The sequence below is a fragment of the Seriola aureovittata genome, chromosome 3 (genome assembly GCF_021018895.1).
Source record: "Seriola aureovittata isolate HTS-2021-v1 ecotype China chromosome 3, ASM2101889v1, whole genome shotgun sequence".
NCBI lineage: Eukaryota > Metazoa > Chordata > Actinopteri > Carangiformes > Carangidae > Seriola > Seriola aureovittata.
In genome coordinates, this window is record NC_079366.1 from 15782811 (window position 1) to 16293127 (window position 510317).

A 510317-nucleotide genomic window follows, 5' to 3' on the forward strand; every position below is an offset into this window, starting at 1 on the left:
TAACGGCTATATTCAGTTTTTAATTGTCTGTCAATCAAGACAAACAGGGAAGAACAGTGCCCACTCCTTCAGACCAGAGCAACAACCAATTGGGCAATTCATTTCATTAACACTGAACACTTGCTCCATTGTTATTTATGTGCCAATAAATGAGAAGGAAAAACAGAAAGACTAACATCACATAATAGCAACTAAAGCAGAGGTAAGTAACTCCATCTGCTGAAGAGGGCCATGGGATGTGGTTGAAAGTTTAAGAAACAAACAAGTAAGAATGTTTTTGTCAGCCGGTATTTTGCAAGAACAAGGATGAAACATCAAGCTAAAAAAAAAAAGCAAACACATTTTTAAGGATGTTGGTCCCCAGGACTGAATGTTGAAAAGAGCACAGGAGCTGTTTAAAAAAAGTTAAATAATAAAGGAGATTCATATTGGTAAAGAGGGAGGAATGAGATGTGTGTTCCTGTATGTTTCATGACTTCAAACTCAATCTGACATGAATAGTTCGACAGGGAAACACTGATAATCACTGATAAGTTTATTAAAGAAGATATGAGTTATATCTTTGACTAATACAAACCATAATGGTTCATTCCTGATCTCACAGGACAAGCCATGTCTAAGTCATGTTATTTCACAAAAATGAAATCTATACAGTTCATAGATGGGTATCATACATTATATAATATTGGCAGAGCACCTTTATATCACAGAAACTTTCTAAAGCTTCACGCCCCCCACCCCCCCACTCTGTCGCTCTCTATCTGTCACTCTGAACCAGCTTCACTCCCCCCTTCTTCAGGACTCTCACCCGTCTCCTCCTCACCACCCGGCTCCCCTGAGGGGGGCTGGCCCTCACCGCGGTCCTCGGGGTGTATCGGGCCAGTCTCGCCACCTCTCCTTTCAGGCTCTGAGGTGCCAGAGCCGCCGCCTCCTCCCCCTCCCACCGGTAGCCGTGGTGACGGAGGAACGGTTCCAGCGTTGCTAGGCGATGAGAGAGCTCGGTGATGCGCCGGCGCAGCAGGGAGACTTCTCTGAACAGGTCGTTGACGGACTCGGACAGAGGGCGCACCCTGCAGGACCAACACAGGAGGCTCAGGCTCAGAGAACAACTCCGTCATTTTGAGGCGTGGGCGTGGACGGATTATGAGACACCGGGCCCCATGTAGCTAAAGGGACCCAAACCCCCTCCTACATAGGAACAACACACACAGACTAGCCAGAAGTCACACTCAGACACACAAAAACGACGCCATGAATTTATTTGTTGCCGTTTTGTGTCTCTTTGTTGCTTTTTTTTTTTTATCTCTTTGTGGTTAATTTGTGCCTCAGTCTTTAAAAAAAATAGTAATACACTGTAATTCTAAAATACAGTAAGAAACTGAAAAATACAGTAGGCTACTTAGCATGCGAAGCTGCTGCCAGTTAATCACTGTAAATTTAAAAGTGAAAAGTCTTACAGTGATAGAGGCTCTTTGCCAATATGTCCATTCTGTAATTCAGCCGTGTGTGTGGGATACAAAAAATATATCAGCTGAAAAAAAAATGTTTTAACAGCTGGGAACAAATGGGAAACATAACGTTTTCATTCAGTTGCTGGATAATAATGTCATCAGGGCTGTAGCCCAGATTTCAGAAATACTGATGTCACAACCACATGTTTTGCTCACATTCATTAATCAAAATGAGACACACTGAGTTGATTTGTGAGCTTTAGAGGTGCCAGGAGGTCTAATTATTTCTCTGCTGTTTCACCTTGTTCGCAGTCTTTGTGCTAAGTTCGGTTAACCCTCTGCCTGCTGTCACTTCATATTCAGTGGACAGAATGAACAGTGGTATCAATCTTCTTAGTCTCAGCAAGAAAGTGAGTAGGTGTACGGCTATTTCCCAAAATGTTGATCTATTGCTTAAAATTTGCATGTCTACAATTCCATGACAACTGGTGATGAAGATCATGATGTGTGATATGATTGAAAAGCTCCAAGACTAAATGAACCTTGTGGTGAGATTGTTGTCTCAAGAATGAGCCTCTGCTTTTCTGTGAACTTAACTTTTCTTTCAGACTCAGCCTTAAATAACCCATCATGTGCAATTTGTGTGTGATTATAAATTGTAAACACCTCTTTGGGTTCATTGAAACTGGTGCTGCACCAATCCAAACACGGTTTCTTTGTTAATGTCTGCTATCAGTTACATCCATGCGGTCACAGCCGGTTGCAGGCTCAGTTTTTATCTCAGCACAGCATCCCTGGCCTCATGTTACCTCGCACAGAAATTATTCCAATGAACTGGCACAGGTTTTGGCTCGGCGTTTGGTTTCTGCAGATTCTCACTGGTATCAGAAGAAAGAAAAAAAAAAAGCTGAATTGGTGCATCCCAAATTAAAATCCCCCAACTCCCACAAACAACATTGAGGACGTGACCTCTGTATCCTCAGTGGTAGCTACAGCTGTGGAAGAAAGTATACAGTAAATCATACCACTGACCTGCAGTAACATTGCTTAAATTTGACAGACTGCTGGGTAAGTTTGAGCCTGTAAAGTGTTTTTTTATTTAAAAAAAAAAAAGAATAAAAAAAAGCCCTAGATAAGAGAAGAAGACAGTTAACATATATAGTAGGATGGATGTAAGGAAAAAAAAAAAGTCATATAAAAGTAGAGGAGATGACACAAGCTTCATTAACAGGTCGGCTCAGTATCAGTGAAGTGTTTGAAAAAGGTCAGACTGGGTCATGAGGGTGTAAAAAGACCTGTGATACCTAATTGCCGTAGAAGAAGTAGTAATGATAAAAGTATGAACAGGAACCATTAAATAATGTAAAAGTCAAAGACGTGTCTTTGAAGAGGTGGTGTAGCACAGTGAGTCAAACGAAGGCTGCTCAGACAGCGTGCGAGATGTTAGAGAGGGAGGTATAGGTGTTTAAAGTTACCTGGAGTAGTCAGGCAGCAGTGTGCTGGGCTGTGAGTGCAGCAAAGTCTTGATCTCATTAAAGATGCGTTTTCCCCAGGCATCTAAAACTCTGGTCACACTGCGCACTGAGGCCACATTCACACTGTCAGCTGAAACCAAAACACACAGCACACTAACACCATCAAGCTTTGATTTACAGAGGAAAAAGAGAACAGCCTGAATGAATCATGTAAATCAGAGAGGCACGTGTGTTATAATTATCTAAAGTTCAAAGCACATCTGATCTCCGCAGAGTTTCTTAAATTGTTTTTATTTAATTAATTTCACCAATGAATTATTCTTAAAATTCACAACTTCAGTCACTCAACGATTTACAAGCCCCTTATCTTTAAAACATCAGGGATCAAACAGAGTATCATGATTTACCTCCCTCTCTGTAGTTCCAGTATCCGTAATCCAGTTCATTCTCCTCGCTGGCTGCACGGGCCCCAGTTACCATGGCAACCACCATCAGCAACACCAACAGAGAAGGAGGGGCCATGACGAGTTGACACACACCCCACTTTTAAAAAAAAAAGAAGAAGAAAAGCGGAAAAAACAAACCTTCATTTGTGTTAATGGAGAGATTAATAAAAATCAGACAGAGCATCAGATGGAAATAAAAGTAATGAAACACAGGCTTCATGTGCACTCATGTGACTCAGCAGCATACACATGTGCACACACATCTGTATCCAGTGGTGGAAACTAACTCAGTGTATTTACTCAAGTACTTGAGTAAGTAGGAACTAATTGAGTATTTAAATTTTCTGCCACTTTGGACTTTGTACAACTCTAATAGTTGTTGCACGTCACTTCAGATGCATCATTATAAATTAAACTAACCTGCTGTTTATAATACTTTTAAAATGAGATCAAACTGTAAAGTGCTGCTTTTTGGGTCATCCATTAATAACAATGATGAATATAATAATATAACAGTTATATATAATATGTATACAAAGATAACATACAGACACACTTATATCTACAAATACTCATATATATGTGGATTAAAAGTAAATATAAGCCTTTGCAGGAGAGTCAGACCTAAAATGATAAAGGAAGGAAAGGCAATTGCAAAACAAAGAAAAAAGAAACAATTTGGAAATATTATACTTTTGACTCCACTACACTCAGGCTATTTGACAGTTTCACTAACTTTATAGATTTAGATTTTACACAAAACGTGTGAATTGAATATGGTCAGTTTAAGAGATGTAAGTTTATAAATTACTGCAGATGATCTCAACTTTTACTTAAAACTAAGCGAAAATGCTGTTTACAAATTGATGCATATTTGATAGTAATACAATTACACAATAACACAATAACATAACGCTCCGGAAGGGGCCATCCTTAATATTCAGAACTTTAGTTTTAGTTTTTACTTGTTGCTTCTTCTCCAGTACGTGTACTGAGGTTGGATTTTAAATAGAGGACTTTTAGTTATGATGGAGTATATTTCACATCTTTTGCTTGAGTAAAGTATTGAAAACTTCCTCCACCACTGTGTGATTGTCTTTGTACAGGTGGTAGAGGAGCCTTCATGACTTTAAAGCCATCAGTAGATCAATAAATAAACACTTTGATTACAACTACACTTGATCAAGGGACTGGTTGTGAGACAAAAAAGTCTTGTGACCTGTTTAAAAAAATCCAGTAGATCTGAAGGAAACAGCCAGTATGACTACAGTCATACTGGCAAAATAAAGCAAGTTTTTCAATCTTTCTTTTTTTTCTTTTTTAACACTAATCCCATGACTCCAGGTTTGAGTGGAAAAATCATATAAAATAAATAAATAAAAGAGAGGATGTGAAGAGAGGAGACCAAGAAAAGAGGACAACTAAAAAAAAAAAAAAGCAGGATTACATCCATATGACAAAGTCTGTGAATCATACTGGACAATACTAAGCCAATGACTCATTGTTGAGGTATTAAACATGTTTTCAGGGGCTAAAAATTTGGAGGCTGATCAAAGGCACAGTGAAAATTAGCTGAACAATAATCTGAAACAGCTTGTTCCACATCTGGTAAAACACATCAACAACACTGAAGAATCAAATGACAAACCAGTGTCCCTCTGCTGTGATGATGCAATGACTATATTTGTAACTTTGCAGAAACCACACTGCATTGGTAGAAGTACCACGAGCTGGAAACATGAAGAATGAGCAAATGAGTCGATACTCACGAGTTGAAATGATGTTGATGATGATGCTTCAAAGTCTCAGCAGGAAATCCTTCGCAGAGGCAGTTTGAATAGCAGATGCCTCTGCTTCCCTCGCCTCTCCACTCTGTCACTGCCCTGATCTTTTCCTCTTATTTCCTCCCCTTTCTCTCTTATTTTCTCTGATGCTCTCTCCACCCTTGGCTCACAGCTGTAATCTAATTATGAAGAGAGTGTAGCACGTCCAGAGCAGAGAGGCTTAAAAAAATTCTTCATTTGTGGAGAGCTGATGTTGTACCTTTACACCCCCAACACACACACACACACACACACACACACACTATGACATCCAGCTGCTTCCAGATGTGTGGAACATCCTCTTATTTCATATTATTTACCTTTTGTTTTTGGTCTCTCCTCCTCTTCACCCCTCCTCTTCATGGAACAAACAGGTATATGTATGTCAGGGGCTGCACTCTGGCTGTGCTACAGGATCAAGTTTCGAAAGTAATGTACTATCTTCTCCTCAAAACTTGAGTTATGGACCTTTTTCATCTGTGTCTGCTTCCCACCATCTGCCCTTTAACCTCACAAAAGCATTGCAGCTCAGAGCCTCTACGCACCTTCCACAACACTTAATTTCCTTTCGAATTCTGCAGGTGAGATAGAGCAAATATGCTTCTTTAAAATAATGTTACTACTTCAGTATTGCAGAGGTAATATATTATAATATTGTATTTCACTATTTTCTTTTGAAAGCTGTAGTCACACTGCAGATCAGGATTTATATACGACAAGTTACTTCAGTTCTTCTTCAATTCAGTTTCTTGGGGAATGAGAATAATAGAATAATAAATAAAAAAACATACTTAGCTCCTCCCACAGTTACATTAAATGGTGTCAGTCATAACAATTCCAAAATATTTACACTTAGATATACAGTTTAATCTACATTTTAAGTACTTTTACTTTTAATACTTTATTTAAGTAAAAATAGCGTGACTGTAACACATTACAAAAATACTCAATAACCACTAAAAGTCCTGGGTTGACATTTTTACATTAGTAAAATTACAGAAATATTGGAAAAGATAGCAGGTAATGGTGATGCTACTAATGACTTTGTATACTTTGTAGTATATAATATATATGTGGTATATAAGTGTGCTGGAAAACAAGTAAAAAATTACATTTACTCAAGTGTTGCATTTAAGTACAATTTTGATATTCTTGTACTTTACTCTCCATTTTCATTTTATGCTACTTTATACTCCTCTACATTTCAGAGAGAGGTGTTGTATTTATTTCGCCACTATATTTATTTTAAGGCTTTAGTTATTTTGCAGTTTAAATTATCAATGAAAAATTTAATCAACATATAAATGATGATGTATTATTCTAGATTAAGGTTCCCAGCAGCTACAATCAGCCCCATGTAGGCTACATGAATGTATCACTAATTATGAAATGGGCCATTTTGCACCACTGCTACTTTCACTTAAGCAAAAGTATTTCTTCCACCACTGCTTGACAGCCAGTTTAATGTCTAACAGTTCTCATCTGTATATAAATTCTGTAACATAAGTGTAGTGGAATAAAAAGTACCATATTTTCCATATGAATAATAGTGGAGCAGAACTATAATGTAGGATACAATTGAAATACTTGAGCAAAGTTAATCAAAATTGTAGTAGGCTGCACTGTTGAAAGATTAGTTGCCTTCCACTACAGTTCACCACTGGAGACTTTCATTTTGTAGAAAACAACCTGTTTTCTATTTTACTCCATCTTAAAAATATCACTCAGGCCCTTTTCACTTGTATTTAGAATGATTAGATTTGTAGGTGCATTTAGGAGGATCTGAATGTGTGCTGTGATTCTTTCAATCTGAGTGCTCATCTATCTGTGTTTTTATATTAAGTAAGGATTTGGATACTTTACTCCCCAGGAAAGAGTGGAGATAAGGAGTGTAGGAGATGGGATGAAAAAAAATGGAATGAATTATTCTTTATTGACTGGCATCCAGATGTTATTCCAGCTCTCGCTCTCTGCGTCTGTTTTCATGCTGTGGCTGAGGTGAGGTCAGAGTTGGCCATCAATACAGCCAGAAAGAAAATGGTGAAAAAGTCAAGTGAGGAGGCAGAGAGCAGGGAGGAGACGTAAAGGCAGAACGAAAAACAGACAGACAAATGGGGTTAAATAATGATAACCGCTGCGCTTCAACATCTGTGCGCTTCTCCTGGCAGAGTTACTGCGGTGAAGAAGTCACACCACCAGCCACAGCTGCTTCACATTAACAACAGGCAATCTGTCACCTTCAGCTGAATTCCAACTGCGCACACACACACATGCACACACACACTCACACACACACACACACACACACACACATGCACGCAGGCACACACACACACACGCACGCACACACACACGCACGCACGCACGCACACACACACAAACGCACAATACTTTCTCCCTCCCTGCTTGAATCTTTCCCTTCTTCTGCCTTTAAAAAACCACATGACGAGGAGTGCACTTGGGGCTCACACTTTTATTTCTCCAACACTGTCTCTCTGTGGAGGAAAGCCAACATTGCACTTCACTTCACATCTCCAGCCTGACGTCGCAAAAATAATGCAACCAGAAATACTCCCTCTTAACACACACACACACACACACACACACACACACACACACACACACACACACACACACACACACACACACACACACTCTTTGCACATTTCTCTTTGCTACTTCTGGCTTTACCCCTCTGGTGCGCATGTGTGTGTATGTTTTCAGGTTTTAATCTTAAATTTCATGACTCAAACATTTGTAAATGTGTTTTTTTATTTGTGCTCTGGCCTCTTTAGTGTCCACAACATGTGAATGTCCAGAAAAACAGCCAACTTACGATTTGAGGAAGTGGCTTTAGCTAGAAAGAGGAAACCCAACACTATAGTTTATGCACCAGGACAAACTGAGAAACACTGAGTTGATACACGGAACAAACTTGTAGAAGAAGACGATAAACACCCCTCAGTAAACCCCCAAACAACAACATGGAATCTTTTGGAAGACTTTTCTTCATGCTGACTTGGATATTCTTCTTCCCTTCTGTTTGCTCGGGAATGGATGCACCAAGTAAGCCATCCAAACTAGGTTCAGATTGACATACTGTATATTTGACTGACATGTATTAAGTTGTACGAGTGCTCATTAACTGTTACAAAGTATAATTCTTGAACTGTTTGCAGCCAGAGATCTATTTGTTTCTTTACATTCATATTAACCGCAACTTATGTTTTCATTTTCATTATCAATTATTTATGGTTTAGTTTTGTGTCTAGAAAAGTTTAAAAAAAAAAAAGTGAAAAGTAGTTTCCCAAAATCCAAGGTAAAGTGTTTAAATTGCTTGTTTTCAAACAGATACTGAGTGTAAATACTGGGTGTATAATGACAGAGACAAATACAGAAAATCCACACAGTTGTGTTTTTGCTTAATCATCTGTTTATCAAAATTGTTGCAGATCCAACTTCATCTGATCGACAAATTGATAAATCGACTAATCGTACCAGCTCTGATACTGACCCGTAGGTTATGTCCCCTCACAGAGTTATCCCTGGAAACCAGAGTCTTTGTGGCCCTTGCAGATGAAAAGCTCACAATTAAATGTAGCGTGACAAAACCAGCAAACCAAACTGAAGACACGATGGCCTGCTACGATCTTCACCACAACATGATATATAACTGTGTCATTGAAGCGACGGCTGGCAAGACTACTATTTTTCCACTGACATTGAATGTGGGACCCCTGAACGTTTCAGGAGAATACTATTGCCAGTATCAAAGATTAAAGGCGTACTGGTTTCTTCGAGTGAGAGGTGAGTAACAAAAGAGGACAGTGTGAATGGAAGATGAAACTGAAAAGGATTTTTAGGGCAGTGAAGTAACAGTACAGAATTACAACTAAAAAGACATTGTGATATAGATAAAACATATTCAATTCTTCAGCTCTTTTTTTGTTTCAGATTTTCAAATTAAAGGTGATAACATGGTGTGATCTTCCAGTAAAAGACTTTATCTCAAGTAAAAAATACACTGGCTATGGCCTCACTAATGACTGTGTAATCATATAGCTTAAACAAGTAGAGTCTTTACGTAACTGTACAGAGAAGTGGTTCCCAGCCTTTGGAGCAAATGGAAAAGTCTAATTTGGTGCAATTTGCCAAACAATTAAATAAAAGTGGCGGGACAGGCAGATTAAGGTGTAGTACGTTTTGTACATTGAGTCGTCCGACCACGTGTGAAGGCAAAAGTGTTTATGGCTGCGATCAGTGGCAACACTTGAAGGTGGGTGAAATTAGGGTCACAACACTTTTTGACCATTTTTCCGGGAGTGACAGAAGTTGAGTTAAAAAAAAAGGAGAGCCTAAAAGATTAGCTCAAAACCTGCTTATACCTTCTTACCTCCGCATAGCTGCGAAATTGCAGCATGAAGTGGGCATGAATGTCGAATTGTCTGTTTTGGAAAGTAAAAGGTCAAAAGAGGAGAGCAGGAGGAGAAGAAGATTATCATTGTAGTTTTTTTTGGATTCCTCTTTTGTATGTCCCTTGCAACCCTGTGTTCTAGAAATGATGTTTCTATACAGCTAAACTGCAACAGCAAATACTTTTTTGGTAGGAAACATAATCGCTGGCTGGATTATGATCACAGGCAACGCATTTCTGAATGAATGAAGTGTTTCATTTAGTAATAGCAGAGGCACCAGGAGGTGGTTGGGGTGGGTATCACATCGTACAAACCGAATGACTGTCAAGATTGTGGTTGTGGTTAGATTTAAATAAACATTCAGTCTGAAGTCACTGTGAACTTTTTCTGTATTAAATCAAACCACAATCTTTCACTGATCTTAACCGAGTGCTGTGAGTGCCCTGACATAACCGTACCATAGTTTAATAATGCTGTAGTCGCTACAAATGGAAAATAGGATATTTTGTGAGAAAACATATATGTTGTCTCTGAACATTTTACTGATAGGCTACATTCGGTATCAACGTATTTGTGACTTGCTAAACCTGTAAATTAACATAATTTCCTCATGACGTTGATAAGAAACGTAAATAGGTCGCAATTATGTTTCGTACAGAACGTATTTGCTGTTGCAAATTAGTATATAAACATGAATTCCAGGAGACAGTGTTGGTCCCAAGATTATTGACACAAACAAAAAACAAAAGTGCTGCTTGGCACAAAGTCTATTAAATTGTTAGATAAAGTTGTAGGCTGATTATTTACACAATGTTTACTCATGAGCAAACTATTGGTGGTTTTGTGAGCATCAGCAAGCCCACGGAGGGCAGGCCGTGAAACTTGTTTGTCTCCATGGGTCCTCCTTGTTAGTACGGACATGAGTAGTGAACCCAAGCGTCCAGTATTTCCCAAGAAAAACCCCTGGAGAAAAATCCGAACAAATAAACATAATTTTGTGTCACAGAGACGTATGTTTTTCTTTCTCATCCCTTTAATCATTTTGTGACCATGTAAATTTATCTTGGCACTCAATGGAGTGTCCCAACCCCCATGTTGGGAAACACTGTCAGATGCCAGAAGAAATTATCAGATTTGCTAATTTCTGACAAAATATCCATTTGATTGAAATACATGAAATAAAAGTACAAAAAGTTGATTGATCTTAAATATCTTTAGCCAGTGGATTAGTTGCTTCACAGATGAGAGATTTCTCAGTCTACCTCTGCTGTCCAGTTATGGTGCATTCCTGGCACAGACACTGAACAGTGTGTGTTTTCCAGATTCCGGCTACACAGAACCTGTGATGTTGGATTACACAGAATTCATCGTACTGGCCTTCTTGACCGGTGTGCTGCTGGTTTTCAGCGTGATCGGATCAGTGTATGTCTTCAGAGGACATCCGGTAAGACGTGAGCTGCTCATGACCTGGAAGTTGAGAAACAGCATGTCTTACATTACTAAGGATATTGCTAAATCACAGACTCAGACTGTGGTGTTATGAGGGACATGAGTTTCTGAAGCTTACAGCAAAGATTAGTTGATCTATCAATTCGTCAATTCACACAAAATTAATTAGCATCTATTTGTAGTCCCAGCTGCTGAGGATTTACTGCATTGTTTTATGTGATAGCAAATGTAATATCTGGTTGGACAAGATGTCACCCCAACATTTAGGAAAATTTCACTATTTTCTGACATTTCATAAACCAAAAAATTAATCAACCGAGAAAAGAATTAGTAGAATTAGTAGAATATTCAATTATGAAAATAATCATCAAGTGAAGTCTAAAATCATTCCTGGTTCAAGCATCAGATCGCCTCAGAGCTCAGGTTACTTAAGATAACATACTCCATGCTAAACTGAACTGAAGGAATTTTCAGGTTGAGCCCTGCACATATTTCAGTTGAAGTTGTCAGTGTTTTCTAGTGTGGACAGCTGATGCTCACCCTCCAGTCTTCTTTAAAGGTGTTCTTAACTGGAGACACATTTATTGCAGCCAATAGCTCTCTCACATCAGGTAGTTCTCCTATTCCTCAGCTGTCATCAGGCCTTGTCTAAAAAAGAGCAAATTAGCAAACCACAAACTCAAATCAAACGTTTGTAAGTAAGATAATTGAAAAAGTTTTGACATGGAGTAACTGAAGCCTCACTGCAGTTCTGTGACTGCATGCTTCCTTAATGGTATTTATCTACACACTGATTCAGGAGAAAGTTCAGCCCTGGTCCTTTTGTCACAGTTGACCGTACAATACAACTAGATCGACTGGAAAACTGGCCTGGACTCTTAAATAGAGTCCTATCTTCAGGACAGGGACTACTTTGTCTCTCTCAGTAACCATGGACTCTACAAGGTAGCACACACTCACTGTTACCTCATCCTCTCAATTTGTGTTGTTTTAATGGATGAGGTCTAGAGACAGGCCTGCACTGACATCCAGCCGGATTATTTGGTACAAGTAGTGAAATCCATACATTTAATAAACTCTATATAACTCATAAAACTAAAGAGGAAGCAATACTGTGAGGTAAATACAGCCGCTGTTCTGTCAGGGTTGGGTTAGTTAGTTGCGTCCTGTCTGATGTATTGACTTGTTTTTAGAAAGAGCAGATTACTCAGTGTGGCGAAACGGGTGGAAAACGAAAGCAGAACAAAGAAGAAAGGAAGGCGAAAGAGACAAAGGAAGACAAAGTGGATGTAACAACAGCTCCGTCTCTCTATGCGGTAAGCACTATACTACTCATCAGTGTATATACACAGGCACATTTCACTTGAATGAAATTCCATCATGTCATTTTTGTCCTCCATCACCCCTGCATTCATCTGTTCATATTCATATTCATATTTTCTCAGAGTCTAGAGCCTCGGCCCAGGTCCATTTATGATGTGCTGGACCCCTCAGCTGCCAATGGAAAGTCAGATCAAGGGAAAGCTAAAGCCAAGAAGAACAAACCTCATAAAACAGTCAGTGCGAACTTTAGACGCTTTGTCACATTTTCTGTTATCAGTGGGAAACAATGACATGCATTTTGACACATGCACCTGTGTTCTACTTCCTCCACAGATGGGGCAAACCACAGAACACCAAGATGAAGGCGTGTTTGAGTCTGTCTATGAGAACTTTTGAATCATAAATACATTTACGTATCCAGACTGTGATATTTATATCAGATGCTAAGATCATGTCCATTTGCTTTGCTGTTTCATTGTCACCAGTTGCTAGAATATTTAGATTCTTTAGAAAGTATAAGTAAAAACCACAATGTAAAAATACTTCCGTTACATGTAATTTTAAAATAAAGATACAAAAGGTGTTATTAGCAAAAGTTCCCACTATACAGGCCAAATAGCCTCTATCCGTGTTACATTATTGTGTGCCATACTGTTGGATTATTATTGCATTATCATGTAACCAGCATTATAGTGTTGTGGCTTGTTGCAGTGGAGCTAATTCTACCGACTGTATTTACTGTTGTAAGGTTTAATTTACTGTATATTTTGTACTGGCTGTTTATGACTCCAGTAAGTGAAAAAAATTAATCTTTCCTTGTCACCTGTCTCAGTTTGATTTCTGGCTAGAAAACGTGATTTCTCTATTTTCTGTGACTCCTTATGTGGGCACACCCTCCCGAATAAGCGTCATATCTGCGTACGATGACCAATGAAATTGCGAGGTCTGGATTCCACGAGCCAATGCCAACGCTGATGTCAGTTCGACTTCCTGGTTTGTTTTGGTTTGTTTTGCTACATTGACAATGGCTGCAGAAGGCGATTTCCTGGCGAGATACCGTGCTGTGTCAAATAAACTGAAAAAGTAAGGCTATTAATCACAGTTATTCATTTTGAAAGAGGCGACAAGATCAGGGATTAGCCTTACATTACTCGTATTTGATGTTACAGATGAGTTATACAGCCAGCGCTAATAAGCTAAGCTAACTGTTAGCCTATCTTTGAAGTCAGCGTTGTGTATTAACGCATTTAGTGTAATTGTTAACGCAGATATCATGTTCATAGTTTTTAATTGTTTAGTCGAGGCTCATGAGACGCAGTAAAGAAGATGCTACGACGCTATTTGACAGTTAATGGTGGTAATGTAGCTAAACATGGTCAGTGCTAGTTAGCTAAGCATATAGCCCAACGGTGCCTCGTTCTCTTCAGCTCGATTTGACTAAACTCGATTTATGTTAAGATGGTAACAGGTTAATTGTAAAACATTTAGAGGGCTGACAGTGTTGCATTTCTTTGTCGCAGACGTTTTCTGCGGAAGCCCAATGTTGCGGAGGCAAGTGAGCAGTTTGGTAAGTGCCAGTCTCATAACCTGCTGCTAAGCGTCAAAATTAAAGTGCCTGTTCAGGCTTTCTCTTATTGCTCCGCCGTGGTAATGGGGAAAGTGTGTCATTAAGCTGTGTCTTGGCAGTTTGTTCTCATGTGCTTTTCATTGTGTTCTTTCAGGTCAGTTAGCCAAGGAGCTAAAGCAGCAGGACTGTTTGCAGTATGCTGCCTTCTGTAACCTGGCCATGGCTCGGTGAGAGGACTCGGTCCATTTCATGCAAACGCTATACTCATGTACTGTATGTAAAAGCTTGGCCACCCCAGGGCAAATTACATATTATGTAGATTTTTATTTTAGATAAAAATAAGTAAAAAAAAAACAAACAAACAAAAATCTGCAGTAAACAGGCATTAAAAATTTGTCAGTGTTAATGTATTGTTACACTTTATTTTGTGAAAAAAATATAAAAAATAAAAAAAATAGTAGGCATGTGCAAAAGTTTGGGCACCCTACTTGTCAATATGGTAAATCCCACTCCCCCTCTGCAGATATCGCAGTTTCCAAACACTTTTTGTAGCAGCTAAGAGACTTTCTCTGCTTGTTTTAGGACTTTTCACCCACTACTCCTTGCGGTTCTGACATAGCTTTAGGCTATTTTCGAGGCCCTGACCTCAACCCCATAGAACATCTTTGAGACAATATCAAACGATACCATACATATCAGCCATCATCAATGGCCAACCTCATATGGGACCAGATCCCTGCTGCCAGATTCCAAGATCTTGTGGAAAACTTTCCCACAGAAGTGGAGGCAGTTACAGCAACTCATTAATGCCACTGGTTCTGGGTTAAGATATGCAGCACACCACATATGGGTTTATTGTTCAGGTTTCCACTTACTTTTGGCCATATAGTTTGCTCAAAGTCAAAGGGGTTGAGAGTGTTTCACAACAACCTCATCATGAACTCAACAAATAAAATAAAAAAAGTTGAACACAAGGTTAAACAAGGGTTGGTCTCATCAGACTGTTACATTGTCATGTTAAATATTTAATAACCATTCATTTAGATAATCTCATAAAAGGTCCAGTCCAGTGAGTGATTATTCCTCTCTAGTAATTCTTGTCCCTCACCATAAACCACCACAGGGTGACAGAGGTGTTGCTAATTGGTCCAGAGGGAGCTTGTATCATTCATAGTAATGACATGTTTACTGTTGACATGTTCACTGGTGCATCTGTTGTTGTTACACAACCTGAATGTCTTGACTGCAGGTGTGAGCAGACTCTCTTTAACGCTCCTGGTGAGGCCTTGGCATTAACCGATGCTGCCCGCCTCTTTCTCTCATCTGAGAAGGAGAACAGAGCCCTGCAGGCCCCTGGCTTCGATGAGCACCTACAGGCTGCACTCAACTGCTACAGCTTTGCAATCAAGGTAAACTATGGTTCCTAGTTTCTGACGATATTTTCAGTGTGTAAAGCATCAGTTGTGCTCTGAATATATCTGGAAAATGAAAGTAGTACTACATTAAATGTGAATTCTGGTAGTATTTGTATCCTGTAGGAAATCTTTTGTGGAATATATGAACAGATTAAGGGTGTGCAGAATAGATGTTGGTGTACATTCCTGTGTTGTGACCACATTGCTATAGAGACAGTACTTTAATGCTGCTGTACAAATGGCTTACAGGTGTACATTGAGATGAACCAGCCTGTGATGGCAGCCAGCCTGTGTCTAGAACTTGGCAACGCACTCAAGGTAAAACTCTGGATCAGAGCTTTAGGGTCTGAAGTCCCATAAATGACCTTGATTTTTGCTTCAAGTGTATGTATTTCATATGACATATTAATCTCAGCTCCTCTTCTGTCTTCAATAGGAGATGAACAGACCAGGAGAGGCTATTGTTCATTATCAGAGGGCTGTAGAGTTGCAGACGCAGACACCAATTGAAGCGCTGCTGTCAATGGGAGAAATAGCCACGTGTAAAATTCTCACCCGTGAGTTCAGTCTATCCATTCACATGTGATTATGAAGGAGATTTCAGTGTTGTTTTTTTTTGGTTTTTATTTCTTAACCTGCATGCGCATATACAGCTGGTATGACTTGATTTTCTGTAGTTTAAGCTCGTCACTTTTGTTTCTGCAGGTGACTATGACGGTGCTTTGTCAGTGTTCACAGAGATGCAGCTGATGTGTCAGGAGAGAGGACTGCAGCTACCAGGCACTAGCACCCCTGTTGGTGAGGCTGCGCATTTATCTACAGACTCTACCTGTTCAAAATCATCTCATGTTTGAACAATATGTTAAATGGATCCTCAGTGATACAATTTCACAAAAAGGAGCTGCATGCAATATCTCAAAAAACAAAATAAACAAAAAATAAAATTGAAATTAAAAAAACTAGGATGGTTAAACAAACTTAAGACACAGATTCCGGGATCACTGTGTCATTGTCTATTTTAGTATTATTGTTGCATTTTATTGGATTACACTGACTGGAAAACTATTGAATAATGTCCCCCGTCATTCATCTTCTGTGTCTTCATTTCCCTAAAATTCTCCCAAGGTGCGTTTCTGGACATTGTGGCAACATGTGAGATCTCCCGAGTACTGCTGCTGATGCTGCTTGAGGTAAGTATGTGTAACTGAAGCTTAAAATACACACTCAACGAGGGAAAATCATATTTTAAAAAGTATGAACCAAACCATTCAGCAATTATTCACTTCACTTATTAAAATCTTTATTTTTTGACAATGTTTTATAGGCAGTCTTGATGAAACGCTGTGAACCCTGTGCAAAGTACTTTTACAACAGATACACAGCAACATGAATGTCTGCCAATTTTTTTGTGTCAAACATTCATCAGTTGGTCAAAAGGTGAACTGGCAGAAAGGAGAGCAATTACATTTTAAGCATGCCAAGAGTATTATCATTGTTTGACTGTTTTGATTATTTATCCAACATCTGGACATTACTTAACATAAGTCTTGGAAAAAAAATTTGGATAGTTTGTAGAGTAAGACATACATGACCATGCTGTTTTCCTGTGCAGCCTCCACCTCAGAAGTTGTTACCAGAACATGCACAGACCCTGGAGAGATATGCATGGGAGTCCTTTGACCCTCACAGCCAAGGTAAATACACCTCGATATTTAATGATTTTAGAGCAAAAAAAAAAAAGTTAAGATTCTTTTGACTGGCAATTCACAAAACTGTATTATAAACACTGTGAGTGAGATTTGTTTGAAGTAATGTTAACATGGTACTTGTCCTCTCCTTCAGTGACTTTCCTGCCTGAGAATGTTTTCCTCCTCCTGCAGTCTGTAGTGGTGAGTTTCGTCATCCACATACTTGTACAGTTCACAGGATTTCCTGATCCTTCCTGACTCATACAGGAAAAATCATGGTCTTCGTGGCCTTCACATGACAGTGATAAATGTGCTGGAGTTTGTCTTCATTTGCCAATTTTTTCTATTTGTAGCATTTGCATTTGTGTGTGTGTTTGCATTTGAGTGTGTGTGTGTGTGTGTGATGAGACTTTTCCCTGTTTCCCTCAGTGTGAGGCAGGCGATATTAATAGACGCTGATTGATGTTTATTCATGACTTAATCCCCTTAATAAAAAAAAAAAAGATTCTGTAAAGCAACTTGTTCTGGATGAGCATGCTCTATCCATGTTATTGGAGTAGTTAAAAGAGAGCATAAACATCGACAAGACTCTGAGAACTTGTCAAGGTTATGGTTTTATTTGTGCAGTGTTTTAACAGCAAATCTGTTTCGCAGATGGCGTGTCAGGAGAAAGACACAGAGTCCCTCAAGTCTCTTCAGACTGAGCTGTGGTGAGCATTTGAAAATGTTAATTTCCATCATATGATGAGACTTGCGCAGCATTTTCATTGCTTCTGGGGCTTAATTTTCCATATTTTTCATGTGTTTGCGGGTTTCTTCCCCTCAGGCCGCTTCTGACGGCTGAGCAGAATCACCTTCTCCACCTGGTGGTTCAGGAGCGCATCACGCCGTCTGGCCAAGGCATTTAGTACAGTCCAGTTTTTACTCACTTCCTCTGGGAACGATACTTTATATAATGGAACATTCCTGTTTCTGACTGGGTCTGTTGTAAGGCCTGAAGAAGTGTTTTCAAAACTCTGGTGTTGAAACTTGCACTCAGACAAATGCACGCAACACATACAAAACTTTGCCCTTATTAAGCAAAGCCATGCAGATTTAGAAATCAGTCAATCTATTAGCATTGTCTAGTTTTGTGGGTTGTCCTTCATCACCCTGATGTGAAGATTTCTATCAGGATGCTAACTTAAGACTAAATTTAAATTATTTTCAACAATGTTTCCTCTTACTCAAGTGAAGGCTACAAAACTGGAACGATTCATACATATTTACTATGTAATAGTGACTGTTTTGGGTCTTGTTGTATTCACAGCAGTTTAACAGATGAAACATGAATGCCTTGTGTTATAATTTGATTTATTAATAAATGATATGGCTTTTATTCCAATGTAATTACAAACAAAACTTTCTATTGTATAGCTCTGTGATATGGTGAAATGAAACACCATTGTCCTCCATCCCTGGTTAACTTTATGTTCACTTGTACAAATTGCATGTACTTTTCTTAGGATAGCAGCCAACTACAGACTTAAATTCAAACATGATTAAAAAAAAAAACACTCCATACAAAATGTTACAAAAATATAATGGTTACAATGTACATAGAATAAAAAAGGATACACTATACTTCAGTTGTAAAATAATGATACATGATTAAAACTACTTGTACTGTAAATTAAGGCTTGTCTTTCCTGATTGTTCAAGTTCCGCAACAGGAATGTTGTAGTTTTAACAACATGCCGTACCTTCTCAGATACAGTATTTTTTTTATTTTTCTCTCCTTGACTCTGGAAACCTGCAGTAGTAGCTGTCAGCCTCACAATACGATTATACAGGATGATAAGTACTTTAGTCTTACAAAATATATTCAACTACTACATCTCAAAAGGGCTTTTAACAAGGGCATTACCCTTCTCACACTAACTATGTTAAGATTCCCAAAGCAGTACTGTGACATTTTGGGATATATGCTTATTTGCTATTTTGTTGAGCCTTAGATGAGAGAATCAATACCACTCTCATGTCTGTATGGTAAATATGAAGCCTGGCATAGAAACTGAAAAAAGGGGGGAACAGCTAGCCTGGCTCTCTCCAAAGCCAACTAAACTACCCATCACGACCAGTTCTAAAATTGCACTAATACTTCTGCTCATAGCCACCCAGTAAAACCACAATATGTACACTTCAAACAAATAAGATGGCGTCTTCATTAAAAGCTCAAAAAATAATGGATCTTAAAGGTGTCAGTTGGCAGTGTTGCCCTTAGACAGAGCACAGCTACTCATTTTCTCCTGTTTCCAGTCTTTGTGCTAAGCTAAGCTAACGTGCTGGCTCAGTGTTCAGTGTGGTATTGATCCTCTCATCCTCTCCATTATTCTTGCCAAGAAAGCAAGGAAGAGTATTTATCAAAATGTCAAACTACTGGCCGTGGACTGAGTTCTTCAAACTTGTATGAAATTAGCTTTAAAAGACATTGGAAATAATTTTTTATGGTCATAATGATATGAAATGGGTTTTTAGGGGTTCCATCCTCATAATGACAATCATCATTTTGTACCTCATGCTGCCCTACCCCTTTATAAAATATTGCTCTGCCCTCTTCTCACTTTAATCAAACGGAAATGTTAAGACTAAAAATTGTTCACATAAAGTTCAGCCCTTCATGTAATGTTAGCATGAGATCTATTCCCATTCATAACATTCAAAATAGAAAAAACAAATGGCTCTTGTTAGTGATTGAATACGACTCCCCATTTTCCTAGCTACAGATGTTGATCAACCGTCTTCAGGTTTTTACAAATTTTGAGGCAAATCCCATTCTTTAATTTCCCATATCCAAAGAAAAATGATCCCAGCCCTGCCCTCATTCCTCTTATCCTCTCACTCGCTCTTCTTCCGCAGGATGAGGTAGGTAACTGCTAAGAGTAAGGTGAAGACAAAAGAGATCCAGGCCAGGACATAGGAATGTCCGTACCCTCCTTGTTCTTTGATTTGAAGCTCAGCCGTGTAAATCGAGGCTGCTATCATTATACACAGGCCTGCAGGAGAGAAGAGGGGAATATTGTCACGTGCGTCAAGACAAGGCAATTACGAAGTAATTACTTTTCCTATTATGAGATAAAGCTCATGAACAAGGATTGTGTAGCAAACGGTTCCACTATGATCACAGTGAAATGAGAAACATGACAGTTTCACCTTACTAATTTTCCGATGATATAAACTCATGACAATACATGTCGAAATCCCATTACTTCTGCTCTGTGTACATTTCTCATGTACCAGTAGCAGTGCCACTGATAAACCATAATTAATCCACTTAATTTAACTGTAATGTGACGAAAGTCTCGCATGACGATATTATTCAGTTTTACCTAAATCTGTCACAGCATATCTAAAACACTCAACATTTTTTAAATACAAGATGATGTGCTAATAACACACATCAATGTGACATAACTAGTGAATATTGTAAGTTAATGACAATGTCAAGCACTGATAATCATCATAATATTCTGCCCATGTTACCGATCACAAATTGGCACTAGAGCTCAAAACACTTGTGTTTTTAAAAAGACATTTCGAGGCCTCGCTCCAGCCTCTGAAGATTAATTGCGGCCCCTTATTTGCACATTTACTAAAAAAAAACTCCAGACAGTATCTGCAAAGATTTTTCAACCTGCAAATGTTACTGAAACATACATGACATTTACAGGAGCAACATATTCTGAAAATGCCATCGTGGTGTGACATTTTAACACAAATAAAGATTCATAGTCACCTAAGACACTGACGGTTACTGTTTGGTTTACTGCAGAGATTTTCAATTGTGCCATTGAAGCCTGAGATCTGACCTGACCAGTTGAACCAGTTTTTTCTTAAACTGAAAACCTGCAGACTGTTGAAATATGATGTGAGAAGGTTAAATTGAAAATGGATTCTTTTCTCTCTGTTTCAAACCTCTGTCTGGACTAAAATGCCATTTTTCTCGCCAAAAAACTGAGCTTTCCTAAAACTGTCTCCAGAGTGTGTCTGCATCCATCTTAAACACAATGTGCTGGGGGCTGAGCTTTAATAGATTTCATGTCAAATGTAATATTCAGAAAAAAAAAATGGCCCACGTCCTCAATAGAAACTTAAAAAATCTTAGCTCCGAGAAACAAGCAAATAAATCAATATTTCTTCCGGCTGCAGGTCAGACATTTGAGTCCAGGTTACTTACAGGCAATTAGTTGTAAAACGCCAGTGAAGGTGAACCTCTGGCCTTTGGGCAGGGTGAACAGCTGAGCCACAAACACAAACAAGGCCAGGATGGCAAAAATACAGGCCAGCACCGAGGTGGCCTGCACCGTCTGGAGATATTCTGCAGCAGCGGAACAACAAAACACACAGACAGTCAGTGAAGGGTCAACATTAACACAGATATAATACAATGTTCACCATGAAGCGATGCTAAAGTTTAATATCTACATTATAACTGCTCTATTAATACCATTAACGTTCATAAAATTATCAATAATAACTTGTGAACAAATTGTAGAATCATACCAGTTACAGTCTCAGTCACACCCCTGATCAAAATCCTTACGGTTTCTACATCATTAACATCTGGACTCCCTTGTCAGATCAAGTAAACATATGAGTTCTATTGTGACAAAAGTAAGAGTTTACCCTGTGGGTAGTCTTTCAGGTTGGTGTAATGCCAGACTGAGCTGGTTTTCAACTCCCACTTGCCCCACAATCCAGCTGACATTGAGTCATTGATCACCCAGGCCTGAAGACAAAGAGAAAGAATAAACACAGATGCTGAGGATATCAACGCACATACAAGAAGCTGAGTCACATTTACTAAAAAAATATATTTAGTGATAAGGTTTTGTAGATTTAGTGTGTCATCAAGCCTTTAAAGTTTTTGTCACGCCCCCCATGTATGCATGTTGACAAACCGATTTAGTTTCCCCTGGTAATGTAACAGTTTTTAAACTATATATACTGTAAGGGTTGGTGAACATGTGGGTGTAGAGATATGTACATTTTCAGCACTGTGGGTGGCAAAATACCCACCCCCTAAATTATAGTCTGACATTTGACTCCTTGGTATTTCCAAGTGATGTAATAACGCGTGCTGGGCCGAGCTTCCATACATAAATATATATTGCTTGATGTGTTTGCATTTACTCTGAAAACAAGAGTGTGGGAACCTATAATTGGCGTTTATAAACTCATTGGAAACCGGCTGCTCTTCCTCTCAGCCCGGCCGTTTGGTAAATGAGAAAAGAAGAGAAAAGTAATGTGTACTTACATTATCAATGGTGGCCACCAGAAGCAGGATGATGGTGGTAATGTGCAGAACAACGATTCCAGCCAGCATCAACATTGTGGCCTTCTGAAAACTGATAACGGGGGAAAGGCGGAAGGATGCGCACTATTATTTATTTTCCATGCACGAGCTTATGTAACAAAGGCTTGTACACGAGGAAGCATTAATTCTCTCTCTCTCTCTCTCACAAACACACACACACATCTGTCCCAGATAAACATTGTCTCAAAAAGAAAGAAAAAAGACTGAGAAAGGAAAGCAGTTGCATTCAAGTCCAAACTCGCCCCAGAAACACTCGCGGACACGTTTCTGAATAACACACATCTGATGACAAACACAACACAAGTTCCTGCTCAGACATTCATGCTTTCACCCTTAAAACCTTTACTCTTTAAAACGGATTTTTCTATAATCAGGCAGCTCCAATGCATTGTCACCCATTAGCAGCGCCCACAAATCCTTCTCCCTTTGCTTAACGACTCGATTTTCACGCCTTTAGACTGTTTCCGTCGACATAGAAAGGCGCGTTTGTTTAGACGGTGTTAGGGTGCCGCTCCGTCACACAGGCCCTGTACTATAGTCAACAACTTTGAAAAGAGCGCGAGAATACGACGACAGAAAATCACAGTAAACACACCTCCAACTTATATACTGATATAATATAAACGCTGGTGACTATTCGCCTCTGTGTGAATCTACAGTTTGGAGTCATGCGTCCTTTAAACACTCAGTCATATCCGTACAACCCTTCAAAGCGCTGCTGAAAGTCTAAACTACGCATAAGTTCACTTTTCTAGACTCTACAGAACAAAAATAAAACACATAAGTCATGCGCAATAGCTTTTTTTTTATATAGTGCATTGTCCATAAGGCATAACTTTACAAAATGTAAACAACGTGAATAAACGTTACCTGAAAGCGCTTTAACGCACGGCCCGGGAGTTATTTGGGAATGTTAAACACTGTAGACCCACCCAGCTTTGAATTCACAGCACACACATCACCCTGTTTTCCCTCTCCGTTCCCTCTCTTTCCCCTTACAAAGCCCCACCCATAAAGTTTCAATTTTTTTTTTCCTCAGTGAAACGTCCAGACGAACCAAACCGCCCCCCCCCCGCCCCCCCGCAACTCCAAACTGTGCGTAAAGGGTAAAGTCTCCAAAACCATACATTGTCTCATGGATTATTAATATCTTTAGCTGCTTCACTGTTTCTACTTTCTTTCTATTCCTAAAATACTTTCCCCCTGCAGGCTGTTTCACTGATGTATTTTACGTAGGTGTCTCATCTTCATAATAAACCGGCCACAGCAGCTGTAACCGTGCAGCTTTTTCCTATGAAAATGAAATATCATGCGTAAATATGTCTCGCAGAGCGGTGAAAGCGTAACTTCTTATTTGGTGCTTTCAAGCCATCTTCACACACTTGCCGGTTCATTATGCACGTAAAATGACTTTTCCAAAGGTGGGACATTAACAAAGTGATCTAGAGAGCGGCACTGTTCGTTCTGAGCACCAGGCACCGGGGACATCTTCATCTCCGCGGCAGCAGTTACACCCTGATGGTGGCGTGTTTGCAAGGAGGTGGGAAATGAAATAAAATACTGGCTCATGTAGCTTTGAAAGCTTTCAATAGATTATTAAGTCGTTCAGTCTCCTCTCATTAGACGGCATGAAGTTTTGCCATCATGGGAACAGATAGAGTGTAAACAGCTGAAGGATTTGTGCGCAATCATGATGGGATCCTCAGTGAGATTCCCACTGTCAAACACCATTATGGTCAAATTTTTGCATCAGGACGTGGAAAAATGCAACACTGGCATTCACAAAAACAGACCCATGTGGAAATGATTTACTGTGTCTCCAAAATAAACCTCATCACCGTGTCCAGCCCTGTTTATTCTTTATTTCTTTAAAATGTGACTGTAGATATGTGTACATATTTGCAACACTTTGGATGGCAAAATACTACTAATAAAAAAAAAAGAGATATACAGTATATACACTGACATTTATTTTTCAAGTGGTTTAATAACACTTACATCGGCCTGAGCTTCCACTGGAAATGTCATTTGTATAATACATGTAGGAACCTTTTTCTGACATTTACAAACTAATAAGTTGAGAATAAGACATTTAGTGTTTTCCTCTGTGCGCCGGCCTCTTTTAAATGGGAATATAAAAGGGTAGGAGTGAGCAGATATATAAAAACTTACATTATAGTGGCAGCCACCAGAAGCAGGGTGGAGTTTATTAACACACTAGACTCTTCAGATAAAGACAAACTGTCATATCTGAAATAGATAGGTGTTATTATTGGCTGTAGTCAAATACTACCATGCTATTAGGGGATTACTTGGCAGACAGTGCACATCTTGTAAAGCCTTTTATCACCTACCTCGGATGAGAGGAAGCTCAAGTGATTATGGGTCTTCTCATTACTACAAAGGAGTTTCATAGAAGGACATTAAAAGAGCATTTTTATATTGACAAAGTCTTTTCTTTCCTGCCAGGCCTCAGCTCATCTCTGCCTCTGTCTTATCTCCCCTCAGGCTCTGCAGTCTCTCAGTGAACACCATGTGGATTGAGGAAGTCTTGATCCAAGTATTACAATGGCTGCCTTATACTGCTGGAGGTGGGATGAAGATAGATACCATAATTGCTTCCTTTGCTCTTTCACTGACCACTCCCTCATTTGTTGACAGTGCAGATTCACTCGGTGTGAGCGGCCCAACCTGGAAATATATCAGGATCTGGAATTACACTGACAGATTCCCACTCGGGTCATCTGTGTGAGGTACAGTAGCTTAATATGAGGCCAGAGTCAAATTACCCTGTTCATACGGCTCACTGCTGATAGCAGGGAAGGTACAGTATGTGCAGCTCCTGTGATTAAGTAAAACAGGAAGAGGGGTGTATTTTCCTGTGGTTTGGAGCTGCATTGAAGGCTCCCCTCTCCTACAGTCGTTCAGAGTATCATCAATGGATCCAACAATCTGTAGACACGATGCTGTTAGACTCAAGGTCCTCTCTAAAAAAAAACCTGAAGGTTGTTTAAAAACACTTACCGCTGTTCTGAAGCTATTTCCATAATTCTCAAAGATGAAAAAATATCATTAGGTTCTGACTGCATTTCCTAATCCAAGTACCCCAAGAACATCCTGTATCTCTTTGGTCTTTTTGTAAAACCCATCAAATTATTAACAAGTAATTTTGTTTAAAAATATAAAATACTAGAACGAAACTTCATAATGTAGGCTATTAATACTCAGTTCATGTTATACAAATTGAGTAAGAGAGAGTAACAGTGATGGTTGAAGAAGTCAGATCCTTTACTTAAGTAGGAAGTACCACCCTACTCACACAGTACTCTGTTACAGGTAAAAATCCTGCATTCAAGATCTTATTTAAGTACAAGTACATAAGAAATCAGCAAAATGTACTTCAAAACGTTATTAAACACAGTAAACGTCCCCTGTATCTGAGATATGATATGTGATATTATCAGATTCTTAATATTGACACATCAATGTGTAAGCAGCATTTTACCTCATTTTTAAAATCAAAATTCATCTGCTGATTATTTTCTCAATTAAATGATTCATTGTTTGATTTGTAAAACTTCTGACACTACTGAGAAATGCCATCACAATTACCCAGAGCCTTAAGTGACACCTTCACATTGTTTACTTTGTCCTACCAACAACTGGACAAAAAATAAAATTAAATAAAAAAATAAAAAAATAAATGACAATCCCCATCTTTAAAAAGTTGAACAGCGAAATTGTAATTAGTATTTTTCATGAAAAATCACTTAGATGATTTACAAATTAATTTTTTTTTTTAACTTTGTCCTTGAGTAAAATGTACAGAACTGGGGCATCGTGTAGTGTAGTGGTTTAAGCAGGCGCCCCATGTGTAGAGGCTACAGTCCTCGCTGCAGTCCGCCCCGGTTCAAATCCCGCATCGGATGGCCTTTCACTGCATGTCATTCCCCGTTTCCTGTCACTCTCCACTGTGCTGTCCATTAATGGCATAAAAGCCCAAAAATATATAAAAAAAAAAAAAAAAAATGTACAGAACTGATACTAGTAGCAAGCTACTTGAGTACATGTACTTACTTTCTGGGTAAAAGTGGCACAACAATGGGAAACAGTTAAAAAAAATGTTTTATCATGCAGTATAGACTATATTATATATATTTTTTATTTGCATTATTTTGTATCTTTTTTCATCCTGATTGTTAAAACAGCCTTCGAGGGTTCTTTACTATGTTTTCGGAGGATTGGATGCTTCGCACTGAGACTTGAAAGTAATGGTACGACATGAGAGGCAGAGACCGGGGTTAAGTTTTATCTGTGGATCAGGCCCATTGAAAGCACATATCTCCTTTAGAGTGAATATGTTTCTCACAAGTTCTGCGTTACATAACTTTGTGCTATGCTGACCGGGCCATTAGTGTAAGTCTCTGTTTTTATTATAGTACCGCTGAGATGAAAATCATTCAAGAGCTACATTATTGTCAGAGGGTGTGGGAATAGACCAGGGGAAGTATTTTCTCCGGGCAGTAAGTCTGAATAGAAGTCAAGATTGAAACCATTATATCTGACCCCTGATGGTTTGTCATATCCTAACAGTGAACAGTGAGTGGGTGCTGAGCAGTGCTAGTTTCCCTTGTACACCACTTCTGAGTCAGTGGGGTTTTCTATTCCCATCACAACATGTGGGCCTCTGCAGAGAGAACAGTCTAACATCCATTGTGCTGTCCATTGGAAAGATATTACACAGAAGTAGCTGCTGCTGAAATCTTTCAGGAATAGACACTGACAATGATCTCATTTCTAACTTTGAATGTTGTGGTTGATATATTTTTAAAGTTATACTCTGTCCTGGGAGGTTCTTTATCTACACAGATATCATCTTAAACCAAACCAACAAACTCAAGCTTTCTTTCTCTTTAAAGTTCCCCCAAAGAACAAAACAGAGGCCATATGCAGCAATGCTGTGCTGATGTTGTAACACAGACAGCACACATCTCCCCTTTTTCAGATTAAATCGAGCTCTTGTTGCATCTGGACACTCGGGCTTAATTCTTGAAGCAGCTGACTGCAAACCTGCAGCGACACATTAATCGAGAATCTCCACCAAAGTCACACAGACTCTCCTCCTCTCCAATACATCGTGACTCAGACCTGCAAGACTGTCCCTTCACCTTTCATTCCTCCACCTCATATATGCAATGTTAGTCTGATAACAGCCACTTTTAGCCAATTTCTTTCTCTCAACCTGCAGTTCAGGAGCCCCACAAGGGGTCATAAGATAAATTTGAGGTGTTGCAAGACATTTAACAAGAGAGCAGGACATTTTTTTTTCTACGCAAATGTTTTCTTTTTCACTTGCCTTTTTTTTTTTTTTTTTTTTTTTTATCTTGTAAATTGCTCAATATTTTTACTTCTTCAGCACCCTAAACTTATCCAATCTCTGGCTTGTAAGTGACAACTGGAGACTGTCTACTACATCGGCTGATTCTTTCATTAAAATACAGTACTGTAAGTGTGTTTGTTTCTAGAGATTTATAGCTGTCAGATGTTGGAATACTGGTACAGATCCTAGACAAGACTTGGTAGCTTGTGAAACTACTATAATGTTTTTGATTTAAAAAACTATCTGACTTAACTTCAGACAACTGTCAAACCTGCAAGAGAGTAAACAAATCATGGTCTTTCAAATACAAAGACACGATTACTTTGATTTAGTTTTTGGAAAGTGTCAGTGTGCTATCAGCTTTAAACATTGTGAAGCATCCAAAACCTCATGTCAAGTCATGATATAAATTAGTCATGTTATAAATCAGTAGGATCTTAAAATGATTTCGCCATGACCTCGACTGCTGCGAAGGCTGCAACTAACAATTCATGTTATAATCTGTCAGTTATTCTTTCCATTAATCATATAGTCTATAAAATGTGAAGTGAAAAATATTCATCCCAGTTTCTCTAAGTCCAACGTGACAGCTTCTTTTGCTTGAAAGATGACTTAAAAGATTAAACGATTTTTCTATTATCAAAATAGCTGAATGTGATGATGGACTAATCAATTAATTGCTTCAGCTCTACATGTGGCTGTGCTTGTGTAGAGGTAAACTTACCAGGCTCTAAAACAGATGACTGCAAATGATAAAACATGCTTGAAACTGAAAGAATTACTCATGAAAAGTGAATTGAGTGTCATTATGATAATCAGAAGATTAACCAGAAGATTTACCCAAGTATTAGCGCTCTGATCATAACATCTCGTGTTGTTCAGCCTCACCATCTGCGCACTTGCAGCGTTTTAATTGGTCCCTGCTTGATGACTCTTAATTGATCGCCCTCATGTTCAGGTGACGCCTCTGTGCGCACGTGAGCAAAAAAGCATCAACAATCCGGCGATGTCGTGCAAACAGAAAAGTGAAACAACTTTGTTTTTATTAGTGGCAGTTTATCTTTACACATTTCGAGTTTGTCATTCGGTGAGTTTAGGACGGTGGGGGGATGGTTTCAGTGCTTCTCAAGGTGAAGCGTCAACAGCTACGAGGGAAAAGATTAAACAAGACGACGGCGTCCGGCAGGGAAACTGGCATTTGGTTGAAAAGGTTATCCTGAGCACAAATCTGCGCAAAGCCACCCAGGAGCTTCGGCCTGAATCTGCTGTCTTTCCCGGGGAGCCACTTCCGTATCTCATTGTGCCTAAACTTGATGAAACTGGCAGCAACTTTGCGGCCAACAGGTCGTCTTGGTCTGTTGGTAAAATCAGCACGGAACCAGGGTTCTCTGCTCCAGACTCAGGAGACGGATATCAAGCAGATTTTACAGGTTAGAGCTTCTTAAAGGGGAACTCCGCCTAGTTTAACCTCTTAGTCCTTTGACAGGTGTTGGGGAGCAGCTGCAATTTAATATTCTCAGGTGTTGCAGGAGTGGATTGCTCTTTTCAGAGATGCAGGAGGAGATGCTTTCACGTGGGGCAGTAGAGGGTAAAACAACGTAATCATCCTTCTTTCTTTGTTTATATGCTATTTTATATCCTTTAGGTTTCCATGGAGTCCAGGGGAAGGTTTTGGGTCCCTCATTTGACTCCAGTCCACATTTCTCTGAGTGGCTGGCAATGAGACCTTTGGTGCAGTGTGATGAGAATGTCATGACCTTCACTGCCTCGGGACAAGGACTGTCGCACCTGTTAGTGGACAGAGGTGAGATTATTTAATACACTATTTACTTATGTGGCAGAGGTGTTTGGACGGCTGCTCTCTCAGTGTAGGCTAAAAACAGCTCTGGATGGAGTATGCAAAGGAAAGTACATTTTATTGCAGGGGAACCACTGCCAACAGCAAAACTTTTATACAAGTAATTAAAAGTTTATATGAAATCCTCATCCCTATAGTGCACTATTGACCTACTTTAAAAATCAAAGCTATGTTACGTTGATCAATTAATTGATTAATCATTTATGCTGTAAAATGTCAGAAAATGGTGAAAATCCATCACAGTTCCCCAGAGCACAAGATAAATTCGATGTTGTTAATTTTGTGTAACCAACTGTTCAAAACTCAGATATTGAAATGCAGTGATCTGAAACACAGACGATAAGCAAATTCTCACTCTTTTGAAGCAAGAACCAGTGAATATTTGGTATTTAAGCTTAATTAAGAAGGATTAAACCATGAATCTCTGTATTAAAATTGTTAGTTTATTTTCTGTAGATCGATTAATCGATTTATCATTCTTTTGTCTGAGCAGTAAAATCAGCTGTTCAACGTTTTCTCTTTCCAGAGGGAGCGTCTCCCATCTCTCTGTTCCAGTTGCCTCCGTACTGCGGGTATTCGGTGAGGACATCATGGAGTGACCTTGAGATGATAGTGCCTTATGATGCATGTTACATTACACAGGAGGTACCAGCAGCACCTGCGTTACATTTCCACCATTAGCAGTTCCCGTGTGCTGTGTTCATCACCACCCCGTTGTTTTTCTTTCTTTCAGAATGGCAGTTATGTGTTGCCCATGTTGTGGGGGGGCAGTCCACTGAAGCTCTCCTGCCCAGTGCAGATGTCCACACCTGCCCCTTCTTCCTCCTTATCTGCCCCTTCAGTCTTCTGTTCCCCCTACGGCATGGCAGTGCAGATGCATGGGCAGGAGCAAGACATAGCACTGCTGGGAGTCGTTGGTAAACTGGGCTTGGCTGTTGATAATTTGATGGCTGTTTTTGATCGTAACAATTTTAAATTTTTTGCTTTTAAATACTATTGAGTGCTAATGCTTTTGACTGTATACACAGTTCTATAAAGCCTAGAATAAGACAAACCACATGGATTACAATGTGAATATTTGGATTAGTTTTTATCAAAATGCAGTTTATATTTAGAAATCTGTGTTTATGTCTTTTTAAAAGTGAATTTAAAGTCTAGATTTAAATATGACCATGCCTGTAGCCCATAAATAGAGGACATAGAGATCATGTCCTTTTTTTCCCCCCTTTTTTTTTTCTGCAATCATTGTTGTTTAGCAATCCTGCCCTCTACGGTTGACAATTTAGACATTTTTTTTTTAGGCTTATTGCGATGTCTTTAGAACCAGTATATTTAGATCAGTGTATTTAAATGTGGCCACTTTTAGACCAACAACACATAAAAATAAATATTCTGTATGTCATTCCTGACAGCATGGAGAGAGCTTTGAAACTGGGTTCATACTTTTCTAATACATTTTTCGGACATTTACTGGGAAGAAATACAGTACGTAATCTGATACTCAGCGTAGGCAAAACAAAGACTTTTGGCGAGAGATTAGTTGGTTGTCTTGAGTTTAATTAAACTTATTCAAATAACTTGATATAGAAAGAAATATTTAAATAGTTATATTTGATTTTATTTGGTTAGTAGTTGTATAAGTTTTACAGAAAGATTTAACTGAACTTTGAACTCTTTCCCTGTAATTACAGCCATTATACATCTCTTTCCACATAATGCAGTGTAAAAATCCCAACATAAAAAAGGGTGTAATCTGCTTTACAGTGAACGGAGGCTGGGGTCCATTTGTATCTGAAGAGTGCGCCCACCGTGTCCACTCCCGACCCAGTGAGCTTACCTTCTTCATCTCCTACAAAGCTGCTTGTATCACTAGTGGAGTAAGTTGTCTAACTTCATTGTGTTATTATTGCAGGTTGCTGGCTTGTACCAATAATATTTTTTATTCATTTTTTTTTTTTTCTCAGGAGGGATTACATCTCCAACTTCTATTAGATGATCACGAATACATCCTCTCCTGTCCAGTCAATCCTCAGTTTCCGTCCCTCCCAGATCCTGTTAGCCCTGCACCCACCGCTCCTCCCCCTCCCCCTCCTCAGCCTCCAACCAAGGAGCCGACTGCTCAACTTCTAGACTACCCCTACTACCCATACCCTGGGCTCCAGTATCCCCAGCTTCCCCAGCTCTACCCCCCTGGCCCACAACCTGTCCATCCGCCGAAGCCCACTAAAGGCAGTCCTCCTGGGCCCCAGCCCCAGCAGCAGCAGCAGCAGCAGTCCCTCTACCCCATGGGACCTGGCAAGTTGCCCTACTCTCTTGGAGAGCACCCAAAATACCTTTCCCCTCCCTACCAGTCTCCTGTTGTGGTACAAGCTACATCTGCCCCAAATCTTAGCCCTCTCAGCCTTTCTCAATATCAGTCTGGTCTGTATTACCCCCACATGCCGCTCTACTACCCTGCAGTGACACCACCTCCGACCCCTGCAGCTAAAAAAACTAATACTACTACTGTTCCTCCAGCCACTGACCCACCTAGACCTCCAGCAAATCCGTATGACCTTCAGTATTACTTTCAGATGCCGTACTATCCTGCACCCTCTGCAGCACCAATGACCCAAGCATCTGCTCCTCTCCCTCCCAGCCCGCCTCATCCTCTTCCTCCCCCCGCTCCACCAAAACAACCTGAGGATCCACAGTACAAAGTTGGTCCATTTTATCCACACAGTCTTTACAGCTCTTACTATCCTTATGGACCAATTAATTACCCAAAACTTGGTCTTGAGTTTCCTTTTTACCCCCAAATACCCGCTTACTTCCATCATCCCACACCTCTGCCGCCTGGCAAAGAGATGTCTCAAGCCATTCCTCAGGAACCTCAGAAACCAGCTGCTCCACAAGCCAACTGCCCGCCTTACACTAACACCCTTTGTAGCTACTACTCTTACCCCTATTATCCATATTATCATCCTTTTTACCAACCACACTACCATCCACATTACCCTCCTGTGCCACAGTATCCAGAGATTCAACCACCAATGGCCACAAAAAAGCCTGTCACCACCACCACTACTACTCTGACTCCCACAACCGCAAGTACGACTGTGTCCGCACCAACTGAACCCACTCCACAGATGCTGCATCTCAAGTGTCTGATGGGGAGGATGGTTGTCTTCCTGCCTTTTGCTCACCCAGACTCCATCCAGGTCAGAGGTCAGTGTTTGTGTAAACATAAGAGCTCCTTTTTCCAAAAAAGAGCCAGATGTGGGAGATTTTATCTGTTGTTGCCCGTGATTTATCTTCAACAGAACATCTCTTCGAGATCCCATGTCAACAGTTTTTATTCTTCAACAGTCTCTTAGATGCTACATAGGAACAAATGGCAAGAATGAATGTAGCATCCATACACATAATTAATACATTTGTATTTTATTTCATACATTTAAATATGTAGGGCTGCAATGAATGACTAATTTCAATAATGATTTGTCTGCAGATTAGTTTCTTTATGAATAGTTTTGTGTATAAGATTGAAAAGAAATAGTGAATTCTTTATTTTATTATCATTCATGACAAAGAAAAGCAGTAAATCCTGACATTTGAGCAGCTAGAACCAGTGAACATTTTGCACATTTACTTGAAAAATTGACAAACAATAATTCAATATTTAATTTAATTTATTTTACCAAACTCAATAGTCTAACCTAAAAGCTAATGAACTATAGGATAACTATATTGATTTGAGTTTGAATCAAGCACCTCATCAAGTAAAAGTGCATAATATACTCGGCGTTCCTAGATCGAGTGAGTATATAAACTTTAGCACGAATATCGAAGATCTGACAATCATTGTTTCTCACATCAGACCAAATGAAGGCATGGCTGTTCCTCTCCAGTGTGTCCCCACTGTGCGGGTACATGCTGCAGATGGCTGAGGGCTCTGGGGTAATCCTTCACTCTCCTCTGCCTGCCTGCCACAGCCAGTCACGGGTAAGATCCTCCATAATGCTTCGTCACTGCCTCTGAATGCATCACCCTTATGTAACTGCTTGACTTTCACCCATGTCCGTTTTTTTCAAAGAAATGATGTTTAGTGATGTCATGACAGGATGAACTTGTTGGAAAAATCATTTCATTTATATTGTAGACACATTAGATAAGTTTCTATGCTTTATTTTATTTTATTTTTTTAATTTTGGATTCCTGGTAGTTGTATCTTGTCCTGGGGTCTGTATGAAATATACACAATACAAATCAACTCTTACTACACAATAATGGTGACAGTGCAACAGCTACATACATTTAGACATGAACTGAGCTGTCTCAGTGTCTTTTGTCTCTTCATGTCATCCCAGACTGACTCCCTCTTGTCACTGGAGATGGGTCTTTATGACTCTGGCTGTGTGTTTGGGTTCGTTGTCATGCTGCTGAATGAATTCAGGAACGCTCAGACGCCTCCCTGATGGTATTACATGAAGAATCTAAACATCTGTCGTGTCTGAAACCTTTGCACAGTACTGTATATAAATGGATGGAGAAAACATTAAAGAAATGTCATCAAACACAAAGACACCACAAAGTACAAAATTATCTTGGATTGCTGACACTGGTGGGTTTTGTACCACTTAGGTTGTCACTGCAGCGATTTATCACACCAGTCCTGTATATATATGTGGAACACAGATGTATCGTTTTTCCCAGTCAGCAGTTCATATTTACGATTAATCCCATATGGACTTGTATGCAGCATTTGCTCTGCATGCATCTGTACAGGGTGGAGTTTTTTTATGTACCATGCAGTCCAACTGGTAAGTTTTTTTTATTTTTTTTCACGAATTGAGCTCAACTTGCAGACTCTATTTTTAAATACAGGAGCTGGAAACCATGCGTGGTTGTTCATACTGACTTTATTGATCTCTCTCTCTCTTTAGACTCCCACAACCATTTCCTTACCTCTCAGGTTTTGGGATCTGTCCATGGCACGGTATAGGACTCTGGAACTGCAATGCCCTTATGAAAGTATCCCTGTAACCCCTCCACCAGTTACCCCACCTGTCTCCCCTACCCCGCCCAGCACCACCCTCTCTCCTGTGCTGAAGCCGAGAGTCATCTGCTCCTCCCATCAGATGACTGTGGAGCTCCCCTCTGGTTCCACCTCTGGAATTCTTCTTAAAGGTGTGTGTGTGTGTGTGTGTGTGTGTGTGTGTGTGTGTGTGTGTGTGTGTGTGTGTGTGTGTGTGTGTGTGTGTGTGTGTGTGTGTGTGTGTGTGTGTGTGTGTGTGTGTGTGTGTGTGTGTGTGTGTGTGTGTGTGTGTGTGTGTGTGTGTGTGTGTGTGTGTGTGTGTGTGTGTGTGTGTGTGTGTGTGTGTGTGTGTGTGTGTGTGTGTGTGTGTGTGTGTGTGTGTGTGTGTGTGTGTGTGTGTGTGTGTGTGTGTGTGTGTGTGTGTGGGGTATATGTTCCAGGTGCATATGGTTGCCATCAGTGCTGCATGAGTTGAATTTTAACTGACTTCAGGGAAGCTGCTCTGGTGTACAGTCGAATGGGGGTGGGGGTTGGTTTTTGTTTTTTTGTGTTTTGTTTTGACTGGGCAGCACTTAAACTCTTTTCCTCACCATGCTGAGAGCTGTAATTGTGCCATTTAAAGTCCCCACAAAAATTGTATGTTTCCACATGTACTTTTTCAGACATCAAAGGGAACTGGATGAACCTCCAGGATGCCCCAAAGCACTGTGGGTATTCTGCAAGCAAAGGCAAAAATGGCAAAATCCATTTGAGTCTCCAGTTACACTCACGCTGCCACATGAGCGTGCAGGCAAGTATTGACTCTGATTTCACACTGAGCACAAGACCTTTTGTATAATTGACCATTTGCTTTACCTATTAACTCTCGTATAAACATTTTTCTCTAAAAGGGTAAAATGTACATCATCACTGTTGTCTACATGACAGTAGATGGGAGAAGGGAGGCTCAGTTTTCTTGTCCGATTGGCATCCCAGGGCCCGGAAAAGGTAGATAGATTTTATGTTTACACCTCTGAAAGGCTATTCAATTTGCCAAAGGGTGTTTTCCCCAGGCCATTCAGAGTTATTTTAACTTTGCGGCTGACATTTGTCGTGCTGTCCCACAGAGTGCAACCTTCCCAGCGAACAGCGTCTCCCCTGCGGACCCGCGTCTGTATCCCAGCCACAGTGCCTCTCCATGGGCTGCTGCTTCAGCAAGCACCCCCCTGCCTGCTACTACCCCATGGATGGTGAGCTGCAGTTTGTGTCCCCACTGGCATTTTCACGCCACTTAGCTAAGTACAGTTGAGCTGTTTTGGATACGGAAATGTAAGCACTACAGCTGCTAGATGCGTGAAGAGGCATATTCAGGGCCAACACAGCATGATTCAAGCTGGCAGTGACACAGAATGAGAAAAGGGTATAAGATACCTTGGGTCTCATTATCAATTGCCTCCTGAGATTTCTGACCTTTTGTTCATCTGACCTTTACATAACTGTGCATGTGTATCTATATATTTGTGTGTATGTGTTTCCTCCTCCAGAGTGCACTATTGACCGCCACTTTGTCTTCTCCGTGCCTGCCTCCCTCACCGAGCCCCCTCTTTCCCCTGCCCTGCTCGTCGCTGCCAGCAACTCCACCTGCAGACCTCAGAGAGTGACTTCTGACTATGCTTTGTTCAAGATCCCAATGGATGGCTGCGGGGCACGCAGAGTGGTGAGCTTTAACGATTAAACACTTTTCCCAGAATATTGCCAAGTTGAGGAAGACGTGCCTAAATAGGAAATGTGTGCCCAAAAGGGCTTGGGGTCAGGGCAGAGGCAGGGAAGTCAGAAAATATTGAGAGACGGAGTAACACAGTGTTCGTTTTGGTCTTTTCATGAGATTTATTAATCATTGTAAAAATAAAGAATAACTCCAAGTGTTATCCTTTTAAATGGCCTGTATTTAATTAGTCCGTATACTAACTTGTGTGTCTGATTCTGTCCTGACAGAGGGTGGGGAAAGTGGTGATCTACATGGTGGAGATCATTAACAAGGTTCAGGCAATCAGCCTCAACTATGGCACCATCACAAGAGATTCTCCAGTCAGGTCAGAGCTTGTTGCTTTTGATCATCACAGCATCCATGTTTTTCCCCTGAAGTGCAGAGAGGATACAGGTTTCATTTTGACCAAAAACTAAACCAGTTAATGTCAGTTACACTCATTTCATGTAAATATTTTAAGGAAGGTTAGTGAGATAAACTTGCAATGATGCAACTGATTTTTCTTTTTTTTTTTATTTCTTTTTTTGGCTTGACGTTTTTGTTGTAATCAATTACACATTTGGTATTTTTTTTTCTTATTTTACTTGCCTACATGACATTGACTATTTTTGGGGAAAAATATACTTTATACAGTAGATGTCCAGTGGTCTAAGAATCTAAGTGATGCCAATTTTCATGGTTCGATTCCAGCGTGGGATCGTTGTCGCCATTCCCCTTCTCTCTCCCTGCATTTCCTGTCAGTTTTTATGTTCAGCCATAATTTACGCTTTAGATTTCCATTACCATGTTTCCTGTCTCATTCTCAGGTTGTTGGTGGAGTGCCGGTTTCAGCCGGGCACTGTCCTGACTGTGAGCTACCTGGTGAAAACGCCCACCCTTGGCCCTGAGGTTCATACCCAGGGAATGTTTGGAGTCCAGCTCAGAATTGCCAAAGGTGAATGGTCTTCATTTCAGCACTGACAGCTGCTTTGCGTAACTTAAGAAATATAATTTTGTCCGAGAACACAAGGTTAGTCCAGTCGAGATGATTGAATAACAAATCGTAAATTTCAGCACCATATGAAAGCTTCAAAACCTATCCTGATCATCTGTAGAGAACGTCCACCTCGTTTTGAGTGGGTGAAAGTTACTATTATGATCTCCGGTTATTCCAACACACCTCCTTTTGTCCCAGATTCTCAGTACAACAGCTATCACCCTCAGTATCACCAGCCCCTGCAGATGCTGCTGGGGAAACCCCTCTACCTGGAAGTGCGGTTGCTTAACGCCCCAGATCCCAGTTTGGTGCTGCTGGTGCACTTCTGTGTGGCCTACCCCCGCTCAGGAAAATCTGTGTGGGTGCTGCTTTACAACGGGTATGTTGAAACATCTCCTGTGTGAAGAGAACATCAACGAAAAAATATTGAGCTCAACATAGTTACTGCAGAAACACCAGAAATTAAGATTCACTGCACACAAATATCACATTTTAAGAGAGTTTTTCCCTGAATGGAGACAAAAGGTAAAGTGAACAGATGTATGTTTTTGAAACTATTGTCCTCTTATCTGATTGGTTCGTTACTCCAATCCTGCTCCCTAGATGTCCCAACCCCTTGGACCCAGCCCCGCAGCAGGCTGTGGTGTCTGATCCACGACCACCCTTTCCTCAGGGTCAGACCCGCCGCTTCACCATCAGCACCTTCCAGTTCCTTCCTGATGGTGAGTTCAAGGACCCAGAAGAAGAGGTAAGGATGAGCAGAGACCCTTGGGTTCTATAAATAACAGTGGTCGGGATATTCTTGACATCTAACTGTGTTTTGACGGGACATGGCGTGTAAAATCATTACATGACAATATTTGAAGGAATAGTTTGTTAGTTTGAGAACTGCACATATTTGCTTTCTTGCCAAATGTTAGATGAGAAGATTGGTACCACTCTTGTGTTCGTAGGATAAATATGACGCTATAGCCAGGAGATTGTTAGCTTAGCTTAGCATAAACCCTGGAAACTGGGGGAAACAGCTAGCCTGGCTCTGTCCATATGTAACACATCTGCCAACCAGCTCCTCTAAAGATCAATGATTAATTGTATCTTCATTCAATCTATGGAAACCCAAAGTGTGAAGTTGTGTTTATAAAGTGCTGGTAGGGGGGTGTTTGTTTCTTTTCGACAAAGCTGGGTAAACTGTTTTCCTCTCTTTCTTCTTTATTCTAAGTTAAGCTTTTTGGCTACTGGGTGTTCCTCCATATTTTACAGATGGAGAAGAGAGAGGTATCAATCTTCTTCTCTGACTCTCTGCAAGAAATTAAATTCTGTTATTTCTCCAAGTGTCAAACAGTAAAACATGCAGCTGTCTGCCCAGGGTGCTTATGAATTTGCCCTTGTGATAATTAATAAATTCTTATCTGAGGGTGGCAGTTAGACCCCCAGTTTATTTTAGCCAAAAGTAAATATAAATTTGTTAAAGTATAAGGCTTTCCCTTAGTGCAGATTCATTTTATTGCTTTAGTCATCAAAAGCATGTAGTGGAAAATGAAACCATTTACAACTGTATCTCTAAATCTCAAGTCAGCATTCATTACAAGGAGATGTGGAGAGGCCATTTTGTAAACTGCACATTCTGGCCAAATCTCAATTACCAGCAGCTGTTTGTCACAGTACATTGTGCACACTCTGGAAACTGGACGCTACATCTAATCCTCTGCTCTCGGCTCTCAGATCTACTTCATGTGCTCAACTGAAATCTGCTCACCACGTGACGGACCTTGTGTCGAAGGATGCTTTGGCCAATGACGGTGAGGAAAATTAGCTCTCTGTCCTCGAGTCACCCACCACACCCCTCATGAACTCTGGAAGATCACATGAAAATACTCATGAATGAGCCCCATTACACTGAAAACGGCCTGAGAGCGAGTACTGGCTGCTGGGTCCATATGACAGCAGGACAATGATTTAGTAATGAGGAGGGATTTGAATTATTTATTAAGACCGATCCATTTCCTGTTTTTCCAGTTATGACTCGGATAATGCTTGAAGTTGGTTGACACGAAGGTGATGGTTATGATGATGATCTGGTAAGCAATGCTAGAATTGTGTTGAGCTCCTGTTTAAAATACACCAGTGTTATATTTCCGTACTGACCATATCTTGACTGGCCTCCTCTTTTTCAGACCTCAGACATCACTCATTTAAACTGGGAATAAAAGCTCTTAAAGGACACTGAGGGTGTGTGTATATTTTTGTTTCTAAGCTCTCAGCCACTTGGTTTTACAGCAGGAAGTGGCACTCCATCAACAAAAGGGAGGCAGCTTTGTTTACGTGAACAGTTGGCCCTTGTGTACTGAGTCTGACTGAGACTCAGACTGGCCTTCTTTGTTGCTCTTCATGTGGAACATACAGTAGGTTTACAGCAGTAGAAGCAGACGATTGAGGAAGGGAAACAAGATCTAACGCATCAGTAATAGTGACTGCGTCTGAAAGGGAACTTCAGAATATTTCCACTGAAGCTTCATCGTACAAATGTGGCCAGATTAACCTGCTTGGGGGCATTAGGCCAAAAATTAACCCAATCAACCCCCCACTGTGCACAATGTGTACTATACTGCTTTGCTGGGATATTACATAGCCCAAGGTTTATTGTGTTATAATTGGATTAAACAAATTAAAATTCTGCACCATGTCAGCACAATACCATTTAATGGCTTGTATTACATCAGCTAATATTTTTGTGATGCATATTATGATTTTACACAGATAACATTACAATTAATGGAAAAAAAAGAATTAGCAAACCACTCCGCCAAAGTGCCTCACAGACTTTACAGATTAAAAGTAAACGTCTCAAACACAACTATAGGAACTCGCCTGTATGTATGTATGTATGATGTCTTGTTGTCATAATGTCAGGCAACCCAGTGCAGATTAGGAAACTGCTGCTTCAAGTCAAAACAATTGTCTGGCACTTAATCCTCCATAAGATGGCAAATTGTTGTTTATATAATTGTGTGTTATTTGTAGGAACTAAACCAAAGAATACAATGTTAATCAGTCAGCTGTAGAGGTAGGAATATATTGTTGCCTTTTAGAAAGAGCCAAGGCTAACTGTTTCCCCCTTTTCCAGTCTTTATGCTAAGCTAAGCTAACTGTCCTGGCTTCTTTGTTTTTAACAGTTAAGAGTGGTATTGATCATCTTAATTTTACTATTGTCAGGGAAACCATATCTCTCAAAATGGTGACCTAGGTAACTATGAAAGTAATTATGAAAGTAGAAATGTATACACTGCCATTGTAGAGTTGGAGGGATAACACACAACAGATTTTTAAATTGAGGAAAAGTGAAATAACCTGCATCAAAAGTAAGAGACATTGTGTCATACATTGTAAGATTAAAGATGGGGGGGGGGGCTTAAAAATCAAGATTAGGATTTTCAAATCATCTTTTGCTTGTATTGTAATTTGCTACAGCAAATTGCCTTTGAAGTATGTGCACCTCCTGGTAGCCTTTGACCACTGGGTGTCATCCAAGCAATAAAAATGCCAGAGGAACATAAGGTACTCCATGCTGCATGACTCACAGCTGGGCTTGTGTGAAGACCTTGGCCTGCGTGTTGGTTGTGTAATGAGTTGGGAATGAAATCTTCCACAGCTAAACTTGATGATAAGCCCACCCCTTTGAATACTTAAACAGCGCAGAAATAAGGTAAAACTCAAGAGTCGTGCACCAGTACAAATGTAAAGAACAGAAGAAACACTTGATTTAGAGGTTTCGGGATGAACAGTATCAGCATGTTAGTTTCTCTGGGCAATAAGACCCCCCCCCTTCACCTCAATACACATACATACACACACACTCTCACACACCTCCCCTAAGTGAAATGTATGGAAGCACTGCGGCACACTGCGTGTATTTGCAGGCTGCATGGCTGCCTGGCTCTGCGTTCAAAGGGAGAGCGGAAGATAGGAGGAGGGGAATGACTACACCGAGAGAGTAGGAGGAGGGAGGGAGGACAATTTCCTTTCTGTAACACACACGCTACAAGAACACACCGGGAAAACGGAGCGAGGAAAGAAAATAATAGGCGAGAAAGAGAGAGAGAGAGGGTGAAGGAAACACCGCAACCCCTCCGTCCGTCCGTCCATCCGTCCGTCCGTTGGTTGTTTTTTTTTTTTTTTTTTTTTTTTTGGGGAGGGGGGGAGAGAGAAACCGTCTTTTCTTTTAACGCAGACTTGCGGACTAACATGGGGGGAAGAGAGCGCTCCTGACGAGGATTGACTTTCAGTGAACCTCTGCTCTGTGGCACAAGTCTGAGGCTAATAAGACAAGAGAGGAAAAAAGGGCGACAGGGAAGACATGTTGAGGGGTTTTTCGTCTTGAGGTTGCGGTAGGATGTTCATGTTATGCTCTTACAAACAGGCGGCTCGTAGAGAAATAGAAAGAGGGCAAATGGAAATTGGGCGGTAGGCTATGCTCAGGAGCCATTGTTTTGATCGGTGTTTATTTAATTGGTTTGTTATGATCTGAAATAGCGAAGGCCTCTCAGGCAGCCCCGCAGTAAATAAATACACGGTCAGCAAACGGGGGCTACATCGCAGGAAATTAACCCGACAAGCCTGCTTATATTTTAGGGGGCATTTAAAAAAAAAAAATTGGACCGCTGTGTTTTGCAGTAAGTTAAACGCGTTGTTTATGGGCTATTTGTCTTTGAAACCAAACGCGGTGTTGCTCAGCAAGAGCCAAAACATTTCCAGATACATCAACTCTTAAGGGGGTCATACAAAGGCCCAGCAGAAAACACAGTGGAGGCTACTTGGCAGCTTTAAAAGGCTGCTTTAAGTGCACAGTACAGAGGCTGGGTTTAAGCACAAAGGTGCACAAGATTAGTCGGGTTTATCCCCAGTTTAGCTCGAGCGAGGGGACAAAAGAAGATTTTTAAATGTTAATGTCGACCGACGTTGCATCAATCATGCTGCCAGTGTCCCGGGGTCTCATGGACCGGGATAGAGAGCTGGACACCATGGCCGGGGTGCACACCAACCCGGGCGGCGCTCCTGCAGCTGTCCGGGGCATGAAGCGAGGAGACCCGGAGCCTGACGGACAGACGGCGGCGGCTCTGGTGGACTCGGCCGGGGCGGAGTGCAAGCGTCCCCGGATCGACGGCTCAGGAGGAATCGGCGAGGTTGGTCAGGTGAGGAGAGGAGTCTTTATGTACAAATCCAGCAATGCAGGCGCGACAAGCAAAAAATGTGGTGCTAGGATCTCTTAATGCACGATAGGGTTACCTTTTTATCCCATAAACAGATGTAAAGAAACCCTCTTTTAGTTACTACAGTGTGCTTGCATATGTAACCTGTTTACTCGTGGTGGTTGCAGTTAGTTGTATGCAGATAGTTGCAGCTACAGCTGCAGCAAAGGGGCCACCAATGGGCCCAGTCCATTCCCAACACTGCAGGAAATACCACCACATTTCACAGCTGGAGATGACTCTACATGCTCTTAATTCAGTTGTAAGAGGGCATTGCAATAGTCCACATTGAATGCAGTTCATACTGTTCATTGGGCAGTTACACTGCAGCTGCCATACTGCACCCCAGATATTTACTAAGGGTTTAAGAAGCAATTGCAACGCAGTATAATTTGTATAAACTCAATCCACAGTTGTTTACTGGCTTGTAATGTCTGGGCTCAGACGTCCTGTTGCTTCAAAACTCTTCAGTGAGCATCATCTGTTTTATGAATATCAGTAAAGCCCAGGCAAAGTCCCAGCTGAGGGTGGGGAATGTAAACAAACCTGACCTTTTATTATGCAAAAAAAAAAAAACATCTGCCATGTGGCATAATGGTGTGGACAACATTTGGTTTAGAATGGAAATTGATGTCAGTGTTTGCTTGTGTGATCTTTTGTTTGTGAGGGGGGTAAACAAATACATCCAGTTTTAGTGGGGTGCAATCAGCCCAGGCCTTATCAATCTAACTACCTTGATTCTCAGGCCCCTGCTTTTATCAACATTTGTACTACAGTGTTTGGAATAGCCTCTCATTCTGCATTTAACCTCTCTTAACCTATTTCGCAATGTTCTGTTTTTGCCACCCCTTGTGATCCAAACATGGTCAAATATTTCTTAATAAAGCATCATGGGAGGACAGGAGGATGCTCAGGACATCATTATGGTATATTATGGCGGGTGAAGCACTCCTTTCTAGAATAGAAAGCTCTTTCTCCGCCATGAAAGCACCAGTAATGGAGGTGAAGTGGTCTGTTTGCTCCTGTTTGGAAAACTAAATGGCTGGCTTTACATCGTCATGCTGTCTGTGAGTGCTGACAGACAGGCTTAGGAACGTAATGCACTTAAACACAGATGTGAGTGGAAGAGTGTGTGTTTGTGTGGGAGAGAGAGGCGCAGATCAATACTTCAGCACCTAAAATGTATTGAATGTGAGCTGGCTGGACAGTCCGGAAATGAGAATGGGAGAGATACCCCCTCCCTCCCTCCCTCCCCCTCCCCCTTCCTCTCTCCCAGTTGGTGCAGGAACAGATTTGCCCTATCACTGGCAGTAAAGAGGCTTTGTTTCCAGCTAATGGGATCACATCTCATACTGGAGGGGGCATTATAACCACACTGATCTCTGAGATCATTATCTAAGGTAGAGGATTTATACAACACACATGCACATACATACACATACAGCACTATGAATATTAATGTTGTAATTGGTGTAGAGCTGCAACAATTACTCAATTAACCGATTAGTCGATTGACAGAAAAATAACTAATTGATTAAGTAATCCTTTAAGCAAAATTGCCAAAAAAATCCAATCCCTCAAATGTATTGATTATTGATATGTTGTTTTTCTGCTTTTTTATATCATTGTAAAAAAATGTTATGTTTTGAACTGTTGGTTGAACAAAATGAGACATTTGAAGACGTCACTGTGGACTCTTAGAAACTGAGATGGAGAATTCTTCATTGTTTTCTGTCATTTTATAAACCAAATGATTAATTGATTGAGAAAATAATTGGCAGATTAATCAAAGGTGAAAATAATCGCTAGTTGCAGCCGTAAATTTGTGTTTCGCTTCCCAAAAGCCATACTGGGTGTCAATGATTAAGGTTGACCTTTTTAGTAAGTTTCACCATGTAGAGGATTTTTTTTACTGTGGTTTGTGACTCACACACTGTAACAGTCGTACTCCAATCCCAGAGCGTGTGTATGTAAAACACTGTGACGTATTTTTATCCCCCTAACCTGGTGACACCATTAATATTCTAGAAACAAATTGGGTTGAGTGACGTTCAGTTTGCCTGCTTTTTAAAGCACTTGGCTTTCCATGAAATGTCTATAAAAATGCACACAAGCACTTCTGTAAAGCTAATCTTCAGAGGAGGGTAAAGGATGGAAAGTATTACAGCAAACCATTCCCCAGCTCTCATAAAGCAGTGTCTCCCATCCTCCACCCTTTCCATCCCCCGATTAAAAAAAGAAAAAAAAAAATTATAAAATGTATTTATTGCCAACATCATGGCAAAAGTTGACCTCTGACCTGTAACTGAAGCCAACACAATGAGGTGTGGTTGTGGTAAAGAGCAATCCTTTTGAGCCTAATAATGAGATCTTTCCCATTTGGCCATTGACCCTGCTGTTTTTCTCATTAGCTGGTAGGGTATGATGTCATCACAATGTGGGGGTGGAATGCGCTGTCAAGTCAGATATATAAAGTTTTGGCAGAGCAGCAATGCATGTATAAGTCAGTGCAGCATGCAGTACATGACTGAATGCTCAGTTAACTCGGGCAAATAAAGCTAGTGGAAGAAAAAAGCTGGGTGCATTCAACAGAATGAGTTCAAATGTTCACCACTGCTCATAGAAATTAGATGCTGACCTCCTGGCACTGACACTGTGCTCATCTAGTGTAGATTTTAGATGAATAATAAGCTGAACAGGCCAACAATTACACTTCTCCCAATAAAAAAAAAAAAAGGAAAAAACACATTATGAGTCTGTTTTGCATTCCACTGCTGCACTGCTAAAGTCCTGCATTTTTTAGGACGACGGGAGATTCATAACAGCACCCTGCTTCTCCAGCTCGAGTCAGATTTTGGCAAATGTTGAGAGGAGCTTGTCGGCTTCAATATCCATCCGGCGTGCTGCTGAGCAGCCCATGTTTTGTTGTCACTCTGCGGAGGAACCGGGGCTCTCTCTAACCTAATAAGGTCTTGCCTGGGGTGACAGCACTGAGGACAAATGACTTGACTAGGACATTAATGTAGGTGGATCACCCCTCTGTACTTTCATCTCAGGCCCGGCACTGAAATAGAATGAAAACGTCAGCAAGAAAAATGTACTCTTGCTGCGAGTTCAGAATATTTATTTAGTTTTTGGGCTCCTGTTTTTCTGTGATAAATCGCCAGCAGAGGTCTGTTGACTGAATTATGTTGGAGAGACCAATAGACAGAGGAGTGTATGTTTTGGTGCTCTGCTCTGAGGCAGATCTGATGGGCTTTAAGTGTAGTAATCTTCACACATCAGCTGCACTTAAGTGATTTGTTGCTCTTATAGTATTTCTGATTTTGATGATGCATATTGATATATTAATTAATTAATATTAATTCCTATTTAGCAACTGGGCAGCATTTGTTTGTGTATTCACTGCTGAATACATCGATATATATCAGCACACTGCGTCAGTATACAGCCTATATATGTTGCTTGGTGTTCTGAAAAATAATGATAAATATTTGAAATTAATAGCAGAGCATAATTACAGCTGAAATGTTAAGGCGGTTAGCTAGTCAGCAGAAAGTACAATAAGCTGCGATTATTTTTCAAACAAAAATGCTAAAACATTTGCTGTTTCTCATCAAACGTGAGGATTTGCGTCCTTGTCTTCATGATTACATTATGCGCTGAGGAAACTTGGACCAAAAAAGCAATAAAGAATGTAATCTGTATATTACCAGATAATAATCAACAACAATCTTTAATTTCAGCCCTAGATATGCACTAAATATAATGTAGAAAACTGATCATTATTATATTGTTTTTCCAGTAGACTCGTTTGTTTTCAGTGTCCTGTACTCCGAAAGTTTATGGTTCAATTGTATAATTTAATAAATCTCTGGTAAAATGTCAAAAATGAATAGCAGCCAAATTTATTTTACCAAATACGGGCATCAACACTGGTCCCGAAAGTCCAGTGTTAAGCTCTAGTTTCCCTAGTGGAATGATGTTGCAATGATATAATGATGTGGGGTAATCATGACGGGCAATTATGCTGTGCGGTAAATAATTACTAGCAAATACTAATTCTCTCTAATCAGATCTGAAATAAATAGGGGGATAAAAATGACAGTTTTATCTTATGCAGATCAGAGTAGTGGACATCAGTTTGCATGTGATTTGCCAGCCGATACTGCTGCATGATTATATTACACCATAACAGACAAGCCAGCTTCCAAAATCCACTTTGACACCAGCCAACATCCCCCTGAAAACGCACGTGTAGGTTTACTGTGGAAAGTTGAAGGGATGTGAGGTATATTGAGGGAAAATAAACTTCAGATCGTCCTGCCGCATGTTTTGAGGCTTAGCACATAAGTGCTCTGTGGATGAAATGGATTCACATCCTCTTGAGCGTAAGGAGTGCCCTGCTTTGCCGTTTAGGTAGGATGAGCAGTGAAATGTAGTTCCTATTCTCCCCCTCCTCAGAAGAGCAGCAGTCCCAAGGCATGATAGGAATAGACGCAAGTCTTGTGACCAAATTAGACATCACACACACACACACACACACACACACACACACACACACCCAACACTACCTGTAGTTTTGGAAGAGGAGTAGCATGGTTCATGTGTATATGGGATCACTGTGTGAAAAGATGGTGTGAAGGAGAAACTCAGGTGACTGAGCTTCTCATCCTTTCCTTCTCTTCAGATTTTATTACTGCAGGGCCCCCCCCCCCCCCCCCCTCACCCCCATCCACACCCTCCGAGCTGGTGTGTCCTCCCCTTCCTCCTCTCCTTGCCATCTGTTGACTTCAAATCATTTTGTTACTTTCTTCTGATTGCTCACACGGGTTTTCCTCAGCAGATTCTTCTCCTGTTCTTAGTCCCCCTCCCCCAACTGCTTCATTTGTCACAGACCAAAAAAAACTAAAAAGAAGAAAAGGTTGAAACATGTTTAACTATAAATATATATGCAATAAAATCTCTTTTGTTTTTCATGTACTGTGCAAGTGACTGTGGTGCAGAGAGAGAGACTGATGCACACTCATCTTGAGCAGCCTCTGTGCAGCTCTCCCTCTCTCATTCCTCCCAGTTCCTTAAGGAAATTAAGCACATGACTCCGCTCATGTATGAGTCATTGTCTTTGCTCCGTCCATCTCATTTTGTGTTTTTTTTTTTTTATTGCTGTCCATTTCCCGTTGTATTTCCAGCTCTGGTTCCTCCCTCAATCTCTCACTCATATAAATTCCAGATGTTCCTAGATGTGTGTGTCTATTTTAACAACACCCCCCCACCCCCCACCCCCACCCCATCACTTTGACACAGTGTACTGCCCCAATAAATCTCTATTTGTTGCTTCTTGTTTTGATTCCCTGTCTGCTCCATACCTTCAGTGCGTTGCGTCTAGAGTTTGGCCTCACTGTAAAATAAGGTTTATACTTTATTCATGTTATTCAAGCCTCTAAGAGGTGATTCATTATTTAGAGCTTCTACCTCCCAAAGCCAGTTCACTAAGTACATTTTTGGCTCTGAGATAGACTCACAAAAAAATGCATTTTTCAATCACAAAGACACTTCCTTACCCCCCCCCCCCCCCCCCCCCCCCCCCCCCCCTTCCTACCAGGCCTCTTGTATTTGGAAACATTGTGCTTAGTTTTAGTGAAATGCCCCCATGGGGTCCAGAGTTAGATGGCGACAGTATTAATCAGGCGAATTCAAGCTGTGAAGCGCACAGAGCAAAGTGTTCCCCCTAGGGACAGAGCAGGCAAGGGACATTGGTTCCAGATGAAAGGAAGATCAGGGGGGAAGGACAGAGAGAGGAGGGAGGAGCTGAGTTGTTTTCTAATCTAGTGATATGAAGCCAGAGACAGGCAAATCTGTTTTCCCCTTCAAAGTGTGCTGTAATTGCTGTGAAAAGCTCCTTTTTAATGGAATACATTAGCATAAAAGCCGGAACACAGCATAATGAGTACAAATAGTGAGTTACAAACTATTTTAGGGACTAGGGGACATGATTTCTGTTTAATATTTGGCTCCCAACAAAATGAGTTATTTTTTTTCCTGCGTCTTGTTTAACTGTAATTACCCACCAGATGTTTGGTGTATCCATCTCTGCTTTACACAGCCAGAACATTGAGAGGAATGCGTCGGGAGATTGCATCAGGGCTCATGATAACATTTCACACCAATGGGCTTCATGCTCGCTGACACTCCTGACCTATTTATGATTTAAGAGTGGCGGTGACACTCGTTCTTTCTAACCGTCTTTCATCTCATGCTCGCATGATCTCTCTCGCCCCCGTTATCGCGTCTTTACAAGCGGACAAAAGATCCACTGGGTGGAAAACTCCGGAGGAGGAGCAGGAGTGTGTCGGTGGTGAAGTTAATTTGATTGGGAGTCGGTAACACCACAGAAGTGTAAAGCCACTTAAAAGGAATAAAGACTGAGTGAATAAAGGAACCCGCAATCCTTAGTAATGAAAATAACATTTTGTAACTTTTTTTTTTTTTTTAAGTGAACAAGATACTAACCATATATCCAAAAACTGCTCTTCTCTCTTTCAGAATAATGACCCTTTGACCCTTGGTTACCACGGCTACCCGTCTCACAGTCAGGTAAGGACAGTATTACATCTCAATACGCATGTAAAAATCCATGTTTTATAACATCCCCCCAGACAATCCTCTAAAGTTTCTTTCCTATATAGATACAGTGTTTATATAGCATTAATATGGCTCAGTGAAACTCTGTAAACCACAAGGTGGGAGTGTAGATTATAATTTGTCAGTCGTGTAGAAGAAGACATGCCTCCACACCCTTCACTCTTCCAGTCAAACCCTCCCACTACTTTTCTTTCTCTGCTCAACAATCAGCAATGTTATTAATCATCTCCCAACTTGTAAATCTAACTGATTTTTTTCTTTTAGCGCCTATAAACCTGCTAATATTCTTGCTTTTCTGACTGCAAACAAACACAAACAAGAACCAACTGTATTACATGTTGCTCATGTTATTGTGTTTGTGTGTGTCTCAGGCTACAATCTGTTTAGTCTTGTTTGTATTAGCCTGCTGATTGTGTTATTAGACTGTTCAGTTTATGTGGTTAATCCTTAGATCATCCTCCGTTCATCCACTCATCCTCTCATGCTCTGCCCATAATCCCCTCATCCCTCCCTCCCTATGACGCCCAGCAACCTCTGGCTTCTTATCTGCACTTTATCGGTCATAAGCCTTCTCTTGTACGCTCTTATTTGCTTCTGTATGAGAGTTTTTTTTTTTTTTTTTTTTTTCCTGGCTGGCTGTTGTGCTGCTTAGAGGATATTACGGAAGCCTGGAAGCCAATTAGCCAGTTTTCATTTCGCTGTAAGTTGATACAGCTTTGAACCGTTTCCTTCCCGAATGAAAATGTTCAAAGAATAATCACAAAGCGTTACCTTGTGTGAACAGCTCTCGTGTTGGGATGGAAAGAAGTCAGTCAAGGACTACTTCAGGGACACAGAAGTGTGAACTGGCTTCTGACCAGGAATAAAAGGCAGAGAGGAAGAAAACAATGCTGGGCAGCGGAGACTCCCACAACACTGAGGTGCTAAACTGTCAACAACAGTGTGAGAATGATGTGATCAAAGACTCCTGAAAGGAAAAGCCTGGAGAGCAGCAGAAGACTGATGTGTGAGGAGAGAGCTGAGCTGTTTGCAGTCATCCAATATCAAACCTTGCTGGCTTTATCTGTCTGTTGAAGTAATGTTTTTTTTTTTTTTTTTTTTTTTTTTTGGGGGGGGGGGTCTATATATAAGTAAATCATCTGGTGATGGCTTTATTCTAACATGACACTGTATATGGAAAAGCCACAAGGCAGTGGTGGCACTGCTGAGAAACTGCAGCGAGTTGTGTGATAGATGTTAAAACTTTGTTTTACCATTGACATCCTAATAAATGCTTTTTATCTATTTTTGCATTTAATAGTTGGAATATAGAATTCTGCAGCATATTTTCTAATGTCCAGCAGCACCTGAACATAATTAAAAATGATGATCGGCTGCAACTGTTATTTAGTTAACTGAAAAGCTTTTATTTAAAAAAAATATTTTTCCTTGAACACCACAAGGAAAAATACACAAAGACACATTTTAATAGACTGATACGACGCAAAAACTCTCATTTACAGTGGGATATTTTGTGGTTTATCAAACTGATTTTAGTTTTTTCAGTGCATCAGAAATGATAATTAATCCTTGCGGTTGTCATTATATCAAAGCATAAGCATACGTTATTTACATTCTGTGATCTGCTCTTGTCATAGATTTTATTGCATGCTCGACATCTATCAGATGTCGTACCATTTTGGAAGATGTTGTTGACTGTCGTTTTTAGTCTTTATCTTTTTTTCTTCTTTTTTTTTATATAATGTGACATGATAAATCTTCTCGGCTCACAGTTGTTTGGCTTTGCTGTCAAGAGATACACAACTCGTTCTTCTTGTGTCGGGTAGCTTCTCAAGGCATGTTTCCCCGCCCCCAGTGGCCATTACACATGCTATTTCATGTGTCTGAGAAAAATATCTGGCTCTTGAGCTGTTAAGTGCTATGCTATATTCCCCAACTAGGTTTGGTGTAGTGCACAGTGGGCTTAGCGGTGCTTTATTTTGCCGACTGCGGCTGGACATGAGGTTGAAAAAAGTGGTGAAACTGAATCAAAACAGTAAAGTTGGAGGCGCAAAGGGAAACTATAGAGATTACCTGTGGGTTTGTCACTATGTCACTAATGGCCCCTTTTACAGTACATGTGGTTAATTCAACCATTGTTAATAGTTGTTAAATGTTGTGATTAGCGCAGCTTTAAGTGTTATAACTTTAATTTGGCAGTATTCAGACTTGAGCTGTGTTGGAAGTGTTATGAAAATTTTACTAGGTCCAACCTAGTTTGATTGCAGTCGTGACTTACAGAAAAGTGACTTGGATGCCCATTCAAACATGAGACAAAGATGTAAAATTGCCAGCACATTTACGTAACAAGGTGCATGTCTGAAAGGGGCTACAGAGAAAGAAGCAAAGTCTTCACTTCCTCTCCCAGTGGTGCCAGCAGCCCCAGTTAACTCACCTACATGGAGAAAGAGAACAGAAGAAGAGAGAGAGAGAGAGGAGGGAGAGAGAGAGAGGAGGGAGGGACTGCGACATGAGAGAGAAGCAGAGGGGAGGGGAAAGTTTGCAGGTGTGACAGAGGCAGAGCGGTAGGAGGGGGGGGTTGTTGGGCTATCTGGGTGAGAGGAGGAGGAGGAGGACTGGAGAAGAGACAGAAGAGATGAGCAGGCAAGGGCACAGCAGCAAAACAGAAGGCTGGGGGTAGAGGGAAAGCAAGGAGCGAGTGGGAGAGGGAAAGAAAAGAGTGAGTGGGAGACAGAAGAGACAGAAAGACGGAGAGACTGAGAGAGAGAGAGAGAGCGAGAGGGGGGAAGAAAAGAAAGCAAGCGAGGGAGAGTGACAGGGACAGAGGCCAGCAGAGGAGGAGGAGGAGGAGGAAGAGGGGGGCTGGGGGGGGGTGGTTGGCAGGGCAGACAGAGCGAGCGGGGGCAGAGAGAGGGAGATTTTGAATCTGTGAGACAGACAAGACTGAGCTGGTGAGGTGACACAGACTCGGAGAGGGAGAGAAAGCGAGGCAGCGTGAGAAGAGGAAAGGAGAGAGAGAGAGGAGAGAGGAGCGACGACAGTTTGAGTTGTTGCACAGAATACGATGATGGGACTGTACTATCCTTCCGTGTTGTCGGTGAGTGTTTATCTTGATATCTTTTCATATCCTCCGCTTGTGTAAGCGTCCGCTGTATCTCTTCGACCAAAGCTCGAGCTCCACTGTACATGAAACGGCATCAGAGCGGGCAGCACTGTCATTGAGCATGAAATGTTAATTAACCACTAACAGATGAGGACTCTACTTGACCCCTTTACTAGAGTGGTCCAGTCAGGGCATTTCAGACTCCTGTTAAGACTTGGCCGCCAGTTGCTACGAGGTATATAAACACTTGAAACTAGTGTGGTAGGCGTAGATGACAGCAAGATACAGGCATATCGCTTGTATCGCTGCAATCATGATTCGCTGTGGTGAAACGCACAAGCGGCGATGTATTATTGTACGCCGTTGTTGTGGCATCTGTTCTCCTGCCCAGAGCTAGAAGCGCACGCAATCTGAACATCAAGAGCTGTTACTGCCAGAAACTGTGCTCTGCCATGTATTATGTATGCTCTGAAGAATCTAAGTGAACATATAGTGCAGCATGTTAGTCTGTGCAGCTGGATGAAGCGGCGTAGTCTGTTGCCTCTGCGATAAACTCTTTTTAGATATTTCTGAGGCAAACAGTGAAGGGAAAGTGAAATGGGGGGAGGAGAGGTAAGTAAAAGAAAAGTCTTTCTTCTTTATTGCCCCTGCAGCTGTCTCTGTATATCGCTCAAGCCTGTGAAGGAAAGGGACAGGTGTCCACAGAACAGTTGTTTCTGTCCTTTTCTTTCCCCTCCCTCTTCTTCTTCTTCTTCTTCTTTTTGCTCTCTCTTTCTTTCTCCTCCTCCCTTCTCGCTTCTGCATCTCCTCTATTCAGCTAACAACACCTCCTCACTGTAATTTCTGTGTCACACATTTCACAAACACACAGAAGCTCAAGCACACAGTGGGCTGCAAAGTTGGTGCATGAAGTGTCTCGTTCATATCATTACATTTCATTTGGTGTGAGTCAGGATGAGTGTGCGTGTGTGTTTCTTCCTGTCTTTGCTTGCGCTCCTGTGTTTGTGTGTGTGTGTGTGTCTGTGTGTGTCTGTGTGTGTGCGCGCGCTTCTCTTTCAGCTGTACCTTGGATTCCTGCTCTCTTTACTGTTTGACCTCTTTTCTCCCTCCTCTTGCTCTCCCTGAGGCCCTGGCAGCTGTTATCTCAATGTTTTCCTTTAAGAGTGTATGGAAGAGAGGGGGATGGGTTGGGAGAGGGAGAGAATGGGAGCGGGAGAATAGAAAATTGATTTTTAAGGTGACGGGATACCCTCGGTCAGTTACCAGGGAAAGCCCGTAGATGAGGAAGCTTGAATCATGCAGAGACGGACGCTTGCGCTGAAAGAGATGGAGAGCAACGCAGAGATGTGACAATACTGTAGGTCAGCTGCGGGGAGACGGTTTGCTCTGACGCAATTTCAGACTGTAAAGCTGACTTTGCATTTCTGTGCGTCTGTGTAAGTGTCCAGAGTTGCCTCATGCCTGGGGTAATTTATTAGCTCTTTCACAGTGTTACTTTCTGCTAATATTTTTGGCCTGCGCAGAGGGAGGGAGAGTTGGAGTAACAGATCTGGTGCAAAAGACTGAAATGTTTTCTCAGGCCCCACCTAAGCGTGTGCCCTAAGGCAAGGGAGAGACGCCTACCTGCTGCAAAACTTTACACACACACACACACACACACACACACACACACACACACACACTGCCACGCTTGCACAAATTGTAAAGGGATTGTGAGGATTCACCCATTCCCACACACACACACACACACATACATACATACATACATACACTCCACCCACCCAACCTCCTCCTCCACCTCCCAAATCTTGTTATTGATTCTTTGCAGGGTTAACAATAATGGCCGTTAAATGATCCCAATGAGCCATGTTGCCGTGGCAACTCGAATGAGTCATTCATTTTGTACAGATTGTTAGATGGTTCGAGGCGTGAGGGAAACGTCGATGGGAGAGCCGCGTGAGGTAAACACCTTTTGCACTATGCTTCTAAAATAAAAAAAAAAGAGGTTGTTATGAAATTGCTCAAACCTCGAGCTGCCATAACCGTTATGCCTTTTTAGCAGCTATTTGCATTTCTAATGGCTCTAAAAGCACTCGCTGTGAGGCATCTGCGTGGCTTTCAACAGAACCTGCCTTTGAAATAGATAGGGATTGCCCCCGCTGACTCTGGTGGTGCAGTTGACAGTGACAACACCGTCCTACGGCTGGCTTGTGCATATATTTAAAATACACTGGACACTCGGGTGAGTGTTGTATTATTACAAAGCATTACCTGAGTGCTAAACAAGACTAACTCGTTTCATGGTCATAGCTAATGTATTGGAAGAGGCGTGTCCACGTTGGGTAAATACGTGCCAGTCAGCGAGTTTGTGTGCTCACCTGCACATGTGTTTGACTGGGGTTGCCTGTGGGTTTTAATGAGGAATAAATGTTAACAAATAATGTCATCATCTTTTTGTTGTTTGTGTTTATTTTTCGCAAAATGCTGCAGTGGGGCTGAACAAACCATTGACACAGCCAGTGAGGAGATGACAGGGGAAGCCGGTGCTCGCGTGTTAGTGCGTGTTAGTGTGTGTGTGTGTGTGTGTGTGTGTGTGTGTGTGTGTGTGTGTGTGTGTGTGTGTACGTACACGACAGGCCTGTGCATGTGTGTATTCCTGCACACATGTATGTCGAAGGGGAGTCTCCCACAAATGGCTTGTAAGGAAGGGGAATCATACGTGACACCCTACAAGGAAAAGGACGGGGGTGTATTGGGAGGGGTTTGTTTGACAAGCAGACATGTTACCCTATAAGGAGATGGAGAAGAGTGTGGGAGGAGGAGCCCGGGCGCCACTGATATCCTGTTGCTATGAGGCAAATCGTCTTGATTGACATGCGTGGGGGCGGGACATATGCAAGGGTCCCGTCTGGATTTTATGAAGCGTAAAGAAGTGAAGCACACAGCAGAGAGAGTGGGAGGAAAAGGAGAACAGTAGCAAGAGGAGCGGAGAGGAAGAGCAAGAGGGGGAGGAGGACGAGTGATGGAGGAGAAGGAGGGGTTGACGTGGGTTGGAATAATTTAACAAGAGGGTGTCTCCTGGCTCATCGGTATGCCGCAGACACGTCGTAAACGTTTCTCCAGCTGTTTTGCAGCTTGGGCGACAACAACACAGAGCCAAAAGCCAAGATCGGAGCTGAGCACAACTTCCCCAGTTTAAACGATTATTGAGCCAAAATGTGAGCTGCTGCTAACAGATTGAATCACATATTCCGTCGTCAAGTTTGTTGAATTAGGCTATAGACTAATGGCTCGAGGCCCAAGAAAGTAAGATCCTGAAATGTCATTATTCATGTGAAATGACCCAGTGCTGCCCTAGTTAGCTCTTAGCCATCCTCTCCTCTCCTCTCCTCCTGTAGCGTACCGAGACTGCTGCAGACGAGCACATTTTATAACATGCCTCCTCAGACACACTTGCTGCTGCTAACTGACCCGAAAGTAAGCCAGCTACAGCTACCGCTCTGAGTCACTGGCTTTGCCTGGCCAACGCATACACTTACACAACCCTTAACGCCTTAACGCCAGGGGAGTGAATGCGCAAAAACACGCGCGCGCTGACATGCACACGACATGTACACAAACAAAACGTACACAAACCTGAGTGCTGACACAAATGCGCAGCATACAGTTGGCTTGTCTACAGGGCAGCACTTCTCCTCAAATTGTCCATGAATGCCCTCCCTCTCTGTCTTTGTGTTCCTCCTTTTTATCCGGCTATCTATGTGCATTTATTCAGTAGATGCTTTTATCCTGATGTGAATCACAAAGGCCACTGGCAGTCAGCAAAAGGCCCATAACTTGATGGTTTGAGAGAGCAGAGAAAAAGCAGCAGGCAGGCAAACTCTATTTTTTGTGTAGATTCTGAGCTGTTGACATAGTGTATCAGGTAGAGAGAGGGCTGTTGAGATGTGGCCAAAATGGATCTCCTCTGAAAAGGCCAATCGTCGAACACAAATACAAGGTTGTTTTTGGCTTGTCTTCTCGCTTCTATTTTGGTCTGGCAAAAGGAGCAGCAACAGCCGGCGTTGTCCATTCTCCTGCGAGGCTGTAGTCTGTTTCTGTGTATGAGCAACAACAATGAGGGGGATGTTATGATTGACAGAAATATGATTTGATCTGTGGTATAGACTGAGAAAATGATATATATCGTGTTGCAGACAAAACATTAAAAAAAGAAAAACACTCCAGTTCCCAAGTGTGCAGCATTAAAATCCAAGTCACTATCATTCTGTCTGAGTTGCATCACAACTTGTCAAGTCCAAGGCTGACTCATCTGTAGTCGAGTGAGTTGTGTCATGAGTCATGAATGTTGGGACTCAAGTACGACAACAGTGGAGCCATGTTGAACATCTTAATGCAGAGTAGGAGGGTAGTTTTCCCAACAAATTTGATAAAAGGTAGAATTTCAGTGCACTTACTCTGCCTTATCGTCAACAATGTTCTCTGTACCAACCACTGTGGCAGGGGGATCCCTGAATACAGTTTCCCAGGATTTCCTCAACTGCTTTCCTTCCTTCATTTTTGCTTGTTGTTCCAGTGCCAGGCTTATTGTCCCTTCGAAGGCAATTAACTTCACAGCAAGTAGTACACATAATACTCATGATAGCTTCAGATTTATATGATAACATGTCTCCCCTTCTCTATTACCCCTTTTCCACCAAGGCAGTTCCAGGGCTGGTTCGGTTCTTTCGCATTTCCACAGAAAAATGGTTCGAAAGCAGCAGCAACACTTTTCTGATCTAGACCCGAGAACTGCTTGCATTAGGGGCAGGGACGGGATTATGAGGACCAAGAAAACCAACTAAAATTTTGCAACGGAGCTATAGTGTAGCATCCAGACTGCCTAATCCGAAGAAGAAGAAAAACCTGAGCTTCAGTATGGATGCCAAATCAAAGCAAAACATTTAAAGAGACAGTGTAGTCTGCCATTGTTGTTGTTGTGCTTGGTTCTAGCACTGCCTGTACGAGAGTGACGTAATGACGTGGCTCTGTGATGGTTCTTCCCGTGGTTAAGCGAACCAGCTTCTCAGGTTGAACCAATTTTGAAGTGCCACTAGCATCAGATTCACATCGTATGAACTACTTCTTTTCGAGAGTAACCCAACCATGGCACAGCAGTGCTTTGAGATTAAAGCTAATGACAGCATGGAGGCAACATAAATGTGTGTACTAACTTTCAAGGCGATCGATCTAAATAATATTCTAAGAAATATGGCCATTCATAGAGCCGCACTACTAGCAAGGCTTAAACCTTTTATTTCTGTAAGTACTGTGTTTTGATGCTGTTTGATCCTGTACCCACACATATACAGAAAGGTTTTGCTCATTGCTGTAAAATGTTGCCGGTGTGTCTTCTTCTTCTACTTCTCCCATTTCACCATTTGACCAAAGCTGGGCGATCAACTTTCCCTTTCTAGTAAGACCCAGGAGCGGGTCTAGTTTCTCTATTTCTATTTGTCATCCAGTTGAGCTCCTACCTGGTGACCTAGAACGACTTGCTCCACCCCCTATCATTTTCACCTCTGCAAACATAGTTAATCTGGGATGATGTGACGATACTAAAGCGACGTCATCCAGTGTATCACTTAGCATGTTAAGTATTTTGTCTCCTGCAGTGAAAAGCCTGATCTAGACTGACGGATTTCTCAGCTTCCGCTCTTTTTTTCTGTCTGTCTGAATTGTGAAAATATAATGAATTCAGGATGTCTCATCAGAGGATTGCAGCACATGCTCACATTATTACCATCAGTGATGTAACAGACTGGATCTGGAAGAGACACATTCACATATTAACATTTTTCTGGTCTATTTTTGAGCTTTTGTTAATTAACTAGAGCATAAAATTATATTTACTATTTACAGAAAGAAAATTAAAGGGAGGGAGAAGTAATGTATCGAAAGACATGCAGCTGAGAAAAACATTGAAATCATTATTTATCCAATACACTCTATACAGCTATTAGATTACAGTTGTTGGTGCTGAACACTCAGGAGTGACTGCGATTTTGCGGGTCTGGATGTATATTTACATACATATTGGTATTACATAAGCAAAACCCTCACATGTCATAATAATGGCTATGCAACAGTCTGTGCAAATAATGCGTAAACCAAGGTACAAGATGGATGTGCTGTGACATGAAACTAAGGCAGCACAGGAAGGCAAGGATGTGAGAGATGTTATCATTTAGCAAAATCTTAATTTGGATGCTTGTGGACGATATTGGAAGAGGTTCATACAGCTGCAGGGTTTAGATGAGCGGACACAGCTGCTATCTGAAAATTTGAATGAAGTTAAACTTGGACACTGTGGTCAGTAATCTGGCAGCTTTATTGTTTGAGTGCCAGGCACTGAAGATGGAGAACACGGTTTCTGTACTGGCAGAGGTAGTGACTCTTCACCTGGCAGGAGAGCAGCGGCAGCAGCAGGAGCAGTATCAGGGATTTAGGTACGAGTGTGGCAGCACGGTTTGGTACCAGATTTACAGTGTTGAGATTAATGATAAATCATGTATTTACTGTCTGTTATCGGGGAGAGGACGGAGAGAGATAACGGGATTGCTGGTTGTGATTACCCTGCTGAAATCACGACAGGCAGACCAGGACTGCGAGCCATAAAAGGTTGAGTTCAAAGCATTAAACACCTGGTTCTGTTTCCTTTGCTCATGCATCAGCAAGAAAAGGAGTAATAGCCACCAGTTGAAGTAGTTTCTGATGGCACAGGGAAGAATGATGCTTGAAGATGTTGCTGATGTGCCACAGACTTGCCCTGTGGTAGAACTGCTGAGAGCCATTTATTTAAATATAATAAATCATAAAGTCACAACTTTTTTTCTTTAAATGAAATCAAACAAACAATATCTTAATAATAATAATAATAATAATAATAATAATATAATAACCCTTTTTCCTACAATTAAGTGGATGTCTGATATATAACGCAGTTATAAATAGTTTATTATTCAAATTGGAAACTTAATTTGTAGAACTGGATTTAGATAGTGGGTGAGGAAGCTAGGAGTGGTGAATAAATCAAGGTTTTATTTATGTTAAATACACATGACAGTTTTTTTCCTTTGGTATGCTGATTCCTTCACTCCTACTATTAATTGTTTAGACTCATTAAATTTTAGATAAGAGTCTGCACTTTCTTAAGACTTTTCATATAATAACAAAACTATTTAGCATATGTGAAAAATAAATGTTTTGTTTTTAAAGGAAGTTTATTAGTAAATAATTTCTACCTGATAACTGATTTAAAGAAAACGTTTAAATCCAGGATAAATAGATGCACTTTCAAAGAAAATAAGTAATTAATTTGTTGTTCATGGCACATCTACTCGTCAACATGACAAGATATTAAATAGAAAAGATGAAAAAGTATGTCTGACCTCTCTACCTGTTCAAAGCTTATCGCTATAAGGATTTGTTCTTTTTAATCTTGTAGATATTCAATATAACACAGGAGGCTTGGTTGTGTTTACTTTTGTTTACCTGTGTTGGTTACAGAACAAAGTTTCTCCTCACTGTTTACTCGGTGCAGCTCGGCTGTAGCTGCTCTCATGTCACACTATCGATGTGATCCGTGTCGACTGCGTGCATCCCCTGGTTTGTCACTGAGTCGAGGGGCCCGGCTGCCATGTCACAGGTGTGACGCTGAGAAAGGTCAAAAGCTGGGAGACAGATGGCATGCACACGTAGACCCACACACACACACACACACACACACACACACACACACACACACACACACACACCAGACACACATATCCTCCCACACACTTTTAACACTCCCAAAGGGACAGAGATCTATTGTGCAACTCAGATGGGCATCACTGCAGCCTGTCAGTCACTCACAAACACACACACACACACACACACACACACACACACACACACACACACAGACAGACAGTCAGCGTAGCCAAGCAGATGTCTAGTAGGGCATGAAGTCTTTTAGAGGCGTTCATCATTTTGGTTGTGGGGGAAAAAAAAGTCACCAAATACTACTTTTACTACTGAATTAATTATTATTAAAGTATGCTTTTAATTGTACTACTGTTACTGATGATGATGATAATAATAATAATAATAATAGCAATAATAATAAAAGTGGAAATGATAATGATAATAATGATTAAAAGTAGAAGGAGAACGAGACGAACAAGAATATTAATAAGACAAGAAAAAAGAATAAGAGGCTAAACACTGGCTGCCAAACGTTAGTAGTGTATGATTTTAGTATTCTACCCTCTACCTCATTGATATTTGCAACATAAACCTGTTTTACAACTGTTGTCTTTATGATTTGAATTTCATATGATTTACGGGTGTGTTCTGGCTTTTGTTGTATTTCAATATATCTTGATGTCAGACAGTGAATGCCTGTCTCTGTCCTGATAAAGGTTGCTGGCCTGTGTTAACACCAGGGGCAACGATGAAAATAAGTCCTGGACTTTATTGTTCTGTCCCGACAAAGCCTGATATGTTGTATTTTTATTAGCAATGCTAGCAGCATGGCGCTAGGGATTGCAGTGTGCAATGTTGCTGATCAACCACTTTGGTCCAGATTCAAATATTTCAACAACTACAGGATGAATTGCTGTAAAACTGTCGCACTCTTTGGTGATATCCTGACTTTTCCTCTCGTGCTGCTAGCAGTGCTAATCAGCACATGTCATTTTGTCATGCTAACACACCAAAGTAAGATGGCTAAGATAGCATGTTAGCAAGCACCACTTAGCTCAAGGACAGCCTCATAGAGCCATGGCTGCAGACTCTTAGTCTTGTTATAAATATATTAGTATTGTCAATAACCATTTTGTCAGTAAGAGTTGTACTTTTTAATTGATTGTTTATCTGGTGCAGTTATAAGCAAGTTATAATAAGATCTGAAAGACAGTGCTGGTTGGTTTATCTTGTGCAGCTATAACCAGAGACAGGTCATGCCTCTATTATCAGTCACCACCTTTTATCATCCATCCCCCTTTTCTCTCCCGTCCCCGCTGTCTCCCTCCACTCTCTAACACTGTTACCATTTAGGGTATCCATGCCCCACTGCCAACAGCAAGGAATGTGTTGTGTGTGTGTGTTTGTGTGTGTGTGTGTGTGTTGTGTTATAGCCTGTGTCATTTTGTGTGTGTCCGCCATGTGTTTGTGGGTGCCTGTATTGTTCTCCTACGTGCTCGAATGCTGGTAACTTACACAAGTATTTTCTTGGGGGTGGTGGGGTAATAAAGTCCATAAAATACTTGGGCAGGCTTCCTCACTACAGTGCGAGTATTTAGGCGTGTGGGTGTTTGTGTGTCAAAGGTGGTTTGTGTGCAGAGGCGTTTGTGAGTGTGTGTGCAGGCGTTAGACACTCACCATTGTACAACACTCTGAGCATGGAGGCATCTGACCCTCAATAATAGATGTGGCTGCAGTGAATATTTAATGAGTGGGGGGTGGTGTAGATACATGCACACATTTCCACACACACAAACACAGGAGGAAATGGAAATATAATATCCATGCTTGTATGACTTTTAGACTGAAGCTCTTAGAAAAGTGGTCTCTATGTGTTCGGTTGATGCTCTCAGTAAAAGATACTATGGAATTTCGCCAGCCAGCTACTTAAGCTTTAACCTCCCCCTCCTCTTTTTTTACTCTTCTCTCTCTTTCTTCCAACAGGGCTCTCAGGATAGTGCTGGCGGTCAGGAGGGACTCGTACCCCCACCTTTCTCCGCGTTCCCTCCACCTCCACCGCCGCCTCCCCAAAACGGCCTGGCCCTGGATTACGGGGGCAGTCTGTACGCAGCGGGGGCCGTCCAGGGCCCCGTGGAAGCTGGCGGAGCAGCGAACAGCGCCGCCAACGCCGCCAACAGCCTCAGTGTCCAAGTGAGTGCCAGCCTCTTCCTGAGTGCAATCCACATGAGGTGTTTGCCTTGAGAGGCCACAGAGATTGAGAGCATGTCGGAATATGTTATAAATAAATAAATAATCATGACTTAGACTTTTCCCCATGATTCAATACCACTGTTGTTGAGTGAGTAAGTGACAGGAAGGGTGTAAATTTGCCCCAAACATTATAGCACTCCTACTCTCAGATGAATTTTCTCAATCTTTCTACACTTATACTGTCCACATCGATGGTTGATTGCTCACAGGTTTTTTACAATACAAATGGACAGAATTGTGAAATTAATACTATTACGACTACTAAAATTATAACACGGGACCAGGATCAGTTGATAGCATAATAAAGTGACTTTACAAGGTCCTATACGAACATCTTTTTAGGCTTGTGAAAATTTTAAACTGTAATTTAAGACTAAATCCACTGAATTTTACAGTAGCAATGGTCACATTTTATTATCTGCATTTATTGTGGCTGGTGATGTCTGACAGATACTCAATCCACCTCAAGTTTGACATTTTTATAACATGAGACCAGGAAGTCACTGAGCCCAGACAAGACACTGTGTGTAAAACACACCTTGTTGATTTTACACTTGAACAGACAGATATGAGTGAGAGTTGTTGCCAACTCACTCTCCGCCAAAAAGCAAGTCATAGTTCATGAGTAAGTCATAGGATGGAGGATATGGATGAATCCTCACTGTGTTTCACAATATCAATATACTGTATATCATGGTATTTTAAAATTTCCTGAAAATCCATTCAGAAACACTTTTCTGTTTTTTGTTTTGTCCAACCAACAGGATAAAACCGTAGAATATTAAATTTTAAATGGGATAAAACTGAAAAAAAATAACAAATCCTCACATTGGAGATGCTCATTGTTTGGAATATTTCTTCATAAATAACCTATTAGGTGTTATTGATATTCTGTTCTTCATCTGATGAATTAATCCAATAAATGCTTCATTATTGCAGTTTATAGATTAAAAAAGCTTAATGGACTGATTAATTGATAAGCCTGTCGATATAAATGTAAAAGAAAAACAGGCAATTCCATTATGTTGTATGAAAAAAGATTAATCAGTTCGGGAAAAAAAATAACGGCAGTATGATGGCTGATTATGAAAACCGTTGTGTAAAGCATCCCCATAGCTACCACAGCATAAAGAGTAAAAATCAGAGAAAATTACAGATTTTTTTTTTCATCGTCATATCTCACAGCCCTATTAAGACATTCTTCTTTGTTTTTCCCCTCATGATCTTCACTGTGTCTCTGTCATGTGCTTCTGTCCCTGCAGTCCGATGGGTCCTCCCAGATTGACGGACAGTCAGGGGTTGGCTCGGGAGGAGGAGGTGGTGGGGGGAGTGTCGGGGATGACTCAGACGCCAAGGGGACCCCCAAACGCCTCCACGTGTCCAACATCCCCTTCCGTTTCCGAGACCCCGACCTACGGCAGATGTTTGGGGTATGTAGACCAGAATATTCTCCCTTTTTCCACAATGCGTCATCATATAACAATAGCTGAGAAAAGGAGCTTTGGAGTCAAAACATGCAGTTAGTAAAAATACTGACTCTAAGGAGCCATCCAGTGACGTCAACACTCCTCACCTCAAATTACCTTTTACTCTTTATTTCCTGTGATCCTTGAGAGACATTTTTAAAATAGATATAAGATTCTGTCATGTTTGTTTCAGCTAAAAGAAATCATGTTTTGTCACATTTGACAGAATATCCAAAACTATTACTTGGAATATCAACTTCGACAGGTTATTTAAAGTCAGGTGTAACACTGCTCGTCTGTTTTGTACAACAAATGTTGGTAAAATGTGGTGCATAGAAAAGAGCAGAGGCAAGGAAGATATGTCGGAGAAAAAAAAAAGGACTACTAGAGCTGGCTCAGTGCCACCTCATCATGGTTGAACAGTGCTGACACCCTGTGGCAAGATACAGTACATGACTTACATGTTTGCGTCTTCATTGTCCTCCTCTTCTTCTTTTCTGTTTCAGCAATTTGGCAAAATCCTCGATGTCGAGATCATTTTTAATGAGAGGGGATCCAAGGTGAGTGCACCGGAACAACACCTAATTTTTAAAGTTTGTCAACCATAAATGATGTTAATAAAAAGCTTAACCACTATCTCCAACGTTCTCTCATTCTCCCCCTCCTTTTCTTTTTTCTTCTGTCTTTGTGTCTCTTCTGCTCGCAGGGCTTCGGTTTTGTAACATTCGAGTCGAGTGCAGATGCAGAGAGGGCCAGAGAGAAGCTTCACGGTACACTGGTGGAAGGACGTAAAATCGAGGTAACTCACCCCCCCCACCCCCCACCCCCTTTTTTTTTGGAAACAGTGACCATTTTCTCCTCTGTTTTCCCTTCCATGTCCGACAATGAGAATGAGTTTGTTCTGGTCGTTTCTGCCCCAGAGAAGGTTTTTTCCGGATGGCTGTATGTGTTCAATTCTAACCCCTCTGGCTTCACTATAGCATGGTGCAGTGGTGCCGCGCACACAGACGTCTCTTTTTGACGGCACTTCCTGTCGATGTTTATGCTGTTGTTTGTTCTTGTTGTTGATGTCATGGGCTGTCCATTGCACCTTGATCTTAAACGCTGTGTGGTTTGCAAAAAAGCATGCTGGGTGGAGTGGCTACACAACAGGCATGGCCGGTGAGACGTCGCTATGACACGTTTGCTGACGATATCCGCTTCTGTCACAGCATGTAGGATCTTATTCGTTTTTGTTTTCCTGCACCTTCTCCATCACCATCATCACTTCTTCCATGATCATGACGAGTGGCCATCTTTGGTTTATGGTTGCGTTTATGACCGGAAGGGCTGTTAGTGGCCTCTCAGTTATTTTCCTCTTAAAAAAAATAAAAAAATAAATAAAATAAAGTGCTTGCTGGTGTCTGTAAGAGGCTACTGTATGTTGCATGGATGGATCATGAGGTCAGAAGTCATCGTAGGCGTTTTTCACTCTTTCACTTAATATTACACAGTTGCCTCTGGGTTGCTGGGGGTTTTTTTTATGTTTGATGTGTGATGTGTTAAGAGGACTGATGCATGATGGGGGCATTTTCAATGGGCAGTTTTTGGGTATGAGACTGCCGTGAGAAGTGTGGTGTCATTTCTTATGCTTCAAAAAGCTGTTTTCAGACGTGCGAGATGGATGGTTTAAAAAAAAAAAAGAAAAAAAAACAGTATTGTTTACACACACACTTGCATCCACCACTCCTGAAAAAGAACACCAGATCTCATGGAAGTGCATTTTGTTGTGACATCTTTTTTAATTTGTCAGCATGAGCTCGGATTTCAGTTGCAAATGGCCTCAGAGATCAAATACACCATGCTTTTGCCATTCGCTCTGGCTCTTGATGTTAAATCACGCTTTAATTTTTTTTTTTTGTACTTGCTACTAAAGCTGTTCTGCATGGTCTTGAATGTCCTGCACTCTTCTCCGTCTCTGTGTGTGGGTGTGCAGAATTAGAAATGTGGAGGGTGGAGAGAGAATGAACAAGTGAAGAGAATGCAATAGATAGCTGTCGTTCCCTCTCCTTTCCTTTTTTTTTCTTTTTTTATTTTAATATATATATATATATATATATACATATTGGTTCTCCTCCATCTCTCTCCGCTCTTTTTCACCAGGCCAGTCTGTCTGTCTGTCTCTCCCAGTTTGTGTGTCCCCATATGCACCTGCATTTCTGCTGTCCATCCTTCCCTCCATATCTCTGTCCATTTCCCTGTCCTGTGATGTAGTCAGGTAGCATAAACATTGGAGAACGGGATTAAGTTTGATCTTTTTTTCTTTTCTTTTTTTAATTTTTTTTTTTTTTGAGTGATTATTTTGTCAGTTATTTGAATATAATCTGGGCAATAATAACGGGTAGTTTCCCTCCCAACTTAGATATGAATTTCTGACATTTTCTGTTTCCATTTGTTTCCTCCTTTCTAAACTTTTATGATCTGTGTTTTTAGCGGGTTTTAAACAGTAGAGGTTAGATTGTTGTCATATGGCTGATGCTTGTAGGTGACTGTTGACACGTGACCTGTTACATCACTTCCTCTCTACCACAGGGTGGGGGTTGCTTTTCATTACCTCGTTTTTGTTTGTTTTGTTTTTTTGTTTTTTTTTTGTTTTTTTTTTTGTTTTTTTTTTTTTGGTTCATCATTTCTTTCTTACATATATTTTCTCTATTTCCCTGATGATTTTTGTATGTTGTTGTTGTTGTCAGTCTCCACGGTAACTGCTCGCGTGTCCTCACGCCGTTTCCCTGGCAACGGTAAGTTGTGTACACATGGCATCATCTTTGAATGACCCCTCCCCCCACCCCATCCGTCCAAATGAAATAAAATGCACCCAACACCCAAATGAAAGACTCCTTTACTGAAGGGAGCTTGATTGATTGATTGACAGAACCTGATTGGCTAATCCTGTGATTGATTGGGGAGGTGGTGAATGAAACGATTACGAGATTAGCCATTGACCGCATGGCATTATAAAGGCCACTTGTATAACTGAATGTACTGCATCTATCTGCAAGTGCAACAACTATGACTACCACTTCTTATGCATTCATTCCAATCACCTCTCTAACTGCATTCAGCATTTAATTCCAGAGCTGTATCCTGCATGGTTTACTCTCTTTCTCGTCATCTGTATGACGCCATATAGTACTATGTCATCTCTCTGTGTCATGTGTCAGCCAGTAGCTGCATTTTTGCACCTTAGTGGGACAGCATGCTGAAGCATGAGTGCTATGTTAGCTTTACTGGAGAGAGAGGATAATAGTTGTCTGTATCTCATGGTGTACGTTAGTACTTTCTGTATTACTTGGTAGACAGCAGACAGTTGTAGATGTACCGCTGTTAAGATTTAACATTTAAAGTAAAGAAATATATTTGGATGAATAGTGTGTGCCCCGTATAGGATGCAACCACTTTGGAGCAAATCTGCTCTTTATATGTAATATGAACACCTTTAGCACCTTTAGCATTTGAGACTTTTAAGAAGGAATAAAAAGCTGCCATCAAAGTAACCTGTTAGACCCCAGCAAAGCAAACTGAGCCATTAAGTAACAGCAGCTTTTCTTTATGATCTCTGTAAAGAGGTGTCCTTCTTTTACTTTTTGATCAGTTTGGTTCTGGATGGTGTGTGTTGGTGATTGTGTGCTTCGAGGTTTTTCTGGTGTGGGACACTGATCTGGAATGCCTGGCAGTGTTTCACAACCATGGTTTGATTTGATTTTTGTTTTGTTTTTTTGTTTTTTTGTTTTTGAGGAATGATATCTGCATCCCCCATCCTCTCTGTCTTTTATCTAGACTGTTCTCTCTCTGTATTCGTTCTTGCTCCATTTATCATTTCTCCATCGTTGCTCATGTACAGTTAGATCCAATGTAGGCAAACGGTCAGATGTATTTTGTATGTGTGTACGGCATCTTGTTGTTTCTGTTTGTTCATTAGAGGAATTGCACATTTGGATGGATTATTCACTCTCTCTGTCTCTCTCTTCTCCACATCATGTACATGTTTTTTCTGTGTCTTTTCATGTGGACTGGCTCCTCCTCCTGCATCCCTCTATATTTCTGTCTCTTCTCTGTCCTTCTCTCTCCCTCCCCTTCCTCCTCTTTCTGTATGATGTGTATTTGATTGGGAGGGCTGCCAGCCTTTTTTGATTGGTCTCTTGCTGCATCTGATGCTTGCTGATTGGCTAGTTTTGCTCACCTCTGGTGATGTGATGCGCTCTTGATTGGCTGCGTGTAATTTTGTATGAATTCTTCGATTGATGTTTTTTGCATTGTGTTCAACTGATGAATCTGCCGCTTAATTCACCTTCTTTTTCCCTCCTTTTTTTTAAAGGTAGCAATATAATGGTCTTGGATTTCTTTTTGAATGCCTTTGTTCTGAAATATTTTGTTGTTTTCTTTGTTCTGTGTGCCAATGGTTGCATTGTTTGTGTGCAAAACTGCCTGACTACTCACCAGGATCCTTGTTTTCAATGTCTTTCTCTTTCAAAAGAAGCGCATGCATCAAATACCATCGCTGCTCATCAACAGAATTAACCTCTGTCATAAGTAAAAAACTATTTAAAGTGTAATGACACCTCACACTTCAAGTACAAGATTAATGTGAAAACTCCAATCATATATCCATTATGTGTTAGGGAATAGGTTCAGCTTCAGACAGCATACAACACAAACTTGAATGTAATTGCACTGTGCATCATTTTTTGATCATTCCTCAATACTGCATGTGATACAGTGGGTTAAATTAGCCTCTGACCACTTTTTCTGATGTCCAGGTCAATAATGCCACAGCCAGAGTGATGACGAACAAGAAGATGACTACACCGTACTCTAACGGAGAGGGCCTCGCTGCTCTTCCATATGGTAGTGCCTTTTGTACAGTTCTAGCTGTGTTCAGGTAGCAATATGGCTGAAATCGATATCACAATATCGGTTATATTTCCAAATTTAAATATCACAGTACGGCCAATTTACGCAGAAATGCTCCATTTTATGTTGATGCTATGAATTCTTTTATGCGTCATGTCAGTTGTTGATTTAGTTGATTTTTCATCACGATTTGCTTGTAATCATTATTTGAATAGTAGACTTTTGTATATCAGTAACATGATATCATAATCATAAGGATTTAACTTAAAACCAGTTAATATACAGTATGTTAACAATGAATTGTCTTTCTTTTGACTCCAGCTGGATGGAAATTGAGTCCCATGGTTGGCGCAATGTACAGTCCTGAGCTCTATACAGGTAGGACAACACTTATTATCGTTATACATAAAAAGACGAATGGAGACCAGACGTACGGGGGGGATAGTAAAAGCTGATCTTTCTATCTTCATTAATTTTCTCTCCCTCTCTCACTCAGTACCAGGGTTTCCATACCCAGCAGCAGCAGCAGCAGCTGCTTCTACCGCTGCAACGTTTCGGGGCGCTCATCTCCGGGGTCGTGCACGGCCCGTCTACAGTGCAGTCAGGGCAGCTGTGCCACAACCTGCCATCCCTACATACCCGGGGTAAACACACATTAACATCAATATAAACCGATAACTACACTAGCAAAGTGCTATTGATAATGAAGAGTCGACGTACTGTAGTGTTCTTTTTAAATGCATGTCTTCACGTAGTTAAAATTAGTACTTGATAATTGTGCATGTTGTGTGTTTGAATATGTTTTTTTATTGAGATAATGACATTGATTGCTTGCTGAGCTGAAATACCATTTCCTTGTACCTCAAAAGTGGCAATGATATGACCCTTTAGTGCATTAAAATCAAATTGAATAGTGTTTCCTTCAATGGACCTTTGTCTCAGCAGCTGAAGTATCAGTAGTATCACTCTGAAGTCAGTGCATTTCTATGCAAAGAGGTGGTATTTTGTCTTGCATGTTGCACGGTGTGTAATAATCTCACCCTTCTTTCTCTTCTCTCTTTCACAATCTGTTTGGCACCATTTTCTCACCTCTCTCTCCCTCACCCGTCACTCTTGTTTGTTGTTTTCTGCAATGCCCACATGGTGGCGCATCACACCATTTTTCTTTTGTTTGTTTGTTTGTTTGTTTGTTTGTTTCGACATTCCACCACCGCTCCTCTGTACTCTCTCCTTTTCCTTCTTTCTTTCCTTTCTCGTCTCTCTCAGTGTGATGGCCTATCAGGATGGTTTTTACGGTGCAGCCGATCTCTATGTAAGTATACCTCTCTCTCCTCTACTGCCTCACTGCTCACCTACGTTTCCCTCCTCTTGCCTGTGGGTTTTCAAGTGTGAAATGGCACAGACCAAACCCATAGAGACGTGTACTTTTGGGTGTTTTTGGTTCATCAAAGAGAGACATTTTATATTCTCTACACCCAATTTTAAGCTGTCAAATTATGTTCAATTTCACACAGTGTGCTCCATCCATCCAATACATACATATATATAGAAACATGAACAGTCTGGCACACACATTTTAATCATGTGTTCATTCATGAGTAGACTCCTCTAGGGTTTGTCTCAGTGCATTTGTGAGTTAGTTTGTTCCAATGTGATTATGAACGTGTGTCTGTGTGAGTGTGTGAGTGTTTGTGTGTGTGTGTGTGTGTGTGTGTGACCAGGTTGACAATAGCTGTTTCTGTTCTCTCTGTAGACTAGTGTTTCAGGACATTAGTGGCAGATTGCCCCAGGTAGGGTTTACACACTCTGTGTGAGAGCCAGTGTGCATCCTCCTCGTCTCCAATGACTGCGTGCTGCTAGACATTATTGACCATCTGAGACTGAAATGCCTTCTCTGTCTTCTTCTACTAACTCACTGGATTCTGACATGGGTGGAGTTGCGGAAGGGGGAGAAAAGAAATAAGTTTAAATCTGAATTCATAAAGATCGTACAGTATAAAAATTTTCACTCACAAAATCTGTTGAGGAGAAATGGATTATCTGCATTTTAGGCTAAATGAGATGCAGGGAAGGTCAGTACTTGAACAGTGGGTCACTTTCTTCAACCAAATTTTTGCACTGGTGGTTTTCAAGTGTTAAAGTCTATGCCATGACAATACATTCAGCTAGCTATGCACATTTTCTCCTCAGTGTGAAAACAAAGGCATTTTGTCTTATTCTGGCATCGTCCATATGTTAATGTCATTTCATTATGTTTTTGAGGCATTTAAAAGAAATTCACATTTTATTATATTATTTGACAAATTCATTACAGACTTCTATTCCAAAACATGTAAAAACAAGCATTCAAAACTGGGATAATTGAGTTAAAAAAAAAAAAAACACAACAAAAAAACAAAAAACAAATAGACAATGCAAATTGTCATGCCAGGACATGTTGTCATTTTGTTACACTGTTATACTTTTTCATCAGTTCCCCTTTAAGATGCTTAAGCTTGCACATTGTACACAAACATTTCATATCATGCACACGAGTAACAACGATAATGTATTAGCAGGCTGCATTTTGTCATGCTTGAAACACAAACAGGACATGAAAGAAATAAGACACGAATAATGACACTGAAACCTGAGGCTTTCCAGTAGTCAGAGGGATGTAGGACGAGAAAATTTGTTCTATCAGCAGTTCATTCAGACCCCTTCCAGGAATCTCCCTATCTGTTTCACCTGTGGCATGCTAACTGAATCAGTGTCGGCATGCAGACATACTTACAAGGCTGACTCCTCCCCCCCAATCCTCCCTATTTCCTCCCACCCTTTTCTTCTCTTCCTCTAGACCCCCCCCCTCTTTTTTTTCACCCTTTCTCACTCTGTTCATTCTGTCATCTGTCCCTCTTCAGTCACCAGCTGAAATCTTCTCTGTAGTCTTTACGGCGCCTCTTGCTTTGATCTATAACTTCTCCTTCTATCCTATGCTCTCTGTCACATCATATCTCCACCTCTGTCTTTGTCATCACATCATCTTCTTCTCATCTCAGTCACAACGTTCCTCCTCTTCCTCCTTTCCTCTCCCGCCCTTTCCGCCCCCCCCCCCCCCCCCCCCCCCCCCCCCCCCCCCCAACCTCCCCAGTCCAGCCTTCTTCCCATAGCAGCAACTGTGTGGTCCTGAATGCGGGGACATGGTCGTGACTGATTCTCTAGGGTAGAATGCAGCGGTGTGTGTTTGTTTTGTTTGTTTGTTTGTTTGTTTTTTCGGGTTTTTTTGCATTTTTTATAGGGATGTTTGGCCTAATACACTGTGCGTTCTGACTTTGGGAAAGCATGCTGTGTCTGTCAGTGATTGGTCGCTGGCCGTGTGAGCGTGTGTGTGTGTGTGTGCGTGCGTTTGTGTGTGTGCGTGTGTGTTCTCTTTTTTAATCCGATTGGCTGACTGTCTTCTTACACCTGTAGTTTTTTTGTGTCTGTTCATCAGCTGTCCATCCAAACATAAATAATGACACAATCATCCTGCCGCCCCTTCCCCTTTCTTTAACTGTGTGTTTTTGGTAGGGGAAGTGGGGGTGGGGCACAGTTATGGGTATGAAATCTCTCTCCCTCCATGTCCAACACACAGTGGGAAATATAATGAACATGAATGACAATAAAAACAGTAAAATACATAAACCACTATAAAGATTTTTTCCCCCCCAGTTAGCCATGGAGGGGGAGACGCACACAGAGCCTGAGCTACATCCTTGTGAATGCTGTACTGCACCAGATTAGCCAGTTTTGCTGACTGTCTGCTTGTTAATCTTCCGCTCTCTTCTCAGCAGTCTTTCTCACAATGTAACCCTTTAGATTCACTACTAGTCTGTTAGTCTGCAGAGGAAATACAGCAAACTTTTTAACAAGAATTTACTCTTCTTTCTGTCCCTTCCCACCTCTCTTTTCATTGTATCTCTCTCTCTCTCCTCTGTTGCACATGACGCCCTCTCCCCTCTATCTGTCCTCCACCTCTCTCCTCTTCATCGGTCCCTCACAGGGTGGCTATGCAGCGTATCGTTACGCCCAGCCGGCTGCGGTAGCGACCCCCGCAGCAGCAGCGGCTGCAGCAGCAGCTTACAGTGACAGGTGAGTGGGCTGTTCAGTGCATCTTAGAGCCTGATCTGACAGGCCAACACCTGCACCCCGAGAGGCGATTCGGTGCCTTTAACAAAGCATTGGCCAGGAAGGGAGTTTTTAAGATGACCTTAATCCTTCCTGGGGTTCTAGCACATTAGTTATTTTGTACTTTGGACAGAAATGCATCACTTATTTTTCCTTTTAAATTACACGTGATAAATAATGCTTGATACATTGACTGTTTTCTGACAGCTACGGACGAGTTTACACGGCAGACCCCTACCATGCTGCACTCGCCCCAGCTGCCTATGGTGTTGGAGCCATGGTAAGTCCATATGTTTTCTAATATTTAAAGCACAAGTCTAGCTTTATTCTATATTTTTCTTATTGTCAACAAATTCAGTAAAAATGCCAAACTTGACAATGCGTTTGGCCACCTCAGTACTTCCCTACCGCGTCTGTGGCGCTGAGCCACAAGCCCATTAGTTCCGACTGACCACTGGTACAACTCTTTAAAAACTGGGTTTAATTTCAGTTTAATTAAAATAAATCTATATATTAATAAACATAATTAAAAAATCATAAAAATAAAATAATAATAAAAAAACAGCTGGCTACTGTAATGTGTATCCTCAAAAAGGAGTAAATAGTACAATTTGTTGGAAAATATTTTTGCCACAAATTATTATGAATTCAGTGCTTTTTGTGTTTACACCACAAAGACCAAGGCTGGATTACAAACAGAGCACTGGGACGGCTCTTCACAGCACCTGGCTTTTTTGCAAGTCAAATGATTTGTTATAACTTTACTGAAATTTGGTTTGGGAATATGCACTATAAAAACAAAATATCACCTGACACGACCGGGGCCTGAAGGTGGGTCTCAAAGAGTGTCCTTGTGTCAAAATCTATGTGTAAAACTAAATTAATCTCTGCTAAATTATCACACCGTAGTGTCCCCACATAGGAAAAAAACAACATTGCACAATTAGTGGGAGGAACTCTGGGTTGATTTTTGTCCCAGGGCCATTAGCAGCTCGATGTGGCTATGACCAGGAGGGTTTGTGTGAAAGTGACTCAAAATAAACTCCTGTGTCCATGTTCGTAATGAATTAACATAATACATAATGGTTTTTGGACAGCAGTGGATGTCTATGGCATGAAAGAATGAGACATTTCAGGCTTTGGTTACACAAGCAGCACTTAGTGGTTGTGAGATCAGTTCATTGTTGGTTTTGGTCTTTTCCTGGGATTTATTAACAATAAGGAAATTGTAGAATACGACCAGCCTCCTCCTATAATGAATAGTGTAATTTTGAATGTATGAATGAAAGATTTAATACACTAAATGTTTGTTGTTTTACAGGCCACGCTGTACAGGGGAGGCTACAGTAGATTTGCCCCTTACTAAAGACACTACATTTCCCAGGAGCTCCTCTCTTCCATTGAATTACTCTAAAAGAGCTCCCTCTTTTGTCGTGGAGGTGGACTGCACCCAGTTTAAAAGTGTGGAGTCAACCACAACAAAGAAATTTCTGATCCCACCCCAGAGCAGTCCCACGTTTTCTTATATACGCTACTACAGAAATAGAGGAATGCTGTATTAAAGACTGACTGAAGGCCTTTACATTAAAAAAGAAGAAAAAAATAAAGACTTAAAATGGCCACCTTCCCTATTGCACGGCTGTATTATAGTCCCCCCCCCCCCCCCCCCCCTTCTTATTCCCTCGGCACTCAGCAGCACAAGACTCGGGATGGAGCCCAGATGTTCTTCCAAAGGCTGTGTGTGGATAACTGACATTTAAACAGCTGTCAACCATGTATGAAAAAGAGCTGAGTGCTGTGTGGCCTGCACACACATTTTAAGGAAAAAAGAGAGGGAAGCAAGAAATTGAGGTGTCCACAAAACATCGGAGCAGTAGCAAGCAGGAAGGTGCGTCGAAAAGAGCATCTAAAAACATTTTGAACCAGAATGACGAGTCACTAAAAATGATAAAACATCCACTGGAGGATTTTGTAACTCCTCTTCAACGTGGGTGGATCGTAATGAGAGATGATTTCCATTCTTGTTGTGTTCTGGTAGAGGGAGATTGAACCTGGCGGCTTGTAACGCTACAGAAATCACGTCCGAAACCTGAAGGAGGGAGGGTTATTAGAGCTGTTCCTTACCTCAAGTTTTCTTAGTATGTGGAAATGGTGAACCTTTAAACTTAAAATTGTTATGATATGCAAAGAAATTAGTTTAGAGAAAAAAAGTTACCAAATTATTATTATTATTATTATTATTATTGTTATTATTGTAATTATTCTCATTATGATTCTTATTAAACCATTATTTTTGTTTGACTCAGCTACACAGCAGCCACTGCTGTTAATGGGACATTTAGATTAAACCGTGAAATCAGAAAATGAGCATCTATGAAACTAATACTCCACCTTTTGACTATATGACACAACTAGGCCTATAGTCTCACTTCATCCTTCTCATGCACAGGATTTCACTACACTCTGTGTGCAGCCACCACTAAACACTACAGAAAGTGTAACACTACAACGAAAAACATTTCTCATTTACTTGATTTTTAGATTTAGATCCAACCTCCACAGACCCTGGGGGTCGAGTATTTGTTGATCCTTTAATGTCGGGACTTATTATTTGGATTTTCCCCTCATGCTCCATCTTTTCTAGAGCAAAGTCCAACATTGACTGAGTCTTCCTGAAACATACTTTAGTTGGTAATTGTGTTGTCGACGCTGCCAGCAGCAATTACTGAGCAAGAGAGAGATTCTGTCGGTGAGTTAATAGAAAATATTTAAATGCAAAACACCATACTATTGTGCATATTTCTATACTGTTGTATTTCCAAAACGTGGCTTTTTTTTGGCTTTTTGTTTTTGTTCCAAAGATTTGTAGAAAGCACATTTTTTTCTGCCGTATGTATAAATATATAATCTTTGTTATTGTTATCATAATCCTTGATAATCATATTGCTGTCTTTATTTACCTTCTTTCATCTTCAGTTTTTTTTTTTTTGTTTGTTTTGTTTTTTTATATCTGTGTTATTCCTTCTTCACTAAGGTGCAAGGTCTTGAGCCCAGAGCGTATCCGAGTAGTGACAAACTAGAGGTATGCATGTAACACTACCAAACTTTTGTCCTCTCAGTTAAATATTCAGTCAGTTTTATGTGTTTTTGTTTTGTTTTTTGGTTGATTATAGGATCTGTCAGCATGACATTTAATTGTATTTCAAAATATGCAGGAACGGCTGGATTTGTTTTTTCTTTTTACGTCCATATTTTGCAAGTGACTGAGACATTTGGATAGAATGAACATAGGCCTGTAGCACTTTGCTTAAAACCAACTGCGTTCTTTTCTTTTTCTGTTTTTCTTATATATTTTAATAGTTTTTTTTAATGCAGACTCCTTACATTTCAGTGGTGAAATCTGTCAGCTTGGCCACTGTGGTCGCTCCAGGTTTATTTGAAGATATCCAGTAAAACGTTTGAAAGTGTTATATCTCATACATACGCAGGTTAATATTCCAAAATGGTAAAAAAAAAAAAACAATGTCACTGTGGGATATGCTAAGTTTTAGTTTGTTTTTTACCCAACAATCAATTTCAAAGCTACTGTTGTGTAGTCCACTTCTCACACTTGGAAAAACACACAGGTCAATACAATGCTTTTTTTCTATTAAATGTGCTGCTGCTGTTGGATTTGCTCATGACATTTAAACATTTCTTTTTCGATATCTCCATATTAATATAGAATGTGCTCTGGACAAAATGGAAAAAAAAAAAAGAAAAAAAAAGAAAACCTAGCCAAAGATGCTAACTAACAGCCCCAAGCACGTTCTGTTTCCCAACTTGAGAAGTGCTACACAAAATACACAAAGATGGACTTTTGGAGCCATTGAAGGCATGGACAAACCAGCATGAGCGAGTCTTGTCAAGTTTAAAAAAAAAAAAGAGAAAAAAAAAAACGTTTTGCATGAATCTTGTGTCTTTCATATTTGACTCCTGAGCAGCCGAGTCCACTTGTGTTCTTCTTTACCACTAAACTCCATGGAGAATGACAGGCAGCTAGCAGTTTGACGCTAGTTAACTCAACAAAGAGCACAGTGCTGTTTGGCAAAAAAGCCTGCTGACAAACAAAATGGCTGCCGCACAAAGATCATTTTCCTGTCGTGGTTTTCTTGCCACTGTATTATAGTAAACTATGTGGCCATTCTTCATAGTTGCTATGGTTTCTCAATGACCAGTCCTATCCCTCTGTCATGTCTATATCCCCCTTGACTGCCATTATGTTTTTTTGTTATTGAATGTCCATATAAAATGTTTTATATAAAAATGTTTTGTTGTGATCAAGCTTTCAGGTTGTTTTATTTTGTTATTGTATTTATTTAGTAAAATTGGTGAGCATATTTTGGAGTTTCTCACATTATTTTACACAGTGCCAGAATGTGAGATCTCATTACATTGCAAATTATTTTGTCTCCTAATTGTCGGCAGTTCAAAAGTTCAGTATTATCTCTCCTTTTGATATGTTTTAGTCTCTTCCAACTCCAGAAATATCTGGCTCCATAGAAGCTATATGTTATTTAATGCAGCCTGCGGCTCATGAAGCGTTTAGTATACAGCATGTTAAACCCAAGCTTTTTGTTGAAAACAGCTGCCTGCTACAGTAAAGTTACATGCTGGAAAAAACAATGAGCTGAAAGAAGCTAAACCCGTTCATATTGCACCTTTAAGATTACCCATAGTCCTGACTAATCTACAGTCATGTGAGCAGCTATGTGAGTATTTTGAGCTGCATGCTAAGATGCTGACATTGACAATGTTAAAGACCCATATTGTATAAAGTGGGATTTCCATGTCTTTTTTGATTATAAAGCACGTCTAGCTTCTATATTAATACTGTGAATCATTAATTATCAGAGCGCTGAGTCCACAGACAAATATGCACAGCCTGTTTTCACAAACTGTATAAAAGGAGCCGTTACAGGACTTCAGTAACTTTAACATTACGACAAAGCAGTCAACGCCCCCAACCCCAACCACCCAGACCCACCATCTAACCTTGCAGGATTTGGTTTCTTTTAGTGTTTTCCTGAAATCTGCTATATTTTTACTTGATCACTCAGAAAATAGTCAGCTGATCAGAAGAGCCTCCTCTTTTCTGATTGGCTAAACAACCTTTTGTTGCTAGAGCTCCAGAGAGAAGTCTGAGAGAGGAGATGTAAAACTGCATTGAGATTGTTTTTGCTACTGAATACCACAAATATATCTTCTTATGGATATCAAAACTTCAAAATAAAAATAATTTATTTGGCAAAAGTAATGTTTACCATGCTCAGCAGCACATGGAACAAGTTTGCCTCGAAGGCTTTCTGGCAGAAAGGCAATATAACCAAGTACTTCTGGTGCCTAAAACTAACCAAACTCCATATGAAAACTGAAGAAAAAACTGAAAAAATAAGTTAAAGCACGGCTCAAACTCTATTCTCCTGTGTGAAAGTCCAATATTTGACCCATTCATCCACCACAAGAATCTGCAGACTTTGTAGATCTTAATACTATCTTTTGCCAAAAAGCTTTTCTGGCAGAAAATACTGTAGACAGAAAGCACTTCAAGACAAACTTCTCCCATGTGCTGTTCAGCACCAAATAACATTTGATAATTAGCCCTAAACAAAAAGTACCGCTACAGCTGAATCCAAACTGCAAGTATTTGATCCTTAACTTAAGTGGTTGGACGACTAAATAATTCAACCTGGTGATGATGCTATATGGAAAGTGAAGGGGTCATCAAAGTCAGTATAATTCATCTTGAGGGGTGGCAATAATGTGACGAACTTCATGGAAATCCATCCAGTAGTTGTCAAAACATTTCAATCAATTTAAAACCACAAATTCCAACCTCACGGTGGCGTTAGAGGAAAACCCAAGGGATCACCAAATGCAGTAGCACCATGAATGTGTGTACAAAATGTCATGGCAATCCATCAACTAACTGTTGAGATATGGAGCCTGGACCAAAGCTGTAGACTCACTATCTGATGTTGCCGTCCTTAGAGCCACGCTGCTAACATTGCTTTAATATTGGTAATGATGTAGGAGGCGTGGCTATTAAGTAACGAGACTGGGTTTATGTAAATTGAACCAGCATTAATCTCATTACTTAATAGCCACACTTTGTGTTCTGGTATCAAATTCCCGTAAATCTATACGGCGTGCTTAAAGAAGACAAAATTTCTTTATGGGGAAAAGATTTATTGACAGTTCTATTCAACTGTTCTATCCAATTCCTATTGACCGCACGCAAATTTACATTCAAAGTTCATAAAAATAAAAATATATATTTCAGAATATATATCTTTCATAAACAGCTGTACATTAAGCAGGAATAGCTCCAAAGAGAGTGGGTGGGGGTGGTGGAGTGGAAAAGGCAAGAGAGAGGAGCGAGGGTTTAGTAGTGCACCGACATCGTCACAACAGCCTTCAAAACCCGCTTTCAACAGCTTTAGTCCATTGTCTCTCAGAGACACACAAGCCAAGTGCAAATTATGGGGGAGGAAGTTTGGGGCTTGAAGCATGCACAACTCAGTGAAGCATACAGTATATAAATAAATAAATAAATATGATATTTCACATTCAAATCAGTTTAGCCAATTTTGCTATTTATTTGAATCAGCTGTGTTTCCCAAAACCCGTATGGGCCTAACACAACGACAGACATCAGGTCAGGTATTTTGGGAGGGGAAGGAAAACAGGGCGAACAGGAGCAGGAGGTAGATCGGGCGAAAGAGAGGTAATACAGTTTTGGGAAAGACACAGGAGGGTTTCTAGACGATTCCGTATTTCGCCAGGTCGCTGAGCTCCATGTCACCAAAGGCTTCCCATGGGCAAACCACTGTGATGTCTGTGCCAAGACCCTCCATGCCGGGGATGTCGTCTCCGAACCTGAGAAAGAAACAGAAACGTGTCAGTCAAACATCTCCGTTTCCCGTGAGTGTTGCACCTGAGTTCTTTATTTGATATGTGACTTTCAGTGGTGGAAGAAGTACTCGTATCCTTTACTTAACTAAAGGTACCAATTCAAGAACAGAAAAACGCTTGAGTAGATGTACTTGAAGGCTGCCTTACCCCTTCTGGCCTGGTTTAGGGGCCTTGCTCTTGAAGGTGCGAGCGGCCCTCTGCTTGAACTTGGGAGGTGCCTTCTTGTCGGCGGGAGCTGCAACAGCTGTGTCTGCCATCTTTTATGTACTGAGAGCAAAAGAGTTGAAAGTCAAAGAGTTAGTCTTGATGTATAAGACCCTTGGATGATATAACACCCCCAGGTTAAGTCAAGTTATGCTCTAAAGCTGTCACGCAGGTTCTTAAGACGCTGTTACACAAACAGCTCTGTCTATTTTTACACCTTGGCTTTAAAGATTACTTTTGGCCAAGTTACAGATTGTACATCTTGAGACAAGAATAGAAATAAGTTCACCTAATTCCTCAGTTAGTCTGAAGCCAACACACATACTGTATGCTGTAAATAATAAACTCTGAGTGTAAGGAGATTTTGCCCTGAACAACTTATTTCTGATTTGCTTTAATCTGAACTATTTCTGACCTCTGTTGATTATGTTATCTCACAGGAAAGCTCAGCAGTGCTCTAGAGGTTACCAGAAATGTACTCTGACCACACTGATGGTTACTCTGAACATGCTAACAAGTCATGTCATTTTGTGGCATATATTACAAAGTTTTAATCAAGCCGTTAGCTCTTAAATTTCACATCCAGATGGATTTTTTTTCTATATTTCCTAATTTAGTTACTGTATGTTTGTATTCTTTTGATTAGCCACAGCTAATAATGTTAGCATTTCTTGTGTGCAGATACACAGTGTGTGTAATATGTGTCTTTGTCTGTGTTATTTTTTAACATACACTGATGACAATATAGAGACACTTCTTTCTTATTTAATTTGAATCCTTTTTATATCTTAATTTAACCAGGATGGCTCAGGAGACTCTTGGTCATATATTTTTTTATATATAATTGACCAAGTATATATAATTGGTCTATAATTGGTCAATTATATTGTGTGAATCAAAACAATTTCAACATTCAGAGATGGAAAATAAAATGTGAATAGCTAGTATAATTTAACTCAATGCTTTTGAATATGATACACATTAGAGTTCAAGCTCTAGGTATAATTAGAGATGTGCCAAATACCTGTTTACACATCGCTGTAGCACTTGTGCCTTTTCTGCTATTGCATGTATTTACAATTTAATTCTGTCTGATATATCTTTTTGTTGTACTCCATGTAAATTTTCCTACGCTGAGCTAGACTAAACTGAAAATTTAAATGTAAAAATATCAGAAAAAATACACGTATACTCTTAACACATGCATATTCAATTTACCCCCTAAAACAAATGAGTTACACATTTGTAAAATACATCATTGCTTGGTCTTATTCACATGCTGAGCTGAAAATGAATACCATAGTGTTGAAAATAACTACATTTAAAGGTAATTTCTTCTCTTAAAACTTTGCATTAAATCAAATGAAATAATGTATCATCAAATCAGCCTTTTCAAGTTGCTGATGTATAAGTTACTGTAAATGTCATATGTTATAATACTGAATGGATAAACCTCCCTGTTGTGTCCCACACAATGTAGAATAATAGGAGTGAGCACTGTGGACCTCAGGCCCTCCATAAAGTAAAAAGTAAATAATTATTTATAATAAGACTTAGAAAAAAAAACCAAAGATGCAAAGTGCAAAAGCACAAATTTATACATTTATAGAGAGTAGAGGAAAAGCCACAGGAAACAATGCCAGTGATTTGGCTTCTTAAAGATCTTGGACTGCACGTCCAAGTACAAATACATTTGTCCACAAAACATTTTTAAAGATCTACCATGATATCTGCACCCTACAGTATCCATCTGAAGTCGGGTTTTCTCAGCACTCTCCTGCACTCTCTTTTATGTTCTACCCTTAATCCAGAATTGAAAGTTTGCCAAAGCTCGCAGCTGAGTGAAAAGTCAGAATTTGATCTTACCTGTTTTTGCAGTAGTACAGTTGGTTTCTGTCTGCTGGGTCTCTGGTCAGTTTGTGGCTTTCTGGTCTGTGTCCTGCTTTCTTCTTATATACACCCCCTGTTAATCCCTCCGACATGCTCATCCATAATTTTCTGTCCTCTTTTTTTTTTTAAACCCTCTGCTCCAATTGGCCCCTGTGCTCTATGAGATTAAGGAGGGGGCTCATAATGTGTCATGCCATGTGAAGACGTTGAAGACCTTACATAATGAAGCATCTCTGAGAAAAACTCAATGGGATTTACTGAACAATATGAGTTACTTTTTTCTGATTCTTTTCTGAATATATCGCTCTTCTTGTTTGAAGGAGTGCATTTTTAAAGATATAATATGACGATATATTATTTTGAAATAACAATAAATTTAGTTCATAGTTTCGAAAGACAAACACTGGGTCGTTCATCCTTTACTCTGAAACCAGTAATTTCGCAATAAATAAATAAATAATAAATATAAACAGCAGAGATTCAGGGTGAACATTGGTTGTAATCACAAAATCATGGTGTGGATTCTCACTGCGTTATCACCCTTAGACTCTTCTTTTCACTGACGTTAATAATTGCTGAGTTAAACTGTCAGTTTCTGTCTCAGTCTCTTTAACCTCAGTACAGGCCATGAGACAAGGGATTAACTGCTGAATGGTTAAGTGCTCTTTACTTGGCACTAAGTGACTGATCATCTAAATGGAGCTCAGCGCCCCTCTGCTCTTATATCACATGCTCAAGATCCTCGTGCAGCCTACATCAGGTCACGTTTGTTTACAAAGCAGGCTAAAGTATATCCAAGTCTTCAGTATCTTAAAGCTTCTGCCACTCACATGCCATCAGTCCTCTGATCTCCCAAACATTTGAACACACAGGCCATCAAAGCCAAGTGAACGTCTTAAAACTCACGTGTGTGTAAAAAAATAAAAAAAACGATAAGGGCTGCGTCATGGTGACTAGAAGTGCTGTGAGGCTTATGTGCTGTTTTCAACTCTCTCATGGCAGTAAATAAACTGTATATATAAAACAGTGACCTAAGAACTACGTATTCCATACACCATCAAATGTGGACTCTTATTAAATGTAGTACTAGTGTTGGGACGCTACAGGCTACAAGAAAACTGCGAACATTCATCATGTACTTATCAGTTATAAAAGGTGTTTTCATGCCACATATTTAGCTTCAAAATTCTTCTCTCATTTACCTTCTTCTTCTTTGAGGCCTACTGTTACCAACTTGTGTTCGAGGCCTTTTTACCACTATTTTTGTAGATTCACAGATTTGTTAAAGCAAAAGAGACCTAATTACCCAAGACTTTTGTTTTACATCTGCAGTTATTTGTAACATATACAGTAAACCAATTATTCCTGTGATTAAACATAAATGAACACTGCAATAAAAATGTCAGATTCACTACAGTTATAGAAGTTTTCATGTTGCAGAGGGCTACAGTATGTGTGGGTAACATGCCGATGTGATGGGCTGTGACATACAGGCAGACACACAATAAAAAATCTGTCAGCAGATTTTTTTAAGGCTTTAACTTGATAGTCATGCTAATTAATGTCACTCACTGCTGCCAAGACATGACACCTCTATAATTCACTTCAATTCACACGCTGACAGGCATATCTAAGTTGAAATAGACCTCGTATTTATATCTCGTTATCCTTTATCTTGCCTATTTGTGGCTAAGCTGGTACAGAAGAGGACAGAGCAGAGTTGGCACATAAAAGAATGACAGACTGAGGGGATTAGCAGCAGCTCGGAGGACTTTAAAAAGGGACGGTCCGGCAGTGAGAGGAAAGCCACAAGCGAGGAACTGACGAGCTCATCAGACAGCATCAGAGAAACCGTTTGAGACTCCAACAAAAGGTAAGATGAAACTGCAATTTTCTCAGCTCTGGTACAGGGAGTTAATGCTCTTACTGCTTTGATAACATGTATTGCCTCAGATTCTTCGCTGCTTTTGCAACAATTTCCTTACAGAAGAGAAAGAGAGACAGGGGAATGGCTTAAGAGGGTTTTTTTTTTTTCTTCTTGAGTATCATGACTGAAATGGAGCTGAAATGAGATGTGTGATTTGCACTGAGTAGTCCTTTGTGCTGCAGCTCTTCTTGGTACTGTTCAAGGCCCAGCCGCTATTGCTTTACAATGATCACAGGTCTTTTTCCCTGATGGATTCAGATGTACCCTGAGCAGTTTTGAACACTGGCTCTTTTCCTTTGTTTTCTTTTTTTCAATTCTTAGTGCATTTGTACTTTGGTGACTGGTCTGGTTGTTGATCAGCTTGCTGAAGAGGATGATAAATACAAGTTAGAGAGTAATATGTTCACAGTGGGGAGGGATTGTACAGCTTATGAACGGGAGAGCATTGGTTGATGGTACCAGAGGAATCTGCAAAGGCAAGGCGGGTTTATCTGAACAGCACCTTGCAACAACAAGGAAATTCAAAATGCTAAAAAAAAAAAAAAAAGCTAACGCTTAAGACATAAAAAGATAGAAGACGGTGAATATGGATCAAGACAATATGGAAATAAGATGAAATAACAGAAAGGTTTTAAAGATCTGAGAGCTGCAGGGAACTCACACACTTTGTTCCTTTTTTTAGTAACCAATCCAAATGGCAGACGTGGCCGTTGCAGTTCCCGCCGACAAGAAGGCACCTCCCAAATTCAAGCAGAGGGCCATGCGCACCTTCAAGAGCAAGGCACCCAAACCAGGCCAGAAGGGGTGAGATGAATTTAAGATCACACACACACACACACACACACACACACACACACACAGACACACACAGTCTTTTCTTCCCTGCTGTCAGTTTGGCTATTAAAACACTATCCCGTCACTCTCATTGCAGCAAAGAACTCTTCTTTGTATCTGTCACTCTGTACTCATCAGATCTTTTTTGTCTCTTCCATTCAGATTCGGAGACGACATCCCCGGGATGGAAGGTCTTGGCACAGACATCACAGTGATTTGCCCATGGGAAGCCTTTGGCGACATGGAGCTCAGCGACCTGGCGAAATATGGAATTGTCTAGCCCTCTTTCCTCTGCCTTTACCCCTATTGCCACTATTGTCCCTCATGTATTCCAACTATTTATCAAGCAGCTGAGAATCTGCTCCCTGTGTGCTGTGGAGTGGAGGCAGCCCTTGATGATTTAGAGGTTTGACCTGGGATAAAACTAATCCAGCACCTTTTCTTGTCTATTGCACTTTATCTGCCCCTGCCTCCCCAACAACTCTCCTTCATCCTTTTCTATTTCTCTTCACCCCTGCCTTCTCTTTTTCCCCTGGATCTATCTTTTCCAGTTCTTCCTCTCATAACGTATCAGCTTGTACTTTCCACACAGAGAGAGAGAGAGAGAGAAAAAAAATCTAAAGGAATATATTATACATTTTGTAAACATGAAAGAGGGTTTGATATCTGTTATTGTGATATCTCAGGGCTGTGCTGCTCCTCTTGCATGTCTCACCTCTTCTCCTCAAAGCTGCTGATTCGACATGCATAGATTTCTATTTTGTCTAACAGCTAAATCAAATTTTATTTTTATGAGAAAGTCTATAATTCACTTTGCTCTTCAGTGGAAAACGATCAACCCTGTCTCTTTCTTCAGTAGAGATGAACAATTCCATAAACACAATAAATGTTCATATTTTCCATGGAACATAATGTCTCTGTGTCCTCTCTATTATTAACACAGAAAACACAATTACCAGAAAATATCTACACACATGTCGTTGGTCTTTCACTGTTTTCTGGCTTCATCCAATGCCAATGAATATAATATGTGCATAGTAATGCCCTTAATCTATTATTGACAAGTGTGGCCACCATTCTTTTAGTTTCCACACTTGCATATTATAACGTCAAAATGTAATATTATTCACTAAAACTGTAAAAGTATATCTGTCTTCAAGGACAGAGGGTGATGGAAAATAGAAAGCAGGGAAGATAACTAAAGCTGTTGTTGCCACGGCAACCAAAAACCTGCTTTTTTTTTCACGGGAACACTTTTTATTCTCCACAAGTAAAGACGAAGGTTCAACAGAGAAGATGAACAATCTTAATGTCAAACATGAAGTTAATTTCAATTAATATATTTATTATCCAGTGCTTACAACAATCCATTGTGTTCTAAAAACTCATAGTTGGTTTTGTATGTGAAATCTTAATCTGCAGTGCAACTCGTAACCATAACTGTGGAATAATTGTAGTGGAGTAAAAAATACAATATTTGCTTAAGTCTAAAGTAGCATCATTTGGAAATACTCAAGCCAAAATTAAGTATAGTACTTTGTTGAATAAACCCCACCACTGATAAAGTAATGATATGTAATCTACTCTACTAATGCAATCCTTAAATGAAATATTTAGCAGCTCCTCTGGTCACAGTTTTGTTGGTGTTATTTGCTGGTGCCAGTGTGTGTGTGTGTGGCCTCTAGATATCAATGTGCATTCGTGTCACTGCACCAATTAGCTGCACAAGCCTTTAAACAGCGAGCTGACAAAAGGGCGCAGTGCCTCGTGCAATGTGGCATAAACACAACAAACATCCTCTCCGAAACCTTCGGCCTCTTCATTAGCGGGGACGTGAAAGGGGGAGAAGTGGGGCAGTGGATGAACACAGAGGAGACAAAGTCATGGGGAAATGATGACAAAGGGTGTGTTTGAACTGCTGAACCTCAGGTATCATCTCCGACTGGCCACTACAAAATCGATCCCATCACTAGCAGAGTATTAGTTAGCGTGAATACGAATGGATGAATGAATGAATGAATGAATGAATGAATACCTGTATGTGATTCGTTTGCAGAAATCTCATGGACAAGACCTTCGCAGATGAAACCGAGTGTAATCTGCTTGGGATGGACCAGTATCAGTGAGAACCCAAAACAAACTGTTTCTGCCACTTGACTAATAATAATTCTTTTTACTAATTGCAACGACTTGTGGGTAAAAAAACAACACTTTTACATGTGCAAGACGCTTGTAAGCTGCTTACAGACTGCCTGTAAGATGATTAATTTGTTCTTGTGTTAATTGTGTTACAGTTTGTCAGTGTGCCTGCCGAGTCGTCTGTCAGACAGACCAACCGGTCGCAGGTGGTTCTCTGGTTGTGATGCGGTTGTTAGTTGTCGGCAGAGCTGCAACAGCTGCATCTGCTGGTTACTGAGAGGAAAAGAGGGAGTTAGCTCACTGTGGTGGATGTGAGATGGCATCAACATAAAGTCTCTCCTGCAGACGTGGTTGGGTATGATAAAACAACAGGAAGCCAGCAGATTATATTTTAGTGAACTATGTTATGGTTATTTGTTCTTTGTTCTATTTGTGTCTTTACAGGTACCTGGAATAAAATGATCCTCCACTGTCTATGTTCACCTGGGTAGCAGTAGGATTAGAGTTTGCAAAGTCACAGACAGCACATGTACAGTAATCATCTTGACTAAATCGCACTGTGCACCTTACTTTGTGTCCTAATTCTCTTCATCACCTCTACATTTAGTTTCTTCGGGTTTATATTCTGCCGCTCTGGTGTTTTAATTTGCACCAGAACGCTTCAGAACTTCAGAGCCTAAGAATCATCAGGTTTTTAGGATTTCTTCAGAATAAATTTTTTTCAGTGATTGTTTTTTAGTACATCCAATGTTACAGAGTAAAAGGCAGCTGTTAATAGCTAATTTGGCATACTTAATTTTCCAAAATGCAAATAAATTAAAGATGAATTACCATTGATAACCTGATAACTACCGTAACCTTTTAGTAAGTCTTTTTTTCTCTTTTGTGAATGCAATGTGCTTCTGTAATAAAGCAGAAAGGGTAAATAAGCACAACTAACTATGTCTGCTGGATTATTCCGGTCAGAAATGCTGCACAAGCATATTAACTATTCTGACTGGTGTAATGGGTTTATTGAAATCAAATTTTAATAATTCAAATAACCCAAGTTTGAGTCACTCAACCTGCTACTATTTCTGCCAAATACTTTTTTTTCTTGCCCTCATTTTCAACATAATTAAAGATGACTCACTTCAAGCAATGGTCTGGCTTAAGGCATTCTGCATGTAAATATGTTAGAAATCATGGACAAATAAATCCTTGCATACTCATTTTATACTGCAGCAGGGTGTAATGCATTAAACTGTCTGGTCTTTTTTCCGTCTTCAAGTGTCCTATCCAAGATAAGATATCTCTCTGCAGGAAGCCAAAACTGAATTGGCAAGTTTAAAAGCGCTTACTGTTTTGAGTACAGTCTGAAATCCAAGCTGTAAGAATAATTAAGATGCTTTTAGGACAATGCAGCACAAGTATTACTGTCAAACCATAGTGCCAAGAAAACTGGATGTCTCCAAGAGGCTCCAGCAAAATCAAGCTGACATTTTATTATTAAACATATCACTATAGAGCTCATCTAATACACAGATTTGCAGTATCAGGGATTGGCAAAAATTTGCTGCATTGACCGGCAACAGCTCAGGCCAGCGATTGTTGGCATTTCAGTTTGAAGTGCAAAGATACAGTTCTGAGAAGTATTTTGTTGTCTCTTATTATTGCTGACAATGAAGCATACCAAATCGTTCCCCAAATAGCAACCCATACATCCAGGAATCAACCACAAGCATGTGCATATGTTTAAAAATACAACTCCTAGAAGGAGAGAGTTGATCAGCAAGGCCATGTGTCTGTTGTTGAAGCATGTTGACTGTGTTTATGTCTCCAGTTATCTGACTTGAATTATGAATGTTCTAACATCAGAAATATATATATTCTCTCTCATACTCCAGCAGCTGGTCTGCAACACCGCCACAAAAAGAAGAACAACTGGAGACAGAGTACTCAGAAACCTCGGTGCAGAGCCTGGAATATCTCAGGTGATACCTGTCAGGTACTGACCAAAGGATCCTGTTTGCCTCTTTGTTCTTTGCTCTGACATGAAGCTGCAGCTCTTCACTCTGAGGCTACATGAGCTGGCAGCTTACAGTCTGCAATAGGATTGGGACTAATCCATATGGGCCACTGCAGACAGATCCAGTACGTGAGTGTTGTGTTGAGTTTTAAAACGTCAGAGCTTTTCTTCACCTCGAGTTGGCCACAGTTGCTATTTACAGAAAATGCATGCACATATTCATGGTAGGCAAAAAGTGTCGTTTGAAATTTGATCTTGCTGTGATCACAGTTTTTTAACATTGCATTGCAACACATGTTTATGTGCACAGTGAGATTATGTCTGTATGTGAAAATTATTGTTTATATTATTAATATAACTTGTTTGAACTTAGTGAAACCCAAAATGCAAACATTCATTATAAAGGATTTAGTGTACCAACAATGTACATGCAATTCATGCACACCATGCAGGAGCTACTTTATCTGTGTTGACTTGGCAGTTTTTTGTTTGTCAGGGAAAATGTCTGACTTTATTCAGTCTAGTTATTTTCGATTATGTTTAATATGTGGAACAATTACTGACTGGATAATCATCCATTCATGCAATTATTTTCAAGGAAAAGTTCCAACACCTTTTCCAAACTATTGTTTGCAATTTAATTTCATTAGTGGCCAAATTCCATGTTAATTATTACCTAATTTTCGGTCTGTAATTTCAGTGTCACACCATAATTTTAGTCCCTGTATTAGCACTGGTTTGGATTCTGCGTCTCAGATGAAGGATTACGTGCTGTCATACTGTTAATTAAATTGTCAGAGGGCTTCCCCATCCTCCATGGACCCCTGACATAACTGTCAGACAGTCTGTAAGCTCTTTTCAACCCACCCATGAAATCCATACTGCAAACACTCCCACAGAGTTGACACAGAAGCCGTGACCCACATCATATTAATCCTCAGCCACCAGCAGTTTGACACTCCAGACCAAACATCCTGCTCAGAAAAGAATCACAGACATTTTAAATGTTGTTTTAAATGATCTTATTTAGATCATTTTAGATGATACAGATACTTGACATTACTTCTCATTGTATACAGTGTTTTGAAGTGGTTTTCTTATATGCTTGTTTTTGTCTTCAGTCTTTAGTGTATGTGTGAACCATCTCCTCTCAAAGCCATAACAATGCGTCTAAAGTCATTATTTGAACAATCTTGCTGTTTCATAAGATGCCTCTTGTTTCTTGTTTCTCCAGCTCCGTGACATGTACAAGTTTGCTTGGGCACATTGCGTAAGTGACCCATCAGCAGTGTCAGAAGCAGCTGGCAGGGACCGCAGGGTCTGAGGATTAATACCACATGATGTGAGACCTTCACACACAGGCTGTGTCAAAGCTAAACAGGGTTAAAGGTTGTGTAACTGATGACTGAATCCAAATACCAGTAATCCATCAGTCCCAGGTTTACCTGCATTACATCACTGATCTCACCACTAAACTCTCCATGTAAACTTCTTAAACTCTGTGGGTATGTCATGTAAGTATTAGCTTAAGTATTAACTTATTAACTTAGGTATTAACTTAAGTCAATAATAGAAAACAAACATCAAACATCAGAGCAAACTGAAATAGTTTTGTTTACTTTTGTCTTTTTGTATGTAATAATTTGATGAAATTATGACATAATTAAATAGCACCATAGTTTTTGACCTCATTAGACCATAAAAATAAACAAATTTATGAGCCCAGGATTAGTGTGAGATATGTATCTTTTTTTAAATATCATGTTTTTGATTTTATATTCAGATTTTTTTAATCATCATCGTCATCATCATCATCATCATCATCATCATCATCATCATCATCATCATCATCATCATCATCATCATCATCATCACATCTGTCATGGCTGCAGTGTCATGAGAGTGAAGCGCTTTAATCTTTATCTTCAATCATTATCTAAAATAACATTTTCCTCCTGTTAGATTTAAAAATAGTGCAAGTGGGATTGTTTCATTTGCAAACTTGAGAGGTTTTTACATAATTTAAGTTTTCCTGAAATAGGTCGAGTGTCCCCACAATCACAAACCACTAAGCCTGTGTAACGATTCTGATGTTTTAATTTCTGCCACTGTGTGTATTGTAATCATTACTTTTGCTTTGTTTATTTGTAGCAGCAGCTATATGAGCAACTGGGCCTGTAATTTCAACCTAAACTGCATCCTCACTGAACCTTTAACACTTGTCCACAAGGAGTCAGAAATTGCAGAAGAGAACATTTTTTATTTATTTCTGTCCTTGCTACTTTTTCCCCCTCTATCCTTTTCATTTTTCTGCCATTCCCCAGCATTTTTTTGCGTCAGGAATGCTGTACACAACAAATTTACTGCAAACCATATATGTGTCAGCAGTGTCATAAGTTAAAGACGATAAAAGGCTGTAGAAGGATGTAGCCAGAGAGAGTCTTAAGGCAGCACTCTGACATATAAAATCCTAAGGTAGACATTTATGCAGAGCTATAGAAAATATGAAACTGTTTTGACTGGATTAAACTGTGAAGTAGTTAACAGACAGAGAAACAGAGGAAAAAGTTTAGTGGCTTCAGTGCTGTACAACATTCCAGTTTACGGTTACTTAAAGTTATGGAAGAAGATTTCTACATTGTATCCCCAAAGTCAGAGTGAGCCTATATCCTTACTTAACCTCACTGGGTAACGCTTTAGCGTAAAGGAAATACTTTCTTTGGTACCTATAGGTAAGGGGTGAAAAATTACAGGAATAACCTAGAACTAAATTACACACTAAATTACATACTTTTTAAATTACCCAAAATATATTGAATAATTATAAGGTGCAAACAGGATACCAGCAGACTTGGTCTATGTGTCCTTTCACAACTGCTATGTCATGAAAAGGAGGCAAACTACATGTGTTAAATAAAAAAATTAATTAAAAAACCCCCAAAACATTATAATAAATATTAAACAAACCTGTAAACACAACTGTAATTACATTGAAAAAAAAGTGGGTGTTTCTATAGCCTCATATTTAAAAACATAAACATAACCTATAAAAATATAAACTATTTTATAGTTATAGCTACAACACTCTGCTTCCCAGGCTAAGAACAATGTTTTGTTCCACAGCAACAATGTTTACAAGAACTTTTACATTGCAATGAGTTGAAATTAAGTTAAGTTAAAAATCAAAATTATGTAAATAATTTCATTTAAACATCAACACCATCACCCCACTGCTCCTGCCATGTTACCCAGTAGTAGCATTACTGTTCTGTGTAAATATGTATATATTTAAGTGTTTGTAAGTAGATTTTCTCACAGTAGTCCTCACCTCAGAGGAGCTGTGACGTCCGTCTGTGTGCGTTTCATAGAAGTCATAAGTCTGTGACGTTAGTGTTGCTCTAATTCACCCCTAAGCCCCCTGTGAACGTACATCATATACACACCAGCCGGGTAAATAAGGTCAGACATGTCACTGCTTGAAGCTACACACCCTTTAATTTTCAGTACGTCAATCAAATGTGTTGAATCCGAAATGAATCGATTTCGTTTCCATTCTTGTTTGATTTCTAGTGGCGTGGGTCTGGGGATGGCAGTTAGACAGGTGCCACTTTGGTGTATTGGATGGATTGCCACAAAATTTGAACCACACATTCATTTAAGACCAAATACCAGTAACATTAAGAACATTCCCATCATCCATTATTTTGCTTGTGATTATTCCCCTTTTCCTGATGGGTCAGATTATTATTATTCTCTTTATGTCTATATTCCCCAGAAACAAGTCATTGGCACTCCATAGTAATAAATAGCAAAAATATTCATATCACGTAATGATCTTTTATGTGATCTTATGTTCTTTAGGTCTGTCATTAACATATAGCAGGAATATTATATTATATATATTATTATAATAATTTTTTTTATTGATGCAAAAGAGACAGTTTACAGGGTTCAGACCAAAACTGTCTTGTCCTTAAGAGTTTGTTGTATTTTTGTTCATCTGTTTTTTTCTTCTCTGTGGTCGACCGAAGTGTAACTTCCCTTCAGTTTTCAGCGGATTCCTTTTCTGTGCAAACAATGTTCAGAATCAATGCGTAAAATGTCAAACTTGATGTAAATCTTTTTATTTTTTCCGTTTAGTTTAACAAATGTTTTGGTGCTGTTATGAATAAATGTGCTTTTCAGAGGCACTTTGTATTTGTTTTAACATCAAGACAAAAGACAACATTTCTGTGGTGGTTGTGGGAGCTTTTTCTGTCTCTCTGAGAAAATGTTTTATGTCCTTTTTTCCTCCTCGACTCACAGTTTTAGCTTTAGAACTATAATTCTTGTGATGCCATCAATCAATGCTGTCAATTTAATCAACACCTTTTTTAAATTAATTTGCTATCACGGTGTTCACTTGCAGAGGTATTGTGCATTTATTCTTTAAAAACTCCTGGCAAACAAACAAGCTGTCTTAAAATCTGTATTAACTAACTGATAGCTTCACAATGGCAAAAAAAATATGTTCTCCTTCACATCAATTTTCTGCCATGAGTTTATGGTGTCATGTGACTTTAAGTTATTCAGATGATCTGATCTTATAGGTTCCTTCATTATGAGGATGTTTACAGAGAAAGCTTCAGATATTTAGCTTTACACTCACTGCATGGAGGAAATACATACCTCTGATTTTAATACTTATTATTTATAATAATAATAATAAATCTGTGTACTATAGTGGTTTTCAATGTACTCAAAGATAATTACAAGATTAAAGGATGAAAAAAAAAAGTAAAATATGTTTAAAAAAAGATAGTAAAAAAGAAGAAAAGCACGGTCATAAAATATTGATTTTTTCTTACCATACATAAAAAAAATACTGTCCTCAAATACAAAACTAAACGGTAAAGTTTTACTGCTTGTCGGCATCATGACAACTGGATTAGGCAGGAGCTGTGTCCCTCATGTGGTCAATGTAGCAAAATGCAACTCAGTTGATCTCAGGTCCTGCACCGGTCACACAGGCTTCCTCCCGCCATTGCAACCTGCCTGAGGATGAAGCATGAGTCTTAACCAAGCTGCTACTTCAGCAGAGACTCTCACCCACAACACATTTATGTAACACACTGTAGCGCAAATAATTTTGATCGCAAAGTTGTTAAGAAGTTGCTGCTAATGACACACACCAAGACACAAGAACTGGTGTATGATGTTTCAAAAAAGCAAAGGTCGGCCAGACTGAATGTGTCCTTATTGTTCATAGTGCAGACATATACACACACCTGTCCCCTGTCCCACAGTGACACGTAGTCCAACGTCCTGGCATCCCATCTTATCAAGAACACCTTGCTGGTTCCCACGAAAGCCTCCAATCACATCCCAGGAAAGTTGCAGCAGCTGCGGCCGGCTGCCATGTGGCGACTGACGGAGACAGAGCATAGGTGACACGACTCTTTGAACAGAGTCAAACAGCTACAAAGTCCTCTGAGCGCTCCTTGGCTTTCCTTTTGTTTCGCCTGCATGCCTGTCAGTCGAATCCGTCGAAACATGCTGACCACTCTGTTTCTTGCCTTCCTGGTGTCTTCTGTCACTGCCACAGAGAAAGGTAAATTGATTTATATTTTGTTGTTTTTTTGTTTTCTCTCTGCTTTCAATGTGAAAGATCGAGCAGCATTTCTCCAGAGATGAAAATGTGTGCTGTTTGGTGGGTCGGTCCACTCTGAAATATCTGAACAACTACTGAAGGAACTGCACATTTGTATAGACACATTCATACTTCCCAGAGGATGAATCATAATGAGTTTGGTGATCCCTGGTTTTATGTCTAGCCCTACCAAGACATTCATATTTGTAATTCCTAATGAAAGACCTCATCACTTATTGGTCATCGGGTACACTAATTCACATCCCTCTCAAAATTTTGGTGACTCCTTTTTCAACTTTTCATCTACTACCATTATCAGGTCAAAATTCAAATATTTCCAGTATTTTGATTTGTCAGATTGCCTACTCTGTGTGTTGTGCTAATTAGTAAATGTTAGCATGCTAAAACACTGAACTAATGCGGTGAATATACAAAACATCATAGAATACGTGTTTTGGTCATTGAGAGCACGTAAACAAGCTAACATTAGCATTTAGCTCAAATCACTGTGTCTGAGAGGTGCAGCCTCACAGAGCTGCTAGCATGGCTGTAGACTTTTAATCTTGTTGAGACAATACCTGGGACTGTCAGGTACAAACTATGTTGAATTGTGTGTCTAGTACATGACGTGTCATTCTTTTTCAGACAGTGCTCCTCCCAGGCTGAATGACATCAAAGCTGTTGAGGCCTTCATCGACTCTGCTGAAGTGGTGGTCATCGGATTTCTGGAGGTCAGACAAGAAAATTATATACAGAGGAAAAAACAAGTCTCAACCATGGACTCAAATATGCTTCCAGACATCTCTTAAACAAGCCCACAGGCACTGTTTTACGGCTTAGTTTACTTTGCTAACATGCATGTGGCAAACCAGACATGATCAAACAAATTAGCTGAGACTGGGGCTGTGAGAGCTCCAGAAATACAGCATTTGTTTGCACCCTGGTCTCGGTGATGCTGTTGTCACGAATAGATTTCTAAGAAGGATATATTTCCCGTGGCCACACCTTTGGCAGCGCTGGTGCTGTGAGGACAGAGGGTGGCCAGCTGTCCCACAGAGGCGAGCCCTTTGGCCAGACTATGGTGTGCGTGGGAAGATGCCGGGCCACTTGACAGGAAGTACATACGTATCTGAAGTCTTGTGGCATTGGCTCGAGTGACCCTCTCATAAACAAGTGAAGAGGCAGGGAAAAGGTTCATGAGAGGAGAATGGAAGAGAGAGAGGGAGAGCACAAGTGGATAACATAGTTGGACCATGATGCTGAAGGCAAAAAGAGACCAAAATATTGGTGCTATGACTCACTGGGAATGAACAAATATTACAGGCTGCAAAATGATAAAAGAGACTGCCAGAGCTCATGCAACACTGTCTCAGAAATAGACATGATTCACCTTCCTTTGAGTCAGCCTCATCTCTCCTCCCAGTTTAAAGTATTTCTTTGTTTCTCCATCTCTCTCTCTCTCTGTCACCTGGACTTGTTTTCAAATTTAGATTTTCTTTGAAAGAATATGAAAATAAAACCAGTTAACTGAAAAGTTTGTGGTGTCCCCCACAACACCTGGTGTTCTTTGATGGTAAAGTAATTGTAAAATAAAGATAGAATGGCCTAACTCTAAAATATGCCCTTTTATGCCTTCATAGTACTAACCTAACCCGAAGGTAGGCTGTGATATAATAATCCAAATTCCAGGCTTTCAAATGGATGGTGGTTAAGAAGGAAAGTATTTGATATATCTGGGCAAATACATTATAAAAATAATATTATATAGAGTATTATATATAGCAGAATGTACTTAAAGTATCAAAAGTACTAATCATGCAGCAGAATGGTTCCTTTTTTCAAGTTTTCTCCAGCTTTGATATAATGTAATATAAAAAAAACAAAACATTGTACTAATAAGATCATCTTATTTTGTAGGCTATATAAAATTTAATAATATCCCAGAGTTGTACAATAAATATAGTGGTGTAAAAATTACAGTATTTCCCTCTGAAATGCTAAGAAGTATCACAACATGGAAAAACTCAGTACAGGCACCTTGAGTAAATGAACATAGTTACTTTCCTCCTCGGAGTGCCTAGAATTAGAGTTGTTTTTTCTATATCACACCCTGTCAGTGGGCGGATGCATATTTTTCTCTCTTTCATGATGTAACTACAGTTGAGTACAATATTGCCAAAGCAGATTATACAAGATTTAACAATATAAATGTAATTATTCACAAATTTTAAGGGGATAAATGATACTTACATTACTATAGACTCTAAGTTGTTTAAGACTCTATAGTATAGAGTCTTAAACAACTTAAACAAATTTGAAAGCAGTAAAAGACTGTACCTGATAAAATGATTTAAACAATCTCACTCTGTAACTCTGTCTTTTGACTTTGGTATTTCAGGGAGAGGAGAGTCGTGGCTATAAGGAGCTTGTTGCAGCTGCAAAGCGCGTTGACTCGGTCCCTGTAGCCATTTGCACAGTGAAAGAGGTGTGGGCTGATTACAGCGTCTCCTCAGACACCATCAGCCTCTTCAGGAAGGTATCGTACACCATCGTTTCTATACATGACGTATTATTTCAATGATAAATGTGATGGTGCTGTCAGTTTTATGATGATAATGATGTTGATGTGTGTCACGTGATCCAGGCTGATAACCATCAGGAGAATCTTGCTCTCGCAGAGGCCAAGAAGTTAGAAACGGACGGTCTTGTAAACTTCATCACTATCAACGAGGTCCGATACATCACAGAATACAACCAAGTGGTAAGCCCACTTCTTCATCGCCATCATATATGTATTTTTATCGAGTCTGCCTCTGTCATTTAATCCTGAAAGCCTTTCTTCCCTAATCAAAATATAGTTTATTGACAAATAAGAGACAAATGCAAAATAGACAAATAAAATTATATTTTAACATTCTCCATTAAATATTCCAAGAATATAAATATCCTACACACATGACGGGTTGAGCAGAGTTAATGCGAGAACAATAAGCAGGCAAAAAAGAGTCAGTAAACAGAGAGAGAGAAAAAAACACAACTACTTTATTATTTGTAAAAAAAAATGTTTAAAAATAACCTGCCTCTCACTGTTAGAGCCTTTCAGGCCTCGGAGAAAGCAGATCATGCATGGCCAGTGGGAATGGAATTCTTCTATTCATCTTAACCGTCACTCTTTTTATATGCTGTTTTATTTTCCCTCAGACAGCAGTGGGCCTGTTCAATTCAGAGGTGAAGTCACACCTCCTGCTCTTTGCCAACAGGGGGAGTAAAGAATATACTGAGCTCAAGAAGCAACTGGGAGCTCTGGCCCCGGAGTTCACAGGCAAGGTGAGAACGTGCATGGACTTAATTCACCTGCAAAATAAATCCATTGAAAGGTTGGGCAAGTTCACATGTGTGTATCTAGCTAACTGGAGCTAACTAAAAGCGGGTTCATGATGTGCTTTATCAGATTATCTGCAGGTCTGCAAATGTGTAAAGCACTGGATTTAGCTCCCTCCCTCTTATTTTTTTTCTTGCCTACTGTAGACATCAACATTTGGCAAAAAAAACTGACTTATTTATCTTTTAACTGGTTAATCTATCCATTGCTTTTTTTTGTTGCCTATGAGTCCAGACATGGATGGATAATGAAACTATACTCCCCTTGGCACAGACAAGTAAAAAGTCTCCCACTTCTCCTTTATATAGCACCTCCAGACTGAAACTTTGACTAACTTTGACTTGGACTGTCAAACAAAAAGTATTAACAGTCACTTTATACAGAGGCTCTCGTCTAGGGGCTGCCTGACCTCTCTGGGCCCTGGACCTGTGCACCGTAAATCTTTTCAACAATTCATACATGGGTCCAGGTCACATTAATGAATTAATGTGACAGAAATGTCAATGAATTCACGTACTAATTAATAAGTAATTCTGGGACCATCATTCTTTGCCTGGTATGACCATGAAAAAGGTACTGAATTACATTCTCTGTGGTATTACAAAGGTCTTAAAAAGTGTTAAATTTAACTTGGTGAACACTGCAGACAACCTGTGTATATTCAGAAGAGGTAACGTATCTATGGTAACTTGATTTAATCCATAATAATTTCAATTAGGTAATTAAATCAAACTGAGTCTGTGTTCCAGTTCTTGTTCGTGCTGATTAATGGAGCAGTGAAGTCCAACTCTCGGTCACTCGGCTACTTTGGCATCAAGTCTCAGGACCTCCCACGGGTTGGCATCTATGCTGGTGACTCTGACATGAAGTGGCTCCTTCCTGCGGGAGAGATTTCTACTGAACGAGTACGGGAGTTTTGCCAGTCCTTCCTACGAGGAGAACTGAAGGTGATTTATGATTATGATTTGCCAGATTAGATGTATTTAACCTGGTATAGGTACAACAGCAGGTTAAGATGTGGACTCAGGAGCTATTTTCTTGTAACATGTAGACTGACTTTTAAACAATTTAAAACAAAAACTGTGGCCAAGGATTAAAGGAAGCAGCATAATTTATAGCACAAATGAAACAGGAAAACTCTGACAGAAAGGAAAATCACAACACCAGTAATGGATGACAAGAAGAAAAGTACTTGTCACTGTAAACTAAATGTGCCACACGAAAGACAGAAAACCTCACTGTGTGTACTAATTTGCTCTGTTGCACCACACAGAGCTCCAGCTGGGTGTGACGCATCGTCTGAATGACTTTAGCCACACAGAAACATCAGAGTTAGTGCCAGAACATCACAGGCTCTAAAAAGACTGAATTCATAATACATGATATTAGGTGAATAACTGATGTTTGATCTCCAGTGGTTGGTTTTAGAATTTAGATCTTAAGTAAAACTGTAAAAAATACTCTGTTACAAGTAAAAGTCTGATTAATGTTGTACCTGGTTGCAGTGAAGCTTTGCTTTAACCTGTCTGCGTTATACATGTACTGTTGGGTAAAATCCTCAACACCATTACAGATTTCCTGTATAGCCTAATCTGTAATCTGAAAACTAACAAGTGATTGCAGTGGTCACATAAATGTAGTGGAGTCAAAGTATAAAGCAGCATAAAATAGGACGTATTTTAAAATTATACTCATGTATAGAAACCTGCTTGATGTACTTAAAAGCTCAAATTGAAAGAGTTGTTCGGATGCTCATCGGCACATCTTTGACCTATTTTCAATATTGTTTTCAAGAAAATTACGAAATTGACTAAAGTAAATGGCATAATCATTGGACTGCTGTACTTCTTTAGAATACCACCCTCAGACTTTTCCTTTTCCATTCTCCTTGTGTTTTCATCGCTGCTTCCACACACTTACTGGCTGTCAAAATTAACATCACCAGCCACACAAACAATTCTACACGTTTGATGCTGCAGTTTGTTTAGTTTATTTGTCTCCGGCATCATTTTCTACAGCTTTTTTGCAAGTTTTCAATTTTGGTTAAAAAATTTGGGTTTGTTTTTTCTTTCTCTTCTGCATTAACTTCTAAAATAAATGAATGAATGATTAAAACTATATTTTTCTGAACTTGAATAACCTGAAAGTCTGGACAGAGAGGAATGAAATAGAATAGATTTGAATAGATCCAATTCGAAGGCACAAGTTTAGTTGCTGTGGATTTGGTGAATTCCTAAACATTTCTTTGAGCTTTCCTCTGAGGGAGATTCAGTCCAGTAGTAGCAGCAGCAGTTTCTGTGTCTGTGCAATGCTAAATAGATAAACTTGATGTTTACAAGTCTGCACTGCTTCATATATTCCCTGTGCTATATTCTCTGTTGTGTTTGACTTACAACACCTTTATTTCTCAGGAAGTGAAGCAGGCCGGAGCAGAAGCCAAGACAGAGCTCTAGGACTCATTGAACAAATGTAAATTAATTATTATACATGAAATAAATAACTAAATGGAAAAGGGGTGTCTGATGTAAATTCTTCCTGCTGTGAAAACAGTGACTCAGTATTACACCGTCCTGCATATGTTCACTTTACCATGCAAAGTGAGCACATGCATGTGTGCATGTGTATATCATGTGCACTCACTTATTTACCCGTGTATGTTATGTTTTGTCTGTTTACGCGAGTGTGTGCCCGTCTGTGGTCTGGTTCGCTGACCACAGAACACTGGCCACAAGTCATAGTGATCTGGCGGAGTTTGTTAGTCTGTCCACTAATGTTATTGTCAGAACCACAACACACGGACCTCAGAGAGACTGACAGAGAGCAGACTGGGAAGATCCGAATTGAAGCAGTTCAGACACAGTGGTTAGTGGGACTTTCTCATATGATTCATTCTAGATAGAAAAGCATGTAAATAAAGTGAAATTCTTCATCTGTGCAGCATAAACTAACATAAAAATTCCCAGTGGAGAATGTTGGGGGATCACAGAGGCACCAATAACACACAGTTAAAAAGTAGAGCATCTAATTCAAACTCAAATTAAAGATGTCTGACTTGAGGACATATCAGGCTCTATAAATATGGGATAAAAGAGAGAGTATTCAGTTATAAAAGCTATAAAAGCTCTATAAAACAACAACAGATGGGCTGTAGACATCAAGAGTGCAAAAGTTTGGGGCTGTCCCAAAAATATTCTCCCAAGCAAGATGGGAATTTCAAGGCCCGGACTGGGATTGGTATAATTAGTGGTGTTGTACTGCCAACCGGATGCATCCGGCGGAATTGGGAAAGCCTGGCAGGTGGACCAGATGGAAATATATACTATGTGTTGACTGCCATCTGAATTTGTTTACAGCCACAACTGGGACAGTTGACATATGAGCCAGTGTTACATAAAGGTCTAATGGGGGTCACAGGGTGACGGACATGACAGTGTGTTCTAGTTTTACACTATCAAAGGGCAAATTATAAGTTATGTTATCAATAGTTAGCCCCAGCTTTTGTGTTCGATTTGAAATATTAATGCACCCCGATACCAGTAATTTAATTATAATAAACCACACAAATACACATGAAATCATAATTTAATGACAAATTAAGATTTCATGTGTATTTGTGTGGTTTATTATTATATTTGTATGTTTTGATCATTTTCAATAAACACAGGCTCCTTTGGATTTCACATACTTAAAAACACCTGCTGTAAAATAAAAAATTGCCTGACCTCCTCTGTCTTAAAGCTTAAGTTAAATTATAAAATTTATTCGGTCAGCACTCTATAATCCAAATCTATTTTTTCTAGGTTTGAATGAGTAAACATCAGATAAAACACTGCAGAAAAGAAACTATATGTGATAAAAGATTTACAAATATTGATTAATGTCTGATTTTGGGGTTAAACTGTCCTTTTTTTTTTTTAAAGAAATTAAAAATTAAAGTTAAAGTTAAGAAAAAAAAAATTTAATACTTAAAACAACTAAAAGTTTATAAAAAACTTTATTTTTATTGTTTATAGGAAGACTTTTTAACTTTCCAGATAAGAAAAAAACCCTTAGTATTTCATCTCTGGATGCAGGTATTGAAGCTGATTGTCTATAATGGCAGAAGCATCAACATAACACTGAAACATTCCCTTCAAAAACTGTGACTTACTGTGCCAGTTTAAACAAGTTAAGGACCGGTTATAAAGCGTAAAAGTCTGTTCAAGTTAATTTTCTGATGCTCTTTTTTTCCAGACACTGGTACACAGACACAGTACTGCAGCAGGATGACAACACACTGTCACAGGTTGTCCTGGAAATAATGTGACCACACTGGTTTACAGGACTTCTTTGTGGGTTTGTATTTATTTGCACAAAAAAAACATCACAATATACGACACTGATCTGAAAAAGTCATCTTGTTATAGAAACTACAAAAATACTCATGATAGGTAATATTTTTAGCTACATTGGCACCATATCTTTGTTGTTTCTGCTTGTGACTGTGGTAACACTAATGAAGAAGGTCACAAGCTCAGGAACTTCTGAAACTAAACATAAAACCCTGTGTTCTCCAGATCACAGTCAATCCACTGGAGATGTCACCGTCCTGTTGGGCTAAAATGAACAGCAACTTGGCTCTTACAGTTCCACAGGGGAAATGTCATAAATCTTCATCTATAGCTGGTCTCTATAAGAGTATTCTCTAATAAGTAGGCAAAAGTATACTGTTGGTAATAAGCCAAGTTTATAACTGGTGTTATTCCCAGGTTTTCAAAATACATCAAATTTGTTTTGAATTTCCCATGATGCTGGGTGTTTTGTCTGTTTAAGGTCATCCTGATGCATTTGACAGAAACATTAAATATAGTACATTATGTAGCCCATTAGATTGTATTAAATTGTATTAACGATATTAAAGATTGTACTAAATGGCTCCTTCTTCTACTGTAAGTGAGTGAGTCCTTCATGAGATCTGAATCTGTTAAAACAGTAAATTTTCTTCTCCCTGGTATCGGTCTGCGTGACATACAGTACATTACATGCAGTATTTGCACAGCAGAAATATTATTATTATTATTATTTTCACATCTCATGCAAAGTCACATTTACGTCCCACCTTCAGCACCTTTACACCGCTCCATATGTCCAAATATGAAGTATCATGTTTCTAAGTTTGAATTGTACTTTTATGTAAGCACAACATGAAAGACCGGAAATGCTGTGTCACGCACAGTTAGGTAATGGCTTAAAAAAAATGTTCAATGCATGTCTGCAACTGGTCATTTAAAGGTTGTTTATTGCAATTATATATTGCATGTGTATCATGCAAGAGAAGAAAAGCTGGCGGGTCAAAAGAAGGACATTCACAGTGAATTTCTAACAACATTACAATAAAAATGGCTCAAGTTATCCACCATATAGGCTCTGTGTTGTTATTTGTATTACACCTGATATTGCCCGTTGAATATTATACCCACTGTTATCAATGTTTAATGTACCAGATCTGTTATTTATGTTGGAGTTCACTGCTTGATGGTAGGTTTTGCTATATTCAAGGTTTGAGTCCAGATGTGTTTGAGTCCTTTTCCATCAGTTCTGTTAAGGCCCAGAGTTGTCTCATGATGTGTCAACAACTCAACTCAAGGTCATTTAACATGTCTGTGTCTGTGAGAGTTCCCTGTGTGGATTCCTGTAGATGTTCCCAAAATGATGAGAAGGAAGAGAAAAAAATCTGTGATTAAAAATGTTTTTGTTGACTTGCAGCATTCGTAAATTGGAGAAGCTCCTGAGCCAGAATTCATAAAATGACAAAATGTGCTTCCACATTATTACAGAAAAAAACTTCCATCCCCCAATACACACAAGTGAACGCAATTAATAAAAAAAATCACTCAACTGATTTATAAATTAACAAGTCATGTTAAAATTTGAGTTCAATGTTTTCCAGACAAAAGAATGTTTAAACCCAAACATCCATAAAAATGTGAGCACTACTTTGGTCTAGATGAAGTGATTTCAATGCCAAGACGAAACAACAAAAAACCAAATGATCCAAAGCAGAAATGCCCTAGATTCTGTGTTTCCTGCCTACCCATAGACCTTGTGGCAATTGTTTTCTCCAACTGTGTCCCCCATGCACTACAATGCCTCCACAAAAATGGACACTAGACCAGACATTGAAATTACACGGCACTCAGTCCAAGACAAATCCCTGACACTAGGAATAACACTAGACCTTAAGAAACACGAAGGACACCAAGGTCACTCTGAAGCGGCACTGCATTTCTCACTACATGATAAATAGAGCTGTTTGGGGGCCCTCTGAGACATATATATACATGAAGTGATATGTGTGCATAAATGGTTAGTATTTAAGTTGCAATATGGTTGAGATCTCAAGTACAAATAACATTTTTTATCAAAAAACCGCAGCTGAAGCCACATTTGAATCATATCACTCAAAAAGACAGCTGCATCCAAACCCGCATGCATAATGCTGTGCATCCAACCCATGGGGGTTTCCTATACTTAGCTTTATATATGCTGAAATACATCAAGCAAGGCTGTGTGTTGGGCCACTGGTTGTTGTTGGTAAACCGTGGCCGTGCCTAGATCTGGCCGGGACCTGGACCGAGATGGATCTGTAAATAGTGACTGACTGTGGTTCTGGTGGGACTCTGCAACACTCTAATTAAGCTCTGTCGCATAATGAGGCTCACTGCTGTTCCGTGTCACTCGATTAGTAGCTTGTGGTTGGCTCAGGCTATAGTTTGGGGTTTGTGGGGGTGGGAGATCGCATCTGGGGCAAGGAGCACAGGAACATAACAGCGATGGCAGAACTAGCAACCTTGATGTTAAAGAGGTAACCCTGCAATGGGTCTCCCTGATTAAAAACCAATCACATTTTGAGGGTATTTTATAGAAATCAGTAACACCACTGGTTTAGACTTTCAGGGGTTTGTTGTATTATTTATACTCCAGTGATGAGGGGTGAGGATTCAAAGGAATTTGAAAGGCGCATGTACAGGATTGGTATACAAGAAAAGAAAAAGATTGGTTTGACCGCTGTTTGATTGACAGAAATATTGTTCAGTTGACCCAACAGCCAGAGAGAGAAACTATTTTAAAGTGTCAGTGCAATAATTTAATTTGACATTTAGCTAAAGGTCATATAAGTTCTCCAATATTTAATGTAAATTATTCCTGATGAGTCTTTTCTGTGTATATGAGAGTGCATTTTACTCTCCTCATGTTACCCTGTTTGCCCTTTGACTAGCTTTAATGTCAAATGAAGGTTTACATACATACAGGCTTACATACAGTATCATGCACTGTAAATAAAGATGAATGCCAAGAATATTTGCGGCTGTGCAAGTTTCTGTGCGGGTGAATGAGTTTTTGGACTCAGTGCCAGGGGCTGCGTGGGTGTTTATAGGAGCTTTCATGACAAGTGGAAGCGGAAACGTTGACATCTGACTCCCCAGCCAATCAGAAAGTTATCCCATGGTGTGGGTCTGGCCTGACACAGGAGGTGGACTACAGTATATATTGACCTCGAATTTGGGGAAGAAACAGAGCAAACCATCGAAGGAAAGCAAAGAAGAGCAAGCAATCAAGAAAACAACTTGTATACAGCAAGAAACTAACTACAAAGCATCATGAAGACTCTGACTCTCCTCTCCATCTGCGCCCTTCTGTCAGTGTGCTGGTCAATGGGAGGTAAGGACAAACTCATCTCAACATTGCTGGGCTTACCAAGAGTATGTTTTTTTTAATAAATGTTATTTTCTGTGATCATCAGCTGTGGAACCAGAGGTTGTTGTGGACCCTGCTGTTGACACATCTGCTGAAGCCGCACCTGATGACCCTGAAGCCGCAGACCCCGCAGCCGCAGACCCCGCAGCTGCAGACTCTGATTCATCCTCTTCCTCCTCTTCTGAGTCCGATTCAGCCTCATCCTCCGCATCAGACTCCAACTCTTCCTCAGACTCTTCAGCATCTGATTCTAACTCAAGCTCCGACTCATCAGCCTCCGATTCGTCCTCCTCCTCCTCATCTGAGTCCTCTGAATCCTCTTCCTCCGAGTCCTCCTCCTCTGAGTCCAATTCTTCTGCCTCCGACTCCTCAGCATCCGACTCCACTGCCTCTGATTCTTCCTCCTCTTCTTCTTCTTCATCCTCCTCTTCTTCATCAGAGTCAGCCAGCACTGAGGGTATGTAAATGTTTTAAAGAGAAAATCTTCACATGGTTTTAAAATTAATTAAAGTTTCCATATGACTGTAAAACAACAAAACTCAAGAAAGTCTGAGTTTTATGATTTGTGATTTGTCCTTTCAGCTGCTCCAGTGGTTATGAAGAGAGACCTGGCTGCTGTTCTCCTGAGGAGAAGAAGAGCTGCCCCAGCAGGAGACCTCACCCCTCTGCAGCTGGAGAGGTACAGTTATTAACTTTAACTGGACAAACACTAGGAAAAAGTGTGCAGTGCAATAAACTGTTTACAAATGGTTAGCTTGACTTTTGCTGCAATTCTTGTAAAAAATAAACACAAAACTCAGAACTGAAATATTGAATCTAGTGTAAAGCAACTTGTCTGAGCTGAATTTTTTCTCTCCTCTGCCATCCAGCCTGAAAGAGGTGTGTGAAGTGAACGTCGCCTGTGACGAGATGGCGGACACTGCAGGCATTGTTGCTGCATATACCGCCTACTATGGTCCTGTGCCCTTCTAAGTTAAAGACTTTTCTTCCATCCACATGTGAACTCTTTTCTTTTGTCCTTTTTTGTAATAGAACAGTGCAATAACTCCCCTAAATCTATACAAGGAGCAGGCAATCACAAAAAAAGAAAAAGGGGTTTGGCCTATGTTATGATGCTAGATGAAGATTTTTATTTTAGGCACAAATCCTTGCACAAGTGACCAGCTTTAGTGGTCCTGTATGAAGTGGTCCTCTTCCACAGAGAGGCACATGGAAACACAAGCCTGTGAAGAATGCAGTAGCCCAGACAAATTTAAATTATTCTTCTTGTCTATGGTATAATACAATGAATGGTGCTACAAGTGCAAATGTATTTTTTGTTAATGTATTAATGTTTTTATTTTGTGCTTTAGTCTTAGCCGTAGTAGTTCTAGTGAGTAGTAGATGTAGTAATGAGATCTTAGAGGTACTTTAGTTTTAGGAGTAATGTATTGATAGTGGTAGTGGTAGTGGTAGTGTACAGTGTGTGTAAAATGCACATCAGTTATCTGTAATGACTGTAACCACAAATTGCCTCTGGGTTTGAAAAATAATAAATTATTTTGTTTTGTCCAATTGTTGTATTGTCTCCAATATGTTCTGGTGGTAGCCCTTTGTACTTTTTAGCAAATATCCAGCACATGTAGAGAAACATTATCATTCATTTGGTTGTATTGGTTGGTTTGCTACTGCTCACTCTCTTTTAGGCTCTTTAGCTGCTTAATGCCTCACTGCAGTTACAGAGTTCACAATGTAGCAGCAGTTGGTTAATCAAAGCTTTTCCATATTAAACAGCTCCTGCTGCCAGTGGACGTGGTCATGTGATCTATTGATATTATAAAAGTATAGGTTATTGCTGCTCTAATGGCGGCTGAGACATATTCTAAATTGTAGTACATTATCCTCAATATAGGCAACAGGCACTATACAAATGGCACCATCATCAGTCTCTTCCTGTCTTTCATGCAGTGATATGTTGTGCTCAAATGGCTCTGACTCTTTGCTGTTCTCATATTTGCCACTAGAAGACAGCATTCAGTCAAACCAGAAGTCAGCACTTAAATCTGTACTCAAGGGTGTAGGTTTGGTCTCAAAATTGATAGGGATGCAATAACCCTGCCACCCCTCCAAAACAAAGAGATTGACTTTTTAATGCTGTCAACCAAATGGTTTATTAACATATAAGATCTGAATTTACATTCTGAAATACCAATATGCAAATGTAATATGTGTACATGTGTTGAATTTCCATATATGAAATGTATGTAGGCCTACATATGAAGTAAAATCATATACACTGTTGATCATAAAGTTGGAATAAAATATTTTTTACCTCTTTCCATGAAATGATTGTGACAATGTGATTTATTTCATTTCACCTGGGTAATTGGGACACATAATGTAATCATTGCACCTGGTCAAAAGTGATTACTGATGCATTTAAATGGGAATAAACAGAGGTTTATGTCTGAAAAGAAAATTATTCCAACTTTATGGGCAACAGTGTATGTACTGTATATAGAGTATAGCCTATATAAAAAATCACATGTGAAACCTGTTAGAAATTGGAACAATATCATATATTGACATATATGTCTAACTAATACAAACATATATTTTAGTAAGTCTGTTTATATTATAGGGTTGTATTATATACATTATCATAGACAATACATATCCATCCCAAAACCTGTAAGTATGGGTTCATTATGTATGTAAATATAAATGTAAGACATGTGTTGTTAAATTTAATTAGAAATTATAAAGAAAATCATAAACAAACATATAGAATTTTAAGAAGCATGTTGCTTTAATGAAGTTGCATTTTACTATGAGTATTTCATTTATGTAATTAAGTGATGTCTTCAGGTCATAAAAACATTATGATATGGCAAGGAATACAACTACACATTATATAAAGGCAAAAAAATGTCAAAAACGCCATAGTTTAGTATGGCATAAATATTTGAAAAATGTCATAGTACAGCATGGCATAAAATGTCAAAAAAAACATCATAGTATATTAAGGCATAAAAGGTCAGAAAAATGTCATAGTATGGCAAGGAATACAACGACATAGTATAGTAAGGCATAAAAATACAAAAAAAAGGTCATCGTATAGTATGGCATAAAATTGTCATAGCATAGTAAGGCATAAAACGTCAAAAAACATCATACTATATTATGGCATAAAAGGTCATAAAAACATTATAATATGGTAAGGAATACAACTACATAGTATATAAAGGCATAAAAATGTCAAAAATGCCATAGTTTAGTATGGCATAAATATTTGAAAAATGTCATAGTACAGCATGGCATAAAATGTCCAAAAAACATTATATTATATTAAGGCATAAAAGGTCATAAAAACATTATGATATGGCAAGGAATACAACTACACATTATATAAAGGCATAAAAATGTCAAAAATGCCATAGTTTAGTATGGCATAAATATTTGAAAAATGTCATAGTACAGCATGGCATAAAATGTCAAAAAAAACATCATAGTATATTAAGGCATAAAAGGTCATAAAAACATCATAATATGTTAAGACATGACACGACATAGTATAGTAAGGCATAAAAATGCAAAAAAAAACGTCATAGTATAGTATGGCATAAAAGTGTCAAAAAATGTCATAGTATAGTATGGCATAAAACGTCAAAAAAACATCATAGTATATTAAGGCATTAAAGGTCATAAAAACATCATAATATGGCAATGAATACAACGACATAGTATATAACGGCATAAAAATGCAAAAAAACGTCATAGTAAAGTATGGCATAAAACGTCAAAAAAACATCATAGTATATTAAGGCATAAAAGGTCTCAAAATCCTCATAGTATGGTAAGACATAAGACAACATAGTATAGTAAGGCATAAAAATGCCAAAAAATGAATTAGTTTAGTATGGCATAAAAATGTCAAAAAATGTCATAGTATAGTATGGCATAAAACGTCAAAAAAACATCATAGTATATTAAGGCATTAAAGGTCATAAAAACATCATAATATGGCAATGAATACAACGACATAGTATATAACGGCATAAAAATGCAAAAAAACGTCATAGTAAAGTATGGCATAAAACGTCAAAAAAACATCATAGTATATTAAGGCATAAAAGGTCTCAAAATCCTCATAGTATGGTAAGACATAAGACAACATAGTATAGTAAGGCATAAAAATGCCAAAAAATGAATTAGTTTAGTATGGCATAAAAATGTCAAAAAACGTCATAGTATAGTATGGCATAAAACGTCAAAAAAACATCATAGTATATTAAGGCATAAAAGGTCATAAAAACATCATAATATGGCAATTAATACAACGACATAGTATATAACGGCATAAAAATGCAAAAAAAACGTCATAGTATAGTATGGCATAAAAATGTCAAAAAACATCATAGTATAGTATTACATAAAATTGTCAAAAAACGTCATAGTTTAGTATGGCATAAAAATGCCAAAAAATGTCATAGTATAGTATGGCATAAAACGTCAAAAAAACATCATAGTATATTAAGGCATAAAAGGTCATAAAAACATCATAATATGACAATGAATACAACGATATAGTATATAACGGCATAAAAATGCCAAAAAATGTCATAGTATATTATGGCATAAAAGGTCATAAAAACGTCATAGTATGGTAAGACATAAGACAACATAGTATATTAAGGCATACAATTGCTAAGAAATGTCATAGTTTAGTATGGCATAAAAATGCCAATAAACCTAATAGTATAGTATGGCATAAAAATACCTCCTTTATTCCTTTCTTTATAAAGTGCATGGAAACTCTTTATTCGACCTCAGTTTGAAGTTATACTGTGTTGGGACTGTAGCCTGATCTTTTGCAAAGATGGTATTAAAAGACACAAAGAAAACTTGATCATTTTGTCAACTTTTTATTTTCATATTTCCACACAACCATCACATTCATTCCATCACAACAGGAAGACATAAATCAGGATTAAATCATCATAGTATAGTAAGGCATAAAATGACATAGTATAGTAAGGCGTAAAACGTCAAAAAAGCATCATAGTATATTAAGGCATAAAAGGTCAGAAAAATGTCATAGTATGGCAAGGAATACAACGACATAGTATAGTAAGGCATAAAAATACAAAAAAAAGGTCATCATATAGTATGGCATAAAATTGTCATAGCATAGTAAGGCATAAAACGTCAAAAAACATCATACTATATTATGGCATAAAAGGTCATAAAAACATTATAATATGGCAAGGAATACAACTACACATTTTATAAAGGCATAAAAATGTCAAAAATGCCATAGTTTAGTATGGCATAAATATTTGAAAAATGTCATATACAGCATGGCATAAAATGTCCAAAAAACATTATAGTATATTAAGGCATAAAAGGTCATAAAAACATTATGATATGGCAAGGAATACAACTACACATTATATAAAGGCATAAAAATGTCAAAAATGCCATAGTTTAGTATGGCATAAATATTTGAAAAACGTCATAGTCGTCATGGCATAAAATGTCAAAAAAAAACATCATAGTATATTAAGGCATAAAAGGTCATGAAAACATCATAATACGGTAAGACATGAGACGACATAGTATAGTAATGCATAAAAATGCAAAAAAAACGTCATAGTATAGTATGGCATAAAACGTCAAAAAAACATCATAGTATATTAAGGCATAAAAGGTCTCAAAATCCTCATAATATGGCAATGAATACAACGACATAGTATATAACGGCATAAAAATGCAAAAAAACGTCATAGTATAGTATGGCATAAAAGTGTCAAAACGTCATAGTATAGTATGGCATAAAATGTCAAAAAAACATCATTGTATATTAAGGCATAAAACGTCAAAAAAACATCATAGTATATTAAGGCATTAAAGGTCATAAAAACATCATAATACGGTAAGACATGAGACGACATAGTATAGTAAGGCATAAAAATGCAAAAAAAACGTCATAGTATAGTATGGCATAAAAGTGTCAAAAAACGTCATAGTATAGTATGGCATAAAATGTCCAAAAGATATGATAGTATATTAAGGCATAAAAGGTCATAAAAATATTATAATATGGCAAGGAATACAATGACATAGTATATAATGGCATAAAAATGCAAAAAACTGTCATAGTTTAGTATGGCATAAAAATTTGAAAAATGTCATAGTATAGTATGGCATAAAACGTCAAAAAAACATCATAGTATATTAAGGCATAAAAGGTCTCAAACTCCTCATAATATTGCAATGAATACAACGACATAGTATATAACGGCATAAAAATGCCAAAAAAACGTCATAGTATAGTATGGCATAAATATTTGAAAAATGTCATAGTCGTCATGGCATAAAATGTCAAAAAAAAACATCATAGTATATTAAGGCATAAAAGGTCATAAAAACATCATAATATGGCAATGAATACAACGACATAGTATATAACGGCATAAAAATGCAAAAAAACGTCATAGTATAGTATGGCATAAAATTGTCAAAAAACATCATAGTATAGTATTACATAAAATTGTCAAAAAACGTCATAGTTTAGTATGGCATAAAAATGCCAAAAAATGTCATAGTATAGTATGGCATAAAACGTCAAAAAAACATCATAGTATAGTAAGGCATAAAAGGTCATAAAAACATCATAATATGGCAATGAATACAACGATATAGTATATAACGGCATAAAAATGCCAAAAAATGTCATAGTATATTATGGCATAAAAGGTCATAAAAACGTCATAGTATGGTAAGACATAAGACGACATAGTATATTAAGGCATACAATTGCTAAGAAATGTCATAGTTTAGTATGGCATAAAAATGCCAATAAACCTAATAGTATAGTATGGCATAAAAATACCTCCTTTATTCCTTTCTTTATAAAGTGCATGGAAACTCTTTATTCGACCTCAGTTTGAAGTTATACTGTGTTGGGACTGTAGCCTGATCTTTTTCAAAGATGGTATTAAAAGACACAAAGACAACTTGATCATTTTGTCAACTTTTTATTTTCATATTTCCATCACAACAGGAAGACATAAATCATGATTAAATCATCATAGTATAGTAAGGCATAAAATGACATAGTAGAGTAAGGCATAAAAATGTCAAAAAATGTCATAGTTTAGTATGGCATAAAAATATTATAAAACGTCATAGTTTAGTAAGGCATAAAACATCAAAAAACATCATACTATATTATGGCATAAAAGGTCATAAAAACATTATAATATGGCAAGGAATACAACTACACATTATAAGAAGGCATAAAAATGTCAAAAATGCCATAGCTTAGTATGGCATAAATATTTGTAAAATGTCATAGTACAGCATGGCATAAAATGTCCAAAAAACATCATAGTATATTAAGGCATAAAAGGTCATAAAAACATCATAATATGGTAAGACATGAGACGACATAGTATAGTAAGGCATAAAAATGCAAAAAAAACGTCATAGTATAGTATGGCATAAAAATGTCAAAAAATGTCATAGTATAGTATGGCATAAAACATCAAAAAAACATCATAGTATATTAAGGCATTAAAGGTCATAAAAACATCATAATATGGCAATGAATACAACGACATAGTATATAACGGCATAAAAATGCAAAAAAACGTCATAGTATATTATGGCATAAAATGTCATAAAAATTATGATAGTATATTAAGGCATAAAAGGTCATAAAAACATTATAATATGGCAAGGAATACAACGACATAGTATATAACTGCATAAAAATGCAAAACACTGTCATAGTTTAGTATGGCATAAAAATTTGAAAAATGTCATAGTATAGTATGGCATAAAACGTCAAAAAAACATCATAGAATATTAAGGTATAAAAGGTCTCAAAATCCTCATAGTATGGTAAGACATGAGATGACATAGTATAGTAAGGCATAAAAATGCAAAAAAACGTCATAGTATAGTATTGTATAAAAATGTCAAAAAACCTCATAGTATAGTATGGCCTAAAATGTCAAAAAAAACATCATAGTATATTAAGGCATAAAACGTCATAAAAACATCATAGTATGGTAAGACATAAGACAACATAGTATAGTAAGGCATAAAAATGCCAAAAAATGACATAGTTTAGTATGGCATAAAAATGTCAAAAAAACGTCATACTATAGTATGGCATAAAACGTCAAAAAAACATCAAAGTATATTAAGGCATAAAAGGTAATAAAAACATCATAATATGGCAATGAATACAACGACATAGTATATAACGGCATAAAAATGCAAAAAAACGTCATAGTATAGTATGGCATAAAAGTGTCAAAAAACGTCATAGTATATTAAGGCATAAAAGGTCATAAAAACATCATAATATGGCAAGGAATACAACGACATAGTATATAACTGCATAAAAATGCAAAAAACTGTCATAGTTTAGTATGGCATAAAAATTTGAAAAATGTCATAGTATAGTATGGCATAAAACGTCAAAAAAACATCATAGTATATTAAGGCATAAAAGGTTTCAAAATCCTCATAGTATGGTAAGACATGAGACGACATAGTATAGTAAGGCATAAAAATGCAAAAAACGTCATAGTATAGTATTGTATAAAAATGTCTAAAAACGTCATAGTATAGTAAGGCATAAAAATGCCAAAAAATGAATTAGTTTAGTATGGCATAAAAATGTCAAAAAACGTCATAGTATAGTATGGCATAAAATGTCAAAAAAACATCATAGTATAGTAAGGCATAAAAGGTCATTAAACATCATAATATGGCAATGAATACAACGATATAGTATATAACGGCATAAAAATGCCAAAAAATGTCATAGTATAGTATGGCATAAAAATGTCAAAAAACATCATAGTATAATATTACATAAAATTGTAAAAAAACGTCATAGTTTAGTATGGCATAAAAATGCCAAAAAATGTCATAGTATAGTATGGCATAAAACGTCAAAAAAACATCATAGTATATTAAGGCATAAAAGGTCATAAAAACATCATAATATGGCAATGAATACAACGATATAGTATATAACGGCATAAAAATGCCAAAAAATGTCATAGTATATTATGGCATAAAAGGTCATAAAAACGTCATAGTATAGTATGGCATAAAAATACCTCCTTTATTCCTTTCTTTATAAAGTGCATGGAAACTCTTTATTCGACCTCAGTTTGAAGTTATACTGTGTTGGGACTGTAGCCTGATCTTTTGCAAAGATGGTATTAAAAGACACAAAGACAACTTGATCATTTTGTCAACTTTTTATTTTCATATTTCCATCACAACAGGAAGACATAAATCATGATTAAATCATCATAGTATAGTAAGGCATAAAATGACATAGTAGAATAAGGCATAAAAATGTCAAAAAATGTCATAGTTTAGTATGGCATAAAAATGTTATAAAACGTCATAGTTTAGTATGGCATAAAACGTCAAAACAACATAATAGTATATTAAGGCATAAAAGGTCAGAAAAATGTCATAGTATGGCAAGGAATACAACGACATAGCATAGTAAGGCATAAAACGTCAAAAAACATCATACTATATTATGGCATAAAAGGTCATAAAAACATTATAATATGGCAAGGAATACAACAAAATAGTATATAAAGGCATAAAAATGCCAAAAAATGTCATAGTACAGTATGGCATAAAACGTCAAAAAAACATCAAAGTATATTAAGGCATAAAAGGTCATAAAAACATCATAATATGGCAATGAATACAACGACATAGTATATAACGGCATAAAAATGCAAAAAAACGTCATAGTATAGTATGGCATAAAAGTGTCAAAAAACGTCATAGTATAGTATGGCATAAAATGTCAAAAAACATCATAGTATATTAAGGCATAAAAGGTCATAAAAACATCATAATATGGCAAGGAATACAACGACATAGTATATAACGGCATAAAAATGCAAAAAACTGTCATAGTTTAGTATGGCATAAAAATTTGAAAAATGTCATAGTATAGTATGGCATAAAACGTCAAAAAAACATCATAGTATATTAAGGCATAAAAGGTTTCAAAATCCTCATAGTATGGTAAGACATGAGACGACATAGTATAGTAAGGCATAAAAATGCAAAAAAACGTCATAGTATAGTATTGTATAAAAATGCAAAAAAACGTCATAGTATAGTATTGTATAAAAATGTAAAAAAACGTCATAGTTTAGTATGGCATAAAAATGCCAAAAAATGTCATAGTATAGTATGGCATAAAACGTCAAAAAAACATCATAGTATAGTAAGGCATAAAAGGTCATTAAACATCATAATATGGCAATGAATACAACGATATAGTATATAACGGCATAAAAATGCCAAAAAATGTCATAGTATAGTATGGCATAAAAATGTCAAAAAACATCATAGTATAGTATTACATAAAATTATCAAAAAACGTCATAGTTTAGTATGGCATAAAAATGCCAAAAAATGTCATAGTATAGTATGGCATAAAACGTCAAAAAAACATCATAGTATATTAAGGCATAAAAGGTCATAAAAACATCATAATATGGCAATGAATACAACAACATAGTATATAACGGCATAAAAATGCCAAAAAATGTCATAGTATATTATGGCATAAAAGGTCATAAAAACGTCATAGTATAGTATGGCATAAAAATACCTCCTTTATTCCTTTCTTTATAAAGTGCATGGAAACTCTTTATTCGACCTCAGTTTGAAGTTATACTGTGTTGGGACTGTAGCCTGATCTTTTGCAAAGATGGTATTAAAAGACACAAAGACAACTTGATCATTTTGTCAACTTTTTATTTTCATATTTCCATCACAACAGGAAGACATAAATCATGATTAAATCATCATAGTATAGTAAGGCATAAAATGACATAGTAGAGTAAGGCATAAAAATGTCAAAAAATGTCATAGTTTAGTATGGCATAAAAATGTTATAAAACGTCATAGTTTAGTATGGCATAAAACGTCAAAACAACATAATAGTATATTAAGGCATAAAAGGTCAGAAAAATGTCATAGTATGGCAAGGAATACAACGACATAGTATATAAAGGCATAAAAATGCCAAAAAATGTCATAGTATAGTATGGCATAAAACGTCCAAAAAACATGATAGTATATTATGGCATAAAAGGTCATAAAAACGTCATAGTATGGTAAGACATCAGACGACATAGTATAGTAAGTCATACAATTGCCAAGAAATGTCATGGTTTAGTATGGCATAAAGGTGCAAAAAAAGGTCATAGTATAGTATGGCATAAAATTGTCATAGCATAGTAAGGCATAAAACATCAAAAAAACATCACAGTATATTAAGTCATAAAAGGTCATTAAAACATTATAATATGGCAAGGAATACAACGACATCATATATAACGGCATAAAAATGCAAAAAAATTTCATAGTTTAGTATGGCATAAAAGTGCCAAAAAACATCATAGTATAGTATGGCATAAAATGTCCAAAAAATATGATTGTATATTAAGGCATAAAAGGTCATAAAAACATCATAATATGGCAAGCACTGCAACGACATAGTATATAAAGGCATAAAAATGCAAAAAAAGGTCATAGTATAGTATGGCATAAAACGTAAAAAAAACATCATAGTATATTAAGGCATAAAAGGTCATAAAAACATCATAATATGGCAAGCACTGCAACGACATAGTATATAACGTCATAAAAATGCATTAAAAGTTCATAGTATAGTATGGCATAAAACTGTCGTAAAACTGTAATAGTATTGCAAAGAATACAATGACACAGTACAGAAAGGCATAAAAATGCAATAAAAGTCACAATTTAGTACGGCATAAAAATTTGTAAAATGTCATAGTATAGTATGGCATAAAACGTCAAAAAAACATCATATTGTATTAAGGTATAAAAGGTGTTAAAAACCTCATAGTATGGTAAGACATAAGACGACATCGTATAGTAAGGCACCAAAATCTTAAAAAACGTCATAGTATAGAATGGCATAAAACATAAAAAAAAACATCATAGTATATTAAGGCATAAAAGGTCATAAAAATGTCATAGTATGGCAAGGAATACAACGACATAGTATATAAAGGTATAAAAAATGCCAAGAAACATCATAGTATAGTATGGCATAAAATGTTAAAAAAAACATCATAGTATAGAAAGGCATAAAAGGTCTTGAAAACCTCATAGTATGGTAACACATAAGACGTCACAGTATAGGAAGGCATAAAAATGCCACTAAAAGTCTTAATATAGTATGGCATAAAATGTCAAACAAACATCGTAGTATATGAAGGTATAAAAGGTGTTAAAAACGTCATAGTATGGTAAGACATAAGACGACATAGTGTAAATTTTAAAAAACATCACAGAATGGTATGGCATAAACGGTCTTAAAAACCTCATAGTATGGCCAGGAATATAACGACATAGTATAGTAAGGCATAAAAGTACTTAAAAACCTCATAGTATGGCAAAGAATATAACATCATCGTATAGTATGGCATAAAAACGTCAAAAAAACATCATAGCATATTAAGGCAAAAAAGGTCATAAAAACCTCATAATATGGCAAGGAATACAACGTCATAGTATATAAAGGCATAGAAATGTCAAAAAACATCATAGTATATTATGGCATAAAAGGTTTTAAAAACGTCAAAGTATGGTAAGACATAAGACGACATAGTATAGAAAGGTATAAAATGCAAAAAAAGTCATAGTATAGTATGGCATAAAAATTTGAAAAATGTCATAGTATAGTATGGTATAAAACGTCAAAAAAACATCATAGTGTATTAAGGTATAAAAGGTGTTAAAAACCTCATAGTATGGTAAGACATAAGACGACATAGTATAGTAAGGCACCAAAATGTTAAAAAAAATGTCATAGTATAGAATGGCATAAAACGTAAAAAAAAACATCATAGTATATTAAGGCATAAAAGGTCATAAAAATGTCATAGTATGGCAAGGAATACAATGACATAGTATATAAAGGCATAAAAGTGCCAATAAAAGTCATAGTTTAGCATGGCATAAAAATTTGAAAAATGTCATAGTGTAGTGTGGCATAAAACGTCAAAAAAACATCATAGTAAATTAAGGCATAAAAGGTCATAAAAATATCATAGTATGGCAAGGAATACAACGACACAGTCTAGTAAGGCATAAAAATGCCAATAAACGTCATAGTATAGTGTGGCATTAAAACGTCAAAAAAACATCATAGTACATTAAGGCATAAAAGGTCATAAAAATATCATAGTATGGCAATGAATACAACAACATAGTATAGTAAGGCATAAAAATGGCAAAAACTGTCATAGTATAGTGTGGCATAAAAATGCCAAAAAACATCATGGTATACTAAGTCATAAAAATGTCAAGAAACGTCATAGTATAGTATGTCATAAAATTCTCAAATCATCGTAAGGCATGAAAATGGCAGTTACAGTTGCCAATCAAGGTATTGTGCATGTCATTGGACATGAGAAACCACACAGTCACAGGGATATCATGCAAACTCCACAAAGAAAGGGCCAAGGCTGGGATTTGAACTCACAACCTTCTCATTATGAAACATTAGTGCTAACCATTGTACTGTTGTGTGTGTCTTTATATCATCATAAAACATGAGAACATCAAAGTATCGTCAGAAATGAAAGCGCTGCAGTGTTTTAAGGAATAAAAATGTTGAAAAAAGTCATAGTATAGTATGGCATAAAATTCTCAAAAAACATGATAGTATAGTATGCCATAAAATTGTCATAAAACGTCATAGTTTGGTAAGGCATAAAAATGTCCAGAAAGAGTCATAGTCTATCATAGTATGTCATAAAACGTCACATTATACTAATACATTGGTTTCGCCATTTAACGTAATGCGCATATTTTTGGATTGTGGGATGAAACCAGAGTACCTGGACAAAACTGAGGCAGGTATATGGAGAACATGCAACGCCATACAGTATGTCTCCATGCCCGGGACTTGAACCCACAGCTCTAACCATTGCGTCACCATGCTGCCATTCAAAGAGTCATAGTATACTAAGACATAGAAACATCATAGTATACTAAGGTATAAAAAGTCCTTTTATATTAAGGCATAAAAATGTCATAGTATAGGAAGGCATGAAAATGTAAAAAAAAAAAACCATCATAATATAGTATGGTATAAAAATGTCATAGTATACAAAGGCATAAAATTGTCCAAAAACATCAAAGTATAGTTTGGCATAAAAATATCAAAAAACTTTATTGTATAGTTTGGCATAAAAATATCAAAAAACTTTATTGTATAGTTTGGCATAAAAATGTCATAGTATTGTAAGGCATAAAAATGTCAAAAAACATCATCGTATACTATGTCATAAAAATGTCAAAAAATGTCAAAAAATGTCATCGTATAGTGTGTGTGCGTGTGTGTGTGTGCGTGCGTGTGTGCTTGTGTGTGTGCCCTCTGCTCAATCACTGTGAGTGACAACGTCACAGCTGAAAACACACCCTGTCACGTGCTGAGTTTCTGTGCAGCTTGTCGATGGGATGGGTGCACTGTGCCACTGTTTCATCATTAACAAAGGGAGCAGAAAAGACTATCCCTGCTTAGCCTAGTCATAACAGAAACTAGTTCTAATGTAGATCGTAGTCGTTACTAAATTGAATTCACATGAAAAAAGAAGATGTCCAAGATGGCAGATTGTGGTTTTCTCTGCCTTTATAAGAAGCTCATTTTAAAACAATGGTGAAAACCAGAATCTTTACAGACATGGGAAGAATTTTTGAAATATCATTTGGCCATAGAAAAGATAATGTCCGAAGATAAAAAAAATAAAACGAAGCTGTGAGCAGAGCTGGGAAGGGGGTCGGTCGTGGGATGGGGAACACAGGACAGAGAACTGGTGTTAAGTGTGTGTGTGTGTGTGTGTGTGTGTGTGTGTGTGTGTGTGTGTGTGTGTGTGTGCGTGTATTTATGTTTGTAGAAGGTAGGGGTGGGGATGAGAGGTGTGTGTGTGCGTGTAAGATGAAAAACTGTGGTACTACTTAAAAATGTGAATGTACATGTCTCGTGTCTTGCATCTTGTGTTTTATTATTTGTGTATGTGAATAGACCTACTGTATGTTTCATGTTTATCTGACTCCATTCTAAGAAATGGCCGTACTATCTTATCAAGGTATTTGTATTTATCTTGGTTATAAAGAGATTGTAAGCAAAACCTCATGGTTGAGGGCAAGGAATCAAAAGTAAAGAGAGTGATACAAAAAAGAGATGAGTCGTTACAAAATATTTACAGCTGTCAGGTGTAACTGGTGTCTAGCCAATTGAATTAACTGTGACGCTAATGTGAACTTGCACAAAAATGGTCACATGCTGTGAAGTAATCATATATGGGAAGATTTCAAATTACATTTCACAAAAGTAATATAACATCAATTACAAAACATTTCACCAGTAATGTCAAAATAATATCAGCAAGGTTAGCATAAAATTTGATATATTATAGATCTATCTCCCACTGATTTAAAAAGTTATTACATACATATTTCTCAATTTTTTTCACATAAAAATAAAACAGTATATATTTAACAAAGGAGCATTTTCAGAGGATTAACAGATAAGTTTAATGTATTTTCTGCCCCCCTGACACTAAAATATTTGGAGGAACAGCTTGTGATGATCTGATTGGATAGCACTAAGCAATCAATTTACCAATGTGTGTGTGTGTGTGTGTGTGTGTGTGTGTGTGTGTGTGTGTGTGTGTGTGTGTGTGTGTGCGCGCAAGACATTTCCTACAGAGTGAGTGAATGACAGTTAACCATGGGAAAAGTATCTCGTGGTTGTTGTGTGGTGTGCTTCAGCACAGTTTTGCACCCTCGATATTGACATATTGATAATCTATCTCATGTTCTTTGCACATGGCTCACTGACATGTGACAGTATAGTGGTTAGCACAACAGTGGAAGTTTCATGGACATTGTCTGAGTTTTCCCAGAAAAATGAAAAACTCATAAAAAAAAAAAAATCTACCTGATCTCTGAAAGATAGCCTGAATGAAAATGATTAATAATATTAATTATATTGATAAAGTTGATCATATTTTTGAGATACAGGGCATGTTTTTAACTCTGAACACTGAACTCTGAACTGTTTCATCCTTGTATCATAATTGCTCTCTCCCACTGTGCTTTATCTTCAGATAACACTGATAAGAGAACAATAAATATTCTCCTATCATACCTTTGATAACAGGTAGAAATTTTTGCTAATGAAGGAACAAACTAATGAGTCAAGAGGTATCCGTCAGCTGAATTGAAAGAGTAACGTAAATCTTTGGATTAGTTAAAATTTTTAATCTTTTAATTTTTCAAATTATCATATTGATATTATGGGAAAAGAATATACAAGTCAGCATTAAACATTCAAAGTTATAAACATTAAGTTAGATGCACATTCATCTAATTTCAAACTACATATTCCTTGAATACAATTATTCATCTCAATTACAAAATAATTTTTACACCTTAAAACGATGTGTTAAGGATCTCAATGTGTCTTTTATACACAATTAAAAAAAATACAAAAGATGAAACCTGATAAAACGTTGAAACATGTTGAAACAGGTCTTTGTCTGCCACATCAAACCTATGCTCTGCTAGGACAGATTTTGTGCAGATCTAATTGTGACTATATCTACTGTATACTAGTGCACAAAGGCCATGGCACCTTCAGGAGTTTTCACATTTCAACAGCATAGAGTATAATATAACCTAACAGCATGTGCTGGCCAATAACACTCACTTTACTTTGCATTGCTCTTTCAATGACTGTTAATATTGTGAGTGTCAGTATTGACTCTGTTCACCATTAGATTCACAAACACTACTAATTTGTAATTCATCATTTTAGTCCTCTCATTACAATATAAACATCAATCAGTTTCATCAGTTTTTCATGAAATAATGTATGGATCTTGGTGTAAAAAATTAAACATATCAATGTTGTTGAGATCTATAAGTATGTACAATTTGGTGCAGATCCTGATGATAATCTGGATCTGACAGACATGTAGGATTGTTTGGCCTTGGTGGAGGTATGCGCTCTACAGTGAAATTCTAGTTCAACTGATTTTTAGGATAAGTGGCAATTTTCTCAGCCTATTCGAGTTAAAGTTAGAAACTCAAGTATTATAGGATAGGTTTGGTAATATTTTTATAGAGTTATAAATTATAATCTTATATAATTTGTCTCATTGTCCACAAAGCCCATTAAAAGAACCGACAATGAATAGGTCCAACTAACAAGTATTTACTGTGTAACCAAAGCCTGATTAATCCTCCGTGTTATAGACATCCACTGTTGCGTCATCAGCTTTGGTAACATGCTCATAGTAACATTACTAACAAGTTGATGTTAAGCAGGTATGTTTACCATGTTCACAACTTTTAGTTTTGCAGGTGTTTGGTTATAAACCAAGTATTTGACAATTTTAAAATATGACCTGATTACGGCACTAGAGGAAAAGTCAGGGGATCACCAACATCATTAAGTTTCTCCTCTGGGGACCATGTATGTCACCCCAAAATTTCGTGGTAATCCATCAAGTAATTGTTGAGACATTTCAGTCTTAACCAAAGCAGTGGTCCGACTGACCAGTCAACTGGTTTTGGTAAATGTGTATTAATCCGCAGCTTTAAATAGTCCCCAACAAATGCACTATTTCCCTCTGTTTGAGTAATGTTTGCTAAAACTACAGTGCCCAGCTGCTTTATTCAGTTCAAAATTGTTCAGCCTTGTTTAAAAATGAAAGTGTTTTTTTCATGTGCTGCTTCTAAGATTTATGGTTTCGGCAGGAGCCAGTTGGCTTGAGGCTGAGTGACAGAGTATGCAAAGTAATAAAGTATTGAGAGATTGACTTACACATTGTTGGCTTTGGTCTTTCCATGAGATTATCTGATGATAACAAAAATATAAAATATTGCCAGCCATATCCTTTAAAGGCCACACCAGTTAACACCATACAGTAGGAAGCCCAACATTTTCCTGCATGTGGTATTTTCTGACAGTTAGAAATCCCTTCACAGCCATTTCATCTTACACTACAAGATCTATTAAAAGTAATAACATAAATATTGTGGAAATTTTTGTTTTGTCCTGAATGCCTTGAGCAATATGCTTCTTTGCATCAAGCACAATCAAACACACATATATATAAAAATCTCACAGCTCACAGCTGCGTCATTTTCAGAATCTTTAGCTCTATCTTTATCTCATTTTCTACCTCTTTTTCTGCACTCATTGCAGGGTTATCATATACCTCTCTGTGTGGCTTGTTGTTGTTTTCCACACACTCTTTCTCTCTGTGTTCTTGGTCATCAGCAGCAACTTGGCAGCATTTGCAGCAGCAACAGCATTTGGCAGTAATCACACCAACCACTTTGTCCCAGGGAGCCAGTGAGTGAGCCCAGAGAGGGAGGAAATCCCAGGATCGCAGTGCTGCAGGCAAACACCCAGGTTTCCGTTTCTGCAGCACATTGATCACCACGATGATGATCAATATGACGACTAGAGGTCCACCCACACCTACCAATACCTGCCAGCCAGCCAGCGACAGGCTGAAGACTAAGAGCGGAAAAAGGAAGAAGCAGCAGATGATGTAGACAGCAGCAAACCAGCGGTAGGTGGCGGTGATGTTGCCCAGACCTTTAGCCAGCCGGATAGGGACGCGGGTGAAGGGGATTGGATACCACAGAATGATGCCAGAAATGTTGAACAGGAAGTGCACAAGGGCAATCTGGAGCAATCAAGAACAAATTTTATTGGTATGGTTCAGTCATTATTTTTCTTCTCGTAAAATAAAAAATTGGAACACTATTACTGTATATATAAAAATAAACACTTACATAGTCTATATGAGTGACTCTTTAGACTATCAGGGAAAACTACATATTTATAAAATATATCAATGAAAATGTTTGGTAATGCTTCATTTTGCAGGTCTATAATTTTCTAATAATTTCCTTGAAAAAGTTTCCTTATGTGATTTGGCATTGATAAAATCAAAGTCAGAGACTACAAAATGTATTTGACAATTGACAATGACAATTTCATCCAAAAGTTTCCAAAAATGTGTATTTAAATATGTTTAAGTAGAGCTGTTCTTTCAAATAAACTCTGACTTTTATTATGCATCTCAAATTACATATCTATTTTCAAGAATTTAAAGTTGCAATAAATACCGTCTTCGATTTCACAATTAATGATATCCCCTATGGATTATGATACAATTCAAAATTGTAATATTTAAAATTGGTCATTTCGATTTTTAGTCCTAAACGTGAAAGCAAATGTAAGAAATATGTTCTATAATAAAAGCAAAATTTATCCTGAAGATAAATATATTTAGAATAATATCTACACAACTAGGAAAAAACAGGCTTCCTCTACTTTATAGATTTTATATCTCTGAAAAATCAAAAATAAATTAACTTAAACTCAAAAAGATAATCTGGTCATTCTACATGTTTCTGTGTGAATTACTGACCTGTAGCGCATTAGCTAGTGTGTCTCCAGGACTAGCCATGGCTGCCAAGATGGCTGTGGTGGTTGTGCCAATGTTTGAACCCAGTGACAATGGATATGCTCTCTCTATGGTGATGACACCAATACCTACTCAAACAAAAGAGACACTGATTAAAGTAGACACACACACATTTAAACATTTACACCTCCCCTTTGTCTCGTAAGTTTCCAAAAGATAGATAGATAGATAGATAGATAGATAGATAGATAGATAGATAGATAGATAGATAGATAGATAGATAGATAGATAGATAGATAGATAGATAGATAGCGTAATTTTCAAATGAAAAAAAACAGAAGGAATGAAATGGATGGATGGTGGGATGGAGGAGTGACCTCACCAACAAGTGGAGTGATAGCTGATGTGAAAACCGAACTGCTCTGCACAATGAAGGTCATTCCAGCTCCGACTATTATGGCAATGTAACCAGTGACCCAACCAAATGGAAATGGGAAATCTGCACACACACACACAAACAGATACATATATGCAAACATTCACAACACATCCATGTGTTAGTAACCAATGCAATTACATCCAATTTATTCCACTGGCTGCTCACCTGTGTTGAGGATCTTCTTGATGACTGCAGCCACCTGTCCCTTCAGCATGGAGTTGAGCAGCTTGACGATGAGGACCAGACAGGAGCAGAGCACCAGCAGAGAGAGAGCCAGCAGGATCAGACCCACAAACAGGTCAGGCAGATGTACATCCACAAAGAGGTGTTTACCTGAACACACACGGAAAATAAACACCTGAAATTTCTGCATTAAGTATGACAGATTTTTTTTTTTTTTAACCTGCATCAATTGATTTTTTTTCTGGCCATTTGCTGGGTCAATAAATCTGTAGCCTGTGAAACCAAAACATTGAACTGAAAGACACTAAAAAGCTGCATCAAGGAAAGGATGATCTTCCCATAACTGCACAGTTAGGTGGCTGAGTTTGTTTAAACATTTTTGTCATGTCATGTGATACTTTTGTAAGTTTTATAAGTTTAGTATATTTATGTATATCATGATGAGTATATCATACTTTTACCAGACTTGTAGATCACCCTTTTTTAAATTCAGTGTGGCAAAAAAAACAAAGTAGATGTTAAATTCTGAGAATTGTGGACTTACATTTCTGGACATTATATGTTTCAGAAATGTTCTTCAGTGTGAAGGTGTAGTTGCCATCCACCCAGCAGAGAGACGGAGAGGTGCAGTTCTCTGGACCAGGAACTGTAACGTTCATTAAGGTCTGAAACACAGCGGCAATTTGACTATAAAGACTTGAATTTCAATGTGTTTGGATATTTGGTATGCAGCGGACGTGTTTTGGTCTTACTGTGTTGGTGAAGGTTTGGCACCATTTCTTGACGAGACTCTTATTCCTGGCTTCTGCGTCTCCAGTGGCAATCCCACTAAGGACAGATTCATCCAACTAAGTCAAAGGGAAAGAGAAGGAATGTGGAGGTCAACCATGTTGAAGATAACAATGTTATAAATTGCATCTTATTGCTCTATATAGCTACATGACTACTGTCTGATGGATGAAATATGCCTTACAACACAATGTTGTATGATCGTTCGATGATGTAGATGATGTATAGCCTACTGTAATTCCCTCTGGATAATTTCAGCTAAATGTTGACATCCTATGTTAAAGATAAAGTCTCCCAGATATTTGTAATATCAATCACATCTAAAGATGTTAAAGGTACCCTGTGGAGTCTTTTTTACATTCAGTGTTTTTCAACAATGTTTCACCTGTGTATCCTTGGTAACCTTTAATGAGCCAACAACAATAATTTTCTTCTGACTTGAGCTGTAAAGATAGTTAGCACAAGCAACAATAACATCATCAGAATGACATTTTACCTGTATGATTGACTCTGTGAGGACATCAGTGATCACATTTAACAGGTCTGGGGCCTCCCCGCTCTGGATTTTGAAAGAGTCGATGACGAGCTTAGTGACCTCGTACAAATAACCAGTGGCCACCTCCAGAGGCAGCAGCACCAACACTGACAGCCAGTTGAAGAAGTCGTGCACTGTGGCCCCTGCAAAAGCCCTAGGTGCAATGTGAAAAGGTAGATAAAGGCAAAGTAAAATTACCTTTCTTCTTAATGGAAGCCTAATATCACTGTAAAGCATAACTTTATATTGGAAAAAATCTCAAAATTTACAGGTTTGTAATATTTCAGGTAAGCCTGAAGTATTTGTAGTTTTTAGATGAACGGACGGATTTAATTTTGTAGATTAAATAGTGAAAACATAATGTTTTGTAAATTTCCACCACTTCTTAGGGCTAATGAAACTCATGAAAACCCATGGCCACAAAGCTCTAAAACAGCTGATTACTTAGCTCATTAAAAAGTTGACATTTTGGATATGTTGTAAATGTAAATGAAAATGTGATGAAATTTTATTACTTAAATGTTGACTTCCTGCTCTGGTGCACTTGATGTTGTAAGTTGTTACCAGTGTTATCTAGTTTTGGACTTACACATTTCTGGGCATGGGTAATTAATTTTATAACAGGCCAAAGTAATTACCTGATTGCTACAGCAATAAAATTGAATTCATCAGTCATGTATTAGATACAATTGCACTATGTGAATGAGTACGATTTTCCCAGAATAGGTCTGTGCATTGTAGTAATTCACAGTAGAGTACATGTTCTTAAGATGTTTTTTGTGAGCTCTCTGAACTACAGAGGAAAGGTGTAAAAGGGAAGCTCCCCATGAAACACAAAATGATTACCTCCGAAAGGTGCTACGGTCACCAGCCTGTGTCATTGCGACAAGCGTGTTGGTGACAGAGGTGCCAATGTTGGTGCCCATGATGATAGGGACAGCCAGCTGGACCGTCAGCACTGCCAAAGGACACAGGTTTCCGTCATCATCCCCCTCCTCCACACCTCCAACATCATTATCATTCATGCATACTATATGTTTTCTGTGCATGGATGTGTATCTTTCTGTGTGTGTGTAGTGTGTGTGTGTAGTGTGAAGCCTCATACTCACATCCAGAGGAGACCATGCTGACAACTATGGAGGAGGAAGTGGACGAGCTCTGCACCAGCAGAGTGACCAGGACACCGATAACCAAACCAGCCAGTGGGTTGGACAAAACTGAGTTGTCCTGAAAGATGTCACCTGCTGTTTTACCTAGATATGGTGAACATAGGAGCATGTACACTTTCAAAAAGGGCTTTTCACATAGTTTTTATACATAGTTTTTCTTCATGCATGGAGAGAAATTTGATAGAATATAAATCACAGTATACCACTTATCTGTAAATGTCTGGTATGAACAGAACGAATTATTACAGCAGGCAATGTCCATATGGGGACCTGAGCTTTTTGTTTTTTTTAAGACAGACTTGAAAAACTGTGAACCTGCCTTTTATTATTCCCACATGCATTTTTCCTACTGTGACAAGGCAAAATGTCTTGTGTGGTAAAAGGTCTATAGGATTACAACACCCACACATGGGTACAGACAAGTGATAGTGTATTTACCTCCAACAAGCTGGAAAGCTGAGCTGAGAATATCGAGGGAGCAGATGAAAATGTAGAGGAAACCCAGCAGCAGGACCAACTTCCCCACTGACACCAGCACTCTCAGCACCTTCCCTTTGGTATCCAGAGCTGACAGAGTAAATGAATAGGATTAAAGACAGAATGAAAAAGAAAATAAACATTTTTTTTATTTATCATTATCATTTACAAAGATTTCTTCAGCTTCTCCTGTATGGGCCTTTTTCACGCAGACATTTCCACTTGTCATATCAGGAAAACCACAATATAATTAATGCCTTTAAAAGTGACTGTAGACTGTAGCCCTTCATATAAAAATAGCTGTTTATATAATCATAAATAATTAATATGCCGTCACTCTTGCAGTAAATTGCAGTGGCTATTATAACTTTTAAAACTGTTGATTTCACTGAACAATAACTTTGCCTCACCTCTCGTTATCTTGTCTGTTGGCACAAACTCATCTGTCTCTCCGGCTACTAATTGGATCACATCCATTATTATTTATGATCTGTGCTTACTAAATAATTACATCAGTATCTCTAAGTACACTGTTTTATTGTTCTTCAAATGAGACAATATGTCTTGGTAGTTCAACCAACTACTGTGTCCAAAGTATTCACCACAGTGTTCAAGTTTTTATTTATTTTACTTCACAACATAGAATCATTATTGATTTAATGTGGCTTTTTTGACACTGACATCAACAGAAAAAAGACCCCTCAATGTCAAAATTTTTACAAAAATTAAAAAGTGGTTTAAATTGATAATAAATATCAAAATACAAAATACCTGTTTGCATCCAGGTATTCACCTGTTGTAATAGGACACACGTGTGTCACAATTAGTTAAATCACCTGTGTGTAGCCAAGAGGTTTCAGTTTTGTATAAATACAGCTACATCATGAAAGTTCATGAGGACGAAGGAACAACTCAGCAGAAAAGCCCCATTAAATCTACTGTGCTTCATCATTATTAGATAATAAAACACTTTTTATTGGCACTGTAATGAGGAGTCACCCCAGACTTGTTACACTGCGTATCCTGTGAATATCTTAATGTATGTGATGTACAGTGTCCCGTGTGATTATGTAATAAAATGATATGGTGCACTTTATCATATCTACTTCAGACTATATGTGATACATCAGTAAGTGTATAACTTACTGCGTATGCATATCTAATCAGGACACGTCCTTTAAAAATACAAGGATAAGACAACACTTGTACTAATAACAATGTTACACAAGTACATAACAAGTTCTCACCTGACCATGGGACCCCAGTGTCCTTCAGCTCTGGCAGGTTCCATGGGTCTACATCCTCCGGCTCCTCCTCAATCAATGCCACAGTGGAATGTGCAGGACTAGCTTTGACTGCTGAGACAGACAAAAAGCCTCAATACATTTACTGTCCTTTTAGTACGATACATTATACATAACTGCTACCTGATTTCATCAGTAGCCTTCTGTTGGATTTCAAATACCTTTGCTTTTATTTCCATGTTTCTCATCGTGGTCCTCCTTGCTTTTGTTCTGAGGAACCATTTGCTGAAAAAAAGAGAAAAGAAATACAACACTAGGATTTAATTAAAAAATGATATATATCTATTTTGGAAATGGTTTATTTCTCAAGTTTTATTTGTCAATATCTAAAGGTTACAGAGGATTGTTTCTAGGAACTGTAAGTAAGTAAAGGATGAGGTGTCAGTGTCTCCAGATAATAGATTTCTCATTTCGTTAAATCTCTAATTAGCTGTTGGCCAATCTTACGTATGAATAATTCCCAAAATCACCTTGACAGTCAGTTTGACATCAGGACCAGAAATATCACACACACACACACACACACACACACACACACACACACACACACACACAAATACACACACACTTTCCCTCACATGCCACAGTATTGATCTTATCATCACATGGTGGAGCTGCAGTAAAATTCCATTCACACAACAGTATGACACAGAGGGAAAGCTACCAGCTAAATCGATATTAAAAAATATTTTACACTTTACAGTTAGATATGTTTCATTTAAAGTATTAACTATTGATCAAATTCTCTTAAACATATTAATACTATATCATGTTATTATATCATATTATTATCATATATATCATATTATATTTTTACTGTTTTCTATGATTTCGTGTATATAAAAATATGTCTATACCAGTTACTACATATTCATATTGAACATGAATTTTCATGAACATAATCATGTCTGAAGTTTTTCTTTCATCATAACACAATTCTGTGTTAATATTAATAATGTTGTCAAATGAGTTGCTAAGCACACATACAATGTGGTCATAAAAATTAGAAATGGTTCTTGCTTTAAAACTTCTATAAATCAATTTTGTTTGTAAAAAAAAAAAATACACTGAACTTGGAAACTTAAAAATGAGTGTAACATTAATTATTAATAAGTTATTAATAAGTTAATATGTATTATTAATAATCTTAATGCCAGTGGTTATAAGATTTTACATTCTTGATTTCATTCAAACTAAAAAATATCATAAATTGATATTACAGCATTGTGCAGTGACAGTAGACTGATAGAAGCCATGTTTGTTCTTACCTGTGGCGGGCGTAGTGAGTCCATGCTCCGTGTGCGCTGGCTGAGCTCACCTGGGCTTCAGGTTCAGAAATGCCTCCACACTGGCAGAGTAGAGGGGTGGGAGGGCTCCGTGGAGGGCAGCAGGGCAAGTGATGTATCAGTGTCACATCCCCGGAGCAGGGCTGTCTCAAAGATAAGCTGAACACACCTTTCAAACTTTGATTAGCCTTACCTGATTCTGTTGTAATCTCTTGTGTGTGTGTTGCAAACCAGCTCACATTGTACCTGATAAGTCTTGAGATGGCAGTATCTACCTTCAGCTGCACCTCCACACCTGCTCTTATTAACCTGTAGGCTACGACTTACCTAAATAGTTTACTGGTTTTGTTTCCATTTACAACTGTGTCCATTTATTTGAAATAAAAATAAAAAAATTCTACCTACTTGTTATCTAATACTCTGCCCTGTTACATCTGTCATGCACAGGCCTCAGAGTGATGATAGTTCCAGCTGGTGGACCCTGACATTATTCATAGGAGAGGAGTTGCAGAGAGGATGGCTGGCAAAGGTTTATCCCACTAACTGATAGACCACATGTGGGTGTTGTGGGGGTGGGGTACAGGAAATGTGTGGTTCAGGCACCACTTCACTTCATGTATGTGTGTATGTTCTATTTCTGGAGCAGTATATATAATTTTTTTGGATCAGTCTATTGATTCTCTTAATACAGCTACCCATCGGTCAATACTTCAAAATATCAATGACCTAAGTTTAGGCCTATAAAACTGTTAAGAGAACTTAGAGGAGGAAAGTCAGCCTGGGCCATGCTGATGCACTGAATTTCCATGGAAGCTGTGACCTGACAATGTTAAGTGAGGACAGGAGGGGAATCCAACATCCTCTTTGACAGCCTCTGTCTCTCCCTGTCTCTCCCTGTCTCAGTTGCACACACACACACACACACACACACAGTCACCACTACTGCACTTTTAGATCCAAATGCAAAAGTGCCCTTTGTCAAACTTCATTTATTCTGGGAGTGTCCCAGGATTCAGAAAAAAAATCAAGCCTCCATGCTTAATTTTTATCCTTTACCTTTTAACCTTTTATACACTCAGCTGCCATTTTATCAGGTACATCGAGCTAAAACTAATGCAATCTAATGCAACAGTCCAGCAATACAATTACCTTTATGAACATTATAATGTTCCGTTTTTATGGAAACTGTTTTAGAGAGGTGTTCATTCAAATGTGCAGGTGTTTCTAATATTTTCTACATCAATTTTATACCAATGAGGGAAGAAACCCCTTTTATCATAAAACAATATTGATACATTAATTGACATTGATATTTTTAAAATATAGGTAATTTGCACCCATGTGCCAACATATCACACCAGAAGAGCACTTCAGTGACCCAGGTGCCCATCTGGTTAACTCAAGTGCCCCCACATAAACCTGATGACACTCACATGCCACTATTGATCGTCCTAGGTGACCCTCTGCAGACCAATGCATCCAAGTACCAATCTGCCAAAATGTTCCCATAGTGCTATTGTGATCAGCCCAAGTGCCCTGCCACTCTGGTGTGACCTTAGCTTAACGAGAACGAACCTTAACCCTCCAGAAGAGGTACTCTGTCATGCACACCAGTACAGATCAGACACAAATGATTTCCAGTCTGGTCTCTCCTGTTATGTCATGTTGCCAGTAAAGCTGAATGGATAACTGGGGCAACAAAGGAAAAAAGAATACAGCTCTATTTTTAGGTTTATCAATAAATGTTATAGACTATCGATTGTGATCTTGTCTCTCCCCTCGGTCTCTTCTTCGCTGGAGCAGCTATGGAAAAACAGATGAACTCCATCTTGAATCCTCTTGAAATCCTTTTACTGAATTTTGAGTAAAAATATATATATTTTTTTTTTAACGTACGTAACCACATGCAAGAGGTAATCAATGTCTTCATTGTCAAGTAGCATCTAAGTGCAACAGCATCACCTAGGCACCATACAAGGCTATTACAACATTTTATTATTCCGTTCTTAATGGCAGATTCTTGACATTATTCAGATATAAATAACCCAGCTGACAGCTGCATTTGGACTCAGAGAAAACATTATTGTTGTAATCAGTACTATATGGATACAGCCAGCACTTGGCTGGAATACACTTCCATTTTGATAATCCTGAAACCTGTGGTAGAACACTGGGATACATTTTTAGGGGTACGTGAGGAGATTAATGAAAGAGGACAGGAAAAAAAACTAAGTTTTGATGCACAAATCTGTTCTCTCGCTCTCTTTTTCTCTAATATATATTTTTTTTGTGAAATATTGTTTACTTGTACGTTTTTGGTCCTCAAACAGTTGACTGAAGAGTTAAGAGGGGAAATGTCTCTTTGGTGGAACTGAAGAATTTTGAAAAATTAATAAGGGCCACAAAAAAGACACATCCCAGTCCCGGGATGACTTGTCATTATCTGTACAACCAGTAGAGGACGTAGTTCGACTTTTTGATACCCTACGATGAGCCTTGAACTTTCAAAATAAAAGATCGTGTTTAAAATTCAACTTCTTACCTTATGTGCTCTTTGCGGCTTGGCATACCAATTAAACAGTAATGTATGATTATTTCAAAATAATTCGCCCCGTTTAGTTGTTATGGGTATTCACTGAGAAACTTAAAAATGTATATACTGAAAACAACAAAACATTCCTCTGCTCATGGAACCTACCTACCTTTTTTTTTTTACTTCCGGGTTATGTCAGTGTTAGCTGGAGCAATGACATTGTACCAAACAGTAAAGAAGTCAGCCTTGCCAGTGGCTTACACTTTGTTATTTCACATGCTTTGAAAAGGTGACATTAACACCGACATTGTCGTCAACATGTCATCCACCACTACGGGTTTTTCGCAGGAGCAGCAGCGCAACGGAGCACAGGTAAGCACGACGGTAAACACGCATTTTGTAGGCTAACAATGTGCCAAGGTGTTAGCTGGTTTAGCGGTAACTTTAGATGAACTGCAAGTGCTAACGGTCTCGTAAGAAACGACGCGTGTAGTTGCCTGTTGTTTTTATCGTATTAGTTTGTCTGAAAAGTGGGACTGTCTGTGTAGCTTTCGTGTCTTCTGCTTGTTATCTAACACATTTGTGGTGTATGTGTCAACTTGTAGGCGCCAGTGGGCATGGACTACATCCCCACAGAAGATGAGAGAAGGGTGTTTAGAGAGTGCAACCAAGAGAGCTTTTGGTACAGGTGTAAGTTTATGTCTTGCACATACAAGTCAGATGATGTGTTTTAAGGGTACAAGGTAGAAAGCTGTTTCTCTGACACTTCTGTCTCGAGTCATTGACATCTACATGCTTCCTTAACAGCGGTGCCCTTCTCTGTGGTCAGCATGGCTATCACTCAAGCCCTAGTTGCCAGAGGTAATACTACAAAACAAATCAACAAAATATAAGTAACTCGGATATAAATTCATCTTGAACTTTAATTTGACCCTGTTCTGCTTAAATCTGTAGGGACGCTGTCTGCATCTCCAAGGTTTGGATCGCTCCCCAAAGTGGCCTGTAAGTTCATAAAGGTTAAAGCTGGAAGATAAACACACACGGATTCCTCATATTAATGAGTAGACACCTCTCAGACTACTGTTAAACAACTTAACCACACCACAAACTCTAGCCTCTACATTTGACCACTAAATTGAATCAACACCTCTGACAGTTTCGTACTCTAACACTAACACAGTTTATAAAGCTGGAATAATTTGAAAGTTGTTTTCATGGATGTGATATGAAACTAGACATCCTAAGCCAAAAAGATGTTGCATCATACTTCCTGAGGTGTAAAAAAAATGATACTTAAAATTTCTCATATGCTGAATTTCTAATGGCTCCGTCTTTGTTTGTAAAGATGTACGTATCATTTGTATGAGCAATTATTTATTTGTTTTTCGCTCCAGTTGCTGGCTTCTGTGGCTACCTGGCTGGGAAGATGTCATACATGAAAACGTGCCAGGAGAAGTTCAAGAGGTTGGAGAATTCTCCTCTGGGAGAAGCCCTCAGACAGAGGACAAGACTGCCTCAACAAAAGTGAGTACCACACACTTGCATACTACTGCATGTTTTTAATCTACCAAATACCCTATTACCACTATTTTGTTCTCCGCAGTTCCAGGGGTCCCCAGTCAGAGCTGAGTGACTCAGACACCCAGTCATTGGACCCCATGTTCCAGCCAGCAGAAGCCCCCAGCCAGATGCCCAGTCATGCCAGAGATTATGAATATGGCTTCAGGCCAGAGCAACCCATGCAAATGGACAGAACAGATGATTTCAGTGCTCCAGGTAACACAGAGTGTCAATGTATGAGCTTTTCAAAAACAGTGCACTAATGATCATCGTTCGTGCAAATGCGTGTATTGCTCTTGGACCAGCTGTTCAGTGTAAACCAACAATACAACACTAACTTTTGTTAATCATCACTGTAATCTGTGAAATTGTTAAATAGTCATTTAGCTGATAAAAGCCAAATCTTTGCCAGCTATTAACGTTTTCAAATGACAAACCATGAGGCCAAGAAGAAGATCAAACAATTGATCAGTGTATTTTTGTTTGGTTTTCAAGCTGATCTCAGTATCTGGTATATATAACCCGAACTAAACCAAACTGATACCGTGTGATGTCTGTATATATGGCTTCACAATAAAGCACACGGCAGATTTAGATGCATTGTAATACTGCTGCTAAATGTGAAACATTGTTACCAGTTTACAATTGGTCAGATATTTGCAGTAGAATTATTACTGGATTGATTTTGCAATTCATTTTCAAGATGTTGGCCAAAGTCACTAGTATGGCAATGTTTAGGTTAATGTGTAACATTTTCTAAAAGTTTCAGTGAATGAAGTTGAAGGAAAAAACATTGCACTCAACCAAAAACAAAAAGGGAGCTGTAGATTGCTTAGGTCTGTAACCAATTATTTTCAAAATCAATTTTCATTTACGGATTATTTTCTAGATTAATTGTTTTCTATATATAAAATCAGAAAACAGTGAAAAATGTCTGTCACAATTTCCCAAAGCCCATGTCTTGTTTTGTCAAATGAACAGTCTAAAACGCAAAAGATATTCAGGGAAAGCATTAAATCCTTGCTTTTAAGAAGCTTGAACCATCAAATATTTGGCATTTTTACATGGAAAAATTACTTAAATGATCAGTCAATAATCGAAATAGTTGCCAAATAATTTCCTATTAGTGGACAAATTGTAGCTCTAGGTGTGAGCAGCTATATAAGGCCTTCTTTCCAGTGATGGACATAGAAAATATAGATTAAAAGGGCATTATTATAAATGTAGATATACAAAAGAAAAACATGCAGCGACCTGTTTCTCTGTCTCTGTCCCCATCAGCTTCAGCCCAGTCATATGTGGAGGAGGAGGAGCCCAGGAGGAAGCCTATCCTCTATGAGGACCTGAGGCTCAAAAACAGAGAGAACTATGAGGTTACACTCACCCAGAAGGCTGAAACACTGCTGAAATCAACACCTGAGAAGGAACGAGAAAGACCCAAGAAAGATGGTAAGCTGCTACTGCAGAGATGTGGAAAACACTTGCTGGGTTAGGTAAAGTTAAGAGGTTAATATTCAAGTACATCTGTGGCTTTAAATTCATTTGTGAAACAGACTTTTTCCGTTTTCTCTCTTATGTTACAGTGAAGAAGAACATCTATGGAGACGCATGGGAAGACTGAGCCCTTATTTGATCCTAAGATGTGATCTGTACTCTGGAATCACAGACACTATAATACACAGGCAGCTCAGTCGCCACTTTGCTCCAGTGTGACTTGGCCTCAGGTGTCACGAAGCTGTATGAGTTTCTGATCAGTATATATTTGTGTGTGAGTCAATTAAACCAAACTGATTTAGGACTAAAACGGTCTATCTCTGTGCTTTGGTATTAGTTTGAATCGAGTGTTTTCACCTTCACTAGCACAAAATGTAAATAAAAATTACCAAAAACAATACTGAAGCTACATTTTACTGCTGTTAGTGTAATTTGCATGCACCCAAGATAGTTTGTTCACAAGCCACTGATAGTTTGTTGAATTTGCTCATGTATACCAAGTAGATTTATAGTTGAAAAGCTGAAAACCAAAAAACATGTTAACAATTAAGGTTTGAAGGGGAAGAAATTATGAAGTAAAATCAGTAAAATGGCCAATTAGACATCTTGCTGACATCATGATGACACAAGTGACACAAACTACACTATACAGCTCAGAAGGTGCATTATCAAAATTTGAAATAGTTGCAAAAAAGTTGTAAGGATGACAACAATAATACAATGTATTTCAATATATTTTACAAATATTTTTGAAAAGAGTACCACAGCATAACAATGCATCACCACATAGACCAGAAACAGGAGTTTGGTGTATTGTATTTCATATTTCTTGTTTGATTACTTGACCATGACATCAGCAGCGTACAATTAGTTTTGAATCCATACACTGTTATACCTGATTAAGACCTGGTTGGGTTGAAACAATACTTTTTTCCACTCTAATAAAGTTTACCAATTTGTGGATACTCACCATTTTATCTTGAACCGGGCATAAATAGAGGACAGGTTGTGCACACAACTATCTTTCTGCAACAATTAGGGTTTTCTACGTGTGAATTATAGAGTTTTGGTATGGAGACTTTTTATACTTTATATACATATTTATTTTGTAGAAATAACAAATATTACAAAAGACACTATGTAACATTTAAACTTATGTAGAAAAGTCGGCCAAAACATTTAAACATTCAGAGAAATGTAATTAGATCATTCAAGAAGGCAGAGACTCCACGAACGGTAGCTTAAAGCACATTGTCAGTTGACAGTTCGTTTCTCTCCCAAATATTTGACATTGTAATCCACACAACTCAAGGACAAGAGATGGTGTAGGTTAACCATCACCTATTATGGTTCAGGAGAGGCAAATAAAGCAGTTTTAATAGAAAATGACTTATCTGCATATTTGGAGTCTTGTAAAGCAATCAAGTAAATGAACTTTGTATGAACTAGAGCTGAACATGACTATGAGCATGATGGTTGTGGCTGTGGTTGCAGCTATGACCGTGACTTAGCCCAGAGCTATGTGTTGACCCATGTCCATGAAGATGAACAGGTGGTGTGGGACCAGAGAGAGCACTGGTTGAATTGGGCCAGCCTTCATATACCATGGCTCCCGTATCAGCAATGTTGATGCTGGATAATGGAGCATAAGCCTGGACCGGGTAAGACCCAGGTGTTGGGTTGATTCGTGGAAGCAGGGTCTTCCTCCTCTCCTCTGTGGACGAAGGGACAAACGTAACACCGCTGATGTTCTTCAACAACCTGAAAGGCATCATCTTCTCCAGAACGCCAGCCCTGGCCTCAGACATGCTCAGAAAAGAGAGCCATACTTTCCCATACATCCACCCAGTCAGGATTGCAATGACATTACAGAGAAGCACACAGTGCGGAACGAGGGCAGTGGTGGTCACGAGAAACACCCAAGGGAGCGCCATGGTGGGGAAACTGACTCCGCACAGGAATCCTTTAGTCATCTTTGTGTGCATGGTAGTCAGAGCCACACAGGCCAGGGCCACAGGGACCAAGCCTTCGGTGGGAGCCCGGCTGCTGTCATCCTGCAGAAGCTCCAGGAAGCTGAAAAACAAGCCGGTGGTGGTGGACAGCAGCAGGAACAGGAACAGGAAACGGACCGTGCCAACACCTTTCTCCAAGCTGCCACCCAGAACCACCAGGGCTACGATGTTCAGGAGAAGCTGAGCAAAAGTTTTGTGATAGAAAGGGTGCATGAGAAGCCGGTGGATGTCTCCGTTTTGAAAAACAGCGGCGCCAACGCTGAAGATCCCCTGAGTTAAGCTGAAGTACGTTTGGATACCAAACAAAACACACGATAAAAGGACCACTGTGATAATCCCGCTGGTGATGACAGGAACAACGTCTTTGAAAACTTGTGAGATCATGTTGAAGTAATCCGTTCGTATCATTTTGCCAAACAATTTAAGTAATTCACAGCAAAAGTTAACCCGGAATTCACCAAACCAACTGTGGTTCAATTGTCTCCACACTTCTTAACCAGGAAGTACTGTCTTATCCAGACGATGCCTACTGCAAAGTTCGGGGGTTTATGCAGTTGTCGATCTTGATCAGATGTAAAATAACAATTTACGTGCATAGATTATGTATTTTCAGACGGCAGCACTTAAACTACTATTGCTCAATCGTTTCTTTCAGAAATATATGTGTGAAGAATCAGACTTGCTTGAGTGCTCTTCTGGTCAAACCTTTCAAAATAAAGCATGTATTGACACACTGTGGCACATTTTTGACTGGATGTCATCTTTAAATACGTAGATTAATAAAAGCATCCGCCAATATTAAACCTTATTTGACTCAGAACTGCAAAACTGAGATATCCATAGCCTGCTGGGTTAAGATGAAGGCTAAATGTAACTTCTTACCAACCTTCGTGTCGTATTTTGAAGGAGCGTTGCTCAACTTCCGGTTATTCTCATTAGATATTAATATCATTATTTTTAATTATTATTGGTAGTAGTAGCAGTAGCAGTAATAATACCACTTTGTTATCATTTTATGATAGTTCATCCCAGTCTTGAAATCCAACTACATGCTGACAATGAGCTGCATGCAACAGCAGCAGTGATGGGAAGTGATAAGTACTTTAATTTATTGTCTTATTTATAGTAGTTATTTAATCGAATTGTAAAGATTTTAAATACGGAATATATGATCATCTTGCAGAATATAATGTACTGATTAGATTAAACTACCCAACATTCTTTTAAAGTCTATATACATATACATATACATATGTATATTCTTATTCTCTTTTCATTTAAAATGTCCTTTGGTCTGGAATTTTTCCAACAGAAATACACTTTATGTATAATTATTAGACACAAGTGTAGAACAACATAAAGTATAAAGATGAATGCAAACAACAAAGATTAAAAAAGCTATTGGTTATGACAGATTAAAGAAAAAAACATCACAAAGACACACAATGGCACAAATGACATACAGGGATATGTATTTTGACAGCGTTTCTGTTCTCACAGCAAAAATACAGACATAGTTTTTAGTTTCACTGAGCAGGAAAACAAGTTTTTTTTTTTTTTTTAGAGTATTTACATTTACAAATATATGATTTGACCATATGTATAATTTTTTTTTTTTTAATACTTACGTTGTGTTTATCATACTTGCTGTGGTGAAATAAACTGAGTAACACATTTTCAATTTGTTTTTTGCAAGCACATAAATATAATAAATAAATAAATAAATAAATAAATAAATAAATAAATAAATAAATAAATAAATAAACTGACGTAAGCACGTCTGTCCCCCTTCCGGTGTCGTGCGGTTACTGCGGCGGATGTTGATGTTTTGTTTCGGAGCCTGCTAAAGGATGTGAGCTGAATCGTCTCCGGGACGGGTTGATATTTTCCGTCGTTGTCTTCACGGTTCTCTTTGTACAATTTTTTCAGTAAGGTCTCGCTGTCTGTCGGCGTCGTGTCTCTCCCGGTGTCTCTCCCGGGAAGCGCGAGGCCGAGTCGTGCGATGATGGAGGACTTTGATGAGATCTACGAAGAGGAGGAGGAGGAAGAAGAGGACGAGGACAGGGCCGCGGAGGAGCAGCTCCTCAAGTACGCTCCGGACCCGGTGGTTGTGCGAGGATCCGGCCACGTCACTGTGTAAGCAACCGGCGAGGTTCACGGGCAGTGAGAGGGGAGTTCACCGTTGCCGTGAACTGGTCAGCGGCCGAGGAGCTTCGTGGTTAGTTGGCTGCTAGCTGAGTTAGCCGCTGCCGGTGACCTACCGTAGCCAGCTAGCTTCAGTTAGCAGCAAGCTAACTCTGCGAGGAGTGGCTGATTAGATTTAGCTTTCGTTTTAGCTGAAGAACATGACCTACTAAAACTGTACTTTCGATAGTTTGAAATGCTGTTTTATAACCTATTGAGAAGTCATCACTGTTTGTTCCGTTATTGATTCCACTATGTGAGGACTTGAACTCAGGATCAGACTCGTTCAGGGCTGCAACTAACAATTATTATTCTTTATCCACTCATGTCATTACTTTTGCGATAAATCGTTAACCTGTCGACCAAAAATAGTAAAATGAATTGTCCATTGCAATTTCCCAGTCCAAAGTGGTGTCTTGTAATGTATTGTTTTGTCCCACTAACAGTCCAAAAACTCAAAGGTATTCAGTGTATTGCGAAATAAAACGGAGAAAAACTCAAAATCCTCACAGTACAGAAATTGGGATTAACTAATGTTGGCATTTTGCTTAAACAGTTACAATGATTTATTGACAAATTTTAATTGTTTGCACTGTAGTCGTGTGAATTAATTTTGTAACAGGGATTAGTAAATATGTAGTATATCTGATTTTGTCATAATTTAGGGAAGTTGTATGGAGATGATTGGGTGGATAGTGATCCCAAGTTCAGGCTCAAGTTTCTTCCTCCCCTTTAATCTTTCTACAGTAATTGTTACAACTAAATCACAGAAATAATACGATTTTACTCCAAAATAAATAGAAAACATCTTAGAGTACATGTCTACATGATAGAATAGAATATTTTCCCTATTTTTGCTTGATTGATCATCAATAGTTGCAGGTCAGGAAATTGTTTTATGGATAATTGATTCAGCCTTTGGCTCATTGTGCTGTTGTAGCAGGAATGCCAATATTAAATACTTTACTAAGGGCACACATTTTTCTAAATTGTGCCCACAAATCAGCATTCCTACTCTGGAATTAATAATCCATGTGCATCCTAATCTGAATAAATATATATTTTACCCTCAAATTGATAATTTAATTGAGAGGCAGGCAACTATTTCCAGCAGAAGTTGTTGTAGCAGGAGGAACTGAAGTTACTGGACATTGCACCCCACGAGTGAATAGCACCATTAATAGACTTGACATGACTGGTGTTTGTTTATTCAAGCCAATTATCCAAATACAGTGTGTGTATACGTATGCATAACAGTCTACTTTTTTCCCCCCTCTCCCGTAAAGGTTTGGGCTTAGTAACAAATTTGAGTCAGAATTTCCTTCAGCACTTACGGGGAAGGTGAGTGTCTTCTTTTTATTTGTCGGTACATATTAGCTGTGGCAAAATCACATTCTTGCATTTCCTTGACTTCAAGAATTACATAATATTCAAGCCACTAGCCGACATAACGTACAATGTAACTATGCTTCCCTTAGGTGGCACCGGAGGAATTCAAAGCCAGTATCAACCGTGTAAACAGCTGTCTGAGGAAGACGCTGCCAGTGAATGTGCGGTGGCTCCTGTGTGGATGCCTCTGCTGCTGTTGCACGTTGGGCTTCAGTTTGTGGCCTGTCATCTGCCTCAGCAAGCGGGTGAGATGTCAACCCACACTGTCCCTCACTCATATGATCCTAATGTTTGAACACTGCACCAATTTTTGTTGCATTTGCAATATCACAGTAAATCCAAAACAACTAGGGATTCAGGAAAAAGCTGAATGTGCTACATTTTTGATGAAAACTATATCATGTAACGTCACTGATGCTTTTTAGACAAGAAGATCTATAGAGAAGCTCCTGGAGTGGGAGAACAGCAGACTTTACCACAAGGTGAATAGAGAAGACACATACAGATATCTGTGTATTACTGTACCTTGTTTGGAAGGTTATATAAACTGATCATCACTGTTGCATTATGTTTGCAGTTGTGTTTGCACTGGAGACTAAGCAAAAGAAAGTGTGAAACCAACAACATGATGGAATATGTAAGTATCTGCTTTTGTTATTGTTTGAGCTCTGTACTTGTTTTTGGGTGTAAATGTCCCAAAATACTCGATGAAAGCAAACTTACTCAGCATTGGGGACAAAATTTTTGTTAAAAAAGGCAAGGGTCTGAGCTGAGTTTCAGGTTCGGGTCAGATGATAATACATGATCCAGGAAGGCTGGCTGTAGCAGGTTGAAGGCCTATCGGACACCAAAATACTGCACCATAGTTTATAATGCAGTGAGGAGAGATTTTACAACTGAAAATATATATCACAGCTGCATTCATACTATCCTCAGTTGCAACAATCCCCAAGTTGACAGTAACCAACAGCAGAATTACAACATTGACATTACATAGTTATCTACCTGGAATGTGAGCTTGCATGTGTTTGATTGCTAAACATGGCGAGATGATGTGACACTGCATTGAAGCAGGAGTTGAGCCAGGATCAAATTTGTGCTGCATTTTTTTATTTTTTTTATTTTGTTTGTTTGAAACCTCTGCATTAGGCCCCTGCAGCAACACTACAGTAGTCTCCTTTAAAATTACTAAAGAGGTTGTGTTTTTTCACAGTGCTAATGTTGATTTGCATGGACGTACATGTCTCCTCTCAGCCTTGCACACACTAAACATGGGGGTGGGTAATAAATCCTTTATGCTGGTTTGAATGACAGTATAACCCAATAGCAATATATTTTGGGACACTTCACTTTGTGATTATTCAGTTGAGAAACTGTACATTACGTAACCAGATGAGTGTCAGATTATGGATAATGCAGTGTATTTAATACTCAGGACGTCAAGGTACTTCACCATAATAATGTAACATTTCTGTGCAACTGATAGTGCCATAAAGAAGTCCTGCAACATCGATTTGCAATGTTACCTTCAGTGGCCCAGTATGAACTGAGCTAGAAAGGTGATAGCTACTTCAGTAGAAATACTATCACACTACTATCTAAAAAAATCGCTGCCATCTCACAGGAAATGCTCTCGTAACGTCCAAACCTGACTCACCACTAACAGCCTTTTCTCTTATCCCCTGCAGGTAATCCTAATAGAGTTCCTACCTAAGATCCCCATCTTCAGACCGGACTAGCGTGACTGCAGCTCATCTTAAAACCACCACTGCTGCCCAGCTCTGTCACAGAACCACAGTGGCTGTCAAGCTCCTGAATAACTACCCTTCCCAAAATACTACAATATTTTTGTTTACAGGGTAGCATCAATCAACTTTTCTCTTTGACCCGTTCTCCCACCCATACTTTATCTACACCCTTGTTTACAAATCCAGCATCCCCACTCTGGCATTGAAGTGAATTCACCATTGAACCATGACCTATTGGACGAGCTGGCACCAGCCTGTGGGATGTCAGGGGAGACCCATCCATGGGCAGTGTTATTAATTTTGGAGCCAGAGCTGGAGACTGGACTGTCGAACTCGAGTTCTGTGAGCTACAACTGGAATTTTGTCATCTGTGTGTTCCCTATCCTAAGCACATGGCACAGTCAACAAACCCTTTCATACGTTACCTACTGTCACGCCGCCAACTTCACCTGCAAAAAATACACCCCAGTGCTTTTGTAACAGTTGGTTTGGTTCTCTAGATCCTCACTAGAGGCTGTGGAGGCAACATGATGTGGAACTCCAAAGGAACTGTCATCCAAATCAACTTTGTAGCGGACTAACTAGTCTCACAGGAACATGTTGGGCCAGTGGCCAAAAAAGCGGAACTCACTCTTCTTATCAACTACCAGACATTGTTATCCCTTTCACCTTCGTATCTCTGCACACCTACTGTGCATCACCCTAACCCAGTGACAATCACACACTTTGACTGTACTCCCCATAGTATGATTGGGCCTTTATGCTACGATGTTTACCTGGAACAATTTGTTTTCACCGTGATGTGTCCAGACCGGCTGCCTAGCAACTTCTTCTCAGTCACAGTGGAACACATAAGCTGGAAAGACAGCCACTGGAGACGTTGAAAGGAATTCTTGGTTTCTTTATATTTTTTTAGTATCTCAAGTTTTGTTTACTGTTTTGGTGAAAGAGAGGCAGTCTGTGCTTGCAAACTTGGTGTGTGTGTGTGTGTGTGTGTGTGCGTGCGTGCGTGCGTGCGTGCGTGCGTGTGTCAGTCAAACATAAGCAAAAAAGACAAATCAGACATGAAGACATACTCTTTACTCTGTGAAGCAGGGTTCTTTCTTTCTCTGAAGTATTTCTTTGCCATAACTGATCTTTGTTACTTTTGTTGTAGTAATTTATAAGTGCATGAGTGTACATATTATATGTGCATTCATGAAATACGACTCAGTTTTTGTTTTTTTTGGGGGGAGGGCTTTTTTCTGCAAAATTATGCTTTAGTTGTTTCGTTTTTATCTCTATGGTCATGTGTCAACACTAAAGCACACAATCGCTTTGTCCTTAACAGCTTCACATGGCCTCTTCTCCTTATCTGCTGACCTCTGGCTTACTTATGTGTCCAAGTAAAGGATGTGACTCTTATGAGAAAGTTCCTCTGTTTTAGATATAATCTGACTCATTACATTCAGAGGCCTGGGGTGACCAAGAGTGTTAAATTCTCTTCATTAGGTGTAATATCAGCATTCTGTATCATGAAGCAGGATTACTAAAGTTAGCTTCATAACTGCACTGAGTAAAATCAGACTACTCCACTATCAGGAACATGGACTTTAAAGCTGCAGTATTTTTATATTAATAATGAAAAATGACTGTAAAGTGACATGGGTTACTTGTAGTGTTGAAACCCATAGAAAATTATCACCCCACTCAGCAGTTTCTCCCAGCCCTGCGAAACATTTTTGCATCTTTTAGCTCATTGTTTTGGGTTTCTGGCCTGCAAATTTACTGTTGGTTCACTCTCATCACCTTCATCAGTCTTGTTTGCAGCAGCAGTAGCAAACAAGGCCCCTAAATGCAGGAGCATTTTAGCATCTGAAGAGCCAGATATTTCCCAGGAATCAGTAGAGACTAAGTGAGGGAGGGTGAATATTGGATATTCATCAGCTGGCCAGAAACATTGCTCCAAATGAATGCTAATGTTGCTCTGTCTTTACAGGATGTGTAAATAGGCAACTGTTTGCTATATCAACTTTATAAAGTGATAACGTGTCAGTTAATGTAGGTTCAAGGACAATAAAGTTGTTCCAGACTTGATTTAGTTCAGTTATCTAGCTAACTAACAATCCTGCTTTTGAGATAAAGCTGTAAGACTATATTTAAAAATGTCAACATGTTATAGATCATATCATGAAGCACATCTCAGTTTTATTAAACATATACTCATTTGCCAGCAAGTAGGAGAAAGGGGAGAACAGAAAAAAAAATGGCCTTTTTGAATGTGATATAGATTTAGTTTTTCCCACTCAGCACACTTCTTGATTTATAAAAACACCCAGATCCTGACTCAGACTGTGAGATTGCATATTGCAAGAATTTGAACAAAGCCACTTAGTTTTAGGTCACTGAGCTCTGGTTGATTGTATAGGCCACACTCAGGGGATAATACTAGATAAACAATATGTAGCATTGGAAAATCTCACCGTCAGGTATGTTCCAAAGTTGCACCAGGGAGTCAAGAATGAAATCACACATTACTTGAACAGTTGTAAAATGATGTATTTGGAGTTTGTTTTGAAATTGAAACATGCCCCTAAGAAAAAGACTAAGGAAAGGAAGCACATATACCAAGGACCCACAAAGCTCACAGTGTCTTGGTTTATATGTTAAAAGATCCAGATTCACTTGATTACCACTGGGCTGCCTATTGGTTCATCAGTCACTTTTCTATTTTTTTGATTGTGGTCTGTTCTGTGTAAATCAAGGCATAAGGCCATATGCAGATATCTGTGGTGTGTGCGCGTATGTGTGTATGCGCACGGTGTATGCAGATGCATATGTTCTTTGTAGATCTCAGACTGTGATTGAACCCTGCACAGAAAATGAGTCATTTTTATATAATCTTGTGTGCTCTGTGTGTGTTTGTGTGTATGAGGGAGAGAAAGGTATATGTACATATGACTCATGAGCAGGTGTATGTACAGTTATAAACTACCAATAAACAAGGCTATGAGCATCCTCCTCTGTAACACAGTGTCATTTTTAATTTGAATGCAAGGTCACTTTTCCTGCTTGTTGACAAAGTTTCTATACAAATTTGAGGTCACAGGATATGTAGAAGCAATACAAAGGCAACTGGATTTGCTACTTTTAGCCTTGAGGATGTTCATCAACTCTACTGATTAGTGGGCAGTTCCCACAAAGAAAGATTCTAATGTGTAACCTTTCCAGCTGAAGTATCAGTATCTGGGGCTCTCAAAATATTTCCAACCTAAAATCTTACATTTCAGTTTGGTTACAGATACACTAGATTCTCAGGTTCGTCATTTCATTAGGTTCAGTAAGGAGATTGGGGATAGCAGACAAGACCTCCAGCACACAACAACTCACTTAAGGAAAAGATGGAAAAAATATTTATAAAGGCTTTTGTTCAGTATAATTTTTTGTACACTTCCCTTTAACTCAAAAGTCAGTTTTTTCAACCATTTCCACTCAAACTTACCATTAAAATAAAAATCTAGTATATGCAACCAAGGAAATACATTAATGAAAAAAATAAAACTTCAGTGAAGATAATACTCAGTACTGGTAACAGGTGTAGGAAAAATAAAATTTACATCTGTATTTTATTACCAAATTGTTCAGTTATAGTTCATAGTCTTTGTCTATTTGATTTTTCAACTTTCCATCTTTCCTTTAAAGTTATGAAGTTTAAATCAGTTTTGCGTTTCTCTCCTTTCGAAAAAAAATCCTCGAAACATGGGCCATGAGTTTACTCAATAAAAAAAAAAAAATTCTGAGATCTCAGAAAAAAGTGCAAATAAAAAAAATGTATCCTCCTTAGTCAAGTTACCTTTACTTGATTCCTACCGCCCCTTGGACGACACAACGTCCACAGGTCTGTGTCCAGACAAGATGAAGGTGTCAACAAGCAGCAACAAGGATGCGGCAGCTCCGAGTTGTCCCACAATGAATCCTCCCTGCAGAAAAATTATCATAATGTCTTATTTTTCTTATTTCACTGTCCATAATAACATCATTAACACAGCTTCACTATAACATTTCTGAACGTAATACTCGCTTTTTCTCTGTTTCAAATTAATACACATCTGACTCCACAATTGTTTTATTTTTTGAGCAAAACACATTAGCTTTTACCGCAATGCATAATTCAAATACACACGTCACTGTGCTTCACTAGAGCAAGTTCAACAGCCAAACACATTTAATTCACGTAGGTTTTCGTCGCGATTATCCGACATCAAACACTCCACGTCACATAAAACATTATATCCTCAGTGGTTTTGGTTATGTTGTTTCTCAAAATACATTAACTCACAAATCCACTCTATAGCAATGAAGTGTTCATGCTAATTGACTAACTTTGAGTAGTTAACTCACCAGGATAATCCACTTAATTGAGAAGAAACGCCCAAAGGAGTTCGTCCGATGATAATTCCCCTCTCAGCCACATCACATTTGAGAAAACTTCTTTGCCGGGATTAACGACATCACTGCTCAATTACACGTCTCAAAAACTGGTTCAAAAATGTTAGAAATGTCTTATTTCATCCTCCCGTTTCATACTTTTCCGCACCACACGTCCTCAGGTAGCTGCTTTAGGGGGTGGGGGCTACAGGCTCCACCGCGTGCAGCAGCCTAGAAAGTCCCTGCCAATAGCCTGCTTGTGGCATGTTTAGGGGTCATCTGTAAATTGGGGCTACAGAAAATAACCTGGGTTACAATTGGAAGAACAAGGCATATGCATTTAGTTACATTTCAGTGTAGACCAAAGTGATTGAAAGTGACTGAATGACAAACCAAAACTGACATAGAGCCATGTTGCAAGCATGGCTAAAAACATTAACACGTGAACAGGCAAATCTAGTTGTTGTACGGTGGTAAAGTTATTTCAGATTGTCTTGAAATGTAAAAGTTTTAATCTGAAAGCCTTCATTATTAAGTGACGTTAATTGGTGTTTGGAAGATATGAGCATTTAGGCGACCAAATAACCTATAATTAGGTCATCTACCTAATAAAAGATGTGATCAAGTTGCATTAAGGGAAATGTAGGATTCATAGGAGGACTTAATTTATCAATGTATCATAATGTATCATAAATCATGGTTTCAAATGTTGCAAACATTGCTCATTTTCTAATCAAAGTTTCTCAACTTTTCTCATTTCCCCGTGCCAATGGAGGATTAACAGGATGGGGCTAAACACAAGGCAATTCCCTGTTATTTCCCACAGTCACACATAGATTAAAAATTTAGTCATATAAAATATATATATATATAGCCTATATATATATATATAAATATTTTATTCATTTATTTTTTTTATTTTTTTTAAAATCCCTGTTGTGTATTCAAACATTAAATTCAAATTCTGGGATCACAATAACTACCACATTAATGTCTCTTAGTATCTTAGCACTTATTGCAGTACATTTAAAATTCTTTAAATCCTACGTCTGGTCATTTCTATTGAGTTGTATCATATCATAGTCAAACACCTACATGAGTATGTGAAAATGAAAATAAATTGGATTACTGCATTTTCTTTTAAATGTTTACTCAAATAAGTCATAAGGTTGGACGTGGGGCGTTTTTCAGTGCAGCAAAACGCCAAGTAAGCCTCCAGTAATATTAAAGGTAATGTGCAACACAGTGTCATTAGGAGAAGGAGACAGACGGAGCACAGCTGGGCACAGAGAGGCAGGGAGTTTTTTATCAGTGTTTTTGTGAGCTTTACTCTAAGACTCTTGTGAAATTTACTCTTTATACATTTTATACAAGTACACAGGGGTTAAAGTGGACCGCAATGATCCAGAACGGCACAGACACCTTTGATTAATAAGTTAATAAATCTGAGTGTGTTAAATTACCGATTGGGTCAATGGAGTCTGGTTTTTAGGACGCAGAAGTCCGGTGACCAGAGGTCATCATTGGCTCATAGAAACGTCGAATATCTACTTAGAATCAGGGGTTAAAGTGGACCAGACTGTAAAGTAACTGTTAAGTGACATGTTCAGGGGTCATCTGTAAATTCAGTCTGATTCTTCTGCCTCTATCTGTGAGGCCTCAACCCAGACAGAAGAATCCCACCTGAGGAAAACGACTCTACAGATATCACAGTGAAACTACCAGAGATCTGGTGATTCTCCCACCTCTGGCTGTGAGGCCACAGCTGGGGAGGTATTTCTCACTATTCTGACAGTGAGACTGTTCACCCAGTGCCACGTTCTGGACGTCTGGACGAACAACGATTTAGTCACCTACACCGAACAACTGGTGAACCAAACACTGCAGGGACTTACTGTGAGTGAAGATTTCTGCCTGGGCGATGAGGACATCAAGCAGATCGGCAAGGCTGTGATCAAAGACCTGAGGAAGGAGTTTGGCAGTATAAGCAATCTGGAGAAAGTAATATCATTACACCAGCCAACTGTGGAGGCTGCTATCATTAAAAGTTTACAAACCCACATCATGCAGTAGTCTGCTCAGCCTACACACAAGGAGGGTAAATGGAGAAAAGTACCTCTGGCTCATCTTTCAACTTGCTCCATAGTGGCCATTTGTCTTGTAACCATGTGAAGGTGGCACGGTGGTACAGTGGTTAGCACTGTCACCTCAGTGCTGTTTATCTCGAGGTTATACTAGGACACAGAGGGGTTCACTGGTGGTGACCCTGGCCGTAGCAACAAGGCCAGACTCCAGACACCAGTATCTTCCTGTGTCAGCGTGGTTTAACTCATGGTGCTCCGGTTTCCTCCCACATTTAACAATAATTTAATAATAATTTGGACAATAAATTAAAGCTATAAAGGAAGATAGGGGGTGACCTGACATAATAATAATATTTTCTATTCTTCTAAATATTTTTCATGTTTAATATTGATCATACAGTACTTGTCTACACTTGTGTAAACAGTTACCTTCCACCACTGCCAATAGGCACTAATATCAATACACAGGACTAGTCTTTTGTTTATTTAGTTTCTGCAAGTCTTGCAAGTGTTTGCCCTGCCATGGAAAGTAATTTTACTTAATACAATTACCATTATGTGTTTTCATAGCGATGACAGAATCAAACTCAGGGCAGTACTGCACCTTATAGTCCTCCACAACCAGCAAGAAATGGTAAAACATGCACATGACTCCATGCCATACCTACGTATATGGGCTCAAATTAGGGTCCAAATAATTTTGAACTTGTAAATGAAATAATTCCAATGTTTGTAGTTGTATATCAAACTTTGCAAACCCTAAACCAAAGGAACAACAGTCATACTTCATATTCATTCAGTATCTTTTTTTATTGGAAGAACACACACAGACATGACATCTTCATCATGTAAGCATGTCGTGAAACTCTTGACAATCTTAATTTTTTTCTAAAATCAGATATGTCACTGCTGGAGTTCAGTTTGATGAGCTTCTCCAGTCCATCGTCACTGTTCATAATTTCGTCAAATAGATTGACACTTTCAGAGCCCATTTGATTCATGTCATCAGTAAGATCAATGGTCTCTATTTCTTGGGAGGGAAACTCGTCTGGGCAAAGGCCTGTGAAGTAGAGAATTAAGGATTGATTTCATTTATCCCAGGGCTTTTCATGAATGGACAACTTGATCCGAACAAAATAGAGGCAAGGACAAAGAATAAAATTCACGGCTTAGAGATTTAAGCGTTGATATTCGGCTTTGTCTGACACCAACCATTCACACACTTGAGTGTGACTGGCACTGGTGTCATATTAAATTAGGTTTAAAGAGGGGTGTTGTAAACTTTACCATTTAGATGATGTTTCTGTAAAATCAATATTATCTAATATAAATTTAACTTTAGTTGTAAATCCAACAAAAAGTTGTAGTTTGTTTTGAGAAAATACATTTTACCACTGGCTGCACTGTATTTTATTTGTTCCTAGTTAAACCATAATTAAGATATTGCTGCAACTGCTGCACAAATAAAGAAACAATATCCAAATTTTGTTTTGACAAGTAAAAGTTCAGGTACATTCCGTACTCAAATGCATGTTAAAAAACATCAATAATTAAACATTTCACAATCTAAAAAAGGTAAAGACATCACATCAGTGGATATACTGTAAGAAAAATATATTTAAACCCTTGCAGCCACATGACACGTGACAGTTCATACCTTTTTCTGGGTCCAGGATATCAGGTGATGGTAAGTTCAGACACTCTACCTGCTTCGTAAACTGTTGCAGCTCAGCATCAGACACCTTCCCTCTCCTGCCTGAGAGACACAACAAGTATAGGCAAAGGAGCTATACTGTTTAGGGTCATTCAAGTAAAGTCAGAGATTAAAACACAAGGGGGCAAGTTAAAGTTTTACTTCTAATCATCCCTCGGATGTCCCCTTACATTTCTTTATCAGCATGTAAACACCTTTATTAGAATCTAGGTAAAAGCACCACTGTGTCTAAGTACAGTGTTACAGAGCTGCTATGTCTATAATCTAGCCTATATAATCGTATTCTTGTTTTCCATTAAGAGTAAATTTGTGAATAGTCTGACTCACAGCTGGGAAATATGATGATATACAAGGTTATGTGATCAATGCCTGACAAATCAAGCAGAAAACAGACAAAAGTGACTACAGTTTGTCATTCTTTTACATCTCTAGTCTTACTTTGGAGCTCGACACTAACGTACACGCCAACCGCAGTGGGGAATTTTGAGAGGAGAACAAGGCAGTCGGTGCAGCTAGTATTCAGTAGGTTGACAGAGGCAGTGTAAGGTTGAACTGGGGATACACACATGCACGCGTGCACACACGCGCACACACACACACACACACACACACACACACACACACACACACACACACACACACACACATACACACACACACACACACACACACACACACACACACACACACACACACAAACAAACAAATAAATATATACACTGGACACAAAGTCCAAATTTGTTTGTGCAGGTACTCATTCAAAATGTTTGTACAGCAAGTTCCATTATACTACTCACCCATAGAGAGAGTGCTGTTTCTTAAGGTTAACTTAGTTCTGAGCGTGAAGCATTTGCCAAACCATTTCACACATAGAAATTAAAAAACAAAGAAACAAAAATAGTGAAATTGTTCATTGAAGAAACATCAAAACATTCAAAATGACCTAAATTATTGTGGTTTGGAGTGAAAAGTGAATTTAAAAAAACTTCATACAATCCTCGAATTTAAGCTTAAAATTAAAGTTTTTGAGCCTGCAAATGATCGATGCCATCACTCTCATTAGCAGCCGTCATTATGGCCCAGGCGCTTTCTACATCCGTCTTCGTCAGCAATCTGGATCCAGTCATATTTATACTTTCTGCTATGAACAACCATTTGCCCAGCAGCTGTAACAGACGGTGTCTCACTCAGTTGCGTAAAATGACAGATGGTCACATTAATAGATTGTGAATAGATTCAAAAATGAAAAGATGCAGAAAGTGAGAGCGTGAGAGGATGGTCACAAGTGAGATGAAAGAGTGTCTTACTTTGTCTCTTCCTTGGATTTCAAGAGGTCGGAGGAGACTTTCACAGTCTGTTACAGGAGCTGACTGTCCAACAGACAGAAGACTGAGCACAGCCACATCATGGTTCGTCACACAAAGATCCTGAACCTGTGTGTATTGCCCTGATCGCAGTTTGAAGCTGACTGTTTCTTCTTCAAGCTAAAACTGATGTATGAAGAACAGAGGCTCTGCCCACATGGAGTCCTCAACTGTTTACACTTGTGTTGAAATCTGGTTGAAAGGTGGTCAAATTCAACAGTGGAAGAACTACCCAGTCAATTTAGTCAAGTAAAAGTAGCAGCACCAGAGTATATAAATACTGCATAGTACATGCATTCAAAATGTCGCTTGAGTAAAAGTAGATAAGTATTACTATCAAAATATACTTAAAGTACCAAATGTAAAGTATCATCATGCAGAATAGCCCATTTTAGAATAATGTATATTATGTTATTGGATTATAATTACTATGGATTATAATTAGTATAGTACAGTATATATATACCTAACTTTAATAAGCAGTAACTGGAAAACTGGAAAAAGTATTTTTTAAAACAGCAGAATGAAATAGCTACATACTGTAAACAGATACCCTCTGTGTATTACATTTTGCATACTTAAAGCTGATATTCAACATTTTATATTATCAGTGGATCAAATGACAATAAGTATGTGCATTGCTAGTAGTGATGAACTCAGAGAATTATCGCTTCTTGCAGTTTCTCTTATATTTCAGTTTCTTCCAGCTACATTGTACTCTGGTGTACAATGGTGGGGGTGACATGTTTTTGTAGGCCAGCGCAGAAGTAAGCATCACCCTGGTTCCCTCGACAAAAAAGCCAATGGGACTTTTCAATTGGCTTTTGGATTATTGCAGAAAATAAGCTATGTGATAAGGAAAAGTTTATGACGCTTACATGTTCAGAGAGACAATCTTCATAAACACCACTTTTTATTTTTATTTTTGAAGCCTAAATTCAATTTACTCAAGTAAAAAGCTAATGTCAGGCTAAAAACAAACCAGACCATGGTCGCATGACGTCAACGTCACCACCATTAAGCCTCCAGCATGTCATTTGGTTAGCGTGCGCACCTCTTCTACAAAAGCCTTTCCTCTTAGGAAATTAGTTTGCAAGTGTGCAAGTACAAACACAAGAAGGCTGTAAAGGCAGTGAAGTGTGTTTGGCGTGATGAAATTTAGCGTTTAGAAGATGTCAGAGGAAAAGCATCCAGCCACTTCCCCTGGATGTAATGAATCTAGTGGAACAAGGTTTTTGTTGAACAGAAAAGCAGTGGTGGCAATTTTAAGCATATGACATCTTTTTATCCTCTGTCTCCACAATCACCAGCTATAAAGAGTTATAATGATGATAGCATCAGCACCATAAATTTTAAGGGTTATGGTAGAAATAAGAGAATAAGGTAGTTCCTACATTTACTTTTATTAAAATCTCTTAATTACTGACCTACAATATCTCAGAAAAAAATGTACCCTTAGTCCTTCAAAATGGCTTATGGCACAAATCAAAAACAAAGTCTAAATCAGTTCACAAACATATCAAATAGAGAATCCAGAAGTCTTGCAACTCGATGTCCCATCTTGGCCTCTAATAAGGAGCTGAAGGCACTCAGCCCCTCTGAGGGCAGGATGTTGTCTGGGCAGATTTCTGTGTACATACACATTGAAAATAAGTGTGTGTGTGAAATATTGGAGGTAGCCTCAGTATGCTGACATAGAAAAATTTGTTAAAAATCTCACCGTAGTTCGGTTCTATCATTATTGGCGACGGCATGTGGAGACATTCTGCTTGTTTCTTGAGCATCTCCAGAGCGTCAGGTGAGACGCTCTTTCTCCTGCCTGGAAATAAAGACTTCAGGGTTAGGAACTTTAGGTTAAACTAAATTAAAAAACACCGCAAACACGTAATTTAACAGAGCTACTTGTCAAGCTGAGTAACTGGAGACAGCCCACTGAGTAGAGGTCGTTCACTTCGTCTGTCAGGCTTACTTTTTTAACCACACGGTTAAACCATAGTTAAACCAGTTGTTTTTTTTGTGCCAAAAATCCATCTTAAGCTGTAAAATGCACATACACATACTGACTTCACAAAACAGCAGCTGCCTGATTTAATGTAATTTCATCAGAAAAATATACATTTTCTTTATCGTGCTCATTCATTGTCAGTTCAGTGTGTAGTGAGTATTTCTTACTAAAAAGCAGAAGACTGGTGAAAGTGTCTTTGCCAGAGACAACTTCTTCATGGACAACCAGACAGTCAGAGCAGTCAGTCTTCAGATATACTTCTTTGAGGTAAAAAGGTTGCTCTGTAAAAAAAAAAAAGAAAAAAAAGAAAAACATGCACACACAGACAGGGAATTCAGGTTTTAAGGATCTTTCTCACATGATGGCTCCTCTTCACTTACCAATTAACATTGTGCTGTTTTCAAAGGTCACATTGTATGTTAAGCTCGAACAGTCACCATATCTGTGAAGAAAAACACAAAGGCTGCATCAGACAATCATATCATCAGTCTTAGAGTCTTTCATAAGAATTAAGCAGTTATACATTATGTAAATTGTGTGTGTGTGTGTGTGTGTGTGTGTGTGTGTGTGTGTGTGTGTGGTGGTGGTGGTGGTGGGGGGGTTACATTCTCTGAGTCTGGACGAGATTGAGGATGTTGCTCTGGGTGGTTGCTGTGATGTCCAGCCAGGCACTGGTCAGCAGGTGGCCCAGGGAGCGGCTTCCTGGGAGGTCAGAGCTGCCCCCGATGTACAGCCACCTACCCAACATCTGGAGCACACAGACAGAGCACAGAATATTGGTGCTTCTCAACCTTCAGGCAGACTTGTTGTGGGGTCATGGAAGATTTCTGAGACATGTATTCCTTTGAGATACTTAATTAAATACATATAAAATATGACATCAATTGTACACACTGCTATTACTGCTACTGCACGTGCTTTTGAAAACAGATCACAAAATGATGCCATATAAAAGTTTGGTAAAGCTTTAATTTACACATCTGTGATTTGAGGTCCAGTCTGTAGAAGTTCCTAATAATTCAGCAGACTTTCTGAAGAGAACGGAGCAGTTTTCAGGAAAACAGGAAACAGAGACATTGCTGGTACACACCCAATGAAGTAATTACAATTAATTGCCTTGGTATAACACAGCATAAATCCTTTAGCCGATAGCAGGTCAGCTGAATAAAAAATGTGACATTGAAGAACAAAGTTTCTAATAATAATGTTATAATTAAGTAAAAATGTATGTGCGTTTTAATAGAGCTTGTATTTCAAGCAGATTCCTGTTTTCTTTATAATGTGCATCATATTTCATAGTTCCTCCCAGGAAATTTCCAAGGAATGTATCAGGAAATGACCTCTAAAGTAAGATGTCACCTGAAGTTATTTGCCAACTTTTCATTGCTGTGGCAAAGAAATTTGTGGAGCTTTACTTATTACTTAAGCTTTTAACACCAATACCCCTGAAATAGTTTCTACATATGTTTCAGTGATGTAAAGTTACAGGAGTCACATTTGAAAAGGTTTTCCCTGAAAAAAAAGAGGCTGTATACTTATGCAGTATGAAGATTAGTCGTTAAATTGTATGTGATTGAACTGGTTAATTTTTATTGCTGACAAACACTGTCTGTATTCCCTCTTGTCTGTCTTACATTCAGTTCAGTCATCAAGTTTAACGAGCTGTTCAGCCTTATACAAGAGAGAATGATGATCATGATGTGTTATGGCTGAGTTTAAATAAAATACAGGTTCTTAAGATGCAAATTAAAGCAGTTGATCACTTACGTCTTCATTGCTGATAGTTTTTGGTTTTACCAGACTGTCACAGCTGCTCACAGGAGCAGAGTGTCCCAGTGAGAGGAGACTCAGCAATGCAACAGCAACACACTTCATCCTCAAGATGGCTCTGTTCTCTTTTTTTTTTTCAAGCTTTCCTTCTGCAGCTCTTGTATGTGTGTCTCCCTGTTTGTCTCCCACACTCAGCTTTTATCTTGTCTTCAGGTGTATCTCTTCACTGTGTGCAAGTAAGTTTGTATCAGCAACCTTTCCCCCACATGCATCTCAGCAGCATATATTCACTTTTCTGTGAGCTGATGTAACCAAAGCAAACAGCTCAGGGGGGAAAGAGAGGCTGAGACTTTGACCTGTTTGAGGAATTTTGATCCAATCACATACAACAGGGAGCTTTGTAGAGGCTGAATATGGTATGTATGTTGATGCATTTCATCATTGAGACTCAAAAACACACCCAACCAGTACAAAAACGGTTTACTATGTTTGCCACCTTTCATGTTATCAAGTTTTTCATGTTGTCTTAACACCAACTTTCCTCTCTACACATTATGGGCACCATTTTATTCTCGTAGCCAGACGCAGTGGTGGTAAAAGTTTTCCAATCATTTAGGAGCAATACCACAAAGTAAAAATATACACTAATCAAAGTTCTCATATCAAAGTTTTATGTAAGTATAACCTGTATCTCTTTTCTTAAACGCCCCTTACTAACTATTCATAAGCAGTATAAACATTAAATAACTGGTTAATAATTAACGGTAGTTGTAAGCAGATGTAAGTCTATATTAATGCATTTGTCAACAACTGTCAAGTCAATTTTTATTTGTATAGCGCCAATTCACAATATAAGGCATAATCAAGCCACTTTTCAAATAGAGCAGGTCTAGACCTTCTCTTTATAATATTATTTACATTATATTTATTTTGATGCTAGACATTTAAGCAGCATGATGTGATGATATTTTAACTGCTCTATACGGGACACTGTTGGGTAGCTTAATCTGTAACAATAAATCACACTATACAAGCTGGGCACGTGATAGAATGGGTGTAAAAAGTTGAGACTAAATCCAATATTTTATTACTTCCATTTGATGAATCCAGGATTTTAGAAATACTGAGGCTTTAAGTCCAAATTCCAAAGGAAAACTGTTTTGCTGGCAGTATTTTTCAATCAAATATTAATTTGAAAGTCACTTGAGCTTTGTCCGGAGCTGCTGATAACCCCAGCCGTGCTGTGCCAGTGACAGTTTAAGAGGATGTTTAAATCACCCAAATGTTAAGAAACAAAACAGCTGAATGTATGTGCACACATGCATGAAAAAGAAATGTTGTGTGAGTTGGTAAAGACACTACACCTTACACATTCGCAGCCGCAGTTACTCATCAAAATCTTTTTTTTCTTCCTAAAGGCAAATTGAAAGAAAAATTATATTAATGCATTTCATAGTAGGACTTAATAAAAACCTTTCCCAGACATATTTTAAGACATAAAAATATTTTTCCGCAAAAAAGTTCAGTTACCGAGTTTAAAATATATATAAATAAATATAAATATAAAAATCCAGAATTGATGAAAATGTTAATATTTTTTGTTATAAAAGTTGAACTGCTGGAGGTGTGGCCTACTTCAATGAAAAGTCCTGTCTCTGTATGTTCATTGGACATTTCATGTTGCTTGTACGTACATGTGTTAAACTCAGATTTTAGAGTGAGCACAGAGAAACTTTCAGCAGTGCAAACTCCGCACATACATTACTCTGCACAGTGACACAGCGAAAGTCAAACATTCAAGAGAAGTAACAAATAAATGACAAATTTTCAAGAGGAGGAGGATTTAAAGATTTTTGTTATTACAATGTTTCAGACCCCACAGCTGATTTCAAAAATGCATTAAGGGTAGAAACCCTGAAACTGAAGAATTATTGTACTATTTATTCCAAAAAAAGGAAAAAAAAGCCACAAATAGCCATTTTATCAAAAGTGTTTTTTTTTAATTGAACTTAAACTGACAGCTCTCTACAGGTGTCTTCATACAGGACAAGAACAAAAGGACAACAAACAAACCAAATGACAGAAAAAGAGCAAATTCTGCTGATCGCCCTGACTATACAGTGAAATCTGTGAGTATGACCTCATTGTTACAGCAGTGCTCTGAGAGAAGGGCTGAGAGAGGAAGGAGGTGGATGAAGATTGATGCTCCGCCTGATGTCAGCTAGTGACCATCCCTCCATTCTCCATCTGAAGTGATGATGAGGATGAATGGCAGCAGGATGGATGGAGACTGATGGAGAGGGGAGTGACAGGACACATCAATCACTCTGCGACTTTCTGGTTTTGTTGGTTTGCGCCCATCTTCTCTCTTTCTTTCTTTCTTCTTGGTGGGAGACACGAAAGACAGACAGGAATGGAGACAGATGGAGAGAGGAAGGACAGGAGATGGCAATCACTACTCCATGGCCTCCTGGTTCTCTTGGTCTGCGCTGATCTCCTCGCTGGCCTCTTTGCCCTCCTTGCTCCTCTTGCTCTTCTTGTGTTTGTGCCTCCGGTGACTATCGCCCTCCTCGCTGTCGTGCCTCCTCCTGCTGCTGCTGCTAATGGAAGGAGAAAGTTAGGAGTGAGAAAAGGGCAGAGGAGGCAAGGAGAGAGGAGATCCAAGAGGTAAAAGGGAAGAGATCAGAGGGAGAGTAAACAGCAGGGAGGGAAGTCAATAAGGGAGAGGGAGATTAAAGGTAAGGGGGGAGACACAAGAAGGTCAATGGGTGGAAAAAATAAGAGGTGAAGTGAAATGGAGAAGGGGCAAAAGGGAGAGAATGACAGGGAGACAGCACGGTGCCAATAACAACAAGAACAAATGTGTGGTGGGAGACAAAGGTTGAGACAAGGTGGAAAAGAGACAAAGAGGAAAAATAGAAAAAATTTTGGTGTACTGTAAAGAAATACAGCATTTGTTAATTGACCTATAGTTGCTGTTGCTAACAACCTTTCTGCTCTCATGTGGCACATTTACAGTTTATAGTGAAAACAACGGCAGATTTACCATAGAAAAATAATTTTTGTTTTGCTCCATTAAGGCAATAATCCGATGTACAGCAGTACTAAGTAAAATATTACAATGACACTCACTTGAGTTGTGAAATTGGACTGTAAATGTACATGTTTGGTGTAGACAGAAGCAGCTTCTCATTTCAGGCGGCAGAAACAAAGGTCACCGACGAGAAATGAGAAGCTGCTTTTGCATGTGTTGCTGGCATAGTTTCCACACAAAGGGGAAGTACTTCACAGTAGATGTCCTAGTTGTGAATGTGGCCTTTATTTTTAAGCAAACTGGAACCCCCAAAACTAATGTAGCAAGGTAATCATGCGCTCCTTGGTTTTGGAAGTAACACTAAGTTACTACGGTAACGCTAGATTACTACAGCAGGTAGACACAAGTTTGCAGCTTGTGTTAGAGCAGATGAACAAAGTCATTTTAACCTCCTAGGACCTGGCGTCCACATATGTGGACCTCACATTTTGGGTTCTCTAGACCACAATACTAACTTTTTCTCAACAAGGGCCTGGTGACCACATATGAGGATATTATACTGCCACTCAGTAATCGAAATTTAAAACTAATGTCCTCATATGTGGACATCATTTTTCTCAGGTCCCAATCAGCCTAAATAGCAAAGAAAAATTTAAAACTGCACGCCATGCAAGAGTTCGGGTCTTAGAAGGTTAAACACAGCTAAATCCGTTCCTTACACCTTTGCTGTTGTGGTTTTGGTTTTAAAAACTCTTGTGGAGTGTCAAATTCAAATCCCGACAAGCTTGCTGTGCCTATTTAGAGTTGCTAAGCTACAACTAGACAATTGCTTTTAACAGTTTAGCAAATGATCAGTTGTTCTAGGGAGAGAAATTGTGTGTGCGTTCACATACCTGCGAGAGGACTTGTGGCGTCCCTCCTCTTTCTCTCGGTGCCGCCTCTCTCTGTGTCTTTCCTCTTTCTCTCGGCTCGACCGGTCACGATGGCGCTCACCGTAACCACGCTCCTGGTACTCACGGTAACGATACCGCTCCTCGTCGCTATGTCATTTGGAAAGAAAAAGAGATTTCATTTTATTATGTGATTAATTACGTGATTAAATATTAAAAATATTTTATCAGTTGGAAAATTTACCTCACACAGTCTGTGTGTTTGGGTGCACAGACACAAACCGTGTGCCAGGCACAAATTCCCCATTTGACAGAAATTTGCCAACGAGACATTAGCATTTTCCTTAAATTAAAATCTGCATACATCAGTGTGAAATTTGTCGGAATCATAGTTAGGTAACATGACACCAGGGATATCTATGGGACTAAAAACCCAGTTGGCAGGCTGTCCTGACTGAATGTTTCTACTGCTAGTTACACTCAATTTTATATTGATGCTACAAAAAAACTGTATTTAATGTGAATCTGTCACGTCATGGCTGATACTTAGAGGATTAGCATTGTACTTATCTGGTGCAAAGCAAAACATTTCGCATCACCCTGTTCATCACGTCTTTGAGCGTGTATTTGTCTCACCTGGTGTAGCTCATAGCTGAAGGACTGTGCTCCCTTTCCCTCTCCCGCTCATGTGTCCTCTCCCTTGGCCTTTCTCTGTCCTTGTCTCTCTTGTCATCTCGACGTGAATAGTAATCCCAGGGTTTAGAGTTGTCCATCATTGGGGGCCATGGAGGAGGCACACCTCCAGCCATGGGTGGAGGGTAAGCACCTGAAGAGGCAAAGAGGCAATTTGCGTTGAAATGCTTTCTGAGATTATTTTATATCCACCGAGCAAATAGAAATATCTGTCAAATGATGACATACATATGGATATTTATACTTTTGAGCAAAAACACTAAACCCAATTATGTGAATAACAAGAAATACAGACTTTAGATCTTCTTTGATCTGTCAAAAAAACAGGCCTTATCTCTGCATGTTTGTGCTATCCTGAACACATTAGGTTATTGTTTTCCAAACATATCACAACAGATCACTTATGTTGCATCTCATGTCTTGTTAATGGACTGAAATGAAGTTGTGGTATTTGTTGTGTTGCTAGGGTTAGAAAATCAGATTATGTTGTCAAGCTTTCTACCTTGAGGGAACGGATATGGAGGGACAGAGCGTCCATCATAACCTCCAGGGTGGCCACTGTGGAAACAGACGAAAGGCAAAACGTTATAGATAGTGCGTGTGTTGTGTGTATGTGCGTGCGTGCGTGCGTTTCTGTCTAGGCATAAAGTCTAGGGTTGTAAGGATCTATATGCTTAGCAATTTTATAAAGAAGGTAAACATATGACTTTAAACTCTTGCATTGGTCAGATTTTTAATCTGGGAAAAACCTTGTACAACACAGTATTAACCCATTTATACCGGGTGCTGCGTAGCGCAGTATTGTTGATTCCTCGTCATTTCCATGATATATTTATACATGGAAATGACGAGGAATCAACAATGATGCGCTACGCAGCAGCCGGCAGGAGACTCAATGCTGCACTACGCAGCAACCGGCGGGAGGGGCGCTACGCTGCATCCGGTATAAATGGGTTAAGGAAGAAAAACTTTTCCAATAACTTTTGTTTTCTTTTTCATATATGTAGTGAGTCTGGAAGTCACCCTTAAGAAATGTATTTCTCAATGAATGACACAGACCCCTAACTTAACTCTCTGGTATACAACCTTAAAAGTCATTAAATTTAGATATACATTTGGTTGTACAAACTCCAGTCCAAGTTAGAAATACTGTTTTATAATCACCTTAACTCATGTACTTATGTTGAATTTTATAACATATCTGTAGTTTCAGCTCAGGCTTTCTTGTGTGCATGTGTGTTACCTGTCCATAGTGGGTATAATAGCAGGAGGGGGCCCACTAGGAGGAGGAGGAAAACCAGGAGGAGGGACAGTAATGGGCAACCCTATGAGAGAGAAAGAGAAAAAGGAGATACAGAAAGAGTTACCAGTTTTCAACACCAATAAAACTCAATTATGCATATACAGAGCAAAACAGGATGGTTGCTTAAAACTGAATACACAAAGAGACGACGATGATGAACTTACTGGGTGGGGGGATGAGTGGGGGTGCAGTGCTGACGTTTGGTGGTGGAGGGAGAAATGGAGGTGGGGGTATGTTGGGAGGAAGTGGTCCAGGGGGGAAGAAGGTGGGTATCTTAGCTGGGGTGGGTTCCGCGTCTGACGTGGAGTGTTCAGAGATCACCTGCACAACAACGGAGAGGAGAGGTCGAGATGAGAACACACCCTCAAAGCAGTTTCTTAAAACTGTTACTGTAGTTTAGTAGGAGATGGCACAAATATTTCATAAGGGCAAAACATATACCTGGATATTGTTCCCATCTAGGTTGTGTCTGCGTCGCCCTTCAACTCTGCTGATGGTGGCCGTCTGTCCACCAATCACATCTATGGTACCACTCGTCTTCCTGGTAAAAGAAATTAACATCAAGTTACAAGAGTCCAAAACAAATGACACATTCACATACACACTGTCTATCTCCACACATACTATGAGCAAATATGATCATTAATAAAATTACATAAACTACATATCCAACATGATAAAAACTATGGCAATAACAATACTGTTTTTTTCAGGCCAATACTTAAAGTTAAAAAGGAATATATTGGCTGATATATCATACTTTTTTCTTTCTTTTTTTTTTTTTTAAACAAAACATACATAACATAAACAATGTATTTTGACCAATATACATACCTAGCAGGGCATTTTACAATGTACAAATCAACTCGTCAGTGCTGCCTGGTGGACAAACTACTAATGGTAATGGTGACTCTCTTTCTAAATGATCTCAAACCTTGTTTATCTGCATCAAGCTGATATCTGCCAGTTAGGGTTTTTCCATTGTGCGTGGTGTAGTCATGCTGTAAACGGCCACTAGCAGTTGAGCCGCGCTGGTGCAGTTTGAGTGTTTTCCACTGCACCATACAGCAAGGTAAAGTCTGTCTCAATGCTAATAAAGCTCCGCTAACATGGTGATTAACACATTGCATTATCTATAACTTCTTCACAACTAGAATTACTGCCTCACTGTTATATGCCTCCATCAACCAGTCAAGTTGCAGTTGTGTCTGTCAGGTGTTTGCTACACAGATTATGAAGCACCTTCAGGCAAATTTTTGATTTGTGATGTAGGGATGTAGAAATAAAATTGATTTGCCTCGATAAGCTTTGTTATTCTTGTTCTGCTGTATGTCTACAGCATTCATTGAGAGAAACAAAAAACAGAGTCAAATACCTTGTATGTGTTCACATGCTTGGCCAATAAAGATGATTCTGATAGAACAAAGTTGTAGCCATGACAGTAGACAGTGCTTGAAATATGGATATTGCTGCAAAGAAGCTTCAAATTCTAAAACATGGATGCTTCACACACATCTTCAACCCAGCAGACAGAAGATCTACACAGTCACCACAGATTTAAGCTGGGCACCCGAGATCTGTGTCACCTTGTGTCAGTATCTGAACAAATGTGAAACATGGTCATGAACTCCCTTTCTGTTCCCGAGTTATGGCTTTGAATAATGGCCAGAAAAGTGTTTTTGCAGAAAGTTATGATGTCACAGTGATGTTGATCTTTGACTTTTTGGACATAAAATATTATCGCTTCATCATTTTATCCTGTGTGTTAAAATGTTTCATAATTACAGTATGCATTCTTGAGTTATGGCCAAAAATGTGATATGTGAAGTCACAGTGACCTTGACCTTTGCCCTCCAAAATCTAATCAGTTCATCCTTGCATCCCTCAAGGTGTTACTGAGATATCCCATTCACGAGAATGGGACAGACAGATGGACAACCTAAAAATGGCTGCCGTCAGTGCGGAGGCATAATTAAAGTTTCCCCACCAGTCGGATAAAAGCTTTTAAGGTGAAGCTGAGACAGCAGGAAAGGTTCGGTTTGTATCAGCGGTAACTTAAGACAGTTGCGATACCACTGATGGTGATTAGTAAGCAGTAAAATAAGGCTGACATATGTAAGAACAAAACAGGAACACAGGAGTGAACCTAAACTGTGACAAGTGGAAGCTGCAAAAATACTCAGATCTTAACACAGAGATTTTTAAAAACAGCTTTCTCTCTAGACTTCAGCACAGACACACGAGTTTAGCCGGTAAAGACACTACTAAGGGGATTTGACCATCATGGGTTGGCCGTGGTCGGCCCTGCAGCCAAGCAGGACCACAGCAGCATGGTTTGGCTATTCCCTGCTTTGGGGTGGGGCTGTAGTGGAAACACATCATTTTGGCTAAGCTCGGCACAGCTTGGCTAAAGTGGACCAACCTGGGCTAATGGAAAAACCCTAAATATATCGGCCTGGCCAATTTATCGGTCTAACACTAATAACAAAAACATTTTTAGTTATTTTCTAGGACCGGTCAGGAATCAAAAGTGGCATAATCAATTGACTCTCTGAAGAGGACAATTAAATACCCCATAAGATGATGACTTAATAACAATGAATCTTTTAGGATATCATGTTGTACCATTTTGTGTTTCTAAAAATAACAGTCAATAAAACCATCAACTTTGAACTTTTCAAACATTTTGACTTTCACCACGTCTTCTCCTCTAAATGATCTCCCACTGTTATATAAAATTGTGTTATGGCTCACCTCAACATACCAACTAAAAATACATCTTATTAAGGAGGAATGGGTGTTTCAGGGGCTTTAAAGGGTTTTATCATTTACAAAAAAAAAAAGTTGAGATTATAACTTTGACATAGAAAAATCTGCGATGATGAATAAATGATTTGTCCAATCACTTCAAAATTATAGTTAAGTTTGAGGTAATTCTCACATTTATCAACGGGCCACCAAAATTGCAAATGTGTCAGAGTTGCATTTAACTGACATGATGACATTCTACAAACTTTCTACAACATGACACATGCACATCAACCAGCCCAAAAGGAAGACACACGGGTGAGAAAGAAAGCATCTATGGGGCCTTGGAAGTAGCACCGGGAGTTTTTCTGTGGTCACATTTCATGGTCAAGAAAAACGCCAGGCCCCCTGTGTTTTTAACATCTACACATTTCCCATCAGGCCCATTTAACCTTGTCGGGACAAGGCCATGCCCACTTACGTATAATAGGACATGTCCTGAGCAGGCGGGCCAGTCCACTGAGGGGGAGAGATCCTACCATTTTGAAACAAAGGACAGGGGTAAAGGAGATGAGAGTAACATTGGCCCTAACACACAAACACACACATACAGCCCATGGGATGGTGACCTATTTTAACCACAGGGACACTGGTAAACCTGGAGGTGGCCAGGTGTGTTTTAGTGAATGTCTAAGTATGTTGCATTTGAAAAAGTAAACACAAGAAATGTTTTTGCTGTGCAGTTTCCTCTAAAATAATCAACTTTTGCTGCCACACAGACCAGCCATGACTAAAATGTATCCTTTCTTCTTGAGATGGCCAGTTAACTGTATGTAGTGCTATTCCTCATCCAGCCCTCCACTGCCAAGACACATTGTTGGTATATCTACTGTGCACTTCTATTGGAAACTGAATGTGTGTTTTATTCCAAGATATCTTAATAAAGTGAAGATAAAAGCAGAAGTGTTACCTGGTGACCTGACTGACGGCAGACTTGTACAGGCTGACAGGAGATGTGAAGTCTGGCTTCGAGGTGTGAACAGGTAAACTGGATATGTCTTTCTCATTGCCTGTCCTGCCTTGCTGAACCTAAGAAAGAGCCAAAAATAAACATATGATGCGTCATCATAGTAGAGATAGTTAGTGTTGATTTTAAGTAGATATAGCGAGAGGCTTATGAAGAAAATGGCTGGTGAAATGTAGAGGGAATGTGAGCTGTAAAGTCCCTCACAGTGATCTTGCTCGTCACCGAGCCGACTGTAGAGACCTCCAGACCCATACGCAGCCTCTTCTGTTTTTCACAGTAAGCCTTCCACGTGTCTTCATTGAAGCCATAATTGAAGTAGTCTGACAGATCCGCTCCTGCACACATAAAAACATACACTCGTGAAATACTGTGCATGCTAGACATGATTTGTCTTTATCAGTGTCGCCAAACATCCTGCAAATACAAATAAGTGATGTGCCTGAAGGAACAGTGAAAACTTTTTTTTGTTATCATTTTGAAACTTTTAGCCACACAGACACACACAGACACACACAGACACACAGACTGACACAGACACACACATACACAAATACAAACACAAACCTGGCTTCCTCCAGGGTTTCTCTTCAAAGGACTCCATGTCCACCTCCAGCACTGGAACCCCATTAATGTTTCCAGGAGCATCAAGATCCACTCCCTTCAGCTTCGTGGCTACTCAAAACAATAATGCAAATTAGTACAAAGAAGAAAAAGCAATTGTGTTGGTCAAACTACAAACTAGTCAGAGCAACAGTTTTAAGAACAGAGAGCGACACCTTGTCCATAAGGTCTGGAGCCTGTTGTCTTTATGTTGAGATTTACAGGAGGAGCTCCATAAGTTCTATAGGAGGGGGAAAAAAACACAGTGTCCTTGTCAATGACATTACAAGGTCCACTCTGAATGAAAGTTACCATATACACCGTACATACTAAAGAAAACACTTTAATCTGCTAATGCCAGTTTGTGTTCAGAAGACATTTGGTTAGAAAAGTAAGTATCTAAGTATCATGTCAATGCACCAAAATAATCGTATACAGTCTAAACAGAGGTCAAGTTTACATTGATGTTTTACTGAAGTTACATGGTAGGATATGGTGTGTTAACAATGCTCTGAAATGATATATGAAAACTATCTGAAAACCATAGTTTGTAAATATAACTATGCAAATGTAAGATTGTTGTATTTGGACATCAAAACCTCTAGTTGAACTCTGAAGAGACAGACTGACTCTGAAAGCTTAATGTTTTTTTAAAGCATCAGGTAGGAAAACACATTTTACATGAAAACATGAACATTTTAAGTTAGGCTTCTTTACTGCTACAAGTCACAAGTTGCAAACTTCATATTCCATCTCACTTCTAACTTATTCTAACTAGCCAGCTAGTGCTAAACTTTAACTGAAACCTACGTGTATTGTGGCGCTCCAGTTTTGATGTCTCCAATGGTCACTCGGACATCATCGTCGTCATCATCACTGTCACTGTCACTGTCCACATCTTCACCTGCTCCTTCACCTGTGGCCTGACATCCCAAAACTGGCAGGTGAGTATGAGTGCACTTGCAAAAAAATTAACAACAACAAAAAAAAGCATAAACTGACTGTGTGCATGTAAGCTACCTACCTCAGAGGACACTCCATTTCCTGTAGCATGTGCAGCAGCATCTTCTGTAGAAGCATCAGCAGGTGCACTGTGGATACAAAGAAGCATTAGATATAAAGTTCCTTCAAGCTACAGACAGCACACATCCTCAAACAGTGCAAATGAAAGAATCATAAGAAGCACAAGATTAACTGCTATATATTAGGTGATCCAGCGACAATTTTCTTTGCACCAGTGCTTGAGAAGCTTATAAGCACAGGGTATAAAATGTGTTTCATACCAGTATCTGCATGTTAGGTTGTAGTCCCTATATTTGTTATAACTCTCTCTAATTTCTCAGATTTAAAGACATAATTGTGATGGAAATGTACCACAGAATTAAAAGCTACAGCTTGACATTATTTTTTCTGGTACTCTTACAGGGTTGCTTACACCTGCTTTTATTTATATGACCTTTATTTTCTGTGGTTAGTTTAGAAATACAATAAAAACTTATATTTGTTTTACTTTTAACTAAATCAGTCAACTGTCAGTCTATCTTTGCACTTTTCAAGAAGCGTGCTTTTCAGTTAGATAAACAGATTGAGTACTTTATCAATGCCAAAGGGAAACTGCAGCTTTACAGCAGCTACTTCACATAATTCACAAAAACATGAGGTATCATGTAATACACTGTAATGTTATGTGCATTCGTATACTTTTCTGTAGATCTCAAGCATTTATTGTTGCATATGTTTAACTTTTTTTTTAATTTTTACTTTAACTTCATCCTGTTCACCCACCTCGCTCTCTGCTGTGAACAGGTGTCTTTTTGAAGTCTTCACTGGTATGAAAATGTCTCATACAAATTTAGGGTGTATATATGGGTGTGTATGGATGTTACTTACCTGACTGCAGCATTCAGTTTAGCTTCTTCATCCTCGTCTTTGCTCTCAGATTCATCTGAAACAAAACAAAACAATTTTTTTATTTCATCCCTACCTAGAGGCCATTCGCTGTTAATGTTTAACCAAAGCTCAAAATCCAACAGTGAGCGAAAGAGAGAACATTCCCCACATTTCTACCCCGCAAGATAACTTGTAATATGACAGACATAGCTTTACATATTTTTGCACCAATTCATAAAGCTGCAAAAGGCGCTGCTAGCTGTTAGCTTAGCTTCCAGACTCTCCAATCCTCTCATACTAGCAGACAGTGTTGTAAGTTAGCAGTTCATTAGGACAGCAGGTCACCAACTGACTCACGTCTGTGTCGGTCAGGAGAAGTTTTAATTTTTAAGCTGCTGCTGCTGTTGTTTTGTTTTGTTTTTTTACCTCCATACAGCCATTCCTCCTCCTCATCTCCAGCGCTCGCATCAGTGGTGGTTGTTTTGTCCGCTTCCTCCGCAGACATGTTCAGTTGACACGGAGCCGTGAACCCACTGCGGCTTCGACAAGAACGATGTTCAACAAAGCTCCTAGATGTAAATATACAGGTACAACTTCTCCCTTCAGCGGAGAAATGCAGTTATGAACAAGAATTTATGACTTCATATGTTCATCTCAAGCCTCTGTGTTTAGCGTTGGCCCGGAAGAGATTGTTGGCGTCCCGCTAAGGTCAAAGTCTTGATGCGGCGGACACAGCAGCGCCCCCTGGAGGACAAGAAGAAACACCACTCTACGTTCAAGTGGCGCTAAATTATGATTGTTGCTTATTTATCTTTTTTTTTTATAATCGTGGGCATGTTATGTAGTGTGGCAAAATACATGATAGACAAATTGATGGCCCCAGATGCAGGTACTCGGCAACAAGGATAGGGAATGGTGGAAGGAGTTCAAGCAATGGGCTGGGCTGCTCGATATACAATAGTATGAACACGGTAGTGTCCACATATTTTTGGCCATAAAGTGTAGAACTATCCAGTAATGCTAAATTATTAAATATAACACAGCGAGTTACTGAAGTGCAAAGTTACAGTACTTAACACTCACTGGATTTACAAGGAAATAAACAGTCTCTCTTGTACCTGAACTGCTCCAGTGGTACAAACTGTGATTGTCTACATACTATACGTTTGTAATGGTGGGGTTATTAGGTATATTTACTCGAGCAGATCTACTGTGCTAAAGTAGGCTACAACTTTGAAGTACATGTATATTTACCTCAGTATTTCCATTTTTTATTACATATTATTATTACTTCTACTCCTGTACATTTTGGAGGCAAATATTGTGCTTTTCACATCCCTGCATTTATCTGACCGGATCTGATTTGTCTATTTGTTTGTCTATTTGTAATGTAAAATATAACCACCTTATAAATTGTGCTGTTTTAGTATAGATTAAGCTACCAAGCAGTATATAAAGTTGTTACAATCAGCATGCTCGCCAGCTGCAACATTAATGCGTCCATACTGTAGTTATAATACAGTTATATAAAGCACTTAAACAGAGAACATTACATACACTAATGAAATAACACAAAGTGAAACAAGAGTAAATAAGATAGTAGCCTACTTAATAAAAATCCATAATAAAATCCAATCCAAACGAACACTAATGTATGTGTTTAGCTGTATCTTAAAAGAAAATAGAAGTAGCGGGGTTGATTGTGACCAGTAGATAGTATAGGTGCCATGACGGTAAATGCATCTTTCCTTGGTTTCTAACCTTGACTTAGAAGCTATGAAGAGAGTTTTTTCTTTTGACCTCAGTGTGCACTCTTGCATGTATCAGCTTATGGTCTTGGAGCTTGAAGTCAATCCATTTAATACCTACCTACCTACCTACCTAACTGATTCTCAATTTACTCTATGGACTTTACTTTCCATCAGTTTTTGAATAAAGCCATCATATTTTCCAGCAGCATAGTTTGCCATATCTTGGAAAGTGGCTAAAATTTCACTTATCGAATCATTAACCTCATTTATGTATGATGCAGCTGGTGAAGGTTGGGCTAACTACTTTATAAACCTTAATTTACAATAATACATTATAATTCATTTACTGATTACTTTTTGTACTAATAATCACAATCTGACATATAACCAATAACTTAAATTGTCATCAAATGTAGTGGAGTATGATGTGCAGTATTTCCCTCTGAAATGTAGAGTAGACGTATTAAGTATCACATGTAGTTACTCAAGTAAAGTACAAATACCTCAAATTTCAGCTGAATTCCTGTACTTATATCTATTTGGTTACACCTCTGTCCATCGTCTTGTAAGTGTCTGATATAAAGAGCAGTTGCAGACTCATCATCAGTGAACTGAGTCTTGTGATTGCTGCTGTGGTTCTGTTTGCACAAGAAGTTGCCTGTTAATGCAAAGAGGATTGTTAATGCATTTATGGCATTTGACCAGTTAAGTGGGGCCACTTTAGCTTTGTCAGTAAATGACAAGGAAATGTGTGGATTCTCTCATTCTCTCCGTTCACCACCTCTTTAGCTAAATCGGTTCTTTACTGTGGTCATTATACAGAAGCATGGACAACATTCACACATAATCTGGTGTATCTGATGCTGAGATTAGATTAATTGGTAAACGTGTAAATGCTCACAGAGAGAGGGAGAGAGAGAGAGTGTGTGTCGTAATATTATATTTGTGAGTACATTGATTTTTGTACCACACCAGGGTTCATATCATAAGTATCTGTCTATCGCATCATATGTGTGAGCTTTTGCGTGGATCTCTGTATGTTCACAGTTACACACACTTAAACACACACACACAGAGGGATGCTAATGGTCTCTCAGTTAAACTGATCATGGGAATCACATTTATTTCATTCAGTCCGTCTCCCTCAACCCCATCTCTCTTTCAATCTCTGTTACTCCTTTCTGTCTTTTAGCCGACCTTTTAACCTAATCACACTCCCATCCCCTCTTTTCTCCTCTTCTGTTGAAGACCATACAAAAAAAGATAATAAAATCAAAATCAAGAGAGGAGTCAGCTTTGGAAGGAGTTAAGCTCAGTTTCATGTGCTGTTCCTCTGGTTCTCCCTCAGGCCGTGACCTGCTCTGACGTATTTTGCTGCTTCTCTTTCCCCCGTCCCTCCCTTCTCATTCCTTCCCTCTTCACCCTCTGTATCATCCTGTCTGTCTCTGCCTGTTGTTGGCTCCCTCCCTCCATCCCTGCGTCCATCCCTCTCTCCTTACGGTGGATTAAGGCAGCTTACAGCCTAGTCGATGCTAATCAGGTTTATCCAGACAGAGGGCGATCATTGGGCTATCAGTAATTACACACGCTGATATTAGCTTACTCAGATACTGTATGTGCCTTGGCACATTTTCAATCCACATCATCTCTTTGGATCAAACATATGGTTATCTCAAGAGTGTGATGCCATACATGACAGTTTAACATGGCAGTCTCTGCTTCATTGTTTTGCAGGACAAAGATCCATCTGTTGTGAAAATAAACACGTTTATTTTAAGCTAAAGCCTCAGATATATGGAATAATTGTTGAAAATGTGCATAGAGAAACTGCAGTTTTTCTGCTGATGTACAAGTAAGATTTGCAATTAAAAAATTATTGACCTTTCTCTGACGTTTTGCACCAGAACTTCACTGCAAAATAGTTTACACAACTAACATAGAATTTTCCCAATATGATAATGTTTAAGGCAAAAGCTTTAGACATTTTAGGGATATGCTTGGTAGTTTTCTGGTGAAGAGGTAGATGAGGAGATTTGTACAAATCTCGTGTGTCTGTTAAATATGAAGCTATAGCCAGCAGCTGGTTAGCTTAGCTTAGCATAAAGATCTCAAACAGCCCACCAGCACCTCTAAATCTCACAAATGAATATGTTTTATCTCATTTATTTAATCGCTACAAAAACCAAAGTGTAAAAAAGACATGGTTTTATAGGGTGTTATTTGCCGGACTACTTCTTGGCTCTGAACAGTTGCTAGGCAACCAGCGGAGACTCCAGGAAGTTACAATGCCTGGCCAAGAAATGGTGCGGCACATAACTGCCCAAAAACAGCAAACTGTCATGTTTGTACTTTGGTTTTTGAACAGATTACAAAAACAAACATACACAAGACTGGTACCAGTTTTCCATGTAACTCTCCGCCAGAAAGCAGATAAGCATATTTCCCAAATTGTGGAACTATTCTTTTCAGGTTGCAAATAAGGAAAATGACCTGAGGTACAATCCTGCAATATTGGATTCAGTCAAAGTAAATTCCATCGTAGTGAATCCAAGGCCTTACCATGCTCCTCTGAGGAAGTGTCTTTTTCTCTCTCTAACGCAGCTCTTAGTCCAATTTGTTCAATGGGTCATAATTGATATGAGAAACACCACAACTGAACCATGGATGGACACTTAACAACCACACAGAGTGGGTATAAAAAACCCTCCACAGCACTGACTGTATTAAAGGAGAGGAAAGACAAATGGACACAGATATCAGGTTTATAACGTCCAGTCAGCAGAGAGAGAGAAGTGTTGGATTGCATCTGGAGAAAAAAGGTTATGCTGAGCATTTGGCCAATCAGTGAAAGGAGAAACAGTGAGGTATGCTTTCAGATGAAATGTGTGTGTCCATGTGTGTGTGTGTGTGTTTTCCTATCAGTGAGGTTTTGTGCTTAGAGGCAAACAAGGTGTATGTACGTGCGCGAGGGTGTGAAGAAAGCTCCATTTGTAGGTGATTAAGTAAGGATGTGTGTGTGTGTGTGTGTGTGTGCGTGTGTGTGTGTGTGTGTGTGTGTGTGCGTCACTGTAAAGGAGGACGGAGAAAGAGTGGAGGGAGGGGGAAAGGGGAAGGTGAAAGAGAATGAGAGAGAGAAAGAGAGAGAGGGAGAGAGAGAGGGAGAGATAGAGGGAGAGAGAGAGGGAGGGGGGAATGTTTTTCATTACGTAATCTAATCTAAGTGGCTATTTTTCTTGTATAAAACCTCCGCTGCCCTCTGTGAGACTGCTATCCTCATCTGTCTAAAAGCACTGAGTTAGTCATGCTGTGGGTCCACACACACACAACACACACACACACACACACACACACTCATCAAGTCACAGTGAGTCAGCCCAGATCTGCTATAGACGCTCACCTCAGTGATGAATAATGAAATAGGGAAAGGCATATAAACTGCTCAAATGACATGTGAACTCAGTGGGAAGTAGACATATGGATGATCCTGATGCACACTCACACACAAACAGACATAGTGACATCTTCATAGAGCATATGGGCAGCTGGACTGTAGGCTGGTGAACAGGTGTATAGTACTTTGACACCCTGAGGTGCAGGTTTCCTTTGTCTGAATGCAGAATATTTAACAGAAGGTGTCCAACTCTGACTGGATGGTGAAGGTGAAAAGTTTGGTTCATCTGTCAGTAAAGAAAAACTTTGGTCAGACATTTTGGGATATACTCTTGCTGAGATGGATGTCAAGGTTGTTACCCCTCTCATGTCTGTGTGTAATCTGCAGATAATAAAACCTTGCTTCCAGCACCTCTAAAGGTCACTAATTAAATGTATTAATTGTGACCCAGACCAGAACGGTACTTTTTGGGTCGAGCGTTGCATGTCCTTATTTGCTTTTATGTCAGATGTGTGACCACATTTTGAAATCAACTCAATTTTGTGTGAGAAACAACAATACTTTTTTGTAGTGGATAATATGAAATACTCCTCTGAGGCATCAGAGTGTTCTGCCAAAAACATTTTTCTCAAGCACATTAGACTGCTGCTGCCCTGTCTCTGTGCGGGCTTCTCAGTCAACCCCATCCCCCTACCCACGTCATCCCCACCCCACGAAGATTGCATATTTCAGATTATTTAAGCATAAGCCCAGCTTCAGAATTTCCCTGGAAACTCATGGTTTTTGCGATTGTTTTATAGTGACCAACCTGACAGGACATATCTCCCTGAATTGTGGTTCCATTTATCTTTATTTAAAAAGCAGGAAGTTGGTCCTCTTTGCATAAGGAAGAAAACTGAAAACCTTCTTCTAAAGATGAGCACCAGTCTGAATGGCTTTCCCTTACAGTTATTCCTCTTTCCTGCTGATATTTAACGGATTAAGTTAAAAAAAAAAAATCAATAAATGTGATGTTCTGCCTCTGTTCTAGTTTGTTTAGCCTCATCCTGCCATCATGTGCCGAGAAAGGCATAAACAGCTGTAGGGCTTTGCAGTGAGAGATTAATCATGTGTGTGAAAAAAAAAAAACAAAACACAATGATCCCAGTGTACTCTTACATTTTTCTCTGGAGCTACAGAAACACACACACACACACACACACACACACACACACACACACAGACCAAGAGATAAAACACACACAAAACCAACTGTAGCTGTGCAAACAAACACCTACATTTAAACATGCGGAGCTGGCCAAGGCTGAAAGCAAATTAAGTGCCTTAAATGTCAAATTAAAGCATCAAAATTGATTTAAAAGTCAACCAAAGATTATTTTTAGGTTACTCTGTTAATTATTTTTGGTCAAAATTCAAGTATTTAAAGATAGCCCCACGGTGGAGCTTCATTTGGCCGTCATTAGGCTGCTTTTTATGACAAAGAGGAACCCAGAAAATAATTTTATTTAATTACATTGTTTTGGTTGGTAGACCTTCTTACCTAATGAAGGTCTGAAAGCCAAAAGAATAGTTATTGCAAGGGACCAAATAAAGAGCGTGCAAGTGAGTGACATTGTGCAGGAATTCCTGGATTTCCTTTTTCATTTTGCAGAGTTTGGGGTTTTAAATTGACTTAAGTGTCATTTAGACTTTTGATGTGCAAGAAGAAAGAAATTTTGGGGGCGCCATAATAAGGCATGTTGGTGAAGAGTTGTCTGACTTGCTTCTTTCTGATAAATTTGAGAGCACTAAAACAAAATCAGTGGGTGTAAGTGTTTTTGTTTGTAATCTACTTTTTAAAATGCCCACTTTCTGTGAAGAACTTGGCTACACTGTCCGGGTCAAGACGTGAATATGTTGAAGTCTGAATAGAAACAGAACTCCCGTTGAGGTGAAGGGGCACAAAATCCTCAGCTTTCAATTTGTGTTCAAATGTTTAGCTGAGGCTAATATAAGGCTTCCAAAGTGAATAGTCTTTTTTAATATGAAGTACCTTATTTTGTCTCCTACCACGAGCAAGTCCTGCAGGAAGGGATATTTTAACAGCCAGTATGAACAGGAGGAATGATTACAGCAAGCAAAACCTGTTTCTATCTGCATATGACAATTATTTCAAGACAGACTTGATTGTGATTGTGAAACACATTTGGCTTGGAGTCGAGTGGGGACAAAGTGTGGTTATATCAAATGCTGCTTGAGAAAAAGCTTGCTGTGCACATCACCACCACTGTATGGCTGTTTAACTGACTCCTATAGGATCTAAACGTGATTAAATCTGGGAAAAGTGAGACCACTATAGATGATGCTGATTAGAGCTGAGAAACTTGAGACTATGGAGTGCATCACAAACTGAATGAGCTTCTGCAGGGAAACTCCTGCCAAGTGTGAGCTGCCATCATCACAACAGGACCGCGCGAAGTGTGAGAAGAGGCTGTCAGTTGCCATAAAAAATACTTTATCATAGTGTTTGTGATTTAAAAAAAAAAAAAAGTCTATTTACAGTGATCTTACTAGACAGATCAGCCAATCTTGTCTTGTTTTGTCAATCAGCACTTTCAATATTGGATGAGTCCCCCCCCCATCGCAATGACTGCGTAAGAAACGGTGAGGGTTGCTTGAGAAGAGCCGTGTTTTTCCCGGTAATGACCGACTCATCCTCTTGGCCAGTCTCCAGCCAATGCGGGGCAGAAAGGAGTGGCAGGGATCCAGGGCAGAGAGGAGAGGCGCTGCACTGTGTCTTTAAGCGCCAGTGAACTCCATCAGGGGGAGTCGCAGTGCAAATGATCATTGTGCTGTGCGGTCATCACGGTGGCGGGACCTGCTCTGTATTACGGTGGATGGGATCTTGGGGTCCGGTGTATTTTTTTTTGTTTGTTTTTTTTTTTGTTTGGGGTAAAACACAGGATGATTATTCTTGCAGTTGAAACGCATGGAGCAGTGTAAAAGGCTTCGAAACCGCCTAATCATGAGGTGCCACTGGGTTGTTTTTGCCTCACATTTTCTTTTGCTGCCACTAACAGGTAAGAAAAGCACTCCAACCTTTCAGAAATCATGGTGATGTTGCTCCAGCATTGCTCTAAGTGACTCGTGGTGTGTCCGTGTTCTCAATAATGACTTTATCTCTACCTCACAACAGTTTCATATTGTTGTATTTTACTGCTATCATATTCTTAGATCCATGAAAGCAGACCATGCCTTTAGTAGAGAGTTTATTATGATTGTAGTATTGTGTGTGTGTTTATCACATCTGTTATTATTACAAAATCTACCGTATATTTCCACATTTTGTCGCTTTTGTGTTGGAGTCTGTGTTTTTAGATGACAGGAGTTGTTGTCATGTCTCCAAATTAGCCTATACTTCCATGTTTTTTCCAGTGACACTATTTAAAGTCTTTCCGCCATTAATTAGAGCAAAATTGTGGTGGAAAACAGCCGAGAAAAACAGCTCGTATCTTTGCGCATGTTTAGTGTAGCTTCTCACAGCTTCATATTTCTACTGAGGAGCATATAAATACAGTCTCCACGCAGTTTGTGGGAACGTGGTGAAGTGGTGTGTAACGGTGCAGTCCGCTCAACCTGACAGCTCAAGTTTACTGATCATATCAAGGCTCATTTGCATAACTGTGTTTCGAGGTACAGCGGGAGATGCCTTTGGTTTGCCCTCTCCTTGGCAGGCAACAGGTGTGTGTGTGTGTGTGTGTGTGTGTGTGTGTGTGTGTGTGTGTGTGTGTGTGTGTGTGTGTGTGAGTGTGTGTGGGACCATCAATTATTTATCCCACCAAAATAAAAGGGATTAGGTTTTGCGCCTTAGCTCGCCAGCAGAAGGAACAAAGAAGAGGCACATCTTTAAACACCAACACGCCCTGCAGCCGTGCAGCACTCTGACATCTAACAGCTCTGACTGTTATGATGAAAGCTTTTTGTTTAGTCATAACAGCGTCAGGTTTTGTGTGCAACCTTTTTCTTACTCAGATGACTCTCAGAATCAATTGCAAACATAGGTGTAGACTTGTGTAGGTGGGGGGGTGCAGGGGATTCATTCCCGTCAGTGTTTAGAACATGTGCATTTGGACCCTCCAATGCTACAAATGCAACAATGACAGGGGCGGGTCTTTTTTTCGACAGCACTGGGTCTTTTTTTTACCCATAAAATATGACTATTAATTGTGAGCTCATACAATCACTGAATCTTTTGCAAACATAATTATCCCTGCCACACACACACACACACACACACACGCACTCGCACACACACAATGACATGCAGCAGTGTCTCCATGACTTCAGAGGACACTGACTTATCTTCATTAGTGCAGACTTACTCTAACCTTAACCAAAGCCACTACAGTCCCTGAGTAATCCTAATACTTACCCTACCCTTAAAACATGTCTTCACCTTCAAACCCATTCATGTTATTGGGACTTGTGTTTCGTCCCCAAAGGGAAGACAAGTCCCCAGGATGTGACTGTGTAAACATGTAAACAACATGAGTAATACTTACACACACACACACACACATATACAGTGCTGTGATCTCAGTCAGCAGTGGAACAGTGTCTCCTCCTCTCCTCTGGCGCCATGCACACACAGGCAGGTTGATAGCCAGAAGGGAAAAGGAGGAAGAGGAGGAGGTCCGATATTAGGACATTTTCCTCAAAAAGTCTCAAAACCAAGCAAGTTGTGAACCACTAGGTAATGACTTTCGAGTTTACTTTTAGAATTGTTTGTTAGTTTGTTAACTAATCTGAAGGTAATGTTGCCTACCTATGAAAGCCTGCTGGCTAGCTAAGATAGCAGCAGACAAGCTACTCCACTATTTTTTGAATTGTCACCTGGTGCCTGAATTTTTTTGGTGTCTTTTACATAACAAAGACATTTACACCATAGATTGATGCAGAAAAAGACACACATTTTTTGCATAAAAAATCACCATAATGCAGGGAATGACACAACCCAAGGCCACCTGCTTAATGAGTCTTCTCAATGTTCAAATGAAACTTATACCCATAACTGCAAAACACAAATTGTTACAGATATTAGCTATGAAACATTCGCTTACAGCCTACACAAACACAGGCAGTGGTATTTTAGAGGGGCATCCACATGGTTCTCCTCCCTGCTTTCTCAGCTCTGCCAGGCCTGAAGGCACAACAGTCACATGAAGATCCTGTTCTTGAAATGGCGCCTATCATGTGGAAAAATGCAAAAAAAAAAAAATGGAAACAAAAAAAAAAACTTGGTAGGGGGCTGTCTGATGGGGGTTAAACTGAAATGAAAGTGTTAGTTTAGTTTACTCATCTTAAGGGAGTGGATTTATTGGCCTTTAATGCATGATTACTCAGCGGGTAGACAGCTCATAATTATTGATTGTTCAATTGCGCCATGGTGGTTAGATAGCACTCTGTCTTAAGGGGCTCTGTGCCAATCATACCATCCTATTTAACCATAACATTAGGCACTCTATTCTGTTTTACCCTATACTCTGTAGAGCTGAAGTGATTAGTCGATTAATTGATCAGTTGTTTGAAAGAAAAGTAATGTGCAATTTAAAATCTTCAAATAAACTTTGATAGTTCATTAATCGTGTAAGTTGTTTTTTAACCATAAATACCAAACACTGTTTTGTTACAGCTTCTCTATTGTGAGGCTTTGCTGCTTTTTCTTTGTCTTGTTAATATCCCTTGGAGCGTTTGTTGGCTTAAAAAAGGATTGCATCATCTTGGGCGTTTAGTACATTTTGACATTTTATAGATCAAACTAAAGTCTAATCAGCTCCACTACTCAACTCTTTTGCTCTGTTCACTGATTTATCCTTCTGCGCTGGAACTTTACCCAAACTTAACCCATCACAGCCTTCGGAAATAGCACCCAGCCCCACCATAATCAACCATATGCTCTGTTCCAGTGTGGTGCGATCCAGTCATCTCGCCCAGTGGGCCTCACATAGTGGTTCCCAAGAGGGGGAAGCTGGAGCTGCGTTGCCACGACAATGCCACAACACCTGGCACCCCATCCAGCTTGAGGTGGCAGCGGGAGAGGTCTCGCAGGCTGGAGGGAGAGGTGGAAGAGGGTGGAGTGGCTTATGTCAAGGTGCCATCAGTGCAGGCCTTACACATGGGTCGTTATGTGTGTGTCAACAACAGCACACTGGAGCACAGCTCCATCTACGTTTACGTGAAAGGTGGGTTGTTGGTCATGATGAGCGAGGGGCGGCTTGTGAATGCACATGTGTGTCCATCAAATAACATCTATTAATGCAAATCTCCCTCCCTCTTTCTCCCTCCTCAGACCCCCAGAATGCCTTCCAGCGCACCATGGTGGACGTCATTTTGGTGCGTGCAGGTGAGAACTGCACCATCCCCTGTCTTGTGACTGACCCTGAGGTCACTCACCTGGCTTTGGAGACCTGTGATGGACGACCTTTGCCCTTCAGTATGAGTTACCACAGCAACCTCCAGCGAGGCGTCATCATCAGCAACGTGAGAAAGGAATATGAGGGCTGTTACATATGTGTGGGGCAGCTTGGTGGACTCAAAGTCACGTCTATCCAATACACTGTGGATGTACGACTTGGTAAGCAAGAGATATGATGGACAGGGGCGATTTGTAATATTTTTGTTTTCCAAACTATAACTCATGTTGCTGAATTTGTACCACTGTTTAGTGGCTCTCTGTGTGGCATAGCTTTACTAGATTTATCATCTGGGAGATAATTAAGCTAAACGGGGAAGACGAGGGCTAGATTGAATGCTGTATGTGCAGCTGGAATAAGCAACGGAAAGGCTTCAGTCATCTTTCCAGTAAGGTGTGTATGCAGTATATGCAAGGTCAGTGTGAAGTCACAATGGATAGTCTTGTTTTTCAGCCTAAAAGCAGCTATTAGCTCTGAGTGATTATTCAGGGGAAAGTAAAGTCTTTGCTAATGCTTTGGGAACCGTAATGTAAATGAAAAACAGTTAAGTAAAGAGTAAAATTGTTCATAACCTTGCGACTGCTTGTTTAAAACAAAGGCAGTTGGTGGGCAGCGTGTCGGTCAGGGTGGGGGTGTAAATATCATGATTAATGGAGAACTTGCTTATGTTTGGAGCAATGAAAAATAATATGGGAAGTAGGTTTGCAGATGTTTTTTTCACTGTTGTTTAGCAGGTATAAAGTTGAATGCCCTTTACCCAAGTTCATTCTTGTGGGACATTTAATAGGAAAGAGTCCTGAGATCTCAGATCATACCGTTAAATACAAACAGGATTCATAAAGACGCACAAGAAGGGCGGGAGTGACGTTAAAATTGCTCTGTAAACAAAAGCCAGCCAGTGAGTTAAGCAAGAAACAGCCATCCAACCAAAGAATACAACCTACAGTTGTGAGTCCACACAGTGAAAAATGTTGAGGGACTGTGATAAACCATGTCCACAGATTATCAGTCAGTGGTAAAGATGTAGGAGATACCAACCGTTTTCTTGCATTAAAGGAAAAACAATGTTTGTTTCCAAAATAAAATAAAGTGTCAGTCCAAGTTTTTTGACAGGGTTTTTGGGATAAAGGTGTACAAAGGTTCAATATTTCACCTTTCCTGTGTTTTGGTGAAGTTTTCATATCCATAGATATAGGATATAGGAGATATATTCGTCCTCTGTCAGGCTTCTCTCTGGAACTCTCGTAACAGCAGGTCGGTGAGCCAATCAGAAGAGAGGAGGTTCTGAGCCTCTCTTCTGATTGGTTGACTGTTTTCTGAGTGATCGAATTAAATTATAGCAGATTTCAGGTGGTGGGTCCAGGTGGGCTGGGCTTGGGGCATGACTGAGAGTGGTGACTGCTTTGTTGTGACATCACAAAGTTATGGAAATCCTGACAGCTCATTTTAAGGCACAGTCTCAGAAAACGGACTAACTGTATTTCTGTGTGGACTGAGCGCCTTGAAACTTTTACAGTATTAATATAGAACCTAGACCTGCTTTATAATCAAAAAAGACATGGAAATCTCACTTTATATTACATGGGACCTTTAAAAGAGGAAACCACTTAAATATTGTTAGCTTTGCAGGTATTAAGTCATAAACCAAATTTTGACTTTCTGGTGGCACCAGAGGTAATACAAAATTTGGAGGCTTCATCCTCTGAGCACCATGAATGTCTGTACAAAGTTTCATGGTCCTCCACAAAATAGTTGTTGAGATATTTCAAGAGCTGGACTGACTGACCTACAGACGGACTGATATCGTCATCCCTAGAGCCACTAGCAGGGCTAAAAGTCTACATTAGAGACCGTAATGTATCAGACATCATTATCATCATGGCAGCCAGCAGACAGCAATCAAACTATCAACAATTTACATTGCAGAAGTTGGAAGAGGTTCAGGTCATAGCTTTTTCTCTAGAGGTATATTGAAGTGAAATGTACCATAAAAGCAGTTTAAGTAGACGTCAGTGGAGACTGATTATGTTTCTGTTTGTCCCTGCACTGCATCAGTATTTTCAGTCTGGTCTGCAGTGGGAAGACAGCGAACAGACAGGCTGGGAGGAGTAGTGGCGTAGTGTCCTCTTGACTGATGGAGAGAGGGACAGAGAAAAGAGACGTGAGGGAGGAAGGAGCAGAGGGATTAGAGTCCCATACTGAACAAAGCTTGGTAACGGTGCATGAAGGCCGTGTTTGGAGTAAATAGAATTACCGCAGCCTTCGTCAAACACAGCCACTGAAGTGACGTCAGTGGGGATTTATTGGTGGGAATTAATCATGCAATTTGTGTACGTATAAGTGTCTACATATGCAAGCACTGTACTTGTGTGCATTGTCGTGTGAATATAAATGTGCATTAGTGTGTGTTTGTGCACTACTGCATACCCTGCCATTAAAGACACAGAAGTCACACATTTTTGAGGGTATTTTATGATAGCATTTATTTATTTCTTACGCTTTCAAATTTAGTTTCAGCAGCATTTTGATTAAAGACATTTACTACACACTTTTATCCAAAGTGATATACAATGATTATAGGAATACTATACAACACAATAAAATAGTTTCAGTCTCATAAATAACAATCCGTGAGAAGTGCAAAGGTCATGACCTACGTGACCCAAGTGTCCCTGTGGCCTTTTTCAAGAGCAAATGCCTTGGAAGCAAATATAGTAAGAGCAAGATGGAAGCGTTTTTATGAGTGTGCTGGTTTAGATGGGCTTACCAAGTTCAACAGTTATGATGATGTCATTTTTCCATTTCTTGATCCAGTTCCAGTGGTGCCCCCAGTGATCACACTGTCCCAGAAAGACACCATCATCTTGAGGAAAGGAGAGCGGTTTGAGCTCACCTGTAGCTCCACCAATGTCAACCCAGACTTCAGTCTCAAGTGGGACGTCCCTTCAACAGCGGTGAGATTGATGTAGCGATCGACTGGCAAAACGGGCTGCCAGTCCTCTGTGTCTGTGTCTGGGTGGCTGAATGACTAGATGTGAAACTCTTTTGTGAGACTTTTTTTTTCAGGTCTGTAGCTACCATGGAAAAGACTGAGTAGTAGTAATATTTCTATTAATAATATTTCATTCTACAATTATATATCACACATGGTGAGTTATATTACATGTGTTTTAAGACTTCTTCTGGCCCTTAAGGCAACGAATGGATTTTTCTTAGGTAAAATACTTCTAAATACATAATTTTGAAGAACAGAGTTAATTTTTGGGGGGTTTAATCCATTGGACATTAAAACACAACTGGGAGGAAAGCATAAGCTCATTTGAAAAACTGAAGTAAAGCATGATGCATGCAAAACACTTGATCTGTCTGGTATTACATCCGGTGCACTGCTCACCTTTGACCCCTGATGTCCCGCAGCATCCTGAGGAATCTCAGGCCTCACACATCCTGTCTGGCTCACGTGGTTATCAGCGAGCCACCTCGCTCTTAATCGCAGCTGTCAACCAATCAGACTCAGGCACATACCGCTGCTATGCCCACAACGAGAGAGGCATCAGTTCTACAACGCTGCAACTGGACATCCGCAGTGAGTGCTAAAGTTGGTTTATGATGTGCACGTCTTTGTGTGTGTGTGTGTGTGTGTGTGTGTGTGTGTGTGTGTGTGTGTGTGTGTGTGTTTTATTTTGCCTTATATTTTGTCATTTATATGTAATTAGATAGGTAATTAAATTGTGATGTTTACATCAACAGTGTAATAATGATTTCTCATTAACCTGCATGTTCTCATCCAAAATCACAATTATATCAACATTCTTTCATTATATATCTAAGAAAGTGAGCCATTTGTATCTGACAATGACTTAATGTGTGGGATTCACAAAAAACTCTTGGTCATGATCCAGCTACTTTCAAAGAGCTGCACTGTTGCATGTTTGGGCGTGCTGCTCTGACAACATCCAGACTCGTAGAGTTATGATCTCTAATTTGCATAAGTGGATGCCTCAGGAAAACATCTACCATAAGCTGTGTATATTTATTGTATATACTCAGATTATTTGTTGTTGATTTGTCGATTGGTCATGTCTGTGGATATGCTCTGTTCATATAACAGACAAAATAAACCAAATGAGTCAATACAAACTGCTTCCTCAGCAGCAAGGAGTGAGCACCCATGGCTGCTCTTTACAGACTGTAACATCACATGACGTGAGATTTGCATATGTGTCATGCTGTTGAGGCCCAATATGCAAAGTTCACAAGTCTAATGTTACATGAACTGTCATCATGAAGGTTTTCGATAGTAAATGTTACAAACTGGTGAGGAATCTGGCCCTTGACACCCACATGGAGCAGATCCGGCTGCGGTTGTACTGGGCTGCTTCCAGTGTAATTGTGTGAATAGGGCATACTTGCTAAAGGGGCGGTTTGGCTCTCAGTGAAACCTCCCTGAATAAATAACGGTAACTGTATCTTGGGGACATTTTGTGATTTTTTTTTTTGTCAGTATCAGGATTTTTTTTCATTTCTGACTTCTTTATCCCAACATTTTGTTGCTCTTACCTGCATAAATATCTACAAATGGGTGGAAGGCACATTTTCATAAGGCATTGCGGAAACTGTAGGAAACTAAAATGTAAGTAGGCTACACCTGTTGAAGGAAAACAAGAAGGTATATCACAGTAAATCTATAAAATATCTTCTGCAAGGCAACGGATATGTAACACTGAATATGTACTGAATAGAACCTGAACTAATGACACATACTGTAGTTAGCTATTGCATTTGCTTATACTGAAATGGACTGAAAGGTAGAGTACACTTTTCCTTTAGCATTGCATATTTCTCTACTCCAGATCAGGGGTTCATCACCATGTTAGGAAGTCCCGGTCCAGTCCAGGCAGATGTTAAAGAGGGGGAGAGCCTGAGCCTCAGGGTAGAATTAGATGCCTATCCTTCACTCAACTCCCTGTTTTGGTCTTACAATGACAAGCGGCTCCTCAACACCACAGAGCACGTCATCACTATCCACCGCCGCAAATACAGGTACAGAAAGTTTACAGTGTGTGAAAGGAATTCACTGTGAGTGCACGTGCATGTGCACACACGGACTGCAAAATGTATGTTTGTCTTATCAGATACATCACTGAGCTGAGACTAGTGAGGGTTCTCGGCTCAGAAGGCGGGATCTATAAGTTCTCAGCCAGTCATGAGGATGCATCTGTCGATCATTCGTTCCATGTGTACGTCAACAGTAAGTAACTCTCACAGTTGTCACATGCGTTAGTTAGAACACAATTTCCCAAAGGTTTGAGCATCAGAAAATGATGACACATGCAATCATCTGATACTGTATATATATATATAAATACAGCTGTTGTGGTTTTTGAAAATGAACACTAAAGTACCTTACATCAGTATCCAGAGAGTAAGTTTGATACAAGCTTGTTAGATAAGTGTCTCTCTTTTGTCTCTGCAAGGTAAGCCTGTTATCATCGCCCGGGAGGGGCCTGTTGACGGACAGGTGCGGTGCATCGCTGCAGGTTACCCAGTACCTAAAATCAGCTGGTATTTGTGTGAGCTGCCCCACACGAGGTATGCCGAAAATATATTACACTGCTTTTATGAAAAGAGGGTTTATTTTGCTTTGTTTATATCTTTAGATTGCTTACATCAGAATAAGATAGAAAGATGATGATACACAGCTATTGCCATGATATGATATGATATGATATCTTTTATACTTTTAATACTCTGTCTTGCTCTTCCACCAGCAGGAGTCGGTTCGTATGTTGTTATGTAATTATGTAAAAAGTAGCAGTTGGTTACAAATGATTGCTAAGATGTCGATCTGGTGAGAGTAGTAAGAAGAGAATAAATTTGTAGCTTGTATCTATTTTTTCAAGATAGTTATCCTGTAATCACAAGAAAAACAACTTTGTTATCCTGAGACATTTAACTCATGATCTCAAGGTAACTGATAAAATAACATAATGGCAACCATGGCTATTCTCAACCTTTACACATTTATCTTTAATAAGTGTCTTAAATTTCAATAATCTATGATATTATCTGACAGCAATATAATAAAGAGATACCATCATCATATCAGGACGTGTATAATAGTATTTATTGATAGTAGCAATAGAAAAAGACTTTGGCGCTTAGACCACATCAATAAGAAGCATCTTCATTAAACGTATGGAGAAGAGCAGTTTCCCCAGAGTCTAGAGACAGAATTACAAGATCATAATTTTATGTAAAGAATGGCATCCAGGGACTCCATTGGCCAGATAAGACTTAGTGAAAGCATTTTGACATTGTTGGACAACAGAAGAGACGGAGAAGACAAAAAAGGGAAGGAACAGCAGAAATTCACCAAGAGAGGCCAAAAACCAAAAAAATGAGAGGGAGGATCTTCCTTCTGTCTCCTGTTATTTTCTGCTGTAATCAGGAACTTGCTCCGTTATCAAACAAATGAAGGAACGTGTTGGAAAATAAAGACCTTCAGCACCTTTATAACCTCTCAACAGGTGCTCACACCTGCCAAATGCCACCCAATTGGAGACTCCGGACGTCGCCATGGTGACCGAGTCTGCGTTTGGTAAGAGTGAGGTGGAGAGCCGACTGAACATCAGCAAGGAGCACGCACACTACCACACCCTCGAGTGTGTGGCGAGTACGGAGGGGGAAGAGGCCTACACACTTTTCCTCATCAGTGGTACGATACTGTAAAATCACAAACACACACACACACACACACACACGCGTGCGCACACAGGTTCGTATGTGAATATTATCTCATTCATACCATACCACAAATATCGTTGCATCAGTATACACACATAGTAAACATAAACAAAGACACACAAACCCATTGACCCCGTGTCTTCGCAGGCCAGGTGTGTGGTGACTGGGTACAGATTGAATAAGATTAGTGTATGCTGACTATGCAGGCTGGGATTATATGGTGTAGACTCGCTAATCCTTGTCACACAAACAAACACCACTGCTGCAGCTGTCTGTCTTAACTCTGGAGGGAGAGGATGTGGCTGTGGCTGTGGCTGTGTGTGTGTGTGTGTGCGTGTGTGCGTGTGTGTGTGTGTGTGTGTGTGTGTGTGTGTGCGTGCGTGCGTATGTGTGTGTGTGTGGGTGTATGTGTGTGTTTGTGTGTCCAAAATGTTGTTTATACTTAAAAGCTCCATGTGATTTCTCATTGTGTGCTTGTTGGTGTGTGTTTCCTCTCAGAACGCATTGTCCCCCACAAACTCTTCACTCCTCTCCTAACTGGTATGGTGGCTACTGGCGTCTTACTCAGCCTCATTCTACTGGTGCTGCTCTATAAGTACATGCAGGTAAGATGGGAAATATATCATACATACGTATCATTACTGTAATGAAGGACTGTTTTAATCTCAGTGAAAGTAATAAATCTCTCCTAAATCACATAAATCTGTTACCATCAATCCCATTCAAATCCATGAATCAGTTTAAAAATCCATAGACATCAATGTCAAATCAAGGTTCATCTAGCAACATTGATATGCAGTTTGCATCGTGGAAAAATAAATGGCTGCAATAGTATTTGGCAAAGGGCCCACTCTCCTTTACTGATGACTCATGCCTCCATCTTGTTGAGTTTGTTAAAGTTCGAAACATCTTGTTCAGATCAGACTAGTTTTTGTTCTGCATTCCATATTCTGCTGATAGCAGAAGAAACACGTCCTTTTAATCAATATGAATGTGTCCTAATGAATCTGAAATGAATCAATCAACCATTCAGAGCGCAGACACGCTGCAGCTAAAGGCTTTTTTTGACACCCCGATCACATTAATTTGCCCCCCACAGCATGCTGCTCTTAACGCACTCAGATGACTCAGACTCCTTGAGAACTAGTTTATGAATCCGCAGCGGGATCATCAGGGGAAAGTCTAGACACAGGCTGTCAACTAAAGTGCCCTGAGTAATCTGAAATTGAATAGAAGAGCGATGAGAAAAGGCCAAATATGTGAGCTATACCAACATGTAGTCACATACAACAAACAATCCCAGGAAACTTATCCACAGTCACTCTCTCTGCAAAAATCACTGTCCTCTCTCCTCTCCAAACTTCAACAGAAGCCAAAGTTTCAAATTCAGTGGAAGGTCATCGAGAGTATCCATGGCAACAACTATATTTACATTGACCCCACCCAGCTGCCGTATGACTCCAAATGGGAGTTTCCTCGACAGAAACTGCGCTTTGGTGAGTTTTCATGGCTGTGTAGCTTTACTATGTGTATGAGATATTCCTGCAGTTTGAAACAAGTTTTACTCGCCTCATTTGCATGTGTGTACTGTTTGTCATTCATTCACTGCAGAAACTGGTTACAATGTCAGCACTCATTTCCATGTTTGTGTTTGCTCGTGTGTGTGTGTGTGTGTGTGTGTGTGTGTGTGTGTGTGTGTGTGTGTGTGTGTGTGTGTGTGTGGGTGTGTGTGTGTGTGTGTGTGTGTGTGTGTTCTTACAGGTAAAACCCTGGGCTCTGGGGCTTTTGGAAAGGTGGTGAGGGCCACAGCGTATGGACTCTGCTCTGCGGATACCGTTACAACTGTTGCTGTTAAGATGCTCAAACGTAAGTTTGCCTGTCCCTGAGTCTGTGTGTTCTAACAACATACAGTTTATTGTAAGGGTGTATACAGTTGTGGAAAGTGACTAATTATATTTATTCAAGTGCTGTACTTAAAGAGTAACTTAACGCCCAACATCACTGCTAGCTGGGGTCAGAGGTGTGCTTTGTTGTACCTGTCATGGGGTCCTGAAGTACACCTGTGAGAGAACAGACATTTTACAAAAAAGCTGTTTGTCATGTTCAAGATGTCTATGAGTTTTTAGCAGTTCCACCAAAAACTAATTTCCCTTCTGAAGTTTCATTTAAATAATTTTTGGAGGCTAAAGAGGTTAAAAAAAAAAAAAAGAAGATTACCCAATGAGCAAAAATTGGAAAGTTTTTTCCTCTTTCCTACGCCATTAATCATCTCACTGGACTAAAAACTACCTTACAGTAAATAAAGTAGCTAAAGCTAGCTCCACCTTGACTAGCTACAATATTAAAATGGTTCATACACATTGATGCATCAGTATTAACAATCTAATAATGTTATATATAGTAATACATCCGGACAAGGACTCTTAATGGACTCATTCTACATTGCTGTGTTGTTATGTTTACTGATGTAATGGATGTGTGTATAAATGATGCGATGATGTCATCTCAGCCAATGCTCATGCCACGGAGAAGGAGGCGCTGATGTCAGAGCTGAAGGTTCTCAGTTACCTTGGAAACCACGTGAACATTGTTAACCTGCTGGGAGCCTGCACCATCGGAGGTGAGAGGAGCCGCTGCAAACCAGTCATCTAACTTTGGTCTGGGTTTATTATATGACCATTATATTTGCACTGAAGCTTTATTAGGTCATTTATTTATTGACTGTTTTTTTTTTTATGGTTAATGAGTACTGTTTGGATGATTGTGTTGAAAGCTTAGACACTTACATGATCATGCGCTGACTTGCTACTACGCCCAGCCAATATGGTCCTTTTATCAAAAATCAGATATTGGACAGTCAGTATTGAAGCGGCTCAGAAATGAAGACGTGATGCACTTTGACTGGTCACAAATTTTCGGTGCAGTGGATCAATATTATCTACCTGTCTAGCCCTCAACATTGATTGTAATGCAGCATTTAAATGGTATTCCAATCGAGTATGCATGAGTATGTTATTGCTGGGAAACACGGACGCTTAAGATGTTTTTGTAGTGATGTCTCGTGCATTAAAAACTTAATTTAAAGATATTGACACACATTTCTACAACATGTTTTAACTCAAACTACTGAGATCAGCCTTTAAACACACACAGTTCTGCCCCGCGTCAGTCCGTTTTTCTCCTCTTTTGGCTCATCATTAGAGCTTTGAGTTTCTGTTTCCTTTTCATTGTTATATGCTGTCATGTGATTTCAAAATCAGTGAGTGAGGTTTCTCTTTTATCTCTGCATCCTGCCAGGCCCAATTTTGGTGATCACTGAGTACTGTTGCTATGGCGACCTCCTCAACTTCCTGCGCAGAAAGAGAAATTCCTTCCTTAATTCCCAAGTTGGTGATGGTTACTATCGCAACGTCTTGAACCAAACTGAGCCAACAAGGTGTGTATGTGTGTGTCTTCTTAATATCAACTGCTGTTAAAAACTGATTATTACCATGTCAAAATGTAATACTTGCATGTGTCTGTGTGTGTGTGTGTGTGTGTGTGTGCCTTTGTAGCCGAGATGTGACTGGTACGGGATATATGCCCATGCGACCCTCTGAGAAAGACCGGTCTTCACAGTCAGGTAGAAAACTTCTCACTGTATTTTCCATCACGCATTGCAACAGTGCGTTTAAAGTCTCTGGTTTCTCGCACTAAAGCTGACAATGTAATCTTCGTCTAGATGATATTGATGAAATGTCTCTGGACGCTGAAGATCTCCTCAGCTTCTCCTACCAGGTGGCCAAAGGAATGGAGTACATTACTTCCAAGAATGTAAGGCTTTTACTGACTGTGTTAATATTTATAGAGCAGTCACAGAAGAGACATGCTACTGCTGGTTTATAAATCACATTATGGCTCAGGGCCAACATGCTGTACATTGTCAGCTAGTAAAATCTGACCCTAACCCGAACTAAACACGGAGAAGCTGCATTTACTGTAGATCTTATTCTGCAAATAGATGGAACCAGCCTTCTCACAATCTTAGCCACTTTAAATTTCAAATTAAAACTCTCTGGCTCACTTGTCTGCCTTTGGGTAATTTTTCTCTAACTGCACTTTTGTGTCTTTTATTAAATTAGGCATTATTTATGTCTAGACCGTGATTATCCTAAAATGGTTCCCCTGAAATTGTTTACTTTAATGTTTTACATAAAACCTTTTACTACTCTATATAACTATGTTATACTATGCACTCCATAGTGCTGAATTGAAGCGTAATAAACTTACCAGATGAATAACACAAATTAATACTAGAATCTACTTTCTTGTAATGAAAGAAGTGCCCACTGAATTCAAACACAGGTTTAATTCCACGCCTCTAGCCTGAAGCAGAGTCTGTTATTCACCTTTTCTTTCAGCCATAAATAAAGGAGGCCACTGAATTAAATATTAATTGCTTCTCTGGATTCAAAGGGGAATACAAAACATATATTTGTTTATGAGTCATTTTTTGCCAAATATGTATTAACATAAACTGTATCTGCTCTCAAATATAATCCTAAAACAGTTTTATTAATCAATACTATTCTTAAATGAATTGAAAGAAAATAAATAAATAATAATATAATAATAAAAATAATAAAAATAATAAAAAAAACATGTAGGTTGTGTGTGCTCCTGCAAAAACTTGGTCCACCAATGAAAAATACTGAAAAATAACTGGCCCATGGTCTCTGCTTTATTTATTCTCTTCTCTTTGTCATATTGTTTCAGTGCATTTTGTGTTTTATAAAGAGTCGTCAGCTTGGCTTTTGTGTTTGATACAAGTTTTACTCGCCTCATTTGCATGTGTGTACTGTTTGTCATTCATTCACTGCAGAAACTGGTTACAATGTCCGCACTCATTTCCATGTTTGTGTTTGCTTGTGTGTGTGTGTGTGTGTGTGTGTGTGTGTGTGTGTGTGTGTGTGTGTGTGTGTGCGTGCGTGCGTGCGTGTGTGTGTGCGTGCGTGCGTGTGTGTGTGTGCGTGTGCTCAGTGTATTCACAGGGATCTTGCAGCCAGAAACATTTTGCTGACTCACGGCAGGGTGGCAAAAATTTGTGACTTTGGGTTGGCACGAGACATCACCACTGATGCCAGCTATGTCCTCAGGGGCAATGTGAGTCTGTCACTCTTTCTCTCTGACCTTCCTTCCCTCCTTCCTTCCTTCCTTCCTTGAAAGTGGAAAATTCTCCACATCTCTTGAATAATTCACTTTAGTAGAGCTTGACCTTGTGATCAGTGTGTATGTCAAACAATCTCATGTTTCTTTAACTAGCTTTTCACCTCATCTCACAGTCCTTATCAGCAAATAGAAATATAGTATATGCAGAATATGTACATGCAAAGTCCTACATGTATTATTTGGCTGTAAGAAATACATCCGAGTATTTGAGGAAAAGAATGAATAGAAAATGCCCCTGCTCACTGCTGTTTATCATCTGTGAAAAAGCTTTGCTTGAAAAAATGGAACCACTTTACAATAAGACTACCCTTATAAAGGATTTATAAACGGTTTATAATTAGGTTATTAATTCAGTCGATAACACTTTATAAATGATAAATAAACAATTATAAACGAGTTATAACACAGTGTAAGTGTAAAACCCATCATCATTTTTTAATGAGTAACTATAAGACTCTGTTTTACCAGTTGTAAAAACTAGTATGTATGAAAACTGTGTTATAACTTATAATGTTATATATCTCTCTCTCTATATATATATAACATAATTATATTATAACATAATTGTTTATTTCTGATTTTTTAAGTGTTAACAACCAATTTAATAACACATGATATTAGTTAATGATATTTCTGAATGAAAACAAAGAGAACATTGTCCATGTAATCATGGGTCTTCCTCCTGCAGGCTCGTCTGCCGGTCAAGTGGATGTCTCCCGAGAGTATTTTCGACTGTGTCTACACCTTCGAGAGTGACGTGTGGTCCTACGGCATCCTGCTCTGGGAAATCTTCTCTCTGGGTAACATTTCCAGTTAGAGCTGTACCGGGGCATCTGTTTTCATAATGTCTGAGCAATTATTATCATCCATTTGAGCTGACTGGGGCCTTATTAGAGGCGCTGATGATGCTCCCAAGCAACAACATCACTTAGTGGATCTAATACATGCTGTAGCTCTAGGAATCATCATCATTACAATCCATGATTTTTTTTCTTCCTCCAAATAAATAAGACAAAAATGACAGTTATTTTAAGCGTATGCATATTGTATGTTGGTGTTGCAGGTAACAGCCCGTACCCTGGGACGCAGGTGGGCTCAGCATTTTATAGGATGATTCAAGAGGGCCACAGGATGAGTAGGCCTGAGTTTGCTCCCATTGAGATGTGAGTATTTTTATTTGAGGATTATAAGTAAGAATGCGGTCTATCATTATTTTTATTGACAATTAATCTGTGGACTTTTTCTCTCAAGTAATTGATTTATAAATGTCAGAAAAGGCAACATATATCAAGTTATTTGTTTTGTTCAACCAGACACACACTGGAGTAGCTGAAACCAGTGAACATTTGGCATTTTTGCTCATGACTTAAACGATTCATTAATTATCAAAACAGTTGCCCTAATTTTCCGATTTAATGACTAATTATTGCAGCTCTCATTATAACCTGTGTCTCTTTTGTTATGATGATGAATACACTATGAACCAGCAGATGAATAAAAACACTTTTCTGAAAATGTTTATTTTTTATATTGGTGGCTACTTGCAATGTTCATCAGTTGGATTTTGTTTTTCTTTTATTAGTGTACAAAATAACACAAAAAGGAGTAATTACAGGGATAAATTACACACACACACACACACACACACACACACACACACACACACAGATAGATCGGTGCAACAAAATGTACAGCAAGACAAAAATGTTGTAGTGACACATAGTGAATTCTTTGTTACTTCTTTGTTTAGTTTTATACTGGCTGCACCTCTGTGTGCATAATGTCTGTGTCTAGTAGAAACCACCATATCCCCCTCTGTCAAAGCTAAACCCAGCCTCACCTCTGTAGGTACGACATGATGCTGTCCTGCTGGAACCATGATCCTTTGAAAAGGCCTTCCTTTAGGAAACTGGTGGAGAGGACTGAACTACTGCTGTCTGAAAATACCAAGAACGTAAGTATATAAGGATTAATAACTCACGTTATTTCTTTTTTCTTTTTTTAAGATTATTGTTTGGCGTTATGTCCTTAATGACAGTGTAGATACAAACAAGAAACAGCAGGCTTTTTAAAACTTCCATGAAACACGAGTGTGTGTTGCTTCTCAGGTTTACCTGACGCTGAGCAACGCCCCAATTCCTCCAGAGCAACAGAGGGCGTCATCACGGAGGCTGAGCTCTGTCTGCAGCACAACAGCACCCACCCAGCCTTTACTGCAGAGCACGACTGATGTCTTCCTGGACTATGTCTGACACACTCATACACTCATACATACACACGCAGACAGACACACACACACAGACAGACAGACACACACACACACACACATTTATATGCACATACACAATGCTAGGAAATATACAACCCCCCTACCTCCCTGATCGTTCTCTCCTTTTACTGCACAAGTATACGAGCCAAATACACTCTGTAGACTACTAACAACACATTCACTCAAACTAACTCTCAAGTGCTCACACATACACAAAGACACACACACACACACACACACACACACATAGATATTGTATATATACAATCCTGCACTAGGCTCTCAGTATTGGCCTCTATCTAATCTTCCCTTTGGCGTATTGATCTCTGTAGTAGGTATTTTAGGTGCACATCTATACAAGCAGACTCAAGCTCTGGCCACCCATCAGATACATCAGCAGCGGGAGGAGTTTTGGCTCACAATCAGCTTTGGATTACATCTTAAAATGCTTTGGGAAAAACAGAGACTACGAGTAAATACCTGACCGTGGGAGATGATATTGGACTGAGGCATGGATAAGCGGAGTTTGTGCCTGATGACAAAACTACAAGAAGTCTTTGTGTCAGATTTGTCTCTCATTTTAAACAAACAATACAACATTTTGGGAATTACACTTACATGCTTTGTTAATGGGAATTAGGTGAGACCAGTCTCATGTCTCATGTTAAGTATGGAGCTGTAGCGAGCACGCAGTTAGCTTAGCATAAAGAAAGGAAACCATAGGAAACAGCTAGTTTGGCTTTTTCCAACAATAAAAATCTGCCTACCAGCACCTCTAAAGCTCACTGATAGGTGGACCGTATGCTATGCTAAGATAACTGTGTCCTGGCCACAGCGTCATATTTAAGAAACCAATATAAAGGTGACATCTACCTGTTTATCGCTCAACAAGAAGGTGCATAAAAGGGGCTTAAGTGTATATCACTAAATGTCGAACTATTCCTTTAAAATTCTTAATTTACTGCAAAAGTCACTAAAACAGAGGTTGTCCGCAAGCCTACCTTAAAACTGGTTTTAACAGGCCTTGAAAAAAAGAGACCCAAAGTCTTAAATGAGCCATAGCAAGGTGGCATGCAAGCTCCTAATAATAAAAAACAAAGCCATAAGTTACAGAAACACCGATTCCCACCTGTGTGTTGTAGCTTTGAATACTGTGACTTATAAAAACTAACTGGTGTATTGCTGTGTGTATTTTAGGGATAGCTTTAGTTTAGTCTCTTTAGCAAAGCCACTGTGGTCAGGTGTTTAGGACTGATTGTGTGCTCTTTTTACTTGATTTATGTCAAACATGTATGCAATGTAAATACAATAGAGATGTGCCTTTAGATTTTTTTTTTTTTTTAATACTGAATGCATTTGGTTGTGACACAGTTGTTGTGGAGAGGACAGCCAGAAGAGAGCTTATGTTCACTGGTTTTAAGGTTCTTGCAGTTTTGATACAGTTGGTTGACTTGTAATAATAAAGTACCTGTGATGGTAGAACCACCTGGAAAGTGTCCATTTCCTTTTGTAATTTTCCCGTTTCTGTGACACAAGACTAATTAGACTAATTGGGCACAGTGGGGCTTTAAGCTAAATGCTAATATGCTGAATTTTGGCAGGTATGATTACTATATTCGACATCTTAGTTTAACGTGTTAGTATGGTACAATTTTTTTAATTAGAACGAGTCACAAAGTACAGCTGAGGCTGATGGGAATGTTATTGGTTTTGCAGGTATTTGCAAGGCACAAATTAACATTTTTGCCTGTTAGATCAGGGGATCAGCAAAGTTATTACACTTATTCTGGACATGAATATCTGCACAAAATATAATGGAAATCCATCCAGTAGTTGAGCCTGTTCATTCAAACCAAACAAAAACAAACTCAAACAAAATATCAATGCAATCCATCCAACAGTGGCTGAAATATTTCAGTCTGGATCGAAGTGGTGGACTGAAGTTGCCACCCTTGAGCCACATCTCTAGCATGGCTATAAGACCAAAACAACAGAATTACAGCAGACATATGTCACGTATAATATTTGCAACTGTTTTTATTTTAAATTGACCAAGAGGGGAGAGGGGGGGTTATAATAATAGCAAACATTTTTGCTTCAAAATATTGATTATTATTACATTTGACTTTGGGGTAGATAAAGGAGCACAGTTCAAGAGCAGAAGAAGGGATATACATACATACAGTACAGGTAAGCATAGCACCATTTTACACTGAATACTGGTGTTCTTAGCTTTGTGTATGTGTACAGTATTATACTAGAACTAGGACTCATTTCAACCAAATTGTGTAGTGGAAAGGTGATCTGTGTGGAGGGGAGCCGTGCCGTCTTGTCAGTGGCGTCCCATTTCAAATATCCTACACCTCAAACTCTTTTTTTTTCCCCAAACCAGATGTTGTCAGAACATTATTGTTGCAAAAACAGAAACAGAAAGTTTGTAATGGCGAAACATTCAGAGGTTCTTGTACAATGCAAAGCCTGTAAATAAGATTGTATTTCAGATTCTAAATGTGGATTCTTGCGGTGAAACACACGATTCTCTCTCACACCCTTCGTTTTCCTTCATCACAAACCCTGTCAAAGGTTCTCCTTAATCAACAGTTACAACATCCATTAGTCTCTTTAAAACACCTTTACATTCTTTGGGCTGGGTATCAGTGACACAAACTATTAACATTTCAACATTACCCTTTAGAGTGATGCTTTAAACACAAACTAGTCTATAGAGGATCTATTTGCTATGTGATGGGTGGAAGACCTGGTTCGAATAGTAAGACCCTTGCTGTAAAATCTCTTAAACTATTTATTTTTTCTGACTCAAGACAAGAATTTGTCCCTGCTAAGTCGCATAAATGGCTATTTAAACTAAATTAAAAGCATATTTCTGAGGGCTACTATTTGAGACTGGTCTGATGTGTAGATATTGTGATAAATGTTTGTTGAGCAGTCTTTCATTGTAAAACAATAACAATGCCCATTAGCCTGACAGGTGACCAATGCTCTGCATAGCCTCACATCCATCCTTTTCCAGTCACACTTTTCCATATGAAAATATAATGGGTTACAGTGACAGTTAACATGCATACAAACTCTTTCTCTCACACAAACATGTATTCAAGTTGAGCTGTCCCACACTTGGGCTTGCAGAATACTAAGCCTAACCAGAGTGGAAGTTTCTTGAATATTACAATTATTTCTTTATACTGCAACGCAAGAACTGATTGGCTATCGCCAGGGGAAACCAATACTGACCCCCGAGTGATACAAGTAGGATCAAGAAGAGGAGACTCTATATTCTCGCTCTCTCTCGCTCTCTCTCTCACACACACACACACTCTCTCACACACACACACACACACAAACACAGACTCTTTACTACACTCAGAGACAAAACAACACATTCAAAATGCTCCTTTGCCAACCATTACAATTCCTCCAATCCAAGGCTTTTCTGTTCGATATGGCTTACAACCGTAGTACAGGGGCTGAGCCCATTTCCATCTAAATTTAAAATGGACCTAGGCCCAGCCCTGTTTTTAAACTGCTGTTTTAGAACTGAGAGACAAGTGAACTGAACTGCATGAGGGTTTCTGAGGCCTAGGAAGAGAAACAAGGATGAAACACTGATGATACAGAAGACCATGAGACAGATTTGATGTTACAATGAAGTCAGTAGATTTCTATCTGAGTGAAAGCTGAGAGGGGATTCTATATATTTCTGCACTACTTTATCTCAACAACACCCTTCTCCATCTACATCTTTATTCCTATGGAGTAGTCAACCTCTGTTTTTTCCTTTGATAAGGAAACGAGGAAGGCTCTTAGAAATCTGGGTCAGATTTGATTCAGTCACCACACCCTTTATGACTATTCTCCCTCTGGTCTTTGCAGCATCACTGTGTAATCCTTCATGGTCTGGTTCCAGACTGAGGCAGAAGCAAAACTTTCCACATTCCTGAGAATACAAGTACCATCCAGCAACTTCAAACCCTTACTAAGTCAATTATTGTAAGACACAAGGGGCGACAAACATACACAATCACAGAGACTCTCATGCCCACTCATGCGCACACACAGATTGTATCCCCAAAAACACACATTAACTCACAGAATCACACCACAGATTACAAACAACTAGGTCTCGACAGTGATTTACTGTACACAACCACATCAAGTGCTAAAGTTTCAGGAGGTTGAGGATATACTGTTTGTTACGTATAGGGCTCTCTGACTGTTAAAAAATAATCCCTACTATATACACACGCATGAACTTTATTAGGGGTAATATTTTGTTGAAAAATATATACGCCTTTGAATAGTTTGCTCAAAAAAAAAAATTGACTATGTTATTGGCACTTGGAATCACTAAACCCGTTATACGTACAGTGATCATCCTGCAAATAATTCAGTTCAACTGTAATCTAGTTTCTTGCCAAACATAATTTGTGATTACAAAGTTAAAAAGAGCGTTATTGTCTCAGAGACACAGTGTTTAAAAACACAACTTCCACAAAAAAAAAAACCCAAGCCCAACCATTTTTTAAACAAACTGACAGAACTTTAAAGACTCATTCTGGACTTTTTTTCTAAAAGAGACAAGTGGAGGAGGGAGAGGGGGGTCTTAGAGAGCACGTCACCGCTCCATCTTTGACCAGAAAACACTTGAACAAAGTAAAAATTCATTTTTCAAAAGCGGCTAATAAAAGCTTACACAGTTATTTTTTCCATGCAATCATATAAAATACTACATTTCTGTTTCCTGTTAGGCTATACTGGATATTTACAAGTTTGTTTTTTTATCATACAGTAAATCTGTACAAGGTCAGTCCACTTTGACACACCTTCAAAAAGAGTCAGTCGTTACCGTGGCGATAAGGTGTTCTCTGGATTTTTGTGGGCTTTCCACGGAGACTGGAGATCCCTCACAACTCCGCCTCTGGTGAGGGAAAAGGGGATTTTAATCCATCCTGTTGCCATGGTGACAATCCTCAGTGAGTTCCTTGTGGACTCTTTCCTCTTTCCTATGATTAATTTCTTTCAGCTGGAGGAAAGGAGGACATTTTGGGGGAAAGGAAGTTTGTGGCAGCCACACGACCAAAACAAATGTATGCCACAATTCCTTAAGAGTTTCAGTTCCCCCAAGTTTTCTAGCATAACATGTTTTCCTCAAATACTTTACTGTGGTTGGCTGCTGACACTGTCAGTCCTGTGCGATGTTGGGGCTTTCTGTTGTTTCTGGGGCTGTGGTTTCAGCTGCTGCTGGTGCCTCTGGTGGTGAGATTGCTGCTGCTGTTGTTGTTGCTGCTGCTGTTGCCTTTGCTGCTGCTGCTGCTGCTGTTGCTGCTGCTGCTGCTGCTGCTGTTGTTGTTGTTGTTGTTGCTGTGTTTGCTGTTGGTGTGTTGCCTGGGTAAATGTGCCCTGTTGTTGGAGTGGGAAAGCTGCCTGCAGAATCAGCTGAGTAGACTGGTTACTATGAAGAAGACGAGTGCCCTGACAGAAGAACAGTGCAAGACTATTAAAATATGAAACAGTTAATACTTGATTCAATAAATCCCTCTCTCTTTTCATACAACTCAGAATATTGTAAAAATTCTGTAAACAGAAGTTATTTTATAATCATTCACTGCAGCATTAAGACAACATTCTCCCTAAAATAAAATAAATGATACCTTGTCTTAACCTCCTAAGACCCGAGCTCTATTCTTTGCTATATAGGCTGATTGGGACCTGAGAAAAATTATGTCCACATATGAGGACATTAGTTTTAAATTTCGATTACTGAGTGGCAGTATAATATCCTCATATGTGGTCACCAGGCCCTTGTTGAGAAAAAGTTAGTATTGTGGTCTAGAGAACCCAAAATGTGAGGTCCACATATATGGACGCCAGGTCCTAGGAGGTTTAAAGATGCTTATTTAAATCAATGACATTTGCTACCCTCTACTGATACCTGTAGAAATTGCTGTTGTTGTTGCTGCCCCTGCTGGCCGCTCTGAGCCACTACAGCTGTCTGGTTTTGGCCATCTGGCTGCGCTTGAGGTGGTTGGGCTGGTTGCAGAGTCAAGGTCTGGGTCTGCCCTCCCTGCTGAAGTGACACAGAAGTTAACACAGAACAACAGGGTGACAGAGAGGACAGAGAACTCAAGTTTTGTTTACAATATTGAAGGCCATTTACTGCTTTTTACTACTCTTTATTATGTTACCTGTCATTGGATTCTCAAAGACTCAAAGACTTTATTCACAAATAATTTACAAGTCTTTGGTCCCGTTAGTCCTTTGACTAATTATTAGGTTTCAAAGATTTGACGAAGGTTAAGTAATTCAAAGAGGAAAAACTTTATCTTGACTTATTCTCTTGAAAATGCTTTCAGACCAAAACACTAGTCTATGTTTTGGATTCACAGTAACTTTTACCAAGATAGGTAACCTTTTCTTTCCAAGATTTCATTTATCCAAAAGAAATGTGCTGATCAAGGAAGCCAATTTTTCTCACTAAGCGTTTAAATGTACATTATTTAACACTCTCTCACATGGCCACCCACTTCAACCACAATCTGTCAGCACTGAGCAGCTGGATGCTAATGTGCCTCAGAGATGTTCAGAGTCATAATCGTTCCTGACCTCTGCCAGATCCGTTTCTTTAGTTTCTGTATGAGTCATATGGCTTTGTCCTTACCTGTTGCCCACCAAAGGGGTTGTATGCGGTGACCACCTGTCCCATGAACATGGAGGTGGGAACCATGACTGCGCCACATGCCATTGGAGCTGTCACCAGCTTGGTCACCAGCTGCTGCCCTGCTGGGAAACTGGAGAGGGTGAAAAAGAGAAAAAGATGCATTACAGGATCCATGAATCATACTGTATGTCGACAAGTATCAGTTTCGGTTTTTGTCTTCTTACCGGATTTGTCGGTCCTGTGTGAAGGTGGCCACGGTTGTGCCTTGCGGTGTGTTGTTCTGTGGCAGGCTGGTGCTGATCTGCAGCACATTGGGCTGCCCTGGCTGGGAAATCATCATGGTGTTGTACAGTGGAGTAGATACAGAGCCCTGGGTCTGGGGCTGAGCCTGGGCAGGTTGCTGGGATTGACGCTGGGGCTGGAGAGGAGCAAAGTGGAGATGGAGGAAGGGACATGACATGAATTAGACAGTAGATTGATTCAAAACTTATCTTTTGGAAATTATTGCACGTTTCCTTAGCTCCCGCATTTCATATTGGTACACGCACAATTTGAACAAAGCTTAAAATACATTAAAGAGATCATAAAACCATGAGGATACAGAGAATGAAAATTAATTGAAGTATGAACTCAACACATTTTTATGTATAGTAGCAACATGTCTATGTAAAAGGTGATGATGGGCTGGGAAAAGTTGTACTGAAGCAACTTCAAGACTTAGAAAAAACCTGATATAGTAAGGTGAGAAACCATTTGGCTTACTGTATGCCTGCCTTTGTAATAATACAGAGTACAGAGGGTAAATATGCTTTACACAACTTTACTGGCCCTGTGAGCATTCTGTGACTCACATGATTAAACACACAAACAGCATTCCCTGTGGCACTTCCTGTCATCTGAATGAGATGTAAACATTACCCCTCCACAGAACAGTACTTTGTTTCTGTAGTTTGAGAAACTCTCCTCATAAATGTGACCAACAGTGTCAAAAGTTCACACAACATGAATCATCTCAGATGACCTTGGACATAGTATACATTCTGGATCTTTCCTTTCTCAAGTTTGAGATATGGCTAATTTAAATCATAATCACACAACATGCAAAATGGAATCAGGACATTTTGGTCTGATCTGAATTTGCACAAAGGAATGGAGCATCTCCATAAGTGCTGTGTCTGTGTCTGTGTGTGTGTGTGTGTCTGTGTGTGTGTGTGTGTGTCTGTGTCCCACCTGTGTGAGGGCGTTGGTCTGCGGCTGTAGGGCCTGCTGAGGGGGGGGTGCCTGCTGCTGGATCGTGAGCTGCTGAGTTCCTGAATGGACGGGGTTAATGGTCGTTTGCTGGACCTGACTGGTCAGAGTACTCGTTTGCTGGACTGACCCCACCTGAGGGAGCTGTACGTTCATCGCTCCACCCTGCTGCTGAAGCAACATCTGTCACAATCAAAACACAGAGTCAACCCACAGTGGTCTGAGTGCACACTGCCTGAAGTTATTTTTGTACATTTTTGTACCAAATCTCATTATGTGTTCATTGTCATAACATAACAATTTACTGAGAGAAACTGTCTTTACAGGCTACACATGCAAGCAGTGAATCTGTTATTGCATTTTCCATTGAAAAGAACAAAAATAATACATAATGCATTGCTTCTAGGCCTGATCTAGGTCAGGCAAAGCCAGGTACAACACCACGGGAAAAGACAAAGCACAATACACTGACTGATCTTTTTAAAAAAGGAGGGGTTGCGTGCCAGTTTTGTTCAAGTAAGGGATTTTTCAAATTTGGAAAACATCTTGGGGAAAAACGAAAATGCTGCTGCTGAGCTCATGATTGTGTTCAAAAAAAAAAAAACGTTTCAAAAGGCGAGTATGCAATTACGCTGTCAGTAAAATGAACCTGTTCAGTAAACCAAGGCGGCTCTATATAATTCATTTTCTTTTGCTGTAAAAGTGCAGTTACATATATATATATATATATATATATACTGCTTTATGTCTTAAATTATTATTATTATATATTATTATTTCCTCCATCCAACGCTAACTAAATGAAACTGGGAATAAGGAGGAGAAGATTTCAAATGGTGAGACATTAGTGCACAACATTATAACTGTCACATTTAAGACAGTAAACAATAGACTAAATTTAAAGCTACAATACACAAGTTCTGGAAATCAATGTAGCGCTAGTATGAGAAAGCAAAACCACTCTGCTCCTCCCTACTCCGTTATACTCCACCAAACCTTCACCTATATCCTTGTCATGTTTGCTGTCTCAGCTAATGCAGGAATCGGGAGCTTGCTAGTGTTTCAGTCAGTTATAGTGACGTCTTCCAGCAGCTAATACTAGCCTGAAGCCTCAGTGCCAAAGGAGTAGCAGAACCAGAAACGTGTTCATGCATGGTTCATGCGAGGAGAATGTCTCTGCTGTTAATGAGTCTGTGTTACAAAGGCCTCTGACAGCACCTCTCCACTTTAAGATTGTGTTATGTGTGTTATGAACAAGTTAGGAACAAATGTTTCGGAGCACATTTAAACTAAAAAAAAAACATTCGAACTATGCTATACTATAGCTTTATAAATATACAATAAGCAAACTTGACCTAAATTAAATGCTAAATTTTACATTGTAAAATGCTGCTGCCTTGACACCTATCTGCATCTTACCTGTATGCCCTGTCCCTGGACTCTCTGCAGCTGCTCTTGGATGTGTCTGAGTTCCTCCTGCTGCCTCTGGATGTTGGCCTGGATCATTCTGGTCCTCTGCTCCAGCTGCTCCTTTAGGTGTTGCATGGCATTCACCTGTGCCGAGAACTCCATCACCGGCTGTGGGTGTAGAGAAAAATAATAGGTCACTTACTTACTAATACAGCAGTATTACATTCCAGTGTTCATTAAACACTTGCAAGTGAGCATAACAAACTTTATATCAGGGCTGTAGCTAATGATGATTTTCATCATTGGTTGGTCTGACGATTATTTTCTCCATCATTTATCATTTATTATTTGTTCGATAAAATGGCAGGGAATAGTGAAAAATAAGACATCTTAAAATGTCTTTTTTGTCCAACCACTAGTTCAAAACCTAAAAAGTATACAGTTTATTATCACAGAATACAATGAATACCAACCAAGTAATTAACAAAGTGATCAACGTTTCAGCTCTACTCAATAGCACATCATTTTGTGATGGAAGTACCCGAATGTAGTATCATGATTCTCACCTGTACGTTTGTCTGTAGCTGTGGTTGTTGCTGCTGCTGCTGTTGTTGCTGTTGTTGTTGTTGTTGTTGCTGTTGTTGTTGTTGTTGTTGTTGTTGTTGTTGTTGTTGTTGTTGTTGTTGTGTGATCATGCCTGGAGTCACACTCTGGCCTGTGGTCTGAGAGCTCATAGACTGCAAATACAAAGATAATCAACAGTATTGAGACATATGCAATGTATGAATTTCCTTAACTCCAGTGCATTATAAGACAGCATTAAGTGAATTAAATTCCATGTCTGTATGTGATATATAAAAAAATCAGCTTCTGTACAAACAGAGCATTATGGTTTGCTATATGTAACTTTTTGTGGCCAACAAAGTCTCACCTGGCTGCTGATGGATGAGCGGCGCTGTGATGTCATCTCCATGGTGGAGGCTAGTGACTGCCGAGGAGGCGTGGCCGTGTCCATGTGTAGCTTGGATGCTGTTGCTGCAGAGAAAGAATCATTGATGAGCAAGAGTCCTATTCAGACCATGCTGATGATAACATATCATCTTAATGCAGGGCTTCGTCATCCCATTAAACTCAATTTACTTTAGAGTATATGGAAGGGTGTGTGTGTGTGTGTCCCCTTACAAGTGCAAGTGTTGTCAGAGACATGTGATGAGGACTTCCGGGAACTCCGTGAGGAGGTTGAGGGTGTTCGGCTGTGGTCAAATCGCTCCAGAGCCTCCTTGAGGCTGGATGTGTTCAGCTGTGACTCTGAGCCAGAGTCCTGACTCTAAACACAGACAAGCAGAGGAAAAATGCGCAAAAATAAAAGTCAGACTGCATACAGGTGACAATGACAGGGCTAATGGGTAAGTGGGTAAAGGTTCATTCTAGAAAAAAAATCCATTAAATCTGATAGAACCCACAACAACATACAACAAACACACCGCATGTGTATTAATGTGAGATCAACAACCGCTCTCCTAGTGTCGTATCTGTTTGTGAATTCCACACAAAGTTTGATTCAATTGTTCTTTTCATATTGATGCAATCACTGACCAATGGGAGAGTCTCACTCATTGACATAACATCACAGAACAACAAAGATTTGTAGACAATGTAACACATAAGAAAAGTTCATAGGATGAAAAAATAAGTAAGAAATAGGCCTTTAACTTCCTGTTGTTTGAAACAGATTACATTAAAAAGTTTTTGGCCTTTATTTTGACGTATCTAAAAATATAATGGGCCATGAAGAAGCTGAACTTATCATTTTACATGTGTAAAATGATATACACATATTGTGATATTTATATTGTTAGTAAAAAGGTACAAAATTTCAGTCAATCAATTAATCCAAGCTCATACACATATTCAACAAAATAAAAAATATATTTTTGAACACTTTGTCTTGCATACATAACCTACTGTATTGGTATTACTTTAATAATACAGTGCATGTATTAATGAAAACATATGAGTATAGATTTCTATTAGTAATTTCTCACCTTATCCACAGCCACCTCTGGGTTAGACTCTTCAATACCCAGTTCTCTACGCTGTTCTGCCCTCACCTCTGCATAGCTGCATTTTGGGCAAAAAAGGGAGGGAGGGGTTTAGGGACAGCCAATTACAGGGCAAGAAAGTGGTGTGCATGAGAGATGTGAAGACAATTTAGAAGATTTTGGCTTTTATCAGAATCTGCACAATGGTCTAGAAATATCTGATAAACATCCCATTAGTAAAAGATACAGAGAACAAGGGAAGATGAGACAGCATTCAGCCCCAGTACCTGACTACTGTGTGTGTGCAGACAATAAACTCAGGCCTAGAGTTCCACTGGTGATAGGTGATGTAGTAATGCGTCTGCAGCCAGATCCACTGTTGACCTTTAGTCAGGAAACGGTAGTAGCAAGACTTCCCTTTACCGTACTGCATCACTGAACAGGAGAGATGGAGGCAGACAAGAGCAAAGATGTTACAATACAACAAGCAGAGAAAGGCTTTTACAAAGAATTCTCTAGAAAAAATTGAATTAAATAGAGCCCTCACAGTGTTCGTGACACCTGGCTAGTGTCTCCAGGTCGTCCACATGGTAATAGTCGTACCCCGATGTTCCCAGGACCTCAAAAGGCAGGTAGCCTATGATTGGTGGAGCTCTGAAAGAAGACACATGTTTGGATTATGCTATTACAGGTCCGGTTTATATATACAAGTTGCCTGTCCCCATATAAGTCAAAAGTGCTTATAGTCTTTCAGAATGGCCACACTGGCCAGATGTGACATCATTTGAATATGGATATGACAAATTTTTGGACAGTTCCTTCTGAAAGACATTCACAGTGTTGCACTAGATGTGTGAAGAATGAAAAACAAGAGCCACAGAAGTTCAAACCCTGGCTCCCTCCTCACCTCTGCACAGATTACCAATCATTGGCACAGTCTGGGTGTGAATTTCAGATCGTCCATTTCAGGAAGTTGAAATGACCATACATAGCTTCTCTAATCCAACCATTCTACTGTCTGACATGCATTTATGATACAGCATAATGGCATATGTGTGTTTGTGTGTTTACCTGTGGTCTAAAAAGAGGAACTTCCATTCTAAACTGTGCCTGGAGGTGAATTCTTCATTGGGCTCCTCCACTGTACACATTTCCTAATAAAAAAGGTAAAAGTATGTAAGATAAAATGGTTAATTAATGACTGTGTGATTTTGCTTGAATGTGTGTGTGTGTGTGTGTGTGTGTGTGTGTGTGTCAGCAGTGTACCTTAATAAACTGAGGTTTGGCCAGTCGGACTGTGGCTACGAAGCACACCTGGTCGTCAAATGCAGGTTGTAGCGACCGCTGTAACACCCCTGCCAGACCATTCCTCGTCACGTTGGGAACTACACAACAGAGAACGGAGTCAAGAAATATACAGTGTGGTTCTCTGTGGCATACAATGACCACACTCAAGGCGAGTGTTTGACACTCACACTTGGAAAATATGTGCATTGACCAAATGATAATCTTCTTTTATTAACTTCTACTTTAAATGGGCTTGAACAGAGTTTTGTGACACTTCCTACTTGTGGACTTTCCCATGAACATGCGTGCTTGTTAGGCAAAACAGCAAAGATATAAATATTTTAACTATCAAGCGATTGTCACCTGACTCATAAGTCTTTTAGCTGATCTAAAATATCTCACATGTAATATTGTTTCAATGTCTAAAATTAACAAAACATCGATATCTACATGGCTCACCGTTGTTGAGTGACTTGAAGTTGCCGATGAACTTCACATATTCATAGACGGGGGGTTCTTTGGGGTCAATGGCCCCTCGTAGCATATGGCAGCAGAACTCCATGTGATTCTTAGCTGGAGAAAAAAAATTATGCAAGTTACTGAAAAATAAAAATGTGGTCACATCTAGTAAAATCATGGTTCTTGAAATCAAGACAAAACAGAGACTATCTTGTTCAAGCATCATTCAAAAATTAAGACATTATTTTCAGACTTTTGTGTTGATGCATGTTGCTACACTAAGAATTAACTGTGTTAGGTTGTTCCAATCTGAGAAGATGGCTCTGGGCTATGATTATTTTATATCCAACGAATTGCCTCCTAATAGACAAAAGATGAACCATGCAGGATTTATGCTTAACTAACAAAATTAGCTACTGAGCTATGAAAACCCTATTTTTAAGTCTTTTCATTTTTTGACAGAGATATATACGATGATTTATTACAGTTAGTAGGATAAATGTGGGTTTTCAGTTTATTTTGTTTTGTTTCTGTCTCATTTTCTTTGAATATTAACACTCAATAATTAGTTATGTGAATAAAAAAACAGATACAGAAGGAAATGCTTGATCAAACATTCCCATTTCAAATTTTATATACAATCAATTCAATTATTGGATAATGTTGAAATAACCAGACACTATGGTGTAAAATGGTGTTACTGACTCTTCAGGTAATCAGAGCTAAGGTTCTCAGGGTCGGTAGGGTGCGTGGACAGAGCCTTGTACACATCGGAGTGTTCCCCAACTGGCAGGAAGTTTAACAGGTTCTGGTCCACCAAGTCCGCCTGAGGAAGACAAACATACATGCATGAGAACACACATACGCACAAATCAGGAGAAAGGCCAGACCCCATTCAGAACACACAGGTCATTCTGACATTTTAAATCTGAAGAACAAAAAATAAAATCCCTTTTAAGCATGTCTACAATACAGCTGATGACTAATACATACCAGGCTAAAGAAAGAACCAGTGTTACTCACCGGTAGGTGTTCTAGTAGTGAGGTGACACTCTCAGAGACGTAGAGGATGTTGCCATCCGTCATTATTGCTATAAAGAACCCGTCCAGAGCCTGATAATGTAGGACAAGAAGAACAGGGTGATATGTTGAGCTACAGCAGTAGAATAAGTACAAGATGGAGGCTGTCAAGAGTTTGACTTTGTTTAAATCAGAACAGATTTAAAATTGTATTTCAATGTCTCCTAGCAGGCAGGATTACAGTAGAAAATGTGAGGTTTCTGACCTCCAGCATGAGCTGGGTGAACTCTTCATTGCTAAGAAATGGAGGCTTCCAGTCCTGCCTGATCTCACTCGACTCCGACTGAGCGGCGATCTCTGATGAAGGAGAGAGGAAGAAAAGGAAAAAGTCAAAGGGGAAAGGACATAAAAGACTCCCTACAAAAAGCCGGAAATAACACGGGCCAGGATGGTAAAAAAATCAAAAATACCATAATCATAACACATTATGTCAACAATACACAGCCGGAAGGTTAAAACTAATTTAATAATAATATACACAGTGACCATGTCTCATAAAAAAAGCATAATAAAAAGTGTTTCCAACAGGCTCTAGTGATGAGAGTAAACAAGCACTGACAGCCGTGTTCACAAGAGAGAATAAAGCTAAATATAGAACAAGAAGTGTCCGTCCTGCAAGGTGCTCAACATAAACACAAGAAGCAAGGTGAGGATGGTACAAAGCCCTGACCTTTGTGTTTACACAGGAAGTCAATGCTTTTCTGCAGGATGGTGGATTTGTCCATCTTCCTGGTGTTGCCAGGCAACATCGTGCCGAGTTCCTTGATGAGGACATTGAACTGGTCTCTCCGTTTCTTCTCGGACTTGTTACGGGACACGCTAGGATCCAAAACACAGTGATAAATTACATTCTAAATGTGATTCAGTCATAGATTTTTTTTTGCTTTACTTATTGACTTACAGAAATGACAACAACCCTGAAAATGAGCAGATGTAACCAGGTGTAAACTAGATGTATGGCATTCAATAAAGTCTTTTGACATGGTATATTCTCTACAGTAGCTAAAAAAGTTTATAATCATACTCATCTACAAGTGTAGGGCACGATACAAGCCCTTAAATAGCATGTAATGTTTTATGAGAAGGATTGGTTTACTCATATTAAACACACACTATACTAATCATCTATATATCTAGCTTACCGTTTTGCTTTGTCCTTTTCATCTTCTTCCATCAACCCATCAAAGATGCTACAATCATCCCTAAAAGAGGAGAAAAAAGTATTTACTTTTCCTTTATTGTTTTCCTGTGTGTGCACGTTTGTTGGCAGCTTGAAAGCAGATATGCATTGTTAATAATAGTTAATGACAGATGTTGGCTAATGAGAGGATTCCTGCATGACAGGCGCAGGTTTATTTTTGGGTCGGTCACACACACACACACACACACACACACACACACACACACACACACACACACACACACACACACACACACACACACACACACACACACACACACACACACACACACACACACACACACACACACACACACACACACACACACACACACACACACACACAAAAAAAAATAGAGTGAGACAGAAAGAGAAAGAGAGAGAGAAGGAATGTGTTTTGCTTGCCAAGAAGGTTGCGTGTGCATTTGTGCAACAAGGCGTGTTCTTGCCTACGTTTCAATTAATGTAGGTCAATACACTACAACACTTTCATTTGTACTGATGAACATTTTTTCAAACTGTAATTTTAATACCTTTAAAATACTACTTTAATGCCCAAAATGGCAAGAAATCAGTGTTCTCAAGATTTTTTTTATTGTAGCATGCAATTTAATAATAATAATGATAATAATTCCATTTGCAATAACTGATTAATAAAGCACCATTATGTTTTTGCAAACTTATATATCTGAACATATTTTGTACATGTATAGTCTACATGTATTTCTTCTATGATAAACTGACATAAAATTCTCAATGGCCACTTTATTGGGTGCACCTGTATAATCTAATACAATCCAATAAAACTGTTCCGCTATAAAGTCTACTTTTATGATGCCGACTGTGTTCAGTCTTTGTTGATAATGTCATGGGTGTATTAAGTCAAATATATGTTTTAGTGCTGATGTCTTAGTTATTGGTTGTGTTTAAAATGGACTGCATTATATTCAAAGTTGTTCTTAATATTCTGCCCCCTAATGTATGTAAATAGGGAGGAGAAAAAACTTTGAAAAAGTCAAGTGCAAAACCACCTTTAACTATACAAGAACTTAACAATATAAACTTTGTAAAGGTAGATTTTATGGCAGATATGTCTTCGCTTGAATAGGTGTACCTATTAAAGTGGCCACTGAGTGTATTGTGTGTGTGTGTGTGTGTGTGTGTGTGCGCATGTGCGTGTGCGTGCGTGTGCGTGTGTGTGTGTGTGTGTGTGTGTGTGTGTGTGTACCCTTCATACCCTATGCTTGATGTCATGGTGGCTGCTGATCAGGGCTGTAGCTGGATTGAATTGCTCTTTAGGCGTGAGGTAGGCATTTGGAAGACCACCTGGAGAGACATAATTGAATGGTTTGTCACCCAGTACACTGCAGTAAAAGCACAAAAAGCATGACATCAGGAAATAAAATAAAATAAAATCACAAAATCACAAAGATTCACCCCCAATTAGTTGCTTTCATTTTACAAACAGTCATCTTGACAAACAGGTTAACTGAGGTGAATATGATGAGAATAGACCAAGCCTACAGAGTCAGGTAAAGTTGATTCAAACTCCTTCTTGATGCATGCAATAAAATAAATACGCACATAGACACATTTGGTATTTCAAGTAAGTTTTTTTCACCCAATGAGTTGCTCTCAAACACTAATCACAATCATTAGCATTTTCAAAGGCTTCAGATAATTGGCTTAATGTAATGGCTACTTTTATACTTCAATACACAAATGACTAGTGTCATCTTAACGGCAAAATGAATCCACAGATGTCTGATGAAGACCAAATTAATGTGGAGTAGAACATTTATAACATATGCTGCAACATGTGTTAGGAAGCATACATCTAAATATAATGTAATTAAACTTACTCAGTTAAAAGGAATTATCTGCATGACCAAATTTTAAACTCTTTCATAAATTAAGTTTATCACAAAACAGCTCTGTGTGTTAGTGTGTGATATGTAAATGTGTGTAAGTGTGTATGTTGTAATTTCTCACCCCACTGCAGCTTATGTGCGCGGTCAGTTAACGTCTCTTCTCAGGGGTCGTAGAAAGGGTTTGGGGTCAAAGCTGACTCTACGGTCAAAACTGGTGTCGAGGTCATTGGGGTCACGAGAGGGCACCAGACCACAGGAAAGACATGGTGGTTGACCAAACCTGCGGGAGAAATCAGAGGAGAAAAATGGGGTCATGTGAGGTCATGTGGAGTCATTGGATTGATTTGAGAACAGGTTTTAGACATTTTCCATCTTTACTGCCACGGTGCAGCTGCAACTGCCGGTAACAAATAATGATTTTTATAGGTTAAATTTTTTTTTTTATTTGATTTTTTCTGAGATACCTTTCACCTTGCCCATTGTTGCTTCTGTTTCACATGTAGAATATTATAGCTCACTTACATATCGAATTAAATTATAACAAACCAATGAGCTACCAGCCAGTGTAGTAGATCATGTTTACCGATTTATCAATCTTTTTATCACTGTTTTTAACTAATGTTACAGTGTGTGTAATTTAGCATATTTAAAATAGAACCTTGCTGCAAAAATGTACAGTAGCTGTTTTGTTACGAGTACAACTTACTAATAAATAAATAATCAATAACCAATGAAACAGATTGTATGAATCAAGACTGTTTAAAAGGTTATAAGTGTGAATAACTTTACATCAGTGCAGCGAGGAAATCCTGAATAAAAGCAGTTACTATGCTTACATTAATAGTATTAGTAAGAGTACTTCTTTTGGAGGACAGTGACCCATTTATTAAAAGAAAAGAGATGATTAAACTTACTTTCTGGAATGTCTCCTTGAAGGCAAAGTAATAGTTTTAGATCCTATCCTTCCAGGCACTGACAAATCACGTCACGTGTAAGCCACACCTCACCTGCAACACAAAAAAACCCTGGCTGAGTAACAAACATACCACACAGCCTGCTCACTGTTTACCATGCATGCAAATTCTAGAGGCCAACAGGTAAATGTGTTAGTTGCAGCAAGTTAAAAACAGGAAATGAGGGCGGCAACCAACTAAGAAAATGTTTGATAATTTGGTTTGGTCAATACATTGTTAGAAAATGTCCAGAGCCCCCAGAGCTTGTGGTGCCATCTTCAAATTCTTTATTTTGTTCCAAAACAGTCCATATCTAAAAGATATTCATACTACAATAAGATTAAGGATGAAACTAATTATTATTTTTAATTATCAGTTAATCTGTCAAGTAGATTTTTAGATTGACCTATCAATTGTTTGGTCTATAAAATTTGACAAAATAGTGAAAAATTGCCCTAAAATTGCTGAAGGTCAAGATGAAGTCAAGATGGGGTCTGATCAATAGTCCACACCCCAAATATAATCAATTTACAATGATCTAAAAAACAAAAGCAGAAAGTCTTCACACTCAGGAAACTGGATCCAATACATGTTTGGCTTGTTTGGTGGGAAAAAAATTACTGAAACAATTAATCAATCATCGAAATAGTTGCTGGATTGATTGGCTAACTGTTTTAGCTCTATTCATCAGCCAACAATTTTCTCAATGAAAAGGTGTTGTGGAAGGTACCACCAACACTCTAAAACTTAGAAATTCATGTTTACTATCACATAAGATAAAGAAAAGTAGCAAACCCTCACTGTTGAGAAGGTGTAATTAGAGATTGTTGACATTTTTGCTCGAACAATGAGGCAGATCAATTGAATAATAATTTCAGTGGGGCTGCAACTAATATCATTTTCATTCATCAATTCATGTGACGATTATTTTAATCATTTCAAAATAGTGAAAAATGCCTAAGGCTATGTCGTCAGATAGCTTGTTTTGTCCGACTTGCCACCCAAACCATATAACCATAACCATATATAACCAAAACTTCTAATTCTCACATTTGTGAAGCTCTCTGAACCAGAGTTGGCAATTTTGCCAAAAAATAAATAAATAATAACAAAAAAGATGAATTGATTATAGAAATAGCTGTGATTAAATCAGCTAACCCATTAATTGAACAGGCAAAGTGGCACATTTCAGGACTCCAGCAAATTTGTGGTGTCTTGTTGAATAGTCTGAAAGTACTGTTCCCAAATTTGTCAAGCAGTCCCAGACACCAGATGGGAAACAGACCACAACTTGGATCACACTGTGTCCCACTGAACCCCATTTAACAGGATTTTGCTGTAAGATATGACTGTAGGCAGGAAGGTCACAGTGGGTACAGTAAAACCTTGGGATAACATCACCATCCTGCTAGACTCTTAATGTACCGATTTTAGTGTGAGATAATAGTGAGATTTAGGTATTTAACTGAGCCATTTTGAGGACCCTGTGGTGGTCCTGGGTCTCTTGTTGGGGAGGCACTGGCCTGACCTACAGTCATGTATTCCTGATGGCCAATAAGTGAAGCCTCATTACACTGAGCTTCTTCATTGGGCGATTCTAGCCACAGCACACCAGTGCCAATGAATTAACATTGATATTAGCATTATGACCCAGTGGAGACCATGTTATGCAGCCCACCAACACAAGCTATCACATATGCAGAGTAACATTTTAATACACCTTTTAGTGCCACAGGTGTTCGTTATACAACCGAGAAGAGAGCAACCCATATAGCTAGCTAGCAGGCTAACTAAGCTTGCTACCGAAAACTGCCCATTTAACTAGAGATTTAATGCTCTTACTGGTCCCGTTTTCTCACGCTACCCTCACAAACACTGAATGACACAGTTATGACAGGTAAAGCGCTTCACGTTTGTAAAATAAGCAGGAGGAATATCAGCCCCTATCCAGGCAAGCTGGCGCCGAGCCTCAAGCTGTCACGCAACAACTGACATTGAAGATAAAATAATCTGTGAAATATTACCGTTGGTCCTCAAACGCCGCGAGAAGACCGAGCCTAAACATCCGAGCGGGACAAGATCCTCGCAAATTCCGTCAAAAGCATAAATGTCGGTGGCGGAGAAGCGTCTAAACCCAGCGATGGTGGAAACATTTTCGCGGCAGATGTATGTACACACACACAGAGAGAGATATACACACAGAGAGAGAGAGAGAGACACACACACACACATACACACACACACACTAACAGGGCTACGCGCACACGCTCGCCCACTCGTACACATAGACACTGGCTGCTCTGAATGTGGGTCACTGGGCCTTGCTCTCCCTCAAGCGTGCGGAAACAGTCCCGAAGCCTCCTCTGCAGTCCGACCGCTTCCGCACGCTAAAAACACACACACACACCGTTTACCGAACACGGCGGCCGTGCTATATCACAATCGGCTTTGGATATTTGCATTAAAAATCCTTACCTTCGCGAATAATCGACAGCAGCCTGCGTGTTTTGCTTACTTGAACGTTGCATCGAGGTGGTGGGGGCCAGGAGGACTCCGGGTTGGGGAGAAAAACAGGAGGCCTACTTCATATTACGACGTACAGTCATGCGCAATAGAGACAGTAGGGCGCACTATTTTGCAAGTACAGTAGCAGCAAAACGGAGAGGATCTACAGAGGGGAAATGACTCCGCGTGTTTTTGTGGCTTTTCCAGCTAGTCCAGTCCACTATCGGTGCCACCTACTTTTTGATACTGTAGAGAATAAAAGTACAAGGTAGCGATTCTGCCTCCTGACATGCAAATGAATGCACTTAAAGCGAGAATGACCGGGATAGTAGCCACAGATATCCCGCTAATCCGTATTTTGATAAAGCATTTGCATACTTAAATGTAAAACGATAAAAAGCTACATTTATATATCTATATGAATATTTTCACAATAATGTTAATGTGCACTTTAAATATTCACTACATTATTTTCAGGAAAAAGGATTAGGTTAGGTTGCAGTGAATGGATCGTGAATGTGACATTGGATGATCGCCAGGAGGGTGCAGAGCAGGGTAGGGATGGCCCTGTCTGATGGCAAAGGGGTTTCCCCTTTTATCGACATCCAATCGCAAGCTCTATGAGCCGTGACGTTACACCTTTACTGTGTAGAGGTTCCCATAAGTTTATATTATGGTACAATTTGACATTAGATATCCTCTTTAATTAGATGTTAATTTCGTTTGTCCCGAACGCCCTTGTCATTTCTAATGACATACCTTTGATAACATAACTAAATACATTTAAATCATTCAAGATTAAAAAGATGCTGTACATAGATAATTACTACAGTTGTTTATTCTTACATAATCATTTTAGAATTCAAAACAAAACAATTATAATAAAAGTATAATAGTTATAATAAAAACTGGAGCAGTTCAAATTCTACAAGGCTAGCATCGGCTCCGTCCAAGGAAAGGCAGCATTTGCAAAAGTAGTTTATTTTCTCCAGCAAAATGTGTGTGCGAGTCAAACCAGATTTGCGTACACCGCTGTGTTTGTTTACACGGATGTCAGCAAACACTAAAAGACTTTTCTTTATCATCCTCTGCCGCCTTACAACCCCCCTTCATTGGGAACCAGATGCACCCATGACAGGCAGGTAGCTGGGTGGATAATACTTAAGCATTGCTGCAGCATTGTCAGGAGGAATATAACAGGCAAGGTGATCACATAAGTGACACATAGAAATGATGAAGCACAGTTGAAGCAAGTTAGAAAGAGGTTGCCATGAATTATAGACCACGAAATATGCATATAAAATCCATAATATATTGTATATGTTAACCAAAACCACAACTTTCCTTTCCATCCACGTTCCTATTTTCACACTGGCATGCTTGTAATTCCAGCCTTGGGCTTGTTGTGCATCAAACAACTGTTTTCATTAGCTCTCATCTTGTTTATTTAATATATAATAGTGCCAGCCTCATTAATTCTTTGCTCCTGCTTGGACTCATTATACCGCTGACTGCACCTTCTCAGAATTTCTCCATGCCTCCTTTTACTTTCTTCAATCTTCTTCCTCTCTGTGAACTCAATTTGCCCCCCTCGCTTTCCCTTTCCTCTCTGTCATCATTTTCTCTTACGCTTTGTTTGGATTAGTCATTATCTGCTTCTTGAAGATTCTCCCCCTTTTTCATATCTACTCCCTCTTTTCTCATCTTTGCTTCCTCCATCACATCTTCCTGCATAATCCGTATTAAGGCCTATAGTCCTTAATTCCTCTTCACAGTCTCATCTTTTTTTCACCTTCTCTGCTTTCTTTCTCTCTTTTCTTCAGGTCCTCTGTTGTCTCCTCAAGTCTGCACATTTGTCCTCCTTTGCTATATTTGCCCCTCTTTGTTTTCTATATCCTTTGTGTCTCCCCTCTTCTCCTGCTTTTTTCTCAATAATATTCTTTGAAAATGCGACTTATACTTCTTGATAGTCTTTTCTCTCTGATGCGTCTCCCTTTAATCTCTTCGTCAGCATCTCTTTTTTCCTTTCCTTCTGTTCCAGCTTCTTTTACTTCATCCAGCCCTGCAGAGTTATCTACTCCTCATCCTTGCTTGCACCTTTATCCTCTCTAATCATGCATACTTCTCTTTTCAAATATCTCTCAGAATGTCCTCTTACAGTGTTACAATTGCTATCACTGCATTTCCTATTGATGTTAATCACCTTGATGTTTCTTGTGCAATGTCAGGGATGATGGGAATGCTCACATAAATCCTCACAACTATAAGTTCTTAAAAATACAGATATAGACAAATCAATGCAGCATTTCCACTGAATTTGAATAATAAACTATTGCAGCTTTTATCGTTGTGCATTCTATCACACATTACAAAAGCTACTCTCTTGTGCAAATTCTGGGATTTTTCCAATTATTCCTCCATATAATAATCCTTTCAATGCACATTACAGATATAGGCCTACTGGGGTTAAAGTTTATGATAAGTAAGTACAATAAACCTTATGTGTTATTCATGAGATTCAACACTTGTATATTTCCTCCCTACTTCCTGCCCATCCGCTCATCTTTCCATCTCAGAGGCAAAAAGCCTTTCAGGGTGAACACCCACAAAAACCATCAGCAACAACAACAATGAAGCACTTAGCTGTGGAACGACCCATCTTTGTTTTTCACAAATGTGACAAATCCAATGGAGCCACACTCTTTCCTACTAACAAATCAAATCAACTCTTGTGGTATGCTTCATTCTGGGGTGGTTCTGCTTATGGAAAATTCCTCCCACCTTTTTTTGACCGACCTCTCGTGAACTTGGACATGCTCATAAGTGTGACATTTTGCTCTCTCTGCTTCTCAGTACCTCTAGCAACTTGTCTTGTGTAGCCATGATCACTAAAGAAGTGAAGCATCCTTTATGTGCTGGTAAAATCCCCCCATTTAAGTGCTTCACCCCACTTGTACCTGTTCTCAGAGATTGAATTACTACAGGGTAATGGAAACCATGCAGAGTGCTGTGGGACATTCTTTTCCCACACAACAACCGTTTAATCACAGGCAAACATTGGGCAATGTGCCACATTATATATCATCGTCTATATGTGAGTGAGTGGAGGAGAGACAGAGAGACCACAGAAAGAAAGAAAGAAAGAAAGAAAGAAAGAAAGAAAGAAAGAAAGAAAGAGTGTGTCTGTGTGTGTTGTGAGGGGACATACTGTGTAATCCTATACAACTACAGGTAAAGTGTGTATCTGTGCTTTGTGTTAGATACACTTCAGTCAAGTAAATACAAACACAAGAGTGAAATCCATATTTGCAGGAAACCTGGGTCAATATCAGGATCATCATAATGGATCTTAATTGAAGTAATAAAAGGGTAACATGATGAAAAGACTGGCCAGTTGGTATGAAGTCATTCTTTAATGAAAGATTAACATGGCTCATCTAACCTGACTGCTGCTGAGTGGAGTATGGGTGTGTGTGTGTGTGTGTGTGTGTGTGTGTGTGTGTGTGTGTGTGTTTGTAATAGCCCGTTTCACCCACAACCACAGGTTTTTCTGACCGGAGGAACCACATCACCACCTCCCTTCCTTACCACTGCCAGGTTTCACTGTTGTCCGGTGTCACGATCTTCATTATCTTTTTCCTCAACTCTCTCTCTTCGATTATCTCTTCTCTTGCCACTCTTTTGCAGCTCACCACCATCCAGCTTTGATTTTCCTCTTCCTCTCTCCAGTGATGTCGTCTCTTCTGAGGGAGGAGATGCAGAGGGTTTTGTTCCGACCTGCAAAACAGAGACTGGTGGAGTTTATTGAGATTGAAGAGCCGTCGCATGGAAGACATTTTCTTTGTGTCTCAGGTAAATAGGATTTTTAGATATGTTCAACCTTTCAACACAACGTCAGATCTTGTATTCTTGCCATAAATCCTTGCATAAAATTTTTTAATGAGGACAACATTTAATAATCTTTATAATGGATTTTTAATTCTGCAAATATAATGCAGAATATTTTGGTTCTATAGAAGCTGAATATGGCCTTGTACTGTTGTATTAAACACTAACTATGTAAAGTCTTTTACCTCTTCAAGGTAAAACTTAAAACTGAATTTTCTTGTGCACCTGTTTACTTGGAAAAAAAAAGAAAGGTGTTTTTTTTTTTTCATTTTTCTGCAGTTGCAAAAACCAAAGTGGTGCAGTTATGTATAGTGCGATGTCAGATATCGGAGCCATCTCTTAAGTCTGGATCCAAGAGGTCCCACACCAAACGCTCCAGCATACAGGACTGCTACAGGAGGACGGAGACCTGGTCCCTGCAAGACCTGACTCTTGTTGATGGACGGGACCCTGATGTGGTGAGTCACCATATTGAATTACAATTTTCGATTACATAGTATTGCCATAAGGAAAGGTTGGTATGAATGCCACATAAAATACTGCCATTGAAATATAATATTTTCTACTCTCCAATAAAATTTGTTCCCAATCTCTCTGTATAATTACAAAAGCTTTGAAACAATGTAATTTGTTTCAAGATATAATTTCACATAGTTACACATTTAATTATTTTATGTTTCATGCTATACTACATATATGATACTTATGGTGTCTTGTGTGGACCCAAAAGGAATTTCACCTGTCTCTCATTGGGATCCTAAATAAAAACAAAGTAAGTAAAATGCATAAGAAGAGTTACAACACAAATATCTGTGCCTAACACTGAAGCTATACCAACTTTATTATGAACAACTACTTCAATCATCTGTTATCCTGTTCCTGCAGAAATCTTGGTGTGATTAAAAAAAACTCAAGGTCCATAAAGTTTTAACTGAAGCTTTCAACCACATTTCGTCAGTTAAGGGACGGTGTGTTTTCACAGTTGAGGATCAAGAAATTCCTCAGCATTCCAGTCTTCAAATGTGAAAAAGTTGTAGTTGCTTATAACAACATCTGTTGTGCTGGAAAACTGAATTTATGTTTTTATCAACATTATTTCTTATTCAAATAAAAATAAGCCATTCAAACTTTCACCTCCCGGGAGCCCACTCGCTTTCATACTGTATATCTGACGCCAGTTCTCCACTCAAGTGATGTTAATTTTAATTTGGTGTTTATGGTGTTATTTTACAGATTTTAAAAAGGTGTTCACAAAATATTTATTTTTTGTGCAGGTAATGCTTATCTCATTCTGTGTCCATGTGTCCTCTGGTTCCAGGATGACCCCTGTTTCCTGCTGCACTTTGACAAGGTGCGGACAGTGACAGCCGTCAGCTGCTCAGCCAAATACACTATCGTGCGTGCCCTGGTTGCTCTAAGTGATCGGCACTGTCAAAGGTCGCTGAACTTGAGGAACTTTGACTGGACCTACATCAGGCCCACATCCTTCTACTCCAACAGAGGTGACTGTGTTGTTCTGACACAGATATGCTTCTATGCATTCAATTTAGTGTGTCTGTCCATGTGTCCTGTGCCCCTGGATGCATAACTGAATGGAACAATGATTGTATGTTTGTCAAGTAAGGTGTGTATCTATGTGTGTCAGTTAGAAAACTGTGGCAGATTTATTGTATGTAACTTGTGTTGAGTAGGAGGTGTGGAGTAAATTATTGCTGCTTCTGTTACACTACTATGGCATTGATTTGGAGTTATTCGCCATGAAAAGTCTTTTGCATTAATATTCTGCTGAATGTATCTTTATTGCAAATACAGGTTTCAAGCAGCTTGGTATTTGTTAACGGTGCAATCCACTTTTGTGATCATTTAATTACTGATCCCTGAAGGTATGCTATGTGTGTGCAAATGTAAAAGTGTGAATTTCAAATGGAGAAGAAATAAAACAATTCCAAATCCACTGCCTTTCTTTGTCTTCCACAGGGTCATATTTGTGTTACCCGTGGCCTTCTTCCTTTTTCACACTGCTATTTCCCCGTCTCCTGTTGTAGCTTATGCCTTAAATCATTGACATAGCCATACCACTGAGGACACAAGATATTTTCCCTCTCTCTCTTCTCTCTCTCTCTCTCTTTTATTTGGGGTTAGCAATCTGCAATTTAAAAAAGTATTTGGTGAATATTATATAGTCTGATGAAGGAGTCATTGTTAAAAGATATTAACATATGGCAAGCTATTTTATCATCATTAAGATATCTGTTGTTCCCACAAAAGCAGACTGTGTAAGTCTGACCCATTACTGATGATGTTTCTCAGTAGCATAGCATAGCCAGAAAATCCTTCCCTGTGGTGGAAGAAGTATTAAAAACACTCTACAAGTAAAAGTCTTGCAGTGCAATCGGCAAAATGTACTCAAAGTATTAAAAGTAAAAGTATTCAACACAGAAAAATGGCCCCCCGTGCCTGTCGTACATTACATCATTAAGGTTATTATTCCTGGCGCATTCATGTGCAAACTGCATTTTGCTTGCAGTGGAGCTACATTTCAACTAGTTTATATAAAGCTATGAATAATATTATTTGTATTGTAGATTAATCTCCTGATTATTTTCTCATTAACCAACTGATTGCTTAGTTTGTAAAAATTCAGAAAATAGTGAAAAATGAGTGACACTATCACAGTGCTTGTGATAATAGTGCAAATCTCTAAATCATTTGAATTGTTAGAGAATCACATTTGAAAAGCTGGAACCATGAAATGTTTGGCTTTTTTTTTTTTTTTTACATGAAAATGTAAAAAATGTTTGGCATTTTTTTACATGAAAATTAACTAATAGAATAGTTGCCAATAGATTTTCTGTCAGATGGTCTCAGCTAAAGCTTGTAGGCTTATGCTGTTAGGTAGTTTATAGCAAAGCATCATATTATATTAATTAAGCGCTTCATTTACATACAAATCTATTGCAAAGAACTAAAAATACAGTAGTGTATAGTGGAGTACAAAGTGGAGTAATATTTCCCTGCAGTGAAGTAGAGGTGTCATAAAATGGACCCCAGATTTGTACTTTAAATGCTGTACTTGAGTAAATGTACTTGGTTAAATTCCACCACTGAGCCTTATTAAATATATTACATTACCTGGTATATTTATTCCCAAAAAGAGAGGGGCCACGATTTACATTGGACTGGCTAGTTACTTTTTGTTCGACTTGTGGTTCAGCTTGTTATCTACAGGTGGCGCCAATACTGACAAGTTAGGGGCATTTAGTAGACTTAAAACTTGCCTGACGAAAATAAATAAACATATATTTACGAAAATATGAAACGGTGTTCTTCACATTTTATATATATTATTCAAATAACTCATATTTATTTATTCTTTGATATGTTGATTGTACACAAACATCGTGTTTAGATACATTAAATTCATTCACATTGTATCAGGCGCAAGTTGGACGGACTAGCTGCTCCGTGCCTGCCGCCAAAATTCAAGTTAGAAAAGAGCCGAGCGAGTTTTCCTGTTGTCGGTTGTAAACACTGGGTGATAACCTAGGGTTTTGCCTTTAAACGGAGAAATTTTGAGATTCAGGCACCACATATCTTACCTCCGGAATCTGCGGAGAGAGAAAGGATAGTGTAAAGATGCACATCAAGTCTATTATTGTTGAAGGGTTCAAATCCTACGCTCAGAGGACGGAAATCAACGGCTTTGACCCGCTGTTCAACGCCATCACAGGACTGAACGGCAGCGGCAAGTCCAATATTTTGGACTCGATATGTTTTCTTTTGGGCATTTCCAATCTCTCACATGTAAGTGTGCTGTCTGGGATAACGTTGCTTTAAGTTGAAAGTTTAGTAGAGTTTTGTATTGCAGTGTTCGCAAGTTAACTGTTGTGTTTATCGCAAACTAGCTAGCAAGATAACGCAAGACTTAACATGTGTCCCTTTCTTACATTTTCATTTGAAAGGTACGAGCCTCCAACCTCCAGGACTTGGTGTACAAAAATGGACAGGGTGGCATCACCAAGGCCACAGTGTCTATTACCTTCGACAACTCCAACAAAAGCCAGAGCCCTCTGGGGTTTGAAACCCACGATGAGATCACTGTCACCAGACAGGTTGGCATAGAAAGAAAGACGCCATCACTTCTGAAGACTCTGTAAATGTTGCACAAAGTAATATACAGCAGTATTATACATGAAAATTTCTTTCCTCAAGGTGGTGATTGGTGGCAGGAACAAGTACCTCATCAATGGAGTTAATGCCAACAACACCAGGGTGCAGGACTTGTTCTGCTCTGTTGGCCTCAATGTCAACAATCCACATTTCCTCATCATGCAGGTAGGTCTTGTGCGTGCAGCAGTTTGTATAGTTGTGGTTTTAGCCCTCTACAGTATTTTATATCATATGATGTTTCTGATATTTCAGGGGAGGATCACCAAGGTTCTAAATATGAAGCCGCCAGAGGTAAGACATACACAATTTGTCAACCATCTCAGCATCAGAACATTTTCATTTCATTGGCTCTTTTCAAATATTCCAATACTGACCACCATCTCTTCTCTTTTTTTTCAGATCCTTGCCATGATTGAGGAGGCAGCAGGCACAAGGATGTATGAATGTAAAAAGATTAGCGCTCAGAAAACAATTGAGAAGAAGGAGGCCAAGCTGAAGGAGATTCAGACAGTACGTCAGACATCCAAACTCATTATTGACTAATGTATCTTTGTTGATTCTGCAGTTGGAAGCTGCCAAAAATATGATTGTGGTTAATGTTGAAATATTTAACTATGTCTCTTTGTTTACTCTTTCAGATTTTGGACGAGGAAATTACTCCAACCATGCAGAAACTGCAAGAGGTAGGTTGACTGCAAAACAACACTTGCACGTCAAGAGCAATACATTTTCCATCACAAGTTTTTTAGTCATTATTTCACTTTGTAAACTTCCCTCCCTCTGTAGGAACGATCATCATACCTGGAGTACCAGAAGCTGATGCGCGAGATCCAGCACTTGTCGCGGCTGTATGTGGCCTGGCTGTTTGTGTGCGCGGAGGAGACCAAACTGAAGTCGGCAGAGAATCTGAAGGTGATGCAGGATAACATCACCAAGATGCAAGCCAGCATGGCTGAGAATGAGAGTAAACTCCAGGAGCTCTCAGCCCAGATTCAGGAGCTGCAGAAGAAAAAGGACCAGGTACAGTGGAAGAGAGGGGGGAGATAAGATTGGGATGCTTTTTAAACTTTTTTTTCTTCACATCTGAGAAGAACATCTGCCGTTATTTGAGAATGATTTGATAACTTATTTGTAACTATATTGTCCTCACTCTTAGATGTTGACAAATTTTATCTTTGCTATAGGAAACTGTGCAAAAAGTGTTGTACTGTATGCTTTTATGAAACTACAGCAATGAAAGGGAATTTTGAATCATATTGCTTTGTCACTGATGTTTATCTGCTCATCTGTAGGAAGTGAATGGAGTACTGAAATCCCTTGAGGAGACTCTAGCAGATGTGCAACGTGTAGATGCCAAAGCCCAAAGTGCACTTGACCTCAAAAAACAGAATCTCAAAGATGAAATGAAGAAGAGGAAGGAGCTGGAAAAGAGTATGGAAGAGGTAACGGGACCATACTACCAATCCATCCACCAACATTGAGATAATATAGCCATCAATGACACTTGTGTAATCTCTTGTCCAAACGAGAACTTGATGGTACTTTGTACTTTGCTTTTATTTATATCAGACCTTCAATTACATCCCTTTTTCCTCCATCCTCAGGACAAGAAAATGCTTGCGGTAAAAGAAAAGGAGGTTTCTAAGGTGATGGGACAGCTGCAGACTCTACAGGAGGAGGGACAGAAAGATAGTGCTGCTCTTGAAGCGGCCGAGCAGCATTTCAAGGCTGTGTCTGCAGGTCTCTCCACCAATGAGGATGGAGAAGAGGCCACATTGGCTGGGCAGATGATGACTTGCAAGAATGACATGAGCAAGGCAGATACCGAGGCCAAGCAGGTGAGGAAAATATGTGAAAACATCAGCCAGGGATGTGATGCTTCAAGTTTGGTGTTTCAGGTGCCCGTTTACAGTATATTAAATAGCAAGTTTTCAGTACAAACATTTGTACTTGGTAGCTTGACTACTTAGATTGCCCCATGCTGGTAAAAGTTTTTGTGACATCACTATTGTAGTATGTTATATTACCACTACCATTGTACAGTGTACATCACACAGAATAACTATGGGTCTATCTTTAGCCTTTATTTACTTTGTAAATCTGTTTATTTATCTTGTGTCTGTCCTCTTTCTTTATGTCCAGGCCCAGATGACACTGAAACATGCCCAGACGGAGCTGAAGACCAAGCAGGCAGAGGTGAAAAAGATGGACAGTGGCTACAAGAAGGACCAGGACAGCTTGCAAGCCGTCAGAAAAAACAGGGAGAAACTGGAGGCTGAGTTGGCTAAACTCAACTATGAAGGTACTTAGAGTGTGTGTTTGTTTCTGTCCAAGCAGAGACTCTTGTACTCATGGCAGGTCCCCTTTTGCCAATCATCCTGTAATAAGAGTAGGAACATGTCTGTCTGTATGCAGATGGGAAGGAGGAAAGTCTGCTGGACAAAAGAAGGCAGCTGTCCAGAGAGGTCGCTAAACTTAAAGAGACCTATGAGCGTCTCGTGTCCCGCTTCCCTAACTTGCGCTTCGACTACAGGTAAGGACTTTGCTGAATTAATTTACTCAACTTTCTAAATGTGCAGTATATTTTGAACATCAATGGTCCCACTTTATGTTCTGATAACAAAGAGGATTAAATGATCTTTTCTAAATGTAAATGTATGTATGATTGTGTGTATGGTTAACACATGTTAATTGTAATAAGAAGAAAATTCCAAATGGATTTCCCCCTTAAGTGTTTCATGTGTTGTGCTGTGTGTTGTTGTATTTTAGGGACCCAGAGCGCGGATGGGACCATAGCAAAGTGAAGGGGCTGCTAGCTAACCTGATCACAGTGCGTGACGTCTCTTATGCAACAGCACTAGAGGTGGTGGCAGGAGGACGGCTCTATAACATCATAGTTGACACAGAGGTAGGTGTGGGAGTGGGTGATGCATGTTATTATATTGCAATTGCATTTAGGTGTTTATATTCTTGCATGGTGATTGTGTCTTCGCCAGGTGACGGGTAAAAAGCTGCTGGAGAAGGGAGAGCTGCAGCGGCGGTACACCATCATTCCCCTGAACAAGATCTCTGCCAGGACACTCAATGACAAAGTGATCAACACCGCCAAGAGCCTGGTGAGAGATCTCAATACAGCCTGGTTTGGAAATTAAATAAGTTTTTCTGTTTAACCTTGAAACATGACCCAGTGTCGTTGCTGACTCTCGATCTTTTTTTCACTCCCTTTTGTCTCCTCTGTCAGGTTGGAGACGATAAAGTCCACACTGCTCTGTCCCTGGTGGGTTATGAATCTGACCTGCGTAAGGCCATGGAGTACGTCTTTGGTTCCACTCTGGTGTGTGACACCCTGGACAATGCCAAAAAAGTGGCGTTTGACAGGCAGGTCATGACCAAGACTGTCACTCTTGGAGGTGATATCTTTGACCCACAGGGAACACTGAGTGGAGGTGAGAACAAGGAGGATGCACATAATTGAGTGTGTGTCGTTGAGTCATAAATGTGTAAGGCAGAGCAAACAAACACTGAGGATGTGTTTTAAAGCACTTTGTTTATCACAAGCACTCAAAAACAAACTCCTCTGTGCGAGTTAATACACTTTCTAATCATACGTATGTCTCTTTGTTTCTTTACTATCTTTTTCCTTCCCTGCTTTTTCTTTTCCAGGCGCTCGATCCCAGTCAGCATCAGTCCTGTCCAGTCTGCAGGAGCTGAAGGACGTTCAGGACAACTTGAAAGAAAAGGAGGCCCAGCTTCAAGATACTGAGCGACAACTGGCCACCCTCAAGGGAACTGCAGAAAAGTATGAAGACACAAACACACAAAATACCCACACAATTCTAAATTGTCAGACTGATACAGCAACCAGGCAGATATGTCTGAGATCAGAAAAAGTCCTTAATGAATCATGGTCAGAATTGAAAATTTATTATATTAATAATAACTTTTTTCCACCTAACCCCAAAATTTTCCTCCTCACTTCACATTTAATCCCTACAGGTACCGTCAGCTGAAGCAGCAGCATGAGCTGAAGGTAGAGGAGGAACAGATTCTGCAGGCCAAGCTGCAGCAGAGCTCCTTCCACCAGCAGCAAGAGGAGCTGGAGAGGCTGCGCAAGGCCATTGGTCAGAATGCCATGAGAATCATACAAGCACTTTTAAAATCACATCTAAACAGTCCACACATACTGTGTACAACTGTGACTCCATCTAAAGTGACACTGTCTATACAACACAGAACTAAACTATATTTGAACAAAGCTAAAGCAAGGCACCTGCTTTACTAGTGTAACTTATCTGTGGTGTGTTTGCTTCTCCAGAGGAGAGTGAGGAGACTTTGCGCGTCACCAAAGAGGTGCAGAAACGGGCTGAAGAGAAGTACAAGGTGTTGGAGAACAAGATGAAGAATGCTGAGGCAGAGAGGGAGAAAGAGCTGAAAGCCGCCCAGCAGAAACTCAATGCAGCCAAGGGCAAAGCTGATGTCTTTAATAAGAAGCTGAAGCAGAAGCAGCAGGTACACTGACCAGATACACAGTCGTACACAATCATCCTCTACATTTAGCACTTGAAATTGATCCAATGTATTTTATCTATTTGTTTTGATTTTTGCATGCAGGAGTCGGACGCTGTGGCCCTGGAGCTGGAGGAGCTGCGCAGGGAGCAGGCTGGTTATGAGCAGCAGATTCAGGCTGTAGATGAAGCCATGAAGGCCATCCAGGAGCAGATAGACAGCATGGCTTGCACTGTATCCCAGGGCAAGGTATTTGTCATGTCATTTTGAAGGTTTATATATAGACTGTGTCGTGGCCACAGTTTTGCACTTGTAATGTTTCCATCTGTCCTCAAAACTACAAGCACATTTTTAATGTACATGTTTAGTGAATTGATGTGTCTCTGAATGACTCAGTTGAACACTGTTCTTCCCTCTTTCACCATTCCTCATTTTCTCTTTTGGGATGTAGGAGGCTGTGCGTAACGCCCAGGAGGAGTTGGCCAAACAGAAGGAGGTGATCATGAAACAGGACAAAGAACTCAAGGTGGATATAATTTTGCCTTTAATGCTTTGGTGTGTGTGTCCCCCCCCCCTTGAGAGGGGGTTTAGTAGGAGGGTTCATGCAGGGATTAGGGTTTGAAGACCCAAAATGATGCAATATATCATAGACCAAATGCAACTCAGCTGTAAGTTTCTTGAAAGAAGAAGTGATTACTTCGCTTTAACTTGTCCAGTGCTGAATAATTTCACTGCTTAGAATTTTAAAATGTTGAATGTTTTAATTATTTAATTAATTTCTTATTTTTATCCATTTGAATGATCCAGGGGAAGAGCACTGAGGCTAATAAGATAAGGGAGCAGAACAACGAAGTCCAGCTGAAGATAAAGGAGCTGGAGCACAACATTAGTAAACATCGCAAAGACAGCCAGGATGCTGCCGACAAGGTGAACACAAACATTAATTTGCCTCTACTCCAGCCGTTAACATAATATACAGGGTTTTCATGATTCATTAGGTTAATGAGTGTCATTTTATTTATAGTGATGTGGGTCTTCTTAACATTTCTGCTCCCCCTTTCCTTTCTTCGTCCAGGTGTCTCGCATGCTGGAGGAACATGATTGGATTCATTCAGAGCGCAAGTTCTTCGGACAGCCAAACACCTCCTATGACTTCAAGAGCAACAACCCCCGCGAGGCAGGTCAACGGCTGAAGAAGCTGGAGGAGACCACCACCAAGCTGGAGAGAAATGTCAACAAGAGGGCCATGAACATGCTGAACGAGGCAGAGGAGAGGGTGAGGAGAAACGGACAGAAAGGGGCGTGAGAGATTCAAATGGGGAAAGAAATGTCAACCACAGCTTTGTCTAACAGTTCCCCCATCTATCCTACACATTTGTCTTGTCCTGCAGTACAACGACCTGATGAAGAAGAAGAGGATTGTGGAGAACGACAAAGCAAAAATCTTGCAGACCATCGAGGAGCTGGACCAGAAGAAGAATGAGGCTCTCAACTTGGCATGGCAGAAGGTCTGCTCTCTTTTGCATTTCTTTCCTCTACCTGGCAATTATCCCTCTCTTCCATCTAGCATTGGGTATATATTTGACAGCAATCAGAGATTTTGCCATAACATTTATATTGTGTTAGCTGTCCCCTTTTATGTCCTTGGTTGTATATTTTATATAATTTTTGGATTGATGTGATAAAATAAGACAATTTTTCAGGTTTTTGATTCCTCAGAAACAAACAGTCTTATCTGGTTATTTTATCCATAGAACATTGCATATTTGTTCGAAAAGATTTATAACACAAAATATAAATACATATACCAAGATAGATATTCTAGATATTCTCTTACCATCCTTCTGCTGTTTTTTGCTCATTTAAAAAAAATGTCAAAACAACAGTTTGTAACTTTTTCTTCTCCATCTGTGTTCCTCTATCTCAGTCAAAACTGTACTGATTTATTTTTAACTGTGTGAATGCCACCCACAATGCTTTAAAAGAAATAATTAAAGCTAACTGACAATTCAAGAACAGTGTGACACTGAACACTAGCTGCTACTCAACTAAAATCATTGTGGTTTGAATCAGTTTAAAGCTGACACTGTTGCATCACTGGCCCCATTGTTAAGGACCTGATGAAAAGGATTTTACTGTTACTTTCAGTTGTCGTGTTTCCCCTCTTTCTATACAGGTAAATAAGGACTTTGGTTCCATTTTCTCCACCCTGCTGCCAGGGGCCACTGCTAAGCTAGCTCCTCCTCAGGGCGGTGGTGTCTTAGAAGGCCTTGAGTTCAAGGTGGCCTTGGGCAACACCTGGAAGGAGAACCTCACTGAGCTCAGTGGAGGGCAAAGGTCAGCAAAACCGCTTTGTCATCGTCATTTATTTGTTGTTGGACAGTAGTAAGTATGATAATGAGAGTTTCTTTGTCAGGTTTCCAGGGATGATAATGAGGTCAGTCACTTTTATTAACCGCCCTTCTTGTGTGTTTGTTTTCAGATCACTCGTGGCCTTGTCCCTCATCCTGGCCATGCTGCTGTTCAAACCTGCGCCCATCTACATCTTAGACGAGGTGGATGCTGCTTTGGATCTTTCACACACACAGAACATTGGACAGATGCTGCGCACACATTTTAGACACTCCCAGGTCAGTTAAAACACCGGAACATACAGTATATTCACCATGATTTATTTTATGAATGTGCACGTCGGCTACTCATTTATTAATTGTTTTAACACTCTCCCTCCAGTTTGTAGTGGTGTCTCTAAAGGATGGTATGTTCACCAATGCCAACGTCCTGTTCAAGACGAAGTTCGTCGACGGCATGTCCACAGTGACACGATCTGCACTCAGCCAGAGTGATGCCAACCCTCCCCAGAAAGGCCAAGACAAGGCTCGTCAAAAGGACAAGAGGAACAAGCAGCTCATCGGTTAAAAACTATACAGGAGTAGCTGAACATTAAGGTTCACTCTATTATGTCTTCAAGAAGCTATATCACGTAACATAACAAAATGTGGTATCTGTTAATAACTGATAAATTGTGTATACTTCTATTTCCTCTGGGAAGTAATTTCGCTTCATATTTGTAAGAGTTCTGTCATTTTGACAACCGTTTAGTCTTATGAAGACAGTCGAGCCGAATTTCTGTTTCATGCTTATTTTGTGTTAATGCCACGTGTCTTTGTTCAGCTGCTTGGTGTGGAGTTGTTCACATTTGTTATTTTAAAGTTTTTAACTGTACATTTCTTTTGTCTAAACTGTCCTTGGTTATCCTGTCTCTTTTCTTTCCTTTGTTTGTGCTCTTCTACAAATGATCAGTTTTATGTGCCAGCTGTTTCCATATATTTTAGTAAATAAAGTAAGTCAAATGATTTGATTTCACTGCCGTATATCTCAAAACTGCTTTGCAATCTGGAGGAACTTGAGGGCTTTAACTAGAACTTTCTGCCCTCTAGTTGCAGCACAAGCAACCTACACAGTATAGATTTATTTTAATGTCATCTGTATGACACATTGAATCTCTACAGGAAGAGTTTAAGTAAATTTGGCTGAAGTCGTGTTATCCTCTGCTTAAAAATGAAGTCATGTCTTCACGTGGCAATAAGAGCTCTCAGAGCTTGAAAGGTTAATCCGAGATGACCATTTTTAAATGTATTTGTAGCATATGAAGGTTATGTAGGCAAAATCAACAGCAAAGTCTGTTGGCTTTGAAAGCTGAGGTGTTGGGGACAGTAGGACAACTTAGATTGTAGAGATACAGCTGATATTCACACATGCTACAGAAATCCTGAGGCTACTTGTTTATTTGGGTGAGTTGCAGTTTGTTACATAAAAGCCGAAGTAAGAAGTGTGTCCATTAACTGTTTTAGTGCATTTTAAGTAATGGTAAACAAAAACCAAATTTAAAGCAATACCTACTCGCATTTAATGCCTGGTGGATTTTAACTAGTTTAAATATACAAAATATATACATATAGTATAATGTTGAACCACAATGCTTGAAAAAAAAAAGAGCTAGTATTGATAATTCTCAGTTGATTCTTGCAGTAACTGAATTTTACAAGGAATAAGCATTATATTGGCTGTTGCATTTACCTAGACACAATAGAATTTAAACTGCTTCAATATCTGTTTGATTCGTTGCAAAACACTTTCACATGAATTTTGGCCTTTGAGATTTTCACAACGATATGTTGTTTTACTGACATCTGATATGAACCTGTTGCTTGTATTAAAACTGTAAATGTGTAACCGTCATACACTGTAGGAAGACAAAAAAACTGGTCCAAATTACCAAGGTAGTTTTATTTCATCAGGGACAATTTCAAACAACTATAGCATCACTTTGAAGTTAACAGCAGGATTTTTACTAATTCTCAAAACTTCACAAAATAGGCTTTTTGTCGTGTTCATTCACCTTGCAAACAGAAGAAACCAAATACCATTTCCAGGACATGCTCAAAGTACCAACTTTGAACGTGAGCTGACTAGTCATCCTCCTGTGTACGACCTGCTGTTGTTCTGATATTCAATGAGTAGGCAAACCCACAACAGTAGTAAAAGTCCCCATTTTGGGGCTATAGGTATACAGTGTCCACAAACCCAACACATTGGTTTATATAGCATTCATTATCAGTATCTTACTGTCCATTTAAATGAACCAAATAAAACTTGACACATTACAATAATGATATTGCCCTTCACCATTGTCACTGAGAGTTCAGACTCAGGGCAAGTTGTGTTATTGTAGTCTCTTCAACCTTCGTCAGCCACAAACGTGAATCAGTCAGTCAGCTTGAGTGGAGCACTCTCTTTGCACAAGCCAGCTTCAAAGCCCACAGGTAATATGGATACTTAATGTAATGATCGAGAGGTTTGTAAATATCTGCATGAGAGAAGACTGCTGTAGCAAAGAGGTCAGACAGAGGAGTGTGCTAGTGTATGTTTTGTTTTACTCATAAAGAGGTTTAAAAGAAGTTGATGCTCTCGTTTCTTGCTTTGTACTTTGTGTTTGTATCTGTACGTATTTGGCTGACTCTGTGAGCTGTGTGTATGTGTGTGTGTTTGTGTGCGCGTGCGTGCATGTGCGTGCTCAGGGTTGACTCTGGATATGTCTACGCAGCTCCTGCGCCTTATCCCTCAGGTCAGGTCTGCTGTCAGACTGCAGCGTTGACAGGGAGCGCTGCAGCTGCTCCCGGCTCTTCACAGACACACAGTCCCACTGTTCACTCTCTGTCAACATCACATGCACACAAGAATATTGAATCAGTAACACTTGGATCAATAATGTCTGACGTGCATACATATGTATGTTTGTATATTACAAGACAGTAATCCTGAAAATATAATCTATAAAATAAAATATGAACTAAAACGATAGAGGACAGCTTTCTATTGGAATTCAGTCTTCAGATTTTAAAACGCCTCCACGTTCTCCATCTTAGTTTCGTGTGTTAGCATAGTAACGTTTGCAAATAAGCATTGAACACAAAGTCCAGCTGAAGTTGATGAGAATCTCATTATTTAAGACAAAGTACTGGACAAACTGAACATCTAACCTGACACAACTTCATGGCAATACATACATTTGGGGAATTTTTTAAGCCCAGCCCAAAGCTTGGGACTAACTGACCAACAGCCCAACATTTCCATTCCTCATGCTAAAAGCATGGCTAATTAAAACATTGGCAGAGAACATGTTATCATAAAACTACCTGAAACAGTATGAATACAATAGGCTCCCTTCTTTCAGTTGCACACTTTCAAACTAAAGTGAAGAACAAAACACTTTCAGACAGGCTTAGTAGCAAAAAAAATAAATAAAAAAAACTCACCTCCAGTTCTCTTTACAATCAGATCCACAACTGACAGGGCCTCTGTTCTCACAGATGAGTAACTTTTGTTTTCTGGAAAACAAATCAATGAATAAACACAGTGATGAAATGCATACATATTAGAGTATTATTCAAAATAAATTGAAATTGTGAGGCAAGTACCTAATGGGTAAGTGAGAGCAGCACACGTCTCTGTGAGGATCTGTGACAGTGCATTGGAGTCCTCACGGCCTTTCTCTAGCAGCAATAACCTACAGGAAAGAAAAAATGCTGACAGCTGACATATGTTGACAAAGAAGCTTAAATGTAAAAATGTAAGCACAAATCAATCATCTTAAATAATTTAAAGGTTGATTTAAAAGAACAAATAATTGGAAAAATGGTTAGTAAGGGATTCTTTGTTGGTCCTCACCCCTGGAAGTAAGCCTTCATAGACTGTAGAACAGCAAGCTGTACTTTCCAAGTGCTTCGCTTGAGCTTTTCACACATTAGACCGCATACCTCCACCTGGAAACGAGCTACAGACACACACACAGTTCGCGGGACATCATTTTGTGAGAGTCACATCTCAGGTTTCCAACAGTCCACCCACCTTTTTTAGCTTATATTACCAAAAGTAACACTACGGCAGCTCTGCCACTGAAGTTAAGCCCCTGGGAATGTAGCTGAGTCTCTAAGAATTAAGATTTTAAAAGAGCTGCAGTCAAGTTGAGAAATATTTTTGGCAACATGATATAAGCAGATTTAAAAACGTATCCCCGTCAACACTTAATATGCTCATCAGATGACACTCAATAGATCAACTGATTAATAACAAACAAAGGACCAAGTTTTCTTTTAGATAATTCTAGTGATTATTATACTCCATAAACACACATCTTAAAATGTAATAAATGAAACAGAAGAGAAAGTTTAACAAATTGAAAGTGTTTTGGAATATGTTTGAAAATAAAAAGGACTGTATTATGTTGTAGAAAAGTTACTTCATATCCAGCACTGATATTTTTCAGAATCCACAATATACATTATGTAAAACCAAGTGTACAGCTTTGAGAGTGTGGTTTAGGGTCAAATAATTTTACTAAATTTTGTCCGAACTTGTACTAAATTTTACCCTGAGTCTGTGGGTTCCTGGGCCAAGTCTTTCCAAGAGTCTCAAAAGCACAAAGAAGAGCTTCAGTCTGCAACTCTTTCTCCTTCACATCTATATCATCATCATCATCATCCAGTGACCTCGGGGATGCACCACCACTCTCTGGGCAGCTCTGTTGGGTATAAGGAAGATAAATTAAGCACAGTCATAAGGCTTCTTAAAACTCAGTAATGTTTTTTTTTTTTTTTCCCAAATATGGCACTATAAAAAACAAACAGCCAATATCAAATGAGTAGATGTTAAACCTTTTTGATCAGCGGGAAAAGGATCTCCGTCATGTCGTTGAAACGGTCCTCCTGGCTGCTGTGGAGCACGTCTCCAGCACAGCGCAAAGCGGCCATTTTATACACCAGGCTCTCCTTACGGCATTCTTTCAACACAACGTCCAGCACCTCAGAGATGGTGGGCTGACCTGCACAAGGCTTCTGCAGCTCAGCACTGAAAGCAACAGAAAAGGATTGAAGCAATAAAGTAGAAAAGACAGGAAATGAAAATTTTCCTTCCTATAAAACTGGCATTAATTGTAAAAGTTCTGGAAGAAGTCTCACCTGCATTTGCTCACTACCGATCCAATGGCTTTCAACAGCTCCTCCTGGAAAAAAAGAAAGCCAAAAAAAAAAAAAAGAATTACCACTTCATGGTCGTAAGCCCCTGCAAACCAGCCAAGTTGCAGGCTGGTTTTACAGAATATTATGATGTCACCGTGACCTTTGAACACCAAATTCTAAATCAGTTTATCCCTGAGTCCAAGTGAATGTTTATGTCAAATCTGAGGAAATTCCCTCAAGGCATGACTAAGATATTGCGTTCACTCGTCGGCACAGAGGGATAAAAAAAAAAAAAATCTCCTTAAACCGTAACTATTTCCTTCTTATTTTTTACACTCTGATCTTGTACTGGCAGTTGTTACCTTGCCCGCCCAGGTGCGTCCGGATAGTCCCTGCATTAAAGCTGTTAGCACCAAGCCAAGGTGTGGTGCCACTAATGAGCCTGTCTGTTCCTTTGCAACGGTTGCCATGGCAGCTGCACCCTGAGCCTTCATCTTCCAGGACTGGGACTGCAGAGCTTTCTGTGTGATAGCGATCAGCTCCGTCATGTAGAGTCTGATGCCTCCAAAGCTTCCTGGAATCAACGAAAAGTTGAAAGAATAACCGTTATCGTAATGACAAAATCCAGATGTTCTGATTGGACTGTGTTTTTAATGGATAGTCTATGCTCCAAAATACCATATATCCACCATTGTAGAATATTTTAAGTATTTTGTCATTCATTACTTCTGAAAAAAGTTTTTTTTCTGTAGTGTTTTGTGGATCTTTATTTTTCCAATTTGTATTGTATGAGTATTTCTAACCTGGGACGTTCTCCTGCCACACCTCAGCCCACAGCGTGGCATCATGGCTCTCTCCTTTCTCCTCATCAGGACCTGGCGCTTGATGCATGCCCAGGAATGCCAGCGGCAGTGCCACTCCTGCATGGCCCTTCAGCACATCAGGACTGTAGTGGCTGATGGCATGCACGGTCAACACACATGATGACTTATACACCGGCTCTGGGAGTAAAAGAGACAGATGACGAACCACAGAGAGTAAAAACCGAAGTTTAGTTGAATGCAGAAATGAGTTACATTCTGATTTTCCAAGTGAAGAAAAACACATTTACTACTGTCTCACCCTCTTTCTCCAAGTACCAGGTGTTGAGCTTCAGTAGTAGTTTTTCCACACTGCTGTCTTTTGCTGTCTGAGGGGTTGACATGTATAACAAACAATGCTTACTGTATCACTAACAACAACCTAAGGTGTAATTAATGTCATAAGTTTGCTTATCAAACTTACCCTGACTAGGTGCCCCAGAGCAAAGGCAAACGCTTTCTGTACTACAGTGCTTCTATCATGGATACCATTCAGCAGGGCACTCATCAGTTTACCTGGAAACACCAAAAATTTCCCCGTCATTAGTTCCCTTGCACCAAACACCAAACACATTAGACGAGCAGGTGAAAACTTGTTCTGTACCTGAATATGGGGTGAGGTCCTGGGGACACTGCACTGTGAGTGAAACAATTACACTGGCACAGCCACCCTATGAAGAAGATGCAAACATTAGCAGGCTGACTTAAATAGGTGGATGGATGTGGAAGAGGTTGACAGGAAGATGCAAATAAGTGGGCAATCAAAGCATCAACATATGAACTATTAACTAGAGTAGTGTGTTTTACCTTGGTGCCTAAACCCACTCCACTTTTAAGCAGCTCACACAGCCTAGGAACCAGCTCTCCCAGCACAGAAACGTCGAGGTGCTGCAGACACTGAGCACAAAGACACACAGGACTGATCCTTACAAAACAATCCTCATTCTTCTGTATGACTTGTCAGGCTTTAAATTAGAAACATCAAACTCTTTGCCGGGACACCTACAAACTGTGTTTAAAAGTGCAAAAAACTAAGAGTCAACAATAATCATGACTTTTTTTCTTTTTCTTTTTTACCATGTTAACGGTCTCCATCATTGGGGAGGACTTGGCAGCACTTAGTCTGGCAGCATCCATGGCACTCTGGAATTACAAAAAAAAAAAAAAAAAAAAATTCACATAATTCATGAAAATGTTGACTCTAATCTGTGAGAAAATGTACAGGCTTTGGTTACCAGACTTGGGTGAAGATGCAGTAGACGGCTGAGGTTACCTTCTCCTGCTCTGTGGCTCGGAGGCTGAGGTAGTTGAGGACCTGGGGCTCCAGGGTGCTGAGGGCCTCCAGCAGGGCCGGGATGAGTCGGGAAGCATGAGGCTTTAGTCTGGCACCAGCTGTCTTACTAATCTTCACCAGGGTCTGGATACTGGTGGGGAAAAACAGGGTGGTTAAGAGAGAAGAAAGTAAACAATGATGTGGCATAAAAATCACAACCTGGTATTGTGGTACCGCAAAGACAAACATGTTAGAAAACTACAACCACAAATTGATCTCTTGTTGCCTTGGTGATTTTGATGAACAAGGGGTTCAATGACTCAAAACAACAGATGAATAAAATCTCCAACAGAATAAAGACTCTGCCTGTTTACAAATTTATCTAGGCAGGATCATATGTAGGTATTCTGTAAATTGCGAAGCATGTGGTTGAATTTTTCACTGCGGTTGACTTGTAAACTTTCAACGTGGACTGAGTTATGCTCGAAAAAAACATCCAAAGTCAGTTTGCCACCTACCCCACACTACTAAAACATTTTCTACTCTGTATTTGACTGACAGATAAAGAACACACGTTGCCTTGACATACATGATTTCAGAGCAATGTAACACAACAAAACCAAGACCACATCAGAGGTGGGAGACATTACCTGAGCGAGCGGACCTCTGCGACATTGCTAACGATGCCTTTTTCCAGCAGAGTAGGCAACAGCACCGCCACAGTTCTCTGGGCTGCTGAGCCTGTAGACTCACACATACGAGTACACACCTGGACACGACAGAAAGAGAATGTTGAGGGACGGGCACCTGGATATTCACGTGTTTACACACAAACAAATACAAACATATACACACACACAGGCCAGTCCCGTGACAAACATACTCACCTTACTGAGTGTTTTCAGTGTTAGGTCTGCAGCCTTCCTCACAGATTCCTGAAATGAAATGAAATGAGGAGTGATCAAAACTCAATCTATGCTTGATGATGTTTTCATCATCCCATGCGTCAGTCCTAAAGTGTCCTGCAATGCGTCAGAAGCGATGAACCTAGTCATCACTTGTGCTTGGCGGATTAAAGCAACACTGATTCTGATTTCCTGCTCACCTTGATGTCATCAAGGACTCTGAACAGTGTCTCCCACATTTCTGCAAGATGATCAATGAGGTCATCAGCTTGGCGGCCACGAATCAGGTCATTCAGGGCCAGGCAGCTGGTAGGAAAAGCATTCATCAAAATACACTTCTTTGGACTATTGTATTACAGCACAGGCCTCATGCTGACTCCCTTATTCAGAACAAGTTGCGTCAGTACAAGCTAAACAGCTACATTACCATAATTACAATTGCCCCAATGGTTACCATAACTGCAACAGTCACATAATAGTCTGCATAATCACTATAATTACAGGACCATTAAAGTGTCCCTGAGGCCAGAGATTATAGGAAAGATATAAGAGAAAAAAAAAAATAGGTCAAATAAAATCCAAGGAGAGAAAAAGGAAATTCTCAGGGCATTTACTGTAGCCCCACACACACAGTCAATGGTCAGGCCAAATAAACAGATGAGAATAGAACAGCAGTCAGATTCTTAATACAATATGTGCCGTTACTCTACCTGGACTCGCGAACTCTCCAGGTGTTACTGGTCAAGTTGGAAATGACATCCTGCAGGATCTCCTTCAGATACTTATCCACCTGAGACGCATTAAAACAATCAAACATATAGTCACTTCTGAGGATGGCAGTCCTTTACATACACTCACTTGTACATGTATAAGTGTGTATTTTTGTTTATGTTCTTATTTTGTACTATTATCAACTCCTACCAGGGTCTTATCAGTGACCAAGGCATCCCAGATGCTGGTCATGGCCTGGCGAATGCTCAGGTTGGGGTCAAACTGGTAGCGGTACAGACGAGGCACAAGCTGGGGCAGGAATGGAGCCAGCTGCTCCCCGGCCTTTGCAGCGATCATGTGAAACCCAAAAGCTGCTCCCTGAAAGGGGCAAGAGGAGAGGTTAGGGGGGGGGGGGGGGTACAAAAGCACACATGTACTGCATGAGAAACAGAATGGGTATGATACCTTGCGGGAGTTCCACATGGCATGGTGATTGGCCAGGTTCATGAACTTGTAAACAAGATCTGGTTGGTTCAGGTCACTGGCCAGTGAGCAGAGCTCCTTGTATGTGGACAGGCCGTGGCTGCCAAGAACCGTCAAAACAGGAGAAAAAGTTTAATTTCCGCACACCAAACCCACAGAAAACACATTGTCATTAAATTTGGGCAAAAAAAAGTGACCTACGACTTACCCATCAGGTGTTTTCCCCAAACCTTCTCCTTGGAACACCTCTGTATCTTGTGAAACAGCGTGTTTCACTCTACAAACATAAAGAAGCTTTTTATATTATCTTCACACACTGGAAATACTCTCCCCATATTACAGCATCTTGAGAATCTCTCTTGTTCCATTACTTCCTCCTTTACTCAACTATCCACTCACCTTTTGCCAGTCATGAGTGTTTCCACCAGGGTGGACACCAGTTCGTGCTGGTCAGCCTCTCCTCCCATCTCATAGACCAAACCAAGTCCTTTAGACGCTACATCCTGACTCAGCTCTAGATGAAAGAAGAAAAAGAGGGATGGATGGAAGAATTCAGTGGGACAGACAGTAAGGGATGATGTTTGTTTTGTAATGATGCTCAGGTACATTTGAAAAACACTGATGTGAGTAATGAGCAGAGCAGTGTGGTGAGAGAGTGCTTTCCTCTTACCATCAGGGTCTGAGAGAACAGAGATGAATGCCACTTGAATCTCCTTTAAATGGGACTGTAGGAGTAAAGGAAGGCCAAAGTAAGGGAATGACAAAAAGTGATTTGACATATACACATAAAGCCTGCTCAGTCATAAGTTTGTGTATGGATCGTTTTCAAATCCTGCATCCACCAATAAACTGTACATACACAGAAGTAGTTAATTCTTTGCAAAAATTTTGCAATATGAAATAGAAGGTAGCCCTGAAGCAGAGACTCCAGAGGGGAAAGTTAGAGGAGATGTATGAAAAGGCCTATAAATCTCACACCAGAAAAACCAGGGAAAGTATCAAAATTCAAAAAGCTAAAACTTTTCTTTATCAGACTAATTCTACCGGCAAATACAGTTACTGTTTAAGTCGCCACTCTCTGTTTAGCAGGGCTGAACAGTTTGTTTTGAGATTCAGAGGTTTATGGTTGTATAATACACCCACCATGATTTCCTTGTGTTGGCTGAGTTTCTTGACCAGGGAGAGCAGCCAGATGCAGGCTGCCTGCCGGACATGGGGATTCTGGCTGGGTATGTACCTGGACAGGATGGAGTTGAGGACCCAAGGAACCACATCATTGTTTTTAACATCTAAGGGGGAAAAGAAGAAAGCGGAAATGTAGTTAAAGGACCAAACTTTTTAGTTTTTAGTTTTGTTGAGGGAGCATTTAACATGTACATAAACATGTATTATTGGATGTAAATGAATAGGCAAATGAATCTTTTTATCTATCCAATATCTGATTACGAGCAATGTAGAACTGCTAGGCAGAGACTGAGTCAGAAAGTATAGCACTGTCATAAAGCAAGAGCCAGTATGACAAATCTGATCACTTGAAAAAATGCAATGTGGATATTCTGCTTCAACACATATTTGATAACCCAATCATATATGCCTGAGCATAGCTTGAGAAATGAACTAATCCGTTCTTCCCATCCTGCCGACGTTAGTGTAACTGCATTCATGCAAAGGCGGCAAAATGGAAAGAACTGTAATAGACCTCTTATTCCGATTTAGGAGGGCTTGTGCATTATTCCAAGGTAGTTAGCACTATTGCTAACCTTGCAGTCACACCAGATAAACAGCCTAAATTAGATTATTTTGTTGTGTTTCACATTTTTAACAGTTTGTAACAAAGTGAAATCAGATATATACAGTGTACAATTCCTATAAAATGAGCTAAATCAATTGTATTAGTGTTAATACTGGATTTATTTTGCTGCCAGTTGTGCCTCTGCAGCCAGTTTGTTTTCATGTCGTTGTCAGAAATTCCCATATGACTTGACTGCGCCATTATAACGCAGGCCCGTTTTAGTCCACATTGTACAAATTTGTACAAACAGCTCTTGAAAGTACAAATTAAAGTCCAGCTATGACTGAAAGTACTCACTGTGTGGTGGGCTGTACTGCTCCTCAGTACAGGTCCATGGGTCTCTGGCAGCTCCAGAGCTAGTGCCTATTGCAGCGCTGGTGATAGCCTCTCCAACCGTGAACTGCAGCTCCACCTGTTTGGCCTTCAGAGAAAAAAGCAGAAAACATGAAAGATGTGGTCATTGATGAGCTAACTGACAGCTTCATAGCAGGCTCAAGCAGAGATGAATGCAGACAATGTTATATTTTTTGTGCTGGCAAAAAAAGTCGAATTTTGCCCAATATGATCCCAAATAAATCTGTTTTTACATTGTCTTGTAGAAGCCCTGAACTGCTTATGTTTATGCTACTGTCAGTCATTAAGCCTTTTCTCACCTCTACAGAGTCCATGAGCCCCTGGAGCAGCTTCTTCTGATGAGGGAAGTCTCCATCTCCCACTGGTAGGTGACCCAAGGTCTGGATTGATCGCTCCTTCATCTGGACCACAAAACATGAACATGACAGACACAAACAAGAGAATAAACAAGATACAAGTCACCAAATCATTTAGCTGAAGATCGGATGTATCAGTAATACATTTATTACTAATGTAATATAGACACACTGTGCACTGCTGATGAACTTGTCATCACTGAACCATATATCACAGCAGCCACCTGCTTTTGTGCAGTCCCTGGTTACCTTTGTGCTCTCTTTGCCCGAGGGGATGCGTGCCAGCAGGTTTTCCACAGTGGAGAGTTTGGTAATGCCCTCACCCTCTGCAGGGATCAGCAGGGTGCCATTTCGTCCAATTTCTCCCAGAGCTGTACAGGCTGCTACAGCCAGTAGTGCACTACTGCTGTCCAGGAAGGAACCTGGGTGGAAACATAAACACTTGAGTGGTTGAACCAACAGACAGAAGTAATTTGTCTTACTTTAATTTGACTAACACAAAAGATTTATATTGGCAAATAAAATAAAAAATGTTTCGTTACAGGAAAAATTTCCTCATCACAATCTAGGAAGATTTAACATTTAGCATTAATTTATTGTACTATTATTGTCAATAAATAAAGCCTACATTGCAGGAAATTGTGGCAAAATAATTACATACCAACTGTCTTGGTAGCCATGCCAACAAGTTCATCATTTTCTTTTGAGGAGATGGTTGAGGTGACAGCTTTCTTCTTGCTCGTGTACCTTCCCACCATATAGCCGAGAGCCAAGATGGCACCATGCTGAGTCTCAGGACTCTGTGGTTCAACAAAACCAGTAAACATTTGCACACTGTAAAATTCAACAACTCTATATATACAAACTATGCAGTGTTTCTCATACGTGGTTGTCTTTGGTGATTTTGATCAGGTTCTGCACGGCTGTCTGCAGCTCGTTGCCAGTCATGGTAGAAACCACTACAGCGTACAGCTGGGCTGCGAGCTCCCTCATGTCCTCCTTATTTGTGTTCATCAGACTCTGGAGAAGAAAACATCTGTTATTACAGCTGAATGCATTGTCAATTGTGAGATGTGAATTATGTTCATGGTTTTACAATATAGCTGAGGGATATGACTAACTGTTAAGCAGCGGCCATATCTGTTTCACTAATGAATTAGTGCATTAATCCACTCCCAGATCTAAATAAACACATAAATAAAGGAAATACTCACTTTAATCCAGTCAATTTTATCAACAAATCTAGGAGCCAGTTTCTCTGGGCAGACAGACACCACCTCCAGTAGACAGTACATAACTGGGATTCCTGTTGAGAGATTATTTATGAGGTGGAATTAATACAAATTCAAAATAAAAAAATATCAATATAAATGCTCAAACTGAGTGGTAAATGAACACCACTTGTAACAGAGCCATGTCTTGTTGTGCATACAGTTTATTTACAGTTATAGTCTCAGATATTACACCTTCTCTTTTCACCAGAATCTATTGGCATTTTTAACTAGACAGGTATGACCTGAGAAGCCAATCAACATTTGTGTTTGGAGTTTATCATACTCACAATACAATACTGATTTAAAAAAAGTAAAATCATTATTCTAAGCCCGTACTGACTGTGGAGCCATTTTCTCTAGAAGAGCAGGTTCATTTCTCTCACCTCCTACAGCAGACAGCAGCTGCTGCAGCAGATCCATGTAGACATGAATAGGATTTGCCTCAGAGCCCTTCGGCACTGAAGGCTGAGGCTCAGAGGACAGCAGTGCATGGACATAGCGGCCGATGGCTGGGGCATCATCCTGCATGTCTGCCAATCGCGTAGACATGGGCGTGGCCCCGGCACTGTGGGCTAAACACATCCTCAGGTAGAGCACAATCTGGGGAAACAGGAAAATTAGGTGGACCCTAAGGCGGGTGTCTTCAGTGTCTACAACTCTTTACTTTTGGACAGATACATATTGAATATGCAAAGTCATGGATGTCACAGGCTAATCACCAATTAATATTTACCTCCCCAAATGCAGAGGGGTTGAATGGAATAGTGGAGGTTCCAACAATATACTTCGCTGGAGTCTTGATCCTCTGAGCCGCCTGACAGTGACATAGTGAAAAACATAAAAGATGTGTTATTTCTTTATTTCTATTATCTTTTGGAAACCTGAATGAAAAAGAGAATGGAAAATATGCAAAAAGGCTCACCTTCTCCTGGACATAGGCCACCATGTCAGGAAAGGATGGCATTGGCTTTGGTCCCTCCTTCTCCGAGCTCTTGGTAGGAAAAGCCCTCAGCACCCTCTGGGCCTCCCCAGCCACCTCCTCTCTCCTAAAAACACAGAAAACCAGCTCATTTTATCTCCTGCGCCACTCAAAAAAGTAAACCATTGACACCTTAATTTTAGTTTTACCTATGTCCCATCTTATTTGTATATGTTTATTGTATTTATGATGTAATAAGTATTTTCAAGGCTCACTAAAAGGCTGATAGTGCAACAGGAATACACTGTCTTTACTATTATGTACAGGACTTCTGGGTTTTGGGACTTACGGGTCTCCAGCAGCCAGCAGCAGCAGGTATCTTGATGGCACGTGATCAGGAGCAAACACTGTGCTGGCAAACTTCATGGCCACCTGGCGAACTTGCACCTCCGGCTGCCCAGAAAGAATAATCAGGAGTGTTACATTTGCCTCATCCCAAGTTTTTTAACTAGTGAACATTAATGGTTTTTTTGGGGGTATCTATTTTGCCTAGCTGCACTCACCTTTCCAATGTATGCAGCAACCAGGGCCTCCATCAGGTTCAGCAATGCCCCCTGGAGGTTAGCATAAGCTCCAACCATCATAGACAAAGCTTCCTGAATGGCAAGACGAACATCAGGCTCCTCCTGAAGTAGATGACACAGAATTTTTGGAAATATCAGTACACTGTTCTCTCCTGAGAACAGGCTAAGAAAGGATTATGTAATAGACTTTGTTTGTTGATTTTCTGTTGAGAGATCGTTCACCTACCTTGCACATGGACTCAAAAAACTGCTGTACCAGTGCAATGTCCTTTGTGAACAACTGTGGCATGCGGCTAGAACAGAGGACATAAAAAGTAAATTTTTATTTCTAAAATTCCACATCAAGCAGGCAATGATAATGGAATTCACACACACACACACACACACACACACACACACACACACACACACACACACACATATATATTATTATACCTTGAAAGCTTTCCAACAGCAGAGTAGGCAACACATAGTAACTTAGGATCCTGCAAGAACAAATGTTAAGTGTTAAGTAGGTATAAATCAAACTAAACTGTATCAATGTGCAGATAAAAATGCATGTTGTTATTTATAGTTTTACCTCCTTGTACTCATTGATGAGCTTGGTCAGACCATTCAGCAGCATTAGCCCCAAAGGCTTGTTAGTGTCGGGGCACCTGAACAATAGTGAGAGAAACAACATTTATTTTTCAAAATGCAAACACACATACTTTGTCATTGAAGGAAACACATCCTGGATGTATCTAGACAAAGGAACAAGTGCACTTTTCTTACACCATGCAGATGTGATGGACAAACTGCAGCGTGAGAGACAGCAGTTTGTTGTTGGTGTTGGCTCCAAACAGACCGTCATACACAACCTATGGAGGACAGGGAACCAATGAGAATGATTGTACCATACTCTGATGCATGTCCTTGAAAATGATTTAGTCATACTTAATGAAGCATGTGTCTGCAGAATTGACAAACGTCATACCTGGATATTAGCTGGAAAGCACTCTGCAGCTAGGCGTGACCGTAGCAGATGAGGGAGGATCTTCAGTTTGACTCTTGTGCTTACAGGTTCGTGCTTCAGCTCTTGCTTCACATTGCCACCCTAATGCACATAGGGGTCAGTACACACAACAATATTATACATTTAATATTTAAAAAAATTCACAGGTTAAATTTGAAAACTAAATGTTAAGTTTACAAACCTTTGTTTTAAGAGGAACATCCCCCAGATACACCTTGTACATCTTGTTGATAATTAGAGGATTGTTCCAATCGATTATGCTGGAAAATAAGAAAACAAATGCATCGGATTGCTGCCCAAGACACAAAGACATTTGGAGTCTTTTGATTTTTATCTCATGTATTTGTTGCACAACACACAACATATTAGGTAATTATTATTACCTAATAATTTTGTATTTCGTTGTATTGGTGAAGCACATACTATTTGGCTATGTAAGGCAATTCACCTACCTCTGTTTACTCTTCAGCTCCAGATCAGCTGCAGTAGCAACACTATGTCGAGTGTCGCTGGACGCCACCACCAGGTGAACCACTGTCTCCACCTCTGGGACTTGCTTTGCCTCGATGAATTTCACTATGCCCAGCTTACACTGTTGAAACCAAACGCGCAATGAACCACTCATCAGCTGATACACAAGAAAAACACAACACTGTGTCTATCACCATCCATAAATTCATTCAAATCATTACACAGCCCTTCAAATAAAAGCGCTCTGACACAAACTTGAAAATATATTTGCCGGCTGTTAACTGATAGACAATTTCTGGATTGAGCTCGGTTTTTCAATTTTACAGATTTTGAAAACTGAGTGAGGCTCCAACTTTTGGGAGAGTCAAGCTTCATCCTTCATCCAGCGAGCACACACAAACTGACAAAACTGTCGCCACTACTCATCCTCCAGCTTCAGTCATTGCACCTGCTCTAGTTGCTCAGCGCTCCACTGGGCTTCCCCAATAACCCTCTTGGCAGCATAAACACTCATCCCTGGGGGAGGCTGGGGAAGACCCTGGCCACCCACAGCCACTGTCCCATCGGCAGAACTTCCCTGGGAGGAGGAGGGAGCAGGGCGAGTCGGGGATTCATTCAGCACAAACCTAGAGGAGCCAAAGAGAGAACAGGTGAACATTCTTGTTCAAATGTAAAATGCTTCTAAGAGAACAACTGGTGCACATGTTTCACTGGACAGTCATACAGTACACAAACCACACAGCAGGACCTCACCCGTAAGGCATCAGTAAAACATCCAACATGAACTCCAGCAGCAGCTGGACTGTCTTTGGCCGCTCAGTTAAGTTAAACGGAAAAGCATTCTTGGAGGTATCTGCAGGATACTTCATATGGTAAAGAGTAGGGATCAGCAGGTGCATCAGGCTAAGATAAGAGGGAAAGGATAGAAAAGCATAATCCGATTAAAAAAAAGAAAACAATAAGGTCTGTGTCAATTAAGCAAAAACTCAAGTGTTTCTGAAAAACACACTTCTTTTAATCCATCTCAGTGATAATAGTAAACATCCTTGTGCATCATAAGGTACGTAAGTGTGTGTCCCCTCACCTGTCCTGATGTGGCTGTGGCTTGCCTTCCATGGCAGTAAGGAGGGTGGGTGCCAACTCACACTGTTTTCCCACCTCCAGGCGTGGGTAGCCCATTTTGATGTAGATGATGGTGAAATTCTGCAAAATATTCAAATTTAACAATTACCAATTTCAAGTTACAAAAAGAGCCAAATCAATCTAGTATCACTGACATAGGCCACATTAGATTGAATCTCAAAATGTTCAGTTTCATTTTGCAGTATACTCTCAATAGGCATCTCATATCTCTACAAATTCATAAATGATGTTACCATATTAAGAATAGCAAGCAAAGCAAAGAATTGACCTCATTATCAATGTATATTACACATCCTCCTCCATAAGACCTACACAGTAAAACAAGAGTCATACCGTAACAAAGGAGGCGGCTGAAGGGTCTTGGTACTGCACCAGCAAAGTTTCTACTGGCAGCTGAATCTTAGGTCGGCTCTTTATCCTCTTGTTCAGATGGACCAACAACTCCATTACCTGGATGAGGAGGCAAAAAGAGTAATTTGGTGGTTTAGTTACATGCAGCAGGTGTATAAATCAACACTCACTGGCAAAAGAGAAAGATCCAAGCTCCTAACAAACATCTTTCTATCAGGAAGTGTAGTGACGTCAGAGGACGTGAATGCAGATACTATACATTGCAAGGTCTATGCATTTATCTACATTTTTGTTAGAGAGAGAAACTAATATTTGAGGTGGAGGGTCTGATGGCAAAGGCCGTGATTTATTCATAATATTAAGAGATGTAGCTATAAAGCACGAACTCAAGAGTCACTGATACTATGTTCAGGCACAGAGATGGGCAACACCCTTCTTACTTTCTTCCGCACACCCTCCTGAACGCTGGATAGTTTGAGGAGCACAGGGGGTAGGAACTTGGAGATAATATCTTGTAGCTGTTCGTCTGTTTCTGCATGGCCCAGGCGAAGGAACACACGTTCCAGTTGATCTGTCAGAAAACACATTAACACTTTGATTAACCCTCATGTTTCATTTTCTGGGTAGCTTCAGCCATTATCCAAGAAAACACACTACACATATGGTCAGTTTGAAATAATACCTCTGCCATAATTCATTTGACAATAGCTTTCCATTCAAATATGGAAGAACAACCCATTGTGTGTATGCAACCAAATGCAAAACCAGGCTGTGCGACCTTCAGCTTCCATGCGGAGGGAGTGATATATATATTTATATATATACTTAAAACAGTGAACTATAAACAGACAGCCCCTCATGCATGTTGCTACAGTTTGGCTGATAAGCTCGTCCTGTCAGCTGCTGTGTCTGTGTGACCATCACCCAGCCCTGCCCTCTTTCTCTTGGCATGGCTCACAAACCACCTAGCTACATCAACTGACAGACTATCCACGCATTTTACCGTTTCTCGTCATTCCCCTGGCTCTTTACTACCAGTGACATCCTGTGCAATTAATCCTAAATGTCCTAAACATCCAAACTGGAAATTTACACCCAAAAAGTTTGATCAATGAAGATATATTAATAGCCTACGTGATAGTTTCATTTTGACCATGACTGGGCAAAGGGCCTCCTGACGTTAGCATTCTGGCTAGCTAACATAGCTGAGCAGCGATCTATCGCTCCTGCCCCAGTTTTTAACTGATGGAAGCTTTATCGTTGCTTCAAGAAACACCCTGATCTTTAGAATAAATCCTGCTCGTCCTTTTATATAGCTCTGACAACCACAAACACGACATTTTAGGAGATATTAATCAGCAATAACGCAGAGAGAAACTTACTGAGTTCATCCTGGGCAGCCATGTTTGCAGAAAGTCATCTAGCGACCCTCGCAGTTCAGAGAGTGTCACTGCAGTCAGCAGGGCCACTCCTCAGTTTCATCACCCATACATGCATGACGTACAGAAGTCAAAACATAAGTCGTGCATTATATACGTTTTGCATTACTGGACCTAATTATACACGCTTAAAGGTATGTATATGAATGTAATATATGCTAAATCACTACAATGATACACCATGCAATCCGTTATGCCATATCATTCTTGTGCTCTGCTGTCCTGTTGTATATCAATATTATATTAACGAATATTTTTCATATTGTGAGTATATTACATTGCCTATTATGCTTAATTATATTCATTGTGTACACTTCGTAATGTAATTCTAATTGTATATGCAAAAATAATGAGTTCCTCAGAGTCCAAATTTTAAAAACAGGAAATCTTCATATTTTTGGGGTTGAAAACAAAGTGACAAAGCCAGTCTTGGTCGAGTCATCACACATGTATGATGTGAAACTTGCAGCCTGCATTGCACATACAGACATACATGAGAATGGTCTTTCAGTGATGCAGGAAACACCATATATCCAGAAGTTAACATTTTTAAATGAAATTGTAATAGATTCTGGATTTTTCCCTGAGGGTGGAGGTGTATCCTTTTAGTAATTTCTATCCAGGTAATTGAACTGGATGGTATTGTGGATATTTTATTTTATTTTTGTCAGTCAATATTCATGGTGCTTTAAAAAGCAATTAAGCTATGGCTACATTTTTTTTTTATCTTATAAAAGGCATAATGAACTCCAAAATGTAGCCCTGAGGGTCAATATTGAATATGTTTGTCAATTCAACTTCAAAAAACAAACAAAACGAAATTAAACTGTAATAAGTTTTCTTCAATACTAGATAATAAAACCGACAAAAATGTAAGACAAAACAACCATTAACACAAAAACATAATACACCTGAAATGTATGTGCAATAGGGCTGCAATAAACAATAATTTCTCAATTAATCTGCTGATAAATTTTTCGATTAATCGATCCATTGCTTTATCTATAAAACAAAAGGAAACAGTGAGATATCGCAGCTAATAATTTTCGGTTTCCCCTGAGGTAATTCAGGAAAGTTTTTGTTCATTTTAGGTAAAATATGTGGTTCAGGAATGTTCGCAGAACGTTATTGTAGAACCTTTAGGTAACGTTCCCTAAAGGTTCTCTTAAGGTTCCACAAAAATAACCTTTAGCAAACGTTCCTAGAACACTGAGACATTTTAGAGAATGTTCGCTGATAACATATGAACGACATATGCCCATCACATTGCCCCAGAGAATAAATGTCTTGTCTAAAAATATCCAATTTAATATAATTCAAGACCAAGAAAAGCAGCAAAGTCTCACATCTGAGAACATAAGTTTTTTTATTTGTGTTCAATTACTTAAACGATTATCCGATTATCAAAATAGTTGTTGATTTGGTCGAGCTTTATAATTTGTTTTTTATTTGTTGATGGACTAATTGATAAAATCTTTGCAGCTCTAATGTGCAATGTGAAATAAAACAGTTTCATGGTGGAGATGCAGGTGCCTCCGGCTGCTTTCCAGTTCATGACTGCTGCAGATTCGCAGATCTCACAGTGGATGGATAAGTCCACCACAGCTCGGTCCACCGCGGTCGTGCCTTTCAGCAGGCTGACACACAGCGGAGCTGGAGTGGAGGCGGACTGAAAACACATCCGTTTTTCACGGCACGAAGCAGCGGTAGCAGTCAGAGCAGCTGTCATGTGAATCAGCTGGACCACCAAGGAAGGGGATAAACAACAACTCCACTCCGTCTCTTTAAATTAAGGTAAAATGCTATGTATTTCTTAGAAACAACACGTGATATACCGGCGAAAACTGTGCATGGTAGCCAGCTCCGTCCCAGTGCATTAGAAAGCGCAGTGTATTTCGTGACTCTTGTGCAGAATTAGCCAAGCTATCAACAGCTAACCCTTAGCGTTGCCAGCCTAAGATAAGTTGGCACAAGCTCATGCCAATGGGCATCTTGGACCGTGTGCCTTGTCATTGTTCGTTTATGTTGCTAAACTTATGCAATACCGACAAAATAAGATACACATTATGTAAATAGCAGACTAAATCATTTGTACCACACAAAGTCACATAGCGAGGTAGCTACGGGCCTGTCTGCAGCCACCTTGCAAGGGACATTTAAACCCCGTTGACTCGTATATTAAGAAGTTAGCTAATGTGGTAGCTAGGTTAGCTTAATAGTTAGCTACTGTTTCCCTTTCCTAACTGCTGTTCCCCAATTCTGTTGAATCTGGTCCCGTGGACACATTTCCAGTCCAAGCCAAAGAGTAGTCTAACCAATAAGTCTACCATGTATTTATAAGTTAGCTCGTCAGCCGAGCTAGCATGCTGTGCTATTTGTTCAGCCATTACTTGGCATCATAACAAAACGTAGGCTAGTTGGCTAGTTGGCTAGTTAGCTGGTTTGGCAGACAACAAAGATCAGCCAAGCTACAGACACTCATGCAGTTATAAAAGCGAAATTGTAACTCAACCGAAATGTAATTATCCCAGGGCAATAATGGCAGGTGCGTTTTATTTTTAACAAATAGGCCAAATAGGCTCGATTAAGGTTATCCACGTTTTGAAAACCATTCTTTTAATATCTGAACAAACAGTAAGGCTGTGAACACATTGTGTCCAAACACTGTGGATGATATTTTGCAAAAACTTGTTTCAGCCTGCAATTGCCTGTTACATAATCGGGTCGCACGCCATTGTAATGTTGTTTGCACTGAAGTAGCGGTATGAAGAAATGTAAGGTTGAAAACGCAATGGCCTCACTCGGGGCAATGTGATCCTTTGTCTGGATGCTCAGTAAAGTCGGAGTTGGGAGTGGGATGGGTGGATGGGACAAAAATCTGAAAAGGGTTGTTGACATCAATGGATCAAATCGACATCTGTTGGATCTCTACTTCCATCTAGTGGTGAACTTGTCGGCAACACACAACCCAGCTGCCTCATGGTCCAGTTTACACCTATAAATTACGTCTAGTGGCACAGATTTTGAAATGGTCAATATAAAATTTGCATCAAAGTATTAGAGAAAGAGAACCTAAACAAAAGACATTACGTTATAAATTAAGCAACACTTAAACTAGTTTGAATTTGTAATGGCATGATTCAATGCATCACTGCAACAACATCTGAAGTGAAACAGCTGATTAGAAGTAGTAAGAAAATGCTTGAATTGTGCCAATGCGTGATATTGGTACAGGCATAATGTTTTCAAATGTTTTTGTGTTTAACTTGACTATTTTCTGTTATTAATGCACTCAACAGCCAAAAATAATTGGCAACCATCAAAAATGGGTGACTCCAATCAACAAAAAATAATTAAACAATGTAGCAAAATTAAAAGAAGAGAACAATAGGTAATCTAATAACAGTAGTTTAAAATGAACACACACTAGATGAATTAATCACAATTAAAACACTTTAAAAGTTGAAAACAAATAAAAATAAATTACTTTTCAGTAACCAGATATGTTTGTATCTGTTCATTTACAGTATAGAGTATATATTATTCAGTATGCTCTGAATAGATGACACCCTTTACCCTTTAAAAATAGACAGATTCTCTCGTTTGCCCATTCTCTGCTTATGTTTAACATTTTTAAATTTTTCGGTCAATCGTGCCCATAGACAATCTTTCAGAAAAGACTGCATCACCACTAATAAAATAATCATTTATGTACATGCCCACCATAGTTAACAAAGTAATCAATATATGATTACCTAATCCAGTGTGTGTAAACATTAAAAGTCTACTATAAAATAAAATAAGTTGATGTTTTTTATTTATTTTCCAGATTAGATCTGGTGAGGCGGCAGGATGGCGGGAGCAGAGGTGTACACCCCTGCAAACCCCACCTGCAAGATTATGACCTTCAGGCCCACCATGGAGGAGTTCAGGGACTTCAATCAGTACCTGGTTTATATGGAGTCTCAGGGTGCACACCGCGCAGGCCTGGCTAAGGTAGGTAATATTTTCAATCACAACTTGGATAAAGTGCTTATCTCTGTGTGAAATTTGAGAACCGTGTGATAGACTTTATGTCTACTTGGTGTGTCAAAAGTTCCTCCTTTTTAAACCCACAGCTTAATGACTATTGTAATTTTGGACGGAAGGCAGCTTTAGTCAGCCGGAAGAAAGACAGAAATAAAGAGAAGCAGAGAAAGACATTGAGACACATAGTCTGATTGATATATATATGAATAATAAACTAGCTGCCCTATTACAAGTAGTGGGTTAACCACTGTGGATTCATAATGATGAAATGCTGTTTAGGGTGATGTATTCATGCTAGATAACTATGTCCCTGGCATATTTCCAACAACAAGCCTTTGCTCCTCTGTTTGTTCCCCAGGTGATTCCTCCGAAAGGCTGGAAGCCCCGTCGTACCTATGACGACATAGATGATCTGATGATCGATGCTCCCATTCAGCAGATGGTGGCAGGCCAGTCAGGGCTCTTCACTCAGTACAATATCCAGAAAAAGCCTCTTAGTGTGCAGGAGTTCAGGCGACTAGCTAACAGTGACATGTGAGTAATATAGAAGACTTTTAAACTGTATTTACTGTCTGATTGATTATTTTAGGGGGAGGGCAAACACTTAAATTGCATTCAAGCACATTCAGTGGCTAATGTTGTGCTGCCAAAATAAGAATCTAACTTTTTGTCCAAAGGCTACATGACAGATTGTATATTCCAATACATGCCACACAGTTACAGTTTTTCTCAATCGCTTTGGTACATTTCTCGAATCATCCTCGAAATTTGCAAAACAGTAAGTGAATTTCTCAAAACAATTCGTACAAATAGCAAAACACCATGGATTACCTGCAAAAGCCAGTCTCTTGCTCAAAATCCTTAGTTCATCTCTCAAAAGTAAATATCTGTGTCAATGAACATGTCACTGCCATCAGATGAAAAGTCCTTGTGTTATTGTGTACGGATAAGACAGTCAAATTGCTTAGTCGTGTTGTCAATATAACAGTTTACTCTGGAGGGATGTTCTGATGTAAACTATGGCTAAAGTTTTGATGACACTTATTGTAAATTGTAAGTTACACCTTAGTGTATTGATTGCAAGAGACTGGACAAGATTCACATTTACGCTTTTACTGTTTGTACTGTAATTTGTTGACAGACCATGTCATTGCGATACAGAAAGGCCTCGTCTGCCTCTTCCTCTGTTTTGCCTCCCAACTCCTCCGCCACGCAGCCTCACTCCTCTTCCTCTTCTTCTTCTCTCTGGCTGTTGACCCCGTCCAATTCCTTGTCCTTCCATTGTCAAACATTGTAACATTGTGTTGTGCTCCGGCTATATATATATATATATATATTATATATATATATATACTTGCCAGTTGGTTCATGAGATGCACCTTTGAGCTATTTCAGAAAACTGGTTGATCATTTGTTGATCAAATGCTTCACACATTTCCCTTCGTTAGAGAAAGTCAAGATTCACCTGGGAGCAATTTACCAATTCAGGACAGATTTAGAAAAATAAGTCTAATGGAAATGTATAGAGATATGTTTGACATATTATGACAACTTGTTCAACCATTTTGCATGTAAAGACTTATGGGATGAACTAATGCCTAAATGTTGTGGGGGGTGAGACTATTCACAGAGACCCATTATAATACATTTTGATCAACATGACATAAGCAACTGATAATGTAGGAAACAGCAGAGAATTGTACATAATCATTTGCATGATGAACCAAAGCATTTGCAACTTGTTCAAAGAAATGAGAAACTGCTTTCTTGATGTGCACAAGTGACACAATGATGTGAAGATTGAACAAGTAGTTTTGAGAATTTCAATTCAGATCTGAGAAACGAACCAAAGCGACTGAGAAAAACTGTAATATCTAGAATAAAGGAGAATCTGCTAATCTTACATAAACATGAAAAAGTGAGAACAGCAGTAAAGTCCCTGGTTTACATGTTCATTTCCAGACCTTCAACCTCAAATTGGATGAGTGGTTTAAAAGTACAAGAGTGATATTTAGTGAAGGTATGAAATGTAGGTGATGATGTATTATTCCCGATGAAGGTTTCCACTGTACAAGACTACACATGCTGTACATCCACAGTACCAAATTTAATTTCTTTGTCCTCCACAGGTACTGCACGCCACGCTACCTGAATTATGAAGATCTCGAGAGGAAATATTGGAAGAACCTCACTTTTGTCTCACCCATATATGGTGCTGATGTCAGTGGCAGTCTCTATGATGAGGTAGATGGATTTTCTTTCTCTCTTGTTGCTTTCACGCCGTTGGTACTTCCCCATTTACATGCATATTGGTTTGTCTCTGTCACTCGTTATTCAAAGCAACACATAGACTACACCAACACTGAAACTGTTTCCTACATTATATCTAAAAACAACGCATGAGAATAAATGAAATAATCATAAAGATTTTACACAGGGACTTCACTATCAAGTCTGATCTGAGTTTTTTTCCCCTTCATAATACAGGTTCAGAGAGCACACTTTAGCCAGTGTAGGGGTACATTACAATAAGTAAATCAATTAGATATTTCTGTATAAAAATGTTCTGTCCTAAGAAAATGTAGGCTGCGCTGCAGCTTTTCTTTGGGTATTAAGTGTTGTATAGTTTGTTGTATAGTTGCTGTAATGAAGTAATGTAGTGACAGTGTCATGGCTGGAAGCTTTGACAGCCTTCCTTCATCCTCAGCTTGATCAAAATAAGCCAGTGAAGTTAAAATCCAGTTTTAAACCCCAAGCAACAAGTTTCAACAGCAGGACTTTAGAAGCATTGTATACTTGGCATTTGTCACTTAAATAGAAAGTGACCATATTTTGGTATTTTGATGGAAGTGCTTAAATTCATCACTGTGTGGTTTCTATTAGTTGAAACTACAGATTTTCTTCTGCTTCACATTTCACTGCTTACAATTCTGCTTGTAGGATAATGGTTCTAGCATTTTGATGGAGAGCAATAGGGGTGATGTGACAGCTGGCCACCCTGGAGAAGCTGGTTGGCTGCTCCCCCACCACCATATATACAGTATCATCTCCTGTACATAAAGTTAGATTTTAGAATAGCATAGAATAAACTCTATTGTCCAACTGAGGCATCTTTGGTCTCACTCAGAAAAATAAAAACATAAACATGTCCACGAGTTACATAACATTTCATTAACAACTGAGATATCACACATCCAAAACCATCTGTTATCTCACAAGTTTTTATTTACAGCAGTCAAGTGCCCACACCAGACAGAAATATTAAAACAAGGGTGCTCTCTCTATTAGGCTGACATACTTTTTTTCCAAAACATAACGAATGACCCCAAACCCCGTCAGTTTCCTAGTTAAAAAAGTCTGGCGGACTTTCTTACATATAAAATCAACATTGTCTGTGAAACTCAGTTTGTCATCTGTGTGTGTTCCCAGATACTTAAAACGGTTAACAGTTTCCATGGTTTGGTTACACAATATCAATGATGACACTGGTCTGCTTGGTTTAAAATAAGTTCCTTTGTTTTTCCAACATTAATCAACAATGAGCTGGACCTACACCACTGTTCTGTTCAATCATTTTTATAAAAAAGCCCATTAAAGCCATGCCATCAGCATATTTAAAAAGCTAAAAATTGCTGTTGTGCAGTGTCACTTCATTAGTGCACACAGAGAATAATACTGGAGATAAAACACAGCCCTGCGGGGCCCCTGTGTTTAAAAAAAACAAAACAAAACATCAGATAGTACATCCTTAACACAGCCTCTTTGTGGGCGGTAAGTTAAAAAATCCTTGACCCAGTGCACAAGGCTTCTGCTCACCCTTAGGTCCAAAAGCTATTGCTGGATTACATGATTTTGCATCATGTTAAAGATTGAACTAAAATCAACAACAAAATATGTTTATCTTTTGTAGGTGACTGTCAACCATGTTGCTCATAGTGATAGTGGTTTTATAAGCAAACTGTAATGGGTGCAGGTGTAGTGCTGAGGTGAGATGTTTATTGACAATCATCTGCATGCACTTGTTCAGTACAGAGGTTAATGCTACAGGGCAGAAGTTATTCAAGTCTTTGGACCCTTATTAGTAGGGAACCAATAATAGGTGCCTTCCATATTAGGCACAGTACAGTTGTGCAGTAAAAACTGGATTAGTTAAGTTAAAACTGACCTTAGCTGGATGTAGCACGCCTTCAAATGCATCCTTGTAGACCATCAGGTCTGTGTGCTTTGTGGGGTTTAAACCGAGAGACTCAAGTGCCAACCTCCTTCTCGGACGGATGGATTGTGGGGTTTATGGTTATGTTGGTACAGATGGTGTTGCTCTTCTCTTTGCAGCATTTGATGTCAAATTGTCCATAAAAATGATTTAGATCATTCACAAAGGAGAGGATATACAGTACTTGATACTGATTGGATTAAAACCACTGTTGCCTAGCTCTCTAACCTTTGTTTCTCATCTCCAAGGATGTAGAGGAGTGGAACATTGGCCACCTGAATTCCATCTTGGATGTTATCGAGGAGGACTGTGGTGTATCCATCCAGGGGGTTAACACTCCATATCTATACTTTGGCATGTGGAAGACCACTTTCTCCTGGCACACTGAGGATATGGATCTGTACAGCATCAACTACCTCCACTTTGGCGAGCCCAAGTCCTGGTTAGTGTGGCAGAGATTTTGGTACAAGCTGTAAACACATTAGGAATCAGCAGTTACGTAGCACAATGCAATGCAATGCAGTGCAATGCAGTGCAGCAGTACGACAAACTACAGCCCAAATTTATCATAGTGTTGAATCAACACGACCATAACTGAGGTTACAACAGCATCCAAGAGTGCTATTTTCACAAAGGTATTTGTGAAAAAGTGTACTTGTGCCTCACCTGTATGTTCACATTTGCCTTCATTTACCTTCTTTTCTTTTATGTTTTTCCCATTTAAGGGTCTGTCCATTTTATTTCTATGGTATCTCTGCTCTTGTTAAGACTGTGATATATTGGAGTCTTAACACTCATGGCCTTTATAAAATGCACATCCATATTTGTGTCAGGGCTGCCATATTTAGCACTGACTCTCCTGTCAGATGTTTTTCATACAATGTCATAGGTTTAAATTGATTTACCTGGTAAATCTGTTGCATGCGGCCCTAGGGCTTTGTTGCCTTATTGCTTGTTTGCACACTGAGGAGGTCATGTGCAATGACTGTGCTTTGGAGGGTTTAACTACTAGTGAGAACAAAATATGTACAACATATCCAGCATAAGGGGCTTGATTGGTGTCTAGGGAGGGAGCTGTGTTATTCTCCAATGGTGAAAGCATATGTTTTGATTTCTTTGGAGCTGTCGGTCTTGTCCTTAGGGTGGAACAAGGCAAAATTGTTGCAGTTAATGTTTTAACCAGTCAACCATATACTATAAATTGTAGCACTGTATAAATTTAACTTAAACACCACTATACTGATCAATACAAGTGTGCTAGTCGTAGTATTTCTGCAGCTAATTCTACTACTACTACTACTCCGACTTAAACTCTGTATCTTTGCAGATCTCATCTTCGTACGGCTTACTACTGACAGTTGATTTCTCTATTTATATGTCAGGAGTGGAAGAGTGTGGATAAGTTGCCTCGTAGTGTAGGTCACATATTTTTGACAGATTTTTTTGGGGGGATCAAGAGGACAGAATTACTGTACTTTCTCTGGAGAAATATAACTTTTTTTTTGTAATTAACACTTCAGACTTGGACCTGGATCAGTTAACAGTGTCATAAAGTGACTGAACTCTTTAAGTGAAACATGATAAGAGAAGCGAAGATGAGGTTGAAATTGATTTCCCAGATGGTAGATTTTTAGGTGTAGGTACAACATTGACCTACTTTCAAATTGTCAAACTATCTTGTTTGAATTTCATAATAAAATACTGTAACAAGTGTAACATGAACGAGGTAGTCACAGAGTATGTATTGCATTGGTTTAGTTGGTATTTGTTAAAGCGTTTACATTATTCAATAGAAGAGGAGCTGGTTAATTTGGAGGTTCACGTTAAAATGATAGTGTGAAAAGAAGGTGAAGAATGCAGATAGATCAAAATGGAGTTTGCTTTCTATTTCTTTGTCAGCTTGGCTCGCTCCATTTTTCTCTCCCTCATGCCCTGGAGGGAGTTCTGCTCATTAGAGCAGTGAGCCCTGCAACCCCACAGGGATCAGTGTCACAGCCAGACAGTCACACACACACATTCACAGAAACGCACACACTCACACTCACACTCACAAAGAGCTGCCGAGTGTGCCAAGTACCCACACACATGCATACCTTTATCATCTAGCGCATGCTGACGTACACTCTTTCGTCTTGCTGCTATTTTGACATCTTGTCCCTGGAAGAGAGCGGCTTAAAGATGCACCTCTCTCACCTCCTCTCAATCCGGTACCCCCTCCAACTCCCCATGTCACCCCTACCTGAGGTTGCCTCCCCCTCTCACCCTCTCACTGCTCTGTTAAGCTGACAGGTGATATGATGATAGAAATGCCACAGACCTGAGGGCGGGTGGTGCTAGTCAAATGGTATGCCTAGTCAAACCTTGAGGGAATTCTGTCACGCTCTCTGGGTTTCTCGTAGGGAACTTTGGAAATAGTTTAAATTCACATTGTGTCAGCAGTGTGGCACAAGAAATTGTGGAATAAGGTCAAAATAAGGTTCCCTAAACTCTTAATTCAGGTGCTGTCAGTCATGGTTATTTCATCTGTATCAGAGTTGGAATGAGGCTCGTATTTTAAAACCAAGATTTAATACATTAGGAAGTCTAAATTGTAAATGGTCAGAATTTGACTTGAAAAGCTAATACCAAGCAGATTAGGAGAAACAGGAAATTTGAAATTTCGTATGTGATCAAGATAACATCTTCCTGTATATTGTAATGTGTGTTCATTAACAGTGCAGTGGTGGAAAAGGTTCATGAGCCTTTTTACAGTTATTCATGTATCCACCACTTGATGGCAGTCTTGAAATTGTAAAGTCTCCTCCTGAGAACTTGTCTGCAACTGTCAGTATATGCTACACTGTAGGCATAATGAACAATACATGTTCAGAATTTCACTCATATCTCTCTGTTGTCTCTAACAGGTATGCCATTCCCCCTGAGCATGGGAAGAGACTGGAGCGTCTGGCTACAGGTAAAAGAATAATTTATATTCTCTTTGTATTCTCCATATAAATGGAGGTGGATGAGCCAATTAAATAATTATTAAATAACGATTGCCGCATACAGAATCAGGTCTGCATAAAGCAACAAGGTACAGCGCATAAATTAATCTCAGCAATGAGAGGGCACTGGAGGTAATGGCAAAGCTAAAGATGCAGCATGCTAATGAGCTCTGACTGCAAACGTGCAAAAGCTGCCACTAGTAGAGGTGTTAACTGTACAAGCACTTAAGGTATTGACAAAACACTACAGGAAAATCCATCCTGTATAGCATTGGCATAAAAAATGTAACTGTATGAGTTACATTTACAACTAAACTGTTTGAAAAATTGTTTCAACTAAGCTAAATTCATGCTTATGTAGTTATTAGGTCCAAATTTGCAATGCTGGTTACTTCAATGAATATTTTTTATAGTCAAATAATATGTGCCTAGTTGTTATAGACAGCCATGCAGTCAACAAAGGTAAAATGATGGGGCAGTAATCTGTAACAATCCTTTTCTAATGTATTTATCGGGTAAAATACCAAAATTCTACTGGTTATATATTCCAGGGTTAGATATTTTTGGTTGTTTTTGTCTTATCATAGTATTTAAGTGTGTGTGTGTGTGTGTGTGTGTGTGTGTGTGTGTGTGTGTGTGTGTGCGTGTGTGTGCGTGTGCGCGCATGCGTGATATTTGTCAGGTTTCTTTCCCAATAGCTTCAAGGGGTGTGAGGCTTTTCTTCGTCACAAGATGACTTTAATCTCCCCTTCCATACTGAAGAAGTATGGAATTCCCTTTGATAAGGTAGGGTCTCAGCCTCTTTGAAAAATTACCCTCAGTCCTCCTCTTCTTGCCATTTGTACTCCCTTTATTTACCAACTTTATGAAACCAGCTTTTCCTGCCACTAAAATTAGCAGTGCTTGTTGATAGCAGAAATCTGCAGTGACTTTCTTAGACTATTTTATTTATTTTCTATTATTTGCTCATTTAAAAAAAACAAAAAGACAGTTCAGTGTTTTGTCACCCATCTTGTCTGATGAAAAAGTCTCTCTCCCTTTGTCTTTCTCCCTTCCTAACATGAACTGTCAGATTACTCAGGAAGCTGGAGAGTTCATGATCACCTTCCCTTACGGCTACCATGCTGGCTTCAATCATGGCTTCAACTGTGCAGAGTCCACGAACTTTGCCACTGTCCGCTGGATAGACTATGGCAAGGTGGCCACACAGGTAGCATCCAACCTATTCTTAAAAATGTGTCCTTCATGTCTTTGGGGTGTCCCATATTTAAATACAATTAATTTCAGTTTCAGTTCAGTTTTCGACTTACAGTATCCCGCAGAACGGATTGTAGTTAAGGCTCAGGAGTAGACACTGATATGTGCAGTCACACAAGGCAAAGCTTCTCTATGTTTTTCTAAAGCAAATATGGTGTTTGTCCTCCTCTTTCCTTCCTCTAGTGCACATGTAGCAAGGATATGGTGAAAATATCCATGGAACCCTTTGTGAAGCGTTTTCAGCCTGACCGGTATCCTAACTGGATGGTGGGCAAAGACTCGACACCTATCGACCACACACATGCCACTCCCAGTTCAACACCGGAGCTGCAGAGCTGGTTGCAGAGGCGCCGCAAGACCAAACCTACTAATAAAGGGTACTGGAATCATACTTGCTAAATATGCTAGTGGGATTTTAATCTAGTGTAGGAGTGGTGCCGATTGAATATTTTGATGTGATACATTTAATGACAACACAGTCCTCATTGATGTCAATAAAGACACGAAAAGGAAATTTTCAATGCAACATTTGGAGAAGCACCGGCTTGTGATGATGAACTAAAGACTAGGTGACTGGTGTCCTTGTTGCATTGACTTTATGTTTATGAACAGAAAAAAAATGGCAGCTTCAAAAGCCAATTGCCCTTGTCTCCTAAGTCACAAAACTCCACTCTTGTTTTCACAACATTTCAGTGTTAATCAGGGTTTTTAGTCTCAATCTTCTTTGATCTCTCTCCCTTCTTACAGCAGTAGCCACTCTCGTATGCGCTCCAAGCGCCTCAGAACCACAGAGGAGCCCGTTGGCTTAGATGGCAGCTCAGCTCTGAGCAACAGCAAGAGGAAAGGCCTGGGTGGTCCGCCTGGGCCCAAGGTGCGAAGGTCTGTGGCAGGAACAACCTGCAGGGAAGAAGAGAAAGAGAAGAAAAAAGAAGCTGAGTCAAAGCACAACCTGAATCAGAACTCTATTCAGCTTCATGGTAAGAGACTAACGGATGGCACTGGAAGGTATTTGAGACTTTGGATATCACTTTGATCTGAAGAGTGCACAAGCTGGCCTGTTAGTGTGTGTGTGTGTGTGTGTGTGTGTGTGTGTGTGTGTGTGTGTGTGTGCGTGTGTGTGCGTGTGCGCGCATGCGTGATATTTGTCAGGTTTCTTTCCCAATAGCTTCAAGGGGTGTGAGGCTTTTCTTCGTCACAAGATGACTTTAATCTCCCCTTCCATACTGAAGAAGTATGGAATTCCCTTTGATAAGGTAGGGTCTCAGCCTCTTTGAAAAATTACCCTCAGTCCTCCTCTTCTTGCCATTTGTACTCCCTTTATTTACCAACTTTATGAAACCAGCTTTTCCTGCCACTAAAATTAGCAGTGCTTGTTGATAGCAGAAATCTGCAGTGACTTTCTTAGACTATTTTATTTATTTTCTATTATTTGCTCATTTAAAAAAAACAAAAAGACAGTTCAGTGTTTTGTCACCCATCTTGTCTGATGAAAAAGTCTCTCTCCCTTTGTCTTTCTCCCTTCCTAACATGAACTGTCAGATTACTCAGGAAGCTGGAGAGTTCATGATCACCTTCCCTTACGGCTACCATGCTGGCTTCAATCATGGCTTCAACTGTGCAGAGTCCACGAACTTTGCCACTGTCCGCTGGATAGACTATGGCAAGGTGGCCACACAGGTAGCATCCAACCTATTCTTAAAAATGTGTCCTTCATGTCTTTGGGGTGTCCCATATTTAAATACAATTAATTTCAGTTTCAGTTCAGTTTTCGACTTACAGTATCCCGCAGAACGGATTGTAGTTAAGGCTCAGGAGTAGACACTGATATGTGCAGTCACACAAGGCAAAGCTTCTCTATGTTTTTCTAAAGCAAATATGGTGTTTGTCCTCCTCTTTCCTTCCTCTAGTGCACATGTAGCAAGGATATGGTGAAAATATCCATGGAACCCTTTGTGAAGCGTTTTCAGCCTGACCGGTATCCTAACTGGATGGTGGGCAAAGACTCGACACCTATCGACCACACACATGCCACTCCCAGTTCAACACCGGAGCTGCAGAGCTGGTTGCAGAGGCGCCGCAAGACCAAACCTACTAATAAAGGGTACTGGAATCATACTTGCTAAATATGCTAGTGGGATTTTAATCTAGTGTAGGAGTGGTGCCGATTGAATATTTTGATGTGATACATTTAATGACAACACAGTCCTCATTGATGTCAATAAAGACACGAAAAGGAAATTTTCAATGCAACATTTGGAGAAGCACCGGCTTGTGATGATGAACTAAAGACTAGGTGACTGGTGTCCTTGTTGCATTGACTTTATGTTTATGAACAGAAAAAAAATGGCAGCTTCAAAAGCCAATTGCCCTTGTCTCCTAAGTCACAAAACTCCACTCTTGTTTTCACAACATTTCAGTGTTAATCAGGGTTTTTAGTCTCAATCTTCTTTGATCTCTCTCCCTTCTTACAGCAGTAGCCACTCTCGTATGCGCTCCAAGCGCCTCAGAACCACAGAGGAGCCCGTTGGCTTAGATGGCAGCTCAGCTCTGAGCAACAGCAAGAGGAAAGGCCTGGGTGGTCCGCCTGGGCCCAAGGTGCGAAGGTCTGTGGCAGGAACAACCTGCAGGGAAGAAGAGAAAGAGAAGAAAAAAGAAGCTGAGTCAAAGCACAACCTGAATCAGAACTCTATTCAGCTTCATGGTAAGAGACTAACGGATGGCACTGGAAGGTATTTGAGACTTTGGATATCACTTTGATCTGAAGAGTGCACAAGCTGGCCTGTTAGTGTGTGTGTGTGTGTGTGTGTGTGTGTGTGTGTGTGTGTGTGTGTGTGTGTGTGTGTGTGTGTCTGTGTGTGTGTGTGTGTGTGTGTGTGTGCGCTTGTCTGTGTGTGTGTGTGTGTGTGATTGAGTCTGTATGCCAATTTTCTTATATTCTGGAAATTTCTTTCAACTGAGATCTATAAAAATGTTTTTGCAGACCTTGTTTACTTGACACAGTTTATCCACCCTTTTTATCCTCAACAGATCCTTGCAGACAGATGTGTGTGGTCAAGGTAAATCGTGTCGAGAGCAATAGTTTGGGATTTTCCAGCAAGAGGCCATCCCATAACTCTCACTGCAGCCTGTTTCCCTCCCCTGCCTCACCAATAAAGAATGAAGTAAAGGCAGAAACAGTCACTCATATTGACCCTCAACACCACTCAGGGTCAGGGGCCACAAGCAGGACTCCTGAAGGACTCAGACAACAGCCTGAGGCTACCCAGATGCATCCTGCAATTAATGAGTCAAGGTGTTGCTCTCCTGAACCACAAGACCTCTCAACTTCTCAGGACTGCTCTATCAGAGTTACTCACCTGGAGGCCAACAAACCCAGCTCATCTTCCAACACAACAAGCACTTGTGCTGAGACTGAGATGAGCTTGTGTCCCCCAGACTGTGAACCTCAGACATCTAGTTCCTCATGTAGAGAAGACACTTTAAGCCTAACACCAAACACTGACAGCAACATGGACAGAGGTACTGAGAATAACACTAACAACACTGCTAAAGCAGAGAAAATGGACACAGTAGTTGACACAAAACATATCACTCCACACTCCACTACAGAAGCACTTTATGATCTCAAAGCTGAGCCAGTAGAGGGGGATAGTTACACATCATGTGGCTCCTTCTCCCCTTCAGGACACAATTGCAGTTTAGAAAAAAGCAGCACTGAGGAAAATCTTTTCCCTCCTCTGCTACAGAGGAATGCAGTGGATATGCCACAACTCACTCCTGAGCCAGCAGATAAGGTTGGAATCTGCCCTTTGCCACCTGTACTAACCCAAGAGATGCCCTCCCTCACCCCGGCAGATGATGGGCTAACTGATGAACCAAAGTCTAGTATGTGCAGTCACCAGGTTGCACCTGTGCTACAGCGGGAGACGCCAACTGGCTCTCTGTCCTCACATGGAGCCAAACGGGAAGAGAGAGAAACTGAATTAATCACATCAAAAGAGTCTCTTACTGTAGAACACGCCAACAACTGGCATTTAGATTCTCCGTATAATTGCGAAGCAGTGTCTGGTTTAGAAGGAAACACGGCTCATTTAACTGCCAATGCGATGCACAAAATAACATCTGGTGGTGCCCACAAAATGCTAATAATGCCAGACATTGCTGTAGAAAAGGATCATACAAAGCTGGAAAATCTTACTCCTGGACAGAGTGATGTTACCCCTGGCCAGCTAGTTCAGAGTGGTGCACCTCAAACAGAGCAGCATTCCAACTTAGCAGAGTTAGCAAGTACAGATGACTCCAAAGAGTCAACGGAAAGAGACAGTACATTCAGTCTGAGCAGTGCTGGCTCTCTTTTAACTGGTGCCTCAAACAATAATCCCCTAGCCCCTTTCCCTCCATTATGCACTCAAAGTGACAGCCACTCAGCATTACAACTAAATCACCACACTACATTCTCACCTTCCCATTGTACTTCCCAGAACCCATACATGGAGCCCAAATCATTCTCCACCAGCATCTGGAAAAACTTCAGTTCCCAGAGTCCTGCAGTCCTCATTCAGAGTTTGCACCCTGAGCTCCCTTCCGACTTCACCCATGACCCCCTACCTTACACCATGTGGACTGAACCTCAGTGCAAAGAGGTCACAGACCTAGAGGACCCAGATCAAGACCTGCGCGAGTCAGAGAACCAGGAAGAAGAAGGTGGGCCCCTCACCTGGGCGCAGCTCGAGCCCACCTCTCTAGTTTCTGTTGGTGCTGTTGAGCCACTGGGGCTTTGTGGAGATTATGGGCTCCACAGAGGGGAAGAGGATGGGGCTGAAGCCCTCTCTCTGTGCAGGGAGCTGGGGAGACAAAGGGAGGCAGAGGAGAGTCTACATTCAGATGCAGCTGTTTCACCTCTCGGGACGGGAGAGAGAGAACAGGATGGTGTGTCTGATATGGAAATAGGGGGATCTGATGGCGAAGAGGCGGAGCAGCAAAGTAGTGCCAAGGGAGAGAGCAGTAGTGAGTCATCTGATGAGGAGGAAGAAGAAGAGGAGGAAAATGATACAAGTAACTATGAGTGTGATGAATCAGGCCTTGAACCTGGGGAGGTTTGTGCTGTGAGTGTTTGTTTTTTTTGTTTTTTTTTTTACATGCAGTCATACAAATTCAGTCTTTTGCTCAGGTTTAATACAAATACAGGTTATTTGCACTCTTAACGCCTTCCAATGATGCCTGTTCATGCCAGTACCCTGCCCTGTCAGTGAAGAGGACCACAAAGAGCTGGCGTCACCCACTCAGGAAACCTACTGCAAGGGCTGTTCCCACTGCTGTCAAACAACAGGCCACCAGTGATGATGGTGGGCACATTTAAACACACACACACACACACACACACACAAACACATAGTTCATTGAAAGGTGTCACTAAGGTCGGGCCTTGAAAAGACTTTTCAGACAGTGACAAATGCAGCTACTGTAAGTCAAGGGTCAGGCTTATTTTTTATTTATTTATTTATTTTTTTTTAAATCCAGCAAAATTACCAGTGTGGTTGGTGCTGCATAGCAGGTGGCACCATGCCAGAAACCATGATCCTTTGACTTCTCTTGGTTGCACTGCAGTGAAACGATACAGTTGCCATAACTTTTTTTTTGATTAGTTGAGTTTGTAAACTAAAACCCTGTTCTGAACATACTCAAATAACATGATATTTTCTTTGTTAAAAAGGTAGCGTAGCTGGCAAAAAATATTCTAAGGGATAGAATTATAGTTGTAATGAAGTTTAAAAAAACTTTTAAATATTAAGTAATGCCAGGTAACATTTGTGTTCTCCAACAGTGCAGCTTTTTATAACCATTGAACTATTTCACTCTGCGGTCCCCACTTCCCTTCCGAATTTTTCACATTTTATGCCCCCCCCCAAAATGGTTTCTCTGACGTCAATGTGCACATAAACCAAACAGATTTAACTCTCAGGCCCACCACAGTAAAATTACCTAGTGATAGATACTGTATTTGTTTTCATGGTTTTAACAGGGTGGGAGAGAGGGCCCTCGATTAACAACTTCTAATGTACATATAAGCACAGTCACATTCATCATCTCCATGGTTGTGAAAAAGGATGAATAATTCAGCAGCCATTTTAGTTGTTTATCCCAGAGTAGGAAATGACCGTGGCTGTGAGAAGCCAATTTTACAATGATGAGATCTCTTAATCTTTTTGGGCAATTTTATAAACAGACAGACACCTATTCATTTGAAAATTTACTAAATAAGTCACTGGAGGAATTTGTCACCACTGTGGATAGATTAGATCAGACTTAGCAGCAAGCCTATTAATACTGAAGAAGTCAATTCTGAGAATGATGCATGCTGTGGTTTTTTTATATTCAGGTCACACAATTGTTTCAGATTCATAATTGGCTTAATTAACAAACTACCAGACCAGATATTTGCACTTGGTATTGCATGAATTACTATCTGGGCCACAGTAAAAGTGGCACTAGTTGAACAGATAAGTGATTGCGAGGTTGTAAGGCTTTATTTTGTCTCTACTTAGAGCCCCCTGAAGCAAGCCTGGCAGAGGAGGAGGAGCAAGAAATGGAAGTGTGGGCGAAGCCCCTCATCTACCTGTGGCAGAACAGGAAGAGCTGCTTCACAGCAGAGAGGGAGTACAATGCTAATGCAGCCACCATGCAGCCATGCTGTGCTGTGTGCACACTCTTCATGCCCTATTATCAGGTAAAGGGGAGTTCTACACAAATATATGATAAGTATCATTTGGTGGATGCTTGTATCTAAAATGCATTACAGTTCCATTCGTGCAAGATGGCTCTCATGAGGTTATCTACCGACTCGAGCATAAACACACCTTAGAATATGACTCTATCTCCTTGGCACCCAGCGGAAGATGGAGAAACCAATATGAGCAGAGCACTTAAAAACAGATCACTTTCATTTAGACCATGTGTCTTTTCTCCATGGGAGGTGGGGTGATTTCATTTTAACCTGCACTGGGCAGTGATTGTAATCCTGTCTGAAGTGCATATGTCTGATTTTTTACCTTTCCACCCCTAGTTATAATTACTGCCCCAATTACCTAATGGTTTTCAGTAAACTTGCGGGTCCTTCTATAATTTATTTCCCTGTTTGTAGAGTTCCTTTTCCTTTTGAAAAGGTTTATTAGGGATCCAAGCAGTGAATGCTGCTGAATAGCAAAAACTACTGGAGAAAAACTCATGAAAATAAATTCCACCCGCTACTCAGGGACAAAAAGTAAAACTAATTGTCTGAAAGGTGGCGCTATAATAATGATCTATACGTTTGTGCAATTTTTTTATCAAAAATGGCCTTCTGCTACTGTAACCAAACTCGGCGTACATCTGCGGACTTTAGCTCCTGGGATTGTAATAGAGTGTTGGGATATTCTGACTCTAGGGCGTGCCTCAGTGAATTATCTTGCTATAATTTTTACTCTATGCACATTTTCTTTTTAGCTCGGTGTTGGATTCAAAGTCACCAAATTATTTGATGATTCTCCTGAAACCAGTAGAATGATGGATGATTTTTTTCAGGACTTTCACACCAACATTTTATCAGCTTTAAGTGTTTTAAACAGAAAGAGAGAATGGGACAGACGAGGTTCTACACCTGCAAAGACAGCAAAGAGAACCGGTTCTTTGGCGATCGAAACGCAAAGAGCTGGTCAGAGATTAGGCAGCAGCTTCAAACCGGCCCTTGAACTATTATTATTATTATTATTATTATTATTATTATTATTATTATTATTATTATTATTATTATTATTATTATTAAGTTGCAGATTATTTCTTTCGGTGTTTAATGACGGAAGTAACTCGTTTCTTCACTTCATGGAAGAATTTGCCCATTCTTTGGAAAACACTCTTCCGGCTCCATCAGGGCCAGTCTTGGTGTCATCAGCATCAGCAGGTCTGATGGCAGCTGCGTCGTTTGAAGGGGAGAACGCTGCAGCTCCATCATTTGGGACATTAGATGATGGTCTGTCATCAGATGCGTTACTGGCAACTGGCAAACAATCTATGTTTGTATTGTCATTGAGGGGAGCAGTGGTGCCTGGCTCTTCTTTGGTGGGAGTGGCTGTGTCTTTGACCCCATCATAATGGGCATTTGCTGCTGAGGGTCCAGGTGGCTTGCTTGGCTCTGTATCATCTTTGGCGGTGGGGCTTGTGGGAGATGGGTCTTTATCATGGGGGTCACTGGTGGCTGGCTGGCTTGGTAAAAGCATCATGGCCAGTGTTTGAATGACTGGAACAACATTTCACTGGATCATACTCAAGGTCATCTTTTTCACTGGTGGCTGACTAAATATCCTCATTGTGACTGAGGTGTGGCTAGAATGATTCTCCGTTGTCTGAGTCACTAGTGACTGGTTCTTTACTGTCTTCATCATTGGAAAACTCAACAACAGCCTCATTTCTACTAGAGCTCTCAGTGTTTGAGTGTGTGTCACTGTAACTCTCACTGTGAGAGTCACTGTTACTCTTAGAGTGAGAGTTACAGTGGTGAGAATGAATGCTGTCTGAATCTTCAGCGCTGTAATCCTTATGGTCTGCATCGTAAGCAGAAAAAACTGTCAGCTGATGAATCTTCTCCAGTAGATGGCTCTTTCTGTAAGTCAGTCATGAGAGCAGTGTTTGAATCATGACAATAAAATTTCACAAAGGCTGAGTCTTCATAAACCCAGCCATGATATGATCCATCAAAATGTTGCTGGTGGGAAACAGTCATGAACTGAATGGCAGATAATGCATAGGTGCCACGCTCCACTTTATCTACCAAGTGAACCATTGTTACAAAAGGGTGTTTAAGGGCTCTCCTGGGAATAATTCTGCATTTAGTATCTGGATGTAGGCACCAGTTTTGGAGATCTAAAAATGCCATCCAGTCTTCATACTCCAGATGATCCCATTTTGCTGGAAATCTCTTTACTGCATCCTCTAAATTTCAGGCCCAGTCAAAAAACGTCTCAGCAATCAGCTGGTGATCAACTGATTGAGCCAGCAGTTGCAACATAGCTTTCATCCAGTGATATGGACAGTTGTCAGGGAAGAGGTGTTGACCAAAGTACATAAATGCCATGTCGCAGCCCACTCCCCACATATCAACAGATTCAGACAAGGGGAGGCCCAAAGTCACTTTTGGAGCCCTGCATGATCATTCCAACCTTCGCCTTGCTTACTGGAAGGCCCAGACCGAAGTCGATCAGCTTGATCCTGCACAAGCATAATATTGGCAGGTTTCAAGTCTGTGTGCATGATTCCAATATTCTTCAGGGCTTCAAAAGCAAACAGTAGCCGGTGGGTCACAGGCCCTATTTCACTGGTACTCAATGGCTCCCAATTCCTCTCATCCATCAGGTCCCAAAGGCTCCTGTCTAGCATTTCGAAAGCCAGACAAGAGAGGTTGTTGAACATGATATTCTCCATGAATCTTAAAATGTTCTTTTTGTGTGGGTCTAGAGCCCTGACTGCCTCTAGCATCGCCACTTCCCTTTGAATGGTTGGATCATCACTGTCTTTGTGGATTTTGATTGCCACCATTTCGAACGTGATTAAGTCGAAACACTGGGCGACTTTGCCAAAACATCCCTCTCCATTAAAATCCATTATCAGGTAGTGGGTGTTATCACTGTGGATTATATCCCATTTCTTTACTGGAAATGGTGCATGTGATGTTGTGGAGAGCATTTTTTCAGAAAAATGTTTCCAAATACTTTTCAAAAGCAACATAGTTCACTTGTCTTTCTGTGAAGGCAACGAGAATAAGAACTCACCAAGATACAGGTTCTATATACGTATGATCTGTGATGTCGATGGTGTCATAAACACTTCCAGTACTAAAGTCAAAAAAGTCAAAAATTCAAAAACAGAGTTCTAAATGAATGAACGAATGATATTGAATTATATTAATATATATTTTAATGACACTAAATTTTCTGTAAACATATCCTATATTCATATATAATTTTAAATTAAAAAATAATATTAATTGATTAATTAATTAATCATCTTTGCTGCATGTCATCCCTTCTGTCTCCCTTTCTTTTCCTGTTACTCTCTTGTGTCTCCATCAAATAAAGCAGAAATGCTGGAGAAAAAAAACACACAAAAGAAAACAAAATAGATAAACACAAGCTGCCAAATACACAAAAGTCTGCACGCTACGTCTAAGTCATACCACTGAGATTGAGCACTTTTAATTTGAACTACTACTACTATTGAACAACTTTAAATACTGTTTACATTTCAAACATTTTAGAAGTGACTTGAGCTTATTCTTATTAGATTTTCTTGTGTATATGAAGAAATTATTCAGAATGATTATAAATCTGTTATTTAACTCCATATTTACCCCCTCTCGGGACCTGTTTGTGTCGCTGCCTGGGGTGTTGTAGACTGTCTACTATGCATTTGGATATGTTTTGTATAGTGTTGTAGACCGCCATGTCTATTTTGTTGATGTTATTCGTGTGCAAAAAGTGATGGTACTGAGACAGTGCACCTGCCTGTTGATGTCTATCAGTGGTGGTACTGAAACGATCACCAATCGATGCTCAGGGGTGCCACATGCTGTCCTCAGAGCTGAAACACTTTAACACGACTGGCACCCTGTTTTCTTTTTTAGTTCCTCAGGAGAAGCATAACTGACAAAGTGGCCTCACTGTATATTTTATTAGATGTAAGACGTGTGTCCCAATCAAGGGGACACATCCTTTGGAGGCTTCAGTCCTGCTTCAGCCAAATTTCAATAGCAATTCATAAATATGGTATTTAAATACTTGCGAGCTGCTAGGACCCTGATCATTTCTGCTAGCGGGTATATTCTCAAAAAAATATTTTGCTAACCTGATAGATTATTCAGTAACAACAGTCAACTCAATGAAAGAAAAAGTAAAGAGCTTGTAATGTCATGTCAAGTCATCATCATTACTGGTTACTGAACCAATTTTATATGTAGTGAGCTATCTATATTTAGTATGATTGCAGGTACCTGTCCCTTTTTTTTATTATGAAAGAATAGACTCATTGACATATAGAAAAAGACATTTAAGTAGTTCACAACTGTCTGTGTTGATAATTAAATTACTTCTAAATAATTACCTGTAAATAATGCTAATATTCAAGTCAAGTCAATGTTTATTTGTATAGTGCCAAATCACAAGTTGTCTCTGAACACTTTTATTTATTAACAATAATACTAGGCCCGTTGATGATGAAGGTCACAGGGCTTCTCCACAGCTAATTTGCCACAGGCTAATTGCTGTTCCGATGAGCAAGTTTTATTACCCACCTCCCTGTGTAATACTAAGAAGTGCTTCAGATGAGCATGAAAGTCACCCATTCTTTTTCTTCCATAGCCTGAAGACAAAGCAGAGGATAATAGACCTGCCACAGCAAAGGACACCTCCAAATCTTCCTCTCCCATGGAGGGCCCCACGCGTCCCTGTAGAGGTCTGAGGAAGACCAAGCCCCTTGTCCCAGAGATCTGCTTTTCTTTCCGGGAGCAGAATTGCCCGCCAACTCCCACCAACCCTCTGCTGCAGGAAGATGGCACCTCCCCTCTTCTCTACTGCCAGGGCTGTTGCCTGCAAGTTCATGCAAGTAAGTATGCACAAGGGAAGAGTAGTTTGTATGTACATGTGAATAGGTTAGAGATAGGTCGGTGTGTCCTAAGGATCACGCTGGTATAGTTTATAGTTTCTAAACTTCATGTTGTCTATTTACCACCTACCACACAAATCCATGTTGTTTGTTTTTACATGTTGTGTATTTCTCTCTGATGTCATTGTAAGAGGGTCAGTGAGTTTAAGTCTTGACTCACTCCATCTCAATGTTCCACCTCCCTCTCTGTTTCCCCTTTCCCCCCTCTCTCTGCGGTTTGAGGTATTTTATTTCCCTCGTCAGCCGAATTAGGGTGAATCTTCTGTCTTCACCACACACGCTTCCTGTCCAAAAGCGCCAAGCCAGTGCAACAAGCCCTCACACACACGCTTAAAAACCCCTGGAGCCTTTCTGTTCCACGGGACACACAGACGCAGTACATTGTACATTATCGCAATCCCTCATTCACACGCTTTAACAGGCCTAGATCTTTCGCCCAATCCAAACACATTTTGCCAGTATCTTAAGCCTTCAGCCAGCCTTCTACAGTCATGCGCTTGCGCACACACACACACACACACACTTAATTTTGAAAGTCATGTGCACTGTCCTGAATCCACAGCTTTGTAATGGCATTGGTTCTCCCTAAGTCACTTTCAATCCCTCATACTTTCGTGACAGTAGTTTTGATCCCACCTCATTTTTTTACCTCGAAGGATGGGGTCTATTGAAGGTGTTGTGTATGAACTTCGGGCTTAACTGTTGTACACTGTAGGTACTACACATGTACTCACTTGCTTTGTCTGAGTGTGTGGAGGTACAGTGGGGTGGGTGTAGGAGATGAAGTGCATGTCATTTGACACTGATGAAAAAGCCACAAGTTTGGTTTTGAGACCCAATAATAACTACAATTTGATATTGCTTTCCCTACATACTGTTATCTGAACTCGGGAGAGGAAAAAGGGGGTGAGCTTAGATTTTTATGTTTTGGTTTTGTGATGGATTGTGGGGGAAAAGAACAGAGACATACACTCATATACAGAGTTTAAGTGTTTCTTACAAATAAAAATTCCCTTGAGCTTATGTTTGTAAAGCCTCCAACCCATGGATTTTAACCAGCTGCCAGCTTTGAAAAGAATCATGTTGGTCTTAGTTTAAAATATTTAAAATGTTTTTCTGTTAGAAACTACCACAGTTTATTTAATTTTTTTCTAAAACATTAGTGCACCCCTGCCACACCAAGGACACAGACCAAAACTAAACAAAACAACAATATTTACACAAAGTGGCTGGTGTTTGTCATGCTACTTTATGCTTTGCAGTGTCTGTCAAACATGTTGTATGGGTTACAAAGGGCTAGCTGCACAAGTGTGTGGAAGCATACTGTCACGCCAGTGCAAGTCTTGCATGGCTGCTATCACTCAAAGCGCTCTGACATGTGGATAACCACACTCAAACAGATACATTTGTAAACAAACATGATGCATATAGATGTACAGCAACTGTTCCTCTTGTGTTGTCTCCATTTCTTGCTTAACCACACCAACATTCACATCCACATGTAGACACAGACCCTTCATACCATAAACATCTCCATTTCCACTTAGTTTGCAATGATGTGCATGTCTGCATGAGACAGTACCATCTTTCTGTCAAGAATATCTGGAAACAATGTGACTGTGTTATTTTATTCTTTTATTCCTAATGATGGACTTAACCATTTGCTGTCAGTAAAGCTGTTTTCTGTGAATGGTTCATCGATACCATGACACCAATTTAGATAAAATTAACATTTTCACTTTTACGCACATTCATTTTTATCCACCCCGCCACTTTTAGGTTGCTATGGTGTTGCCGCAGATGACGTCAGCGAGCAGTGGTCATGTGATCGCTGTACAGAAGGAAGCTTTACAGCAGTAAGACATTTTTTTTTCCTCTATATGATGCCACTTTTCCTTTCTATGATTTCTTAGCAGTGTAATTGTATCACATTACATGTAAGTGCAAAGCTGTTGAAAGACATCACTGATGAAAACATTCATTCCTGCTCATTGACTCCGAACCAGCCTTTATCTCATGCTGAGGTTGTTGCTAGTGCAAATATTTCTTTAGCTAAAGACCACATTTTCCAAAAGCCTCACAGTTTCTCTCTCAAAGAAGATGTTACTATTTGCTGTTACTTTGTGATATCATAACTTTGTGTGCATTACCTTGTCTTAGTGAGGAGGAGAACAGACTGGAACAGATTTAAGTTAAAAAACAAGTGACCTAACAACTGTTTTGTGATTAAAATTAAACTCCCCTTTTAATATAAAACAAAATCATGGATTTCCATAGTCCTCACTGTTCCTCCTACAAAAAAGATGTTGCTATTTGTCCCTCACGCTACTTTGTGCTGATTTTCTCTGAATCGGACCTTGTGCCACACGCAATGCAGTTATTATATGTAGGTATTTACATGACATGTCTCTTACTGACTTGTCTCCCCTTCTGTTTTCTCAGGAATGCTGTCTCTGCAACCTCAGAGGTGGAGCTCTGAAGAAAACCCAAAACGACAAGTGAGACAAGCTTTTGTTCTGTGATTAGCTCGGCATACTCATCTCTGATCTCCAGAGCTCAGATGAATGAACTGTCTGTGCGTCTTAATCGTTATAATGTATTAATATGCTTGTATGTATAGATGGGCCCATGTGATGTGTGCAGTAGCACTGCCAGAGGCGAGGTTCAGCGATGAAGCCAAGAGAGGTCCCATTGACACCAGTAGGATCCCCATGCAGCGATATAAACTGGTGAGGAGAAACACACATACACACACACACACACACACACACACACACACACACACACACACACATACATATATACACACAGATGCAGTACTGGAATTCCCCGGGTCCTTGAGGACTGGCTCGGTCTAATTAATGAAGTGTTCACAGTTCTAATTAACAATGTGAGACGAACATGCCCGCAATCAAAGCTAGATAATTAACCACTGGTGGGTGGGAGAGGGGGTTTGTGTGTGGAGGGCTGTCCATGTGCGAGTGTTTGTCTACGTGTGGGTGTGTATCTGTCTGTATGTGGATGTGTATTCATTTATTGTGTGTGTGTGTGTGTGTGTGTGTGTGTGTGTGTTTGCTTAATGAGAGAGCTGGAGTGTGTCTCAGCAGACCTGACATGTTGCCACTATAGTTAGCTCTGTGCTGCAGGCAACCTGATAGCTCAGCAGAAACCAAAGTGTTGGAGAGGTACATCCTAACACAAGATAGATAACAGATAACTACTGCCTTCCATTCCCAGCTTACATTATTGTTTCAGCAGTGAGTATCACATTTAAAGGGAAGCTCTTTGAAGAAGGATATTTGATTGATTATGACATGAGGTGCAACTCCATAAAACACCACTAAACACAATTTAATGTGCTATAAATTTAGTATTCTAAAGCGACAAATAAGATTAATGAGTGACAGTGACATGAAGACAATTTAAATATATGAAATGAAATGCTGCATTTGATTGTCAGGTTGGTGTAGATATAAACTCAGGTGCTATGGGATTAGGTCTGAAATAATCCTACCTTCATAAAGGTTGTAATGTTAAGTTTTTGTTATCCCTCCACACCAGTGACAGCCCCCACCCCCACCCCAAAAAACCCTGGACAATAATTCGAACCAATCAATATTATAAACCTAATAGGCTAATTGTACCTAATAAACTTGCAACTGAGTGTATAGTGGCTTCAACTTTGTAACCAGGGCTACATCTACAACTGCTTATAAATTGTAAGAAAATTGTGAAAAGTGACATTATTTTTTAGAGTCCAAGGTCTTGTTTTGTGCGACTAATAGTCCAAATTCCAAAGATATTCATTTTTATGTTGTGTATTACACAGAAAAAGCTTCAAAAAGCAAATGTTTTGCATTTTTGCTAAAAATTACCAAAGCTATTATTCGATTATCAAAATAGTTTCTCTTTATTTTACAGTTGAACAATTAATCAACAAATCATTGCATCTGTAGTTTTAACATCAATGTCATACTCCACCACAAGAGAACCAGCCAATCTATCTTCCTACATGCTTATCCAAATATAATTGAGGGGACACTACTGCACTGTCACTGAATGGGACACTAACTTTGTGGACACAGTGACATTACCCACAGGGTATTTACAGGGATATGGTTCATATCTCCTCACACCACATTGAAATTAAGCTCATTTGGATGTGAAAGCACAAACCACATAGTCAGTTTCCATATCCACGGGCCAAAATCTAAACAAAATGAAAATTATAGTCCAGACTGGAAAGGGTGGGACGCTCATAAAAAGTCACTGATATGATCCTGATGATGGACAAAATGTTTCAGATCTTGTACTGATTTAAATTCCTTTTTGTGAAAACAGCACTTCCTTCTCTTAGTTGTTAAATGCTGTTAAATTTGTCGCAGTGCCAATTTCTGCTTGAAACCACAGATTGCACTCTTTCAGCAGAATCTTTGAAAATCATGCACTGTAAATTTCTTCCCTTTGGAAGGTGTATCTGATCTGAGGATGCATCCATGACAGCAATCTGTTTATTCACACTACATGATGACGCAAAGTCTTTACTTTCGGCTGCCAATTTCTCACTAATTAACATGCTGACACAAGAGCTTTTTGGGTGGACCATGCTTCAGTTGATGATAAAACAGATGGGTCTATTTCAAACAACCTCTTTTGAGTTCTAGTTTAAGGTAAAAACATGACACACAGCACAGAATGTTCAAATAAATAATAATAGAAAAAAGCTTTTGCATTATGATGAAACAGATTTTATCTTTATTAATATTTAAATGAAATGAGATTGAGGATGTTACACCTTTCTCTTTTGTCCACTTCATCATTTGTATATTTGCTTTGTGAGCCGTGTGTTTTTAAAGCTCGCAATGGACCCATTGCCCCTGCAGTAGCCCAGTACATTCATAATTTACTATCACACAACACACATGCACACAGGCGCGCGCACATACACATTCATAATTTACTGTGGGAATGTTCTTAACGCATGGTTCAACACAGGCACCCAAATACACTGTGGAGAAGGCACCGGCATGGGGGGAAAGTGGGTTAGGCTCATACACGCACATAAACTCACACACACTAAAACATAAAATTACTTTGACATATTTACACAACTTTATGATCTTATACGTGTTGTTTTTCCACCAAGAAATGTAGATGTATACAAACAAATGCACACATTTACCTCCCCCACTACACACACAGATTGTGTTACATGCCAGTCACAATCTTGTCATGCTGGCCTCAAAAGGGTGGACGAGACAGTCAGGCCAGTTCATCAGTGCACTGCTGTCCATAATGGAGGAGGTATGGGAAAAGGCTTTATGAAATGTAGGCCAAGTTAGTCACCAAGAAGAGCACTCAGTAAAAGTCCCACAGTTCAGAAATATAGGAGTGGCAAAGCAATAGAAGCTTCATTAATAAAAAAAAAATTTAAAAAAGGGATAAAGTTAAGGGTTTTCATCACCCATTTTAAATTGAGTATTGTGTTGCTTTATAAGAAGGAAAGAGAACTTCTCTAAGTGTCTCACTGTACACAATACCTCCTGATCCTCAGCTGATATCTGAATTAAGTAGGTTAAGCTGATAATTGTATAGGTGAGGCCAGCCCTGCTGCAGAGGTTAAATTTAATTAATACTGGCTAAGTTAATTAATTAGATCAGCTATTGATTTTTCAAAGAAATGAACAAAGGGCATTTATTTCAGAGGCTCACCTGATAAGGACAGAGACTTTAAAAAAAGGTTTTTATTCCCACAGCATCACCTTCTCATCCACCTATTAAATACTGTGCTCGTCTTCCTGGGGCCATGAACATTTCCCATTCTATATATGTATTCTGAGGAGTTGAAACCTCCTAACGTCATTTTTATTATTGTATTATCTCTAAACTCCCACGCATTCTGTTTAGATACATCCAATTCTTCTATGCGTATGATAAAATACCGACATGACAGATGACATGTCATCAGACCCTTCCACACACTAGAATTCATATTTACAAACCAACTAATTCCCACTTTGATTTCACATAATGCTGAGGCATATCCTCTGGGGAGTTTTTCTATATATAGGCATATGATCTGTCAACATGTATGGATTCACAGGAATTAGATTAATGAATAAATTACCTTCAGAGAGAAGTGAAACCGCACCTCAAGAGAGAGGAAGACAGGGCGGGGAAGCGGAGCGAAAAAAAAAGAGCATAGATGGGTGTGTTTTTATTAGGAGGAGAGTGAAGTAAATGGAGTGAGATGGGAGGCATGCAAAAGGGGTGAAAGAGGAATGGGGAACGAGTAGGGGTTATAATGGGATGATGTCGTCATTTTTTCCCTTTAGTGGGAGAGTGAAGGATTTGTGGGAGAGGAGGAGAGGGGAGATGTCACTGTAGAGGAAATGGACTTGATGGGCTGTTTGGTGCAGAAAACCAAGGGATAGTCTTAAAAATTTAGGTATGAGTGTGTTTGCGTGTGGATGCATGGCGGTGTTTGTGCCTTGGATGTCTTTATGTGCATTATGCCCTCCAATGTGCGGTTGTGTACTGCTCTCAGACCTCAAGCAGGGGGAAAAAACAATACCACAACATAGACATAGCAGCAATGGTTTGTTGTGGAAACCTCAAATGATGTCATCTGATTGGTCTTATTTGAGGGTTTCCTCATATTGTAGTGGTGGAATAACTCTCGCTAACTCTGGCTCTGGCTCTCTCCTCATTTTATACTCTCTTATCTATCTTTTGTTTACACCACCGTATCCAATAACAGTGTCTTGAACAGATTTCACAGATATGATTATTTGGAGCTCATAATGGTTTTAAATAATGTTAGAGGTTCATGCCACAACCGAGCAATGATTCATTTAGCGGTCTCTTGTCTTTAATTCGCTGCTGGTTTTCTTGAGCTCATATTCAAGGTCTCTCAAGTGGAAATACAGCTTTTAAACTACTTATTTTTTTACCCTGTTCCAAAAGCTACACTATTGAACAATGTCAGGTTTCCTTAACTGCAATGAAGTTACTAAGTGACAGTTGATTTGATGTCAGAGAAGGTCTTGTACTTACTGGAGGAGCATTGATTTTTATTCGACCTTTTTGTTAAAATAAATTTTACTTTCTCATTCTGTCCTTTGTGTATGTAAACATCAAAGTCACACTGAAACCCAAAATTACATGAATTACAAGCAGAACACTGCAACAACCTGAGCTCTCCGACTTCAGCAGAAACCAGCTCACTGCTGAGCTACAACATGCTGGCAAAAAGTCCCTTTTGCTTTGTTAACTGCAGTGGTTCTGTTTGTTTTCGTTTGTTTTTGTTTTTTTTCGTATTATATGTTTAGTATGTGTTATCACTATTGCCACAAATATTTCACAGATTTGTCTTTATTTTCAATCGATATGATCTGTGCTGGATGTCTCACCTCTGTGTGTGAAAGTCATGAACAAGCTGTTCTTGAATCAGGCTTGACCTGCCTGTAATCTGATCACACTAGCTCTAATGTGTTTTCATGAAACAGATTAATCCTGGTTTGGGTTGTCATGTTCAAGTCCTGTATTTCTGAGCTCCCTTGTCAAACACCTCTCTGGTTGCTGTTGTGGGAACAAGTTGCGAAGAATTATGGGACAATTTTTAAAAATCTTTTTTGGACTACCAGCATACTTAAAATGCCCATCGATTTTGTATGCATTGTCCTGCCTTTCACTTAATTTACCTACCATCATTGCACTTACTGTATACTCCATATTATTTCTATGTAGTATTAAGAATTTGGACCCAGCTCTAACCTCAGTGAATTCAGTCCCTCATTGGTCAGTGCTTAGTATTGATGGTTTGCTCTGGTCTGTCTGTGTTTACAGAAGTGCATCTATTGTCGTAAACGCTGCGCAGGGAAGCGGCAGGCAGGCGCTTGCATCCAGTGCTCATGTGGCCGGTGTCCCACCTCCTTTCACGTCACCTGTGCCCATGCTGCTGGTGTAATCATGGAGCCTGATGATTGGCCGTATGTTGTGTCAATCACCTGCCATAGACACCAATCACGGAGTTCGTCAGCTGTAAGTTATAGGACTGGTGCTTCCTACAGCTGTTATGAACCAAGTTGAGCTCAGTAAGAGCGGACTAGGCATTGTGTTGGCCTGTTTTCAGTCTTGTACAAGATCGATAGAGATAATTGACTTCATTGGCAACATGCGGCTAGTATGAGTGAGAAAGAACGTACTGATGGCAAAGAATAGACCTATAATAGGCTGTTTTACTACAAAAGAGAAAGTATGTATAGTATCAGGTGTGAATTCGCTGAACATGATGCAACAAATTTGTCTAACATTACCGCATTAATAATAATTGAAATATGGTGATTGTTTCTGTTTTAACAGGCATACACCATCATCAACAAAAGTCTGTGAAAGACTTAGAGTACATGTTCGTGTAGAAAATTCCTACCTGCACAAATAACACTTTTCCTTTGTCTGTCACGGGAAATGAGTTCCTGGTGTAAATATTGAATAAAATATTCCTCTGCTTCTTCTTTCTTTGCTGCCACCACGTTAAGAGTGAATGATAAATGACTTAAGCCTGCTCAGGGAGGTGTAAATATGAAGTCACATCTTAACTCTACATTGTAATTGATTTGTATGGTGCAACATGTTATAGCAGAACTCCCACACTGCGTACACTGTGTTTAACTTACACATAGCTGGTGTAATAGGTGGCTTTAAACATGGTAGTGGTGATTTAGTGAATTAATAAAAATACCCATATTGATGGAATTTGCTGAGAGTAGATTTTCTATTATACCATTGATTAATTTTTTTTTTTTTTTTGCTTTAACTGTAAAAAAAAAAAAAAAAAAAAAAAAAAAAAAGTAAAATATCCTTTAAAATGCATTATTTTTCTTTATAGGTTCAGTTCACTGAAATCACAAAAACCTTTTCACTCACTTAACCTCCAGATAGTTTTGGTTTTAATTTGGTTTGTACAAAGTAGCTTCAATGAAAAGTGTCCGTAGCAAGGTCTGTGGATTATCCAGATTTATGAGGACAGTGTTTTTGGAAAGACATGTGCAAATTTCAATGCTGAGAACATCACAAACTAAATTATATTCGCCTCTGTTTTATTGGGGTTAAACCAAATGATTCCATTAGATGTGGATAAGAAAATATTTATTTTAGTAATTTGGGTATCAGACCTTTTAAAGTGATCATATGGTAACATAGATGAATTTGGTTTGACATCATACTGTATTAATTGTCATACATTAGTCTAATTGCAGCTCCCTGCTCTGTCTATAATAGAAGCAGCGAGCATGCCAAGCATCCATCTCACTGGGGCAGACGGTGATCTCCAAACACAAGAACCTGCGCTACTACAGCTCCAAGGTCACACAGATCACCTCCCAGATGTTCTATGAGGTCATGTTTGATGACGGCTCCTTCTCCAACGATACCTACCCCGAGGATATAGTGGTGAGAATATGTTTAATTAGATACAGGTTCAAGAGGTCACCTCCCAGTTGTGCGAGGTCACATCAGATATTAAAACCCCCTCATTTGAAAGGAGCCTTTTTTTTTTTTTTTTTTTTTTTTAGAAAAACATTCTGGTAGTCAAATGGTCATTGCATGAGGGATTACCAATAAGCTTGCTTTAACATCTTAAAGTTGTGCATCTGCAAAGTCACTGTGATTAAGAGTGATTATATATAATTTCTCTAAACCTTTCTGCAAGTGCCATGAAGCAACGTGGATTTCTGAAAAGGCCATTCAAACTGAAACACAGTATCAGAGGAATGCTGAGTTGTCATGGTAGCAGCAAATAATCACTTACATGACCGTTCTTGATGAGTTGAAATTCATGGATTTGTTCAAGTGATTATGGTAATGACTGAGTCTCACTTGGTGAGCTTAACACTGTTTCAGAGAAGAAGCTGTGACAAACACATCCACACACTTGTGTGTTACTGTATTAGTGAGGACATTCAATCCTGAACCACATCCTTAGTTGACCTAGTCTTCTTTAGCTGTACAGCACATTGTGCATCTCTTTAATTCTTACTTTTAAAGCTTTGAATAAAACAAATTGTTTTTATCTGATACAATCCCAATTATAAAATCTGACTACACCATTCAATTCATCAGGGCTTGATGTGATCTTTTCATATCCTAATTCGTGTTGTGTTTATATGTTTTGAACATCATTATCATTCAAATTGTAATTTGTCCTAACTTTTTAATCATCAGGATGTAGGATAAATTTTAAAATACATACTGTTATGTGTATTTTACATAGACTGAGCATGTGGACTGTTCAGTGTTGAAGTCTGTATGAGAGGTTGGACATTAGTCTTAAAGTGAGGAATAAGGTGTTGAGATCATGGTGCATTTGAAACTTTCACAGCAGACTTGTCAAACAGCAGGATAGAGAGGCTCTTTGAGTCAAGTCTACCCATGACATTAACCTAATTCTAACAGTAATCCTGAAAACTAAAAAGAGCTTTTTTCAACATCAAACCACCCACTGTGAATGACACTTCTCATACGTCTTTTTGGGGACACTTTGACAAACACTCAGGCACTTACACAACCAATCTTTATTCTCTTGTATTTTTAGAGCAGAGATTGTGTGAACTTGGGTCCTCCTGAAGTGGGTGAAGCTGTTCAAGTGAAATGGCCTGATGGGCTTTTCTATGGTGCCAAATACCTGGGATCCAACATCTCCTACATGTATCAGGTACACATACATGAACTGTAGACATGCAGTACACAATCAAGACAGCAGTTAATGTGTAAGGGAGGGACGGCTGTGACGCAATTGTACAGATTTAATCCTTTTCTTGAAAGTGCTGAATAAAATTGAAAGCTCTGTTGTAGGTCAAAGCAAAAACTTGTTGAACTCCCTCAGTGTCAGACTCATCGTGACTCCAGTGACATTGTCAGTTATCGCAGGTCTATAGTATGTGTGAGGAGGTGACGGGGAAAAAAATAAAGACACTTGAAACAGACTGAGGGAGGTGCTGAAGTCATGGTGACTAAAGAAAAGGAGATGGCAGATGATGGGAGGATGAAAAAACAGATGTATAGGAAGCAAAAACTATTCAAACAGTGAAAGCAGATGGGGAGAGAAGGAGAGATGAAGAGCGCAAGATAGGAGGAGGAGAATGAGAAGGAGGTGACAATCTGCATTATTCAAACTCACTGAAATATTCACTACGCAAAGAGTCATGTGGCTTCCACTTAAAGCTTTATTTAGTTGAGCTGGGCGTCAACCATTAGTTATGCACAAATGCATCTGTGACGCACACACTCAGTTTAAGATGGGTCAGATTTTAGAATAAGGCTGAACAAGAGCTTTCCATTGTCAAGGTGTGCTTAGGTATGAAATGGTTTCAGGCTGTGTTTTACTTCCACATCTGCGTGGCTTACCATATTTGAATTTCTTGAGCAGAAAACATTTGTTTTTGAGAACAGAGATGACACACAATTGGCTCCTTTTTCCCCCCACACTGTCATATCACACTGCATATTCAGAGCTGTTTGTTTCCTCACATAGACATAGAAATGTTGATACAATTTTCTTCTTTGTAATGTATGATGAAACAACATTATGATGGAGTTGGTTATCTTGCTTTCCATAATAACGGTAGAATTAAAAAGAAACATTGGATATGCTGTGTAAACCTCTGCATTGTTTATGCACTAACAAGACGTATGTTTAATCTAACTACAAAGAACTGTCTTACCCTTGACTGAAGACCATTAACTGTAAATTAACACAGATGAATTGTTTTTAACTGAAAAACATGCAGAAAAGGTGGCAGTACATTTTCAGATCTTTATAGTGTTTGCTCAGCCAACAAGGTAGGGCAGACTGTCTGCGAAGCAAAACACAGGGAAAAAACAAGTTTGCTCATCACTAGGTGCTGCTTGTTAAGCTTATTGCTCCATGGTAATAACTGAAGATGATATCAGCAATTTTTATGAACTCTCATCTGAGTAATGGTAGCTGGGCAGTTACAAGGCAGTGAATAAAGAGACATTGGTTAAAAAAAAAAAAAAAAAGTTTATCTGAAACTATAAAATTAGGGGTGAATAAAAATTGGATTTTGAAAAGTACCCAGTGGAAATTAAACATCTAACCTTGAGTGTGCATGGGTGAAGGGCAATAGCAAATTTTAAAGTGTTTTGGATAAATGTACACTCCATTTATTTAAATTGCACGGATAAGAGCTGAATATTTTCATGTCGTCTCAGGTGGAATTTGAGGATGGGTCTCAGGTGCTGGCAAAGAGAGAAGATGTCTATACTTTAGATGAAGACCTGCCTAAAAAGGTGAAACGTAGACTTGTAAGTATTAGACTTAATGGGCAACACATAAACTTAAAAACATAAGTTTGATACTTTAATAAAAGACATTAAAGTTAAAAGGTTTTCTCACCACCTGAGACATTTTCTTATTTACTCATCTCTCTCTCCCGTGTCTCCCCTTGTATAGTCCACGGCCTCAAGCATGCGTTTCCAGGACGCTTTCTTTACCACGCAGGGGGAGAGGAAACGGCAGAGAACACCCAATTCACGCTTCCAGAAAGACTATGTGGCCCTGCCAGGCCTCCGTACAACTGCCAAAAGCACATGGGAGCAACGCAGCCACAAAGGGAAATGAAGTCATGGACAAGAATCAATGACAAATGAATGCACTGAATTAACAGTGGATGTAGAGGGGAGGTTGTTTGTGTGTGTGTATGTGCGAGTATGCTTGTGTGTAAGTGTTTTTGGATCTACTTCCATCTTGACAACTATTGCCTACACAACTTCTCTGTGAATAGATCAGACAAGACGGCGTAAGGGAAATGGGGTGATCTGGGTTAGATGGATGTTAAATTGTGTGTGCTTGTACATTATACATCAGCGGTTGGTGAATGGGTGGTGTGACAGGCTGGAGGAGATTTTTGATTGGACAGCTGGACTCTCATAGAATGGGCTAACGGAGGGCATTGTTGCCTCAGTTGCCTAGTGCTTTCACATCTGTCAGGGAAAATAAACGTGACTTACAATTGTCACATCACCCTTTTTGAAATAAACAAAAACTTTTTTCTTTGTACATGGAAAATTAAAAAGTGAGATTTTTCTAAATAGCTCGCCTATGGTAGCTTTTTAGGGGTCTGTTATTTCCCATTTTGATTTTGAATATTTATGCACTTTGCTTGTAGTATTCTCCTCTTGTCTTAATGTTTCGCCCCGCATGTTAAACATTGTCTCCTAACTGCTTCTGCTGGGCCGAGTCCAGTTGCACCACAATGGCTTCCTCTCTGCGCGTTTTTTCTTTAATCCACACAGACAAAAATATATTGTGTAATTTGACATTGAAAAATGAATCATTGCAGAATAAAGAAAAAAAAAAGAAAAAAAAAAATTGATCATGTTAATCACTTTTGAGGTAAGGATCAGACAGGAAGCCATGCCTGTGTGTTGGATTTTGTGCCCTCCTAATGTGAAATGCTACTGTTGCTCTGTTGAATGAAACACATTGTTGAAATTATTTAAAATTTGTATTTATTTTTGGCTTGCTATAGTTAAACTATTGCTAACTGCTGTAAGGAAAACAATAAAAAATTACATATGTTTTTTTTTTATAATAAAACTGTCAGTTTTTAAAAAAAACTATTTCAGTTGGTAAGAATGAATGCACTTCAGGGTGCAGAAAAGATGATTTATGCCACTGGAATATATTAAAATTTGGGTAATATACAGTAACATTTGATGCTAACAATGACTGAAAGAATGAGAGATTGGAACAATAATGTGTATATTAACACTATATTTTAATAGTTACTTAAATAAACACTAAACTAATATGAGATTATCTTGAAGAAGCATTTCAGCTAGTGATCTTTATTCACAGATGTCACAGACCCTGTTAGGAGAGACGAGCACGTTTCCTACCTAATGTGCACAAAACAAACTGGCTCGTGTTAACATGCCACCATACAAATTACATGATGACAGACTATAGCCATTGAGTGTTGTCTGTAAACACCTGCCGGATACAGGAGGATATTTACATCAGACAGGCTTTAAAATGGTTTTAATTGTTGTCTTGTAAAAACATATTTTAATGTGGAGTGTTTTTATCATTTGGATAGTGGTTTATATTTTTTAAAGATGACAGTTTATATGAAATTAACTCTCTGGTACATCAAGGTTTAAATTAACTAACAGGCAAAAAAAAAAAAAAAAAAGCATTTTCAACGTTACTGAACATACTATAGGTGATAGAGGTTTAATCAGTGTTATTCTCAACTATGTGACCAGCACTTGCAACTACATATTGTATAAGTCTGCCTCATGCTGAAGGATCTGGAGCAGAGTGTTCCTGGCAGACCCAGCCCTGTTCTTCAAGCAGATCCTGAGGAGCCTGGCAGAACAGACAGGAAGTGAAATCCAGGAGGTAGGTCTTAAGTGGCCATGGCGAGGCATCAAAAAGCTTTGTACTCCCATGGAAACCACGTCACAGCCTGCTCCTTGGCTCTTTATGGCTCTTTGTGATACTGAAGAAAAAAAAAAGAAATGAGGACAAGTTAGCTACAATGAAAAATCCAGAAAAATTAGCACCCTATTGTGTACCAACACTGCACAACCACGCTACCCCTGCAGTCTTTTCTGGTCTTTTAGTTGCTAAGATCTAAACTTTAGACAAAAATACATAAAGACTTTGGAGGTTCAGTTACATGTTTGTCTTGGAAGGAAGTAATTGACTTACCTGTGGCTGTGGTAGTGGTGGGATCAACTCAGATTCACATAAATCTATCTGTTATACAAAGCTGTCTGATTCTTCACTCTCAATCATTTGCTGTGAATTCTGGATAAAATTAATACATTATTATTGATATAATACATTAATTAATTAAACTAATAAACATCATTGACCGAGTAATCATGACACACTGCTCAGCTTCCATCCAACTCATAGGGGACCTTCAAATTTAACTACAGCTTAATAATACTAATATTGTATGGTCTCTCATGAGGGCCAATTTCATTCTAGTGCATCAACAAAAAAGAATGCCTTTCCTGTGTACCTGGCACTACACTGTTTTACATAGGGCTGCTTAGATAAAGAAAAAGATATGAGAAACATGTGGCTTCAAAAATCTTGAAGCTCTAAGAATTGAGCTGATGACGCAGCTCATTGCAAAAGCAATAGAGCATCAGAGGCTGCAACAGGAAGAAGGCTGATCAGAAATGCTCTGCCTGAAGCCCAGAAGCAAGACAGCCTCTCTACAGCCTGGTAGAGACACTGGAAGATAATTCGCTGGGCCTTTACAATCAGACATGAGTGACCAAGGCCCTTTCAGTTGCAGCTCTCCTCCCTCAGTGTAGACTGTAGCCCGAGTCTGTTTCCCAATATGGATTTAACAAGACTAAAAGTTTATAGCAATGACCTGTGAGGCTGGAAAGCTCATTAAACAGCCCCAGACAAAGATGCTGGGTAAGAAAAGCCGGAATAAAAATAGAGATAATTTTGCTATTCTTAGTATCTTACCATGAGCGGGGTAGAAGAATGTAAAGTATGACCTGAGGGTGCCATCATAAGAAAGGTTTGCCTGTCTATACAGCAGCCATTTTAGGACATCTTGGGCTCAGCTAGTCAGGTTCAGCTCTACACTGTCAGACTCGACTCAGTTTTCCTCAGTCTAAGCTGCTGTAGAGTATTGTGGACTCTCCTAAGAGTCTGAGTGTCGCCATGTCTATAAAAGCAATGGCTTATCTATTAGCACCTCTGACCAAAAGCTTAGATGTTCCATTTTAATTGGTTGAAAACAGAAGAAAAAATTGTAATGCTTAATTTAAAAAAAAAAGTTAACAAAAGTGTCAACAAACTATGAAGCCAAGTAACAAACCACAAGAGATATCAAAGAGTATAATTTAATTCTTAAAGAATCAAATAAACCATACTTACAGATGATTTTCACACAGTCAAAACAAGATACTGGGGGAAAAGGTTGTCCTCATGAGTCCTGCCTCTTTATTTCATCAGACATGATTTGTCACAGGTGAGATGGATCACAGGGGCTCCGCCCAAGACCTCCAAAACTTTCACAAATTACTGAAAAGAGTGAGACCAATAACAGCATGGAAGGCAAAAACTAAATGAATGAAAGAATGTATGGTATGCTTCCCTGTTAAATGGTTTTTGGTGTAAAGTATACTTAGTTATCATGGTTAGAAATACTGACATGGTTCTTTGAAATGACACAGATACATTATTTAGTTATACTATACATATACATCTATACAGATTTATTAATAATTTTGTTCTATCTGCAGTTCAGTATTGAGGTTTCTTGACCACAGTCAATGCTATTGAGATGAAAGTTAGATGGAGGGGGAGAGGAAAGGGGGGGGGCAATGAAAGTGGTTGTGTATTGCAGTAGAACAGTGTGTGCAGGTGTTGCACCTGTGTTTACTCTGTGTAGCACTTTGTATTGAATTAGTTGGATTTTTGAGTTGTATGACACAGAGAATATGTTATTACATACATAGTTTGCTAGTGCATATCTGACTGATGTACTCTAGAGTCAAGTCTGATGTCCATTAATCTATTGGTATTGAAACAATGTTGTCACAATGAAAAAAGAGTTTATAAATCTGTGATAGTAATTTTTTGGGGTGCAATGAGCATAGTAGTAACAAAAGTGGAGTTATGGAAGTTTCTTTTTTATATCACTTGTATGTTCTTGTACTTGTAGTGACAGTGGTGAGGTAATACACTGTATGTTTGTTTGAGAGGGTCAAAAATCATGAGAGAACTGCCTCTGAAAAGGTGCCCCAGGCTGGTTACTCCTCTCTGTTTCCATGCAGGGAAGTTGATAGGTTCCTTATTGATTTTGAATACAGGGTTATGTCAGATAGGATTCAAAGTACAAGAAGACAGTTTGAAGTCAGGTATGTCAATTGGTTTAATTTATTGATCTATTAATGCAATATGCTGTATGGAAAAAGCTTTACAGACGGTCTGGTCAATATCAAGCCAGTCAGAATTGGAATTGTTTTTCCAGTGTTGTGTGGCTATACTGAAGCCTGTGGGAGAGGAAGTAGTGATACAAACTTGGAACATCAGACCCACCATGTTGTTTGTGTTTGCAGTGTTGTTGTTTTGATCCTGGGTCTTTTGCCCTTTTGAGGTTTTTATGCTTTAATATACTATGACATTTATGCCTTAATATACAATTACTTTTTATTCCTTACTATAATATGACATTTTTATGCCTTATTATACTATGTCGTTTTTGTGCATTACTATACTATGGCATCTTTATACAGGCTCTCTGCCTGTATGTTGGAGTTTACCCCAGTGGACGAAAGGGTTGCGTCCCTGCGCCTTCGGGTCGGGGATCGGGTTCTGACTGTTGTCGGTGCCTATGCACAGAACAGCAGTCCAGACTACCCGCCTTTTTTGGAGTCCTTGGGATGGGTGCTGGAAAGTGCCCCGAAAGTGGACTCCATTGTCCTATTGGGAGACTTCAACGCTCACGTGGGCAATGACAGCCCACGTTTTTTCATGCCTTACTATACTATAATTTTTTTTATGCCTTACTATACTATGGTTTTTTTTTTACGACTTACTATATTATGACGTTTTCATGTCTTACGATATTATGATTTTTTTATGCCTTACCATAATATGACTTTTTATGTCTTGCTATACTATGACTTTTTATTCCTGACTATACTATGTCATTTTTATGCCTCACTATACTATGGTGTTTTTGTGCCCTACTATACTATTGCATCTTTTTATGACTTACTATACTATGATTTTTTTATGCCTGACTAGACTATGACCTTTTTATGCCTCACTATACTATGATGTTTTAATGTTTTACTATACTATGACTTTTTTATGTCTTACTATTCTATGACTTTTTATTCCTGACTATACTATGTCGTTTTTATGCCTTACTATACTATGGTGTTTTTGTGCCCTACTATACTATTGCATCTTTTTATGACTTACTATACTATGATTTTTTTATGCCTGACTAGACTATGACCTTTTTATGCCTCACTATACTATGATGTTTTTATATCTTACTATGTTATGGCTTTTTATGCCTTACTATACTATGGCGGTTTTTTTATGACTTACTTACTTTTATGACATGGGGTTTCCAGTCCAATATCTTGGTATACCATGACATATTTATGACAAAATATACAAACATAGTGTTTGACATTTTTATGCCACACTATACTATGACGTATTTTGACCATTTCATGCCATAGTATACTATGACATTTATTCACATTTTTATGCCATACTATTCTATTATATTCATTGGCATTTTTATGCTTTGCTGTACTATGACATTTTCTGACATTTTTATTCCAGTCTATATTATGAAATTTTTTGACATTTTTATGCCATACTATACTATGACTTAGTATGACCATTTTATGCCATAGTATACTATGACATTTTTTCACATTTTTATGCCATACTGTATTATGATGTATTTTGGCCATTTTATGCCATAGTATACTATGACATTTTTTCACATTTTTATGCCTTGTTTTTCTATAACATTTTGTGACATTTTTGTGCCTCAATATAGTATAAGGTTTTTGGATATTTTTATGCCATACTATACTATGATGTATTTTGACCATTTTATGCCATATTATAGTATGACATTTTAATGCCATACTATACTATGACATTTTTTGACATTTTTATGCCATACTATATTATGACATTTTTTCACATTTTTATGCCATACTATAGTATTACGTTCATTGGCATTTTTATGCTTTGCTGTAGCTAAGTATACTATCAGTTTGTTCAGGATAGATTTATAGTGTAATGGTTAGAGATGTTGACATGAATACAGTGAGATCAGGGTTCGAATCCCAGGGATGGTGTATTTAGTGTGGAGTTTGCATGTACTCCCCTTACTCTCATGGATTTTCCAATCCAGTATCCTACTATATTGTGACATTTTTATGGCCCAATATACTAAGACGTATTTTGACGATTTTATGCCATAGTATACCATGACATTTTTATGCTATACTACACTATTACATTTATTGGCATTTTTATGCCTTCTTTTTCTATGACATTTTGTGACATTTTTATGCAATACAATACTATGACCTATTTTGACCATTTTATGCCATAGTATACTATGACATTTATTCACATTTTAATGCCATACTATACTATGACATTTTTTGACATTTGTATGCCGTTATATACTATGTCGTTGTATTCCTTGCCATATTATGATGTTTTTATGACATTTTATGCCTTAATATACTATGATGTTTTTTGGACGTTTTATGCCATATTATACTATTACTTTTATTGGCATTTTTATTCCTTTCTGTACTATGTCGTTGTATTCTTTGCCATGCGATGACAATTTTATGACCTTTTATGCCATAATATACTATGATATTTTTTGACGTTTTATGCCTTACTATGACAATTTTATGCCACACTATACTATGACCTTTTTTTGCATTTTTATGACTTACTATACTATGTTGTTGTATTCCTTGCCATACTATGACATTTTTATGACCTTTTATGCCTTAATATACTATGACGTTTTTTGACATTTTTATGCCATACTATACTATGTCATTTTCTGGCATTTTTATGCCTTTATATACTATGTCATTGTATTCCTTGCCATATTATAATGTTTTTATGACCTTTTATGCCTTAATATACTATCATGTTTTTTGGACATTTTATGCCATACTATACTGTGACGTTTTTTGACATTTTTATGCCATACTATACTATGTCATTTTCTGGCATTTTTATGCCTTTATATACTATGTCATTGTATTCCTTGACATATTATAATGTTTTTATGACCTTTTATGCCTTAATATACTATCATGTTTTTTGGACATTTTATGCCATACTATATTGTGACGTTTTTTGACATTTTTATGCCATACTATACTATGACTCTTATTGCATTTTTATGCTGTTATATATTATGTCGTTGTATTCATATGCCATATTATGATGTTTTTATGACCTTTTATGCCTTAATATACTAAGATGTTTTTTGACGTTTTATGCCTTACTATGCTATGACAATTTTATGCCATACTATACTATGACCTTTTTTGCATTTTTATGCCTTACTATACTATGTCGTTGTATTTTTTGCCATGCTATGAACATTTTTGACCTTTTCTGCCATAATATACTATGATGTTTTTTGACGTTTTATGCCATACTATACTATGACTCATATTGCATTTTTATGCCATACTATGACATTTTTTGGCATTTTTATGCCGTTATATACTATGTTGTTGTATTCATTGCCATATCATAATGTTTTTATGACCTTTTATGCCTTAATATACTATCATGTTTTTTCTGACATTTTATGCCATACTATACTATGACAATTTAATGCCATACTATACTATGACCTTTTTTTGCATTTTTATGCCTTACTATACTATGTCGTTGTATTCGTTGCCATACTATGACATTTTTATGATCTTTTATGCCTTAATATACTATCATGTTTTTTGGACATTTTTATGCCATACTATACTATGACGTTTTTTAACATTTTTATGCCATACTATACTATTACTTTTATTGGCATTTTTATGCTTTTCTGTACTATGTCGTTGTATTCTTTGCCATGCTATGACAATTTTATGACCTTTTATGCCATAATATACAATGATATTTTTTGACGTTTTATGCCTTACTATGACAATTTTATGCCACACTATACTATGACCTTTTTTTGCATTTTTATGACTTACTATACTATGTCGTTGTATTCTTTGCCATGCTATGACAATTTTATGACCTTTTATGCCTTAATATACTATCATGTTTTTTGGACATTTTATGCCATACTATACTATGTCATTTTCTGGCATTTTTATGTCTTTATATACTATGTCATGGTATTCCTTGCCATATTATAATGTTTTTATGACCTTTTATGCCTTAATATACTATCATGTTTTTTGGACATTTTATGCCATACTATACTGTGACGTTTTTTGACATTTTTATGCCATACTATACTATGACTCTTATTGCTTTTTTATGCCGTTATATATTATGTCGTTGTACTCATATGCCATATTATGATGTTTTTATGACCTTTTATGCCTTAATATACTATCATGTTTTTTGGACATTTTATGCCATACTATACTGTGACGTTTTTTGACATTTTTATGCCATACTATACTATGACTCTTATTGCATTTTTATGCCGTTATATATTATGTCGTTGTACTCATATGCCATATTATGATGTTTTTATGACCTTTTATGCCTTAATATACTATCATGTTTTTTGACGTTTTATGCCTTACTATGCTATGACAATTTTATGCCATACTATACTATGACCTTTTTTGCATTTTTATGCCTTACTATACTATGTCGTTGTATTCCTTGCCATACTATGACATTTTTATGACCTTTTATGCCTTAATATACTAAGATGTTTTTTTGATATTTTATGCCGTACTACACTATGACTTTTTTTTAACATTTTTATGCCACACTATACTATGATGTTTTTTTAACATTTTTATGCCATACTATACTATGATTTTTATTGGTATGTTTATGACTTTCTGTACTATGTCGTTGTATTTTTTGCCATGCTATGAAAATTTTTGACCTTTTCTGCCATAATATACTATGATGTTTTTTGACGTTTTATGCCATACTATACTATGACTCATATTGCATTTTTATGCCATACTATGACATTTTTTGGCATTTTTATGCCGTTATATACTATGTTGTTGTATTCATTGCCATATCATAATGTTTTTATGACCTTTTATGCCTTAATATACTATCATGTTTTTTCTGACATTTTATGCCATACTATACTATGACAATTTAATGCCATACTATACTATGACCTTTTTTTGCATTTTTATGCCTTACTATACTATGTCGTTGTATTCGTTGCCATACTATGACATTTTTATGATCTTTTATGCCTTAATATACTAAGATGTTTTTTTGATGTTTTATGCCATACTATACTATGACGTTTTTTAACATTTTTATGCCATACTATGCTATTACTTTTATTGGCATTTTTATGCCTTTCTGTACTATGTCGTTGTATTCTTTGCCATGCTATGACAATTTTATGACCTTTTATGCCATAATATACAATGATATTTTTTGACGTTTTATGCCTTACTATGACAATTTTATGCCACACTATACTATGACCTTTTTTTGCATTTTTATGACATACTATACTATGTTGTTGTATTCCTTGGCATACTATGACATTTTTATGACCTTTTATGCCTTAATATACTATCATGTTTTTTGGACATTTTATGCCATACTATACTATGTCATTTTCTGGCATTTTTATGTCTTTATATACTATGTCATGGTATTCCTTGCCATATTATAATGTTTTTATGACCTTTTATGCCTTAATATACTATCATGTTTTTTGGACATTTTATGCCATACTATACTGTGACGTCTTTTGACATTTTTATGCCATACTATACTATGACTCTTATTGCATTTTTATGCCGTTATATATTATGTCGTTGTACTCATATGCCATATTATGATGTTTTTATGACCTTTTATGCCTTAATATACTATCATGTTTTTTGACGTTTTATGCCTTACTATGCTATGACAATTTTATGCCATACTATACTATGACCTTTTTTGCATTTTTATGCCTTACTATACTATGTCGTTGTATTCCTTGCCATACTATGACATTTTTATGATCTTTTATGCCTTAATATACTAAGATGTTTTTTTGATGTTTTATGCCTTACTATGCTATGACAATTTTATGCCATACTATACTATGACCTTTTTTGCATTTTTATGCCTTACTATACTATGTCGTTGTATTCCTTGCCATACTATGACATTTTTATGACCTTTTATGCCTTAATATACTAAGATGTTTTTTTGATATTTTATGCCGTACTATACTATGACGTTTTTTAACATTTTTATGCCACACTATACTTTGACGTTTTTTAACATTTTTATGCCATACTATACTATGATTTTTATTGGTATTTTTATGACTTTCTGTACTATGTCGTTGTATTTTTTGCCATGCTATGAAAGTTTTTGACCTTTTCTGCCATAATATACTATGATGTTTTTTGACGTTTTATGCCATACTATACTATGACTCATATTGCATTTTTATGCCATACTAAACTATGAAATTTTTATGCCTTTATATACTATGTCATTGTATTCCTTGCCATATTATAATGTTTTTATGACCTTTTATGCCTTAATATACTATGATGTTTTTTGACGTTTTATGCCTTACTATGACAATTTTATGCCACACTATACTATGACCTTTTTTTGCATTTTTATGACTTACTATACTATGTTGTTGTATTCCTTGCCATACTATGACATTTTTATGACCTTTTATGCCTTAATATACCATGACGTTTTTTTGATGTTTTATGCCATACTGTACTATGACTCTTATTCCATTTTTATGCCGTTATATACTATGTCGTTGTATTCCTTGCCATATCATAATGTTTATATGACCTTTTATGCCTTAATATACTATCATGTTATTTGGACATTTTATGCAATACTATACTGTGACGTTTTTTGACATTTTTATGCCATACTATACTATGTCATTTTTTGGAATTTTTAGGCCTTCATATACTATGTCATTGTATTCCTTGCCATATTATAATGTTTTTATGACCTTTTATGCCTTAATATACTATCATGATTTTTGACGTTTTATGCCTTACTATGCTATGACAATTTAATGCCATACTATACTATGACCTTTTTTTGCATTTTTATTCCTTACTATACTATGTCGTTGTATTCCTTGCCATACTATGACATTTTTATGATCTTTTATGCCTTAATATACTAAGATGTTTTTTTGACGTTTTATGCCTTACTATACTGTGACGTTTTTTTACATTTTTATGCCATACTATACTATGTCGTTTTATTGGCATTTTTATGCCTTTCTGTACTATGTCGTTGTATTCTTTGCCATGCTATGACAATTTTATGACCTTTTATGCCATAATATACTATCATGTTTTTTGGACATTTTATGCCATACTATACTGTGACGTTTTTTGACATTTTTATGCCATACTATACTATGACTCTTATTGCATTTTTATGCCGTTATATATTATGTCGTTGTATTCATATGCCATATTATGATGTTTTTATGACCTTTTATGCCTTAATATACTATCATGTTTTTTGACGTTTTATGCCTTACTATGCTATGACAATTTTATGCCATACTATACTATGACCTTTTTTTGTATTTTTATGCCTTACTATACTATGTCGTTGTATTCCTTGCCATACTATGACATTTTTATGATCTTTTATTCCTTAATATACTAAGATGTTTTTTTGATATTTTATGCTGTACTATACTATGACGTTTTTTAACATTTTTATGCCACACTATACTATGACTTTTTTTAACATTTTTATGCCACACTATACTATGATATTTTTTAACATTTTTATGCCATACTATATTATGATTTTTATTGGTATTTTTATGACTTTCTGTACTATGTCGTTGTATTTTTTGCCATGCTATGAAAATTTTTGACCTTTTATGCCATAATATACTATGATGTTTTTTGACGTTTTATGCCATACTATACTTTGACTCATATTGCATTTTTATGCCATACTAAACTATGACATTTTTTGGCATTTTTATGCCGTTATATACTATGTTGTTGTATTCATTGCCATATCATAATGTTTTTATGACCTTTTATGCCTTAATATACTATGATGTTTTTTGACGTTTTATGCCATACTATACTATGTCATTTTCTGGCATTTTTATGCCGTTATATACTATGTCGTTGTATTCCTTGCCATATTATAATGTTTTTATGACCTTTTATGCCTTAATATACTATCATGTTTTTTGGACATTTTATGCCATACTATACTATTACTTTTATTGGCATTTTTATGCCTTTCTGTACTATGTCGTTGTATTCTTTGCCATGCTATGACAATTTTATGACCTTTTATGCCATAATATACTATCATGTTTTTTGGACATTTTATGCCATACTATACTGTGACGTTTTTTGACATTTTTATGCCATACTATACTATGACCTTTTTTTGTATTTTTATGCCTTACTATACTATGTAGTTGTATTCCTTGCCATACTATGACATTTTTATGATCTTTTATGCCTTAATATACTAAGATGTTTTTTTGATATTTTATGCCGTACTATACCATGACGTTTTTTAACATTTTTATGCCACACTATACTATGACTTTTTTTTTAATTTTTATGCCACACTATACTATGATGTTTTTTAACATTTTTATGCCATACTATACTATGATTTTTATTGGTATTTTTATGACTTTCTGTACTATGTCGTTGTATTTTTTGCCATGCTATGAAAATTTTTGACCTTTTCTGCCATAATATACTATGATGTTTTTTGACGTTTTATGCCATACTATACTTTGACTCATATTGCATTTTTATGCCATACTAAACTATGACATTTTTTGGCATTTTTATGCCGTTATATACTATGTTGTTGTATTCATTGCCATATCATAATGTTTTTATGACCTTTTATGCCTTAATATACTATCATGTTTTTTCTGACGTTTTATGCCATACTATACTATGTCATTTTCTGGCATTTTTATGCCGTTATATACTATGTCGTTGTATTCCTTGCCATATTATAATGTTTTTATGACCTTTTATGCCTTAATATACTATCATGTTTTTTGGACATTTTATGCCATACTATACTGTGACGTTTTTTGACATTTTTATGCCATACTATACTATGACTCTTATTGCATTTTTATGCCGTTATATATTATGTCGTTGTACTCATATGCCATATTATGATGTTTTTATGACCTTTTATGCCTTAATATACTATCATGTTTTTTGACGTTTTATGCCTTACTATGCTATGACAATTTTATGCCATACTATACTATGACCTTTTTTGCATTTTTATGCCTTACAATACTATGTCGTTGTATTCCTTGCCATACTATGATGTTTTTATGACCTTTTATGCCTTAATATACTAAGATGTTTTTTTGATATTTTATGCCGTTCTATACTATGACGTTTTTTAACATTTTTATGCCACACTATACTATGACGTTTTTTAACATTTTTATGCCATACTATACTATGATTTTTATTGGTATTTTTATGACTTTCTGTACTATGTCGTTGTATTTTTTGCCATGCTATGAAAATTTTTGACCTTTTCTGCCATAATATACTATGATGTTTTTTGACGTTTTATGCCATACTATACTATGACTCATATTGCATTTTTATGCCATACTAAACTATGTCATTTTTTGGCATTTTTATGCCGTTATATACTATGTTGTTGTATTCATTGCCATATCATAATGTTTTTATGACCTTTTATGCCTTAATATACTATCATGTTTTTTCTGACATTTTATGCCATACTATACTATGACAATTTAATGCCATACTATACTATGACCTTTTTTTGCATTTTTATGCCTTACTATACTATGTCGTTGTATTCCTTGCCATACTATGACATTTTTATGATCTTTTATGCCTTAATATACTAAGATGTTTTTTTGATGTTTTATGCCTTACTATGCTATGACAATTTTATGCCATACTATACTATGACCTTTTTTGCATTTTTATGCCTTACTATACTATGTCGTTGTATTCCTTGCCATAGTATGACATTTTTATGACCTTTTATGCCATAATATACTAAGATGTTTTTTTGATATTTTATGCCGTACTATACTATGACGTTTTTTAACATTTTTATGCCACACTATACTATGACGTTTTTTAACATTTTTATGCCATACTATACTATGATTTTTATTGGTATTTTTATGACTTTCTGTACTATGTCGTTGTATTTTTTGCCATGCTATGAAAATTTTTGACCTTTTCTGCCATAATATACTATGATGGTTTTTGACGTTTTATGCCATACTATACTATGACTCATATTGCATTTTTATGCCATACTAAACTATGAAATTTTTTGGAATTTTTATGCCTTTATATACTATGTCATTGTATTCCTTGCCATATTATAATGTTTTTATGACCTTTTATGCCTTAATATACTATGATGTTTTTTGACGTTTTATGCCTTACTATGACAATTTTATGCCACACTATACTATGACCTTTTTTTGCATTTTTATGACTTACTATACTATGTTGTTGTATTCCTTGCCATACTATGACATTTTTATGACCTTTTATGCCTTAATATACCATGACATTTTTTTGATGTTTTATGCCATACTGTACTATGACTCTTATTCCATTTTTATGCCGTTATATACTATGTCGTTGTATTCCTTGCCATATCATAATGTTTATATGACCTTTAATGCCTTAATATACTATCATGTTTTTTGGACATTTTATGCAATACGTGACGTTTTTTGACATTTTTATGCCATACTATACTATGTAATTTTTTGGAATTTTTAGGCCTTTATATACTATGTCATTGTATTCCTTGCCATATTAAAATGTTTTTATGACCTTTTATGCCTTAATATACTATCATGATTTTTGACGTTTTATGCCTTACTATGCTATGACAATTTAATGCCATACTATACTATGACCTTTTTTTGCATTTTTATTCCTTACTATACTATGTCGTTGTATTCCTTGCCATACTATGACATTTTTATGATCTTTTATGCCTTAATATACTAAGATGTTTTTTTGACGTTTTATGCCTTACTATACTGTGACGTTTTTTTACATTTTTATGCCATACTATACTATTACTTTTATTGGCATTTTTATGCCTTTCTGTACTATGTCGTTGTATTCTTTGCCATGCTATGACAATTTTATGACCTTTTATGCCATAATATACTATCATGTTTTTTTGACATTTTTATGCCTTACTATACTGTGACGTTTTTTGACATTTTTATGCCATACTATACTATGACCTTTTTTTGTATTTTTATGCCTTACTATACTATGTAGTTGTATTCCTTGCCATACTATGACATTTTTATGATCTTTTATGCCTTAATATACTAAGATGTTTTTTTGATATTTTATGCCGTACTATACTATGACGTTTTTTAACATTTTTATGCCACACTATACTATGACTTTTTTTTTTAATTTTTATGCCACACTATACTATGATGTTTTTTAACATTTTTATGCCATACTATACTATGATTTTTATTGGTATTTTTATGACTTTCTGTACTATGTCGTTGTATTTTTTGCCATGCTATGAAAATTTTTGACCTTTTCTGCCATAATATACTATGATGTTTTTTGACGTTTTATGCCATACTATACTTTGACTCATATTGCATTTTTATGCCATACTAAACTATGACATTTTTTGGCATTTTTATGCCGTTATATACTATGTTGTTGTATTCATTGCCATATCATAATGTTTTTATGACCTTTTATGCCTTAATATACTATGATGTTTTTTGACGTTTTATGCCTGACTATGCTATGACAATTTAATGCCATACTATACTATGACTTTTTTTTGCATTTTTATGCCGTTACTATACTATGTCGTTGTATTCGTTGCCATACTATGACATTTTTATGATCTTTTATGCCTTAATATACTAAGATGTTTTTTTGATGTTTTATGCCATACTATACTATGACGTTTTTTAACATTTTTATGCCATACTATACTATTACTTTTATTGGCATTTTTATGCCTTTCTGTACTATGTCGTTGTATTCTTTGCCATGCTATGACAATTTTATGACCTTTTATGCCTTACTATACTATGACGTTTTTTTGATGTTTTATGCCATACTATACTATGACTCTTATTCCATTTTTATGCCTTTCTATACTGTGTAGTTGTATTCCTTGCCATATTATAATGTTTTTATGACCTTTTATGCCTTAATATACTAAGATGTTTTTATGACCTTTTATGCCTTAATATACTATCATGTTTTTTGGACATTTTATGCCATACTATACTATGTCATTTTTTGGCATTTTTATGCCTTTATATACTATGTCATTGTATTCCTTGCCAAATTATAATGTTTTTATGACCTTTTATGCCTTAATATACTATCATGTTTTTTGGACATTTTATGCCATACTATACTGTGACGTTTTTTGACATTTTTATGCCATACTATACTATGACTCTTATTGCATTTTTATGCCGTTATATATTATGTCGTTGTATTCATATGCCATATTATGGTGTTTTTATGACCTTTTATGCCTTAATATACTATCATGTTTTTTGGACGTTTTATGCCATACTATACTATGACATTTTTCAAATTTTTATGCCATACTAAACTATGACATTTTTCAAATTTTTATGCCTTTCTATACTGTGTAGTTGTATTCCTTGCCATATTATAATGTTTTTATGACCTTTTATGCCTTAATATACTATCATGTTTTTTGGACGTTTTATGCCATACTATACTATGACATTTTTCAAATTTTTATGCCATACTAAACTATGACATTTTTTGACATTTTTATGCCTTTCTATACTGTGTTGTTGTATTCCTTGCCATATTATAATGTTTTTATGACCTTTTATGCCTTAATATACTATCAGGCTTTTTGGACATTTTATGCCATATTATACTGTGACGTTTTTTGACATTTTTATGCCATACTATACTATGACTCTTATTGCATTTTTATGCCATTATATATTATGTTGTTGTATTCATATGCCATATTATGATGTTTTTATTACACTTTATGCCTAAATATACTGTCATGTTTTTTTGACGTTTTATGCCTTACCATGACAATTTTATGCCACACTATACTATGACCTTTTTTTGTATTTTTATGACTTACTATACTATGTTGTTGTATTCCTTGCCATACTATGACATTTTTATGACCTTTTATGCCTCAATATACTAAGATGTTTTTTTGATGTTTTATGCCTTACAATACTATGACGTTTTTTTGATGTTTTATGCCATACTATACTATGTCATTTTCTGGCATTTTTATGCCGTTATATACTATGTCGTTGTATTCCTTGCCATATTATAATGTTTTTATGACCTTTTATGCCTTAATATACTATCATGTTTTTTGACGTTTTATGCCTTACTATGCTATGACAATTTTATGCCATACTATACTATGACCTTTTTTTGCATTTTTATGCCTTACTATACTATGTCGTTGTATTCCTTGCCATACTATCACATTTTTATGATCTTTTATGCCTTAATATACTAAGATGTTTTTTTGATGTTTTATGCCATACTATACTATGACGTTTTTTAACATTTTTATGCCATACTATACTATTACTTTTATTTGCATTTTTATGCCGTTATATACTATGTCGTTGTATTCTTTGCCATGATATGACAATTTTATGACCTTTTATGCCATAATATAGTATGATGTTTTTTGATGTTTTATGCCTTACTATACTATTACTTTTATTGGCATTTTTATGCCGTTATATACTATGTCGTTGTATTCTTTGCCATGCTATGACAATTTTATGACCTTTTATGCAATACGTATTTTGTCATTTTTATGCCATACTATACTATGACATTTATTGGCATTTTTATGCCTTAATATAGTATAAGGTTTTTTGACCATTTTATGCCATATTATATTATGAAATATTTTCATATTTTAATGCCATACTATACTATTAAATTTTTTGACTTTTTTTTGACAAGTATAAAATGAAATATTTTGATATTTTTATGCCATACTATACTATGACGTATTTTGATGATTTTATGCCGTACTATATTATGACATCTTTTACATTTTTATACCATATTATAATATTACATTCATTCGCATTTTTATGCCTTGCTTTACTATGACATTTTTTGATATTTTATGCCATACTATACTTTGACGTAGTTTGACCATTTTATGCCACTGTATACTATGACATTTTTCACTTTTTTATGCCATACTATATTATTAAGTATTTTGACCATTTTATGCCATAGTATACTATGATATTTTTTCACATTTTTATGCCTTGATTTACTATGACATTTTGTGACATTTTTATGCCTTAATATAGTATAAGTTTCTTTGATATTTTTATGACATTTTTATGGCACACTATACTATGACATTTTTATGTCTTACTATGTTATGGCTTTTTATGCCTTACTATACTTTGACGTTTTTATGCCTTACTATACTATGGCATTTTCATGTCTTAATATAATATGTTGTTTTTGTGCCTTACTATACTATTGCATCTTTTTATGACTTACTATACTATGACTTTTTTATGCCTTACATTTGTAAGGTTTTGTAGTTATAAGGAACACAAATGCAGACCTTCCAAGAGTAGGTGAAATCAGTGATTTATTAAGTGAAGGAAAAACAGAAACTTACAAAAACCAAGAATTCAAAATTCACCAGCCAGGAACAAAAAAAAAGAAAATCCAATAACGCAAGAAAATACTAGAGAACAACCAACAGGAACACTAGAACGAACAGGAGTACCACCAGAGAAAACAGGAAAACAGGAAAACAGGAAGAACTGACAAAGGGGAGCAGAGAGACTAAATAGGGAGGCAAGGTTAACTGAACACAGGTGAAACACATTAGGTTGGGGCAGACAATTAAACTGGAGGGAGACAAGGACAGGAAGTAAAAACAACAAGAGACACACAAGAAAATTTACTTCAAAATAAAACAGGAAATGGCCAAACGACTTAAGTCCACACATAATACAAAAGCTCAAACATAAATTGTCCATCACAGCAAACCATTACAAGGGCAAAGCAATAGACCACCAACTGATGGCTCAGGGGCAGAACAAGGTCTGAGGAACGGAGTACAGGACAGAGTCTGGTCAGACAGACCGGGCAGCTTGGGAAGACGGCCCGAAGGCCGGACAGACAGACTGGGCAGCTTGGGAGGATGGCCCAGAGGCCGGACAGACAGATCAATCTGCTCTGGAGGACGTCGGCAAAGACTGTGTTCCTTCAGAGGGCGCTGGGGAATACCAAGCCTTGCCAGAGGTCAAGCTGGAGACCGACGGCAAGGACCGGTCCTCTCCGGAGGTTGAGCAGGTGGCTTAAACCAAAGGCAGAGCCCTTGGGGAGGGCAAGCAAGAGGTTGAGCAGGAGTTTTGTGTTGCAGATGGAGACTCTCTGGAGGGTGAGCAGGAGTTGGCCGGACTGGGGATTGAAGATCAGGAGGAGGAGGTGGATGGACCAGCAACAGGAGATCAGGAGCAGGGAACATTCAGACCACCAGATTGTGTAAATAGACACAAGGGAGGCAAGGGTAATTGAACACAAGTGAAACACATCAGGGCAGTGCAGACAATCAAACTGGAGGGAAACAGGACAAAGACAGGAAGTAAAAACAAAAAAAAGAAACACTAGAGTAAATCTACCTCAAAATAAAACAAGAAAAATCAGCAAACTAATTAAAGGTGCGCTATGCATTCCTGCATGGTTTCAGCGCGATTTTATTTTTGTCTCAAATCATAGGCATCTCCCCTTGATCTGCTAGCTGCCCCTTGAATACACTGTGAAAAAACGCGGTCTCTGGAGACAACACAGGTGTCACAAACGGCAAACAAACACTGGGGGCGTAGGCTGTGCCCCAAAACATAACAAACCACGTTCCAGCCAATCACCGACAAGATGGTTGGGGGAGGGGGTGGGGGTTAGTGCGCGTGCACATATGGGGGGGGCAGTGAGCAGAGTTGATAGAGTAGCATGAGTATCTGAGAGTAGATAGCTGGATGGCGCTGTGAACTAGATCTAACGACTCAACGATATATTTTGGGAAATGGCCAAGGCACAGACATGACCAAAGAAAAGAGAAGGAACGAAGGAAGACCCGCATTTATATTGGGGAATTGATTCAAAGGTGGCGAGAACTCCGCAGGCAGAAGGGTTTCCAGTCCGATGCAAACATGGGGGGGAGGGGCGAGCTTGCTCTGTTTTGTTTGGTATTTACTTCGAATGTCAACAGAAGTGACGTCATGCAGGAATGCATAGTGCACCTTTAAGTCCACACATAATACAAATTCTCAAACATAAATTGTCTGTCATGGCAAACCATGACAACGATACTAAGACATTTTATGCCTTATTATAGGATAATATGACTTTTTTTGCCTTACTATACTATGACTTCTTATTCATTACTATACTATGTCGTTATTATGACTTACTATACTATGGCTTTTTGTTATGACTTACTATTCCATGATGTTTTTATGCCTTACTATACTATGTCTTCTGACATATTACATATTCTTCCCTATGTCAAGAGTGATGTATCATATATGAGGATATATTATTATGATATATATATAAGTTCACAACATATATGAAATGCTCATAGTAAAATGCAACTTTATTAAAACAACTTTCTCATTAAAATTCTATATGTTTATATATGATTTTCTTAACAATTTCTTATTAAATTTAACCATGTCTATGTCAGTACATGGCTATCTTTTATACTTACATATATAAATAACATATACTGACAGGCGTTGGGATGGATATATATTTATGAAACATGTGGCTATAATATAAACCCGTAATATTAACAGACATAATAAAATATATGTTCCTATTAGCTAGACATATATGTTAAAATGATATTGTGATATTATTCCAATTTCAAACAGGTTTCACATGTAATTTTTTACATACATAGGCTATACTGTATATTAATTTATGATTTTACCTCGTGTACATATATTTCATATATGGTGATTCAACACATGTACATATATTATATCTCCGTATGGGCATATCTGAATGTAAATTCAGTTCAGATAATAAACCGTTTGGTTGACGGCATTAAGAAGTCAGTCTCTTTGTTTTCGAGGGGTTGTGGTGTTGTTGCCTCCCTACCAATGTTGAGACCAAACCTACACCCTTAGCCAATAGGTTTGGGCTGGCTCTGATTTATATTCTGGAGAATCTTCATTTTACAGTCAACTAGAGAGAACGTACAGTTTGTTCCACATGTCCAAGTCCATGTAGCAATCAGCGAAAATTGAGTTTACAATGACTTTTTGGCACTATTATTTAAAAAACCTGTATTTATTAAATGTTTATTATTCCAACCACGTTATTTAAAGTGTAAAATATGAATGTAGAAAACGACAGCAGTAGCTCTCATTTCACTTGAGTTTATTTGTAACAAATGAAACTTGTGTCGACAAAGAACAGAAATCCATACAGACCTGTTTTCTGGTTTTCACACGCTCCGAGAACCAATGTAAGAAAATAAAAAGCACTTGTTGACCCGGAGCAGAAAACAAAACAAAAAAGAAGTTTACATTTACAGACCAATTGGAGGTAACTGATCCAAGTAACACACCATATTTTCGTTTTTATACAATTTATAAACTCCAGTTTTATCCATCTACATGATACATTGGGGGTAAAATAGAACACTTTTTTGTGAAAATTCCTCGACAAATCCACAATGTGATGTATTGCACATACTGCTGTGCCATAAAACTGTGATTTCAGGTGCACCCTTTTATTATATCACTCTCTATATCTGTAGAATTTTTATTCACTCTTTACCATAATCATTTATTTATTTATTCATATTTATGCATTTCAATTACTCTCTGTGTTTTGTGTTATTTACATATACACAACCATGTGAGCATTACAGGGTCTGTCGTTACTGAGTTCAAGTAAAACTCCTTTGGGGGGGGGGGGGGGGGGGGCTATCAGAGATAATAGGATACTAGTATTAGTGCATAGTACAAAGAGAGAAAGTGCAAGTCTTCCCATGACAGGTGCGACCAAAGGGGCATCTCAAAAGTGGTACCATGCATACAAAAACGACAACAGGGGTTTTACTGTAAGATGGTGGAAAACTGTCAACGATCCCATATATGGTTAAGCATAAATGGAGATACAAAAAAATGTGATGTGGGTTGTGTGTTGTTGGAAATGTAGCACCTGAACTTCTCTCAGCCTCTGTCATAAAAAAAAATAAAAAAAAATAATATATATATATATATATATATATATATATATAACTGTAGACATCAGAATGAAGAACACAGTCGACCAGTTTGACTGATTTTGGGTGAAAGGTGTTAGGTGGGATACATGATTGTATCCGTATGGTTTGTTATTTTGCTTTTTCTTCAAACTGACAAAGAAAGCCACTGCTGTTCAGCTTTATATAGATGTCTACATAGCTGAGTAAGTATGACTTGTCTGAGCCAGCTCACAGTCTGAGCCAAAGTCGCTAGTGTGGCCACAATTTCATGGTAGGCAAACTGAAGTCTCCATGAAAGAGTATATATACTGTATATACATAAAGCTTGTGCAAGTGTCCCAGGAAAAAAAGATGGAAAGCTGTCGACATAGACTTTTTTTCTGTCCAAAAATGATCAGACCCTCCTGCTAATAACCTATTTTGAAACCACATTTTTTTGTCTGTAGTTGAGTCTCATTTAAGAGATTATTTTTTTTAATCAAAAGAGACATGATGATGCAGTTGCTGGGTTGAAAGTGATGAGTACAACTATCCAGCCTACACAGAGCCTTCCATACAAAATTTCACAGCTGAAAAACAGAACACACAAGATACTTTCACATACTGTAACGTAACAAAATCATATACACAGACATTCAGTTCACATACGCACAGGCATACACACATAAAATACACAAAAAACCCTTTAAAGTAACTTTATCAAAATAGGCGTGTAATATAAGGCACTAGAAATCTAAAATCAAAAATACTTATTAGATGCTGTTTGAAATATGAGTTCGATCATTCATTGTTTGCCTTGACACACACAGAAGGATGACATCGTCTACTGGAGTAGTGACATGGATAAAAGATCTAGATTCTAAGAGGCCAGAGGTCATCTGTCCTCAGTATGGACACATTAAACGGTGGTGGGAACCATATCGAGCGTAACATCCTTGTGTCTGGAAAATGATGCACCGTCATCAGTATCATCATAATGGCATATAACTGCAGTTAGTGACTTGACACAAAAATATATAATACATCTACTTATTGCACACTGAATCAGACAGAGAAAAGTCATAGGTGAGCATTCCAGTGAGATATTGTTCCTTACCTGACCCCCCCATCCCACCCCTTTTTCTACATCCCTTTCTTGCTCCCTGCTTGAAAAATCTTTGTGAAGCTTATTTGGACACATAAATACTTGTTTTTGTTTTTTCATATTTTGCTTTCTGTGCATACTCTCTGTTGTGTTCTATCTGGCTTTCTCTCAACGTGCACACTTGGCGGGATTATTCCCAGGATTTTGTTCAGGACAGGTAGCAGCAGGGTTAATACTGCAGCTCTATGGGCCCCTGGGAGTTCAAAAAAAAAAAAAAAAAAAAAAGGCCACCCCCAGGTCTCTGACATCGCAGGCCAGATAGAGATGAGGCCGAGAGTCCTGTGTGCATGCGAACGTGTTTTCATAAAGAGAGAGTGGGTAGAGAATACAGGAGAGTGACACTCAACGGTGGCGTTTTTCATAGAACTGTGAACATTTTCCACACTAGATTTGATTGTACACTTTAAAACAGTACCGTATCACTTTTTAAAAAATCGCTACAGCTCATTGGATTACACAGAAAAAGAAAAAAAAAACAACAACTTTGCCTTTTTATGGTCAGCGGGGACAAAGTCATATATCTGTAAAAAAAAAAACAAAAAAAAAAACAGAACGTGCCATAAGGAATACCCAGTTTTTTAAAAAACAAGATAATCACATATTTATATTTTTCTAAAAAACTAAATTAATGTTTTACTTTGTGGTATGCATTTTAAACTTCTCTCAAATTTCCCGTATCTTTAATTGTGAAGCATAAGGTTGAACTGGTGGTTTTTATTACTATATGGTAGAAATACAAACTTTTTCATTCACAAGAAATGAGAGTCTGTTTCCAAAACAAAACAGAAAAAAAAAAAAAACACTTCCTGGTGTCTTTTTTTTTTTGGGACGTGTGTTCTTTGTCTTTTTAATACTGTGTGCTCTGTGTTTTCAGTCTCCTGTTGGCAATTCTCTGGTGCTCAAAAGTCCCAGTTCTTTCAGTCCACGAGGCTTCCATAAGATGGATTTGTAGTCTCCTCAAGATAGAAAAATCAAAATATCCTGTGACAGCTAAATACTGTAGCCTGGTCCTGTTTTTAGGTCGGTGATGCTACACTGGTGGTGGATGAGGTGAGAGTTCCACACCCAAACAATGTAAAGCAATCTGGGTGCTCACAAAAGCACTGAAACGAATAAAAATCTAGATCTGATCAAGTATTCTGATTGGAACAGTGGTTGAAGTTGCTTCTTCAGACTGACCAATGGGTGTGTTTGGGCTGAGGGTGGAAAGAAAACACCCTTGTTAAGCAGGTTGCTATGGCTCAGTTAGAGGTGCTGTTTCTGGATACGGGATAAGCCGATGGTCCCCCTTCACTCTGCATGTGGTGGCGAAATCTTCAAAGAAACATCGCAGCCTAATGCATTTATTCAGGCTGCATGTGACCTAAGAAAAGTGCACTAGGTGGGATGTGGCATGAGAGACAGCCACTGGGTTTATGTTGCATAGTGATCAAAGCTTCCCAGATACTCCAGACTGGCCCGGTAGCAGAACTGGTACTGGTCCTGGAGGGAGGCAGAACAGGCCAGTGAGAGACAAAGACTGGAGCAGACAGTCAAATGCACTACTTGTTGGCTGACAAGGGAACAAAACAAGTGCTGGAAAGCATGACAGAATAATAATGGTGGGGGAAGCTCACCTCTGTCTGAACTGTGGCAGGTCTCTGGGTGCGCAGCATCTTGACCGTCTGGAATATGTCCACCACACCCTCGTACCTCATCCTCTCCAGCACAATGCTGAGGGTGATGAACACACCAGTCCTCCCTACTCCAGCACTGTTGGTGGAAAGGTGGAGACATACTTAGAATAAGATGTATCTAGAACTGTATCAACTATAGTCATGTTTTATCAGCTGCACTTAAAAATGACCTACTTGTGATTCCTGGTTTAAGTAATAACTACATAACTGAGGAAAAATTATAATAAAGTGTTTAATTTTACAAAATGAAATAAAAAGTATAGCTTGTCTCTCCATTTTCCTTCTTTATGGTTACAACATTTAACCAACTATCTCAACCATTTTAAAATAAACAATCTCAACACAGTTTAACAACTGAACAGCTTTAACAAGTCCTTTTCTCTTTCTTTCCAGCTGTCCTCACTTATTTCACCGACTGTCTCTTGTCTCGCCTCTCACTGTTTTTGTGTATCTCACTCCCACTCACTGACTTGACTTGAGCCATAATCATTGGGTAGCATCATGTGACCAGTGGCATAAAGACTAGAAAAGCTCTTTCTTCTCGTAATACTTGAACACAACGTATGATGAAATATACACCGGCCAGTGGGATGGAGGCACCTCACCTGCAGTGCACAGTAATTGGCCCGTCCTGGCCAAACTGTTCTTTCGTTTTGTGCACCTGGCCAATAAAATCGATGAATCCCTCCCCTGACTTTGGCACTCCTTGCTCCGGCCAATCAGTGAACTGGAACTGACGAACTGTCCGTGATTGGCCATCCTGAAAAAGAAGGGAATGTGTTATTCTTTTTAAATCCAGAAGAAAAAGAAGTTCAAAGCAGTACAAATAAACACAAACACATACACAAACTGATGACTCACCCTGGCATCAGTGACTTTGAACTCTCGGAGGATGTACTGGGGCATGTTGTACTCAGCCATGGGATCCACCACGAAGTACTGGTACCTGGCTGAGCGCTCTGCAGGCCAGTACTGGTGACACTTCTCCTGCAAGAGGACAGCACAGAGGCTTCAGTTCAGAGCTCTACATCATGTCTGAGAGATTTAGTGTGGAAAGGAGAAAAAAATTCTGGCTACTATGTCATTAAAATGTCTCCCTGACTTGTGAAATTCATTATTCACTTGAAGATAATTTTCCGGGAGATGAGATACGAGGTTCATGAGATATAACTCACACCACTATCTCTTGTGGAATGTTCTCACTCTTGTCACTGTGTTGCTTACATTTTCATTGCTTATATACTTTTTTTGTAGTACTTAATAGTACTCAAATACTAAAATACTTAAAAGACCTCTCCTGACTTCTGCCAATGGAAAATAAATATAAAAGAGCTGCTGATTATGCTGCACTTCAGCCAGTCCTCCAATATAATAATGAGTCCTAATTACAATACAATACAATGTGTGATATTGTATATTACAACACATGTTTAGCCATAATTGATTATGTAATCAAGTGCAAATCACTATTTGATATTGTGGGTCGATGTGAATTAAAATAATTAAAAAGCTGCAGAATCTTATCAATGTGGGTCTCTTTGTCTAGATTTCCCTATAGTATGTTCCTGTTGTCTATCCTACATAGTGATTACAGTGGTGTGTGTCTGTGTGTCCATACCCGTCCCATTTCTCTCAGTTTGGTTAGCATAACAACTATAGTGGAGTTGTGTTCCCACAGCATCCTCCAGTAGTCCTCTGTGGTTTCAGCCAATGGGCCTTGGGTTGCTATATAGGCCTTCTGCTGCCTACACACACAAATACATGGATATATATGAATATGACATTTTCTCTAAAAGCCTAGAAGGCATATAAAAACGTAACAGAATAACTGATGCTCAGTTCAGCTCTCTCTGACCTGTAGCCGTCGATGAAGCTGGCGTTGATATAGTCAGATCCCTCCACTCCTCTGATTGGCTGCAGACACACACGTGTGGTTTCATAGGGCATGATATTCACCAGCCGGTTCTTGAACTTGTTGCATGGCAGATTGGCACTCACAAACCGTGATGTGTGGGCCTTGGCACTGGCCAGACGCTGGAAAAGAGAAAAAAAGAGAAAACAGAATATTTATACTATCATACTGACTGATCCTAAGATATGGGCCTAAGAAGTAGTGTTAGTGAGAGCACACAAAACACAAGGGATAGATGGGTTAAAGGGAAGAAGGAAAGTAAAAAAGAAGTCCAGACAAATTCAAGGACCTCATTGAAATGTATTCAGCACAAGGCTTGGTTTTCCTCTGGCACATTGGACAACTGAAATTAGAAAATCGGCTTGACTCGGCAGGCCTGAGGATATTTAGTCAGACATCTTCAATTGAACAAAGGAGGGCCGATCTAGGGGGACAAGGGCAGTGGTAGAGAAGGGAAGAGGGAATATAATGAGATGTACGAGTGGAGGAAGAAGAAAATCAAGAGTCGAGGGGCAGGAAACCACAAGGCCCCACACTCTCTCAGCGCACATATGTGAACCACAGTTGATCCTGTACCAGTGAAAAAAATACAACAAAAAAAACCCCTGGAACACACACATTCATATGGAGACACGCAGACAGGCAGACGTGAGGACATACTGTACACTCTCTCTCACACTCAACCACTGGATGACATGGCATAAAATGAACAGCGGAACAACAGAGAATAGGCAGAGGGAAACCGCAGACTCATGGGGTGGAGCGGAGGGGGGGGGGGGGGCAACGGGGTCTGGTGAACTGAGCCTCGACCATCGGCGGCTACCGGAGCGCTGTGGGAGCAACAGCGGTACCTCATTTTCTTATAGACAGACCAAGATGGAAAATCCCACACTAACCAAAAGTTCATTAGTTCATTTGGGTACTCTGAACCCAGTATTCAGTGTAAACAATAGTAATTCTTCGTGTCATTTGGTTTGAATTAGACTCGGGTCTTATCAATAAAGCCTGGCAGACGCAAAACCTTTCACCGCTTTGATTCACGCCATTATTTTCACCAACTGTTAAGCTTGGACAAAATCATGCCTTGTTGGCAGCCTCTTTAAGCTCAGCCAGTAAACTCTGTGTGAACGGAAACAAAAACATTATTTCTTAACAGGGTGTTGGATTACCAAACGCTGCCAGAACAGCTCCGTTCCTTTTTTTTCTCTCACACATGCTTCAACTTTGTGCAAGGGATGCGACACCGCTCCTCCATGAGAAATTCCATCCTTCTTGGCGTTTTTCGTTGATGGAGGCGGAAAGTGCTGCTTCAGATGGCGCTCCGCAATGCCCCATAAGTGTTTGAGTGAGATGAAATCTGGTGACTGGGACAACCCTGGCATATGTTTTACATCAATACAAGGCTGAGCAAACAGTCCAGCGAGCACTCGGTTCATTGTCATTCTGGGCAGACCGCTGCCATTAGGACAGGAATGCCGGAGCATAGGATGAAGGAGATTGCTTGGAGTGGCTTTGTGTTGACTTTGCCCTCTGAGCGTCTGAGCAGACACAAACCATTCCAGGAAAATTTAAGCCACCTGCTTTCAATATATACCTGTATTGCAAAAGCTGCTTCTCTTTTCGCCCAGCCAGGCCAGACAGGTCTGCAGAGAACTTGTCTGGCAAGAGGCGAATATCAGAGTAAACAAAATAAAAATACCTAAAATTAAATGAAAATAACACTACTCAATAACACTTTGAACCTCTTATGCACCCATTCTTCTTGTTTGTGTATTGATGGCTATGTTTGGTGGGCTCACTTAAGAATTCCGATCAGCTCTCTAAATGTTTGAAAATGCCCATATGACCTTTCCCAAAGATTTCTGGCCTATATTATATGGTTTTTCTGTACAGGCCCATCAAACTTTTAAAACTACAATGCTTTCTAAAACCCCCCGTAGAGCTCTCTTACCTTGGATTCAAAAGGTGCAATCCCATAATCCCCTTCAAATCCAACCGTCCATCATGACTATATGAAACTCTCAGTGGGGGACTGAAAATCTCAGAACCTCTAACCGCCCCGGGAAAGATGCGAAGTGACTCTCAAGGTCAGGAAATTCAGGTTCAGGAGAGGAGAAGGTTGTTCTCAAGCTGTTTTTCCCAAGATGATCCTCCTAGTCTATCTACAAAATAGACCTGGAGATGCCAAATGCTGTTTCCAAGGTCAAGTATCAAACCTGAACCCCATTCGTTTGGGTCAAACTGGATGAGAAGTGCTGGAGGTACTCAGCATCAGGGAAAGCTTGAACATCTACAGTTATATTGTAATCGAGCAAACGCATGATCTGCTGATGAGGAGAACCAGATCCAGAACAGCTACCAAATGGATCTTATGGTGAAACTCTTCACGGTTTGAGATGATTCTCTCATTTTATTTAATTTTCATTTAGATGTTGCTTTATGATGCAATTTAGATTTTATTAGGTTGGGAAACCAAACTCTTTAATTCTAAGATTATTTTTGATCCTTAACCACCCTTATCTCTCTGCCTTCTTTGGCTCTAGACATGTATTTGTGTGATTATACATTTTACCTGAGGCGATATAATGTCCTATAAGGACTTTGATTACACCAAACATGTCATGGAGCACAGATAGTAATAATAATAATTGTAATAATAATAATAATTGGCAAAAACATATATTAAAGCAATAGGATGACATTTTGCACTTTCTTGCAGAGAATGAGACTAAAAGATCTACACGTCTGTTAAATGAGGCTACAGCCAGCAGATTAGCTTAGTTTAGCACAAGGACTGGAAACAGGGTGAAACAGCTCGTTTCACTCTGTTTGAAGATAACAAAATTCAATTCACTCACAAGCACCTCTGCAGCTCTATAATTAACATGTTATATCTAATTTTTTCATTTGTTTCAAGCGTCTGATTTGACCATGTACTGTACTTTCTTTATGGGGTCAGGATGGCCCATTAGGTCAGGAGACCATGTTTAGACACTGATTTTAAGTGTCTGTGAGGTACTAAATATACACAGTACCACCTTGAGGGATGCTATTGTGTAGCTGACCCTGAAGTCTGACCTCCTGTGTGGCGAGGGGCAAGAAAAAGGACTCTCTCTCTCTTTCAGAGGCCAGTGAGGTGTCACATTATTATCATTTAATCGTTTTTTATGAACCATCATAAATCAGTTATTTTACAACCTTCAGGGATATGGTGAATAGTTCTCACCTTGAACTCCAGCTCCATGCCGGTGACATTCTCTCCCGGTTCAATCTGCGTCAGCCTCTGGATGTAGGAGTACAGGTTCCTGGCGGGGACCTCGGTGTTCCCGCAGGTCACAGCCTCCAGCAGCGCATCATGAATGAAGATGTACTGGTCCTCCGTCTGGACCATGTAGTTCCTCTGGGAGCGCATCAGCGTGACATGACCGTAGATATCGATGGTCTTCTCATGCTTGATTCGCTCCGTCATGGCGTCGATAACGATGAAGCAGCCCGTGCGACCCACTCCAGCGCTGAGCCGAAACAGGAGGGAGAAAAAAATTAGATGGTGATGAGATTTTCTCACATAACCTTGGTCATGAAGTGTTGAACAAATTATTGTGTGTGTGCTGTGTCTTCAGACCTGGTACAAATCTGGGCCTGTTGCATGGTGCAGAAGCTCTTAACATATTGTGCCTAAGTCAACTAAATATCACAAAAGGTGCCAGCCAGCAATATTTCCAACAAAGGATGTAAAAATTGACATCAGCGATGAGTCAGCATCACCGTCTCACTGGCATTAGGAAGATATCCTCTCCTATCGACACGCAATCCAGAAATATAATACATTTAGCTGCCCACCCAAACACTTCACATTTTTGCTGTGCTAGTCCCTAAATGGTAAAACACCCTGACCAAGCAAGTTTCTGCAAGTGAATAAAAACCTCTTTATATGGTTAAATTAATACCAGTGCGTATATGTGTGTGTGTGTGTGTGTGTGTGTGTGTGTGTGTGTGTGTGTGTGTACGCGCACCAGCGTGTGTGTGTGTGTTGTTCAGGTGGAATGAGATTCGGTCCATTGTTTGATACAGAAGCTGGTTGATATGTTAAGACACATTATGATGGAGTCTTGCCGGGATAATTAAATTTGACTGATAATCCTGTTAGATACTCCATCTGACTGCTACGGAAGATTAGGAAGAGCTCCTCTCCTGGCAACCTTTTCACCCCCCCCCCGCCTCCCTTCATCTCCCTGCCTCTTTATCTTCTCTCCAAGTACCCTTCCAACACTCTCACACCAGCCCCACCACTTCTTCACTCTCACATTTGTACGTTTTCTTTTTTTTTAAGACTCCATTTTCGCTCCACCTTTCCTTTTCTTTAATTCATCATTTCCATTCACTGTGTCCTGGATTTGACCTCACCTTCTCTCTCATTCTGCACATATCTCCTCCTCTAACCCCCAGTCCCTTGCTAACTCTCCCTCTCAATCACTGTCTCAATCCCCCTTTTTCTTCTCCTTCCTTTTCTTCCTACTCATCTATACCTCACTAATTCTTCCTCCCAAGAGCTTCTGCTCCATATTCCCTCTGCTACCCTCTATCTTTTTCTCTCCTTCACTTCCTGGTAAGAGCAAAAATGCAGCTTCATCCCAGCTTTGGAGCTCAACATTGTGCCAAGACTGTAATGACAAGTTTCCAGAATCTTCCTCCAACCAATGCAGGAGCCTCCTGCTGCTCAGACAGCAGCTCATCTGAATACAAATTTACAAACCCAGATCTACCACCAGCTTAAATGGTAAATAGTCAACAGTGAAACCTACTTATAGTAAATAGGGTCAGCGTGGTGGCTGCTGTTGTTGTTAATCTTAGAGATGATGGAGGCTGTTAAGAAAGGAATGTTGGTGTTTTAGCCGGTGAGGATGGTTTGGGGTTTGCATAATGGCAGGTCAATTTCATTTCAGTTCTGGACCTGTGAATGATTTTATACAAGTGCTCCTGGACTCTTGCTGATTTTCACAGACTCCTGGGCTTTTGAAAATTATGTCGCTAAGTAAAACCCAAAATGACACATAAGTGTTTCATTCACACACACACACACACACACACACACACACACATACACACCTGCAATGGACGACCATGGGTCCTGCATCTGGAGGGTTGCAGGCCTTGACTCTCCGAAGGAAGGCCAGGAAGGGGGTGGGGTGTTCAGGTACCCCATGGTCCGGCCAGGCTGTGAACTGGAAGTGACGAACCTCACGCTTCTCATTGGAGCCGCTCTGAATGAGCGGACAGAAAGAGTGTTAAAGATAAAGCTGATGTGATTCTATGTTTTTTTTCTTACTGTCAACAAATCCGATGAAACTACCAAAACCAGAAATACAGTGGCCCCAATCATTCCTACTGAAGGACAGGTAACAACTATAGTTTCATTAAAAAAATTTAAAAAGGCTACACATGGGCATTGTAGTTTTTGGCAAACATTAATGTTTGTTGAGACAAACCTTTGTTAAGACTATTTTTAGTCGTCAAGGATTAATATACTATTGGTGGGATCCAGTCATTGTTGTTTTTTTTGTCATTTCTTGGGATTTGTTGACAGTAAAACAAATACTAGAATAAAATAAAATAAAAATTGAATAATAGAATATCCCCTGACATACCCTTTAAAATGTAAAAGTGTTTTCATGGCTAGCATACGTATGTTGCCAAACTGTATGAATCTACATGAAATGTAATTGGAAGCATCAATAATGTATGAAAAAGACAGAAAAAAGTCTGGTGTGTTCTCATATGGCCGTTTGTCATGTTTGGTGTCACAAATACAAGCAACCATCTGCGACATGGCCACAGAATCAAGTGCAAACACACAAACTAGTATGCATGAATATTTCAACAGATCAATACACACTTGACCCCATTACACTCCACTGCACACGCCATGTTACCTTGTAAAGAGCGAAGGTCCTGACAGAGTAGGTAGCCAGCTCCACTGTGTCCAGTAGAGTGACCTGGATGAGGCCATAGGTCTCTGTGCCCCGGGTCGGCCAGTATTGATCGCACTTCACCTAGAAGCGAAGAAGGGAGAAGCTGTGAGATATGCAGAGCAGTTTAGATTTGTCTGTACTTGGCTGCACGTGCTCGTGTACAGAGGCAAAATAGGGGGGGGGGGGGGGGGTGTTGAAGCAGATCAGTGAGAGGGTTTGCAAAATTCTGACAGTAATGTTTGGAAAAAATGTGCATATACAGAAAACCCAGTGTGTGACAGGGCTTTTAGTAAGTGTGTGTGGGGTTGAAGAGTGGCAGAGAGAGACTGGAGGGAGAGAGAGAGAGAGAGAGAGAGAGAGAGAGAGAGAGAGAGAGATCTGCTTTTCTGGGGTGTGTGATCCTGTAAGTTGTTTCAAATACAAGAAAACTGTGTGGCATAAATTTGCCAGAGGTTGGTGGGCTCTCACAAGGATCCATCACAGTGCTCAGGAAAGCCAAGTGATACCTAAAGTTCAGCCCAGACATATTTGACGCTGTACATTGCCCTACATTCCAACCTCACAAATCCCTACAAAACTACACCCCGCACACCAAATCCCAGCATCCCTAACCACCAAAACGCCTAGAATTCCCCTGTATAAGGAAGTCATGTTTGTAGTTCTTCAGTTCAGCCTCAGAGACCATAGAGGCTAGAGCATAAAAAAAATCCCAGAGGAGAGAAAAGAGGGGAGGAGGGCCTTGGCAGAATCAGGCCAAACCAAACGTTATGTGCTGATCCCACCAGTCCTCACATCAAAGACAGCAGGGAGCTCAGCTCAGCTCGCTCTGCATTCCACTGCTCCAGACTGGGGATTATGCGTTTTGGCCCAGAATGTTCAGGCTGTAATTACAGCTTTTCAACTGTTGTTTTCCCACCAGACCTTGAGATACTGTGGGGACAAGAATGGTTGTCCACGTAGGGGGGCTAGACCACTGCCAAAGCCTAAACAGGATCGCAGTAAATGCCTGGTGTGAAGACTATATTATCCATTGATATATGGGCTAACAGCATAACTGCGCCCTGCTTTTATATGGTTTGATTGGTGCTAAAAGGAAGGATACTGGCATGATTCCCACAGTGGGACCATCTGTGATCATCTATGTTTTTAATGCGTAAACACATAATGGCATAATGTTGAGAGGTGTTAAATGAGATTAAATCATTTTTTCCAACAAGCAGCCCACTATTCCCTCAAGCAGTAGATACAGAGGTTGTGGGCTTATAATAAACATCTAAGAATATTCAAATTGAATGTTTTCATTGTTGCATAATGTTGTAACTACTTTATTGAATATAGGAAATTTAAAGCAGGCATTCAAAAACTAAAGAGGTATCATGTTTATGAGACAGTAGCAGCCTACAATTAGGTGCTCTGCAGTCTTCCAGCAAAACTAAAAAAAAAAGAATGTCATAAAACTCCTCATGATCATGTAGCCAGGGTGTAAAAAAATGACACTTTGATGGCTGTGTCCTGTACTGCGCAGCCACAAGACAGGAAAAGAGAAAAACAGCTGTGGGTGTGATCATGCAGACTGTAGACACTAATGTGCACTCTGTCTGAACTACAGTGGTTATAATAAAACCCGTTTCTAGTTAACTATAAGTGCATTGTGGTGAGTTGAAAACAATTCAGCATTCTCACTCAATGCACTGGCTATTGCAGAGAGAAAAAAGGGTGGTGGTGGTGGTGGTGGGGACAGCAGAAAAAAGGCACTGAATAGAGAAAAAAAGGTAAGGAGGAAACCGTGTGAGGTGAGGTTGCATTTTAAAAGGGATTAGCAAAGGAGAGAAAGAGAGGTCTTGCCTTAGAGAAGAAATAAGAGGGCATCTGAGGGTCAAACAGACACAACAGAGACAGTTGGAAAAAGTTGAAAAGGAAACAGAGTTTTAACACAAGGCACAGGTTAATAGGAAAAGAAGCACAGATGAGAAGAAAGGATCATTTTCTGAACAGGGCTCTGGACATAATTGGATAACACTTAACCATGATTCATACCTCAAGCCATCCTTGTTCATTATATTCCAACATGACATTCTCATTACATTGGATTTTTTTTACTCAAGTACATATTCTGTTAGCAGCAGCAAAATGCCTTGAAGCCAAATGATTTTCTAATTCATTACCCCCCCACCCCCCAATTTAGCAGTATTTGTACTTCCCCCCAAGGTCTTGCTCACCATTCTACTCTATTTTATTTTACTTTATTCTGCTCTGGTCAACTACATGCCACCTTGTGCCCTCCTACACCCCCCCACCCCCCCACCCACAATCCTTACTGTGATCCCCTTACTTACACACTTTTAGTTTGGTCATCATCAATTATGTTGGCTGCTTTTTGGTTTATTAGACAAGCTATTTTTGGCATATCCTGCCTCTTCCTCTTCTGTCCTCTCCTTGTCCATTCTGTTCTCTTGAATCCATCTGGACTCTACTGTCCTTCCCCACGCTAAAAAAAAAAAAATTAACATCCTGCCCTGGTCTCTCCTGTACCTCTCCACTGCTGTCAAACCAACCATATCCCATTCTACCCTGACTCAACTCCAACCTAACTGTACTTTATTCCTCTCACTTCACTGTGCTGTAACCTTTAATATTGATCCTGCCCTACTCACCTCTTCCCTTTTTTTTGTCTAACTCTTTCACAGCCTATCCTTCCTTCAATATCCCATTCATCTTACCCTTTCCTATCCACGTCTGCCTTATTCCACAGTACTCCACTTCTCTGACCTTCCTTCATGATAGTCCCCTCAATATTCCACCATACCCTATTCCACTGTACAATGTTTTTCTTTACCCTATTCACCTGTATGTGCTGTCAGTGGAATATCCAGTTGTTGGCTTAGTTCATGCTGCTGCATGGTCAAAACCCAACTTTTCTCCCTTGTCAACATTAATATTCATCATCACTAACATTGCTGAAAAATTGTGTATTCTGTCTTTACTGGCCTAGCTTGTTATACTGCCTTTACCCTATCCCACTCTACTTTATCCTATCCCACTCTCACACTATCCTTCACCGCCTCTGTAGTCTATCCTATCCAATAGTGCCCTGTGCCAATGTTGACATGCTGCCCCCTCTTTCTTACCCGTGACTTCTCCTCCAGTTTGGTCATCATGATAATATTGGCTGTGTGCTGCTCCCACACCATCCTCCAGAAGTCACCGAAGGTCTCAGGGAGGGAGCCCTGAGTGGCGATATAGGCATTCTGACGGCGGTAGCCATCAATATAGTTAGCGTTGATGTAGTCACTGCCTGGGACACCTGCAAAACAAGGAGACAGTGAAGGTTATGGCGCGTGGTGGGAAAGGATGGCGAGAGAAGTGTGCAAAGTGAGGAGGAGAATCAATTGTGACGGGCTGAAGTGAGTGAGAGAGGGGAGAGCACACAGAGAGAACCTGCTGAAATACCACACATTATTTTATGTTTGCCCGATGCATCGTGTGTGTGATGAATGGCATTAGGGTTGAATGTGTCTGCACCGCTCACACGGAAACACCCTTTGTCCATGTAATTTCTTTGCAGATGAACCTGACTCTTTCTTCTCATTCACGGTGAAATAATCTATATGGATTATTTAAAGTCTTTTGCCATGAAAGCAGGTTTATGTCCCAGTAATAAAGAGTGTGGATCATCTGAGGTCATGGCAGGGAGATTAATGTTTTCACAGGACCAAGCGTCCTTTGGTGTTGGATTGTTCAGCCGTCTTGTTTTATAATACATGCTAAGACGATCATGGGCCTAATCTGAGTATACTCTGGATGTGTCGCTTTGAATGGCAATATGACTGTAAGGCCGTCTCTGTGTAAGACTCGGCTGACACTGCTTGTCCTGGAAGGGATTGTGTGTGTGTGTGTGTGTGTGTGTGTGTGTGTGTGTGTGTGTGTGTGTGTGTGTGTGCGCGTGTGTGTGATGTGAGAGACCGTCTGTGTGTGTTTGATTTAGGATCAGTCCTGCTCATCTGGGGCCTAATACCATAATCCGAAAAATCACTGAGTCACAGCTCAAACATGCACACATACACCAAAACACCAATGTACACACACAGACATACACACAGACGTGTACGCGTACATTCAGCCGTGACCCGATTCTGCCGAAGTGGGACGCAAAACTCCCTTTGAGTCGTCTGATCACAGTTTACACTCAAAAAGATGGAAGTCAATGAGCAAACAGTAGAATCCCGTCAGGAAGAAACTCCTGCAGCTGATTCTCTTCTAGCATTTTATTTTATGGGCACGACACAGTTCCATACAGTCGTAAAACCCCGAGCCATCATCGCACACACACCGCAGACAGACACACAAACACACACACACCCAGACCCACACACACACACTGAAATGACAGAGGAGTGTGGGGTGTTCATACAACTTATTTTAAATGGGATGGAGACAGATGGTAAGAAGAGCTTCTAACACATGTTTGTCAACCTCAGTCTTTAAAAGACAGCTTGGCTAAAGGCTTTGATGTGCTACAACTTCATTGCAAGGGACTAGAGCAGAAGCACTGTGCAGATAAAACACACACACACACACACACACACACACACACACACACACACACACACACACACACACACACACACACACACACACATCCAGTCATTGGTGGCTACACTGGCTTGGCAGAGAGTGTGTGTTCATGAATGTGTGGAGGAGACTGGGAGCAAAAGTGCATATCTGTGCTTGTGTGCATCCTGGGCATGTGTTTTAAATCTTTAGTATGTGTGTGTGTGTGTGTGTGTGTGTGTGTGTGTGTGTGTGCGTGTGTGTGTTTGGACATGCTCAAGAGTATATGTGTTTTCTAAGCTGAAAGAAAGACAGACAGCCAGAGCTCCAGGACAGGCGGGGGTGGAAGGGCTGCTCACACATGCTCTGCCCAGATAAGGCTCATCTGTTTGGGCTTGGCCTCCCACTGCCTCCCTCTCTCCACATTGGAGCTGCCAGTTTCTCTGCCTCAGGTCTTTCCCAGCTGAGGTGGGTGAGTGCGCTTCAAAACGCACACTGAGTACAGGACTGAGACTATTTTTTCTTCTCATTTTTTAGACCGTTCACAAATATGAAATCCAGGAAAATGGGCACGCCATCAAAATATATTAGCAACTAGGCTATAAATAAAGTGTAAGCCCAATTTATTTCCATATATATTAAAATGGACAAGTGAGAGACTGTATCAGTTGTATGATGAGGTGTCACAGAGGGTTGAAACAGCAGTTTGTTTGAACCCTGAAATGATCATTTTTATGGTGAAATCTGATGCAGGGACAGCATTTCCTATGTGTTGTATGGGAACAGGCAATGAAATACATCTGCATGGACTATTAATATCCCATTTGTCACGGACAGCAGTTCTCACACACACAAATCAAAACAAACACACTCAAATTCACGTGTATATACTTCAGTACTTGTGATGACTCTCACTGACACAATGCACTCCCAAGCCTCTCACCCCAACCTCATCCATCACAACTAAATGCCCAGTCTAAACCCTTACCATATCCTTAACCCTGAGACCAAGTCATAAACCTCAGACAGCACTTTAAAGGAGTGAGGAAGTGACCAAAATGCTCTCACTTCCTAAAAATGTCCTCATTCTCAACATCTGTACTCTTGTACAAACATAAGAGTGTGCACCCACACACACGCACATGCACACACACACACACACACACACACACACACACACACACACACACACACACACACACAAACACACACTTACCCTCAATGCTGGAGAGTATAACCCTGGAGTGATCATAGGCAATGACGTTAGCATAGCGGTTCTTTGGTTTGTTGACCTCCAAGTTGGAGTTCTCCCACGTGAACTGCTGACCGGGGTCGACGGACTACAAGACACACAAGTGAAGGTCAGAGCAAAGAACAAAGACGAGCAGACAGACTTGCAGAATTATTACAGTTCTTTCATTTCAAGTAGTTTTAGACAGTGTTTGCATGGTTTAGTCAAGTGTTTCGTTTCCAGAAATGTTTTAGTTCTATTAAAAATGTAATTATTGGTCATACCAGTGTGTGGTGTGTCAGTAGGATTATGTTCTGAAAAATGGCCCTAGCATACATGCTTGGGAAATTCATTACAGCAAGGAAAAAAAAAAACTTTTTTTTGTTTGAAATGTTGAAGAACTGTTATTAGAAATAAGTCAAAGTTCACTTGCGAAATAACCCGAGAACCAACAATCTTATTAAACTATCTTTTTGAAACCACTTTTTAATTCCTGTAGTGTTGTAAGACTTGGTTTATGTACAGTCTGTAACAAGATCAAGCATATTCTATGAGCATTACTGTTGCAACCCCCCAAGTGTTATATCTTAAAATCTGCCTCAGATGCAGAAATTGGCATCTAGAAAGACAAGAACTGGACAATCTCATCAATTTCAGCGTACAGGCATTGTCCAGTGTTGCTGTACCGTAACCCCAACATAAGAAACCAAGTACAAATTGAAAATGAATAAGGCTTTATTGATATTGGAACCCAATATCCCATTTCTAGAAACAACAATGAGGTAGGGACTTTCCACTTTTGACAGAAAAATGGCTACCAGAGAAAGATGATAAAAGCACAATAAATTCCTCTGGGGGAGAAAGGATGGTTGTGTTAGACCAACACATTAAGTTCCTGGAGGGTAATTACAGTGTAACCATTACTGTTAGCTGGGAGAGGCAGACATGAGGTCATTATGAGGCTGTCAATGGAGAGGGACGAAGAGGAGAGAGCCAGAGCAGTTTAGCAATTCTGAATATTTTATGACACATAATTATGGTTTGGTTGGGGGAAAAATGGACAGGGGTGGTACTGGATGAGTGCATATATGTGTGTGTGTGTGTGTGTGTGTGTTTGTGCGTGTGTGTGTTTGAAGCAGCTTTCTATGCGCTGCTCAACATCATGTGTGTCTGATTATTACACCACAATCGTTTCTGGCCGCTCTCCCTCTCTCTCCCTCTATCCCTCCTCCATCCATCTCTCTCGTTCCCTCGTTAAGGGTTCAGTACCGAACAAAGCACACAGTCATGCAGAGAGAATGCGAGGCTCAACCGAGCGGTTCCAACTCACACCACAATTACATATGGCTTCTCCCTCACTGTCTCTTCCACCCTCCTTTCCCCTTGCTTTTCTCCCTGAAACATCCTCGCTCTGTTTTTCTACTCTTTGCATAATGTGTCCTTGTCTTCTTCGAAATACGTATCTCTGTCACACACAATTTGTCTCTCTCTTGTGGTAGCCAATTAGAGCCTTATGTCTCCTTCTTCACCCAGAGGCCGTCAGTTTAAACAGATTTTTTTTTCTTTCTTTTTTTTTTTTTTTGCAAGGAAAAGAAAACATTTTTACCCCTTTAATAGTTCTCTGTGGAGCTCATTGCAATGCCAGTTCCATTTGCAACACAGCCAGGGAAATATTGGGGAATATTTATACTGATGTGTGTTTTTTTTTTTATTGAGTACTGCAGTTCAGCACACCAAGCTCAGGCACATTGTTATCTCCATGTAGATGATTTTTTTTTGGTTCCACATTAACTGTGCTGCAAGTAGAAGAAAACTAATCAAAAAGCTTTTTTTTTTTTTTGCAGAGAACGCTTGCTTCCTGTATCTCTTGGTGAGTTTGTTCTCTGTCTTTATTCCTCTCTCCTCTTTCTCCACCAGAGGATTGATAACCATCTGGCTGTTAGCAAGCTCTCTCTGAGCTTGCAATTTCAATTTCTCTCGTACATTTGTATAGATAACAACAAGACAGCAGAGAGAGGAAAATGTGCTTTATCTTGTATCGTTCTATGAAGACGAATCAAAATGCAACTTAACTGCGGAGACTATGTGAGGTGGAATCTACAGCGCTCGCTATTGAAATTGAAACAGCACAAAAAAAAAAAAAAAGTGATGAGTGAAAGATCAATGTGTGTGACTGCATCAAAACCAGATGAATTTCCCAAGTTAAAGATTTTCAGGGACAGATAATCAGCATTCCTACCTCGTACTCTTGAGAGAACTTGAGATTGTCGTTTGCCTTGAGGCGCTCAATGTGATCTGCCAGCTCAGAGATGGGGACAGGCGGGTGACTTGCCATGCCTGCCGAGCACAGAAATAGAAAAAGAGGCCATTTCTATACACGTACAACTAAACTCTTTGGGAGGAAAATGTTAAGAGTTAGGATTCTCAGAGGATGTGTTGTTTAGTGTTCTGTCCATGGTCAGTGGAGGAAGCAAATGGAAGTGTTGTCTTTTCTTTTTTTTGTTAAGTGACCATTTTCTCTCTAGGCAGACAGACAGAAAGAACAATGTGCGTGTTCTGAAAGTTACTGAGGCACAATAACATGTCCTCAGAGTAAATGCACACTGCTGGTGAAGATAAAAAAAGACTATGACACAGGCAGTTAAAAAATTTAGCATGAAAAAAACCCAAAAAAAAAACATATTTGGGTTTTTAAAGAAGTAGTCCAGAGGCATTTTGATGAAATGTTGTCAATTGAAGCAGCTTCATCCTATTTGGGATGGACGGTTAGTTAGCATGAAAATGGGAAGGAAAGAAAGAAAGAAAGAAAGAAAGAAAGAAAGAAAGAAAGAAAGAAAAATAATGACAACAGAGAGAAAAAGAAGATCCACGGTGGACTGAGACCAACTAACTTGACAAACGCCGATAACCACGGTACACTGATACACGGTAGGCTGAAAAGGGAAACAACACCAGGGTTAATCCTATTCATAAAAACACAACTAATACTTAGGAAGTCACAGATCCAACTAAACAGTGTTTGTGTGTGTATCCGTGTGCACGAGTGTCCAGTCTACCTGGAGTCTGGAAGTTAATTCTGCGTAGCTCCACAGGATCAGTGGGATGGTGAGATGACATGGCTTTGCTGCAAGGAAAACTGCCCTTCCTTCCTTCAGCCTCAGCTCTTTTTCTGTAACACAAAAACAGCATTTAGATGCACCTCAACCTATGCTCAACAAATGTGTTTATAAACTTAAGTATAACCTCAATTTCAGGGATTTGTATTGAAACTGACGGACCACAGTAATGTGAGTGTAAAACTTTGGAGAAAAGCCACTTAAAATTGTTATTTGAACATTTACAGGGATAGCTGTACTTCTAAGGAAATTTCTGTTTCAAATTCTAACCAGGGGTTTGGCTGACTGCTGGTTTAGTCTTGTGGCTTTTTATATGTTAATGGCCAGCTCATTGTCTGAGATAATGGTGGGTGTCTCCTTTTGTTCATAGTTTCCTCTGGAGTTAGAAGCGACACTAAAGCAATCGAAATGAAAAACTTCATGAAGTGCAGTGGCCACTGTTTCCTACTCTGAATATTTACAAAGTGATTTTATGGCCACGTCTTTATCTAGTACTCTGGCTAAATTGTATAACTTCCAGTGTACAATTTATCCAGTGCACTATAGGTTAATATGCAATCATCAGAGATCAGGATAATCCTGACTCTATTGGGATCTATTATCTGAAGTATTCTTTGCAAAGGCTTTTCAAGGAAAATATCCCTTAAGGACAGAGGAAATGGTAATAGATAGTGTTTGTTTACCTGTCAGGTTTGCTGGATCCAAACAGGGAGAGGGGGCAGATAAAAGAACAGACAAGGATGAATAACATTAGTGTCCAATCAAAAAATATCAGCAACTAAAGCAATGCTGAACTCATCATTCTGTCCCACTCAATAAAAACTGATCACGTTCTTATAACTTATGTTAGATATGTAAAATAGCACTTCCTGTAGATGTGAGGATGAACCGTGAATATAAATCAAAATGACAAAAAATGCATCCTCTGTTTTCACACAACACTGCCTACACATTATCACCCAGTACACTCTCACACTGTGACATCTCCTACATAATAACATGCTGGAAACATATAACAAAGTGCAACTCAGTTGTGAGGCACTAATGGCTGCAGACCACCACAGGTTACACTCCAGGGCTTATGAACTTTAAATTATTACCATAGAGGTTAATAATTTTGCTATGCCACATTGGTCACAGCAATTATCTGTGTGCGTTTACAAAGCTCTAGCTAGAAGACCAGATGATTATCATGAATTATGCTAATGAGCGATAATGTTATCTTCCCCTTTCTGCTCTGTTTGCTAACTTTTCTCCCTGTGTATAGATTTAAAAACAGATTACACAGAAAACATCGGCATTTCTATAAGAACCTGTGAGCGAAATTCATCCATGATTAGTAACAGATTGAGATGTTAATAGTCCCGTTGCCTCAGTGCAGAAGTGCAATAAATATAACTTAATGTAAGTCCTGCATGTGCCATAAATAATCGAAGCACATAATGAACCAAGCAGGCTTTGCTCACTCAGCTTTTGTTTATGACCTTGTTCTGTTAAAGGTGAATTGAAAGCTGCTGCTTGAGGCAAGACGGTCTATCTATAGGCATCAGGAGTATTCACAGTGGATCCACTTTCATTTTCAGACCCCTTTAGTGAAAATACCTAGCGACAAATCTAGCAACTTTTTGGACAAACCTCATCTATTTTCCATAAACAGAGTCGCCAGTACTGCCCCATGAGTGAGAGGCACACCTTTCTCTGTGTCTACTCCGTTCAGTGAGCGGCAGAGGCGGAGCAGCAGTTCTGTCGCCTCTAACTTTCTTTCTGACTGATCATTTTACAAGTAAATATAGTTGGATTGACAGCACAGTCTTTGTCTTTAACTTATGTGTATGGTGGGCTTGTCAGACGATGTCGTGGTTATAAAGTCTGGATTTTAGTAGCAGAGCAGCAGCTTGGGAATAGCTTGGAAGTTAACATACAGTTTTAATGGGCTGCGTTTCAAGTTTCACCAGCTGACACTAGGCAAAATGCAAATATGACACAATGATGTAATGAATATGCTAATTAGCGCATTACATCATCTAGCGTCATTTAGAGACTTTTCCAGCAGGGCTTATCTACTTTCCCTTAAAAGCAGTTGTTTACTGTTTACTGCAGTTTTCTACTACGCCTTCAATTCTCACATTGACCATATGAAGTCTAGTCATATAGTAGAATTATATATATATATATTACTATTTATTATATTTTGACCTTGTCTTGTTGATTTCCTTTATTCCTTCTCCCACCAACCCAACTGTTTTTATTTCTTCCTGGCTTCATCATGCTGCCTTTACCTCTTGAAGAGGAGAATGGCGATGACGATGCAAACGATGAAGATGACAGCCAGCACAGGCCCCACTACCCACAACAGCCCCTCCTCTTCGTCAACCATTGGCTTGGGATCCACATCCAATGAGGTCACAGGGTCAGAGTAAGGGCTAGTGGCATACATGGTCTGCAGGAAAATATGGTTTTATTGTGCATTTCTACACATAAATTAGACAAAATTGTTTTCAGTTGGATGAACTGTGTGTGAGAGTGCGTTTGTATTTTTACTCACATTCTCTGAGAGGTCTAGCAGCGCGAGCACAAAGAACACATACTCCTGTCCGTTCTGCAGTGGACGGTTGCGGAAGTCACCATAGTTTCGTCCGTCGCCTAGTGTGAACTCCAGGGGGAGGGTCTTAAAGTGAGCAGTGACATAGGCCCTGGGATCTGATTGGCCAGCCTGTCTGCGGATGCGAAGGGCACGACTGACACTCGTCCTGTTGATCTCTTTCAGAAGCTGAGAGGAAAGAAAACAGAGGACAGGTTGACATGGATAAACAGAGGAGACGGGAAAAGGACAGCGAGGAATTTGAGAACTGAAACAGAGGCAGCAAAGAGTTTAAAAGATGAGAAATGATAGAAAATGGTGGAATGAAAGCCTCATCAGTGAAGGAAAAATGGGCTGTATGGAGAAATATCACCTAAGAACAAATGTCTTCATCATCAACTGAATTTTCTACCGCAGTGGGCACCATAAAAACTCTATTGAAACTAATATTGCACATGAATGTGCTTTCAGAAGAGCATAATGAGCTGCAGATGAAGATGAAGTCTTTAGAAAAAAGCAGGAAGTGGAATTAGATGGGAAATGGCATGTGAAAGTATTGATTGGATTAATCTAGCATAGCCAGACCTATCTGTTTTGGACTGAACAGGCAGTGGTTGGCCAGGTCACCTTTACATAATAAGATACAAACAGTCTGATATAACTTAGAGGGAAAATCTTACCACAAGGCTCAGCACATATCTTTCTTTATGTGACTTAATCTTGTTTATATAGCCTTATTACAGCACTACACCTATACATTTTCATCTGTGTATGTCTTCCTTATCATATTTAATACTGATCATCTCCTTTTCCCTCAACATCATTATTTCCAAACAATAAGCTCTTAATTATGTTGTCTGGCTATCTATTAGTGACAGACTGTCTGCTCCATGTCTTACCTCATCCAGGTTCATCTGATCAGGCTCCTCCCAGGGATTCAGGAACTTTCCTCTCTGCTTCTTCAGTGGCACCACCACCACGTAGTAACCCCTGAAATAAAGCAAACATGCAGTGTGTTTAGACTCATGGAAATATACCATGGACTAGACATTTCTTCAATGTGTCAGTTTCCATGTCAGTTGTCCCTGTGCCCTTGAGCAAGACACTGAACCCCAAGTTGCTCCTGTCAGACAGGACAGCACCTTGCATGGTACCTCACTACCAACGTTGATAGTGTGTGTGTGAAACTGTAATGCTATATCGATTTACCATTTATTTCGTTTTTTTCTAAGAGTCAGATGAGAAAATTGATACCTCATATCTGTGCAGTTTACATGGATATACAGCTAGCTGCCCATTAGCTTAGCTTAGAGCCTGGAAACAGTGGGAAACAGGTAGACTGACTCTGTGTAAAGCTGCTCACTAATTAACATGTTATATCTATTTTGTTTAGTTAGTTTAATTCAGTTGTTTAATTACTGAGCGTAAGAGGTGCTGGTAAGCAAAGCCAGGCTAGCTGTTTCAAGTGCTAAGCTAACTTGCTGCTGGCGATAGCTTCATATTTACCATACAAACATGTGAGAGTGGTATCAATCTTCTCATGTAGCAGCAGCAGCAGCAGCTATGAAGCATCAAGTCAAACAGTGTGGTTGTTTTTGGAACATGAAGCCATCCATGACTGAAGCCACGTGTTAAACAAAGACAATGATATCACTGGAGTAGGGAATTTTCAGTAGCAGTCAGACCACAAGAACCCATCAAGCAACGAGGTCACACACACCAAAATCATCCATGTGTCCTCAGTAGATGACTCACTCCAGAGCTCCATGTTGGCACTTAAGCATTCACTGTGCTGACAGTGCCGTGTGGTACAGTAGAAAGTAGCTTGTTACAGCTCTAAAGCAGAAGGAGTGAGCAAAATAAAATTATATGTGCTGAAATCTGAAAATTTTGCATTAAGAGAGGAGAGATTTGTTGGTCCAAAAATCTAATCAAATAAGAAAAAAATTACAGTTTGTGTTACTAAAGCCACTAACCTGGGAAAGACTGAGTCTAAAGGAGAAAAATGCTGTTTGGGACTCTGAAACACTCTAAAACACGCCTGAGGTGACAGATACAAATCACAGGAAAATGGCTCTGAGCACATGTGAGTAGCATGTGGAGTGATTCTGGCTGTGCTTGAAGGATGAATAGGAAGGTGTGCCTCCTCTTAGTGTCTATATTTGTTCTTGGTTACAAAAAAAAAAACAGATAAGATTATCAGCTTTGTGCTTTCATTTGGCCTGTTGTGGGAGTTCTCAGACTATTGCTTTGCTGCCAACGCAGAGAAATCCCTCCTGATAGACCAATAAATGAAAAGCAGCAACGGGAGGAAATAGTGAAATTACCTCTCACGCTCTACAGAACAACTCATTTCACAACAACCTGACTGGAGCCAATTCTGCATTTATCACAACACTCGCACCTGTTCATTAAACTAAACCAGTTGTTTAACAACGCTGGCAAACATCCCTCACTCTGTCTTCCATCTCTACCTGACTTTAGCTGTGGTCTGCACAGTTGGTAGCTGCACAGTCACCATGCCGTCTGCGTTGGTTTTTCCCACCACGGTAGGTTTGGTCTTCAGGATGTCTGGGGCCGTGGTGGCAGTGACGCGGTGCTGCAGGCCCCCGGCGCTGTTGGCTCGGTTGGTGAGCAGAAAGGAGTACTGAGTGTCCGGCTCCAAGCCAGTGATCAGCTTCTGAGTTTGCTTGCCGTCCACTTCAACAGACTGGCCTTTTCCATATAGGATCTGCACATGGGGTGGGTCACATCATTGAGAGTTATATTTAATGCTGCATAGGCTAAAATGATACTGCAAACATAAAGTAAAGGATACTTTTATTCACCTGAGTAGAGAGAACCAGACATTTATTTGAGCTATTATTAAAGACTGTCCTTTACTTCACTTTCCCTGTTGTATATCTGATTATACTTTAGCACAAAGCCTCCCCAGTTTGCTTTTGGTTCTGTTCGGTGTTAATGCAAACCAAACACATCCTCTATTTATTTTACATTAAAAACCTTCCAGCAGCTCAAAGAGCATAATCCATTTATTTCCCTGCAGGCTTTATCAGCTACCAGACAAGAGGAGTTGAGTTTCATCAACAAGCAGCTTAACACCAAGAAAATTGGGCAAAACAGTAGGCAATAATATAATCCATTATTTTCAAATCAGCATGTGAACCATTGTAGAACATTTAATTTCACATCCCCACACCCCCATATCCTTTAGCCTTTATTTCTGACCTCGCTGTATTTGTTTGTAAACTATTTGAGAACTGGCTGTTGAATTCAATTTTTCATTTAACTATATTTAAATGGTAGAGTGCGAATGTACTTACTGTGAAGGGTTGGGCAGGGTTCTTGTCTCGGATCTCCCAGGACAGCAGAACCGAGTTCTTCATGGCTGCTTTTACTCTGAAGTTGGTGGCAAAAACTAAGATACAGAAGAGGAGAAAAATAAAAGAAAGAAAGAAATAACATGAATTTGACTCCACAGTCTCATTTAATCTCTCTCCTGAACCAAACATAATGGCCTTACCTGTGTATCATTCTCTAGTACCAGTCTCAAGCTAACTATCTGCTCTGTTCAACACACAGTGACTGTGACTGGACAGGGACACTTGCCCAAAACCCAAGACTCTTACCTTGATTTGGGAAAGGACGTTGGGTCTAAGACTACAGTGACAAGACAACGAAAAAGGACACGTAGGATGTTGTCATCAGATGTTGTGTGAGTGTGCGTGTGCATGTGGGACAATATATGCACAGTTGTGCTGTTAGGAAGCGCGTCTTGCATCCTGAGCAATGAAGATGGGTTGTTAGAAATTGAGTTAGTCCTACCTTCGTCCAGCCGCTGCGTCCTAAACTGGACACTGGGGCTGTACGGCCCAGGGCCGACAGCTGTGAACGCGCACACCCTGACATCATACACAGTATCGGCACTCAGACCCTCCAACAACACACTTGACCCTGGAGCGGGCACCATAACTTCTGAGGCGTTCCCTCGACTGTTTATATCCTTGTACAGCACTGAGTACTTTGCAATTTTTCCATTTTGCTCAATAAGAGGGACTGATTTCCAGGCCAGCCGGAGGGAGGTGGCAGAAGCCTCCTCAGAGATGATATTTTCTGGATATCCACTGGGGGCATCCTCTGAAGTAGTCACCTCCTTTACCGCCTCCTCTCCGTAGCCCATTTTGTTCCGGGCAGAGAGTCTGAACACATAGTTAGCTCCCTTGTGGATGTCCTGGGCGGTGTAGCGGTTCTCCTTGCTTGGGAACTCCACCACCGTAAAGGGAAGGACGTCGATGCGGCCAAAAGTGAGGCGGTACCCAAGGAGCGGGGTGGGTGGGTTTGGCGCTGGATACCACTGAAGCACGGCAGTACCTGAATCAGTGGCACTCACCATCAGTTTGGGCTTCTCAGGCACTAGAGAGAGAAACAGGGAGGGCAGCAAAGAGAGAGAGTGATGTTTTGATAACTAGAGGATAATTGCAAAGCACATTATTTATAACCTCAAGCAAAATTTGGTTAATATGGCATCACTGGCTTCTTACTGGCACAGCAAGGTTTGACAGAGTGAGACAAACCAATCCAGTGATTTAATGGAGACCACTGTCTCAAAGATATGTGTTTGCATGTGCTTTTGTAGCTCTATGTCTTTCAGTATGTTTGTGTAAGATTTTGTGTGGACACACTTACGTGGCAGGGCAGTGCAGACTGCAACAGGTTTACTGCGAGCACCATCGCCTTTGGCAGTGTAAGCCCCCACTGATACAGAGTAGGAAGTGTCTGCCTTCAGGTCCCCAAGAATGACCTCCTGCAGGACAAAAAAAAGCAGTGTCAGCAGTAAAAGGCAACTACTTTTGTGTGCCCTCGGGACAATGACCAGGACTTCAATTTAATAAAAAAAAGTCTAGGTCAAATCCAGTCAAAAAGGTGCACCCTCCGACAAAAAAAAGCTACAGTTCTGTGCTTTTCTCTGATGGTGTCCCAGTACAGACGGTTGTTCAGCTCTTTTCTCAGGCCAGGAATTACATTTTGAAGTCATTTTTCTTTCTTTCATTGCTCACCTGGCAGGTGCTTATGGGAAATGTACTGGAGATTTGGTTTGTGATCAGCTCACCAAAACTCAGAATTCAAGACAACCACATCAAACAATCTCAACAGAGCTCAAAATATGGGCCATTCTTTACACAAAACATAACTTAAGACTCAAAATTAATTTAGATTTGTCTCCATCTGAACACTAAACACAATATTTTCTGCATTTCTTGGCCTGTAGTGAACATAAATAATCACAATATTTTGGCAATATCCACAAATTACTATGTGTTATCTATGTGTTTTCCCAGGGTCCCATGTTAAATGTTCTGGAAAAAATAGGTTTTCTTGGTTTTAAGCCCTTCTTCTTGTTGTTTTGGAGATTTCAAAGCTGTAATCTTTTAAAATATGACTCATCTACTCTCCATGCTTTGTTATTAATATTATTATTAACAATAATAATATTAAATAATTTCCTTAAATAAAGGTTTACTCACATATTCAGTTGAGTCATCATATTCCCACTGAACAATGGTGCAGCATAGGGAAAAGAGAAAAAGGAGAGAAACACACAATTCTTAATATTTGGGATAAAATCTAAAAGACTTAATTTGTGTCTTTTCTACAGTTAGGTCAGATGCATCTTTATCTGCAATAGAACTGTCAGTTATTGTGCAGGTATAAACAGATATAGGTCCATTATCTACACTGGACAGAAATTTTAAGCCTGTTTGACCTGACCAGGCCAGAATCTTTTATTTTAAAGGAATAGTTCTACATTTTGGGAAATATGCTTAATCACTTTCTTGCCAAAAATTACATGAGAAGATTAATCTCACAGTCATTTGTTCACTAGTGAAGCTACAGCCAGCAGCTGGTTAGCTGGTTAGCAAGACCAGAAACAGAATCTGCAGCTACCAAAACAGAAGTTTAAAAACTTCTGAGTAAACAAATGAGACATTATGTGTTAATTAGCAAGCTGATTTTTTTTAACCCTTGGGCAACATTAGGCTAGCTGTTTCCAGTCTTTATGCTAATCTAAGCTAACAACCTGACAGCTGTAGCTAATGGACAGATGTGCAAGCGGCAGCCTATTGAAATAATCCTTTACAAACTTACAAACAAACTTAAAGAAGGTTTCTGCTCAGTTCATTTATTTGTTTTTGATCATTTGTCATCTCTTATTATTTTTAGCATCATCCTGTGAGTCATAGAAGAAGTTGATATGGAAGCAGTGACAGATTGCTGCAACAGATTGCTGCACTGTGTATTGTGCAATTGTACAGACAAAGAATAAGAAAAAGAAATCAGGGCAAAATGTTTATCTTATCTATAGTAATAACCAGATGGCCACATGCTGGCTCTCTCATCTGAGAAACATATCCATGTAAGCCCATGAGTTGGGACAAACTCACGCAATTCAAAATAAACATTACTGTACAATAAAAGAGATGCACATATAGAATATGGCTTTGGGTTTTATTAGGAATTACTAAACAGTCCCTGACACAGTTAATTTTTTTATATAAGGTGTTAGAGAGTATATGTTAGTGTTACCTGCGAGTCCTCTATGAGGATGTCCTTGATGAAGGGCTGACCCTGAGGCTCGCCGTAGTTCATCCTCACATAGTGGACTTGGTAGCCTCTGATCTGACCGTGCTGCCGTTCGGGCGCTGGTGCTCGCCATTTCACCCTAATGGCCGAGGCGTTCACAGTCTCTGCCTCCACCCCTCGCGGAGGACCACTTGGAACTAAAAATGCATTTTGGGAAGAGGTCAAGAGTCACAGATGATGGGCACTCAAACCTCTCAAGTAAAGGCCTTTCAGTTTAGTGAAGTTTTTTGTTCTAATGAAAAATAGATTTTTAGGGGCAGATAAAAAAAATACTCAAAAGCTAAAAAAATTTAAAAATACAACCCTCCAAAAAGTCTAAAACTGCTCTGATGTCTTGGAAAAAATTCAAAATAGTAAAAAATGAGAGTGCTTGAGGAAAAACATGGAGGAAAAAAGCAGTGGAGGATAAGAAGCAAATGTAGAGAAAGATAAGAATGGCAGATAGAAAAGGATTTGTTGCCAGGGGCAGATTAACAGTGGCAGGCAGTCAAAGAGAAAATACTGTTATCAAGAAAAACCTCTCTCGTGCTGCCAAGAACTACACTTCTCACAAAAAGAAGAAGAAGAAAAAAAAAAAAACACTGAGAGAAAAAAAAAACTTCAGCCACCTCTTGCTATCTGACTGACCCACGCATAAGCACTCTAAAGAAAGCTGGAGTCAGAAAAATTCCTTATTGCAGAGATGAGGAGAATGAGCATGAATATCAAAAAGTATCACTGAGAATATTACAAATTGCTCTAGGCACAATAAAATAGATCGATTAAAAGTTAGCTGAAAGATATTCAAATAGTTGTGAAGGAACTGGAGATGAGTTGGAAGGACAGAAGGTCAGTAAGAAAAGCCAAGGTGAGGAAAGGCCAAGGTACAGCTCTAGCCAAAGGGCTTGTTTTGGTATTGTTAGTGGGGAGTATTGTTATCCTAAGACAGGGAAATCCCAACCACACCTTTTCCCAAAAAAACAGGGGATTTAGAAGAAAAGGGAAAGTGTGGATAAAAGAGGCTGGTAAAAAAAAAAAAGAGGGTAAAAACGGCTGCTGGAGAAAAAAGGGTTGCAAGAGAAAGCAGCGGTGAGGGAGTAGCAGGAGGAGATTTCCGGATGTTGGAGGCTTCTGCCAGTTATGAAGGAATAAAGGAGAGGTTTTCCAAACTGGAGGGTCTGACAATAGTTCTTAAATGCATCATCCGTTTAGACTGCAGCTCAAGAATAGACAAAATGCCTTAACTGGCAGGTGGAAGAAGCTTGCTGTTAGTTTAGGTTGCTTTGAGCTCATTAGTGCTATGTTAAGTGAGTTAGAGGTAACCATTGTTAGTGGGGCGGACCATCCTAAGACAGGCATGGGATTTGTTTTGGAACATACCGTCCTCCTCGGTGCGGATAAGCAGCTGTAAACTTTCTGGTCCATCCCCAGCTTCCGTCTGCGCTCGTACCGTTATGCCATACTCAGTCCATTTCTCCAGGTTTTCCAGGAGATAGGGAGAACTTTCCGGAGGAATTCCATCAATTCTTTTAGACGTTTTGTTGCCCTCTGTGGTGGAGTACTGGATGGAGTATCCCGTAATGATGCCATTCTGAAACTCCAGAGGAGGCGGACCCCAACTTACCAGGATGCTGGTAGAACTGGGACTGGTGCATGTGATGTCCTGGGGAGGTGCTGAAGGAACTGATTGGCCAGTTTTTGAGGAAGCACAGTCGGGGGTTGTTTGGGTAAATGTTATTTGGTTGTGTGTGCAAGTTGTTATTGGTGGGTGGAGGGGTGAGGGAGTGAGGTTTGCCATTGAGGAATGGGGATGAAATTGAGCAGACGAGAGACAGAGAACAAAAGACAAAGAAACATAAAATGAAAACAAAACACTGGAGAACTGAAGCTCGTACGAAAAATGACCCTGTGACTAGAAAGCAAGATGGCTGAACAAAGATACTGAATGATGGGTGTCAACTTCTGCTTTTGGTAGAAATGCTTGATTAATGAAAACGAGTGAATGACTTAAAAGAGATGCAACACAAAAACACTGACTAGACCTTTAACACACAAACATACCTTCCCATAACTTACTTGTCCTTACAGCCTACCCAAGCCTCTGTGCATGATCCATGATGGAGTTCTCATCATCTCTATCTACAAACCTCTGGCTTCTTACCTTGTTTGCACTGAATCTCTTACAGACCTCAGGTTGATGGCCAACAAATGAAGTATTTGCTATCAGTCATAATTATTTGCTCAGTAACGTATTTGCTGAAAAACCTTCACTGAGGTTAAGTTCTGGAAACCATAAGTAAGTTATCTGGCGCTATATTTGTTGAAATATCAAATCTGAGGTCAGTTAAAGTCTGGACTCACGGTTGCCCCATTTTGTGACAATGCAAAAAAGCAACAATGCAAATTTATGATGGTAAGATCTTGCATTACATAAATACAGTATGTGGTTCAGTTTTTGTCTCAATTGTCATTTTTGCATTGTCAAAAACACACACTTGGACGCACACACACGCACGCACGCAGGCGCACACACACACACACACACACACACACACACACACGCACACTCACACACAGTAGTGTGTGTTGTTAGACCTACGCGTCTGTGGCGTGTCGATGGACACTTCATTGGTATACGCTCCGATTCCATGTTTGCTCCTTGCAGCCAGCTGGAAGGTGTAGGTGGAGAAAGGCTTCAAGTTCTTCAGCAGGTAGGAGGTGGTTGGCTCAAAGCTCATTTTCTTCTGAAGGGACATCGGATTGTGAGAAAGAAAAGCAGAAGAAAAAGGTTGTACCACTTATTAACTACAGGGTGTTAAAAAGAACAGCATGGACTTTTCAGTTCCCTTTTAATATCGACATCAATTAATCTTCTGTCTGCTCAACCATCCATCCAGTCAAACATCCGCCCTTTAATCTGGTATCATAACTAAAACGTGCTCTCAGCTACAAATCCAAAGTGAAGGATGAAGTCCCTCTCTTCAGCCTTACCTCCTCTGTGTCGTCAACTCGTCGGTAGACCAGTTCATATCCTGTGATCTGGTTGTCTGGGCCACCCTGGGGTGGGGCCACCCAGGACAACAGGATACTGGTCTCAGACTTGGCCTCACCCTTAAATTCTGATGGTTGGGATGGTACTGCAGAGTTATTGAAAACCAGGATTAGCAAATTTCCATTTGGTTGTATGATGATGATGATGATGATGATGATGATGATGATGATGATGAGTGCACACATTTTCAGTGTTGCATGGCATATCTGTCTAGTACTTTATGTGCACACACACAAAACCTGACATTCATCTCTTACCTCCAGTTTTGGCTATAATCTGCAGGTCCTGGGACAGGGGCCCGTCTCCGACAGAGGTGAAGGCCAGCACTCTGATGTAATAAGTCTTGTTAGGAGTCAGACCCTGGATGGTGATGAAGTTGGCGCTGCGCACCATCTGCTTCTCCCACTGCACAATAACAGACACACAGGGCAATGAATGAATGCAAGTCGACACAGATACACACTCGTGTATTAGATACATGCAGACAACACAAGTTATCAGTCAGCTGTGGTTAATAAAAAGTGACAGCAAAGTTAGACAAATCCATGCACACACAGGTGCACACCTGGTTGACTGGCAGCGTGTTGTCTAAGGTGTAGTACACTCTGTAACCGACCACCTGTCCGTTAGGTTCCTCTGGTTCATCCCAGTGGATGATTGCTGTTGTTGTGCTCAGCATACGACCTCTGACCTGCAGGGTAAACAGAAAAGAACTTCAGCAACACTGCGCTTGGGTAAAATGTACACTGTATTTTTACTGGAGAAAGTTTTGTTGAGGTTTTTTGAGAACTGAAAGTTACTTGAGGCGTTAACATCTGAAAATCACATTCTGAAATCAGGATTCATGTAATACTCTACATTGTCCCTCAAAATAGCAGGCAACTAATTATATTGTATAACAGCCAAGTTTGAGATAAAGTTCTTGTAAGAGAAAAGAATATAACAGATTGAAATAGGCGCTGAAAAATAAAGGCAACTTGTTTTTTATCTTTTAAAACCACATGTTTATTACTATACTGTGAAAACTTCAGCTTTGTTAAATTCAAGGTCTCATGCAGACCTGTCGTGGAGGCGAGGAGGGGGCCTGCTCGGCTGTGCGAGCCTCCACCACCTCGCTGGATGGGCCCTGGCCAATGGTGTTAACTGCTGCCACCCGAAAGTCGTAGTGGGAGTAAGGGCTGAGGCCACCCACGCTGTAGCGGGTCGTGGCAATGCCATCAATCTCTTTATATGGGTCCTCTGAGCCTTTGGCACGGTGCTGGAGAGGAAGAGAGGAAGAGAAGATTATCCATCTCTGTACAGAGGAAGCTCTACGTATAGCTCTATCTATATACATTACAGTAATACACAGGCAGTTACACCAATATTATAGTTTAGTGGTGTAACGGTCTGTGTATTACTGTAACAGCATGCTCTTTTCTATGAACCGGGATTAATGCCAAAACATGCACAAAATAAGAGTTACCACATATTTAATGTGGGTTGATTTTTGTGAATCAAGAATTCAGTCACTGCTGTTTAAGCAGTTTGTGTTTCATTCTTACACTTCATTTCATTACACTGTGTGGGCACAGAGTACTCACAAGACACATGAATTTCATATGAGCTATTTGGCAATTTTATTACTATCAGGAGAGACAAGGGGCTCTTTTCTTTTGCAGCCCTACTTAGTGATTTAGGCCGTTAATAACAGTTTATGTTCCTATAAAAATCTAGTGCAGCTCTGGTCCTTGGAAGTTTTGTGTCTCAGAAACCTGTGTGCACAAGCAGCAGTCCTGTGCGGTGGGTAGTGCATGGGTAAGAGCGAAATGTGTGTGTGCTTGTGTGTCTGTCACACACCTGTATGATATAGTAGGAGACGGGTTCAGGGTTGCCAGAGTCCCAGGTGAGTGTGATGCTTGTTGCAGTTCTCTCCGTCACCACAGGGGTGCCAGGAGCCTTTGGCAGAGCTAACAGGGAAAAAGAGAGAGAGAGAAATTTCATGCACAAGAAAATGAAAAAAACAGTCAAATTATGGAGCTTTAAACTTGTACTGACTGAAAAAGTTGGAAACAATTTAATGATGACACGAGCTCAGAATCAGAATGATGCCATGACCGTAATCGCTACACAACAATTAGAAAAACAATTATGAACTAAATTAGTTTGATGAATGGACAAAACAAATCCTGTCAGTTCAGACACTTGTTATCTATCACTTCAAAGGGAGTTTTAACTCACCACATATGTAATCCAAATTAAAAACCGTGTATACTGACAAACTAAATACAAGCTTGGTGATAACATCGAAATGGGTCATCATAGAAAACAGCAGTCAGAGAAAAATGAGTCTGTGGCCAGCATCCGAAACATGAAAAGTGGAGACGAGAAGACCATTTTCTTGTAGAATTCCTACAATATTAATTTAATATCAAAATTTCCCCAAACACAAACAGCAAAACTTTGTCCTTTCCCTTAGTTAGAAGAGGTCTTTCTTCTTTATTGTAACAAAGAGAATTTTCCTGATTTCCTCTTTTTATTTCTCACTTTAGTGACAAATTATTTACTTTGTTTATTCATATATTCTGTATATATATATATATATATATATATATATATATATATATATATATATATATATGTATAAAGCACTCAGGAAAGAGAATTACTTGACTTGTCTTGACTTTTTGTGTCTTTTATAATGGAAGTGTTTCTTCAATTGCACAACACATCAAGTGCTCATACACAGAGAGAATGCACTGTGGTATTGTCTCCTTAAAAACACTTTGCTCTTTTGAATTAAGTCATAACCAAAGTCTCACTCGAGGCAAGGTCAAACCATCACTTCACTCTCCTCTCCTCACATACATGGTGATGTACCCACCTTTCACAATAATCTGTGCCACCGCCTCAATCACGCCTAACGTCGACATGGCGACGCACGTGTAATTGTTGGACTGTCGTACGTCCGTCAGTTCCAGGACGTTGCGGCCGATGGGCATGTCATCCTCGGGCGTCAGGTCCTCTGCTCCCAGCATCCACTTCACGTAGGGCATGGGCGAGCCCACTGCTACACAGGTGATGTTGACGTTCCCCCCTGGCATGATCTCGCTGTCCGCTGGGGGGATGGAGAAGCGAGGGGGGACACGACGCACTGGACCAGATGGCAATGAAAGCAGGAAGGCAGAAGGAGGACATGATTAGAAATTCATGACAGTGTTGTTCAGCAGAGTGCAGTACAGTGGATAACAATCAGGGTCTAAACGCTGGAGGATGATTATCTTTTTGTAGTGCCATGTGCTCTGAGATGAAGTTTTATGGCATTCAAAGAAGACTGCAAGCATTCAGACAGTCTGATACATCACCACTATGGCGCATGTGATATCAAAATGTTTTATTCATGGTGTTTTTAGGTGTGCTTCAATAAATATTTTATGAACTGAAACACAAAAGATGCCCATGAAAAAAAAAAAAAACCCAAAAACTCACAGCAAACACACATGCACTCACAGGGAAAAAAGAGAGGAGAAGAATGCACAGTACAGTACATCTCAAAGGAGTAAACTGTACAGGCAGGTTTAAACAGCCGAGACACACAAACACAAATGGCAGTTTAATGGAAGAAAAGCAAAACTCAGGAGAGACTCAAAAGAGCCACACAGTCGTTACAATACCAACCTTCTCGCAGCTCTGCAGAGGGAGGTAGGACAGAGCGCGGCGGGAGGAGGAGGAAGATGAAGAGGAGGAGGAGGGGAAAACGGAAAATATCAGAGAAGAGACAGGAGACAGAGAGAGAAAACAAGTTAGACAAAGGGGCATGGCAAGGTGGCAACAGACAGAGTGGAAAGCCAAAGAGAAAAGGGAAGAGAGACAGAGAGAGAGAGAGAGAGAGAGAGAGAGAGAGAGAGAGAGAGAGAGAGAGAGAGAGAGAGAGAGAAATGAGGGGAGGAAAGAGAGGCCATAAATGGCCAGTGTGTTGGTGAAAGCCTTCCACTGGCGGCTGTCTCCATAGACCGCCTGTCAAACACTCACTGAGCAGCACCGCAAGATTTTACTGGCCCTGCAAGCACTGTTAGACGCACATCACTGACTCTGCGCTGTTTGTGTGTGTCTGTGTGAGTGTGCGCGCGTATTTATATATATATATATATATATATATATATATTTATATATTTTTTGCGTATGACATAGATGTGTGTGTTTTTGTGTGTGCACCCAGTCGTGTGTGTGTTTATTTCTTATCCCTGGGAGTGATGTTGGAGTCAGAAAAGCATGCTACGCTGTTTAAAGCTTTTTTCTTTTCCTTTTTCCTTTTTTCTTTTTTGGGTTGGGATGGTGGCGGTGGGGGGAGTTGGGGGCAGACAACAGAGCAAAAGGCCCCGGGAATAAAAATGTCTCTAAGATGCAAACATTTGGTGGGTATGAGTGTGTGTGTGTGTGTGTGTGTGTATGTGTGTGCGTGCGTGTTTGTATGTGTATGTGTGTGTGTGCGTGTGTGTGTGTTGAAGGAAACAGTGCCTGAGGAAGTGAGATGCCTGTCAGATTTGGGGAGAAACACAAGTCTTAACCAGACAATGATTTGGTTTTTCTCTGAGGTCTAAAGGCTAAGAAGGGAGGGCAGAGAGATTAATAGCCTGAGTGAAACATTCAGCCCTGCCTTAACTTGACGTGGAGGAGCTCTCATTTAAAAACCATCCTGTTTTATGACTCTACAGATAAAGAATTGTAAAACATGGAAAGTTTAATAGCATCACATCACATTAATATGATAAAAGCACATTCCTAACAGAAGGTGTCTATGTAAAAAAAAAAAAAAGAAAAAAAAAGAAGTATGAATATCTTCTATGAAAAGATGTCCTAAACTGCACATTCATTATCAATGTAATCCTTACACCTAAGTGCTCTAATTGCACTGGCTGGTGGCTGGCTGTTATCCCTCTCTTACCTCTGACATAGAGGTTAGCTGGGGTGGAATAGCGTGTCCCATCGCTGTTGGTGGCAACACACTCATACTTCCCCTGGTCTGACTCCTCACTCATCTCTATCTGGAGGGCACCTGGATGGATGGAGGGAAGGAGAGGAAGAGTAGAAGGTAGAGAAGGGAGAGAGAGAATCACACAGAAAGATAGAGAGGAAGAGAGAGCAATCACACAAAACTGGACGACATCAGATAACTGGGTATAGTCCATAAATACATCAACATACAAATGGTAAAAACTGTAGAAAGGGTAAATGAGACTGAGTTTTCAGCAAAAACAGGCTGAACTCTGTATGAAGAACAAGGGGCTAAAAAAGGAGCCAAGTCTATAGGGAGACATTAGCAAGTTTCTACCACTGTCAGCAAGACTCTGCCTAAAACAGGGGTCGGCCTCCTGATTTAGAAATGGGAAGACAACAAAAATAAAAAATAAATAAAGAAAGAAAAAAAAAGCACTGACACAAAACCTACAAAAACGGAGAATGTAGTCTTCATGCAAGGCAGAAACAAATAAACCAAGCAGCCAAAATGTGGAGAAATCCAGTCACAAATACAGCGTTTAGAAAATTCTTTGCTGAAAATTGAGATGCAGTTATATTAGGGAGCAAATCATGTTTCAGTTTTCATGATAAAATTTGACAAAGATATTGCCATGGCAATAAGGCACCCCCAACCCTTTCGGATCCACCAATGGGATCAGGAGTGTGATGTCATTTTAAAACACACCCAATAAGGAGGTAAAGACATCAAGCGACCTCCATCAAGGCCAACAGATAAAAAAACAAAAAGGAACGACATACGCAAAGCCTTGGGAAGGGACCGATGCTTTCTCGCTCCCTGAAAATAGAAAAACTGTCAAAAAAGTCAACCAGAGGTTTTTTAAAGATGGTGTGGTAAGGCAAAAAAGCGCCCATAAAAACTTTATCAAAAAAGTGGTTGTTTGGGGCTTTTTATCGGTAATGGGAGAGAAAAGAGAAAGTAATGGTAAAAAACCATGAAGAAATGCATGTGTGTGTGTGTGTGTGCGCAGGTTTGTGTGTTTATGTGTGTGTGTGTGTGTGAACACACTAATGTCTGCAAGTGTGTCTGAGTCTTCACCATCTGGACTTTTCAGGCTGAGCGAATAACAGCTGGGAGGGAAAACAAAAGTGGGGCGTTTGATTGGGCAAATATAGACAAGGTAGAAAGACAGGCTGGGCCAAGCTTAGGTTAAGACCCCAAAAAAAAGAAAAAGAAAAAGAAAAAGAAAAGAAAAAGAAAAAGAAAAAGAAAAGAAAATCAGGTCATAAAATTTTTTTTTTTAAAAAGCAAAGAAACAGAGGTAAAAGTGACAGTATGCTTTGTTACCTCAAACTAAGCAACTAAAAAAAAAAGAAAAAAAAAAAACAGGTTGTAAACTCATCATGCTTTATATTGGAAACAAAGAATATGTAAAAAGCTAAATGATGTTAAACTGGTGAATACAGAAGAGAGATCACAATATGGCGAGGAAGGAAGCAATGGATTTCTGTGTTATAGAGTGAACGTTGAGGCTGAGATGGAAAAATGAGAGGATGAAGAGAGGATGAAAGACGAGAAGAGGGGAGGTGATTAAAAGTCATAGTATCATGAATTGCTTGCTCAATTCCAATTCCCCCTCTTGCGCCTGCTGCAGATCTGAAGCAGCTGGATGGGTCTGACCAATGTGGCAGAGTCTTGAGTCTTTTGGACTAAAACCCATATTGATGAACCCATCCAGAGCTGCTTTGTTTTTATTAGTTTTTTTAAGATCTGTAAGACAAGCAGGAACCAGGGGTTGAAAAGGAATCGGGCCACTGTGTCATGTTGGTCCTCCCAGCAGTCTTACCTCGTATGGGCGTGCCACCTGAGTGGGCAATGAATGCACGAGATTAGAGAAGGAAAAGAAGAAGAAAATGTTAGTACCACAGAAGGGGAAGGGGATACGGGAGGGAGGGACTTGGGGTGGGGGGCGGGTGTTGGGGTTGGGGGGCTGTGGGGAGTTTGGGTGTGGGGTGGGGTGGGGGTAACTTTGAAAGAAGAAGAATCAAATTAGAGAGAAAGACTCAATATATAGATCCTTAAAGAGTGAGAGAAAGAAGAAGAAGAGGAAGAAGAGGCATAAAAGAAAAAGCCAGAATAAATAAAGACAGAATAAGCCTGAGAAGAGAAAGACAGATACTAGAGAGACAGAGTGACAGAGCTATAAGGAGATGGATTATTAATTTGAATTCATTGACTTGCAGCGGGGGCAGATGTGGCTGTAGGAGTGTGGTAGTGTCTGCACTGCTCTCAGCTGGGTCTCTAAGATGTGGACGTAACTGCCCTGAGTCTTAACCTGCTCTTGTCCTCCATGTAGGTCAAACCCAGGTTTAATCCTACTGGTAGAACAGTGTATCGATTAAAGTATTTAAACACATATTACTGTTGTTTGTGTAAATGTTCCTGAAGGAAAAATCCACCCTCCAACACATAAACATAACATTTTTTTTTTTGCTTTTTTTAAATTATTATTATTTTCCCTAAACTGTATTTGTATCTCTTTTTTTGTTTGTTTTTCTGGTGTGTAACTGGCAAAAGGTAGACAATGTGACATCGAGTCAGAATCCTTCCATCGGGGCCACAACCGAGTGTGACAGCGAAGAAATTGTCAACAATCTAAAGCATCAGCAGTAAATGTCAAGTCGATGTCTCAGCCCCTCAGAATCAAAGAGCCAGGGTGTGTTCGTGGACTCAATATCTTAAATCGACCATCAGCAGACAAACTGTGAGAGGTTCATCGCGGAAGAGGACCGAGACAATAGACTGTTGTGTTTGGTGTTGAGGCTGCAAAACAAATTTATATGTTTTACAATTAACACTTGAAACGACGGAGGTACTTGCAAATGACATCGTAGCTAATAGAAAACGTAAACCACACTTTGTCTCTCAATTTCATCTACTGTTTTTCCGTTTATTTTCATTATTGTTTGATCTGCCTGCTATTTTCTCTGTAAATAATATTGTCAATAATATGTCAGTGAGTAGTTAAAATTGATCACAATTCCCCAGAGCCCAATATGATGCCTTTTCAAATTGCAAACAAAATTGCTTGTTTTGTGCAACAGTCTATGAAGGAACAAAAGAGAGAAAAGAGAGAAAAAGCAGCAATTTCTCACATTGAAGGAGCTGGGAGCACATACTGTTTGGTATTATTGTTTGAAAAATTATTTAATTGATCAATCAACTATCAATATTGCCTCAAACTAATTTTCTGTCATTGACTAATCGACTAACGGAAACATTGACTAACAGGAAAACATCTAAGCTATAGTGGTCACACACCACTGTATATCCCAGGTATCTTTTCTATAATAAAAGAAGAAAATCACTGACAAAGGGAATGTTGTCAAAGAAATTAAAATTACAGCACTTTATGGCAAAATTACCAAATATCATAAAATGATTTATATAACAGTGTAAAAGAATTGAAGAGTGGATTTTTCTGAACTACCATACTTTCGTTTGGCTCTATCACCCTCATGTAAAAAACGCTGCACGTGTCCACAGCAGACCACTATTTTCTACACAGTGACCGAGTTTACTATAGAGTCCACATACTACACTGGACGGCCACAAGTCTACAAGTCTGAAACCTGGCAGCTATCGCTTTCCTCCCAGTGGCTCCACCAGAGGCCTACCTGACAGCCATCTACAGCTGATGGCTTATTGACTGGTAACTCTATACAGCAGAGCGGACAGAGTAAGTGGGTGAGTGAATGACCGAGTGAGTGAATGGGTGAGTGAGTGAGGGACAGAATAATTGAATAAGTGAAGGAGTGGAAAAGTAAATAGGTGAGTGTGAGGATAAAGTTATTTGCAGTTCTTTGGGTGTGGAAAGGCTGCAGGTGCACAGGTGAGGGTGAGGTCAACTACCTCAAGGGTGACAGAGATGCGTGTGTGTGTGTGTGTGTGTGTGTGTGTGTGTGTGTGTGTGTGTGAGAGAGAGTGTTTGTACGTTTGTATGCATGTCCACATGTGTGTTTACATCCTGTTTGTAGCATCTACAGTATATTCATTTAACCAAAACAATGTATGGTTGTCTGCAGAGTTGAATGTGTATTTCTGTGTCTTTGCATCTGTGCCTCATATTATCTTTGTGTGTGACTGTTAGTAAAATGCATGCCATGCATTTTAATAACACCTCAACATTTGCAAAGGTGAGCAGCAGCAGCATCAGTAGCAACATTAGTGAACAGTATATAGAAAAGTGGACAGTGAGGGTGTGGGCCTTGGAACAGAAGCACTTACCAAAGGACTCTGTGGTTAAAAAGATACAGAGAGAAAAGAAACAGCATAGACATGGCATTACAATCGGACCGTTGGTTACACAGAGGAGTTGACTTAGTAGAAACACCTTGAAAAAGCACTGAGACTCCAAAAAAGAGCGATGGATATTGATTATTTACACAAAACTTTGTGCTTATAAGAATCGTAAAAGTCATTTTTTGTAATCATTACACAGAAGAAACAAGGCTAAAATATGTGACATTTTAAGTTGTAACAATTTTTCTAATCCTCATAATTCATTTTTTTTTTCTTTCTGTAAAAATAAAGGTCAAAGAGGGAGTCTGAGCAGGCTGTTGAGGGTTGAGCCAGAGAATTAACCAAAAAAAAACAGGGACAGAAGCAAAGAGGTTGTTGTCTGTAAAGAAGAGAGTAGGGTGTCCAATCACAAGAAAAGGGAGGTTTGGGGTTTTGAGTTGGTCCCTGAAAGCAGAAGGACTGAGGAGGGGAGGGGACTTTGCTACAACAAGTTGGGATTTGACACACTACTGTGGCTATAGAAAAACAGACTGAAATGGATTGAGTGGGTTGACTTGAAGAGATTCTATTCTGTGTGTGTTTTTAGTTATCTATCTTTGAATTGAACAAATTCTGTCACTGTATTTCCTCAAAAAACATGGATACAATGTCTGTGAGTTAATTTCACACCCACGCAAGACACGCTTTCCAGGAAATAAGAAGAAAAACCAAAGGTTATTTGATTGTTTAGTCACAGCAGTGAGCTATCTTAGGGAGGCCACTCCCTCAGTACATGCCACCATCACTTGGGTTTACCTTGCAATATTCTGTCAGTGGAGAAATTCGCTGAGATATGACTAGAGACATGGAGCGCAGTGATGCGTGTCGTTACAAATATTTTATACGGTTTTTAGTAAGTGAAAAATTAAACCGTTCGTGATGGTGATTTGCACAGGAAGACCTCAGAGAGTTTGCAGAGAAAAGATGGGAGTTCACTTTTAAAGGCCTTGAGGAGTTTAGAGGGGTTGGAAACCATACACAGTCAAATCATAGCACAGCAGCAGCAGAGAGGGGCAGCTGAGAAACACAGCCAGTAACCACGGCAGGAGGAGTGTGGAACAGCAATAAGAAAAGGGGTGAACGAGGGCAAAAATAACAAAAACTTCGGAAGGAACAGAGGAATAAAAAATATATCGGGTTGGAAAAGAAAGAGGGAGGAGCGGACATTGTAAGAGGGATAAAAGCAAAGTAGGAGGGAAGAAACCTTAAGGTAGAAATAAAATCCAGGATTGAAGGGAAAGGGAAAAAACAGAGGGACAAAAGAATTGGTTACCTGAGCGGAGTTGCTTGATTCGTCCATTGTTATTGGACGTGTTGACCGGCAGGAAATCCTTGAACCAGGTAATTTCTGGGTCAGGGTTGCCGCTAGCAGCACAGAGCATGGTGGCGGTCCGAGAACGCTCCACCACTTTCAGCTGGGGACCCATGTCTATGGTGGGGAACCCCGAGGGCAGCTGGTCCTCTGCAAAGATCAAAAACACACATCTTCAGCTTGGTAGCACAGAGCAGTGGTTCACAACCTTTTTTTTTGTGTTCTACTCCCACAGCTAAAGCACACTTTCATCTCTCTGACTCTCCATGTTTCAAATACGCCCATTTGAATGGATTCTATCTAAAGTGAATCTTATTTAACTCTAAATATTCAATGCAGAAAAGTAGATACAATTGTCATACAAGATACAGTTATACTGGAATTGTTGATTTTTAGGCTTGTTCTTTTTTTTCTAAGTGAATTTACTACTAGCACCACTTATAGTGGCAGGAATTGAATATGTTAACACATTTATAGCCATCATGCCTTTTATTTTGACTTCTCTGCTCATTTGCAAATTATTTCCATCACAGCACGTGGTGCTCAGGTCTCACTACCGTCACTGTCCTGTTCACCCAACGTCATAGCTGTTAGTTTACTGGTTATTGTGAATAATAGATATAATAAAGATCAACAATCCACCAATTTTTAATCATATCCGCAAGTTTATTTCTAGTTCTTTTCCTACATACCGCCCACTAACTGCAGAACTAGCTTGTGTTGTGCAAGTGCCCTTGGTTTGGAATCACCGGCATACTGTGCATAAGTGTCACTTCTGTGCATAAGCCAGTAGGACATCCTCATGTATGAGGATTAGTAAGAACTACCTTTCACACAGGATAAAGGAGGATAATATCTTCCTATTACAATGTCCAGCTTCACCCTGAGGGGAATTTCACACAAAGCCGTGTACATAGAAATGTCCTTTCAGATTTCACATTATAGTAGGCCTATATAATGTCACCTTGTCATGGCTACAGACATGTTTTAAATGAACTTGACATCATTTTTCCTCAGTTTTCCAGCTACTAATGCTTCCTGTCGTCAGTGTTGCCAGATTGCCTACTTTTAAAAAAAATTTTATTAGGTAGATATAAAATGGTGAGTTTCTTAGGCTCCACATGGAGTGACTGATATAACAGACAAAACAAAATCACATAAGTTCATTACAATCAGACTGAAACTTTTTGCTCTGTGATAAAAGTTCATATCTGTTCATGTAAATGAATATTTTTTTTACAATGAATGCAACATAATGTAAAAGTCTTGGCGGAGATAATTTTTCCATTATTGTAACTGTGGATTGCTTTTTACAAATTTTTACACTTAGTTTGTGTGTGGATTAAACAACCGAGATATGAAGGTGTTAATTAGTGAGCTTTTGAGGTGCAGCTCGGCAGATTCTGTTCCACTCTGCCCAACCAGGCTGCTGTGTTCTGTTATGCTAAGCCAGCTGGCTTTAGCTTCATATTTATTGTATAGATGTGAGAGTGGTATCACTCATCTCATCTTCAGTAACTCTCAGCAAGAAAGCGAATAAGTGTATTTGCTAAGATGACAAACTATCCCTTTAAATGAACCTGTCTGCTGAGTTCTCTTACCTGCGAATCTGAGGCACCGCACGACTAAAGCGGATAGCCTGTGTTCAGTGTAAGAGATAACATAAACCCTGAACTGACACCAAACAGGTTTTGAACTTCCCAGAGAAACTATTGCAGTGTGAAAAGGTTTGGAGGGAAATTGGCTGGTCAAATGCAAGAGCCAAATTTAGATTCAATTTAGAGTCAAAATATGTTTTGCATGAGTCTTAAGCCTGGAGGCAAGACTTTTGAACAATCCAATAGTGAGGTCAAATAGAATAAGTAACATTTCATTCCATCTGACAAACTACCTCACTAAAGCTTTGGGCAACCACTCTTTGAATAAGAATCAATTGAAAATCAAATACTCTCTTTTCTGCTGGGAATCAGAAGCAGTTCAGCAACACTTTTTGTCCAGCTGAGTCTATGGCACACACACCTCTTTGGGAGTTCACCCCTTGCATAAAATCAAATAGACGTGTCCAATAAAGACACATCCACTGGGACTCGCACCCTTTTGGGATGGCAAATCAAATGTGATACCATAGACCTCCGAGGCAATTAAATCAAACATGAAGAGTCATTCCACTGTGATAGAGGAAATCAAAGGCAGCGGGCCAACTTCATTCAGCTCAAGTGGGAGACTTAAGAGAAGGGAGGGGACAATGCTTCGAGGAGGTGGGGGAATCAAAGGCGACAGAACTCAGTCTGAAACTGAAAAGATAACTGTATTCATTCTTGGAATCAAATAGGTTCAGAGTAAATCAGCTTTTAAGAAACAAATTCTTAACTTTGTTCAAGGCTGCACTTTGAAACTGCAAGTAAAATGTCAGATTCATGACTCATCCATAAAAAAGTGGATGAAGATAGACATGGTTAAAAAAAGACAGACCAGCAAGGAGCATGTGTTCCTGCATGTGTTTGTGATGTAGTCTATTTTAATTTTTCCCCCATCTTTTTTTTTTTTTTTTTTTACCCAGAATCCCTTGTGACTTTATCCTTCTCAACGACAGAGAGCCTCATTAACGGGAAATCCTAGCGCTGAACCTCACCAAGGAGATGCTAATTCTGGTACTAGCCCATCGAACCATAGCCGACGGGTCGTGAGACACTGGCTTCGCGAGCGCGTGTGTGGCCTTTTAACAGCTCCGGTTTCAATCAATCACAACTCCCAACAAATGGAAACACAGACATGATAAACCAAGAGAACAAGATGAGAAGGTGTTCGTGTGTACGAGTGTGTCTGTGTGGGCAAGTGGCGAAGGAGGGCAAAAGTGCAACAAAAAAGGAGAAAGAGTAGAAGAGAACACAGTAGAATAGAATAGTTTGAGACAAAGAAAGGGAGACAGAAAGGAAAACAAAGGGAGAGAGCAAGAGAAAAACAGACGGAAAGAGAGGGCGAGCACAAGGGACCCATACAGCATAACAATCCTGATTCTCTCCGCTTTCATTATGCAAACGCTTACTTCAAAGCCGAGCCCTCATAGGCAGGAATAATGCATTCTATTTCATCTACCTGGGGTGGGACACCTAACTGAGCACTGAGGACGCACAGTTAGAATGCTACTCATCATACAACCGCTCACACGTGCACAGAGAAGAGTTGCACACATGTGATGTGCGGGCAGAAGTGTGCACGCAAAACATAGACAGCCAAAAGCACAGGAAATGCACATGCAATCTGCAGATGCACGAATACACACACACACACACACACACACACACACACACGCCCTTGTGCAGACAACAACAAACACAAGCTTTTTTAATTTAAACCTGACAAGGTGTGAAGTGATAGAAGTGAAAGCGTTTGAGGGCTGATTGAATGGGATGATGCATGCATGCACACACACACACACACACACACACACACACACAGACACACACAAGTAAACACACGCACATAACTAGCCTTCCACCATCCATCATGGGGACAGGTGTAAGCAACACCAAAGTGTGTTTGGGACAAAGCTGCTCCCACATGTGTGTGTGTGTGTGTGTGTGTGTGTGTGTGTGAGACTGTGTCGCTGAACAGTAACAGTTAAGAACCCCCTGAGGTCAGAGCAGATGCGTAACCCTACACTCCCTCGTTGACGGAGCCTTCCACACATCCCACTGTTTCATTTGGACGTGCTCCCACTTCAGTGTTTCCACTGTGAGTGATCCAGATAATTTCACAGCTCATAAAAAAACCCGGTCTCATAATCATGGGAACCACTGTGCGAACACTGTCCTCTTTATATGAGGCCCAAAATGAAATCCACACACACACATGCTCGCTGAGTTTTTCATCTATAAATCTGGAAGACTGCAAGTTAAGTCTGGTCTTACAATCATGGGAACTAAAGCATGAGCTGGCTGCTGTATTAGAAGTCCAAGTGTAACGTGTGCACCTGCAAACAAACCTGTTAATGTCATTCAGGACTGACTCAGGGGATAAACAGTACAAGGGATATATACAATAAAATGAACGCCGGTCTAATATATTACAATCCAATGCAATACTCCTTTGCTACAGTAAGACTCTGATTAAGACTCTGTTACTTATTTCTTAAGACTGTGTCAGAGCAGTGTTGATTCACCTCTGCTCTTCTTTGAGGCCATAGTTTGCTTTGTGTCTTGTTAAATTCACATTTAATGACATGCACAATCTTTTGTCAAAACTGTATTTGTGAGTAGGCGGAACAAAATGTGAGCTAAACCTAATAATGAGGTTGCAACAGAATTCATAGATGTTTATCTATCCACCAGTTTACTCTTATATAGACTATATGATAATAGGTAGGAATGTATAGCTATATTATAAGGAATATAATTAAAGGATACATTTTAGTAAAATAATAAAGTTTAAAACAGCCTAGGTTTTATGTTCTTAGTTTTGACCCTTTTGTTTTTTTTCTTCTTTTTTTTCATAATTCTTCGTTAATCGTAACATTTTTGAGACTAAGTTAAGTGCTTTGAGATTTGAGAACATAGTGACGTCCCTAAAAGAACTCAGATGGGGTGAAAAACAAGAAGCAGCTGGCCCCAGCTGGGCCAAACTTATTTGGAAGATAAAACGAATGGGAAAAGTAAAACTATTATCCAAACTGTCTGCTGTAATTATCAACAACAGTTTACAGACTCACTTTCTGGTTTAAATTTGACCTACCACACTTATGTTACCAACGTTTCTCTTGCACCCTGCTGAACTCATTTTCATTTGGTTTAAATAACTGCGGGCTTGTTTACAACCTGTCTAATTGTCTGACTCTTTTCTCTCTTCCACTCACTGTAGGAATGTTAATGTTACCAGGTCTTAGCACATACTTTGATAGCAGACTCCAATGGTAAAAAAGTACTAAAACTTAAGGATGTAAATTACTTACAACTTTATATTTCCAATTTCCAACTTTATTTTTTGGACCCAAGTACTTTGCTCAAGCCCCGTTCTGATTCATTCAAACAGACACACCCTCAACTTCATGAATTATACAGTATCTGACAGTACACTGGATCCTACAGCACATAATTGCTCTCGAGTTCATTACTATTTCAGCCATTGCCAATCACGGCCATTTACTGGAAGCCAAGATTTCAATTAGCCTGGTTCTAATCCACAGTAATTAAGCCGGCTGACCTTAACACCGGATCCCTGCTGTCAGACAGTCAGTCAGTCAGACAGTCAGTCAGACAGTCAGTCAGTCAGACAGTCAGTCAATCACTGGAGCTGTGTCTTTACAGAGCCAAGGGAGACAAGGAGACATGACTGACAGGACTCTGTGTGTTTGAGTGTGAACCTCTGTGTGTGTTTTTGTGGGTGAACATGTGTGTGTGTATGTGTCTGTACTTCGCAACTGACATTTGGACTGACAGTCTATCAGGGGCTATTAGCTGCTCCCAGGTGGCCTCTTATTCATCCACAACACAATGACTCCTCAGAGGAGTAGAAAGAGACTAATCACTACATAAAGACTGACTGTCTTAGATTGAGGATAGATTTGTTTGTGAGTGTGCTTGTGTGTGTGTGTGTGTGTACGGGTATGCATATGTGTTCACCTGTGTGTGTGTGTGTGTGTGTGTGTGTGTCTGTGTGTGTGTGTTTGTGTGCGCAAGAGTGGTTGTGTTCTTGACAAAGACAAAGATTGGAGACGAAGGGATAGGAGCTTCCATCAAGCGAGGCAGGAAAAATCAAAAATAGATGCGGAGACACATAAGCAGCAGCGTATACAAATTTACACGCGCAACTGAGCCTGTTTGCACACACACACACAGAGACATGGACACACAGAGACATACACACACACACAAAGACACGCGCAAAAACAACCATGTGAGACGGGAAAATTCTGGATGGATGGAGCGGAACAGCACAGAAGATGCAAAGAGTGGTCTGATGTGAATAATTTAGAGGCTGCTGTGTAGTGGACCTAAGAGCATGTTGAGAGACAGAGAGGAGAGTGAGACAGAGAAAAGGAGGAAAGTGTATAGGAAGATACAGAGAAAGAAGGTGAAATAAAGAGAAAGTAAAGGAGGGAATGAACCTGGGGGAGACAAAAACACAGACGAGACAGACAGAGCAGAGAGAGAGGAGGAAGAACTGTAGACTGTGTTGTTACTAACCCTCAGAGAGACAAGAGGGAACAAGAAAAAGAGACGGACAGAGAGAGAGAGAGAGAGAGAGAGAGAGAGAGAGAAAGAGAGATGGTAGAACAATAGGCTGCACGTCCTTTCCCCACGAGCATGTACTGTAAAGGCAGGCGATGTGATTATCCACACTCGAGCAGCTTCACTCACTAAGACACTCTTGAGCTTCAAACTACCGGTACATAATGTTCTCCTAATGGACTCTACTAACACTAACATCACTATCTGCATTAATGGACTCTTGCTAACAAAACCATCAACCGCCGTGGACCCAGGCTTACACTTGAAAATTTATATATATATCGACATTGGGAAAAAAAGAGCATCCTACGAGTCTCCAAGACAAGCTAAACTTTACCAGTCAGAATGAAAGGAGCGGGTCGGTTGATGTTAAATTACTGGAGTTGTACCTTTACACACACTATTTTTTTCCTTAAGAAACTCCCCCATTAGGGATTTAAAAAAGTATATATATACACCATAAGTGTATGAAAAGTTAATAAACTTTATGTCATAACACACTTATAGACTATATTTGTCAATTATTAGTACTCTCATGAAGCATCCATAAGTAGAGTATAAACAGAATATATGAACTATTACATAATGTGAATGACAGACATTACAGATCACCAGAGCAAATCCTCACAGTGTGTGAAAAAGATTTATAAACTCATGAAGACATGTTGAGCTCAAAGGTTTATTCTCAACCATGGAAATAGTCGGATATCATAAATATGATGAATAACTACATTACAACATTCATATAAAACATTTATTATATGATTTTAACTGCGTTATGTATAAATGTGTGAATCAGTCATTATCTGTTTACAGAAAAGGATGCTTCACAGGTGCAGTTATAGTTGATGAAAAATAAACACTTAAAAATGCCCTTATATCTATTTACAAATAGATGATTTGTGTTATAAACAATTTATTAACTCATTATATTTCATAAATATTAAATAAAGGCCATTAGAATGAAGCATTATGAATTTATGTAATTTTCTTCAAAGCAATTAAAAGTTGCGCTTGACAGCTAGATGGAAACATGGCTGCTCTGTGTGTTGACACTGACCTCGTAGCACACTTAGTCTGGTGGAGGCAGTGATCTCTCCTGCGGAGTTGGAGGCGTGACATTCGTAAATGGCCTCGTCTCTGGGGGTCCTCAGTGGCTGGATCCTCAGGACCGAGCCAGACCCGTCGTCAAACTCTATTACCTGTTAGTGGTAAAAAAAAATTAATAAATAAAGATATTAAAGCGGCTAAAATTTGTATTTTTAAAATAACATTGGAACAAATGATGCGTGAAGTGAAAGGGATTGTGGTGGTTTGATTGTTGAGCCTCAGCAAAAAGTTGGTGGAGACCAAAGCAGAGCTAAAAGGAGAGTTAAAGTTGCATTTGCTAAAGATGCTGGATTTGTAAATAAAAAAACTGTGTGTTAAAAATAATGTCAGTGCTGTTTTTACAGCTTCTTTTCCGCGACCCCCACAAAATGTGATATTGCAAGTCTTAAGAAACCTCTCGATTCATCAGGCTGTAAAATATTGAACCGTGGTACAGATATACTAGCAGCAGTCTTGTTTAAATGTTGAGCTGAAGTACTGGGCCCTTACTTGTGTTGTTGTTTGGTTTTAATTTTACCTTCAACATTGTTTGCACCTCAGTGACAAACAGTGATTTTCAGAGACAAAATTTTTTGAAGGTCTTTTCCGAGTTTTTAATTTACTGAGAAGAAGCCGAGGGGGTAGAGCCTGGGAAAAATGAGAGCATTAGTCAGGTTTAATCCATAGCCACTAGGCATGCCCGGAGCCACAGTCTAGGATCAATCAATGGACATATTAAAATAAATTTCAGGTGGCACCAGACAAGCAGTCCATCGATTAGTATAGTTAGAGTACAATTGTACTTGATTATGTCTCATATTCTTTGCATATTTTGGATATGTAATAACTTTAAATCTTTCAGAAGTACTGGATTATACATTATAAATACTCTTGCGTAAGTTTAATACATGCATGTAGTAGATCTGGATTCTGAATTCTGAGAAGGTTTCCACTGACTGAAATCCAATAAAAAGAAATCCCACAACAACTCCTGATGGACAGGACAGCAGAGAGAAATATACAGTTGGTCGTCAGAGCGTATACAGGGTAGATTAAAAATAAAATATCTCCCCGAGTGATTTAATCACAAACAGGGAGACACCAAGATGAACTTAAACCTGGGAGGTAACTTGGCTTATTAAAGTGGAAAAGCACCCTGAGCTCAGGGTGACACTGACTGGCTAGGAGAGAGGCTGGTTCAACATCTCTATCTAAGAGTGACAAGTAAGGTGGGGAAATAAATCAAAGGTTAGAGCCTTTGGGAAACTAATAAGGCTGATCATATAAGAATCTCATATATTGTAGCCCAAGGCATCATCTGACATATGAAAGGGTTGGAGTAGACAGCATTTCACATAGTTGTATAACCTTTGGAGAACAAATGAAGAAAAGCAGGTAAACTGATCAAATCTTTAACAACACAATTTTGGTTTTAAATGCAAAATGGTGGTAGATGGTGTTCATGTTATCCCAGAAAAGGGCTGTTGCTATTGTACCCAAAACAAAACACAAACCTCATTATTGGCTTAAATGTCAACTTTCATTGCGGTAATGACAGTAGAGACAATACACTCGTCTCACAGCAAGACACTCTGGTTTGTCATCAAAGGAAGAGCCCAGGTGTAACTAACAACATTAATGATGGCCCTGCTTCATTCAGGAAAATTCCACTGAGTCTGCATGCACATTACCAGAGCTCTGGAACTGGCTACCCTCACTGTAAGGGAGCCATTTAACTCTTCAATTAAGAGTTATTTTGATTATTAATAAATCTGCTAAATATTTTCTTCATAAACGGATTGTTTGGTCTATAAAATGTCCAAAAACTGTGAAACAATACCCTCACAAACCAGGGTGATATCTTCAAAAGTTTTGCCCAACCAAACATTCCATAACCCATAGATATTCAGTTTACTACTACTATCACGTAAGCAGCAAATCCACACAAATTTAAGAAGTAGTACTAGGTAATACTTGGAATTTGTGCTTGAGGAATTACTTTTACTTTTTTCCATCTTATGAGATAGATGAGAAGAAGCACAGTATGCGTACATCAACCCTTCTGTCAAATATGAAGCTACAGCCAACAGCAGGTGACTGAAAACATGTAAGCAGCTGGTCTGGCTCTGCCCAGAGGTAAAAAAAAAAGAAAAAAGAAAAGCCTACTTGCATCTCTAAAGCTCACAAATATCTTGTTTAGCTGGCTCCACCTTCATATTTAATCAACAGTTTTGAGACTGGTATCAATCTTCTCTACTAACGCTCAGTTGATTGGCTAACTGATTAATCTACCAATTATTTCAGCTCAAGTCAGCTTTAAGTCAAAATGTCTGCTGTGAGAAAGGCTCACAAATAAAATAGGAAAAACAATGACAAGAACTGACAGCATTAGCAGCAGTTAATGCTGCTGTGACACCGCTGCTTTCCACGAACCTCTATCATTCCCATTTCAGTTTCAGTTCACTTTCTGGGATGAGCAGAAATCAGTGCCGGTACAAGGTTATGAGTTCCTTAATCAATTTCTCAGCAGCATACCTCAAATCTCTGGTTGCTGACTTTTTTGCCTTTTTTGTTCCAGACAATCTTGGGCTGAGGATCCCCCGTGGCCTGGCACACAAAGGAAGCCACTCCGCCCTGGACTCCTGTTTGATCTTCTGGGGTTCGTGTGAATCTGGGGGGTGCTGTAATAAGAGATGCAATTGAGTTGGGTGAAAAAAAAGTTAGGTGAAGCTCAAACCATTATCGCTGTGTGTGCATGTGTGTGTGTGTGTGTGTGTGTATGTGTGTGTGTGCGTGTGTTGGTGTGTGTGTGTGTGTGTGTGTGTGTGTGTGTGTGTGTGTGTGTGAGTGCATGTATGTACTCGTGAAAAGCGTAAGAGATGAAGTTTTGATGGATGGGTTACACAATGCTCTATAGGACAACACATCACCATCAGTACTATATTAATGATTCTTCACACATAATGTACATGTACACATTCTGTGATGGATTATTGTGTTTTTCTACTTTAAATGCATTTAAGCCCCAGAGTACCACTTAATATACTATTATAATCTGGCATTCACACATCTGCAACACTTAGACCACTGCTGTACTAAAAAAAGAGTGTGGGAAAGGGGAATGCCAGATGTGTGCGTGTGTGTGTGTGTGCGCGTGCGTGTATTAAAATAGATCAGAACATTGTTGAATGGCGTGGCAGGTTTTGTGTGTTTGTGTGTTACAGCGTGAGCCCATTCTTGGAGTATGCGTGCACCTGTATATCAGTCTTTTAGTGCAGTTGTGCATGTGGGTGGCTTTATGTCCGTGTGTGCGTCTTTTTTTTCTGTACACGTGTGTGCACGTTCCACCATGTTTTTTCCTCTGTCCCTGTACCACCAAAGAAGCTTAATATTTCTGTGCCATAAAGGATTTATGAAGACTTACTCCTGACATGACCACTAAAACCCCTCGCTCCGGGGACGCCAACAATATCATAACCACAGCCTCCGCTGGATTGTGACATCACGACATCAAAAAGATTCGGCACGTCAGTCATGGCACGTCACCGCCAGCTCGCCTAATGGCATTCCAGCCAAACCAGAAAATCCCTACTTAAGGGCTTACCGCCAACTGCCCTGACAAAGGGAGAGAAATTGCTTTTTGCTGTTTAAAAGGAGGGAGGGAGAGAGGGAGAGAAGCTAAGCTTTTCAGAAAAGGAGAGAAAAAGAGAGAGAGTGTGCTGAAAGAGTGGGGACAGCAGAACAGAAGCGCGGGTGAGATAAAGAGAATGAGTGAGAGAGACAGATGGAGAGCAGAATGGGTAAGGAAGAGAAAAAGCACGAACAACGGAAGTGAAGGGAGAGAGGAAGATGAGCATGAGGTGGATTGGAGAGAGAGAGAAAGAGAGGGGGGAGACAGAGTGGGGGAGACAGAGAGAGAACGAGCCAGATGTACTGGCAAACATGGTCAGAGAGCCCCAAGCTGCCCAATCACCTCTACACCTCACTGGCTCACGGCCAAATCCACCTCAATGACTGAATACAACAGAGGGTGTGTGTGTGAGAGACAGATAGAGAGAGAGTGTGTGCATATATGTCTGCTTACTTTTCATCCTCGCATATCCCAGTTTACCTACGTATACACAAACCATGCACATGTATGTGTATGGGAGAATGCGTGAGTACGTCAGTGCTGAAACGATGTGTCAGTCAAATGAAAAAGTCAACCGACGAATTGTGATAATTGATTAATCGTTTTCGTTCTCTGCTTTTGCATCGTTGTTTGAAGACACCACATTTGATCAATGGATTCATAAGTAATGAATAGTAGTTTCGTAAGTAATAAAAACCATCAGCTTTAACCCTAACATGTTTATTACTGCATGCACGCAGTTTGTACATGAATGCCATCCTACTGTACATGTGCGTGGTGCATGAGTGAGGGAGCAAATGTGCGTGTGCCCATCTGAGAGCGAGACGGACGGAGAGAACAAGAGAAAGAGAGAGTGAGAGAGAGGGAAACAGGAAGAATGAGGAGTGGGAGAATCGCTCTCTTAATCCTCTTGCTAATCTCTCCCCCACAAAACAAATGAAAAGTGTAAAGCCAGCAGAACCATACTAAAAGGCACGGTGGATCTTTCAATTGCTTTTTTATCTTTCCCCCTTTCTCTTTATCTCTCTAGCCCCAATCCCCCTCTTCATATATCTGCTGTTTAATTGTCTTAGGCTCTTGCTTTCTCAGATTTTGCCCCTTTATCTCTGTGCCCCACTCCTAATTCTTTGCCACTGAAGCAACCCCCCCACCCCTCTTCCCATCTCTTCACAGCTGCTGCTCTCCTTGCTCCCTCTTTCATCCTCCTTCTTGTTACTCTTTCTCCATCTCCTCCCTCCATCTCTGGGGTGTTACATAAGTCTTCCTGTCACACTGACTGACTTAATGAGGGGGGGTGCAACCGTATGCTCCGCACTTCTCCCAACTCACTCTCGCGATTCCTCTTCTCTCTTATTTCTCTCCTCCCCTCTCTTTATGGGCTCTCATCCTCTTTCTCTTTTACCCTCTGCCCCCCCCACCCCAAAAAAAAGGAAATCATCCTCCCTGTGCTCCTTCTTCTATCCTTGTTCTTCTTCTTTACTCCCTCTCTGTGTCCTAACTGTTCTGTCTTTTGCCAAGATCATCAGGGTCTTTTGGTTGTGTTGCTTGGTAGGATTAAGCATTGACATTTGGGTTGGTGTGGGGGTGGAGAGTGGAGGTGGTGGTGGTGGTGGTGGGGGGGGGGGGTAAAGCTAAAAAGGGCACTTCGATATTTGGAGTTGTTTAAGGGGAAGAAATGGGGATGTCTGCAGGTTCATCATTTCATGGATATAAAATCAAAAATGATGATGGACTTGGAAAAAACTTGGAAAGAACTTGGTTCGGTTCAGGGGCAAAGGCTTAGGTGCTCGTACATGTCGCCAAGCACTCCTGACAGCCCTCCTCTTCTTCTTTAATATGACCCAAGATGGAAGTGCGGGGAAACCAATAACTGGGTCCACAGAGAGGGATTTAGATGGAATTAGACGGTGGCAATCTTTCCCCTCTTGGTGTGTGTGTGTCTGTGTGTGTGTGTGTTTGTGTGGGGTGGACTGAGATTGGCCTACATAAAGGTCGCCATACAGTGGGATCTGATCTACACAACAGATGGCAGGGATTATAAAGTCAGCTCCCCTCTCCGGACCACTTTCGAGTCACAGCTGAAGACGTGTGATAAACTTTGAAAGATCATCTTCATGTCTTTTTGGTACTTAAAATCAAAGGTATAGAGGAAATAGCACAGAACGATAGAGCCCTAAAATAAAAATTTGAGTGATCATACCTGTATCACAAACATGTCATCTGATAATCAGGTAAAAACTGAGCTGAAAGCACACTGCTGTGCTTCTCCCCCAACCACTACACTGTGTTTTGTTGCGGACACTCACGACACCATTTTTGGTTAAACTCTCCTTACATGAACCTGCAAACTGTAATGGGGTGATGGAGGTTCAGTGGAGTAGCGCTTTGAAAAGACAAATAGCAAGACTAAATGAAGCTAATGGCACTGTGTAAGAGACTACAGGGACATACTGTAGCTGGCAGATGCTGTCTTAACCTAGAGGGACACAGCGAGAGAGAGATTGTGTTTGTAAGAACAGATGCTAGCACAAACCCTCAGGGAGTATGATTTACGAATATACTCTATTAAGATTGGGAAATAGTATATATCTAAGAATGGAGAGTACATATTTGGGAGGGGAAAACAGATGGAACTCACCAGGAAAGATGTAAGTCTCAGGTTGTAAAAGCAGAACTTTAAAGGTGTGATAAATTAGGGGCTTTCATGCTTTTTATGGCACTGAGAAATTTATGAACACACGTATGAGTGAAATGTGTGTTTTATCTTTGGGGTCCCACATTTGATGATAATGTAGACTTAGAAATCTGGATAATTTTTCATGATTAAATGAATTTAATATAATGAGCTAATAAGAATGATTCTGTAAAAATAATAATTAACCTAGACGTTTGTGTAATTTATTTTGGCTGCCACTGTGCTCGGTGATCTGAACTCTTTCCTATGAATCTTTTGTAAAACTCTGCAAGATGTTGCCATTTGTGCACCCTCGGGCCTCATCTGGTGTCCCCTCAATTACCTAGCTGGTCTGATGCATAATAAAGCATGAAGAAGACCTATCCAAACAAATCACATCAGCAAAAAGCAAAGGACTCCACAGAATGAAATGGACTAACTCTGCCTGATTCTGCAGGTAACAAAGTAACAAACTGTGAAGCAGATGCTGGATCACCAAAGAAGGATGAAATCATCAAATGAGAAAGCTGAGCTTTCATTTGGAAAAGACAATAGTTTTGGCTAAAAGGAGCAGATGGGGAAGCCCAGACATTAATGGTAGCTAATCCTGCGTGTGTGTGTGTGTGTGTGTGTGTGAGTGTGTATGTTTGAGCTGAACGCTTGGCCGTTTCTGCTCGCAGGTTAAATAGTGGATGATCCCTCCGAGGAGGAAGGGGATAAATGGTTATTGAACTTCCTGATCAGATCGATATCAGGCGCATCCCCCTTGGACAAGTTCATAATGATCCTGAGTTTGTGTGGACAAGTGTTTGTGTGCAGGAATAGCTTTTGTGAGTACTAGAGTCTGTGCATTGGAAGTTTTGATCACATCTGTGCCTGCGCCTCACATTTTCCTGTGTGTGTGTGTGTTCATGTCGATAGTTGGGCATGTAATGAGCAATTTACGGTCCTTGCCAGGGAAAGATCCAGCTGCATAGTGTTGAATGTAGTAGTGGGTGGTTAGCTGATGACTCCCCAAATGAGAACTGAGTCAGGCTTGTTAGACAAGTTGAGGAACGAGGCCAATATCAGGGCCTGAGCCAGGGTCATGATAGTCAGCCTCAAGAGTGGGTGGGCAGCTGGCCAGAGCCATAACTTAAAACACATTAACATCAAACCGACACATTAAGAGCAAATTATCAGCTGCTCGCTTTCGTCCTGGAAATGAAATTGGATTACTGGGGCCAATAAACACAGAGAGACAGCTATCATCCTTCTGCAGCACACACAAGTGTTAATTGGAAAACATTTGGCAAAATGGGCTACTTCAACATAGAAAATTAAATTATACACAATTAAGTGCCGTAACCTTTGATGAAACTTCACATTAAAGATAAGATGTTACTCAAGTTTCACAAAGTTTAAGTGTCCATCCATTTGGGGGTCCTCTATAACAAATTTGTATTTCCAACTATTTTTCTTCCCGTATTAAATTGCATGATTGAGACTTGCATGTAGCACATCATTGTGGCATATACTGTGGATCTGCAGTCATCAAGTATCACTCTAACAAAATCTTTTTTACATTGATGCAATAGCATAAGATAAAATACACTTTTACTGCTGATGCCAATGCATGTCCAATTAGCATGCCACTTACCCACCATTCCTCCCCCAGGGGTCTGACTAGTGGCGAGTTAATCAGGGTTAATTTGTTAGAAACACAAGGGGAGGATTTAATCAAATAGGGTCTTCTTTTATACACAGGTCATTACAAACACATGGGCTACCCACTGGGTACACAACTTTACTGGGTCAGAGCTGGCTTCCCATAAATATGAACAGAGGGTTTTCTCAGTGCTGGTTGCGGCGCATTACTCACAGACCAGTGGTCAGCTACGTTAGAGCTAAGCTAACGCTATCCAGTCCTCTTCACAGACGGGTGCAACTGCTAAGCTAATGCTAAGCTAACGCTAGTCAGATCCTGTTACTCACGGATGGGCGCACAGCTATGCTAGCTGCTAATAGCCTCTCAGCTGTGGGTCAGTGATGCAGCACGCTGAGAAGCTTCGGCAGCAGAACGGCTTCATTTTCTTTCTCATCAACATGGAAAGTCCTTCTCTCAGCCCGATCCGTCTCACTCTCGGGCTGACGTTAATAGGTTATGATGGAGAACTTATTGAGGGACCAAAGGGTCACTGTGCTACAAACTGAGTATGAGACTAATGACGCAAAGGTGCATTTTATGCCCTCTAACCACAATATTAACATCCGACTACTCCTAATGTCAGTACACCAGCAGTAAACGGTTAAAATAATAACATAACCGTGATTGGCATTTTAATTTTGTGCGTATATGACTTCTGAAAATGTTTGTGATGTGACCCATTTCTGTCGCCGTCTACGGAAAGATATTTGCACTGGAGTTGATGGAAAGAGGTCGTCAAGCATTTAAATGAGGTATTTCATTCTTAAGGTTTAATGTCATATTCTTGATGAGCATGAGCTGGCACATCATCACTGGAGCTGAATTTCAATACAATACAATAAATTATTCCATAAAATATACCATGAATTATTTAGATAATGACTGAAATTAGTTAAGTTCATAAGTGCCTTTTTAATTAAAAATAAGGAAATTAAAGGACAATTTCAGCTAGATTAGAGTGATTCTCATTTCTTGTATTCCTTACTCGACATCACTGTAGATTTTTCTGCAGTGTCAAAACAGATTTTTTTCCCCTCCAATTTTAAATAAGCGCTGTCTAAGCGTGTTAACCCTCCCAATGTCTTAAGGGTAAAAAATGACCCATTTATTAGTTTAACAGCAGAGAGAACTTGCTAAATTCATTTTTCTTCAGCATGGAATTTGATGATGTTTCCTGGCCTGACCCTAGACTTAGGAAAAGTGAACCTCCCATATATTTTTTGAGCTGTACACCACCAGGGTACAGATATTGTCAGGTCTCCTCCTGCAATTCTAAAGCTCAAACGTAAAATCTCATTTATTTAATCCTTACAAAAACCAAATGTCAGGAGGAATTGACAGAAAAAAAGATAATGCTGAAATTATCTCGAAAGAGTTGACCAGCATGTTGACCAGTGTAGCACTGGAGGGCTTTTGGTCATTTGATCATCACTACCCAGTCCACAGGAGAAATTACTCAGTGCCTCGATCATAAACTGCCAAGAGCAAATGTTGACATTTTGACATTTCATACTGTGGTTATGGGCAGTAATGTCAACAGGGATCTTGCCTTTTCTTTGCTCTTTCAATGAGTCAGGCAATACCAATCAATCACAGAAAAGAAACACAATCCATCTAAAAAACGGCTTGATTCTGTTTCACACCCTTAACTAATCCCCAGGGCAAGGACCTTTAACCTTTGAGACCCTTCATCTCATTCCAGTGAATCCTGAGAGAGCTTCATCCATCAGTTACAAGGAGCCATGAAGCTCACATGAAGCTGGATACTTATCACGATCTAATCGCTTGTCTACCCTTAGCACTACACGTTTGCATATATATACATATAAAACAGACAAGTACAAACATACTAACAAAGACATATATATATATTTATACACATACACACACACAAACACACACACACACACACACACACACACACACACACACATATATATATGCACGTGCCACTGAACACAAACCCTTACTCACATGCCTGATCTCACAAATCTATGATAACGGCATTACATGTATTGCAGGTTGTTTGCCTTCTTATGTTCTTAGTTTCACCCAATGAAACAAAAGTATGGCATGTTTTCATAGGAATTGAATTGCATCAAATCTAAAACCGAAGCTATACTTTGTGTAAAGCTTTGTATGCAGATTTAGGGCCTATCGAATTGCACACTGATCACTGCAGTTAGAACTAAATATACTAGAACCTGAGCTGAAGGCAAATAACGTTCAAAAAAGTGTGTTTTGGAAATGATAAATTAGCGGGCACAATATGAAAAGTAAAATGCAATGTGTTGTGGAAGAAGACATTGCTTTTTTCTAGCACCTCAGACCCTTGAACTTAGCACCTGAGGGAAAGCTAAATGAAATACTTGACGGTAACCAGAGAGGGCTCCTGTCTAAGCTGCTGACGTCCGGTGCGGTCCGTCCCAAAGTAAGCAAAAGTAGCGGTGCTGTCATTGTGGTAGATTGACCCAACCACCTTTCAGATTCCAGTCAGCCTGAAGGATGTTGTCGAATGTTGACAGGTCCATCAGTCACCACAGCAGCAAGTTCTGTGTTTCCAATGTGCACAGGCCTTATATGTCATATATGAAAAGGTCACATTTTCAGTAATTGAGAAAAACTGGTTAAGTTTTTATTGATGCCTCAGTTTTTTTTTGTGTTTTTTTTTTTTTTTACACCAAGCTTTGTGGAAAAAAAAGTAAATTGGAAATGCACAGCTTTTAAAACACATAAATGATGTGATACAAGCTGAGGGTAAAGAGTTTCACATTACCAAGAGCCACCTTAGGCAGAATCCTAAACCACTCTTGCTTGGTTTGAAAATACACAGTCTGCTTACTAAAGCGCTGGGTTGCAACTCAGCAATGCCTCCTCGACTGTAGCCTGTGAAGGAGCAGACGTTTTGTTGAGTTCTGTTACACACACAAGGAGTTGTATTTCAGCTGGAATTTTTATTGTTACATTCAAGCTGCCAGGGGAAGGACGACAGCTTGTTGGTTTTGGGGCAAACGAGGGTCAGCAGAAAAAACCCTGTTGTTGCATTGTTTCCCATCGCCCTGAATGACACGCGGAGAGAGGCAGCTTCTCGCACAGGGCATCTCACTGCGTACATGGAGCAGTGGCCTAGTTTGCGACAGGATCAGGGCATTACTCTTAATCCACCAGATAGATGTCATATGCACGCACGCGCACACAAGCTCACTGAGAAACAAAAAAATGGTGGCGAGAGACAGGGGGAGAGAAAAAGAGAGTAAAAGAGGGAATTTGAAAAAAACACACACACATTCACACACGCAAAGCTCAGTGGACTGCTTGTATTGTTACACCAGTGGCTGTGTGCACATATGGCGCCGTGTCATGCAAGGTTTCCGACTATGCACATGGGATACTGTTCCATCTGATTACATCTTAATACCCTCAGTCCAATAGTGTGTATATGGGTGGAACTTGTGTAAAAAGTGTGTGTGCTGATGGTGTTTCCAAAGTTTAATGAAAATGATACCACTGCGTTGACATAGAGGAGTAAACTAAAATGTAACCTCTATTTTGTGACACACTATTATGCTTAAAATGTATTCCATTCATTTCCCATTAAGAAACTGAAAGCAATTTTTCAGAGTGCATTTAACATTTCACCACACGCAGACATGTGATGAGCAGCAAAGACGTCAGTATCCCAGCAGCCTCTGCTTGAATTCTCAACATTCAAATCTCTGAGTCCCCACTGTTGATATTAAAAGAGGCATTGCACGTCATACACAATGAGATAAAAAGAGAAAAGAACAGCCTTTCCTCCCTTTCCCCCCCTCAAGCCCTCTGTCCCTCCTTTCTCACCAGATTATATGGATGTGCCGAGAAGAGGCAGAGAGCGGGCAAGAAAAGAGCAATGGAGAAAGTCACGGCCAATGAGACGAGGGCAGGGGAAAAAAGAAAAATATAGACAGAGGAGACAAACTACGAATCTTTTCCACCCTCGTTATATTTGTGCTGCTCCCCCAGCCCTCATAGAGGAAGTCTGGGAGCATCATCGTTTTGATGGATGACTGGGCCTTCACTGGCCGACCCTGGGACTTACACAGGGGACAAGGGGGCAGGAGGCTGAAAGGAATACAAGAGTGGTTTGTGGATGTGTGTGCTTTTACTGGGCTCTGTGTGACTGTGGACTTTTAAAACATTGCTGGGTGGGAATGGCTCCCTCAAGCCTATACTTGTGTGTTCATACGCTTGTGTGCGTGTGTGTGTGTTACAGGGTGGTGATGATATATGTTCAGCATCACACAACCATTAGCTTGGAGCGACACTGCATTTTCTTTCCAACAAACACCCCACACTGTGTGTGCTGCAGGGTTTATCTGCTCATTGTTCCTTTTTTCTTTTCTTTTCTTATAACACATTAACACATACAGGAGAAGCATTTTTAAAACAAATGTAAATGAAAATTCTACTAGATACCATTATCACCATTATCCCAGATGTTTAACAGTCTGCATGGTGAGCTCTCTGACTTCATTCTCCATTCCTCATCTCTCTCCTCTATTATTCCCTTTCTGTCTATCCCATCTTTTAGCTCTCACACACTCTCCCTCTGTGTTCATATCTTTTATCCTTAGACTCACCCCAAAACACTATGACACTATGATTCAAATCTTCACTGCTGATGGTCAACCTGCCAAATTGACTGCATGGGAAGTCATACAGGTAGACACTAATAATACTAGGTACGTTTGCAAACACTCTAGCAACCCAGTAATGGTTTATTCTGACTCATTCATATGTTTGCATGTGTAAACATCATATACTGGTTTCAGACACCTGGATAAACTGAATATGGTAGCTGAGGAAGCACAAAAGAAAATTTAGCATGTAAACTATTTACCTAAGTTCCTGATCATCGTCTTCAGCTTGACTCAAATTGTCGTTAGCCAGAAAAATAAAAATGTCTGCTTAACAATATAGCAATGATTTATATGCTGAAAAAAATGAAAGTCTGGCACTTGTTAAATATAGGATGAACTGACTATTGCCTGTCACTGCTGAGTCCCATTAACATGGGTGATAAGATGGAGAAACCAAATTTAGCCAGACACCTACGTGAGTTAAGTCAGTCGTTACAGAAAAAGAGTGTCTCATATGCTGAGCAGTCAAAGAGATACTTGACAGAAACAGATGATCAAAAAACTGGATAACGTTAGAATCAGATAGAGATGTGTGGCTGAGCGAGAGTATTTGCATGTTTTTATTAATTTTTTTTGTCTTAATAAAAGATATTTTCATTGTTTTATCTGTGGTTGGTTTTATCTGTGGTTGTTGTTTAATAAAGTCATTTATAAGTTTTATTCATACACACGTAAACATCATATCCCCAATATGATTAAAACTAGGGCTGAAATAACTAGTCCCTTGATTGATTAATCAATCAACAGAAAATAATTCTGCAATAATTTTGCTAAACAATTAATCATTGAAGTTTTTTCTTTATGTGTAAATGCAAGATATTCAAATCCTACTCACTGAGAAATACATTGGACTAGTCACAATCAGAGATTTCACACGGACGCACGCACGCACGCATGCACACACAGTATGAACACAATCACACAAGCAGTAGGGAAATTATCTGATTTGCCATATGTGGTCTGTCTATCCATGCCAAGTAATACTGGGATGGACAAAAACAGCTGGCCTTGTATCAAACCTGCTACCCTACACACACACACACACACACACACACACACACACACACACACAGACACAAACACACACGTACTGTAGGGATGTGATATCAGGAGTGGAGTGTAAAAGAAAATCAGGTCATTCCTACCCTGTATGTGTCTACGTACAAACAGTATTTGTGTTCAAAAGTTACGTAGTGTATAATTTAACACTTTCTTTTGATGCATATACACGTCTTTGTATGGGTGTGTGTGTGTGTGTGTGTGTGTGTGTCTGTGTGTCTGTGTGCGTAAATTATTTTGGTCGGAGTGTGAAAAGACTCACAGTCAGCGTCAGCGAGGAAGAGGAAGCTGAGGAGGAGCAGGCCTGGACTGGCAGAGTGCATCATGGGATATGTCGACACATGCATGCTGTATCCGCCGTGAGCTCACTGCCTCACTGTACAACAGGACGATAGAAACAGGCCCTCACAACCTGGAGAAAGAAAGAAGAGAAGGGGAAAAGAAAAATGTAGTCATTAGCATCCTTCCAAAGTCCAAATTAAGAGAGTTTCAGATATTATATAGTCTGTGTGCACACTCAAACACACCACACACACACACACACACTGACACACACCCACACACACACACACACCACACACACACACACACACACACACACACACACACACACACACACACACACACACACACACAGACTTGAAGTGTGTGAGTTCCCTCTAGGCCTCTAACACTCCGGTTATGCAGCTGCCTCTCCTCTTCTCGCTTCATTAGGACCATACACTCATTGCCGGAGGTGTGTTTTGGTGTGTGCGTGTGTGAAAGTTCACAAAGTAGCTGATGAATTTCAACTTATGGCAAACATTTAGCATTGAAACATCAGTCGGCTTCTAAAATTCTTCTTCTTTTTTTTTCTTTTTAATCTCCCACGTAAGCGATGGCCTCAATTTCTCTTGCTTTAGTTTTTATCCGTTATACAATCTACAAAGCAGGCCGCACTTCAATATCGGATTTCTTCCAAATGTGCGTCAAAATGGCATGATTTCAGATTGATGAAGAGGAATGAATGGCTTTAAGATGGAAGGGTGGAAGGATGGAGTGAGGGATTGATGGATGATGGGGAGATTAAAGTGGGAGGAGACTGACTGGTGTTATCTACTGGCTATGTTGCACACAATGTTGGATCAACATACAGCTCAATGTCTCTATCCTTTCATCCATAGCTCACTTCCTTCCTTAGACTCTCTCTGCTTCTCCCAATGGTCCTTTCCTCTTTCCGCTCCCCAATCTTCGTCCCTTTCACACACCTGTTACTTTAACTTTTTTTTTTTGTTGCAGTTTTTAGTTTCCTGAATATTTCAAATATTCCATCCTCAAATCCACATATCGTTTCTTCTTTGATTCCTCTTTCCCTTTTTTTCCGCCTTTTTACTCTCACTCTCTCTGTCCCTCTGTCTGTCTATGTATCTGTCTCCCTGCCATCTGCAGTGCCTGGTGTGAGTGTCTGGCATTAGAAGAGACAGGCGTCAGTCTGTGTGTCAGAAATCTCACTGCTCAAATCACGTGACACAATGAGACATGGCAGATCGCTGCTGCTGTCCAGAAGCTGACGGTGTTGAGTGAGAGACACTGAAAGCGAGCGGAGGCAGGAGAGAGACCATGTTTAGATGTATAATGTGCATTTTTGCTTGAATGAATGTGTAGGTCTGTGCTGTATGTGCATGCATATGGGGTAGCTCATGCATATGTTGATGCTTTTGTAGTGTATGTGGATGCATGTATATATTAACGCTGACTGTGCCTGTGCTAAATTACTTGCATACAGTAAACGCGCGTGTATGTGTGTGGACGCCTGCAGCCGTGTGCTCCTGTGTCGTGCCTACGTGCATGTGTTTGTGGGCTTTCCAAAACTGGACAGAGTCATCAGCAGTGGCAGCAGCAGCAGTCTTAATCCTCTCCACTCCTGAACAAGCCATCTGATTAAAAAAACACAAGGGGGGTGGGGGTAGAAGAACACTGGAACCCAGAGCTCTTAGCATCCCTGCAGCCAAGGCAGCAAACAACTAAACCCACATTGGATTTTCCACTTGGTTTGGTCCGAAACAATTGCTTTGGGATAACCTAGATCTCTCTCTGCACAAATTAAGTCCTCTGCGCTGTGATTTACACTACTACAGTGGATATGGGAACCCAGCAATACAGCATGAAAAGCCATAAAATTCAGGTTCCTAGTGTATCTAACCACAACCCAGGGAAATTACAGTTGTATTTTTCTATTTTATTTTTCTTGGTATTAATTTTACATTTTTTCTTTGTTTTCAAGGAGCCATTACCATATTTTTTTATTTCCTATAAACTGAGTAATGTTTTTGTTGTTACTTAAGTTCTTATTTTTTTTAAATTTGTTTTTAACCACTATATTTACATTTTGAACTAATTTTAGTGAACAGTGCTAACACTACCACAACCCCTACCCACTGTACTAAACTGTAAATCTTACTGGAAAATATAGGAAAAATGCTAGTGCAATTAAATGTGCACAGGTACTCTATTCTCAGCAGAGCATTCATATGCATATTTGTCTAATTAAGCCAAAATTTTTTTTTGCTGAAAAAATAATATGGGTAAAGGCAGATGACTGATAAAGAAGGGCATCTGTTTTGGTGTGTGTGCATGCGCACATGTTTGTGTGTGGCCACTAATCACTCCGGCTGACTCAATGTCACTGGAAAAGCTTGCATTATTTAGTATCTCACTTCACAGCATGTCACATTAATTAAAGAGCTAAGATAACGGAGAGAGAGAAAGAAGGAGAGAAACAGATGAAAAGAGAGAGAGAGAGAGAGAGAGAGAGAGAGAGAGAGAAAGAGAGAGCGAGAGATGAGAAAAGGTGTGTAGGGGGAGAAGAAATGAAAGTAGAGTGGTAAACAGAGCCATGAAACAGAGGGGAAAAAAGAGTGCGGATGGAAAGAAGACAAAAAGAAGATAACCTGAGCCGTACAAACACACACACACACACACACACACACACACACACACACACACACACACACACACACACACACACACACACACACACACACACACACAATCGCAGCCAGGTAGTCACCAGATTGTAATCTGGGTAGCTGTTGTTGCTAGTATTACCGAGGGCCTAACAGAAAGCCTCCCTTGGTGCCGGAGCTTCTGCTGCTGTTGTGGATCACAGTCGGCTCTAAGCCATTCACTTACATTAGTCCCTATCACTCAATTATACACTGTCTGTCTGCCTGGGCCTGCAGCGATCAGTCACACTTATCTCTGGGATAGCTTCTGACAGAACAAAGACTGACTCAAAGAGTGACAGACGGGCTTATGTTTTTTTCACAGGACAGACAGAGGGACATGTTGGGAGGGAGAGTGAGAACAGAGGAAGAGGATAAGATGAGACACACAGGAGAATGAAGGGAAAAACAAAATAAAGTGTTACTGCAGTAACAACTGGAAAATGTCTGTAAAAAAAAAAAAAACCTGTAAAAATTTAAAATTTTGTCCCTTTGAATGTGTAAAAAAAAAGTAAAACTCATATTGTCGCACAATGAATATGAAACAGGTTTAATATTTTTGAAAAATCTATACCCACGAAGCTTAAAAACTGCCAGTTACATCATCAACAGAAAGAAAATGCCATTAATCATAGTTATTGGATTAACAGCTTTTATTTATTTTTGTCCCATTTAGAGGGTAATACATTTTCTGGTACATTATCAGCTGCCACAGAGCTAAAGCAAAAACAATTTATTGAGAGATTCGGCTGAAAAGTTTCAAGATGAGGAAGCAAAAGTAAAAAGGGAAAAGGAAATTAGAAGACAGAATGAGATCCAAAATTGGAAAGAAAAAGAAAAAAAGAAAAAGAGTGGGTGGTTGATTAGAGAAAGAGAGAAAGAGACAGAGAGAGAGAGAGAGGAGGATAGGCTATAAAGCGAAGGCGTAGTACAGCTGGAAGGGATGTTGAGAAAGATAGAGACCAAGACAAAAGACAGATCCTAAAAAGCATAGCTAAAGGCAAACTGTGTGCCATGGAAAAGAACCCAGAGTAGACCTATCCTAATTTGATTTGATATCCCCACAGCTCAGCCATCAAATGCAATTAGACATAATAATTAACTTATTCTACTTGGCCTGTTGAAACAGTGGCAGACTGACAGAAATGTCAATGGAGAGACAATTTATACTTGTTGCATCATAGCGCACGAAAAACAAGATAAGACGAGTGAGAAAAACAAGGTTTGTGTCCTCCTTCTTTCTAGGGTAGCGTTGAGCTCAAGTTATAAAAGTTTCTTAAAATGTCTGTTGACTGTTGAAGTCTTCCAGGCTGGTCAAGACCATATTTCGATGGACACTGGGTGTTCTTACACCTAACTTGTATGGTTTGGTGCGTTTGCTCATTTCTTTCAGTTGATGTGGGCTGGTGTGATGGCTGTCGACTGAACTCTGGCTGTTTATTTGTGGTGTGAAAGCAAAACCCCAGCACATTCATTTTGACACAAAATAACGGATTCTCCATTTCAGTGTCAAATATCCTTGAGTGGGTTTACATGGATCTAAAAAGAACTGTGTTGGAGATACAGCCCTTTTAACACATATTGCCCAATGTTTATAGGTTGAAAAGTAACTGGACAAATACACAAGTCAAACAAAATCATCATATTTTACATCTAGTATAAAGTCTTTTGCAGTGAATGACTACAGCAAGGATTTGACCTGTAGACCTCAGCAGAGGCTTTGTATCAACCCTGGTGCTGCTCTCCCGGGCTTCACTGCAGGCTCCTTCAGCTCTTGCTGGTTGTGCGGTCTCTCTGTCTTTAGCCTGGTCTGCAGCAGATGGAGCGCAGCGCAGTCAAGAGTGAGATCAGGTGATTGACTTGGCGAGTCGAAGATATTCCACCTCTTCACCCTGAAAAGCTCTTTGGTTGCCTTGGCTGTATGTTTTGGATCACTGTCCAGCTGAATGATGAAATGTCGTCCACTGAGTTTTGATGCATTTGGCTGAATCTGAGCACACAGACTGCTCCTGTATACTTCTGCGTTCATCCTGCTGCTTCCTCAGCAGTGAGGCCGTCAATAAATGCCAGCTCCATTGGCAGCCACACAAGCCCGAGCTATAACAGAACCGCCAGCATGTTTGACAGATGAGGTGGTGGCTTCGGGTCATGAGTTGTTCCTTCCATCATTTTGATGTAGATTGTAGATTTCTGTTTCATCAGTCCATAGAACTTTGCTCCACACCTCCACCTGTTTCTTTTTGAATATTCTTGTTAACTGCAGCCAGGCCTTTTCTGTTTTTGAAGCTCACCAGGCTTTTGCATCTTGTGTTGATTCCTCTGCAGTTATGGTCATGAAGTCTTCTCTTTATCATTGACAACGAAACATCCCCCGCCTCCGCCTACATCCTGGAGACTTGCTGTGCAGTCATAGAGGGGATTTTTCTTCACGATGCAAGTGATTTTCCGCTCATCCGCACGACTTATGCTCATTGGTCTAGAAGCTCGTTTACTGTTTTCTACTTTTCCTGTGAACACCTGCTTTTTTTGTGGCAAAACCAACGACCTTTGATACATCTCTGATAAGATTTTGATTTTTTTGAGCATCATTATTATCTTCTTTACATGCGGTCACCTCTTTACTCCTCAATCTAAACAGCAACTCTCAGTCAGCTCTGAGACATTTGTGAACTTTGTTGTGCATCGACTAATCTTGAAATGACACACAGTTGCCCACATATCTTTTAGCAGGAAAGTGTCCAATACCAATACTTTTGAACCCTTGAAATTTGGGCCGCATGTATTAAAAAAGTTATAGTTCACACACAGCTCCTTCTTACATTCCCGTAAAGCCACTCCAGAGAGTTGGCACTTTAATGTAGTATCCATAATTTTATCTCAAATTGACTACTAATTAACTATTAAATTCAAGACATAAACTATTACTAAATCCATCTTCTTGCATGAACTGTCAATAAAGTAATCTTATTACTGATCTCTAGCTGCGCATACTGTATACAAGATGATTTGGTAACCATGGAAACATGTATGCGCTTCACCATGAGTGTGGGAATCCTGCCCCCCCCTGACCAATCAGCAAGTGAACAGGAGTTAAAACAGGTGTGTTGTGGAGATAAACTGTCAGTCACCAAAATTTGATTTCCCAAAGTGGGGTCCAAGTAAGTAGCGTTGATGATGCAGGATGACATCATAAAAAATTTATTTTTGTTTCTAAAATGTCAATGAAATGAACCAAATGAACCAAACTAGAGTGTTAGAAGTGAAAAGTCTTGTCTTCGTCTGAAAGCATTTCGCTCAGTCTTGACTCTGATCTCAGGAAGTATATTTTTGAGACATGTTGAGTCCATGAGTGTGTTGTCCTTGTGCCTCATTCTTGACAATGCTGTCCGACCACTGCAGTCACCTTGTGAGCCAGCAATGACACTGATTGTTTTAAGAACCTGACTGACTTGTACCCTAAAGGATTTAAATTCCTCTGAGCTCAGCCGTTCCTCTGTCTGAATTTAAATGGCACATTGAAACATTGTTTGATTATCTAACAGCTCCTTAAACTGATACCAGAGCTTTACCAAAGAAGTTGAATGTGCCACCTTGTCATTCGCAGAGGAATCTTAGCACTCATAGCACAGGCTCATAGCAGACAGATAACAAGCAGTATGGAAATAAGATTTGCAAAAGTGCCAGAAAAATGTAACAGTTTCTCGCATAGCACAACAAAGAAAACATGGCTGCAAATGGCTTGGAGGGAGAGTGTTTGTTTGATGTATATGACTACTGAGCACGTGTGTACACATACACTCATGCACACACTGATTACCAGTGATCTGTCATCTCCCCCGCTGCACACAAACAGAGTCAAACAGACTCCAGAAGTAACCCCTGAGGATGTTTTCAAGAGCAATGCTGATCTTTAAAAGACACAGAACTCAGTGTCAGTGTCTGTGGGGACGGCAGCTAATGACATCATGCTGTGACATGAGAATTTTAAACTGCCTTTGTATTGGGTGATTCACCTACTTTTAGCACCCAGGAGCGACAGCTGTATGTATTGTACTACTGTACTCGAATTTTGTGGGAGGTGTGTGTGTGTGTGTGTGTGTGTGTGTGTGTGTGTGTGTGTGTGTGTGAGACATAAGGCAAGGGACTGAGAGCGAGTGCTCCAGTAAATCACTTCTTTAATGTTCGCAGAAGTGAGTCAGATGCTGGTATTGTCTGGGTGGAGAAAGGCGCATATATTACATACACCAGCTGCATTTCTTACAGATTCATATGCAACTGTTCAGATGGAACAATTCAGTTATCCACTACCCTTCTGAAAACTCAGGCCACCTGGATGAAGTTTTTCACTGCCAATGTTGTTTTGTTTTTTATCCAAGTTTTCACATAATCTGTGCATGCAAGGTTAAGAATTGGTAAGAACTTCGTTGAGCTGGAATAATTCTTCTGCAAAGACATGTAAACATTTAAGCAAACCTACACAGACATGAGTGTCATGAGTGTAAAAACTGTACTGGGTCAGGGTTATAGGAAGAACCTGGTCATGCTTTAATGTTAAAAATGTTAATGTGACTCTTAGCTTGAAGTAGAGTGTGAAATGCTGCAGCTATAGTCCTATAGGCAAACACCTCCTCCACTTCAAACCTCCACGTTGTCACTTTAAACTGCACCATATCCACGAGAACTGCAGACTTGACACTTTGACTTGAGCTGGATAGAACTTGCAAAAATGAGGACTTGAGACTTGACTTGGGCTTGACTGCTGCGTGACTCGACTAACCAAGCTGAACCAAGCAGTTTTCACCTGGTATGATCCCAGAGCAAAAAAAAAAAAAAAAAAAAAAAAAAACCCCACTTGAACACTTAATTACGAGCCTTTGCACTGAAAGGTTTTATTACAGCTAAGTAAACAACAGTACAAATGACTTGACTTGCAATTTGCTTATAAAGGCTTATTACTTGCATTAAAATAGCTCTGATCAGCGCAACACTACCGCCTTTAAATAACATAATGGATACAGTTAAAGTAGTTTCATATGGGAAAAATGTGTAGGAAAATGGGCTGCTACACCACTTTCTGGATAATACCCTACTGATGCCTTAACTTCCTTTATATAGCTGTGAGAACAAATTACCAAATGGTGGTTTTCACTGGGAGATGAAGCCCCAAAAACTCTGAGAAGTCATTTGAGTCGGCTTTCAGGACACTGGCAGAAACAAGAAATCAATAAGACAAACTGAGAGGAGAGGAAGGGAAAATGTGATTGATTGAGATGAGGATTTAGGCTGTCTGGCTGTACTCAACTTATCACTTCTTTTGGCTCCCCTAACACCATTTCCTCCCCTCCTCCCTCCCACCATCCCTCCCTTCCAGCCTTCCTCCATTTGTACTTTCTTTAAGTCTTTCCTTCCACCCTGACTCTTTCTTCTCTCCACCCTTTTCTTCTTCTGCCACTCTCCTCTCATCAACCCTACATCTTTCTTTCACTTTCTCTTTCCCTGTTTGTCTTCCTATCTCCAAAGGCCCACATAAACTATTATTTCTCCTCAGTACTTTTTTTTTCTTTTTTTTTTACTCTTTGGCTGTGTGAGCAGTGGTCTCACTAGTATCTTGTTTCACTCTAAAATGAGGAAGACTGGACTGTCAATCAAGCATCATATTTTTGGGGTTATTACATTCACTTCCAAAATAGGAATGCCACATTTTTTTCCCTACTCTATAGCCAAAGTAAAGTCATTTTAGATTGTGAGTCCGGCTTCCATTTCCATTCAGAAAGCAGTTCAATTTGCAGGTATCACTCTCTTTTGTTTTGGATCTATTTCCTTGATGTTTAAATGAAAGCTTTTGAGTTGGTCCTCCTCAAAAGGAGCCTCGTCCTTTTCAGCAGCTCCAAGTATGACAGTGGGCTGGCCCCAACACATGACAGATGAAAATCCACATTGTTCCGACATTGCTGAATAATAGGCCGACCTTGACAATGGCAGAATTTGCGAGCCAGCTTGTATAGATGGTGTTGAATTGACATTTGTATATCGTGGTAAACATTGTTATTGTTGATGTAACAGATGAGGACAACCCAAAGACAACGTGTTTGCATCAATTTATTTCAGCAGCAGTAAAGCTGATAAATAGTCTGTTTCCTTTCTTGGCCGCAGCAGAAACAAGCACAATACATCCCACCAGCTACACAGACCGCGGACTGTTGCCTTGAGGCAGGCAATTTGATCGCATCAATAGCACGGTGCCTACGCTCCCTGATTGTCAGTCACACAAAAAGTATAAATCCCGCCCACAACTACTTTCCACCTGTCACCATTCATTTCATCTCTCTCTGTCTGACGTTTTCTGACACACAAAAACACCTGGATTTGTTTAATATCTCTACTAGCAGGCAGGATTTCATCAGCATTTAACTTGTGGGTGGTTCCACTTTTCCCATTCTGATGATAAAGTGTCCCAATAACAGAAGCTGAAGTGCAGGCGGAGAAAAGTGAAAACTGTGCACTACGCGGAGTGCTGAATGTGGCCAATCGAAGGGTTAAGCCAGCTGTGACTAACAGGCCCACGCTGGGCCTCTATTGGACCATCTCTGGCAGCCATCCATGATATTGATAGAGCAAGTAGGACAGAGATGTAGACGGAGTTGAAGTTGAAGTGGATTAGCAAGAGGTGGGGGTGGGGTGGGGGGGACAACATGTAATTACCTATTTACCCAGCCTTTAGTGGAAACCTCATCGAAGGCTAATTGAGCGGTGCATTAGTGAGAGGGTCGTAAAGATAGCAGCAGGACTGCAGAGGGAGGGAGATAGAGGAAGATGAGGGATGACCACCAGCTGAGGGGCAAGAAGGTTAAAGATAGAGTTGTAAGGTACAGTGAGAGGAAGGAAAGAACAGGAACGATGAAGAGGAAGTGAAGTAATGTGGCCAAGTGCATGGTGACTCGATGTCAAAGGTGTTTCTCAAGTAACAGTCCTTTATTCATTACATTTAATGTAAAAGTAAATAAGCATCTGCAGTGAACTGTCCTAATGAATCAACAAGGGCAAAAATTATCAGTCAATTATTGGCTAAGTCGCTTCACAGAATTGGCAACTATTTTGACAACTGATTAATCAGTTAAGTAATTTTTCAAGCAAAGATTTCATACATTTGCTAGTTCCAGCTTCTTAAATGTGGCAATTTGCTGCTTTCCAAATTCCAGTTATAATTTCCATTATATTAAAATGAGGGTCAGACAAAAATAGTTTTGGGCTCTAGGAAACTGTGAAGGACATTTTTCACAATTTTCTGACGTTTTTTTTTGTTTTTGTTTTTTTTCTTTACATTAAACAATTATTAATGAATCAATAAAACAATGGACACATTAATCAAGACTGAAAATAATAATATTGCGAAGACTTTTTCCTCTCACAGAGATAAATCACTGATGTCCGTTTAAGCAACATTTCAATGTTCAGGGTGAAGCTCCCTCACGTCTCACTGCTGGGAAATTTAAACAATAGAAGCACATCATATTTGATGAGTTTATTTTATGCTTTGCAAGTAAAATCTGCAAACTAACGAGCGCCTAAAGCCATCAGATAAATGTAAATGGAGTAAAGACTACATTATTCACAAAGTCTCATAAAATGGAAATGTTTGAGTCACAGCACATCAAAACTGCACTTATGCACAGTGCTGGAGTAAAATCCACTTATTTCATACTTCTGATACTACAGTGTGTGTGCGTTTGCATGTGTGAGCGTGCGCGTAAGTATTTGTGATCCTCATTGTGGCCATGATACGCCCTGCCTCTAGTGGCCCACACTGTACAGCAGAGAGCCTTTAGTGCTGGGGGGAAAGTGGCACATTGGAGGCAGTCATCTCTGTAATGTGCTTTAGTACATGGATGGATGGAGGAAGGAATAGATCTATGGATGGATGAGCCTGCAGTATGGTTACAGTGTGACTGCTGTGGCCCTGTGACATGCTACACATACTACTATTGGCTACCCGAGGATGGACACACATCAGGAAAAACATATGCACTGACACAGGCACACACACACACACAAATGCGCGCACACACACACACACACACACACACGCACACAAATGCGTGCGCACACGCACACAACCAATCTCGTTTGCTGGGTGACCTCCACAAGCAGGTGGAATACAGCAGTAATAATTTACAGGCCTTGAGCGCCTCTCACATCAAATAAAATATGGATTTCCTCCACATTAGAATAGGGCCTAACCCTTCAATAACTGGTCCTTTTATCCACATGGTACTCCAGTTATAACCCATTTCTGACATCCTCTTCTGTTATATACTATCTACACTGGGTGTTCAACAGGTGGAGGTTATTCTTAATTCAAAACAGACAATGGATCCCTGTACCTTGCTCTCTTTTCCCTGTTAATAGTGCACTTCTCTCATTGACAGCATTTAACCATGGTCTCCCAGCCCGAGGCCAGCATGCACCCATTCACAGAAAACAGCCACGAACACATTCAAATTCCTGCAATGACTGAGTGAGCCTCCAGTTTTTTTCTGACTCAGAGGAGGAGAAGGAGGAGGAGGAGGAGGAGGAGGAGGAGTAGGCTGAAGAGGAGGAGGAGGAACCACGGAGCAGTTCATGAACTCTGCTTTATGCATTCACTGAATTCCATGGTGCACCACAAGTCAAGAGACGGCCTTCCTATTGTGAAAGAAAAACACTTTCCTCTCCAATGAGCACTAGAGTGATGGCTGACTTATGCCTGATAAAGAAGAGCTCGATGTGAATGTAAAAAATCCACACTTCCTCCACGCCTCCCTCAAGGTGAGTTCATGTGGAGTGGACAAATCAAAGCACGATCTCTCCTTTTCATCTATTCAGAGAAAACCCTTAAAGGAGGATCAGAATCTGTTGATATCTGAAAAAGTAAGAAATATTTCAAAAACAGAAACGGTAGCCATTCAACTACAGCATAAAGAACAACAATATAACTCCACCTTGAAGGTCAAAGGGGAGGCGATGGACAGTTGGGTCCAAAAATACATTTCTTGATCAATCTTCTACAATGTCATGTTACATTGGCTGAGAGAGAAGGATGGGGTTACACAACCTTTTTCCTCAGATTGATTTTGGGCAGCAGAGGAGTGGGAGTACATGAGAGTGACTCAAAATACCATGCAGGGAAATGCAAAGACATGAACGCTGCACATGGATCTTTTTTTAAATGACTGTGATGTTTCTTGCCGTGCATGGCAACATACTGAAAACTCCTTGCCAACTGTAAAATCAAATCATCAAGTATTGTAATTAAGGATGCTACATGTGCCTGGAAGTAGATTATATCTTGCATATGATGCTGCCAATTTAAAGCAGGATTAGAAATCTGCTAAAGAAGTACAGTTAAATGCAGCTTCCCCCAATGGAAATGCGTAACTAGACGTCTATGTGAGAAAAAGATGCTAGATTGCGTCTATTGCAAGGATCAAAAAATTTGCCTTGAGCTATTACACACACTTAGACTGAAATGTGTGTGTGTGTTTGTGTGTCACATATGCCAATACTTCTGGTTTTCTGCAGGAATATGTGAACATGCTGTGTAATTTTCCATAACACTGGCTGCTGAGAGTGCAGTGTACACAAAACCTCATATTTTCCATTGGTGGTTACTTTATATGGATGTTAAGTTGCAGAGCTTAGAAGGATGGAGGTCGGACAAATACAGAAAGGGATGAGAGACAAAACACAGAAGGGGAGAGAAGATCTCATGCCTCCAAGTTAAAGAGAGAGAGAGAGAGAGAGAGAGAAGAGAGAGAGAGAGAGAGAGAGAGAGAGAGAGAGAGCAAAACCCACATCCCCTCTGGCTTGATAATTAAGACTGGGGACAATAAATATGTAATGGGGGCTTTTTCCACCAAGTGCGGCTGCCTCTCCTTCTTGGAGATGGGACCGCAGGGAGACAGGCCCAGGAAGAGCGACTAAGTACACTGGCCATTAAAAATGGATGCAAGGAACACCGGCCCTGACTGGCCCCGTCGACCAACCACCCAGAATGTTGTGATGGGAGTTGCCGTGGTTACAGGGCTCCCAAATGGTCCTTGGTTGTCAGGGTGAATCAAATCAGACATCCGAGCGCCAGCACCAGCGCTTCCGCCCTTCCTAGGCCTGCTGCCGCTGGGGGCACCACAACTCAATGATGTCATTGAGAAAGTAAGTTTGGACCTGCAGTGTGTGTGTGTGTGTCTGTGTGTGTGTTTGTACATGTGTGTGTTTGTGTGTGAAAAGGAGAGAGAGGTGGGGGGGGGTGAGCAAGACAGACAAGAGATGGAGAGACTGACATGATTTCCCAAACTGCCTCCAAAAATGTTCTGGTTGCTACTATCAGTGCTCCATCTGTCTCAAGTGGATCCAGCACTTTATATAACAGCAGGGTGACTTATTGAATTCCATTAGTAAGACTACTGTAGTGTTAAACAGGCTTGACCGTCATTTCTCTATGACTACAAAAACATGACTTATCTCCTACATAGATTTAACAGTGATGCATGTCACTGCAAATTTGTTGAAAGGTCATTCAGAGAGAGTGAAAGAAATACTGAGAGCTTTTACTTAAAGCAGTAGTTTGACATTTTGGTTAATATGCTTGTTCGATTTCTGGTGGAGGGTAGATTGATACAGCGCTGCAGCCGGTTATCTTAGCTTAGCAATGAGAATGAAATCGCTTTCAGGGAACAGTAACTTCATCTCCACTGGTTGCCTGGCAACTGCACTCAGCCGATAATCTGGCACACTAGCACCCCATAATACGATGAATTGTAATTTTTACACTTCATGTTTTGTATGATTTAAATATATGAGACAGTATGCGTTAATTAGTGGGCTTTAAAGATGCTGATAGGTGGATTTTGTTACCTGTAGGCAAAGCTAGGCTAGCTATTTCTCAGTGCTTCCAGTCTTTGTGCTAAGCTAACCTAAAACCTGCTGTCTGTAGACTTAGATTGAAGAGACAGAATTGACATCTTCCCATCTAGAGTAACTCTCTGCCAGATAGCAATTACCAAAATAATAATAATAATAAATGATAACTACAATAATGTTTCCCAAAATGTCAAAACACTCCTTTAAGTAAAAAAAGAACTACCACACTGATGAACGTGCTCCACTAGAACTAAATGTCCTGCTTTCAGAATTTAAAGTACAGCTTTATTATCAGCACATGTACTTAAACTATCAAAATACTCAGTGTGCAACATGGACTCTTTTATACTGTTATATTATTTTGTAAATTGTTGTTTTATCACTACATGTAAGCAGCATTTAAAGTCCGACTGAAATCACATTGCATTTTCTTGTCTGCTACAGCAAACATATCTGCCCAGTAAATCACATGTTCTGTCTCCTCCTTTGAGACAAAAGTCAGAAACTGAAATGAAAGAACTTATATTGTATATTATTTGGTTTTATGATGGCGGCCTCTACTTTTGCTTTAATTTGATGGAATATCGTTAGTTCTGTCTACGCAGACGTCCAATTGAATCTTTGTGCAACGCATAAACGTCAGTTTTCTGTCACAGGCAGACAGTCACACACAAGGGCCACAGACTTTTACTCTTTTATTACCACAGCTAGAGACACACTGTCTGCCATCCATGGCTTCTGAGCTACAGCACACATTTGTTTACTTTGTCTCTGCACACCAGTGACAGAGCATTCCCCAAACACATTTTTTTCTCTTCCCTTTAATAGCATAAAACGATTAACAGTAGAATTTAGAAAAACATGTTCACATGTTCAACTTCAAAGATTAGTGTTTTCAGTTGAACCTACAGTGATGTAGCTGGTTGGGATGGAGTGTTGTAAAATCACTATTGCTATCAAAAAAAAAAATTCCCTCATAAATGTAGCAAAGTATAAAGTAGCATCAAATAGAAATACTAAGTAAAGTAAATAAGTAAAGTACAAGTACCTCAGACTTGTTCAGAGCAAATGTATTTACATACTTCCCACCACTGTGAGTCAGAGTATGAGGAAACTACAAGACGAGGGAAAGTGACTGAATAGTGTATGATGTGTGATGCCGTGCATACGTACAGTATGGACCATATGTGCATGTGTTTCCCTCTGTGTGTGTGTGTGTGTGTGTGTATGTGTGTGTGTGTGTGTGTGTGTGTGTTTGATCTGTTGGCCTCAGAGGAGAGAAGCGCTGTATGGTGCTGTATACATTTTAATGGCTAGTGACAGCAATGCAGAGCTTGTCTTACAGTAGAAGGGACTGGGGGCCATGAAGAGAATACTGAGGAGGGAAGGGGTACCATGGGGAGCTTTCACTCACAACACACATACAGCCTGACATGAGGCATGCAGTGCACACCAGCATGCATTATAGCCATGTTCTGTTAACAACAGAAATCTGAACACCACCTCTGTGATGATGAAGACTGTTAGAAGTGTTGTGTGGTACCTTGTAGCTTCACGTTTGATAAATGGACAAACCACGCTGGTATACACATGCTCGAGAAAGACGGATGCGGAGAGGCCGCTGTCTGTCAAAGCGAGTCTTCGTTTCTGTGTGCCACTGATGCGCCCCTAATGACGTCATCAATCATGACACTGCGCCAATGGAAGGGATTTAGGACTCAGGGGTCAGGGAGAAAGCCTATAGACCGAATGATACCAGCACTAAAACGCAGGGCATGTACTGTAAATACTCTCAACTGTATAAACTGCTTCCACAGAAGGTCAAAGAACAGCTTCATCACTTTGCCTCCTGGAGCCATGCATTACTTGTGGAATTGATATTAGGGTTAGGTTAAGAAAAAAAAAAAAAAGGGCTCATGTATTGAAGTTGCATCCAATAATGTTGAAGTGCTGAATCTACGGATACAATATGATACCCTGACACAGTGTGTTGTGCTTGTCTTTCAGGGTTAGAAATGAGGAAAAACTTCATTACATGCAGCAGCTTCATCCAGACATTTTAGAATGCTGTACCTTGAGTCAAGAGAGTCAGGTGTTTGATGTGCAGCTCATGGTCACACAGGTACGAAACGCAATTTATGTAGAACTGAAGCCACAGAAATACAGGAGACGAAAATTATGCTCCAGTACAAACAATTGAAAGCTTCTTACAGCATGACCATTATATCAATGTAATCTATTACATGCCCGAGATTAGTGGCCCTTTGAAGGGAAGCGGATCTATATATGACATAAATGAGTGATTTAGCTTAAGCAGTGCAAGTCTATTGCATCCATTACATCAGTTTCCCTTCATAGGATTAGCAATACGCGTGACTACGGTTCACCACAGGTTCATCAAAACAATATCCTAGTGTCCCAGGCGGTAAATATAATGCTGTGTGTCATGGGCAGTCGTAAAAATATGTTCAGATATGGAAAATGAAGGATGGTAGAAAAAACACTCATCTATTCCAGTGAGGTGCCGGCTCAAAGGTAGACATCAAAGTAAGGATGAGAGGATCTCTCATAACTCGGATGCAGCTTTTTGACTTTAGTTTTATGAATCAATATTTTAGCACATCTTGACTTTTACCCAATGAAATACAGTTATAAACTATGCCCATCATTCATATCAATCAAAATGTCAACAACAAAAAAGCTGTTAGTAAAGAGCTGATTACAAAACAGCAAATGGCATTACTTACATTTCTGGGGCCGAATTTTATATTTGCTGTAGAGCGGAGTTGGACACTTCAGCATCACATTAGCGCAACTATACTTTTTTTCTTTGTCAGTTCTTAAGAATCAAACACAAACAACGTCCCTCGGACTCACTGCTTTTTGACTAAAGGTGCTTGAGGAAATCTATTTTATAATAGGCCGACATACCAATTTCTCTGCTGCCAATAGTTGGTGTGAGAACATGCAAAGAGCAGAAATTCTGAGAGCATACAAAAGTGTGTCCTTCTGAGCTTTACCTTCAGAAGAAATACCTCCTTTTCTCAAGTCCCTCCTGATAAACAGAAAGCCGCCTCTTCTCTTCTCCTCCTTTTTTACCCTCCTTGAAAGTACACAGCGATAAAAAATGCTTCTTATATAACACAACACAAGCTCACATTGGATAAACACTAATATATATATATATATATATATAAAAACAAGACTCATATAATCATAAAGGGACATAATGATCTAATCTGTCACTTCCTCAAAGTCTGATAGGCCAATACATCAGCACATGGAAAGTAATCTATCACGGAACAGCGGCAGGTTATGGCAGTGTGCTGATGGATAGGAGCTGTGGATAGAGAGGATGGCAGAGTTGCCCTTGTCGGAGTTATGAAAAGGAGAGGGGAAAGGAGAGGGATTGGGGGTGGGGGGCTACGAGACCTAAATGTGTTCCGAACAGACTCGTTTGTCACACTTTGTCATCGAGGGATATCAAGGCAGTAAACAGCCTGTGTCTGTGTGTGCGGGTGTGTATCTGTGTGTGGGTGTGTTTGTTTTTGTGTGTGTGTGTGTGTGTGTGTGTGTGTGTGTGTGTGTGTGTGTGTGTGTGTGTGTGTGTGTGTGCATGAAGAGACAGTCAGTGTGTGCTTGGCTAAATATGTGACTATGTAATGAGTGTGCATGTGCACTTAATTATCACACTCACTGCACACTAGGGAATGAATATGGTTTATGGGGAAAAAAGAAACACACAATGTATAATATGAATTTGTGTGTGCGCGTTTGCGTGTGTGTGTGTGTGTGCATGAACTCCCATTCAGGCGTATGTATGTGTTGTGGAATCCAAAGCATTTGACCCCAATCTGTGTCTGCATTATTTATAGTCCGATGCCAGCTTCCCTTTGTTTGTTTTTCAAAGCTTGTCTGAGGAGTCGAAGTGTGGGAAAAAAAAAAAATGCGAGTAAAAAGGAGGAGAGATGACAGCGAAATATGGAGGAGTATTCCAGAAAACCAGCTGTTTTCTCTCTCTGCTCTCTCTCTCTCCATGGGTAAACACAGCAAATCACATCAAAAGCATTACAGCTAATTGATCGCTCTGGACCTTCCTATACTTTTCCCAGAGGGGTTTAAGCAGTTCGGGATATATAGTTGGCGCAGACGGTCTGCAGCGCGGGATTTCACAGTGACACTCTGCACCACTCTACACACCAATAAATGCACTTTACACTCCCTTCTCTCTTAATATCTGACGCACACACACTCATGCTTACACACATCACAGTTCCCTTTCCTGGGCCTGGCTGGCAGGGCAACAGTGTGTATCCTCAGAGACCTGCTGGGCCAAATCAATGGCAGCCAGCAGCCTTCTACAATGAGCGCCACCATTTTACTGGCTGCCACCCAGCGCAGCAGAGAAGCAGCTAAATAGTCTATGAGGAGAGGAGAGGAGAGGAGAGCAGAGCGGCACGACTAGGCTGCTTACAATGAGCACACGCTACAACAGGAAAAAATATCACTGTGTTGCAGGGTGTGTGAGTGTGTGTGTTTTCTGTGTGTGTGCATGTGCTGGGTATTCAATTTGTTGAGCTTAATGTATGCTGCTTGTGTGGTTGTGTGCACTTGTGTGCACGCATGAGTTGGGCATTCCATTTGGGGTAAGCAAGCTTATCATAAACTGCACTCACTTGTGCATGTGTGTATGAGAGAGACAGAGTGTGTGTTGCCTGTGCGAGTTGAAGCCAACACGGAAGTTGACTGCTGAATTCCAATCAGAGAGATGTAGCTTTGCAATTCTCATTCGGATGATTGTTCTCTTTCATGTGGTCTAGCGAGCAGCATACGTTAAGCTCGCCTGCAAATAAATCCCCCTCCCCTCCCCTACACACACACACACACACACACACACACACACACACACACACACACACACACACACACACATTATTTGTCATCATGTCTCTCCTTCTCACACACGTATACACAAGCTTCTGGCATGGCAGGCTGGTTTCTAATCGGTGAATCAGCATATCAGCCAAGAAATGTCAGATTATGTTATAATCCTGCGTTTCAGTGCCTTTAACTCTGTACACACATACTGTATGCGTGTGTCATACTTTTGACAGTGCCCCATTATGTCTGCCTCTCAGTGAAAAGGGACGCAGCACAGATGCGCACAATCTCACACAAACAAACGCACCCTCATGCACGTGGACGTGCACACACGCACTTGGGAGTACAGACAGTTTCAGGGTCAGGAGGTGACGGAGCTGTGCAGGAGGACGGGGATCAATCTGTGTCGTGACTGAGTTCTGAACCTGACTGAAGTCTCACTGTGTCGCTTCTAGAAAAACACACGCCGCTAAACAACAAGTGAAGGCCAATTAAGTTTGTATAATTAACTTATTTGATGACCAGGAGCTGCTTAATTTAAAAGCAGGAATTTGTATAAATATATTAATTAAATGTTTAGTGTTTAGGGGTTTGAAAAGCATCACAAAGAGCTGGATTTGGTATAGAGGAAAATGTTTCTTCATAAACCCAGATGATGTTTTTCTCACCAACCCCTATCATCTCACCAACACAAATCCTTCTTTCTTCATTTATGAATTATATGTATTGGTTTGCTATATGCTTACTCAGTGTTAAACTTTAAAATAATAATAATAATAATTAATGGTAATAAGTTTTTTTTTTTTTTTTTTTTAAAGGGCTCCATTGAAAAATACTCTACAGTTTATTGATGTTCAAGCAGAGACAGAAGCAGAGCCCCCGTCTGCAACTCTAGAACACAACCTTGTTATTTTCAATAAACGTATTACAGGAGCCTCTTATGAAAGGCGCGGGGGAGGCTGGCAGTTGGTTAGGTGTCTCTTTGCTTTGGCCGGGAGATTCAGAGGATGCAGAGGGAAGATGATGCCAATCTCTACACCAGGGGATGTATTAAATGACGGCTCTAATTTAATACTGAGATATTGAGAGACCTGCTAAAGCACTTCCTGTGTCTAAAGGCCATCCCAGAAATGAGTAGTTGGGGATTGCTGAGTAGGGGGGTTTGGGATACATTAGAGAGGAAATGATTTCATAGTGCACGCTTACAAGCCGAAGGATGGGCACAGTGTAATTATGCAAACACTCTGTCTGTATGTGTTTACCTAATGCACTGGCATGTCTTATGATATTAGTGCTTCTATTATGTTTATTATATGGACTGTGACATCATATGATTTTACAAGTTTCCCCACACAAGTTTATGACCACGCATGTTCCATGAGACATAAACGTGTGCAGACCTGCAGTTTGTTAAGCATGCATACATGCACTGTATGAGCCCGTGGCATACACACACTGACATGCAGGCATTCTCATAAGCAAATAAATGAAACACACACCCTAAATCCACCAGATACATCAGGATGTTTCAGGTCAGGTTTGTAATATTTGCATTCAAGCCTGTGGCATCCTGTCTTCTGAGGACAGCGCATGTCTAGTAATTTTGAATGTTTGGTGCTTGTAAAGAGATTATTCATCCTCATGTGCATATACACACACATCCACACACACACACACACACACACACGCCTGCACAGGGACGGACACACGAAGATGCACACACGCCCAAACACTCATACAGACCACATGGCGCACCTGATACTCACATCCTGTACACTTTTAGACATCATCGAAGGTCAGTTTTTACTGCGATCGTTACACACAGAAAGCCCTTACACAATCATGACTAACAGTAAAGGCAAAAAAAACTGTGCACACATTTTCGCACACACACACACACTAACTCGCATCACACATCATTTAATCCCAGGTGCCTCAGGGAGTCTGAGGGAAATGGGGAGGCAGAACATAATTCCTGAACATGAACAACAAGAAATGGGATTTGTGTCGGACTCTCAGCCCCCCCAGAGAGAAGGAGAGGGGAGAAAACGGACGACAACAGGATGAAGGATAAACGCAGGGACAAAAGAAAAAAAGCTCAGCTCAACAGTCTTATCCTGATTCAATTGGCAAAAACAAACAAAAGAGACAATCAAAGTCATTAATTACAAATCTACAGACAAACAGTGGTGAGGGCTAATCCTGGACAGGCAGAAGAATTTGGAGCAGAGAGACACTAATAGAATTAATGTGCGGCGGGTGCTTGGTGGGAGCCATTTTGAGGCGCCCAGTTGCTGCTTGGCCATGCTGTTTGTGAATGGAGAGGTTGTGAGACTGGGCCAAGGACTGAAGCTCTGCAACGGCAGGGACAGCGGAGGTAAAGACTCCTGCAGAGGGCACAGAGCAAACACTCTCTGCTCATATAATGGACTGGAAAATTCCACGCTTTAGCTTGAAGTATTCATCCGTGAAATGTTCATATAAATGTCTGATTTGCTACTCCGTCGCTGATTGATATAACACAATGGTGATTCACATTGAGTTCACAGAAAAGGCTTTTACAGTTATTGTTCTTAACACCTGCAGATACAGAGCTCTTTCCAAGGGGGGGAAAAAAAAACAACTCTGGCACATGAAGTATTTCCTGGAGCAGCAAAAGCGGTTAAAAGAGTTAGCGTGAGCAGTGATAGCTGCCACGGCTGAATAAAGAAAAGAGCGCCACCTACAGAAAGTTATTTATGAGAAGAAAAAAAAGAAGAAAGGAGAAAACAAAGGCAAATAACCACCCATACTGTTTGACTGACAAGTAATCTCTGGGAAAATACCACAGCAGTGACCGCTTAGTGCCAAAGATGTTGCCAAAAGAAAAAGAGGAACAAAAAAACAAAGGTTTGGATGACTGCCAATCTGAATGTGAATAAAGTTACATATTCAATCTCTTCATAAACTGGAGCAAACGCTGGGTGAAGGCCCTATCCTTGGATCTATACGCTGAAAGAAGAAGGAAAAAAAGCAACTCGTGACCGCGATTTCACAGACATCAGCTCAGTTTTATGGCTTTGTCGAAGGGACAGTGATTAAAGACGGGAATAATAAGATGTAATGCAAACACATGTCACACAGGCGCCACTGTATGGAGAAGGGAGAAGGGGGGGGGGGGGGGGGGGTGAGAGAGGAGAGGGCAAAGCCAAAAAATGAAAGGAAATTAAAATATATAAATTATAAAATGAATAAATAGCTTTAGAAATGCGAGAGGACAGAGGACCTAGAGGGCCAAAGGAGAACGGCTGCAAACAGCAGCAAATCCTCTGGCAGAGAGGAAGAAGTGATGTGGAAGTCCTGCAGCCGTGCCACTAAGCTCCCGCTGCAGATTAAACTGTATAGTAGTAAGAAGGAGTAGGGGAGGCAAGGAGGGGAGAGACAGATAGAGGGAGAGAAAGAGAAAGAGAACTGCAGAGGGAAAATAAGGCTTTGTGGTCTGGCACCAGTTTGCTATGTCAAACCATCATGCGTGCCATGGCGATGGAAGGCGGGGGAGATGGAGCACAGCACTGGCGAGAAAGAGACGGGAGAGGGGGGGGACATAATTGAAGAGTAGGATGGAGAGAATAAGACAAGAGACAATACATGTGAGGAGAGAGTGGGAAGAGGAAGGAAACACTTCAGCCTTGACTGTGGAGGGCTCAACATGTTTGGCTCGGATTGTGTGTCTGTCTGTTTGTGTGTGTAAGTGTGGTTGGAAAATAGAATTGTTGTGGTTGTTGCCTGGCTCCTTCAGAGTGTCTCCCTCTGATTGGAACATGAAGGGGAGGGTGGGGTGGGGTGGGGTGGGGGGGTGTATGTAAGGGATCGCCCCAACCACAAGCCCTCTCGCTGTCATTGTCTCTCTCTCTCTCTCTCTCTCTGTCTCTCTCTCTCTTTCCTCTATATTTGTCTGCTCCTCATTACACATATCCCATATCTCATGCCTTTTCTCTGAAAAATACAACACGCATGAACACACACACACACACACACACACAGACACACACACACACACACAGCACATGTAATAAATATGGAAATCTGATGCCAGCGCATCTCTATAATGGAATAGTAAGCAGAACACTGCTAAAAATGTCCGTGAGCGAAAATGTTGTTTGCTTGCTACGTTGTTGCCACTACAACACTTTGATAACAAAAATCAAAATAAAAAAGGGAAGAAACAAGGAAGAGATCTTGTAACGACACACGGAAAAGACTGAGCGAGAGCAAAAGAGGAGAACAGAGAGAAAGATAGCAACAGAAAGAAGACACCAACAGAGAGAACAAACCTGCCTGAGCGGAGAACAGATGAAGGGAGGAAACTCTTAAGTTAAATTTTTAATATCTCACCATATGCTCCTCTCCACAGGTGAAGACATCTTTGCTATTAATTACCAATTCACAGCTTGTATGTGGGTGTGATTGCATGATGGATGGATAAAAAAAGAAAGAAGCTAAGAGAGTGAGTGGAGGAAAGAGAAGGGTGTTAAAAAAAAGGGACAATAAGGTGTAACGTGAGCAAATAGATCAAAGAGGAAACAAACGAGATGACAGAAATACATATTATTGATTAGGCTTAGGTGTTCGGAGAAGTATGGGAAAGTTAGAGCAGGGGGCAATCTAGAAGTCAGACAGTGAAAAACACAGGAAGGCAGAGACACGGGTGAACCAACGGACAGATGATAGGGAGAGCCGAGACGGATTCGAAGCTGTCCCCTCCGACTGTCAGGTAAATCAATAGCATCGCTGCGCCTCCTCCTCCACACCCCTCAGCTGCTCGTCCACCTCCTCCCCTGCTCTCGGCTCCACATCCTATCACTTCTGCAAGCGGCTACGCAGCTGGATGCTGACTAACTGTAGCTGGACCAGGAACCTCCCGCCTGCCCACTCTGACTGTTACAGCCTGTTTTCACCACAAGTCTGTCTCTCAGAATAGCCTCTTTGAAAAACCTTTACATATGCAGTTTGATTCTAGAGAAGCAGCCCTAAAACTGCAGTTGAAACAGTGAATAAAAATTGTAGGTATGCTTGTATTCTTACTCCTCTGAATGATCAGGCAATAAATAAGCCCCACTTCTGATAAAGAAAAAAAAAAAAGAAAAAAAAGAAAAAGCTTTTATAAAAAGGAAAACTTGTCTTTTCTGTGTTGTTCTGTTCTATATAATCTTGTGTTTTTTGTTTCTTGGCCAGGTTCTTTGTTTGTAGCAGGACAAGTTTACCCGGGCAGCAATTTGGCTCTGGTGACCTGCTCATGTCTTCCTGGTTTAGACTGCATTGGCCTGGTCTGTGGGAACCAAAAGCGCAGTCACTATAATTAACATCCAACTCATAACATTGCTGACCTTAAAATCACCCCTCCTAACCTGAGCCTACCCTCAGGGCAACAGCATGGACACGACATATACGCATACATGCGCAGGCACAGCGCTATGCATTTGTGCACACAGAAATGCGCTGACAAACATGTAATACACACACACACACACACACACACACACACACACACACACACACACACACACACACACACACACACACACACACACACACACAAACACACACGCTCACACAGCTGGCTCTGCAGACACTGGCATCCATCACATCTTGCGAAACTTAATCTCTCTGAGAGGAGGAGAACAGCTGCAGTGGCACGCAAGTGCACATGCACGCACACACGTGCACATGTATACACACACACAGCACGTAAACACAGTGGAAGATCAGCTGGGGTAAAGCACTTGTTCATCCACAGACTGGCATGTGACAAGGCACCTCTGAACTTAGAGCAGCAGGCTATGGTCGTAAAACAGGTTGTAGTCCACTCGCCTAATGTGCCCAAACATATACGCACAGAGCGCAACAGAATCAGTTCTTGTGCTGAAATTTCCAAAATCTAAACATTTTTTACATTAAATGCAAATTTTTCTAAACTTCAGGACAGTCACCTTCATATATATATACTAAAAAATTTAGCCAAAAAAAAAAGAAGAGGAGAAAAAGAAAACATTTAACTTAACACATGCGTTTAAATATTATGTTCATGTATCAATCATTTGGTCATTTAAGTTAATATCATTTAAATGTTCCACTCTAGAAACAAAACATCACATATGGCTCCCACTGTGGGATTTTCATTGCAACACTTCATATGGATCAAACCAAATACATCAACTGCATATGTTAGCTCTGGCAAACACATGAAGCCTCTCTCTCTCTCTCTCTTTCTCTCTCCCTGTGTCTCTACATATAGACTATATCTCACATACTGAAGCCTAACTGTTGTAAAGTGCTTGCGTGATTGATTTGTGAGTTAGTGAGGTCTGTAATGCTGCCATAGACAGTGTTTGAGCAAGACTGCTGACTACTCTGTAACATACACACACACACACACACACACACACACACACACACACACACACATCAGCACATTACAGCACATTACAGCCACTGAGTTATGGCATCAAAACCAATATAACTCTGAGGCCCATCAAAATCAAAACTGTCAAATACAAACTGTTTGCAATCATTACATCTCACAGGTGTAAGCAGGAAAACTGTGCATGCAGTGCTTCATGGAAAATAGCTATAATATTTTTTTTTTCATTTCCAATCACCTCTTTAAATTGTGTCTGAACGGATTGGATACAGGCTGGTGGAGGGAAATCCATAGACAGAAATTCACCCCCGTAATCCACTGTAGCCTATTTGAGTCTAAAGTGTTCATGCAGTTTTGCATAAATTCCCAGACAGCCCACTCAAAAAAAAAAAAAAAAAAAAAAAAAAAACTGGCTGAACTAACTGACAGCCATTAACAAATCCTTACTGCTTTGTGTCTGTATACACCATTAAATGTCCGTCCTGGCTGCTCTGTGCCGGTGGCATTGGTTCAGTCGTGAGAAAATACCTCTGAGCATGTTTTGAGGGGGAGCACCAAACCCCAGTGCAAACCAAGCGGTTTACAGCCTCTTTAATCTCTCATCAGCATTAAAGAGAAAAAAAAACTCATTTCAAGAGCTGCTCTATAATGAAAGGAACTGTAATAATCTTACAGTAAATTTGCAAGGATGCAATGCAATAATCAGAAGACAACTGAATTTACTGTGTTAATATTTCTATGGCACCACAGGAAATAAAGAACAAGCTCAGTATTAGGCTATGGTGACAGTCATTTAGTACTGTAAGCCCTTATATAAATAACACCATGAAAGCCATGACAGATCATGATAAATATCATTGATTGGGCCAAATTAAGATCAATGTGAACTCACTGGTGACTGGCTCAGACACGCTCTAAGTGCTGAATTAGGGACCATAATAGAAATATCACAGTGATTTTCCATTAGTGCGACTTCAAAACCAAGGCGACCACCTGAAACACCAATAAAACAACTAACTGTTCATGCAGGCGGGGGGGGGGGGGGGGGGGGGGAAATAAGGCAGATAATAGGTGTCAGTTAAATGTTTAATACCGGAGGACTGACACGCACGCACACACACACGCACACACACACACACACATCTGAATGGTTAAGGGCAGAAGATGCGTTATGGACGGGAATAGATCACCAGAAGTTAATGCTCTGCTGTGCATGTCAACAATAACAAAAAAAACTACACAGATATCAAGAGACGCGCTCACCATATCAGCACCCTGCCCTGCGCCGTCGTTGGAAAAACTCGCAGCGTGAATGGGGGATTCAAGCTCTCCGTCCGTCGTCTGTCTGTGTAACATCCACCGTGGCTGCAGCCGCTCTGCCCAAATAATCCAGCACCGCGCGTCAGCGTTCCTCTCTCTCCCTCTCTCTCCCTCTCTCTCTCTCTCTCTCTCTCTCTCAATCGCACTCTCTCTCGCTCCAATAATTTCCTACCCGGTGTGTGTATACGACTCGGTAAGGTAGCTGCTAAATCGCCCCCCCTCCCCAGGCGTGTGTGTGTGCGTGTGTGTCTGTGTGTGTGTGTGTGTTTGTATGTGTGTGTGTGTGTGTGTGTGCGCGCGCGCTTGTGTGCTTGTGGTGGCTGGAGTGAAGTTGGTGCTGATTTAAAGCTGCAGACCCCGCGCGCGTAATCCCTGCGACGTTATGCTGGGGGAGTCCATAATGTAGTGTGGAGAGATGTGGAGTCGCCTGAAGGACTCCGGTTTGCTTTTGTCGTCACTCCCTCGTCCCGGTAGGAGATGAAATCGTCCCGGTGGACACGAGGGGATAGGAGCACGGATCAATGAATCAATCTTGAACCATTCGGTCACACGTTGTATTCAGATTTAATATTGTATTACATCAACAGGGGCGAAACAGCCATTGCACTTCAATCAAACTCAGCTTCAAATAAGGACAATAAATCAGATATGTCAGCCCAGAATGAAGTAATTATCTAACTCCACTGGCAATATTTTTTTTTCTCAAGTTATTTTGTGAAAATTAAAACTCAATTCTAGATAAAATCTCCACTGAGGTTTCTCAACAGATTGTAAAGGCTCTCTGGGATGTTTGGTTTTTGGAGATTAGGGAAAGGGGCAATCACAGGCACAATTTATCTGTGGAGACAAGTGGAGTCGATTTAATCTCGAATGAGGAGCTGCTCCTTGATAAACTTGGATATTGCCAGGGCATTTCACGTTAGTTAGGCAAACAGTTTCCAAATTGCTGTCTACAGGAACATAAATGAGTCCATGAGGGGATTTCAAATGGCTGACAGAAGAAAAAAAAAAATTATATTTCACAATTATTTAGCAGAATAAATGTGAGGATGTTAACAGCTTTACAGTACAGCACAGATAGTAGGATGAATCTGAAATAAAAATCAAAAATCTTCCCAGATGGGACTGCTTAGAGCGCTTAGGGACGTGATTAAACCAGTATGAAAGTGAGTGATTTAGCTTTGTGTATTAGGACTTGTAGTGCAAATGGAGTCTAGTTCTACTGCATGAATTCTGTCGAAATAAACTGTCTGTTTATCTGTATCCTGAGTAGTCATACAGTTTGAAAGATATTGTGCTTGTGGGCACATTCCCATAACTAACACATGAAGCTGGCAAGAGCAAGAGCATTTGTTGTCTGCATGCTATGATGTGCGCTCAATGTAAAGGGTATGTAGTGTTTGGAGTGAAACAAACCTGTGAGAGTTCCAGGAATAACTGTGTTCACAGAGAGACAGGAAGTCAGCAAAAGAGGGAGAAAAGGGGAAGACAGACTCCAACACCAGTTTTCATTCTTTGAGCACATGCTTGCACACACACACACACACACACACACACACACACACACACACCCATAGACTTATTTGGGTGTGCTGACCTAGAACACCAAACACAATCAGTGGTGCAGCAGATTCCCATCAGCGCAATGTAAATGAGATGGAGAAGCATAAACGTGCTTTTGTTGCAGAAACTCCTCAGCTCAGTGGGTACAAGAAAACACAACCTCAGGCTGAGGAAACACACACACACACACACACACACACACACACACACACACACACACACGGATGCAAGCTTTCACACACACCAGAGACAGATGTGTATGCCCACACATACACAATGGAGTTGTGTCCGCTCTCATAGTCACACACAGACACTCAAAAGATAATAACTCGGCTCATAGGAGATAAGGGATTTTGCTATCAAGATAACTTCACTGGCTAAAATAGAATCTAGTGATGTATTTGATGGGCCTCATGACATAGCACCACACTGTGCACACACACACACACACACACACACAAAGCATTATGTACAGACAATGCAGAGGATGTACACCTCCAATGAATACGTCCAATGTCGCAAGTTTTGTTGCATATGATGTTGTCGCTTCACACCCCGGGGCCCTCTCACTGTCAACACATATCCACACTGCTGTCTGGCAGCTCTTGATTAAATATTCAAGTGATCCACTGATAAATATGTATGCTTTTATGGGTTCAATATTCAGTGTGTGTGAATGTATGTGCATGGATGCTTTCTATATGTGAAAACACACGATTGTCCACACACGTGCAATCGGGTTCACACGCTGCCTGCAGGCTACTGTGCGTACTGTCAATTGACTAATTTAATAGTTTTCGATGTTTTTTTTTTTTTTAAGTCATGCATGAACGCTGCCTTTCCTCAGCGCTCTTTGTCTACACTCTACTGACCCCGCTCAACACATCAGCGTTCTCAAAGCCTGCATCAAGATACAAATTTGGGCAACTGTAAAGTTTAAACTGGGTCTCCACTTCAGGGGAGATATCATCTGCAATGAGGTTAGCAAGTAGGCTTAATAAAATACTCCAGGCTAATATGCTGCAGCACAGGATTTTTTTTTTTTTTTCTTTTTAAATCAATTTAAATTACGTGCCTTTCAGAGAAAATGTCCTGCTCACTTATGGATTTATTTCTGTCATCTGGGGATATTAAGTACTATATGCTCTACATATCACAGCATAGCAATATGTAAGGTTTAAATGCTCTGAAGTTCTAGAAAATGGGATAAATGAGATTGAAAAAAAAAAGTACTATATCCATAATTTCTTTGTTTTTTCAATCTAATGACATTACATCTTGTACGGAGAACAGAAACGGGAATTAGTTTTAGTGTCTTTTAACTACCAGTGTGAGCGAGACAATGTAAAACTTAAGGCAACTCCATCAAGTCATGATCATCAATTTGGAGTATTTGAATTCTGTGAATGAAGATATCTCAACAATGTTTCCTTAGGCATCAATATGATGGTCAGCAATTGAACATGATGGGACCCACTGACATTAGTGAAAGAAAAATAATCTTTCTCAGGTTTCTCATTTTAAAGGGCTCAAAAGTTAAAGATAACAGGGAGACTTTGGCCTGATGGTGTCACTAGAGGGACCGGTGAACTTTGGTGAACATTTCCTAAGTGCAATTACGGCTTTTGTATCTGCTGAGCGGAACGATGGACTAATGGGGCATTGGAGAAATTGTATCCACTGTGCCGGACTGACCATTACCGATGTGACAGCGGATATTTTGACCCATCACAACTGGAAAAACACGAGTGCAACCAATCATTTTAATGATGGCTCCATTCCATTTAGATGTGCCAGTAGGCCATGATGGTGAGTCAGCATGCACAGTGGCTAAATCCACGGGAGCGAAACACCTGCAGTAAATGGAAAGCGACCATCATTAGTTTTATTACATTCACACCTTTGGCATCTTTGACAAGTCCAACAACTGCCATGAGAAAAGTGCATTTTTCAGAGCAAAAGAGGCACAGAGCCTGCAAAGACATTTGAGCTGAAAATATTATTTGTTATATCAACTAGTTGATTGAAGGAAAATCTTAACAGCATCAATTGCCAAAAAAAAAAAAAAAAAAAAAATCACCAGTTCTAGCCTCTCAAAATGTGAATATTAGGTGCTATTCTTTTCTTTTCTATGATGTTAAAGGGAATGCTTTACTTTCTACTTTTGGAAAATATGATAAGCATTTCTCACTATTTTGTGAAATGTTATAGACCGAACAATAAAATCGATTAATCCAGAAAATAACTGGCGGATTAAGCAATGATGAAAATTATTATTATGTATATTATTTGCAGCCTGAATAACATTATGCCATCAACACACTCGTACTTGACTTCATAGAGAATTTCAGGCTGCTATATTCGACTGTGTGAAGAGTAAAGAGGCGTAAAAGTAGAGCAAGAAGAATAAAAGTTGGAAAACACTCAGCAAACCCGGTCCTTGTCTCATCACCTTGAAAGTTCATCTCGTGACTTACGAGAGGGGTGCAGAGCAGCGGCCCATTAAAGCCATGACATTTCAATAATTGCCTCTAATCCCAGCATCACAGAGAGAGCCACAGTGCCACCCACTTGCACCCACATTGATGCTCAATGATTAATGCCCCAAACATACACTTGACCTCCCACTCTCCAACAGACACTTGACCCCCACCCACATACACACACATGTACACAGACAAACATTAGACTTTTAGATAAACACGTGCATCCTCTGTGTGTGTGTGTGTGTGTCTGCACATGTCTGGCTGCACATATTGATGTCTTACAAACACACACCATATCATTATGCCTTCCTTTATACACTGACTCTCCAGTCATTTATTTTTGTTTTCTTTTTTTTTACCCAGACATGTATGGCTGCATTGGGCTGCTAACCATTAGTGGCTTGGCTGGTATTAGACATGGCACCTTCCCTAGATTCACCTGGACTATTACATCCATAATTTCATAGAGGGAGACACTAATGCAGCTAACAAGAAGAGCGTAAGTAGGCAGAAAGATGTCAGGGGAAAAGCAGTTGGCTGGTTTATTATACCTATATGAAAGCTCTATCCTTATCTGTAATTGTATATCTGGATTACACTACAAGGATAAGCAAGGATAACATTTTTTTTGGGTCCCTTTGGACACCTACCTACGCCTTTCTACCTTTCTTTCATGATTTCTTTGCTATTCAGATGTTCAAAGGCACTGATTGAGTCTTTTTGACCCCTGTTGTAAACATGTTGATTTGGCTCTGGCAATTGCAATCTTTGTCTGGCTCAGCTGCAGGGGGGGAAAAAAAGGAAATTCTCAAGCTCTCGGAATTGGGAACTGATCAATTCACCGGATTCAGTGCTGAAATGTGTTTGTTTTTTTTTTTTATCTATAACTGTAAAAATCTCCATTGCAGGAATTGATTTTCACAAACACAATACAGATGAGCTCGGCTGGGCTGAATTATATGTTATAGGCTTAGAATGTTAAGCAGCATTACAAAGAAACACACAGGGAACATGATGTGTTATGCACTTTAATCATGCACAGGAGACAGATCCGCTGTGTTCTACAAAAGGCAGGAAGGTATGACTATGCAGAGTGTGTGTGTGTGCACATATGTGTGTGGGTGTGTGTATATGCAGAGTCAGAAAGAGTGAAAATCAGAGAGTGACAGGGAAAAAAAAAAAGAAAAAAGAAAAAAAAGAACACGAGACGGAGCAGCCTAGCAGTCCTAAAGCAGCTTTTATTGAACACTAAGAAGGGAGTATAGAATGATGAACATCCAGGCTGCTCTTTTCACATTGAGGAAATTGCATTTGGGAATATTGAGCTGGCTGGTATGATGAAGTACACAACCTCTCCTTCACACACACACGCAAGTGCACACAATCTTATACGGTACCACGTATTAGCGGTGCAGAAAAGATCATATTTACAGAATCAGAGCTGCGCGCACACATCACACGCACACACACAGGATCTCATTTAGTCCGTGTGCATGGGTTGGATGAGCACTCCATATTACGCTCTACTATTGAAAGAGCGGAAATGAGAATCGCTGCAAACAGAGGGAGAGAGAGGGAGAGAGAGAGAGAGTGAGAGAGAGAGAGGGAAGGGGGGGCAGTGAGAGAACAGGAAGTGGCAGAGAAAGAGAGACAGAATACAGGAGTGAGGAATGAATGAGTGAATGAAAAAGGGAAAGAATGAAAAGGCAGAGAGAGCAGGTAAAAAAAAAAGAGGGAGTCATCCTCCACTTGCACTATGGCTGTTATTTCAGAGGCTGTTGCTGATAATGTTGGCTACAATTCATCCCAGTGTGAAAGGACACATCGGGATTATTTTCCAGATAAAAAAAAAAGGAAGAAAAAAAAAACATTATTCTGATCAGTTTGCAGCAGATGGAGTCAACAGGTTCCATACAAATGGCAAGCGGACAGATCATTAACCAGGACTGCTGACTCCATCAAAAAGAGGGAGCAATGACAAGCTAACCAGCACCATCACATTAGCGAAGCAGGGCAAGGCTGCATTGTATAGGGAGGGCTGTGAATCCTCAAGTTGGGTGAGAATGTAAAATTGGAAGCACTGAGAGGTAATCTGTACAAATAAGGACATTTTACTGTATCGAGGTTACACCTGTGTAGGCCGAAAAATGTCAGTGTATCTGTGTAGAGACTATACAAATGCACACATTATGATTCAGTAAAATGTTGGACAGCAGTGGGTATTCACATTCTACGTGCACACTCACGCACACACACAATGAAACGTCTCCTGTACAGTTGAAGAGCTTATTTATGTTTACATAAATGCTGCAATGACAGAGATATAAATTACAAAGAGAGCTGTCAGTTACGTACTGTACGCGCTTGACTAGCAATTACTTCTATACAGAGAGCAACAAAGGCAGACAGCAAAGTAAAATACAATCAGTCTTTCACACACATTCAGATACTCATGCTCGCTCGCTCACTCGCGCGTGCACACACTCACGCGAACGCACTCACGCGAACACACACGGGTCACGGAAAAGTGGCTGTCACTGTGATTGGTTCCTGCTGCCGAGGGCGAACCCACAATAGCCAATTATCTGTCATTATACACCACAGCAGCTCTTGCGGGCTGGATGCCTCTGCATGTGTCTGTGTGCACATGTGTATATGTGCATGTATGTGTATGTGTATGTGTGAGTGTGAGTGTGTGTGTGTGTGTGTGTGTGTCATAGTGGGAGAGATTGGCAAATTGCTAGTTATATATTTCAGTATGCTGAAAGAAGAGAGGAGAAATGTAGAGGAGGAGGCGGGCGAGAGGGGAGCATTTGAGGAGGCCAGGCAGAAATATGCAGAGTGAATATAAAAGGAAGCGAAGGAGAGATTGATGATTATATTTGACAGTTGTAGAGAAGATGGGATCACGGGGAGCCACAGACCTCCAGTGAGCTGCGTGCTGATGACAGATGTCTGGTGACCAAGACATGCCTGATGCAGCAGGGCCAAAGCATGGATGGCCACAGATTGAGGCACTCAGTCAGCGTTTGACTAGTGCTCCATCATATGAGCAGCGTGTGATCAAGCTGTGACCGGTGTGTGGACAGATTTTGAAACATTATATGACTAGTATCACTTTGCATTTCAGCTACAAGAACACACAGTATAGGGCCCATGTGCAGCGATATCTGCTCCGATTCACAGCACTGCGTCGCTTTCATCGACTGGGCAATTTGCTCAAATTAACAAGGCGAGTAGTGGAGAGGTGAATTGTTCCCTCTCATTTTCTCATGATGTGGGTGTGCATGTATGTGTTCACCACACTCAGCTTTATGATATGGTTTACGGTTAGGTAGAAAGCCCCTTAGCTGTTATGGAAGCTAATCTGACCGCAGTGATGGCAGAAAGCAGCTATAACAATTAGAGGTGGAAATTTAACCATTTTTCAGTCTTAACTATAGAATTAATTTGTTTTTGCCAAGCGGAGTTTGAATAGAGTCTAATGAAGAGGGGGTAGCGATGGCAGTCAATTTCATTTTGAAGGCAGCGATTGGAAAAAAAGAAGAGTGTGTTGGTCTGACAGTACAAGCTGAGCCCAGTCACAATCACAAAATAATTTTCAATTATTTGAATCTTTTGACCTGGCTCTGAATTATCCATCGTTAAGTCTTTCTTGCAGCCACCCTGATACAATGTCAATTTTTGTTGGGGTGATGTACAGTGCTGCTCAACACATTATAAAATTGTATTACAAACGATCTCCGACCTCGCTTTGAACATTTTTAATTTACCAAAGAAATGAGAACTGTTGACAATGAGTCATGTGATTATCCAGAGTAAAAAGTCACTAGAAAGAAAAGTTTGTGTTGAAGTTTTAAAAACATAAATTTTCAACGCTGTAAATTCACCTCCACTATTTCAAGGTGACGGCTGAAGTTTCAAACAAGAAAAAATTTCAGATACCACAAATCCTCAGCATATAAAACTGAAAATATGTGTGATACATTAACTGTTATTTGGGTGAACTGCACCTTTAATATATAAAAGAGGTTACAAGTAGATAATATTGCCCTATGTAGATTCTAGATATAATTAATTACTTCTTAATCCTCTTTGTCTCCTGTGGGATATGATGCCTCAATGAGCACCCTACATTGTTCCCTCTCCTTGGTAAGATGTTGCCTCAACACGAGCTAATCTTGACAAGCTCGTCTGTCACAGTAATAGGACTTTTTGGTCTTCCATGTTTTCTTTTTGATGGGAATCAATCGCAGCAGAAGCTTTGGCTGTGATAGCCCAGCCACCGCGGTCACCTAAGCCTTATTTCATTGACGACGTTATTGCTACTGTTATACAGATGGACCTTTCTTTCAGGCGACGCTAGTGGCATGGCTCTGGGGATGGCTGCGTCAGTCCCTCCAATTTGTCCCAGACTGAAATATTTCAACAACTACTGGATGGATTGTCATGGAATTGCATACAGACATTACTGTTACCCAGCAGGATGAATCCTCCTGGTGATCCCCCTAGCTTTTCCACTAATGCAATGGGGTTGACATTTTGGTTTTGAGAGTGAATTATCTTTATCCAACTATTGGATGAATTACCTATAAAATTGGTTCAGTCACTTGTGTACCCATAGGGATGAACAAAAATCACTTGGTAATCCTTAAACTTTTTTTTTTAAATCTGTGTCATCATCAGGTCACAGTTTCATTCCATCCAACACTTTGGTTCAACAGGTCACATCCCCATTAGCTCCAGTTGTGACTTACTTTGCTTTAACCAATGTTCCATAAAAGTCCTGCATCCTGCTTTGCTTGCAGATGAGGTTGCCAAAATAGGTGAAACAAACTCACATGGCTCACTGTTTATTAAAAGTGATGCTGGAGGTGTTTTGTTTGCTTGGTGAAGTGTTATGGTTTTTGTGTCTTGAGTATGGTAGATTAGAATCCGTATATAAGACAAACATTTCAACCTCACAATTTTACACCTTTTTGTAGTTCTCTCGGTCATTCAATCGAAAACTGAAATTCATGAATCTTCAGGAAAATACTTCCCGTACCAGACGTGAAATCTCAGTAGCTTTCAGGTGCTGCCGTTCAGGTTCAATAATTGATTGTGGGAACCCTATTGAACTGTCTTCCTATTTAAGACTGAATAATGCTCAGTCACGACGCATGAACCTAAGTCATCATAACATCCACCTCAGAATAAATCCATCTTACTGTACATTCTTAATACATATCAAGTGTGTGTGTGTGTTTATGAAGTATGACACTGATCTGTCTCTGCCTGTTTTACAGCTATGCTTCCATAATCCCCATCCTAATCCACTGCCTGTGTGTGTGTGTATCTGTGCGTGTATCCATGAGTGTGTGTTTGTGTGAGTTGTCTCTTCATGTCTGTGTATGTAAGGCACGGTATTTAAGCTTTTGCCTTTCAGAGGGCCTCTATTTCCCACGCCTTCCACACTATATGTAATACCATAGATAGCCCTCCAGTCACCCAATCCTCTCCATCGAACCACTCAACACAATGGCCTGGACAGAATCACTCTGCACTCCACCGTCAATATCTCCATTACCATTTCAGTCAACAGAGTAAACACAGTGAAAATTGAATGGTTATGGGTAACATTACTTTTAAATGAGCTGATGAAATGGGTGCAGTGATGATGGGAGAGAGGGCAGAGAGTGGTTGAGATGGAGAGAGGTGAATATGTCAGTGCAACTAAAGGATAAAACAGCAGAACAACAAATCAAAGTTACTTCCAACCCAATCTTCCCTTTTTTTTCCCCCCATCGTCATGTCCTTATTACAATGTGGGGATGCTTTTCCATTATCATCTTAAGGCTTGTTGACCAGCTGCAAGTCCAGAATTACATTTTGTATAAACTGTTTGCTCTTAGAACTGATTCAGTTTCCCTCTTACAGCCACTATTTCTAATGCAGAACGTTGTTTTTCCTTTTTCTTCTCTTTTTCTTAACATTGTGTAACTTACACAGTTTAGCAGTGGTTCCCAACTTGGGGGTCTGGACCCTTACAAGGGGTCGCAAGATAAACATGAGGTGATTAAATTATTCAGAAACAATAAAAATATATGTCTGATACACAAAAAGGATTACAGACTTTTTCCATCACTAAAAATCTTTTCATCATAAGAGGTCACCTGGTTGTACACTCTAATCTTTTCAAGAGTAACTTAACAACCCATGAACATCTTATTTTTGCCGACCCCAACAGGTTTAACAACTCACATTGTTGCGGTGATGCACAGGTGGACTCCAGAACCCTGTGGCATCGCTGTTGGGTTGTGTATGTGCAGGTGCAACCCAGCACATTTTCTGATCACAACCATTAGTGATGGTGGTGATGAAACAGGCTTGAAACTTTCAACTAGAGAAGGAGGGAACCACAGCATCTCAGCCTGGCGCTAGGTTACGCTTTAAGTATATTTTTGGTCATTTTTAGGAATTTACTTGAGAGCAGCCAGTAGAGACAGACAGGAAGTATTCAGATTCAGATTCAGAAGAAAGAAAGAAAGAAAGAAAGAAAGGAAGAAAGAAAGAAAGAAAGAAAAGAAAGAAAGAAAGAAAGAAAGAGATCATGTCTCCTCAGTGTTTAAGAATGGTGCTTGATGATGAATAGAGAGAGGAATAAGAGGTTGATGAGTGGGACCCTCAGCAATGATAATCCCATTAGCACTGTACTGTATGTTAAGCTCTCCACTAATGACTGATGTGTGTGTATGTGTGCATGTGTGCATGTGTGTCACATGTGTAGGCGCGCACAGAGTGTGTGTGCATGTGTGTATGTGTATGTGTGTGTGTGTGTTCGACTAAGTCCTTTTCGGACCATCCTAATTATCAGATGTGACTCACGTGAGGGTAATTACAGCCTCTGAGACAGAGGGAACAAGGCTACGAATGACCCAGAAATCTACAGTCTAATGAAGCGATAAGACACACACACACACACACACACACACACACACACACACACACACACACACACACACACACACACACTCTTTCTCTGTCTTTTTCTCATACTTACCTCACACAGAGAGACAGGGACAGTGTGGGAGAGAGAAAGAAACAGTCAAAAAGACAGAAAGGGGAACAATGTTTCCCTCAGATGACATTAGAGAGAGTAGAGAGATTTGGGAGGAGCTGTCAAAAGACGCTCTGTCAAGCGGCTTCAAGCTCAGCCCTCTTTCTAGTATGAACTAATCTGGCTGCTCTCTGTTCTCTGTCATATCTGGCCACAGCTCCAGAGCACTGTGGTCCGCTTCCACAGGCGCGGATTAAGCTTGGCTACCCGAGACTAAATTCTCTATTGAAGAATCATCTAGGTGTAATCCCTGTGTGAAGCCAGCCCTGTATGGTACAGCACATTATATCTCTCACAATGACTATTATACACAGAAGGCTGCACACTGAGATACAGGAGACAAGCATGAAGATGGCTCGCTGTATATACTGGTAACAGAGCCTAAGGGTTGTTTTAGATTGTCAGGTAAAATGAGATCAGTTTACTTAAGGTCGCCCTCTGGGAACACATCAACTAATTCTGACAGGTTGTTTTTTTACCTCAGTGATTAAAATATCAACATTTTAATGCACCCGCATATTTCTTTTAATAATCCTGTCTCCTGTTTTTGCATTACATTTAACATTCCCGTTTTCTTGAATTTCATTGATTCTCAGGGAAAAAAAATGTTTCACAGCATTACACCCATATAACGATAATAAGTTAGAAGGGCAAATAAATTAATGTGCCAATCAAACCAAAAAGACACAATAAACTTCTGTTATTTTAAACTTTTCCAATATTTCATTTGAAGTTTTGATATAATTGTGGTTTAAAGTACCAAAATCCCTTTCAGTGTAGTTTTACATCTCCTCTCTACCACTTCTTTCTGGAGCTCAGTCAGCCAATCAGAAGCAAGGCTCAGAGCCTCTGATGCACAGCCAGGCCAACCACATGTGAACACATGGTAGCTGACTGCTGTAGCTTGGTAAAAAAAATAAAACCATAAATACAAATGGCGATGGTCAGTCAGCGTTGAAATCAGCCGAACAGACGGTCAAATTCAGACTAAAATGCTCCAGCTGGATTTGGTGTGTAGCTATACACTGGAGCCGTAGGCCAGGTTCCGGTGCAAATCCCTGAATCATCTGGCGGCTTCGCAGTGACCGTACCAGTGTTGCAGCATCGAGGTCCAATGCAGGGGCGGCGGAGCCAGCGGCCCCTGCATCCAGCTTACTCTCCTCGGCTGCTCAAACCTCCAGGCGGACCAGTACAGTGCCAGTGTGCGTCGAAGCCAGCCAGGGAAGGCTGCATAGCCACAGAATCCGAGACCAGCACCAGGTAGGTGGGTGATTGGGCAGCTGGGACAGCAAGAAGACTACATATATGAAATATGCTTGTCCTGGGCAACAGCTACGGAAACAAACCCATCAAACAGCTAATCCTTTTTTTCGGAGCTCAGACTCAAGGTACTGGCTATCATCCCTTACCTGTGAGTAAGCAAGTTTGCAGTCCACACACACAGCCATAATAACAGCTGGTTATCAGTCCAAGTGACAACAAGACACTCGACACTTAAAACAGCAAGATGAAAATGATTGGTAGAAGAATAGTGTTAAAAGGATTATAACCTTAAGAGTCCTCAGTAGAGACGGAGTAAAAATGTAGCAGACTTCAGATGAACACCAAATCTTCCAAGGCTGGAAGGGTGGGCTGTGCTGGGGGCATAGTTGAGGGCGGTGACTGTTTTGTTGTGACATTACAAATTTATGGAAGCCCTGACGGCTTGTTCTAAGGCACAGTTTCTGAATAGGGGGCTGTGTGCATTTCTCTGTGGATTTAGCACTTCGATGCTATCAAAGTATTTAGGTTGCACATAGACCTGCTTTATAATCAAAAAAGCATGGAAATCTCACTTTATACAATATGGTACATTTAACAATAACGCTGATGAAAACATCAGGACCATTATTTTACTTCCAAGCAGATTAGATAGACACCATTCATGGAAAATTGTATGTCTATGGGATGCACAACAGCTTCGGTGTACAAAACAAATTGTTTCTATGTTTATATATGAATATGCCAACAAACGCGGCAAACCACAGCAAAAAAGAGGGAATTTTCTGTAATAAGTAGTTACCAGTGGTTCCAGGTGTGCAGATGAGAGGACAGACAATTAGAGATGCATTGATTTAATATGTTGCATCATCACCAGTGCTAACTTCCCCATGTTAATTGCAGCTTCATTGTAAATATCATGATAAAAATTCTGTGTTTCTGTAATCAGTCACATTCACTCTCTCACAGTGGGCCACCAACTCCATCTTTAGTACCATAGCAATTCCGGGCCTTATGTTGCCTTACAGAAAAATTACTCAAATGAGTTACACACTGTGAGGTATACAGACTTTAAGGAGAACAGTGGGATTGCATCTCTGAACCAGCAGATATTCTGAGCTGAGGTATTGGAATTGGTATCAGGAGAGAAAAGTTGAATGAAGTTGAACTACACAAACAAGCTGGACATCATGTGTAGCTTAAGACTCCTTAAAACGAAGCTGCCAGTCATGTCTGATTTATATGCAGTTCAATTTCAAGATTTTTCTCTTCTCAGGTTGTTTCATTTAGCAAACAGTAAAGAAAAAAAAAAATTGTGTAGCAAATCCTGTCAATAATCTCAGGCCCTCTCAGATTTATCTTGCAACCTCTTGTGGAGGTCTTGACCCTCAGGCTGATAACGACTTCCTTAGAAAACAAACAAGAAGTGATGAGCGGAAGCTTGAAGCTTCTTTGTGCTTCAAACCGCACTGTTTCCACAGTCCCTGTGCTCACAAAGGCAGAGGGCATTTCTCTTGCTTGTACCAGTTTGCACAACAGCTCCACTGACGCGTCAATTTAAGTGATAAGTGATACGAAGTGCGACCCACTCATGGTGTTGGTCTGTGAGGCAGAGCAGGTTACCCTCAGCCCACACTCCAGCCACGGTACGATCCCTTTCTCAGTCACACCCAGGCAGACTAAACGTGTGTGTGTGTGTGTACATGATTGACTGTGTGTTTGAGTAAGTTATCTTGATTACAAAAAAAAAAATGGATCAAATTCCTAATTACACAGATGAGTGTCTCCTCAATGCTGCGCTCTTTGTACAGATACACAAACAAACAGACGTCACAAACGTCACACAAACACAACCACTCGCCCACTCACGCACACCAAAACAGCGACAGACACACAAACTCACACACACAAACACACACACAGGCCGGAGGCACCAGGCACTTCATTTCCTATTCCACCCCCTCTCCTCATCCTCGGCACCCTCATATTCCACTCTGGCCTCCCCAACACTCAACCTTCAGTCACTATAGCAACCCCACACAGAGAAACTGGCAGCCAGAAGGCTAATCATGTCATTACAACATCTGTCAGAAAACAGACACTCACCCTCAAACATGTATACAACTAAATACACTGATGCGCCCCCTGCAGCGCTTGGACCCAGATGTCCCTGCATCCAAGCAAACAGATAGAAAAACATCTAAACACACGCATGCACACAGTAAAATAAAGTCAAGCTAAAGATGACTTTCCTACCTTTGTTCATGGTTCATCCTGGAACATGAAGTTGAAAAGTGGGAGCTGAAATAGAAGAGGACAAAATTTTTCATGTTTTTGAACTGTCTGCACACTTGATCTATCAACAAAAAGACATATTGATTGTTTTTTTTCCACTGTTTTCCTTGGCCAGGAAGAATCATTTGCTTGAAAACCTGTCTTGGATGAGACAGAGAGATAGATGAAGGGAGGCCCATTCAGGGATTTGCTGGTAAAAATGGGCCAATCGAGTCTGCTAGAGGAACATGCCTGCTGGGTATGCTGCTCTGCTGCCACCTGTAGACCAGACCTGGTTACTCCACCTTACACAAAGTCTCGGGAAACTGACCTCAGAGCATTCACCCATATACAGCTTATCAACCTGGGGAAAGAGAGACTAGGAAAAAGGAGGGGTAGCTGGGTTGTGTAAAAGTAAGTTACTGCTGCACCAGATAGTTGTAGACCTGCAGTGTTCCACATGATGTCTGATTCAAAATCAATCCCCTCGATAACATCTTACTTCCTTTACTGTACAGTACATGCAACTCCCAGTGAAGCACTACACTTGGCGCAGTGTACTCTGTGCATCATCTAACAATACTTTCAAAGAGTTTGATGAAATCTATTTTTGTTTTTTGAAGTTTGGCGAGGCTTGCCACCAAAATGAGTCACACACACACAAACTCAACTCAAACTCCAGCCGGCATCGGAAAAGGAAAAGTGCCACTCAGAGCAACACACACAGCCTACGTGCAGCCTCTGCATCTTTTAACAAACCAAAGAGGGGGTGAGTGAATGCTTTATATTTAGAATGGTGACGCTATGCGAACTTGAGCGCTAACATGAGAGGAAAGCTCAGCGATGCGTTGGAGAGCTGCATATTCAATAATGTATCAGAGGCAGCGTTTTAAAAACAGCTGGGGATCGCCGCTCTGTCTTGTCCTGTCTGCCAGTCTGTCTCTTTGCATGTCTTTCCTTCACTCTGTCCAGTGCGACGGCAGCAGATTTGCCACTCCTGTGGGGAGCTGATGTTTGGTTAAACTTTCATCCTGTCGAGAGAGTCTTAACTCGCTCTTTCTGTCCCCGAGGATGAGTCTCTCTCTCTCTCTCTGCTTGCTTCGCTGTCTTTATCTGAAGAAAGATCCCGTCCCTTCCTTCTTCTTTTTGTACTATCTCTCTGTGTCTTTCTCAGTGGACATGGCACAGCCTTTTAGGAATATAAATGATACAAAAAATCTTGCCCCGGAACAAATCTGCTATTGAAAGAAAGGGAGGGCTGTATATGTGTGTGAGCATGTGTCCGTTTGAAGGTCATCGAGATAATCAGTGCCTACCTGGTTCAGTACACAGGTCCACTGTGCTGCTTCATCCTTGAGGAATGAAAGAGTAAGAAATCTCCCCAGAATTCTCCTGCAAGAGGGAAGAAGAGATACGGAGAGAAAGTAAAGAGGGTGGGGAAGGGAAGGGAAGGGAAGAGGAAAAGTAGGAAAGGGATTAGGAACAGAGTCTTAGCCTTTTAGAACTCAATGCTCTTAAAGCCAACCCTGGCTTTCAACTAAGTTCCTAGTGTTCGTGGCTGCTACAACGTGCCTTTGCATTGTTGTGTGTGTATATTTATGTTTATGTGCTCCCCGAGTTCAACGGCTGCAACTGAGTTGTTCCAAAAGCAGGTCGGGTCAAATGGACAGCCCCGGCTCAACTCCTATACCGGGGGGGCTTTTAAGGCTTTTATGGCTTCCATGCCAGCTACTTACAAGCCGTACAGGGATGTGAGGGGATGAAGGGGCTGAAAAGCTGGGGTGGGAAAAGCATACAGCACCTCAGTATGATAAGTATACACTCTGACAGATCAAAGGGGTTGCATTAGGACACATGAACACTGGCACAGAGGCGTGTGAAACATTAGCAGAGAGAGACCGTATACACATATGTGCCCTGCGCATACGCACACAGACACACACATCCAGATGTTATCCTCCCATGTTCTGCAACTGCAGTGACCCTGTGTCATTATCCTGAATTCCTTCTGCCATCTATGGAGTGCAGCAGAGCAAACCAAGTCGTAGCAAAATAGAAATCACTTCGCTGGTGGAGTGAAATAAGGATGGGCTCTCAAAGGATCATGGGCAGTTGCAGTTATTTTTGTTATGAAATCCATCCTCTGTTGAACTTTGAGGCCTTAAACAAACAACCTCATGCAGCAGTGCTGTGAATCAGCCACTGTTGAACAGCAGTTGATTTTTTTTTTTTTTTTTAACTTCTTTTAAATTAAAAAAAGAAAGCATATCCAATCTGAGCAGTTATGTCATACTCTAATTCTTATTGTAAGCCCCCAATTTGCAGCAGGCTGTGACAAGTCAGTCAAGATATAATACAGCAAAAATAACATGGAGATTAGTTTACTATTGGCACTGTGAAGATGGTTAGAATGATTCTGTCATTGGCAGACGGAGCACGGTGCCATAAAAAAGAGCCACCACTAGTCTGTGCTGTTACACCGTTCCTGTGTTTGTGCTGCTGACCGACTTACTAAATAAGGACAGAGACGATGATGGCAGCATACATTAACTGCAGGATCTGATGGTGTTAAGATTTAATTGCAAATGAAAACTAGGACATATGTCATTGCTTCTGAATTCCTTGACACTGAGCACCTGCTCTTTTCTGGTCAGAATGGCAACACATCACTCAGTGTAATCAAAAGAAGAATCTGAGGTGTCTTTGCTCAGCTCTGACGATCCGCCCAAGACGTGTAGTAGATTTCAGTGCCACCTTCATAGCTTGCATATACTATGTTTGCACTGTGGCAAATGTATATGTGAACCATGTGTGAAAACTAGTTCACACTTTATTTTCAGTTGATGACACATTCCACCCTGGATTCCTCTCCACTTGCACCATGTTTCTTCTGTAACGATCTGACAATGGCTGGTGAAATCAGTTGGGTGGAGGATTATTATAAGCATCGGTTACCCTTTATTGCGGGCGCCAGTTTTCCTCTCCATCATGTTGTTTTCCTGTTGGGTTTCAGTGCTCCCTGGTTGGAAACCACCTTGTTAGTGAGAATGTGCCTCACCTGTGCTGGCCCAGCAGAAGTAATTAAAGCCTCATGCAGCCTTGTGCAGGAGAGGAAGTGTTTGGAAACTAGATCATTTGGAAAGCTCATGTTGGCGCAAGCAATTTCAGTTTACAGCTCCTGCACAATGAGCTAGGAGAAGTTGTGTTCATCCTGTTTTTGGAGGACATGGCATTACTGTAGTTTCCTCCCAGATTTTGTGTGATAAAGTGGCACCCATGGTGAAAGCCTGTCTGCAAACCCTTTTAGTTGCTTTGAATCTCTGCGAGGACTCTCATGGGAGCCCTTCAGAGCAGCCTTTGAATCCCTTTTATGTTGATGGCTGAAGTGACTATTCAGTGAGAGTTAAAATGTTGATAGTAATTTGAAGGGAATTCAACTTGAGCTGCTTTGCGTGGACATCACCTTATAGGCCTTTGCTGATGGCAGAAAGGATTCTGGGCAAAATAGCATATTATTTAGGTCACAGAAGTGCTTTCACATACCCTGATCACACTATGAACCAAACTACTTCTGCACTGATCTGCACAGCAATGGCCCAGATAATTTTTTTATGTCTAACCCTAACCAGGGCAGCTCAGTGGAACTTGGTTTACTTTGGTTTGACTTCACTCAGCATGTGTGAAATACTCTTCTTAGGTTTCTGTCAACTGGACTCAACATCAAGGCAAGTGGGTAAGCAGGGCATCAGAGTGGGCATCAGATGGCAGTCTCTTAAGCACTACTTTATTAAATGTAGAAAAACAGTAGGGCCATGCATAACACTGACATGATTACCTACAAACTCCGGACACAACCTTCCTCACGCCGCACCTTCTCTTTCGGCCGTGGCAGTTAAGTGTGAAATGTTTCCTGATCAAATACTCGTCAGTAGTATAATTTTCTATGAAAATATATTTCAGCTGCAAAATTGAACCTTGTAAACATGTTTACTCTTTCGAGGTACATATGCAGCATTGATCAAAGTTTGCCAATAATGTTAAGGAGGTTATCGCAGGTCAAGCTGGCAACAGGGGCCCTCAGAGCGGCATGACACAGTTCCGTGTAAACAACTTGAACTTGTTTACAAAGTCTGTGTGTGTGAGTGTCTGACGTTTAAGAGTTTACACAAAGGGATAGGCATCTAATCTGCCCCTGCATGGATGATTTAGCATTTTGAGAGGAGACATGATGCAGAAATGCCTGCATAATTCAAGTGAGCCTTCTCAAGTGACCTTCTTGAGAGCGAATAAGGCCGTAAGTGGATGTGTACGTTCGACTCAGCCAACAACTTGTATGTGAGACGGCAAGATGACAGGGAGACACTGAAGAGACACACAAAGGATAGAACTCCGAGTCACGTTTTAATCCTCGAAACATAAAAAATTAGCTCCACTTAAAACCTAAAGTAGGATAAGAACATCTACATCTGGCATTTTGAGTCGAGTCAGATTACAATGCTCCAGTGTGCCTTCATGTCTTGATTTAACTTTCCAATCGCAAGTGAATTTCTTGGGAGTTAAACCAAAGAGTTGGGTTTTAAATCTCATGTCTCTATTGGCATTTTTGAGGAGACATTTACTCAATGAATGGGAACAATGACAGAAATATGCCAAAAATCACCCAACACACACACACACACACACATGTATGGAGAGAGAGAGAGACAGAGAGAAAATTAGCCCAAAGTTTGTAACCATGTGGATTGCGGATGCACTTAAAAAACAAACAAACTGGACACTTGTTTTGCACAGTGTATGTACGTATTTTCTGCTTGTTTTGAGACCCCCTGAAAACAATACAATACAGCTCATAGTTTATCCTGATATAACACGTTTGATAATAATACAGTATTCCTTATCTTTGGTCCTGTTCTTGTTAAGCTGTTGCGTGAGGCGTTTTTTGCTCCTCTTCTGTCAGGTGGTTGCCATCATGTTTTCAGGTATGCATGTGTGAAAAATGTCTGTGTGTGCAGACCCTCAATTATTGCATGTATAGCAAAGCCTCAGTTGTCCATACACAAGCCTGCAGCTGTCTGCGTATGACCTGAAGTCTGATCGAGGGCTTCAGATGCTTGGGACTTCCTTGTTACCACTTGTGAAGCGTTTTAACTGTGAATTATTTGCTATCGCACAATTCAAAAGGCAGAATTTAAAGCTGCACTCGCCAATATTTTTCTATTAACAATGTGAAATGATTACATGTAAAGTGAAAGGTGTTGCTTGCTGTGACATAACAACCCAACTCTGCAGGTGTCCTACAAAGAGTTTTATGATCTTTCAGCTCATTGTTTCGGTTTAACGGCCCATAACTTTAACTTTTTTGGTTCCGCCTCACCGCTCTACTCAGCATCGTTTACAACAGCAGGTGTTTTCAGTAAACGCTCTGAGAAGCACACTGTATGCTAACAACAAAGCTAGTGACCAGCTGGTAGACATAGTGGAGCATTTAGCAGCAAGGATTTGGTGGCGACCAAAACTGAGCTAAAAAGAAGACTGAATAACTTAAGGTCAACAAGCAAACTGAAGGTCAAGATTGGCTTTTTGTCCAGAAACAAATCATGTATCACAATTCTGTCTGCTCTTGACTGATATTGTGTATATGCACGCCTCTCCCAACACCTTAAAGAATCCTGACTCAGTATTTCACAGTGCTTTGGATAAATCCCTCTCTCACCACTGTATCTGGTGAAAATGAAAAGGTGGGATGGTCCTCTGTAGCTGACAGAAGGGAATTGCATTGGATGTTATTTATCTAGAAGGCTTTACTGCAAAAAAACTGCCGCATAATCTCTACTCTCTGATCTCATATAAACACAGCACTTCCAATGTCAGGTCACAGCATAGTTTAACATCAGCTGAACCCCATGTTCAAACTGAGCTGGGTAGAACTGGACTCAGGTACTATTGTCCCTACAGCTGGAATAGTCTGCAGAAAACCTTGATAGTGAAATCTCCGTTTTCACAGGAGGATTTTAAAAAACTGTATTCAAGTGTGTGAGTCAATTTTCTGTATCTGTCCATATTTAAACTGCATGTTTATTCTTATGCACAGTTCCCTCTGAGATCACAATCTCAACAAGACTACCTGTTTAAATAAAGGATTAAATAAATAAAAAAGATCAGACTTACATTAGGCTAGACCCACTGATCTCAATGAATGCTAATTTTGCTCTGTGTCTGCTGGGTGTTTAAATAGGAAATTATTTATGAACATGTTCACCAAATCAACTTTGTGAGGTGATTATGTGTGACTCTTGTGTTAACAGCTTGTTGCGCTGCCCTCAAGTGGCCAAAAAAATCTGTCGATGCAGGATTAAATGTCGTTAGTTAAATGAAGTTGGTGCGACATTAAAAGAGCACTCCAGTTACACGCTTCCATTCAGTTGGAGAACTTGCACGAGAGAAATTGAAATGCAAAAGTGGGAAAAAGACCTTAACTTTTAGTCAGTCGTGTGGGTCAAGCTCAAAAAAACAAAACATATTCTACATTTCCAGTAATGAAACTTAACAGGGACTTTAGCCTCTACGTAAAAGCCAAGATAACGCTGATGACTTAACAACAAAGCTCCAAAATCACATAACCTTAAAAAGTTGGAGGGCACCAGTCAAGCCATTTAAGTAAGTTGTGTACATTAATGATGGTTCAGAGGTACCGATCTGCTCTATTCAGTCTTGGGGGGCCAAACCGTGCTTGTCCTGGCCCACAATGGTACAGGGAAAAGTGCTGAAATTTAAGGAAGATATTATTTTCATGTTTACTGGTAGGAAGAAAAACTACAGCTGTGGGTGGCTGTGAGCAATCTACAGCATAACAAAATTCCATGTAATGGCAGTGTAATGACACAGCTTGCACAAAAGGTACAAAAATCCCCGCTGTGAAACGGTGTCATGCCTTTGTGAAATAATCCTATATTTTCAAATTCTATTTAACACTACAATGACAAGAAAATCACGATGACTATTCTCCCGAGCAGCAGTTGCTATTGTGTGCTTGGGGTGGCCCTGTAGTCATGGATATATGGTGACAATTCTGAATTATCACTTGGTAGGTGCAACAAATTACTCACTGGTGTCCTACTTTTAAAGACATATTAGACGCTACTGCGCTCGGGGCCAAGAGAACGAATGACTGAGAGAGCGAACGAAGTGAAAGTGTCTACAACACAGAGGGGAAGCAAGAAAAATGAATGGGTGTTATGGGTGTGAGGAGGAGAGAGGGAGATAAGGAGAATTATAGCAAATGAGAAAGGGCAAATGAGATATAAGAGGGAGGAAGAGCTTCCAAAGTGGAGAAACTCTGATAGAGATTTGCCCTGTTCCATCTGCTCAGCTATCATCTTTGAAAGGCAAAATTACACAGTACATCTAATTCCCTTGCCCAGTTAACATCAAATTGTCTCAGCGCTAACATCCTAATTCTTTCACTGGCAGACAATGCGTGCAGCTTTTCTCACTAAGAACTTGCAAAGTTCTGGATTAGAAACACCTGACATTTTTCTCTCCAAGGCGAGCGAGATGGAGCGATAATTTAGGCAGAATAAATAGAGAAAGGTGGCAGAGTGTCACAGAGGTGGCGGCGGGTGAGACCAGCATGACCTGACTCATGCTTATTTCTTGCTTTTTGACAAGATCACAAATGTTAAGGCTGATATTGGATTCCCACGAGTGCTGAATGGGAATGCTGGAGCAGAATTAGAATGGCCACAGAACGACTGCAACGGGCTTCCTAATGAAGCCTCTCAGTCCCTCTGCTAAAGTGACCCATTTTCTCTTTCTCTCTCTTTTCCTTCCCCCCTCGCGCTGATACAGCTGCCCCAAATTCTTCACAGGGAAGAATATGCATAAATTTAATTAAAATGGCTAAAATTATTGGGATAGATTTTTATATCCCCTTTCTCCAAACCATTAGTTGTTGGGTTTGCTTGGACTCTAGTGGGTGAGGAGTCTGACGGGGTCAGTTCTCATTGTCAAGGGAAAATGTCACCATGGAGATGGTAAATTACGATAACAGAAATGAACTTTCACTTTCAAGGACAAGATGGGATTGAAAAGCTGTTTTAACTGTGTATGTGTGTGGTATCAGGACAATTATGGTTTTCTTTGTTCTTTCTTTTTCTTTTTTTCTTTTCTTTTCTTTTTTTTTTTTTTACCAGTACCAAGTACCAATCCTATCATAGTTTTTAACTGAAATGATTTCCTTGTGGCTTTTCTACAAAACTGTTAGACAATTAGGAAGGTGCTTTAAATGCACTTTGAAATGTTTAAATACCCACCAGACTTCGTTGATTTTATTGTTCTGACACAATAGGACTTTTTTAGAAATATTAAAGGGTTTGAGGTTTATAGAGTAGAAGTGCGGGGACTGGTCCAAATTGCAAACCCTTGCAAGATAGCAGGGGATTTTGTTAAATATCTTGCAATTAAAAATTCCCTGGAGCGACTGATTATACAGCACTCAGACACCCACTATGTAAGTGTACAAGGTTGTTAGCTGAACAGAAGATGATCTGTTTCTATGCTTGAAATTTTCTGTGGTTTTCCAGAGGTGCTTATGAACATGATAGGTCTTGGAAAGCCTGAGTGAGTTAAGACGGACAAAACATCAACTCATCTCTGGCTTCACATTTAGTTGAAGTTGTCACATGACACTGTTATGTCTTTTTTTTGCCTTTTCCTCTTGCACGTTTTCGGAGTAATGTGTTACAGTGTTATGTTATTTTTTTTCAGCAATTCGTAGCGTAAGGGATTACAATTTGTAATTGATTTACAATTACTAAGCATTGTAATGCTGCGTGGCAACAACAGAGAGCGAATGTGAAAGCAGAACTTCCCGGTTCTGTTAGAAAAAACACAGCTTCTCTCGACAGTATGTTGTATGTCTAGATAAGGTCAGTAGTTCTTTGAAAAACAAGCCAATATTTTTATGTTATGTTCAATATTTCAGTTTTTTTTAGCAGACTTCAGCATAAACTATTTCCCATATGCCCTAGACCTTTGCGGGCTATGCATCACAGTTTGACGAAGGAGGTGAGTTCATGAGTCAAGGGTTGCGGTTACAGCAGGATAGAGATCAGTAAATGCTATAAAAGTTTTTAGACAGCAAGATTACAACTAAAAAGTTGGAATTATTACTTTAGAAGAGTGTTTTGGCAAATTTTATGGATATGGACAAGACCAAGTTATGATGACGTTATGCTACGTACTTACGAGCTTCTGAGAGGGAAAAAACTGCTCATGTCAGCCTCTGACTTGTAATTCTGAGTCTGAGATATTGGGAATGTTTGATGCCGACATATCTCCCAGTTGGTGTCAAGAAACTATTGGCAGAATGGCTGCAAATGCACCACCTCTGGCAGTTACATTAAAATAAAATCCAACATAGTAATACAATACATCCAGCTAATTTAAAAGGAGATATAAAGATCGTTGATAGAAATGCTGAATGAGAGATTTCATTAGTTACAGCACTGAGTTACAGAAGCTGGAGGAACAGAGGTTGGTGCTGAATGTGACGTCAGGACTTTCTGGCTCTCTATTTAGAAGGGGCTTTTTTTTTTCCTGCTGTATTACTAGGAGTTTGATGGAGGGTTGTTGTCACTTTCGTGTTCAGATGACAGGCCGCTTGATGAGTAATATGCAACAGGTAATTGATTACATTTTTTAAAGTAACCTGACCAGTGCTGTTCTTCATTTAGAATCTCATCACATAAACTATCTATATTATATATAATGTTTGTTTCTTAAATATTTCTACGATCTGAAACTTTGTTGTGGGCTGTTGGTTTTTCTGTGCTGATGGCATTCTGTCTTCACATCAGGAAGGAGGAGCAGATCTTGTCTGCCGCCGCTCCTGTGGCTGCATGAACGTGCAAGTGTGTGTCTGTGTGTGTGTGTGTGTGTGTGTGTGTGTGTGTGTGTGTGTGAGTGTGTGTGTGTGTGTGTGCGTGTGCGCGTGTGTTTGTTTCTTCCTGAGCATCTGCTGTCATCCCGTTGGTGAAAAATGAGGTGCATATAAGTCATTCAGTGAGAGGTAGTCACTAATAGGATAGAGGCTGCTCCTTCTCAGCTACCCAGGCACACACAGACACACACCTAGTGAACACACAGACTGTCTGAGACACTCACACACACATCTCCACAGGAATGAGCTATGGCCTTATTACCCACCTCACTTCCTTGCAGCCGGTGTCCTCCCGTAAAAGCACAACAACACTGTTCCTGTCCTATCTCCTACACATACTCCATCCATCCATCCATAGATCTATCTATCCATCCATCCTTCTGCTCCCTCCTCTTTCTCACATAGCCCCCACCTTTTCATAGGACTTTTTCTCCTTCTACCCCCCACCACCACTTCTTTACCTCCCCTCCTTCCTTCCCTCCAAATTTCTTTTCTCTTTACCTCATTCGCTTCTCTGCTCCCCACCTCCCATCGCCTTCCCTTCCTCGTTTTCTTTGCCACTTCCTTCTCTCCCCACCTCGAGCACCTGATTTCTACCCTGCATTAAAATAGCCTCTTCCGCACCTCTCCCTTCCGCATAGCACCTACCTGATTTACTCAGATCTTTCCCTTCCCCGTACCTCCCCCCTCCTTCCTCTCAGCTCCAATCCTACCTTAACCTGACCCATCCCTTTCCTTCCCTTTCATTTCCTTTCCTCTCCATACTCTTCTAAACTTTCATCATACGCCTCTCCGCTTGATCTATTAATCTCTCTCTGTTCTCTCTCAGTCTTCCTTATCCCCTTGGCTCCTTTCCTCTCTTCCTCTCTCTCCCTCCCTCTCACCCTATTTCCTCCACCTCTCCCAGCAGCTGCTGGTGAAGCTGTCTAGACTGGCAATGAAATGAGGATGGAGCCAGAGAAGAGGTGGATGGGAGACAACACAAGTAGGGGGTGGATGTGCACGAAATAGGAGGATAAGAGGACTAAGAGATACTTACTAGAAGGGGAGTAAAAGGAGATGAGAATGTTTGAGATAAAGTTGATAGAAGAGTGGAGTATATGGCATGAAAGAGAGCAGAGATATTCTAAAAGGGTTCATGATCTAAGGAGGAGCTGTTCAGTTTTCGAAAAAAATTTTTTCTTCTTTTGAATTGTCAGTTTTGTTTGTTTTTGCTGTAAATTGTTTGGCTTCTTACAGAGAACACAACAGCAATCATTTTCAGTGTTTCACTGCTTCACACTCGCTGAACACCTCTGTCCACTCATCTGTCATTTCATTTTTGAATTGTGCCCTATTACTTTCAAGAGATGTGATAAACCTGCCCAATTCACACGTAGTATCAAAGTGAAGAAACGTGATCCAGGGGGACTTTGTCCGTTTCTTCCTGACGAATGACAACATGAATGAATTTTGTGGCATCAACCGTGTCACGGAAGGATAGAGGAAGAAGTGAGTGGAGGAAAAAAAAAAAAGTAAAGAAATGAAGGGCTCAATTGAGTGATGAGGGAAATGAGGACTAAACAGATGCTAGATTACATCTTTATATGACAGATACAAACACACACACACACACACACACAGTTTTGTTTGATGGTCCGCGTGTTTGTGTGGCTCAGTGTATGTGTGTGTGCGCTTGACAGGAGGAGGTGTCCTGTCTATCTGTAACAGGATGTGATAATTAACCTTTCTCCTGCTGAGTGGAGCTATTAAAGCTACGGCTGTAAACGGGTTTAATCACGAACACAACACATTACACAACTTAAAGTGTTTAGAGCAGATGTACACATACAGCGATATTGTGCACTGGACCAGTTCATGCAGGGGTCATCCCGCCTGTCCGTGTCTATCTATATTTATATACGAATCTGCCTACCTGCCTCCCTGTTGATTTGTCCTGTGTGACTGTTTGTCACTCTAACTTTCTATTCATCCCCATTATTTAATCAAGCAGAATTATTCAAACAGGCCCAAAAATGCTATCAGCTGACATCCAGATTCCTCCGATGGCTTATTTTTTTACCTTTTCATCATTTACCTTCCATCTGGCGAGAAGTAACTAAATATGACTGACAGCTAAATGATTTCACAAAATACACACACATGCCAATGGATGAAAACATGCTTTCTGTATGAACAGCAGTGGAGGAAATACTCAGATCATTTACTGAAATAAAAGTGACAATAGCAGACTATAAAATTATCCCCACAAGAAAAAGCCCTGAATTAATTTTTTTCTTAGGTAAAAGAACAGAATAGGCTATTAGCAAAAGAAAAAAAAAAGTACTAAAGTTTGAAAGGTAAAAGTACTTATCATGCAGAACAGGCCCTGACAGTGTCATAACACTATGTCTTTATTTTTGGTGCAGTACTTTAATTTTGCAGTTGGTCAAGTGCTTTATATGGGTAGTTTAATCTGTAATGGAGGTTTTCAAACTGTGAGGCGAACCTCTCCAGGCCCTGCAGTTGCAGCAATGGCTGTGACACACAGCTCATGGAGACAATCAAGGTACTTTAGGCACCTAATTGCAGCAATTTCCATCAAAAGTTGTAGTCCTTCTTGGACTCATTACTCTGAAAACAAAAATTTAACACGGATATTCTTATATTCAGTGTGACTTACAATTTCCGGGGACATCATTATCTCTGATGTCCATCGTGAATGTCCAATCGAAATCATACAAAAGACAGACAGGAACTGCTAATGACTAATTCAGCATACTTTTAATGGTGCCATTTTGCCAAGATGTAAACAAATACAGGCAAAAAAAACAGGGCTCAAATTGCAGCCCACAGCAGAACTTGCTGAATCCAAAGCAACATAATACCTTCTGTTTACATCCCCTAAAGCATTATGGGAACTATAGTTCCAAAACTTAAAACATGATTGTTTAACAAATAGAAGTTAAACAAATAATGATAATAGGAGTCACAAAATCTATTGATATACACTTTTTTTCATGTTACACCATCATCATTTTTTTCGATATTTTTTGTTGCTGAGGCTAAGAATGTCCCATTGACACGAGGGGTTGGGGGATGTAGTTAACATTGCATCATATTTTCAAATTATATAATATGTTTTCTATGCAATATTTTAATTGATTTAGTTATTCAAATTTAGAGGACTGAAAAGTAAACTTTTTCCCTGTAGTTAATGCGAAGTACAAGTATCTCACAGCTGTACTCAAGTGCAATACTTGAGTAAATGTACTCTGTTACCTTCCCCCACTGCTTACAAAGATGCAAGTGCATAGAAAAAGAAACAAAATCAAGCTTCAAGTGAGGGCCAGTGTGGCAGATGGGCCAGCAATAGAGTAACATATGACTTTGTGCCCCCGAGTGAGTCTCCAGTAGCAGTGTGCTGGCCAAACCTTAGCCACTAATGAGGCTCTACACTCAGTCCCAACAGAGCCCACTCCAAACACTGGGAACCAGACACACACACACAAGGAAGGAGACAGAGACTAAGATGTAGACACATGCCCCCGTGTACACATACACACACACACACGTTTGGAGACAAACGTGCACACACACACGTTTTAGCAGAACCTTGGGCACCAAACCAAACAAACACCAAGGGCCACAGTAACATGGCATCTGTGTTTGGTAAAAATGTCGTAGCTACAACTGTGGCACCTTTTATGTCTTAACTTCTTTGGCGGATTGGCATCAGTCTCTGCTTGTCCTCAGTTCTGAGATAGGTGTGGGTGATTTGAACTAAATCCAGCAGTAATTACAGAATCACAGTGTTTTCTCAGTATATCAAATTCAAATGAAGCTTAAAAGCTTTAAAGACTTCTTTAGGCAATTTCTTTAGAAAAAGAAAAAAAAATTGTTCTCTAGCAAACATTTTATGATTTGTGATCATAGCATCTTTCCAGTTATTCTGATGGCAAACATTTTTGTTTGTACCACACTGAGACGTCCTTGTGAAAAAAGATGCAGTCTGTAGTTGCCTTTAGCTATTCATTCTGTTCATGTCTTCAGGTCTGGAATTCAACAAAGTCTGAAGCACTGAAGAATACAATAGCATAGGTGCTAACGTTAAAGGGCCATGCACCCCCCACATGTTTCCACTTATTTGGGTCGATTAGACCTCTGCTGGAAATCATGGCAGCCTCCAACAAAATATTGTAAAAGGTATCAGACAACATAAAAATGTAATTAAATCAGTATATAATATTGTTAAATAGTTCAAATGGAGAAAAAGTAGGAAGTTGTGGGGCTCCATATGTTATGGGTGTGTAGGGCCTCTGAAATTTTTATTCATATTTTTAGTACAATATAACTTTATTTGTTTTATGTAAACATGTAAACAATAATATTGAATTATAATTCAGCTGTATTTTGGGAAACTAGAAAAAAATGATACAAATTTATTTTCACAGGAGGTTGAACACAGATGAGATTGTGTATAATCACAAGACAGTTGGAGATACAAGGTTTCCAACCAATTAAAAAAAAACCACTGCAAGCACAGCACATGGTGTGTTCATGCTCACACTGTACACTCCAGCTGGATAAATTGCACACACACCCTGTATGCCCAACCGCAAGGTCAGGCCCAGCTGTATGGCACTGTGGCACATTTAATTTTCTTTTGAAAGTATTGTGAGTCTGCTGATATTATTACAGAGCATCCCAGCCTGGAAGTAATAAGTTTGAGATATAGTAAAGCTGAACCCTGTGATCCATAAATAAACAATAACCGTGGCCTTGCCTTTTAAAAACTATAAGGCTGTTTTGTTTTTTTTTGCAGGCAAACCCTATTATGAATAAAAGCTTGTGACAGGCAGATTAAGTTGGAGGATTTACTGTACATTATTACTCTTTGTGTGTACTATGCAGAATTGCTATGAAGCTCTTATAATATATCTTATTGATTAAAATTATATACTAACTAATTGCAGGATGCAAATGTCACATGCTGTATTACCTATGGAAGGTGTCTTGCTGATTCACTTCTGTGCATTACTGATCATTGGCTTTACAAGGGGAGTACAGTGGGAGTGCTACTCGGGAGTGTCTCTTTGTTATCTTAACACAATGTTATTGTGTTTCATTGCGCGGGAATGTGAGCCAAATAAATTTTGAGGACGCAGATTGTTTGGTGATACGCACACTGTGCCAAGTGCTGATGGCGTGCTGTGCTTTATTAGTTGAGAATCAGAGGAAAAAAGTACAAGAAAAAGAAAACGCTGAGAAATGAGTGTCTCTTACCTTAAGAATCACTTCAACACGTCAAACTGCAAAGAGAAGGAGCAAAAAAGGGAAGAGACAGAGGAGAGAGGGAGGAACAGGAGGGGACGAGAGAGAAAAAAGAGACTAGAATTAGATTACAATAGGGTGCAATTACAGAACAACAACTTTCCAAGACACTTCACGAGGAGCATGGTGTGACGTAGGGCAAGAGAGATATATAAAAAAAAAAAGGTGCTAAAAAGGATTTCATTTCGGAAGCATGCCTGTCTGCCATGTCTTTCCCCTGTCTTAGGCCACATAATTATCTACACTGCACAGGACTTTAAAGCACACTGAAATATCATTCTTTCTTACACAGATTCAAACGTGTACAATATAATTCCCCAGTCATCCCTGTTAGAAATCTAGACTTCCCAAAAGACAATCACTGATGGAGATATAATCGGCCAACAAAATAAACTGCAATTCATGCAAATCACCTGAGCTCAGTCTAGAGATTTATTTCAGAAAATCATCATTAAATCACAACTGATCTATTATATACCTAATTTATTTCTAGAGTAAAGAAATCCATGAAATGATCATAATCTTAAATTTTGTACATTTCCAGAGCAGGTGGGTTTGACTAACAGCTCCGAATGAGGAGTTTATCTGCATGAGGGAGCAAAGTGAAACAGTTTGTGCAGCACCGAATACCATTTGACAGTTGCATCATGAAAAACAAACAAACAAAACTAAAAGAGGCTGCTCTTAAATCTGCTTTTGAGGGGCTTTTGAAGAGAACTTGAAAACACAATGACTTGTATTTAAGTTGCAGTTCAAACTCTAAGTAGAAGATCATAAGGAACAATGATGAGTTCAGGATTTTACCAATGGACAGAAAAAGGAAGAAAAGTCTGAACCCACAATGTAACTTAATTGATTCAGACGTTTTGGCTTGTGTAATATTTTTATTTTACGTTTTGTCACTGTGGACAACGCTGATATGGAGCATCTCTTGCAAACTTATAATGCATTATTTAGATTTTAAAAAAAGCCTGAGGATGAGTGGGTAGTGACCAAACATAAACCAACTTTAATAACTTAACTTTAATACAAACTAAACTGAATTCCAACTGAAACCTTTTACCAAAATTCAAACCCTAAAGTTTACAAATGAAGGAGTAAGGAGTGACATGACCACACAGTTACTTCTCAGAGAGATGCACATGTATGTGTTGCATACACACTCAAGTCAACCATAAGGCCATGCTTATAATTAAAAAGCATTCATTCACTGTGACCATTTTGGGTTGCTACACTCTCATCGGTTTGTCATACTTTTAGTATTGGTATTTTATCAAGGAGCTTACTTAAGAAAGAGATGGAACACAAACCAATTCATCAGTTTTTTTCACCTGAAATTATGTCAGAAGAACGCGGATACTATTTTTTTAAAAAGGTGCTGACAGAAATGTGTTACACATCTGTGTCGCCACTAGCACACGCACAATACCGCAGGATTTTTGTTTTCTTCAGTCATGACATAATCTTGTCATACTAGGTGAAGATGAAGAGCTTTTTTTTTTCATATTACTGGCATGATATTGTCAGTAATATAGGTTTTGTCAGGGTAATTATTCTTTAAATTTTTCATGAGGGCACATGTTAGATACATTATCTATGGTACATGTGTGGCTTACACAAAATACACTGTAATTAACCTAAGGACAAACAACATGAAACCATATCCATACACTTTAGACACAATCTGAAACCCATGAGTGCACAAACCCACAGACACAGACACACACACACAGACAGACAGACACACACACACACACACACACACACACACACACACACACACACACACACACACACTCACACGCACAGAGCGAGCAGAGTGTTTCATTAGTGAGGAACAGATAGATTACTCTCCCAAAGGAGACATTGACCAAGAGGCCATTGATCCACTGAGCTAAGCCAATCTGTGTGTGTGTGTGTGTGTGTGTGTGTGTGTGTGTGTGAGTAAGTGCGTGTGTGGAAAGTAGCCTACTGATGGAGTCTTTAAGTTGTTAGAGTAAGCACAGTAAATCTAATCCAGTTGTGCTTAATGGGGGAGAGAAAGAAACAGGCTGTTGACATATTCATTAGGTCCAATTACTCTGTCCAATCACTGCCATCTCACTCACTCACCAGGGAGACAGACGAAGAGGGAGCATCAGCAATATTTATGTCTTGGCATATCACCATGAGAAAAGATGGATAGTACTTGAATGGTAAATAAAAAACATATTTATTCCACTTACTGAATGACAACATGGCGCATTTGGAGGCCACTAATATCATTTTGATCTCATTCAAGCCTGGCAGAGTACTGAAGTGTAAATCAATCTGGCTAAAACTGGAATCACTAAATTATACAGTCTTATTGATGATTCAGTAAAGATCGTTAGACTCAGAGGTTGTAATCATGACTTATGGTAATAATGCAGTGACACAGCCATATTAGCCATAACACGCTATTTGTAAACACTAACAATCACAGACAAAATCAAGAAAATGCTATTATTGGTGTGTGTGTGTGTGTGTGTGTGTGTGTGTGTGTGTGTGTGTGTGTGTGTGTGTGTGTGTGTGTGTGTGTGTGTGTGTGTGTGTGTGTGTGTGTGTGTGTGTGTGTCTGCCTGAATGTTTCCCATCTACATGTGTGGGACTTGTAATTAGCTTTCTAGCTTGTTCTCTTACATTGGATGTGAAGGTAATTGGGGCTTTTGGACACTCGCTCTCAATCTCTGTCAGTGTGTGTGCGTGTGTGTGTGTGTTGTAGTGTCTGTATTCTGGAGGATGGCCAAACCATTACTGTGTGCTCAGCCTGCTCTAAAGCAGCTTGTGATTCATTAGTAATGAGTCCATTTGCAAACTAAATGAGTGTTTGAGTGGCGGCACGGCGACGTGTGTGATGATTGTGTCCACTTACTCGACTCGCTGTTGCTCTACTAATTTGTAGCAAACCACACACTCCGTCTCCTTCACACACATATCCAGAATCTGGTTTTAATGTTTGGTAAATGTGAACTATGTCTGCATGTGTATGTGTACGTGTGTGTGTTTGTTCACCGGCATGAGAAGCTCACGTGGTGATAATGAAGTCAGTCAGTTGTGTCATTAATTACTGTTTTACACCTGCTTGTCTCAGCTAATTAAACATGCTGACACACACACACACACACACACACACAACTGTACACACACACTCTCTCACAACATATGCACACACACACACACACACACACACACACACACACACACACACACACACACACACACACATATTTGCATGCACAAAGAAACATGTATTCTATCACACTAAGACTCACACACAAACTTCCAGACAAGTTTTTTTACACCAACGAGTCAAAAATATATTCTCATTTTCACTTTGAGGAAGGTGAGATGGCACTGCTAAACACAGCACGGTTTGGGGATCTCTCTCCCTCTTTTAGTGTCACATACAAGCACGTCTCCATACACCTCCTTCTCCCTTTCTCTCTCTCTCTGTCGTTCTCTCATCCTCACACTCTTTCTTCCTGCACCCAGTACAGTTACCACTGTCTCTTGGTATACTCACACCACTCACACCACACACACTATCTCCCGGTCTTTAAAATCTCTCTCACTGTGTGTGTGTGTATATGTGTGTGTGTGTGTGTGTGTGTGTGTCTCTTCTCCCAGCCCATTTTCTCAAAAAAGGCCACAGCTGCTGCCGGTTTGCTGAATAAAAGATGACAGAGCCATAATATCAGGAGATTACCAGCTAACGAAACAATGATTTTGTCCAATTTAAATAGCGACATCAGTTGCATCACAAGCACTTTGCATGTCAACTGTGATATGATAATGTTTGCAACCAAATGAAAACAGTTTTCATCTGCACAGAGAAACTCCCTGACTCTGTCTCTCCACTTCTTTTGTTCTCTCATTGCCAATCTCTCTCTGTCTCTCTCTCTCTTTCCTCACACATTTACTCTAGTTCTCTTGCCCTCCCGTCTCTCATATATACACACACACACACACACAGAATCACACGCACAAACACACAGAGCACGTACAGCATATGGCTATTTCTCTCCTCTTTGAAGGGTTGCTTTGAAGCTATGGCACCCGTATCGATTGGCGCTCAGATGAGCTCGCCTCGCCAGAGCCCTGCGATTATCTGTCGCTTTATTTCAAACAGAGCGCAAGAGAGGGGGGCTTACACACCCATCACTCACTCACACTCTCACAGTCAGTTATACACTCATACATGAAGTGCGCATACACACACACTCACGCGTCCACACACAAACGGGGATAATGAGATGAGCTTACATGCTGAATCCCGATACTTAAGGCAAGCTGCGCTTCAGAACTGACAAGTGAGTGGTGAATGTTAAGAGAGTGAGGACATAGTGAGAGAAAGAGACTATAAAGTCTGGCAAAGTGATGAAACTTAAGAGAAAAATTTCCGCCTACGGCTCCACTCTGATTTCAAAAAATCTGTTCCTCCATAGGCGCTATGAAAATCAGTTTGGCAAAATGAACATTTAAGCTTGAATGCAAAGTTCATGAGTAAAAGGTTGAGCTCACCAAAACTTTTTTTTTTTAAATAAAAAAATAAAAACAATAAAAATCGAAGATCTCAATAAACAAGGCATGGTCACTGCGGTCTCCTTTTGCAGACTGAAGGGATTATTCAAAGAGGCAATTTCTGCTCCATGCCCATAGGATTAAGACAGAGAGTGAGCCAGGGTGACATGAAATGTTAATGGTCAGCCTGGAGCAGCAGAACTTCATAAGGGACTTGATTTAGAAACTACAGCAGCTTTCAGAACCACTGAACATTGTCACATTACACATAGAGCTGGAAACACACCCATATATACACACACACACACACAGACATACACACACAGACACATGCCGCATTTGATTAAAACCTGGGGCCACACCGCTGAGTTGTTATTGAGAATAAACATTTCCGAGTGTGTAATTCATGTGCTAAAGAGCATCACTCCTGGAAGCTCAAACACAAAACACCAGGAAACACACTGACAGACAGACAGACAGACAGACACACACACACACACACACACACACACACACACACACAAAGATAGTACACAGCTGAACAAACACACGGACATATTGTGACGCCAGCAGAGCTAAACATTTTATAATTACAAACACTCACATGCTGCTCCAATCCCTACCATTATTCCATATGTCAATCACATGGTTTACACTAACAACTTAATGAACCAAGAATGGATATATTCATCGGCTCAGGGTTCAATAAGATACATGTTTGTGATACTTCGGAGAGGGAAGCCCCCTTGGAGGGACTTAATGAGGATACACACACACACACACACACACACACACACGCACACGCACACGCACACGCACACGCACACGCACACACACACACACACCAGATGCAACCACATGATGTGTACACAAACACAGAGGCAAGTGTCTAATTGTGGTATTAAATGTCTGGAAAGAAGTTGCTATGGGTGTTTGCTTATTTACGATGCTGAGGCAAGTTGATCACGAAGCTGACATTTAGTCTGTGTTTAAGAGGACAGACACACACACGCACACACATTGCTTAACACACAAATACTGTTGTGGTTTATGATAAAAAAAAACAACAACAACTGTATGTGAATCTGTTAATAGACACTTCCTGCATTGTGATTATGTGATAATATCATGTTATACGTTGCTGAAGATCTTGTGTTACGAATGTTAAAGGGGCATTTCAGCAATTTACTTCAACACTTTGATAAAGTTGGGAGACTCACAAGAGACATATCACACGAAACGTCAAGGGACCACTGAAGTCCACAAAGGTCTTTAACGTCTACAGACTATCTGCATGGAAATCCATAAATTGTTCAACTGCAAATGGCAACCTGCTGGTGGCAGTCAGGGGATCACCAAAGCCATTAGGGCGCATCATCTGAGGACCATGAATGTCAGTACCAGTATGCAAAAACAGTATGCGCCAATTAAACTGGAAGATGTTGGGATGTTTTTGCTACATGAGTTAAAACTTTGACTTTGAGGAAAAGTGGAGGGACCACGGAAGTGAGTAGGATTCATTCTCTGTAGACCATGAATGTCAGTTCAAAAATGACATGGCAATCCATGCAATAACTGTTGAAACATTTCAGATATGCCGACATTTAATCCCTGCTGTCGATCAAACAAATAGTGACACCTACATTTTATGTGATTTAACCAATAGCATTTCTTTTTATTAAACTTTCCCTGTCTGGTAAATTCAGAGTTTTCAAAGCAGGAGGACATCATCAAGGTCATTCGCTCTGACTAGACAAAGTTCTTTCAGAGCCACAGAGGAGATTATACAACTGTTTTCAAAGGCTGAGTGGGTCCCCACATGACTAGTAAACTGGCCTTTATTAAAAAAAGAAAAAAAAAAAGAAAAGGAGTTTCCCTTTAAGAGATTTGTCTGATGTAATGAAGAAAATGTTGAAAATCAGTTATATTTTACATGTAATTTTGCAAACATTTGACACATCATGAAGTCACAATATTCGAAAAGAATATTTTTATTCGTGTCTTGATATTGCTTTCAACCTTATCAGCCAACTCTATGCATAAAAAGGCTGCGTATATAACATACTGTGCTGTAAAATCATCTTGTTTTATTTTAATCATTCACATTTTCTCAGCTCATATCTTTGTCATATATTTTACACCAACTGTATCTCTCAGGCTCACCCATCACTCACTGATATTTGCCTGATTATGCTTAACCAAGTACATTTTTCTCACAGCTGTTTCTAACCAAACACAGTTTCCTGTCTGGTATGGACATGTGCACTGTACTGTATGTTATTGTACGTATTCTACGTGTGTGTGTGTAAGGATAATTTGTAGCACAGTCAAAAATAAGTACGTGACTGGTAACTCAACACAACACCTGCCACCTATCTGGTTATATAGAGCTCATGGTGTGCATGTCATGTGTACGTGTGTGTGTGTGTGTGTGTGGGTGTGTGTGTGTGTGTGTGTTTGCAAGCACAAGAGCAAAGGAGGTCTAGAGAGGTGAAGTGAGAGATGTCTGGGTGAGTAAGTTTATTAGCTGATGTGGGAGGTTTATGTGCATAAGTGCACCTATGAGAGCCTGAAAGAAATGAAAATGTGTGTATATGTGTGTGTGTGTGTGTGTGTGAGAGAGAGAGAGAGAGAGAGAAAGACAGAGGGAGAGTGTGTATGTGCATGTGTGTGAATGCTTGTGTGTTGAGTGTGTATATTTGAACACTCGTTAGGTCGGTATCCAACCATCGCAATCAGCAGTAATCCTGACTCAGCATCAATAATGACCCCATTAGTCACAAACCCCTACTGGTGCACAGACATGCACACACACAAACCTAAAGAGACACACACACAAACGCACGCACGCACGCACGCACGCACGCACGCACGCACACGCACACACACACAGCGCCAGATGGACACCTCCTCTCATTAGTGTGTATGTGTTGCATTATGAGATATTGTTTTTAAAAGACACCAGAGCTTCACGGATACAACATGTAATGTAAAAACCATCGGCGCATCTCATCTTCCATTAACAGCAGCTGCTTGGACAGATCAGTCGTCTTCACACCACTGCCAATGCATTTGATAAGCTGGACTGATTTTAAAAAATGTGTAATATGTGTGATTTCAAAACTGTCATTGCAGCTGAGTTGGGGAGACTTATTTTGTTGTTGGTGAATTTCAGAAAGGTCAGTTCTTATGGTAAAACTCATCCAAGAAAATTGGATTTCAAGAGAAAACAGCATCGGCTTTTCTCCAAATTCAAATTGAACTTCAACATTTTAAAATAATCATGAATATAAATGCTTGTGCTTTTTGAATTCTATAGCAAAACAGTATGTTGTGCAAAAATTCCATCTCTCATTAAGTATGCACAAATCTACCCTTTGGTTTGATCTTGTCTTTCAATAGATGTATTAAGCTATACGCATGCATAAATTAAGGTTTTCACTTGACCTTCACACTGTAAGGCAAAAAACAGTATATCTGCAAGGACACGAGGAGTGATTATGTACACACACACACACATACACACACACACACACACACACACACACACACACACACATATATATATATATATATATATATACACACACAGCGGTTTCAGAGTGAATTTCGAGATATAATACAACTCCATAAACACTATGAGATTCAGCTGAATGCTTTGGAAAAAAGTCAACCTTAAGTCAACAAATGAATGAAAACATACATGTAAACTAGCGGTGCCACAATATATCGGTACGATAACCACAATATTCAAAAAATTAAATATTGATATTGCGTTAATAATACATGTATGATAATATGATGGCAGATGTTAGGCTTTGTGGATACCAGTTTATCTGGTTGCCTTTTCACCATTCATCAATTAAGTGTAATTGTTCTTTTTGGACATTTTGGTAGAGTTATGGTTACATGTCTCTCCACCTCCATATTCAGATCAAGTAATTCTTTTGCCAAAAAAAGAAACAAAACATACAATAAACAAAGTAAATATGAATTTGACTGATAACATTATTTTTTCAAATTTTCTACAGATATTGTGATAATATTGTTATTGTGAATTCTTTTGGCAATGATAATCAAGTAGTGAAAATCTGATATTGTGACTAGGGCACAGCAATATGACTTCAAATATCAATATCACGATTATTTCATACTTTTACCTCGATTATGATTAATGAATAATTATTTTGGCACTTATCGGTCTCTGTCTCTTTATTTGAGCCATGCACTCTTCATATTCGGCAATGTGATCGTGCGTAATGTGATTAAACAAATTGGCAGTGTTTGTCACTATCAACTATTGAACTATTTTTCACATTATTATTTTTGTGTTCACATTATTATTTTTGTTTTGACTATTGTTATTGGATTTGTTTGTTTTTCAGTTTACTTTGTTGTGTTACTCGCACATGTTCGAAATAAAAAAACTAAACTAAACTAAACTAAACTATCAATGTTGCATTCACCACTGACTGGTAGTTGTTATTGATAAGGCCGCATCCACAAGTCTTTGTTTCTGCCCGTCCAGACTACAGACTTTTTTTTTTAACTAAAATGGGTCCAGCAGTGTTTTCAAAAGTTTCAGTTTTTGGGGCTTGAAAACTCCAGAGTAATGTGGACACCACTCGTAAACATAGCAAAAGTGATGCATTTTAAAACTAAAATGTATCAGTGTGGACATAGCCTGTTTGCGCTCGTTTCATCCACATCGCCAACTTTACTTCGACTGAACGCTCACTATCGTTAGTTGGACGGGGTGGGGGCACGTGATGGAACACAAGGTATTTTTAACAAGGGGACAGTTCATGAACACACAGATTGGGGAACGTATTAACTGAATTAACCATCATGAGCAAGATTAAGTTGGTGAGAGATTCTAAATATTGGCTTTGATACCTTTTTGGATAATTGCCCAGCCCCAATCGTGACAGCCCTACGTAGAAGAATAAAATGAAATTCCCTCCTTGTATTACATGTATATGAATAAAAGTACTGTACATTTTTGACACTGTTACGCTAATGCTGTTATCTCACTGAGACCCAGAAAAATATACATACAGCACTTCAGTCTGGAGTGTGAGTGACTGTGAGAGGTCAGGATACACTGCGGAGGCCACACTGTTATCATCCCTCTATCAAAGAACACTGATATGTGTGTGTATGAGTATTTAAATGTGTGTATACAATTTTATGCATGTGATAGGTAATGCTAATGCACAGTGTTTTATGACATTCCTTTTTTGTTTGGGTAAAAACACGGAAAAAGAAAGTGAGAGGGGAAGAGAGAAAAAAGGATTCATTCAAAAAATAGCTACATGTGCATGAACCTATAAACATACACATAACATAAATATACAGACAAATACACACATGCATGCCCACATCTACTCACATACAGTCTGTAAGCTGTCTGAAAGCTGTACTGCTGACAGTGTAAAGGTCAAAGGTCATAAGTCAAAGGTTAAGATCCAGTCAGCAAGAGTGGACCCCACAGGAGACCTCACCTCTGCTAGACCCCGTCTTCAAGTGTGTGTGTATGTCTGCTGATAGTGTGTATGTGTGTGCAGACACATCTACGCCATATTCCCTACCATGTAAGGATGTGTGTGTCTATCACAAAGCACACAGTAGGTATGTAATCCCCACTTTATGTGACTGTGCATGCCTGTTTTATGTGCATGTGTGTGTGTGTGTGTGTATGTGACCCCGTGCCCTACATCCTGACAGGAAGAGCCAGCGGGCTAAGAGGGGAGCGCTGTACCCCGAGGTGTCAATCACAGATTGAGATTGACAGACGAGTTAGCTAACGCTGCTCTCACATTCACCCACACACTCTCCCTCTCAGGACTACACTCTGTCACTCTCTCAGCCTGGATGTCTTTCACTCTCTTTCTGTCTCTGTCTGCTCTCTGGTTCCTCTTTGTCTCTGTGCTGTGTCGCTCACCCCCCCCCATCTCTCTTTTCTGTCTGTCTCACAGCCCGTGTCTGTACATCCATGTGCTGTTTGCAGTTTGTCAATTTACCCCCGTTCTCTTTCTCTCTATCTCCCAGCCAGTCTCTCCTCTTTTTCTCTGACAGATGGGTGCCTCAGACCATTTCTATTTCTGCTCTCTCTCTCTCTCTCTCTCTCAATACATCTCCTGTCTTTAGTTTTCTAGCTTTCTCCACAGCACATGATGCAGTCATTCATGCATGCACACACGTTTACTGTGTGTGTGTTGAACATCTCTGTCTGTGTGTTTTTGTTTGGTTGTCCTTGTGATATCAAATTTGAGATTTCTGGTTAACTTGGACATTCGTGCTTTTCATCGCAACAGGGAAAATAAAATGATAACATATTGGATATGGTGGTTTACACAAACAAAAAGATGTCAAGATACATATTAACATTAAATTGTTGCTAACAGAGATACATACACAATTTTATCCTATATTAAAATTTGTGCTGGATTCATGTCAGGCTCGGTTTGTGGGTAATGTTTAGTTAAACCAAAAACAACCAAAAAACTGCAGAACTGCTTTCATTACAAACATTGAGAGGACTGTTAAAAATAGAAAAAGGAATACTTAATCAAAAATAATAAATTGACTTAAGAAAGTGTTTGAGTTCCAAGTGAGACTGGTGGATAACTTCATATTTTCTGGGGGAAACTCGATCCTGTGATTGCAGCTCTCTGCTTTGCCTGAGAGTCCTCACATTATCCTGATATATGAATACTTAATGCAAAGTTTTGGTATTAACGCAAATATTTAACCATCATTTACCATTCTCATACTATATCTGTGAAAATAGTGTTCATTGTAAACAGGAGCATTCAGAAGATGAGCCATGTTTTAATGACATGAGGTGTCCAGATTGTGCCAACACTGCTGCCAGCACTGCCGTCACTGACAGACTAACATGGTGTGAACCTGAACACCAGTCATGGAGAGTACAAGCCTGACAATAAATGCATCCTGTGGTGATGACAGGGCTGCATTTAAAAATCAAAAATCACATTGGAAAAACAAGTGATCCTACACACACTGTGTTTCATATAAATTGGTGATTGTGTCCTGTGGTTAACGCAAGATGTTTTGCTGTGCGGTCTATATTATGTTGTGCTATGTAGCAATGTGCTAATTCTATTATTTACCTCGTGAGCGTCTAGACGGAGGAGCTAATTATTGCTGATGTTTAAACTTTGCAGAGTTGTAAAATCCTTCCTCTAAGGAGCATAAACTGCTGTACAGTGTCTTGTTTTGTGATAAAGGTTTTAAAGCTGGACTTCCTGGTTTGTATCTCATCTTCTCACCAGTACCTGTAGCCACACGCCCACACCAATGCAGCCCCTTGATGCAGGGCTATTTTTGGCCATGCAGGATGAGGAGCAGTGGCGCTTTATGAGCGATTTCTTGATAACACAGCTAATATAGATTCATGCACTTAAGCGTGTTACATGAAGCAACTGAAAGCGTAGGTACAGCATGTTTCATTGAATTAAGGTGGAATTTGTATTTGACTAAACTGGGTCTTCTAATATTTTTGGAACTATTGTAGTTTTTTCTAGTCAACCATGTAACTGCTGTAAGTGAAATAGATTGAAGATTAAAATCTAATTTGGTTCCATTAGGCTACATTGATCAAATTGACCACACCCATGAAATAAGTGCATCCTGTCCCTGTTGATTATATTCTACTGAACGATGATGTTAAAAGACACCAATAAAGAGACAGTCCTCACAAGTATGGTACAAGTTGTCTGTGTGCATCTGGCAGTACATGTTCGTCCTTACACTAAGGCAGCCTGGTCTTTGAAGATGCATGTGTGTGTCCTCTTGGGGGCCATTAAAGTGTGTGAATGGTCTGTTAGTGGGTTAAACACACTCACACTGACCCTTCAGCCACAACTTTAACCCGCTCACAAAAGGCCCACAGCGCTTCACTGTAGAGAGAGTTGGTTTTTCAATTGGAATCTGAGATCGGGAAATCTTTCGCATTTATCCAACAAAACGAATTGGTTTTTGGTCAGTGCGAGAGTAAGTTTCACCTGGAACCTGACAGCATGAATTCATTTGTTTGTGTCAGTAATTGAGCAAGTTTTTTACTTCTGTCTGTGTGTGTGTGTGTGTGTGTGTGTGTTTTTGTGTTTGTGTGTGTTGTGTTGTGTTGTGTGTTTGTTTTTATGTTAAGGCGAGGAACAGAGTGAAAGGAGGGAAAGTGAGAAAGTTAGATTTGAGTATAGAAGCCATTCTGTCAAACTATATTCAGAGACTGTTTTAAAAAACATAGGGGAGCCTCCTGTTCTATTCTACACTCTGTTTGCATTTTTCTTCCTCTATCTCATTGTATGGTCTTCCTCCATAATTTCTCTTTCTCATCCCTTTCTTTCTCCCCATCCTCTGATTCCATTTCCCCCACTCTCTCCCGTGTTCATCTCCCTGTATACTGCTCTATCTTCCATCTGCCCCCCCCCTCATCGCTTTCCCTTCGTCTCGACACCTGACAGAGACAGGATCCAGCAGTAAATCTCCTAAAGCACAGTCACACACCATCATTCACACCACAGAGCTAGAGAGAGAGAGAAAAAGAAAAAGAGAGAGAGAGAGAGAGAGAGAGAGAGAGAGAGAGAGAGAGAGAGTGAAGAAAGGCGGGGAGGTGGGAGAGGGAGACACTGAGTGTTAGTTTGCTGAAGAGGAGAACAAAAGATACAAGATAACAAAAAGACAAACAGACACAAAATGGCCTGAGACGCAGGCGGTGGTGAGGGGGGAAACAGACACTGATGGAGGTGCTAAAAGAGTGATGGAAGGGAAGAGACAGTGAGGAAAAGAGATAAAGACACAAGCTTTCACATAACTCACACACACAGTACACGGTAGTCCATCCATGCACATGCACACACACACACACACACACACACGCACACACACACACACACACAGACACAGACACAGACACAGACACACACATAACATTGGCAGGATGAGCAGCATGATTAAGATTCCCCTTGGGCCAGAAGACATCCTTCCTGCCCCAGTGGAGTGGGACACGTTGGGCTAAGCTCCTTGGGCAGAAAGCCTCAACTTATGGAGGACCACCACTCAGCACTCAACGCCTCACTTTAAGCTACGTGCGTGTTCATGCATGTGTCAGCCTGTACAGATATGTGTGCATGTGTGAGCCGATGTCGAAGCGCTATCTCTCACACTGGAGTTGAGTCGTGTTTTTTTCAGATTGTGTCTCTGCTTACGCACGCAAATCCGTCCTCGTGCATGAGTCTTCACTTGAATTCATTTGTCTGTATCCGTGTACTCGGGATTGTGTTGGTGTGTGTTTGTGTGTGTGCGTGCGTGTGTGTGTGTGTGTGTGTGTGTGTGTGTGTGTGTGTGTGTGCGTGTGTGTGTGTGTGTGACAGCGGGCTGGGCAGAGTGTCCATAGCCGGTAGTTTATGGCTGCTGAGGTCTGATTACATTGGTGCGACTGGAGGGGTGAGCAGACTGGTGGTTCTATCTGTCTTCTGTGTGGCTGACTGAACAGACACACAGCGAATGGAGATGGCTCAGCCAGAGACACTTGGCCTGACTCCCAGAGATCTCACAGGGATACAGCCACATAATGGATTCACACAAGAGAACGCACCCAATTCATACTTGATTTGCGACTTCCATGTCTGTCATTGAATCTGATTATTATTTAAGTTGAAAGTGTTGAACCCTGGTCGGCGGGCAGTTGTGAAAAAACACTTCTTCACGTGTAAGTCCATATATTACCACATTCATAATGCTTCGTTTGAATGTGTTTCACTTGTGAAATGATGAATGTGTCCAGCCATCCCCGAAAATCAAGTTAGGATCAAGTCGTTTATATAATAACAATTCATCATTCTGCACTTACCTGACTGTGTTAGCGGGCTGCCAGCATTGCCAGAAGCTGATAACCCCTGATTTGTGCTGCTGATCCCAAAGAACATGACCTGAATGCATTTACTGCTGAATTAAATTCCATACGTCAGTTGCATGGGCGAGTATGCAATATCTCACAAATAAAAGAACTCCCACTGAAATGCACAGGTTTCCTTTCCTGTTCTATAGAGAGTGTAACACCTACAAAACTGTGTATCTATGTATGTTTAACCTCTTATTTTCTTTAGGGCTGCAACTAATGATTACAGTTCAAGATGACATCTCATTTGTATGACCCAAACCCACTAATATTCACTTTACAATTAAGGTAACAATCAAATAATCACATTGGAGAAACTAAATCATTTGGATTTTTTTTTTTTTTTTTTTTTAAATACTCAAAACTTTTAATCGCTTATCAAAACAGTTGCTGGTTAATTTTGTCGATCAACTAATAGATTAATCAATTCACTGCTGCTTTGTTGTTTGTGTTTTTATTAATACAGTAGTGAGATATAATATGGTGGTATTATATTTACAATTTAACATATCATTTTTCATTTACAGTCAAATTTGATGGATGTTTGATTTTTCTTTTTTTTGTAACAACCTTTAGTGCTGTCTCAAGGTCAACAAAAGCCTCCACTGAAGAGAAGCTTTATGTTAAAATTCTGCTCCGCAAAGCTTGGTCAAAATACTTGTTCATACAGCCTGAATAGTGGAAGGCAACCGGGAAAATTCTCAGTTCTCCTGAACTGTTTAATTACTGTATGCTTTAGATTACCAATGTCAGGGTGGATAGTTGGGTAGTGATTACATTTTGGCTGTAATAATGATGGCTTACTGTGTTTGACCCGAGGCAAAATGTTTTAATTCACTGCAACTGTCTGCTACTGTTAAACCTGTCAGCCTGCGCATCACCGGAATCAAAAGATTCGCTTTTAGCTCTATCTGCTGCAATAAATGTATTTTATAAATGTATTTGGCATGGTCCTTAATAAATACATAAATAACTAAACAAATATATAGAATGTGTGTATATATACCGTAGCCTATATATATTGTATATATTTATATACTCTGAAATCGGTATGGTCCTTAAAAAAATCCAGTTTCTGGCTGGTTCTATCTCTATTCTAATTAAGTCAATTCTTTGCTCCATAGAGTCTGATCTTTATATAGAATGAGGCAGTGTTTTAAGGTGTTCCTTGCTTAATGATAACCATGGTGGATTTATATAATACACAGAGGGATAAAGCAGAGGTAGCGTGCTTTATCTTGTGACTGTAAGACTGTGACTGTATGACTGTGCACTAGTAGGAAGCCCAGCGAGAGAGGAAGAAGTGACAGAGAGAAGAGAGGGGGGAGAGGTAGCAATTGGGAAGGGGGTGGGGGGTTGGGATGCGGGGCAGAGAACAGGAGGTTGGATGTTGTTACATTTATTGAGAAGTAGCTAAGCCCTTTGTGCTGTGGGAATTTGAAGACGAGAGAGGAGAAAGGACAAAGATGGGGCCGGTAGATGGGAGAGTGACGTTGTGAAAGATGAGAAATGAGAAAGAAAATAAATAGACATAAAACCCAGAACGACTGTGGGGGTGGGGGGGGAGTCGGAGACACAGAGAGAGAGCTGGAATAGATGGACAGTGATGTATAGGTGTACTGGGCAGTTCAGTACAGTGAGTACGGCACAGGGTTGCTCCCAAGTGTGTACCATGTATGAAATTATAGAGAACAATGTGGCGTAAAGCGATGAGGGAGTCTCAGATGCCTTCTGTTGTTTCTGTTCACTTCCAGTATATCGGAAAGAATCACCTTCAACCAGCCACTACAGTGAGTGTTTGTGTTTGAGAGAGAGTGAGGCAGAGAGAGCGAGAAAAGGAGAGGACAACAGACGTAGGGAGCAAAAGAGAGGAATAAGAGGAAGATAATGACGAGACGAAACTTGTGTGTGTTCGTGTGTGAATGTATGTGTGCATGTGAGTGTGTGTGTATGTAACTTAGCGCATGTGAGTGTGTGAATGTGATTTTATGTGAATCCTAAATGTGGATGAAAACCAAGGCTTTAGGTTTTTAATCAGCCCCATCTGAGCGCTGTATGGGGAGTCTGAGAAGCTTTCATGTAGAGTTTCTCTTTCTCACACTCTCACACATACACACGCGCGCGCGCGCACACGCACACACACGCGCATGCGCATACACACACACACACACACACACACACACAAAGCATCCCCTCATGCCTTCTGTTCTAAATTTACACCAAACATGAGAACAGGAGAAAAGGGGAGGAGGCAAGGAGGAGCGAGGCAAGGTAAGGGAGTGAGGAAGGAGAGTAGCGGAAGAAAGGTGGAGGACATAAGTGTTGAGACAGTGGGTGGAGGAAAACGAAAAGAGTGGAGGGAAAATGCGCAGGACACACGCACGGGAGAAGTGGCAGAGGTGCAGAGAGGCATGAGGAAGAGGCTAATCTAAAAGAGAAACAAAGGAGAGGAGAGGAGCCCAATTTGATTTAGACAGTGGGCAAGAGAGATGGAGAGAGGGAGGGATGGACAGAGTTAGATAGACAGGGAGTGAAGGAGGGAGGAAGGGAGGGAGAAGGACAGTGGTATATTAGTCAAGGTGTCCAGTCTATGTATTGCCTGCTGCGCAATACCACCCCCCTGATTTACTCTGCCGAGTGACTGATGAGAGGGAGGGAGAGAAGGAGGGATGCAGAGATGAAGGGATGAGAGAAGAGGGAGGTCTCGCAACGAGCGTTTAGGCCAAATTAACGGCACCTCATAAATTAGACTAACAGCCAAAGCGGAGGGGCAGGAGGGGAGGGGCTGTGGAAGTCTGTGTGTGTGTGTGTGTGTGTGTGTGTGTGTGTGTGTGTGTAAGTTTATGTGTGTGTAATTGTGTTTCTGTGTACACAAGTAACTATGTGCTGTGCATGTATGTGAATGATGACATGTCAAGAGTAGAGATCGACCGATATGGTTTTTTCAGGGCCGATACCGATACCGATTATTAGTCGTCAAGGAGGCCGATAACCGATATTTGGAGCCGATATTTATTTGCAATAAAAGGGAAAATATTGGCGTGAAAATTTGGAATAATGGAAAAATTCCTCTTAACTTTGTTCAAATGCCTTTAATCATATGTTTATTTAACAGCTTTTCAGATTTGCAACATGTTAAAGTTTTTTTTTTCTTAGACAATAGATATCTTTGTTTTAAAATTCTAACAAAAAATGCAGGGAACTCCCAGGCTCAGCAGCATGTCTTATAAAGTTAAATGAAAACTTAAACAAATAAATAGCTCACTAAAGTTTTCTACAGTAAATAAAGTTTTCCAAAATTTCAATATAACTGAAATGTTAATCTTTCACTTATCTTTGTTTTAAGTTCAAACAAAAACAAAAAGTGCAAGGAGTTCCCAGGGTCAGCAGCATCTCTTATAAAGTTAACTGAAAATTTAAATAAATAAATAAATAGTTCCCTGAAGTTTGCAGTTTGAAGAATGCAGTTCATGTAGGCTTTATGATGCAGTTACATTATGTCTTAAGTCTTGAACAGCAATATCCTGCTCCTCTCTACAAGAAACTATCAAATACAGCTTCAGGACACACTTCATCTAACAATATGTCATTTTCTGCTGCTTGGGATCTCTCAATCAACACAGAAAAAGGTAAAGTACTTGGTAGTTAAACAGCCATTATTGCCCTACAGTTTTCTCTCAGACAGACGGTACTTGCTGTCAGTTTCTGCAGCTTCTCATGTGGCTTACACACACACACACACACACACACACAACACACACACACACACACACACCACACACACACACACACACACACACACACACACACACACACACACACACTATTCACTAGCCATCCCCTCAACGTGCTTCCCTGCAATCTCTCTCTCTCTCTGTGTCTCTCTTTCTCACACACACTTCTTACTTTTATAACTATTTCAGTATCAATATTATCAGTAACCTTGTTTCAAGGGATTAAACACTAAATAGCCTAAAGCATCTTCACTTTAATAATCAGTGTTTATCGTAGGAACAGACAGCTGCCGCCAACGTATTGGGCCTCACAGTAACGTTAGTAGTCGTGAGTTGTAGAGTTTCTCATGTGACTTCCACACAAACACACACTATTCTCTACCATAACAGACAGTCTCCCCATTGCTACAGTCTGCTGAGCATCTAGAGCCGCGGACCGATGGGTTAACGTTACGCTAAAAGCTAACCAGCCTTCACCTCGACGGGCTTCCCTGCAATAAAACCGGACATATCGATATTATCAGCAACCTTGTTTCAAGTGATTAACAGGCACGTCTGGAGGGACTGCGAGCAGCAGAGCTGCCGCTTATGTTTATATAACGTTAATGGGCTCACAGTAATCTTACTAGTAGTTGTGAGTTGTAGAGGACTGGGATTTTTATTACAATTTCGGGAAACTCTGCTGCCTTAACTTACCTTCAAAACAAGTATTTGCTCTCCGGACTTTCTCCACCGTGTGTGTAAGGACTGTTCATGCACAGCTTACACTGCTGATTGGCTGTTACCGTGGCTCTGCTTGTAACCAATCAGATGGTGCTGTGGGTGGGACAATGCTGGCGACAGAGTAGTGACAGCAGACAGAGAGACGCGGCTGCATCAGAGCCAAAATAACCCAGTTTCAAATTGATCTCTTATCGGCTGTCGAATTTTAAAAAAGGCCGATGCCGATATGCGTCAAAATGCTGAATATCGGCGGCGATAATCGGCCCGGCCGATAATCGGTCGATCCCTAGTCAAGAGGGAACAATTTGAACCAGTGCAAACAGATTACTCTCTGATAAAGTAGTGATATCCAACCGCTCACTCATACAAACACAATCTTCCCTTGATTACCACACGTACTGAAGCGTTTTCTCCTGCATGATGCACTCGTAAACGGAAACAGCAGGAAGACTGTACACACTTAGCATGCTGAATTTTGGTTGCCCACCTTTTTCACTCTTGAAATATTGATTTCTATTAAACTTTTCCACCATTGCATATGACGTACAATTTGTGTGAGGTAGAGACGTTTGCCCTTCTGATATGTAAGCCTATCTCTTAAAAAATTATCTTCAGCTTAAAGAAATTTGCATTAGCAAATAAATCTTAAAGGATAAGTAATTGTGCGTAGGCTGTGATTTTTATTTTATTTTATCAACACGATACAGACCCTTTTAGATTGAACTTAAACTGCCCACTGCCAAAGAAAATGTTTAAACTGAAAATATCTGCAAAATGTCACTATCAGTTTATTTCATTTGTTTTCCCTCCAACATTTGCTCCTGGCAACAAAAGCAGTAATATTTTAATGGTTAGGCATAACGAATGTAAAGATTGTGTTGCGTTAAATGCTGAAAAAAGTGACTTAAAAGCACAATTTTAATGGGAGATGGGACTTTGTGCATTGGCTTTTTCAGTATTTCACTGAATCCATGTCTTTTCTCTGACTTAAACCAAAGGGGGCTCTTAACCTAACACCGCACAGCACACAGGACGAACAGAGTCCTGTGCTTTGTGAATCCAACCATCTACCCTGTCCTCCTCCGTGTGACAATGTGGGCAGTATAAGGATGTCACAGTTCATGGATGAGAAAAAAACTGTTGCCACTCCAATTTAATCCAGGCAGCAATTATGTTTCCAACGCAAATTTGGCAAAGCAAATTAGAAGTCTGTGAATGTATTTTGTAGGAGGCAGAGTTATCGTAAGTGAACTTTCAGTTTACACAAGGCTTAATACAATTCTTATTCCCTTTCAGGTTAATACTAAAATAAAGTAACTCAGTCCCTCCATCTTCTCGCTTCATGAATGTTTTCTGTTTCTATTCAAGCTACACGTATCTTAAATCCTCCCTCATAAACGTTATTTATGTTTCTCACTTCACATTCTGAAGAAATGTTAACTCTGTCAGAAGTGCAGGACTTGCCGATCGCTGTGTGATTACAGCAGTGCTTGACACACACACACACACACACACACACACACACACACACACATGCGCGCACACACACACACACACACACACAAATCTTGGCAGTGTAGAGTTGATGCTCAGAGTGATTAAAGTGGCGTGCTTCTGAGTGTGTCACCTGGGTGCTGCTGTATCTTAAATCAGGACAGTGGGGCTCAGATTGGGTATTGACTGGCCCGCAGAAGTCTCCATCCATCACACTGAGAAACGATAGCACAGCGGCAGCCCTGATGTAGCCATATACCACTAATGTTGCTCTCTGGCAGGCTGAGGTGACGTAAGGTTAGGGTTATGGCACGAAGGGTTATTTATGTTGCATGGTAAGCAGGCAGAGAGGCCTGTCTCGTTGGCAGATGTGGACCGACAGGCAAACACGTCTGCGTGTCAAGACATGGATAAACACACGTTCGGAGGCTAATACAAAGGAAAGAGTACCTGTGACAAACACAAGCTGACAGACACATATGCTCAGATCTGCAGCACTTACTGTAAGAGATAAGACTTCCTTTTCTTGTCGCTGTCCTCTTGTCTCTCACTCTCAGCAATACACACACACGCGCAGAGATGCACACTACCCACAGACGTACCACTCTGTCTTGAGGGCCTGAGCTGCATCTTTTGACTGTGTGCCTAATGATAATAAATGAGCCATCATGGGTGGGGAGGGAGGCACTAAGTCATCCCCTTCATCGACAGGAGGAAGACTGGAAGCCCCAAGGTCACCTCACTGTCAGCATCACTCTCCCTAACGACTCCTCTTGCTCGCACACACATGCATGCATGTACACATGCATATGCGCTCGCAGAAAAAGTGCCACAAAGTGCACCATGCCATGTTTACACTCATACACTGCCCGCGCACACACGCATACACACCAGAGAACACCTGGAGAGACCGCTGCATTGATCTTCATGATAAATCTTATTTTTGTTGAGACAAGTGTAAGTGTCTGTCACTAGGTGAGATATTTTCAAACGTAACTCCACTTGTCTTTGCAATTTTTTTCGCCAAGAAAGGTAACATTGAGGCTAGATGGTGATCTCTCTAATTCAGTGGTTGCCAAGCTCTTGCTGTTTGTGGGCAGTCCAGCCAAAGCAAACAATCCAGTATTTCATTTGTGTAGCAGAAATGTTGTTCTTTGTTTTGTTTTTTTTCTTTCCTTATCTGTTATCTGTTACGATTTATCCTCCGACCTCTTTGGCTGTCTTGACTCCCCGTGTCAGAAACCACCGCTCTAAGTTCTAGATAATGAAGTTTCTCAAAAAAAGAGAAAAGTCACTATAAACCATTAACTGGTAATGATTTGCTTATTTTACTCAAAATTTGATTTTTAATACTTTGGGAGTCAACTGAAGTTGTTGTCGTGATGTTGAAATTGTAGTTTTCAGTTATCTGGCAGCACAACTACACTGTGCACAGTGCAAATCATATCACCAGCCAGCCTTTTCCTTTTGCAAAACAGTACCAGATCAGATCAGCTGAGGAGGACAAACATTGCATAACTGAGACATGTCTTTATAAGCCCCCATACCCCACCCCCACCCCCACCCCTGACCCTCCTGGTTTCCGTCCCTTCCCTAATGAGCTGCCATGTATTCTCATCTCTCAGAGGCACAGATCACAATTCAAATCCAAATATGGGGGGGGGGGGTAGAATTCTTCCAGCCAAGAGACACAAACCAAAGAACTGCAAACCAATGAATATTATTAATGCTGTACTAAAAATGTAAAGTTTGTGGGAGAGAGGAGGCATCAGAAGTCGCGTCGGAGAAATGAACAGGAAGGTAGCGCCTTCACTTTCAACTATGGGAATTCTTTTCTCACACACACACACACACACACACACACATATAGATTACACATGCACACATACATGCATGGGCACACATACACACGCGTGCACGCTCTTGCACACACGCACACACACAGGTTGCAAGTTTAGACTGGAGCTGTAGAAAGCTAATTTGCACCACATTGAAATGCATCTCAATTAAAGAGAAACACATCGAGGTGCCAGGGGAGAAGAGAAGAGAGAGATGTGAGAGAATGGGAGGGAGGAACGGGGTGTGAAACAGATAGTGTGTGAGAGTATGAGAGTAATAGAAAGAGAGGGGGAGTGGGGAGTGTTGAGGGGGGTTTGGGTTCCACTGTATTTGGCAAGGAAAGAAGGGAGACAGAGAGAGAGAGAGAGAGAAAGAGAGAATGTTTTTATCTTCTTCTCTTGGAAAAACATCTCATTTTGGGATGAATCAGATTTAGAAAGGGTGTTAGGAGGTTGATGCACAGCTAAAATCCTAACTAACTTCAACCTCGTTATCACCAGCTCTTTGGTTTGGCGCCAGCACGCCAGGGCTGTCCCTGCTCAAACTGCTTATATCTGTGTCCGTGTGTGTGTGTCCGCACGCGCGCGCATGTGTGTGTGTTTGTTTGCACTGGTATTTTTAAGCCCAAGGCCATGTACTGTATGTTAGAATAGGTAGATACGTGAAAGACACAATAAGGTGTGTAGGCAAGTGTGACTGCAGGCCTGCATCAATGTGTTTTTGGTATTTTTGACAATGTGCTGAATGCTTTGTTTGTCATATTTGTCCACGTTAAAAAAATTAGATAATGTGCATTTGAATGCGTATGTGCCTGTTATGTGTGATTTAGTAACTGCATCTGAGAGAACAAACAACAACCGGAGGAAAGAAAAAAAAAAGAAAAGAAGAAGAAAAAAAAAAAAAACACACACACACACACTCACAATCTGTCACATGGAAAAATCAGGATTGGCTTTGTATGCCGCTACCATTTTGCACGGACTGTCAAGACTGCGATGATGCTGCCAGCCCACCACTTTAACAACATCAAATACAAGTAGATTCATTCTTTCATACTGTCAAAAGATACTCAACTTGTCTGCTTCTTGCAAGAGCACTTTAACCTGGTGTTTGCCTCTTCTCCAATATAAGTCACACAGCTCTTAGATTGAAGAGCATTCTGGGAAATCAAGTCCTTTTGATCTTATTCCAGTCTTAAGATGTAGCGCCCTAACTCCTGACTGCTGCAGCACTGTAGCAGCACTATCACCATGATGTAATGCACCTACCCACATACTTTATCATCATTATCAGTGATAATCAGATGATCAGTATTATAACTATCATTAAGAAGTGCCTGGCAGAACAACACTATCATCATCATCATCATCATCGTCGCTGTCGTCTTGACTGCCATCAGCGACACCATGTCAGCACATCATCAGAGAATACATCATCTCATTTTCACCTGACAAAAAACTGATGGGGGTCGCTGAGGCTAAATGATTGGTCCATTGCATGATTGGCTGGCCATGTCTACAAAAAAGGTTCACAATCTCTACTGAAACATCTGTGTGAGTCCCAGCCCGAAACTCATCTGAAGAGAGTACAGGAGGTAAATTGAGGAGGGATGACAAGGGACACTCTCCCAATGAAATTTCTTTGATACATTATTACTTTTACTTTAAATGTACCATGTCTGGCAGCACGAAAAAAAAAATCTTATTATTAAATATCCACAGCTCACCCGCTGGTAACAGATCATTTCTTTCTGCACTTTCACCCCAGCTTTTGGAGATATAGTACGGCAGAACCTTAACTGTTGTCTGGCAACTTCCTCTCATGTCATCTGAGTTATAAGCCGCCTTCATTTGTGTTTAAGTCAGTGGTCTTGTTTGGTCAATCCTCTTAGCCAACCCCTTGTTTGTCTTGCAGTCGTATAGCTAAGCTAAAATAAGCAGTGGCCTTCTTCCATATAAACCTCCAGCTGGTGACAAGCATGTCAAAGCCAGAAGAACCAACTGTGTATCAGTGAAGGCCCTGACAGCTAAATATATAAATATATAAGCTAAAAGAAAAACTGCTTACATGGGTTTTCCTTTTCCTCCAATACTTTGAGTTAGCATAATCTCTCTCTCTCTGTCCCTCTTTTCTTTTTGCTCACTTATTCTTTCCTTGCATGCACATGACTGAGCAGAGCCGGCGCGCACCCACACACACACACATGCACGCACACACACACACAAACACACACACACACACGCCAAGAAACACATTTCTGTGCATGCTTCACTATCACTGTCCCTTACTGTACATGGACAATAAAACACATCAGCAAACTGCTCAGACAACCTCCACAGGCACTTTGTCATGTCCTCTGTGTCTTTACGGCCTCTCAATCTGCCCTTGATGACACCGCTTATGAGCCTTTAAGCGGCCCTCTGTTGTGCACGGGCTGACAGATCGAGTTGTCATTACATTAAGTAGGGACTCTCTATTAGTGCAAATGGTGGCACATAACCAGATAATCGGCTGTGGACAGCAAGTGTGGCTATGTGGGAGGTGAGATGCTAACGGATGGTGTGTGGGAGAGTAATGTTTTATGTTGGAGGAAGTGTGATATCTCCATTATAGACAAGCTTAATTGATAAACAGGACAATAAAAGCAGCAAATGGCACCAAAGATTTATGCCTACAGCACAGACAGCAGTACTGTAGGATGACACTGTCTTTATAATGGGGGGTAATGGCACTGACAATAATAGCATATTAAGTTGAGGCTTTAGAACAATATCAAACAATGTAATCATTGTAGAGAAATAAAAGACTAATAAAATCCCTCTCACAAAAGGAGGGGAGCAGTGCTTCCCTGAGGGATCCCTCAAATGTTTCTTTCTTCTCACACTCCAGACTCCTCTCACCTTACCACCCCCCACCCCACCCCACACACACACACACACACACACACACACACACACACACACACACACACACACACACACACACACACACACACACACACACACACACCCGGCTGTATTTTACTATCTCCACCCTCCGTGACAGGAATACTGACTGATAATTGTCACAAATGGCCACGTTTAATTCCCGTGCATAATAAGAGAGAACTTAGCTGCCATGGGATTAAAAAAATAAATAAATAAAATTTTGAAAGAGAGCAGCGGAGGAGCTGCGCTACCACGCTGTCTCTTCCAGCTCATGGCACGAGAAAAACAATTCATGAAACGCTTCTTTAAGTGGTTTATGGTGATCATTTCAAAAGTGTCCGCTCATTTAGACACGCCCGTTTCAAATCAGTACAACAAATCAGAAGGAGCACTTTCAAATGTTTGTCGGTGGGAAAACAGCAAATTATTACAATCAAGCAACAATTCTGGCCGAAGTGTGCTCACCAGAATATCCGGATCAGAGCTCAATGTACGGAGAATCCCGAGGAGTTTCCCCTGTCTTTCTTCACCCCAAGTTGAAGACAGCGATCAGACGCGCTCCCACAGTCCCGACTGAACTGCGAAGAGAAAAAGGGTAAAGACCACATTGAGAGAAAAGCACGTCAGCCCACAGACGCTCACATCCTGGGCGGCAATCGAGGTCAACCTCCCCTCCCCGACTCCCCAACACCCCCACCCACCCAAAAAGTACATCAATAATTACACACGTTTAGCTCACTAATCCGGGGCTGTACCTCTTAAACGAGACGGGATGACCACCAGAGAGTGAGAGAGACGGAAAAAGGACCGGGCAAGGCAGCGGCTGTCAGATTTGACTTCAAACTGATGCTGACGATGCGCACCGAGATAAGCTCCGGAGGAGAGAGAGAGAGGGAGAGAGGGAGAGGGAGAGAGAGAGAGAGAGAGAGAGAGAGAGAGAGTGAGAGAGACAGCGAGAGAGAGAGCGAGAGAGATCAGAGGTGCAGCAATGAGAGACAGATTCAGAGAATTGAATTTCTTTTTTGAAAATCCACCACTTAAAAGTTATTCAAGTAGGTCAAGATGAATGAAACACAAACTACTTGTGCATTAAAGAAAATGTAGCACCTGGACTCATCACAAGTGTTGGTACATAAAGGCATCTGAGGCGCCTGTATAGGGATACAATAAGATGCTACGATACTGTTAGGGAACATACTCTGCCATGGCGCTTAACAGCCACAAGCAAGGAAAGACAGACACAGACACAGACAGAGTGAGAGAGAGACGGAGAGAGATAGGTATATAGAACTTGCCTGGCTTGGAAATATTATACTTATTTTAATCATAAATAAAGAAAACTTGTTGCTTTCAAGAGATGACCTGGGCCTTATTTCAGGTGGTGGTGTCATCTCATGTGACTTGCAGCACCTGTACTGTTCATCATCCACCAATGAATGTGGTGGAAAGCACATATGCAAGATCCCTCTGCTTACTAGCGAGAGTGTTTTTTTTTTTCTTTCTGATGCAATTATCAATCAAGACATAATGTAGGCTACTATAAAATGAATTAAATAAATAATAGTCTCATACATTTACATTGTAGGGTTTTACAGCAGAGTTTTAACCACCTGGTCTTAAATGAATAAACTTTTATAAAATAAAACCTTAACCTGCGCAGGAAAGGAGCAGATGTGCCGTTTAACACAGCAAATGGCAGATATTTAATGACCATAGCTATTGTTTAGTCCACCATCTACTTACAAAATTGATTAGGAGAAAAGCATCTGAGAAAACATCTGCGGTGGCTTACCACCTCGGCTATACAATTTCCATAGAGGGAAACCTCCATTCACATTACAAAGTAAAGAGACAACGAAAAGACATGTGGTTCTATAACTTTACTGTATGTCAAATATAGCATATCCATATAACAAATTACACATGCAGTGCTTTCATACAGTGATGACATGCCTTTAAGAACTGAACTTGTGAAGAGGCCTCATAGGAAAACGTAAACTCAAAGATAGAATAGATAGTAACAGACGACAGAACATGAAATGCATGTCATTCTGTCACCCTCATCCAAACCACACAGGTGACACCTTCTATCCCCCTCTGGGTTTGATTGGAAGCCACCAGCTCCCACAGCCAAAGGCAGGGTGCCAGATCTTAACAGAGCACAAACAGACCTCTGTACTCTGGTCAAATATTACAGCATTATTAAAGGAATAGAACAATGACACCAGGAGATAAAAGCTGATAAAATATGTGTAGGTGTAATATTTCATTTTGAAACGGATTCTTTTTTTGGTGTGAGGCAACAGTGCCAAACACTGTAGTATTTTATTTTACTTTTTTTTTTTTATCATTATTATACTTTCATATCAAAAATTCTGCCAGCAGAAGGTTTGTGTCCCATCTATCAAATATCCCCTTTTATTAACTGCAATCTTGACAACTTACTATCTGCTGCTGCTCTCAAAGAAAGAGTGGCAGACCTCTGGACACTCTCCTGCCTGATGACACAAAGAGAAGGAGGCATAGTAAAGAGGGGGGAAAAAAGAGCTAGGACAGGAGAAAGAGGTAGCGAGCGAGAGAGAGTGAGAGAGAGAGAGAGAAGATGGATTGAACAAGCAGAAAAAGGACAAAGTTCAGGGTGAGATCCATGTCTTTCTCGTGCTACCTTTCCCACCCATAGAGAGAACGAAAGGGGAGAAAGGAAGAGGAGGGAGGAAGAATAATTCCAAGTGCTGAATCTTTTCTTTTCATATCTCATTCCTGAGTCACCACTTCATCTGTCCACCTACCCCTAGCTCTCCTTTCCTGTCTCTCTCTCCCTCTCCATTCTGTCTCTCCAACCCTCTCTCTCATCCGTCCCTCCTTCCCTGCCTTCTCTCTCTCTCTCTCTCTCACTCCCTCTTTCTAGGAGCATCTCTTGTTTGTTCATGCACCCAAATGTCTGCAACATCCTGCTCTCTATTTACAGAGCATGTGGGATGAAATGTGTGTGTGTGTGCGTCAGCTTTGTACTTGTGTAACTCTGTGTATCCGTATGTATATGTATGTGGGTTCATTTGAGTGGTTTTTGTGATACGTCCAACATTGTGTTGGAATATTGATCTATTTATGCACTCTATGTATGTATACAACTCTGTGGGTTTTTGTGTAATCCAGTGTTAACCATATGGACCTGTTTACCGAGATGGGCATCAATGTTAAAAGATACTTCCTTATATATGAATCAATGAGTCAACTGGTCAGTTTGGCTAATCAATCAGACTGTTTTCATTTCTCCTTGAAAGGGCAGACAGAGGAAGTCATACGAAAGGGCAGAAGTGCATATTATAAAGTCTTCACTTTCTGGATTTAAAGTTTCAGAATTTCCTTGTAAAAACTACGCTGGCTTCAGAGTGGTTTATTCAAGACACCCTGGGACTCAACACTTCAGTAGATTTAGGTTTAAACGTGGATTTCAAGGTGATGAATCTTATTCCGGTGCACCTGCTGTTATATCTGTATCCATCTGTCCATCTGTATTCTCTTTCATGATTCACCGAAATAATACGAGGAAATTCTTTGTCCGTGTCTCTTATGCAGGCTCGCCTTTACTGGGAGCTTGCATGGGCTTCACTGTTCCAACAAAACAGTCGCAGACCTTTGAGATTGGTTCAATAGAACTTTCACTTTTGAGGTTACATGAACTGGCATGTTTAATGACGCATATTTAATGCAGTTTTGTACATTCAGACCACCTTGTAACACCCTTGTTTCTGCTCAGAGTAGAATGTAATGGCTTTTCCTCTAAACTAGCACTAATAGGGCCACTGAGTTGGTAAAGGTATGATTTTCCAATATATTAACATTGAATAAGACCCATTGGAAAACTATTAAAGATATATAAAAGCAAACTCCTCATCCCTGTCTTAATTATCCATCCCCTGGGCTGTCATCATTAAGGCAAGCCAGACACTGGGACATATTTGGCATTATATTTTTAATGCTACAACAACCGGCTCAGCAAAAAACCACCACAGATTATTCACAGCATGTGTCTTTGCTCAGCTCCATATACTGTGACACATTATTATACTTTCAGCCCTCCCTTTCTCCCACTCCCAATCCACTCCCCTTCCTCTTCTTCTCACTTCCTCACTTCCTTCATCCCCCTTTTCCCTCTTCAGATGCTTCTCTTGTCCTCTCTGGAATGGAAAAGGAAAGAACAAAGCACCTTCATACATGTTCTGTCAATTCGCTTACAAGGTCTGTATTGCCGTGCGTGCGTGTTTATGTGCACTGTGTGAGTGGGGCTGACGGTGCACTGTATGTGTGCCAGTTGTTTGTGTGCATCTCTGTGTGCAGCAGGAAATTCAAAAACTAGGCCATATCGACCACCCAGGGGTTTGAAAGCTCAGGGGGTACCGAAGCAACATGGTTTAAATAAGAAAAAAAAGCATTTCAAACGCCAAACCGGGGAGTGGTGGGGGGGGGACACAACGCATATGCACATTCTCACGCACATAATGCGTACTAAAAAAACACACACACACACACACACACACACAAACAGACAGGCACCCCTCCCATCTGATAAACCCCCGCCTCACATTGTGTTCAGAGAGGAACATCAAACACTTAATCACACACATATCTAAATAAATCTTATCCAGCTTGATAAACATCCATATTTCATTTATACATTCTCCCTTCAGCTTGTGCTGGTGGCCAGCCTTTTTCCTATAGATTAGGGCTTCCCCTGCTGACAGCCCCAGAGCGATGAGCTGCAGACCTTGTCACTATCGATCCAGTTCGGAGTATAATGGATATGAATGGGATCAGCTCTGATTGGTTTTGAATGATCTCAGAGGCGGGGCTTTCACCGCATCAGTGGTAGGATGGGTTAAAGCAAAAAAGTTTTTGAAGTGTGTGCTGGGTTTTGAAATTGCTTATAGTGATAGGACATGGTTGCAATTGTCGCTTAAAATCTTTAATGAGGAACAAGTCAACATAAATTCTTCTCCACTTTTTCATACTCCAATTTTTCAAAGGTTAAACGTTTGAGAAACAAAGAGTCAACTACCATGAGACCATCAGTCTGAAAACCTTACCGGGGCATTTGTATGCAAGAGGGTGAAGTGGGGGTGGGATTTAAGTGTTTCTCTTTCAAGATGACTGGGAGTATCAATAATGCCATTAATATAAGCCTATATCCTCTTCTGCTATACTACAGGTCATCACCTCTCAACTGCGTCTCCATTTAGATATTGATTACGTCATTTCACTGTTGACCTTAGGACCTTAAGCTCCGACACAGCAGAAAATAGAAGCCTAATGTAACCTGACACCCGTAAGGTCGAGTCACCCTGTTGGTTATCAGTGGTTTAAGAAAATATTTATGATACCTTCTTTCAATTGAGGAAGGGGAGGCAGCAGCTATAAACACTGAGTCATTTTAAGGATTGTGGCGTCTAAGCTTTTCATGTGAAACGCACAGTTGGTTATATAACACTTTTTTTTTTAACCCCAGTGTTTACTACCAATGCTCCTACAGACAGAACGGCTGAGTTCACATTGTCACACAGACACACAGTAAAGTACAGCATTATGTCTTTTTAAACGGTGATGTCTGGAAACATTTTTCTGATGACACTGCAAGAAATAAATGTAATGCATTTATTGTTGTTATCAAATGCCATATACTCTCTTTATATAAACTGTATATACATGGTCTGTGTTATTAGTATGCTACGACTGTTTCACTACGGAAAGTAACCCCTCGACTGAGCTGATGTTTCTCAAACAAATAGCAAACAAACTGACGGAGGTGACATAGTACAGCACTGTTTCATCTAGGTGTAAAAGCATGACACTCATTCAAAGTTTCATCTATATATTTTGAATCTATGTTAGGTTCTAAGACAAGACAGAATAAAGTACTGATGAGTGGAAAGTTTTAGTTAATCCTGTGGTGAATACCCAGTCGCTATATACTGCTGCATCACAATTAGGTAGTAGCTACCTATCTTATGTTACGTGGCCAGTGTTAAAAATATCATAGGCCGCTCACCTGTTCAATTATAACACCAAGTCTGCCCGAGTACTTTATTATTTGGTAATTTAGAGTCTGCTGCTCCTTTTTTTTCTCAAGTGCAGCACCCAGGTTCATCGCCCTTGGATTTTGTAGAAATTCAACTAGAACAGATGTAAATAATAAAACTAATCAGCTGCCTCAATCTCAGGGTCCTGGTATTGTTCATGCTGGCTACCTGCAACACTTAAATATTGCAGTCATTGTTAATCGTTAATAAGTCATTATGTCTGGTACGAAAAAGTGCTGTGGCGCAGCTCTAAAAGAGGAAAAAATGTGCTCTCTGAATGCTCTGCCAAGGATGCAATAGTTAAATGAAATCTTTTAATTTAGCAGCGTTAACATTACCAACTGATTTGCATCAGGTTGTCAAGCAACAGTGTTTTGCATGCTATGGTACTAGTTAGCATGCAGTTTCCTCCCTCCTGTTCTCTAGAGCGGAGTACTTCTACATTCCAATTGGTTGCCTTGAACCACATCATAGCTCATTACCATAAAAGTTGCCTCTAAAAGTTTCAACTTTTTCTGACGTCCACACCACTCAAGAGTGTTGCCAGCGGTCATGCTGCTGCTCGCCACCAAGAGACGCTGGCTCACATAGAAAACCAATGACTTCCGGTCACTTTGATGTTCTCGCTGCTTCCAATCTGAACGTATGGTAACGCTTATTCGTCACTGGGATTTTGTTTACAATTTATCTCACAGTTGCTGATTCTGCTGTACACATGCACTTCATTGTCTATACTACCCAGCAGAGTTCCTCTGAAGAAATAATGTCCATTATGTTATCAGATTTATAATCAGCTTCAGGGCCAATGCATTAAGTAATATTATGTTTACTGTGGTAAAGGTAAGACTTTTGTTGGTGGCAACAAGTCCTCCAACCTAAACAACCATACGGGTCGTTTTTTTTCAACCCCCTGATTGATCTCGGAGTGTCTCCTGAAATAGAGCCCCTACAGGCGGCATGCTGCTGGACCACAGTTGGTCTCATGGTTTTAAACTACACCAAGAGCGGCGTACCAATCATCGTCATGGTTACTATAATAACGGTCATGGCTTGGTCCAGTTTAGGAAATAAAACTACTCGGTTAGCTCTAGGAAAAGATCATGAGTTGGGTTAAAATAAGTACTTCCTCAACATTAGACGATCTTTGTTGTCATGGTTACAATAATAACAACATGGTTAACTGTCAAATGGCCATGGATAATAGAATCAACATTAATTGCTATTTCACCTGGGTACCGAACACCAATCTCCTGTGTCATATTCCTGTGTTTTGTTTACCCACCAACCTCCTCCTGACACGGACTTTGTCACCCTTTATACCACTTCATCACCCTTTTCCCTTTGCACTTGTCATAATTACTACGGCCACTAGATGTCGCCTAACAACAAAACGTAACTATGGGTCATAATAACCTCCTGCACAAACGATCTATGGGCTCGTTTTTTTTTACAGGACAGTCTCGTTGGTGGATGGCTGTATTATACATTCACCTGTTATGGCCAACAACAACCATACCTTAGCCTTACTTTGGCTGCCATGCCGTTGTAGGAATAATTAATTAAAATATGTTGACAATAATTATTCAAAAATGCTGCATTGAACAGTTTTTACAAAACCATCCGATATCAACAGTCTGTGTGGTGAGAGGGTTGAGCTACAAGCCTCTCCATTTCTCTGTGTTACTTCCTGTGCACATGGTTAAAAAACCTGTTCAGCAGTGGCTGAGGCAATCAATAGTGTGAAGATCTTCTCTCTGTAAGGTTGATGCAAACATGTCTTCTGATCAAGTGTTTTAAAGGGGCTATTTGCACGTTTTCTTGCCGGGAGCAGGTGGTGATTGGCCATCATTGTGTAAACAAGACAAAAGGTTATAATACACCCACTGAACAGCACTATGTCTTCAGGGCAGATTGGTAGCTACAGTGAGTCGTTATCAGCATCGACAGTCCTTAAGTAAAGGAATGAAGTCTGGTGCAGAACTCACAACGTTTCTTCTAGGTAAGTAAACAGCTGTTAATGCTGACGCTGGCTTTATAGCAATAGCAAACCTTACAAATAGCTCCTTTAACAGATTTCTTATTTGTTGACTGGATCTACACACATTTTCCTTTACCTTTACAGAGGTAGGGGCAATGGCCCAAGGCAAAATAATTTTATAAACACAACTAATATAACATAAACTAATATAAATGCAACAATCAGCAGTGCAGTAACTGTAATTTACTTACTGAAAATTAAACCTATGATAGCATAATACAGCACTGTGTTACTAGGACGGTTAATATGATGATGAATATGATAGCACATTCATGATGTGGCCACATATAACTTTATTAGTTTTATTCACTCTGCCCTTTGGTTTATTTGCCATGTTGTCAAAACAGAGTGCATGTTTGCAACATACAGGAATAGGTGTGAAGATGAGGCTCACCAACTCCAAGCCAAATCATAAAAACATAACGTAAAGCTTTCTGCTTCTGTATTAACAGGCAGAAGCAAATCACTGTAAGAAAAATACGAAGGGAAAGAAGAAAGTGCAGAAGAGGGAACAGATGAGTACATTGTAGCCTGTCTCTGTGGCTTAAGAAGTTATGCATTAATTCTCTAAGGGGCCTTGGGGTTCCAGTTTCCAATGTTAATTGATATCCCCATTAAAGAGATAAGTAGGCTCCAGGAGGAGGAGAGGGCCAGAGAGCAGAGAATGTACTGCACGGTGCAGTCAAAAAGAGAAAGGAGAGGAGGGGGAAGATGACAGGATGGAACGAGGAAGGAAGACCTAAGACAAGAGAGGGCAGGGAATGCAATGCACCGGCCAGCCACTTGGAGATGACCCCCACATGTTTTAGGGTTAGTTTTGGGGATAGGTATGTATGTGTCTCACTAAATGTCTGAGTAAGTACCCTACAATGAGAGATTATGTGTGTCTGTGTGAGAGAGAGAGACAGAGAGAGTGTAAGAGAGAGCGAGAAGACCACAGAGAGGAGAAAAGGGAGAAAGAGAGTGTGCTTATTGGCTGACAGAGCTGCTCTCACCTAGTTTGGGATGAGTCACAGTTCGCAGAGCCGTTAATTACGCCGACGGCTGAATCAAAACTCGGAGAACGAGAGCAGCTGTCTGCGCATTTACATATCACACAGCCTACACGGAGAGGAAGGGAGGCAGGCATGAAAGACAGAGAGTGGAGAAAGGTAGAGAGAGACAGAGGGAGATAGAGGGGGAACTGATACAGAGAAGGAAAAAAGGAAAGAGGGACGAAAAAGGATTCAAAGAGAAAGTTCGGGAGAAAATGAAAGGTAAAGAATCGGGGCGGGAGGGAAGGTAGTTCAAGGGAGGTGCAATGAGACGGTGACAGAACTGAAGTGAAAATGCAGTGACGATCACTTCAACTGCAGCACCAGTCAAGGGCCTTTAGTTTTGTGTTTGAGTCTTTCTCCAGATCTCTCTTTTTTTTATGATAAAGTCACAGAAGGGTTTTTTGTTATATTTTTCAAGACCCTCAAAGTTGTTCCTGTTCAGACCTCCTCTATGAAAGTAACAACAAGCTTTTAGCATCTCGCTTCTAAATGACTCGTTGGCTTTCTCAAGTCCTTGTTGTTAACAATGACTAAATTGGTTTAATTTAATTCTTTTTCTCACCACCTTCCTAAAACTGACAGCCTTAAGGCCAGCACTGACCAGAATAAGACTTGCTTTGATTTCAAAGTCACAAACAAGGCAAGCCATTAGCATACAGCTGCCAACAGGCTAGCCTGCAGCTGCACTTAAATCCTTTACTTTCCTTCCAAAAATAAAGTAACAAAACAACACAAGAGGCACAACACCAAACCACATAGCTGCTTTGCATTGGTTTGCCATTTGAAAACCAAATACATATCAAAACAAGTTGCTGGTGTATGTGGTATCAGTAAGCGCCAACATCAAGTACTGTAACAGTGTGATTTGAATTACTTCCACTGTTCAGAAAACATGTTTCCAATTAAGATTACACACATTTTGAGGTGATGTGAGTGGAGACATAGAAATTACTTCAGTCATTACTCGATCTTGGAGTCAGTTGATTCCTCATTCACTCCGACACATCAAGTGTATGATCATGCTAAACAACCTGATAATTGAACTGACTTTTTTTTTTTTTTAAACTGTTTAAAACTAGTTCACATACCTCGTCATGGAAGGGTGGTGATCATCTTTGAAACAAGGAATTTTATTAGAAGAATGTACCGCTGATGTATAATTTAGCTCAATGGTACGACTGCAATTCTTTATTCTTGAAATGACTGTCATGTATAAATGTAAAACACACCGTCTGACTGCGCTCGGAGCTGGAGAGCTTTCGAGGAAGGATGAGAGAAAAGTAGGAAATTGAAAAAAGCTGATAAAGAAGGCGAAGGACAAGTAAATCACAGAGAGAGCTGTGAGTCAGTGACGGCAGTTGTAATTTGCCGCTGGGAACAAATTTAATTGAGGTGATTTCCAACTCAAATTTAAAATGCCGTCTCTGGGAACACTTTAAAATCAAGTTTATGATCTGCTTCCATCAAACAGACTAGGTCACTGCTTTTTGGCCGCGGTGTTTACTGGGCGTGAGGGGAAGGCAGATGAGGTAGTTGTGTCAATCACAAAGACTTCGTTCATGACAAACAGGTGGCTGTGGTGGTGGCGGCGGTGGTGGTGTGTGTAGGGTCTCTAGTGAACAGTCTCTCTCAGTCTTAGTCATCACAGAAACTGCACTCAGCTGAGTTAGAGAGAGAGAAAAGGGCAACACTCAATGTTGATAGATGTGGTTTTGAAACTTAATTGATATTTTCTTTATGCACGAAATTTAGTTGAACATCTTTTCAAAAACATGCGACAAGAGAAATAAACATAATGATCATAACCAGAAAAACAAATTCATGATAACATAACTCATCTCAAATTTATTTACACAGTAGGCTATGACTCCAGAGTGTACACATCACCTTACTCTTCTTTCTTTCTTTCGTCTTTATCATCTATGTTTAGTTACAAGAAGATAATGACTTTAGAGTTCTAGATGTGGGGTCTGGTATTTGCATATTCAAATGATCAGTTGTGAGGTCATTGCTCAAGCTGTTAACAAAACAAACATTTTCATTCACCAAGTCTTAAAATTCACACGTGCTGCCACAGAGTGAGAAAATGCCAAACAATGCTGTAAACTGCACAAGACAATACCATTCAAAATATGACATGAACAGACAAGAGTAGAAAATCAACAATCTGACAGAGATCAGTTCAAGAGTATGTTTTGAAAATGTCAAATCACTACATGCATTAACACACTCTTATTAATGTCAGCTAAACTAAAAAAATTAACCATCCCCCATACCCTATCACCATCACACACAACAGATCGGTCAATCAAAATATATTAATGCACATAATTTGAGTTTAAATCACACTTTTGTTTGCAATGTTTTACTTAAAAATGAGTCTGTCTCTGTTTTCTTTTAAGAAAACAGCATTTGTTTAGTGGTTATGTAACAAGTTCATGTAAGAACAGTGTTGTTCAGACAAAAGTACATGTACATGTAAAATAGTTGATGAATTTCAAGTTACAAGTACGATGACACACCTTAAATAGTGGCTTACATTATAAAAATAAATATTTCACCACCCTCTGTGGTTGAAATTTTTTGGATGCTGCGCCTCTGACCACACCCAACAGTGATGTCACAGTGTACTGACCATACCCTTAAGTGCAATTTTTTTTGTAACATGAGATTTGCCAAAGTTTCTATGCAAAACAGAAATTTTTTTTTGAAAAAGCTAATATATTGGCAAAGTCGATTTAGCTAAAGTTTCAGTTCAACATTTCATCATATAAACGTATCTACTTTCTGTCCGGGAGTGAGATGAAAGGATTTTATGCCCATGTAAAACCACAAATTGTTTTAAAAGTTCTGACTGTGTGTGATTTAAACAAACAAGATGAAGTATGTTCATTTGTGAGCTTTAGAGGCTTTGATTTGTTTGTTTAACTGTTTCCCCTTCCTTGTAGTATTTATGCTAGAATAGGCTAATTGTGAAATTATCTCACTCTTGGAAAGGAGGGGCGTGAGCAATTTTCCCAAACTGTTCCAACTATTCATTTGACACATCATACTTGTTTTATACATGTTTTTATAACACAAATTAAGAGGCAACTATAGTGACAATATTAAAAAAACATTAATTTTTAAACATTCATGTGGCTGATGTTTACACTGTATCTTATCTTTTTTTTAGCATTTTATGCTTTTGTTTAGACAACGGAGGTGGAGACAGACAGGAAATGTAGGGAGAAAGTAGGGGAAAAACATGCAGCCGGGAAGCGAAGCTCAGGGTGTTTGAGCCCATGTGGTATGTGCCCTAACCATTCAGCTATCTGGTTGCCCCTTTAATACAGTGTGGCAGTTTTCCAGCTCTATGAATATAGAGGGAGGGTGGGACAAATCCAGCAATCAAAGCGATATAGGTGGCAATGCAAAAACATTTTGAGCTGTCTTCTTCTGATAATAAACCATAGGAAATTACTGAAACAACAAATGGTAGGTGGGAGACAGCTGCAGTTATAATAATGATTATAATGATTTTGAGAGCCTTAAGTTTTGCACTGTTCATCGCATTGATCTCCTGGTTCTTTTCTCCCGGTCCAGGTTGTACAAGTGCGCGGAGTGTCTGAACACAACAAAAGAGCTGCACTAGAAACCAGGTGAAGGAGATGGCAAAAGACACATAGTGAATAGCTGAATAAGGTATCGATATAAGGAAAATGCAATATGCCAGCACTGTCAGCCAGGAAATTATACTTCCAGCTAGTCTGTATTTCAAGAGCTTGAACTTAAGGAATGAGATAGGATGTACAACTGCAAAATAGTGCTCCAAACAGACACAGATCATGAACAGTGGACGCCCTGAAAACAAGAATCCTTGGGAAAATCTCATAATATACCAGTGGCAGGTAAAATGTGCAACATTAGACCTTACAGAATTATCTGCAATTAACAAAAAGACACTTGCAATACAGTTGACAACCTCACAGATGGCCTGGTTGAGAGAAAAGATTTCTGTAGCTTTATCTCCAGGTCCTATTCTGTGTCATATTAACCATATGACACAGATGTTGGCAGGGAGACCAAGAATAATATTGATTATGAGAAGAGTCTGGACATCTGCACAGAGGATCAGATGAGATTGAGTAGTCAGTAGACTATGATTTCCATCCATCTTGCCATCTAGCTGCGCTATAAAAAGATTGAGATTCAGCATAAGAACATCTTCTATCATTGGGCAGGGGGGAATAGCACTGTGGAACAATTACTTCAGTGATTAACAACACAAATATAATCAGATATCTCAAATCTCTAGCAAGAAAACAGGCTACATTTAAGCATCAGAAAAGCTCTGATTAGTGGTTGCCTGTATTTTTTGTTTTGTTTTTTGTTTTTCAAAACATAATCATTGAATTACACTGTGTGGAAACATAACACACAGATGAAAAACAGTTATACTACTGATGTAAATGCAGATTTGATAGTTCGTTGGTGGTTAATCTGTGTTGCCTTGTTGAGAGCCAATGGCGTGGTATCCAAAGGTAAGTAAGAACATACAATCAGAGTGATATGTTGGTAGATAGTGGCAGTAGCCAGTCACAAGTATAATTTCAATTGTCATGTAGTATATGAAACTACAATTAAAAGAAGTTAACTGCTAAATCACCATGAAGTTTACACACCAAAAAAAAACTGCTGTGGTTTTACTTACCAGGGCAAAAAATCTTGGCTGTAACTTGTTCACAAAAATAGACAAACTCAGATGATGTTCACAGAGAGACTGCACTCTCCAGTCTAGACTGTGAACCTAAATCTTACTTTTACCACTTTTATCTTTTAATCTTACATTTAACTTTGGTACCAGCATAACCCTAGAGTTTTTTTGAAAAAATGCTCCATCTGTTCCAGCGTACTTCTCAGCTCTTTGAAACCGGAGTGCTGGTGTAAACCCTTTTGCAAATGATATGCAAACACACAAAAGTCCGTGAACTAAAGTCAGGATTTGATTGTTTGTGGCACAAATTGTAGTTTTGCATAAAAGCACGCGCGAAATGTTTAAATCAACTGTGTTATTAGAAAATATAATTTGTACGTTTTTCGTGATGACGAGGCTGAAATTAATCACAATTCATAAAGATGAGCATTGGTGTTTAGCGGCAATGTTATATGATTGAGGCTGTATCATGCAAGATCATTCAGGTCTGACTCTCAAACTTACTCTACATGTTATGGTAGTGTGTAGCACACATTTATCATTTATCATGTTCAGAAACTGTTACTCTGCTAAGTAATCAATTAAAAATAAGATGATGATATGATGGTCAACATTATTTCAAAAGCTTTAAGTTTTGTGTTGCTCATCCCCTCTTTCCTGGAGAAGGCTGTTTTAAGACCAGAAGAGTAGCAGTATAACAGTAAAGCTTCATCACATAACACACAGTGATCTGCACGAGCAAAGAGTATTGAAATTCTGAACCCATGAACAACCACAGCCAGATTATCTCAGACATGGGCAGTTTATACTTCAGTGACTTTAACACCAAGAAAACCACAGGGTTAACTACTGCTAGATAACGCTCCACACAGATTAATGCCAGAATACATGGGCGACCTATGGCCGTGAATCCCAAGAAATACCTTCTGATCGTTATCAAATATGTGTTAGGACAGATGTATGTAACCGGTACTCGAGGTAGATGAAGAATTCAAAAATCACCTCACTGAGAGCATAGAACTCCGATGTCTTTATGTGTCTTGCTATTATCAGCTAGAGGATGTGGAAACTGAAAGGAAGTCGGACTGGATTTGGTGACGCTGTTATATCGGTGTTTAAGAGCGTGTCACAGAGTAGTGTTATTCATCCTGGCAGTCCATGGAAAGAAACATGACTTATAAGCTTGTGTGTTTATTTTCTTCCTTTTTTGGTATTTTTGTGAAAAATCACTTTGCACTTCTTAATAAACAAATGTTGATTTATCCACTTACTTTAATTTTATTTTTCTCCTTTGACAATTACATTTTGTTTGATGTCTTACTGCGACTGTCAGTAAGTGTGTAATATGATCTGTAATTTCAAATACACAAAGAGTTTAGCAGTCCTTGTGCAAATGGTTATAGTGAATTTGTTTTGGTTATATGTACAGTAGAGTATTCTATATTGTTATCACTTGTTATCAAAACACTGAGCATTGAGTTGAAAACAGTCCATGAAAAATGCCCTAGAGGTTTTGTGAGCAAACAAATCTTCTCTCCTGTATCAGCAAAATTTGCAAATATTGCTGTAGAAGTGAAATAACAATTCCATTTGCAAACCTATTGTAAATGGTATTATCTCATTCCTCTTGATTATATAAGTTTCTGTTGTCTTTTTTCAAATGTTCTCCAATATACTTTCTGCATTTCCATAGGTTGTGAAACCAGAGGTACACACAGCTAATGGCATGCAAATACTTATGTGCATGGGCCATCATATTTGACATGATTGATCACTCTGTGGCTGCGCGGTCACTGGCCCCAGCTGAGGTTGACAACTGAGGAAGCTGCAATGATTATGGTCTGACCATACCAGGACCATGTAGAGATACGAGCAGTTGCAGTTGATTAAAAAAAAAAAAAAAAAAAACATATTAAAAATAAAGCAATCAGATATTCTTTTTTTTCTTAGAGCTTCTCTCAAGTCAGACAGAACTGGACACTCAATACATGTACTTTTCTTCCCACCGTTTCTCTCCACAGTATCAGCAGAACATAAATCACTCTCAACCAAACCAGCGGTGAAAGATATAGTAAATGAAAACAGCCAGCTCTGAAGGACTAAATACTGTCTAATTATGGCTCTTTACAGCTTGAAAATGAGCGGCGAAATTATTCCTGACATTCATCTGATCCATTCAGGATTTCACAACAAATCCTTCCTATGCTGCATATTTGGATCTACCAAGGCAGTCCAACTCAAACCTCAACTCAGCACTATACAGTAGCTGTATAATAGAGAAGCTCAGAGCTCTCTTTATTTCTCTGTTCAGAACATATTGCACCACATTTGATATAACAACTAAAAAGTGGATCATTGACATTTATCACAAACTGCTCTGGAACCATGTGCCCCTGATTTACTTGTGTTAAAACGCAGCGTTTTGCCTGCCCAGTCTATGGCTACAGGCTACTTGGACATCCAACAAGAACTCCTCTCTCAGGTTTGGATAGGGGGCGACCTTTCCTTCCTCGTAAGCCCCACTGATGTCACAGTCATTGCCAGCATGTGTTGAAATCTCACTTTGATCATGGAGTCATTTCTCCAAAGGTTACTAAGGCACAAAAGCCCCTCAGCTGTGATAGGGATTTATCTGTAATATAAATAATAGGCAATCAAAGATGGATTAAGCCCAGTTTTTGTTTTTCCTCACCATGTGAAAGCGTTGCGAATGCTGCCAATTATACTGTTTACCTTTGGTACACATCACTGGTTTGGGCATCCATACCAATAAAAAAGATAATGCCACTTACAGTAATATAACACCATGGTCTAATAATTAAACAAGTGACAGATTAAGAAAGTCAAATATTTTGTCATTTTGGTGCGTAAACTTAAAAAAAACTTTTTCCAACAGCAATTTGAAACAGTTGTGGTAAACGTAGACAATTGTTGTTGCCCTCATGTGTGATCAGAAAGTGCTCCTAAACAATCTATTTTGTCAATTAATTCTGAGAACCTCTGCACCTGTGAATGTTGGATTTACATTTAGGATAATATGAAAACCTTTTAAACTCAGACACACCCCAACACTTCACATAGTCGTGCATGTACTTCACGTAGACACATTATAGTACAGCTTAAGTCATATAGAAGTACCTCATATCCTTTCATAATATCATTCAATAATCATTATTACAATTGAAATTTTGCATCTATTACATAGCCTATTGAAATGCCTGTCAAAATTCAACTATCAGTGTGATTAAGGCAGAATGCGTAGTAAGAAGAATGTGTCATTTGCAGAGATGTTTTTGAAGATAGCTCCATAATCTTGAAACAAAGCATGGTATAACCTGAAGACTGAAGAGACTACGTATGGTGTAAATTGTCCAAAACAGATTTGCATAAACATCAACCCATGACTCTTTGCTTTAGTAGCCATGGTCTATAAAGGGAGAAGTGTTTCTTTAACTTTCCAAAACAGAGCATCCATAGCATATAGTTTCACATTTGCAAGCTTGACATTTATGTAAAAGTGAATGCAAAAATAGAGCTCAGGAAAAAAAACTTTAGATGAGCACCACAGTATTTACTAACATTTACCAAGCACCCACTTGTTTGACTTAATGGATGAACAAAACCTTTGAGACTTTGAATAAGACAACTTTCTCTTTTCAGGCCTCACTGATCACATTGATAGAGGGTAGTTTTACAGCCTTTAAAGGTAGAGGAGAAAGTGGAAAAGCACACGGTAATAACAAATGTGGAGGCTAAGTCTCTTGAGATTAATACCCTCATAAGTGTGAGAATGAGTGATCACAACTTAAGGAATGCAATTAATCAGTGCAACAAGGGTTATTGAAATAATGAAATTGATGAAACTATTGTTAATCATTCGTCTGTCCTCACTGCCTGAGCAGAAATGTTTTAAACCTCCTGGAATAACAACCCAGTACTACACTTATGGAACAGTTTCCAAGAAAAAAAATTGTAACAATGAATATAACAAGTAGGGCTAAACAACAAATGACACACATTACCTTTATGGAGGAGACCATTTTATATATAGTAATTTGTATGGAATATAAACTGCATACAAGATTATTTTAAATAAGGTCAGGTTGGTAGTACAAAAAACACTGATTGCACCAGTTTGCTCCATTTACTATCAAGGAAATGTGCTTGATTAAATGATACAAATAGAAGTTTATGATTGATGTAACAGTCAGTGTATCATAGCCATGTGGGAGGAGAAAAGAGAAAAGATCTGTTATGATTGCCTGCGGCGCACAAACTAATGATCTAGATTAATGATGTATGTTATTAAAAAAATACATTCCACTTAAGATGATTCTTGGATTCCACAGTTGGTACGGCATGGCTTTCAGGCTAGGCAACAAAGGCACTTTGAACAGAGCCATGATGCCAGACAATTGTATATGCAACAACAATAAACTATGACTGTAATTGTGTCTGTTACCGAAGCTAGTAATTAGTAGAATGACACATAAATCATCTCTATCTGCTACTATGCCTTGGTAATCATATTGCTAGACTATTGTATCATTTACTGTGAAATGATGAATGACCATATCACAGCTAATGTGTGAAAAGCCAATACTATATCTGATCTCTCTACTTTTGGTGGACTATGGTGCTGTTTCTTCAAATGAGGGATTAAATGCTTCTTTGACGGGAAAGAAAAATCTTCAAAATCCATAAATTAAAATAAAAATTAAGGCTTTTCATAATTTGAGTAACCATAAATACATGTTTGTCACTCAACAACAACAAAAATACACAAGTCCTTGTGCTAAACAATGAAACAAGTTTTTAGATTTTGGTCATTGCTAAAAGAAACCAAAGTATAAAAAGGTGACTCAATGCAGACTTTGGTCTCTGGAATGAAAGTTAGAAACTCTGCAAGGTCAGCTATCCACCTCAAACTCCTCCCTAAGAAGTTTTTAAGTACTATGACACAAGAAGTCCTCCAATTATTCTAACCTCTTGTCTTGTATATGCAACAATGGCTGAAGCTCTTGCCAAACGACCATCATCACCACCACCACCACATCCTGCTCCCAGTGAGAAACAATGTTCAGTGGCAGAGAAAACTTACATATAGCACTTTTAAAGCCTGGCATTTTATTGACTGTTCAACTAAACCAATCTCGTCCCTCTATTGATTTTGCGGCTCTATAAAAACAGTAACGGGAGTTACTTCCTCCTTTGTCACTTGAATGTAAACATATGTTGTTCTGGGGCATTTGCTGAAACAGCTGATGCTGTTATTTTTCTTGATCTCCTATTTCAACATGTGGCAGAAGATGTTCAATCTTTCCACCACCACAACAAGTTGCTTGTAATACAATCATAAATATTGGATATTTACTGATGGCAGGCCCATGTATGTCAATCACTGCAAAATGCTGTAATATTATTGCATATACTAATTTTGCCTTGATTCTGTTTTGGTGTGGTGAATGTGCTGACTGTACCACAAAATCTACACAGATCTCCAAACCAAGGGATCCAAAAACAAACCCAGAGAACTGTCAACCAGAGTAACAATTATAATCCAGTCACATGTAGGAAGGCCTTGGTTTATTATCTGAAACAGTGTTAAAGAAGAGGGGAAAATAAGGAAACTGAAACAATGGAGCATGACGAAATTTAAGTGGGAACACCACATCTGTTATTAAGTTTTACAATTCACACTCATTTATCATTTCACACTGTGTGCTATTTCAGTGACCCGGAACTGTCCAGTCATTATCTGTGTATAGAAATATTGCTTCAAAGCTGGGAACCAAAACTAATCTATCATGTCACACAAATGTACTGGCTTAAGCTGTTCAAATGACAACAAATATGTTTTTATTCTATATATTCTTTGACAGTTCTTTGTCTTCATGTTTGCAACTTTAGGATTACTCTTTTATAAAAGCAGTCGAACTTTACCCCTGTTTGCGAAAACACTTCTTGGATACTGTGGTTCCAACAAAGGCAGCATATCTAAACATATACACTACAAATGGCAGGTTTTAATACTGAGTTTCAGTGCCGTTTCCCATTTATACTATGAATATGCCTAACACAGATGGGCACTTTTGACTAGTGCTACTGAACAGCTGCCATTAAATCCTTGACTAGATAAATGGTCTGAGAATGCCAAAAGCAAATTAAAAGTACTAAAACTATCATTTCATTGCACTACAATGGGACGAAGACAATATGAGAACTAATATGCTTGTGAGAAATATGCTTTTTATTAACATTTCCAGCAGGACTTGATAGTAATTTCTCAAATGTAAGATTGGCATGTTCAGATATACAGCAGGACTTTCTAAGTTTAAAGAACTTCACAATATTGTTTTTCTATGGTCATTATGAACACTAGATATTTAAATTATAAAAAAGATTTGCACAATCAATTAACTAGCTGACTCAGGATGGATTAAATGTTGGAGAAAACATACATTTTTAAACAATACATGTAAGACATGCATGTGACAAACCTTGCCTAAGGCTAAGACTAAGAGCCTTTGAAACAACAATGCATAAAGTTTAATTTAAAAAAAAAGAATCTTATATCAATTATGCCACAGAGATTTTGCAAACAGACAGACTGACAGATATATCTCTATCTAAACATCAGGAAATAAATAAATAAAAACATTAGGAAATAAAGTGTATAAACCTGTAAAATGTTTGCTGACAGAATGTTTTGTGTAACTGAGATAATATGGGGAAAGAAGTTAAGACACATGCTGAGTGGGAAGATTAACAAAGCCTCTCTCTTGTGGGCAGCAAGTTTCACTGTTTTCATAATTATTTTGTCAGGGTGGTTTACACCTACATTATTCTTTTTCTTCAGATGCCACCATTGATTTATGGCTAAGATGAGTTACACTTAACTTAAAGACTCCTCATTAAAACACACAATATGTACTATGGATCTTTCAATCAAAAGACAGAGTTTGGTGATGTTGTGAAATAGTGTGGGATCATGGGAGTGTTCATCTTCACCACCATTGCCGTTATTTCAGCCAGCTACTACCATTTAGGATTCCCTCAGTGTCCATCGTTTCGGAGGTTTTTACCAGGAACCGAATTATCCACAGAGGTCTTCTCCTCTCCAAAACTAAAGGAGCCAATGATTCAAACTGATTAAAACACAGAATAAGGCAGTTTCACTTGAAAAAAATCATACCAGAGGGGTTACGGACCAAGGGGCTACAAGCTGAGCTGCTGCTAACATTTGCTCAGCTTGTTTCTCCGATAACTCATGATCTAGACCAGGGGTCAGGAACCTATGGCTCGCAAGCCAGGTGTGGCTGTTTTGATGATTGCATCTGGCTCGCAGATTTCGGCTTTTCAGATAAAACATAAAATATTATCACTTGTTTTAATCCATCCATCGATTTTCCACTGCTCATGTCCTGTTCAGGGCTGCAGTTGGCTGCAGGAGCAATTGTCCATTATTTTAATTGGATGATAATAGCCTACGTTGGCCGTTGCTGGGTAAACAGGTAAACGCCCCCTTTTGAATCAGTCTGCTCGGTCATTAGCTCAAAGCTAACCCTTTGACGAAGAAGATGGCGAAAAGTAAAAAAGATGATGAGTATCGTACATTTCAGGACGAATGGACTGAAGAATTCGCCTTTGTGGAGAGAGCAGGTTCTGCGGTGTGCCTAATTTGCAATGACAAAATTGCATCGATGATCAAACAGGTCGTTTACTACATTTTGAAAAACTGAGACAATTAAAAGATGCATGCACAGCAAGTGAGCCCACTCAAAACTTTGATCTCCACCAGCTAGCTGGCTTCACATCCAGTCTCCTACAGTCGTTCAAAGCACGCTTTGGAGAATTTCGTGAGCACACTCATCTTTTTAAGTTCATCACCCATCCAAACGAGTGTTCACTGAACACAGCCGACCTGAGTTACATTCCTGATGTCTCCCTCAGAGATTTTGAAGCAGAAGTGGCTGACCTGAAGGCCTCAGACATGTGGGTGAATAAGTTCAAGCCACTGAATGAAGATTTGGAAAGAATCGCACGACAGAAAGCGGAGTTGGCGAGCAAGCACATGTGGACAGAAATGAAAAAACTTCAACCCGAAGACCAGCTGATTATCAAAACTTGGAACGCGCTTCCTGTCACATACGACACACTGAAGCGTGTGAGTATTGCTGTATTGACCATGTTTGGATCTACGTATTCATGTGAGCAGTCATTTTCACATCTTAAAAACATCAAGTCCAACCTACGATCACGTTTAACGGATGAAAGCCTCAACGCCTGCATGAAGCTTAACCTCACCAAGTACCAACCAGACTACATAGCCATGCAGCACCAGAAGTCGCATTAATGGTGAGTATTATAACAACATTATTTAAAAGAATAAATTCAGAGGCTTATTATACTCACATTTAGTTGAATTCAGTCTTAAAATATATTATATGGCTCTCACTGAAATAAATTTCAAAATATTTTGCTTTCATGGCTCTCTGAGTCAAAAAGGTTCCCGACCCCTGATCTAGACATTCAGGAGGTTTTCACCGGGAGCCGCATTATCCATAAAGGTCTTCTCCTCTCCAAAGCAAATGGACACCGGCGTTAAATCCAGTAAAAATACTGAATAAAGCAGGTTCAAATTAAAAATCTGTATTTCTGTGGCACTGATCAGCAAACAAAAGGCTTGGTTCTCTGATAACGTAAGATACAAACATCCAATGACAAAAATCCTTCATCTGGTTAAAATATACACTTAGAGGTTCTGTAAAAGAGATTTTAAATAATAATTTAGCAGCAAACAACTAAGATATAGTGGAGTAATTGCACCCTGAGCAGAGAACATTGTCATACCCCTCTATGTGTATTGTAATCTGAGTCAAGTAAAACTTCTCTGTTCTTTGTTTTGGTATCCGGTTTGGCAGTGTGTGCACGAGTGCATGTGAGTCCCTCCGTCTAAAACCTTTGGCCCTCCGATGACGATACGATATTGATGTGAAGATATTTTGGTCTGAATTGTTTGTAAATTGAACACCAGGCAAAGAGTTATTGTGTCCAATAATGATCGACAGCGAATGTCAGCCAGAATTTTCCAATCTGTGCATGACCACACTATCACCCATCATTACAGAGAATGCAGCTATTACAAGGTGTATTGGAAGCACAATAGACCTTTTTTCATCCTTTTTAATGGACACTTTGATATGACATAGGCAAAACACAGATGTAATTAAAAACACTGCTAACGACTGCTTCCTAGGTTTCCCACTTCCAGGGTTCTGGTATTGTGCACTCTGTTTCATTTGCATGGCCTACAGGGGCTATTATTGATGTCATTAGTCACACCTGTGCATTCACGTCACAACATCTGCAATAAGAATGGTCTATTGAGTCCCAATGGTAACATTCCCTCTGGGGGCTCAGGCCCTCTGGGGTAGCCAGTTCTTTCAATTATCCCACCAGGCCCTGTACTCACACAGGTGTTTTCACTATTATGGATAATTAGACCACTGCTCAGGATAAGGTTAGATGGACTTATACTGGGAATTGCACAATGTCACCATCATGAGAGTGGAGGAGATGTTAACTAATCATGAGCTGTAAAAAAAACTCACACAGTCCTGTGAGTCAGTCTAATTAGGCAAGAGAAGTGAAAACACCTGTGTGGGTATACAATAGGTGTGTCGCAACCCTATCTCCTAATTCTGTATATATATAATTCCAATTTATATTATATAATTTTTTTTTTTTTTTTTTTTTTTTTTTTACAGTGCCACATTTATGTACATCCTGTTTGCGTCCTGTTTGTGGTTAGATTTAGCCAACAAAAGCATTATGGTTGAGGTTAGGGAAAGATTGTGATTTAAATTTTTGTTGCATTAATCCCAGACCACAATCTTTTCCGAACCTTAACCAAATGCTGCTACTGCCTAAACACAACCATAAACATGTCTAAAAACGCTGTAGTGGATACTGTATTGCAAGCCTGGATGTGTTATTTAAGGTTGCAGAACTGTCTCTAGTTTGTTTATGTTTAGGGACAAAAACAACTTGGTTAACAGGAAAAGATTGTGGTTTGGGATAAAATAAGTGTTTTCTCAAGGTTAGAGTAGCTTTGTTGTCATGGTTGCAATAATAAACGTTGTGGAATAGTCATGGATTAAAGAAAGAATTAAACAGTGGTCTTCCCATCTGCCAGGTTGTGGCATTTCATACATATTTGTTGTGTTGTACTGTTCATTTATTTAATGTGGAACTGAAAGTTTCTTGCATGGTTGTGGTCAAGAAGGTTGTACACCTGGAAAATGACACTCAATATTATTTTGCAGGCTAGACAGTAGTCTGTTAGTTAGCTGTAATAAACAGCTTAAGAATGTACCTGCAAAAGTCAAGATTGGTCAGTTTAGATGATGAGGATGGTGAGATTCTCTGGCTTTGGCAGCACTGCTAACATTACAATGTTTGTTTTGGCATCCACAGGAAAGTTATCAGAGCATGTGTGTGTACATTGTGCTTCTGTACCCCTGCCAACTGAGCTGTCAAATACACAATGGCCCACCCCCTTAGAGCCTTGAGGCAAAAACTGGCGTTTTTAGATACTTCGTCAGAGATGGTGATTTTTTTGATGCTTTGTAACTATAGTTGGACACTATGTAGTTATCTTTAAACAGTCTACTGCATATGGTGTTTATGAGATATCTTTTGGGATTTATCATCCCACAAGGGATATTGACTTGGGTACTGCAAAACATCCACAGTGAGAAAATATGTCTCATGTAAAATCATGGATGAGATGACAGCTCTAACAAGTAGTTAACCAACAAGTTCAGAAAACATTAAGCTGAACACTGAAAGGTAAACTGGTGCCAGTTGTAACTATAGACAGATAAAACTCTGGAAGTGGTTGAATGTCTGATGCCAATTAATATTGTAAAAGAGCTGGCATGTTGTAGACTTCATACACAATATAAAACCGCACAAAAAGCCTCTAGGCAATTAAGCTGAAGATGGTCTCTGAAGCGGTTTGAATGAGAAGAACTCCCCTCTCTGCTCCACTTACTATCTGCCACAGGATGTAGGCAGTGGTGGGAGGTGGGAGGACCCCCGCATGAAGCAGAGAGAGTAGGCAACAGTTAAGACGTACTTGGTGGGTCGCATGTAATGCTCCAGGAAAGTTTCTGAGTGGGAGAAAGTTGAGCTGTTGCCTGAAGAGATGTTCATTTCAGCAGCCATTAAAATGTTCCTCAGGTTCTGTGATCTTTAGATTTACAGAGCTCCTGGAGGCAAGATAGAGCGAGAGAACTCTACAGTCAGGGATCCCAGAGGCAAGACAACAACCAGAAAACAGTGTAATTAGATGAATCCCATTAGATGAGGATGTGTAACACTCAATGGCCGGAAAATCACTATTAATCGTTGTAACTGTAAGCATATTACTGTTAACTCAGAGCTGTTATCTTTCCATTTTGGATTTTTGCATTTTGAGTTGTCTGTTGGTATCCAGCTGAACTTTGATAAAAAATTAATAGTATTGGGGAAATTAGTGACAAAGCAAGTTGAACCTTTTTCGTATTTAAATAACATTATCGAGAACTTGAGGCATGTTTCTTGTCATGTAACTGATGTCTAAATGAAAAATGCTGGTTAAAATTTTGCCCAAACTGCCACTGCTGTAGACACAAAAGCCACAAGACTGTTCTGTCATATTGTCAGTGAACCTGTCATCAAGAATTCATCATCATATTTTAGTGACTTTAGTTTTCACTTATCCTTCACCTAAATTTATTTTCATGTGAAAAGTCGGTTTTGTTTTGTTGTCTTAATACATTTTAAAAGGGTTTTGTTTATTGTTCCACATGAATCAGGTTAATTTAACTTTAACTTTTAAACTACACAGTTTCCTTCACGTACAAAAAGTATATTTGAAAAGAAGAAGTTTTGCTGTTTTTGGCCAACAGCATTTCTTCAGTTCACTTCTATCGAAACTACACATTGGAGGGCATCACGTTGATCAGTTGAGAGCAAACAATAGGCATGAACAATGTTCAATTGTTTTCTTCTATCTTACATCATTTGCGAGGTGTCGTATTGTCAGTTTCAGGGGGGAACAGTACAGAGAAAGTGTGCCACCTGTCAGACGATATATTTCTCTCCTTTTTGCTCACTTCCTTGTTTGCTCCTTTGTGTCTCTGTGTTTTCCCACCCTCCTGAGCATAACAAGCAGAATTACCACTTTCATCTTCACACCTTGCATCTCGGAAAGCACTCATTTTGTTGGAAGGATATTATCTAAATGTTACTTTATTTAAAATGTAATGTCAAATATGTATTTGTGTATTTCACAAAGTTACCAGTGTGATATGCCTTTGATTTGCTGAAGTTGTCATCTAAGGTTGACAGCTGACTGGTTTACTTTTTATACGTAGGTGAGGCATCAGGGATGCTAGTCAAACACACACACACACAGACAGACAGACAGATACACACACACACACACACTGGTGCCAATACTGCATAACTGTTAAAGCTTTAGGGATGAGAGAAAGTAACTGATTGCTTTTTTTTTTATCAGAGGAATTTTAGAGAGAGAGAAAGCAGAAGAAGAAGAAGAAGAAGGAGAAGAAGTAGAAGAGGAGAGCTGTCATCTCCCTTCTGCTGGTGACGGGATATAAATAGCAAGTAGGTTCTCTTAAAAGTCGAGATGAAAACATATGCTTTGTTTCCAGTGCGTAGCTGTAACACGGCTTTGAAACCTGACGCAGGGAGAAGATGCTCCTTCATGTCTCCCTCAGTAAACTAGAGAATAACGAACAACAAGAAGGCTCCTCTGAAATGCCTGACCTAATATTTGACAGATAGTCAAGACATATGTATCCAGGGACCAAAAACAGATTTAAGGGAAAGATGAGCTCATATTGTATTTTATTGTACAATTTTATTAGGTTGCTGTGTCTGAACCACCAGTCCAAAAAGGGAAACTATTTCCTTTCTTCTTCTATTATCAGAAGAAATTACAGTACATAATCAGTTGTATTGCTGTGTAATTGCGTGAAACCTTGTTAAGATACACATTACCCATCAGTGCTCGTGACATTTTAAACTGGAGGACATTAATTCTTCATAAATGATAAGTATTCCAAATATGTATCATTACTACGACGAAAGATGTCCTTACTTGCTCTGAGGTACCGGCAATCTACTGTATGACACTTACTAGCCATCACAGATGTAGATTGTTCATGATCTGTCAAAAGTGAGGGGAACCCTCTCAAAATCAAGAGTTGGTGGAGGACATAATGAGGTATTATATTCATGAGATCCATCAGAATTTTCTTATCATACTCCCTGTTGTGTAATTGACTAATCAACATCATCCAAAGTACATAGTCTTTGTTCTCTGGCTAATGCATTCTGATGGGTTCAAAGGCATGGAAAACAGGGAATGAGTGAGCAAGCATGTGAGTGAGCGAGTGAGTGTGTGTGTGCAATCGCATATGTCAGGAGACCAATTACATTTCCAAGTTGTACTTCAAATGAAGCACAACGAATCACTGCCCATCCCTGGTTTGGCTACTGCAAAAATTAAGGCAAACCTTGGCTATATGCATGCAAGCTGAGCACAAGAATATACAAACACAAACACACAAACATGTCCTTTGTCTACAGTAGCTCATCTGTTCATTTTGGCGGGCTCCATACTGAGTTACATAAGGTCTTTTCTCTGCAATGGCAGCTGCTTTGCTTAGCAGGTGAGGATGTAACAAAAATATTGATTCTGGACAAACAAATAGCTACCGACTCACTGACTGGGCAGAACCTCCAAGTAAACAGAATAAAAAAATACCAATATTGATCCTAACAAACAAATAGCCACCAACTGACTGACACCAGCACAACTTGTAAGTAAACAACACAGCATGATTCAAATTTGAAATGGAGGAGGCGAATCTCAACAGTTTGTCATGTGTCAATTTAGATTTGCTGAGTAATCTTCCCCCCATCGCTTTCTGTGTTTGAAAGGCTCAGTGCCCTAACTCTCTAGTAATCTTTAAGATGCATGAACATTCAGGGAGAAAGCCCAGGCTCTAAAGCACACATAAATTCATAAATATACATGCTGTAGGAACATAACCCAACACTGTATCCATGCATCCATTAATCCTTGGTGGTGAGTAATCCCAGTGTGTTTATGTACTTGGCTAATCTCCCTCTCTTCTGCTAAGGGACTGAGGACTAGGCTCCCACTCGAAGGTAAGCCTTGTTCCCATACCTCGGCCATAACTGCTAATCCCACTTCCAGATACAGACGAGAGGAGCTGGAGGGAGGGGGGGGGGGGCTTATGTGTGTTCGTGTCAGTTTGTTTGTGTGTCTGGCAAGTAGACACAACATTAAAACCATGATTTAATGGATGCTGACTAATTTTCTGTCAGCTGGACAGAACATGGTTCCAAGATTCACCTTTAACCACAATTACAGAAAATTTAATTAAAAGTTAAGTAGAACAAGAATAACACTATTTTGTCTATAAATCGAATTGATAAAAAACTGTGTGTGAAAAGTTATTGGTTTCCATCTTGGTTTATTGCTGTGAAAGAAAAATTGGTTGAGGACACCAGAGTATTTTAGGAATTATTCTACAACAGCCTCTCGGAATTCAAACTGATGTCACATCTGCTTGTGTATTTAATTGTTGGCAGGAATTTAGGCAGTCCTTTTCTCAACTTTCCTAAAGTCAGCTGAGGACATATTTAAAACGAGTGACAATATTTTGAGGAAGAAATATAGATTATATCACAGAGAGGAAAACCAAGTGAAATCTGGAAGTTCTATCAGGATTAAAAACAGCTGTGCACTGCCCTGTGCCCTATTACAGGTGATAGTACATGAAAAGTAATACACTAGTGGTAACAGTACTACAGCCCAATGGCGTTTGCGAGGGCAGCGGGGGCAGCAATCATAATTCAGGGAGGGGGTTCGACCATGACTTGCTCTACCATGGTACAAAGGAGAAGTGATTCATTTTTGTTGCAAATCTGTGACCAGGAGTGGATCCAAGGATTTTTGGCTGGACTGCAACAGTGGGGCCAGCCCTATGATCTTGAATGTCACTGACTGACTGAGTGATGACATTGCCTCCATTAAGGCAAATAAACTACTTTCATAACATGTATCCTTATTACTAAAGGAGCAAGAGGAATAACTGTAACGAGGCTTCGTACTAACTGTTGTGACCAATTATAAATATCAAATAGACAGAATTACACACAAAGACCTTCCTCTAATAAAAGTCTTTTACATTCTGGAGTTGGAAGTAAATGAAGGCTAAACTATTGTGTATCCCAGACAGAGGCTGTGAGCTGTGTGAGAGACAAAATAAGAAAGAGTCCGGTCTGTGGCCTTTTGCTGCTTCTCATCCTCTTTCTATCTCTCTCCCCAATTTTCCCATTTCCCTTGACCATAGGCGGTCCAGCTATATACCAGGTTTTGACCTAGTCTTGTTAAAAAAAAATACTTTTGCTTAAAAAGGTTATGTAAGCAATCGTCACTTTCACTAGATGTCACACTACCACCAGCATCTCAGGCTGAACCAAATGCTTTGTCTGCCACACCTTTGCCCCCCCACGTTCTCAATCAGCAAGGTGTTACGAAGACCAGTGGAAGCTGCCACTAAACACTCAACAGGAAGCAGAACTTAGTTACCCTGGCAGTAAGCCAGCTAGTGATAGCAACATTTTCCAAACAAATACATAATAGGCTATCGGTAACAGCAAGTTAGCTAACCTTATCATGCGTACCGTAGTGGGTTACCAATGAAATCAGACATGTAACATTATGTAGCCATCAAGTTACTTGCACATCGAGGAAAAGCCAGTTCTGAGTCAAGCTGGAGCCTTTTACCAGCTTGGCTCGAGTCCCCCCCCACAACCCGTAAAAGGATAACCGGTATGGCTAATGAATAAATGAATGTTTTTACTTCACTTTCAGAGGTCAGGGTCAGACACAGATCAGTAGATCTGGAGCTGGTATTGTGGTCTGTGTTGCCCAGAGACAAATAGACAGGGAAACAGGGCTTCACCTGGAGCATGCAGTCATCCAGGTGAACCCTGTTGCTCTGTACTTCTTCTAATTTACTTATGTATCACATGTAAAATCTGGTTTACATTGTTTTTTTGGTTTGAGCTGCAATCAATTAGCACCACAGTAGCTCAGTGTTCTACAAATGTCATCACTCTTCATACAAATTCAATAGAAGATGGTGGATATTTTATAAGCTATGTTTTATAGTTCATGTGTTTACAACCACACAGGGTTTTATTTTTTCTAAGTTGTTCTCCTCTGTAAACACTCTCATTCTTGAAACTAAATGATTGTGTTCAAAATTTGAATTTCGCAGATAGTAATTTTGTTTTCAGTTCTTGTTCTTGTTTGTTTTGCATTCTATTGTAGTGTACCGTATTGTATTGTTAGTTTGTTTTGCAGTCCATGCTGTCAGCCATAAGCTGTGGTCCGTACATCATAGACACTATGGATGGTCTGTTCTTGTCCTACTGCTTGTTTGCATGTAAACTATGATCAGTTTGTTGTCCAGTCACACACTTAAACAAAAATTATAGTTTACTTAGTGGTATAATTGTATGCCTCAATGCAAAGTTGACCTTTATACCATATTATTAAATTCCTGTAAAACACACAATAAGAGGGGAGGACACTCACTTTGTTTTCCTTTCTTTGTCTGTTTGTTCAGTACATGACATGTTTTGTGCATCACTATAGCTGTTATAGCTGTGATTTTACTATTGTGAGAATATTATATATTACAAGATAACATAAATTGATATCTATTTTGCATTAGCTTCCCATAGTTACATGCTGTGTGTGTGTGTGTGTGTCTGTGTTTGTGAGACAGAGATACAGGGAGGCCAGCCCTCCAGACTCTAGAGGCCCTGAGGCTCTCTGACCTATTTCTGCCTCAGAGTAGCTGCTTCATCACAAGCAGACACCAGCCACTGCACCTGGATGGTGCGTGTGTCTGTGACTTTTGTGCATGTTTGTGAGACGATGCACCCTCTGTCTCTCAGGTATTACTGTACAGCTCTGTTTGGTGCTCGCTGATGTGAATGCACACTCACTCCCTCCTCCTGTCTTCTTTCCCCGCTCTCCACCTTTTCACACAGCAACACTTTCCCACCACACACACACACACACACACACACACACACACACACACACACACACACACACACACACACACACACACACACACACACACACACACACACACACACACACACACACACACACTTTCCTTTCTCAATCTCTCTCAGGTGCAGCCTGCTGCGATGTCCAGTGCTGAGTGTTGCTGTATCTGCATTCACAGCAGGACATGCACACACACAAACCCACCCATCCACCCACATACCCACACATATCCTGTTACACTAAATGTGTTCACAGCAGGGCAAACCTGATTCAAACAGCTAGCGAGAAAGTCTAATGATTGATGATAAGACCGGAATATCCGCAGCCACAGCAAAATCACACAAACAGGTTATCTGGGACCTCCAGGCACTGAGCTGCTTTCACGTGGCAGAGGAGGAGTGCTCGGGATCATTAGCCCACACACACACAGGGCTGTAACACCCCCAACCCAAATTCATATGCATACGTGTACCAACAGACCTGGGCACAGAATGTGAACTAATGCCTGTGCATGCCAGCAGACCCCCAGCACATGCCAACTCACACGCTCTGCTGCTGCCCCTTTTTCTCTGCTTTTCTCTCGTGCACTTTAAGACAACTTTCTGCTGAACTGCTGAGGAGGCAGGCAGGTAAGCAGGCACATCAGCAGCAGGGCAGAAGTACCGTTAGTCTGATGAGCAGTAAAGCTGTCTACAACACCAGCATAGCTATGAGGAGCTGCATTTACTCTCATGTTTACCATCCTTGAAATCCTTTCTGCCTCACAACGTTCACCTTTAAAAAAGGTACCGTAGCTTACAATGCATTCAGAAAGTATTCAGACCCCTTCACTTTTTCACATTTTGTTATGTTGCTACCTTTTGCTAACACTGTTTAAATTAATAATAATGAATGCACACATCATAATAATAAATAATTTAAATGTCTACAGTACATGTAGTTTAAACTCCAAAGCATGTAATGTGCCATGAGTTAGCAGATGTCACATATCGTCTGCAGTGATAGGAGCTGTTAGGAGTTGAAGGACTGTTTGTTGTTGTGTTATAGCATGATGAAGGTGTTGCTCCTGTACCAACAGTGTGATTGGAGTCTTTCCCACTGACGTAAGCCCAGGAGGAGTATTCTCATAGAGAACAGTGATGTAATGGACTGTGAAGGTACTAGTCAGGCTCCTTCTTTTAGCTCCCTCCTCCTCTCTGTCTCACTGTTCCACCCTCCCTCCTCTCTCTGTGTTCCCATCTCCATGCTTTTTTTTCACCCTCTTTCTTTTATGTCTTGGCAGGCTACTCCTTCTACTCCTTTGGGATCACTGAATTAAAACCCAACAGCTCCCTCGCTCGGTCACAAAAGGGAACTACAGTATATCCAGAGAATGTCAGCTGCTGCTTGTGTACTCCCCACTGTATCTCCATGGGTGTACTCGTTCCATCTATCCATAAGTATGTTGTACACTCCTCCTCCTTTTCTCCTCCGTTTGCCTCAGTGCTAATCCACTCAGTCGCCTATCGCCACGCTGCGATACCCAGGTCGGTCCTTGAATGGTTTGTCAGATACTTTCTAGACACAGACAGTTCTTTTGTCACATTAACTGTCAGAAACGTGAAACATTTATTAGACTCAAGTTCTCACTAAGGAGTCCCATACTAGTGCTCCTCCTCCTCTTCTTCCCTTCTCAACTTGTTCGCTGTCTTCTTCAAAGAAGAACCACCAGCTCTGTGTGCCCCTGGGAAATGCCACAACGAGACAAACCTCCCAGCTCTCTCCTCTACTTGACCATCCCAGTGTGAGGAGAAGAAAAACAAATCCATATGCTCACATAAATGCAATAATAGCAGCACTGTTCCATCTACGCTTCACTCTAGCAGTCTTGACTTTCTCCTGTGGGGGGCCCTCCTTGACTTTCCATGTCCATCATTACAAAGGGTTCAAACTACCACACAAATAGACACACACACAGAGACTTTGTATTTCTCTTTCTGAATGAATCCACTATTAAGACAACTGTTTTTTTTCTTTCCAAGAAAACTGCAAAAGCAAAAGAGAAGATGGGAATACACACACACAAACAAACACACACACACACAAACATAAAGCCAATGCACACATGCAGGTGCAAGTGCGCAGGCATGCATGCACGCGCACACACAACAGTACGCATAAACGCATACATACATGGTGCAACTATATATATATATATATATATATATACATACACACACATACACATAGCAAAGTGCAATGGGGGTTTTTGAGAGGAAGCCCACAACATAAATATCCAATTACCAAACACATCAAACGCACAGAGGATGAAATATTGATAACTTTGAGACATTTATGTAATCCACAATGGTGCCTTATATAAGTGTTCCATTTACAAGGAGACGCAGGAATGTGCAGGGAGGTATTGTTTTCTTTTTTTAACATCACAGAAAAAGAAAGAAACTCTGTTGTATGTTGGCAGACAATAGTATGCGCATATGAGAGTAATGATTAAAAGCACTTGGACAAACCTGCTCCCTCTTTAGCTATTTCCATCCCTTTCACCATAAGCAATCACATTAGAGAATACATGAGTGCAAAAAAAATAAATAAAATAAATACATAAATCTTTGAGAAACTGTACATATCGTTATCATGATATCTAAACAACTACACAACCCAACAACTGGAAATGAAAGCAAAACTGAGTGATGACTTAAGCACTAGTGGAGCTCTATTCTGGTGCTGGGTGTACATTTATGAGGGGGAGTGACTGGGATGTTTTATTTGGCAGTTCATATGCGGCTGTCAGTCGTTCAGTGATAAAGGCTGTTCCTAGCATATGGAGCTGATGGGGGAGGTTTTGGGCTTCTGTCTTCACTGCTCTGCTTTGCTTTGAGCTGCAGATCATAGAGCCTATGCAAAGGCATAAACAAGCAAAGAAATACGGATTCTCTCTAATTAATTGTAAATCGTCACTGCTTGAAGTGGGGATGCTGAGTGATGTGCGCATGTATAGTATGTGTTTGTGTTTTCATGTGTGAGAGAAAATGAGAGGGAAAAACAGAGGGGAAGACTGAATAATTCGACTTAACTTTTGTGCCTTATCAACAAGCCACTCTTCATGGTTTTTCCTTTGAAACTGCTGTTCCTCACTAAGGCCGAATAAATTAGAACTCTAAATAGGAATAATAATGAGAGCATACATTATTTCTCTTGTTGGTACTGGTTGATGTTGTTGTTGTTTGTGTCGGCAGGAAGGCTCAGATCTCCATATATGCAAAAAAAGGTAACTTCTCTGCATGTTTTATAAGTTTGGAGGATCATTTTAATGGTGACCCAAAAAGATGTCCTAGATATTTGGGGAACATCCTTTTGAAAAATTCCTGAAACTACAGAGAGAGAGAGAGAGAGAGAGAGAGAGAGAGAGCGCGCAGAAGACGAGAGAGAGAGAGAACGAGACAAGAGAGGCAGAGTAGAGAGAGAGATGAGATGAAATGGAACTTCTTATATTGTGAATGACTTATAATTTCAAACAGTTCTGTTATAGCAATCAAACACACAGTTGTCCTTTGACTACAAACCCTGTTTTGTTCTCAAATGTTTGAGAACTCAGTATGTTTACTACATTCTGGAGACACAGCATGGTTGTACATTACATAATTATTAGCAATGATGACCTCAGACCCTGACACAGCCACTGCTGAGTGTGAGTGAGTGGTGAATCATATTGAGGATTATGGGCATGCCACCATTATTAATGCTCTTTTAAAGCTGATAGCCCCCCCTGCTGGCCTCTGGTAATGACCTCAACCTCCAGGGTTTCCTAACCTCAGTGGGTTTTACTACTGTAGCGCTTTAACTTTAACAATCCCTTGCTGATTTCCCATCTGCACTCCTCCTCGGGGGAATCCCTGCTGCCATCATAAATACGGTTCCATTACTCTGAAAACTCAAGTGGCCATTTGTGTGGTTGACCCTTAAATGTCTAATATACACTCAAAAGGCAAATTTTATGGGGCACCCCAGTGGCTCAACTGGTAGAGAGCGTACCACTTAGGCTCAGTCCTTCACGCAGCAGCTATAGGTTCGAGTCCAACCTATGTCTCTTTCCTGCCTATCATCCCTTCTCTCTCCAACTTTCCTGTCACTGTCCCTATCCAAATAAAGTTAAAAACTACCCCCCAAAAAAGCCATATTTTATCTCTTTGCAATGAAATATGTTTTTCTTTACCATCTGACATCTGCATATTTAGTTTCTTATTTTTTTTTGCCAAAGCTCTACACCCTCTTTTTGTCTTTGGACAATCTGTTTAAGAACAACTCCTTCCACCTCCAAAGTAACCGGGACAGACAAAACAGTTTTATTTAAAGCAACGTGAAATTATATGTTCCAGGTTTAAAATGTAAAATGTATAACTTCAAACACATATACCCACAGCACATACATATAAGAACCTGTAACACTCACTGATTGCCAGCAGGTGGTTATGTCAAAACTGCCAAAATGATAATTTTCCTTTCCTGTAGATGGTGCACATTGGCATGTCTATGGCTGCACCTCATTACTGTTGATGCTGTTAGTTTTCTTTAAGACTGGAAATCCAAAAACTGGAGGCTTCTAAATGTGGCCACTGCAGCGCTGCTTCTGAATGGGACTGGCTCAGCCTGGTTTGATGTCACTATAAAACAACTATTTCTAACATAAACAGCCAATCTCTTCAAGACTTTTCCAGAAATGTTGCCACAAACAAAATTATAAATTCCTCTGTAAATTACCAACTCAGTGGTTATAACAACATGACATTTGTAACATGACAAAAGACATGCAGCATACATTTTGAAGGCAATATTGTCAAACTCCTAATTTTATATCTCGCCCTCATCATACTCATCATATTAAGTTTTATGTAGATAGAAGAAAAATAAACTTTTTTCACCAATGAAGAGTAACCTTAAACTCTGTGTTTAGTATGTTAACACAAGTGTGCAAAGCAACGACATGTGTCACATAGAGTATTTCTGGTGCTGATGAGTAGGTAGTGTTGGTGAGTCCAGCCACCGGGCCAGGGTAGAGGTTAGTGTGGATTACTCGCCTCCACCACCCTCTTTTCATGGAGAGCACATCTGAAATTCCAACATTGACGTGTGAAATACAGACAGCAACTCTCATGGCCTCATAGCAGTGCACAGGATGCTGCTCCTCCCAACCCCTAAACATAGACCATGCACCAGTTTCACTTTCACGAGGATCATTTTGGTTGATTAAATAACATGTGATAAGGGTGATCTAACTGCTGAGGTACTTTGGGAAATCCATAATATAGAGAGAGAGTGACATTTATGGGTCACTGGTTTCTATACAGGAATGTATGATTTTGCTTTTAAGTTTGTTCTTAATCATCTTAATAAAATACACATTTTGCATTTTTTATTATTATATTTTATTATCTGACTGATTTTGTGTGTTATTGTATACGAGTGTGAGGTAAAGAGGGCAAAGTGGCTGTGCATACCCATGTGTAGGTTGAAAATATACAGTGTGTCTTATAATAATCCCCCTCTCCAGACCAGTCACAAGCCAAGTATGAAGTGCTACTGCCTGGTAGCACAAAGCACAATGTGAAGCTCATGTGACTGTATTAACCTTTCAGACCTAATCTCCCGCAGTCACGAATAACAGAAAGAGAGAGATCAGTAAATTCAAAGTTAGAGAAAAATTCAAAAGAATGCAAGAAAGTAAGTGAGGGAAAAAAAACCCAGATATGTTTTGTTTCCTCTCTGAAGCCCCCAAGTCTCAGTTTCTATCTATGGTTTGTTTTGAGACAGATAACAGAGACACTTGATATGCAGAAGTGCAGATTTGGCACCGAATTGTCAAGTACATCGAACAAAAGCAGAGATCACTGTGCAGCACCCCCCGTGGCTTCAAAAGCAACACAAAGACCGCAGAGGATAACACTGACATGTTCTATAGCAACATGACAGCAAAAAAGTCTCTATTATTTCCGTAGTTAGTTTCATAGTTTGGAGCAGGCTGTCAGTGTTCCTGCTGAGGAGCCAGCATGATAATAAGCTGGTAGGTCAAGGAGTCTCATTGGTTCCATGACACAGGTTTATAAATTTGTCACGCTGGTCTTTTGGCATGAGAATCAATGGAGCCTTTGGTCAGGATCAGCTGATTTCATTGAAAGGAGAGATACAGTAAAGCTTCCCAGAAGGGCTACTATTATTGTGCAGATCACAGGGCAACAATGTATGATTTATCAAAGGCATATTATTTTTCTCAGAGGAGAGGAGGGCTGTGATCGGCAGACATATCATACAGATGTCTGAGCAGAACTGATGTCTTTATCTGGAGGGAAAAGATGCAAATTGCAGATTTCAAGTTAGCATTTCTGCAACATAAAATTCCTTGGGCACGTTCATTCACTTTAAACTCAACCACTTAAACCTCATTATTTTCCACTGACCCAGCCTTTAATGAATAAAGCTATTAATGTATAATAAATTCTAAATGGCTCAATTGAAGTTTCCACGGTTGATGTTAACACGTATGTTAACATGAGTATTTATCACTTACTTTACTTTACTTGATTAAGCAGTTGAATATAAGGTGTAAGGATGGATGCTGCAAGCTTTATCATATCATGACTTTAGAGTAGGGTTGTCACGATACCAAATTTCTGTTTCGATATCGATACCAATATGTATTTCGATACTTTTCGATACTTTTTGTAAAAAATATTTCATTATATTATGTATTGCCTTAATGGGTTATTTAAATATTTAAAGAATGTAATTTAATTTTTAAAAATATATTTTTTAATGTATTTATTAATGTATGTATTACCAACAACATTTTAGAACATCTCACAAGTGTTATTTCAGCCACACAAATTTATCTTTAAGCAAGAATTTTTAAAATAACTCGACTGATACAAATTTTGTCTCATAATGTAACACTTTTGTCAAATGACACTGAACACAACTGAACATCCATGCTAGCAGATATGTAAGGCACAGTAGTGTTTTGAGCCAAATGCTAACATCAGCATGCTAACAACGACAAGCAGATGCAGATATTTGGCAGGTATAATTTTAACATGTTCACCATCTTAGTTTAGTGTGTTTGTGTGATAACAATTTCCAATTAGGACAAGTGAATACAGTTTACTATGGGAATATCATTAGTTTTGCAGGTCTTCGGTCATGAAGTATTTGCCAACCATTTTGCCAACAATTCATCCTGAGAGGGACATGAATCTCTGTACCAAGTTTCATGGTAATCCATGCAATATACTTGTTCAGACATTTCACTAAAAGCCACAAATGTCAATCTCATGACAGTGGTAAAGGAAAAGTCACCAAAATCATGGCAATCCATCAAACAGTTCTTGAGATATCTTAGTGTGGATCAAAGTGGTGGACTAACATACTGATGTTGCCATCCAACAGCTTTTAAGCTAGCATGACATAAACTAGGCCTGCCCAGCAACACTCAACCCAATTACCTCCACTGTATGTACAGTATACAGATCTGTTTGGTCACTTCTGTCCTGCAATCGTGAACTGCCCACTTACTGCATGAACATAAGAGTAAATGTCATCATCTTTCCCAATGTATAAAGACAGATTAGTGAGCAGAAAACACATGCTCAATCTCATACCTGGCTTTATTCACCAAGGAAATTTAAACACTTCAGTCCAAGTGCTTGTTGTGTACGCTTGGGATGTCTCAGAGATGTTAACCTGGATATGAATATAAATAAACTGCTGCACAAAAACTCAAGTGGGGATTTTTCATTGCCTCTAGCAATACACTGTGGCTGGCACTGTACCTTTACAGATCGAGCCCAATTAATGTAACACCTACTTCCAATTTCCGTGTATTCCTACACTAACCATGCCATCGTGAGACTGAACAGGAACACGTTAAACATGTAACCTAAACATTCTTTGTGTTGCATAACATGATAGACATGGATGTCTTTGTTAGGTAACCTAACAGTTGGCAACCATGAGGCATCACCGTGCTGTTCTTATCCTAGCTATGCAAGACTGGTGAGATAGATGTATAGTGTATAGTGTAGTAAAAAGGCCATATAAAGAGATTAATAAAAAAAACTGTAACACACATATATATAAGCCATTTCACAAATTCTGCCTGAAACTCTTCCTCAAGAGAATATCAATATTCAGGTATGCGTGTCAGGTGCTTTACAATATTATTATGAACTTTTGCCTACAGTACTTCTGTGCCGCACTCAGATCTACTTTCACTAGCTCTATGTCAAGACCTAATGGCAGCATCACTCACATCCCAAACTCACAGCCCACCTATAATTGCTCCTCCAGAGTTCACTGTGTGTGTGACATGCCGCCCAAGCTTCACCACAGCCTTTGTAAGGATCTCAAAAGCATGTCACATTGAAGTGCTACTTCACCCCCCACACCCCCTACTCCCACAGAGACACCTGGTGGTACGAAGACACCTCGGGGTGGCAATATTTAACATGGCGATGTTCGTTTTTTCACCCTCCCTCATTTCAGCGTCACCTGCTAACATCGCCCTCCCTGCCCAGGCCCAATTTACTGTCCAGCCATCAAGAGTCTACACACTCAGTGTAGGTCCTGTGGAGTTGTACACACACACACACATTTGACATTTGAGCGATACTGAAGGAACAAAAGGAGGTAACAAGAGTTTTCCTGCAAGAAACTGGGATTATTTTTGGAGTATATTTTTTATGTTTTCTCTGACAACATGGAGTACTGCCTTTTGAAAGGATTCCTGCTGGTTTTGTCGATACAACACTGCACATCTGAAGGTACGGTGGCGTTATGGAAATAGGTTTGATTATCTATGTGATGATATTTTTGTATGACACCATACGTGATATGATGTAATGTGTGTATAACTATGCTCCACCTATCTTTGTATTTTGAATCAGTGAATAAATGACTGAAGGAGCGATGGAAAAAATAGAATTAATTAATGCATCAATGGTATAATCAATCAACCAATGTTAAGGACCCTGAATGTCACCAGATTTTTCATGTAGTGGCATATATAGCATCATAATCAAACAAGCCGTGACAACAATCCTTGGTCCTGCTCCTTGAATGGTTAACTTTCCTCCATCATCGGTATCTATATAACACATAGCAGCACCAACTGTATATGTTTGTTGGGTGTGTACAGCTGCTACAACCCACCAAAAATGTTTAATACTTCCACCCTAGATCTATCAACCTCCATCCAATCCTCCACGGTGGTCACCCTCCAAGATGGCCAGACCTTACCCCAGGAACCAGAGCTGCCCCCTGCAGAGGTGGTGCCAGTAGTGGCCCCTCCGAGCCTGAAGGAGGTGCAGCAGGCTGTACAGGAGGCCTCAGAGCAGGTAGAAGGTCGTGGGGCAGAGGAAGTGTTGAAGGAGCTGCTGGAGAGGGTGGTAGGGGCAGCTCTGGGGCAGGTGGAAGGAAGGAGTGAAGTGAAAGCAGATGAGGGAGCAGTGAAGGAAACAGTTGAGGAGGATGCACTGAGGACTGAAGAAGGGGAGGCTGAAACTGACACAGAGGCAGAGGTGTCGGAGCAGGCAGTGGAGAAAGAGGTGGTGGAGGGTGAAGATATGGGCATTAAGGGAGGAGACACTGGTGGTGAAGAGGAGCAGGAGGTAGCAGAGGTGGATACACTTGATGATGAAGCTGAAGAGGGGAAAGAAGTTGCTGAGAGGGAGGGGGAAACAGCAGCTGGATCTGTGGAGGAGACCACAGCAGGTGTAGAAACTGTAGGCAGAGAAGCAGATGGAGTCGAGGTTATCGATGAGTCTCTAGACGCTGAAGTCAGTCAGGAGGTTGCAGGGGAAACAGTAGCTGCCTTAGAAGAGACAGGAGGGGATTCGGGAGTAGAAAAGGTAGGGATGGGGGACAACAATGAGCAGGTTGTGTTGTCAGAAGAAAAAAGAACAGCTGAAACAGAAGCACAGGAGGCAGAGGAAACTCCAGCTGTTGTGGAGGTGGCAGTGGGCGGAGAGCCAGAGATGGAGAAAGTGGAAGAGTCAGACCGTAGTCTGGCTGTGGCTGATGTAGAGCAGATAGCAGATGTATGGGGAAAGGAAGATACAAGGGAGGAAGAAACTCAAGTAGATAAATTAGAAGGTGAGGCGACAGTACTGCCTTCTCATCATTATGAGACAGAAACCACACAAACTGTAGCAGGAGAGCAGGTAGAGGAGGAGGAGGAGGAAGAAGAGGTAAACATAGTGAAGGACACAGAAGGACCAGAAGTAGAGGACGAACAAGGCCGTTTAGTGGTGGAGGGAGGAGTTGCTGAGGAGGTAGAAGCAGAAGGTGCAGATGTGGGGGAGGCAGCAGGAGGTGAAAGAGATGGAGAGAGTGAAATAATGGAGGAATCAGTGGCATTGGTGAATGAGGGGGGTGACCAACAAGCAGGCGAAGAGGAGCAGGTTGCTCTGGAGACCTCACATGGCAGTGAAACAGAGCATCAAGGTGAGATATTCCAATAGGTAGAGTTGCAAACCAGCAGTAAATGTACTGTACTGGACACTGAAACCAGGCACAAAGAAATTAGGCCTCGGTGCAGTGGCCTGAAACCTCAAAATTCCGAACAAATCCAAATCTTTTAGTCAACTTGTTTATCCTTTCGTTAATGAGCTCCAAATTTTAGCTGCACCATTCACTTTACCATCAGTACACCCTTATGTATTAGCTGTTTGAAATGTTGAATATGTAAAAGCTGTTCATAATTTGGGTCACAAAAACTCCAAACTGCAATGGTATATGTCTTTAAACATTCAGTTGCATTAGACTCAGCAGCTTTGGTTAAGCTTGCATTGTTTGCATCTTAACCTACTTTAGGAGGGAAAAGCTCTTAAATGCAGATTAGAAGCTCCTTTAATACATTTTACAATAATATTGGTTGCCAGCCCATGTCCTGAAGAACTAAGGTGAAAACATTCAACGTTAGCTGCTCCTGTAGTTCCAGGTTTGCAATTTGGTTGGAAAATGAGCAAGGTTTTAAAATGTTTTCAGTGTCAGAAACAAGCATTAAGAGAAAACACTTGAGAAAATGTTTACTCAGAATATCTTGACATGAACATTAATGATTTATGAGGGGAAACTTCTAAAATTGTCTTAAAGCCCCAAGATTATTGTGACACATGCAAAGACTGATACACATTCTGCACTGAAAATTATACTATGAGTTAGCTCACAAATGCTTACAAATCATGACCCACCTACTACTCTCAGCCACAGCACATCTACGCATTATTCAACATTCCATAGATACACTCGACAAACCCTAAACCTTGGCCTCTTGGCTTCATTTTCATGTGTGTGTGACATACCAAACCCCTCTTCTAGAAGTGCTGGTGATCTCTGCCCCAGAGCCTGACGATGATGCTGAAGCCTCGATAGAGCAGAGCTTTGAGAACCTGACTCCCACCCCAAGCCCATCCTTTGGTGGGGTGGAGACAGGAGAAAATGCCCTCAGTGATGAGATATCCAACCGTGGCAATGAGATCATCACCCCAACCAATGACCTTTTGCCAAACAACCCTGTTGTAGCCCAACCTACACTGGATAATTTTGTGAAGGATGCTCTAGCCAAGCCATCTCAGGGAGAGGGAGAGGAACCAGGGGAAGCCAATGGGCTGGTGGAAGATACAGCTGGAGCCAAAGGTAAAAATGTAATGAAAACATTAAGTAAATGTAGAAAAAATGTGGGGGAAATTCAACTCTTTTTCAAAACAAACTTAATATGTACTCTAATTCTCAAGTGCAGTTTCAGAACTGCATCTTAGGCTACAAATGGGTCTGGTTATATATTATAGCAGACTTTCTGCAGCTTAACACTTGGGTAGAGGAAAGAATAAGAAAACAGATCATGATGATGACTCTGCCAACTAAACATGCAGATGGCCAAGTTGATGCTGTTCAATTTGAATAAACAGTGGAGCGAACCAACTACTACACACTCTGGTGGGTGAAGACCAGAAAGTTGGGACCATCCTGTCGCTATAAAGTGCACTAACAGCAACTTCACTAAAATATTGACTTTATACTCTTTCTGTGCCTCTATGCATCACACACACTCCTTTGAGCTGGTGTAATTGAAAACTGTTGGAGGGTAGACTGTAAAATGACAGTACAAAAGGAGAAAAATAAAAAAGTTGGGTTTTTTTTTATGGAAAACTGTAACGTGATCTAGGAAAGCAGATGGGATGTTGGAGTCCAGCTTCCTTTTTGTGCAGTTAAGGGACAGTTGATTTATTTGTAGCAAAGATTCCATGTTTTTCATGGCTAACTTAGTGTATATTGACCCAATCCAATGCCTCCTCTTCCTCTGCTCTCTGCCTTAATGTATCTGTTTAGAAACAAGTGAGCTGGGTCTGGAGGCATGGAAGATCGGGGCCATTTCTGCTGCAGTCTTCCTGGTTTTGGAGACGGCTGTCATCATTATCTATATCCTCAAATGTCGTAACAAAAACAGGTAGGTAGCAGTGACTTCTGTGTGCTTAATCTCCAGGAAAACTTATTCAAAAAAAAAAAAAAAGTTGTCTTGTAGCCAAAAATTTCCTGGTGATCCGAAAGTACACTCCAAATGTGTTTTACTTAACACTGCTCATCTTCCAGCTAATATTACTTCCTGTAGCCTGCCATCCATTTTCATAATTTGGGAAGGCTGAGCCTCATACAAAAATAGATTTCCATTATAACCCTAATCTTACTGTGCTGTTGCATGAATTTGTGTTCTGGCTCTGTCTTTGTAAAGCAGACTCTTTTCCTGTCTTTATATTTTATGAATAGGAATCAAAATAATACTTAGAGAAGAAGCACCAGGATGTGGCTGGTACTAGTGTGATTTCAGACTAATAGCTGCTGAAATAAGCCATCTGATTGCTAGCTATAGTATCAACAGTGCTACAATCACAGATGGGACTGTGCATGATTGCTTCTGATGTTGCCCGAGCTGCAGCTAACATTTCTGCACTGATAGATGATGAAATGAAGAGACTGTGCCCAGTATTGTTCTCTCTGTTCATAAAAAAGTGAACGGTCTTTCATCAGTTATGTACTGTACTAGTTTTATTATTTTTCCACATGGCCCAGTGCAACAAGCAGTTCATTTGTAGAGAGGCAGCAGTAAGCAACAACAGTAATATCTGAGATTCTGTGTGTCCTGTTTGTGTATGTGTGTATGCAGTACCCCGGCTCCTCAGCGAACATGTGAGGAAGGGTGTGTTGAACCAGAGGCAACTACAGGAGGGGACTGCAGTGACGACACACTGCCTGCAAGCAATGGGGACACTCAACAGTATGTTCACATTTGAAAATTTTTATAGTGGTGGCATACATAAGTGCAGACGCTACATATACATACAGATAGGTTACAAATGAAAGGAAAAAAACAACATAAAGTGGAAATCTATCACACTGGTCTAAACTCTTCCACGGATGTTCAGTTGAGTAGAGTGCAGAGACCATAGACATATATGACTCACTTTCATTCATTTTCATACTCCTGAAACCATTCAATTATCCAGACAAAACATCTGCATAATGTCCTGATAGCTCCTGATAAATTCAATAAAGCAAAGTTGAAGATCTCATATGACTTCATAACAGATCAAACCTGATAAGGAAAAAGATTTCTAAATATTTCTCTGTTAAATTTATTTGGAGCTAGAAATAATGTGCAGGTCTTTTGTCTGATTTAAACCATGTCAACATGATCCCCCTGAACTGAGAGAGTACCTCTCTGCTAGGCTCTTATCTTCTCTCTCCCAGATTTCTACACTCTATTTTCTACTACCACCAAACTGACTTCTACAACATCAGTCTCCTTGTCATTAACACTAGCCAGATGTCAGCCCAATGTTAGCTGACTAAATGTGGTGCACTGACCTGGAAACTTGTGGTTCATAGGAACTACCAGTTGTGTGCTTCTCAGCTGATTCCCTCCTGGCTATTTTGTAAGTTATGCGCTCAGGAGGCTGCTCACTGCGTCACATGAGCGTTTGAGTCCCGTGAACCCAGAGCATTAATGGGTAATGCTGCTATTTTTCTTAATCAGACTACCAGGCTTGGATCAATAATAAGCCAAAGGTGCATGTGTGAGTGAATGCATGTGTGTGTGGGGGGCATGTGAAAGTATGGGGTGAGGGTTTGTGTAAAAAATGCTAAATAAAAGAAAAGACAGAAGTCAAGACAGAGATAGAAAGTCTGTGTATAGAAACAAAATGTGCACACACAAAGTTGCACGTATGTGATCCTATGAGTGCGCGTCTGTTACTTGTGCAAGTGTGCAAGACACAAAGAACTCTGATGTGTGCCGAGCACAGACGATACAAAGCAACGCTGAATTATTAAACAGTAGACAGAGTCATCTTGAAATGTGTCCTTGTTAAGAGACTTTATAGAAGCAGTGACAATCCCGTTGTCATTGGAAGAGGGAATCACTAAAACCACTGCCAACAAACAACAAAAGTCACTTTTAGAATACTATCTGAAAGTCACTTCTTCAGTAGCAGTATCATCTGAACAATAAAGGCACAAAGCTGCTGCTCCTTGTGCATATGAGGACGCCAGAAGCCATGGTGCACAGCGAGCAAATTCAATGAGTGCATATAAACTGGAGGCTAAGATAAAAGCGATACAGAGCGCATGCACATTTGGAACCTAAAACTTCAACCTTTCCTGATACACGATACATTTCAACAATTAAGGTGAACAGCAGGTTCTAATGGAACCAACAATATCAGTATTTTAATATTGGCTACTCAGAAATATATTGAACTTGGTGAGCAGTATTTACATGGCTAAATCACAAGGAAGGTCTGCTACACAGTCCTGAGGCAGGCCAGCTGAACTTCCATTCCATTGGCCATTTAATCTATTCATTTCTTAATTATACAAAATGTGATTGTAGTCTCTTTTAGACAAGATCTCAATGAAAACAACCGGTAGTATGAAATCTGATGCCGAAAATCTACCCAGGAACTGAAGCTGCTGGATATTTTTGCTTTATTTCCTGTATTAATGACCACTAGCTCGCCAGCCTTAACCGGCTACACTGGTGTCTGTCACTCTACCCTCTCTACTTGCAACACGTTGGGTGCACATGTATGGGTGCATGTGCATGGATCAACTGTCTGCGCCCATGCATGTGCAAACAGCAAGAAAGTGAAATGACACGAAGATGGCACTTTGGATACCCTTCAGGGTAAATCAACTAGGGCATGTGAAAATGTATTCAGCACTTTTAGCAATTCTTTCAGCCAGGACAGTGTCACCTGCAATTAGTCAATAATGTCAAGTGATCTATTTATATCTGGGTGTGTCATTACCTCCCAGCGCATCTCCCCTCACCACAGTTTGTAAGCTTCTCCATCTGGTGTGGAAGTCATTAAATAAACAGACCTTGCAGTGAGAATATTAGCATTTACTCGCAGCGGCATTATCAACAGCAGTTCGACAGCCATTATGAACACACCTAATTAAGTTTTGCTTGAATTTCTCTGGTACCTCACGTGTCCCATAAGAATGACCCTGTCTTTGTGTTCATGTAAAACAAAGATTAGGATCAAATAGCTTCTATTGAATGCACTCTCAGTGATTACTCTTGCTATTAAAAAAACTCTGTCTTTTCCCTTCCTGCAATTTAGCCACTACAGCTTTTAAATCTCTGCCAACTGACCTACTGTCCTCTCTACCAGGATAGCAGCACTTGACCCATCTGATGTGGCTTCAACTCTGGGCCAAAACAAAGAGAAGCATGAAGAGGAACATGCAAAAGCCATGTCAGACCTCCCGCCCAGCTCCACAGAGGAATTGGCCAACACTGGACCAGGACCAGACTCCTCACAAGACCTCAGGACTTCCATTCTCTAGGGGGTCCAACTGTTTGTGTATTCCTACTGTATCAAATAACACCCAAAAAGCCACTCTTCACCCCTGCACCCAATCCTAATTTACCCTGACACCCAGTGAATTATCCTGTCTCAAACCCTGATCCAACACAGACTGCCTTGGAGTCCGACTGTAATAACTACTGTATATGTAACACATTTGTATTTGATGTGTATGACTGTATGTCTGTCTGTGCGAGTATATGTGGAAATTGAAAGAAAGAGATACTGTAACACATTTGGCATCTGTGAATGTGTGGAAGCAAAAATTCTCTGTGCATGTATGCGAGTGTAAATGTGATAAAAAGTGTTATGAATCTAGTTTGATGTCTGTACTCTCTTTAGACTAGAAAGAGCTTGTTAAGAAATGTTTTTCATACTGACCACATCAGTGAAGCTGAACAAAGCTGTTAAAAACCATGTAAAAAAGGGGCAGCGGGCATGAACAATTTTCCCATTTTATCAGCAGTTCAGTATGATTTATTCACTGTGCTCTGACAGAACCATAGAGTGCCACATCTGCACAGTCTCATTAAAATGTACAACATTAGCCTACAAGAAAAAAAATAGATTTTTAATTACTGAGATGACGTTTAAAACTTGATTTGATTTTTATTCCACATAACTCCTGACCTTTGTATCATCATTTGTGATTTGAAAGTACCAAATTAAAATGATAATATTGAATGTGTGCTTTTCTTTTGCCTCCCAGTATGGATTTTCCTCTAGTTGCTCTGCAGGGTACGGTGTAAATGTTTGCTAATTTAAGCACCCAAATTAAGTAATTATAGGGAACAAATGACTAATTTGTGTGCACAAATTATCAAGAATTTTCCCCCAGACACCTGTCTGCCTCCACAGATAACAAACTATTACCATGTTTTTACTTGGCTGACAGTGAGTAAATTCACTCAAGTATGACTTCAGCATGAATGCTATCTCACAGTCAAGTCTTTTATTGTGTGAGTGACCACACAGACTGGCGTCATTTGGGTTATGATCACAAGGCATGTGAATGAGTGTTTGAGAAAGCGCTTGAACCCTCAAGTGTATCCATGTGTACTGTGTACTGTGCACTGTGCATGTGCACGCACGTGTGTGTGTGTGTGTGTGTATGTGCATGTATGTGTGTGTGTGTGTGGGTGCTTACACAAGCTCCAGAGAGGTCTGGTCATGCGCTCGATAGCTATTTAAGCCAGGAGAGGGGAATGGGCCGACTCTTGGGGGGATACAGTTCTGCAGACAGAGAGGAGCAGCATGCACAGTCAGAGGTAGGGGCAACACATTACACCGATGCTTTTTCACAGAATGCACTGCAGAATACAATGAGTCTTGCAACTCACAGTGTGAGTAGCTGCTTCAGTACCATTTACAATCTCAAAGTGAGCATCGGGCTATTGTACAGTTCAGCTATTGGCAAAATTAGTTTTATTTGAGATGATATAAAACAGATTCCCACAAAACAACCAATGTTGCACTGGCTGAGTATTATTATATTCCTAACAAAGGCACTGCATTCAATCATTTATAATACACAGCATTTCTGCAAAAGTGCAACATGCAAAACGCAGTTTTTTTTTTTTTTTTTTAATTGGTAACTTTACTTGGGTGGTTGTTATCACTATTCTGCTGTAAAATAACGGCTCCTGACAAATTATTAGTCTCCTCTCATTCTTCCCTAATCAACAGGCTTCAAAAGACAAGCAAATCTAACTACAAAAATGGTTGAAGCAAACCATTTCTTGCCATCTATTGTTGAAAGCTTTTCTGAACTTGTAAGAGTTGAAAGCTAATGGCTTTGTGAATTATGAATAATGACTCGTACTGCCTGCAGGGGCGTGTAAGAAGTTTCAGAATAATGTTAAGAAAACTGGCTGTATTCAATTTTTTTTTTTTGTCTTGATCTTACCAAATGTGTGCTGGGATAGGCTCCAGCCCCTTACAACCCCGAACATGATAAGTGGTTTAGAAAAAGATGGGTGGATGGATGGATGGATGTAAAACAATAATTCTCAAGATGTAAAATGTGTCTACTTTCTCAATGTGTTTCTAAAATTCCTAACCTATTCATCGCCCTAAAATTAACTCCCTTCTTTCACCTTCCTTATTTCTGGATTTTGATAGCATGTGGAGAGCTGGTCTCCTGGCGGTGACCCTAGGTGCCACCCTAACGCTGGCCCAGTTCCCCCGGGACTGCATTACCCCAGAGGGGCTGCGGAGTGGCCAGTGCTGCCCGTCCATTACAGGGGCGGCAGGGGACGAATGTGGTTCCAGCACAGGAAGGGGTCAGTGTGTGTCCATCGCAGCAGACAACCGCCGCCACGGACCCCAGTACCCTTATGCTGGCCGAGATGACAGAGAGAGGTGGCCGCTGAGATTTTTCAACCGCACGTGCCAGTGTAATGGGAATTTCAGTGGCTATAACTGTGGGCAATGCCGACATGGGTTAACTGGACCAAACTGTGATCAGAGGATCTCTGTGGGTAAGAGAATGAATGCTGTCTAAACTCAGCACTGGCGACCTAAAAATTCAGTCCTAAAAAGTATATCTCCGACTGCACCCTTAAAGATCTCAGTGGGCCTCAAAAACGTAGGAAAATACATCAGCCAAAGGAATGAAGGCTACATTTATTGTTGGCCAAAAGAAATGCCTGTTAATTTTTAATAACATTTTCCTCTCTTCCCTGTTCCTTCGTTCCCCACACCTCAACAACCCCATATTCTCACTCTCCCTGCCTTCCTGTCTTCATCTACTCCATTAACCTCACTCCAGTGAGGAGGAATATCATGCAGATGAGCACATCTGAGAAGCAGGCATTTGTGAACGCTCTAGACCAAGCTAAGAGGACTGTCCACCCTGACCTGGTCATCTGTACAAGACGGTACCCAAGCATTTTTAACAGTTACATAATTCCAACTATTCTGTATAGTCTTAATTGTAATTTTAAAAAATGCTAAAGAATACTTAAAAATTGATTTAACGACCTAATTTCAAAGGGGGATTGATCTTCACTCAGCCAGTCTTTGCTCTTGAATCACGACTGAGGAACAAACAGCCGAGCTTTGCCCGAGGACCCGCAGGCTCAGTCTAGCTGAATCTGGCAGTTGAAAGCTCAGTAATATAGCTATGGGTGAACCCATGCTGTGTTTTGAAAATTATCAGTTAAAATCATGAAAATTTCTCATGGCAGCTTTCTTTTTAAGCTGCAGGTAGAAGAGCAAATTATCAGTTTAGCCGGGAGTAAGGGGATTTATAGTCTTCTAAGTAACAGCACATAAATCTGTGAATAACCTCCTTCCAAATCAGCTGAGGGTTGTAGTAGATTCATTTTTGAAGTAGTTCTCAGAAGCCCTTTTAACCTCCTAGTCAAAAAATTTAATTTTTCCTGTATTAATAACCACGCCCAGGTTTTTAGCTACAGTCCCCCTAGGCAACTTCATGCAGAAATAAAACGTACATAGTCTCTATCAATTTGTAATTCACCTATATCCTCTCAAATCAATGGATGTTATTACAAGGACATCTAAGAGCAGTGTGGAGGCAAAATAAACAAGGTGACATGTCTTCCATTCCTCTTTAGGTACCAGGAGGTGTTTGGGCCTGATGGCAACACGCCCCAGTTTGAGAACATCACCATTTACAACTACTTTGTTTGGAGCCACTACTTCTCTGTCAGTAAAACCTACCTGGGGCCAGGCCAGACCAGTTTTGGAGGTGTAGACTTCTCCCACGAGGGCCCGGGTTTTGTCACCTGGCACCGTTTTCATCTGCTGCAACTGGAGAGAGACATGCAGGTGAGTACAGAGAAGGGAAGGGAGGGGGACGGTGGAAAGAAAAAGAGGGAAGGAGAGGAGGCTTTTGGGCTGATGAAGGAAGTGAAGAGGAAAGGAAAGAGTTTGGGGATCTGAAGAGATGGAGTGGAAAGCTATCCTAGAGGAGAATGGGGAGCAGGGAGGGAGGAGAACAGACAGAGGTAAGAGAGAAATATACTGAGGTGGAAAGTGGGAGGAAAATGGTATGAAAAAGTGACAAGTGCGCAAGTGCGTTTAAAGCGCAAAGAAAGTGAGAAGGAGCTAGAAATGTCTCTTTACACACACACACACACACACACACACACACACACACACACACATACACACACACCAGTCAATCCAGCCACTAACACCTGCCTTCTTCCATCTATTATTCCATCTGTGCAGGACATGCTGGGTGACCCCACCTTCGCCCTGCCCTACTGGAACTTTGCCATCGGAGGCAGCGAGTGCGACATCTGCACTGACGACCTGCTGGGAGCCAGGAGCACCTTTGATATGAACTCGATCAGCTCTAACTCCGTGTTCTCCCAGTGGAGGGTCATCTGTGAGAGTGTGGATGACTACGACTCTTTGGGCACCATCTGCAACAGTGAGCACAGTCGCAGAAACACACACACTATATCTCAACTCTGCAAGAGAGCGGTGCTGATATACAACATAGTCTCGGCTGCATCAGAAAAGAGGGCAAAGAGCTCATAAAGAGAGCATGTAGAACATAAGCTGCTATAAATAACACCACACAGCTGTTGTGCTGCATTAGATATTGCTCGATATTAGTTTAGTTGAAACTACTCTACTTGTTAAACACTGCCTTCTGAGTTACTGCGTGCTTCTTAAAACCCTGGATTTTGAAACATTTTCTGATTTAGTGACCCTAATTTCTCTACAGCAGACATCAGTACATACTGTAGTTTTTCAAGTGTTAATTCCCAATGGGTCAGGAGGTTTAGACTGGAATAAGAGAACTCTGTGTAACACTGTGGTAAGCTAGACTTTAGGTGATCAGATTTGCAGGGATTGGCTCTTATTCCACAGTGGCACCAGATTACTACCCTAAATCACTACATTTCCTTCTGTTTTCAAATAAAACACATTCATACAGTATTTTCTTTTCATGTGGAATTGTGGAATAATTAAGAATGTCAATCCGCTCTACTACAAACACATGAAAGGTCCTCCGCTTGGAATAACTTGCATATGCATAAGGAAAACGGCTGAGGAAATTCAGTAACAGGTAGAACATGTGAGTGGCCAACGTGCGAGCGATCTGTCTCATTAATCCCCTTGGAGAGTCACGACAGGCCTGGTATTTCCTGCGTCAACAAGCAACATCACCTTAAATGGGTTGGGGGGGTGCTTCATTTGTGCATGTGCTTGTTGAAGACAGGAATCTAGCAGTCTACTGGTTCCTTTGATCTAAGGGAATAGTCTTCAAACAGACAGACAACTCAGTTATGTAGCCTTCTGTTTATGTGCCCATGCGTGTGTGTGTAGGAGAGAAAGCACAAAAAAAAAAAAAGATCACGCATGCAGGAGAAAAAAAAAACAAAAAACTTCTGTTCAGTCACAAAGCTCCCACTCACTACTGTTGACTTTTAGTGAATAATTAAAATAGAAAACTGCCATCCTGTCATGTTTAAGGCTGATTAAACTAGTCTACTCTCCCACATAGAATTAGAAAGTGGTTAAATAATACAACATTTCTAATCATCTTTCTTTCCATTTCTGTGGGGACCACTGGCCTAAATCTGAAACACATTCTCAATGCCCCACTAACCAAAAAAAAAAAAGTCACTGTTGAAGTTATCCTCTGTCTGAGTGCAGAGGTAATTATATTTTTACTTCAGTTAGATAATACCAGCTCTGGTTCTGTCTTTATCACCCAGACACGGAAACCAGTCCCATCAGGAGGAACCCAGCCGGCAACGTGGCACGGCCCATGGTGCAAAGGCTGCCGCAGCCCCAGGATGTGTTGGACTGTCTGGAGCTCAACACGTTCGACACTCCTCCTTACTACTCAACCTCCTCTGAGAGCTTCAGGAACACCATTGAAGGTGCACAGTCATGCTTCAAGGGGTCAGAATCAAAGCAACACTTAACATCCTCCCATCAACCAAAGGGGGCTATTCAAGTCTCAGCTCACAAGTACAGAGCTGCTGAAGTGCTGCGTGACTGCACAGATACAAAACACAATGCCTGAAACATACACACAAACTAGATCCTCTACCCACATGCACATATGGTTAGATCCAATACAGCATTTGTTGCTCCTAATTTTGGTAAATCAGTGCTTTCATTTAATGGCTTTGTTGTTCTGTTTTTTCTAGGCTACAGTGCCCCACAGGGGATGTACGACCCGGTGATCCGCAGCCTCCACAACCTCGCCCACCTCTTCCTCAACGGGACAGGTGGACAGACTCACCTGTCACCCAATGATCCCATCTTTGTCCTGCTGCACACCTTCACCGATGCAGTCTTTGACGAGTGGCTCCGCAGGCACCAACCAGGTATTCACAGACTGAACTAGGTGCAGATACAGAAACGTGACTCACTCTGAAGGATAAATAGATGGGTAAACCTATTTGTCTCATCTTGCAGGTGAAATAGTGTACCCTGAGGAGAACGCACCGATTGGACATAACCGCAGGTTCAACATGGTTCCTTTTTGGCCCCCTGTCACCAATGCTGAGATGTTTGTCTCTGCCCCAGAAAATCTAGGATACTCCTATGAGGTCCAGTGGCCATGTGAGTTGCAGCACACATTCACACACGCACATACACACACCAAAATAACCATACCCAAATACCTCAATTGACATCCCTTCTTTTTCCATAGCTCGTGCCTACACCCTGTCTGAGATCATCACCATAGCTATTGTTGCGGCAGTGCTGGTGCTGGCAGTGGTGGGCGGTGTCATCGCCTGTGCTGTACGCGCCCGTTCCTACCGCTCAGCTGAGGCCTTAGAGCCACTGCTCGGAGAAACTTTCCGACGCTACTCAGAGGACGAGCGGAGGTTGGACAAATCACAGTCTGTTGTCTAAATCTATGCCTTTCTAGAGAGGCCTTAACATTTGCGTTTGTGTAACTTTTTTTTTTTTTTTTTTTTTTTTTAAATACTCCCACTTCTTTTAATAAAGGTGAACTGGTTTCAAACCCAGACCCTGTGTCAGTGTGATCATATTTACTATAAACTGCGGGGCTGCCTGAGTTTTTGTTTGACACATATAGAGAAACAGATCAAGTTGTAACCAAGATCTCTGACAGCCTAGAGCAGCTCAGTTTATAGTGAATCGGCAAGAAGATACAAGTATTCATTTACTGGCCTTTTTAACTGTACTGGATATTTAAATTCAATGATGACTCTTGACATGATCTTATACTCTAAAAGATAATTTCTCCCTTTCACTTTCATTTCCTCAGCTCCCAGCTACATGAATCATGATGCTTCTATATTCATGCAGATAAGAGTGAATTATATGCTGTAACTGTATGAACAGACCACAGACAGATCTTAATACTAGAGGCCTTTTTCTGCAGGAGCAAATTTGCTTGTCTGAAGCCTCAGGCTAACAAGCAAAACACACCACTTGTATGTTGCCTCTAACCGATGAGTCAGATCAAGTCCATGCAAATTTCCATATGTTCATAACAGCACACACACTGCCCTCATGTGGATACAACATGTTACTGCAACATGATTCAATTAATAAGTTATTTGCTTTTTCCACAATAATCTTACATTCATGGAAGCTCACCTAAAATACCACAATATCACCTTTTAACTCTTGATGAAATAACAACACAATAAGATACACCATTAACTATGACGGTTACCATAAAGCTGCTGCATGCACTGTCCACACTCAGAAGCAGGCCCAGATTAAGAATAGAGAGGCCCCTAAACACAAAATCTTGGGGGTCCCTCGCCCCCAATCCGCTCTCCTCACGTTTACAATCCCAGGTTTTCAATTACAGATTCTCAGCAGAAGCTACTATCTGTTGAAAATACCTGTAGCTTATACAGGATTAACACTGACAGGCTACAGCCTATGATCACAACCTGAATGACTATGTCAAAACCTGTAGACATATTCTACCAAACAGGATTTACACCACATGATTGCAATAATACTTTTCTGAGTCAGAAGCAACAATATCACCGTATTGGCCTACAATGTGTAGCTGCATGGCATACACAAGCACATACTGCCCCATTTCCAACCGGTACAGTTGTATAATTCAGATTCTTCCATCACACACACACACACACACACAAACAAACACCTTAGGTAACCCTAGAACAAATAATATATGTAACCTGTATCATACGGGCTTTCCACCATATCAACCATCCTGGTTTAGAGACTCTAATGACACAACAGTCAAATGTGTCCAAAACCAACCAATGTCAACTACTTCTCATTGTATAAACACAAGAAGAATGTATACAAATAGGATATAGGCCAGTAAACAATAATAATGTGAGAGAAAACCTACCTCATATGACGTTTTTCCTCGAAAACTCCTCCACTCCACCATTTAAGTCCAGCTCTCTGACGAGCTCCGTCAGAGCCAGTGTTATATTAAGGCGGAGATGAGGATGGGGAAGTTGGGCAGGTGTATATCGCAGGGCTGTGGCTCTCCGGTGTTCAGCTGAACTAACATTAACTGCTGCCGCGTTACTGTAGTCCTCTGCGAAGTTAGCATCGTCCTACCCAGGCGCGTTGCTAATGCTAGCAAGCCGAGTAGAGACTTCTCGAAAAAAAAAAGAGCCGAGATAGATACTATGTTTGTCCGAACTTCATTTTCTCTGAGTCCTTTTCTTTTTTTTCCGTTTATAATTGCTGCCCCACTGCTCCAACGTTTGTTTTCTATTATGTTTTAAGAAGC

At 39.8% G+C, this 510317-nt stretch overlaps 24 protein-coding genes and 1 long non-coding RNA gene across 45 annotated transcripts; 15 read left to right on the forward strand and 10 right to left on the reverse strand.

Moving 5' to 3' along the window:
- Nucleotides 1-517: 517 nt before the first annotated feature.
- On the reverse strand, nt 518-5410 carry si:ch211-243a20.3 (uncharacterized protein LOC100151507 homolog). Its single transcript, XM_056373002.1, has 4 exons — nt 5142-5410; nt 3334-3469; nt 2927-3056; nt 518-1070 (listed from the first exon to the last, which is right to left on the reverse strand). The coding sequence occupies exons 2-4, from the start codon at nt 3446-3448 to the stop codon at nt 758-760; spliced, it is 558 nt and encodes a 185-aa protein (XP_056228977.1). The 5' UTR covers nt 3449-3469; nt 5142-5410; the 3' UTR covers nt 518-757.
- A 2527-nt stretch (nt 5411-7937) lies between these two features.
- On the forward strand, nt 7938-13470 carry si:ch211-243a20.4 (uncharacterized). Its single transcript, XM_056372034.1, has 6 exons — nt 7938-8261; nt 8733-9002; nt 10933-11054; nt 12253-12375; nt 12505-12615; nt 12716-13470. The coding sequence occupies exons 1-6, from the start codon at nt 8180-8182 to the stop codon at nt 12776-12778; spliced, it is 771 nt and encodes a 256-aa protein (XP_056228009.1). The 5' UTR covers nt 7938-8179; the 3' UTR covers nt 12779-13470.
- On the forward strand, nt 13380-18724 carry f8a (coagulation factor VIII associated). The gene is made up of 12 exons (XM_056372033.1): nt 13380-13465; nt 13903-13949; nt 14104-14176; nt 15199-15358; nt 15614-15682; nt 15801-15921; nt 16070-16162; nt 16490-16554; nt 16977-17058; nt 17207-17253; nt 17707-17762; nt 17879-18724. The coding sequence occupies exons 1-12, from the start codon at nt 13407-13409 to the stop codon at nt 17958-17960; spliced, it is 954 nt and encodes a 317-aa protein (XP_056228008.1). The 5' UTR covers nt 13380-13406; the 3' UTR covers nt 17961-18724.
- emp1 (epithelial membrane protein 1) lies at nt 18389-23407 on the reverse strand. The gene is made up of 5 exons (XM_056372035.1): nt 23279-23407; nt 22349-22439; nt 21718-21820; nt 21269-21409; nt 18389-20087 (listed from the first exon to the last, which is right to left on the reverse strand). Exons 2-5 carry the CDS (start codon nt 22421-22423, stop codon nt 19930-19932), a joined length of 477 nt encoding a protein of 158 aa, XP_056228010.1. The 5' UTR covers nt 22424-22439; nt 23279-23407; the 3' UTR covers nt 18389-19929.
- A 5250-nt stretch (nt 23408-28657) lies between these two features.
- LOC130165104 (uncharacterized) lies at nt 28658-39609 on the forward strand. Of its 2 annotated transcripts, XR_008826707.1 has the most exons (19): nt 28659-29218; nt 29434-29592; nt 30173-30291; nt 30380-30563; nt 31411-31523; nt 31611-32853; nt 33506-33630; nt 34572-34815; nt 35326-35453; nt 35554-35650; nt 35770-35892; nt 36187-36359; nt 36638-36735; nt 37217-37344; nt 37585-37765; nt 37990-38134; nt 39109-39185; nt 39403-39464; nt 39561-39609. XR_008826707.1 is itself a non-coding variant. In XM_056370039.1 (18 exons), the coding sequence occupies exons 1-17, from the start codon at nt 28795-28797 to the stop codon at nt 39181-39183; spliced, it is 3759 nt and encodes a 1252-aa protein (XP_056226014.1). In that variant the 5' UTR covers nt 28658-28794; the 3' UTR covers nt 39184-39185; nt 39403-39609. The 2 variants fall into 2 exon arrangements, 1 of the variants encoding a protein (XP_056226014.1); XM_056370039.1 differs by having other exon boundaries at nt 28658-29218; nt 39403-39609.
- A 1740-nt stretch (nt 39610-41349) lies between these two features.
- rbfox2 (RNA binding fox-1 homolog 2) lies at nt 41350-77179 on the forward strand. 3 transcript variants are annotated; one of them, XR_008826574.1, is made up of 13 exons: nt 41350-42575; nt 49179-49229; nt 62092-62298; nt 63621-63788; nt 64331-64384; nt 64531-64623; nt 68621-68708; nt 69036-69092; nt 69211-69358; nt 69981-70026; nt 70468-70504; nt 72736-72824; nt 73068-73106. XR_008826574.1 is itself a non-coding variant. In XM_056368668.1 (13 exons), exons 1-13 carry the CDS (start codon nt 42324-42326, stop codon nt 74224-74226), a joined length of 1371 nt encoding a protein of 456 aa, XP_056224643.1. In that variant the 5' UTR covers nt 41353-42323; the 3' UTR covers nt 74227-77179. The 3 variants fall into 3 exon arrangements, 2 of the variants coding, with proteins under 2 accessions (XP_056224643.1, XP_056224656.1); XM_056368668.1 differs by lacking the exon at nt 70468-70504 and adding an exon at nt 74182-77179 and having other exon boundaries at nt 41353-42575; nt 73068-73140; XM_056368681.1 differs by lacking the exons at nt 41350-42575; nt 49179-49229; nt 70468-70504 and adding exons at nt 52154-52374; nt 74182-77179 and having other exon boundaries at nt 73068-73140.
- Nucleotides 77180-79474: 2295 nt separating this feature from the next.
- On the reverse strand, nt 79475-81981 carry LOC130164162 (retinal cone rhodopsin-sensitive cGMP 3',5'-cyclic phosphodiesterase subunit gamma-like). The gene is made up of 3 exons (XM_056368693.1): nt 81885-81981; nt 79962-80081; nt 79475-79778 (listed from the first exon to the last, which is right to left on the reverse strand). Exons 2-3 carry the CDS (start codon nt 80069-80071, stop codon nt 79661-79663), a joined length of 228 nt encoding a protein of 75 aa, XP_056224668.1. The 5' UTR covers nt 80072-80081; nt 81885-81981; the 3' UTR covers nt 79475-79660.
- A 1532-nt stretch (nt 81982-83513) lies between these two features.
- On the forward strand, nt 83514-85575 carry LOC130164171 (retinal cone rhodopsin-sensitive cGMP 3',5'-cyclic phosphodiesterase subunit gamma-like). The gene is made up of 3 exons (XM_056368704.1): nt 83514-83781; nt 84518-84639; nt 84832-85575. The coding sequence occupies exons 2-3, from the start codon at nt 84530-84532 to the stop codon at nt 84947-84949; spliced, it is 228 nt and encodes a 75-aa protein (XP_056224679.1). The 5' UTR covers nt 83514-83781; nt 84518-84529; the 3' UTR covers nt 84950-85575.
- Nucleotides 85576-94321: 8746 nt separating this feature from the next.
- Nucleotides 94322-100316, forward strand: LOC130162848 (endoplasmic reticulum resident protein 27). Its single transcript, XM_056366688.1, has 7 exons — nt 94322-94406; nt 95091-95176; nt 96844-96981; nt 97090-97206; nt 97647-97772; nt 98577-98774; nt 100239-100316. The coding sequence occupies exons 1-7, from the start codon at nt 94322-94324 to the stop codon at nt 100278-100280; spliced, it is 792 nt and encodes a 263-aa protein (XP_056222663.1). The 3' UTR covers nt 100281-100316.
- Nucleotides 100317-105403: 5087 nt separating this feature from the next.
- Nucleotides 105404-107118, forward strand: bglapl (bone gamma-carboxyglutamate (gla) protein, like). Its single transcript, XM_056372229.1, has 4 exons — nt 105404-105528; nt 105611-106021; nt 106147-106243; nt 106434-107118. Exons 1-4 carry the CDS (start codon nt 105468-105470, stop codon nt 106534-106536), a joined length of 672 nt encoding a protein of 223 aa, XP_056228204.1. The 5' UTR covers nt 105404-105467; the 3' UTR covers nt 106537-107118.
- Nucleotides 107119-121902: 14784 nt separating this feature from the next.
- Nucleotides 121903-130501, reverse strand: slc34a2a (solute carrier family 34 member 2a). Its single transcript, XM_056373098.1, has 12 exons — nt 130163-130501; nt 129945-130055; nt 128659-128787; nt 128161-128304; nt 127898-128009; nt 127013-127205; nt 126480-126575; nt 126272-126392; nt 125710-125877; nt 125488-125604; nt 125109-125233; nt 121903-124358 (listed from the first exon to the last, which is right to left on the reverse strand). Exons 1-12 carry the CDS (start codon nt 130221-130223, stop codon nt 123792-123794), a joined length of 1944 nt encoding a protein of 647 aa, XP_056229073.1. The 5' UTR covers nt 130224-130501; the 3' UTR covers nt 121903-123791.
- On the forward strand, nt 124107-126854 carry LOC130167111 (uncharacterized). The gene is made up of 3 exons (XR_008827227.1): nt 124107-124241; nt 125740-125842; nt 126296-126854. It is a non-coding gene; the product is annotated as an uncharacterized LOC130167111 (long non-coding RNA).
- A 3501-nt stretch (nt 130502-134002) lies between the features above and the next one.
- On the forward strand, nt 134003-137274 carry LOC130166048 (OCIA domain-containing protein 1). The gene is made up of 8 exons (XM_056371333.1): nt 134003-134192; nt 134426-134510; nt 134628-134681; nt 134775-134822; nt 135215-135344; nt 135424-135596; nt 136662-136829; nt 136964-137274. Exons 1-8 carry the CDS (start codon nt 134139-134141, stop codon nt 136999-137001), a joined length of 750 nt encoding a protein of 249 aa, XP_056227308.1. The 5' UTR covers nt 134003-134138; the 3' UTR covers nt 137002-137274.
- A 679-nt stretch (nt 137275-137953) lies between these two features.
- On the reverse strand, nt 137954-140113 carry rhbdd2 (rhomboid domain containing 2). Its single transcript, XM_056371332.1, has one exon. The coding sequence runs from the start codon at nt 139292-139294 to the stop codon at nt 138320-138322; it is 975 nt and encodes a 324-aa protein (XP_056227307.1). The 5' UTR covers nt 139295-140113; the 3' UTR covers nt 137954-138319.
- Nucleotides 140114-140630: 517 nt separating this feature from the next.
- On the forward strand, nt 140631-147204 carry chic2 (cysteine-rich hydrophobic domain 2). The gene is made up of 6 exons (XM_056371341.1): nt 140631-141022; nt 142357-142411; nt 142549-142704; nt 142885-142941; nt 143037-143096; nt 144148-147204. Exons 1-6 carry the CDS (start codon nt 140889-140891, stop codon nt 144196-144198), a joined length of 513 nt encoding a protein of 170 aa, XP_056227316.1. The 5' UTR covers nt 140631-140888; the 3' UTR covers nt 144199-147204.
- Nucleotides 147205-151489: 4285 nt separating this feature from the next.
- On the reverse strand, nt 151490-157846 carry LOC130166050 (uncharacterized). Of its 6 annotated transcripts, none has more exons than XM_056371335.1 (10): nt 157549-157846; nt 156387-156529; nt 156162-156223; nt 155949-156062; nt 155497-155595; nt 153720-155404; nt 153210-153247; nt 152851-152964; nt 152356-152454; nt 151490-151758 (listed from the first exon to the last, which is right to left on the reverse strand). In XM_056371335.1, exons 1-6 carry the CDS (start codon nt 157654-157656, stop codon nt 155280-155282), a joined length of 651 nt encoding a protein of 216 aa, XP_056227310.1. In that variant the 5' UTR covers nt 157657-157846; the 3' UTR covers nt 151490-151758; nt 152356-152454; nt 152851-152964; nt 153210-153247; nt 153720-155279. The 6 variants fall into 6 exon arrangements, with proteins under 6 accessions (XP_056227310.1, XP_056227313.1, XP_056227312.1 ...); XM_056371338.1 differs by lacking the exon at nt 152851-152964 and adding an exon at nt 153406-153578; XM_056371337.1 differs by lacking the exon at nt 153210-153247 and having other exon boundaries at nt 152851-152924.
- Nucleotides 157847-159525: 1679 nt separating this feature from the next.
- Nucleotides 159526-170439, reverse strand: fip1l1b (FIP1 like 1b (S. cerevisiae)). Of its 4 annotated transcripts, none has more exons than XM_056372356.1 (16): nt 170163-170439; nt 169737-169791; nt 168871-168937; nt 168657-168769; nt 168023-168087; nt 167811-167918; nt 167451-167581; nt 167190-167308; nt 166701-166754; nt 163913-164012; nt 163636-163792; nt 163412-163493; nt 162671-162726; nt 162112-162301; nt 161479-161625; nt 159526-160148 (listed from the first exon to the last, which is right to left on the reverse strand). In XM_056372356.1, exons 1-16 carry the CDS (start codon nt 170239-170241, stop codon nt 160007-160009), a joined length of 1665 nt encoding a protein of 554 aa, XP_056228331.1. In that variant the 5' UTR covers nt 170242-170439; the 3' UTR covers nt 159526-160006. The 4 variants fall into 4 exon arrangements, with proteins under 4 accessions (XP_056228331.1, XP_056228330.1, XP_056228333.1 ...); XM_056372355.1 differs by having other exon boundaries at nt 159526-160151; XM_056372358.1 differs by lacking the exon at nt 166701-166754.
- A 7139-nt stretch (nt 170440-177578) lies between these two features.
- kitb (KIT proto-oncogene, receptor tyrosine kinase b) lies at nt 177579-197041 on the forward strand. Of its 2 annotated transcripts, XM_056371191.1 has the most exons (21): nt 177591-177937; nt 180824-181099; nt 181207-181491; nt 184145-184284; nt 184748-184916; nt 186184-186373; nt 186466-186581; nt 186808-186922; nt 187861-188048; nt 188576-188682; nt 189447-189573; nt 189839-189943; nt 190587-190697; nt 191375-191513; nt 191632-191699; nt 191799-191890; nt 193097-193219; nt 193974-194085; nt 194349-194448; nt 195134-195239; nt 195394-197041. In XM_056371191.1, the coding sequence occupies exons 1-21, from the start codon at nt 177847-177849 to the stop codon at nt 195535-195537; spliced, it is 2904 nt and encodes a 967-aa protein (XP_056227166.1). In that variant the 5' UTR covers nt 177591-177846; the 3' UTR covers nt 195538-197041. The 2 variants fall into 2 exon arrangements, with proteins under 2 accessions (XP_056227167.1, XP_056227166.1); XM_056371192.1 differs by lacking the exons at nt 193097-193219; nt 193974-194085; nt 194349-194448; nt 195134-195239; nt 195394-197041 and adding an exon at nt 192833-193040 and having other exon boundaries at nt 177579-177937.
- A 525-nt stretch (nt 197042-197566) lies between these two features.
- On the reverse strand, nt 197567-216347 carry LOC130165978 (circadian locomoter output cycles protein kaput-like). 3 transcript variants are annotated; one of them, XM_056371195.1, is made up of 24 exons: nt 216236-216347; nt 213722-213814; nt 212929-213087; nt 212174-212262; nt 210899-210958; nt 210427-210575; nt 209962-210053; nt 209700-209789; nt 209382-209502; nt 208677-208790; nt 208197-208315; nt 208002-208084; nt 207478-207584; nt 207218-207365; nt 206934-207009; nt 206071-206215; nt 205820-205923; nt 205455-205625; nt 204898-205056; nt 203461-203661; nt 202455-202648; nt 202231-202360; nt 201505-201636; nt 197567-201044 (listed from the first exon to the last, which is right to left on the reverse strand). In XM_056371195.1, the coding sequence occupies exons 4-24, from the start codon at nt 212188-212190 to the stop codon at nt 200730-200732; spliced, it is 2727 nt and encodes a 908-aa protein (XP_056227170.1). In that variant the 5' UTR covers nt 212191-212262; nt 212929-213087; nt 213722-213814; nt 216236-216347; the 3' UTR covers nt 197567-200729. The 3 variants fall into 3 exon arrangements, with proteins under 3 accessions (XP_056227170.1, XP_056227168.1, XP_056227169.1); XM_056371193.1 differs by having other exon boundaries at nt 201505-201639; XM_056371194.1 differs by lacking the exon at nt 216236-216347 and adding an exon at nt 215785-215923 and having other exon boundaries at nt 201505-201639.
- On the forward strand, nt 215806-222112 carry exoc1l (exocyst complex component 1 like). 2 transcript variants are annotated; one of them, XM_056371196.1, is made up of 4 exons: nt 215806-215926; nt 219995-220117; nt 220433-220611; nt 221472-222112. In XM_056371196.1, the coding sequence occupies exons 2-4, from the start codon at nt 219997-219999 to the stop codon at nt 221739-221741; spliced, it is 570 nt and encodes a 189-aa protein (XP_056227171.1). In that variant the 5' UTR covers nt 215806-215926; nt 219995-219996; the 3' UTR covers nt 221742-222112. The 2 variants fall into 2 exon arrangements, with proteins under 2 accessions (XP_056227171.1, XP_056227173.1); XM_056371198.1 differs by lacking the exon at nt 215806-215926 and adding an exon at nt 216405-216533.
- Nucleotides 222113-223657: 1545 nt separating this feature from the next.
- smc2 (structural maintenance of chromosomes 2) lies at nt 223658-232190 on the forward strand. Its single transcript, XM_056366971.1, has 25 exons — nt 223658-223957; nt 224116-224265; nt 224366-224488; nt 224576-224614; nt 224723-224833; nt 224962-225006; nt 225110-225343; nt 225616-225765; nt 225928-226161; nt 226466-226625; nt 226739-226856; nt 227093-227231; nt 227320-227439; nt 227565-227769; nt 227987-228122; nt 228320-228444; nt 228639-228832; nt 228935-229078; nt 229281-229355; nt 229637-229756; nt 229905-230105; nt 230221-230337; nt 231006-231166; nt 231312-231459; nt 231563-232190. Exons 1-25 carry the CDS (start codon nt 223790-223792, stop codon nt 231746-231748), a joined length of 3603 nt encoding a protein of 1200 aa, XP_056222946.1. The 5' UTR covers nt 223658-223789; the 3' UTR covers nt 231749-232190.
- Nucleotides 232191-233098: 908 nt separating this feature from the next.
- ecpas (Ecm29 proteasome adaptor and scaffold) lies at nt 233099-250325 on the reverse strand. Its single transcript, XM_056372253.1, has 49 exons — nt 250223-250325; nt 249281-249411; nt 248823-248939; nt 248431-248549; nt 248100-248249; nt 247795-247972; nt 247328-247467; nt 247057-247135; nt 246837-246956; nt 246635-246720; nt 246441-246516; nt 246296-246345; nt 246087-246153; nt 245840-245962; nt 245626-245729; nt 245280-245403; nt 245091-245171; nt 244741-244957; nt 244298-244389; nt 243969-244103; nt 243745-243883; nt 243333-243505; nt 243027-243128; nt 242671-242794; nt 241725-241870; nt 241252-241306; nt 240981-241095; nt 240790-240858; nt 240564-240681; nt 240309-240476; nt 240098-240177; nt 239588-239693; nt 239370-239417; nt 239133-239251; nt 238483-238633; nt 238287-238352; nt 238017-238106; nt 237814-237880; nt 237634-237725; nt 237472-237538; nt 237153-237350; nt 236712-236923; nt 236350-236393; nt 236047-236239; nt 235763-235913; nt 235061-235166; nt 234811-234899; nt 234649-234720; nt 233099-234046 (listed from the first exon to the last, which is right to left on the reverse strand). The coding sequence occupies exons 1-49, from the start codon at nt 250242-250244 to the stop codon at nt 233907-233909; spliced, it is 5511 nt and encodes a 1836-aa protein (XP_056228228.1). The 5' UTR covers nt 250245-250325; the 3' UTR covers nt 233099-233906.
- Nucleotides 250326-251906: 1581 nt separating this feature from the next.
- On the forward strand, nt 251907-288055 carry kdm4c (lysine (K)-specific demethylase 4C). Of its 6 annotated transcripts, XM_056371671.1 has the most exons (22): nt 251914-252073; nt 254109-254275; nt 254667-254842; nt 256438-256552; nt 258770-258963; nt 261425-261474; nt 262188-262291; nt 262578-262715; nt 262946-263139; nt 263513-263739; nt 265790-267867; nt 267996-268107; nt 269308-269489; nt 274147-274390; nt 276230-276306; nt 276893-276948; nt 277071-277179; nt 282299-282493; nt 283733-283903; nt 285045-285164; nt 286685-286777; nt 286926-288055. In XM_056371671.1, exons 2-22 carry the CDS (start codon nt 254132-254134, stop codon nt 287091-287093), a joined length of 4947 nt encoding a protein of 1648 aa, XP_056227646.1. In that variant the 5' UTR covers nt 251914-252073; nt 254109-254131; the 3' UTR covers nt 287094-288055. The 6 variants fall into 6 exon arrangements, with proteins under 6 accessions (XP_056227645.1, XP_056227646.1, XP_056227641.1 ...); XM_056371666.1 differs by lacking the exons at nt 251914-252073; nt 254109-254275; nt 254667-254842; ... (5 more) ...; nt 262946-263139; nt 263513-263739 and adding exons at nt 263915-264015; nt 264302-264439; nt 264670-264863; nt 265234-265463; XM_056371668.1 differs by lacking the exons at nt 251914-252073; nt 254109-254275; nt 254667-254842; ... (5 more) ...; nt 262946-263139; nt 263513-263739 and adding exons at nt 263915-264015; nt 264302-264439; nt 264670-264863; nt 265234-265463 and having other exon boundaries at nt 286685-286762.
- Nucleotides 288056-308687: 20632 nt separating this feature from the next.
- Nucleotides 308688-455520, reverse strand: ptprdb (protein tyrosine phosphatase receptor type Db). Its single transcript, XM_056371532.1, has 42 exons — nt 455404-455520; nt 455114-455226; nt 429417-429442; nt 415528-415603; nt 414194-414238; nt 373311-373460; nt 361854-361999; nt 359290-359431; nt 351964-352152; nt 346317-346427; nt 345050-345061; nt 344256-344525; nt 343232-343341; nt 342453-342650; nt 341958-342083; nt 341650-341797; nt 341332-341477; nt 340940-341084; nt 339721-340023; nt 338305-338498; nt 337245-337271; nt 336406-336523; nt 335545-336132; nt 335043-335137; nt 334194-334450; nt 332619-332709; nt 331684-331908; nt 331418-331578; nt 329822-329833; nt 329079-329191; nt 328262-328359; nt 326008-326131; nt 323369-323544; nt 320202-320321; nt 319378-319532; nt 317498-317783; nt 314215-314393; nt 313978-314104; nt 313221-313346; nt 312965-313119; nt 312300-312435; nt 308688-312165 (listed from the first exon to the last, which is right to left on the reverse strand). The coding sequence occupies exons 6-42, from the start codon at nt 373393-373395 to the stop codon at nt 312097-312099; spliced, it is 5763 nt and encodes a 1920-aa protein (XP_056227507.1). The 5' UTR covers nt 373396-373460; nt 414194-414238; nt 415528-415603; nt 429417-429442; nt 455114-455226; nt 455404-455520; the 3' UTR covers nt 308688-312096.
- Nucleotides 455521-502867: 47347 nt separating this feature from the next.
- tyrp1b (tyrosinase-related protein 1b) lies at nt 502868-508916 on the forward strand. Its single transcript, XM_056369818.1, has 9 exons — nt 502868-502881; nt 503735-504093; nt 504384-504492; nt 505192-505405; nt 505811-506015; nt 507313-507480; nt 507754-507933; nt 508025-508171; nt 508263-508916. The coding sequence occupies exons 1-9, from the start codon at nt 502868-502870 to the stop codon at nt 508466-508468; spliced, it is 1602 nt and encodes a 533-aa protein (XP_056225793.1). The 3' UTR covers nt 508469-508916.
- Nucleotides 508917-510317: the final 1401 nt, after the last annotated feature.

Excerpts from the sequence above, each read along its gene's own strand:
- si:ch211-243a20.3 (XM_056373002.1), bottom strand. The coding sequence starts at position 3,448 with ATGGCCCCTCCTTCTCTGTTGGTGTTGCTGATGGTGGTTGCCATGGTA. Across the intron at positions 3,057-3,333 it reads CTGGAACTACAGAGAGGGAG|CTGACAGTGTGAATGTGGCC; the intron begins GTAAATCATGAT and ends TTTTGGTTTCAG. Across the intron at positions 1,071-2,926 it reads CTGCTGCCTGACTACTCCAG|GGTGCGCCCTCTGTCCGAGT; the intron begins GTAACTTTAAAC and ends TTGGTCCTGCAG.
- si:ch211-243a20.4 (XM_056372034.1), top strand. The coding sequence starts at position 8,180 with ATGGAATCTTTTGGAAGACTTTTCTTCATGCTGACTTGGATATTCTTC. Across the intron at positions 8,262-8,732 it reads CTCGGGAATGGATGCACCAA|AGTTATCCCTGGAAACCAGA; the intron begins GTAAGCCATCCA and ends GTCCCCTCACAG. Across the intron at positions 11,055-12,252 it reads ATGTCTTCAGAGGACATCCG|AAAGAGCAGATTACTCAGTG; the intron begins GTAAGACGTGAG and ends ACTTGTTTTTAG.
- f8a (XM_056372033.1), top strand. The coding sequence starts at position 13,407 with ATGGCTGCAGAAGGCGATTTCCTGGCGAGATACCGTGCTGTGTCAAAT. Across the intron at positions 16,163-16,489 it reads AGGCACTAGCACCCCTGTTG|GTGCGTTTCTGGACATTGTG; the intron begins GTGAGGCTGCGC and ends AATTCTCCCAAG. Across the intron at positions 17,763-17,878 it reads TCTCTTCAGACTGAGCTGTG|GCCGCTTCTGACGGCTGAGC; the intron begins GTGAGCATTTGA and ends TCTTCCCCTCAG.
- emp1 (XM_056372035.1), bottom strand. The coding sequence starts at position 22,423 with ATGTTGATGCTGGCTGGAATCGTTGTTCTGCACATTACCACCATCATC. Across the intron at positions 21,410-21,717 it reads CCTGAAAGACTACCCACAGG|AATATCTCCAGACGGTGCAG; the intron begins GTAAACTCTTAC and ends CCGCTGCTGCAG. Across the intron at positions 20,088-21,268 it reads CGTTTTACAACTAATTGCCT|GCCTGTGTATAATGATAGCA; the intron begins GTAAGTAACCTG and ends TCTCTCCTGCAG.
- LOC130165104 (XM_056370039.1), top strand. The coding sequence starts at position 28,795 with ATGTCGTGCAAACAGAAAAGTGAAACAACTTTGTTTTTATTAGTGGCA. Across the intron at positions 35,651-35,769 it reads CATCCCAGGGCCCGGAAAAG|AGTGCAACCTTCCCAGCGAA; the intron begins GTAGATAGATTT and ends GCTGTCCCACAG. Across the intron at positions 36,360-36,637 it reads GCTGCGGGGCACGCAGAGTG|AGGGTGGGGAAAGTGGTGAT; the intron begins GTGAGCTTTAAC and ends CTGTCCTGACAG.
- rbfox2 (XM_056368668.1), top strand. The coding sequence starts at position 42,324 with ATGTTAATGTCGACCGACGTTGCATCAATCATGCTGCCAGTGTCCCGG. Across the intron at positions 49,230-62,091 it reads GCTACCCGTCTCACAGTCAG|GGCTCTCAGGATAGTGCTGG; the intron begins GTAAGGACAGTA and ends TTCTTCCAACAG. Across the intron at positions 64,385-64,530 it reads TTAATGAGAGGGGATCCAAG|GGCTTCGGTTTTGTAACATT; the intron begins GTGAGTGCACCG and ends TTCTGCTCGCAG.
- LOC130164162 (XM_056368693.1), bottom strand. The coding sequence starts at position 80,071 with ATGGCAGACACAGCTGTTGCAGCTCCCGCCGACAAGAAGGCACCTCCC. Across the intron at positions 79,779-79,961 it reads CCTAAACCAGGCCAGAAGGG|GTTCGGAGACGACATCCCCG; the intron begins GTAAGGCAGCCT and ends TTTCTTTCTCAG.
- LOC130164171 (XM_056368704.1), top strand. The coding sequence starts at position 84,530 with ATGGCAGACGTGGCCGTTGCAGTTCCCGCCGACAAGAAGGCACCTCCC. Across the intron at positions 84,640-84,831 it reads CCCAAACCAGGCCAGAAGGG|ATTCGGAGACGACATCCCCG; the intron begins GTGAGATGAATT and ends TCTTCCATTCAG.
- LOC130162848 (XM_056366688.1), top strand. The coding sequence starts at position 94,322 with ATGCCTGTCAGTCGAATCCGTCGAAACATGCTGACCACTCTGTTTCTT. Across the intron at positions 94,407-95,090 it reads TGTCACTGCCACAGAGAAAG|ACAGTGCTCCTCCCAGGCTG; the intron begins GTAAATTGATTT and ends ATTCTTTTTCAG. Across the intron at positions 98,775-100,238 it reads TCCTACGAGGAGAACTGAAG|GAAGTGAAGCAGGCCGGAGC; the intron begins GTGATTTATGAT and ends TTTATTTCTCAG.
- bglapl (XM_056372229.1), top strand. The coding sequence starts at position 105,468 with ATGAAGACTCTGACTCTCCTCTCCATCTGCGCCCTTCTGTCAGTGTGC. Across the intron at positions 105,529-105,610 it reads AGTGTGCTGGTCAATGGGAG|CTGTGGAACCAGAGGTTGTT; the intron begins GTAAGGACAAAC and ends TGTGATCATCAG. Across the intron at positions 106,244-106,433 it reads ACCCCTCTGCAGCTGGAGAG|CCTGAAAGAGGTGTGTGAAG; the intron begins GTACAGTTATTA and ends TCTGCCATCCAG.
- slc34a2a (XM_056373098.1), bottom strand. The coding sequence starts at position 130,223 with ATGGTTCCTCAGAACAAAAGCAAGGAGGACCACGATGAGAAACATGGA. Across the intron at positions 127,206-127,897 it reads GACCGTAGCACCTTTCGGAG|GGCTTTTGCAGGGGCCACAG; the intron begins GTAATCATTTTG and ends CATTGCACCTAG. Across the intron at positions 126,393-126,479 it reads GCCAAACCTTCACCAACACA|ACCTTAATGAACGTTACAGT; the intron begins GTAAGACCAAAA and ends GCTGTGTTTCAG.
- LOC130166048 (XM_056371333.1), top strand. The coding sequence starts at position 134,139 with ATGTCATCCACCACTACGGGTTTTTCGCAGGAGCAGCAGCGCAACGGA. Across the intron at positions 134,511-134,627 it reads AGAGAGCTTTTGGTACAGGT|CGGTGCCCTTCTCTGTGGTC; the intron begins GTAAGTTTATGT and ends CTTCCTTAACAG. Across the intron at positions 136,830-136,963 it reads AGAAAGACCCAAGAAAGATG|TGAAGAAGAACATCTATGGA; the intron begins GTAAGCTGCTAC and ends CTTATGTTACAG.
- rhbdd2 (XM_056371332.1), bottom strand. The coding sequence starts at position 139,294 with ATGATACGAACGGATTACTTCAACATGATCTCACAAGTTTTCAAAGAC.
- chic2 (XM_056371341.1), top strand. The coding sequence starts at position 140,889 with ATGATGGAGGACTTTGATGAGATCTACGAAGAGGAGGAGGAGGAAGAA. Across the intron at positions 142,412-142,548 it reads CTTCAGCACTTACGGGGAAG|GTGGCACCGGAGGAATTCAA; the intron begins GTGAGTGTCTTC and ends TGCTTCCCTTAG. Across the intron at positions 142,705-142,884 it reads TCATCTGCCTCAGCAAGCGG|ACAAGAAGATCTATAGAGAA; the intron begins GTGAGATGTCAA and ends GATGCTTTTTAG.
- LOC130166050 (XM_056371334.1), bottom strand. The coding sequence starts at position 157,656 with ATGAAGTGTGTTGCTGTTGCATTGCTGAGTCTCCTCTCACTGGGACAC. Across the intron at positions 156,063-156,161 it reads AAACAGCACAATGTTAATTG|AGCAACCTTTTTACCTCAAA; the intron begins GTAAGTGAAGAG and ends TTTTTTTTACAG. Across the intron at positions 155,596-155,948 it reads CACCAGTCTTCTGCTTTTTA|GCAGGAGAAAGAGCGTCTCA; the intron begins GTAAGAAATACT and ends CTTTATTTCCAG.
- fip1l1b (XM_056372355.1), bottom strand. The coding sequence starts at position 170,241 with ATGTCTGCGGAGGAAGCGGACAAAACAACCACCACTGATGCGAGCGCT. Across the intron at positions 167,309-167,450 it reads CGGTGACGAGCAAGATCACT|GTTCAGCAAGGCAGGACAGG; the intron begins GTGAGGGACTTT and ends GCTCTTTCTTAG. Across the intron at positions 161,626-162,111 it reads TCAGCTATGAGCTACACCAG|CGACGAGGAGCGGTATCGTT; the intron begins GTGAGACAAATA and ends CAAATGACATAG.
- kitb (XM_056371191.1), top strand. The coding sequence starts at position 177,847 with ATGGAGCAGTGTAAAAGGCTTCGAAACCGCCTAATCATGAGGTGCCAC. Across the intron at positions 186,923-187,860 it reads TGTGAGCTGCCCCACACGAG|GTGCTCACACCTGCCAAATG; the intron begins GTATGCCGAAAA and ends ACCTCTCAACAG. Across the intron at positions 194,086-194,348 it reads CTGGGAAATCTTCTCTCTGG|GTAACAGCCCGTACCCTGGG; the intron begins GTAACATTTCCA and ends TTGGTGTTGCAG.
- LOC130165978 (XM_056371193.1), bottom strand. Across the intron at positions 209,503-209,699 it reads CACTACTAGAACACCTACCG|GCGGACTTGGTGGACCAGAA; the intron begins GTGAGTAACACT and ends TGTCTTCCTCAG. Across the intron at positions 207,366-207,477 it reads AGCCAGGTGTCACGAACACT|TGATGCAGTACGGTAAAGGG; the intron begins GTGAGGGCTCTA and ends TCTCCTGTTCAG.
- exoc1l (XM_056371196.1), top strand. The coding sequence starts at position 219,997 with ATGTCGTCTCTTCTGAGGGAGGAGATGCAGAGGGTTTTGTTCCGACCT. Across the intron at positions 220,118-220,432 it reads ACATTTTCTTTGTGTCTCAG|TTGCAAAAACCAAAGTGGTG; the intron begins GTAAATAGGATT and ends ATTTTTCTGCAG. Across the intron at positions 220,612-221,471 it reads ATGGACGGGACCCTGATGTG|GATGACCCCTGTTTCCTGCT; the intron begins GTGAGTCACCAT and ends CTCTGGTTCCAG.
- smc2 (XM_056366971.1), top strand. The coding sequence starts at position 223,790 with ATGCACATCAAGTCTATTATTGTTGAAGGGTTCAAATCCTACGCTCAG. Across the intron at positions 225,007-225,109 it reads CCATGCAGAAACTGCAAGAG|GAACGATCATCATACCTGGA; the intron begins GTAGGTTGACTG and ends CTCCCTCTGTAG. Across the intron at positions 229,757-229,904 it reads GCCAGGATGCTGCCGACAAG|GTGTCTCGCATGCTGGAGGA; the intron begins GTGAACACAAAC and ends TTCTTCGTCCAG.
- ecpas (XM_056372253.1), bottom strand. The coding sequence starts at position 250,244 with ATGGCTGCCCAGGATGAACTCA. Across the intron at positions 241,096-241,251 it reads TGTTCTCTCAGACCCTGATG|AGCTGAGTCAGGATGTAGCG; the intron begins GTAAGAGGAAAG and ends TCTTTCATCTAG. Across the intron at positions 237,351-237,471 it reads CTGGTACTTGGAGAAAGAGG|AGCCGGTGTATAAGTCATCA; the intron begins GTGAGACAGTAG and ends TTTTACTCCCAG.
- kdm4c (XM_056371671.1), top strand. The coding sequence starts at position 254,132 with ATGGCGGGAGCAGAGGTGTACACCCCTGCAAACCCCACCTGCAAGATT. Across the intron at positions 262,716-262,945 it reads ATGGCAAGGTGGCCACACAG|TGCACATGTAGCAAGGATAT; the intron begins GTAGCATCCAAC and ends TCCTTCCTCTAG. Across the intron at positions 276,949-277,070 it reads AAGAAAACCCAAAACGACAA|ATGGGCCCATGTGATGTGTG; the intron begins GTGAGACAAGCT and ends TTGTATGTATAG.
- ptprdb (XM_056371532.1), bottom strand. The coding sequence starts at position 373,395 with ATGCATGTGTCGACATATCCCATGATGCACTCTGCCAGTCCAGGCCTG. Across the intron at positions 336,524-337,244 it reads ATGATGACTCAACTGAATAT|GAGGTCATTCTTGGGGACCT; the intron begins GTGAGTAAACCT and ends TTTGTCCTGCAG. Across the intron at positions 317,784-319,377 it reads CCCATGGTCGTCCATTGCAG|CGCTGGAGTGGGTCGCACGG; the intron begins GTGTGTATGTGT and ends GTTTCGGCTCAG.
- tyrp1b (XM_056369818.1), top strand. Across the intron at positions 504,094-504,383 it reads TGATCAGAGGATCTCTGTGG|TGAGGAGGAATATCATGCAG; the intron begins GTAAGAGAATGA and ends ACCTCACTCCAG. Across the intron at positions 506,016-507,312 it reads TTTGGGCACCATCTGCAACA|ACACGGAAACCAGTCCCATC; the intron begins GTGAGCACAGTC and ends TTTATCACCCAG.